Source organism: Pseudogymnoascus destructans, assembly GCF_001641265.1.
Source record: "Pseudogymnoascus destructans isolate 20631-21 unplaced genomic scaffold scaffold_5, whole genome shotgun sequence".
Lineage (NCBI taxonomy): Eukaryota > Fungi > Ascomycota > Leotiomycetes > Thelebolales > Thelebolaceae > Pseudogymnoascus > Pseudogymnoascus destructans.
The window spans coordinates 1,153,218-1,675,400 of record NW_020167524.1 but is presented as its reverse complement, the minus strand read 5'-3'; the positions used below and the strand labels follow the sequence as shown (position 1 = coordinate 1,675,400).

Genomic DNA, 522,183 nt, shown 5'->3' with positions numbered 1-522,183 from the left:
GTTGTTGTGGAGTGAATTCTCTTTAGTGAGACCAGTTCTGAGAATTCACTCCACAACTGAAAACTTCGCTCCAACCCCGGAAAGCTCCCCACACCCCTGAACCCCCACTCGAGCTGCAAGGCGCACTTGATATCGTAACACCTTCTGCTGTTTGCGAAGACGCATGCGACAGGCATATGCTTCTTGAGTGCAGAGGTGAGCCTCTCGCTCCTGAGATGCCGCCGCTTCCTCTTCTACCTCAAGATGCTCTTCTTCTTTTCGAAGCTTCTCCCAATCAGTTGGAGAAGGGGCGCAAGCGTTGCATTTGGAATTGCGACGAGTACATTCACTACAACGATGACTACCAGCAACAACAATACAGAATCGATTGTTGTGAAGACAGCTGGAACATGGCGACATTAGGTTTCCGTTCTTTTCAATACGGTCTGCAAGAAGATGACGTTCTTTGATTTTTATGTGTCTACTAGAAGACATGGTAAGCAGCGCAACCTGCTCGACAATTAAGTGGGCATCACCCTACTTAAGTAAGCGATTCCTTAATCAGCAAGACCTAAGGGACTAGGCCTTTTGGAGGAGGACCTAGTGTTACGGCTACGGTAACGTGACATCATGGTTACAGGACCAGGGCCTAGTAACGTGACGTGTGAGTCACAGGGGGCAAGCGGGGTAGGCTGCCATGTGATGGGGCTAATGGATAGTTGCAGAAACTAGTGGATATTGGATAGTTGAGCTATCCACGAACTATCCTGAATATCTAGCTATCCGCCAACTATCCAGATTACCCATGAGGCACGACGCCACTATATAAGTAGATAGTATTTCCTTAGATAGGAGCTTCGTGCTCAACTCAATATAGTATTCTTTACAATACTGTAACGTGTTACTTGGAAAGCCTTTGTGTCTAATCCCCTGCCTCCTCTGTCAAGTCAACCTTACGCAAGAAACCTCTGTGTCTTCTATCGTTTAGAAGTCAGCGTTACAATGAGCCAAAAAGGAAAAGGGATAACGCAGACAAAGAAGCCGGAAGGATCGTTGACAACGAGGAAAACCAGAGAGTAGGGTCGTCACCTACTATAGTTCAGCGACCTTGGCTACTCTACTTACCACCAACCTCATCAAAAAGGGTCGCTACCAATGACAAAGAGGGTTATATACAGCTTGATTTCCTTAACAAAGGAGAACTTGTTCTTATTTCCTTAATTCCTATCCCACCATCAAAAACATATCAGGCATACAAGGAATTACCACAACTTATCCTCAACTGGGACAAGGGAAAAACCCTCGTTATTAACGACCAAAGTATACCACTTAAGTATTGGAAGATACTATATAAAGACAGCCTTCCAACTTACTGGAAGGTAATTAAGAATAACTGGTGTCAATGGAGGGTAAGCTACGATAATACACCTTATTACCTCGATACTAACGACTATTTTAGTTTGTTTATTACTCATTTGTTGCCTGCCAGAGGGACTGCGAGGTATTTTGGAAGAAGTATGGCGAATTCTCGTCTATAACGAGGCTATATAGTACTCTCCGGGGGGAGCGTATAGCAGCTGATAAAGCAGATGCAGACTTAGCAAAGCAAGAGGTTGACTTTATAGCTACTTAATGCATTGTGGGGCATGAGGGAAAAGAGCAGTACTTATGAAGAAGGACATTGATATTGCTCGTTTATGGCAAGAAAACAATAATAGAAGTGTACAGTGGTGGCATACCTTCTAGTATATAGTAGACTATAGGCTATATAGAGCAATTTACTTCCGAAAAATGATGTTTATATAGGCTATATATCAAAATTCTCGTTGGAAACGAGGAATCACCTGCGCATGCGCAGGTGATTTTTCACTAGTTTGCCGAAGTCGCAGGTGAGAAAAATACGATGCGCAATGCGGAAGTGATTTCTCCAAAACTCAAATTTTCCCTCGCCTACGGCGACCCCATTTTATCGTAAAAAAAGTTGCCGACGTAGACGTAGCAGACGTGTATTACTATATAAGACGTTAATTTACACGGAAGCTCGTCGTTACCCTATACTATATCTCCAAAACTCGGCCTGAACGAGCCTTCTGAGGCCTCGCGAGCGCGTTGATGGGGTGGCTACAGGTTGGGGCCGGCCCACTTGGTGGCTCCCATTCCCAAGCTATTAAGAAGAAGCAAGCGCCAACCATGTCGTAGCCTTATGACGGGTGCCAGTTCGAACTAGCACCCATCATAAGGCTACGACCATCTTTTCAGCCTTGCGTCACATCCTCCAACCTTCCACCTCCACCTCCACCTCCCCGACAACAGAGACAGCCACTACTATGGCCGACGACGACGACCAATTCGGGGCCGACCCCGACTTCCTCGCCGCCCTCGCCGCCTCCGACAACCCTCCCCCCACCACACGCATAACCCAACCCACCCCCCATCGCCTCGACCCCGCGACCACCACCCCCTCCAGCACCAAGATCGTGCAACCAACCCCCCAAGCCCTGCCCTTGCGCTCTAGCGGCTCCGCAATCTACGTTTCGCACCGGCAGAAGGGAAATCCCATGCTCGCGTACCTGCGCGCGCAGCCGTGGGAATGGCGCGACACGCCTGCGGACTATGTGTTGGGGGCTACGACATGCGCGCTGTTTCTGAGTCTGAAGTACCATCGTCTGCACCCGGAGTACGTGTATAACCGCATCCGCGGGCTGGGGGGGAAATACGCGCTCCGCGTGCTGTTGACGCTGGTCGATATCCCGAACCACGAGGAGTCCGTCAAGGAGCTCAGCAAAACGGGGTTAGTCAACAACGTAACCATCATTCTCTGCTGGAGCGCCGCGGAGGGGGCGCGATATCTAGAGCTCTACAAGGGGTTCGAGCACGCGTCTGCGGCGGGGATAATGGGGGTGCAGGCGAAGGGGTACGCGGAGCAGTTTGTGGAGTTTGTGACGGTGCCGAGGGGGGTGAATCGGACGGATGCGGTGGGGATTGTGGGGGCGTTTGGGAGCGTGAGGGCGGCGGTGAATGCGAGGCCGGAGGAGGTGGCGGTGTTGAGTGGGTGGGGGGAGAAGAAGGTGAGTAGGTGGACGGAGGTGGTGAGGGAGCCGTTTCGGGTGGCGAAGGCGGGGAAGAGGGGGTTGGGTGAGGGGGAAGAGCGGGGGGGGGTGAGAGGAGGGTTGAGGCGGTTGAGACGGTTGAGGCGGTGCCGCTGAGGGATATGGACAAGTATACGAGGCCCAAATCGCCGGGGATGTCGCGAGAATCGGAAACGGCACAGATCAAGGGCAAGGAAAGGGAGCCACAATCACAGCCGAAGAAGCCTTTTCAGCTTCTAGAGCTTGACTCAGATTCAGGGGGTGAGGAGGCGCTGATTGCGGCGGAAATTGGAGAGGAGGGACGGCAGAAACGCCGTAAGATTGAGGAGGAACAGAAGAGGAAAGAGGATGAGCTGAGTGGGGGCGTTGCGGCGGCGCTGGCGAAGCTGAGAAAGGAATAGATGATGTCGCCACCGGCGGGCGAGGAGTTGTGGCGTTCTATGTATTGGTATGGTGGAATGGGGGTTTTAGGGTGTCTATTTTGGAGTTCGAGGTTGGTAAGGGGGGGTTTTGTACTGATAAATCGTCAACAATTCCAATTTTATTTCACAGCACGCAGCATTTTCAAAAGTAAAGAACCATCATGATTATACGTAATACTGTACTACCTACAATACACCCTCTGCACTCTTGCCATTTCCACCGCATTACCCAGCGCATTCATTCCTGCACCATCCCGTGCATAACCGTCTCCCTAGGTATAGTAAAAAAGAAAAGCAAGCAAAAAGCACGCACACTCGGAGCCCTCTCCCTCTCCCCATCAAGAATATAAATATACCGGATACCTCCACTCTAAAGCTCTAAAGCTCTAAAGCTCTTCAACTCTCAACTCTCAATCCTCATTAAGTGGCAGTGGCAGGTCTGCTACCGGCGTTGCTCCCAGCCCTGCTACCAACGCTTCCCCAGCGGCTCCCCTGGCTATTTCTCGCGCGGCGTCCACCACCAAAGGCCGTCGCCCAGTCGCGAAGCACGGGGATGGTTGGGATCGCGTTGCCCGTGGTCAGGGTTGGGATGTACATGCCGTACGACTGCGTCTGGCCGGACGGATCATGCTGGTCCTTCTCGACACGGATGGCCACGTCGAGGGCTCCGTCGCCAGAATAACCGTGAACCAGGGGATCCGAAGCGCGGTTTGTGGTTCCAGCCTCGACCTCTCCTTGGCCAAGGGGAGACATCCCTGCCTTCTTGTCCACCTTGCCTGAGCTAGTAGTACCGACTGCAGATCCCCCACCTGGTGCAGCACTTTGCGGTCTCTGGTCTGCGCCGCCCGTGGCAATGGTGTTCGAAGTTGGTGCGAGTAGCCCATCGTCAACAGAACCGTCCATCTGGGGGATAGGGAGAGGGGTAGACTCTGTCCTGTTGCGGACAGTGTTGACGCGAGCGGTGGTGGCTGAGCACTCGGTGATCATGGTCCAGTTTCTGCTGGGCATCGTGACCTTGTTCGATGCGGACTTCTTTTGCCCTTGTCCTGGCTCGCGATCAAATATGCTCAATAGAGTCTCATCCGTCTCACTGTCGAGATGGTGGATTTTATTTTGATGCGACAACAGATTGGCGATAGCAGCTGGTGGCGGCTTGTTGACAATGGCAGAAGACACAATGTTTGCCATGTAGCGTGGGTCTTCTTCGACAGGTATGCCCAATTTGGGGTTTGCATAGAAGCGGCCAACGGCGGCAAGATGCACATCGCCGGAGAGAATCGTTACACGAACACCGTAAGTGGCAGAGATGTCTTGCAACATCTTGACCAGTTGGAGGCGCTCAGCCTTGTGAGTGCGTGCTGTGTAATGATCGTCCAAGTCATCAACAAGATCGACAGAGCCATCAAACTTGTTGATGAAGCCTCCACCTATGCCGAAACGCTTGTTAAGGAATTTGATGGGAGCCATGAGAGGGCTTGAGAGGACGTTCTCCACCCATGTTAGGCGCTAATCACGTATTAGTTTCTGAAGAATACATCCGCCTTGAGACACTTACAGGATATGCAATGGGGATTCCCAGAAGAACAACCAAGTGCTTAATGGGCTTCTCAGAAGCTGCTGCTGCTGCGAGTTCGCTCGAGATTCTATCAAAAATCAACTGGTAAGTTTCTGGATAGTTGACTTGATGTCTAGTACGTTCAGTTCTAGCATCCAATCCAAAGAAGGCGATTCTTGCTCCAAGTCTACTAATGATGTTTCTCGAGTGCTCGGCGACATATGGCCCAGCCTGGCGCCCAATGACGTAGCTGGGATCCTGCGGCTCATTCTGCTTCACGAAGGTGTCTCTCATCTGAACTGGATCAACACCAACTCCAGTACCGTCGTTATTCATAGTTTGAGGCGCATCGGTCGTATATGTTGAGACGGGGGGGGGAAGGTGGTGCTGGAACAGTAGGTAGTACTTGTAAGCAGTACCACCGATTCCTCGGAAGACGTCGCACCGCATGAAATCGCTGACATAACTGCCAAAGCCATCGATAATCTGTATCTGTTAGTTATGGGTTTGGGCTTTTGGAGGTCAATATTTACATCATGATCGTCCCAAAGGTTGAGTTGGGGAATCTGGCCATTGGAACCTGCGAATGGTTCTGTTGAGTACCATCTAATATAGTTGTCGGCATAGAAGTCGTCACACGCCTTGCGTAGAGTTTCTGGGAAAGGATAGTCTCTCCTCTTTCTCGGGTTCGAAATGGAAGTCCACTCTCGCAATGGCCCGTGGATTCTGATGCCGTCGTTGTAAATCTGATCACCTCCACCGATCCTGAGAAGTTAGATTCGGGTCTCGCGATAGGAAGTATGCTACTCACATGACATGGAAAGGCGTTTGGCCATGTACTCTCTGCACATCGTTCCATAACGCCGGGCCACTCCAAGCAGCCTCATCCGTCCCAACCGAGAAACCATTGCAGGAATGGAACATGATGCGCATGGACTCATTGATCGAGGGCACCCAAAAGCTCTGGTGATCAGTCTTTCCATCGCTCGGGAATCGCAGCAATGGAATCTGGTAGGCCCACTCTGCCTCGAGCTCCTCCATTTCGAGAGCAAGGTTGAATCTCCAGAATCTGTTACGCAGATCGGAGTAGAGCAGCTCTCCATTGATGCTGGCATCAACGGCAGTGTCGTATTCTGTGACCGGGCCATGTGCCGATGCATAGATGTGGCCTACCGGTCCCACCAATTCTTCTGGTCGTCTTCTCGGCGCGAGCTTCTTGAGCAGAAGCTCGGGAATCCATGCCTCGTGCGCTGGCTCGGTAATGCCTCCCTGAACAACTATGAGGACACTTCCATACCATATGTTACCCTCCATGCGTCTATAGTTCAACAGAGGTCCGCAGCGAACCTCCTTCCCGTCAACAAATTCCGCATACACCTGGGCTTGTCCGGTAGTGGACTGGGCGGCACCACCAAGTCCAACAGGCGATGGTGCATTGGCCGTAGCCACGGGCTCGTTCGCACCGTCAAACTGCCTGTCGGCCGCGATGGGCCGGTACGGCCTACCCCCCACCGGCGGCGGCGCTTGACCACTCGCCTCAGCGAGAGGTTGGCCTGTGCCCTCCATGCGTGTGGTGTTCAGGAAGTTCGCGAGGTCGCTCGTGCCGGTGTGCTCGTTAGCGGGGCGGATCTCGCTGTTCGGCGGGTTGCCAACCATGCCGGCGGCATGTCGGGCATACCTGGAAGATTCTTGATGGCGCCATCTGCTGGAAGATGCACCCCGATTGTTGTCTTTGCCGTCATCTTGATTGGCTTTGAGTGGGTGGCTCATGGTTGCGAGAACTGTTCCTCCGGAACGTTGGTTACGAGAACTTGCGGAGTCGAATTATTATAACAGAAATAGATGTCCGCCAAGCTCAATCAGCTCTCTTGGTACGTGCTGATGCGGACGAGTCAGAGTGTTGGCACAGGACAACGAGGCTGGAGTTGTGGTCAGCTTGCTTGCTCCGCCGGTTTGTTTACGTCGCAAAGGGAAGGGTCGAGGGTGACTGACACCAATGTGACCCAGCAACCGCGCTTGTCAGTGCTAAATAAACACTTTTGAGAAGGAGCGACCGCGAAAAAAGTAAAAGTATAGAGAAGGCAGTTGCGATGGGGATATAATGCGACTTAATTGCCCTTTAAAGTAAGGGTTAAAAGAGGAGAAAAGATGCAGCACCGCGCAGCTTAATGGGCATTTTAGAGATATTGGCTGGTTGTGGCTGGTTGCTTCCCCCTGGTAGAATTGGGTTCTTGGTGATGACGACGTTGCTGTGGACAGGGGGGTATTCAGCTGGTCCTGCATAACTAAAAATAGTACCTTTGTCAGCAGCACTTCCTTGTGATTATTGCTCCTTTTTGAAGAGGAGGCGAGTGAGTTTGTTTATGAGGGATGGAGAAGGGGAGGAGGTGAGTTGATGACACTTCTGTTTATGCCATACTATGTACACTAATATCTTACACGATCATACCCATCACTACTATATAGAGACATAGACTACCATCCCTTCGCCGGACCTCCCCTCGTGCTCCCTACCAACCGCCTCCTCTGAACCTCTCTATACCTCACCCTCAACTTAATAGCCTCCACCGCCGCCAACCCCCCAAACGCCCCTCCCAAATGCGCCAGATGATCATACTGACTCGGTTGGAACTTATTCCGCTTCAACGACCACACCTCATACGCGATCCAAGCCGCGAGCCACCATGCACCCGTGGGCCCTGAATACGGCTCCGGCGGCAAGATTCCAAAGAGCCTCATCGAATTCCCCCAATTCAGGTACAGCGTCGCGGCGACGACTCCGTTCAGCGCGCCACTAGCGCCCAGACTGGAGACGTGGAAGCGCTTCGTCATGACGTGGAATACCAGCGAGGCAAAGGAGCCGGTCACCGCCGACCCGAAGTACAGAGCGAGGAAGTTGCCGCGTCCGATCATGTCGTGCAGCTGCGTGCCCATGACGAAAATCATCATCATGTTAATGGCTAGATGTTTGAAGCTCTGGTGGCTGAATGCGTTGCCCAGCACCGCCAGCGCCCGCGGGTACCCCGGGACAGAGAGGAAGTACTTATTCAGCACCCGCCATGCCGGTGGGTGATGCCACGCGAGGAGTATGAAGGCGTTGAAAGCTATAATCGACCCAATAGTCACGACGGAGGGGGGTACATCCTTGAACATCCTATCTGCTGCCGCCGGGGGCACGTACGAGCCAGAGTAGACGACGCACCCAGCGATAACAGCCAGGGTGACGAGCGCAGACGGCCACAAGCGCTGGAACGTCGTGTAGTCCGGCGGTGCATCCGGGACGACCTTGGAAGCGAGCGCGGTGTAGTGTTTGAGTAACTCGTTCTCTCCCGGCCGCCTGAGCTCAACCCCGCGGTCGTCGTGTGTCACCAGTCCCCCCGACTTCTCGCCCATCTCTGCCATCTGCTTCGCCCGCAGTGCATCCCTCTTCGCGATCTTCTCTTCCCATTCCTTCTTCTTAGCCTCTCGCACGGCGTCGAGCACGCTCTTGTTGGTCGGGGTATTCTTGCTCTGTGGGTTGTATCCCTTGCCGCCCTCTCCCGGTGCAGACACATCCTCCCCCATAGCAGCCAATTCAGTCTCCGCCCTCCTCCCCGCGCTCTGCCGCTCATTAACAACAATATTCCTCCTCAGCCACTTCAGCGCCGTGACCTTCATCACCTTATCCATCTGCGGGTGCGGGCGCGGCAGCGACGGGTCCGCGAGCGTCCCCGCCACACGTCGGCCCTGTAGAACTCTAAGCACCTTGTCCGCGATAACCGGGTCGACTTCCCGTCCAAATAGTGCAGCGACCTCTTTCTTCGCGAGCGGACGCGCATAGTATGCCAGTCCGTCCAGATCCGTGTATGTCCGTGGCAACTCCTCGAATTTCGTGATTATCTTCGGTCCCGCGGTCGCGTAGGCGCGTTCCTGCCATCGGGATTGTAACCCAGGCTTCCCTGGTGTCAGTCTTGTGTATAATCCGAGGTGCGTCGAAGTAGAAGATGCCGCGACATCACGGTGACTCCTACGGAGGGACGAGGCTACAGCAGTACCAGCGTATGGCCTCGTCGCCGACTTCAGGTTCGCCACAAACCCCCCAAGCACCTGCCGCAAATGCAGCGGCCTCGGCCGCTTACAAAGCGCTCTCGAGACCGTAGGCCCTGAGATAATCATCTTAGCGCCTCACAAACAATGTTGCAACATCAAGAAAGTTGGCTTCCCCGAACGCCGCGTCTACCCAGATAACGATCCCCCTTCCCGAAAAAATCCAGCGCACGGACCCACCAATGAACGCACATGTCCAGAGTCGCAACAGCGCACCAGCTCCCTCGCATTGCACACGCCCTCCGCCGCCGACGATAACGACAGCTCCTCCCCGTCGCAACACGCTCAGAAGTCCCGCAGCAGAGCAAGAAGTAGCACGCGCAGCCATCTCGCCGCGCCTCGAGCCGGCTGGCGCTTACCATGTCTCTTGAGGGTTATATCAATAGTGAGCCCCTCCACCCCCTGCCCCGCGCTGGAACAACCCCTCCAATGATCCAGTGGCGGCCACCACGGTGAGTGCGCTACGACTGCAGGTTCTGACAGATGGCAGAGAAGGTGGTGGTTTTGACGTGTGATTCGAGGACGTTAGTTGGGATGTTGTTGTCGTGTGATCAGATGACGAATTTGGTATGTTTGTTCTGTTCTGGATCCTGGTGACGCCTTGAGCTGGGGCTGGATTGGGAAGAGTGAGAAGAGCTTGGAGAGGATTGCGGCTAACGTGGAGAAGGTCCTGGGACAGACGACTGAGCGGATTATTCGCCCTCATGACGACGAGGAGCCGTCGAGCGAGGTGCAGCACGGATTGTATATTGTGAGGGGGGATAATGTGACGGTGGTTGGGCTGGTGGATGAGGAGCTGGATGAGAGCATAAACTGGAATGAGGTGCGGGGGGCTGTGATTGGGGGTGTCAAGCACTCAGCGTGAGATGGGACGGGAACGCGGACAGGAGGTGGTGGATGATGAGTGCGAAGTCAAGACAAAAGGCTGCTCAGGGGGAGGCTATTTGCGACGGAAGACAGATGGGAAACAGGACAGACAAAAGTCTGATGCATATTACGGCGTTATGAGGATATGAATGGATCTGATATAAATGCGGCTGCGGACGCCCTTGTCGAGGATAATGTCTACACTTTGAAATAAAAGAAATGGGGTGATTCAATTAGACTACAAACGGTTACAAGTTTGAAAATCTGGCATTCTAAATACTGAATATGTGATCTAGATTTATACTCTCGGATATCTCCTAACCAAATATACGGTTTAGCAGGTATGGGGCAAATTCAAGATCTCCCGGTGACTCTGCAATCCTATTGATGCGGTTTCCCTTCCACACATTTAACCATCCATATTCATCGTTCACCAGGTTGCCCTCCCCATCATCCCCCTGCATAGAGGGGTCCACCTGCGCCTGCGCGCTGGCGTCGTCCGGCTTTGGCCCACCCAGCTTCCTTCTGTTGCGGCGGTCGACGATATGCATGCCCCTCGTCCACTGTCCCGCAGTCTCGACTCTGATGTCCTCAGGTGCGCCAGGGGCGGCCTTCCACGCCGGGTTGGATTGGGTGAGCATGTACCACACGGTTAGGGGGTCGTGCAGGGAGAGGCCGGGGTCAGCGAAGCCCTGGGTTAGGGAGTTGATCTTCTTGTAGGTCGTGTTCATGAACACCGTGACCCATTCTGCCAGGGGGCTTCCAGCAGCAACGAGCGGCTCGACCTTGGCGTCGAAGAGGGATTTCGGGAGGAGATGGCGCTCGGTGATGTCGAGGGGGAAGAGGGAGAGCTTTAGTTGCTTGGACAGATTCTTTGGGTAAGGGGCGAGAGCTGTTTTGGCCTCTGGCAGGGCAGGAGGCATGGTCGATGAAGGAGAGGGCGAGGTCAGGGCGAAGACGCGAGCGGTGGCTGAGGCGTCTGCGTAGGTGTTGAACTCTGACAAGGGGGTAATGTTTCCTGGGTAGTTAATCGTGCCACCCATCACCACCACCTCTTTGACTCGGAGGAACGTCTCTGGGTCCTCGGCAGCAGCAATCGCCAGGTTGGTCAAGGGCCCAACGGCAATAATTGTTATTGTATCGGGTTCGTTTTCACGGAGTAGTCGTAGAATCTCCTGGTATGCTGGAGCTTTTGAGGCGGTAAACGTCGTCGATGGGGTTCCAAGTTCGTTTGCTTTCTCGACTTCGGAGTCGGTCGACCCTGGCGGGGCTGCTGTGAAGAGCGACTTCCACGCATCGGATGGCGACAGGTGAGGATGCTGGGAATGTCAGTACGGGCAGCCTCGACTTTGTTCAATGGACACCCACGCTAGAATGAACGCCTCCCAATCCGTCTCTACCGTCTGGATTGCTTGTCAACTGTCGGGCAAAGGCACAATGTTTCAGGTGCACATACGAAAGAAGTCTGCCATCAAAATCTCCTCCGCCAGCGGGTGGCTTGTACCAACTGCGACGATGGGCTTGAATGTCTCCGCTGTGGTGAAGCCTTGGGGAAGGCCCTTGCTCTTCCTCCATTCCTTTTCTTTCTCGAGGACGTGGAACAATGCCACCACATTCTTGAGGCAGCTGTTGCCTGTCAACGCGGTTTCTTAACTGGGGGGTGTATCGCCATACCTATCGAGCTCGACATTTCCATAGGTTACCGAGATGAGAAGAACCTCAAACTCCTCTGGGGTAGCTGACAGCGCCAAGAGCAAGGCAAGAACATCGTCGACCCCTTCGGCACAGTTAGAAAGGGATCCTGCATACCATGGCGTCCAGCCTACCTGGGTCAGTGTCAATAATGATGCGTTGCTGGGGCGCCATGTTCGTGAAAGTGCCGGTTGTCACTTGGATTCTCTAGTGTTTTATACAAGTAAAGTAAAGTAATGAATAGCGGCACGGTATTCTGTAATAGTAGCAGCTTCCTTCAGTATATAGATGTCCAAAGATACAGAGTCGCAAAGTTGCTTACTGTGTTATGGAGGGGTAAAGCGACGGTCTATCAAACTCGTGACAATCATTCCCCAGTTTACCCCCCCACCTACCAAGAGCCACTTACTTACTACTAGAGTATGGAGTAAGTAAGGCAAGATTTATGCACGTACCATATCCCGTATAGTAGGATAGCATGGGATTAACGGATTAACTATTAACTTGCGGAGACGAGCATTATTGATATTAGTGAAAGGATTGTTGATAGGGCACTTTGATATGACGGTAATACGACGAATGAGCTTCCCAATTCGGCGAGACCGTATCAGGTCACGTCCACACCGCCCTCGGCAGAATCGCCGTCGCAGATTAGTGCCGATCCATTAGTTCATTTCCAAAGGGGACACGCAACGAGAATCACAACGCTCATCACACGCCTTCCAGCTCGAAAAAACTACTTTTACTACATCCAATTGCTGTTTAGCTATCGATTTTCCAAACCCATCAACAGAAGCCTATCAGGGCAATCTTTACTGTCTTGTTATTCCACCGTTCCTGCAAGCAATGTCGTCGAGCCTATCGTTCTATGGGGGATGGGCGGGCATCGCCGTCGTTGGTGCTGGATACTGGTACCTGCAGAATCGGAAGCCAGCCGTCAAGCAAACAAAAGCTGCACCAACGAAACCAGCGACCAAGCAAACAGAAGCACGGAAGGATGACAAGACTAAGAAACAACGAAGCGAGGGGGCTCAGAGCAGTGGCGATCAAGCATCAGAGAAGAGCACAACCAAAACGGCACGGAAGGCAGTCAGGATCGACGCCAAACCTGCTGTGCAGAATATCACTCCTCAACCCTCCACAACCTCAAACGATGACGATGATGACGAGATCGACAATCGAGAGTTTGCCCGCCAGCTCAGCAATGCCAAAGCAGGCACTGTCATCGGGTCGAAACCACAAGCAGGGGCACGTCAAAAGTCTGTCAAGCAATCTCGGGCACAGGCTGCGGCATCCAACAGCTTTGATGATAACACAGCTTCCGCCACCTCATCCAATGCAGGTGCTGACGCTGATGATGACTTGTCGCCAGCTTTGAACGCAAGATCCTCAAACAACCTGGGTGGCGTTGGTGACATGCTGGAGCCCGCCTCCCAGGGCCCATCCGTCCTTCGCATCACCTCTCCAGTCAACCCTCAACCAAAGAAGGACAAGAAGGCAGCAAAGGCACCCGAACCAGTCGAAACAAAGAAGCAACGTCAGAACCGCAAGAAGAGAGAAGCTGAGAAGCTGGCTCTGGCGGCATCAGAGACAGACCGCAAGGTGCTCCTGGAGTCCCAGCGCCGTACAGCCCGCGAAGCTGAAGGCCGGGCTGCCAAGGATGGGAGCCTATACACAAACTCGGCTGCAGCCGCCTCAATCTGGAAGGCAGACCAGGCCGTTGCTGAGACCAAGCCTGCCAATGGACAGGTGGAGCTACTCGACACATACGAGCCGGCAACCAAGCCAGCTGCTACAAAGCCAAAGGCAAAGGGAAGCGACGATTATGCGACCTTACCATCCGAAGAAGAGCAGCTGAGGCTTATCGAAGAGGATTCTGCATGGAACACTGTCACCAAGCCGAAGAAGGGAAAGAAGAAGGCGGTGGAGACAGTTAAGCCTGTCGAGGCACCAACCCCTGCCCCAAATGTGCCAGAGACCAAGCTCCCAAAGCAGCGAACTGTGGAGCTCACCTGGGTGGACAACAACGAGCAAGGTGTCGCCAAGTACGACCTTGCGGATGACGACTGGGAGGTTGCGTAAGATAAGCTCGTTTTATCATAGCTGGGGGAGTAGCAGCCTCGACACTGGCCTGTCGACGTCTACTATTCCAACCAGTCAGCGACCTCGCTTTGATCCCCTTTGCTCGCTCTTCTTTCGCAATGGCCCTTCGGACTCTGCCGTCGATCTAGCCGGTGGTGTGCTTTTATGAGATGTTCTGGTGCATTCAAGTTAGGGCAAGGCGTTGAGCATGCACCGGAGACGATATTTTCTGCGACGAACGACGAGTGTATGTTAAGTACGGCATGCGCGGGCAGGAGGCAGGATCACATCGGGGGCGGATTTTCTATTTTGTAATTTCGTAGGGCAGCGAATTGTACCATCACAGGGCCTCCTTCCAACTAGATAGCTGGCCTCTCCAGGGTCTGTGACGGATACAAACTATCTACAATACCCATCATCCTGGCGGCTATTTTGACTTGTGGAGACGGATGCGAAAGACAGGGCGCAAAGTGAAATGTGCAATATGTGCTGCTGACTGCCCAGACGGCAATCAATCGCGGTAGATAGAGTTCAAGACATGTCAGATGCAGATTAACTTTAGGCAAAGGAAGCAGTCATCGCCGCGCAATCCAGATGACCACAGGAAACGTTGCATGGCGCTCTGAACCACTGGATTACGCATGGCTCGACGGTCGACATTCAACGGATCACGTACTATTCCGGCGTGTCCACTGGGGGGCCGTGGTTTGTGCTTGTGGGGTGCAGAGCCCAATCAGCATTCACACCAACCCATCAAGGCGGGCATGGGAATATTTAGTGAGGAGGGGGATTGGGGAGGGGGATTGGGATTGGGGATTGGGATTGGGATTGGGATTGGGATTGGGATTGGGATTGGGATTGGGATTGGGATTGGGATTGGGATTGGGATTGGGATTGGGATTGGGATTGGGATTGGGATTGGGATTGGGATTGGGATTGGGGATTGGGATTGGGGAGTGGGATGCTATAGTTTTATTTTTATAGAGATGCTTCAAGATGGGTGGACTGTTCGTCTACAGTAGAACCAGAGTAGACCACCTCAACCCCCCCCCAACCCCCCAGCGACAAGCGAGGATATCCACATCCCCTTGCCGTGCCGGCCCCCCCTCTATCAACGTAACGCATCTCCATTTGTATATCGTGAAGTGTATATAATTCAACCCGCAACCTTTCAACGAACATCGTTATTCCTACTGTAGACCCTAAGCAGCACGATTGATCGATCCGTTGGCGGTTGCCACGCGACCCCTGGAATTGTATCGTTCGAGTCTCAGCCCCTCGATCGACAAGACAGCCTCGCCCGACGCCACTTATCGCTGCTTTGTTTAGAGGCGTACAAACATTGCGACAAGCCATTCAACGGACACTGACGGCAATATAACACGACGACGACCACAAGCCCAGCAAGCAGACATACAAACCGAACCCCTTGCATACGATACAGCGAAGCGCATTCCATACTATATATCTATATACTCCTCTTCTCGCCTCGACTGTCATCTAGTCCATATCGCCCCTCACGAAGTAGTGTAGTCCGACAACCAGGTGTCCCACCATCCACGCGACACCTATGGCCACATCTCCCACACGCCCAATGTCTGCTTAGGAACATCCACTACACCTACCACCGATACAGTTGAGCCCTCATGCTCGACATACCGTCATAGCAATGTCCCTTGGTGTCGGCATCCAGTCCGTAATCTTCTACGTCCTATCCTGCAGCGCCTGCTCCAAGATCTCCCACCGCCACAAAGCCAAAGTCGAAGCGAAGCGCGAGCGCGCCGAAAAGAGGAAGCTGGAAACAGACCAACCGGGTCTATACCACCACCCGTCGCCATTCAACACGAATCCCTTCTGGGATGAGGAAATCACACTGGGTCCTGGCCCATCGAGTCGGAAGAACGGGAGCAAGGACACGAGTTCGAGAGCGCTGCATACCGCGGGGAATGCGAGCAGTATAGCGGCTAGCGTGGCGCCGAGTTCGCAGGCGCCGAGTAGTCCAACGATAGTCCCAGATGACCAGCGATTGAGCGGGGGTGACTGGAACCGCAAGCGGTACCAGCGCGAAGACGAAGAGCTCTGGGGCGTCGACACAATCAAAGCCGGACAACGGCGTGTACGCGACGCCTTTGCCACGGCGCAGGTCTCTGTCGGCTCAAAGCTGCGAGCTATGGAGGAGCGGCTGGGCAAGTTTGGAACAGTCAAGGAGGAGGACACGCATCCGTACTACGTGTCGCGCAACCCTCCCGTCAACGACCTGCATCCTCCCGTCGTGAGCAGCCATCCGTTCCAGAAGGGCGGGATGCGCTGGATGATGCAGCCGCCGCCGTCGGCGAGCGTTATGTCGGGGAAGCAGCATCCGTCTGCGAGTAGTATCTCGATTCCGCGCAGTCGCAGCGGCAGCAGAGCTAGTACGCTACCACCGAGCACGCCGAATCTGAATCGTCAGGTTACTGGGCGCGTGGTGGAGGAGAAGCTGCGCAGGGGCGAGACGCCGTCGGATGCGGAGATACGCGTGCTGTCGCGGTATATTTCGGGCGCGAAGACGCTTAGCTCTGTGAAATCGCTGGAGCCGCTGCAGAGGGTTAGTCGGACGAGGAGCTACTCCTCGAGCGATGCGGAGGATGAGAGTGAAGCCCCCAGCCCGAGTAGAGGAGGGAACGGGTATAAAAGCGAAGAAAACAGACAGGGTAAGCTGTCGCCGATCTTCTCGTCGGCGGCGCAGAGGAGGGTGAGCCAGGATTCGATTGAGGATGTGGCACTGGCTAGTGGTGAGGGGGGGGTGGCACCAGCGGTGTCAGGATCGAAGAAGGGGAAGGCGGAGAGGAGGAAGAAGGAGCGCAGCTGGAGGGAGAGGCCGACTAGTCCGCAGAGCTGACCGGAGCGGTTACCGCTTGGCAGTCTCGGGCAGGGACAGGAGACGAGGGTGCAGAGCCCGCCGCCGGTGAAACTTAAGGGGGAGGTGGAGGGGTTGGAGTTGAAGAGCGAGGAGGCGGGGGTTGTGGTGTAGAACCTCGTCGATTTGTCTGCGTATATGCCGAGATATGTCGCGCCTGAGCTACCGCTATGTCCCCTCGACTCCTACGACACGCAACACGCCTATACTCTCTCGCACCATTAGCACCACTTTCTCAAGAAGCTGACATACCAATACACACAAGCATTCTCACCGGCCGGAACCATCCACCGCGCCGCCACACACACACACACAACTATAATATCTTTTTACCAATCCACCCTAACCATCACTACTACCGGGTTAGGATTTTCTTCTACATCGTTCAAACCCTTCATTCACCGTCACTCAAAAACGGCCACCACGCGCTCGTTACCTTCTTTCGAACTACTCATTTTAACCAACCATTCATGGACATACATTCTCCTCAGCGTCCACCTACACTTCCGTCGGTGGCGCCGTGCTGTTTTCGTCGTACTGGGACCTTTTTGTTATCGTTGTTTGTCTTTTAATGGGGATGAGCGCTGGCGTTTTGTGTGTTTAGGGGAGGAGAGATGAGGGGGGGGGGCGCGGGGGTTGAAAGAGTGCATGCAACGGAGATGGCGGGGGGATAGAATGGATAGACAGATAGATCAAGATGAGGTATTATTTTATGTGCTTGCGTGTTGCTGGGTGCGGTTGGGAGGAGGGTGCATTCTTATGTTGGGTGACGTTTCTGTCTTCAAGCTTTTAATAAAGCGAACTGGTATACCATTTGAGATGGGTTGCGGATATAATCCGCCAACGTCATATAACCTAACAAAGAAAAACCCATCACAAATCCACAACCCCTCATAAAAATCCAAAGACAAAGATAAGAAAAAACCCCCCATACCATACAACGGCGTCACCCCGACCCCGTCCTATGACCGAGTCCGCCTCCCACCAAAAAAACTTGCACGGGCAGAACCGCAGCCTTACCGTCTCCCCCCACCAAAACTAGAAGGCGGTGAGGTGATTACGCACTACATCGACCAATAGGGGAGGATGTAATTGATGCTGACCACCGCGATGGGGGGGAGTGGATGGATTGGGGGGTCTGGATGGTACAGATGGGAAAGAGGATGGGGGGTATAAAGGGACTTTTCTGCCCAGGGAGGGGAGGGGAACAGTTTCATATTGTTGTTCTGTTTTGATCAGGACGTATGTTGGTGGCCCTCTCTCCTACGGAAACTACAAAGAACGAAAGTGGTGATTGATCTCTCTGCTACGGAAACTACAAAGAACGAAAGTGGTGATTGATCTCTCTCCTACGGAAACTACAAAGAACGACAGTGGTGGTATGGGAACGGGACGACGACGACGTCAAGAACGAAACAACCTTCCTCACCTATGGAATAAAACTTCTCGACCAACAACCTAGAATATATCCCTACCGCTACTACGCTATTCCCACAGTCCAGTCAGAGCAGGTGCGAGCTTCAGATCTTTGGGACCGAGCATCTCCTACGCCTCTCACCAGCGAGCTCACGAGACAAGGAAGGCGATGTCGCTCGTCTTTCTCAAAAACCTATTTCTATTTTCCCGCCCCTCCAGCACCTCGTCCTCGCCATCGTCAATACCCTCCCACACACCCGCATCAAACAAATCGCTCTGCGCCCACGCGTCGCAAACAGAGCACTCCCCCCTCCTCTCCTCCCCGCCCTCACCACCAACATCAACCTACTCCACCACCACCACCACCTCCACGGACATCGAATCCCTCACGCCCTCGTCGCACCCAAGCCCCTTCACCTTCCCGCGCATCGATGCAAGATTGATAAGTGATGCGACGATAGGGTTGAGCGATGGGTTAACGGTGCCTTTTGCGTTGACAGCGGGGTTGAGCGCGTTGGGGGATACGAGGGTGGTGATTTATGGGGGGCTGGCGGAGTTGGTTGCTGGGGCGATAAGTATGGGACTTGGGGGGTGGTTGGGGGCGAAGAGTGAGCTGTGAGTTATCCTCCTATTCCCGATATCGACTGTTACCGTGGACCCGACCAGTGACGATTGAAATATCTCCTCTCCGGTGTGATGGGTTGATGGGTTGATGGGTTGATGGGTTGATGGGTTGATGGGGTGATGGGTTGATGGGTTGATGGGGTGATGGGGTGACAAAGTAAATAAACAAAGCAATGGCTGATTTGATGCTTGATAGTGCCAGTTACAACGCCACAGAAGCCCAGACAGCGGCGCGAATCGCAGCAGCGCCAGCGAGTCTAGGTGACGAACTAACCGCCCTCTTCGAACCCTACGACATCCCCCCCAGCACCCTCGCGCCCCTCACAGCACACCTCCTCACCTCCCCATCCCTCCTCCCCTTCCTCATGCGAATCGAACACTGTCTCCCCCCCCCCTCCCCCCACCGCGCGCTCGCATCGGCATTGACGATCGCATCGGCGTATTTTCTGGGGGGCTTGGTGCCGCTGGTGCCGTATTTTTTTGTGGAGGAGGTGGAGAGGGGGTTGTGGGTTAGTGTGGCGGTTATGGCGGTTGCGTTGTGGGTGTTTGGGTGGGTGAAGACGGGGGTTTGTGGGGGGGGGAATTGGGAGAGGGTGAAGGGGGGGGAGAGATGGTGGTGGTTGGGGGGGTGGCGGCGGGGGCGGCGATGGGGTTGGTTAGGGCTTTTGGGGCGGGGGGATGAGAACGACGGAATGATTATTGATGAAAGGGATCTGTGCCATGAGCGTGGGGATATATATCATTTCAACCGCGGCTGGGGCGGTAACGGCTCAGCATGGACCATAGAAGAACAGATGGAGTCTTGTTCAGGATGCCGGTATCCTTTTGGTGATGCATGATCTCCCCATCCCATCACCGCCGCTGCAGGATAGTCATCAGCCATCGGCACTGCTTCACCCCCTGCCCGGCAGCGCGAGCTGGACCCAACATGCAGGGGACGGAACAATGAGGCTGAGGTATCGAAATGAGAGACAGAGTCTGGGCGCGTCTGGGCGCGTCAGGGCGGGGGATGGGGAACGTCCCGCCGATACGAGGCACACATGACGGGCCACATCACGCCCCGTCAGTGAGCGTCGGTGGGACAGAGCTCTCCCCAGTGGCCGTTTCCTAAAATAGACCCCATTTGCCGTTCGGTCAGGCGGGGAGATGATGCGGCGCAGCAGCAGGTGGGGGCAATAGGCAATAAGGGACTTAATAATAGTAGGTAGTTTTTGCCCCATTCTGACGGATTTGGGCTCGATTGGGTAGTTGGTAAGGTTAATATTTTGCCGTCGTACCCCTACCCTCTCCCCCTACCCTCTCCCCTCCCGCCCTCGTACCCCCCCCTCGTACCCCTACCCTCTCCCCCTCCCCTACCCTCTCCCCCTCCCCTCCCCTACCCTCTCCCCCTCCCCTACCCTCTCCCCTACCCTCCCCTACCCTCTCCCCCTACCCTCCCCCTCCTACCCGTTGATAGAGTGGAATGAACGGGGTTTGCCTTACACATGGCTCTTCCCGGAGTGCTGCTACTGTACTATACCTTATGCTGGTCCGATCGTCGCGGGTGGCTTCTATAGCCCACCCAGCTGGATTACCGTTGGTGGCGGTGCCTCCTCCCCCCCGTAGAGTACCCTCGTACTCGTATCCCTACCCCTCCCCCGTACCCCCTCGTACCCCTACTCGAGTACCTCCTCACCCGTACCCCCTCGTACCCCTACTCCCTCCTCCCCCCTGTCGCGGTACGTACCTCGTGTCGGTTTCTCAAAACAGCCAGCCACCCCCACCCTCCCACGCCGAATTAATTCATTTAAAGATCTGCCGTCTCCTCTCCTCTCCTCTCCTGTCCTCTCCTCTCCTCTCCTCCTCCCTTCCATCTCCACACCCACGAACAATCCATCAAAGCGTTGCATTTCCCTTGCATCGTCCGTTCTCTCTCATCTTTTTCTGTTCATCAGATTCACCACACTCGTTTTACACGTTTTTAACTGCTTGAAGAGGAACTACCGTCGTCTTTCCCTACTTCCCCTTTTACCAGATCTATTTCAAACCACATTTGTACTACTTTATTTCCACATTAATATCGACATCAAGTCAACATGCGCTCCAGCTTCTTCTCTGCTGCGGCTCTCCTTGCCGTGGCCCAGCTCGTCGCTGCCCAGACCTTCACTGAGTGCCAGCCTCTCAAGAAGAGTACGTTCACACCCCCCACAACCCGAGCTGACGCGTCCAGCAAGTGACTAACATTTTCCCCTCTAGCATGCCCCGATGACCTCGCCCTCGGCACCACCAAGTCCATCGACTTCACTGCCGGCGAGTCCAAGGACTTCTTCGCCCTCGCCGGCACGACCCTGAAGCACACCGCCGATGGTGTCGAGTTCGACATCACCAGCGAGAAGCAGGCCCCCACCATGGAGTCGAACTGGTACTTCTTCTTCGGCAGCGTCGAGGTCGTGATGAAGGCCTCCGACGGCCGTGGCATCGTGTCCTCGTTCGTGCTCGAGTCCGACGACCTCGATGAGGTCGACTGGGAGTGGATCGGCAGCGACACCACCCAGGTGCAGTCCAACTACTTTGGCAAGGGCGACGACAGCACCTTTGACCGCGGAGGATTCCACGGCGTCTCGAACCCCCAGGCCCAGTTCCACACCTACAAGCTCGACTGGACCGCCGAGAAGCTCGTCTGGTCCATCGATGGCGCCGTCGTCCGCACCCTCCTCTACGCTGATGCCAAGGCCGGCACCCGCTACCCCCAGACTCCCATGAAGGTCAAGATGGGCAGCTGGGTCGCTGGGTCCTCCACCGCGCCCAAGGGAACCGTCCAGTGGGCTGGCGGCCTCGCTGAGTGGTCCAACAACCCTACCTACAAGATGGTCGTCAAGAGCGTCAAAATCACCGATGCCAACACTGGCGCCAAGTCGTACTCCTACGGCGACATGACCGGCAGCTGGCAGAGCATCAAGATCTCCGGCACCACTGGAAACGCCAAAACCGGATCCGAGAACTCCTCAACCAAGATTTCCTCCACTGTCGCGCCTACTTCTACCAAGGCTTCCTCCACTGTCGCGCAAACCTCCACCAAGGCTTTCTCGACCTCTACCAAGCAGTCTAACAGCACCATCGTCGTCTCCAGCTCCACCAATGCCCCGACCTCCGCTGGTAAGATCTCGTCTACCTCCACTCGCCCAGCGACCCCATTGAACTCCACTGGTGCGGGTACCAAGCTCGGCGCGAACTTGGCGATGGTTGGTGCCGTCATTGCTTTCTTCGCTTTATAAGCAGGGAGTGTAGTGGTTGTGTGATGGATGGATTGCATGCAAGGATGAATGGCTTGCGGGGATGTTTTTTGGTTATTTAGACAAAGGGAACAGCGGGGTGGTGTTGTAGATGAAAGATATATTTTTGTTGTGTTGCTTTAAGCTCGTTCTTTTTTTGATAATATAGTATTGAAGTGGGTCGGCATTACATTGCATTGCTTGCTATACTTTCTCTATTGCTGGCTTGCTTGGGTTGGGGCTGGTGATTCGACATGCCCTGCTCCGGGGAATTAGTAGGAGATGAAGTGATGAATGGGAATGTGGAGTTGGATGGTGTAGATGTGAAATGTAACCCAGAGGCAGCGGCTTCGCCTGAGGCGCTCTTGGGTGTGGTGGGGTACGACGGGCAAAAGAAAAGGGCAAAGAAAAAGGCAAAGAAAAAGGGAAAGGACATACAACAGTGGGTATTCGCTGGTGGTCACCCACCCAACTACTAATCCACCGATCTCAAGTTTATGTATGGCAGAGCGGACGGGATGCCCAGGTTTCTTGAGTCTATGGTCGTATGTGGGAGTTTGTGGGTTGGGGGGGTATACATAGTGGTGCTGGGTGGTTGGTATGACAATTCTAAGCCAACGTAGTTGGGGTGGGAGGAGGGGCGGGCGGAGGAGGAGAGGGGATTGTGATGCATCTGGTTCATGGAGCATCTGATCCATCAATCATCACTAATCCAAGCACGCACGCTTGGTCATTAGCTGACAACGTGCCCAGCTAACCTGGGACATCTCCGACTTCCTAAGCAAGCACAGTCAGTTGTAGTCCACATGTCTAAGCTCTGTCATCTATCAACCCGTTCCACAACCCCACCTCCTCGCCCCCCCTCCCCAATCCTCGGCCTCCAGATACGACGATATGGCCGAACTGCTGTATCTGGATTAGATACATTATCAGCGACAGGGATACTAGACGCGCGGGCGGGCGTGGCCACACGCTCTGGCTGGGAATGTGGGGTTGTGTGTGGGGCGGGGGTGATGTCAGCGAGGATTACTGTATCTGGTGTGGAGTTTGTGGAGTTTGTGGGGTTCGGGTTTTGGGGGGATGAGGGGATGAGGGGATGAGGGGATGAGGGGATGAGGGGATGAGGGGATGAGGGGATGAGGGGATGAGGGGATGAGGGGATGAGGGGATGAGGGGATGAGGGGATGAGGGGATGAGGGGATGAGGGGATGAGGGGATGAGGGGATGAGGGGATTGGAGGTGAAGGGGTTCGGGGATTGAGGGAAGGGGAATAATGGTAATGGGGAGAGGAGGTGAGGAAGGAGGTGAGGGAAGGAGGTGAGGATGAGAGAGAGAGTTGCTGAAGGATCGTGGCGGTTGTCAAATTGGACACAAGACGTCGGAGCAGGTGGCGCTCTTTCTCACTGCTCCTTCCTTCCTTCCTGCCCTTCCATATCACCCTGTTGCCCTCCAGGCCCTCCCGCCTGCCACATGCTCCCTTCCCCTCCCAAAAGACGATGAATCCGAACAGGGAATTCCCACGATTACTTATCTCTCACCCCTCCCCCCTGTCTGCCAACTTAACCTGTGCTCCCGCCGCCACCGCCGCCGCCTGCTACAACCCTACTCCTTTGCTCCGCCTTTCTGCATGGGTCCTGCGCTTACCGCTTACCCTATCCCCTCCCATGGCTAAACGGGCTCATTTTACGTTCATTTTTCAACTCCCCGGGCCACAGTGTGGCTCCGCTCTCTCTCTCACTTACCCTGCGAAAGGGGCGGGAGAAGGAAGGAGGTAGATCGGCTCACCACCCCACCAATGCCCGACTGCAGCAGTCCCCTCAGGCCACGCCGAAACCCCCTCGCCATGAAGAGCTTCCGCCTCAGCCTCACCAGCCTCACCTCATCTCCCCTCCCCCATCCCTCCCGCCGCGCTTGCTGTGTCCAACCTCCCCCCCGGTTTCTGTGCTACTGCCTCCCACTTTGCGACTGCTGCCTCCCCCGTCCTTTGGCCCAATGATGAACCGCACACGCCCGTGCCGCCGCGCCGTCGCTCCAGGCCGTCGGGGACCAACGTCACGCCGTCTAGCGCTCACGCCATGGGGTGGGCTGAGGGCAGCATCATGAACATGCCATGCCTGTCCGAGGTTGTGATTGGGTCTCGGTGGCAGCTTGAGGGCAGGGCTAGGGGCATGAACCTTGAATGGTGGGAAGGGCGCACACGGAGGGTCTCGAGGTTTTCGTCCTGCCTCCTCAGAGTTGTTGTGTGGAAGGAGCGAGGCGGGTGGTAATATATTGCTGCTAGTGCCTTCCTTCCTTTTGTTTTTTTCCGGTGTTACTGGATAAGACATACGGATACTTGGCTATTTGACTAAAACTGATACGCTTGATCGAACAGCTTTTTAGATTTGGGAAGGAACGAAGGTGAAGAGCCACGTTTAGGTGGCCACTATGAGTGGTTCCTCCGCCGGCTTGCCGTTGCGATCAGGCAATAACGCGCGCGTTAAGTCGGAGCCCGCCATTGATTCGGAGCCGTACTTGGATCCGGAGATGAACATGGATGGACTCATGGAGGCCACTACGGAGGCCAGCGTGGGTGAGGATGCTAGGTCGGATGTCGAAGAGGAGAAGAAGCTACGCAAGAAAAGAGAGGTATGTTCTGTCCTTCTGTTGTGGCATGATTATAATACTCACTTCTTTCTAGTATAATCGCGTCGCGCAGCGAGAATTCCGTAAGACGGCCCCCGCCCCAAAAAAAACTATATATATTGACTACATAGTAGCTAACACTGTCTAAGGTCGACGCCGCAAAGATAGAATGACCAAGCTTGAGCAAACCCAGAGCGTCACGGTTACTGAGCAGAGCAATGAGATCTACAATCTTCGCAGGCAGAACGAAGAACTGCGGGCACAGAACGAGTTCCTCAAGGCACAGGTCTTCGGCTCCGGCTGGCAATGCAACGAAGGCACGGCCCTTCCACAGACCGTTCCGTCGATGTCGTCGCGCCGCCATAAGCCTGCCGTTGCCTCTGCCTCGAGCATCTTGGAGTCCATGACCAACGATGGCACGATGATGGAGGTGCTTGGGACGCCCAATATTCTGCCTGCGAACCAGCTCGCTATGACCTCATCGATGCTGCCAAGCGCCATGAATGCATTTGCCGGCACTATGCCGTCGTCGGGCAACATGCATGGCATGCAGTACTCCATGGGGCATCCGGCAGGTTCGAGAGCTGGCGCTCAGGACAACTCAGGCGCCTTCGACTTCGGTGCAGTAGCATCAGGCTCATCGACCTTCCAGACCATGAGCAACATGCCGTTCACTATCTCTTCGATGGCCACCTCGTCCCAAGTTGCAGCGCAGCTGTCACATTCCAACCAGCAGGCATCCTCGAGCCGACTTGTGGCCGATCAATCAAAGTAAGTCTGCCATCCTCCCCTCTCCACCCTCACACTAACACCCCACCAGCCTCATCGCCATGGTGCCCGCCAGCCGCATCAAGACCACCACCGCGATCTCAGCCATCTTCTCGCTACTCGTTCAAGAAGCCCCATCCTTCCCCTCTCCCACCTCCAACCAGCCCTGCCCGCGCCACCTCCAAATCCTCGCCGCCATCGCCCCCTCCCTCCCCATCCCCTTCCGCCCCACCGCCACGCAGCTCACAACCACCCACTACTACGGCGTCGACCTGCTCCCCTCGCCTACGCTCCGCGACCGCCTCTGCCGCGCCGGCCCCGACGTCTCCGCCGCCTTCCTGCACGAATTCGACTACCTCCTCCTCACGCCCAACATGGACGAGCACCAGCGCCTGACCATCTGGGGCGAGGAGCCGTACAGCGAGTTCAGCTGGGAGTTCTCGCGCGAGATGATCGAGCGCTGGGGGTGGCTCGTCGGGCCGTCATGGGCCGAGCGCGCGAACTTCTGGCGCACGCAGCGGGGGAGGGCGGTGCTGCCGATGCCGGTCGCGGCGTCGGAGGGGAGTCTATGGGGGATGTGGCAGCAGTTGCGCCTTGGGGCCCTGGGAAGGGAGTCGATGATTGGGAGTGCGGTTGTTGGGATGGCGGGGTTGGGGTTGCACCCGCATAATCAACATCATATGCAGTAGACGCTGCAGCTTGGGCATCGGTTCCTCCCGCCTTTGGTAGAGTGGGCGATGAGTTGGTTTGCGAGATGTGCTATTTTGGAGTTTTGGTGGCCTATGTCGTAATAGATGGTGGGATGGAGTAATGGTCGGTGGGGATACAAAAGGTGTTTAATGGGGGAGACGGTGTTTTGGGGTGTTTTGATGGGGGCGTTTCGGGGGCTTGCTAAATCTATATGGTGATGAGGCATGAAACGAAACGACAATTTTGGGGATATGGATAATGAGGCGAGCACTCTCGGTTGGCGTTATATCAGCCACTCGTTGGGATGGAGTTTGGAAAGGAAAGAGCCTGACTGGATCTGAGGCTGGGATTATATATCTTTTTCTTTTTGACTGACTGAGTGAGTTGGTGGTTGGAGGACAAAGGTTGGATCATCTTGAGGAGCTGTGCTCGATTAGGGGATAGGAAGGGGGGTTTGGATTTTCTTGCTGTGCTATGCGTACTATACTATATGGTATGGTATGGTATGGTACTGGAAGAGGATATTGGGTAGTGTTTAGATTCTCTCCATACGGAGTAGAGGTTTCTAGATGGAGGGGGGAAGGGGATAATATATATCACTCACTGTGTTATGGTTGTTTTTGTGCCGATTGTGAAGCGTGATGCTGTGAAATTGTGGAAACGGGATATCCCACATTTACACCAATAACACAACTCATTCCATTAAATCCGCCATTGGGAGTAAAGAAGGGACCCTCCTACATCCACGCGTCACATCTCCACCTCCCAGCCCCTATCCACACCTTCCACACCCCTCGGCTTGTTTCCATCCCGACCCTCCCTCGCCACAACCTCGTCATCCCAGGGACTCCCCCCACCGATGAACGAATAGTTTGAGGTCTTACATGATGCCCACCTCGAGTGCCCCTCGCCGATCGGGTGTTGACATAAATGCTTAGTTATGCGTTAGTGTAGGGGTGGAGACCTGGGCGAGGCTGGGTTTGGAATGGATGCTTCCTTTGTTGATGTGGTGCGGGGCTAATTACAAGGCGCTGAGGGGGGGGTCGGGATCTGCATGGTGTTGGAGGGGGGGAGGCGATGGCGTGTGGCGTTCTTTGGGAGAATCGGGCGGAGATGGATCGATTTCGTCGTAGCGAAGGGGACTCTAGGTCGACTTCGGGGTGAAGTCACGAACCCCTTGACCCTTTTGAACTACTTACATACCGTAGGAGGGCCGGTGGATGCGCAGCGCAAGATTGAACTGCCTCTAGTTAGGTGGGTGTTGGGATGGTGGAGTCCGGCGAAGGAGTCGCATCCTTCTCGGTTATTAGGGGTGGATACTGCGGGATCGATTACGCGGCGCGGCAGATGAGGAGGGGGGTGAGGTCGAAGAGGAGTTGGTAGTAGATTTGGTGATGGGGGATGTATGGACTGGAGATACGAAGTGGCTAGGTTTGGAGGGGTTCTGAAGTTAAACTATAATAGGGGCTGCCGGTTGTTCCCAGGGGTAGAAATGCACGCCGCTCGGCACGGTGTGGGCGGGGGGTTTCTTACTGCGCTCCGGTCTCTCTATTATATCTTTGTCTCCTTTTTTATGTTAGCTCGGTGGTTGTTGGGGGATGTTGTCTTGTGGGAGCATCATTCTAGGCTGTGCGCTTCATAAGGGAGGGAACGCCAGAGGCAAAGTCGCCCCGTGTTGATGGCAGAAATGGTGATTTGGGTGCTAATAAGGCTGATAGAGGTCCCTCTTGTAGCCGTAGTCAGATAATATATTAATACTGTCACTTATCCAGGTGGTTGCAGTAAAACGTACCAAAGTCACTAGAATCGGATGAACTACCCTGTCTCTTTGCCGTCCGAGAAACGGTCTTGTCTGAGCCTAGGATTGTTAGGATGCAGCCGCAGCCCGTAGATCGAAGTTATCGTCACCGAATACTAACCCGTCACCGATACCATCACTCTTACCAGCACTCTTACCAGCACTCTTACACTCACCGTCACCATCCCTCCCATCACCACCCCCTTTCCACCACCACCACCACCACCACCTACCCCGCCACCCACCTCGACACATCTAAAAACTTAAGCTAGGACTCGAATATACTGGTGCTAAATAGCTGATGTGACGAAGTGGTGCAGAAACACCCACGTGTCTTTTATAGCAACAAACACTCTTCTGGAGCCGTGGTTTGGGCTGAGTTCGGGTGGAGGGTGGGGGTGTTACTTAGGATTTGACGGGGTGGTTGGGTATTGGGTGGCTTTGAGGGCTTCGAACTGGTGTTATTTGAGCTGTATAATATCGAGCCCGTACAGCGTAAGAGAATAAACAGGTGTAGGGCATATGAGAATGGGAGGCCTTAGCTCGAAGGGTGACTTCATGGTGAGGGCTATGAGAGGGTTCTGATACAACGCTCTTGGTTGGTTGCTCTTTCTTACCACTTTTATGAACGTGGCTCCGGGACAGAGACCTAATAGATGATTTGCGGTCTGATATTGCTATGTGAGAGTTGTGAGGTGGTATCATTAGAGTGTTAGAGTGGACTTGGCATGTGAAGTGCTGAACGAGCGTTGGACACAACGGGGAAACCGAGAATAATTTGTTGTCATCTGCAATAGCAATTTGCAAGTATGTCAGCTTACCGGGCGGTGTTGAGGAAAACCCAAGGGGAGAACGTCAAAGCATGTGGTTTGATCATGTTTCTTGAGGGTCTGGTTACCGTTAAGGAAGTCACGATGTGCACATATCACGACTTCATACCGAGCGACATAATGTAAATCGTATAATGTAGCCATCAGTCTTCTAATTCATCCCCTCATAAATCTAAACACCCCCATCCCCCACCCCTCCCTTAAGGAGCAATAGACCACCCAAAAAAATACACACACATAACAAACAAACAGACAGCAGAGTAGGACAGAATATTCCATAAATCAGTAAAAAAAGCAAGCAATTTTGGCGCCGAAACACCGAGCGGGTATTCCATCCCTATCCCAACAGTTTGTTGTTTAACCAAATGCTCCCAGTACCAGCCGCTACATAACCCGGCTCGTTTCCATCTACCAAACACCGCTCCGGGGGTCAATAAAAATCCCATGCACCGAGTTCCCATTCCAGTTCGTCATAAAAGGTGTTACACCCACCAGCCAGCCAGCAAGTTATCTCGGCAGAGAAGCCTCACACCAACGGCTCCGGCGACCAGCTCCCCCTCCCCGTCTGAAACAAGGCGTAATTCTCCTCCTCCCCCACAACCTCAAACTCAAACCCCTCTCCAAGCGGCGGCGTCTAAAATTGTCGTCAGTAAAGTGCCCAGTCGCAGATCAGGCAGACGCGGACTCACAAGCGGGTCGTCATAAGAGTGCTGGATATCAAGTCCCGCCATAGCAGCATAGCTCATCCCGAAGGCGTTGAGCTCCTCGTTATTCCGCTTCGGCTCGAACGGCGGACGCGGCGGCGCGGCGTACTCGTATGTACCCGTCGAGTAGGGGGCGTAGGATGGGTAGAAGGAGGTTTCGTCTGGGGCGGAGTAGGGGGCGTAGCTGAAGAGCGGGGGGGTGTGGGAGGCGGCGCGGTCGAGGGGAAAGAGGTCGTTAGCCAGTTGGAGCGGGGGGGTGTATTGGTGTGGACTTTGGTATATGGCGCACGGGGAGAGCTTGGTTGGGCGGTTCCGCGAGGAGGAGGGCGTCTTGTGCATGTTTGTCGCGGTGGGCTTGGAGGGCTTGAGCTCGGTGTGGGATTGTGGGGGGGAGGCGGAGGAGGAGCCGACGCGGCGTTCGAGGTCTTCGAGGCGGCGCTTGAGCTTTTTGCCTGGGGGTGGGTGTTAGGAGGGTGGGTGTTAGGAGGGTGGGTGTTAGGAGGGTGGGTGTTAGGAGGGTGGGAGTGAGGGGGTGGATGAGGGAGGGACGAACGGTAGTTGCGTTGGGCGATACGGTTTTGGATGCGGCGACGCTCGGCGAGATCGGAGATCTGGGTCCAGTCTTCGTCGGGGTTGGCGGAGGGGGAGAAGGCACTGATGGTGCCGTGGTTGGCGGGCAGGCGGTGCGGTGCTGCGGGTGTTTGGTGGTAGGAGTATTGTTGAGACATGGTGGAGATATTAGATGGCGAGGGTGAGGAGGACAGAGAGAGAGAGAGAGGAAAGCAAGTTGAGGATGAGAATGCGAGCAATATATCACAAATGGTGATGTACACAGCAACGTATGATGGCGTCGTCTGAAGGATGAAGAGAGGGATATGGAGACGGGAATGAAGTGATAAGGCAAGCTTTTTGGGAGACAGCCTTGGGGTGGAAGGATGCCGAATATATATATTCCTTCGTTCGTAGGTATATATGCAATGCAGCCTGCTCCAGTACGCAGTACCCATACCAAACCAAACGTATTTATATAGGGCAAAAGATATATATACCCTGCACCACCCCTGTAAAGATTCATATACCCTCAGCTTTAATAAAAGATTTATATACCCTGCTGCCGCTTCGGCTTTTTCCGTGACTCCATTGACCCTGATCTCCCATTTGACACCGCTGGTCCACTGTCCTTGCTCCCATGAAAGCGCCCTACTCATGCGAGCACCAGCAGCTTCTCATATTGTGGCGCTGCTCCCCACAAGTAGAGCAGCGCCCAACACCAGAAGCTCCCTCTCCCCTCCCAACTCTCCTCCGTGGGTCATCCTTCTGGAACCTCTCCTTCTTTGGCCTCCCCCGTGGGACCCGTGTTATAGGCGGGAACCATGGGTCTGTTTCGTGAGCTCTAAGCTTAGAAACATCAATGGGAGGCATTAGGGTGTTGTAAGGCGAATTTCTCCTTGACTGCCTAGTCGTCGAGGGCAAGGACAACGGCATCCAGGTCTAGGAACTCTGCGCCATCTACTGGCACGACAAGCAGCGGAAGGGACGTCATTTGGGGGGGGGGTTCGAGTGCTAGTGGCAGCAGCGAGGTTGGCTACAGTGAGGCATGGGGCCAGCGAGGCTAACAAAATGCGGCAGAATCTATTGATAGCGTTGGCTATATAGATATTTACAGGGGTGGTGCATGGTATATAGATCTTTTGCCCACTTATATATACACAACTTGTAAGGCTGTGAAGTGAGTGGGCCATTGGCTGTTAGGAGTGACGGGGGGGTTAGGGAGGGGGTGGGGGATGTTGCGTGTGTGTGCGCAAGATACATGGTGTCTTGGTGTCTCTTCCATACCCACCAGGTAAATCCGCGGTCATACTTTGAAGTACTCGGAGTACGTTGACATTCGCGGGCTTGAAGAATGGGTACGAATTTGGACGTTAGGGTGGGGACATAGTGTGGTTGAGAGTGGGTGTGGCACCGGCGAGCTTCTGGCCTGTTTTTACTGTTTTAGAGACACGCCATTGGGGATATTGGATAGGATAGGTGGTGGATAGGTGGTGGATAGGTGGTGGATAGGTGGTGGATAGGTGGTGGATAGGTGGTGGATAGGTGGTGGATAGGTGGTGGATAGGTGGAGGATAGCTAGGTAGATAGTGATCAGCCATTCGTGGGGACGTTGACATTGACGTTGCCGTTGACGTTGCCGTTGCCGTTCCCTTCCCATTGTAGCATGGGACACGGTCGGCGTTGCGAGTATCGCCGACGGGGACTGGCCGGGGACTGGCCGGGGACTGGCCGGGGACTGGACGGGGACTGGCCTGTACAAACAGAAAGGATACTACATAGAGTAAGGAGGTATTTGATTCCGTAATCAAGATCAGATCACCTCCTTTTCGATATACGGACGACCACCAAAAACCCTCTCATTCACCCTCACTCACTCATCAAAGAAGTACAGGTACCAAACTCGTCCCAAAATACTCCCCAGTACATCCACGGCCAACTTCCGCTGGAAATAGCCCTCTCTACGCGCCAAGTCCCCTCCCCTGCCAAACCGTCTTCCTACACCCAATTCAGTAAGTACATTAGTAAGGCTACCTATCCTGATCCCTCACCAGTCACGCCCGGCGAGGGCCGTGTGCGCAACCGAGCCCCTGACGAAGACATGACCAAAGGGAATAGACTGGGCAATAGCCATCTACAGCCGCGAACGCTGTCGTAGCGCCCGTATCAAACTCGTGTGTAAAAAGTTGTTGGGAAAAGGGCGCATCCTGTTACACGCGGTGTTATACAGTAACCCACCACTACTGCTATTACCCCCGAAGCCACCGAACGTAGATAATTGATTTGCTCGTAACATATGCAGTTTTAGAGCGATAGATGTAAAAGGTGATCCATTGTAATGAGAATTGAAAGCTCTACAAAATAAGCCCTATAGTATATAGTATAAAAATTACCGAGTAGTATTCTAGTATTTTGTATGCCACCCGTCTGCTTGAATGCACCCGCCTCAATTCTACTCGGCATACTCTACTCTCATACAATTTATCAAACAATGACTTGTCTAATGTGTCCTATGCTGCTTGCAAACATGATTCTAGACGCTATCTTGCATGTTCTAAGTTTGATTTATCCTTTGCAATTTCAGGGAACATCTCACACACCTAGGTTTTCAAGTGCTACCAAATGTGGATAGGAGAATTATCTTGCATAAATGAGTAGCTGAGACTCAAAAATAGGGAGGAGTTCTGCTTCTAGAACCTCAAGGTACAAGTTTGTAGTAGTCACGGTCTAGATCATCTCCTGCTGCCACTTCTATGTTACACCGCCCCCGCTTAACAGAGCACTCATCACTCCACACAACTTAACCCCAATCCTCTGCTGTCTAATTCCTCTGTGCTAAACACCATGCAAGCCGTTTAGCTACATGTATTAGCAGTAGGAAAGGGCGACGCTTTGTAGTCTAATTGCCTATGCCTGCTTCTTGTAGTATCCTCTTTATAGTTGATGTTAAGCAAGTAACATTACAAGCACCCTTCACTTCTTGGTATATATCCTTTGGGTTTAGGCGTACGTGGCAGAGTATAAGGCGTTACTCTACTTCTGTGTATGACTTTCCCCGTGGTGTATAGGGTAGGCTCTAGCCTTCGGTGCGTATTAGGTCAACTGCAATAGTATATCTTACGGTGCTTCGGTCAAGATTTAGGTCGTGTGCAATCTTAGTAGGTGTTGCACCCTCTGACTGCCTCCTAATAATCTGACCGCGTTAGTATGGGCTTAATTGGCCACCGGGCTGTCGATTCCCATCAACCAGAGCCAAAGCCCTCCGAGTTGGTGGCATAATTATGGTTGTTGTACAAGAAGGGGTGCGTTACTTGGTAAACGCACTGATGGTGGGAGAGTGGGAAGAGTGAAGAAGTGAAGAGTCACTTGGGATTTTTCTTTAATCATTCATGATCGGCCGCTGCGAATCCCTCCGAACGTGTCTCATCTCCGGCACTTTCGCTCATCTCCCTCCACTTGGTCACTCAGTAAGTACAGAAGTTCCAGCCCTACTGTATACATACGTATCGTACTGGCAGTGAGTGTGGTGGCAGAAGGAAGGAGCCGGCATCGTGTTCTGGACAAATGGCAGAGCACGCAACCACCTCAGCTGCGGTTTCAATCCCGCCCGGAGAGCGTGGGGTCCGCGCCTACCACTGATGATGTGGGCGATTCGGGCGATTCGGAGTGCTGCGGAAGCACCGACGATCGTAGTCGCGAGCGATGGAGGACCTAGTGATTGGCCATCCACGCGTCAGACATTTATGCACGGAGATACGGAGTCCCGGTACGGAAAATCAGGAGGGAGGAGAGAGCTATTTCAAATTCAAATACCTGGTTGAAAATAAATGCCTGCTAGGGAGTACAGTACAGTACAAAGCTATGCTGACTTACTGACTGTGGAGTTAGTTTCGTCCAGACTGCCGTTTAAAAGGTTAATAAGGCAATTTACCAATTTACGGTGCCGGTTCGTCCTCGCAATGGCGCCGAAACATTTTACCGTTCAGGGCCTGGGCTGTGAATATCAGTAGAAGGTAGAAGGGGGAGGGGGGTGCTCGCCATAGGCCGGTGTGGCTGGTAGGAGCTGCTCCCCATGCTTGGTTAGGAAATTGGACGGTCGAGCCCCGCGCTGCCGTTTTTACGTCAAAGTCCATGGGTTGAGGCAGGGGCGCTGTCGCCTGGCCATGTGTCATGGTGGTGGGGGAGGGAGATCTCGAGCACCCGTCCGTGGGTTGTTCATGTCGCCGTCAGACGTCGGTCGTCAGCCGCTCGTGCAGTATGGAGGAGAGGAGCTATACGTACTCTACTACGACTACGGGCTCTGGTGCGGGATATTGGGACATTGGTCGCCGATTGCTTTCTGCTATGATGGTGTTCTGTGTCACTTCGCTCGTGTTGGGCAGAACCGTGGATGCATACGTCCTGTATAGTATCCGACGGGAAGGATGTCGTCCCGATTACTGTGATAGAGTTATGACGTGGATGCACAACATCAGCCACAGCGAGCGAGGGTATCGTCGTCGTCGCAAGTTCCGCTCGATAGAGTAGCGGCCTGCTTCAAACATACCAGGAACTCGTTAGAGCAGCTTGTACTCGACTACTACTTACTGTACATGGTAGCCAAAAGACACATGGCGGGGGGTTGGGCGCGTCAGTCACACCCCACTACCCCAGATGCAGTAAGTAGCGGCTGTCCTCATCGGCCCGTTCTCATGAAGATGATGGGTGGAGTGATAGAGGTGGTAGAGCAGGGTAGAGTAGCGACTAGGATGAGGCAGGAATATTCCTGCCTCATCCTATTCCTGCCTCATCCTATTCCTGCCTCATCCTATTCCTGCCTCATCCTATTCCTGCCTCATCCTAGTCGCTACTCTACCCTGCTCTAGCACTAATGCACTAATTTCCAGTCGAAGGATCTAGATATTCCCTATTTAGTCGCGAGATGATGAACTCCTCTGGATCCCTTGGGGCCTGCAAGACTCGTCCTTCATCCTTCCTCGTATGCTATAATTTACCAAGTATGATATGAAGTGTCTCTAAACTTAGATCAGAGAACATCCAATATGCCAAGAACAATATTCTCTCCTTAACAACATATCTCCTGTATCCCAAGCTGCCTTCCGCAAAGATGCACGGTCGTCTGTCAGCACTCTGAATCTATTAAAGCCTGATGACTGATCACGACCCGTTTGTACCGCCTAGTATCCAGTACAGTTAGTTCCGTACTATACGCCACTGTACATATTGTATGCCGATTCGATCGAGCGCGATCCATCACAGCCAGCCAGTCAATCTAATCTAATAGCCAGCCAGTCCAACAGGCGCCATACCCGTCACGGATTGAGTAAATGCCGCTCGCTCCCCAATCTAGATTTCCGACGGGTATTCCGCCCTTCCCTAGACCGAACAGCGAACTCCGCGCCTAGCATATTCCCGTCGCACTTTACAAGCAAAAAACCGCCTACTCAAGGTAACTATGTCACTTGTACGCACGTATGTAACCCCCCTATCCGCAAAAAAAAAACGAGGCTACACCTCCCCACCACACCCCAAATTTCAGCCTCGCAGCCAAGACAACCCCTAACCCCTAACCCCTAACCCCACACACCCCCCTGTCCCGACACTTCACCGCACCCAAAATCGCCTAGCGGCTCCTGCAGCCCTCTCAATCCCTGCTACAGCCAACCAGATGCTCTGAATCGGCACCAAGCGGGGTGACAGGGGAGGTGGACAACGGCGAAGTGGCGGAACGGCGATCGTCGCGATGGTGGTGACGAAGATGATATCGCGCTTCAGCCCCCAATATGCGGCGGTTTGAGATGGGGTCGGGGGGACGAGAAATGAAATGGAGGGGAGATGCACCGGAATGGCCGCGCATGAGGCGCGATGGGGGAACGGTGACGCCGACAGTGTTGGGGAGAGGGAAAGAGCGGGTCGGAGAGCGCCAGACTGGCGGGGGGACCATGCGGAGTTGAGACGGAAAGCGAAGCTATTGGCACCCGGTTGCGGCCGGCCGTTGGGTTGCTGCCGCGTGAAAGATTGCGGCCGCTTGGTGCGCTTCGTGTGGGATGGGGGATTGGGAGGGGTGACTTGGTGCACGTTGGGATCACCAGCGGGTGCCCGAGGCCATGGGCGGTACACAGGCCAGACACGTCTTGGATGAGAAAGAGGGCATATTGGGGGCTGCTATACCCGATACGGTGGTATTCAAACTGTCGACTCTTTCTGCACAGCTTTGCTGTGCCGTCTTGCTATGGTTTAGGTACCGGATCCTACCGGGTCCGCAGGTGGCCCACTGAGCCCTACGCCCTGTCGGGTTGTCAATTTTGACAGAGAAGTTGTACGTACTACTCGTACAGCACAGTTTGATGAGTGTACTCATTTCTACAGAAGACTACGATCCCAGACCTACGGAGTGCCTGGACGTGGTATCAACGTCCAAAACGTCGTCCAACCTGCCCCTGAGGCGTGCATCACCCTCTCCTTTTCCACCCCAAACCTTCGAACATCAAGCTCAAGAATTCAGGGGCACGCACCCCCGATCTCATCCACGTTTCGGAAGGTTTAAACGGCTGGTACTATACGCCAGTCAGCGTGGTTGTGGTGCAACGCTGGAACCGTACATTACAGTACCGCTGCATTTAGCGGCTTCTCCCAAAGCCTCTCCCGCCTGGCGCTGTGATTCGATCGCGACCCTTCCTTCCAGATACCAGGGTGATTTCTTCTGTGGCAGGAGGCGCACCCTTCGTTCCGTTTTCGTCGAAAGGAGCAGACGGCGTTCGCGAATTGCAGGTCACCATGTCAGCCCTTTTAGTACCAAGCCAGCCGTCCATTATTAGACGTCTGGCAATGGGACTAGGGGGGAGCACTACCAAAACAGCAACCTAAGGAGCCTCCATCCCAAGATAGGTACTTGTAGGCACACCACCTTCCCTCTCTGTCGAGTTCCTACCACATCTTTTGCAGCTTTCACGTCAATTCATCTCCCCAACCCCAGTTCTCATCTCACGACCTTGTTGTTGCCAAGAAACTGTGTCAGCTTCGTCCCAACTCTCCCTCCCCTCGGGTGCGAGGTCAAGCACCGCGTCATGTCTATCGAATTGGATGACGAAGCGAGCACGCAGCTTTAGGTTCTCACCACCTCACGCCCGCGATGGCAGCAGCGACCCAGCAGAGCGGGCGAGGAGACGTTACCTTCGGCCTCTGTGCGCTTCACGGGACACAGACAACATATGACAACACAAATTGAGGAATATTGCTCGTCCATCCCCACTGTCGGTGGTGGTGGTGTACGTAAATCACGAGGGGGCTGTGTTTGGGCGGGTCGCGCGGGTAAAAGGGGGCTGGCGCGGCGGCTGGGGTTATCGGCGCGTAGGAGGTGGCTATTTGGGAGGAGATAGGGATAAGGGTATCGGTGTGGGATGGGGGGAGGGATAAGGAGGGGGTTGGTGAGGTAGGATCGTGAAGTTTATTGATATTTGTTGACATATAGGGGACTTTCTTGTTCACGGGCACATCTACAATAGTAAGTACCCTCCAGTCCCCTCCCACAGCTACTCTCGTACACTCCCAAAATATGAATACCCCTTCTCCATGTGTTCACCTTCCGCGGCAGAGTCAAACTCCACCCTACGCCCACCTTCCTTCAAAGGTGGATATACACAACTTATATTTGGCGCCCCCAGCCGCCTCGCGCGCGAAACGCGGAAATGATCGATTTATCTATAGCAAGCGAAAGGATTGCAAGGATTGGGAACGGCTGCCAAACCCGCTTTTTCGTGAGAGCTGCATCATGAACGAGCTCGACCCCTTAATCAGGATAAGACGCGCAAGCAAGCTTCCTAATCCTTCAGCAACACTCTTCCCCGCCCCTCTATCGCAAAGCAAAACGTGCGCGTCTGTACATCGCCATTTGCAGGTGAGGATACTATCCACTCCTGTCGTATTATCACGGTACCTCGCAGCTCGGGCTTCCTGCTATTCCCTTATTACCGGACGACTGGGCACGGGAAGTGCCGCGCGTAGTTGTTCTAATCTAACGTGGCGGACGCTGCGGGCAGGCGCGACTCATAGCCAACTGACACTGACACGCCACCAAAACGGTGGGAGCAGAGATTAAAGTTAGGTAGTTACGTGATGTAGCGGACGTTTCTCTGGCTCCGACGCGTGCTGGACGGGTGGAGAAGGGCCGACTGGCAGCGGGCTGAGGAGGGGGACCTGACATGTCGTTGAGGTAGGCACCGGCCCTCTTGGCTGGATTGGAGGGGTTACCAGGTTGCTTGTTGAGTGATCAGATATGTGGCGGCCTTGACTTGGAGGGGTGGTGGTGGTTTGTCCGACAGTCCGCCCCTAAAGGCTCGTAACGGTTCGCAGATCGCTGGCCTCGACCATGCGATCGACACCGGACCTTACCTCCTATGCCGTACCATCCGATAGCCATCAGTGGGTTCGATACCGCAGCTCTCCGCGCCTCTTCCGCTGCCAGCCGAGGGCTGGGTACCGTTGAGGCGGAAGAGCGGTTGCTTTGAAGGATCTCATCCTGTCTCAAATGGTTGCCCGACGTCCGAATAAGGGGGGTAGTAGTATGTTCGGAAGAGCGGAACAAGTATTCCCCGCAAGGATCCGCGAGGACTCCGACATCAAATACGCTCGATGCGATAAGTTGCATAGTGCCGTTTCTTAACCAAAACAACGGGACTCGCGGACTTGAACTTGATTGCGATGTCCCCCCTCGCCCCTTCCCCCATCACGAACCCCCTCAAAGTACAGTACATCGCTCTACTTGCATGACAATCCAAACCCATGAAAAACATGCGCAAGTGCGCCACCTCAGTATCTCAATACCATTCCAAATCCCCCAAACCTCCTGCCGTGCACCCATACCCACTGGTTATACTCCAGAAGTGGGTGTAGTAAGCGTATCCGCTCCCTCCCCGAAGCCCTGCACAGCCCCCCTCGGCCGTCCTCTCGCTGCCGGTGCAACTGCTGCATCCATGCATACGCGGCATGCAGCGTGTCTGAGAGGTCATCAGGCAGGTCGCAAGCCAGATCCCGATTTCCCTTCACCTTTCCGGTTAGGGTTCAGTGGAACGGCCGAGCCAGGGCACGAGGGGTCGCAGGGTGGTTGCAGGCTGCCTACGACGCAGGGTCGATTGGCGCTTTTGGCGGTGATTTGATGGGATTCATTTGGCCCGGACTTTGTGTGGTGGTGCGGAGTTAACTGGTTATTTCTCTTAGCTCAGAGAGGTGGGAGGTGTGCTGGGCTGTGGTGATAGTCACTGGGCTGACTTTCTTCGCCGGATTCACCGCTATTGTGGCCCGTATTGCTTTGGGGATCAACCCGGGGATGAGGTGGGGTTAGCAGTACGATATATTCTCTCAGAGGTTAATCTAAACCAGTCGGTGGGTATGCATTTGCAGCTTTTTTGTGTTTTCAAATCCTCGAAATAGGTCTCCGTGATCGGCAATGTTGCCGTGGCTGAGAGGAGTTCAGGAGAGCCCTCGTTGAGCTGCCAAAAATCAGGTGTTTGCCTTGTCTCCTTTCTCTCGCCAGTTCATAGTATGGGGTGATGATTCTCATCCCCCCCCCCTATTCGGGTATTATTCTGTCTCGTCAGTTGGATATAATCTTTACATCCCCTGAATCGCTTTCATTTTATAGTTCTCATTCATTCGCCTCTCGTTGTTAATAGCTTGCATTTACGAGGCACCCTGGACGCAGAGAATACCTTTTATTCAGTCTGCCGGATAGTTCCTCAGACGTTTCTTTGAGTAGGGGTTTTGTCCATGGTCAGACTTCTCTTCGATGGGGGTTCCTACCGAGGGTTTATTCATTGTGCAACTGAGAAGGCTTGAGTCCGTGTCTCTATCTTCATTCTTGTAATTCCACAGAGGAGAGTTTACTTGCGAAGAGGTCAAAATTAGGGTTGGGCAGAACTGTATCTCAGGAAACCTCTATTTATTCTCCTGTCACAAGGCCAATGTATCGTTTGCGTTTCAACCGTTTCCTTGATGGGCAAAAATCCCATATATCCATCAAGTTCTCGTACAAATTTCAAGGACGGCATCTCTCCTGATAAGACCGTCTCACATTGGAAGCTGTGTCAGAGAGCCTTTCACGAGTTTTACTTTAGACTGTTTAGGAGCTCATAACAGGGGCAGGCTACCAATGTACCTCTCGTTAATAGTGCGTATCCAACCAAGAATGTACATTTTTTTAGTTTCTACTTCCATTGATTGCTTCTATCGCAAGGGGACCTACACCAGATGAGATTTTTACTTGTTCGTCTCAAACGGGTATCCTTCAAGTCTTATGTGGCCTTGCCACTTCAGCCCTTCGAGCAAATTTCATTAACATATCGGCCAGACTCAAATCGTTTTATCTTCATTTATTTAAGCAAGATTCATGAAGGGCTTTTGTTCTATTGTACGGGGCCCTACGTATGATGCTGAGCTCCTTTTCTTCCTCTCCTTAACACAGCCGTGCTCGTCGTGTTTCGCTTCCGCCTGTTAAATGGACTGCATCTGACGGATATAATCCCCATTCCCTGAGACTGGATGCACTGCCGAAGCCCAAACTCACATTATCTGGGGTCACGCTGCCCGCATGACCCCCGCCCGCACTCTCGAGCTCCTGCGGAGGCCCGCTTAACATAGTCAGCAATGGAGGTCTCCTATGTTTTATCTACACGTCTACGAAATGTCTAGACTTACCAGACAACCCAAGCCAAGCAGTGTAGGCAAGGGGAAGTCACGATGTTAAGCGATTTCCACGCAGTATGCGAAGCAGGGTTGTCACCGAATCACTCCTGTCACTATCCTTCTGTCACCGCTTCCCCACCGTTACCGCACCTCTGTCGTCGTCAGCCCAGCACAATCCATCATTACGACATGACGCTCGCCCGAACAGGATCATCGTACTTCAAGGTAACCTTGAGGCTGATAGCTGGTTCACCAGTACCAACTTGAGGTGAGGTGGCGTTGCCATTGTGGTTGCTGTCCACGTCAGCGTCATCCAGGGCATCGTCCTAATAAACTACGCTGCGCCCCAGAAACTCTCCGTTTGGAAGTGCCGTAAGTAGATCACGATTTGTTTCTAGCCAAAGATCCTAGATTCCTGTGTCATTCACGCCGGGCCGCGTTGGAAACTGGCATACGAGGGGGTGTGTTTCAAATCCATACCACCCAGTCAGTGGACATGAAATGAGATTCACCTTGTTTTATGGCTACATTTCAGACAGGATGGCTTTCCCAAACTACGAGCAATATAACATGTAAGCCACTTACTAAGTGATCGCATCCATCATTTCTACAACTCAACCCTTGCACCGAGTCCAAAATCGTGGTAATTCTATCTATATATAAAACTCCAGTGAGCTACCCTTGATGCCTTAGGAAAGACGTGAGGAAGGGTGCATTCGTGAGGCTTTTTGCTTTCTTTCGAAAATATAGGAACGGGATTTGGGTGTGGGATAAGGGAGTGGGGGCTACTCGGAGGAGTGAAGTCTCGCATCCACGACGAGAATACTGCCTGTCACAGAATCTCTTGTCACCGTGGTTTTCCTGTTGGCATTCCTAATTCTCACCAGTGGTGGCAAGGTTCCCAACTAAGTTAAGAGCATCCGCTTCTTCTTACGGCTATTATCCTCGAGTTCAGAGCCGTGACGGCGCGCACATGGGGTCTCTGGTGGTGTCACCATCAGCGTATCGCTACAGTTCTGATAAATGGCTCGCCCTGGTATTCTTATTGTCTGATATTATTCTGATCTCCAGACTTACTATTAGCTTATGAACTTGCAAAGCAAAATCCGATCTACCTCCCCCATACCCCTCCAACCCATCTTCATTTCCTATCCCCCTTCCCTTTCGGAACCCCCATCCATCCATGCGTCCTCGTCCCCCTCTAACCCGCTCGCTCTCCAAAGCCCCGAATCCCACAAGTCCGTGGGCCAAAACTTGCGGAGTAGGCAAGCAAGAAAAGAAAGGAAAGAAAAGAAAGATCCGAAATTAAAGGGCCGCCCGACTTCACCCGAAAGGTCCCCTCTCTATCTCTGCTCCGGCGTGAGAAATGGAGATGACTCAGGTCTTGGCCGCCCGCGCGCCTGTGTTCCAGCCGGATTTGGACAGCTCCGAAGTCGCAGAGGCGGGATGTCCGGTTTTTCCTTCTCGCTGGGTTTATGAGTTGTGGTTAGGCGAGGTGGGGGGGAGAAATGTGATTGGTTGGATTGTCGCGGGGCACAGTGAGTAATTTGGGGATGTCACTGTGGCCGAGAAGCGCAATGAGATTATAGATACACATAACATACACACATCAAATAACCTCCCCCCCTCATAATTCATAATCTCATAACATACACACATCACATAACAACATTCTCCCCCAATCCCATACCATCTCCCATCTCCCATCGCCGAGAGCATTGGCATTTCCCACCCGCCTATGCCCTACCAACTCAGATCGCAGCAGTTTCCAACTCCCATTCCCCGTTCCAAGGAACCCAGAAGGAAGAGATACATGCCTACAGTACAGTAAACCCCCCGTACCGCCACCGTCGTCATCCCCACCCCTCGCACGCGCAGCCGCGTGTCCGACCGAGGGCGCAAACAGGGGTTCGCCACATGCCTTAGCGCCCAGATTTGAAGACCCCTCTGCTTGCTGCGAGCACGCAGGCCAGGGAGCGCGCTAGAACGTCGGCTGTGGCGATATAGTGTACTACCTTTATCTCTGAGAGGGTTTAGGCCAATCGGGAGACGGGAGAGGGAGGGAGAGATAAGGAAATGCAGGGTTTTGGCCCGGGGGGGGTTAGGGACGACATCGACATGTCGGTCATGGTGGTGGCGGGCCAGTAGGAGGGGGGGGATGGAGGTGCCCGATCGGAGTACGGAGTTACATGGGGGTAGGGGCGGGGATTTAGACTGGAGGGGGTTTGATGCTTATTTCCTGGTGGTGGTGGGACGGAGGGGAGGGATAGGGGGATGCGATTGAGGATACCGTATTGTACAGTATATTGTATGTGCTCGGTGTAGTTGTAAGATGGGAAGATGGGAAGATGGGAAGATGGGAAGATGGGAAGATGGGAAGATGGGAAGATGGGAAGATGGGAAGATGGGAAGATGGGAAGATGGGAAGATGGGAAGATGGGAAGATGGGAAGATGGGAAGATGGGAAGATGGGAAGATGGGGGATATGGGGTACAAGTATGGGGTATGGCTGGGGGATGCGTGCGAGACCGTAGATGCAGCATTGTTGTGTCCATTGTCGTGTGTGTTCTATCCTCGTGTATGTTCTATCCTCGGCTCGCCGAGGAGAAATTCCTTTCTACAGCGGCTAGACGCAACTGACACGAGCACTTCCCCGTGGCGACACCAGCACCAATTCTCCTCCACTCTCCTACCTCCGAAAACGCCCTCGCCGGCGAACCGTACCCGACAGACAGATACTTTTACCCGCCGCCGCGGATAGAGTGTGGGGACTGCCCGATCGACACCGGAACCCTGTTCGTCGAGTTAGTCCGACTTAGCCCTCCTCCAAAGTCTCTCTTAGTCGTGCCTGTTACTCGACCGAAAAAGGCCCTATCTTGACGAGATAGAAGACCAAACCCTTGCAATGAAAAGAAATCAAGCTCCCCACTCTCTTCTGCCACCCACACTCTCCCCCTACCCCCCCTACCCCCTACCCTTTCCATCCGGAGCTACCCCACCGAACCCGCCACGCTCTTGTCCTCTCCTTCCGTCTTCCTCCTAAGGGCTCCTAGAGATAAAAAGACCAAGACTTCCCACAACCATCTTCTCTTTCTTCTTTTCATCCTCCTCTGTCCACTTCATCTATAAACCAAAAACTATTCTCTCTTCCATTGACATACCTGCCATATACCCAACCCGTGATATTATAGAGACGGACAATTGAGAGACATCAATCCTCACTTACAACTTTATCTCACCTTCCAAACCCTCAAATCAACATGTCTAACCTCGCACACGAGCCCGAGTTCGAGCAGGCTTACAATGGTATGTCCAGCCTGCCCTCACACTTGCCCAAATCGCCACCCACAATCAATGCCTCTTCCTCGCCCGAAAAAATCGAATTGCAACTGACTTTCCCCCTCAGAGCTGGCCTCTACCCTCGAGCACTCCTCCCTCTTCGAGAAGCACCCCGAATACAAAACCGCCCTGAAGATCGTCTCCATCCCAGAGCGTGTCATCCAGTTCCGCGTCGTCTGGGAAGACGACAAGCTCCAGCCCCAGGTCAACCGCGCCTACCGTGTCCAGTTCAACGGCGCCCTCGGCCCATACAAGGGTGGACTGCGTTTCCACCCCACCGTCAACCTGTCGGTCCTCAAGTTCCTCGGCTTCGAGCAAATCTTCAAGAACGCTCTCACCGGTCGTAAGTCAGGCCCCATTCGCACGTGACCCGCTTCCCCACTCGGCGGAAACCGGAGCAAGACCAACTTTCTTCCAAGAACAGAGCGCTGACGTCATGAAACAGTTAACATCGGTGGTGGCAAGGGTGGGGCAGACTTCGACCCCAAGGGCAAGTCGGACAATGAGATCCGCAAGTTCTGTGTCGCTTTCATGCGCGAGCTGAGCAAGCATATTGGCGCGTACACAGATGTTCCCGCTGGCGATATCGGTGTCTCCGGACGCGAGATCGGATGGTTGTTCGGCGCCTACCGCGCGCACCGCAACAAGTGGGAGGGAGTCCTGACCGGCAAGGGAGGAAGCTGGGGTGGATCTCTCATCAGGCCCGAGGCCACTGGATACGGTCTCGTCTACTACGTCGACCACATGATTGAGTACGCCGGTCAGGGTTCGTTCAAGGGCAAGACCGTCGCCATCTCCGGATCTGGAAACGTCGCCCAGTACGCTGCGCTGAAGGCCATTGAGCTCGGTGCCACCGTTCTGTCGCTGTCCGACTCTGCTGGTTCGCTCATTGCCAAGGAGGGCAAGTACTTCACACCCGAGGATATTGAGGCCATTGCTGCACTGAAGGTCAAGCGCGAGTCTCTGTCTTCGTTTGAGAGCGCCTCGTACGAGTTCATCGAGGGTGCCCGCCCATGGACCCACGTCAAGGTCGACATCGCGCTTCCCTGCGCCACCCAGAACGAGGTTTCCAAGGAGGAGGCCGAGGCTCTCGTCGCCAGCGGCGCCAAGTTCATCGCTGAGGGCTCCAACATGGGTTGCACCCAGGAGGCCATCGACGTGTTCGAGGCTACCCGCAAGGAGAAGAAGAACGGTGCTCTCTGGTACGCACCAGGCAAGGCCGCCAACGCTGGTGGTGTCGCTGTTTCCGGACTCGAGATGGCCCAGAACTCGCAGCGCATCAGCTGGACCACCGAGGAGGTCGACAACAAGCTCAAGGACATCATGAAGGATGTTTTCCAGAACGGTCTCAAGACCGCGCAGGAGTACGTCCCCAGCGCCGAGGGCGAGTTCCCATCCCTCGTCGCCGGCTCCAACATCGCTGGTTTCGTCAAGGTCGCCGACGCCATGCACAACCAGGGTGACTGGTGGTAGATGCTTTGTGCGCGTCTAGCTAGGCCTGTCTGATTGTTTGTCGTGCGTTTTTTGCGAGTTTGTCTTTTTGCGAGTTTGGGTCGGCGCTGGGTTGCGGATGATATCAACTTGCTTTCACGCTGCTGGGGCTGGCGGAATATCTGAAATGAAATGGGAAATGTATAGAATGCATGAAAGTTTGTCGTTGCGCATGCGGGGCGGCGCTGGGTCAGGGTCTTTGCAAGATCCGTCCTCTGTACATAGCTTACGAACTTCATGAAAAACGTTAAAAAAATACTTTTTGCTGTGTCCACCTGCGTCCTCGCATGACCCTGCCAGTCCCTCCCGGTGCCATTTCGCGCCTGGACGTCTTCGGCCTCGATAGTAGCGCCTCGTCGTACAGTACCAAGAGCGCGTCCACAACTTACTTATAATATAAGTTCCTCCTCTAAAAGCGGTGAGTGGCCGCCCCATCCCCCAGCGCGCGGCTTGTCGCGGCTGCACATACACGATGCAGACGTAATCAGGGGGCTGAAGTGGGGAAGCGACCCGTACTTTTTAGGTAAAACCCCCAAAAACCGAATCTCACGATGCCGATGCGAGGGACATATGGATTGGATGATCGTGGTGCGCTGATGTGATTTGTGCAGCTGTTGGGGGTGGAGGGGAGTTAGGTAAGTAGTGTTTTTGATTTTGTCAGGGTTGGAGATCGTGTGTGGAAGGTGGTACGCCGAGGTGGTACGCCGCCGCCGTTGCTGGTGTTTAACATACCATTCCGTATCATGCATTTTATTCGGATTTATGTTGGCTCCTTCCCTTTTTCCCTTGCCATAGCTATGTCCATCGCTCTTTCCCTTTATGTAACTTATCTTAACATAATATTTTAAAAGGAAGGAGCCAATGGGAGGTTACTTCCTCCTACGCTTTCCCCCCTCCTATAATAATAGTTCACAATGTAGAATCGCTTTGGCACATCAGATACTGAAGAAGAAGAAGAAGTATAATTCCCACCCTACCAACTCCAAAATCTAACACTCCAAAATCCTCCATTATCTCTACGTAACAGCTAACGTAACATCTAACCTCCCCCCATCCCCCAGTGGCGCATCTCGCTCTACGAGATCTGCACCACCATCGGTCCTGCAACCGTAATATCATCCGTGAGCACGCCCGTCGCCGGTCCCGCGCTCGCCAAGAACACAAACACATCCCCCTTCAAGATCTGCGGAACCCGGCAGTTCCCCCCCGTAAGCGGGACGAACACGGCTCCACCAGGAGCGCCACCGTTCACAAACGCACAGTGCGTTGCGCCCTGCGCAGTGCTGGCTACGGCAAGCTGTGCGTCGGCGACGATGGCGGATGCGGGGGTCGTGGATGTCATGGCAGGGAAGGGCTTGATGGCTAGGTTCGAGCCGTCAGGGCAAGCGGTGATGAATGGCGCAGCGAGGGAGAAGACCGCGCGCGTGCCGAGGGGGGTATCGAAGGGGTTTGGCACCGCAGCGACCTTGGTGAGGGTGCGGATGAGAGTCTGATGTCTCGCCTCGACGGTGAGGATGCTGCCCGCAGCCGTCAGTATGGCGGGAGCGGCGACGAGAGGGGCGGCGCCGAGGTAGGCGCTGATGCCTACGGCTTCGAGAACGGAGGCGGTGGCGACCATCTTAGCGGCGGTGGTGAAGCCGAAGTTGTAGGTGCAGGGGGCGACGGGCTTGACGCCCTGGGCGGAGATGGCGGCGAGGAGGGTGGTGACGTGGGTTTGCTCGGTAGCGCCGACTTGTTTGAGGGATACGAGGTCTTCAGCTGTGAGGCCGAGGGCGGCGAAGTCGGCGTCTGGGAACTTGGCAAAGCCGCTGCGGTAGAATTCGGCTTCGAGGAATTCGAGGGTTAGGGCGCTGGAGGATGTTAGTAGGTGGACGGAGAAGAAAGTGGGGAAGGGGGAACGCACAATTGCAGGATGTCGACATCGCTGATGCCTGCTGCAGTGGCAAGATCATTAGAAAGCGCGCGGGACCTGAGAGTGCTGTAGGAGCCGGAGGGAAGGGCGGCACCGAAGGCAGCGAGGCCGAGAGTGGCGGCCGAGGCGAGGGTCTTGAAGCTCGGCATTTTGAGGGAAGAGAAACGGGATTGTAATGAGTAATATTCAAAGTGTATAGCAGATAGACCGGCGTTGAGCGACAACTTTCTCCTCTTTCTCGAATATTAAAAATATGAAGGTTATATAACAAGACCAGCTCCGTTTGATTCTCAGAAGAAAAAAAAAGGGTTGTATACAGGACTCAGGCCAGTGTCAAAAATGGGTCGTGTAAGGTTTATAATAATAAAATAAAGCAGAACCAGCGCTTGTTTGGACAGAATCGAAAATGTTTGGAGTATCGCAAGAATGAGTGACGACGATGTGTAGACGGACGGGGAGAGAGAAAAAGAACCGACACAAATATGGGCGACCACCCCCATTAAAGCCTACCGCCCAGCCCGGAACGAAGACCTCTCGGTCTATCCGGCGTCTCTCACTCTCCCCCCATTCCCTTCCCTTGGCTCCTTGGGCTCAGGAACGACGACCTTCCGTTCTCCATCACGTCTACCCACGATGGCCTCATAAGCAGCCACTCAGCGGTCTCAAGGGGCGCAATTTGTTTTCCCAGGCCGCGCGCATGCGAACAAACTCCAATCACCCACCGAATCAGGTGTGCAGACGAAAGCATTACGCAGCGCGCACTCCGTACTGCGACAGTTCGAGCGCGGCGGTGACGTTTGGCGTTGTGAAACTCAATGGGCCTCAGATGTGGTCGGATGAGACTGCACGCGGTCAGAGATGTCAGTCAGCCTTGTTTGGGATGTGGGAGCCTCGCATGATGGCGGGGCGTGCGACCAATTAGGCGGGCTGCAGGTGGCCCTTGGTGGCCCCTGAAGGTCCCTGCCACCACGGATCGTGATGAGCCGTCTCTGAGACCCACCAAAGTCAGTGTTTTATATCGGTTTTGGTTCACATTTGAGGCTCAACACACGGGACAGACAGGGATGACAGGACATACCGGCCTCTGGAACAGTTTTCATCCGAAGGTTCACTTACCTGGCAGATGGTCTATCCAGAACGAACAGTTTATCTAGAACGAACACTTTGGGGCCAATTGTGGCTAGTCAATTTGGATTGATTAGAGATGAAGTTGATGCGAGACTAACAGAGATACTGGATTTAAGCTACTTTGTATAAATGCACAACGCTAATAGCGAGAAAGACCAGAGTACGGCACCTGCTATGGACATCTTCCATAACACCATATTGTGCCAACATTGCTTTATTCCACCACTCCCGTCCGAAAGCCCAAACCCAATAGTATGGCCGTCTTCTCTACCCCATCCTCTCTGACAAACTTGAACTGCCTTCCTCCAATAGGACAACAAGTGTTTGGTTCAGCCATTCTATAAACGAGCGCTAATAATTCGCCCGCGTTGCATCGTACGCAGCGCGGGGGGTGTATGGTATAAACGAGTGGACGGCGAATAGTTATCGCGTATCGTTATTATATGGCCAGTTGAGGCATGCTACGCCGTTTAAAGAGCGTACGGGTTGAGAGAGCGGATCGTAAGGCAACTACAACAATGTTAGTTGGGAATTCAAAATGAAGTACATCAAAGGGTGACATACGGAGGGCTCTTGCTAAGATCAGTCTTCAGGATAACAGGCACACGGGTCATCTCCTTCACATCCTGAATATACTCTCCGTTCTCTTCTCTCAAAGAGAAGAACTTCAGATACTTCTCCTTGTTGCTGGCCGCCTTGGCCGACGCCGACTCCGCAATAGGCACCTTCGAGTCTGAACGAGTTCGGTGAAGGTCGCCGCTCGCAGTCAAGGAGTTCTTGGTTGGCGACGGTGGAACGCTCTGCGTTGGTCGGTTCCCGAGGGAGACGCCTTGGACGCTTTCCGCCAAATCAGAAACGTTCTCATCATCATCATCGTCGAAGAGAGCGTCAACGGCATCAGTAGACATGGTTCCAGTCTCCATCTGCTTACGCTGGGCCTCCTCACGATCCTTCCTTGCGCGTTCAGCCACGGCCGCCTCGCGAGCCGCAATACTGGCATTGGCGGTGCGCTGAGAAACACCAGGTCTTGGGCGCTCATCCTCAGGAACGTATGCCGAAGATGGAACGCCCTTCTCCCAGTACAATTCCAAGACCCGCTCATTCTTGCGGAACTCAGCCTTCTTCAATGGCAATTGATCGCAGTGGACACGCTTTTCAAAACCATATTCAGGGATCAAGACATCGAATGCGGACTCATAGACGGCCAGGACAATGCCTTCGCTAATGAGGTCCTCTCCAAGGTCCTCTCTCTTCTTATCCATGATTCTACAAGACTCAATATGGACACTCTGCTCCTGGGCATTCTGCGCGGAGTCCTTCTTGGTGTTACACGACTCCGTAGCCTTGACAAGAGCGTCAATGTCCTCGTTATACTCGATCTTGCCCTCCGACAGCACAGATTCAAGTTGGCGGTGGACAACGATGTCTGCGTAACGACGAGACGGGTTCGTAAAGTGAGTGTACAGCGGAAGGTTGAGATAATAATGAGGGTGGAGGTGCTCCAAAGTCCTACCTGCAATGAAATACTTTGCACGAGGGATGGCCTTGACCAGAAGAGTCTCCATTCCCTTACGGATCTCGGAGTCGTCAACCTTGAAAAGGCTATTTTGCAGCGTGCCACTGCTCGTGGTATCGATTTCGTACCCAAGTGCGGTCATACGATCAGCAAATGTCCGAAGCCTGCGGGGGTTTGGGGCCCCTTGTCGTCGCAGGAGTGCCTTCTCAGGGAGGCCCTGAGCGATCTTCTGGGCAACGTAGGTGTTGGCCTTGTGCATAAGCTCCTCGATCAGCTCATGCGAAGGCGTAGAATTAAAGATGTTGGCTTCGACTGGGACATTCTCATCATCGAGCTGGTACATCAGCCGCAGGGGCGCAATCGTTTCACCCTCCGAGCCCAAACGAGCTTCACGGAATTTCCGGGAAACAGCCTTTCAGAAGAGTTAGTAATGGCCAGCAAGTAAGTATTGGCATGGATGTACTAACCTGCAGTATCTGAATATCCTTATCACTAATGCCGTCAAGCTTAACGTTTCCTTGGCCCGAAAGAACAGCATCGACTTCGCGGTAAGAAAGCTTGCCACTGCTCTTGATGATACTTTTACCGATCCAAATATCATCATCTGCCACCGCTCCAGTGAGAGTGTTGACTTTGAAGACAACACTAACTGTGAGGCGGTCCTCTCCTGGGATCAGAGAGCATACATCGCTTGCAATCTTAGGTGGAAGCATGTTGCACGACCTGTTCATCAAGTAAACTGCAGTGCCACGCTTCTTGGCCTCTCTGTCAACAAGCGAGTTCGCCTTGATGAAGTGAGCAACATCCGCAATATGAATACCTATTTCAATCTTTCCATCTACTTCGCCCTTGATGTGGATTGCGTCATCCAACTCATTGACGCCGTTAGGATCGATTGTGAAGGCCTTCTCGTCTCTGAAATCACGACGAGAAGCTATAGTAGCTTCATCCTCCTTGGCCAGAGACCACTCATCGAGATTGATGCTTCTAATTACGGCATCAGAGAACTCGTCCGATGCGAAGTTGTTGTCTCTCAATAGGGCATCAGTCTCCACCTTCAGTTCGCCCATCTTACCCAGCATCTCAACAAGAGTGCCGAATGGATGGAGGGAGGTGATAGGCCAGCGCTTGATACATGCGACAAATATACGGTCGGCATAATCCTGGTGCTTCTCTACGAAGTCCCTTGGTGCCTGCTCTGTCGGAATAGCAATCAATGGAACACGCTTGTCAGTAGGCTTAAACCAGACAATCTTTGGCTTATCTTGCTGCCTCTGCTCATGGTGGCGCCCAGAATTGCCATCACGGGCTTGTCGCTCAGCTTCTTGCTTCTCCTTGGTGGCCTGGCTGCTAGGGCGAAGGAGGCCGAGAGTTCCTGAGAACATCTGGCCGGCAACACGTTCAATGACGGCTACGATGTGGCCAGCGTACAATGGCTTCTGCTCGTCATTAACCTCCTCTTCTTCGACGAGCAAAAGGCTTTGGCCTTCGACCTCGACGTCATCGTTCTTCTTTTGTGTTGGGCGCTGTCTCAAGCTACCTCTGCGTCGGATTCCGCCTTCGCCGGTATTCGAGTTATCGTCACCATTGGAATTATCACGGTGAGACCTCTCTGCGTTGCCACTGTTGGAGCCGCCACGAGTATCAGTGATATCCTTGCGCTTCTTTTTCTCTTCTTTCTCGCGCTTCTGGCCCCACACTTCATCAACATCAAGCAATTCGACGGCGACTAAGTCGCCTTCCAAAGCTCTGTTTCGGTCCTTGCTACCACAGATAAAGATATCAGCGTCCAAGATGCCGTCTTGAGTCGATACGTATGCATCGCTGCGGTTTTTCTTGTTGACACGAAGGATACCAGAGACTAACTGGCCATCTCCAAGCAATGCTGGAAGAGTGGCTTGCGGAAGGTAAGGAGTAAAGAGCGTCTTGCGCTGCTGTTGTTGCTGTTGCCCTTGGCCCTGTTGTCCACCGTGCTGGCCGCCCTGCATGTTAACCATATGCTGGTTGTTCATCTGGGCCGCCTGCAAAGCTTGAAGCTGGTTCATCTGCAGTGGGTTCAACTGTTGGCCAGGGAACATTTGCTGCTGTACCAGAGCCATCTGGCCCTGAGGAAGCTGTACCAACTGTGGCTGTCCGTTGTACTGGAAAGATCCAACGGATCCCATAGGCTGGTTAACGCTTCCGCGGTTGCGGTGACCTGGTTGGAATCCTCCAGCTTGAGGAAGGCCTTGGCCTTGGCCGAAATTACCCATCTGAGCTTGTTGGTCCTGTGGCTGACCAGGACCCGAGATGCTTTGATTTCTCCAGTTGCCCTCAAAGTTTCTGGACGAGTTTCGAGCGTGTCCTGCACTGCCCTTACGCTGAAAGTCCGTACCTTGGCTGGTAGCCGCGCCCTCATTGATAGTGGTCGCTGGGAACTGGAAGGAACCGCCGCCACGCATGGAGCCAGCACCACGGCCAGCGGAGCCGACAGCCATACTCTGGCTTCTCCCGTGCGCTCCACCGCGGCCGCCCCGCACATTAAAAGTACCAGGGAACGTGCTTGTGGGTTGTGGTGGAGGGGTTGCTTTGTCATCTGATGGGCTGGTGCCATCGGCAGTTGCAGGGGCGGCACCAGGTGCCCCTGGGATTGGGAACTGGAAGCCAGACGTAGTGCGTTTTTGTTGGGCCAGCTCAGCCGCTTTCTTGGCCTCAGGTAAGGCGAGCGAGTGGCGGCGTTGGTGGCCACCGCCGGGCGGGCCACCTCCACGGCCTCCGCGTGTAGACTGGTTCTCCCGCCCATGTTGTGGATTGTAATCATTATAACCCGTCCCCGAAGTGCCTGATGAGGGCGCTGGGGGAGGGCCCATTCCCATATTTGGCATTGCCGATTGATTTCGGCGATGTGACAATGGCTGTGTCGGAGCTCCCATCGGCACACCCAATTGTTGCTGAGGCTGGTTTGGAAACTGAAATGCATTTTGTGGAGGCATATTCGGCCCTTGTTGCTGCTGTAGGGGGTTGAAACCGCCACCAGGAGGCAGGTGCTGAGTTGGTGGGATCATTCCCATGTTAACATACTGCTGGTGTGTAGCTTGGATCTGCTGCTGTTGTTGCTGTAGCAATTCAATCTGTTGTTGGATGGCAAGTTGTTCCACTACGTTTTGAGATAATGTTAGCTAGTGACTCTATCTTAGTTGCAATAGAAAAAAACTGCCTGATGGCGAGAGACAGCTAAGTTGCCCTTGCGCACACGACACAGACTGGAATGACATACTGCCTGGAGACGAGAACATGCTCATAAGGGGGGTCAACTCTGATGGACTTCTGCGATGGGCAATATGAAGCCTTCGGCCAGTTGGGCCGAGGATGCCACTGGATGGCTGCCGCGGTTGCTGCTCCATGATGGAGTGCTGAGATATGTTGCGAATGACGATCCTGATAGCTTGAAGTGTGAATGTATTGTAATTGGTGACGTATTTGGCAGCTGTTTGGATAGCTGGCAAAAGGAGGGGATGGGTAGAATCTGGAGCTCTGAAGGAGTGACTCTGAAGATCGAGATGGATAGTATCTGTGGAAGGAGTGGTATTGAGGAAGGAAGGAAGGAAGGAAGGAAGGAGGAAGGTGCTATGACGGAAGAGAAAGTGAGGGTTTGCTTGCGGTACGGGGAGGTATGGGGTTTACCTCACATACCTGTTTCGTAACTGAAAGCGGCTTAGTTGCCTTTTGTACAGTGGTAAAAAGTAGCTTATGTAAGCTGGGAGCTGTGTTCCAAGTTGGGCGTAAATGGGGTAGTGGCACGTGATACACCGCCCTCACACTATAGTCTGACTAGTCCCACATTTCTGCCACCCTTTTCGATACTGTGCCAAACGCGTTCTAACAAGGGACGCCAACCAACCTCACCTACCGACTCTCACCTCCATTGAAGCTGCATCACATCTTTCACAACGGCAAACGACAGCACATTGGGTTTGCCGACATGGCTCATTTCAGAGGGTCGGTGGATGACACCCCGCCCAGGTCGGGATTCTTCAATTCCTTCGGCTCCGTTCCCAGTCCCGATGGCCATTCAATGAGCCCTGAGGCAGTCCACGAGAACCTGCTTGACACTGCTTTGAGAGAGCACAACCGTGTCCGCGAACAGGCTATCCGCGTATTCCAAAACAACCAGCTGCGAGAGGCGCGGTTGAAATTGTTACAAGAGGAGCGCCAAGAGAAGGAGCGTCTGAGACTTGAACAAGAACTCGCAGACGACCGCGCCCGAATCATCGAACTGCGCAAGAAGACAGTACCAATCCCCGAGCTTCCTCCGCGCGTGAAAACACCTCCTCCTCCTCCTCCAGCGCCACCTACTCCCCCGACTCCAGAACCACCTCAAAAACTTGCGCCGGCAGTAGCGCAGCCCCAAGCTCCCCAGCAAGCTGCTGTTCCTCAAGATGCGCCGGTTGTGACACAGCCGGTAACAGCGTCACAAGCGCCTCAAACAATACAACCTGCTCCATCTACAACCCAAGTTCAACCTGTGGCTGCGACACAAGCGCCAGCTGCAGCTGCGCCTATCACGATAAGCACCGAACCCCCACCATACATCCTCCCGGGAGCACAAAGATACCTCGAAATACACCAAAACCTAAAACGTCTACGCCACTTCATTATCGACAATGGCAAGAGAGATCCAGGGCTTAAAAAGAAGACGGGCGAGATGCGCCGTGAAATTAGAAAGTCTGTCGGACAGCTTACGAGCGGGAGGGGAGCAACGACGATACCCGTAAGTTTATTAAAATTGGATCGCATAGTTTAAACATGCGACTAATACGTTCTTTAGAAAGGCAAGATCCACAGTGTGCTTCTCGAGTCACTCAGAGGCCTACAAAGCCCGCCCGTGGACCCAAACATGGTCATAGTCACCCCTAGAGCTCCAGTGGAGGGAGCAGTTAACAACGGCGAACTCCCAGCGCTATTCATCTACCTCATGAACATATTCGCCAAAGCCGTCGTCGCTCAATTCATCGACGAAGCCGGCGTGACAACAAAGGCAGCCGAGCCAATCGGCGTCGTCGCCGTTTCCATATTCGCCAACAAAGACTTTGTCTGGCGCAACGAATCTCTCGTCGACATCCTGATGTGCAAGATGCGCGTCTCATGCCCCGTACTCTTTGGGCTTCGCGGAAACGAGAAGACAGAGGAGGGACGCGCGCGGTTAGGGTGGAAGAAGGACGGTGGGCAGTGGGTTAGTGATCAGGTCCATAACACGCGCATGACTGGCCTTGGAGCGGGATACGCAGCCATCGCATTACGAGATTTCTCAAAGACGCAGATGAAGAATCCGTGGTCGCCGTCAAACTACTGGCGCACATTAGCCAGTATAGTCGATACGCCGCCGGAGGAGGCCTCGAATACGCAGTATACGGTGCTCAAGGCCATGATTGAGAACTCGGAGCAGCGATTCCTGCAGTTCTATGGGGATGTTGGGAGGCATGCGATGTTCGTCGCGCTAGTTGTGTTTCCGGCGCGCGCGCTGGAGCAGTCTGTAGCTGTCAAGGCTTTGGCTGTTCTGGGTGATAAGTTGAGGAGGGATGTCGGATTGCAGTTTAAGCAGCCTACTCCGAGAATCGGTGGGTTCAGCACTGGGCGGCCGATCTGGGGATGAGCGGACTGCCTGGATTTGGGAGCTGGTCAGGATATCTCGAGTTTTTCATTCATCGGACATGGGTCGAAAAGGGAGGAATGGAATGGAACAAGGTTAAAGCAGCATGAAAGGGTGTGGTGGTCGGATACGGAATGTAAATGGAGGGTGGAATGAATCATGATAGAGGGAGTCCTTTCAGATCAGTACTGGGCTGGTCGAATGAGGCCAACATGTATATATTGACGGCAAAGCTTGTGATGTAGTCAAGCGGCATAATGGAAACCAACATTGTGTAAAGATGCATTCTGTATCATGGCATACATGTCAAATATTTTTGAGTGATCATTCCACGGCCTAGAGCTTTCCTTTCCATTCCTGGTCTGGAGTAAAAGGTCCGAGATATCCTAAGCTGCTATCTACCGGCGGAAATGCAGGTCAATAGCACTCGCTCTATAGATAGTTTATTGTTCGTAGTATTTCGCTCGACTGCAACATATATTTATTTTATTTTCTGCTCACTATCTACCATAATATTTAATTTTTCAGACGTGATTTTATTCAACTCTAGACACAATACACTCTTAATACGACCCCAATAACATAGACAATCAATAAAACCAAATAAACAACCGCTGAAAGGATATATACGAATAAATATTGTAGCGTACCAATATACTCCAAGTCGCATCCAATACCCTACACAAAGTGATTATATTATCAACCGCCAAATCAGGAAGTATCTCCATCCCCTCCATACTTCCATCAACCCCCCCTAATATATTTTTTTTCCCATCGCCATTATCCCCCGCAAAATGCACGGCTTTCCCACCAGACCAACGTTCGAAGAAGCTCAAAGCTTCAAGGAGCTAGGACGCTAGAATCGACACGAATCACAATCGACGTGCTCCAGGCGCTCGGTTCAAGACAGTTCGCGCCCAAGCGCTGGTATCTCACCCCTTCCACTTAACCCCCCCCCGGCAAACCTCCGCCTAAAAACGATCAAAATCAATTCCTTCCTCGCCGCGGAGAATACCGGTCTAGATTACACTTCTCACGCAGGCTGAAAATGCGGCCCGCCTCGCGGAGGACGGCGAGATGCCCCTGTCTTATAATGCCGTTCCCGGCTCTTATCACGCCGAGCCGGGGGACGAGTCTCGGAGGAGTACTCAATTGTCCGCCTTGATGTCCGCCTCGTGGTGTGAAGGTATAGTATGGTAATACCCCGAGAATGTGTGCTGTGCTCTCTTATAGTAAATTAAAATCCCCAAACTCAACATCCACTCTGCTGGCGCCAAGTATTCTAGAAAGTCTGTAGTTGAGGGAACAGGAGTGAGTGGGTCAGGGGACAAGGGGTTTGAAAGTGATCAGCCGGAGAAATGCGTGAGGACAGGGAGTTTGGAGGGGATCAGCAGGAGAAATGCGTGGACCACTGGGATGGGTAGGTATATTTGGTCATTCGAGGAAATGGTTCTTGGAACTGCGAATGCCTTTTTTGGGGGGGGGAATGTACAATCCACTGCCTGTCTGTCTGTCCTCGTACTACTACACCTCTGACTTCGCTGTCTCCTTGCCACTGCCATCGTATCGCGCGTCTCTTCCTCCCCGAAACTTTGTTACCTCTCCTATTTTCACCTTTCTCATCGTCATCTCTCTCCTTCTCTCCTTCTCCTCCCCATCTCTTCCTCTCTCCTCGCGCCCCTTCACCCCTCCCTCTCTCCCCCCCACCTACCCAACAATAGTAGTCCTCGGCGCCTCCGTCCCCGTCCCCACACCCCCTAACCCCTCCCCCTGCCCCGGGATACTCAGCGATGACGCAGATAGCTTGAACGGGGTAGAGTTGGTACCACGTGCCCGAGACTTTGGCGCAACAGTAGGAGACGGCGGTTACTTCGGCGGCGGGGCCGGATTCGACGCAGGCGTCGGCGAGGGCGAGGGGGGTGAGGAGGAGGGTGAGGAGGAGGGTGAGGAGGAGGGTGAGGAGGAGGGTGAGGAGGAGGGTGAGGAGGAGGGTGAGGAGGAGGGTGAGGAGGAGGGTGAGGAGGAGGGTGAGGAGGAGGGTGAGGAGGGCGGGGAGGGTGGGGTGGTGCATGGTGGTGGTGGTTGAGGAAGAGCTGATTTGACTTGACTTTGGCTGTGTCAATTGAAAGAGTCTGGCTGTCTGTGCTGGAGTTTGTAATGGTTTGCTTGCTTCTTGCTGACGATCCAGACCTTCTTAACCAAAATCCCCTGTCCCTCCCTGGCCAGACCTCCACCACCTCACCTACCTGTCAGGAACGCACTTTCCATGTCTTACACCCCCATCGGGCCAGATATCAGATATTTGCAATCTCGAATTTCTCCCCGAGATTGGGAAGTAAATAAAGCCCGCGACATGGCATCGAAGCAACGCAATATCAATATATGTCCCAAACCCAATATTCCCCATATCAACGGTTATTTTCCCACAGCACCTACGCGCAATCTCCTCTCATCAGGTGAGACCGCCACGGCCTATCCAGCCATCCAGACGCTCCCGTCCTAGTATCGATGAGACTGTACTGCACAGCACAGCGCAGCCTGGTCCTTAGCCAGGCCCTCGGCGCTCCTGTAATTCCGCAGCCAGAATACCATTCTTGTCAACCTTAATATGCTTGATGACGTGTACGAAGTGTAGAGAATAATCCGTGTAGATTCTATTGTTCTGATTAAGAATCCCGTCTCATCTTACAACTTAACTCGACAAAATGCAATACTCGGACAGGGCACGGCGCGGCCTAGATATTGCACACGCGGTTATCATTGAGTTTGTCGTGTCGGCTGTATTGCTTTAGAGTGCCTGTCGAGCGGAGAAAGTTCCCTCCTATTTACACGACTCATCAACGAACGAATGTAAGGAGTAATCGTCGGGACCGCCTGTTCGCTTCGCTCACAGTCGGATCAAGCAAGTGTCCCCCCACAACCAAGTGTCCCCTCTCAGGGCAAAATAAGTAGGTAGCTGTATATAGAAAAGCATATAGCGAGGTACTTCTTCTCATTTATTCTGCAATGTCAAAACTACACTTTCATCATCACTTCCCTCTGAACTATCACTAGCCATATCTACAATCTCTATTCCTTCTACTTCCTCTGCTGCCTTTGCTCTTGCCTCTATCTCTGGATCTAGAATAGGGGTCAAGAGCTCAATTGGTATAAACTCTTTTGCCCGAGTAAGCCTTATAACCTCCTTCTTCCTCTCTCTCTCTCTCTTCCGTGCTTCTACACCTGCTTGATGAAGAGCTTTCTTTGCTTGTGATGCCTCTGCTTTTGCTATTCTAGCAACTTGCTTCTCTTGTTTATCAACCTCCTTTTGTGCCTTCTGTTGAATTGTAGCATGTGCATGAGCAGCAGTTAAAGCACCTCCAAATTGTAGTGTACGGTGGCTTTTGCTTTTGCGATTCTAACTCTGTTGAACCCGTCCCTATAGCATAGAGAAGTCAAACTCTCGTATCTGTGCATCTACAACCCGACAACCCTGGCCGGAGGAGAAGAGGATGTTGCTACTATACATAGCTAGAATATCACTAGTGTAGTCACGTCTGCTAGAGTATTGTATCGTACAATGACCCCGATAGACAGATAGTCCGCTAGCGAAATTTTGATATATCTTTTATTTTAATCTCGCTCTCTCCTCGGCGGGACCCATCGTCTCCAGAACCCCCCCTCTTTTCCCCTCGTCAATCCTGGAACGCAGCCTCAGACCCTGGGTTCGGGAGGCAGGTCCTAACAGGCGCACCGAGGAGTGTGATCTAGATAGTAGCCTAGACCACGTTCCTCGACGCGGTTCCTCCCTCCACCGCGCTCTTCTACGCCTCCCGCCCTCTCTGGCAGCTCCCACGCCTGCCACCCGTCCCGCAGCCACCGCGCCGCCAGCCTCAGCAAGCGTAGACTCTATCCGTACCGCCCATCCATATCTACCGCACCATGTTGCGTAGTGAGGCGTGTATGGGCGTGCTAACAAGGGTGGCCGCCGACTCAATCGTAGATGCACAGGCATCTCCTCCGTTGCCTTTCCACCACCTACTTGCAGCCGCGTACCGCGCCTGAAAATACACATCTTACATCATCCAACCCCTTTCCCACTTCACCCCCCCCACCCCCACCAAACCCCCTCTCAACCCCCTCCCCATAAACCTCCAACCCCCTCCCCATAGCCCCAACAATATCAAAGATCTGCGTTCCCCTAAACGTTTCGGCCCATAGTCTCACGACCGCCGCACCGAGGGCTCTGATGCGCTGACTTTCTGCTTCTGGTGACGCATCCCCGGAAGAGGATGAGGTGGAGGAGGGGTTGGGGTTAGAGGCGGGCACGGCGTACTCGGTCTCCTCGAGCATGTTGCGGACCATGGCGAGGATGTTGCGTTCATCTGTTGTGAGGGAGTGCGGGGTGAGGGAGATGGTCTCGAGCCATTTGCCTGTATACGTATTAGCCTTGGTCTTCCACCCTATCACCCATCCCACCGAGCCCACCGAGCTCCAAACCAACAACGAAAAAACAACCGAAAAAAAACATAAGGGGAAAGGATTGGGGGGGGGGGGAGAAAGGAGAGAAGAAAAACTCACAAAGCAAAACTGCACACTCAACATTACAAAGACTATGCTGAATACTCCACCCAAACGTCTGCGTCCTCGCCACAAACGCAATCCCAATCCTAATCGGCACCCCCAGCGCCAATACCGCCTGCTGCACCGCCCTCCCCACCCCCTCGCCCCTCCCCACCCTCCCCCCCTCCGCCCACGCCTTCGCTATCATCACCGGGTCCCTCTGCGCTAGATAGGGGTTGGGCGGGAGATCGCTGTGCAGTCTGATGTAGGCCAGGCGCAGGAGGGCGGTGGAGTTGAATGCTATGGGACCGGCGGGGGCGGTGGGGTCGAGAGAAGACTCGGGAGTGCGTTCCCAGGAGGCTTGCCAGTTCTTCAGAGCGTGGGAGAGGCTTGCGAGGTGGCTGGCGGGGAGGGAGTGGGGGGCGAGATGGGGGTGGGATATTGCGGTTGTTTGGCGGAGGAGGAAGATCTGCAGGATTAGGGCGGTGATGAGGATGTAATTCCCCAGTGCGGACGTCGGGGGTAAGGGTGGTGGGAGGTCGGCGGCGGGGGAGGTGTGGGGGTCGAAGAGCCGGGCTAGGGCGGCGAGGAAGGGGATTTCGACTGGTGGGGAGGAGAGGCGGATGTCGGACCATTCGCGCGCGCTGGGGGCTTTCCACTCCCTCGCCGTCTGGGGGAGGGACATATGAATAGAAGTCGACGCCAGCGGGGAGGGCATATCGTAACAGATGCAATGGAGGTTGAAGAAGCAGTAGACGAGGAACTTGGTGCGTTTCTCGCTTTCGAGGCGTGCCCATTCTTCCCAGCTCAAGGAGGGGTGAGAGGTGGAGGGGTGGGTGAGGCCGGATTCTTGGACGAGGTGCGCGAGCCAGCTGCGCAGGGTGAGGGATTCGCGAAGGAGGACGCGGGGGGCCCAGGTGCCGAATGCGACGAGGAGGAAGAGGGCTTGGATGGTTTCGAGGCGGGCGGAGTGGGAGTTGGAGCTGTGTTGTAGTTAGTATGTGTATCCCTTGGACAGAAGCCTGCCTGTAAACGCCTCCGAAAAAAAAAGGAACTCACAAATTCTCTCCATCATTCGTCTCACTAGAAACCCTCTCCATCCGATGCCCATTCCCATTCACCCCCCCATTCACCTCCCCATTCACCTCCCCATTCACCTCCCCATTCACCTCCCCATTCACCTCCCCATTCACCTCCCCATTCACCTCCCCATTCACCTCCCCATCCACCCCCACCCCCTCCCCCAAACTCCTCCCCGTAGACGGCGGGCTCAACCCGGCACTCTCACTCCCACTCATCAACGGCGGCGACACAATCTCCGCCACCATCGCGCTATTCCTCCTAGTCGCCTGCTCAATCGCCACCGCCCTCGCCGCATACCACAGCCCATTCCCTCGATGCGCCTCGAACCGATACTGCGCCCCGATCGCCACGAGCGTTAGGAGTAGCTCCGGCGCGAGCGCAGCCACCGAAAGCGTCGGCAGGTGAATGAATGGCACGTGTTCGTGAAACCCGTTGAAGTACCCCTCGAGGAAGCGGGAGAGCGTGTAGCGTGACGGGAACTCAAAGCCCCCTGGTAGCACGGACGCGAACTCGTCGACCTTCGCTTGCATGTGTCGGTGCTCCTGGCTGCTTACTTTCCATGGCGGAGCGGCGGCGGCGGCGGCGGCTGCGGCGCGGATGTCTTCGCCTGTGCGTGGGTGCTGCGGGGGTGACTGGAACTCGGACGCTATGGAGGAGAAGCGCGAGTCGAAGCGGCTGTGCTGGCCCTGCTCGGGCGGTCCACCAACGCGTGCATCGTAGCTCTGCCGTGACGTGTCCGCGTACCCCACATGTGCCATCGGACGGGACCACGTCGACCCCCCCGGCCCCTCCGCATCGATAGGCGGGAAGACATGCGAACTGATCCCGAAATCGTCGAGGAAGATGTTATAATCCCCCAGCAGCGGCTGCGGCTGCGGTGCCTCGCCCAGCGTGGCGTGGTGGTGATATGAGCCCCTCCGCGCTCCGTCCTTGGCCCCCCCGGCTCGGCTGTTGAAGCTCGTCGTGCGCGCGCGCTTGCTCTCGGGCTCGGCGCTGCTGTCGGTGCGGAGGGAGTGGATGGGGGGGAGCTGGTTGGTGTGGTTGTTTGATGAAGCGATGTGGGTTGCTGCGTCGGAGAGGAGGTCGAGCGAACAGGGTAGTCGTTGTGGCTGCTGCTGCATGGGAACCTCCTGGGGCGGCCCCGTACGCAGGTAGCTGGACTGCTGCGCAAGCAGATCCGGATCGATGAGATTCGGGATGGCGGCTGTGATCTGCGGTCTGCTCTGTGCCTTAACAGCGTTTGCGCGCGCCACGGCAGTGGCTACATGGTGCCGATTCGCATCGTGCTTGTTCTCATTCAGATGTACCAGTTTCTCATGTCTAACCAAGAGATCCCTACAATTCCCATGTTAGTCCCTGATGCGCTGGAGCGTGGGGGGCGAGCGAGGGGGGGGGGGGGAAGGCCTACCGTCGCCCAAAAGTCTTGCCGCAGAGGCATTGGAAAGGCTTCTCCTTGGTGTGAGTGCGCTCGTGGCGCTGAACGTGCTCGAGGCGGCGAAAGCGCTTCTGGCAGTAGCGACAGGGCAGGGTCTTTGCCTTCTGCCTGCTGGCGGCGGCGGGGTCGGGGTCGGGGTCGGAGGCCTGGCTCTGGCTGGCGGTATCGACGACAGCTGGGAGCGGCATCATGGCGGTGGGCGGATGTGTGCAGCCAGTTTGGAGGAGTATGAGAATGATGGGTCGTGTGGTTGCTTTCGATTTGGAGTGTCGTTCGTTGGGATTTTTGGGGAGGTGATAGGGGTGATGTTGATGTCGCCGGGCCCTGCCTGGCTTCTTTTGCGCAAAGGGCGACAGGTGAATAGATGTTCGTTATGTTCGTTATGTTCGTTGGGATGTAGGTGGTCGAGCAAAAGTAAGGTTTGGTCGGCAGGAAGAGGTACGAGGTAAGATTTCCCCAGATGCAATTTCCCCAGACCACAGCACAGGTGAGATGTGGTACTTGTACTTGTGTAGGTTGTGGTTTGTATCGTGTACAACCAGCGAACAACGGTAGGAAATGTGGGGGGGTGGTGGATGGTGGGTGATTTCCCCGATTTCCCCGCTCTCCGACTGGGAGTAGATGTACCGAGTACTTATTGGGTTTGGTAAGAGGGAATGAATAGAGAGAATGTTTTAGGAGTCGTGGTTTAGTAGTAGTTTTAGTTAGTTTAGTAGTAGTTTAGTTAGTTTAGTAGCAGTTTAGTAGTAGTTCAGTAGTAGTTTAGTTAGTTCAGTAGTAGTTTAGTTAGTTTAGTAGCAGTTTAGTAGTAGTTCAGTAGTAGTTTAGTTAGTTTAGTAGCAGTTTAGTAGTAGTTCAGTAGTAGTTTAGTTAGTTTAGTAGNACTACCACAACAACCACTACAACTACCACTACAACCACTACAACCACTACAACCACCACAACTGCCACCACAACTACCACTACAACCACTACAACCACCACAACCCCCAGCCCCTCGGAGATCTGGGGAACTCCCCCTACCCATCGTTACCCATCGTGGGTACATACATGCCTGTCCCAACCGCCGACCAGGTTGCAGGTATACCATACCCTCCTCACTCAGCACTTATCTCCAGTTATCTCCAGTTATGTCCAGCAAGCCCGCACCCCGCACCCAACTACCCCCCCAACCAACGTTACCCCCTTCCTCCCCTTCCTCCCCTTCTTCCCCTTCCTCCCCTTCTTCCCCTCTTCCCTTCTTCCCCTCTTCCCCTCTTCCCCTTCTTCCCCTCTTCCCTTCTTCCCCTCTTCCCCCCATCCCCCTTCTTCTTCCCCCCATCCCACCTCAATTCCTCCCTCCCCCCCCCCTCCCCCATTTCCCCAATCCCCTTCCTCCTCAACCCGTACCCAGTACATCCCACCCACCCACTCTGGCAGCTGGGGTAAAAGTCTTAGCTACCTTCACTCCTGCGCTGGTGAGGTACAGATACATGGATCCACCACCATCCCAGCATGTGATAAGATACCCATCTTCCCCCTACGTGTACAATCCCCCCTTCGTACCCCGCAACAAAGCACAGCAAAGTACCAACACCAGCCTCGCTCCACTCCCCTCCCCGCACCACCGTGCACAAAGGTACCGGTACATACTACAACCGACAATACCCATACCCGTACTCCGTACCCATCCCCAGACTCATCCCCATACTCATCCCCACCCCCACCCCTACCCCACCCCACCCCACCCCACCCCCACCCCCATCCTTCCCACAAAGAAAAAAAAACCCCCCTCTCACATGCGAAGAGCCGCTGCGCCGGCACGAACTCGGATCTGGCGGTTTTGGAGATGCCGGTTTGGCAGGATTGGGTGCGGAGATGTGCCGCCGTTTGGGGAGGGGAGGTACAGGTACATCTGCTGTCTACTCTCTCGTCTACTTGCCTTGGCAGTTCCTGCTATTCTCATCTCATCTACCTCCATTCCGACTCGCTGCAGTTAAACAGCTGCATACGAACGGACGACGCTGGGCTGTCTACCTCTCCAGCTAGAGTATCCCCGACATCTATACTGCACCATGTCATCTCCCCCCCCCTTCTCCCCACGAGTTCCAGTATACGGACACCAGTGTCCGTATACTAAGCGAACGACATCGCCGACACCCCTGGATTTGTAAGCGGATATGTAAGCAAACCCCAGCAAACCCCAGCAAACCCCAGCAAACCCCAGCAAACCCTCTAGCAAACCCTAGCAAACCCTAGCAAACCCTAGCAAACCCTAGCATAATAAGAAGTAATTCATAGTAAGAATACCCCTATTTCTACTTGCCTTATTCCTCTTTATGCCTTTCCTTTCTCCTTATAATATCACTTCTTTAACTCTTACTTCAACTATTACTAATTACAATGTCTTCCTATCTTACTCCAACTGCCTCTCTCCCTAAGTCAACTTGGTCTTGGCTGAGTTCAACATCCGTAGATGTCATGTTCACCCCTAGGTAGTTGAATTCAATAACAAGGCAGATAAGACTAAGAAGATGGCTACCTACACCAACAAAATGAAGGCAGCCAACTATGACCAACAGACCATTTAAATGTTGGTTAAGGAATCCTTAGAAGGTGATACCATTTCTAAAGGAGTGAAGGGGATGAGGCAGAAGGGTGCTGTTGTTCTGTTAAGTGGTGATTAGGGGAGAAATGCTAGAAACTAAGCTTCTACTAATGAGAAGAAGCTCTATGTCTAGCTTTGAGAGAAAAGTAAGTCATTTATCTTAACTTCTTTATAATACTAATATAGAATAGGTCTACATCTATGACCCTAATTAGGAAGTCTCACCACTAATGTAATGGTGGGTGCACCAGATGTGAGAATCTAGCCACCCAAGTGTCATACTGACATTCGTTGCACTCAGTTTGCTATCAAACTCAAGAGCAAACTTGGAAATCTCCTCCTCAAACCTACAAGTCACTATACATATTTTGGCTTATCACACCAACAACAAGAGCAATACTACTCAACGATTGCTACAACCATCTATGATTCATTACACGTCATCGCTCCTTAGTTACTGGGCCGATATTACCACATAGCATATCTCTACAACCCTCTATGATTCATTACATGACATCACTCATACTACCACATGACATATCTCTACCAACTAGAGGCCTAGGAGCATGAACGATAGCTCTAAAAGCTCCTACGAACCTCTATGATTCATTACATGTCATCGCTCTTTAGTTACCCACAAGATTGGTTAAGTTATGACATAATTTGTCTATGACATAATTTGTCTATGACATAATTTGTCTATGACATAATTTGTCTATAGGGTACTCTGACCTTGGACCTCCTTTTACTTCCTATAGGCTACGAACCTAAGAGATGGTTCTATGGGATTCTCTTACGTCGACTACAGTTACCAAGCCTGGTAAGTCATGGAAAGTCTTGGAAAATGAGAGAACTACACTCCTTTAGCATAAATAGGATTGCCCTTTCCTTAAGAAAGGGCAAGCAGACAATACAGTAAATCGATTATCACATACTTCCACGTCTTTTCCAAGCTTCCAAGCATTCATCTTGTTACTCCTTGTTTCTGAAAAGTCAGTGAGGTGTTAACCTCTGACTTACCCCTGAGTTCCCAGACTCAACATTTGTTGCAACTTGTCTGAACCACTTCACTACATCACACACCTGATTGCTGCGTTGTGGAATAGTCTAAGCTACGACCCTTTGGCTCTGTTTTCTAAGACAGTGTGTTGTCTTAGTAAATTCATCCCTTCCTTGGGTGGCTAGATTCTCACATCTGGTGCACCCACCATTACACTATTTATGCTAAAGGAGTGTAGTTCTCTCATTTTCCAAGACTTTCCATGACTAACCAGGCTTGGTAACTGTAGTCAACGTAAGAGAATCCCATAGAACCATCTCTTAGGTTCGTAGCCTATAGGAAGTAAAAGGAGGTCCAAGGTCAGAGTACCCCTATAGACAAATTATGTCATAGACAAATTATGTCATAGACAAATTATGTCATAGACAAATTATGTCATAACTTAACCAATCTTGTGGGTAACTAAAGAGTGATGACATGTAATGAATCATAGAGGTTCGTAGGAGCTTTTAGAGCTATCGTTCATGCTCCTAGGCCTCTAGTTGGTAGAGATATGTCATGTGGTAGTATGAGTGATGTCATGTAATGAATCATAGAGGGTTGTAGAGATATGCTATGTGGTAATATCGGCCCAGTAACTAAGGAGCGATGACGTGTAATGAATCATAGATGGTTGTAGCAATCGTTGAGTAGTATTGCTCTTGTTGTTGGTGTGATAAGCCAAAATATGTATAGTGACTTGTAGGTTTGAGGAGGAGATTTCCAAGTTTGCTCTTGAGTTTGATAGCAAACTGAGTGCAACGAATGTCAGTATGACAAGTGGCCACCTCCACCACCAATTTTACTACTTCTACATTGCACAGTACTTTTCTCCACGAAAAAAGATGGAAACGTCTTCAATTGAAAATCGCATTATCCTTGCTATTAGAGCCCTTAAAAACGACCCTGCTCTTGCAGTCTCATCTGCAGCTACAACCTACAACGTCCCTCGTACAACCCTTCGTTACCGACGCGCTAGGCAAGACTCACGACGCGATATCTCCGCCAACTTAAGAAAGTTGACCGACCTAGAAGAGAGGGTGCTGCTTAATCGGATACTCGACCTAGATTTGCGAGGATTTCAGCCCCGGCTTGAAGACGTTCGAGAAATGGCCGATCGCCTTCGTACGGACCGCGACGCGTCGCGTGTTAGACCACGATCGGCAGAGAACTTTGTTAAGCGTCATCCCGAGCTTACTACGCGTTTTCGACAGGAGGGTTACTTAGTATGCAGAAAGCAGAGGATCTAATAGCTGAGAAGGATGTAGGTGAGCAGTTGAAGGTTGAAACAAATCGTGGTAGTCGTCGCGCAGAGGGGGCTCAAGTACGCGCCTAGCACTGTAGCGTTTGCAGTATGGCCGGTCATAATGCACGAACCTGTTAAGTGGTACTAGTAACCTCTAGAGAAGAGGATTCCGAGTAGTTTTAATTGATTTGGTGTTGTGGTTTCTATAATAGCTATTATAAAAGGGATTAAGTGTAGTGGAGGTGGCCAGTCGTTATACATGGCCAGTCGTTATGCAAGTACGTTATTATTAGTTTATTACTAATCTATTAAGTCTATTCTATAGCTATTCTACTCTACTATGAATCACTCTATCAATTTGGCCCGTTTCATGATTCTAGGGTTGATAGAGGAGGTGATTATGGATGCGTTAGGGTGAGTTGATGATGAGTTGGTGTTAAATGCATCAAATGGGTATATATCTACAAACAGCTACCTCCTCCATCCATTTACAACCCCTCATCTATCCATCCATCCATCTACAACTCCTCCCCCTCCCCCCTCCCCCCTCTCCCTCTCACTCACACCGGAGGAGCCCATCCTCTCCTCCGCCCCCGTCCCCACAAACGCCCTATTAACAAACACCTTCCACGCCCTCTCGCGCTTCTTGTTTTCTCCCTTCTTCCCCTTCCCATTCTTCTTCTTCTTCTTCTTCTTCTTCTTGCCTTCTGCCTCCACATCTTCGTCGTCGTCCGAGAACCAGTTTCGTACTCTCTCTACCAGTCCCCGCACCTCATCCTCCTTGGCACCAGCTTCGGCATCAACTTCGGCACCAGCTTCGGCATCAACTTCTTCGGCACTCTCCATAGCGCCAAAACTTGAAATCCCCCCCTTCGCGCGACCAATCCGATGCGCTAACCCCAGGAAACTCCGCACAGTCAAGTCCGGGAGTGCAAACCCCTTTGAGTCGTTGAAGGTGGTGTATTCGATTTCGTATTTGAATTCGCCGCCATCTCCATGTTTCGGCTTGTCCTTCCCCCCCTTGCCTCCCTTGCCGTTCTTCCCCTTGCCGCCTCCTTCTACATCCACACCGTTGGAATTAGTAGCAGCAGCAGCAGCATCGGCCGCAGCCTCAGCCTCAGCCATACGAGTCAGATTCGCAAAGTACTGCGTATACCCCGTCCACGACAGTGGCTGGGGGGAGTATGCTGGACCCGGTGGTGAGCCGCGCGGGGGTGGAGGTGGGATCTTGAGGTCGGGGTGTTTGGGGTGTGTGGGTTTGCGGTACTTCTTCTTCTTTTTGTCTTTCTTGCCATCGGTGTGTGCGTCTCCGTCCTCCTCTTCATCCTCCACCTCATCTTCGTCGTCAGAATCCTCCTCATCAAAGTCCTCATCCTCACCCTCATCCTCCCCAGGCAACCCCCACGACGTAGCAGTCGCCCTCTCCTCCACCTCCCCCCCCACCGCTCCATCCAGCCCACTAACATTATACTCCACCACCCTCAACGACGGAAAATAATTCGGCACCACACTCGGGCTCACAAGCGACACCTGATACCGCTTCGCCCACTCCCCGCCCATCCTCTTCAGCGCCCTCTTCCTCTTCTCCCTCTCCCCCCTCGACTCCCCCTCCACCTCCCTCTTCAACGCATCCCTCGGATCCGGGACTTTCGCAAACCCATCCCTCAGCTCTCCGAGATACTCGTCCACAGACGCTATCGCGACGTCCCCTCCCATATCACCAATCGCCCACCCCTCCACCACCTCCTCACTCTGCGGTCCCATCAGAGCTTTGACACCATTCTTCCCCTTCTGCAGCAGGAAATGGTCGATATTCATATGTCCCCATGCCCCTCCCACAACCACATCCCTATACCTTTCCACCCACACCACATACCGTCCCCAACAACTTTCATCCCACAACTTCTTCCGCCCCGTCCGCGCGGGCGGCACATGCCCCATCAGTATCGCCTTCACGCCCCTATCCCTCATAAACCCAAGCTGTATCCCCAACCACTCCATCTGTTCCCACCCCGGCTCGCTCCTCTTCGCGCATCCATTAACAGCACTGTTGCGCTCGAAGAAATATAGCGTATTCAGACTCACGACCGCCAAACGCCCAGGGATAACATCTACCGTGAACCACCCCCCGCGCTGGAACCCATGGCGTTGCGCTTCGGGTATGAAATGGTGCCATACGCGGCCATACGTCTGTAACCACTTATTCGGACCCGCTAGGAGGATGTTATGGGGGAGAATATCATTATTCCCCAACGTCGGCACAACCGGGACGCCCTTATCCGCAAACGCCTCGCGAAACGCATCAGCGAGTTGCGTGTTGGTATCGGTAATCTCGGCTGCGGTACGGGGAATCTGCTCGTCCCTGTCGTGGCGCGCGGAGTCGCCGGTCCAGATCACGAAGTCGACGGCGGGGAGGTGGGCGTCGATCCAGGAGAGAGTCGCGTTGACGAGGGACAGGGGGGAGTCGCAGTCGGAGAGGGGGGTGCCGTAGGGGAGGGAGGGGCCGGGAGTGCGGTGGCATGTGGTGAGGGAGGTATGCGGCTTGTAGTAGGGATCTGGATGGAGGTCTGGAGGGGGAGGGTGTTAGCTGAGGGTTTAAGGGGTTTAAAGTAATGGTGGCGACGACGACGACGGTGATGACGATGGTGAGGGAGACAGATGGAGAGAGATGATCGTACCTGTAATATGCAAAAACCGCCCACTGAACTTCTTCCCCTCCTTCGCACGCGAGTGACCGCCGATAACAATCTGCCCGCCATCCTCCGACAGCGCCCCAACGGCCACCGCCACAATCGCCACAGCCAGGATCACAAGAGTGCGCATATCCAATCACACCAGCTCCCGTCTCATACCCCTAACAAAAAAGTATCCAATACACAGCCCTAAACCACAACTGTATATAACAACAATGAAGAAAAGGTCCTTTGGTAGTTTGTGTCGTGTGTCGTTTGTGTCGTGTGTCGTTTATGTCGTGTGTCGCGTGTCGCGTGTCAATTGTCGAGTGTCGTGATGTTGTCCACCATCGAGCCCCTCGTCAGTCTTATCCCCAAATTAATTAATTCCACACCTCGCCAAGACTCGGATCAAAGCACCCCCGCCGCACCCCCACATGCACTAGCGCATCCTCCCTTGGCGAGTACCGTAACAGAAACTGCGCACATGTCTGTGGTGTGGATGGTGATATGTTCGCACCTGAGATCGCAAATCGGTCGTGTGTGAGATCGCAAATCGGTCGTGTGTGAGATCGCAAATCGGTCGTGGTGAGACGCGGGGAGTTATTGGGGGCGCGCGCACACACCATGGGGATGGTCTGGATGCCGCACGCACGGGGTCGGTCTAGGGTGCACAGGACGGCGACTTTGGGGGCTCTATACAGGCCTCTCCGTCTCTCTTTTTTGGCAGCGTCGGAATCGTAGAAGGGGAGATGTGCGTGGTGGTATCTATGATACGGGGCGAAAAAGAAAATATGTGTTTCAGGGGAGACAGCAGGGTTGCGTGGGGGCGGTGGAGTATGGGATGGATGGGCGAGAGCTGTGTGCGTGATTTATGTAGACTCAGCCTCATCGGGCCTCGACGGGAGAGTGAGGGACGATGGTTGCTGATGAGGTGGTGGTTTGTGGTACTCTACTGGATGAATGGCTCGAGGCGATACTCTGGTCGTAACCATGGCCGTATCAAGATGTACAAAAACAAATGGCCCGTAGCGAAAAGCAAACACCTCGTTGACCTTGACATATATAAATCATCGGTTTTTTCTAGAATCCCATCCCGTCCCATCCCATTCCCATCCCCAAACATCCCCCCCCCCTTCCAATCTCCCAAAACTCCCAATCCCTCCAACGCCATCCACCCTCCTCCAACACCAACAAAACACCCCTCCCCCACCTCGCTCTTAAGTCTACGTACTCAACATATCCCTAACACTCATCCCCCTCGGCCTCTGCACCTCCCCCCCCGCCACAGCCCCCCCCTCTCCCGTTCCCTCTGCTCCCCCATCCTCCAATCCCCATTCAACATCATCAGCGCGACAGTAGCCGTCTCCTCCTCCGCCATCGGCCCGAGGGCTGGGCTCGTCAGCGCTGAGCTGGCTGCACTACCCAGCCATGCGGGCGCACCGGTGTAGGTCTGAGGCCCGAAAGCAGGGGAGGTGGACGAGGAGTGCGAGAAGCTGTATGTGCGCTGGAAGTCCTCCGCGGCGCGGAGGGGTGGGGATTGCGAGGGTTGTTGCTGGGGGATTTGTTGTGGTTGCTGGGTGTGGTGGTGATGTTGCTGCTGGGGGATTTGTTGTGGTTGCTGGGTGTGGTGGTGATGTTGCTGCTGGTGCTGCTGGTGCTGCTGCGCGGATTGTTGGGCGAACGCAGGCGGCGCGGTAGTCATCTCGGTATCTGTGTGTGAGGCTTCGGAGGCGCTGGAGGAGGCCGCGTAGGAGTGTGGTGCGATGGAGGTTGATTCGTGGCGGATGGCGATGGTGGGGGTGTTGAATGGGGATTTGAGCTGCGCGATGCAGTCTTCGAGGTAGCGGACGTATTCGATGCTGGCCTGGTGGATGGGTTAGTCTCATAATACAACAACCCTGTCGATCTGACAGCGGTAGATAGGGCATATAGCTAGCTTACCTGTAGAATAGCAAGCTTGTGCATCTCCCCCTTGCACGCGGGGATCATATCCTTCAGCACCCCAAACTCCTCGTTCATCTTGCTCCGCCGCCTCCGCTCAATCAGGCTATGCGCCGTCTTGCGCGCCATCTTGCGGCCCGCAGCGCTCGTTGCGGAGGGCGGCTTGCGCTTGCTCGCCGCGGCGGTCTTGGCAGGCTGCTCATCGGCGGACGGCGCGCTGGCGGGCGCATCAGCGGGCTTCATCTGGATGATCTTGCGGGTGCGCGTGGGTGGGGGAGGCAGGTCGAATGGCTCGGCGCCCTTGGCAGCGCTGGATCCCGCAGTGGAGGTGCGTTTCCTGCCGGTCGAGGCTCGGGGTTTGGCCGCCGGAGCAGGCTGCGCGCCGGACATGGGCGAGTGCGGGTGGTATGAGGAGGAGGACGAGGCGGCGGACGTGCTGGAGGGCCGCGAGTCAAATGTTAGAGCTGGGGGAGGCAGCTCAAAGGACATCTGCGAGGAGATGAAGAGGGAGCCATCGCGGCTTTTGAGGTCGGTCGAGGAGGACGGTGTGGGGGGAGCCGTGGGACGGGGCATCCTCGACAGGAATGAGGGTTGCCTGGTGGTGCTGGGACGTGGCAAGCAATCGCGTGCTCAGCAGGCGATCGATCGACTGGAGCGATAAGGCGAGTGTGGCTATGCGAGGCGAGCGGTGCGGTGAGAAGATAGGAGAAGAGAGAAACGATAAACAGATGAACTTGAGCTTTTGGATCTGGGGATATGTGGAAATGAGTGGAGAAGAGAGAGAGAGAAAAAGAAAGGAGAGAGAAAGGGGAAAAGAAGACGGGAGGGGAGGGGAGGGAGGATTATCTATCTGTGTTGTGAGGAAGTATGAGAGAATGGGGTGGGAGTGGGAGTGGGAGTGGGAGTGGCAGTGGTGTTATCCACCCACCTGTGACCATACCAGATGATACACTCGTGTGAGGTGCAAGGTACACGCGTGGACAGTGAAATGTCTGAGGGATGGGAGGTACTGATGGTCCATGCCTCTGGTAGTTGGATGGTAGCTGAATGGTAGCTGGATGGTCGGTGGTAGTCGTGGGTAGTCGGTGGTAGTCGTGGGTAGTCGTGGGTAGTCGATCGTAGTCGTGGGTAGTCGATCGTCGTGGGTAGTCGTGGGTAGTCGTGGGTAGTCGTGGGTAGTCGTGGGTAGTCGATCGTAGCTCCATAGCCCTCCAGGGCCTCACCATGTGCTCTGTTGCCAGCTTGTTGTTGCTTCACGCTGGAAGCACGCGACACTTCGTGGCAAAACTAGTGGTCGATGTGGTCGGTGTTGGTCAAAGTGGTCGATCCAGCACCGTTGTGAAGGGTTTTGGGTTCGAATTGGCCAATGAGGCGTGGATATGGGGAACGTGGAGAGGGAATTCTTGTCGCATCCCCCAGCATCCCCCAGCATCCCCCAGCATCCCCCAGCATCCCCTAGCATCCCCCAGCAACCCCCCTCACCTTTCACGTGCGAGGTACGGTAGGGTGTTAATCGTAAATAGGTAAATTCGATAATATTATAGAGCAGCTGTAAAAGAATAGACTGTAGAATGATGAATGCGTGATTGATGCATGGTTAGAGCAATGGATGGGCTAATATTTCCTTCCAGTACCGTACCGCCTACATGGCAGCATGACAGGCGACAGGCGACAGGCGATAGGCTATAGGCGACAGGCGATAGGCTATAGGCGACAGGGGCACAAGAGCACAAGAGCAGTAAGGGATACGGGAAAGGATATTGCCGTCGCTTGGGGAATCCCTCATCTCCCCCTGTCACGCGACGCGACTTGGATTTGGAATTGGAAAGATGACTGAGATCATGTGATTTGCGTCAGGTGATATACCCTGTCAATATCATGTGACTACATGGTAGATGACACCACGTGATCTAGGCATTTATCGACATAGTCACGCGACCTATTCTTCCATATCACGTGCTTTCTTGTCAACCCCTGCCGCCGTAAACCATTCTCACTTTCTGCTCGTTAGGCTGAAGGGGGCAGGCATGTTTATTGTTAACTAGCACTTCTTGCCCACCCTAATTCTCCATAGGGCTTATGAGAATAGCATAATCCCAAGTTCATAAAGGGATACAACATCGGCAGCCCCTCACTCACTCCCCTCCCGTCCGCACTCTGTATCACCTCCCGGCCCGAGATATGCACACCATCACACCACTTAACCCCCGTCCCCCCAGCGTGACAGCGCACGGTTCACCTCACGTCCACACGCATTCACCGCTGCAAGCAAACAAGGTAAAATCTCTCGTATAACCATCTTAGTACGTACATGTCCCATCCATTGCAACCCATTGCAACCCAACCAACTCGTCCATCTATGCTACAAAATACGCCAACGCCATGTTATGTGACCAATGAAACCCTTCCATATGCGTGGGGAACGCAGCGGGAGGCCTCTCCGAGAATGCGGGGTGAGACGAGGCTGCGCTGGGGGTTTCCGGCAACCCGGGCGGCAGTTGATATGTGCCTAGCCAGGCTGCCTCCATTTCCTCACGCCCAGGCGGACCTCGCGCTCACGCCAACCTAATGCTCAAGCCCACGCCAACCTCTCACTCGCGCTCAAGCAAGCTTCGCCCTCTCCACCCCCATCGTCTCCCTAACAACCTCTAGCGCCCTCCTCTCCACCTCCTCCCTCCCCACACTAACTTCAATAACCACCACATCCCTCTCCCCCACCGGCACCTCCAAACTCTCCAACTGGCTCTTCACCATATCCTTCCCAAAGTAATGCCCTTTGCGTCCCTCTACTCTCTTTAGTAGCGTCTCTTCACTCGCTGACAGAAAGATGAAGTGTACGAGAACTCGAGGATCGTGGTAGGGCGCTACGCGCATGACGTCGCGGTATTTGCACTTGAGGGCGGAGCAGGTGACGATTACGCCGGAGGGAGAGGGGGGGGAGAGGGTGGAGAGGGAGGCGGTGCGGAGGGCGGAGAGCCAGTCCCAGCGGTCGGAGTCGGTGAGGGGGGTGCCGGTGGCCATTTTAGAGATGTTTTCGGGGGTGTGGTACTGGGGGGGGTTGTTAGTTGGGGGGTGGCAAGGTTACGAGGTGATGGGGGAAGGGGAGGAGAGGGGGGACATACGTCGTCGCCTTCGAGAAAGGGGAGGTGTAGGGTGGAGGCTAGGTGAGAGGCTACGGTTGATTTACCGCAGCCGGCGGGGCCGGTTATGAACCATATGTGTTTGTGTGCTGAGGGTCCGGAGGAGGTGTAGGACGCGGAGGGGGTGGTTATGGACTCCATTGCCATTGTGTTGGATATTGTGTGTGGTATGTTTGTGAATTCGTAGGTGTGAGGGCGTGGATTCGGGTTTTGTAGTCTTAGAGTAGGATGTGAGAAGACTTCGGCAGTCTGAGTGGTGTGGTGGAGTGAGGAGACGAATTTGGTCGATCTGAGAGCGGTTTGGATGGTGGGACGGAGGAAAAGAAGAGGTGTAAATATCGTTCGGTATAAATGAGCTTAGGAGACTCGCAGAGCCAGGGGAAAGGGGAAAAACGACAGGTCGTAGATCGTTTGATTCTCAGCCGTCAAAAGTTGGTGCTACCAGTCGCACGCGCCCATCCCTTCGTCTTAACGCAACTCGCAGCGTGTCCCAACACAGCAGTATAGAGGAAGACCAGAAAGATTTCCAAAAACCCTTTTCGAACAAAAGGCGGGGGGGGGGGGCGTGATGTCACCCTTATATTGCCGTCCTAGTGCGGGACCCCTCCACGCTCCTTTGGGTAACGACAGGTACGACGTAGGGTGAGAGAACACCTGGGTGGGACGGGGTAGCCCCCGGACAACACACCGCCCGGAGCCCGAGGCAGATCGAGCCCCGGGGAGGAGAAGGAGGAGGGATAATTGGCTAATTGCCGCTTTGGAGGGGGGGCGGCAAAATATGGGCGTGGTTGGTTGGTAGTGGAGGGGGGTCAAGTGACTTGTACATTTTGATCCATATTTAACCCGCATCGTATCCGAGCGTAGGGCGTTGTTACTTGTGTATAAAGGGTATAGAGGGTATAGAGGGTACAGAGGGTATAGAGGGTATAGAGGGTGGTGCTTCCCCACGACGCAATGCAGGCGGCCAATCTGCCGCGCATGCCTGTCGTGCGCCATACCCGCATACCCCCAATACAGTCGTGTGCATATATTATGATGCACATATTACCCCAATAACAACCCTGTTTATTAGAGTGCATACTTACATTACTCCTACAGTAGTGTAAGCAGTCATCTCGTACGGGAAAAAAGCCCTCATTCTTTTTTCGACCCTAAATGTCCCACCCCACGCCGGGGCCCAGTGCGTGGGGGTGGAGTGTGTGCAGGGATAAATTACCCCACTTAGGCGGTGCGTGGGGCATACGCGACCCAGATTCTGGGAATAATCCAAAGGTGGGGCGGCGGTCCACGGGCCGCCCATTGTTGCGAGTTATGTGCGTCCGAGTCGGAGGAGAAGACTATTTTACAGGTAATGAAAAGTACGAAAATGCTTGATATAGATGAAAGATGATGGGGAAAAGGAGTTCAAAGACACGCTTATTTGAATGAACCGGTTTGGGTTATGTTTGTGTTATTCTTGTGGCGTACATCAGACAGTATCCATCACAATCTACCTCCTGAACACCACATATGCAGTAGCTAACCACCCCCTCGAGCCCTCAAAGAGGCGTTCTCAAGTCTATCATATCCAATGTGCTCTCCCTCATTTGAGGTGCAGATGCATCGTGTGCTGGGTCTGTTCCCTCCCGCCCGATACCATCCATCATATCCAAACCTCCTCGCATCACTTCAGATGCACCTCTCTCACATCAAAAATCTCCCTATCTAAGCAGGTAAACACCCATCATATCCAACCACCTTTTACTGCAGATGCACAAGCATCATATCCGGCTCCTCCACAAATCCCCTCACCACCTCCGCCGCCTTCGCCATCGTCGCCCCATCCACAACCCTATGATCCGCACTCCAACTAAAATTCATCACCTCCTTCCTGACCACCTCCCCCCCTTCCCCAAACGCTGGCACCGTCCTCCTCTTTCCAATTCCCAAGATCGCAACCTCCTTCTCCACAATCACAGGCGCCACATACGTCCCGCCAATATTCCCGATATTCGACAGCGTGATGGTGCCGCCCGTTAGGTCGGCCGTGGTGAGATTCCCGGCTTTGGCGAGGGCTTGGAGGCGCGCAAGCTCGGAGGCGATGGAGAGAATGGAGAGGGCATTGGCGTTCTTGATTACGGGTACGAGGAGGCCCTGGGGGGTGTCCATGGCGATGCCGATGTTGTGCTGTGCGCGCATGACCAGGGATGGCTTAGAGTCTGCGCCGACGTCGACGCGGGCGTTGAGAATGGGGTAGCGTCCGATGGCGAGGGACATGGCTTTGATGAGGAAAGGGAGGATGGAGAGTTTTGTGGCTTGAGCGTCAACGGGGGGTGACTTGGCGAGCGATTTGTTGAGACGCTGGCGAAGGTGGAAGAGGGAGGAGACATCGATTTCGTCGGCATAGAGGAAGTGGGGGATCCTGAGGGAGGCGGTCATGGCTTTGAACATCTGGGCTTGCATGTTGGTGAGCTGTGTTGGGGTCTCTTGCGGTGGACCATGGTCTGGTGCTGGGCGCGCGAGTTGGGGAGTGCTTGCTGCTTGGCGTGTTGGTGCTGCTTGTCCTGCGTCGCGGGCTTTGGCGAATTGGTACACGTCGTCCTTTGTTACGCGTCCGTCGCGTCCGGAGCCGTTGATGTCTGAGATGTCAACTTTGAGCTCCTTGGTGAGATGCCGCACTGCTGGTGTTGCGAGCGTGGCGTGCTTTCCCTTGGCCACCACTGGCTTGTCACTTTCTGGCTTCATCTCCGGTGGTGGAACTGAGGAAGTATCTGGCTGGATGGTGCTTGCTAGACCCTCAGACCTGACACTCTCTGCACCTGCTTCCCTCCCTAGTGGTGCAGCACCTGCCTGCTCCACCGCCTCGGCGACCTCTTCTGGCACATCGATGTCGACGAGGGCCTTTCCCACTTTTGCCATCTCCCCAGTATCATAGTGCAGCTTCTTGATCACACCTGAGAACCGCGATGGAATTTCAACAGATGCTTTGTCGCTCTGGACTTCACATATCTTGTCGAACTCCTCGACCCGCGCTCCGGGTTCAACGAACCATTGGATGATCTCACACTCTCTGATACCTGCGCCTGTCAGTATACTTCCTCGACAAGCGTAACAACCAAACATAACAAAACAAAAGACAGAAAATCCTCACCTTCTCCAATATCAGCAAGCAAAAACGGCTTAACAACTTCTGCCCTCGCAGTCGCGGTAAACAGCCTCGTAGGATGCCTCCTCAACCCATTCCGCCTGGCGGGGTTCAACAAAGCTCTAGACAGCGGCGCGGCCGAGATCGAGGGTATCCTGACAGGCATATTTACTCAAGAAGACGATAGTAATCCCAATAAAAAAAACTATGCAGAAGCCCTCATTGTGCGGCATACGCTCTTTAAACCACAGTCCCCGCGTTCGACCTTAACAACCCGCCTGGCCGATTCTAGCCGTCGTCTTAGACCGAGCCGCTGGTGACGTCCCACCTTCCAATCGACGGCAACGACGCGGCGGCCGGTGATAGTGTTTCTCCGGTCGTCGAGATCTTTGTTCTGTAGCCTCTACAACGAGGCTGAACCTCGCGCTCTCAAAAGCTACTACGTACTTCAAGATGAATGCCACCAAAGCGCCATTGGCGCGCGCCCTCCTCCATCCCGAGCGCTTCGCCTCCATAGTCCAACCCATTCGGTCCGAACCCCTCAGCACAACACTCCGCCGCTATGCCGACAAACCCACCCCCCCGACATCAGCACCGGCACTGGCACCAGCTCCCGAAGACCCAAAGCCGGTATCAGCAGCCGACCTCCCCTCCCCCCTCGCCGATGCGCCGCGAGCAACAGGCAAAGCAGTAGAGCAATTCACGCCGAAGCCGCTACCGCGGCCAATCGGGCTTCCGAGGCCGCCGCGGGCGGGCGAGAATGCCGGGGTTGATACGAGGTCGTGGAAGCAGAGGCGTGATGATTTTGTGGATTATGATAAACATATTGTTAAGAGGAAGATTCTGTACGCTCTCTCCCGCATATCCTTCCCGTCGAAATAACGGTCTCCTATTTGACCCCGGATGACCGCCCCCGAACAGTCAGAGAAAAATAGCTAACATCCAACGCAGCACGGAGAGGATGGCCACGCCCTACTTCCGCGAATGGTCCAACATGCGTCACCACAAAGGGAAATCCTTCGTCGCCCCTCCCCGCCTCTTCCGAGCCGAGCGCGCCCTCTACTTCCCCAACCTGCAGGGCCAGACCCTTCTCAAAGACGCCGAGGTGCGGGACACCACACCCGTGTTGAGCGATAAAATCTCCATCGTCTCCGTCTTCTCCAGCGCCTGGGCCGAGCACCAGGCTACATCCTTTGTAGGCAAGAAGGAAAACGCGGAGCTGCATGAAGTGGTGGCTGCGAGCGGCGGGCGTGCGCAGATGGTGCAGATTAATGTGGAGGAGAACCCTCTCAAGGCAGCGCTAATCAAGCTATTCAAGCCGAGTTTGCGGGCGAAGCTGGGGCGGGACGCATGGGGGAAGTATTTTGTGGTCACAAGGGGCTTGACGGGGGAGATGAGGGATGCAATGGGGTTGCTGAATAGTAAGGTTGGGTATACGTATTTGCTGGATGGGGCGTGTAGGGTTCGGTGGGCGGGGAGTGGGATTGCGGAGGGGGATGAGAGGGAGGGGTTGGTTAGGGGTGTGAGGAAGTTGATTGAGGAGGCAAAGGGGAAGAAGGGTTCGCCTGGGGGGACGAAAAGTGCGATCTGAGGATTTTGATTGAAGGTGGAAAGCTCGTGGCTGCCACTGTTGTATGATATTGTCAAATAATACCCTCGTGTACAAATACAAATCCGCTTCTAACTCCTGCTTCGCAAAGATACATAAGCGCTTGCGTGTCCTGGCATTAAGCAGCGCGGTATAACGACAGTAATTAGCAAAGTTCCGCTTCCCATGTCTATCTGACACATCCATCTGTCTTGTGATCCCGTCCGCCAGTATCTATCCCCAACCTCTTGCCACCATATACAGCCTAGCCTCGCCTCTCGGGTCACTTCAGTAGGTATACCAGCCCAATCTTTCAAACTGTTGACAGCCGCCAACTGACTCCCCATTACATCCCAAATTCGCTGGCTCACAGGAAGTACAAAAACAACAAGCACACCACCCCAATAAACGTCCCCAAAATCATCATATCCCTTCGCTTCTTCGCACTAATCCGATTAATCAAGCTATTTAGCCCCGGCACCTGCGCCGCCGCGCCCTGAATCCTTCGCTGAATCCCCGCCAACGTCTCGCGCTGCAACCCAAACTGCTCATTAACAGCATACGCCTGGCTTAGCACGCTATCAGTCATATTATGCGAGTTCTCGATGCGGTTGCGCTCGCCGAGCATGTAGTCCGCTTCAGCGGAAGGGGAGGAGGCATGGTAAGCGTCGATGTCTGAGCGGACGTTTGTGAGGAGGTTGGCACGCTGGCGGGCGGAATGGAGCGTGGATTTCAGGGAGTTGAATTCGCGGCGGTCGTTCTGGAGGACTTCGCGGTGCCGGGAGAGGTTGTTTTGCTTGAGGGCTGAGGCGGTGAGGGTGCTTTCGGAGTCGAGGAGGCGGGTGAGTTGGTTTATGAGGGTTTCGCGCTTGGGAGGAGGGCGTGTTAGAAAGGGGACAGTTCAGAGAGGGGAGGGGGGACTAACCTTTTCGAAGAGCTCGTTGATTTTGGATTCGGTTTGCTTTTGTTCTTCGGTTGGTGAGGGGGGGATGTTGCTGATTTGCGCAAATTGTGAGTAGGTGTGGAAGAGAGATTCCGTCTAGGGGTCCGGTTAGTTTGGTCAACCTTGAGGAGTACGATGACTTACTTGGGTCTCAAGTGTTCTTGCTTGTTGGCGTAGCTGCGCCCAGCCCGTCCCTGTTGAGGCAGACATGATAGGTTCTTGATATTTTGAAGAGCGGATCTTTCCTATGCCATCATTGTCTCAGTGGTTGATATGATATCCTGACCAACTCGGCCTTGCCTTGTGCGCGGCTCTGACATGGATGCCAAGATATTGACATCACATGACTTATTTTCAGCCTTGCGCTAACTGAGTTGTCCCCAGGTCTGTCCCAGCTCACACGCTAAGCCAATCACACGCTTAGGGCATAAAATACGAAAACCCTACTACGAAAAACAACCCAGCGATCCGCGCCCAGAACGAAGACCGACGACGACGCCCATACCGACCACCACTCCATCTCAATCACGACAACCTCGACAATCATTCATAATGGTACGGAACCTCTTACATATTCGATTCTCGATGCGACGCGCGCGCTCAAGAAACGATTTACAACTGGATCGAAGGGGATAAAAGCTAACGTCGCGATAGTCGTCCGGAAAAGTTAAGACTGGTGCCCTCTGGACCAAGAACAAGGAGGACCTCCAGAAGCAGCTCGGCGAATTGAAGACTGAGCTCGGTCAACTCCGCACCCAGAAGATCGCTGGTGGATCCGCATCCAAGCTCACCAAGATGTGCGTCTTCAAATCCCCCGTCTCAATGCCCCCGAGTCTATAAGCCCATCAATACTCCCTTGTCTCCCACGAGAACTCCGATGGCAATACTCGGTGCTTGTAAGTGGCACGGCATCACTGACATTTCTCGCTCTACAGCCACGATATCCGCAAGTCGATCGCCAAGGTCCTCACCGTCATCAACGCCAACCAGCGCTCCCAGCTTCGCCTGTTCTACAAGAACAAGAAGTACCTTCCCCTCGACCTCCGCCCCAAGCAGACCCGTGCCATCCGTCGCCGCCTGTCCAAGGAGGATTCCGCCCGTGTCCTCGAGAAGACCACCAAGCGCAACACCCACTTCCCCCAGCGCAAGTACGCCGTCAAGGCTTAAATGGCCGGGCAATGAGACGTGGAGTGTTTGGGTTGGAAAATTGGGAATGAGGGAGTCATTGATAGGTGTATATCCAGATGAATTAGCATATTGCTTGCTTTCCCGATTACCATGACTTGAAGCATTTCACCCTCAGGAGAGTGACGACTCGTGACTTTTTTTTCGAGATATGTGAACCTCTGTCCCTGCCGTTTTAAACATGTTATTGGTCTCGGAAAACCTTTGAACGTAGCTGCAAAAAAAGCTAATATTGACCTGCACAAGACCATCCGCAGCTGGTAGTTCACGACACTTCACTGAGTTGAGTATAACCCTTCTCATTCGACGAACTTGTAAGACATCATTTACACTCTCTACGATGATCTCCCTATATTGAAACCCAGACATCATCGCCTCAGTGTTATTTTTTACAAGAACCTGGTATATTCCTCCTAGTTTCTCCCTCTCTAGCTCCTTCCTTTCTTTCGCTCCATCTGTACCTTAACTCCCATTTGAACGCCATTCGTATCATACACAGAACCCGCTCACAGCTGCCTACAACCCCTTAATCCACATCCATATCCACATACCTTTCCTCTCCTCCAACAAAGCTAAACCGCCCTCTGAGGATCCCTTCAACCCGATCCATCTCATCCTGCAATCCGCGCCTCGCGTCCTCCAGTGTAATCACTCTTCTCTTCTCGACAACCCCATTCTTCCTTCCCACTGGTTCCGCTAGGATCCATGCCTGCCCTGGTTCCACGCAGCTCAACGCATTGATAAACTGCAGATACTGTCTCGTGACCGGGGTGTCCAGCTCGTCATTCCCTGCACCAGCGCTCTTCTTTCCGCTCCACAGCGCGAGATCTTTGCCATGCCCACCATTGGCAAGCTGCTGCAGCTTCTGGAGTTGCTGGTATGCTACTGCTGCCGCTCCACGGAAGTCGCCGCGGCGTATCCTCCACGCGTAAAGGATTTTATGCCATGGCACACCGATATTGACGTCAACGATACTCGCGCACTTTTGACTTAATGCCTCGTCGACCAGGGCATGCATTCCCAAGAATGGCAGCTCGATGAGTTCCGCTGAAGCAGAGTTCTCGCAGAGAGAGTAGACTAAGCTGCGGAGGTTGGATTTTTGGATTGCAGCGTCGGGCATCAAATGTAGAGTTGAGTGTGCGAGCTCGTAGCGGGCTGTGTGGAGGGCGGACGAGAAGAGGCGGGAGAGGAGGTCTGCGCGGAGTGCGGTGTCCTTATTCGACTGTGCAGGAGATACCTTGGATTGAGTGGGCAGGAATTGGAGAGCAAGGCGCGCGAAGTCGATGACGTATGAATGCGATTTGGAGGAGTCGAAGAGAGAGGCAATGTGTGCATAGTATGATGGAAGGCCACCGCAGAGACAGTTCCAGTCAGATTCATTAAGTAACCCAGACGAGTGGCGATCGGTCGCCTGTATTTCGGAATGCGCTGCCATTACATTAGAGATTGAGATACCCGGCGACGGAAGAAGCTTACCAAGACCAAACGCAGCTTTCTTAAAGTAAGTTGCTGCTACGGACAAATCTTTGACTGCCAGAGAGCTGCGGCCCTGCATATATACTGAGAAAGGTTCTTGGGAGCAGAATCGGGAAAACGAGACTGCTAGATCCGGGTGTTCGGTCTTCAGAAGAAACGCTTGAATAAGTGCCGGTTGCAGCTCTATTTCGCTATTTGGATCGCAGACACGGCCCAGGAGTTTGGTCAGTGCAGTCAAATTAGACACGTCGGAATCCTTGGCCAGTCCTAGTAGGTGGTTAACAGTGCCTTCAAACACAGTTACTATTTTGAACTCCTGGTGCTTCTGAGCGTCGCTTAAACTGGCGATTGACTCTGATCTCTCAGACTTCAGAGGTGAAATGGAGATTTGCGTCTTCAGCAGCCATTCTAATATTTCAAGATGCTTCAGCACGGTGATAAGCTGTCGATGAACAGCAGCTGTATCAAGCTGCATTCCTTCTTCTTGTTGATCGATCTCGCCCTCAATGAAGGCTAAAAGGGCCAGTTGATCAAAACAGACTGACTGATGGAGCTCAACTATCTCCTGGACTCCTTTTACCGCGACCTTTCTGCCAAGGGAAGCCAACGGATACCGCTCGAGATGTGCTGCCATGTCTTCTGTGCCAGCCATTTCTCTGAACAAATCTTCATAGCTCCCAAGCGTAACATTTTTGAAGCCCCCACCAAAGTATGCCAGCAGTTGCTCGAAATCATCGTCACCGATTTGACCAGCGAAATTGCATCTGTCGTAGAATGATCGGAGATGTTCGGAATCTGTTTGCGAGGGATCTTGGAAGAGTTGCACCGCCAGCTGTGCTTTGCAAGAGTGCTGTAACACATCGTTGAAGTTTTCGCGAAACGTTGCCGCAGCTGAAATAAGGTTGCTGAGCCCCTCCGACTTCCCACCAAAAGCATTATCCGGGTTAAAGTATAGTTCCTCGATGGGACTACACTCTCGGATTACCGACAAACCATTGGCTGTAGCAACAACGTGCAATTGGTTATCCGCATCAAAACTCAGAGCCAAAGCCTCGCCGCGCTGCTTGTCCAGTTCAACAATAAGTCGGTAAAATCGCCGCCATTGGGCATCCATCGCTGTTTTGAAGTGCTCATAATCTATTTGCCCAGTCGACGAACTGCTTAATGGTATAGAAGATCCAATTATAGCACAAATTCTCTCAGATAGATTTTTGTTGCCACGCGCCGATATCTTCTGCGGGCGTCCAAGACTCCTTTCATAAATAGAAAGTGCTGTCTCCACGGTCGCTATTGTGTATTTGCCGGGATACAGTATATAACTGAGCCACTTCTCTGTAGCATCTTCTGGGTCCCATGGAAGAATAACAGGTAGGGGTGCCTGTGACACCGTATCTGTCGCCACAGCAGACCAGCCATTTTTCCAATAGCTGCTGGTGTTATTGGCTGACTGAAGCGTGACATCAACGGTCTGGACCCGATATGTAATATTGTTCTTCCATAGTACCCACAATGATAGCTTGCCACGCTCATCGTTATGCACGGTGGCTGAGAAATCGGCCACGGTCCAAACATCCGTCATGGGATCCCCCGCCATCGGATGCGATGGCTTCAAAACAATCTCTGGAAACATATCAATTAACTCCGCAGTGCCGTCTCCGTTCAATGTCATCGTCCAAAATTTGAATTCTCCGGCGCCGATAGGAGAAAAGGTAACGACAGTAGTTCTCTCGTCGTCTTGGAATACCCTGATTAGCTGGGCTTGGGACGGATGTAATACCCATTTGCCCAGGTCGTTCGGCTCCCTCTCTGCGCCTAAGAGGTCCCCTGTAAACGCAATCTTGCCTGAATCGAGATTCCATACTCTGATTCGATGATCCAAAGACACGGTAAAAGCGTAATTATCACCATCGATATCTGCTTTTGGTACAGCAATCGCAGTAACCGCTGAGAGCTCGATGTTAATCTTCCCGTGCTTGATGGTGTTGCCCCCTTGGAAGGGAATCAGGCTTCTCAGCCCATGCGCCCAACCACCTTCATTATAAAACGTCTCCTTCCATGATGAAGCATCTTCACCAGCTAGTCGGTTTAACCTCAATAGGCCTCCATCGTGGAGAGATATGAGAACTTCTCCTGGGTTTCGCGCAACGAGGCGGTGGGGGTGCTTAAAGCTGAACGCTGTCGACAGGTAAATCTTGCACCAGTCGTCCACATTGTTTTCCGTGCTTGCACGTCGTCTGAAGGAGTCGGGTCTCAGCGTGAGTGTATACAAGTGATTCGATTCTGTCAAAGCCAAGACGCTCAACGTGTCGTGCTCTTCGTGATCGGCCAATGCAATGCAGCCAGGTCGAATTGGGCTCGAAAAGTAGAGTCGGAGTGTGAGAGGGTTCTCGGGCCCGTTCTCTCGTTTGCATACATCCACAGCGGTTATAGACAATGCTTTCCCATCTTCCAACACGCGCCAATGGAAGCTTCGAGGTGAGGTATGGTGCAGGCGGTGGTATATCGAGGAGGCCGACGCTAGATGCTTCGATTTAAATGCATTTTCATCCTCAGTGATTGCGATTTCAGTCGCCGGAGGTCTCTTTTGTGTCCGCGCTAATCTGGTAGAGGCGCCTGGTACGGGAAGGCGTAGGATAACTGTAGAATTGGAAAGTGGTGAGTCGAGATTTATACGCGTCTCCTTGAAGAGATACGGTGGTGCTTGGGCTTGCATCTTTCCTCCATCAAGAAGCAATCATAGAACTCATGAAGAAGGAGCTAGGAGCTGGGCGCAGGCGCTGGTATTCCGTATGGCTGCACGTCAACTTTGTTTGGTAGCAGCTTTTGAAGATACGCGCTAGTCCCAAAATAGAGTTTAGCTCATCACTCCAGTTCCAAACTTCACATTTCCACATCACCATGGGCAGCACTACGCCTTCAAATAAGATGGTATTGCTACAAATGCAAATAGGCAGTTTATTGTTCCCAAGTCCATAATGCTAGGCCAATTAAATGTACAATTCGCGGCATGCTAAAGCACACAATATCTATAACGCCAAGCTCTTTCTGTAACAAAGTTTCTCATAGCCTCGTAACTCAACAATGCACGTTCTCCATACCCATACGATTGTGGACCCATTCCTCGTGTCGCCTAAAAGATCTAGTCTTTCTCGAGATCCTTTGGACTTGGGTCACCAATGCCATCCTCATTGATGGCGAACAGGCAGTCGCTCTCCGGAAGACAAGGGCTGTCGTAAATCTTGCATATTCTCGTCTCTCCCCTTCCCTTCTTCAGACTGAGCCGGGTTGTACTCGCGTGAGCAATAACGTGTCCACCTATTGGCTTCTTAGGATCTGGGTTAAACATCGCGCTGGGTCCTCCATCGACTTGGGCCACGACCTGGTTGGTAATGACAACTGCAATGCCGAACTCGTCGGCAAGACGCTGTAACGCTCTCATAAACTTCCCCAGGTGGGTTTGCCTTGAAGCCAATTCCCCTCTCCCAACAAAATCCGTGCGATATAGAGATGTGGCGCTGTCAACGATGAGTAGTGAAAAGCGGGTTTCGCACATCATCTGCGAGGCAAGTTGCAGAAGCTGGAGCTGATGATCGGAATTGTAAGCACGCGCATATGCTACATTATCGAGGACCTCTTCTCCTGATAGTCCGTATCGATTTGCCACAGCCAATAGACGAACTGGTCTGAATGTTCCTTCTGTGTCGATGTACAAACACTTCCCCTCGCCACCACCCATATCAAAAGGAAGTTGGCAAGTAACCGCCAATGTATGGCAGATCTGACTCTTTCCAGTCCTGAATTCGCCGAATATTTCTGTGACAGAGCCTGTTTCGATACCACCAGCTAATAAGGTATCGAGCTGCTTGGAGCCAGTGGTGATGGAAATCAATTCGCTGCGGCGTTGATGCATTTCTGTTGCCGTAGTGAAGCCCATAGGAACAAGCTTGGAAGCTATTTCCAAATTAGTAGTCAAACAATTACTTCCCATATACGGCACTGACCTTCTGTTAATATCTTCGTTGCCTTTTGCTCCGAGATCCCCTTGATCTGTTCCAGTACTCTGCGGGGAGTGTAGGCAACAGCCTCGACCGTATTAAAGCCGCCATCAACAACAAGTTGAATATCGCGCTTTGTAAGTCCAGCAACGCCCTGATAGTTCCAATTTTAGTGCTCGTCCCGACGTGTCTTATGCTGCAAGTATGAATAATCATACCTCGAGTGACCACAAAGGCGTAGGCGCACCAGGCCCTCCAACTCCACCCTCACCAATGCCTTGCGATCCCTCCATATCCTCGGCCGCCATTGTTGTTGTTACCGAGCCAAGCACAACAACCTTTCTTACGTGATTAGACCAGTTTGGCCAGCCGATTCGAATCGATAAATTCGTGTTAGTTGTTGTTTCTTGTTGGGTGGACGCGTCCCTTGTCGGCTCGCGTTTGTAATCAGTACGCGGTGTCACATGACATATTTGGCTCCTCCTACAACGTACTTGCTATACTCTCTACTCGCCCAACCCACGAACGTTTCATAAGGCAGCAATGGCAAGATGTTACTTGTGCGACAGCCCAAAAGCCCGATCGATGATGGGGCTGTGTACAACTCACTCTGAGCTTAATTGCCATTTAAAAGTGTTCATAACAATTGTAACAATAAGGCTCTAAACAACTAGAACTATGAGCCTTTGCTAAGTTGGTTACTTTGAGATCAAGCAAAGAGAGGAATCCCATCAGCTTCGATTTTCGTATCAATTCGTATATATGTTCCCCAGACTTTAGAGCCACACGGATTCCAATAGCCTAAATAACAGAGAATTGAACCAACCAACGTCCAGGAACAGGTCGCGGTCCGAGGTCAAACCAGCCATCCCGTGTCCCATAGGCGCGACACAACTCTCCAAGTCCTTCGACGACTCAATAATTGCTAATTGTATACATACAACTGTACTCTTATCAATATGCCTATTCGGAATCCATTTGCAAAGCGTACTGGCCTCGAGGGTCTGCCGGACGAAAATGCGACGCCCGAATCTCCTGGTGGCCACGGCTTGGCAGTTGACAATGCGGATATAAAGGCGTCTAAAACGTCCTCCTCATTGAGTATAAATAGCAAGAAGGTTGAACAGCCCCCGGAATATAAAATGAGCGGTAAATTATGCCCTAGATTATGATACTTGAGTATTAGTTTCGCTCCAGAACCTTACTCATATCCAAACAGTCGTCAATGATAGCGGGGTATACTTACCAGTAAGCAAACATCAAAACTTGGATGCGTAGAGCAACTCTGACTATTATGGTAGCCATCACCACCCGAAAAGAAGGGCTTTTGGCCTCGCCGCTCCAACCCATCGAATGCATCTTCCAGTGCGACTAGAAGTTTCGCAGAGATAGAGCCATTCTCCATCTCCAGGGAATCCTTTGATTCGTACAGACGCTCATTTGTCAGTCTTTTTATACCTCCTCTACCCTCTACACCCTCTACCCCCTCCACCCTCTGCCCTCCGGGGGTGGCACAGTTCATTGGATTCACAAAGCATAGACTAATACTTTTAATAGGATATTTCTGCTAGGTCTCCCGTAATGGAGAGTTCATCGTCTGTGAATGGGCGCCAATCTCTCGATGCGCGTCTACCCCGCTTACCGCGCTCATCACTTCACGAAGGGCGCTTTCAAGGGGGCCCACCAACAGAAGAAGAAGAAGGCGAAGGATTTGAAGACGTGGGTCTGAATGACAACCCGGTCAAAGACAAACCTGCCCCGAAGAAAAAGGGTTTCTTTTCGAGGCTGGGCGACCAGGGCTCAGATGAGCCCGCCTTAGCGACACCTTTGACTTCCAGATTCCACTTCACAAGTAGGAAGAGAGATCTTAGTGGGCAGGGTGCAGATCTAGGCAACATGGAGAGGCCAGTGACAGCTAATTATCAGGAAGTTACTGAAGTGCGGTAGATACCCGTGTGAGAGTTTGCCTACGCGGGCTTTGTACTTTATATTGACACTTGAGGGAGTTGGTACGGTGTTTGGCAACGTTTGGGTATTGATTTCTGTGGATAGAACATACATATGATGGTGACTGGATGGAATTACATGTCATGGGGGGGGATGTGCTAGTTGCCTGTTCCGATAGAGATATCCTTCGTTAGGCATAATATGACACCACGAACTATGAGATTTATTTTCCCTTCCAATAATAAACACGAATAGTAATTCAAATAAGCATATGTTAAAAGACTCAAATAATTCAGCCAAATTTGTCGGGATGATACTTCATTGCAGGGTTAGCACAAATAATCATAATAATCATGAATATTCATGATTATCACATGATGTTATAATCACGTGGCCTAAGTAATTATCTAGTATAGTAGAAAAGGAAACCAAATATACATTAATCTATCTAAATACTTCTTAAAGTATTAATTTAGCTATAAATTCCTCTTCTAGATCCTCTTCTTCTTCCTTTATAAAATCCCAACTCTTTAAACAAGCTATTACTCTAAAAATGTCTTTAGAAAGCCTATTTCTAATCTTTAAAATAATAAGGCTACCTATACTAAAAAAGCTCTCTATAGGAGCACTAGTAGCAGGGATTTGTAAATAGCGCCTAGCTATAGTAGCTAGAATTGGAAATCGAGATTGATTTATTTTCCAATAGTCTAAAGGATTAATCTAAAGTGGTTTATCAGTACGTCGGACATATCAGTAACTCGGACACTTTTCCTTGGCATTCTACTTTGAATATTAATAAATCAACCATAACATATTAAATTAACTATAACTAAGCGGAATCAGATGAACTAGACATATCTATAGCTTCTTGACAAGTTCGCGCATTATGACCAGCTTTTCCACAGATCCCACAGCATCGCCTAGACGGTTGCCCCTCCTTGCGACTACCCCCAACCGCACGTACGTCGTGTCATACCTGCTCATCCACATCCTTCTGTGCGATAATATCTGCATCCTCTACTATAAGTGCACCTCCTTCACGGACACGAGCCTTTTTAGCCCTGCGGCATTTGCTAAGGGCTTCATTGGCTGCTCGAAGGGTACGTACCTCAGCGGACAGAAGGGTGTTCTCATGTGCTAGTCGCTCCGTACCCTTTGCCAACGCAATAACTGTCCCGAAGAGTAGAGTTGGCGAGCTTCCTTGGTGACGGGCAATTCGATTTCGAACGAGGATTGTTTGTGAAAGAGCTTCAGTTTGGTTGGAAGGGGTCTGGGAGACCCAAGGGTTGGTGTTGGCAGTAGAGGGTCTAGAGGGAGTTGGAGTCCATAACCTCACGTCAAGCTTTGAAAGCACTGCTTGCGGGTCGAAAGGCACTAAGCCAGCTCCGCGGAACCCGGACTGGGCGTTTTGGGCTGTCATGGATTCCAGATATGCTGCTCTAAAGGCGAGAAAGAACTCGACCTTGGTAATGTGGTTGATATGAGCCTTAATGTGTTACGGCTACAGTAACATGACTGTAAGGATGCCTCCTTACCTAGATACTCGAAGAACCTGTCTCAGAACTGTTACGGTCACTACAAGCATGAAATCTGACTCGGTGTGGTTTCGAACCAGTAGAGGAGCACATAGCGAGTTACACTATAGTGGGGGATGGTAAGGGTGTAGGGTTCAGGGTCGATGCTGACCTGTTGCGGTGGAAGGATCAGGGCTAGGGTTGGGATAAACAAGTCAGGCCCGTTTCGGGTACTCAAGGAAACAGACTCAATGGGGTTCCCCCTTCATCTTTTTTGTATCCTTCATAGTAGACCTATAGGATAGCATCCGTTTAGCCTCCGACTCGCACTCTCATATGCTATTACTGTGAGCTGGGTGCCCTGTGTCCTTACAATGACATCATGGTTACAGGGCCAGGGCCTAGTAACGTGACGTGTGAGTCACAGGGGGCAAGCGGGTGTCATACTGACATTCGTTGCACTCAGTTTGCTATCAAACTCAAGAGCAAACTTGGAAATCTCCTCCTCAAACCTACAAGTCACTATACATATTTTGGCTTATCACACCAACAACAAGAGCAATACTACTCAACGATTGCTACAACCATCTATGATTCATTACACGTCATCGCCCCTTAGTTACTGGGCCCATATTACCACATAGCATATCTCTACAACCCTCTATGATTCATTACATGACATCACTCATACTACCACATGACATATCTCTACCAACTAGAGGCCTAGGAGCATGAACGATAGCTCTAAAAGCTCCTACGAACCTCTATGATTCATTACATGTCATCACTCTTTAGTTACCCACAAGATTGGTTAAGTTATGACATAATTTGTCTGTGACATAATTTGTCTATGACATAATTTGTCTATAGGGGTACTCTGACCTTGGACCTCCTTTTACTTCCTATAGGCTACAAACCTAAGAGATGGTTCTATGGGATTCTCTTACATCGACTACAGTTACCAAGCCTGGTAAGTCATGGAAAGTCTTGGAAAATGAGAGAACTACATTCCTTTAGCATAAATAGGATTGCCCTTTCCTTAAGAAAGGGCAAGCAGACAATACAGTAAATCTACTATCACATACTTCCACGTCTTTTCCAAGCTTCCAAGCATTGATCTTGTTACTCCTTGAAAAGTCAGTGAGGTGTTAACCTCTGACTTACCCCTGAGTTCCCAGACTCAACATTTGTTGCAACTTGTCTGAACCACTTCACTACATCACACACCTGATTGCTGCATTGTGGAATAGTCTAAGCTACGACCCTTTGGCTCTGTTTTCTAAGACAGTGTGTTGTCTTAGTAAATTCATCCCTTCCTTGGGTGGCTAGATTCTCACATCTGGTGCACCCACCATTACACCGGGGTAGGCTGCCATGTGATGGGCCTAATGGATAGTTGCAGAAACTAGTGGATATTGGATAGTTGAGCTATCCATGAACTATCCTGAATATCTAGCTATCCGCCAACTATCCAGATTACCCATGTGTAATGGTGGGTGCACCAGATGTGAGAATCTAGCCACCCAAGGAAGGGATGATTTTACTAAGACAACACACTGTCTTAGGAAACAGAGCCAAAGGGTTGTAGCTTAGACTATTCCACAACGCAGCAATCAGGTGTGTGATGTAGTGAAGTGGTTCAGACAAGTTGCAACAAATGTTGAGTCTGGGAACTCAGGGGTAAGTCAGAGGTTAACACCTCACTGACTTTTCAGAAACAAGGAGTAACAAGATGAATGCTTGGAAGCTTGTAAAAGACGGGGAAGTATGTGATAGTCGATTTACTGTATTGCCTGCTTGCCCTTTCTTAAGGAAAAGGCAATCCTATTTATGCCAAAGGAGTGTAGTTCTCTCATTTTCCATGACTTTCCATGACTAACCAGGCTTGGTAAATGTATTAGAAATCAAGTGCGACCCACAACTAGCTTGCTAATCATGTAGCGAATGTAAGAGAATCCCATAGAACCATCTCTTGGGTTCCTAGCCTATAGGAAGTGAAAAGGAGGTCCAAGGTCAGAGTACCTATAGACAAATTATGTCATAACTTAACCAATCTTGTGGGTAACTAAGGAGCGATGACGTGTAATGAATCATAGAGGGTTGTAGAAGCTTTTGGAGCTATCGTTCATGTTCCTAGGCCTCTAGTTGGTAGAGATATGCCATGTGGTAGTATTGGCCCACCCCCTTAAGGAGGAGATTTTCTTAATAACTTGTTCAATGAGTGTCCAAATGATATGCCGTGATGTATGTAGCATAAACAGATGTAGTAGAAGAGTTTGCAGCAATCGTTGAGTAGTATTGCTTCTGTTGTTGGTGTGATAAGCCAAGATATGTATGGTGACTTGTAGGTTTGAGGAGGAGATTTCTAAGTTTGCTCTTGAGTTTGATAGCAAACTGAGTGCAACAAATGTCAGTATGACACCATGAGGCACGACGCCACTATATAAGTAGATAGTATTTCCTTAGATAGGAGCTTTGTGCTCAACTCAATATAGTATTCTCTACAATACTGTAACGTGTTACTTGGAAAGCCTTTGTGTCTAATCCCCTGCCTCCTCTGTCAAGTCAACCTTACGCAAGAAACCTCTGTGTCTTCTATCGTTTAGAAGTCAGCGTTACAAGCAGGCATACAAAGTGTAATAATGTTGTGTTCCTTGCAGTATTCCTCAAACTCATCTGAGTGGTGGCTCTCATGACCATCAAGGACTAAGAGGCGATAACCACCAACACTCCGGGTCTTTGTATGCTACTCAAAATGCTGAATCCAATCCATGCCTCTCTCGTTTGTAGTCCAGACATTTTCTGTAACAGCAATTACCCAATCGCTTGGAAATCCACTGTTCTCATACCAAGATGCAAGGTGGTTTTTGCCTGCAACAATGACAAATGGCGGCACTGCCCAACCTTGAGAACTAACACCTTGGATTACTGTAACCCATTCCCGATTGCCAGGCTGTACCTTCTTTGCTTTTGTACGCCCATCTGAGCTTGTCACAACCATAGCAGTTGAGATAATGCCCATCATAAACCCAGTCTCATCAAAGTTGTAGATATCTGCTTCATTGATGCCATATTTTGCAATTGTGTTGCGTAGAAGCTCAACCAACAACGGATGACTTCTGGGTCCTCGCACTTAGCCCTCTGGTAGTCGTATTTGCGCTGGAAGCGTGTCCGGAGCTCTACACGCAGCTTAACAAAGTTTGAAGCCCAACGCGACCCGACGCGTGGCGCGTCGCATGTTGCAAGTAGCCGATTTGCCATATCTTCAACAATAGACAACTGAGGAGGAAATCCTTTTGTAGCTAGGTCGAGTATGTATTGAACAAGGACTGATTCCTCTAGATTTGTCAATTTCCGTGAGTTGGCTTGTGTCATACTGACATTCGTTGCACTCAGTTTGCTATCAAACTCAAGAGCAAACTTAGAAATCTCCTCCTCAAACCTACAAGTCACCATACATATCTTGGCTTATCACCAACAGAAGCAATACTACTCAACGATTGCTGCAAACTCTTCTACTACATCTGTTTATGCTACATACATCACGGCATATCATTTGGACACTCATTGAACAAGTTATTAAGAAAATCTCCTCCTTAAGGGGGTGGGCCAATACTACCACATGGCATATCTCTACCAACTAGAGGCCTAGGAACATGAACGATAGCTCCAAAAGCTTCTACAACCCTCTATGATTCATTACACGTCATCGCTCCTTAGTTACCCACAAGATTGGTTAAGTTATGACATAATTTGTCTATAGGTACTCTGACCTTGGACCTCCTTTTCACTTCCTATAGGCTAGGAACCCAAGAGATGGTTCTATGGGATTCTCTTACGTTCACTACATGATTAGCAAGCTAGTTGTGGGTCGCACTTGATTTCTAATACATTTACCAAGCCTGGTTAGTCATGGAAAGTCATGGAAAATGAGAGAACTACACTCCTTTGGCATAAATAGGATTGCCCTTTCCTTAAGAAAGGGCAAGCAGACAATACAGTAAATCGACTATCACATACTTCCAGTCTTTTCCAAGCTTCCAAGCATTCATCTTGTTACTCCTTGTTTCTGAAAAGTCAGTGAGGTGTTAACCTCTGACTTACCCCTGAGTTCCCAGACTCAACATTTGTTGCAACTTGTCTAAACCACTTCACCACATCATACACCTGATTGCTGCGTTGTGGAATAGTCTAAGCTACAACCCTTTGGCTCTGTTTCCTAAGACAGTGTGTTGTCTTAGTAAATTCATCCCTTCCTTGGGTGGCTAGATTCTCATATCTGGTGCACCCACCATTACAGCTTGGATATCGCGTCGTGAAGGTATGCCTAGTAATCGACGACCTAGCTTATGGTGGTCCACAGAAAAGGTCCTAGCTACAGCTCGAAGGCATAACTTTGGGTCGCTTTGTAGAGCTTGGATAGCTAGCAGTAATTGCCTTTCATCATTTTTTGGCAGCATGTTTTGTTATGGAGGAATTTAACATTTAGTTGGGGGTTATTGTCACCGCATCATTTTGGCCGGTTCGCTTGTTTGGCCGGTTCGCTATACATGTACGTTATAGATATATTTATAAGCATTTATAAGCATCTTGAACTCTCTAGAAGTTTGTAGAAGTTTGATAGAATTCTCTAGAAACATTTCGTTTTTCTTATCTTATCTTATCGCTTATCTAAACTATACCCAATTAGGTAATAACTAAGCCTAATAAGGTATAGATTATAGTCATGATTACGACTACATAATCATTGTGTTATTTATTTCAACAATAAATCCATAAAACAGTGTCAAAACAAATGACTCAACCAATTTATCTATGTTTAACGAATCCTGGTTACTATGATGCTATATTTCAATAATTAAAACATCAAATATAGTCAAAATAAGCTTAACGTGGTTTATCAGTACGTCGGACATATCAGTACCTCGGACACTTTTCCCGAATTTCCTACCCTCTAACTTCACAACGCGTTTTTTCCACCTTTTATTATGTCAGTGATTACCCAAGAAGCAAAAATCATTCTAGCTATCGAGGCTATCCGAACATCAAAAAATCTAAGTCGTCGGAAGGCTGCTAAGCTCTATGAAGTACCTCATTCTACACTCTGCGACAGAATGAACGGCCGAACTACTGTCTACAAACGCCGGCCTGCAATGATGAAATTAACTATACTAGAAGAGGAGGTGGTTATTCGGAATATACTTGATATGGATTCAAGAGGATTTGCACCCCGGCTTGCTGGTGTAGAAGATATGGCAAATTTTATACTCGAGTCGCGTGGAGGGAGGCGCGTCGGGAAGCTCTGGGCCCACCGATTTGTACAACGACGTCCAGAATTAAAGACGCGTTTTAATCGCGTTTACGACTTCCAAAGGGCCTTGTGCGAAGATCCTGAACTAATTGGCGCGTGGTTTCGACTAGTGGAAAATATGAGGGCAAAATATGGTGTTTTGGACTGCGACTTCTATAACTTTGACGAAACTGGGTTTATGATGGGTGTGATTTGCCCTGCAATGGTTGTTACCCGTGCAGATCGACTTGGCAGAGGTAAGGCAGTTCAGCCAGGGAATCGGGAATGGGCTACAGCGATTGCTTGTATCAACAGTGACGGCTGGAGTATTCCTCCATTTTTGGTAGTTAAAGGCAAGAATCATCTTGCAAATTGGTATACAGACGGCGGCCTTCCACACAACTGGGTTGTTAAACCGACAAGCAATGGATGGACAAACAATGAGACGGGTCTAGAATGGTTGAAACACTTCGACAAACATACTGCTGTTCGTGCAAGGGGTCCATATCGAATGCTGGTGTTAGACGGGCACGAGAGTCATGAATCGGCCGAGTTCCAAGAGTACTGCAAGGCACACAACATTATAACTCTTGGACTACCTCCCCACTCGTCTCATTTAACTCAGCCACTTGATGTCGGGTGCTTTAGTGTGTTGAAGCGGGCATATGGTCGGCAGATTGAGACCTTCATTAAGGCTCATATCAACCACATTACCAAGGTCGAGTTCTTTCTCGCCTTTAGAGCAGCATATCTGGAATCCATGACAGCCCAAAACGCCCAGTCCGGGTTCCGCGGAGCTGGCTTAGTGCCTTTCGACCCGCAAGCAGTGCTTTCAAAGCTTGACGTGAGGTTACGGACTCCAACTCCCTCTAGACCCTCTACTGCCAACACCAACCCTTGGGTCTCCCAGACCCCTTCCAACCCAACTGAAGCTCTTTCACAAACAACCCTCGTTCGAAATCGAATTGCCCGTCACCAAGGAAGCTCGCCAACTCCACTCTTCGGGACAGTTATTGCATTGGCAAAGGGTACGGAGCGACTAGCACATGAGAACACCCTTCTGTCTGCTGAGGTACGTACCCTTCGAGCAGCCAACGAAGCCCTTAGCAAACGCCGCAGGGCTAAAAAGGCTCGTGTCCGTGAAGGAGGTGCACTTATAGTAGAGGATGCACAGGCTATTATCGCACAGAAGGATGTGGATGAGCAGGTACGACGCGACGTACGTGCTGTTGGGGGTAGTCACAAGGAGGGGCAACCGTCTAGGCGATGCTGTGGGATCTGTGGAAAAGCTGGTCATAATGCGCGAACTTGTCAAGAAGCTATAGATATGTCTAGTTCATCTGATTCCGCTTAGTTATAGTTAATTTAATATGTTATGGTTGATTTATTGATATTCAAAGTAGAATGCCAATGAAAAGTGTCCGAGGTACTGATATGTCCGACGTACTGATAAACCACGTTATTCCAAATGACTCAACTACGTGTTTACGTATACTGGTTTTACTATTCATACTCTGGAGCACTTTTTGGGGTTGAATCTGTTCCAAAAGCGGTAAGCGCTTGCCGTCATCGACAGACCAAGCCCCGCCTTGAAAAATAATTCTGCCGCCCCGCGAAGTTCTTCGTGGCCAGGAATAAACTATTTCAGTCAACAGACATCGCCCTTTCATTCCAAAAACCTCATACATTGCAACAATGGCGAAAACGAAGCCCCAACAGTCGAAGGCCAACCGGGAGTCCAAAAATATTTTAAACCGCACAATAGCCACTCCCAGCAAGGCCTCTTCACCGCCCGCATCTTCGTCGTCTCTCCTCGACCAGGCCACTTCTAAGCTTCTGGAAGGCGATATTGAGAGCACTGTTCCATTGGCACAACGCGCCTTGGGACTAGTTGATGTAGACTCTGTTGATGCGCTTCCGGCGTTGAATTTACTGGGCGAAATCCACATTGAGCTCGGCGATATCGAGGCCGCGAGGGCCTATTTCACACAAGCCGTCGAAATCGACGAGGAGGGCGAGGTCGATGAGGAGATCGGAGGCGGGGCTGAGAAGTTCCTCTGGCTGGCGCAGCTGAGTGAAGAGGGAGGTCGGGACAGTGTGGAGTGGTTCGAGCAGGGTGCTAAGGTGTTACGGGCTCAGATACAGAAGCTTGTGGAGACAGCGGATGCAAACAAAGCAGCAGAAGTGAAGGCTGTGGTTGCAGAGAAGAGGAGAAAGCTAGCAACTGCGCTATGTGGAGTTGTCGAGGTGTATATGACTGATTTGAGTTGGGAGGAAGATGCGGAACAGAGGTGTGAGGCACTTGTCACCGAAGCCACGCTTGTCGGACCAGGCTTCGCAGAGCCGTGGCAGACTTTGGCTAGTGTGCGCATATCACAGCAGAGACTCGAAGACGCCCAAGCTGCATTAAAGCGCAGCATTGAAGTTTGGAAGGATGAGGATCCAGAGAGTGAACTGGTGCCAGACTTCCCAACGAGAGTGAGCTTGGCGAGATTGTTGATGGAGAGTGGGATGGAAGAGGAAGCAATTGAGGTGCTGGAGAGACTGGTAGGAGAAGATGATAGCAGTGTTGAGGTATGGTACCTTGGTGGCTGGGGACTTTATATCTTGGGCGAGAAGGAGAAGGAGAAGGATGTTAGTGGGGAGGGTCACAAGGTTTATTGGATCTCGAGTCGACAATGGCTGAATCACAGCTTAAAGCTGTTTCAACAACAAGATTATGAGGATGTGCGCCTCGGAGAACACGCAAAAGAACTTATTTCCAATCTGGAGAAAGACCTTGGGGTACTGGCGGAAGGTGAAGAGGAGGATGACGAGTCCGATAGTGGCGATGAAGATGAGGAAGGTGAGGAAGATGAGGAGATGGGTGGCGTTTGATCAGTTTATCAGGACTATACTGTGGCCGACGTGAACCCTGGGAGCCTGATAGGCTGCATAGCAGTGTATGGGGGCTCTCTAGAAAGCTATAAAAGTTTAGATCTAGGCGTGATCCCTTAGGATTATGAAATCACTGTTTCGGGTTTAATGCCAAGTGCATCGCCAAAAGAATTAAGAAAATTATGTAGTCAATAAACTACAAAATCTCAGACCCAGAGATTGATCCAGAGATCTATTGCGATTTAGTTTTATATACACGTGTTCATACACTTGCCTATTCATTGTTCAAAAAAGGGAGCTGTCAGCTGCGTTTTGTGCTCATGTTTGCAACTATAGATAACTAACAGAGTCGAAGGCCGTGATGGTCCGCGTATTTTCCAGCTCTACCCAAAACGCCTCCAATGCAACGCCTCATATATCATGGAGACCGGTTTTTCCGACCTAAGCAATAAAAAACTCGAAGGTATCTCGTCAAAACTTGACCTTCTCCACAGCCGCTACAGCCGCATCCTCCAAGTCGTCATCTTCATCCGCCTTACCAGCCATGCCGCTCTCCCACAGCTGTCTTCCTGTAAGCTTAACTTCCGTTTCCTTCCCTCTGTTTCTCTTCTTCTCGGCAGCTTCCTCAACTTCACGCTCTGCTTGCTCTATATCGTCCATCTCTTTCCTGAAAGCGTCCCTCCACTTCGAAAACGTCTCGATATTCACCGGCGTTCCATGGAATTTCTTGTTCTCCTCGGCCTCGATAGCCATCACGCGCTTGACGTGCTCTTGCTTCAGCACCTCTTGGCGCTCCTGTATTATCTGCTCGGCCGCATCCTTGACAGTCGAAACGAGAGTGAAAATCATGGCCATGCCCATGTTCTCCTCAATGGAATCATTCAGGGCATCGATTAACCGCTCTCTGTCCACTTCGATGTCGAAAAGTTCGTGTGCTATCGCATCATCGGGTGCGCAAATCTCGACAAGCGGGGCTTCATCTGGGTAGTTTTCCGGGTATTCGATCTTCAGGATGACGGTTGGAGCTTCGGCCTCATTGCCGGCTTCGTTGGTGACATCGAGAAGGATTGATATCGTGTAAGATGTTTCTGAAATATCTGTGACGCCGCATTAGCAATGGGCTCTCACCTCTTCCCTCTGAAATTGTGTGTTCAAGGAGGTTGAGACAGAACGGCAAGGTACTACATACCAGTTATTTCGTCCGGGAAAATAGAGTCCAGGACTTCCCGCTCCTCCAGTTGATCTTCGCGACCCATTGTAAGAGGATTTGCCTTGTGAGACAGGCTTATTGACGTAGAAGTATGAGAATCATTGGTGATAGTGGGGGGTTGATAATCGACGAATCACGTGGGACACTTCCATAGCCTCGCCAGGACAGCGCGAGTACTATAGCAGACTAGTGGGAGTAACACCCCTGCAAAAAAGCCTCGCGATTGAAGGTAAAAGAAAAAGTTCTTGATAAGATTGTGGCAGAACAGTTACAACGTGAACCTTGCGACTCGACCGGGTTGCTTGTATTCTTAATTTGGACAGTTAATTCCACAGCCGCGACAATCATAGCATATTGCTAACGGAATTTTATCTCTGTTCGCCATGGCTGCCCCGGCAACAACCAAGAAAAGCAGTACTTCGGGCATCAAGCGGAAGGCTGAGCCGTCGAAGGAAGCACACATTAAGGGAACCAAAAAATCGAAGGTAGAGGCAGAATCTACGAAACCTGAGAAGAAGAAGTCCTCCAAGAAAGAGGATAAACCAGAGAAGAAATCAAAGGAAGATAAGCCAGAGAAGAAGTCAAAGAAGCCAAAGATGGTAGAGTCTAACGATGAGGACTCTGATGACATGGATGTCGATGGCGGTGTGCCATTGAACGGAGCGGAGGAAGAAGATACTCCAATGGAAGAGGCAAATGATGGAATACACCCTGAGAGAAGGCAGTTTGCTGCTGGCCAGGGTCCCAATGGTATGTATGCCGTTATGATCAACATTTCTCATCTAATTCGTTTATAGGTACTTCCTCCAGAGAGGCACACGCAAAGCAGAAGGCGACAATTGCAGAAAGAAAGGCGGCTAAGCCGCTCGCCGACCCTCTTTTACGAACGAAGAAGATTTGGGAGAGACTTCGAAGGAAGTCTCATGTTCCAAAGGACGAGAGAAAGCAGCTTGTCGAGGAGCTGTTCCAGATCATAACCGGCAAGGTCAAGGACTTCGTCCTGAAGCATGACTCTGTACGTGTGATTCAGACTGCCATCAAATACTCTACACCTGAGCAGAAGAGAATGATTGCAAAGGAGCTGAAGGGAACATACCGCCAACTGGCAGAGTCCAAATATGCCAAGTTCCTCATTGGAAAGCTGCTTATTCAAGGAGACGACGAGATCAGAGATCTGATTGTCCCAGAATTCTTTGGCTATGTGCGCAAGATGATTAAGCATGCCGAGGCTTCTTGGATTTTGGACGATGTTTACCGTGGGGTTGCAAACAGGCAACAGAAGGCCACAATTCTTAGAGAGTGGTATGGTGCTGAGTTCTCTCTGTTCCGCGACGGCGAAAAGGTTTCTGGCGACCTCGCAGACGTGCTCGAAAAGGAGCCTGGAAAGCGTGCTCCTATCATGCGCGAGCTGAAGGAGTTGATCAACCATCTCGTCCAAAAGAAAATGACTGGTTTCACGTTACTACACGATGCGATGCTTCAGTACTACTTGAATGTTAAAACTGGCACCGAAGAAGATACTGAGTTCATGGAGCTGCTAAAGAGCGACGAAGAGAGTGATCTTCTGAAGAACTTGGCATTCACAACTTCTGGAGCGCGAGTAGTCTGCCTTGCGTTTGCACACGGTGTTGCTAAGGATAGAAAGCACATCCTGAAGGCCTACAAAGATACCATTCATCTTATGGCAGGCGACCCGAACGGCCACAGGATTATTCTCGCAGCTTATGAGACAGTCGACGATACTGTTCTCACCGCCAAGTCGATATTCCCAGAACTTCTCACCAAGGATGCCGACAAACAAGCTGAGATGGTTGTCACTGCCGCCAACGACTTAAATGCTCGCACGACCTTACTCTACCTTTTCCAAGGCCGGTCAAGCTCTCTCTTCCCCGCCAGCCTCTCCGCCGACATCGAAGTCCTCAACGAGGTTGACGTCGCTCGCGCAACTACTTCCAAGAAAGACCCCGAAATTAGGCGCGCTGAACTCGCAAAGGCACTCTCACCTCTTCTTCTCAATGCCATTGCTTCCGCCGCTGGCGAACTCGCCACTACTTCCTTCGGCTGCCAGTTCATCACCGAGGTTCTCTTCGCATCTGTGGGCGACAAAACTGCTGCCTTGGAGGCTGTCGCATCTGTAGCTGCAGGAGACCCAACGGCTGTTGTTGTTGAGGCAGATGCCATGGATGTCGACGCCGCTGCTTCGGCTGAGGACGCAATGGAGGTTGATATTCCGTTCAACGATCACTCAGGTGGCCCAAGGTTGCACATTGCAAATACCGCATTCGGCGGCAAGATGCTGCGCTCCCTCATCGCTGGTGGTCGCTTTGACAACAAGTTGAAGAAGGTTATCCCAGTGTCGCCGCCTCTTAACTTCGCAGACATACTTTACCCAGTGATTGAGGAACACATCATTGAGTGGGCAACTGGCTCGAGTTCTTTCGTTGTTCTTTCTCTGTTAGAAACCGAGAACTTCTCCTCGAAAGCGGAGGTGTTGGAGAAGTTGAAGCAGGGAAAGAACGCCCTGCAAAAGGCAGCTACTGAGGAGACGGCAGAGCAGAAGGCGAAGGCGGCGGAGATTGCAGGAGCTGGCAAGGAGAATGGTGATGTCAAGGCGAAGAAGGGAAAGAAGAAGGCTGCACCCACCCAGAAAGCAGTTGGGAATGCGGGATCGAGGATGCTGTTATCCATGCTGTGAACGTATTATATAAAAATGTATGGAGTTATTAAGGATACCCGACGATCATGATTTGTTTCATTCATCTGACTTGACTTGATCTATCTATTTCCCCCAACTGACTTCATAATTCATAAATTCATAACTCATAATTCAATGGGTATAAAAGCACGTGGCACCTAGAGTTTTGGTGGTGGCGAAGTTGTGCAGTGTGGCTGAGGGACCCACCCCTGTTGACCGCTAGCGCCTGGTATGACTATATAATGTGGCTGAAATCCAGTCCCCTCGATAGCTCTTTATAAACTCCAACCAAAAAAATAAGCCGAATCTCCTCAATATCCACCCTCTTCCTCAAACTACAACTTCTGCTGAAGAACAAAACCGACCAAAATGCCAATCGCAGACAACAGATCCCCTGCGCCGAAGGCAGAGCAACCAAGCCAAGGAAACAACACCACAACGGCCCAAGGACAGCCTGGGATTACTTCGAACAAGACCGAGGCAGAGAAGGCTGCAGAAGATAAGGCGACGAAAGAGTACCTAGAGCGGATGGAGCTGGAGTACGAGAAAAGAGAAGGTGGAGCTTAAATGTGTCATGTATCAAACCAAGGCGAAGGGACACAGGCGAGGAATACTAGACACTCTCCAATACATAATATCTACTGTAAATTAATTAAAGATATAATGACATATAAGTTCACATGTTCCACCTGGCATTGTAATTCCCACGCATCACTGCTGCTGGTTAACTTCTCACAAGTGTCACATGGTGGCGATTGGGGGGCAAGACCGACGACGTCGCCTATGACGTAGGCTGTCGATCTTCAGTCTTGCCATAAGTATTGATAGAATACTTATCATCATAGATAATCACTCCTATGTCCAGAACCAGAGATAAACTATTATCTCTGTGCTTCTCAGTATTTATTCGACTACGATTTAAGTGCCATCCTTAACTATCTCTTTTTATAACGATGAAGTCCATCATCGACCGTGCGAAAAGACGCATCTCGGACTTCACGGACTCCAACCCTCCCCCCCCCCAATCTCCTCAAGCTACCACCACCAGTACGCCCCATGCTGCTTCATCTATCCGTCCCATAACTTGCCAAGATATTTTTCGCTACCGGTACCACCACGGCACGAACCTTGGCTCCATATTCGTCCTAGAGCGTTGGCTGTTCCCTTCCTTGTTCTCCGCTCCAGGAGACTCTGAGCTCGCTGCTGTAACATCCTCTCTTTCCGAAATTGGGCTTGATAAAACCAAAGAACGCTGGAAAAACCATTGGGATTTTGCGTTGTCAGACGACGATATTCAATTTCTTGTCCACGAGGCGAAATGTACCAGCATCCGGCTCCCCATTGGGTATTTCACTCTCGGCCCTGCATTTTGCCAGGGGACGCCGTTTGAGGCCGCCGCGGATGTCTACGTATCGGCATGGGCGGCTGTGTGCAATCTCGTACGACGAGTAAACGATGCTGGGATTGGGGTTCTCCTTGACGTCCACGCGCTCCCTGGGGGCGCAAATAAGGACATGCACTCAGGGACTGATAGTGGGAAAGCTGAGCTCTGGGACCATTGGAATACAGGGAGAAAGAACCGAGAAATGGCCAAGAAGGTGGTATTGCAAGTCGTCAGCGAAGCTGCGAACATGAAAGGTATTGTAGGAGTGCAGATTGTCAACGAGGCCGTCGCAGGCGCACATAAATTGCATGAATGGTACGACGACGTATTGAGGGAGATACAGGACATTGATCCGACGATGCCAATTTATGTGAGCGATGCATGGGACCTGAACGGTTCTCTGAGGTGGGTTGAGAACAGAAGGCATCGGGGTGGAAATCCGGTCGTCGTGGACACGCACAAGTACTACACCTTCAGCGAGGCCGATCGCGCAAAGGCACCGCAACATATTATCTCGCAAGTGCCCCATGAGCTAGGAGAGATTGACAAGTATTCTGGTAGAGTCCATGATCGGGGGGCAGCGCAAATAGTTATCGGGGAGTACAGCTGCGTACTAGACGGCAAGACCTGGTCTCGATCTGACCCATCTCAGAAAGACGATCTCGTTCGTCAATTTGGGAATGCTCAGAGTGAAAGATGGCGAGAGAAGACCGGAGGCACCTATTTCTGGACTGCAAAGATGGAATGGATGGACGGCGGTGAGTGGGGTTTCTTCGAGCAGGTTAAAAAGCGTACGATTGTAGCGCCTCCGTGGCTGTTCTTGAATCCGAGTGACGTACAGCACCGTGCGGATGAGGCAACGAGATCCAAAGAATCTACCTTCAGTCGAGCATTGGGGAGCCACGTTGAGTATTGGAGCCAAACAGCGCCTGGCAAGAAATTTGAGCATCACTGGTACGGTGAAGGGTGGGATGCAGGGTGGGAGGATGCAAAGTGCTTCTGGCTGGCGAGATCCGAGGGCCACATGGGAGAGGTTGCGAGTAGCTCTGGCGGTGCAGAGAAGATTGGGTGCTTGGAAATATGGGTTCGAAAACGTCTCCAGGAAAGTTGGAAGGAAGGGGGATCAGTATGGGAGTGGGAACACGGGTTTCGGGCTGGAGTAAAAGCATTCGAAGGGATAGTCGGGCTTTGAAAAATGCATTTAAACCCTTTTGATAGGCACTGATGTTCTCCTAGTGAAGCTATTCTAGGTGTTTCCCTAATCCCCTTAGTGATTATGGAGCCTGTCGTCTCGAGGTAGGATATGGCTCTCAATTGATATTGAGATGCTGCATCACCAGACATTTCGGCAGGCGTAGTCTCTTGCATTGGCCGTTGTCCTTAATCTTTGGCGCAACTGCCTCCGTTCCTATTACCCATTGCCGTTTCGTATAATTCAAACCGTCAACGCCATTGATTACATTGTACCATACTCTTGGGGTATCATAGATGCAAGCCTCCATCATCATCGGTGGTCAGCCTCTCTTCCAATCTCCTCCTGAGCTCCTCGTCTGACAATGTGCCTCCTCGAGCTGTATTTGCGCCATCCGCACCATCCGCACCATCCGCACCATCCGCACCATCCGCACCATCCACACCATCCACACCATCCGCACCATCAGCACCATTCGTGTCATTCGTGGCTGTACCGGTCGTATTATTTCCTGCGCTTTGTATAGCTCCTTGCACGCTAGTGATGTCGTCGTCCATTGCCAGAACACCATTGGTAATCCGACCGGTTTGAAATGTGCCATCCGTCCACGCCGAGTGTGCCCTAGTAGAATCATCACTCAGACGCTCTGTGGAACCGCTCTCACGTCTTGCAAGTAGCCCTTGCAGGGTCCGCAAATCTTCGCTTTCCCTCGCCGTCAATTCCTCTGAAGACCCCGTCGCAGCTGCCCGTCCAGCTCCAGATTCTCCATTCTCTCCGCCCAACAGGTCAATCCCATCTTCTCCCACAAACTCTCCCCACCCCACACCTCTTTTCTCCGCTTCTTGCCGTAGCAGCGCCACCCGCTCCCTCATACGTTCCATCACGATGGAGTTTTCCGCGATAGCTTCGACGCATACGATATCCGGCTCCTGACCTGTTGGTGGGCGTGCATAGGGCTCCAGCTGTGCGTTTGAGTATTCGAGGTGGGCGAGAGAGTTGCGCAGCTCTGCTGCCTTGAGGTGGAGGGTTGAGAGTGGAAGAGCTTCAAGGGCCGCCGCAAACGCTACGGTGCCGATGGGAAGTGCGTCAGACGACATGACGAGAGAGATTGAGTAGGACGGCCAAGGAAAGATCTGACTCTATAGTCGGTAAAGTGGTGAAGGTATGGTGGGTTGATCCTGCGAAGCTCCGTAGTGGAGTTGTTGGTGTATGAGGTTGATAATTGTTTACTTGGATAGCGTGGGGGTTGATGTGTGGTGTTCTAGAGCAGCTCCGTCGTTCGGTTCCGTATCAATAAGCTTCAGCCACAAGTGCCGAATACAGCAATCGCGACCAAGCTATCGTCCCTTGCAAAGGCACTTTCACGTATTAAATATTAGGCTATATTGCTTCTGACCGAGGATTTCTAATTAGGCCCCAAAATCTCCAAAATCTCCACAATCTCAGACGATTTTCAGTCTATGCTCCATATGGGGCGGGGTCTGGTGCGGAGGTATCTCAGTCCTTAGCCGCGTGTTAGACAAAGTGGGGGTTATGGCGGGGTATAAAGAGGTGTAACCCTTTGGCTTACTGACATTGCTGACACCCGATGATTACCGGCAACAAATCCATCAATATCAATAGCAACTAACCGAAACCATGGCGATGATACAGGCAAACAGACTGAAGAAGGTCTTGGACAACGGAGATAAGGCCTGGGGCATCTGGCAGACCATCCCAGGAACCAATGTCTCGAGGGCTTGTGCGAATAGCGGAGTGGACTGGGTCCTTGTTGACTGTGAGCATGGGAATATCGCTGGTATGGCACAATTCTCATCATTTATGCTGCATTTATAAGGCTAAACAATGATGTCTGCAGATGCCGCTATGCACGAGTCCGTAGGAGCCATTGCTGCAACTGGGGTGAGTCCGATTGTCAGGATACCTGACAACCAGGGTTGGCTCGTAAAGCGTGAGTGGGATTGAACAACTCTCTTTGATAGAAAATATTAAAAGTATCTAGGTGCGCTGGACTGTGGAGCCCACGGAGTACTTGTCCCTCTCCTGAACACAGTTGAGGATGCTGAGAAACTCGTCAAATCTGCCAAGTTCCCACCTCAAGGTATCAGAGGCTTTGGCTCTCCATTCTCCCAGGGAGCCTTTTCTGCAACGATGACAGCTGGGGAGTATCTTGTCCAGGCCAACTCCGCTCTCCTCACAATCGTCCAAATTGAGACTGCCGAGGCCCTGGCGAACGTTGACGGGATCGCGGCAGTCCCTGGCGTGGATGTCCTCTTTGTGGGGCCATTCGACCTTGGAAATGCACTGGGTTATCCGATTACGGGCCGAACAATGCACCCGGAGCTGGAGGCTGCTATTGCAAAGGTTCTAGCTGCTGCGCAAAAGGCGGGTAAAAAATCGGGGATTTACACCCCAAGTGGTGAACAGGCGAATAAGATGGCCAGGCTGGGCTTCGACATGATCAATATCACGGCAGACGCGATTGCGCTGGCGGTGTTTTTGGGGTCAGAAGTAGGCAAGGCTAAAGGTGGGCAGTCAACTGAGAAGATGACCGGACCATATGGAAAATAGACGATATAGTCGAATAGAATATGTATTCCTTAAGGCAGGGCCTCCGCGTCGTTCATCTTCTTTTGGACTTCTTCGGCAGTGAATCGGTGCATAAGCTTTTTTGCTTTTCCGGATAGCTCAGGGTCTTCCTCAGGGGATGACGCGTTGGTGACGTGGATCTGACTAAAATTAGCTATTGCATTGATCGATATTGAAATACTAACCACTGGGGTGTCAAATTCATATAAGTTCCTCCATACTGTCTGATCTGGCTTCATGACATTGATCTCTCTGTATACAAATGGCCGGACATCCCACACATCCGAGAGAGTTTGTTTCGCATCGGTGCAGAGTTTACAGCCGTCTCGCGTGAAGAAAGTTATACGACAGGCTTGGAAAAGCCGTGTAGCTGCACGCATCTCAAGTGAACAAGGCGCTGAATGGTGGTAATGTAAAGTTTATAGCTTGTTTGCGGAAGCATGTGCTTATCGTGGATACCTCTCGGAGCTACGTAATAATTATCCGGCGTAGACCACCCACTGGGTTTGACTCGATAGAACATTCCGCATGACTGCCAATTTGCTGCGTAGACCAAAGTATCTGCTTGCTTTTTGATTGAACGATGACGGGTGCGTCTAAGGACAAATGGCTACCGTTCTCGCCGCCCTTTGGAGAATGATCGTGAAAGTCGTCTTGTTGTGGATGAGTGTAAGAAGACCAACTCGATAATATTATGGATATCGCTGACATGGTCTCTAGAGATTTTGGAGTTGGTTGACATGGAAGAAGCCAACAGATGTGTGGGTCAATATTCTCCAGAATGCACAATCATATGAGGAGTGGGAAGAGGCGGCCTTTCAACTAGACGTGTTGCTCGGGAATGACTTATGGTACGGCACGATCCCGCTGGCTGTGTAGCACTGCAAGCTTCAAAGAAACTAACAATTGCATAGGCGCCAGAATCCAATCTCAAAATACTATGATTACCGCCTCATCCACGAGCGACTTCAATCCATAATCGTTGCCCGCGAAGACAACGATGTTATTACCCTCGTCAATCTACTTCGCTCTGGCCTCGTCAGGAACCTCGGCAACATCACTGCTCCACGACTCTTCAACCGCGCCTTTGCTGGCACGAAATTACTTATCGAAGATTATATCACGCAGGTCGCCTTTGCCACCTCATTTGTGGCAGCTTTGCCGGCAACAGCAGGCACAGATGGAAATGTAACGGCAACGGGGCTTAGTAACCAAGCAAAACTAGACGTACTTCATGATACGAGACAAGCATTTGGAAGGAGTACTTTGGTGCTGCAAGGAGGAGAGATATTTGGCATGTGTCACCTGGGCGTTGTAAAAGCGCTGTATCTGAGGGGACTTCTACCTAGGATCATTACAGGAACTGCCACTGGGGCGCTAATTGCCGCATTAGTGGGGGTGCACACCGAAGACGAGCTCTTAGAATTCCTAACGGGCGATGGAATTGACCTGAGTGCTTTTGGAGGCGGAAACGATGGGGACCTAAAGAAGAGGCCACCAAAAGATGGCGGCTGGTGGGCGACGCTGAAACAGAGAACGAAGAGGTTCTACCGGGAGGGATATTTCCTGGATATCTCCGTTTTAGAAGATTGCGTGAGGGCCAATGTTGGAGATTTAACATTCGAGGAGGCCTACAATCGCACGAAACGAGTCCTCAATATCACGGTGGCTACGGTAGGCCATGGTAGTGTACCGTCACTTTTGAACTACCTCACGGCACCTAATGTTCTTATTTGGTCAGCCGCTCTTGCATCAAACGTGTCGAACCCGACGCTCTATGGCCGCTCTGTCAATCTATTGTCGAAGTCCCTCGATGGCACTATCGTGCCTTGGTTCCCTTCCGAATCCGCCACCTTCCGTCCCTGGACGCATGCCACCTATTCGGACCGGGACTCGCCCCTGACGCGGGTCGCCGAGTTATTCAACGTAAACCACTTTATCATCTCACAGGCACGCCCATACCTTGTACCATTCCTGCAAAGCGATATGCATGGTCCATCAGGCAGCTATGCGCGACGGGGCAGGACGAGTTTTACAAGTCACCTATTGAGGCTAATAACCATGGAAATACATCATCGTCTCTCGCAGCTTGACTCTCTTGGCGTTCTTCCGGCGAGCACCAGACGATTCCTCATTGACGAAACAGTTACCGGCGCAAGTGTGACGCTTGTCCCAGAACTAAGCACTGGGGATTTCCTTCGCCTCCTGGAGACCCCCACTTGTGGGAGTCTTGATCATTGGATCCTCTGTGGCGAGAAAAGCGTGTGGCCCGCTGTTTCGGCGTTGAAGGTTCGGTGTGCTGTGGAAAGTGAGTTGGACCGAGGATACCAGTTCGTTAGGAGAAGAAAGGCCGGGGGACTGAGGAGGAGAGCGAGTACGTTAGATACGAGCCATGCGACCCACGAGACGAGGGAGCGGACGAGTAGCTCTGGTGGAAATTGGAAATCCGATGTAAAAAGCACGGGGGAGATGCAAAGCTAGAGTTAGTGTTTCGGCATGCCTGTACGGAACAAGGTGAGCCAAAGGGGAAGCATAGCGAAAATCTTCGATGGATATTCAATCTAAGTAATGAGAATATATTGCCACATCAACTGCATCATTCCAGATTGGTCATCCGTCCACCTCAGCGCCACTACACGCTAAAATGCGACTGCACACCCTCTTCAATCCCTCATTCATATCCCCCTTGCCAGATATTAAGCCCCTGTCTCCGATTTCGCAGTCTAGGAGTACTCAAGGCTGCAGTCCGGGCAACTGTGCATGAGGTGCCACGATGACGGTATTCGGAAGCCGCAAGGCTAACTTGGGCGCTTGCGGACTATGCAGCCACGATTTACAGACCCCGGAAGGGCCTCTTTTCGCTCGGAAATTTGAGGATTTAGATATTTCCGCATCTGAGCAAAACCATCCCCTTTTGCCTATTATGAGAACCGTAGTTCTCATAATAGGCAAAAGGAAAAATGTCAGAGAATACGCAATCGATCAGTTGGGGTCTCTCAAACGCTCACATCTACCGAATCTACAACAAGAAGCACTCTATCAAAGCAGCGGTCAAGGACTTCATGGGTTTGGCAGCATATGGAAGGTGGTCTAGATGCAGTCTTGTTGGTTAACGGCGAGCTGTATTGGCGATGCCTATACTAGTGAGCTACAAGCACTTAGGAGGCACTCGATCAATAGCAGCACACCTTACGCAGGCGTATAACAAGAGGGATACAAAGGTCCAACAGCATTTAGAAGGGGTTTAAGAAGGAGATCCGCTCTATGTTTAGCAATATCGACGAGGTTAAGACCGCAGAAGACCATATGTACGGACTGAAGCAGACTAGTAGCGCCCTCACGTACACTACGGAGTTCTAAAGATATAGCAACCAAACTAATTGGGATACCTACGTGCTCATTAGCTACTACCGTCGTGGACTAAAGAGCCATGTCCGTATAGAACTCGCGTGTATAGAACATCAACTAAAAGACATAGTCTTGCTTATTAAACATATAGGACCTACAACCGGCTGTACGAGTTCTAGAAGGAGCGACGAACTTGCGACAACCTAAAGAAAGAGTTATAAATATTGAGGTAACAAAGGTCGAAAGAGAGACAACCATTCTTAAGACAACTAGTAGTTAGACCTAATAGAACTCGATGCTACCTTTAAGCAAAGCAACCGCCTATACAACCCTAACAAGGAGCGACAGCTTAAGGAACGGCTCTACTTTAACTATAACAAGCCTAGACATATAGCGCGAAATTGCAAGCAATCAAAGAAAGGGGACGGTAGACAAAAGTATAGCAAACAGCTTAATGCCACTTAGTAGGGTTAAGGCGGGTATAGTTAGGCTGCAGCCTAGCCCCGCTAGCCCTGTGACTTCCTAGGTCATGTTACCAAGCTAAGTTCTGCTAGCCCTATAACTGACGTCACATTACCATAGCGATAACACTAGGTCCCCCTCCTAAAGGCCTAGTCCCTTAGGTCTTGCTGATTAAGGAAATCACTAGTTACTTAAGTAGGGTAATGCCTACTTAATTGTGTAATGATGGGTGCACCAGATATGAGAATCTAGCCACCCAAGGAAGGGATGATTTTACTAAGACAACACACTGTCTTAGGAAACAGAGCCAAAGGGTTGTAGCTTAGACTATTCCACAACGCAGCAATCAGGTGTGTGATGTAGTGAAGTGGTTCAGACAAGTTGCAACAAATGTTGAGTCTGGGAACTCAGGGGTAAGTCAGAGGTTAACACCTCACTGACTTTTCAGAAACAAGGAGTAACAAGATGAATGCTTGGAAGCTTGTAAAAGACGGGGAAGTATGTGATAGTCGATTTACTGTATTGCCTGCTTGCCCTTTCTTAAGGAAAAGGCAATCCTATTTATGCCAAAGGAGTGTAGTTCTCTCATTTTCCATGACTTTCCATGACTAACCAGGCTTGGTAAATGTATTAGAAATCAAGTGCGACCCACAACTAGCTTGCTAATCATGTAGCGAATGTAAGAGAATCCCATAGAACCATCTCTTGGGTTCCTAGCCTATAGGAAGTGAAAAGGAGGTCCAAGGTCAGAGTACCTATAGACAAATTATGTCATAACTTAACCAATCTTGTGGGTAACTAAGGAGCGATGACGTGTAATGAATCATAGAGGGTTGTAGAAGCTTTTGGAGCTATCGTTCATGTTCCTAGGCCTCTAGTTGGTAGAGATATGCCATGTGGTAGTATTGGCCCACCCCCTTAAGGAGGAGATTTTCTTAATAACTTGTTCAATGAGTGTCCAAATGATATGCCGTGATGTATGTAGCATAAACAGATGTAGTAGAAGAGTTTGCAGCAATCGTTGAGTAGTATTGCTTCTGTTGTTGGTGTGATAAGCCAAGATATGTATGGTGACTTGTAGGTTTGAGGAGGAGATTTCTAAGTTTGCTCTTGAGTTTGATAGCAAACTGAGTGCAACAAATGTCAGTATGACACCATGAGGCACGACGCCACTATATAAGTAGATAGTATTTCCTTAGATAGGAGCTTTGTGCTCAACTCAATATAGTATTCTCTACAATACTGTAACGTGTTACTTGGAAAGCCTTTGTGTCTAATCCCCTGCCTCCTCTGTCAAGTCAACCTTACGCAAGAAACCTCTGTGTCTTCTATCGTTTAGAAGTCAGCGTTACAAGCAGGCATACAAAGTGTAATAATGTTGTGTTCCTTGCAGTATTCCTCAAACTCATCTGAGTGGTGGCTCTCATGACCATCAAGGACTAAGAGGCGATAACCACCAACACTCCGGGTCTTTGTATGCTACTCAAAATGCTGAATCCAATCCATGCCTCTCTCGTTTGTAGTCCAGACATTTTCTGTAACAGCAATTACCCAATCGCTTGGAAATCCACTGTTCTCATACCAAGATGCAAGGTGGTTTTTGCCTGCAACAATGACAAATGGCGGCACTGCCCAACCTTGAGAACTAACACCTTGGATTACTGTAACCCATTCCCGATTGCCAGGCTGTACCTTCTTTGCTTTTGTACGCCCATCTGAGCTTGTCACAACCATAGCAGTTGAGATAATGCCCATCATAAACCCAGTCTCATCAAAGTTGTAGATATCTGCTTCATTGATGCCATATTTTGCAATTGTGTTGCGTAGAAGCTCAACCAACAACGGATGACTTCTGGGTCCTCGCACTTAGCCCTCTGGTAGTCGTATTTGCGCTGGAAGCGTGTCCGGAGCTCTACACGCAGCTTAACAAAGTTTGAAGCCCAACGCGACCCGACGCGTGGCGCGTCGCATGTTGCAAGTAGCCGATTTGCCATATCTTCAACAATAGACAACTGAGGAGGAAATCCTTTTGTAGCTAGGTCGAGTATGTATTGAACAAGGACTGATTCCTCTAGATTTGTCAATTTCCGTGAGTTGGCTTGTGTCATACTGACATTTGTTGCACTCAGTTTGCTATCAAACTCAAGAGCAAACTTAGAAATCTCCTCCTCAAACCTACAAGTCACCATACATATCTTGGCTTATCACACCAACAACAGAAGCAATACTACTCAACGATTGCTGCAAACTCTTCTACTACATCTGTTTATGCTACATACATCACGGCATATCATTTGGACACTCATTGAACAAGTTATTAAGAAAATCTCCTCCTTAAGGGGGTGGGCCAATACTACCACATGGCATATCTCTACCAACTAGAGGCCTAGAAACATGAACGATAGCTCTAGAAGCTTCTACAACCCTCTATGATTCATTACACGTCATCGCTCCTTAGTTACCCACAAGATTGGTTAAGTTATGACATAATTTATCTATAGGTACTCTGACCTTGGACCTCCTTTTCACTTCCTATAGGCTAGGAACCCAAGAGATGGTTCTATGGGATTCTCTTACGTTCACTACATGATTAGCAAGCTAGTTGTGGGTCGCACTTGATTTCTAATACATTTACCAAGCCTGGTTAGTCATGGAAAGTCATGGAAAATGAGAGAACTACACTCCTTTGGCATAAATAGGATTGCCCTTTCCTTAAGAAAGGGCAAGCAGGCAATACAGTAAATTGACTAGCACATACTTCTACGTCTTTTCCAAGCTTCCAAGCATTGATCTTGTTATTCTCTGTTTTTGAAAAGTCAGTGAGGTGCTAACCTCTGACTTACCCCTGAGTTCTCAGACTCAACATTTGTTGCAACTTGTCTAAACCACTTCACCACATCATACACCTGATTGCTGCGTTGTGGAATAGTCTAAGCTACAACCCTTTGGCTCTGTTTCCTAAGACAGTGTGTTGTCTTAGTAAATTCATCCCTTCCTTGGGTGGCTAGATTCTCATATCTGGTGCACCCACCATTACATCTTGGTGCTTTCCATTCAAGTATAGTTTGGACTTTTGCGGGGTCCATTCTCATGCCGTAGATTCCAATGATAAGCCCTAGGAATTTTGTTTCTTGGACATAGATTCACATTTTGCAATGTCTGCTTGTAGTCCAGCTTCGCGGAGCTTCTGTAAAACCATTTGCACGTGCTGGGTATGCTCAGATCGATGCGCACTATAGATGAGAAGATCATCCATATATGCTGTAACAAATTTGTTTATGTATTCCATAAGGGTTTCGTTCATATATCGCTGGAATATTGCAGGGCCATTTGTAAGGCCAAGCGAGGACCTTGTACTTGTATGATCCAAATCTCGTCTTAAAGGTAGTGAGATCTTCATCTTCTTTTGTTTGCATATGGATTTGATTAAATGCATGACGAATGTCAATCTTTGTAAGATATTTGGCACCTGTGATCTGAGCCAATGTTTCATCGATGAGGGGTAGCGGGTATGAGTCTTTTCTTGTAATGGCATTTAACTTGTGGTAATCATCCGCCACCTGGTTTGCAGACGAAAAGGACAGGAGAGGCAAAGGGAGCTTTGCTAGCTTCAATAAATCCTTTCGACAAGTTGTCGTCAATATATTTCTTCACAAGATCAAGTTCCTCCTTTGACATGTTGTAAAGGGGTGCATGTCCTAATTTCGAATCTTGTTCTAAGACGATGTGGTGGTCTGCATATCGGTGAGGGGGGAGTTCATCTGCAGCCTGCTTTGAGAACACATCGGATATTCATGGAACTCCTTTGGGAGAATTAGTTTTGGGTCAATTTCCTTCACTTTCTCCTTTGCCTGTTCAGCGAGTATATCTTTAAATGATACTGCAAAAACCTCAGCTCCCTTCTGCTTCTGAAGCATATTAAATGGTGCGGCTCCAATCATTGCGACAGTGCATGTGTTCTTGTTCTTATAAGGAGGTTGGAGGGCTGGCTACCAAGCTTTGTCATCTTGTATTTGCTTATTGACTTGGGGTAATGTAGGTTTCGGATTTTGAGTATTCGTTGGTGTAGTGTGCTGGCAATGACCTTTAGTAATATGACTTGGTCATTTACCATATCAAGTATAACTCCATGTTGCTTCATCCAAGCCTTCCCAAGAATGACAGAATGTTTCCCAAGAGTGGTGATGAATAGAGGGCATAGACTTTCAACATGGTCTTGGACCTGTAGGCGAGGGTATATAGCATGAGTGATGGGAGGGGCTGCTGTTCCATCAAAGCCTTGAATAGGGCGTGGCTTTAAAAGCTCTATTGGTGATATGCCTTCTATCTCACAAATTCGTTCTGTGTCAACAGCATTCACAAAGTTTCCTCCAGTAGCTCCAGTATCGATAAGAGCTTGTGCTTTGATTTTTGATTTTCCTATCATACAAGTAACTATGAATGGAGTATCTGGATCTAATCCAAAGCTTGAGGAAGAAGTTGCATTCTGGCTGTCATGACACCTTCAGTGACGTCTTGTCTGAAGGTTATTCTTTTCCCGAAAGTGGAGCATCATAAGTGCTAACTTCGTGGACTTGAGCATTCTTGGTAGGACATTCATAAGCTCGGTGTCCAGTTTGCTGGCAATGGAAGCAGCGGCTTTCCTGCATTAACTTCTTAGTTGCAGGGTTCTGATGTGGTGCACAATATAGTCTTGGTGGTCTAAAGCCAGCAGGTGGGTTTGTAGTAGGCTGCTTAGCCTTACTGTGAAAGTCTTGTGGCTTAAAGGCTTGCTGAATAACTCGAGGGACAGTGCAAGCATCTTGGATTTGAAGTTGCTGGATATTCTGATCAATCAGTAAGCACTTTTGTGCAAAGGCATGGAGAGAGCTTGGATTTATCTCTGCTATTAAAGCAGTCTGCATCTTCGTATTAACCTTATGGCGGAGGTCATCAATGAGGGTCTCCTCTGAGTAATCCAGTTCAACAGTGAGTCTCTGGAACTCTGCCCAAAAGGTAGGAAAGTTATCCTTGTTTTGGAAGAGCTTTCTATAAGCGCATTGTGCAGTAAAGCGGCGCTCTGGATCACTGAAGACTCTTGTAACGCTGACTTCTAAACGATAGAAGACACAGAGGTTTCTTGCGTAAGGTTGACTTGACAGAGGAGGCAGGGGATTAGACACAAAGGCTTTCCAAGTAACACGTTACAGTATTGTAAAGAATACTATATTGAGTTGAGCACGAAGCTCCTATCTAAGGAAATACTATCTACTTATATAGTGGCGTCGTGCCTCATGGGTAATCTGGATAGTTGGCGGATAGCTAGATATTCAGGATAGTTCATGGATAGCTCAACTATCCAATATCCACTAGTTTCTGCAACTATCCATTAGCCCCGTCATGGCAGCCTACCCCGCTTGCCCCCTGTGACTCACACGTCACGTTACTAGGTCCTGGTCCTGTAACCATGATGTCACGTTACCGTAGCCGTAACAACTCTGTCTAGGACTTCATACATTTCCTCTACAGTTTGAAACTTGTTCTGAGTAGATCGAAGGCGTGGATTGATGTGAGAGGAGGCTTTGCCACCTAGTCTGCTTTGCACATAACCCATCTGAAGGGCTGGAGTAGGAAAATGGTCAAGGTTCGCCTCGAGCTTCATCTTTATCTTAATGCTCCAATCGTCATAAGCTGGCTCTATTCCGTCTGTGAGAGTAGGAGGGTCTGGGATCTTAGTGGATTTCTGGTGTGATTCTCTATTGCGAGTAGTGCTGCTTTTTGACTTCTCATTTTCAAGATATTTCACAACAGCAGCTTGTCCTACCATTGTCTGCTCATGAGCTTGGATAACCTCTTGTAGCTGGCTGATATTGTCATCATATGTAGCCTTCTCCTCTCGACTCTTCTGGAGGGTAGTATTGTAGAGCTGGGTGACATGATCATAATCCTCCATCATCTGCTTTTGGATTTGAAGTGCAGCCTCTCTCTGGGCTTGGCTCCAGGTGCTCATAACTGAGAGGTCTTTAAGCTACCAAATGCGAAGGGTAGCTTGGTGTTCTGGATCCTCGAGTAGTGTTTCCCTTCTATTGTAGGTGTGGCTTTCTAAGCAGTCCTCATTGCTTGTAGTAGATTGGGTTTCTTGTCCTTGATCTTGACTCCTGTCACGGATGACAAGTTCTTGTGCATCGCGTGCCATTATAGCAGGCTTCACTTCTTGTCCTTGGAATTGTTGAGGTCAGGATCTTCTTCTGACTTTGTTGGTATCAGGAACTAGACACATATGTGGTGAAGGCCCTATTTGCAGTTGTCGGCCGTACGAGCCACTCAAGAGGAGCGCACTTCCGTCACAGTTATATCCTTGTTGAGGGAGCGTCACGGAAAGGTCTAATTCTGCTGATATAAAGTTCTGGGTTCTGATGCTTGAGTGTGGTATTGAGTTGACTTGTGGTTTCTGGATTTGATGTTCTGGTATTCTGGTTCTGGTTCTGGTTCAATGTGTAGCTCTGGTTGGTCCGAGTTTCGATTTCTGGTTCTGGAGGTTCTGTTGCTCAAAGGTTGTGCTGGTTTCTGGTTTGAGGGTTCTGTTGCTCGAAGGTTTGTGCTGGTTTCTAGTTTCTTGCTCAGGATGAGCTAATGAAGAAAAGAGATTCAATCTTATGTTACAATGGTCATAGAGGTCATGATGCCAGTCCAGGAAAAGTAATCTAGATTGAATCTAAAGAGAGAAGAAGAAGAAGAAGAAGGAAGGAAGGTGAGGCTATTCCTCATAACATACAGTTGTCTGCTCAGCGGTTGTAACCTTGTGGCTAAGGCTACACCCGCAATCCCCATAACAACTGTAATAACCGTAATAACCGTAACAACCATAACAACCGTAACAACCGTAACAACCGTAACAAGCTGTGACAAGCTGTGAGCTGTAATCGTAACAGACAGGGGTTATATGCGAGCGTTTCCTACAGTGGTTTGATAATGAGATGCAGGGATGGAAGGTCATCTTACTCCTTGACAACTTTTCAGGCCATGAACTCAGTGTACAAAAGATAGGAGGGCTAGACAGCCTTGAAAATGTCAAGATTTGATGGCTTCCGCCAAATACTACCTCTTACTAGCAGCCTCTAGATCAAGGGATAATCACATCCTTCAAACTCCATTATCAACGACAATGGGTTGATTATATCCTCCGAATCCTCTAGACTAATAAAGATCCGAATAAGACTGTTAACCCTCCTGCTGAAGAGATCAATGATCTAGATGACTATGTAATAGAGGCAATTATCGAAACTTACAGTCGAGATCAAGAATGATATAGGAGAGGGAGACGAAGAGATAGAGCCTCCTGTCTCTATATCTAAGGCTATTTGTGCTCTTGAGACTCTATAACTATTTGAGATAGCTAGGGAGGACAGATCACACAATATTAAGGTGTTAGATAGACTTGGAAGAGAGCTCTTGATGTTAAAAGTCTCAAAAAGAACCAGAGGACTCTAGATAACTTTTTTGTATGTAAATAGAACAATACTTGTGAAAATACGTCTTGAAACTCGTGACCCCCGATATAAGGATACCTCGGTTTATCCTTATTTTATTGTAGCCCCGATGGTATCCTTATATCGGGGTTTACTGTATCTTAATAACCATAAGGCTAATTGCCTTAAAATTCAATTAGTGCTGTTTAAACGCCTATAAAAGGCCAAGTACATTGTTTTATAATTTATTATTTAACTGTTGTTAAGATATTTAGTTACAAAGTTTGTGATTTTTGTAAAATGAGCTGGGCCACTCGCTTGTGTGGGCGGCCATTCGCATGTGAAATACGTTAATTTACTATGTGACTTTGCTTCCACCTACGATTAAGTAAATAGGCTCTCTGAATATAAATAACAATATTGATGCGCAAAGAGAGCAGTAAGATTCATTTCTTCTTCTAAAATTCCTCTTGAAGCACTTTCCATTCCATGACCTCTTGCGCCATAATTTCCCGCGCAAGATGCCAGTGCCAGAGCAAAACCACCCCGCGACCCGAGCACCAGATCGCACTTAGCGCGAGTACCACAATGCACCACCATGGCGGGGAAGTGTAACACTGTCAGCTCCCATAAACATCAATCGTTTCAACATCCATATTAACGCCTTAACTTTTAAGACTCGATCTTTCCAGGTTATTCCGAATCCCCAACAAAAGCTGCTATCATGTCGGACGGATTTTCCACCTTAGTCCCTGCGTTTACTCTGAAGGTATGCGATCTGTCTTCTTCTTTGGGCTGCGGGGTATCGCGTCAGCAGCGATGGTTTCGATTTCTACCCCTGGTCTTCTCTGCTCGTGGCGTCAAATTATGAGTATACTTATCCTGAAATATTTGTTGTCGTTTATATACCTGTGACCTGTCATCTGTCGCTTTTATTTTTTACTCACCTTCGTCCATTGCCGCCCTGTCAGCCGAGCTTCTTTCTTCCCCTCTCAACTGCGATGCGTCAAATCACGACCTAATGCCCTTTCTCATATGCCCACCACTAACATCCCGCAGGCCAATATCAAGGCTCACCCAATTACAGGTGCTACCAGTCAACACCCAGGAGGCATCTCAGTTGTTGATATCACATCTGGGAGCCTAACCTCTGAGCCTGGCTACCCGATTAAACTCAATGCCTCTTTCATTAGTGGCAGCGACTACATCAAGCCTGATACGTCCGGAGACTTCTTTCGCCTCGACGTGAAGTCTCTCCTCAAAGACGAGTCTGGCGCCTTGATCACCCTCTACTACACAGGCCACATCGAGACGACCGAGGCTATTTTCAAAGTCCTGGGCGGGGCTCCAGATGCCAAGACTATCGAGTTCGGGAATATTTGTGAGTACCACACCTTCCTATATCCTATTTTCGAATAGATCCTCAAACACTTTCACTGCCTCTTTCACCTATCCAACTCCCTGTCCCTCACGCCTCCTGTGCCGCCCATAATACTTGTCTAATACTGTTTCCAGCAACCCACGTAACCTTTGAAACCGGCTCCGAAGAACTCCGTCCTCTGGAGCAGAAGATCTACGTTGGCAATGGTCGCTTCATTGTCGAGGACGGAAACCTAACCGTCGAGTACAAAATCAGTCAGGTGCAGGCCTAATCACGTCTTCGTAGTTAGCAAGCGTTAAAGATCACATGAAAGTATCAAGCAAATAGAACGATGTTGAATCAAATATGATTTCCGTCGTTGATGTTTTTATCCATTCTTAAATGCGCTCATGTAGTGCTGGCTTGAGTGAACATGTTGATGTTGTGATGAAGTACGCATGTATGTAAACAACTAGGCCAATGGGTGAGACGCACGCATCTCATCCCATCCCATCCCTTCCTTTCATTTCTCATTCCGAGTGCGATGTGTATCCCTCGATCATGTCATTACCCAAGGCAACCACGCTTTGTTATGCTGCGACACTACCCAACGTTTTGCACAACAATCGGGGAGGCCCCTCGTCTAACTGCCGATCTAGGCAGCGCCGCTGATCTCCAGCAACCTCTTTCCCGCCTCGACGTTGGCGCAAGCATATGCGCGGCTCTCGGGAGGGAATGTGCCGTTTGCAGCCCAGAGATCAACCAGAGGCTGCATCGGGTCCAGCTCATGCGGCTTTAGCATCTCCAGCGCCATAGAAGTGAGGATAAAGTGCGAGAAGCAGCTGTTGAGTTGTTTCTCCAGGCTCAGGTCATAGAAGGGCTCGCTGAAGTGGGCCCAGTACAGGTGGGCGTAGACGCGGAACATCTGGCGGAAGATGGCTTGGCAAACTTGGACGAACTCGGGAGGGAATCCGGATGACTTGCCGACCCAGTCGGAACCAGACAAGGCGGCGATAGGAATGGTCGAGGAGGTCGGTGGGGCGGGGATGGGTGTTCCGGCGTTTGATAAACCCGAACCTGAGGGGTAGGTACTGGCGGAGGCGGGGCCGGGAGCGGCAGTGTTATAGGCGAACGACACCGAGGCAGGGTCTGTGGGGAAGATATCGGTGTTTTCGACCTTGCCAGAGATCCAGCGTTGCATCAGGGAGATGTACTCGTGCGCAGGGACCTCAACAGGTTCACGGCGGGAGTTAAGCCAGGTGAAAGAGTGGTTTCTTGTGTGCGTTAGGATATGAAATAGGAGATGTGGAAAGGGGCCAGGGGGTTCTTACGCTCCAGCTGACATGCGGGAGCAGGTCTTTGGGTTGCAGATGGTGGTTCCATCTTCATCCTTCTCATGGATCACACGAACAAATAGCCAAAGATTGCGATAGTGCTCAACCACTGTAATGTTTAGCTCCAGAACAATTAGAGCGAGTATCGAGTAGCTCACCTTGATGTGCCACCCATTCACCCTGTTCCAAAGTCTTTGGTTTGGCCGACAGGGTCATAAAGTTACCCTTGACAATATGCTTGGCATGCATTGCGTTCAGCCATAATGGCTTTGGCCTGGGTAGGTTGTATCCAGACAGCGGGTCGGAGCTGTTCGTGGCCGGAGGAGCAGCCGATTCACCTAGTGACATAGACGATGAAAGGGACGGCGAAGCTGGGAGAGGGGGCATGCGCGGTGCTAGGTTTGGTGCGGGGTTGCTGTTTTGAACGTTGGGGACCGGAGGGGGCCCTTGACCATCGTTAGATCCCACTGGAGTCTTAGATTGACCAGTCTTACTCTGGGCTCCGCGAAAGCGGCCGCTGCTATAGTAGCAGGAATGTCAGCATAGATCTTCAGCTCGACGATCGTGACAATGACACAAGGGCAAGACTGCGCTGGCTGCTTTGCTCGCTCATACTGATCCCTCTCGAAAATATTCAACACATCCTCTAATGGAGAATTGGACAAGGAGTGTAAGTCTAAAACGAGGAGGGTGACCATACAATCTGGGTCAACGTCCACGCCACTTCGAGAGTGAAAGTAGCTGCTTGCCCATGAAAGTGAAGACGGAAGTCCCGCCAATGACAACGTAAACTCTATTCTGCTGAAAACTCCTCACTTGAGGGTGACATATATCAATATATCATTCGTGTGCCGTTGGCTTAGCCCCCGCTGAGGGGAGAAAGGATAAAAGCGGCACCAGCGTCAAACACAGAATCTTGCTGTCATAGAAGCCCAATAGTAACAGCCTCCGGCACATAGTCAAGCCCCTTCTCCGATCTTCATTCAAGAAAAGAAACAGTTGAGAACTTACATGCCACTGAATAGGTTGGACATCTTGAGGCCGGTCACGAGTCTGAAACTCGGTCAAACGATCGGGGGTGGATGTTGTTGTGCCACAGATAGAGCCCTGAAAGAGCAGAATGGTATCGGATAAGTTCTGCCCTTAAACGATAAACGGTGCTTAAGTTCTCAATCCTCTTTATAAACGTGAATATGGACAAGTCACTTTGGTACTGATTCTTGAACCGGCGCCCAATATAGGAGTTCCAAAAGGCTGAGACGTCCAAGTTACACGCTCGCTTATTGGCCAATCATTTCCTTAGGTGTACCAGTCGCAGCTGCTCATATCAGCCTTGCTGAATTGCAAGGTGACCACAGGTCCCGAAATCAATCATCGAGTAACAAATTCCGACACTACCGTCCTTCACCTGTCTGGACCCGTGTCAATTCCTACCAGCGCTTCTCTGGATTTCACAGCGCAAATACGCTTCTGATACTTTATCACTCACAAAGAACGCTGCAAGGCTCCAAGCAATTAACACGCTGCAGACATTGGCGACATGTCTTCCGAGCCCGAAGATCTCATTGATGAAGATAACTTGTTTGGCGATGATGATGATGCTGCTGGATCACCGGCTGCTCGTGATCTGAGTGATAGGGAACTGGACTCAGGTGACGATGAAGGACGTGACGACAGAATCGATCGACATGAGCCCGTATTGCCAGAACAACGAGAGGCACGCCTTATGGATGTCTATGCCGTGCCGCATCCAGTCCCAACTCCCACAGATGGCGAAGTGAGTGCGAATTCTCTTTGGCGCAATAATTGACTAACCTTGCTGAAGCTTCACACCATGCGCGTTCCCGAATTTGTGAAAATACAAGCGGACGCCTTCAACAAGGAGGGCTTTGTTGCGCCAATACCAGACTCGCAATCCCAATCGGCATATGCAACAGCTACTTCTACTATCCGTTACCGAAAGAATGAATCAACTGGTCTCCTTGAAAGCAACACCCTTTTCAACAAATGGAGCGATGGATCAGTTACGATCAGCATCGGAGACGTTACCTACGAACTGACGTCTAAACCCCTCGCACCGACAGGTTCCAAGGAGTACAACGATGTCCTTGATTCCCACACTTATCTTGCGACCCCATACATCGCGTCTCAAGTGATGCAGGTCGTTGGCCATGTCACCAACCAGTACACAGTTGCGCTCAACGACAACCTCCAAGACACAGCAATCATGAAGCTCAGGGCTGCAATGGAGAAGTCCGGCCGCCATAATGACCATAAAGATGGCACTGCACTTATCTCTGTCACTCATGATCCAGACTTGCAGAAGAGGCAAGCTGAGCAAGCTGAACGCGAGCGTCTCAAATCCCAGAAGCGCCGCGAGGCAGCCAATGCACGCGCCGACCAGGCAGTGGGACGCGTTCGCGGAGCTATCGGCAGTGGGCTATCCCTTGATGATCTTGAAGGCCGAGCACGTGGCATCTCTTCGAAGAAGAAGAGGCCTGCGCCAAAAGGAGGACGTAAAGCACGCAGGGCAGATTATGATTCCGATGATGATTTGTCCAGGGGTAGGGACGATGAATATGACCTGGAGGATGACTTTTTGGCGCCGAGTGATGAGGAACAGGAGCCGGAGACCGGGGACGAAAGTGAGGAAGAGGAGTATGAAGGAGAGAGCCACAGGACGAAGAAACAGAAAACCGATGCAGGATCAGAGGAGGATGCGGAGGGAGAGGATGAGGACGTTGGTGCCGTACCAAGCGCTTCAGCTCAGGCTGGGGGTGAAGGTGGTGGAAGGAGGAAAAGGCAGGTTATTCAAGACGATGAGGACGACGAGTAAGGTGTTTGCATATCCGGGAGTTAATATAGCGATGTATACGGGCGGCATTGGCCACTGCGAGTGAGAAACCGGCGGCTAGTTTCTACAATGCAGGGTAGTGAATTTAAACTTGTATTTGTATTATTTTACTGCATCTTTTAATGCCCCCCAATGAAATGTGAACGGCATCTTGCCAAGACAATGCAGTTTAAGCAAAATGTGACGTAATTGAGTCGATATTTAACATTTTGGTTTCGTTTCCGTGAAATTCTGCCACCGCCTACGGCTCAACCTACCAAACTCGATTAGATAGCAATGGACGTGAATATTCCAGAGAGGTTGGGCGAGCTTCAAGAACTCTCATCCAACACACATGTTGGGAATATCCAAACGCCTCTAAAGCTGGGACCCATTAGACGAAAACAATGGCTCAAAAATGTGTTCACCAGGGCTGTGGGCTGATGTACACTGAGCCAGCGGCGAGTTGCACATATCACGCCGGACCGCCTGTATTCCATGAGGGGCAGAAAGGTACGTCAACAAATGAATGTGGATTAGAGCTCAACAACAGAGATCTCCGGTCTTTATGAACCCATGTGGCTTGTAGAATTGGTTTAATACTATGGCCCTTGCCAATATAGGCCCCGAAATTCCCCTGCTAACGAAACCCTACCAGGCTGGAAGTGCTGCAAGCCCCGCGTTCTCACCTTCGACGAATTCATGACAATCCCACCCTGCACAACTGGCACGCACAGCACCACCGATCTCCCACCTGCGATTGAGAAGAAAAAAGCCCCCGAAGAGGCACCACAACCGTCCCTCGATGTGGACAAGGGCCCTACGCGGAAGCCTGTCGTTACCCCGCAAAATGCACCTACCCCACCACCACCAGAGCCGCCGTCCGAGTCCGACAACCAGAGCCTTGAGATCTCCGAAGGCAAGACCTGCCGCCGAAAGGCTTGCGGCGCCACATATAAAAAGGGACAGAGCAGAGAGGGCGAGAAGTGCACTCACCACCCTGGGGCGCCCATCTTCCATGAGGGTAGCAAGGGTTATAGCTGCTGTAAGCGACGCGTTCTGGAGTTTGACGAGTTCATGAGAATTGAGGGGTGCAAGAAGAAAGATAGACATCTGTTTATTGGCAGTGGGAAGAAGGATAAGAAGGACGAACTCAGTGGAGGAGAGGAGAAGGTTGAGACTGTGAGGCATGATTACTACCAAACAGGAGCCACCGTTATCGCGAGCTTGTTCCTAAAGAAGATCGTGAAGGAGGAGTCGACTGTCAAATTCACACCCCAGGCTGTAGAACTGAACCTCAAAACCTCAGATGCTCTGCCAAAAAGGTACGCGAAGACCCTGGAGCTTTTTGGGCCCATTGATCCAGAGGCGAGCAGCTTCAAGATCATGGGCACCAAGCTAGAACTTACGCTGGTGAAGGGCGATGGGCAGGCGTGGCCTGTGCTTAGGGCTGACGAGAAGAGGACAGGAGAGATTTTTCAGGTTGGACGGGCAGGTATGGCGTAGTTCCAACCTGATATACAAACGAATAGAACGATAGGAGGATTAACTGCATCATATTCTTCTTGTTATCTATATACGTGGTATCGTCCCTCATTTGTCATCTCTCATGTATCATATATGGTATGCGTATATACACCAGTATATCCTGTCTTAAACTCTTAAGCTCTCCAAAGTGCCTACCACCCATTCCATAAGTTGGTGGCACTCAAGACCGCTCATGTCGTCCTTGGCGTCCAAGCATCTTCCACGACCTGTCTATATACGGACCCAGTCTTACTCCCTAACCCTGGGACCAGCAACCCCACAACCACTCGATCCCTGAACCGTTGAGCTGTGTAGCGCGGCTTGTAATAAGCTTGCAATATTGTAATAAGCTTGCAATATTGTAATAAGCTTGCAATATTGTAATAAGCTTGCAATATTGTAATAAGCTTGCAATATCTTCCATAGTCTGATCTCAAGCATCACGAGGCCAAGACTGTATATGTCGAACCCCTTGGAATACGACTTCCTATCGATCCCCTCCAGACTACTCGGATACCGGTGGAGGTCCAACGACGACGGATTCCGACTAGCCACGTTCATCTTGATCACTTGTTCTGGACGGGAAGAGTCAAATCCCAGTAGGAACGGTGACGATATGTCCGGCACTAGGGCGGCATTTACTGTCGGTTTGCTCGCCAAATCCGAGATTGCGGAGGGAAAGAAGAGGATATCGTGGCTGCAAACCGACTTGTGCAGCCAGTCAAGGGAGTGGAAGGACCACAGGCCAACAGCCAGGCTATGAGCGAGTTTGAAGCGTTCCCCTAAATCGGGGGTGCGGTAGTCGTTGGAGGAGATGACGGAATATAGCGTTGGGAAGCCGGAGAGTCGTACACGACTCCGAAACGTGACTAGTTGGTATCATCGGTATATCCTAGGCAATCGATTGTATGAAGATCTGGGTGCCGCGCCGAGGCCGAATGCACCATTCCCCTCTCACCCGAGGGGCTATTGTAAGCAGCCAGGCTGCGCCGAGTCTCCTTGTCCGTGACTTCGAGCAGCGGCCGCTGAATCTTTAAGGCGAACGTTGGCTTGAAATTAGCTGTGGGCTTGGAGTCCAGGTTTATGCGCAGTTGTTTTAGATTAGAGGCGGTTAGCTGCGGGTAGACGTCATTGCTAGCGCTCTCAAGCAGGCCCAACTTCGCGAGGTCCTCCTTGAAGGAGTTCGTTCTGCCATTTGCGGTGTAGCGTCGCCAGGCGGGAGGGCGGGAAGAGCTGCTCAAGCCCATCGTTGTAGTCTTTCAGATCTTGGAGGAAGAAATGGAATTTATCTTTGTCACCGATGACCCATTTGGCGCGCAAGTGTAGCACTGAGGTGATACACTGTAGCAGCGGGTATCATTACTGTATATAGATTAGTTATAATTATAATAGGTTAGACTACAACTTTGATTCAACATGCAAATGTGAAGCTGTGAAGCTGTATGAGTAGTATAACGATAATATAGACTATAACAGCAATATGAACCCCTATTATTCGTCGTTTCAAGTCGATATCTCGACTTCCCAAGCCTCCTCATCCCGTCCAGTACCCTCGAATCCTCCGGATAGCTTCCGTTTCCACTCGCCAGCGCCTAGTTTCCAAAGCGAACCATATTCACAGCCGCATACTAATGCATTCCTTCTGGCAGACGAAGCCGATACCGTTCATACTGCTGAATATATCCAAACTGAAGGCTTCATAAGTGATAATAGCCAAAGCTATACTCAGTTAGCAACTGATACTGAAAGAGGAGGCAATAATAATGATAAGGGAAAGGGGCGAAAGGCTGGAAAGGGGCTTACCGAAAGTGAGAAGACGATAGTCTTACAGATCTGCTTTGATAAAGCAGAGCTGTACGGCCATATGGCCGACCGGGCGTTTTGGAGGCTTGTGACTCGAGAGTTTGAGTCTATCCAAAGCACAACTCATAACTCCCTTGGGCGGCTTGTGAGTACTCTCGTTCGTGAGCGCCAGGAAGAGCTTTCGACAAGGCTGGAAGGGGAGAGCGGTGTTACGATATCAAGTGCGCCTTGCAGCTCGAGTGGGGGTTCAGGGGTGTGGGGAGCTTTCCGGGGTTGGAGCGAAGTTTTCAGTTGTGGAGTGAATTCTCAGAACTGGTCTCGCTAAAGAGAATTCACTCCACAATAGCTGTATATAGATCGAGCCACTGCTCGAGTGCTCCTCTTCTCTTTCCTTTCTTCTCTAGATTGAGTTTAATTCATAATACCCAACTGGCGCCCTATGCCTTGGTGAACCGTGACAAGCGGAGAAGAAGATCCGCCAACTTCATATACCCAAGCTATCGACACTTGGATTGAAGTTGTAACAGTAAGGGGCGCCCGGAAAGAAGTGCTTGACGCTGCAAAGGGCACGAAGGAGGCCGAAACGGAAGCGTCTTTGATGTGGAGGAGGACGCAGACATCACGGTTCTGAGAAAGAACTGCGACGTTATCACAGACTTCGCCCCCTATTCCAACATCGCCATTAACCCCTTCAGTTTCGACTGCCTCTCGAAAGCGAAAGCGTTATACGAGGGCTTCTTCTCCTCCAATAGCAGCTGCCGAACTCGTGTCGATTGCAAATCGGATTGCAACTTCCCTAGAAGGGGGTGGAGGTGCAGCACCATCAAGGATATCAGCTGTTGAAGAAGGGCTTCGGGATCTGCAAAAGGAAGTCAGCAAGATTCTCAGTATACTGTGAGAAGGAGGGGGGCAAAGTGTCATACTGACATTTGTTGCACTCAGTTTGCTATCAAACTCAAGAGCAAACTTAGAAATCTCCTCCTCAAACCTACAAGTCACCATACATATCTTGGCTTATCACACCAACAACAGAAGCAATACTACTCAACGATTGCTGCAAACTCTTCTACTACATCTGTTTATGCTACATACATCACGGCATATCATTTGGACACTCATTGAACAAGTTATTAAGAAAATCTCCTCCTTAAGGGGGTGGGCCAATACTACCACATGGCATATCTCTACCAACTAGAGGCCTAGAAACATGAACGATAGCTCTAGAAGCTTCTACAACCCTCTATGATTCATTACACGTCATCGCTCCTTAGTTACCCACAAGATTGGTTAAGTTATGACATAATTTATCTATAGGTACTCTGACCTTGGACCTCCTTTTCACCCCTGAGTTCTCAGACTCAACATTTGTTGCAACTTGTCTAAACCACTTCACCACATCATACACCTGATTGCTGCGTTGTGGAATAGTCTAAGCTACAACCCTTTGGCTCTGTTTCCTAAGACAGTGTGTTGTCTTAGTAAATTCATCCCTTCCTTGGGTGGCTAGATTCTCATATCTGGTGCACCCACCATTACACAAAGGAGTAGGCAAACTCAAGGAATAATAGGAGAAGAAGAAGGATTATATATAAGTAGACTAAATATGATTCTATTGACGGAGGAGCTACTTGGAACCGTGACCCTGACGCTGACGTCTTCCGGAAACATATGTAATGGTGGGTGCACCAGATATGAGAATCTAGCCACCCAAGGAAGGGATGATTTTACTAAGACAACACACTGTCTTAGGAAACAGAGCCAAAGGGTTGTAGCTTAGACTATTCCACAACGCAGCAACCAGGTGTATGATGTAGTGAAGTGGTTTAGACAAGTTGTAACAAATGTTGAGTCTGAGAACTCAGGGGTAAGTCAGAGGTTAGCACCTCACTGACTTTTTAGAAACAAAGAATAACAAGATTAATGCTTGGAAGCTTGTAAAAGACATGGAAGTATGTGCTAGTTGATTTACTGTATTGCCTGCTTGCCCTTTCTTAAGGAAAGGGCAATCCTATTTATGCCAAAGGAGTGTAGTTCTCTCATTTTCCATGACTTTCCATGACTAACCAGGCTTGGTAAATGTATTAGAAATCAAGTGCGACCCACAACTAGCTTGCTAATCATGTAGTGAATGTAAGAGAATCCCATAGAACCATCTCTTGGGTTCCTAGCCTATAGGAAGTGAAAAGGAGGTCCAAGGTCAGAGTACCTATAGACAAATTATGTCATAACTTAACCAATCTTGTGGGTAACTAAGGAGTGATGACGTGTAATGAATCATAGACGGTTGTAGAAGCTTTTGGAGCTATCGTTCATGTTCCTAGGCCTCTAGTTGGTAGAGATATGCCATGTGGTAGTATTGGCCCACCCCCTTAAGGAGGAGATTTTCTTAATAACTTGTTCAATGAGTGTCCAAATGATATGCCGTGATGTATGTAGCATAAACAGATGTAGTAGAAGAGTTTGCAGCAATCGTTGAGTAGTATTGCTTCTGTTGTTGGTGTGATAAGCCAAGATATGTATGGTGACTTGTAGGTTTGAGGAGGAGATTTCTAAGTTTGCTCTTGAGTTTGATAGCAAACTGAGTGCAACAAATGTCAGTATGACAGATGGGCAAGCAGACAAACAGCAAATCCACCTATATCAACAGAAAGTAGGATCTACCAACTACGCTGCAGTGGATACAAGACCAGATATATCCCATATGGTGCAGAAACTATCTGAATACCTTGTTAACCCAGGACCAGACCACATGGCAGCAGTCGATCGACTTATACTCTATCTAAAGGAGACGAAACATCTAGCCCTCCAGGACGGACCAAAGATCAATACACCATGCTTCAAATGCTCTAGTGATGCTTCGTACGCAGATTGCGAAGCTACAAGAAAGAGTACAGAAGGGTATCTCTTCACACTCTTTGGAGGAGCAATTGACTGGTGCTGTACAAAGCAGAAAACCATATCAACCTCAACTACAGATTCTAGCTCTATCACATAGTGCAAAACAGCTCTATTGGTGGCAGCGATTTTTCTCAACTATCAAACTTGATCTTAATGAGAAGTTCACCCTACAATGGTAGAAGAAGCGAAAGGGGGAAGGAAATCACCACAACAACACAACCACAACAATGCGTAGGCGAAGCGGGCCCGCTTCCTCAGGCCATACTCAAGGCTAGGCAACTCAACTTCCAGGCAGAAAACAATAATACGGGCCGACCTCAGTTCTCGGGCTCAAAGGGGCTTGAGCCTTATAAGGGGGGATAATTGTCACGAGTAGCCTCACGTGCAGGACCTGTCACGTGCGCTATAGTGCCAAGGCGGAGGGTCTTCCCTCAGCGTTCAGTCTTCGCATCAATAGAGAGCTGGACTACGTAACTATCTACAACGTGACTTCCCATTGCCCTGTTCAGCGAAGGCTCTCTTACAGTCGCATACAAGAGGCTGACAGTGATGGCGATGATGCTGACGATGAGGCATACGAATAGGGGCACACGAATAGGGGTTGGGTTAGGTTAGGTTAGGTTATTACTATTACCAAAAGCTTCATTTTTATATACTCCATTTAGCCTCATATATCCGGATATATACCTACTCTACCCGTAAGAAATTGGCCGGGTATATACCCTACCCGTGGGAATCACGGATACTACCCGGATACATATCCGCCGAACACTGAGCTTATTCGGACACCGATGGACTGGGTAAAATGATTTGGAACAAGCTTCATTGCAGGCCGTAGCTATGTTCTAGTGGAAAGACAAAAACTCACGGAGAGAGTGTTACAATTGTAATTCTGTGAAGAGGTTTCTTAAAACGTATTTACAACTGTATTCGTCGCATAACGACTTTTTACTATTGGATCGTTTCAACCTGTCGATTCTAAATAATGAGCTGAGAAAAAATCTATAAAGACGACACATAGCTAATAGTCGCCTCAAATTCAACCCGCATACGAGGTATTCCGAAATCATGTACCACTCATGGGCCCTGGCAATTCGGTGGTTTACTCTGAAGCCAGTACCAAAGCAAACATAAATGCTGTGGAAAACACAACACACGCGCGGGATTCACTGTGGCAATTTCTTCTTTCTGCCACCCTATGTATGAGCTGCTGTCTCAGCCGTAAATCAGCTCTGATATTTCTTGCCAAGATAACTCCTCATAATGCAGACCCTCGCCGGCCTTTTTTCCAATCGTGATTTCGAGATTCAGGCACCTTGCGCCTCCGTATAATGAACTTAGTAAACCTTCTTCTTCTCATCGATGCTGTACTTTCCGGGTCCGCTGTTCACCAACAGGAGGAGACCGCCAACAATCGAGAGAATTTGAAAGAAGTCGTACTTCGCGAAGTCCTTGTGGGGGTGCGCCTCGTGGAGCTATATCTTGTTAGTCGCAGCATGGATAAATGAAGGGGAGTTCTGCTTACAGTCCAAAAGTTGTTGACCAAAAGGTTGAAGATGCTCAGGATAACCACGAGCATGGTCGCGCTGAACTTCGCCTTGAAACCCACCACAACCATCACGCATGCTACGAAGCCGAGCGCCGCGACAAGCACGCGCCAGAAGCTCCAGGTGCCACTGAAGACAAAGCCGACGAACAAGAAGATCAAGAGAACTCTCCCAGCAAGCTGGAAGTACATCTTGCGATCCTTTTCATCGATTTCCGGTAGCCCAGCGAACGCCTTTGTCTTGCGAACCCACGAATCAGAGAGGACCATGAGAAGACCTCCCATGACAGACAGATTGCGGAGGAAGAAGTTGAGGTCAAAGATGAGACCGTAACCGAGAGCTTGAGTGACAACGACGCCAATGAGACCTCCAACCGCGTAGTCCGACTGTTTCCGGGCAATAACTAGCACCGAGCATGAGGTCATGGCAATGACATTGACTATGAGGAAGATGTGGTTGAGGCCGGTAGGAACTAGAATTGTATATATCAGCAAGAGGCCCCATATGCACGAAGTAGAATACTCACTGTGGCGATAATCGCGGAGGTATGACAGCTGATCACTCCATTGTGTGATTATTCTCAGCGCGTCCTCAAGGAACGTAACGACAATCAAGAATCGGCCAATAGCTGGTAAATATCTGTCAGGCGCGAGGTTAGCAAAAATCATCCACTTCTTCTTTGGACCATGACGCGTACGGCTTCAACGGCTCACTCAAGGTGTCCAGAACATCCTCAATCTTGCTTGTTTGCTGTCTGATCGCGTCCAATGGGCTCGGGTCGCTGGCCTCAGTCCTGCTTGGTCCTCCAAACTGCTGGCCGCCCAGGTTGTAACCTGCTGTTCCCCGTATCTGTGCCATAGTGCTGGATCGCGGTTATTGAGGTCGCAAAACAGCTGTGTCGCGACGAAGCTCCTCGGACTGAAGGGGTGTTGGTAACAATGAAGTACTACGGCACCGAACAGTTGTTCGCCCACGAAATATGGGTTAATTTGCAAAGATGAAGCTGAAGAGAGTAACCTGGTTCAAGTTGCCCTGTGTTTGTGTGCCTGGAGAGCAGAAGTTGAAATACTAGTGGCTGTCTTTAAACTTTGGTCAACCGTGGCCTTTCCAGGCTTGTCAGACAATTGTACTGTGACACGATGGCTTGGCGGCACCTAACTTAGCCTAATTTGTTCGGTACAACTGAAACATCGAGCCTCCTGCATAAATGACAGAATCGCCACTATTAACAGATTCCAATTGATAGAATGGGTATTATAACAGGAAGATCAAAACGCCTTATACATGACGCGCAGCTTCACACTATTTCACGACGTACTGGAGCAGATGTGACTTATTCAACTACAATTGACCCCCCATTATTGTGACATTGCCCAGATATCAATCCCGATCTTGGCACCAAGCACAGATCTACCCCGCGCCTCGCTACACCATTTCCTCCCCCATGAAAACTCCCCCCAAAACCTCGGCTGACTCATCCTATTCATTATAAGGAGTAACCAGTAGTTATGTCAAACAAGCTTACAACCCAGGCAGCCATCTAGTAGCTTGCGGGTTATTCGAAAGATCTCAAATCTAACGGCACACTGCTCCCTCTTCCAGCTCGATAGCGCTTCTGCGTCCCTGTGTATTCTCGAGGCTTAGGGAGCATGCTTTCGTCTTGGAATCTCCACCGGATATCTTGTATGTTAACTCTTCCTCCTGACTCTTGCGATAGTGGTGATCGTTGAGCACCTCCCGGTCTCGGTGTTGAGCCATTGGGAGCGAGTGTATATGCACTTGCGTCCAGCATTGTGCTCATAGGTTGGTTACTACGCTGTCTGGACACTGGGGGAGGCGGTGCTGATGGTAATTGTGGGGGGGATTCGATATGCGGTGGTTGTGGCGCAGGTCGTGAAAACGACGGTGCTGAAGGAGGACTGCTTGGGGGTGGCGGCGGGGGCGCAGATGATGGAGAGGCCTGTCCGGCTGCGCGTATGGCGGCTTGGACAGCAAGAGAAGGAGTGACTCCATTGGATGGAGGCAAAGATGGAGAATGGGGCGGCTGCGGAGCTTCTGAACGCGGCCTTCCGTTGGTAGGTGGCCGTGGCGCGGATACGGACGCGGGGGGAGGGGAAGGAGGAGCTGGGGCTGAGGGTACTGAAGGAGCTGCCGAAGGCGGAAGAGGAGGTGGCCCTGAGGTGACGTTTGAGGATGGTTTTCGTGATCCAGGCGGGGGCGGCGGCTTCTTGCCTATTGGGGGGGGCGGTCCACGAAGAGATGCAGAAGAAGCAGGTCTAGGGCCCGCATGGCCGAGAGTCTTGCGAAGATTCGCTACTGAAGGAACAACTCCAGGTGCGGTCCCCGCGCTCTGAGCTGGGGGTCGATTATTTGGCAGTGGCGGAGCGGCCCCTGTAGGAATTTTCGGGGCTGCTGCTGCAGGAGGCCTCGGTGCGGATGTCCGCGATGATTCTGGATCTGATGCGTATGAGGAATCCTTATTTGCTGTAACATCATTAGCATAGTTCAGCCGCTGTTAGATGATCTTCTCAGAAACTCACCTCCTGTATCAACCCCACCCCCCCTCTTCTTCAGTTTCGGTATTCCACCGGCGAAGAGTCCGCCTAGTTGCGGCGGAGCCTCTACTCCCGAACTCCCACTATCACGCCCCTGGTCGCTGTTGCTTCGCATACGGTTTCCTGGAACGGGTGGTGCCAATCCACTAGGTCTTCCCATTCCCGGGATTGATGGAGCTCCACCTGCTGGTGGACCTGACGAACCGCCAGCGGTCTTTCCTACTATAGGTGCAGAACGGTCATTCGTAACAGCCTTTCTCAACTGCTTTCCTTTCCCAATATCGCTTAAAAGGGCACCCTGAACATGACATCAGCATTTGCCTAGGAACAAGCCCTGAAAGCGCCTGGAAAAGTAATGACAGGCGGTAGACTTACCCTGGTCTTTGCCGCGCCAGCAGGGGGTTGGGCAGGCAGAGCTCCCCCGGGCGGAGGACGTGGAGGAGGAAGAGGGCCGCCCATCATTGGCGGCGGCGGCGGAGGTGGTGGTGGAGGAGGCATGATGGATAGTGTGGTATGCGAGAGGCTTGCCTGCGATAGACCGTACGTTTAGAATTCTATCACGGTTGTGAAGAGCATGAGGATATTGCTGTGCTGCGTTGACGTGTGCGCAGAGACGTGTGGAAGAGTCCAACAGCTCGCATGAGAGATGAGCGTTGAAAGATTGGTGACCGCCTGGGATGTTTCGTGGACGTCACTGGGGTAGTGCGGCTAGGTGTGGCGCGGTATCAGCCACGCATTTAAACTGGGCCAAGGGACCAGGGTTGGCGATTTTATCGGTTCCTATGCGCGACGATTATCTTCTAGCCCATCGAGCCTCCAATTGCTTCCCAGAAAATAAAGGGCCCAGAATTAAATCCGCGACAATGCGATCTCGAATTCTAAGGACTGAGGCCCCAGTCTGTCAACTATGCTCCTTTATTTCGACTGGCCCGTCGATCCGAGCACGGCCTTTACGACTTCCAACGTCGTCCCAGACGCTCCGACCATTCTGTTCTAGCCAAAGGACATTTGCAAATGACCGACGAAACCCCACCAATTCAGACGTGAAAGCTCGCCCGGCTTCTGTGAAATCTACTATACCAGCTCAATATGATGGCGCAAAGCTATCTGGGGCCATTGATGCGAGAGTGGTCCAGAGCGACTTGGACAAAGCCGCATCACTCCGAGACGACCTTATAAAGAAGGATGGCATTCCTTCCGACAATGAGACGGAGGCCGTACTTGACGCGTATCAAAAAATAGCCGACAACCTAATGAACCCCCCCGATCCCGCAGCATTGCCAAAAGATGCATCAGCAACCTCTGCGCTACTTTCGATCAAAACGGCTGCGAAGCCACGCCCGGCTGTCCATGCACACTCTCCAATTGTGGACGGAGCTTCGAGAAAGCTATCGGACCTCGCGCTGTCTGTATTACAGCACCCTCCAATTTTTATTACTCCCAGCATACTTCGCCGCTACGTGAAGTTGCAGTCGACATTAAAGCGTCCGGAGACGCTGCCTACAGCATTCCACCTGTATTCTACGAAGCCAGCCCCTGTGGACGGCTCATCGCCTGTGAAATACAAGGAGGTCAATCCAAATAAGAGCGCCAATTCAATTGAAGCAAAGATGGCGGACCTTGCTCTGCAAACTGCTATCGAAGCCAAGAACCTAGTCACGGCGATGGATATTGTGGACACAACGTATGACACCAAGGCGTTTCGCCGTACCAAGTTTATTCGCAGAGCGCTTTTACCAGCCACGGGCCTCGCATTAGCACCTGCAGCTGCCTATGCTGTTGCAACCCAGCTCTCTCACTTTCAGACGACCATGGACCCCACTGTTGCTACCAACGTTGCTTTCGTTGGTATCTTAGGATATATCGGGTTTACAACAGTTGTTGGCATCGTGGCCGTGACAACAGCAAACGACCAAATGGAGCGCATCACCTGGACCACGGGTATGCCTCTGAGGGAGAGGTGGATTCGAGAAGAAGAGCGTGCTGCCATTGACAAAATAGCAGGCGCATGGGGCTTCCGCCAGGTCTGGCGTAGAGGAGAAGAAGAAGGCGAGGAGTGGGAAGCACTCAGAGAGTGGGTTGCCAGGAGAGGAATGATCCTTGACAGGACTGAGTTGATGGAAGGCATGGAATGAAGCAATGGCTCTTGTCCTCGTCCAGGCCTTAATCGAGTCCCACAGGTCCGGGTTTAGATTGGCAATATATATAAGTCACAATATCAGCAGACCCAGTATTAGGGTGATACCATTTGGCGCAAGGAGTTACCAGCGCATCTGTATTTTGTAAATTATATATAGAAGACTCCACAATTTCATGTATGCATGGCCAAGGAATTCCCTATCGTCGAGCAGACGATAACTTTGCATTTTACATAACGACAGCGAGTGGTCCAACTTACAGTAAAGTGCTGATATCAAGCGTGTTGCATGCATGTTCTCATTACCATTTTCAAAGATCCGGAAGACATTGTTAAAAACCTGTTGTTCTGTAATTTGAGATAGCTGCGGGGTGCACATCCGAAGGAACTAATTAAAGCAGTCTCGCATTCTTATCTTCATATTATTATTTTATATCATCTGAAGCTTGAATCTTCATGGGCATTTGCTAGTTGTGACCAGTGACTTATCGGCTTATCCTAAAAAGGCTAGTAGAAATTTTGCGCCAAGATTTCTGATAACGATAGAGCATTGGAATTGCAAAATAAATTTCACAGCCTCGAAGAAAACACAGCAAGAGGCATAACTCACCATGGCGCCTTCTACAAACTCAAGAAAACGGAAGTCTGTGAAAGAGGCGGAAATAATCACATCTGACGTGGAGAGCGATAGCGATTTTGGAGATGGCATCCTTGATGGAGTCCTGTCGCAAAGCGAAACTGGCTCGGATGAGAGCGAGGGCGAAGAGGACGACGACAGCGACCTCGAGGATGGGGAACTAGAGGCGCTGGACAGCGACGAAATCCCTTCCGAAAGTGAGGCAGCTAAGTCGAATGGAGCGGCACTGCCTAAAAGGCCAATCAATACAAATATTGTCGCCAGGCAGACTGCGAACCGCAGGGTTCTCGGCCTTCCCCATCACGTCGAGGACGACGACGCGCCAAACTATACGGTAACCACAGATGCGAATGGCAATGAGAGATACGAATATGAGGAAATTGAACCTGGTTACGACTCCGACGACTCGGATGCCGCAGATCACGAGAATACTATCGGAGATATTCCACTCTCGTTTTATGATTCGTATCCTCACATCGGCTACAACATCAATGGCAAGAGAATTATGCGCCCTGCGAAGGGTGAAGCGTTGGATGCTCTTCTGGATAGCATCGACGTGCCCAAGGGATGGACTGGTCTCATTGATCCAGCAACCGGAAAGCCTTTGAACCTCAGCCAGGAAGAATTGGAGGTCTTGAAAAGAATCCAAATGAATGAGATGCCCGAAGATGGCTACGATCCTTACCCGGTATGGTGCCCTTTTCACTTATATTTCGAATGAATCTAACAAATACACAGGATACTGTCGAGTATTTCACGAGCATTCAAGAGGTTATGCCTCTGAGTGCCGCACCTGAGCCCAAACGGCGATTCCTGCCTTCCAAGCACGAAGCAAAGCGAGTCATGAAAATTGTTCGTGCTATTCGTGAGGGACGTATTTTGCCGCATAAGCCAGAGGAGGAAGAGAAAGAGGAAGATGAGGAAGTGCACTACGATATCTGGCAAGACGAGCAGCCTCGACCAGACCACATCATGAATATCCCAGCACCGAAGGCCGCACCTCCAGGATACGATATGAGCTACAACCCACCGCCTGAGTACCTCCCTACAAAGGCTGAGAGACAAGCATATGAGGCATTGGATCCGGAAGATAGAAATAAGGAGTACTTGCCAACAGCACACGATGCACTGCGCAAGGTTCCTGCTTACGAAAAACTCATTAATGAGCGCTTTGAAAGGTCTTTGGATCTTTACCTTGCGCCCAGAGTTCGCAAGAATAGGTTGAACATCGACCCTGCCTCGCTTCTCCCGAAGCTGCCACGCCCAGAGGAACTCAGGCCTTTCCCAACGGTTTGCGCCACTCTGTTCAGAGGTCACGAGGGCCGCGTTAGAAGCTTAGCAGTTGACCCGTCCGGAATCTGGCTTGCAAGTGGAGGTGACGATGGTACCGTTCGTGTCTGGGAGCTTCTGAGTGGTAGACAGATCTGGAGTGCTAAGATTGGAGATGACGAGGCTGTTAATGTTGTAAGGTGGCGACCAGCGAGAGACGGAGTTATCCTATCCGCCGCAGCAGGCGAGGACATCTACCTCCTTGTTCCTCCGATATTGAGCCCTGAAGTCGAGCTGGCAAGCAGAGCCATTCTCGATGCTGGATTTGGTTATGCCACGGGCCAGTCTCAAACTCTGACGGCAAATGGCTTAAAAAAGGAGCCGCCGGCAAGATGGACCCGCCCCGGAGCCAAGCTTGAAGACGAAGGTGTCCTCATCAAAATTACCGTCCGCGCCAACGTCAAAGTTATCAGCTGGCACAGACGTGGAGACTTCTTCTCGACAGTCTCACCAACCGCCCAAAAGAGTGCTGTCGCCATCCACACCCTCTCCAAGCACCTTACTCAAATTCCATTCCGCCGCCTTCCCGGACTTCCCCAATTTGTCCAGTTCCACCCATCTCGCCCTCTTTTCTTCGTCGCCACTCAACGCACAATCCGCAGTTATGATCTCCAGAAGCAGGAGCTTGTTAAGATCATCCAGCCCGGAGCCCGCTGGATCTCGTCTTTCGATATCCACCCAGGTGGTGACAACCTTATCGTTGGTTCATATGATCGTCGCCTCCTGTGGCACGATCTTGACCTCTCTAGCCGCCCTTACAAAACCCTGCGATTCCACGACAAGGCCATCCGTGCTGTCAAATACCACAAGGGTGGATACCCTCTCTTCGCTGACGCAAGTGACGATGGCTCTCTTCAAATCTTCCACGGCAAGGTTGTCAGCGACCTTATGGAGAACGCAACAATTGTCCCTGTTAAGGTCCTAAAGGGCCACAAGGTCAAGAGTGCGCTGGGTGTCATGGATATCGACTGGCATCCAAAGGAGCCATGGTGTGTTAGTGCTGGTGCGGATGGCACTTGTCGTCTCTGGATGTAAATCCACTTATTGTGACCCTATCTGTTGTGCAATCCATAGCATGGGCGTTTGGCTTGGTTATGTCTTGTAGGAATCAATAAAATATACTTCGCTGTTACTTGATTTGCTCTTCCGTCTCGTCGTAAATGTGCATTCGATGTCTGACCTGTTTCAGAGATTGCACGCTCAAAGAGAGAAGCTAGACACTCGTATATGTTCCGGCCCAACCGTAAGCTAGGCCAGTTCGCGAGCTGCCTGGCCCAGCCGTGAGCTGCCCAGCCCAACCAAAGTGGCAGTGTAGAATAGTATCGTAGAAAATTCAAATCCTACATCCTACAACTATAGCAATTATGGCTACTATTGCTTCGATCAATCCATTTCCATATGATGTACGCCCTGCTTTTGAGACCTATATAAGTAGTCCTACTTACTATAATCGAGAGCGATTCCCATGTGAAAAATGGAGCCAAATACGCACTATACTAGAGGATCCTACTACCTTCATACCATACGATAAAGAGAGTGCAAACCTTAAGCACCATACATTATCTGGTTTTATACTTATGAATGATAAGCTATATAAACAGAGCGATAAACGGAGTAGTAACCAGAACCCTCGATACATTATTCAAAAAGCAGAGGTGTTTGACATTATTACACAAGAGAGGATAGCATCGTATACTACTTACTCCTATTCAGAGGTCCCGAGAGGGTGGTAGCTTGACAATGAAGTCCAAAGCTATAGATTTCCAACTCCTATTAGTACTAGTGTTGACTTAAGCTGTCTATATGGCAAGTGCCTATTAGATTTCAATTTGCTACAAATGTCTCACTATCTTACCACTGTTTCCACCTGCTTCCTCATACCTAGGAAGTAGTAATGTTAGGTGATTTGTCGAAGGTCTGTGTTACTCCCTAATGGCCGTGTCCGTGTGCTAGTAGCAAGTGTTGTTCTTACACTAGTAGGTGTCTCATTTTGTTTAGGACATACACTAATCCTTTTAATCAGATCAATCCTTGTTCATTAATGGCGAAGTTGCCCTTTGGCTTTAATTAAGACTCGCTTTGCACATTCGTCTGTTACATAAGCTTTCTTGAGTCTTTCTTCCAACTCCGAGTTCTCTATAGTGGCAATTGTAGCTAGTAACTCATTGTATTATATTCCTATGTCTGTTTTCTTTAATATGGCTCTAGGTCTTTCTTCTTTTAGGCTAATGTAGTTAGTCCATCCGCTAAGAGTGTCAGCTCTTGCATTCTTAGAGCCCTTATGATATGTAATCATGAAGTTGTAGGCTGCGAGTGTCTCTGCCTATTAGACTTGTCTGTGGTTTAAAACCTTAGTTATGGTGAAGTATATGAGATTCTTATGATCTGTCCATACCTATATAGGGTAGGTTGATCCTTTAAGATATACTCGCTACTGCTCAAAAGCAACGACAATAGCTATCATAGATGTCATAGTTGAGCTCTATCGGTGACAGTTTTCTAGAGTAATATGTGATTGGCTTAAGCTTTCCGCCTTTGTCTAGTTGACTTAGACATGCTCTAATCGTGAAGTTAGAAAAGCCCATCTCAAGGACTATCTTCTTTGTAGGGTCAAATGTGGCTAAGATAGGTGCTTCTATGAACTTCGTCTTGATGTAATGGTGGGTGCACCAGATGTGAGAATCTAGCCACCCAAGGAAGGGATGAGTTTACTAAGACAACACACTGTCTTAGGAAACAGAGCCAAAGGGTCGTAGCTTAGACTATTCCACAACGCAGCAATCAGGTGTATGATGTAGTGGAGTGGTTTAGACAAGTTGTAACAAATGTTGAGTCTGAGAACTCAGGGATAAGTCAGAGGTTAGCACCTCACTGACTTTTCAGAAACAAGGAGTAACAAGATCAATGCTTGGAAGCTTGGAAAAGACGTGGAAGTATGTGTAATGGTGGGTGCACCAGATGTGAGAATCTAGCCACCCAAGGAAGGGATGAATTTACTAAGACAACACACTGTCTTAGAAAGCAGAGCCAAAGGGTCGTAGCTTAGACTATTCCACAACGCAGCAATCAGGTGTGTGATGTAGTGAAGTGGTTCAGACAAGTTGCAACAAATGTTGAGTCTGGGAACTCAGGGGTAAGTCAGAGGTTAACACCTCACTGACTTTTCAGAAACAAGGAGTAACAAGATGAATGCTTGGAAGCTTGGAAAAGACGTGGAAGTATGTGATAGTCGATTTACTGTATTGTCTGCTTGCCCTTTCTTAAGGAAAGGGCAATCCTATTTATGCTAAAGGAGTGTAGTTCTCTCATTTTCCAAGACATTCCATGACTTACCAGGCTTGGTAACTGTAGTCGACATAAGAGAATCCCATAGAACCATCTCTTAGGTTCGTAGCCTATAGGAAGTAAAAGGAGGTCCAAGGTCAGAGTACCCCTATAGAAAATTATGTCATAAACAAATTATGTCATAGACAAATTATGTCATAACTTAACCAATCTTGTGGTTAACTAAAGAGCGATGACATGTAATGAATCATAGAGGTTCGTAGGAGCTTTTAGAGCTATCGTTCATGCTCCTAGGCCTCTAGTTGGTAGAGATATGTCATGTGGTAGTATGAGTGATGTCATGTAATGAATCATAGAGGGTTGTAGAGATATGCTATGTGGTAATATCGGCCCAGTAACTAAGGAGCGATGACGTGTAATGAATCATAGATGGTTGTAGCAATCGTTGAGTAGTATTGCTCTTGTTGGTGTGATAAGCCAAAATATGTATAGTGACTTGTAGGTTTGAGGAGGAGATTTCCAAGTTTGCTCTTGAGTTTGATAGCAAACTGAGTGCAACGAATGTCAGTATGACACCTCAGTCATCAAGCTTCTATGACAATCGGCAGCTTGATAGCCTGTCCATGGCGATTTGACCACGTCGCCTGACGGCAAGCGTTTCACAATACCTGATGCTCCGCCGGATATGAACTCGCCCTTCGCGCACAACTCATTCGTTTTCATAATCTGATACTGGACTTTGTCCACAGCTATGATTTGTGTAGTTGCTGGATCCTGCACAGAGAGTAATGTCAGAAATCTGATGCACAGATGACGAAAGTCTTACCGCTCTTCTAGAAAGTACGTCTTCATAGCGAACCTCTAGAAATCCAGCGGCCTACAAAAAACATTGTTGATGGGAGCCACAGAGCAACAAAGCCGGACATATCATGGAACTTTGGAGTTGTTAAGAAGCATATTCTCCTAATTTCGTATAACCTTCCACAGTGTCACCCTTCTGCCAATAGCCACGGCATGCCATAACGTAAGTGACGGTGTATTGCGGGGGACTGGGTAACGTGGTGGATTTCTGAAGACGACCTAACAAAACTGTAAATCTAACTACAATTAACAATGATACATGATCCACCGTCACTCTTAGATTGTTCCCCTGCATCCTCTTCAATATACTCATCAATTTCAATGTCTGATGAGGCGTGCTTGTCCTTTGTTTTGTGCTTTTTCTTACTTGCACTATGCGTCATCTTTTCTGCCTCCATCACTGCATCACACAATTCTTGCGTAGAAATATGAAAGTGACCCTTTAGAATAACCCTTTTCCCCTTTGTACGTATCGTACGTCGCTTCATAACTGATCGCAAGTTGTTGGCATCGAGTTGGTGGACAATGCTACGTGCTCTAAGTTGCTCTGATCCAACAGTGAGTTTTTGGATGTACGTCCGCACTGGTGTTGACAGCACCCCACTGTTACGATATCAAGTGCGCCTTGCAGCTCGAGTGGGGGTTCAGGGGTGTGGGGAGCTTTCCGGGGTTGTGTCATACTGACATTCGTTGCACTCAGTTTGCTATCAAACTCAAGAGCAAACTTAGAAATCTCCTCCTCAAACCTACAAGTCACCATACATATCTTGGCTTATCACACCAACAACAGAAGCAATACTACTCAACGATTGCTGCAAACTCTTCTACTACATCTGTTTATGCTACATACATCACGGCATATCATTTGGACACTCATTGAACAAGTTATTAAGAAAATCTCCTCCTTAAGGGGGTGGGCCAATACTACCACATGGCATATCTCTACCAACTAGAGGCCTAGGAACATGAACGATAGCTCTAGAAGCTTCTACAACCCTCTATGATTCATTACACGTCATCGCTCCTTAGTTACCCACAAGATTGGTTAAGTTATGACATAATTTGTCTATAGGTACTCTGACCTTGGACCTCCTTTTCACTTCCTATAGGCTAGGAACCCAAGAGATGGTTCTATGGGATTCTCTTACGTTCACTACATGATTAGCAAGCTAGTTGTGGGTCGCACTTGATTTCTAATACATTTACCAAGCCTGGTTAGTCATGGAAAGTCATGGAAAATGAGAGAACTACACTCCTTTGGCATAAATAGGATTGCCCTTTCCTTAAGAAAGGGCAAGCAGACAATACAGTAAATCGACTATCACATACTTCCACGTCTTTTCCAAGCTTCCAAGCATTCATCTTGTTATTCCTTGTTTCTGAAAAGTCAGTGAGGTGCTAACCTCTGACTTACCCCTGAGTTCCCAGACTCAACATTTGTTGCAACTTGTCTGAACCACTTCACTACATCACACACCTGATTGCTGCGTTGTGGAATAGTCTAAGCTATAACCCTTTGGCTCTGTTTCCTAAGACAGTGTGTTGTCTTAGTAAAATCATCCCTTCCTTGGGTGGCTAGATTCTCACATGTGGTGCACCCACCATTACAGGTTGGAGCGAAGTTTTCAGTTGTGGAGTGAATTCTCAGAACTGGTCTCGCTAAAGAGAATTCACTCCACAACAACATAGCTGTATATAGATCGAGCCACTGCTCGAGTGCTCCTCTTCTCTTTCCTTTCTTCTCTAGATTGAGTTTAATTCATAATACCCAACTGGCGCCCTATGCCTTGGTGAACTGTGACACCCACTACCATTAATCGTAGTTGTAAGGAGCGCATTTGCAGAGCGTAAGGTCATCCCATCAGGGGGGGAGCTGTTAATAAAGACTCGGTCAAAAACATCATACTGATGTGGTGTTTTTGGTCGCTCAGCCTCAACTGATGGCTCATCATTGAGCAGCGTACGCAACGCTCACTGGGGATTAAATGGAAACAAGCCAGCACCACGGTATGCTGACTCAATGTTCTGATGGTTGCATACATCAAGCCGCGCCTGGATGTATGCCTCCATCCATTCATACTTCTGTATGCGCGCAAGTTGCACTTGGTTGAGTGGGGAGAGCGCTGCCGTTAGACGCTGTTTTAGTGGGCTGAATATCGCAACATCTAGCGGTTGTAGCAAATGCGATGTATGAGGGGGAAGTATCAGTAATACAATACGGTTCTGCATGCAATGCGCAATGAAACTCCCACTAATGTGTGAGTCGTGGCCGTCGCATATAAGAAGCCGGTGCTGACCATCTGCTTTTGCGCGTGTTGTTGGCTCAAAGATGCGTTTTAACCACTCTAACCCATGGAGATTGCTTGTCCAGCCTTTCGTATTCGCAGAGAAGAACCACTCGTTGATGATTGTAGGAGGAATCCATGATTGGAGAACGTTCTTGCCCTTAAAGATCCCAAGGGGTGGAAGGATGGTTCCGTCTGCGCAGATGCACTCGACCATTGTAACCCATTCCTGACGGCCAGGATGCGCTTGATGCTTTGTACGAAGTGTTGAATCAAGTATAATTCGAGTAGATTCCATTGTCCCAATCGAAAATCCAGATTCATCCATGTTATATGTGTTCTCTTCTGTGATTCCGAACTGTTGAACCACCTCGGTGTACGCATCAAACCATGCTGTAAGCACTGGTTTTGTTGCACCGTCCATGCGTACAGTTTCGATCTGTCGTCCGATGACAACCTGTAGATGGGGGTGCCGTTTTATGAATCGCTGCACCCAGTGGTAACCAAGGGCAAACCGTGGTTGGAGTGGAAGTGAGTTTGGTGTCGCGTCATCAAAATTGAGTGATCGGTGCGACTGGATTTCTTCAGCTATTTCCTTTAACAACCGATGCCCAGGAGAATAACCGCTAATTGTTAGGTTCTTAATCCACTTCAGAAGTATCGTCTCTTGCGCACTTGATAAACTCTGCTGTTGCTGATGGGCTTGAGAGCGTGTCAAACCTCCATTGGCGCGACGCGTCACAGAACTCTTAGGTAACCCTAGCACTTTCTCAGCGTGATATGCGCTCTTATACTTCCCAGATTTGACGTCTAATACTGCTTGGGCTATTAAAGTCTCAGCAATACCCAGGTATTCACGACGATTCACTGTTGAGTTATTTACAATTATCTGAAGTTGGTGGGGGAAATCCACCGCGTTACCCAGTCCCCCGCAACACCGTCACTTACGTTAATGCCGCCAACTTCTTGGCGGGATGTTCATATGATGCTGGTTCAGTAAGTACGTCCTCAGGCAGAGATTTCCTAGTTTCACGTGACAGAACGAAGTAAATGGCGATTTTTAACTGCCCGAAACAGAATTTATCCTTCTAGGAGTTAGCGTCATCGCTTGACAGCTCCCACGCCCCTTAACTTCCTAAAGCAGTAACCACTAACTTATTTCTCGAGGTACGAGTATGTTATCATTCTGTAACACTCTCGCTAAGTGCGATCTGCTTCTCCAGAATCTGTGTGAGACATTTCCAACGACAAGCCTTAATTGCTGATAATATGCTATACCTGAAGTCATTTCTAGGCCAAGACTGACAGAATTAAGGCCTCTTCGTATCCCTTATAATGGATCATGAACTCCTTTTCCCAATACGGGATCACGTGATGTCACCTTGAGGCCTGGCGAGATTGCTGTGGGTGGGTGGGGGCGCAATGGGATATTGTAAGTCAGATCTCTACTATTTTGCCATGAGTCTTAATGAAGACGCAAATTCACAGTTTTGGAGCTTTCACGACTTTCATGCGGGTTCATACGCGGTTATTTGTCGTCTTTCATGGCTTGGATGGCTTGGTTATCTAATCCTTACGCAACCAATCCGCGCCCCTTTCCGTCCCTAAGTCGGATTTGCCGCCATGCCAATGCGCGCCCTATCCACTCACCCGGGAGCGCCTCAATTACCCAAAAAAATTTGCCTCTCCGCAGATTGATATCGATAATAGTATCTGCTATTGTTCGTCGTATTTTCCAATATCTCGGTTCAGTTTATGATTGTATAATGGCTATTACTTGTCGCCGCATATAATCGCCACTTTGGGCGAAAACTTCACCGCCCCTACCTACATATACATGCTGGAGTCTGCAGCGTACGTGGCATGGCTACACAATCTCCCCCTACGGGAGACCAGGTTTTGGTAAAATCGGGGATTATCCCTGTTCCAGAGCTAAAAGGAGCTTCTCCAGTTGCAAAACCAACAGACATGGACGACACGGAGAAGAAAAGCCCGCTGGGTGACGCTCCTGGGCCATTACACCTCAATTATGACATTCCCACCACTAGCGGAAGGGGCGATGATGATGGTATTGGGCGAGAGCAGCCAATAGGTGCTGATATCCAGAACGGCAGTGAAGGCGACTTGGGTGATGAAGCTCTCGAAGAGGAGTCGTTGGAAGCCAGAATCGAGCGGCTCGGTCGTGAGCGACCCCAAGAATTCAAGTCCCTCTGGGCTGAAATCGGTTTTGTTTTCTCAATTTCCATGTCCCAGGTGCTCAGTGTAAGTCAGGTCCCAAAACACTCGTCGGTTTGGAATTTAATAGCTGCAGGAATACTTCGTCTCGGGATTCACCGTCGTTCTCCCGACCGTGGTTGTGGAGCTAAACATCCCCAAAGCATCCAGCATCTGGCCTGCATCAGCCTTTTCCCTGGCCATTGCGGCATTCCTGTTGGTGTTTGGCCGTCTCGGGGACATGTATGGCGGCTACCCATTATACGTCGGTGGCATGGCTTGGCTGGCCCTCTGGAGCTTGGTCTGTGGATTCTCTAAGAATGCGATAATGTTAGACGTTTGCCGTGCCCTGCAAGGTTTGGGATCGGCAGCATTTTTACCAAGCAGTATGATGTTGATAGGAAGCATTTACAGACCAGGGCCGAGGAAAAACCTTGTATTTTCTATTTATGGAGCTTGCGCGCCGATAGGATTCTTGTAAGTCATTTTTCGCTCACACATCGTGATATTGGTACTAACAACACTAGTACTGGCATCTTTTTTGCAGGTATTGCTGGGCAGTATACCACATGGGGCTGGTTCTTCTGGATTGGCATGCTCCTCACGCTCATCACCACGGCCACCTCATATTTTTATATTCCCTCCGACACCAAAGACCGCCGAGCGTTAGGTATCAAAATGGACTGGCTAGGCGCAATTTTGATAGTTACCGGCCTAACTCTATTTACCTTCGCCATAATAGATTCGTCGCATGCACCCCCGGGGTGGAGAACGCCTTACATCTATGTTCTCTTCGTCGTCGGCTGTCTCCTACTCCTCACTGCAGTCTATGTCGAAGGGTACGTTGCTGCTGACCCTCTAATCCCGGTATCCATATTCAAAGTGCGCTACATGACACCTCTCTTCTGCGCGCTCTTCTTCACTTACGGGTCGCTGGGTGTACTTCTACTCTTCGCAACATTTTACATGCAAGCTATCATGGGCGCCTCTCCTCTCCTCGTCGTTGCCTGGTACACGCCAATGGCTCTTGGCGGTATCTGCATCTCCACATTCGGAGGCTTCATCCTGCATCTCCTATCCGGAACGGTGCTCATCTACGTGGCCGGCGTCGCCTGGATCCTCGCACCGCTAATGTTTGCCATCGCACCTAATGGGGCCAATTACTGGGCCTACGTCTTCCCCAGCATGATCTTTGCTACGATGGGCATCGATATCACCTTCAATGTAGCGAACATCTTCATCACCACTAGTTTACCCAAGAAAGAGCAAGGTCTGGCCGGCGCTTTGATTATGCTGGTTCTACATCTTAGCATCTCGGTTTGTCTTGGGTTGGCAGATATCGTGAATATTTCGACTCTGGCTAAACTTGGACAAAAGAAGAGCTACCAGGCAGTATTCTGGTTCGAAGTCGCCTGTGCGTCGACTGCGCTGCTGATTTTGGTACTGTTCGTGCGTGTGAAGAAGGCCGAGAGTTCTTTGACTGTCGATGAGATGGCAGAGATGGAGGAGGTAGCACAGCGAGAAGCTGAGGCACGTGGCGAGACAATGAAGCTGAGTGCGACGAGATCAGCTACGGCGAACCCTACTGGACATACTTGAGGCTCTAAGGCGCCTCCAATCTACAGAAGCTATCAGACCTTACACGTAAGGAGTTGGATACGTCACGACGAAACCTCATCGTCTCAAATATTATTATGTATCATCTCATGGACCTCATCTATTATACAATACAATATATATTATACTTTTAATCTCTCTGCTTCAGTATATTATAACGCCTCCTTGTTTAACTACCCTTGTTGTAAAACTGTATTTTAGCGGCCCCTTCATTTATTTCAAATATTATTGCATCAGAAATTTTATCTTTTCATGCTGCTTTCCGAAGATGTAACTTATTTGTATTACTAAAAGTTAAATACAGTTTCTAGTATGTTCACCTAGCAGAAAAATGGTACACTACTGAGGACACGAGGGTGAGATCTAGAAGGCACGAGATATGATACCATCGTTCCTTCCTTCTCGCAGTTTTCTTGGGAGAGCATGAGTTTTATACCAGGAAGGCACAGAATACCTTCGTTCCTTCCTCCCTGTAGATTGCACAAAAGTTCACAAGGAAGCTGCGAAGGATGTAGGCGCTATATGAGGAACAGGATGCCGTTGTTCTTTCCTTCCTGTAGCTTCCTTGGAAGAAAGTCCATGCGGAAGCTGCGAAGGACGCAAGATTGACAGTAGGGCGCTGCATGATTCCGTCGTCCCTTCCGTTCTAATTCTTCAAAAGCATCAGGCCAACCTACTTCATCCAGCCTGTCTGCTTTCCCCCTCTGCAATGCTCCAACTATTGGGCATCATAGCTATTATTATCCACGACGTTATGACTCCCCATCCCCGTCCCCGCGTATTATATTGGGGAAAATTGGAGTCAGCTGAAAAGCTCAGAGCCGATTCTGAGAAACTCGCGCATTTTCATGCCACGAATCTTATTAATTGGAGCATGCCGCAGTTTAGATCACAGGGCACGCAGACAGACGATGGGTGGGAGATACATGTCCCGCACATTCAAGGTGAGTATAATGCAGTGCCGTTGGTTCATAGTACTGATGTTGGGCACTGAAGTCAAGACTGTAGTTCAAAGTAAAGACAAAGGCAAAGAGGCGAAACGGCCCAAGCATCCGAAAGTCATTGGCACATCCATTATACGATTACCGAAATTTACCAAAGGACTGGGAAGAGTAGTTCAACCAGTGAAGCCATCAGCAGAGACTAAAGGTAAGGGGAAAGTAGTTGAATCATCAGAGCCATCGGATGCCAAAGGAAAAGGAAAAGCAGTTGAACCACCAGAGCCACCAGATGCTAAAGGCAAAGGGAAAGCAGTTGAACCATCAGAGCCACTAGATGCCAAAGTGAAAGACAAAGCGGTCCAGACGACGGTGCTGCCAGATGATAAACGAAAAAGCAAAGTAGTTGAACCATCAGAGCCACCGGATGCCAAAGGCAAAGGAAAACCAGTTGAACCATCAGAGCCACTAGTTGCCAAAGGCAAAGGGAAGCCACATGAACCATCTAAGCCACCAGATGACAAAGGCAAAGAGAAAGCAGATGAACTACCAGAGCCACCGGATGCCAAGAGCAAAGGGAAAGCAGATGAACTATCAGAGCCAGCCGATGCCAAAGGCGAAGACAAAGCGGTCCAAATGACAGAGCTGCCACATCGCAAGTATATAGACAAAGCAGTTCAAACTCTGGATACAAAAACCAAGGCAGTCCAAACGACGGCGCTGCCAGATATCGAGTACAAAGACAAAGCAGTTCAGACGCCAGATAACATAAGCGAGGACAGATCAGCTGAACCACCAGGACTGCCGGTTAACAAAGATAAGGGCAAAGCTGTTGAATCATTAGGGCCTTCCGATGAAAAGGGGGAAGGCAAATCTGCTGAACCGCTAGGGCCGCCCGATGACAAGGGAGAAGGCAAAGCTGTTGAATCACTAGGCTCGCCCGATGAAAAAGGGGAAGGCAAAGCTGTTGAACCGCTGGGGTCGCCCGATGACAAAGGGGAAAGCAAAGCTGCTGAACCGTTAGGGCCGCCAGATGATCAAGGGAAAGGCACGGCTGCTGAACCTCCAGAATTGCTAGATGACAAGGGAAAAGGTAAAGCAGTCGAACAACCAGAGCCACTAGATGGAAAGAGCAAGGATGAAGCAGTTGAACAACCAGAGCTGCCAGATAGAAAGGGCAAGGGCAAAGCCAACGAGGGACATGCATCTGCATCAGACGAGATCAGGCAGGCGATCAAGTTGCTCACCGATGAGCACAAGGCTACTGTCTCGGCATTGAGGTTCTCTTACCAGGAAGCTTTGGATAAGGGAATTACCGATGCTAGCACGTCACATTGGGAGGAACTTAAGGCCCTCGCTTACAAGTACGATGAGGCGCGAGGAAATATGCAGAAGGCGCTCGATGCTGCAGGCAAACAACCACAGTCTCCAGATGCCAACGGCAAAGGAAAAGCTGTCGAGGGACAGAAGTCACAACAAGGTACGATAACTGACCCACAGAGTGGGATTTTATTGACCTGGAAAGATGCGTTAGCGCCTGGAAATCAGACACCTCGTCAGAAAAGCAAAACTGCCCCCCATAGAGGCATTGGCAAAAGAACACGGCAAGAAGAAGAAGCCTTTCCACGAATATTTCCACGATCACGTCCACATAACTTCACCGGCACATGGCGAGAAGATCTGTCCCACCCAGGCTGGGGCCCGATAGAATGTGAAAATTTTAAGGTCATATTCAGTATGAAACCCAAATCTAATATGTACGCATATGCTTATGCTGACAAAATCCAGCCGCAAGTGCATACATGACTCCATTCTGGGTACTCACTGTCCCTACAGCATGTGAGCCGCTCGAGAGATACCGTTGCCTATGGAACGCGGGAATCAGGCTCTACACCAAATTCTTTGAAACCATATTTAAGGAGGAAAAGACGTTGCAAGTGGGGATGCCGGGAATGCTGCACTTTATTGGGCTGTTCGAGGGGTTTGCCAAAACTGGCATTTTACAGAGGATGATCCACGCGTCTATGAGCATAATGACCCAGCTGATGGACCCAAAACAGAAGAGCAAGTTCCCCATAAAGAATCTTTGGGATGTGGGAAACCGAGTGGAAGAAAACATCAATCACTGGTTCAACATAAACGTAATATTCCACACACGAATGGTTTGGTATAAGAGGTTTTTTGGCTTGTTATCAGTCCATGGCGACGCTCTACCAATTCCACTTTCAATGATTGCGCCATCGAGGGCTTTGCCAAATTAATAGATAGATAATCCCAGCTGGCCATTGGAAACTGAGGCTGAGCGCATGAGTTGCCTTCAGGGAGAGTAACTGTCAAAAGGGGGGGACTGTATTGTCTCTAGCGTTTGATATATCTTGTATAGGGGTTAGGCAAGGAGATAGTCGCCTCGGCGGCCTCGATGGACTCGACGGACTCGACGGCCTGAGGCCGTCGAGGCCGTCGTCGTCGCCATAGCGAATAATAGTATTGTTCCAACCGTACCATAAATAAGCTAGATCCACAAACAACCTTCGTGATACAACACCGCCGCTTTCAGCTTGATGGTATGCCACCGAGACCAAATTCTTCGCTGAGTACACGCGTTCCTTCCATCTCTGTTTATATCTATAAAGATATCCAGCACCGGTGCATAGCAAATAAAGGAGTGAGTTTGGAGCACCAGCTGAAGAGAAAGACAAAGACACCGGCAAAACAACCTTCGTGATGCAACACTGCTGCCTTTAACTTGATGGCACCAAAACGAAATCCTTCACCGAGCACACAACGCTTTCTTCCATCTCCGTTTATATCTATAAAGATATCTAGCATCGATGCATAGAACATGAAAGAGTGTTTGGACAATCTGCTAAAGAGAAAGACAAAGACACTTCCCACAAATCCAATGGAAAGGAGATTCCAGCTATGAGAAGGAGACTCTAGCAATAAAAATGAGACCAACAATGGAAAAGCTCATGAAAAAAAAATGCTATAGCACATAAAGGGGTATGTTTGGAGCACCAGCTAAAGAGAGATACAGACACCGGCCACAAACAAGGCTCCAACGACAACGAGGTTCCAGCTGTGAAAAGAGGTTCCAGCCATGAGAATAGGATAAGAGGAAGACTCTAGCTGTGAGAAAGAAACTCTTATGATAAAGGAGTTCATTTCCAAATGATGCTTCATCTGTGGTATGGCTCACACCACAGTGAGTCTCTGGCCATGATAGGGGTCAAGCTGGAGTGAGTGTCCAGCTGTGAGAGGGAGACTCTGGTTGTGAAAAGGAGGTCCAGCCATGAGAATAAGATATGAAGAAGACTCTGGCTGTGAGAAAGAGACTCTTGCAACGATGGAGTTCATCTTCAAATGATACTCCAGCTGTGATGGGGCTCAACTGGAATGAGCCTCTAGCCACAGCAAGCGCCGGCCATCCCACAACCATAGCGGCAACAGAGCACGCGGGGGTCAAATCCCCATGACCCCCTAGCCGCAGCAAGACAACAGCCACGGCGATGGGGGTCACGCCAAAGCCCTAACCTCGACTTTGGCGTTTGAGTGCTATTGTAACAACACAACATCACTCAAAAGACAACTTCACAGCCATGCCTAGGTTGTCCCCGGCCGACAAGGCTGCTGCTAAAAAGCGTGCCAAGCAGATCAAAGATGCCGTCGAGCTCTGTGGAACTGCTTCATTCTCCCGTGAGAGAAGCCCCATTGCTGCTGCCAACTGGCACCATGCTAACATCAACCCACAGGTGTCATGATGATGACTCAGGAGGAACTGAGAACACTCATGCTGAATCTTGGCGATCAACGCCCAACTCGTATGTATTGATGATGAACCCTGTGAAGTCCTATCACTAACATGATCACAGGCGAGCCTGGCAATACTATGCGCAAAGAAGTTATGAAGCTCCAAGGGGAGAAGTTCCAAGCCTTCTGCAAATATGGCAGCGTCTGGGACAATGTTTCACAGCAGTACGAGGCCATTGATGCTGCTGAAGACCGCCTCCGCAATGATAAGGGTGCCACCCCGGAGGAGTTGGAGGAAGCTATCGCTGTGCTGCAAAAGTTCCTGGATACCTCGGACCCGATCCTCAACCATGGCTATGATCTCATTCGCATGCTTAATGATAATGAGGCCCTTTCGCTCCGCCAGCTTGTTGCGGCCCAAGGAGAGGCTACGATTTATCGTCAAGATCGCGTTTACTACCAAATCAAGGCCAGCCGCGCTACACTTTTTTGCAGAAAGATCCGCACCAAGATAGTCAAGCCCTTCAAGGTGTGCGCTGCTACGGCTAAGAAGATTTGTCGCAAAATCAGGAAGGCGAAGAAGAAGAAGGGGAAGAGACCAGCAGGTGCACTTGTGGTCTAAATCTTTCCCAGCAAACTCTCGGAGGCAATTTTTCTAGTCCACGACCTGTTTGTCAGTGGGAATCCAAGCTGAGAGTTTAGGACACTTGATACAACTAGATATCAGGTGTAGATACAGGCCTTGTGTACCATGCAATAATACCAGAGAGAAACAGCAGACAGAATGAACTGAGATACAAACCACCACTCCCAATGGGTCTTTCTTTTGATTTGTGAAGCCATAGATAAGATAGATGACCTACAGCCCACAGCCTGCAACTACTATACCTACCGCACACGCGTCGTTTCGAACCCATCCCCTCCAACAGCCTCCACAAAATCCTCCAGCGACGGCGCCAACACTACTGTTGGTGTGTGATCCACTCCTTTTCAGTCCAGAGCCACAAGCTTCCCTGAAGCTTGTGGCTCTGGACGGATGGGCTCTGATGCTTTTTGGTGCCCCATCAAGATATAGGGTACTGTAGAGAAATACACACCCGAAGACATTCCAAACATTATCCTTTGAACAGCCACAGAATCAGGTCCTATTCGTTGGTAGCTGGGGATCAATTTGACAATCAATTCGGCGTAGGGAAAGAGCATGCCGCCCTTAGAAAATTGCCGATAGGCCGATAAGCCGAATCACACATTCTTCATGGATACTGCCGCCGAGGCTCGATAAGCTAGCCGAGACGATTTATCAAGGTGGCATGAAGGTAAGACATGGAGGTAAGACAATATGTCAAGACAACGCAAGCTCTCCAATAACATTTGTGGCGAATATTTGATATTGAGGCTCGACGGGAGCGTGGGGCATCACGTGAGGTTTGTTACGAAAGAGGGTTAGGGCTTAGTCATGGGTGTGGCTGAAAACACGATTCAGATTCCTCGTCGTGATTCCCAGCACAGAATATCCACTTGTTACTTTGGCTGCAGGGTGGATATCGAAGACAAAGCCTTGCCTCCATGAAATCGGGCATCTACCTGTTTTGCTGGCCGACTGGCTGAACGCAGCCTCTCAACATTACCAGCGTAGCGCGCCTGCTGCGATGATCTGGTACTTTCTATACCCGTTCAGAGGGTGAGTGCTACATCCCAGGCAAATTGCATGCTATTCTTTGGAATCTAACACTTATATTAGGACGACTGAACCTCCGAGTCTTAGCCCCGCACATCCCCTTCGGCGCAGCTTCACACGATGTGGACGAGAAGCTTCTCGACATCCAGTCATTACGATATTGATATCAGTAGCATTAGCGACATGTTTAATATACCCATTTCCATTTCTTTACACGAACAACTTCACAAATGGCGCCTCGAATTTACCCCACCACGTTTGGACCGCTGCACAGCCAGTACAGGAAAATATAGGCGCCGAACCAGATGTTGTCATGAGATCTATATGGGTCCACGGCAGCTATATGAAAGCCCTGGGTCGGGATGTGCTACTAGCCGGGCTGGAGATCCAGGATGCATTGTTGGGGCAAACGATCAACTTCGACCCTAAGCTATCCGCGGGACTTGGAAAATCTGCGGGCCACGATGGGCCCCTCAGCTTAGAAATGCGAGACTCCTTTCATGCTATCAATGGCCTCAGTGAGCAGTCGTGGTTCTTCCATTCCCCGCTTCTATACTGGTCCTGCTCTCCAGATGCCATCGCTGAGGATGATGACATTGTTTCTACCGTTAATGAAAGTTCACGGCGCTCTACATCAGTCAATGTGACTCTCAGACACTCGATTGTGTTTAGCGGCAAACGCTTCGAAGACCACCGCCTGGTAGCTGCCGATGCTCTGGTCATAACCTTGGTCCACAAGCTGGACTCTCCTGTTGGCCGGCAATGGGAGAGGCAGGCCCAAGCATTAGCACAGTCATCGAGAAGCCCATGGCGCATGTATCCACGCGATGGACGCGTAAACAATAGCCAGGTCTACGAGTTCAAGTTCCAGCCACTCTCGCTTCAAGATGATATATTCCTTGCAATTGCGTATAGCATTACAGTAATCTACTTCTTGCTGAGCTTGACGAAGCTGCGAGCGCTCAAGTCTCGTTTTGGTTTGATGTTAACTGTTGTCGCGCAAACGGTGATATCTATCATGGGAAGCTTCACAATTTGTGCCATCCTAAAGATTGATCTCTCGAGAATCCCTCGGGAGGTGTATCCCTTCGTTGTCGTGGCAGTTGGGCTAGAGAACATGTTCCGCCTCGTAAACGCCGTCATTATAACTCCATCCCAGAGCAAGACATCATCAAGAATCGGTGAGGCCCTCGGTCAGGCAGGCCCTATTGCGTTGGCTGGTGTCGGCCAGGATCTGCTGATCCTTTACCTCCTATCTAAAGTCGTCGCGCCTGGTGTTGCTGCCTTCTGTATCTTTGCAGCAGTTGCCTTAATTTTCGATTTTGTCCTGCTGCTTACCTTCTTCGTGGCCGTCCTGAGTGTCGATGTCCGAAGAACGGAGTTGAGTGACTCCTTGGAAACCGTGAAATCCCAACGCAAAAAACTCGGTGCTGTAAAACCGAAGAGGCAAAATGCGTGGGTGAGCGCCGTTCTCAGTGGCAAAACTCCAATCTCTACACGCATCGCCGGCACCATTGTAATGGTCTGCTTCATCTTGGTTTTACAAGGGCACTTCTTCAACAATGAGTCCCCGCTTCGGACGCTATCACGAGCGTTGCAATTCGTTCGCCCAGATCATCAGTTGTCATCACCTCCTCCAGTTTCGCAGCTATCTGTAGACATCAACCAAGCGAGGTCCCCAACAGCCTGGCTCCGAATGCAGGACCACGAGACTGCCCGAGAAGTCATCCACGTTATCAAGCCAGATACGCATAGCTACATTGCCCGCGTCTACGACCCCTTGGTATTTGTGCTTGACTCGTCGGACCGAACACCAACCAAGGCAGGCGTCCGAAGGTTCCTGCCCGCCGCTTATGACTTTGCCCGGAATCAGTCAACTATATTTGTTGTGAGCGTTCTGATTGTTGTTGCTGCCATTTCATTGCTCATGAATTATCTCCTCTGGAACGAGGAGGACACGAGTCAAGACGACGACGGCACAATTCATAAGGAGGACCCATTAATGACAGTTACAACACTGACACCAGGACATGATCTTGATGTTGTCATGCTTTCGGCGTCGCCAGACGGTGTGGTTGTTTCTGTTGGCCTGGATCGCCGCATTAGGGTCTGGGATCTGCAACAAAATGATCGGAGTCACTATATATCGCCTACCACCAACGAACTCTACCCATTTCCGATCCTTGCTATGGCAATTGACGAACAGGCAGAATGGGTCGCGCTCCTTTCTGTGACTGGCAGATTGATGCTGTGGAATATCAATGAGAAACAATGGGGTCCCTCTCGTATTATAGGAACCGAGGCTCGAGCGCCTCCATTGTTCTCGTTCAAATCCGCCAAACCTGGATCGATTGCTTCTTTGCTGATTGTCTGGACAAGCGGGCTCTTGATCGAGGTTAACTTTCATCTTGAATCTGCGAATCAGATAGTTGAATTACAGCCATGGGAGGGTCTGATTTCCTCCGCCAAACAGTTTGTGGCAAAGCGTAAGTTTTATAACCAAAATGATACAGCGATCATTTTCTTATTAGAATCCCGAGCTGACACATATTAGCTACCACCACAGATACAAAGCCCTCTCTCCACATCGTCGTACTCACCACAAAAGGCACCATCCATCTCGCCTCCCAGCTCGACAACAAATGGGACTCCACCACCATCCCACTATTCCCCCCCTCCGCCCCCCAAAAAGTCAAAGCCATCCTCCCCCTCCCCAAAATTGGCCTCCTCCTAGCCATCACCGACACCACCGCAATCCTAATTCACATCTCCTCCCAAGCCACCCTCCACACCTTCACCGACCTCGATGCAAGACCCTCATCCCTCCAATGCTTCCACACCGTCAAACGCCACGCCTCCTGCGGCCACAACGGCCTCGCATCTTTCTCCCTGGCCTATAACAGTCGCTTGACTGGCAACCCGGTCCTCCACACCTACTCCCCTTCCCAAGACGGCGATCTCATCTGCGTCACGCCCTCTCAGCCGCCCAGCAATCCACCTTTCAACACCTGGACTTCCGCTATCCTCACCATCCATAAAGTCCCTCACGACGGGGCCTGGCAAGCTCTCCCGTGCGGCGCAATCGTGGGCATAACCAAACACCGCGCATCCCGCCGTTCATCGCCCTCTGACTCCTCCTCCCGCAGCAGCAGCGCATCCGGCCTCCGTCATCGTCGCGCTGGCACGCCTCGCGGCCAGAGAGTCGAGGAGACGGATGGCTGGGAGGCGTGGACGCTGTCGGCGAGGGGGGAGAGGCATAGTGTTGATTGTGCCGGAGAGGGGGGGCGAGGGGAGCAGCTGTTTGTGATGGGATGTGAGACAGTGGTGGGGGTGGGGAGGAGGAGCGTGGCGGTGGGGTTTGGGAATATGGTTAAGGTTGTTATGGTGGGGAATGAGAGGTTTGAGGGGGAGGAGGGGGCGAGGGTGGTGAAGTTGGGGAGGAGGAGGAAGGGAGGGGGGAGGGGGTTGGGAGGTTAGGAGGATTGTGGTTTCATGAGCGAGTGGGCAGGATGGAGGTTGTGTTGGGTGAGAGATGATTTTGATAAATGGGTCAGCAATATTGCATTTTCATGAGCGGAACGGCGGATTGGAGGTTGCGATTTTGATCATAATGATGGATTTATGGACATACCAAAAGATACCAAAAATCGATAGACAACCGAAATATTCATATTTTCCTCGAACATCTACATCAAAATATTCCAAGATAGGAGAGCGAAAGCCATAATATACCTTACCTTCCCAACTTGGCAATTAGAATCCAATTATCCGCCCGCAAACCTATTAACTCACACCCAGCCGTCTGTCCTCTGCAACAAAACGGCAACGCGAGAGGGATGGAGGAGGGGTTGTGGGGGTTGGGGGGAAAGGTGCGATAGTGGAGCTGTGTTTGGAGGGGGATGTACATATACTCGTATCGTCAACACTTCATGTGAGATTAATACTTTCTGTATCGACGAGAATTGAGCCGGGGGAAATCAGAGGATAAACTATGCTATTAAACAGGAATTCGATAAGACGGAGAGGAATAAAGGGAATCGTCCACCCCCTCTTCCCCGCCACCTCCGCCACCCTCCCCACGATCTTTTTGTCCACCTCCGCTAGAGGTTGCGTTGGCGTGGGTGGGAAGAGGGTGACGAGTCCGATTGTGGGGTTTAGCAGTGTAAAGAGGATTGATGAGGCGTTGGGGGTGAGGGGGAAGAGGTTGACGGAGGATGACGGAGGAGGAGGAGGGGTATTTGGAGGAGTTGTATCAGCCGAAGAGGATTGTTGGGCATTAGTAGGTGAGGGTGGGTGGAGGGTGACTATTATTTCAGTATGCTGTTCGCTTCGCTCACAGTCGGAGGAAGCGAGTGTCCCCCAGTAAGCAAGTGTCTCCTCTCAGGGCAAAATAAGTAGGCATCTTCACATAGAAAATTATATAGAAAAGTATGTATTTCTTCTCATTTATTCCTACAACGTGAAAACTACACTCTCCTCATCACTTTCATCAGAACCATCATCTCCTACCATATTACTACCTCTATTTGCCCAACTACCCCTTCTGCTTATAAGGATATCCTCGGTAGAGGCCTCGCAACCAAAAAAAAGGCACGCAGTCACCGATGTTCAGCGACAATGTATTCGACGCAGATATGCCAGCCACCCGTGCACTCAGCCTGCACTTATAGCCTGGTATGCCGCTCAAGCTCAAGGTCGCCAACTTAGCCAAGGCCAAATATCCTCAATTCTTTCCACAAAGTACCAATATCTCGACTCAGATACATGGAAGAAGACTGAACTTGGCATAAAGAGAAAAAGTAATGGCGAATATCCTGAACTCAAGAAAGCTCTCTTCGACTGGCAACAATGCATGCAAAAGAAAAATGTGATCATTACTGGTGACATTCTAAAAACTAAGGCACACGAACTTTGGGACCGTCTGCCACAATATACTATTCATAGGAATGAACCAAAATGGTCTAATGGCTGGTTAGATGGATTCAAGAAGAGATTTAAGATTAAGGAATATGTTCGACATAGAGAAGCAGCTGCAGCAGACATCCACAATCCTACAAATATCGCGCAAATGGAAGATCTCTGACAACTATGCGCAACATATGCAGATAAAGATATTTTCAACATGGATGAAACTGGGCTCTTTTGGAAGATGACGCCAACTCGAACGCTAGCCACTGAAGCTTCGAGTGGGGGAAAGAAATCCAAAGATCGGATTACTCTCGCATTTACGACAAATTCGACTGGAACTGAGAAGCTAGATATATGGGTTGTGGGAAAGTCGAAGAATCCTCAATATTTTAAAAATATTGATGTTAAGCGCATGCGGATTAAATATCGATACAACGAGACAAAATGGATGACAGGGCTAATTATGAAAGAATACCTAGACTGGTTAAATGAGAAAATGAAGCATCACAAGATACTGTTATTATTTGATAACTTCTCTGGACATGAAGTCGGAGTTGAACTTGTTGGTGGATTACAAGGTTTGTCGAATGTTCGAATTGCTTGGCTTCCACCAAATACGACATCTCATTGGCAACCTCTCGATCAGGGAATAATTGCAAGCTTCAAACTTGGGTATCGAAAACAATGGATTAATTACATGTTGCGCCAGCTCGAGGCCAATAAGAACCCTAATAAAACAGTTAATATTCTAAAGGTGATACAGTGGAGTCGACTTACGTGGGAAGCACTTGAAGCACCAAAAATCCAGAAGTGTTGGTGGCGATCGACTCTCATAAAAAAACCAGAAAATATGGATATGCGTCAAGATAATACTGCTGAGGTCAAGGAACTGGGAATGGAAATTGCGAGGCTACCAGGAGATGTCATGCCAATTGCAGATTTTCTCAACCCTATAGGCGAAGAGATAGTTGACAGAGATGAAGATATTTTCAAAGCTGTAGTACAGAGATACACTATTACAGAGTAGGATGGGATTGCAGACAGGGACGAGGAAGGGGAAGAGGAAGAGATCCAACCATCACTTGCGGAAGCAAGCTAGGCGCTGAATACCCTTCAATTATTTGCTTCCCTTGCTGAAGATGGAGGTCGGATTTCAGTAATAAAGGCATTAGAACAGATTGGCAAGGATATCTCGCAAGAGAAAGTCGCGAAGAGTACCCACCCAACATTCACTAGATGGCTGGGTGTCAAAGTAGCATACAATTTTTTTTTTTATATATATTCCTCAGATTTCTGTGAACCTCCACATAAGGATATCCTCGCTATAAGGATGCCACGCCCGGTCCTGAGGGCATCCTTATATCTAGGTTCAACTGTAATAAGAACAGGTGGGATTGTATCTCCATTTGTAGAAACAGCTTTAACAACTGTAATTAAGCTTCAGTTTTCAGGACTTAGTGTGTATAGCTCATGAACTCTAATTAGAACTAAAACTTGCTCTCTACCTAGAATCCCAATTCGAAATCTAGTCTTGTCTATATTCCATAGATTGCTTGACTTGATCTTATGCATTTGCAAGAATCCTTTATATCATTAAAACCAATTAATGATAACTGATTTGTCATGTGTAGTTGTCCGTTGCTTTGAAATTAGTTTTGTAGTTATAGTATGAAACTTGTAAGGGTTTAGGTAGGCAACGTGCTATAACCGTAGGTACGAGCAATAAGTGTGGTATTTAACAGACTAATCTCTAAGCACTTACTAATAGAGGCTTAGCTACCTTATCCACTACAGTCAAATGCCGCTAAGACGATGTTCAGTTAGCAGATATATTTAATTGTGCGATATATTTTCTCGCACTGAATCAAAACACCATATATTGTCCGATATTCAAGATAATCGTCATTCTGCCTCCAATTATCATATTATCCATCAACCAATGTGTGTTTCTTGACCTTCAGAATGCCTCGAAAGTATTCTACTCAAACAACGCCGTGCCCTTCGTGCCTGGGCTCAGAAACAACATCAAAAGCCAACTCAAAAGCAGTGTATTGAATGGTTCCTCCAGCAATATAACCACAAACTTAGCCAGTCGACAGTCTCTGAGTCTCTCAGCCATCACTTTGACAGCCTTGATGAAGCTCCTAATACCAACAGAGCACGATTACTGTCATACTGACATTCGTTGCACTCAGTTTGCTATCAAACTCAAGAGCAAACTTAGAAATCTCCTCCTCAAACCTACAAGTCACTATACATATTTTGGCTTGTCACACCAACAACAAGAGCAATACTACTCAACGATTGCTACAACCCTCTATGATTCATTACACGTCATTGCTCCTTAGTTACTGGGCCGATATGACCACATAGCATATCTCTACAACCCTCTATGATTCATTACATGACATCACTCCTTAGTTACTGGGCTAATACTACACATGACATATCTCTATCAACTAGAGGCCTAGGAACATGAACGATAGCTCCAAAAGCTTCTACAACCGTCTATGATTCATTACACGTCATCGCTCCTTAGTTACCCACAAGATTGGTTAAGTTATGACATAATCTGTCTATAGGGGTACTCTGACCTTGGACCTCCTTTCACTTCCTATAGGCTAGGAACATAGGAGATGGTTCTATGGGATTCTCTTACGTCGACTACAGTTACCAAGCCTGGTTAGTCATGGAAAGTCTTGGAAAATGAGAGAACTACACTCCTTTAGCATAAATAGGATTGCCCTTTCCTTAAGAAAGGGCAAGCAGACAATACAGTAAATCAACTATCACATACTTCCACGTCTTTTCCAAGCTTCCAAGCATTGATCTTGTTACTCCTTGTTTCTGAAAAGTCAGTGAGGTGCTAAGCCCTGACTTATCCCTGAGTTCTCAGACTCAACATTTGTTACAACTTGTCTAAACCACTCCACTACATCATACACCTGATTGCTGCGTTATGGAATAGTCTAAGCTATGACCCTTTGGCTCTGTTTCCTAAGACAGTGTGTTGTCTTAGTAAAATCATCCCTTCCTTGGGTGGCTAGATTCTCACATCTGGTGCACCCACCATTACAATTACGAACTAGAAACTGGCCTGAAGTCGAAAAGCTTCTTCTTACTTGGCAACTTCGAATTGAGTCGAATGGAGGGTTTACAACTGGTGATCTACTTCAACAAAAGGCGCGACAAATCTGGGAACGCCTTCCACATAACAACAGCACAGTCTGCCCAGACTTCAGTGTAGGCTGGCTTTGACGATTTAAAGAACGACATAATATCAAAGTACGAATTCAACACAGAGAAGCAGGCTCAGTTCCAGAGTCAGAAGATGAAATGAAGGCATTACGAACAATTGCAGGGGAATACTCGGAGGAAAATATCTATAATATGGATGAATCAGGACTCTTTTGGAAGATGATGCCATCTCGAGGACTTGCTACTCAATCTCAGGCTGGATTAAAGAAGGATAAGACTCGGATCAGTCTTGTATTTTGTGTCAACGCTTCTGGAACAGATAGACTTCCAGCCTGGATCATTGGAAAGGCAAAAACACCGCGAGCTTTACGAAATGTTAGTGTTTCAACAATAGGTGGTATATGGAGATGGAATAAGAAGGCTTGGATAAATACAACTATTATGGGCGAATGGCTTGAGGCGTTCTTCGACATATTGGCACTCGAGAAGTTCTCTTTACAATGGATAACTTTACAGCACATGCTGCTGCTCTTGAGCTTTACCCCCCTCCTTCAAATATTCATATTTGTTGGCTACCAGCTAACAGTACCAGTCGATATCAGCCTCTTGATCAAGGTATCATTCAATCTTTCAAAGCCAATGGCTTTCATATATGCTTGAAGCCTTTGACAACAATCAAAATCCTATGGATACAATGAATCTACACTTAGCTATTTGATACAACTTGGTTACAAACACAACAATCTACAACTGCTTTCGAAAATCAACACTTATTTCAATGCAAATCCCTCTTCCTACAACTATTACCCCTCTTGGAATCGGAGAGCTTTATGACAAGGTAATTAGAGCTGGGAACATACAAGATGTCATGGCAATATCAAACTTTCTAAACCCGGAGGAAGAGAAGGATATACAAGATGGGATGGAGGAATTGGGACCAGAAGAGGTTTTAAATGAGGTCTTAGAGGAGCATCTAGGCCAAGGCAGTACCCAAGATGATGACGAAGAGGAGGAGCAGCTAGAGCAGCCTGTATTTACTATACAGAGTGCTCGTCAAGCTCTACAAGTTCTGATTGGGTTTGCTGAAGGTCAAGATGCTCTCAAGGCAGAGCATTTACGAGTGTTGGAGCGTCTAGAGTCTATTCTTGATGCTTTAGATCAAGATAGCAGGATACAGTCACGGCTAGATGGGTGGATTATGCAAAATTCAGTATAGCGATATATCCTATAGTACGATATGATTTGTTGGCACTGAATACATCGTCTTAGCGGCATTTGACTGTACTCCTTCAGAGTTGGGCCCCTGCTGTCTTATAGTCTTTGCAGCGCTAATGGCAGCCTTAGGCTGCAAGGCCCCTTTAGCAGCCTTAGTGCAGACCTACGACTAACCCTTCCTACTTCCTATTAACGTTCGTAATAGCATAACGAGCACCATAGCGTAATGAGCACTAAAACCCCTACGTTACAACTTCAAACTTGTAAACCACAACAATGGTAAGATGTAAGAGCCTCTAGATTTAAGAGAAGGAAGCTCATATAGCTAAAGCTATAATAGCTTACTAGAATCGATAATTTACAAGCTTTAAGATCGAGAAGCAATGTTTAAAGCGCTTAAACATTAGTTTACAGTGTTGCCAACAAAGTCGCAAGAACGGAACTATAGGTTATATAACATCTATAACATAGGTGAATTAGGTTTTGGGATTAGTACAAGCTAAATAAACTACATAGTAGTTAATGCTAATATGCATACACATTAAAAAGTTGTTCCTAGCTGTTAAGAGTGGGTGTTAGTCATTAAGTGAATCTCTATAGATAAACGTGTCTTGCTGCCACTTATGATTTTCAAAGCTACAACTATAGACAGCACTTCTGGATGAATCAAGAGCAGAGCAAGCTATGATCGCCGTGGAACAACTCAAATCGTTCCATGAACAACTCGCGACAGACATCCAATTCCTAAATGAATGATCTGCCATGTATGCAAACAAGAAGCGCAGTATGAATCAAGAGCAGAACAAGCTATGATCACCGTGGAACAACTCAAATCGTTCCATGAACAACTCGCGACAGACATCCAATTCTTAAATGAACGATCTGCCATGTATGCAAACAAGAAGCGCAGTATGGAACCTGCCTTCAAGGAGGGGGATAAAGTATATATACTCCGGAAACACATCAAAACGAAACGACCAAATACGAAGTTGGACTTTAAGAAATTGGGACCATTCAAAATATTGAACAAAGTCAGCCCAGTTAATTACAGACTGCAGCTACCCAAGAAGTCTAGACTACACCCAGTATTTCATGTCTCACTACTGGAACCAGCAAGAGGAAGCACCCCGATTGCGACCGATACAGAACTACAACCAGAAAATGAGATCATTGAATATGAAGTCGAAGCGATCCTAGACAGAAGGTTAGTAGGACGCAAAGAACAGTTTTTGATAAAATGGAAAGGTTATGAACATACGGACAATTCATGGGAAACGGTAGGAAACCTTAGCTGTCCAGAATTGCTGGAGGCATTTCACCATCGACACCCCAATGTTCAAAGAAGCCATGAGACAGGACTGCGAAGAAGTCCTGGTCGGGGGCTACGTCCTCAGAGACAGTAGTGGGAGGGGTGTGCAAGAGAGCCCCTTTGGCCTCTGCCTCCCTACGCTCCTTTTCCTCTGCCTCATCTAGCTTGTCCATGGTTTTTAGACCATGACAAAGCATGTCCTTAGCACGGGAACAAAACAAGCGCTGTTGTTGACGAAGTCGAAGGATCTTGGCCATCGCTGCCTCCTCCTCTGCTTGCAAACAATGCTCCTCACGTTCTATCTTGTCCCAGTCGCTAATAGAAGGAACACAAGCATCACACCGCGCATTGACGCGAACACATTGACTACAGCATTTCGAATCGTCAGAAACAACACACTTCAAGTGTTTCTTTTCGCAACGGTTACAAGAAGGCATCTCGAAGCCAGTAGCCAATATCCTTTGGGAAAGAGCAAGACGTTCTTTGATTTTGGTATGTTTGGAAGAAGACATGGTTAAAGCCTGACTGTCTATGGACAGTGGTGGGCGCCACCCTACCTAAGTAGTCAGCATACTACTTAATCACCAAGACCTAGGGACTAGGCCTATTAGAGGGGGACCTAGTGTTACGGCTAAGTGCTAGTGCTATGGCTAGCGCTTACGGCTGCAACCTCACATGATGGATAACATTGGATATCATGGATATTATGTTATCCATGTTATCCACAGCGATCCACGGAATGTCATGTGATGGATAATATTGGATATCATGGATATTATGTTAACGTGGTTTATCAGTACGTCGGACATATCAGTACGTCGGACACTTTCCATTGGCATTCTACTTTGAATATCAATAAATCAACCATAACATATTAAATTAACTATAACTAAGCGGAATCAGATGAACTAGACATATCTATAGCTTCTTGACAAGTTCGCGCATTATGACCAGCTTTTCCACAGATCCCACAGCATCACCTAGACGGTTGCCCCTCCTTACGACTACCCCCAACCGCACGTACGTCGCGTCGTACCTGCTCATCCACATCCTTCTGTGCGATAATAGCCTGTGCATCCTCTACTATAAGTGCACCTCCTTCACGGACACGAGCCTTTTTAGCCCTGCGGCGTTTGCTAAGGGCTTCGTTGGCTGCTCGAAGGGTACGTACCTCAGCAGACAGAAGGGTGTTCTCATGTGCTAGTCGCTCCGTACCCTTTGCCAATGCAATAACTGTCCCGAAGAGTGGAGTTGGCGAGCTTCCTTGGTGACGGGCAATTCAATTTCGAACGAGGGTTGTTTGTGAAAGAGCTTCAGTTGGGTTGGAAGGGGTCTGGGAGACCCAAGGGTTGGTGTTGGCAGTAGAGGATCTAGAGGGAGTTGGAGTCCGTAACCTCACGTCAAGCTTTGGAAGCACTGCTTGCGGGTCGAAAGGCACTAAGCCAGCTCCGCGGAACCCGGACTGGGCGTTTTGGGCTGTCATGGATTCCAGATATGCTGCTCTAAAGGCGAGAAAGAACTCGACCTTGGTAATGTGGTTGATATGAGCCTTAATGAAGGTCTCAATCTGCCGACCATATGCCCGCTTCAACACACTAAAGCACCCGACATCAAGTGGCTGAGTTAAATGAGACGAGTGGGGAGGTAGTCCAAGAGTTATAATGTTGTGTGCCTTGCAGTACTCTTGGAACTCAGCCAATTCATGACTCTCGTGCCCGTCTAACACCAGCATTCGATATGGACCCCTTGCACGAACAGCAGTATGTTTGTCGAAGTGTTTCAACGATTCTAGACCCATCTCATTGTTTGTCCATCCATTGCTTGTCGGTTTAACAACCCAGTTGTGTGGAAGGCCGCCGTCTGTATACCAATTTGCAAGATGATTCTTGCCTTTAACTACCAAAAATGGAGGAATACTCCAGCCGTCACTGTTGATACAAGCAATCGCTGTAGCCCATTCCCGATTCCCTGGCTGAACTGCCTTACCTCTGCCAAGTCGATCTGCATGGGTAACAACCATTGCAGGGCAAATCACACCCATCATAAACCCAGTTTCGTCAAAGTTATAGAAGTCGCAGTCCAAAACACCATATTTTGCCCTCATATTTTCCACTAGTCGAAACCACGCGCCAATTAGTTCAGGATCTTCGCACAAGGCCCTTTGGAAGTCGTAAACGCGATTAAAACGCGTCTTTAATTCTGGACGTCGTTGTACAAATCGGTGGGCCCAGAGCTTCCCGACGCGCCTCCCTCCACGCGATTCGAGTATAAAATTTGCCATATCTTCTACACCAGCAAGCCAGGGTGCAAATCCTCTTGAATCCATATCAAGTATATTCCGAATAACCACCTCCTCTTCTAGTATAGTTAATTTCATCATTGCAGGCCGGCGTTCGTAGACAGTAGTTCGGCCGTTCATTCTGTCGCAGAGTGTAGAATGAGGTACTTCATAGAGCTTAGCAGCCTTCCGACGACTTAGATTTTTTGATGTTCGGATAGCCTCGATAGCTAGAATGATTTTTGCTTCTTGGGTAATCACTGACATAATAAAATGTCATACTGACATTCGTTGCACTCAGTTTGCTATCAAACTCAAGAGCAAACTTAGAAATCTCCTCCTCAAACCTACAAGTCACCATACATATCTTGGCTTATCACACCAACAACAGAAGCAATACTACTCAATGATTGCTGCAAACTCTTCTACTACATCTGTTTATGCTACATACATCACGGCATATCATTTGAACACTCATTGAACAAGTTATTAAGAAAATCTCCTCCTTAAGGGGGTGGGCCAATACTACCACATGGCATATCTCTACCAACTAGAGGCCTAGGAACATGAACGATAGCTCTAGAAGCTTCTACAACCCTCTATGATTCATTACACGTCATCGCTCCTTAGTTACCCACAAGATTGGTTAAGTTATGACATAATTTATCTATAGGTACTCTGACCTTGGACCTCCTTTTCACTTCCTATAGGCTAGGAACCCAAGAGATGGTTCTATGGGATTCTCTTACGTTCACTACATGATTAGCAAGCTAGTTGTGGGTCGCACTTGATTTCTAATACATTTACCAAGCCTGGTTAGTCATGGAAAGTCATGGAAAATGAGAGAACTACACTCCTTTGGCATAAATAGGATTGCCCTTTCCTTAAGAAAGGGCAAGCAGACAATACAGTAAATCGACTATCACATACTTCCACGTCTTTTCCAAGCTTCCAAGCATTAATCTTGTTATTCTTTGTTTCTAAAAAGTCAGTGAGGTGCTAACCTCTGACTTACCCCTGAGTTCTCAGACTCAACATTTGTTACAACTTGTCTAAACCACTTCACTACATCATACACCTGATTGCTGCATTGTGGAATAGTCTAAGCTACAACCCTTTGGCTCTGTTTCCTAAGACAGTGTGTTGTCTTAGTAAAATCATCCCTTCCTTGGGTGGCTAGATTCTCACATCTGGTGCACCCACCATTACATAAAAGGTGGAAAAAACGCGTTGTGAAGTTAGAGGGTAGGAAATTCAGGAAAAGTGTCCGAGGTACTGATATGTCCGACGTACTGATAAACCACGTTATCCATGTTATCCACAGATATCCCTTTGGCACGACGCCACTATATAAGTAGATAGTATTTCCTTAGATAGGAGCTTCGTGCTCAACTTTATATAGTATTCTTTACAATACTGTAACGTGTTACTTGGAAAGCCTTTGTGTCTAATCCCCTGCCTCCTCTGTTAAGTCAACCTTACGCAAGAAGCCTCTGTGTCTTCTATCGTTTAGAAGTCAGCGTTACATCATATTACTAAGACAGACTTCCTTCCTGCCTTTAAAGCAGCTCATGTTTAAAGCAGCTCATGTCCTTACTATGACAGAATTAAACATCCGTGGAGGGTTTCGAGGGTCGGGACTTGTTCCATTAAACCCAGAAGCTGTAATATCTAAGCTAGATATTAGAGCGTTTTAGCAGTCTCCGACAGGCTCTGGCTTTACATTGCCTGATCAGGCCATGCCAAGCTGACCTAGAATATATTAGTATTAGAGCATACATAACCCTGTTTAGTGCTTACTGTAGTCCACTGTAAGGCCTAAATAGGAAATTCTAAAATGAGTTGGAATCGAGGCTTTGAAAAGTTGTGATCTTCATGATTTTCGTGAGTTCACCTATGACATGACAAGGGAAATTACTAGTAAATTGTATGTAATTCTCCCATTCTGGCCATACCCCCTACGGCGTTCCCTTTGTAGTCCCCTATGTGACTAGAGCCCTTTGTTCCCTCTGTAGAATACTGGCCTTTGATAAATTTTTCTACTTCAGTAAGTGCTTTGGAACTGGGCAGGTGGGGAGAGAGGTGGTGGCGACCGGAAAAAGATACATCGTGGTACGTCTATTTCGATACAAATATATATGTAAATAGAAGTACCTATATGTACCCTTTTGCGACTGCCACCACTGCAAATTACCCCTATTCGACCACCACTTGCGACGTAGCTACTATATTTCAGAGGTAGTTATAGTAATTAGATCTAATGTCTAATACCAAAGACCTAGAACTGATTGCGATTGCTACTTGTGCTACTGTTCTGGTTATTCGGCATAATCGCCGTTGTCGATACCATTGGTGGCTCTTATGACAGTTATATACAACTCAACGCCCACAGACCCGACTTACTTACGAGTATGATAAGTTCAACTGGAGCTTACGGGCATGGGGTAGCCATACTCCTGGATGGGTAGCTCATAAATTCCAGTAGGCTTTTAGGTTATAACTCTATATGGTTCTTATTACTCACAGTTAACAGGTTTTCCATTGACGAAATAGCTCAGCTTGTGCCACTGCTAAAGCTTCATACAATAGTCTGGAGCAGGCGGGTAAACCCAGACCCAGAGACTGCTCTTTGCATAGTCTTGGCCCGTCTTGCGTATCCAGGGCGTTGGACAACCTGTGTTGACCTTTTTGGACAGTCTCAGGCATGGCTTTCAATAGTCTTTAACGACGTAATCGGTCACTTGGTACACGAATTCGAAGGCTTACTAGAATGGCACCCATACCTTACATACAACAAGCTACTAAGCTTTGAAGAGGCTATAGCAGATAGCGGTGGCTGTAGCCAAATATGGGGGTTTGTCGATGGTACATTCCAAGGGTTTTGCTGACCAGCAGGAGACTCGGAAGTCCAGCGGCTATGGTATTCTGGATATAAGAAGAAGCACGGAATGCACTTCCAGGCTATTGTAACCCCTGATGGACTTGTATCATCCTTGATTGGGCCGTATAATGGACCAGCTAACGACTGGCATATTTGGGGGGAATCAGGCTGCGTTGAAAGGATTCAGCATATTATGGATGGTAAACGGGAGTTATACCTATATGGAGACCCAGCTTACTGGTGTACGGAAGGAATTATGGCTCCGTATACTTGTGCGCGTGGCTACTGATATCTTCCTTCTAAGGAGAAGCAGTTTAATGCTTATCTATCGTCTGTGAGAATTGTAGTTGAAAACGCCTTTGGATTAACGCAACAGTTATGGACGTACACAGCTTTTGATAAAGGGCTACAGTCTCAGTCGCAGCCTGTAGCAGCTCACTTTAAAGCTGTGATACTATTAACAAACTGTTATACTTGTATACGGGGTAACTTGATTGGAACGAGGTTTCTGGTGCCTCCACCAACAGTAGAGGAATATCTTCTTTGTACTAGCTAGGATATATATGTATTACTTGACTCTATCCAACCCTCTACACTGTTATATTCGCTACTATCCGTATTTTCAATTGGAACACTTCATCGGATAGGCCCATGTAATGCCTGCTGAAGAAGAGATATCATTGTAGTCTGGCCTTGCGTCAATTCAGCTTGGCCTTCCTGTAGTTCCCGGATCTGATGATCGACTTGCTGTAACCGCGAAGTAATTATAGGATTATCAATGTTCTCGTTCTGACTTTCCTGCTGCCCTCCCTGCCCTCTTGCATTACTCTGTCTATACTGATCCTTCACCATACTCATGAACGACTCAAAGACAGATAATACTGGGTCGTCAGCCTGTGTATTTAATCGCTCTTCAAGGAGCAATTGAGTCTGAGACGGTGACAAAGTTCGGGGCTGTCTATTATGGCGTCTTCCTCGACTACTTGAATGGCCACGAGGAGCTGAAGTTCCTCGTAGTACTGGCATTGGTGTTCGTAGTAGGGTTGGTGTTTCCATGGGAGTCGAGTCTATAGTTTGAATATTGTCAGCGCCGTTCTCACTTTGCCTTTCTTCTGCAGAATCATCTAGTATATCCTCGTCGTCAGGATTGTCAAAGCCAGGGCACTCTCGTGCTCTCTGGCCAATGGATCTATTACAACTTTGAGGATAAGTCTGCTGGTGCCTCTGCTTTATAGCAAGAGCAACGGATAACAAGTCTAGATTATTGAGCGCTCGCTGCGACGAAGTGATAACAGTATTTGCTGCCTCACTTCACTGTGTTTCAATCCGCTTTTTCTCAGTAACAACCCCAATCCAGTTATTAGTTTGGACAGTCAATTCCAACTCGCTATCAGTTTGTCCAGTCCCAAGCCCATTGAGTATTTCCTTCTCTTGTCGATTTCCCACTGTACTACTCGATAGAGACTCTTGTGGTCTTTACCAGTCTCCCTTTCGAAATCGGCCTGTATATAAGACCAGAATGCAGTCTTCTTCCCTGGTTGAAATGCTTCGGCGTTTCGATTGCAAAGTCGGAAGAGGACCAGTACTTCGTCCTTCGTTAGGGGCGTCATCTTTGCTTGAGAGCCTTGAGCGTCACAACTCTCTATGTGCTGCCAGCTTGAGACTTGTGATCCTCTAGGCCTTTCGGTATTGAATTGCACCTCAACTGTAGGCTGAACAGGTAAAGGAGGACTACCAATATCATCATATTCGAAGACAGAGCGCTGCCGATGACTGGGAAGTAAAGTTCGAGGCTGGTATGCCCGGAATTCAATAGGTTTGGTATGCGATGCCATAGTTATTACTTGTATTGAATATAATACAATCATACATACGACTCTATTACTAACTCTACAGCTACATGACGTCCCCTGAAGGTGATTACTAATAAATACTCTAACTACAACAGGATTATGGCTCACTGTAAGTCTTCAACAGATAACTGTTAAACCTCTACAGTCCTAAGTCCTAAATAGGAAGTAGTGGAGCTCAGGCTTGCAAGGTTTGTACAGGGATTATGGCACTAAATCCTCATATTTCTATACTAACTACATACTGGGGTGCAGCCTGTTCAACAGTTGCTAAAACACTCTATTAAGTTAAGGACTCCAACACCACCTGAATTACCTGTTAGAGCGACAACACTCTGGGTATCAAGGATACCACAAAATCCAACCGAAGCAGTTTCTCAGTCTGAATTCATTAAAAGCCGCATTAGAAACCATCAGAACAGCTCACTAACATCAATTTTTCGTGCAATTGATCAATTAGGGAAGAGTACACAGAATCTAATACACTCGGTCATCCTCGTTACAAGTGAGGTACCAAAACTCCAAGATGCAAACCATACTTTAAGCAAGTGGAGAAGGGATAAAAAAGCCTGTTTGTGGATATGTCTACATAATATGATTCTGAGTAGTTCTAATTGATTTTCTTGCCCTTGTAAGGATGCCTTCTCATCTCTCACTCTAAGGAGCAGACTCTGAGTAGCTGTGGGTCACGTGTGATCATTTGGGTGGGCTAACCGAGTCAGATGGGTTTCAGGTACTTGAGGGAATTGACTCATGGGGTTCCCCCTTCATCTTTTTTGTATCCTTCGTAGTAGACCTATAGGATAGCATCCGTTTAGCCTCCGACTCGCACTCTCATATGCTATTACTGTGAGCTGGGTGCCCTGTGTCCTTACATAGAGGGCTTAAAAACGCGTTTTAGCCACTCTAATCCATGAAGATTGCTTGTCTATCCTTTTGTATTTGCAGAGAAGTGCTACTTACTTATAACCTCCTTTGGAATCCAGCTCTATAGGACATTCTGCCCCCTAAAGATAATAAGAGGGTCGATAGCTATTCTATCTATGCAGATTGTCACGGTTCACCAAGGCATAGGGCGCCAGTTGGGTATTATGAATTAAACTCAATCTAGAGAAGAAAGGAAAGAGAAGAGGAGCACTCGAGCAGTGGCTCGATCTATATACAGCTATGTTGTTGTGGAGTGAATTCTCTTTAGCGAGACCAGTTCTGAGAATTCACTCCACAACTGAAAACTTCGCTCCAACCCCGGAAAGCTCCCCACACCCCTGAACCCCCACTCGAGCTGCAAGGCGCACTTGATATCGTACAGATGTACTTAACAGTAGAGACCCATTCCTACCTTCCTAGATGTGCCTAAAAACGCGTCCTAAGTGTAGAATTGACTATAATTTATGTAGATTGCATTGTTCTAATTAAAAATCCAGACTTATCCATATTGTAGGTGTTGTAGTTTTCAGTTTAAGGTTTTGCTCTGTTTTAAGGCTCTTATATACACATTAAACCACCCCCTTAACACCTCCTTTGTAGCCCTATTCATCCTTTATGCCTCAACTCTCCTTCCTAACTTAACGCGTAAGTTAGGATGCCTTTGAATGAACCATAGCACCGACTCTTGCCTAAGAGGTAAGTTAGGTATTTGAAGTTGTGGTTGTTAAGTTGGCTAGGTCAATTAAGTCGGTTAGGTCTACTAGGTCGGTCGGGACTGCTAAGCAGGTCGGGTCTGCTAAGCCACTGGTTAGATGTAGCCGAGTCTGCTAGTCTGTAGGTCCAATAGGTTGGTAGTTGACTTGATTAAGCTGGTCAACAACTCCACGGGTCAGCTCACCGAGGTTTGGAAGACCCGACACTTGTTTGACCGGACTTCCTCTACAACCTCACGTAATATGCGGTGGCTAGAGCGTAGCCACTACTTGTAAGCTGTTTAATCCACATTAGAAGGGTTTGCTCTTGATTTGTTGTGGTGGCAGCCGGCTGGTTTGATGGGGTTGCCACCACCCCCACCATGACCTACGTTACTGTAGAAGACGTCGTCCCACCTATCCTCATCCATAAGCATTGCAGCCATTATCCTCGACCGAGGTACCGTCCACCCATCCGTACCATCCTCCCTCCGTTACGTGCTCAATGGACGCAGGTACTGTGACAAAGATATGGTTTGTAAATCCCCTCATATCTGGTACAAACTCGTCCTCTGAGCACCCGTCGTTGCTACTGTGGATCGGCACACCGTCAATGTGGGTCTTATGTGGGTACGGTAGTGACAGTAGCGACGGCAGCGATGGCAGCGATGGCAGCGATGCTCTGACCACTCCACACCTTCCCCCGAATTTCGGAATTTCGGAATTTCAGGTAATGCATAGCTACATGCGGCATGCTCCGCCCTCCTCCCTTCCCTTGGTCACGCGACTTGGACCCAACCTTGAGACAATCATAACAGTCCCATACAGTCCGCTCTCAACCCCCCCAATCCAATCCCTTCCCTTCCCATAGATCACGCCCCCCCCCTTCTCACCTTCCCGTTCCTACCCCCCCCCTCCTACCCTCCTACCCTCCTACCCTCCTCCTACCCTCCTACCCTCCCCTCCTACCCTCCCCTCCTACCTTACAACGTCACTCACGCACCTTCAATCAATCCACACAACGTCAGGTACCTGAATCGTCGTAACTACATCCTATAAACATCACTTCTACTCTGCCCCCCTCATTCCATCCAACTTCAACATCAAACCCCAAACCCAGCCTCAAGCAAGCTTCACGTTTGTTTGTCTTCCTCTCTCCACCTATAAATACAACTTCACCTCCCTAACACCTTGATTTCGATTGACTCCCCAGCGAGTCTTCAACCATCCATCAACCCCACGCAACTGCCTCAAATCAGAGCAGTTCCATCAATCCAACCTTCATCATGGCCGATATCGATAATGTACCCCTCACCAAGGTCGACTCCGCCGTCCAGGGTCTCTCGTCGTCGCCACCAAAGGAGAAGGGCCATCGCCGCATGAGCTCAACGGCTGCTGGAGTGTTCAACATCAATGACTTAGGTACGTCACATCATCCACTATCCACTTCTGCAGCCTCAACTCGCCATCCATTGCGTCTGACATCGTGATGAGCCGTGCTGACGATGAACGATGAACAGAAAAGGAAGGAACGGAACTCCTCATTGCAAAGGAGACCCAGAAGCTCAACTGGTAAGTCAAGTCAAGCCTCGTCCATTACCCCGCACTGGATGCATACATACACCTGTCCATGCCCACACATATCATCAACCATCTGAACATAGACTGACCCATGCTTCCATCACAGGAGAATCAACAAGTCGCCCACGACTGTGGAGGACAAGGACTACTTAAAAAAATTCCTCACCACACCACCAGTCAAGAAGATTGACCTACACTTCCCACTGGGACTCGAGGTAACGGCACGGAACCTGAAGGGTGTAACCATCAAGGATGCGTTAGATGCAATCTACAAGCAGTTCAGGAAGAAGGTATGTGCTTGCCGGTCATCCGGATATACCGGAACCTCCATCCACTCACCCACCTACTCCCCTCATCGTTGTAAAGAAAGTAAACTGACACCCCTCCCCCCACCAGGCTGATGACGAACTCGAAGCCCCCGTCCTCGCCGGCTTCGAATGGGACAAAGAAGAGTCCTGGACCCGCTTAATCGTGCACTGCAAAAAAGAGGGCGCCGCACCCGTGACCAAGAAGTCCAAGAAGAAGACCAAGGAGGACGGAGAGGAGTAAATTCCCCCCTCTGATTCCGAGCTCTCTATCCCCCCCGATCCCTAGCGGAGCCGGCTGGTAATACATCTCGAAGACCTCGGTTCGTGAGAACGAACGGGGTATTGATGATACGATGGGAATACTTGCTTGCGCTGAGCTGGCTGAGCTGGCTTGAGCACTTGCACTTGCGCTGGCACTGGGTTTTTGATGATTATGGAGATGGAAATGAAAGGGTGATGAAAGGCTCTTGACTGGCCTGTTTAGCTGGTACTACTCACACAACATACAACTTAACTTACCTTCTCTTTCTTTTTTTACACTTGTACTAGCTAGGACAGTCGAGCTGATTAATTGAAGTCTCTCTCCTCTTTTGAGAATTTGGGTTTCGGTGTTTGATGATTGTGAGTGAGTGTGAGTGTGAGTGTGAGTGAGTGAGTGAGTGAGTGTTGTTGTTGTCGTCGTTGTGAGAAATTTGCGGGCTCCACATGTGCGTCTCTAGTGAGCTTATCCCTGTAAGAGTGTTCATAACTTCCCCACAGTGCTGATATGGTGCTTGGTGGGTTAGATACGGATTTTGGGACTTGTCGGTGTAATGGTATTATATTTAAAATACACCATCGACTCTATACTCCCATCAAACCCTGAAATAGACGGGCCTATAAACTTCAGATTGGTGGTGCACGTGACCTCCGAGAGAACATTGCGCCAAGGGGCGTGTTCTTATTTTGGACGTCGTCCAACCTGGCTCTCTCACTTGCAACGGAAACATCTACGACGGCACAGCCAAATGCTACAAGCGGTTGCACACATACGATCCGATGGGAGATCAGGTGTGATATATGATCTGGTACGATGGAGATTGAAGCACAACAAACACGAATGCATTCAAAAATCTCAAATGGTGCGATTGGATGGTAAGATGAAGAGATAGCTGAGATCTAAAAGCTGCGTATCTATGTATGCACCGGCCCAATAATTCAGCGCGGATGCAAGACGCAAGATGCAAGATGCCAGGTGAAAACAAACAGTTCTTCTGTTGTGCGATATCTCACCTCCCCAATACCTCCGCAGCTGTCACCCACAGCTACGGGGCCTCGCTGCCTCAGCGCCTTCTATGTGGTATTCATACAGCAAACTAATCAGCCATCCCTCAGAGCCATAGAGGCAGCAACCTTTTCCTCCGCCTTCTTCCGCAGGCAGGTCACCCTTCCTCGGGAGATAGTAAGACATAACCCATCAAACACCGCGCACCCAGCAATACAATATCACAACGCACCACCCCCCTCCTCCCCACCACCCGGCCCAAACTCCGCATCAATCAACTCAATCATCTCTCTCCGCCTTGCCACCCCACTATTCGCCATCACCCCCCCTCTCACCGAGCCAGCTGCACCCGCCTGCGGCTGTCCCGCCCCCGCCCCTCCTCCCTGACCCGCTACCCCCACCCCCGGCCCACCCGGCGGCATCCCAACACTATCCCAAAGACTCCTCGGCTCCTCCACCACCTCCCTTCTCCTCCCATTAGTGCGATTAATATGCCTAACATGCTTATTATTCGCATTCACCTTCGCCTTCTCAAAACTCGGATGCACCCTCTGCGTCTTCCCCAGCGTCTCGAAATCAGTAGTCACCTTCGCAGCATCGTTCAGTTTCGCCAACGGCTTCGACGCCGGATGCATGATTGCGCGAGATGCCTTGTCTTCTTTATCCGTTATGGAAGTCATTGCTTTAAACCGAGGCCGCGGAGGGATGCCCGGGGCGCGGGGGGGTGGGGGGGAGGGCGAGTCGGAGGAGGGGTAGCGGTTTCGACTTTGTGGGGTAGCACCACTATCATCATCACGACGACGACGGCGGCGTTTTGGTGGAGGAGGGGTGGTACTGCGGGCGCGTTGTCTACCGCGGGAGGGTTGGGGGAGGACAGCGAAGGTTGAGGTGCGTGAGGAGACTGAAGCGCTGGATCGGGGGCGTTTATTGGTGGGAGCGCTGGATTCGCGCGCTGTTCTTGGGCGCACAGTTTCTTGGGGGTTGAGTTGGGAGGGTCGGGATAGTGGGGTAGGCTGTCTGGCGCGTGAGGATGGGGAAGGTGCTTGGGATCTGCGCGGTGGCTGGGAGGGGGAATTAAAACGCGAGCCGATGGAAGAAGGGGTGGATGCGTTTGATTGAGGGCGTTTGCGGACGCGGGCGCTGGCTTCGGGTGCTCTGCTGGGGCGTGCGGTTTGTTGTTGTTGCAGTTTGGAGGGCCTGGAAGCTAGGACAGGTTGTCTGTGACGAGGGGATGGTGAGGGTCCCGCTGGCACTTGAGGTCTTTGCGGCGGTTGGGTGGCAAGATCGAAGGCAGAGCCGACCAAAGAGGTGGATACGTTGGATTGGGGGCGTTTGTGGACGGGGGCACTGGCTTCTGGCGCTGTGCTTGGCCGCGCGTTTTCTTGCCGGTGGAGGTAGAAAGGTTTGAGTGCTGGCATGGGCTGTCGAGCGAGCTGGGGTGAGGGGGCGTCAACGGGGTTGCCGATGGAATACGCGGACTCGACTGATTTCGGGGGCGGTCTGTGGCGCGTGCCGGCGTCAAATGGTGCATCTGGTTGCTTGGTTTCTTGTCGCTGACCTTGAGGGAGCTTGGGTGCAGGGATAGTTTGTCTGTGGCGGTGTGATGGCGGGGTAGGGTCGAAGCGGTCACTGGGGAAAATCTCGGCCGCATGGTACTGGGCGCCCGTGTTGGCATCGAGCGGTATCCAGGGCCGCTTGTTTTCTTGTTGGTAGACTTGGGAGGGATTGGAGGCGGGAGCAGACTGTCTAGCGTGGCGGACAGGTGAGGGTGGACCCAGGGGGTCTCCAACGGAAGACGCGGGCGCCTGAGATTTTGGAGGTGGCTTGTGGCGGGTGCCCGGTTCAATTGGTTCCACCGAGAGCTTGCTCCCCTTCTTCTGGATAGGGTCGGGATTGAGTTCTGGGACGGGCCGTGTAGCGTGGCGGGGTGGTGAGGGTGGATCCAAGGAGTCGCCAATGGAGGACGCGGACGCCTGAGAATTTGGGGGCGGTTCGTGGCGAGTGGTTGCCTCAAGTGGTGTGGTGGACCTCTTGTCCTCCTGCTTCAAGATATGGTCTGGTTTTGGCGCTGGAAAGGGCTGTCTAGCATGGCGGGGTGGTGAAGGTATGTCATAGAGGCCTCCAAGGGATAATGCAGACGCTTCCACTTTTGGGAAGTGCTTGTGGCGGGTGCCGACATTAAGTGATGTATCTTCCCGCCTGATCTCAAGTCGCTCTCCATGCTCGGCTTTAATCGGCTTGGAGCGTTCGCGGATGTCTTCATCCGCTGGAATTGGAGCAGGAGAGTGGCCCGCTGTTTCCCGAGCTCGGCCATGCTCGCGTTCGGCAGGCTCGCTGCCTTCGCTGGCGTCTTTGTCGGCCGGAGCGGGAGCCGGAGAGGGTCCTGCGGCTTCCCGTCTCTGCTCGGGTTGGGCCGGCTTGCTTCGTTCAGAAGCGTCTTCTCCGGCTGTGGCTGGAGCTGCTGAAGGGCAGGTTAGTGAACCGGGCCGAGACAAGGCGAGGAGGGGGACTCACGCAGTGTGGGGCCTGCATGGAGGCGTTGAACCGTCCTGGATTGCAGCTTAATATCACTGGGGTAACCGTGATCCTTGATGAGCTGGAAAAGTTGTTTCTCAGCGCGGTCGAGGGTCGAATCGGTCTGCCGCGGTGGTGATTTCTCGCGCAGCTGCTCAATACAGCGGACTTGTTTCCGAAGGACCTTGCTGGTTGGGTCGTTTTCGATAGTTTTGAAAATCTGCGCGAAGATTCTCTTCTCGAATTTCGCGTCATCGTCATCTTTCCTCTTCTTCTTTTCGTCCATCCTGAACTTTTTGAGGTTTTCTAGCGTAATTGGCGTTGGCGGTGGTGGCTCGCGTCTAAACCTGTACCTTTTCGGAGCAGGGCGGTAAGTGGAATGGGCTATTTCGTTATGTGTGAGGGTTTTCGTAGGCTGGTGTGTCAAGTGTCCGCGAGGTTTGTGGGGATTCTTCTGTTAGTTGCTGTTAATTCACCTCAACGTCACTCGGGCCCTGGGTTCTGTACCTTTCTGGCAGTGAATCTCACGCCTCGAGTTCTCCTTGCCGCTACCCGCGATACCTTGTTCGGTGCAATTGACGCGGAACGTACTGAGGACAACCTCACGTATCTTATACCATCTGCCGCAGCCTTTGCTCTTCGCAACTCATCCTCACGGTTCAATTTCTGCCATTTCACTCCTTTGAAGTTCTTGAGATGCCTCTGTCGCTTCTCGATTTGCTCTCTCTCCCAGGATGATACTCTGCGGACTGGCACGCATTTTCGGTCATACTTCTTTTTCAGAGGACCTTCCGAGTGCATGGTTCTTCTAGGTTTACTAGTTTGGCTAGTGACCAGTTCACCGTATCCAAAATGATTCAACGGGAATCAAGAATGATTCAACAGGAAGGCACGATCGAGTCGCACCTGCCGTTCTTACATACTACATTACGACAAAGGAGAGGTTATTTCCATATAGCCATTGTCATAGGTTTTATATACTTCTTTTATCGAAGCCATTCTATCATGTTCACTTTCCTTTTTCTGTCCTCTTCGTCAAGATGCCACCTTGACTTCATTGTTGCCAACAATGTCGTCGTCGTCGAGTCTAAACAATGGCACCAGACGAAGCTTCCTACCAAGATTGGACTTCAGGAACGGGTGACAGGAGACATGGCAGTAATGAACTCTATTTCCAGCTATCCTCCAGTTGAAAGCTTAATCAATCAAGCAGATGGAACCATGGTAAGGCTAGCCATTTACCATACTTTCTGGCGGTCATTTTGTAAACGTCCAGGAATGTTATGGGTCGCCCTTCCATCTCGCCCTTCCTCTCTTTCTTACACATCACCTCGAAAAAATTTTTGCATAAAACTACCAATATTATTCTTCGCCAATCCATATACGAAGCTCAAAGATCACTATAGCTGCTGCTCGCGGCTTCTGTTTTTCAAACTCTAGTCTTCAACCAATATTATATAAGGTCGGTGTTCTCATATTCCCATCCAGACCAGTTTTCAAGCAACGTCTAACGATAAAACAGGAAACTCCAATAGACGAAATAAGTTCCTACCACAGAGTTCTCATCCCGACTGTAATGATGTACGGTTACGCTCGAGCTACATCCCACTGAGCCAAAAAGACTACAGTATTCCGGCTCGCTCGGAATACACGTAACACGCTTTATATACCACATGTACTGTAACGGCGGCACCCGTTACACCGACCATCCCATGTCACTAAGAAAACTGACATATTTATCGTCACCATGCTAGCTCGCAAGGCATCCAATAAACCCAGACCCAACTCCGCCGGCATCCTCAAATCAACATCTCCTAGGCGCACCGCCCTAGTCCAGGGTACCACTAGCCCATTCGTCTCTCACGAGATCGTCACCTGTGTGCACCAGCGGGTGAAGCTTCCAGGATGGGGAGTGAACGGGTGGAAGATGTTTACTACGAGGTATATCCTCCGGGTTGTGGAGGGTAAGTCGGAGGCTGAGGCGGTGGCTGCGCGGCTGGCGGCTGCATTGGAGTCGGAGAGGTTATTCTTTAGCGATGATACCACGAAGCCTAGTGGTGCTGTTGAGCGACCTGTTGAGCGACCTGTTGAGCGACTTGTTGAGCGACCTGTTGAGCGACCTGTTAAATGACTGGTTGAACGACTTCTCGAACGACCTCTCTCATTACGGACGCACCTACAACTATTTTCTCAAATTGACAAATTGCTTACAACTTTTCCCCCTAGACCCTTAGGACTCTACTTCTAGTTAATTATGCATTATAACTTCCATCTCCATCCATTCCTACTCCTTTTGAGCATCCCTAGGTGGTGATAGAGGCCTCAACTCCCTAACGGCCGGATCTAGGCCCCTAAGACAGCGCTTTTACTCGCCCCTAGGAACCATAATTACCATCTAACCTCAACTACACTTCTAAGAGACAGTAAGGTCTATAAGGACCATTAAGAAAGCCTCTTACAAGTACTAGAGCAACTAGAACAAGAGGATCATTATAAGGGACTATAGCCTGTAGAAATTTAGGCTAAAAACAACTACAAACTTAAGGGACCCATTATGGATAAGGAAGGGGAGAAACTATAGACACAAGATACGTCTCTGGACTAATCACCCCTAGCACAAATTTGTACTATAGTCACAGTGTTATACCAAGGAATGCTTATAGCATTGCTTTGAGAAAACGGACCATGCCTACTTCCCTACTAGACAAAGACCAGTCTATTATGACTAGGAAGCAATTAAAAGAGATCATCGCAAGATAACAATCTACTAGACAACTCTAGTTAAAAAACTAGGAGTCCTAGACAGTAGGCTACTAGCAAGCAACACAAAGAGGCCTAGTGTGAACTAGCTATGCACTATAACAGGTAGCATGTAGCTATATGTAGTTGCTAAGATATAACAGCAACACCTCTAAGCTATGATAGACTTAGGAGCAACAGGCAACTTTATGACGAAAAAAGTAGCAGACACATATAGTTTTAGGATACAACTAAAGACCTATCCCTATTAATGGTTGCAGATAGAGAGCCCATCTTAACTAACAACGGAATGGTAACCTACAAGACAGTCCTATTAGAAATGGTCATGCTACATAGACACAAGGAAACGATACAGTTTGATATCGTATACATAGACAATCATGCATGCATCACCTGGTTTGCGTACAAATAACACAGGTGAGGCAAATGGTGCTTTGCTAGCTTCGATGAATCCTTTGGTAAGATTGTTCTCCATGTATTTCTTCACAAGATCAAGCTCTTCTCGAGACATGTTATAGAGTGGTGCATGCCCTAGTTTTGAGTTCCCTTCTAACACAATGTGATGGTCTGCATATCTGTGAGGCAGGAGCTTGTCTGCAGCCTGTTTTGAGAACACATCGAGATATTTATGGAACTGCTTTAGGAGGATCAGTTTTGGGTCAATTTCTTTCGTTTCCTCCTTTGCTTGTTCGGCAAGTATATCTTTAAATGATACTGCAAAAACCTTAGCTCCTTTCTCCTTTCGATCTAGGGGTTGTGTTTCTCTGTGGCTTAAGAAACACAACCCCTAGATTGACTAGCAGAATGAGAAAGTTGTAATGAGCTAGTACATGTGTAAATGAACGGACATGACATAAAGAGAGAAATCCTCCTAGCACCAGAAGGAGTTATGTGCAACCGCTAAGTCTAATGACCTAGCCTAGAGCCTAGACATCCTTACTAAAGCAAATACTAGTAGAGTATAAGGAATACAAGTAGTTATTCTAGGAAGTCCCTAAGGAAGAGAAACTTCCTAAGCACCAAAGGATCATGCGATACCCATTATAGAAGGAAAGAGTCTACCGTTCGGACTAATATATCAGATGTTAGTAGCAGAGCTAGACGTGCTAAAAGAATACATTAACAAGAACCTCACTAAAAGGTTCATTAGACCATCGACATCACTAGTAGGAAGTCTAATACTATTTGTGCTAAAGAAGGACAAAAAGCTACGACTCTATGTTGATTATTAGGGCACAAACATCATCACTATTAAGGACAGATACACCTTACTCTTGATAAACAAGTTACATAACTGGTTTCAAGGAGCTAAGATATTTACAAAACTAGACCTAAGAGGTGCCTATACTTAATCTGAATAAAGAAGGGAGACGAGTAGAAAATAGCATTCTGCACCTACTATAGTTATAAGTATCAAGTTATGCCCTTTAGACTAACAAATGCACTAGCATCTATACAGAGGCTTATAAATGAAGCCCTTTATAAATACCTAGATGTATTCATCATCGACTACTTAGACGACATCTTAGTCTACTCTAAAGACCTAACAGAACATGTAAACTATGTTAAGAAGGTGTTACAAAGGTTGAAGGAATACAACCTACTCCTTAAGCTAGAGAAATGTGAATTCCATAAGGATCAAGTTAAATTCTTAGGTTACATTATCAGAACACATGGCATAAAAATGGACCAAGCAAAGGTCACAGCAGTGTTGGAATGGCCAACACCAACCATAGTTAAAGAAGTACAAGCTTCTTAGGTTTTGCCAACTTCTACTAAAGGTTTATTATAAAATATTCCAAAGTCGCTCAACCACTTACAGAGCTTACAAGGAAAGACCTCACATTCGAATGGACAGACAAGGCAGAAGCTGCTTTCTAAGAACTCAAGACAAAGTTCATAGAAGCACCTATCTTAGCTACATTCAACTCTACAAAGAAGATAGTCCTAGAGACAGACTTTTCTAATTTCGTGATTAGAGCATGTCTAAGTCAACTAGACAAAGACAGAAAGCTCAAACTATTCGCATATTACTCTAGACAACTGTCACCTATAGATGTCAACTATAACATCTACGACAAGGAGCTAATAGCTATTGTCATTGCTTTTAAGCACTGGTGAGTATATCTTGAAGGATCGGCCTACCCTGTATAGGTATGGATGGGTCATAAGAATCTCGTGTACTTTACTACGACTAAAGTTTTAAACCACAGACAAGTCTAATAGGCAGAGACACTCGCAGCTTACAACTTCATGATTACATATCTTAAGGGCTCTAATAATGCAAGAGCGATGCTCTTAGTAGACAGACTGACTACATTAGCCCAGAAGAAGAAAGGCCTAGAGCTATATTAAAGAAAACAGATGTAGGAATGCAATACAGTAAGTTACTAGCCACCATTACCACTATGGAGAACTCGGAGTTAGAAGAAAGACTAAAGAAAGCTTATGTAACAGACGAATGTGCAAAGCAAGTCTTAATAAAAACTAAAGGCAACTTTGCCATCGATGAACAAGGATTAATCCGATTCAAAGGATTAGTGTATGTCCTAAACAAAATGATACGCCTGCTAGTGCAAGAACAACACTCACTACTAGCACACAGCCATTAGGGAGTAACACGCACCTTTGAACGAATCACCTAACAATACTACTTCCTAGGTGTAAGGAAGCAGGTGGAAGTGGTAAGAGAGTGCGACATTTGTAGCAAATTGAAATCCAATAGGCACTTGCTATATAGACAGCTCAAGTTAACACTAGTACTGAGAGGAGCGTGGAAATCTATAGCTTTAGACTTCATTGTCAAGCTACCACCCTCTTAGGACCTGTTAATAGGAGTAGTATTTGACGCTATCCTAGTTATTACAGAAAGACTCATGAAATATATAATGTTTGTACTATATCTAGAAGCTAGCAGTGCTAAAGCACTCGTATATACCTTCCTTCGAGTATATTAGCTGATTACAGATTACTAGAAGAAATCATCTTAGACAGAGACAAGCTGCTTACTTCAAAATTTTAGAAATCGTTAATGGTGCTTTTAGAACAAACAGACGGCTAAACAGAAAGATTAAATCAAACCCTTAAACAATACCTATAGGGTTATGTCAACTACTAACAGGACAATTAGGTTTAGATCTTACCTATCACACAGTTCGCATATAACAGCACGATGACCGAAGCAACAAAAGTCTCACCATTCTTTGCTAATTACAGCTATTAGCCAGAGGTATATAGACAACCACAACTAGATGACTTAAGAGCAGAACAAGCTATGATCACTATAGAATAACTGAAATTGTTCTATAAACAACTTGCGACAGACATCTAATTCTTAAATGAATGATCTGCTGTGTATGCAAACAAGAAGCGTAGTATAGAACCTGCCTTTAAGGAGGGTATAAAGTATATCTACTCTAGAAACACATTAATACGAAGTTGGACTTGAAGAAATTAGGACCATTTAAAATATAGAACAAAATCAGCTTAGTTAATTACAGACTGAAACTACCTAAGAACTCTAGACTACACCTAGTTTTTCATGTGTCATTGTTAGAACTAGCAAGAGGAAACATCCTGATTATGACTAATACAGAACTCTAACTAGAGAATGAGATTGTTGAATACGAAGTTAAAGTGATCCTGGACAGAAGGTTAGTAGGACGTAAAGAATAGTTTTTGATAAAATGGAAAGGTTACGAACCTACAGACAATTCATAGGAAACAGTAGGAAACCCTACACTATAAACAGAAGGTAGGCTATAGGTATGCAATCTACTAGAACTAGTGCCAAATTGCTATAGGGCATAGGGCTGTTAACCCCCTCTCCTATGTCTTTGATGCTAAGGTTATTAGGGCCTAGAGAGGCCTATAACACACCCTATGCCTCCTACTAGGTATTAGACAACAGCGCCTCTAGCTATGCATTAACAGCACTATAGTGATTTGGTGCCTACTAGGCGATGCCTCCTACTCATCCTAATGGGCATTCCTAGCTTGCTAGGAAGCAATGCAAGTCTTTAACATTAGAATCCGCTAGTCTCTTAGACATACTAGCATAGAGGGTAATGAAGCAGCAGACAAGCTAGCTGACCTTAGGGCTATATCACTAGCACTAGATACCTCAACTCTAGCCTTACAACCTACTGTTAGCAGAATCCACTTAGGACAGAAGCATAGCAGTCCTAGCAGGCATGTCAACAGTGTAGTGCAAAACTCGCACTGCACTGATAGTCCAGTGCAGATCTCACACTGCACTATCAGTGTCGCACTGATAGTGTAAACAGTGCAGTCAGTGTAGTATTTCAGCCTCATTATGAGACTTGAAAGTGTGGTAACTTGGGGAAAATCACAATAGAATTACACCATGTCCAACTCTAGCTGTTCTATGCTACAATCAATTCTCAGATCCAATTTTCTGAAGCGTCCAGGACTTGATACACTCGAGCGCTTGTACTGTGTCTGGCAATAGCTGTGCTCGGTCCTCATTGATTGTATTTGAGGCTCTTGAAAACAGCCTCTCAGGCTCATCACTCATTGCTGGTATTTACAAAACATTGATTGCCCAACGAGACAAATTGGGATATGACTCTTGTTGTGAGGCCTCTTTCCACCAATCGATTGGCCGCTGTTTACTCTTCTGGCTAAGCTGAGGAGTCAAGCAATACATCTCATACTCGTCACATTCTTTATCCTGAGGGTTGTTCTGCTGCTGGAATTTTGAGACCTCTGACTGGCCATCTTCATAGATGAGGCTCTAAAAGATCCTCAAAAATGTTTGAACTACTGTAATAAGTCTTCCAGAAGGCCAACATGTCCTTTTTAGCTTGATTAATCCAATCAGGCCTGTCATACTGACATTCGTTGCACTCAGTTTGCTATCAAACTCAAGAGCAAACTTGGAAATCTCCTCCTCAAACCTACAAGTCACTATACATATTTTGGCTTGTCACACCAACAACAAGAGCAATACTACTCAACGATTGCTACAACCCTCTATGATTCATTACACATCATTGCTCCTTAGTTACTGGGCCGATATGACCACATAGCATATCTCTACAACCCTCTATGATTCATTACATGACATCACTCCTTAGTTACTGGGCTAATACTACACATGACATATCTCTATCAACTAGAGGCCTAGGAACATGAATGATAGCTCCAAAAGCTTCTACAACCCTCTATGATTCATTACACGTCATCGCTCCTTAGTTACCCACAAGATTGGTTAAGTTATGACATAATTTATCTATAGGTACTCTGACCTTGGACCTCCTTTTCACTTCCTATAGGCTAGGAACCCAAGAGATGGTTCTATGGGATTCTCTTACGTCGACTACAGTTACCAAGTCTGGTAAGTCATGGAAAGTCTTGGAAAATGAGAGGACTACACTCCTTTAGCATAAATAGGATTGCCCTTTCCTTAAGAAAGGGCAAGCAGACAATACAGTAAATCGACTATCACATACTTCCACGTCTTTTCCAAGCTTCCAAGCATTCATCTTGTTACTCCTTGTTTCTGAAAAGTCAGTGAGGTGTTAACCTCTGACTTACCCCTGAGTTCCCAGACTCAACATTTGTTGCAACTTGTCTGAACCACTTCACTACATCACACACCTGATTGCTGCATTGTGGAATAGTCTAAGCTACAACCCTTTGGCTCTGTTTCCTAAGACAGTGTGTTGTCTTAGTAAATTCATCCCTTCCTTGGGTGGCTAGATTCTCACATCTGGTGCACCCACCATTACAAGGCCATTGCTTTGTAAAGTACACCCATTTGATCTGAGGATTAAGAACAATTAAAGCAATATAAGTCTCACTTGCCTCTGTCATATTGTAGTACTTGTTGACCTTATTCCATGCATCATTAGACATAGATTTAATTGCAACTGAATATTTGATTTCCATTTTTGACTCTGTAATGTCTTCGAAAAGCTTAAGCAAAAAATCCATGGTCATAATAACCTTGCCAAGAGAGCCAAACGAGCCTTCTACATCAAGTGTAGTTTGTTCTATCTTCAGAATCCCAAATACTTCTTCAAGATGAGACCACTCATCAGTAGTCAAAGTATCATCCCAAAGCTCGTCCTTGTGCTCTGAGCAAAACATCCAAATTGCAGGCTGAACACCAGGCCATAGAGTGCAGCCAATCATATGAGACCATGAGTTCCAATGAGTTGAATTGTCCCGTTCAAGCCTTTTGCCTTGGCTATACTCTCTAAATTCAGCAATTTGCTGTGGCGACTGTTGTACAAAAACAACAATGTTGTAAAGCTTCCAAGAGCCCCATTTGTGCGCCAATTGGCTAGTTCAAGCGGTGTTGGATTAGGTGAGACGGCGTGCTTAGTATCACTAAAAAGGAAGGCTTGAACTGTGAGATTGATGATGTGACCTATACAACGAAGTCTATGGTGCTTGCTATCGTAATCAATTTGGTACTCGTTCTTGAGATCTAGATATGTAAATAGATTTGATTTAATTGGTCTAATAATCTTAAATGAACGTACTTTGTGACAAATGCTTCATAAGGGTATCATTATTTGAAGTGTTATCAAGCATTATATAGCCAAGTGTAACGCTGACTTCTAAACGATAGAAGACACAGAGGTTTCTTGCGTAAGGTTGACTTTGACAGAGGAGGCAGGGGATTAAACACAAAAGGCTTTCCAAGTAACACGTTACAGTATTGTAAAGAATACTATATTGAGTTGAGCACGAAGCTCCTATCTAAGGAAATACTATCTACTTATATAGTGGTGTCGTGCCAAAGGGATATCCATGGATAACATGGATAACATAATATCACCTAGTTTGGGGCCTTAGATTCTGTAGTAGGTGGTGATAATCAAAGACCACCCGAGGTCAGAATGAAGAAAGGGGAGCCTTGATTTTAGACGTAGGACGCAAACTAAAAAGTCATCCACAAGGTTGCAGCCGTGACTCGCTAAATTCTGTTGCCTTTATTGTATAAATACCATTACTATTACCCAGCACAGTTTTTATAAAACGCTCAAACACCTACACAAATAAATATTCATAAATGTGGTATCATAAATTATTTACCCTATGTACTGGTGACGCCCAACCGCCTTCCGAGCTGGTATAAGCTATGTAATGAAAATTTTCCATGTTGCCCTTCCACCCTATTCAAATCCGCCAGTGATAATTAAAACAGATCTCTGAGCTGTCTGTAGAGCTCATCCTCGCCCCCAAAAGCGTTTGCTCCCCCCGCCATCCCAACCATATTCTCTCCACTGCTAACCCCTCCATCATCCATCTGACCAGACCCAGTATACCCACCATGAAGACCCGTCCCCGCCCCCAGCGCTGCTTCAAAAAGATTCGTCATCTCATGACTCATTTGAAACCCATTGATAGGACTATTCCCAACCGCAGACACCGAGTGTCCGTTTCCTCCATTACTTTGGCTCATAAACCCATGCATACCAGAGATCTCATGGCCAGCCAATCCGGCCATAGCTAGCGCGGCGCTAGAATGGGGATCGTCTAGCGACCCTCCTCTGGCGACAGGTGCGTGTTCCTGCTCCAGTCCTAGTTTTGGGCCTACTTCTTTGAGACCCTTGATGGTGCGCCAGAGGCGCTTGGATACGTATGATTTTGAGCTGAAGCCGCGGACGAGCTCGAGTGCCATGTAGAATTCCTCCTTGCAGACGGCGCTGAACTGCACAGGGGCATGACAAGAGGCGAGGAAGATGACGGCTAGTGCGGAGATGAGGAAGTAGTTGAAGCACTGTTGCTGTGCGCGGTAGATATCCGTCGTTTGGTTTAGGTGGGTAAGGGCGCGAATGCTATCTTTCGCCAGTTCAACAACCGTCTGCGCATACGACAGGTTCTCCATTATCGAGTTTGCCGAGTGCAGGACGGGGCGGTAGATCAGGATGCGCATCTGGTTGCAACGTACGTATAGGAGGACCTGCAGGCGATGCATTGCTCGACTTACAGATTGCGGTGAACTGTTTGTGGGGAGTTGCAGCTCGGGGGGGATGGCCTTCTGCCACTGTAAAATCTGGTAATCGAGGTAGCCGATGTCTTCCTTCTTGATTTCTGTCGGGGCAAGGGTGTTGAAACCTGCCACGGACCGCCAGACACGGGACCCAATACGGGAATATGAGATCATGACACTGAGATAAGGGATCTTGACTTCCTGTGACGTTGTTAGGATCATGGCACAGTGGGGGAGAGGACAGAAACTCACGGGCCCAGGTATGCTTGGGTCAATATCCGCATCTTGCATAGCGAATGGCATGCCTGTACCAAAACTCCATCGCCGATCGAGGCAGTAGATTGACCAGAACAGCCGGACGGCATTTGCACGGCCTTCTTCATCTGGGAAATTCTTGAACAAAGAGTCTCGACGATGCAGCCCAAGCTCAACACACATTCTGGAGGCTTGTCCAATTACACGCCAGGCAAGAGCCCTGGTAATCAATTAGTAATGTGGACACGAGAAGCGACGGGACTAACATACTCTTCATCACAGTGGAAGTGATAAGTTGCCACAAGCACTACCAAGGGTATATCCTTAATTGAAACCCCCTCAGCATGCAGAATATTATCTGAAGCATGTTTTGTGTTCTCATATATCCGATTGGCAAGCTCGCTCTGGCCTGAGCATTCAACGGCAGACGCTATACCCAGTACCATCTTCAAAATATTCAAATCTTGCTCTGCAACAGGGCTCGGCGACTCGGTATTGGGGTTCTGCCCATTCTTCGGAGAGCCCTCTTCCATGAACCGATACTGGGTATTAGCAACTTGCGCAACCCAATTCATGTCCAGGAATGGATACATGATGCATATCTCATCTTCGTACACCACGCATAGCCGTAGTGCCTCCTCTTTTGTTATCAACCACAACGGATCTTTAAACGGATGCGATGGCAAAACGGCCTGTGCCATTGGCGGAGACCCTGCAGGTGTATCGTCCTGCATCCCATTCCCATCTTCTCCGCCTTCTAGACCCGGGTATCCCATATTTTGTAGAGTGTTCTTTGCGACATCAAAACTGAATGCCGAGCTTGTCGGTCCTTGGAATCGGGGATGTTTAGGAGGAGGGCGATACGTCAAGGCCGGGCTCGTACTCCGGATGCTCCTCTGGCTCATCGACCCAGTCATCGACCCTTTATTGGGGCCGATACCACCACTGCGCAACGCATTGAGGTTCGCGTATAGGTTATCGATCTGTTGCTGCAGACTCGAGAGATGCGCATTCATCTGTTTGAACTCCTCCGAGTCCTTGAACCCATTCGCGCAGCAGTTAGGCGCATACTGGCATTCGAGGTTGAGGTTCCCACACCGTTGGCAAGGTGAGTTTCCATTGCATTTGATTTTCCGTCGCTTGCATTCGTTGCTGTCAGATCTGTCAGTCGGGAGTTCCGCATTCCGCCCATGCATTCCACAGCATTTCGAATTGCAAGGTAATCAAAAATAGATACAGTGGACCATGGAATAGGCGCGCAATAAGGTGTGGTCTTACCATGCGATTGAAATATAGCGATTCCGTTTTGCTCTAGGTTGCCCACCATTCTGGGGCCCCAGGTCGTCGCTTTTCCGCTTTCCTTGGTCCCGCGCTAGGCTTTCCGCACTGTCAGAGCCCCGTCGATCTGCCATGGCGTAACTGGCGACGAGTGGGAGCGGGAGGGGAGAGTCGACTAGGCTCGACAGGTCGCTGACTTGGGTCTCGAGGATATTTTGCATGCTCACAGTCGCATTATGGGTAATTGAGGCGTCGATAGACAAATGGTGTTGTTTGGGGACGGGAACCCGAGCGGGGACCTTTGGCCCGAAGAAAGGCGGAGGAGTGTTGGGATCTACGCCTGGGGGTGTGACTAAAATACTGGGGTAGCTTGGCGCAAAAGAAATTATAGGCCCATTATAAAAACCACATTAACAACCAGTTCAAAATTCTCGACCTCGGATTAATACAAAGACTAAATGTATGAATAGTTGCGTATGGAGTATGCGAAGACAACATAAAGACCTCAGATTAAGATATTTTTTGCTTATTCAACCCATAATAGTAACGGTCTATATACATTTAACTGCACACCCCAGGTATAAGTTCTGGAACGTTGCCACCGAACGCACAATCTAAAAAAACTCTCCCAACTCCTTTACCATGCCCCAATCATCAGGTAGACAAGTGTCTCGTCTTATCTTCACTCTCCTGAATCCACTGCCTGAGTGATTCTGAGTTCCTAGCACGGAAACCGCACTTAAATGGCTTTGGTTCAGTTGTCAAAGACGTCGGAATAGCGTTGCATCCCAACGCATCCAAAATAGGAAGATCCTCTGGCTTCTGAGCCGGATCGATATGGAAAGCCGTTATCATGCGGATAAACGCGACATATAATTCGCGGTTGGCAAGGTGCGAGCCAGCGCACATACGAGAACCAGCACCGTAGGCAAAATGTGGAGTTCCACCGGAACCCTCGAGATTGTCAAGATAGCGCTCAACGGAGAATCCCTGTGGGCTCTTGAAATGGGTCGCATCATAGTCTGCAGCCCATGCGTTCATATAGAAGGTTGTTCCGGCAGGGATCACTGTGTTTTCGTACTTGATATCCTTTATGCTCGTTCGTGGCAGACAGATGGGAATTACGATGAAGAAGCGAAGCACCTCACGAACGAAGGCGGTGACATAAGATACTTTCTCCTCCAAAATACACTTCTCCCAGGCATCTCCATCGGGATATACTTTCATAATTTCGTCGTATGCGCGTTTTTGGATTTCCTGGCCGTGAGGAGACGAGAGATATGCGATTCCCATAATCAAGTTCCCTGGCACGGTATCGAGACCTGCAGAGACCATGGTAAGGCAGATCGACCTGATCTCGTTTGTGCTGAGCTTCGCTTCTGGGTCTTTGAGAATCTACCAGGGTAATGTTAGTGACCTTCCGAATGCGTGGTTGGCGTTTCTAAACTTACGTTGCCAGTGATGCAAGGCTTATCAACTCCTCTTTCGATCTCGCCCTTGAGCCTAGCTAGTAAAAAGCTCAAGTACTTGTCCCTGCGCTCTCTGTACTCTTTTGGGCCCTTGCTGCTACTCGGCCATAACCTCATAAGCGGAATATAGTCCTGCCAGTTGTTGCTAGTACTTCTGAAGTTGCTCACGACTCTCTCAACGTGACAGATCTCTTGCAGCAGCTCATTGTCAATTTTCCCGTCAATTCTCGAGCCATAGTTGAGTGTCAAACTTGTGTTCAGAGCAAATCTCTGGAAGTATGCAATAGGATCAATGTCGACTGTGCCGTTCTTGGAATCATGAAAGATCTCTTTGATGGAAACGTTGCATTCAAGGTCAAGAATTGGCATGTAGGATTGAACAGCTGGGCGGTTTAGAGCAGTGGCAGCAGCCTTGCGACGGTTTTTGCATGACTCGTCCCACGGGGATGTCCCAACAGTGAAACCTTGCGAGGAGGAGACGACCGTGTGAAACGTGTGGAGGGTAGGGCGGGAGATGAGGGCCGACTGGTTCGTGATCCATAGGTGGCGGACGGAATCGAAGGTATTGGCAAATACAATTCTCTAAAGCAGGTCAGATACCAACACTCGAATGGAGAGTTCGACGGGGAGCACTGAACGTACTCTATTGCCTAGGCGGACTTGGAACACCGGACCATATGTCTTCGAGTAATTGTATGCCGCTGTAGCATGATCGCTGCTGAATTTAAGGAGAGAGCCAAACAGAGGAAGTCCAGGAACCTCGGGTAGATTCTTAATTTTGGGCGTGTCGGTCTGGTTCAAGTATTTAACAAATAAATATATCACGGCGGCAATCGCAATGCCGACAACTTGGTAACCCATTTTGGATGAGGTCTTCGCAGGCGGTAGATACAAAAAAAGATGCAAGTATAAGCTCCAGAGCTGCTGTCGCCTTCTTATATAACAATACGAGGGGTAAATGGCCGTATATATTTATGCCTTGAATTGGTTAGATTTACTGATGCTAAATTGGCTTCTGGAGACGTAGGCGGGGATATTCCGCGGGCGCTCCTATGGCCCAGTGTATTGTTTCAAACTCACTAATCCTCGTTCTCTTGAAGATTCAAAGGACATGAATCTCGGATTACCGAGAGACTCCCGGCATTTATATGCCACGTTGGAGTCGACGCTTCAATGTGCATTTAGGACCAGGTTCCGCGTTTGTTTGGATGACGGCGGTGGGCACGGAATACGTGCGCTGCATTCCCAAGAAGTGCGGGGTACAAATCTTCAGCGGAGTACCGTATTTACGAACGTGTGGGGAGAATGTGGGGGCCTCAGTTTCGGAGTTCATCACAGCAGACAAGTCCACGAAAAACAATTGAGGCATTAGCAATGGAATTATTTAAGTTTTAGCCCTGAACTATACGAGGTACGAGATATCTATTTGCTGACTTATTGTTGGAGAGGTGGGGCAGGCAGGATGGTGCCCACGCATTCTCCAAATCCTACAAGTTGGCCATTCTCAACCCCGCACGCCCCACGAATAGTAACAGTATCACCATCGACGAGAAATTTGCGAACTTCTCCGTTGGAAAGCTTGACCTCCTCTTTGCCAGCACGGTTGATCTCGAGCAAAGACCCCAAAGTATCGCGCTCAGTACCAGAAATGGTACCAGACCCAAGGAGATCACCAGTGTTCATTGGGCAGCCACCGACAGTGTGGTGGGCAAGCATTTGTGGGAATGACCAGAGGAGGTTTGCTGCCGTAGTCTTGGAGATCGTTGTGTTTGTTCCGTCCGATGCTTGAAGATGTTAGCCATGGCCATAAGTGTAGAAACAGGGCTATTCTTACTGGTTAGGTCAACCTCAAGTTTAATATCGTACGCACGATCCGCTCGTGGGTCTTTCAGATATGCGGTCAACTCAGTAGAGTTCTCCAGAGCCTTTGTTCTGAAAGGCTCCAGGGCATCCATAAGGACGACCCAAGGAGAGATCGATGTGCCGAAGTTCTTGGCATTGAATGGGCCCAGTGGGACATACTCCCACGTTTGAATATCCCTTGCAGACCAATCGTTCATAAGGACAAGACCGAAGAGGTTATCCTCAGCTGTGCCAACTGGTATCGGCTCGCCCTGTTTATTTGGCGTGCACACAAACGCAGCAAGCTCGAGCTCAATATCTAGCCTCTTGCATGCGGTATAGCTTGGTTCGTCAGGCTTGGAAGGATCAAGGATAACTTGGCCGTTAGGTCTGCGAATTGGCGTTCCGGAGACCACGACAGACGATGCACGCCCATGGTATCCGACAGGGAGATGAGTATAATTCTTTTGGAGGGCGTTGGCTGGACCGCGGAACATAGTTCCAACCTGAAATTTAGTTAGACAGCTGTAAACCTGTGTATTTAAAAATTTCTTACGTTGAATGCATGATTAATGCCGGCAAAAAAGTCGGTATAGTCGCCAATTTGCATTGGCAAGTGAAGCTTGGCTTTGCTCCTAGGAACTAAAGCCTCCTTCTTGAGCTCCTCGTTGTCTTTGAGAACCTTTGATAAAGCGCTACCTTCCGAAAACACGTCCTGGAGGTATTCACGAACTTGCTTGTGCACTGGGCGACCAAGCGCTGCGAATGAGTTCAAGGTCGGTTCTCCAAACACGGACAGCTTGTCCTGGATGGAAGGAAGCCCAGAGAATCCGCCGTTCTTTGCGAAACACTGCAGATCCAGCGCATAATCACCAATGGCAACAGCTGACCTCTTCTGTTCTTGTCCCTCTGTGCTAATAATCCCGAAAGGGATATTTGCTATGGAGAAGTGAGAATCCGTCGGGAGCTCCAGCCAGCTCTTTGATGCAACCATTTTGAAGATGTTTTTGAGCCCTTTAGTTGCCACGATTGTTTATACACACGGAGAAGGTAATGGACGAGAGAATAGATGGAATTTGTTTGGAGAAATCACAAAGAGGGGATATGCAGGGAGAGCTTACATTTGTTCAATATATCGGGCGGGTATAGAAGGGACAGCAGATAATGCGGCATAACCCCGCTCGGAATTCCTCCGCGGTAATAGCGTAATAGCACCCAACTGCCCGCATACGTCACTTCCGTGCGGTACAGTCCCCTGGATCCTGATTGGTCAATATGCTCAGCTTCAAAAAAACCTTAATCGTCGCGTCTTATTTTTGAAGAACGATTACAATAACGAACCCGATATCCGGAGATTGAAACCCCAATTATGAAAACAGATGGCTCTATTTTCGCGTGAGGTTTGAAACAGCTTGGTGGCGATTGTCAGACTGCCTCAAAAGCAACTCACCGGCAGGACACGGTGCAATTGGAGAAAATTGTTTGCTCTGAAACGTGCATTTCAAAGACCTGGCGGAGTAGAAAAGACCGCACTGGCCCACTTGGGCAGCGTTCTAAAGCACCTCCAAATATCCTGGAGCGAATGAGCTCAACGGAACAATGCACTACATTCGTTTCCTGAAGCCTCCACAAATAACTCGGGATGCCAAAGTACCTGACCACCACATACTTTATGCCAAGATCACCGTCGTCAACGACCTGGGAGAAAGCTTCTTATGGTGTGATATACCCATCGAGGCTACCATTCGGGACAGCAATGGCGTGACTGTCGCCACACAAAGCCTTGTGTGGAAGTGCGAGAAGAGGCAGCTCGAAGTAAGGTTGGCCATGAGCGAAAAGAAGGCAAGAAAGGAAAAATATCAGCCACCTTATCAACTCAGCGTGTGGCCTTCCACAGGAGACTTTACGCCTTATAATTTGGCAGAGGTGCTCAGCATAAACAGGGGGCAAACTAATCGACCGGCGGATGGTGCCGTTTTACGCGGGTTGAGCGCAATCTTCAAGGCCACGGCGGAATCCATTCGTCCTGTGATTTACAGACACTTCAAATTGAATGGTGGGGTCACTATGAGTATTGACGAGGATACAGGGGAAAGTATTGCGAGGCATATATGGTACGTTTCTTTTTGCTTCCTTCTATTATGTCATCCGCGATATACGGAGAGCCACGAGGGTTGTCAGGGAACTGCCATATCAAAGCTACTCAAAATGGCGCTGCCATTAATACGCACCGAAGCTGTTATAATCCTCTTTTTATTTCTCATATGAACATTCCTTTAGGTTTTTGGGGGTCCCGCCTCGACACTCTATCTCCATCCTGCATATTACGTTCTTATTGATTTTTTTTAATTCAGCCCCTAGTGCTGTGCCTTTCACTTCTAGCATCCTTTTTCACTTGGCTAGCTATAATGAGTTATATATGTATTTTCTAACACTATATAGGGACGCTGGTGTCATCCTCTCAGCCCTCCTCGAGGAGCTAAGCCAGGCTTCCAACAGCCCCCCAGCAGGCCTCCGATTACTGGGCGACCTGATCAAAACCGTGCCATCACCATCTGTCCTTGAATTGGGTACTGGTTGCGGAATTGTCGCTATCACATTCGCACTCTCTGTCCCAGCTTCTCGCGTCATCGCCACCGACCTCGAGGAAGCTGCTGAAGTCGCATCTGATAATCTCGAGCAAGCCACCAACGCGTCTTACCTGAACCTCGATTGGTCAGAGCCACTACCACTGAGAGTTGCGCATGAGAACTTTGACTTGATCTTGGTGGCAGATTGCACCTACAACCCAGATGTGGTCCCCTATCTCGTCTTAACAATAGCCAAATTGATCGAGAAATCCCCATCGGTGTTAATATGTCTGGCCATGAAAGTGCGCCACGCCAGCGAGGCAGTATTCTTTGACCTCATGAAGGAGCACAGGATTGTGCAGGTTGGTAAACACAGTGAGAGGGTGGGGAACTTGGGCGACGAAGACGAATCCGTCGATATTTATTTGTTTAAGGGTGCAGAGGCGGCCAAGGTCTTAGAACGCGCGTCTGGTTTGGCTTAAAGGAAGACGTCATTTGTTTTGATGTTGTTGGTCTGGCTTTCGCGGAGCTGAGACATACGCGTGTGCTAAGACGGATGGATACCCTTCTATTGATTGATAGACTTGGATCAGATGATGATGCATGATACCTAAGAAATTAAACTTTGATATTGGTCTTGCTTCAGTCCGCTTCTGGTCATTGAAATCAATAATACATTGTGTATCAGAAAACAGTGGCCATATGCGGCAAACTGAAAGATGGTAACTACACTGGCATTTAGGACGCGTGATTGTAGACGTAACGTTTCTACCTTCAGAGGTTCTATTTGGAGCAGGTGCTACTACAGTGACAAACTACAGTATATGTATCATGCAATTATCGAGGCTTTTCCGAGAATCCGAAGGATGAGCTGAATATCTACTCTATCGAAGTTTGCAAAGGCAACACTCTCGGCGTAATATACTTACAGAGGGGTGGTGAGATGTGCAAGCCTCGGTGCCTTCACGTCCACCGTCGTCCAAGTCTCTCTTCGATATTCCAAGTACCAGTACCTCAGCATCTCCGATCCGCATCCCCGTCCCTGGCGCGTCGTATCCCAGAAAAGGCATCAACTGCGCGTGTACCCCCCCATCTTCAATTCTGGCTGAACACAGGCGCTTACTACACTGCAGTATTACTGGCACATCACCGCCGAGTCGGCCAATCGCACGTCCGGCTTATCCCAGCCATCCGTTTTGTTTCTCCTCTGTAAAACAATCCGGATCACACCGAGCAATGCGGTGTTTCTTGACCCCGCCGCACGGCCAGATGCGCGTCCATGATTGCGGGGTACGCTGCATCGTCAACGAGCGCGACGCGGTGTTGGAAGCGACGCGCACACTTTGGCCTGCCCAACAACCGCAGCCCCCAAACACAAGTACGAGCTGACGATACTCCAGCCCTCCAGCCCTGGGAGAATAGAAGAGAATAGATGAAGCTGACAACATGTAACCCGAAACCTTGCCCCCAACAGGCAATCAATTGCGCCATCCGTTGGTAGCACAGCCCCGTTGAAGACACGGCAACACAACTTCGCCGAACCTCGCCATCTGCCCACGCATCCAACCAACCACAACAATCCCCCCCCCAGCAGGCAGGTCAGCCACGAAATGCACGGCAGTATTAGTAACAGCCCAGAGTCATAAGCCGCAGGGGCAATAGTCCCGGGCTCGATCTGCGGGGAAGGAGGAGGTGTTCGCAGGAGCGCTTCGACGGGGTGTGATGATTGTGATGATCGGCGCGGTTTACCCCTCGGGGAGGCCGTGGGGTGGCTCCTGCTTCGATGCGCACTGTGCCTGCGCTTTGTCTAGCAAATTAGAGCGGTGGGTGTCCTTGTTGGTGGGTGATGTACAAAGAGTACTCCATCATTGATGCTTAGAAGGATAAGGTGAGTGTCAAGAGGTATGAGATGGCATAGGTCTTCGCAGATAACAATCCAGGACCGCTGGCGCAACGGTAGCGCGTTCGCCTCCAGAGCGAAAGGTTATCCGTTCAAATCGGGTGTGGTTCAAAACCTCATCATCAAATCTCTCTATGATCAAAAACCTGGTGTATTCTTTTCTTTTGCCTTCTTTCTTTTGCCTTCTTTATTTTGCGACGATAGCCGTTTGTCGACGTGGCACCTTCCCTCGGTTTAATGGATCGGATCGGATGGGCACTGGTGGCCTGGTGTGTCCAACTTTCCTTTTTCGATTAATACAGCAGCACTTGGTAGGGCCAGGTTTTGGGTGTGATGGGACGGCCACAGGTGACCCCGCCATCCCCGCCATCGCCTTTCCAACCCCGCATCTCATGGCTTTGCAACGACCAAGGTGGAAGTAGCATTTTGCATTAATGTAGTTGGTTCACTACGAATGGGACTGGGAATGGTTTTTTGCTCGAGAAGTCTTGAATACTCTCGATTCGAGATACGATTGATAAAATAATAAGGGGTATATCCACCGCCAAATAGGCCTCCGACCAGCGCGTCCCGAGTGAAAATACGATTACAATGGCAGATCCATGCCATAATGCACCATCCATCCATCCCAAGAATCCAATTGTTGCCTCCTGTGCCTTTCCGTTCCAAATGCCAAATCTCCGACAAAACAAAATCCCAAGTCTTAAAACCAAATTCGCTGAGTTTCGCCTTCCTGACGAAAGCCCCGCGCATTACGAAGGTGAAAAGCGTACCATAAACGCTGCGCCTTCCAGTACTCGATAAACTTTTCCGATCCTCCCCCCCGTCCCGTCCCGTACCGTTCCCGTTCCATTCTAATTTCTCCTCCCTTTTCTCTTCTCTTTCTTCTTAGTTTCTTGATTTTGTGTCCTGGTATCAATCCGTCGTCCGAATTCCCTTGAAAAGCCCGTGCGTGTCTAGATCATATGCCGTGGTATCAAACCGGAAAAACATGCATAAGAGAAACGCCAATGCCAGGGTTGCCCCATTACTTTACTTGGATGACTGATAGCTGGAAAATATTTTGGGAGACCACAATGAAGTGATCTCGGGTATAGGGGTATAATGCGTTGTTGGCTATAACCGGCCCGCTGTAGCGCGTGCGATGTAGCTGTTGTACCATCGTTGTAATAACGAAAGGTATGTAAATGAGGTATGATTGTAGTGAGGTGAGGTGATGTGCCGTGTATGTTGACGTATGTGGTGGGCCTAAAAAGGCGTGGTGATGAACCTAAGCAGTAGGGTAAAGCAAAATGTCCTCGCAGTTGGCGTCGAAGCGGAGATTCCATAGTCTGATGCTGGCCATGAACTTCTCGGTGTGATCAAGCTGACGATCACGACCAAAGATGGAGTCGACGAACTCAATGCCGGAGTTCTTGCCAAGGAGCGGTGGCTCCTTGCTCCCGAGCCTCTTGCCTACCTTAAGCATGGGTCCCTCGCATGCCTTAAGGAGCTTCTTGAGTTTATCCATGAGGCGTTCTCCGGACTCGATGAAGTCGTTTATCATGAGACGGTTGTCCTCTGATCTGATCCGGGGCATGCACTCTTCGGAACGCTTGACCTTCCCAGCCAGCTGGATAAGGAGAAGCCATAATTCACCAGCCACATCGGAGATGGGCGTTGCGGGTCCATGACGGTATACAGTCCAGTCGTATATCCATTTTCCTAGGGAGTTCGAGTCGAAGACGCTGCCAAGGAGCATAATAGGTTCCTCAGTGGGGTCCCAGTTCTTCAGAGAATATCCGGCAGGGATGCGATGCGCCCTCGCATCTGCCTCCGTGGCCTTGGGAATGGGTGGGGGCTGCTTTTTGGATGAGCTCGAAGGGCGGTTTGCCGTCGATGGTCGTTGTGGTGTAGATGCTGATGCTCGGCGAGATCGTCGAGGCGTGGTTTCAGTGTGTCGTGGAGTCGGCTCCGCAATGATGACAGGAGTACCGTCTCTGTCATAAGTGAAGCCCTGCGCATAGTAGTGATTAGTTTCACGACTACGACGATAATAGGCTTGCTTCGTGCGTCGACCACCGGGAATGACGTAGATATCACCGTCGATGTTAATCAACTCGTCTTCGTCGGAATCCCCATAAGAGGCTCGATACGACTGAGTGAACCGCGGGTTTGGAAACGACCAAGTCTGGCTCTGACCATGCTTGTTGTGGGTATGATGATGCGTCTTCCGCGTCTTGTCACTCACATATTCGGCTTCACCAAAGGGCGACGCAACACCGGTCCTGGTAGAATAGCGTCCAGAACTTGAGTATCTTGGTGATGGGTATGACGCGCCCGGGGAGCTGTGGCCGTGACCGTAGTCGTGACTGGCGTGTCGAGTGTGCGAATAGTGACGCGGTGAAGGAGCGGCCTGTTGATAAAAGCCGCCGTGTCGTCCTAGGGGAGAGGGAGTCCCTTCCGGGTATCCGTGGTATGGTGGCGAAGCGTATGCCATCTTATGTTTAATCCATTCAATATACTGCAGACCCCGACCGAAAAACCGTGAAAGAAAAAAAGAAAACGAGAGAGCCCCCTATCAGGCGCTCTATCCAGAATCGGAAATATATGGGTTTGTTGTGTTATAATCCGTCACCGAGGTATCTTGTCGGGTAGAGGGATGGAGAGAGACAGTTCGCTGACTTGGAACATAGCAGAGGTCGTGATATCGCGATACTTGGGCTTTTCGGGAATCTGCTGGGACGTTGGACCGGAGTTGATCCAACTATTTCGTCGATTTAGTTTCGTGGTGTTGAAGTTAACGATGACTATACGTAGTCGATTACAGATTTTGTTTGCTGGTGGCAAAAGAAGTCAAAATGGGAGAGGTTGGGTGGGTGTGGTCGATTTAAGTAAGTAGGTAAGCGACGCACATTCTTGTGTGTGGGTGGTGGTGGATGGGGGGGTGGATGGGGTGTTGGATGGGGGGGGTTGGTGGTGGATGGGGGGGGTTGGTGGTGGATGGGGTGGATGGGGTGGATGGGGTGGATGGGGTGGATGGGGTGGATGGGGTGGATGGGGTGGATGGGGGGGTGGATGGGGGGTGGATGGGGGGGTGGATGGGGGGGTGGATGGGGTGTTGGATGGGGGGTTGGTGGTGGATGGGCTGGATGGGGTGGTGGATGGGGGGGTTGTGGTGGATGGGGTGGTGGTGGATGGTGGGCAAGAGTGGCAAGTGTGGATTTTGGACTGGGGGGCCTGAAAAGGGGGGAGTGCCAATTTACGGCGGAGTACACCACACCACGGTTATAACCACACCATGGTTATATGGCTCGCGGATTTCCCACAACTTATTCATGACTCCGCCAGGACTATACCTTGCTCCACACGGTTAGTTGCTGCATAGTACTCCGTAACTCTACTGTAATACAACTTCCTGGCATCAAAAAGAGAGGGGCTGACGGGGTAGAGTACAGGATGAATGGATGATTTCCAAATAAACCTACTCGAAGCAAGTCTAGCCGTTGAACTCGCACATATACGCCCTCATTCCAAGGAGGATTCGACCATCCAGGCCATGCATTACTTTGGCAATAAGAGTTGGGGGCGACCCCCTACAGTTCGATAGTAGGTGTACATTTGGTACGATCAACAAAATGCCTCAACTGCGTCTGTGACCCGGGCGGGCCCTCAGACCGAGTCAGATAAACTCGTCACTCTTATATTATGTATCCCGCGACACAAAACCACTAATTTCATCCAGGTCGTTCACGAAGCTGTCAAGTCAACGCGTTGCGGCTATTCATTCTGCTACAACTCCTTTTCAAGTCACCGGCAGCCAGATCCAAAACCTTGTTTTGAAAATAGACGCGGAGCGATTCTCCCAAGTTGCTGGATCCAGCCCAAGCCAATCCGCTCGTAGCCTAGAGGCTGACGGTGACTTGGTGACTCCTGACTGATCCAGTAGTCTTGTTTTTGTCGGCTGAACGTGGCTGAAGAACTAAAAACCCGAGATATGTTGGGCATTATGAGCCATAGAATGAATGGCGCAGCATTCGGACAACTGTCATGGGCTGGCTACTTCGGTCATATTCAGCTCCGTTGGCATCTTGCACCTCGCTGTCGCACTCTGATGAGGGTTCTTGATTATGGGTTGGGCATATTTTATCCTTCCTCTTTATCCAAGCTAAGCCACACTGCGCCCAGCGATCTTACCACCCCTTGCACGCACAAATACACGTCGTTGAAATTTTCAAAACCCTACCCTCATCGATTTCAGGCGAAACCTCTCACCGTTCTTTTGGATGGCTTCATTGTTACCCAGTCAGGTTGAGACACAGTCACCGCCTCGATCGGCTTACAAGCGTCATCGTTTTCCTTTCATCTGAGTGGATGATACAGCACACTACGCAGAAGGTGCTAGGCACAAATTGTCATCAAATTCAGCTGGCTAATACTTTACCGCAACATTCTATTACGGGCCACTGGGATAGTTACGTAGCCATCATGTAGAAGAGCCCCAAGAAACCTTGGGGCGCTTCCGACTCACCCAGGTCTTCCTGCGCAGCCCCGCTATGGACACTACGGTCCGTCTGCAGGTCTCCGTACGACGTACTGTATCTGAATGTACGGAGCATCCGTGCCGACGATCCTACAGCGACTCCACAAACCTCTCCCGAGGCAAGTCAAATGGTAACATGAACAGCGTCGCTCGCAACATTTCACAACACTGCATTTTACACCGCATGTTACGAGAAAAGAACACGATGTAAAAATACCTGAAACCACACACAACAAGAAGCAAACATACACAAAGTCTCGCCCCTATCTTTGTGCCACTTCCGGCGGGGGCAGCACAATAATTTGTTGTTCCTTTGGGTGACTTGTACTTATTGTCGTGGGTGTGGTTAGACCCCTGCGCTCCCTCCAGCGTCGCATGCCTCCAGCGTCGCATGGACTTCGGACCCTAGTTCCCGATTCAGAGAGTGGGTACAAATCTCGCTTTCTTACCTCCTGGTAAATTGCTTTGCTCATCTCAAGTGAAACGAGCAGGGAAGAAATTTTCACTGGTATATCTGTTCGAAAGATTTGTTGGGTATAGGATTAAAATAGGAGGGTGCGCAAAGCTATTTGACAAGAGGAGGTATGTACTGCATCTTGTCTCTGGGCGACTCATGTGTTGGCCGAGAGGTCCGGCTTGCCAATAATATCGGGCTCTTTGGAGGGCTTGCCGGCTCGCACTTGTTGGTTGTGAAATGCACGTCGAACCCCGGGCCACTGCAAGGAAGAGCCAACATCCAAACGCCAGCCAGTCGACTACAGCGTTCCGCAGCGCTTGTCCATGCAGCCAGATAGCGGCGGATAATAGCAATAACAGCCAAGAGGTCACACCTCTTGGGCAGCCATGCCTGCTTTGTAGGCACTGAAGTCCGATACACGTGTCCTTCGGTTCTTTAAACTGTGCGTTTGAAGCTCGAGGGCTCGTGCAGCAAGCCCTACCGCTTCGCACTTGTTGTTTGCATCGACGATCAACTGTCGCGCCGGCCGGCCGCGCGGTTCAGGATGAGACAGCGCCAGAACCACCTTAGCACTCCACCGTGCCGAGATATGCGTTACATTCTGTGCCACGCTGCGGCGGCCGCTAAGTACTGTCCGCTACACCCTAATCGTCGTGACCAAATTTTCGCTTCGCTTAAGGTTGGAGGAAGCGATCTGCGCGGTTTCAAAATGAGCGGAAGCGATGTGCGCGGTTTCGCGACGTGCATGGAGGGGACTCCTATATCAAATGCCCATGAGTGGCTTGTAGAAAACCCTTCTGAGTCTATAATTGCTACCTGTCGCATTTTCAAAGTCCCCGAATCAACACTACAGATGAGCCTCAAACGGTGTGCTTGGAACCTACCACCTAAGTGTTATGATTACAGCTCACAGCTTGTCACAGCTTGTTACGGTTGTTACGGTTGTTACGGTTGTTACAGTTGTTACGGTTGTTATGGGAATTATGGGTGTAGCCTTAGCCACCAAGGTTACAACCGCTAAGCAGACAACTGTATGTTATGAGGAATAGCCTCACCTTCCTTCCTTCTTCTTCTTCTTCTCTCTTTAGATTCAATCTAGATTACTTTTCCTGGACTCGCATCATGACCTCTATGACCATCGTAACACTAAGGGTGGTAGGAATAAGGTGCTCTCTACTGCATAGTCAGAAGCCCTTAAGAAATGGATCCTTAAGCAGTATTACTAGGGCTTAAAGCTAGTACTACTCTTAGACTCTGGATTTTCAAATAGCCACCTTGCTCTTTGGTAGCTAGAGCATTTTGCAAAGCATACAGTTTCGGAGGATACGAAGGTTCTACTACTTGACTCTTATGTAGGCTATACAAGCCATAACTTCGTCATTGTAGCAGAAGAACATAACATCATTATATACACCTTTCCCTTACATCTCACACACATTTTACAGCTATTTGTAATGGTGGGTGCACCAGATGTGAGAATCTAGCCACCCAAGGAAGGGATGAATTTACTAAGACAACACACTGTCTTAGTAAACAGAGCCAAAGGGTTGTAGCTTAGACTATTCCACAACGCAGCAATCAGGTGTGTAATGTAGTGAAGTGGTTCAGACAAGTTGCAACAAATGTTGAGTCTGGGAACTCAGGGGTAAGTCAGAGGTTAAGACCTCACTGACTTTTCAGAAACAAGGAGTAACAAGATCAATGCTTGGAAGCTTGGAAAAGACGTGGAAGCATGTGATAGTCCATTTACTGTATTGTCTGCTTGCCCTTTCTTAAGGAAAGGGCAATCCTATTTATGCTAAAGGAGTGTAGTTCTCTCATTTTCCAAGACTTTCCATGATTACCAGGCTTGGTAACTGTAGTCGACGTAAGAGAATCCCGTAGAACCATCTCTTAGGTTCATAGCCTATAGGAAGTAAAAGGAGGTCCAAGGTCAGAGTACCCCTATAGACAAATTATGTCATAGACAAATTATGTCATAGACAAATTATGTCATAGACAAATTATGTCATAGACAAATTATGTCATAACTTAACCAATCTTGTGGGTAACTAAAGAGCGATGACATGTAATGAATCATAGAGGTTCGTAGGAGCTTTTAGAGCTATCGTTCATGCTCCTAGGCCTCTAGTTGGTAGAGATATGTCATGTGGTAGTATGAGTGATGTCATGTAATGAATCATAGAGGGTTGTAGAGATATGCTATGTGGTAATATCGGCCCAGTAACTAAGGAGCGATGACGTGTAATGAATCATATGTAATGGTGGGTGCACCAGATATGAGAATCTAGCCACCCAAGGAAGGGATGAATTTACTAAGACAACACACTGTCTTAGGAAACAGAGCCAAAGGGTTGTAGCTTAGACTATTCCACAACGCAGCAATCAGGTGTATGATGTGGTGAAGTGGTTTAGACAAGTTGCAACAAATGTTGAGTCTGAGAACTCAGGGGTAAGTCAGAGGTTAGCACCTCACTGACTTTTCAAAAAACAGAGAATAACAAGATCAATGCTTGGAAGCTTGGAAAAGACGTAGAAGTATGTGCTAGTCGATTTACTGTATTGCCTGCTTGCCCTTTCTTAAGGAAAGGGCAATCCTATTTATGCCAAAGGAGTGTAGTTCTCTCATTTTCCATGACTTTCCATGACTAACCAGGCTTGGTAAATGTATTAGAAATCAAGTGCGACCCACAACTAGCTTGCTAATCATGTAGTGAACGTAAGAGAATCCCATAGAACCATCTCTTGGGTTCCTAGCCTATAGGAAGTGAAAAGGAGGTCCAAGGTCAGAGTACCTATAGACAAATTATGTCATAACTTAACCAATCTTGTGGGTAACTAAGGAGCGATGACGTGTAATGAATCATAGAGGGTTGTAGAAGCTTCTAGAGCTATCGTTCATGTTCCTAGGCCTCTAGTTGGTAGAGATATGCCATGTGGTAGTATTGGCCCACCCCCTTAAGGAGGAGATTTTCTTAATAACTTGTTCAATGAGTGTCCAAATGATATGCCGTGATGTATGTAGCATAAACAGATGTAGTAGAAGAGTTTGCAGCAATCGTTGAGTAGTATTGCTTCTGTTGTTGGTGTGATAAGCCAAGATATGTATGGTGACTTGTAGGTTTGAGGAGGAGATTTCTAAGTTTGCTCTTGAGTTTGATAGCAAACTGAGTGCAACGAATGTCAGTATGACATCATAGATGGTTGTAGCAATCGTTGAGTAGTATTGCTCTTGTTGTTGGTGTGATAAGCCAAAATATGTATAGTGACTTGTAGGTTTGAGGAGGAGATTTCCAAGTTTGCTCTTGAGTTTGATAGCAAACTGAGTGCAACGAATGTCAGTATGACACTACCCTACTAATATAGGTTTCTACACCTAAACCTAAACCCTCTACTTTTCAGGATGTGGAAGAGGGGCTATAGTACTAGAAACACTAGGTTCTAGAGGGCTTTAGTATTTGGTGCTAGGTTTAGGAGTTGAAGAAGCAGGCAAGCTAAAGCTAGGCCTAGCTTCAGTTTAGAGGTGAGCTCTAAGCTACTCATGCCTACAATCTTTAGGCCTAGAAAGGCTTGTAGCCAAAGAAGCTAGGTAGCCTGCTAGGCTGGAAACCAGGCTAATAACCAGAGGCCAGGATAGAGTGTTGTCTCAAGGGCTTGTTCTCAAACACTTGCAAGAGCTGGGGTTGAGGCCTAGGGCCGGAAAAAGAGGGTAAAAGCTCTTCTTTAAGCTAGTAACCTAATTCCTATAGAGGATCGGGACCCAATTCAGGACCTAGAAGCTGCTAAGAGTGAGTGCGAGAGCGAGAGTGGGAGTGAGCGTGGGAGTGAGAGTGCGAGGAGTGAGTGTGGGAGTGAGCGTAGGCGTGATGAAGTGATTAGTTCTAACAATGATTGATTTATGTACCTTTACATATAAATTACTATGTAGTGGTACTTAAGCCTACATATTGCGAAACCGCGCACATCGCTTCCTCCCACCTTGAGCGAAGCGAAAATTTGGTGACGACGATTATTCCTTTTTTCGGCGCATATGACAAAAGCCATTTTGTGATATGTGGGATGTGACGCTCGGCGCGTCCAATCATTTTGGCCAGACCGTCGGACGCGGTTCACCATTTACAGCCAACCAATAACGAGATGATCGCAACCGATGTCACTGAGGCTCTCTGATCGCTCACCAACGACACTGTGGAACTTCAAAAAGGACCAAAAATACGTCCAGGCGTCTTGCACGTGGTCGCTGGCGCCTAAAGGGAATTCTAGGCAACAGCTTTGGGATGTTCCCCGAAACTGTTTCATAGCCAGGGCTTTTTTTGACTCACAGCGGTGTCTAATAGGCGAAATAAATCAGAGCTTTACGAATGTGTGGGCAACGAGCAAGTTAGTCACTGGTTAAAGGTAAAAGTACACCTACAAAATCAGACGTGATAGTTGAAGGTCAAGTGACCCATGGGTCACATGTATTGTCTCCTTTTACATTACCTCCAGCTCGCCACTATTTTCAAGGGATAGCAGTGGAAGAGGTGATGATGGGAGGTGGTGGGCCTTGTAGTGGCAGTAATCTCCTGACTAGGATTGTCGCTCAGGTCCTGGGGACGAAACCCCCCTGGGGCGAATTTGAGGCTGGGGATCCTCGTATTTGCCCATGTAAGTCATTTTATATGTCGCGGTCGCTGTCAGACCTCTCCTGATCTCTTTGCTATCTCTATACGGTCCGTCTGCTTGAGTCACAAGCTACAGGCATGAAGATCCATCGCGTTACAAGGGGAGTTTGGTGGATGTGGCGAATATTATCAACGGCGGCCTGGTTTAAATTGAGCTGCTTACTTGTTGCTCAACCATTCATGGCTGTTCCTCCCACTTATCCTCACTGGGGAGTAGGCTCAAGGGGAGGCCTCGGCGGCACATGCAACAAGCATTTTTACTTGCACGCGTGAGGCATGCCTTCTTATGCAGATCCCGCCTTCCGTGGAGATATTGGCAAGGCACAGTGCGTACTCCAGAGCGGCGAAAGGTAGTATATTGCCTCCGCCGTCTCTCCTGTGTGGCGGGTATGAGAGGGCGGATGCCATTTACTGCTGGGTTTGACAGCCGTCGGGATCCAGTCTGATCTATATTCTCAGGTCAGGGCACTTAGTCCCAGTGGACGGGCAATAGGGGTAGGCCTGGTAACGAGATATACGGATGGATGTTCGGTTGCTGGTCTCGTCGTGAAATTGGTCTTGAATAGGCGGCCCTGATAGTAACATCTCTGCATTATCCTGATGTCAGGTAGCTATTTAGTTAGGCTAGCCTATTCGTGAATACTACTTATTCGCAGTTAGGCTAGAACATATATATAGGAATATATAGGGTATTTTGAGCTTTACTACAAGGATAACTACATTATCACACTATGTATGCCGCCTCATTTGTCTCATATACTCCAAATTCGTTATTAAATTCCTCTCTTAATACTCTATTAACATACCTTTATAGCTTCTATAGTTTTATATTCATCTTGTTGTATATAATATAGCTTACTTAGCCCTATTTTCTTTAAATGGGGGTCTAGTAGTAAAGCTATAAATAAAGGTTTATTCTTCTCTTCATAATGATTAGGAGAGTAGTATTTCCTTAATTTAGCAGTACCTTTCTTAATAGCAATATCTATTTTAGAGCCACATATTAATATTAGTATAAAGTTAGATATAAAAGGGATATAAGACCTACTGTTGCTATTTTATCTTCTATAGAAGATAAATTTTGGAATATTTGCCTTATTAAAGGTAAGGAGTGATATAAAGTAGGGTATTCTTTCCCTTGTAATTTTAGTAAGACTTCGAATATTTCTTTATAAGTCTCTAAAACTAAGTAGTCTTATTCTTTTAACCTAATGCTTTATCTTTAAATACCTTAGTTTTAGATGTTGCAATAACAATCTCTATAGGTTCTTTAAGATTTAAAAAGTTATTAAGCATATAATAAGTAGAAGACCACCTAGTAGCATTATCTATAAATGTTAGTATTATTATATAACTAAATAAGGATATAGATATTAGCTTACCTAGTTCTATTTTTTTAGCCCTTGTATATCTTTAGTATGCTTTGCTAATAGCCTTAACGTAGTTCACAAGCAACCTGTCATCCTAAGCAACCTGTCATATTATTCTAATGTCGTACAATCTGGTCCTTAAGGTATGTTGATTAAGATTGTGTCTTAAGTACATTGCATGGAGTTTTTTGGTTCCTAGATCATAGGTAGAGTTGGTATAGGCGTTAGCATATGAAGTCAAACATCAAGCTTTGAAATCACATAGTTCAGATCGTACAGAACAAGCCCTATAGTGCGAAATCCTGCTCAAATGTTTGATTCAATCATTGTTGTACGAAACGCTATATAAAAGGCAGGGAAGAAATCTTCTTTCGAGATGTGTGTAATATGCGTGCACATTAACTTCTTGATCTCAGTTCCGTACGAACGCTTTAATCATCGAAAACAACCAATGTTAAGCAGCTGAAGATTATGAGATGAATGCAGTAGTGTAATGGTGGGTGCACAAGATGTGAGAATCTAGCCACCCAAGGAAGGGATGATTTTACTAAGACAACACACTGTCTTAGGAAAAAGAGCCAAAGGGTCGTTGTAAGGACACAGGGCACCCAGCTCACAGTAATAGCATATGAGAGTGCGAGTCGGAGGCTAAACGGATGCTATCCTATAGGTCTACTACGAAGGATACAAAAAAGATGATGGGGAACCCCCGTCAGTCGATTTTCTCAAGTATCCGAAACCCATCCGACTCGGTTCCGACTCGGTTAGGCCACCCAAATGATCACACGTGACCCCGCGGCTACCCGGAGTCTACTCCCTAGAATGAGAGACGAGAAGGCATCCTTACAGTCGTAGCTTAGACTATTCCACAATGCAGCAATCAGGTGTATGATATAGTGGAGTGGTTTAGACAAGTTATAACAAATGTTGAGTCTGAGAACTCAGGGATAAGTCAGAGGTTAGCACCTCACTGACTTTTCAGAAACAAGGAGTAACAAGATCAATGCTTGGAAGCTTGGAAAAGACGTGGAAGTATGTGATAGTCCATTTACTGTATTGTCTGCTTGCCCTTTCTTAAGGAAAGGGCAATCCTATTTATGCCAAAGGAGTGTAGTTCTCTCATTTTCCAAGACTTTCCATGACTAACCAGGCTTGGTAACTGTAGTCGACGTAAGAGAATCCCATAGAACCATCTCTTAGGTTTGTAGCCTATAGGAAGTGAAAGGAGGTCCAAGGTCAGAGTACCCCTATAGACAAATTATGTCATAACTTAACCAATCTTGTGGGTAACTAAGGAGCGATGATGTGTAATGAATCATAGATGGTTGTAGAGGCTTTTGGAGCTATCGTTTATGTTCCTAGGCCTCTAGTTGATAGAGATATGTCATGTGTAGTATTAGCCCGGTAACTAAGGAGTGATGTCATGTAATGAATCATAGAGGGTTGTAGAGATATGCTATGTGGTCATATCGGCCCAGTAACTAAGGAGCAATGACATGTAATGAACCATAGAGGGTTGTAGCAATCGTTGAGTAGTATTGCTCTTGTTGTTGGTGTGACAAGCCAAAATATGTATAGTGACTTGTAGGTTTGAGGAGGAGATTTCCAAGTTTGCTCTTGAGTTTGATAGCAAACTGAGTGCAACGAATGTCAGTATGACAGAAAGGATCTGAGTCGGGCAGGTTATGGTCACATGATAAGAGTTAAGGCAGGTTAGCCGAGTCGGACCCGTTTCGGGTACTTAAGGGGATTGACCCAACGGGGTCCCTCTCCCTCAGTGACGGAAGGTATCTGAGTCAGACAAGTTACAGTCATGTGGTGAGAGTGAAGGTAGGTTAGCCTAGTCGGACCCGTTTCGGGTACTTAAGGAGATTGACCCAACGGGGGTTCCTCTCTTCATCTTTTTTGAATCCTTCGTAGTGGACCTATAGGATAGCATCCGTTTAGCCTCTGACTCGCACTCTCATATGCTATTACTGTGAGCTGGGTGCCCTGTGTCCTTACATAGAGGTGGCAAGTGAGACTACTTAGCAGGTGGGTTCTATAGGCCAACAGCGGCGATGTGGCACATGTGGTAATATGGGACATAATGCCCGTATATGCAAGAGGCGTTAGGAATCAATTACAATTGATTAAAGGCCATTATTCAGGGTGGTGTTGTGGTAGTAGGGTAGCAATAGTCAATTCTAGTGTTTTTAGTAGGCAACCTGCCCGTGTAGGCAACTCGCTTGTGAAATACGTTAGTAAAATATTTGTTAGAACTATGTCCTAGAAGTACGCTACACAGTGTAGTCTGTATACTGCTAGGCAGTATATATATGGCTTCGCACCTATAGTTTACTTAATTAAGTCGTTAAGCTCTAAATTTGTGCTTAACAGGTTATGAGCCTAGGTTAAGCGCATGATGTGCTATGCTAAATGTACATAATTAACGGCTTCCCTTATAGCTCTTGTAGTAGAGAGTAGCTATATTGTATGATTGAGCGAAGGATTCGCTATCACAGAAAGCCTCCTTATGACTACCATTACATAGCAGAAGCAGCACCGATTACAAGACGAGTGCAGGGCACACCAAGCAAGTGACTACTTTGAACGTAAGAGCTAGGAAAGCTAGATTCAACACTATGAGGGTGTGTAAGCGGTCAACACCACCATAGCGATGGTGCGTAGGTAGCTGGTAGCAAAAGCGCGGTCGCCCAAGAGGGATAGGCAGAGACTTGGTTATTAGGTACTATAAGGGCAGGGGCAATAGGGGCGCTTAGAGTGAGCATTCGCCATAGTAACACTGTACTGCGTAAGGGGCATGTTAGAACTACGTTTCTAGAAGTACGCTACATAGTGTAGTGTAGTCTGTACTATCCCCCCCTGAATGATTGTCAGGTTCCACTATTACGTATTGATAGAATTATCTCACCGCTTAGCTGTAATAACAGCACGGCAGCGATCGTGAAATGTACTATACAGCTTTGTAACTATTCATCTGGTACTGCATCCCATGCGTCAATAATTATAGAGCGTAAATACTCATGTGAAATACTCTGTGCATCATACCGTACTTGAAAATAATGCTCATGAATCCAATTTTTCATCCAATTCCATATATGCTCAATTGTATTAAGATCAGGAGAGTATGACGGCCATTGTATATTTCGAATAAATCGCTGTCGAAGTTGCCGTTCTGTATATCTTGCATCGTGAGAAGGGGCATTATCTTGCTGCCACCACCACCCTTTGCTTGTCTGCTTATCTTCTCGAAAAAATTGTTCAACAACTGGAAGTATATGCTCATTATATCTTTTCGCAGTAACTGTTCCCTAGTCTTTTTCCTAAAATGTTGCTGGCCCTTTTCTCCCTCCTGCAATTATTCCATGAAACATCCAAGCAGGTAACTTTGAATATTTATGTTGTAGTAAATCCTCGTCATATTTATCGCTTCATCTGCTTTTGCTGTAACATATGATTGTGTATGTGCTCCTCCATTTGCCCAAACTTCATCAGAAAGACATTGTCACATAAGTCTATCAGGACTGCATCGTAGGGCTTTCTGTGCAAAGATAAGATGAAGGCGACGATGAAAGGGATCAGATGAGAAACCCTTTCTTTTTGAAATGCGACGTGTATATCCTAAAATTCCAAATGCAGTATTTAGTGCTTTCTAGCCTGTATTATTCAATCCAATTTCAGGGGCAAGAGTTGGAATAGCAACCCAATGTGCTCTTTTATGTGACGGAGAGCTCTGTAACCATTTCTCTAACTCTGTGCGCTGTGGTGTTCGAATAAGAGGTTTATAGCCTGATTTCGAGTGTTGAGGTGTAGTTGGATTTGCTATTGCATATCTGATTTGTCGCTCTGTAACGTGTAGAGTAGCTGCAATTTTCTTATATGATAATCCAAATTTTAATGCTGTTTGTGTAAGGAAGGCCATCACGTGCCACCACGTGAGGTCCCTTTCATAAGCGGCCCATAGGGCTCGGTAAAATAGGGCACAAGGTGCATAGATAAAAGGGGTTGGAGGCCTCAGAAGAAGGCCTCCAGTCAATAGTCGATGTATCTACGTAGACCTATTGTGCTTACAGAATACGATACCTTCCTGCCTCCTGACCTGGTTCCCTGGACTCCCGTGAGACCTTAGGCTTATGCTTTACAATTCTATTGACTGCACCCATATCCAGCCTACTGGGTCAGGATGGCAAGTATGGAAAGAAGGATTACGCGTGCGACTTCTGGAGGAGCAACGCCAGCAACTGACGCCACTGAGCCAGCTCCAAGAACTACATCCGTAGAAGCTAGCCATTGGATGGCAGGCCAGGACGAGAGCATGGCCTCAAAGCTGGCAGACCTTCGGAAGCGGATGGACGAAGAGAGGGCCTACATCAACACGATGGAGGAAGCCCTAGAGCTTTTCCGAAGAACGCACGGCGACGACTACAACGCCTACCCTGAGGCGGTACGGGACTTCGCGAAGAAGCAAGCCCGGATTCAGGAAGAGAACCGTCAGAAAAGGCGACACCAAGATATTGAGGACGAGTGGGAAGGACCCCAACAAGAGGAGGAGGCAGAGACTGCCTCTACCGTATCAATGGAGGTCACACCAGCCCAGAGGCCAATAGGAAGGGTCAAGGAACCTAAGGTATATAAGGGCGAATCCATCCGAGAGCTCAACGAGTTCATGGCCTCGATCCGCGCTATCTTCCGATACCAACCAAGGGTTTTTCCAACTGAGCAATCTAAGGTGGCCTTCGCTGCCCAATACTTGGAAGGACACCCTATGAAGGAATGGGATAACCGGTGCGCAACCCAAGGAGAAGGATACATAGATCCCTTGGATATCGCTGGGTTCGAAGAGTTTCTTCGGGACCTCCATGTCGACCCAGCCAACCGACAACGCATCGCGGCCTTGAAGTATAACGTCGCCCTACAACGGAAAGGGCAGAGCATCCGCAAGTTCGTGGCCTACCTTGAGGACCTCAAACGCGAGATGGAACCGTATACTGAATCGCAGAAGACTGTCCACCTTCTGACGAAGATTCACCCAGAGATGAGGCAGCGGCTCCTTGAAGGAGGGTACGCAGAGCGTTCCTCTACCCACAGGGACGCTATCGTTAATATCCTGGCGATGTTAGAAATGACAAACCAGTGGGTAACAGAGAGAACTCCTACTGTTGACAAGTCCAACTCAAGGGAAGGAAGGAATACCTCCCAGGGCAGCTTTCCATTCCTAAAGGGCAACTCTGGCAGCCACAGGGCTCCCCAGCCCTCGGCCCAAGGAGAAAGAACACCCTTCTGGAATAGACACCGCCCACAAGACCAGCGGCCGGCGAGAGGACAGGCCCCTACCCACAGTAGGGACGCTAGGCCAATCCCTAGCGGAATCAATTGTTATAACTGTGGCAAGGCGGGCCACCTCGCGAAGGAATGTCGAGGCCCACGCCAACACACAGGCCCAGGGGTGAGGAAATTGGACGCCTACACCCCCAAGAGGGAGTGACTCCCAGCAGAATCCCAGAAGCCTACGGCGCAGCGTCGAATGGAGATCGAGGTAGAGGTGCAGGTAGGGCCCGGATGGCACAAGGCAAGAGCCCTCCTCGACTCAGGATCTGACGCGTCCACCATCCACCCTCTGTTTGCCAAAGAGAAGGGTTTGGAGTGCCGGGATAGGGCACCGCCACGGGCAAGGGCAGTCGATGGAAAAGAGGTTGTGATATATGGAGCGGCCACCACCCAGGTCCGAGCTAGGGACCACTTTCAAAGGGAATGCGTGGTCGCCCAGACCCTCCTTTCCATGGACACCCCAGGAGTAGACGTCATCCTTGGGATGGATTGGATGACGCAGGTCAACCCCCAGATCGACTGGCGCAAACAGACCTGGCGCCAGCCCTTCGATATTGCGAGAGCCGAGGTGGCGGATATTGAAGAATGGGAGGAAGGTGATACTGCCTTCGTCTTGGCCTTAAACACAGATGATAGCGCGCCTACCCAATGCCCGAAGGAATACGAGGACTATATCGACGTCTTCTCGGAGGAAAAGGCAGAAGAACTGCCAGAGCTGGGAAGGAAAACCCATGCCATCGATACTGGGCCCCAGGAACCACCGTATGGGCCAGTATATAACCTATCGGAAACGGAGCTGGCCACGCTCCGTAAATACCTCGACGAGAGCGAGAAGAAGGGTTGGATCCGAAGGAGTGTAAGCCCTGCAGGCGCACCCATCCTATTCGTTCAGAAGAAGGACGGAAGCCTACGCCTCTGCGTAGACTACAGAGGCTTGAATAAGATTACCGTGAAGAATCGACACCCGCTGCCACTGATCACGGAGACCTTGGATCGGCTCCAAGGGTCGAGGTGCTTCACAAAGCTTGATATTAGGAACGCCTACCACCGCATCCGTATTCGCCCAGGCGACGAGTGGAAGACAGCGTTCCGTACTCGATACGGACACTTCGAGTACAGGGTGATGCCTTTTGGATTGGCTAACGCACCTGCAACGTTCCAAGCGTACATGAATGAGACCCTACAAGGGTTGGTTGACACCATATGTGTCGTATACCTTGATGATATCCTCATCTACTCCCAGAAGGAGGAGGAACACGCTGACCACGTACGAGAGGTCCTAGGACGCCTACGCGAGGCGAACCTATACGTGAAGCTCTCAAAGTGCGAGTTCAATGCCAAGAAGGTAAGCTTCCTTGGGTATATTGTCACAACGGAAGGGGTGGCTATGGAAAGCGACCGGGTTGCTGCAATCGCCGATTGGCCAATACCTAGGACCCATCGAGAGGTCCAGGTGTTCCTCGGCTTTGCCAACTTTTACCGGCGCTTTGTAAAGCAATACTCCTCCGTGGTGGCCCCAATGACAGGCCTTATGAAAGGGGCAAAGGCAGGCAAGCAGACAGGCCCGTTCGTGTGGGGGGAGGAACAGCAAAGCGCCTTCGGCCAGTTGAAGAAGGCCTTCACTACAGCCCCCACACTGGTCCATTTCGACCCATGCCGTAGAATCAGGCTCGAGACGGACTCGTCAGGCTTTGCGCTCACTGCGAACCTGTCTCAATTAGTGGAAGGAACTAAGCCAGAAGAGAAGGGCGAATGGCACCCAGTTGCCTTTTTCAGCAAAAAGCTAGATCCAGCAGAGCTGAACTATGAAGTCCACGACCAGGAACTCCTGGTGATCGTGAAGTCCTTCGAGCAGTGGAGACACTACCTCGAAGGAAGCCAGTACCCAATTGAGGTCCTAACAGATCACAACAATCTGAAGTATTTTATGGAAACCACCGCCCTCACAAGGAGGCAATCGCGGTGGGTGCAGGCGTTATCAGCCTATGATTTCCACATCTCCTATCGAGCGGGAAAAACAAACCCAGCAGACGGTCCATCTAGGAGACCAGTGTTACGACGGAACAAGAAGGCTGGCCAACTACAGGACAGGAAGGAGGGAGGTCGCATGAGACCGGCCCTGGTACCTGGAGGGGCAGCGGGGAATAGTAGTTCCGAAAGTATCACGTGACGGACTCGCAGGATGAGGAGAAGAGTCCTAAGAGTCCAGGACTCCGAGGACTCGAGTGAGTTCCCAGGAGTCCACTAGGCACGTGATGGACTCGCAGGATAATGAGAAGAGTCCTAAGAGTCCAGGACTCCGAGGACTCGAGTGAGTTCCCAAGAGTCCACTAGGCACGACGCCACTATATAAGTAGATAGTATTTCCTTAGATAGGAGCTTCGTGCTCAACTCAATACAGTATTTGTTATATACTAGTAACGTGTTACTTGAAGCCTTTGTGTCTGATCCCCTGCCTCCTCTGATAAGTAAACCTTTACGCAAGAGAACCTCTGTGTCTTCTATCGTTTAGAAGTCAGCGTTACAACCAGACTATGAGGGTGAAAAGGGTAGCCAGAATGTGATGCTACTGACCCTTAAGAACAAGCTCCGAGAAGCCATGCAGGCAGGAGGTATCCCGCAGATAAGTCGGATGATAACAAGCCAAGAAGGCTTTCAGATAGGAGAACCTAACCTACAGCGTAGGAAGGCAAACGCTAGCAGCGTAAGACTGGGCGATGACCATAGTAAGGACACCAAGAGTCCAGGTCTCGTTGTCCCTCGGGTTGCAGTAGCTGCTGTAGCCAAGAGAGAGAGCGCCTATAGTGCTGCTTCTGAACCCCTAATAGACTTGATCAAAACCCTCCAGGCGACTGACGAGTTAGCTGTTAAAAGGGCCAAGGATATTGGGTTGGCGCGAGCAAAGGGCTCTTCAGATTGGAGAGTAGATGATGCAGGCATCCTACGCTTCAAGGGAGCGGTATATGTACCTCCCAACCAGGCAGTGCGGATGGAAATTTTCAAGATTTGCCATGATGACCCACTAGCCGGGCATTTTGGATATAAGAAAACCCAAGAGTTGATCCAACGCAAATACTACTGGCCTGGCCTCAGCGAGGAAACCAGGGAGTACGTACGGGGCTGCGATAGATGCCAGCGCATCAAGCCCGTGCAGCATAGGCCATATGGTGAAATGCAGGCCTTAAGAATGCCCTCGAAACCATTTGAATCCATAAGTATGGACTTTATCACGGATCTGCCCCCAAGCGTAGGGGCGGATCAAGGCAAGGCTTCAGACTCCATCCTTGTGATTGTTGATCGTTATACTAAGGTGTCCAAATATATACCCTGTAGGAAAACCATCACGGCCCCAGAGCTGTCGCGCCTCTTCCTTGCGTTCTGGGTAAAGGACTTTGGAATCCCAGCCGAAATAATCACGGATCGAGGGAGTGTGTTCACCTGTCACTTCTGGTCAGCGTTCTGTTTTCACCTCAAAGTAAGGCGTAACCTATCGACCGCTTTCCACCCTCAATCCGACAGCCAGACCGAGAGGCAGAATCAGAATATCGAAGCCTACTTGCGGATTCACTGTAATCAACACCAAGACAACTGGGTGGAACTCCTCCACTTCGCGGAATTGACCTACAATAACGCCTTCCACGATTCCATCCAGATGTCGCCAAACCAGGCCCGATACGGCATCAATATAGACCTAAGACAAGGGATCGAGGACGACCCCACCAGAAGGGAAGTGCCAGTCGCGAAAGATCGCATCAACCTGATCCTAGAATTGCGACAGGAGCTCGAAGAGGCGTGGAAACAGACGAAGGAAGCCCAAATACGAGGCTACAACAAGCTGCACAAGCCAATGCAGTACGTGGTAGGAGAGAAAGTATGGCTTTCGGCCAAGAATATCAGAACCACCCAGCCAAGTAGGAAGCTTGGGCACCGCTGGCTTGGCCCGTATGAGATCACCCAGCGCATCGGTAAGCAGGCTTACCAGTTGAAGCTACCGCCAAGGTATAAGGCGATCCACAACGTGTTCCACGTGTCCTTACTAGAAAGGTATTGGAAAAACACAGAGGAACCCAACCCTCCACCTAGCCAAGAAATTGTGGACGGTGAGGAAGAATACCAAGTAGAAGCGGTCCTAGACCACAGGATAATCAAACGAGGCAGGGGCCAGAGAGAGGAGTACCTTATTAGATGGGCTGGTTATACAGCCGCAGACGACCAATGGGTGCCAAAACATGATGTAGGGCTATCGTTAATCGAGGCATATCACAGGAAGCAAGCACAAGGAAGCAAGGATGGGACAACGTAATGGTATTGGCCTTGGTGGCATTGCTGTATACGCGCTGGGCAGCGTGAAGGGCGCTGATGGCCTGGACAGTAGCCTCAGAATCAGCAGCAAGGCCAGCATCTTCGTCGTCGGCCCAACAGTTCAGGAGAGCGTCAGCCGCAAGCTGGAGGGCCTCCAACTCGGCGCCAAGCTGGGCAGCAGCCTACCCAACCATTAGTACAAACAAACAATGAGGAGGGAGTCCCTTACTGGAACGCACGCGTGGTTGCCCCGAAGGCAGTCTGCACACTTGGCCATGCCGGAAGGGACCCAGCACATCTGGCCTGGGAAGTTGTAATACGTGTGCGCACACTTCATGCAGCACGGGCAGGAGCCAGCGCGAAGGCGTCCTGCAGAATCAGGAACCTCACAGCGGGCAGCGACCTTCCACCCAAGCACGGTGCGCTCATCCTTTGGAGCCTCAGACTCAGGAACGACGGAGCCTTCGAGATCCTCAGCTTCGTCCTCAACTTCAGGCAAACGATACGGATGGATAGTGCGAGAACGTGATGTGGAGGAGGTGACAACAGATGGAACAGGCGTGGCGGGCGCCTGCGACTCGGGAGAGCTGGACATCTGGGCCACTGGTCGCTTGCGAGGTGTAGTAACTGGAGCCTTCCCCTTCAGCTTGGGAGCCATGATGAGGGTTGGATGATGTCAGATCTATCCGTAACGATAAGCTCCTGCAATCCAGGTGGAAAGGAAGTGATTACCTTAAAGAAACAAGCAACTGTGTAGGCCCCAAAGGTTGGGACTAAGATCGAGGGCGAAAGGTGAAGTAAGGTGATGTTGAGGATGAAGGTGGCAGGAAGTTCGATAGGAAGTTTGGAAGGAAGTAGGAGTTTGGCGCGAGACCCATAACAAAGGGGGTGGCCGCGGCAACCCACAACCAAGGGGGGTCACGGGACCAGCACACCAAGCACACACCCAAACAAGTCCACCACCCGGGTCAAAACAAAAAGTCTAAACAAGCCAGGAGGGCAAGTAAGCCCTAGCTGCGAAACCTTGGAATTGAGGGCAATCCCTCTAAGAGGGGAGGTAATTGTAAGGAAGGCCATCACGTGCCACCACGTGAGGTCCCTTTCATAAGCGGCCCATAGGGCTCGGTAAAATAGGGCACAAGGTGCATAGATAAAAGGGGTTGGAGGCCTCAGAAGAAGGCCTCCAGTCAATAGTCGATGTATCTACGTAGACCTATTGTGCTTACAGAATACGATACCTTCCTGCCTCCTGACCTGGTTCCCTGGACTCCCGTGAGACCTTAGGCTTATGCTTTACAGTTTGAATTGCAATTCTATCTTCTCGAGTAGTTGCAGGAGCCTTAAAGCGAGGCGTAGTAGGCGTCTGTGGATTTCAAAGCTCTATAATATCCATAGCTGATTCTATAGAACTAAATATTTTGAAGGTATTACAATACTATTTACATTTACATACATAATTACACTAAGACCCCCTTAATTTTGGCAGTATTAAAAGTGGGAATAGTGGAACCTAACAATCATTCAAGGGGGGGGATACTATACCGCTAGGCGGTATATATATGGCTTCGCCCCCGTAGTTTACTCAATTAAGTCCTTAAGCTCCAAATTTGTGCTCGACAATATTATAGTAATATTATTATCATGTGACCGGTTTCCTGGCAGACCCGTGGGGGACCGTGGGTTATTGGCTTCAGACCAGACCACGGGTCCGGTCTGGGATCGGTCCCCCATGACAATCTGTAGTGGCGGTGTCCCATATTCTGTTTCTTGTCTTCCAACAGTACAATCGTAATGTCCAATCTGTAGTGGTGGTGTCCCATATTCTGAAGGGCGGGCGAGGATGGGGTCCATGGACGTTGGGTAGAGATGAGACGCGAACTGTTGAGAGAGGTGCTCTTCGTGGGTCTTCAGGACCAATCTTATTGTCTGGTAACGAATAGGTTAGTAAGGTGGATAGAAGCTGGGCAGGGGTGAGACGAGGCATCTACCTTGGAGCTCCCAAGAAAACTCCCGATATCCCCTGGCTCCCAGCCTAAGTGCATGACTATGTCAAGGATAATCTCAACGGGTAGCTGCTGCAGCCTATCTGGATCTAGTGATGTTATCCTCAGAATATTGACAGGGTACAGGTCGGGACGATCTTGCGCCTAGTAAAGGTCTTATCGCGTCTAAAAAGAAAATTGTTGGATATAGGCTGGATATGGGCTGGAAAACAAGAAACAACGCCCCCATTAGAACCAAAACGCACTCTCTCACGCCGCACGCCCCCTTCATCCGCTTCTCATACACCTTTCCCTGGATAGCCGAGTAGGAAAAGCGCAACAGAAGTGGGGAATTGGAGAGGTCCTCCGCGACCTCTCCAATTCCCCGCTCCTCGATGTCATTCGTACTGGCACAGCTGGTAGTAGTACATTTCTACGCCGTATTCCGTTTTTAATGACCAGAGTGTGCCTATTTTGTGGAAAAGATTGTTTGATAAAATGAGGAAGGGAGGTGGCGGAGCAGATTGGAATTATGAAGGCGCGCCAGTTGAGAAGAAGAAGGCGCAGGCAGGGATCGAAACGAGCGGGTTCTGGGGGTCTGTCTCGCGACTCTTTTCGAAATATAGTTAAACCGACCCTTGAGCTCTCGTTGCGCCGCTGTCAACGCCTTCAGGTGTGCCTTCTTGCATCCGCTGATCACGGCGAACCAGCAGTGCTTCGCTGATTGATGGTCTTATTGCTTGACAAATATCTGTCACAAGCCATTGTCAAAATTATATTTGCCTTTTTACGCTTGTCGTCTGTTCATCACCGCAACGATTTTCCTTTACATTTATTATCAATCCAGCAGATTCAGATCAGCTCTTCCTTGCCCCGCCCCAGCTAGCCCTATCACTGCTCAATGGCTCGTTGATATAGTCAATTTGACGTCAATTTGAAGGAAAATTCCCGCGGTCAAGAAATCCGCACTGCGGCTTCTGCCAGTTCAACACTATTCATCGGCTGACCTTTAATGACACTAATCAGATGCTTCTCCCCATTAATTCCCACTGCATGTATAACGACATTCCCGCCAAATCCACAGTCTCTCTTGTTATCACCCGCCTTATCATATTCGGCAAAGCTCTCCTTAGTGATTTCGTCTTCTTCGGACAACAGCACGCTGTGCTCAAAGGATTGCGCCTTGTCATATGTCATGAATATGCCCTCGATATTGATACCGCGACGTTGTCCTCCATCGCCGTTCGCATTCTGTTTGTACTGCATAGTAGAGATCGGCCGCGATCTGGCCGTCCTCATTATCAGTCGTTAAGTGACCAACATTAGGAGTGGTGCTAATGCAGACGCGGAAGGTTGTTCCATCGGGTGCCACCACGACGACCACCAGACCCATGCGCTGATGGATTCTATATCTGACTAGGGCGGTAGGATCGTCCCCATATTGGGAGAAAGAACCACTCTCTCTCGTTACCGGCATCAAATAGGCAGCCGTGCGCAGCAGAATTGGCCGCCTCGAGAGAGCAGTAGGTTCCAGAGAGAGCAGTAGGTTCCCCATACGCACAAATAGCATGGTATAAGATGACATTTCCCCATTTCCCCATTTCCACAAAAAGGAGGCTTTCCCACAAAGATCTTCGTCGGATCCGCAAACGTTTCTTCCATCTCGCGTGGGCTGACAGGGGTAAATTGTTCCATTGGCCTTCTTTTTTGGAAGTGTCTTAGGTGGCTGAGTAAGCGATATTAGCAAAGTCAGCTTCAGGGTTCCGTTTAGGGTCCCACGCTGCCGATCAAACCCTCCCTTTTTCCCTTTTCGCTCTTTTTTCTGACGCCTTGGGGCCTTCAAGATCCCTATAATTCTATAATTTCGGGCCAAAGAAGGTAATTGGGGAGCTAGATGCGGCTTCTAGAGCGGCCGAACGGGTCTGCGACGAAGCTATGGACGAAGCTATGGACGAAGCCATGGAGACTCTAGAAATGACGCTGGCGGGACAAGCTCCGTATAAATCCGATGCGTGGTAAACAAATAGATAACAAGATAAAATAGCAGAGCTAGGCGCAGAGACTAAACCAACAATTGTCATACATATATTAGCATTCCCAGGTCTTATTTATATGCAGCCTCGCACATCTCCAGCGACCCACGTTCGCCTCGATTGTGCGCCCGTCCCCCCTGTGTGACCCTTGCTACTACCCCAACGCGACCACTCAATTCTCCCACCTTTGAATCCCACGATTTTCATCACATTCCACTTCACATTTTACCCGCCCTGCTCTACAAAGAATTGCACGGCCACCAACACACCATGTCCATAAGGCGAAACACGAAAAACACACCCAATTTAGACAGCACAACGACGATCTGGCCAGCCTAACCAAGGCGCCGCTATATACTGCAGCCACCGGCGCCACGCTACTGCACTGCACAGTACCTGACAGAAGCCCTTTGACGATCTCAGCGCGTGGCCAACGCACATCGCCAGAACGACGGCGACGAGCCATTAATCGAGACGAGTGTCCGTGATTGCGTCCGCAGTGGCTACGATTTGCCTTGTCGACTGTTTACACGACTGTCACGAACTAACGCCGACCGAGCTAACGCCGACCGAGCTACAAATAGCCGGCAAGGGATACGACCACAACAACACGACCTTTTTGTGCGGAGACACACGAAATACTCGATCATTGAACAACCAGCGCCGCCCATAACGCGGGCGGTTCGCCCAGCACTCTCGTCTTCACGCCCATCTCGTCAGCAGCCTATAAATCCCGGCCCACGATGTCCGGCCCGGCCCCCTCCCCACAACCCATCGCCATAACACTGTTCGGCGCGGGCGGGAGCGGCAAGTCGTCGCTAACGCTATCACTCGTCCGTAACGCCTTCACCTCGACATACGACCCGACGATTGAGGATAGCTACAGCATAACACGGCGTGTGGACGGCGTGGAGTATGTGATTACGATTACGGACACGGCAGGGCAGGAGGAATACCGCGGGCTGTGGGCGCAGGAGGCGCTGCACGCGGATGGGTTTGTGCTAGTATATGACATTACGAGCCGCCGGAGTCTAGAGGCGCTGGGGTGGTTTGAGGCGCTGGTGCGGGTGGAGGGGGAGTGTCGGGAGGAGAGGGCTGAGACGGCGCTTCGGCGGCGGACCGAGCGCAGTGAGCCGCTGACAAGGAGTACAACGCGGGTTGGACGATCGAGATGTGGCACAGGGACGACCGTCGTGAGCGAGGCGTCGGAGTTGAAGCCTGTCAAGATTGTGGCGGGGAACAAGGTTGACCTGGCGAGTTCTCGACGAGTGCCGGCTCGGGAGGGACTGGAATGGGCGCGGCGGCATGGGTGCGGGTTTATGGAGACGAGCGCGCGAGAGCGGGTGAATGTTGAGGAGACGTTTGGGCTGATTGTGCGACGAGTGGTTGAGGTGCGACGGGAGGAAGAGCAGCGACGACTGGAGGAGGAGTATGCGAGGGCTACTGCAGAGAGGGAGGTCCGTGGGGATAACAGGCGGTATACAGTTGACTGGACGGAGGAGAGTCTACGTTATCAGCGCGAGCAGGCAAGGCGACATGAGACGGAGAGGGCAGAGCAAATGCCGAGGAGAGACGCAGGGAGGAGCGGGCAGAGTCAAGAGCAGCGCGAGAAGAAGATACGGAGGAGGAAGTCGGAGGCAGGAGTGGGTGTGAGGCACGCCGTGACGGCGCCGTTGAGCCCTCTAGAGATGGAGGGGAAGCGGATGAGGGTGCCTATACCACAAGGGGATATCGGGCCTCCGAAGAAGGGATGGGGTTGGCTAAGGTGTTGGTGAGCCGGAGTTGATTTTTGCACCATTTACTTTCAGTTGTATACCATGAGCCGGACTACCAGTGGTCTCGAGCGTTTTACGAGCGACTGGCATCCATTCCACCTTTTACTGATCTAGGCATCATTTTTTTATTTTTAGGGTTTCATGTTGGATAAGCAGGTTTGTCGGGAAGCATGGTTGTGTAAGAATTGTTTGGGTATTTTTGAAGGAAAAGGAAAGGGAGTTTGCTGGCTGTCTTTTGCGGAGAGTACGAAAAAAAAGTTGGTAAGATATGACGGGCGAAACCGGACGAAGTAGAAGGTAAATAGATATGAGTTAGGGCTTCATGGCCATTAGATCGAGGGAAGGCATTTGCGGATTAATATGAAAACATTGACTTCATAGGTATAACTGCCAGTCTATCTACTCTTGATCATCCCAGCATTCGCACCCGTCCCCTTGCCACGCACAACTTTCATTTCCCCCTTTGTTTTTCCTGCTGCAAACTTTTCTCTCGCAAGCTGAATCGCCGACTTTCCATCTCCGCCTTTTCCTTTAACTGGTCCCTTCTTTGCAGGGAATGGCTTCTTCACCTCTGCCGCGTCACCTTCGTCCTCCTTTTGCGCCACAGTAACTGTCTTACCCCCTTCTCCCTCCTTGACCTTTGCAATCCACTCCACCTTCCTCCTGACGAAGAGCTCCACCATCCAGTTCCTTAGTACTACTCTTCCCACCCAATCTTCGCGCAGCTGAGTCATCGAGTCAGCAAGGATACTGCAGATGCGCTCCTTCAGCATCATGAGTCCTTGCGTGCCATCCCAGAACGCGTCGAGGGCGTGCGATCCCGACTTTGACGTCGCTAGCGTGACGATCGACTTTGGGTCTGCGAGGAAGATGTTGACTAGCTTGCGGCGGAACGGTGCGTTGTTGGCGCTGCCCGGATTGCTGGGAGATGATGGGTCCGTGGGGATCAGAGCCGCCTGGAGGATGTGAGAGGTCGTCGTGGTGCAGGCAAGGTGGAGGAGTGTGGGGAGGTCGAGGCACAAAAGGGAATCCTGGATGAGAGTGGCTGGGAGGCCTGGAATGGCAAGCATGGCTTGTGCGAGGAGGGAGCCGTGAAGGGTGGTGAGATCTTGGCGAGGTTCGACTTTATCGTCGGTTTCGGCTTCTGGGGCGGTTTGGGGGGTTGTGTTGGTCATCTTTAGGAGGAGAGTAGCGGGATCATTGCCGTATGCCTCTGCGATCGCGGTTGTGATTGCAGCAGTGCTCTTCTCGGCGCGTCGTGCGGATGTGCGCTCAAGGAGGGTCTTGAGGATGGCGGTTCGGGAGCGCTCGATGAGGTTGGGGATTTGAGGGATGATGGAGGTGGCCGCTTCCTCAAGGTCTTCGCGGGAAACGCGCTCGAGGACTTTGATGACCACATAGGTGGCAATCTCATTGCGAGCCAACGCGCCGATGCGATCTTTGAAGGTGGAGCGGTAGATTTGCTTGAAAAGCTTTCCTGGGGCATACATGACGAGCGTTTCCAGGAGGCGGGATCCGATGGACTCGTAGATGAGGCCACTGACGAATGCTGCGGACTTGGAGCCCTCCGTTTCAATGTTGTCGGGGAGAAGTTTTTTCAGTATCGATCCGGAGGCATCTGGGGCGAGATCCTTCGTCTTTGTCGGGCGCGTGAGCTCCAATTCTAGGAGGAGTTGAAGAGCGGGGTTGGCAGTTTCGTGGCAGGACAGAACCGGAATGGAGGTCTCGTCGAGAATGTCAGAAGTGTCGGAGATGAACTTGTTGACAGCGTCTTGGAAAGAGGATGGGACGGCGCGTGCTTCCAGGCTGAGTTCTTCGGCAGACGACTTGAAGCCGGGGGTGGTGATGTTCTCCTTCTTTCGGCTTTGGAGAAGGGTTTTTGTGGAGGATTTTGCGAGGGGTTTTCCGGAGAGGACGACGAGGAGGACGCGAAGGGCGTGGGACGCAAATCGGTCGTTAAGGAGGAAGCCGATTTGTCCTTCGAGTTCGTTCAGAGTGTAGAGGAAGGAGTTCTCCATCGACACGTAGACTTCGTCGGATGGTGCAGGCTCATCTCCAGTGAGTTCTTGGGTGACGATAGGCGCAGAATAGATGAAGAGCGTCTCACAGCAATGGCTGGCGAATCGATGCTGGATGAGGTGCAGGAACTGTCCACTGAACTTTTGGAACAGCGTCTTCTTTTGTGCAGGTGTGCTCAGCAGGATGAGCCTCTCCATCAGCCGGGAACAAGACTGGCTGTTGGCAATTTTCAGTTCCTTGCCCTCTGCCTCCTTGAAGACGTTGGCGAGGAACAGCGACCGGTCCTCGTCGGATGGGAAGTCGTTGAGCTCGAGCAGTTCGTCCGCGCGTCGAAAGTATTCTTGTTCTTCCTCGGCGAGGAGGCCGTAGAAGGGGCGACCGTCGGTTTCTTCTGTGAATGGGGGTGGGACGAAGGTGTCGGTGGTGTCTCCAACGAAGGAGATGCCGCCAATGTCGAGAGCGGGCCGCTTGCCCACGGGCTCTTCGTTCGCATTCGCCTCTCTCTTGCGCTTGCCCTCGCCGCGGCGACCACGTTGTTTGTTTTCTTTTGGCATCGTTGGGTGGTGGTGGGAGTGGTGGTGGTGAGGGTCGATTGTAGTTATCTTGCGATTGGAACTTTTCTGCCGGGCGGTGGAGGGGTGGGATTACGATCACGTGGTAGAGGGATTGCGACTGTACAATTTTCCATGCGTGAGATTTTAGTCGAGCAGCCTGAGAACAACAGGAATAGAGTTCACATAAGGATGAGGTATAGCTGCAAAATACATTCAAATATTCTCTTCTTTGCGCAAGACGTATGTTTGAGGTTGATTAACTGGCGTTTGTTTACTGTGCCTACCGCGGTGATTTTTTAGTGCGGTGACTGCGGTTGCACCACAGTGTTGGGAAAAGAGGATGTGCACCGTGGGATACGGTGGCATTTGGCCCTGGAATGGCAGCTTTTCCCAGTGTTATCGTCAGGCTCCCCAATTGGTGCTTGGCGTGAGCCGATTGCCTCAGAACTCCAACGCATTATGTTTCAGGCCCAAACCCTTCTGCTACTCAGGGGGTTTGGGCAGGCCCTCGGTAGATAGTGTAGTAACTCAATTTGATCTATATACTCTATATACCGTATTTACTGTTTGAAGCCTTCTGTTCTGTTACGCCAAAGTGAAGAGTTCCAGCCACTAGAGACACCGTACAATTCGTATGTAGTCCCCGTATTCCGGTCCTTCCTCTAACAGGTTATGAGCCTAGCGACGCTTAGGAAGCTTCGTGTTTTGAACTAGAGAATTGATTCCAAAGTCTCACATCGATAAAGTGAGAGCCTAAGCTACCTGCTAGTAATATCCAGTCTAAAGGAGTCTACAAAGCAAGCCATCGATTTGGCTATGGCAGTCTAGCTCTATAGGCCGGAAAGTGATAACGGCTTACAAAAAATGGAGTTGGAACACATCGAACAGTCCTGGATCTAGAAGCTGTCTGGTCCGAACTATCAGAATTAGGTCCTCAAATCCAGTTCGAGCATATTGACAGGAAAGTCTAGAGCGCCATCGACTGGTTTTATGCTCGAATACGAGCTTGATAAGCCTTAAAAGGAAGGGACCGCGGAATATAGCTGCAATTCCCTTGTAGAAATATGAAAATGACCCTTTAAAATTACTCGCTTGTCTTTTTGCTATACTCTCTGAGCTTGAACAATTAATCGTAGATTGTTAGTATCACGTTGTTGTAGAAAATTGCGTGTATTTAGTCGCTCTGTTGCATCTGCTAACTTTTGAATATATCGCTTTGTAGGTGTGTTTAACACTGTACAGGCTCAAGAATAGTAGAGAGTACTGTATTTGCTTTCCGTAGTGTTGTAAATTTAGGTGGGCTACTATTTTGAAAGACAGTATCAAAAATATCATGTTGTTGTGGTGTTTAAGGCCATTGTTCAACTTCAATAACTTCTTGTCACTTTAGCATAGAGAGGAGCAGGACTACAACCATTTGAACCATGACGAATTATCTGTAAAGTGACACTAATATTTTGAGTTGAAAATGCTAACTCTCGTGCTGTTATATATGCAGATAGCCACTCTGCTTTTTGCACACATAGGAGTTGTGCTTTATTTAAATGTAAAAGAGCTGTTGTAAGCCTCTTTTTCAATGGTCTAAAAATTGCAACATCAAGTGGCTGTTGTTACGATGGTCATGGAGGTCATGATGCTAGTCTAGGTCACAGCTGTCTATAAGGAGCAGCTTGCCTTCTTCTACGACAACTAGGCTAGAAGAATCATTCTAGAAAGCTGTATCCTGTCGATTGTCAACTAGGTTATAGGCCTCATGACAGCCAAAGAGGTCTAGGATAAGCTTAAGAGAATGCACACCTATGACAGGCTATAGCAGCTAGACTCTAAGAATGAGGTCTTTAGAAGCTATCTTTTACTAGCGACTACCCCAGTGTTTGATGTCACCATAATGCTGAGTCAACTCCAAGACGACACGATGGTGATAGAGCTAGAAGATAGGCCCTTAGACTCTAGGAAGGTTAGGGCAGCAAGGATCACAGATTACCAGGATATCATCGACTAGTTCGTTGATATCGAAGAGCAGATCAAGGCTTTAAGGCCTGTTACTAAATCCACCTAGCAAGCCTCTATGGATACTAGAAATATAAGGGGCAAAGGGAGTAGACGGGGTGGCAGGGGCAAGTCCTCTAAGAAAGACACCTGTATATGTTATTACTACAGGAAGACTGGACATATTCGCTAGGACTGCAATGTGAAGAAGAGAGGAGAGCTAAAGACAGCAGGGCTGTCAACTAGACCTCTCACTACCCCTAGTAGTAGAAAGGTGTTATTACCATCCTACTAGAGGAGGCAAATGCTACTGGTATCTAGGCCGCTCCTACTACCAAGACGTCCTAGATCGCCGTGGTTGATGAACTTTATGGCGTTGATACTTGCTAGGTTAGTGACGTCTAAACCTAAAGCAAGGCTTAGATCATGGATTCGGGCTGCTCCTGCTATTACGATGGTCACAGAGGTCATGATGACAGTCTAGGTAAAGTAAGCTAGATTGAATCTAAAGAGAGAAGAAGAAGAAAGGAAGGAAAAAGGTGAGGCTATTCCTCATTATATGCAGCTGTGTTCTTAGCAATCCCTTGTAACCTTAGTGACTATTATAGCTGCCTGTTCCTATAGTTGCTAGCAGCTGTGATGTGTGTCGTAACAATACTCAGTATCACAGTGACCTTAGACCAAAGGAATCGCCGAATATACCTAGATTAGAAAGGCTATATTGATGAGGTAATCAAGCGCTTCTAGCTATAGAAGCTTTGACCCACTCGACTCTAGCAACTAATAGAGTGGTGCTTACTAAGGGTGATAGGAGTGAGCCTAAAGCTGACTAGCACCTGTACTAGTAGGGCATTAGGTCCCTGGCTTAGCTTATGGTCTGGTTATCATAGAGAGACTCAAGAAATATAGGACATTTGTAATATATCTAGACGCTAGTGATGCTAAAGCACTCGGATATACCTTTCTTCAAGTCATATTAGCCGATTACAGATTACTAGAAAAAATCATTTCAGACAGAGACAAACTGCTTACTTCGAAATTTTGGAAATCTTTAATGGCGCTTTTGGGAACAAATCATAAGCTATCAACAGCTTTCCATCCCTAAACAGATGTCTAAACAGAAAGACTGAATTAAACCCTTAAACAATACCTACAGAGTTATGTCAACTACTAGCAGGATAATTAGGTTTAGATATTACCCATCGCATAGTTGTAACGCTGACTTCTAAACGATAGAAGACAGAGGTTTCTTGCGTAAGGTTGACGTGACAGAGGAGGCAGGGGAAACCTCAAGTTGGCTCCTGTGGTAGTCAGCTTAACAGAACACCACAGAACATCACCAACTTCATAGATCAGATCTTTTACAACACTCCCTCAACAAGGAATATAGCTGTGAGGGAAGTGCGCTCCTCTTATGTAAGGACACAGGGCACCCAGCTCACAGTAATAGCATATGGGAGTGCGAGTCGAAGGCTAAACGGATGCTATCCTATAGGTCTACTATGAAGGATACAAAAAAGATGATGCGAGGAACCCCGTTGGGTCAATCCCCTTAAGTACCCAAACGGGTCCGACTCGGCTAACCTGCCCTAACTCTCCCCACGTGACCGTAACCTGTCCGACTCAGATCCCTTCCGTTACTGAGGGCAGAGGCATCCTTACATCTTACGTGGCTCCTATAGTCGACAAACTGCAAAATAGGGCCTTTGGCGATACAAGTCTGATCTACTGAATACGAAAATTAAAAAAATAGGAAAGCTGCTATGGCATACACTGCCAAAGAAAAAGCCAAGATGGCTAACCGAAACCTAGAAGACTATGAGTCTATAAATGAGAAAACAACCCTAGCAGATGAGTCTAAGAAGAAAGATAAAATTTAGGATGACTTCCGTGAAGCCTAAGAAGATTTCAAGAAAATAAGCAAAACAGCTCAAGAAAGACGCCAGTCTATACTTTCAAACGGCTACTAGACAAGGACTTGGAATGTCAACACCTACACTGAATTCTAACAGCCTAGCAGCCAGGAATATGCTTAGTCTATGTTGAAAGCCATTATGAAGGACTACCTCCTCATTAGTCAAGCTTCTGATACTACCATCGTAGAGCAAAATGATGCTATTCTACAGCTCTAAGAAGAAATCCACGACAAGGATGAAAAGATCACTACACTGCAAAGCGTTTAGAAATATCTTGAAAACACAGCCCCTACTCGCAATGCAGGACCTCGCCTGTCTGCTTGCATTTTAGATCCTCCTGTCCTTACAGATGGGATTGAACCAGCTTTTGAAGACTAGGTTGTGAAGATCTGACTGAAGCTAGAAGCCAACACTGATCACTTCCCAAACGACAAGATGTAGATGAGTTACCTACAAAGCAGACTAGGAGGACTCGTAGTTCGCCATGTGAACCTAAGGCTTTGCATTACCTCACCAAACATGCTTCAGTCAGCAGAAGTAATCCTCCAACTCCTTAAGAAAGTGTTTAGCAACCCTAACAGGAGACATACTGCACAAACTGAGTACCGCTAGCTATACCAAGGCAAGAATACCTTTGCAACCTTCTAGGTTGAATTCTAGAGACTTATAGCAGAGCTGGATTACTCAGAGTAGACCTTGCTCGACGACCTCCGATTCAAGATCAACCAAAGCCTGTAGAAAGCCTTGGTTGCTAAAGTAAGAACTATTACCCTATACGGGTTTGCTAAGAAATGCATGCTTGTTGATCAGAATCTACAGAGAATCCTCGAGAAAGAGAAGAGAATGAAGCCAAGGGGCTAGAACCCACCTGTTCTAACTGTTAATAAAGGAATTGTGCCACAACACAAGAAGCTTTACCGCCCCCTTCACTAGGATCCTAAGAAGGAGTTGCTTAGCTAGGCAAGTGCTTCCATTGCCACCGCGCTTGCGACTGCCCTTAGAAACAGAAAGGCAGACTTAAGAGATCTCTGCTACTAAGGATACTACCTAGTATGAGTCGGGAAAAGAATAGCCTCTAGAAAAGACGTCACTAGAGGTTCTACAGCAAGAATTGCCTCCTCTGCCTCATCATTATCCCATTCGACTATGACACTCCGTTCTTAGCTACCTACAGAATAGGAAGAAATCAAATTGTTATGTAAGCATTAATGGATAGCGGTGCAACATGTGGAAGCTTTATGAATGCTGTTGACGCAAAACGAATTTGTGAAATTAAGAACATCTCTCCTATAAATAACATTGAAGGATTTAATGGAGTTGCAGCACCTATAGTTACGCATGCTATATATCCTCAACTACAAATTAGAGATCATGTTGAAAGTCTATGCCCTCTATTCATTACTACTCTTGGGAAACATTCTATCATTCTTGGGAAAGCTTGGATGAAGCAGCATGGAGTCACACTCGTTATGGTAAACGACGAAGTCATCTTTACAAAGGGTCACTGCTAGTACACTACACCAACAGACACTTTAATAGTGAAAACTGCAAGTCCCTAGTTATCTGCTAAGAAGCAGATAACAAGATAAAGAAGCTCCGAAGCCAGCCCTCCAACCTCATTATAAGAACATTAACACATGCACTGTTGTAATGATTAGAGCTGCACCATTTAATATGCTATGAAAGCAGAGGAGCAGAAAGTATCATTTAAGGAATACTTGAATAACAAGCAAAAGAAGAAGCAGTAGAGATTGACCCAAAATCAATCCTCCTACTAGAGTTCCATGAATACCTTGACATATTCTCAAAGCAGGCTGTAGATGAACTCCCCCTCACCAATATGGACCACCACATCGTCTTAGAACAAGATTCGAAATTAGGACATGTGCCCCTTTACAACATGTCAAAGGAAGAACTTGATCTTGTGAAGAAATATATTAACAACAACTTGTCGAAAGGATTTATTAAAGCTAGCAAAGCTCCCTTTGCCTCTCCTGTCCACAAACTAGGTGGCGGACTTCGATTCTGTGTTGATTACTGCAAGTTAAATTTGTTACAAGAAAAGACTCATACCTCCTACCCCTCATCGATGAAACATTAGCTCAGATCACAGGCGCTAAATATCTTACAAAGATTGACATTTGTCATGCATTTAATCGGATCAGCATGCAAAACAAAAGAAGATGAAGATTTCACTACCTTAAGATGAGATTTGGATCATACAAGTACAAGGTCCTCCCTTTTGGCCTTACAAATGGCCCTGCAACATTCCAGCGATATATGAACAAAACCCTTATGGATGTAAGGATGCCTGTCCCTTAGTGATGGAAAGGATCTGAGTCGGGCAGGTTACAGTCACATGATAAGAGTTAAGGCAGGTTAGCCGAGTCAGACCCGTTTCAGGTACTTATGGGGATTGACCCAACAGGGGTTCCTCTCTTCATCTTTTTTGTATCCTTCATAGTAGACCTATAGGATAGCATCCGTTTAGCCTCCGACTCACATACTCATATGGTATTACTGTGAGCTGGGTGCCCTGTGTCCTTACAATGGAATACATAAACAAATTTGTTATAGCATATATGGACGATCTTCTCATCTATAGTGCAAATCGACCTGAGCATACTCAGCATATGCAAATGGTTCTACAGAAGCTTCGAGAAGCTGGGCTACAAGCAGACATTGCAAAATGTGAATTTTTTGTACAAGAAACGAAATTCCTAGGACTTATTATTGGAATCCATGGCATGAGAATAGACCCTACGAAAGTCCAAACTATACTTGAATGGGGAGCACTAAGGTTGCTCCGAGATGCACAAGCCTTCATTAGGTCCTATGTGTTCTACTGATGATTCATTAGGAGTTATTCTACTATAATGAAGCTACTAGTAAACCTCACAAAGAAAGGTCACCTATTCGAATGGAACCAAGCCTGCCAAGAAGCTTTTGAGCTAGTTAAGAAGACTGTTACAGATGCACCAGTGCTCCAACACTTCAACTGCAAAATAGTATATGTAGAAACTGATGCCTTAGACTATATATCCTCCGGAGTTCTGTTACAGAAGGACAGCCAAGGAGTACTACACCCTGTTGCCTTCTTCTCTAATAAATGGCACCTGTAGAATGCAACTACGAGATCTATGACAAGGAGCTCCTTGTGATTATTCTGTGTTTTGAAGCATGGAGACTAGAGATTGAAGGCATAGCAATGCCAGTCCAAGTCCTATTAGACCAAGAGCCTTGAGTACTTTATAAGCACCAAGAAGCTTACTAGGCGACAAGCTCGTTAGGCAGAGTTTATCTCTTGTTACAACTTTCAAATTGCATACTGACCTAGCAAACAGAATGGGAAAGCAGATGCCCTTACTTGTAGACTAGGGGATCGATCAGAAGGTAATGAGGAGGACGACGACAAAAGCAGCAGCTTCAAACAATGCTACTAATGACAAAACTACATGCAGAACTAGTACAGCAGATAGAACTCTGAAGTCAAGAGCAGACACAAGATGCTCAATTAGCACCAATTCTACAGCAAGATCAAAGCATCTATGACAAGATTTGAGCTACACAGCTACAAGATCCACTATGCACCAACACACTCTAAAGACTACAGAACAACGAACAGAATAGTCCAAACATAGCTCTAGCCTACTGTGAGGCAAAAGAAGGTCTTCTATATTATCAAAACTGAATATGGGTACTAGAAAGCATTTAGGTAGAATTTCTACAAGAAGTCCATGACCAACTAGCATTGGGACATCTAGGGGTTGGGAAGATGATATGAGTTGTTAAAAGGCAGTATTACTAGCCTCGAATGGACAAGACTATCATCTAATACATCAAAAACTGCCATATTGTAAAGCGTAAGCCTAAGGTCTCACGGGAGTCCAGGGAACCAGGTCAGGAGGCAGGAAGGTATCGTATTCTGTAAGCACAATAGGTCTACGTAGATACATCGACTATTGACTGGAGGCCTTCTTCTGAGGCCTCCAACCCCTTTTATCTATGCACCTTGTGCCCTATTTTACCGAGCCCTATGGGCCGCTTATGAAAGGGACCTCACGTGGTGGCACGTGATGGCCTTCCTTACAATTACCTCCCCTCTTAGAGGGATTGCCCTCAATTCCAAGGTTTCGCAGCTAGGGCTTACTTGCCCTCCTGGCTTGTTTAGACTTTTTGTTTTGACCCGGGTGGTGGACTTGTTTGGGTGTGTGCTTGGTGTGCTGGTCCCGTGACCCCCCTTGGTTGTGGGTTGCCGCGGCCACCCCCTTTGTTATGGGTCTCGCGCCAAACTCCTACTTCCTTCCAAACTTCCTATCGAACTTCCTGCCACCTTCATCCTCAACATCACCTTACTTCGCCTTTCGCCCTCGATCTTAGTCCCAACCTTTGGGGCCTACACAGTTGCTTGTTTCTTTAAGGTAATCACTTCCTTTCCACCTGGATTGCAGGAGCTTATCGTTACGGATAGATCTGACATCATCCAACCCTCATCATGGCTCCCAAGCTGAAGGGGAAGGCTCCAGTTACTACACCTCGCAAGCGACCAGTGGCCCAGATGTCCAGCTCTCCCGAGTCGCAGGCGCCCGCCACGCCTGTTCCATCTGTTGTCACCTCCTCCACATCACGTTCTCGCACTATCCATCCGTATCGTTTGCCTGAAGTTGAGGACGAAGCTGAGGATCTCGAAGGCTCCGTCGTTCCTGAGTCTGAGGCTCCAAAGGATGAGCGCACCGTGCTTGGGTGGAAGGTCGCTGCCCGCTGTGAGGTTCCTGATTCTGCAGGACGCCTTCGCGCTGGCTCCTGCCCGTGCTGCATGAAGTGTGCGCACACGTATTACAACTTCCCAGGCCAGATGTGCTGGGTCCCTTCCGGCATGGCCAAGTGTGCAGACTGCCTTCGGGGCAACCACGCGTGCGTTCCAGTAAGGGACTCCCTCCTCATTGTTTGTTTGTACTAATGGTTGGGTAGGCTGCTGCCCAGCTTGGCGCCGAGTTGGAGGCCCTCCAGCTTGCGGCTGACGCTCTCCTGAACTGTTGGGCCGACGACGAAGATGCTGGCCTTGCTGCTGATTCTGAGGCTACTGTCCAGGCCATCAGCGCCCTTCACGCTGCCCAGCGCGTATACAGCAATGCCACCAAGGCCAATACCATTACGTTGTCCCATCCTTGCTTCCTTGTGCTTGCTTCCTGTGATATGCCTCGATTAACGATAGCCCTACATCATGTTTTGGCACCCATTGGTCGTCTGCGGCTGTATAACCAGCCCATCTAATAAGGTACTCCTCTCTCTGGCCCCTGCCTCGTTTGATTATCCTGTGGTCTAGGACCGCTTCTACTTGGTATTCTTCCTCACCGTCCACAATTTCTTGGCTAGGTGGAGGGTTGGGTTCCTCTGTGTTTTTCCAATACCTTTCTAGTAAGGACACGTGGAACACGTTGTGGATCGCCTTATACCTTGGCGGTAGCTTCAACTGGTAAGCCTGCTTACCGATGCGCTGGGTGATCTCATACGGGCCAAGCCAGCGGTGCCCAAGCTTCCTACTTGGCTGGGTGGTTCTGATATTCTTGGCCGAAAGCCATACTTTCTCTCCTACCACGTACTGCATTGGCTTGTGCAGCTTGTTGTAGCCTCGTATTTGGGCTTCCTTCGTCTGTTTCCACGCCTCTTCGAGCTCCTGTCGCAATTCTAGGATCAGGTTGATGCGATCTTTCGCGACTGGCACTTCCCTTCTGGTGGGGTCGTCCTCGATCCCTTGTCTTAGGTCTATATTGATGCCGTATCGGGCCTGGTTTGGCGACATCTGGATGGAATCGTGGAAGGCGTTATTGTAGGTCAATTCCGCGAAGTGGAGGAGTTCCACCCAGTTGTCTTGGTGTTGATTACAGTGAATCCGCAAGTAGGCTTCGATATTCTGATTCTGCCTCTCGGTCTGGCTGTCGGATTGAGGGTGGAAAGCGGTCGATAGGTTACGCCTTACTTTGAGGTGAAAACAGAACGCTGACCAGAAGTGACAGGTGAACACACTCCCTCGATCCGTGATTATTTCGGCTGGGATTCCAAAGTCCTTTACCCAGAACGCAAGGAAGAGGCGCGACAGCTCTGGGGCCGTGATGGTTTTCCTACAGGGTATATATTTGGACACCTTAGTATAACGATCAACAATCACAAGGATGGAGTCTGAAGCCTTGCCTTGATCCGCCCCTACGCTTGGGGGCAGATCCGTGATAAAGTCCATACTTATGGATTCAAATGGTTTCGAGGGCATTCTTAAGGCCTGCATTTCACCATATGGCCTATGCTGCACGGGCTTGATGCGCTGGCATCTATCGCAGCCCCGTACGTACTCCCTGGTTTCCTCGCTGAGGCCAGGCCAGTAGTATTTGCGTTGGATCAACTCTTGGGTTTTCTTATATCCAAAATGCCCGGCTAGTGGGTCATCATGGCAAATCTTGAAAATTTCCATCCGCACTGCCTGGTTGGGAGGTACATATACCGCTCCCTTGAAGCGTAGGATGCCTGCATCGTCTACTCTCCAATCTGAAGAGCCCTTTGCTCGCGCCAACCCAATATCCTTGGCCCTTTTAACAGCTAACTCGTCAGTCGCCTGGAGGGTTTTGATCAAGTCTATTAGGGGTTCAGAAGCAGCACTATAGGCGCTCTCTCCCTTGGCTACAGCAGCTACTGCAACCCGAGGGACAACGAGACCTGGACTCTTGGTGTCCTTACTATGGTCATCGCCCAGTCTTACGCTGCTAGCGTTTGCCTTCCTACGCTGTAGGTTAGGTTCTCCTATCTGAAAGCCTTCTTGGCTTGTTATCATCCGACTTATCTGCGGGATACCTCCTGCCTGCATGGCTTCTCGGAGCTTGTTCTTAAGGGTCAGTAGCATCACATTCTGGCTACCCTTTTCACCCTCATAGTCTGGTCTCCTAGATGGACCGTCTGCTGGGTTTGTTTTTCCCGCTCGATAGGAGATGTGGAAATCATAGGCTGATAACGCCTGCACCCACCGCGATTGCCTCCTTGTGAGGGCGGTGGTTTCCATAAAATACTTCAGATTGTTGTGATCTGTTAGGACCTCAATTGGGTACTGGCTTCCTTCGAGGTAGTGTCTCCACTGCTCGAAGGACTTCACGATCACCAGGAGTTCCTGGTCGTGGACTTCATAGTTCAGCTCTGCTGGATCTAGCTTTTTGCTGAAAAAGGCAACTGGGTGCCATTCGCCCTTCTCTTCTGGCTTAGTTCCTTCCACTAATTGAGACAGGTTCGCAGTGAGCGCAAAGCCTGACGAGTCCGTCTCGAGCCTGATTCTACGGCATGGGTCGAAATGGACCAGTGTGGGGGCTGTAGTGAAGGCCTTCTTCAACTAGCCGAAGGCGCTTTGCTGTTCCTCCCCCCACACGAACGGGCCTGTCTGCTTGCCTGCCTTTGCCCCTTTCATAAGGCCTGTCATTGGGGCCACCACGGAGGAGTATTGCTTTACAAAGCGCCGGTAAAAGTTGGCAAAGCCGAGGAACACCTGGACCTCTCGATGGGTCCTAGGTATTGGCCAATCGGCGATTGCAGCAACCCGGTCGCTTTCCATAGCCACCCCTTCCGTTGTGACAATATACCCAAGGAAGCTTACCTTCTTGGCATTGAACTCGCACTTTGAGAGCTTCACGTATAGGTTCGCCTCGCGTAGGCGTCCTAGGACCTCTCGTACGTGGTCAGCGTGTTCCTCCTCCTTCTGGGAGTAGATGAGGATATCATCAAGGTATACGACACATATGGTGTCAACCAACCCTTGTAGGGTCTCATTCATGTACGCTTGGAACGTTGCAGGTGCGTTAGCCAATCCAAAAGGCATCACCCTGTACTCGAAGTGTCCGTATCGAGTACGGAACGCTGTCTTCCACTCGTCGCCTGGGCGAATACGGATGCGGTGGTAGGCGTTCCTAATATCAAGCTTTGTGAAGCACCTCGACCCTTGGAGCCGATCCAAGGTCTCCGTGATCAGTGGCAGCGGGTGTCGATTCTTCACGGTAATCTTATTCAAGCCTCTGTAGTCTACGCAGAGGCGTAGGCTTCCGTCCTTCTTCTGAACGAATAGGATGGGTGCGCCTGCAGGGCTTACACTCCTTCGGATCCAACCCTTCTTCTCGCTCTCGTCGAGGTATTTACGGAGCGTGGCCAGCTCCGTTTCCGATAGGTTATATACTGGCCCATACGGTGGTTCCTGGGGCCCAGTATCGATGGCATGGGTTTTCCTTCCCAGCTCTGGCAGTTCTTCTGCCTTTTCCTCCGAGAAGACGTCGATATAGTCCTCGTATTCCTTCGGGCATTGGGTAGGCGCGCTATCATCTGTGTTTAAGGCCAAGACGAAGGCAGTATCACCTTCCTCCCATTCTTCAATATCCGCCACCTCGGCTCTCGCAATATCGAAGGGCTGGCGCCAGGTCTGTTTGCGCCAGTCGATCTGGGGGTTGACCTGCGTCATCCAATCCATCCCAAGGATGACGTCTACTCCTGGGGTGTCCATGGAAAGGAGGGTCTGGGCGACCACGCATTCCCTTTGAAAGTGGTCCCTAGCTCGGACCTGGGTGGTGGCCGCTCCATATATCACAACCTCTTTTCCATCGACTGCCCTTGCCCGTGGCGGTGCCCTATCCCGGCACTCCAAACCCTTCTCTTTGGCAAACAGAGGGTGGATGGTGGACGCGTCAGATCCTGAGTCGAGGAGGGCTCTTGCCTTGTGCCATCCGGGCCCTACCTGCACCTCTACCTCGATCTCCATTCGACGCTGCGCCGTAGGCTTCTGGGATTCTGCTGGGAGTCACTCCCTCTTGGGGGTGTAGGCGTCCAATTTCCTCACCCCTGGGCCTGTGTGTTGGCGTGGGCCTCGACATTCCTTCGCGAGGTGGCCCGCCTTGCCACAGTTATAACAATTGATTCCGCTAGGGATTGGCCTAGCGTCCCTACTGTGGGTAGGGGCCTGTCCTCTCGCCGGCCGCTGGTCTTGTGGGCGGTGTCTATTCCAGAAGGGTGTTCTTTCTCCTTGGGCCGAGGGCTGGGGAGCCCTGTGGCTGCCAGAGTTGCCCTTTAGGAATGGAAAGCTGCCCTGGGAGGTATTCCTTCCTTCCCTTGAGTTGGACTTGTCAACAGTAGGAGTTCTCTCTGTTACCCACTGGTTTGTCATTTCTAACATCGCCAGGATATTAACGATAGCGTCCCTGTGGGTAGAGGAACGCTCTGCGTACCCTCCTTCAAGGAGCCGCTGCCTCATCTCTGGGTGAATCTTCGTCAGAAGGTGGACAGTCTTCTGCGATTCAGTATACGGTTCCATCTCGCGTTTGAGGTCCTCAAGGTAGGCCACGAACTTGCGGATGCTCTGCCCTTTCCGTTGTAGGGCGACGTTATACTTCAAGGCCGCGATGCGTTGTCGGTTGGCTGGGTCGACATGGAGGTCCCGAAGAAACTCTTCGAACCCAGCGATATCCAAGGGATCTATGTATCCTTCTCCTTGGGTTGCGCACCGGTTATCCCATTCCTTCATAGGGTGTCCTTCCAAGTATTGGGCAGCGAAGGCCACCTTAGATTGCTCAGTTGGAAAAACCCTTGGTTGGTATCGGAAGATAGCGCGGATCGAGGCCATGAACTCGTTGAGCTCTCGGATGGATTCGCCCTTATATACCTTAGGTTCCTTGACCCTTCCTATTGGCCTCTGGGCTGGTGTGACCTCCATTGATACGGTAGAGGCAGTCTCTGCCTCCTCCTCTTGTTGGGGTCCTTCCCACTCGTCCTCAATATCTTGGTGTCACCTTTTCCGACGGTTCTCTTCCTGAATCCGGGCTTGCTTCTTCGCGAAGTCCCGTACCGCCTCAGGGTAGGCGTTGTAGTCGTCGCCGTGCGTTCTTCGGAAAAGCTCTAGGGCTTCCTCCATCGTGTTGATGTAGGCCCTCTCTTCGTCCATCCGCTTCCGAAGGTCTGCCAGCTTCGAGGCCATGCTCTCGTCCTGGCCTGCCGTCCAATGGCTAGCTTCTACGGATGTAGTTCTTGGAGCTGGCTCAGTGGCGTCAGTTGCTGGCGTTGCTCCTCCAGAAGTCGCACGCGTAATCCTTCTTTCCATACTCGCCATCCTGACCCAGTAGGCTGGATATGGGTGCAGTCAATAGAATTGTAAAGCGTAAGCCTAAGGTCTCACGGGAGTCCAGGGAACCAGGTCAGGAGGCAGGAAGGTATCGTATTCTGTAAGCACAATAGGTCTACGTAGATACATCGACTATTGACTGGAGGCCTTCTTCTGAGGCCTCCAACCCCTTTTATCTATGCACCTTGTGCCCTATTTTACCGAGCCCTATGGGCCGCTTATGAAAGGGACCTCACGTGGTGGCACGTGATGGCCTTCCTTCCACATATCTACAAAAGGTCAAAACCTACAAGAGATGCTATAATGGATTTCTGCAACCAATTCCTGTTGGTAACCAACCATAGAAGGGCATATCACGCGATTTCATTACAGGATTACCATTATGTGAAACTAACTAGAAGGGTGACATTTCCCTTAAACTAGGGATACTCCTGCCTTTAGCATTAACGCATACAATCGCTATAGCCCACTCCTAATTGCTAGGTTGAATAGCTTTGCCCCTACTACGTCGATCGGCATGTGTAACAACCATAGCTAGGCAAATAACGCCCATTATGTTTCGTCAAAGTAGAAATCACAGTCTTGAATACTGTATTTTGCCTGCATATTCTCTACTAGTTGAAACCATGCTCTAATTTTTTCAGGATCTTCGCATAAGGCCCTTTGAAAGTCGTAGGCGCGATTAAAATGCGTCTTTAACTCTAGACGTCGTTGTACAAATCGATGTGCCTAGATCTTGCTGACGCGTTGTCCCCTACGGATTCTATTTGCCATATCTTCTACACTAGCTAACTAGGGCACAAATCCTCTTGCATCTAGCTTAAGTATATGTAGAATAATTACTCACTCCTCTAGCTCAGTCAATTTAAGACAATTTGCCTTGGCTTCGCGTCGATGTGTTCGGCCAGCCATTTTGTTAGAAAGTGTCGAGTAAGGTACTCTATAGAATTTTGCAGCAGAGCGACGGCTAAGTTTCTTGGATTTTGGAATAGCCTTAATAGCTAGGACGATTCGCGCTTCTTAGGATTGACTCTCCATTGTTGGTTGTTTAGAAAACGCGTTTTGAAGTTGGTAGGTAGTAAGGTGGGGAAAGTGATCGACTTGGTGATATGATCGAGACGGTGATAAACCACAGTTAATGCAAATGCTAATGGATTTATTGCAAACTTATGAGAAGGAATATTCATCGACTCCAGTCGCGCGGCAAAGATATCGGTGAAAAGATCTCCAGTATCTGCTGACTTACTAGTACATCAAGCCGCCAAATTCAATTATCGGCTTCTCCATAGGAATCCGCTCCATTTTATATACCCCGCTACTCGGTGTAAATAGCCCCGGCAAGAGACTCCCGCCCGCTGCAGTCGCGGTCGCAGTTGAGTCCCGCATTCGGTATTTTCCCCACTTACCCAGGGATCTTTTAGAAAGGGCGGAGTAAATATGGGGGATTCATCCAAGTTACCCCACACGAGCAGCGATATAAAAGGGTAAAATGTAGCAAAAGTAGCTATCTACCATATGCAACATATCTCTGCAGCCAACAATTTTGTAACAATCCCACCAGGCCTCCCAGTCCATTGAATCAGCCATGTCTCCCAATCACCCTCCAAAACCGCATCCAAAGACCCCATTGCAATCTATAATCAGCTCCCACGACTTCGAGCATGCAGCTTCAATCTCGCTAGCCCCCAAAACATGGTCCTTCTACTCGTGCGCCGCCAGGGATCTGGTAACCCACAAGCTGAATAGCAGCATATACAACCAGATCCTCTTCCGCCCCCGCACAATGACCGACGTCTCGACCGCCGATACGACGACCTCCATCCTCGGCCGCCGCTCCGCCCTCCCTCTCTTCTGCGCCCCCGCCGCCCTCTCCGATGGTGCATCCCGACGGTGAACGCGCCCTCGCGCGCGCGTGCCAGAAATCCGGCATCCCGCAGTGTGTCAGCACCAGCGCGTCGTTCCGGGTAGAAGCCATCTTCGCGTCGATTTCGGCGCCGCCGGTGCTGGATACGCCGCCGCCTGTGCCGATGACGTTTTTCTTCCAGCTGTATGTTGATAAGAACCGGGCGAAGTCGGAGGAGTTGTTGAGGACGGCGGAGAGGCTGGGGGCGAAGGCGGTGTTTGTTACGGTGGACGGGCCGGTGCAGGGGAAGAGGGAGGCGGATGAGAGGGTCAAGGCGGATAGGGAGTTGGCGCCGATGAGTGGGATGAGGGCGAGGAATGATGAGAAGGGGAGCAGTATTTCGAGAGCGATGGGGTCGTATATTGATCCCACGCTGAGTTGGAAGGATGTGGAGTGGTTGAGGAAGAGTACGAAGTTGCCGATTATTCTGAAGGGGATAATGACGGCACAGGATGCGGTGCTGGCAATGCAGCATGGGATTGATGGGATTGTGCTTAGCAATCATGGTGGTAGGAATCTCGACACAAGCCCTCCTCCAATGTTGGTTCTGTTAGAGATTCGGAAGAATAGCCCGGAGGTTTTCGACAAAGTGGAAGTGTTTGTTGATGGGGGCATCAAGAGAGGAACAGATATCTTCAAAGCATTGTGCCTTGGGGCGAAGGCTGTCGGCATTGGACGGGGCTTTCTTTGGGCACTTAACTATGGGGAAGAAGGTGTAAAGAAGTTCATTGATATCTTGAGGGATGAGCTGGAGACTACGATGAAGCTTTGCGGGATTACGGATTTGAGCCAGGTAACCCGGGCTTGGTGAACACGCTCGCTGTTGACCATCTAGTGCCTGGTGGAGAGGGGCATCCGTATGCGAAGTGGAGGCCGAAGGCTAGGATATAGAATGGAAGATTCCTTCTTGTATTTATTATGAGAAAATATTAGACATTGGTGAAGGCACAATTTTCCTGGCAGCAACAATGCTAATGGTTGCTCAGGATGTGACAATGGCCTCCAATAGTATATACAGACCTATTGCCATATTGCAGCCTTATAGCTCTCTCTGATAGAGTATATTTCTATACCGTGGTTACTGAGACAAATAAATCGGTCCAAATAGTCTCCTCTATTTGCTGAAATGATATTCCTCCAGTAAGGCATCGGCTATCTTGGATTACTAACAATTTCCTCTACAAACCCGTGGCTCAGTTCCATAATGATTTACGGTGACAGGTGGTGGGGATAAATCCCTCGAAGGCTAACAATGCGCCGATAACCTGTCAGACGGTTAAATAGGGGATCAATACAGCGGTCATATCAGAACCACGAAAAACAGACAGAACTGCGCATTTCGACTTTCAATCTAAACAGCAAAGGCTGCGCCTCTCTTTTCTGAGTGCTGTAGCCTTCTTGCTCCTGCAAGTTGCAAGATGCGACGATTCCGTTGTGTCGCGCGAGTACCCTCTTGTTCCAGGTGAGATCGAGGGAACACCGCCTATCAAGTACTCGTCTCCCGCTGGCTCTATGCCCTCAATGGACGTGAGCTGGTTTCCGAATGGTCCAATACTGGATTCCTCTCCAAGCGCACTTGTGTGGACGCAGGATACGTACCGTGCTCTGGTGAGTCTATCAGCCCTGATAACCCTCGTGGATGATGTTGGCGCGGCATACAGGCGTAGGAGTTTGAGATCCGAAGCTGACACCTCTCCCCTACAAGACACCGGATGCTGCCCTTCCCTATCACAGTGCTGTCCCGGCTCTCCATACTGCAAAATCCAAACCGATGGTGTCTGCTGCGGCTCCACGGGCGTCTGCCCCGGCGGCTTCGAGTGCAACTCCGTCTGCCGCTGCATTGCGACTGGCGGGAGCTGTTGCGCGGACGGATAGTACTGCCTCACAGGCCACTCGTGCTGCTACTCCGGCTGTGTGCCAGCTGGGGAACAGTGCTGCTCGAACGGGCAGATGTGCGATGTTGGGAATATTTGCGTTGTTGATTTGAGTAATGGGCGGTACGGCTGCTGTACTGATCTGAGCTGTACGGCGTATGCTGAAAGCGGCAGCACGATCGCTTTGACGCGTTCGACGCCGGTTACGACTAGAGCTCCGCAAGCCACCACGCCCGTCCAGGGTTCGGGCTATGTTTACTACTACTGGACCTTCACCTGGTATGGTGTCCCGCTCTCACCCCTTTCCGCGCTCCTGCTCTAATAGTCCCTAGGTCGTACTACTCCTATTATTACACCTATATATACCAGGTAACGACGCTGGCCACGACATACGTGACCACGACAACCATCATATCGGCCTACGAGTCCGACAGCGCAGCTGGCACTTCTGAGCTCAACCGCATCTCTTCCAAGTACTTCAGCACGGGATTCCCCACGCCGACCAAGGCAACTACCGCGCTGGCTCCCACTAACAAGAACACGCCCTCGGAGACAGGGTCTAGCGGAAACGGCGGAAACAACGGCGGTAGCCTCCCTGGCGTTGGCATTGTTGGTGGTGGCGGTGTTGGTGGTGGCGGTTCTGTTGGGGGAGCGGGGATGGTGAAGAGCAGTTTGCCGGCACTGACCTTGTGGGCGTTTGCGATGGGGGCGGTGGCTGTTGGGACTGGGATGCCGTTGCTGTGATGTCCTGGAGGAGGAGGATTGTGTATACCGTGTAAGGGTATGGCTTGTGGAAGCGGATGGGGGGAGAGGAAGCGGCTCGGATCTAATGGCTAGGCGGAGGAGGAGTTGTATAGTAGACGCTTTAGGTGCAAGACTTGGAATGGGGCCGAGGGATGACCAATGATACCAACGTTTCTATGATATATTGCGTGTAGATGGATGTTTTGGGGGGGGGGAATATGCACCAGAGGAACAACAGTTGCGGTTATATCTAGATCTAGATGTGCAAACCAACTCGAGAATCCTACCCCCATTGCCAATGTCTGTCAATTAGTCTGCCACATGGGCCACATGGGCCACATGGGCCACATGGTAATATCCTCTTGGCGACTGGAATCCTATTCCCCCCACCACTGACGCCGTGGGGGTTGTTGGTGTTAGTGGGATGTTGATATATTTCTAGAAGACGCAAAAGGATAAGACATGTTGCACATGTAAAGGATGAGAAGAATGCGAGTTATTCTGGGCGAGCTAAGTTAGGCATCTACCATTGGTCGTCCTGAGGCTGATACAGCTGAAGAATCTCATGTTGGACGACGCCCACCACACGTTTGGGGCAGTGACAAAGTCCCAACGCTAATCCCTGCCCAATTCTGCAGTACCTGGTACCTGTCTCGGCGATAACGGGCCAATCCCGAAAGCTCTCCCGCCTGTTCTCGTCAGCACGACCTATTTTCAGCCTTGTCAAAATCCAATATATACAGAGCGGCTTCGCCGAAGTCTATCGATCCTTTCCGTCTCCGTCAACATGCCCGGGTTGGCTTGATGATCGGATGATGGATGATGGATGACGGACGGGTAAGCAGCTTAGCATACGAAGCAGCCGTCCGTCCCATACGCCAGCCTCGGTCTGCCCCGCGGGTTGGATTGCCCCCCCAGAAGCTGAATCGACCATACTCCTTCAGCCCCAAGGGACACATGGAGACTGGGCTCATAGCTAGTGTATGCAGCATGCTCTAGGATGTCAGGTCAGGGCTGCCTCAAAGATGGTAGATATCCGCTCTCTCTCTTTCTCGTTGGTGTTTCTTTTCCTTAATATATCGTTATCTGTGGATTACTTCATATATTAAGCTCTTGTATGCGAACATTTTCTGTTGCATAGCTTCAAGTCCCTGAAGCCGCCATTGAGACTGTGATCGGGCTCTCTCATAATCAGGCGCGTGGTATTTCTATTACGAAGCAAGAATCAAACACGGCCAGTCATCAAGGCAAAATGTCTAATACTAATGGAGCCAACGGGGCCAACGGTGTCCATCGTGTCAATGGAGCCAATGGTGCTAATGGCAAACACGAAATCCCTCCCGTTAATAAGCCACAGCGCGTCGACTTTGGGCGCACCACGAGCAGAGGGCCGCCCATTGACACAACCTGGGAGCGCGTGAACTCCCTCCCTCTCCCACCGCATACGGCAACCCCTGGCGGCCCGACGGCAAGGTCCCAAGCAAAGGTTCGATCCTATGGACAGAATGAAGACCCGAAATGCTTCCCGAGGATATCACGTCCTGTTGAGCTCCTGAGAACAAGCTATGATGTGTTAGTGATCGGCTCAGGATACGGAGGCGGCGTGGCAGCTTGCCGTATGGCGAGAGCGGGGCAGACTGTCTGTTTGCTAGAACGAGGGAAGGAGAGGTGGCCGGGAGAGTACCCTAGCACCCTTCTCGAGGCTACGAAGGAGCTCCATATCTCGGGCGAAGTGCCCGGCGTTATATCAAAGCCGAAGATGGTCGACAAGGGTGACCCCACGGGATTATATCACTTGATTATGGGTGAAGGCCAGAATGCCTTCGTCGGGAATGGACTTGGCGGAACGAGTCTCTTGAATGCGAATGTCTTTCTGCGGACAGACAATGGGACCATGGGCCTTCGCTATTGGCCGCCAGAGCTCCGGAAACCAGGAGCACTAAACGATTACTACGAGCTGGCTGAGAAAATGCTCGAACCCCAAAAGTATCCTGATGAGTGGCCTGAGCTGTCGAAGTTGAACATGCTCGAGACACAGGCCAACCATCTCGGGTGGGGAGACAAGTTCCGACGCGTCCCGCAGACCACTCGGTTCTCTGCTGGGGCGAACAGTACAGGTGTGGAGATGAATGCTTCTGCGTTGACAGGCCAAGATACTACGGGGCTCAATGACGGTAGCAAGTCTAGCACGCTCGTCAACTATCTCAGCGACGCATGGAACTGGGGCGCTGAGATGTTCTGCGAATGCGAAGTCCGGTATATAAAAGAGCATCCCGACGAGGGATATATCGTCTACTTTGCATGGCATGGCAGCGGCCGGGGAGCCTTTACAGAGCACCTCGATGAAGATCTCATGTGGGTTCACGCCAAAAAGTGTGTCTTCTTAGGAGCCGGATCCTTGGGGACAACAGAGATTCTACTCCGGAGCAAAGCCATGGGATTGTCAACGAGTTCGACGCTAGGGACCGGTATGAGTGGGAATGGCGATATCCTCGCTTTCGGATACAACTGCAATGAAAATGTGAATGCGATTGGGAGGGAATTCCCATCTCCGTATCATCCTATCGGCCCCACGATTGCTGGCATAATTGATTGCCGTGAAGGTCACGAGAATCCGCTTGATGGCTTTGTCATTGAAGAGGGAGCAATTCCAAAGGCACTGGCTCCATTATTTCAAGTAATGCTTGAGTTGATGCCAGGTACCGCCCACCACGACGTTAGCGTGATTGGTAACGTGAGGAGCAAGCTTGCGAGTATAGGGAGTCATATACTTGGTCCGTATTATCAGAAAGGTAGTGTTGAGAAGACCATGGTTTATCTCGTTATGTCGCATGATTCAAACCAGGCCATTCTTTCTCTGAAGAATGATAAGCCCCTCTTGAAGTTCCTGGGCGTGGGAAGGTCGGACCATGTCGAGTATCTCAACGATATACTGGCTCAGGCTACCTCTGCTGTGGGAGGGACGTTTGTGAATAGCCCATTTTACGCTGCTCTTGGAAAGCAGGAAATTACTGTACATCCTATTGGGTAAGAATCTCTCGCCATAGGTTGATTGAGCGGTTGCTAACGAGAAATAGGGGAGCTTGTATGAGTAGCTGTGGCACAGGAAGAACCGGCACCACGAACCATTTTGGGCAAGTGTTCAAAGGGAACGGCAAAGAGACCTATGAAGGGCTCATTGTTACCGATGGAGCAATTGTTCCAACGGCTTTGGGCGTCAACCCCCTTGCCACTATCACTGCTCTTGCTGAGCGCTCGGTAAAATATACGGCGGATAGAATGGGTGTAACAATTGACTATGATACGAAGAATGGTGCGTTTATTTGAAACCAAATCTGCATAGGTACCCATGAAAGCTAACATTCCTAGGCCTTCTGAATCTCTTCGGATTCCCAAAACACGTAATTACTGGAGATGACAGTATCGTCAATGCCGAAAGCCTTATTGAAGAGACCGCAGCAGGAAAAGCGAGCGGCTTCGAATTCTCAGAAGTCATGTCCGGATTCATCCACTTCGGCGAAAACATGGAAGGAGACCGAACAGACGACTTTGAAGTTGCGGCTCGCACCGGGCAAGGACTATGCGAGGGCGCGAGGTTTTTCCTGAGCGTCAAAGCGTGGAATACCCATACTATTGTCCGTCGGCCTGATCATTCTGCAATGTTGACTGGAACGCTCGTCTGTTCTGGTCTACCAGGGAGTCCCTTTATGATAAAGCGTGGCGATTTCGGACTCTTTTCGGCGAACCAGTCGATATCGGGGACTAAGAATTTGACCTACAGCTTTCAGATGATAGGAACCGATCGCGAGAAGTACCAGTTTGAAGGGTTTAAAACGGTTAATGCCGGTGTGGTCCTCAACCCCATCGCTCTCTGGAGGGCAACGTCAACTCTCTATGTCACCATCAAGCGACTCAACAGCACAGTCATCGGACGCGGTATACTCCACATCAAGCCCACAGATTTCCTATCCGAAGCACTCACCCTCAAGCCCTCTGGCGACGGCCTAATCGCCAAAGCCACCTCCACCATCACCTTCCTCTCCTACTTCGCCAAGCAAGCTGCCTCTCTCTTCTTCACCCCCTTCAGCCCCCTCCAATACCCCTCCCACACCCCCCGCGGCTTCATCAACACCTGCACCTCCGACGGCGCCATCGCAGTGATCGCCTCCGACGGCGTAAAGACATACATGAACAAATGGGAATCCACGCATCCCGATCCTACTTACCCGGTGCACGACCTCTTCATGATCCCTGGCGCCTCGGTGGACCACCAGATCTTCAGTTTGCAGACGATTCGCGGTTTTATCCGGTGGAGCCGAGAGAGATGTGTAATAATGTTGCTTGTCATCGGACGTCTTTTGTTTTTGGGAGGTGTGTCCCATCCTCCCCCCCCCCCGGCCCCTTTTATACCCCTCTTCGCCGGATCCTGGAGGCTAACCAACGACACAGATGCTGGAACCACGCCAACCTCAACGTAGCCACCCACGCACAAACCCACCGCTTCTTCGGCGGCGTCAACATGTCCCTCGAGCACCTCCTCATGTCGATGGGCGAGCACGGCCACGTAACCACGAACTTCCCCTTAGCGCAAAAGCTGACTACGCCCACGAACTTGCGGCGTCTGAAGGGGTTACCGATCTTCCTGTTTAGTGGAGCAGATAACCATGTCCTCCAGCCTGAGAGCACGTTGACGACGTATGAGACGCTGAGGGATATGTTTGGGGGGGAGGGGTATGAGAGGGTTGTGATTGAGGGGTATGGGCATTTGGATTGTTGGATGGGGACGAGGGCGGAGAGGGATGTTTTCCCGGTTGTGGGGGAGAGGGTGGAGAGGGTTTGTAGGGGGTAGGGAGGGAGAGGGAGAGGGGTGGGAAGGAGTAGGGTTGTGTATGAAGAGTTTGGGGATGGGGGGGTTAATGGGGGGAGGGGGTTTGGAGTTGTGGGGGTTTTGGATTGGAGGTTGATAGCTAGACGGATTTTGCCTTTGGTTCTATTATGGGGGCTGGGTATGTGTGTTATTTATGTATTGATGGATAAGGAAGTGTGTTAGATTTCAATGTACGCAGTGGCAGGACCACAGCTAGTCGTGTCAATATTCTTGTTATCACTTCTACCCTATCCATTCAATCCAACGTGAGCCAAAGAAAGAAGGAAGCATGTATTCTGTTCCGCTTACTCAGTACCTGCTGTAGCCGCACGATAACCTCCAAGCCATCTCGTATTCAAGCAAAATCAACGCTAGAAATGATAAATGCAAGCCCCATACTCCCCCTCATCATCAATCACCACCGTCATCACATCATCCCAGGCAATCTCGTCCCCCCCCCCCCGCCTTCACTCGCCCCCATCTCCTCCCCATATCTTCCCCACCTCTTCCAACTCCTCTCCCTCATCTCTCTTCATCCCCGCACCCTACTCAATTATAACTCCTCGCCGCCGCCGCAGCATCGGCACCTCTCCTCGCAACCTCCTCCCTACTAGCCTCCTGCAAGGCATCCGTCCTCCTCTGCATCTTCTGCGCATTCAACTGCTGTCCTAATTTCCCTGTCGGTTTCGCTGCTGCTTTTGCGCGGGCCTGTGTTATCACACCATCAGCATACATCCTCTCATACCCCCCATCGCCTCTCCCATCCCCAACACTCCCCACTCGCCCTACTCCAACCAAATGCCATCTAAACCGGGGAAAAGCAAAAGGAGATCTCATACCTCAGCAGCATTAGCGGCATCCCTCCTCGGATCCCCCCCTCCTCCTCCCCCCGCCGCGCCCCCACCCAATCGCTGCGGCGGTCCACCAGCGATCTTAGCAGGAGGTCTAGACGTCGCGTTCTGAGGAGGGGCGGAGGAGAGGGCGCGGCCGGGGGTTGAGAAGGCGTCGGGGGATTTGGATTCGGAGCCGCAGAGGTTGCCCATTGTTGTTGTGGTGGTGGATGAGGATGGGAGATGGGATGGTGGCGGGGTGGCGGGGTGGCGGGGTGGCGTGGTGGCGTGGTGGTGTGTTGGCGTTGTGGGCGGGGTATATTGGGTGTGCCCGGGGGGTTACTTTGGTTTGGATATGGGTTTGAGGTGGGAGTGTAGGGGATAATAAAGGCAATTGAATGAATGACTCTTTACGCTGTGGATTTGCGTGTTTGCTGAGTGGTGATGGGGCACAATCGTGCGCAGAGGGGCTTAGAGTCTTGGGAGGTTGGGGGGGAGCTCCTGGCGGTTTTTCCGGCCCGGTTGTGGTGGTGCAGTAGAGGAGGAGGGAGCTATGGGCAAATTAATTTATCCGGCCTTGGTCTTGGCTGGAAATGGCGGCTGAGGGATGAGCAAATTAATTTATCCAGCCTTGGCTATACCTCTATTCTATTATCTCTATTATCTCTATACCGTCTATTCCCTCTATTCGTCTATACCGTCTATTCCTATTCCCTTCGTCTATACCCCCTACGATCGTCTTCTATAGCTAGGAAGGGGATAGGAATAGAGGGTATAGAGTATAGACGAAGGGAATAGGAATAGAGGGTATAGACGAAGGGAATAGAAGAGATTTGTTCTGTTGATGCTATAACAATCCAAGTATTCTCTAGTTAGTCGGAGCTGTCATAGCTAACCTAGGGTCTTTTCTTCCTCTAAGTTACCCTCTAGACCCCTCTATTCCCTTATACCTCTATACCCTATTCCGTCTATTCCGTCTATACCCTCTATACCCTCTATTCCGTCTATACCCTCTATTCCGTCTATACCCTCTATACCCTCTATACCCTCTATACCCTCTATTCCCTCTATTCCCTCTATTATCTCTATTGTCTCTATTATATATTATCTCTATTATATTATACCCTTCACCCTTCCTTCACCCTTCCTTCACCCTTCCTTCATCCTTCCCTTCACCCTCCCCTTCACCCTTCCTTCCTCCTCCCTTGGTAACTTCTACCTCAGAGTACGTACCCCGGTTTTATTATCTAATCACGCCCCAATTCTTATTAAACCCCTCTGATTGGTCCACCTTACCCCCCAGCGTCAACCTCCAAGGTAATTTTCCAATCCGCTACACCTCTTCCGGTAAAGCCCGCACTCGCTTCTACTTCCCCTTTCGTCATCAACGCCTCTGATTTGTACTGTGCTACACTAAGTAACCTTGTGGGTTGGGGCCACTGCGAAAAATCGTCAATGAAGACCTTTCTCCATGCCCCCCCCCCCCCGCCAAACTTCTCACCACCAACACTTCCCGACCGAAATCTTGTTGTTCTGTCCTGTTACTGCCCCTCGAAGATCCCTCCCATTTATTCTAGGTTCACGAAACAACATCTTGCCCTTCTTGTCTACTGATATATTTCTCATTCGACACTCAACAACCCTCGACTCCGTGCGCGCTATCTGCGTTATCCCACTGCTTCCGATAGTAACCTTGATGGGTTTGAGCCTCGACCTTTGATTCCGACCTCGACACACGTCCCAGCTACCTTGCGAGCTGCGAATGGGAGCAACTCCGTTCGAAGCGCTGCTTGGGTAAGAAACTCCCTCTGCATTTTTTAATCTTGTCGCCAGTCGCCAGTCGTGTTCGTGTCGCTCGTCGGGGTACCAGACCGCTAATGACTCTCTAGGCAGCTCGAGATAATGAACGACAACCGCGCCTACAACCCGTCGTCGGGAGGAAATATGGACATGATGTTCTCGCAGGATGGCTCGATTGACGCGGCAGACGTCTGGGCGAACGCGTTGCCATGGGATAGCTCGTCGAATGCATATACCCAAGCCACGAATACCGAAGCGCCGTCTCCCCATCCCACGACCGAAGATTCCTTCCACCAGTCGCACCACGACCACTACTTCAGCGGCGGACACAGCAACAGGTCTACAATCATCTACGAGGAGAGATGCGACAGCCCGGAGTGCCACGTCCAGCAGTGCCACGAACCCGACTGTACTGGTTGTACTGGTGACGATCTCGTCGAGTGCACCAACCCTTACTGCCTGCCCATTGACACCTGCCACGGTTCAAACGTCTGTCACAGCGGGACCACAAAATGCGCAGGGAGCTTTGGGATGGATATCGTGTCCGCGGCAGCGAGTCTAGCAGCCATGAAGCCCCCGGCAATGTCGGGCGGGCAATTTTACAACGGCTCGCAAAACTACGAATTTTGCGCTACGATCGCGAACGGGTACACGAATGCCACTCACCCACCCCACTTCGGCGCGTGCATGTTCACCAACGCCTACATGCCTTCCTACAACAATGGCGGCATGATGGGAGCGGCGCAGGACAGTGGTATGTGCCAATACATCAACAACAACAGCAATTTCTGCCAAAGTCACGAGACCTACCATAACATGGGTCCTCCCTCCTTCCAAAACTCAACCCTCCAATACGCCATGTCCCTCCGCGACCTCTCCTCCCGCTCCTCCTCCTCCCAAGACCCCTTCGCCTTCTCCACCGAACCAACTCCCTCCGCCGCATCGACCTACTCCTCGCCTCACCCCCCCTCCGACGCCGCCCTCTTAACCCCCGCCTCGCAACCCGACCCCAACTTCCCCGTCCCCGTCTGCCAATGGCACGACACCCCCACCTCCACGCCCTGCGGAAAAACCTTCGCCACAAAAGCAGCACTGCAATCGCACATCCAATCCGTGCACACCGCGCCGCTCTCCAAATCCCTCGGCTTCGTCTGCCGCTGGTCAGGATGCAGTCGTCTCTCCCTCCCCGCCGACCGTGCGGGCTTCGCGCAGCGCTCGAAGTTGGATAGACATATGCAGTCCCACACTGGGCACAAGGCGTGTAAGTGCCCCGAATGCCACCACGAGTTCAGCACCTCCCAGACCCTCGAGAGCCACATGCGCACGCACACGGGGGACAAGCCGTTTAAATGCAAAGAACCGGGCTGCGACTACGAGGCCGCGCAGGCGAGTCAATTGACGATGCATACGCGCACCAAGCATACGCGCGAGAAGCCGCTGTTGTGCGATTTCCCCGGCTGTGGACGTCGCTTCGCGGAGAGCAGTAATCTGAGTAAGCATAAGAAGATCCATGAGCCGGAGGAGGAGTGTCGGTGTGGGGTGTGTGGGAAGAGTTTTAGGCGGCGCGATCAGTTGAGACGGCATTTGAAGATTCATGTTAGGAAGGATGGGTTGAGTGAGGTGGGGGCGAGGAAGGCGTTGGGGGGGAAGAGAGGGGAGGGGACGAGCGAGACGGGGAGTCAGCTTTTGAGTCCAAGTCCGAGTGTGCCGCCGGGAGGGGCGGAGGAGGGACGGGTAGGGATGGATATTGAGATTGATGGGGGGTCGATGATGGTATGTTAATTGCCTACCTTTGTATCTTCACAGTGTGCTAACAGTAATAGGCTTCACGGCAATCAATGACAGCCCAATCAAACTGGGCCATGAGTTGATCTCCTCACTTTTGATCTCACACACCACCACCACCGTCACATCACATCACATCACATCAAACCAACACCTTCACCATACGATTCAGCGAGCACTTGCAAGCATTAATCAGCCTCAAAATGTTAGCGAAAGCGCCCTGCACTAATTGCCAGCCCGTCTATCTATTCTGGATGTTTCTCCTTACCTGTGCGATTTTTTTTCTTGTTAGTTGGACAAAAAAGTAATAATGACTTTGGTCAAGATTTTTTTTTCTTCTTCGCATGTTCTTATTGTCTTAGACGGCGCCTTAAATGGGATGGATGGGAGGATTTTTTTTAAAAAAAAAGGGATGGGATGGGATAGGAAAATGGAAAATGGACGGCCTTGGGGGAGAGAAAAATGAAGTGAGGGATGGCGGAATGGAAAAGGAGAAGGGAAAGGATGGGGAAATGGAGGGGGGGGGGTAATGATAACGCCTATCAATGAAAAAGTGGGAGGGCGATGTTGTCTTGAGAAAAGTGCGTTCAAGGACGAGGGGTTGAGCGGATACCACACGTTTTATCTTGGCTTTGTCCAATGATTTAGTAGACAACGGACAAAGGGAATGAAAAGAAAAGGAAAGTTAAATCTATAAACGATTTTCTATGCAAGTCACTGTGCAATTGAATGCCTGTAATCTCTTGGGGTGGGTATCATGGTATGGGCTTCTTACTCACTGTCGACTGGAAGAGAGGAAGGCGATTGTAGTTGCAGTGTCGACTCGCAGCACATACCCCCTTCACCATACTTCGAGCCACACAAGGAGGGCTAGGACGAATATTTGTAGTTGAATAATGCATTAACTCCCCGCTACATCTTCCACGATACTATATACACCACCCGCCTCCTCATCAAGATCCACCCCTCCACCCGCGCCTCCCTTCAATCCCCCACCTCCCTTCTGTTACCAAGCCATTAACCTCCTTCATGCTTCACGATCCACCTACTGCTCCACCCTCTCCGGCGGCGGCGCCCCAACAATCTGTGTATTCTGCGTCTGCGCATCCGCGATCTGCGGGTTCTGGCGGTAGAGGACGATTTCGGATTGTTTGAAGTAGCGGCGTGCGTCTGTGGGTGTGTTAGTTTGGGGTTCTTTCTTTTGGTTTCCCCGCGGTGGAAGGATTGAAGGGGGGGGGCGTGAGAAATGGGGGAATGGGGAGGGAGGGAAGAAAGTACCTTCGTCGATGAGGACGAGACTGAGGTAGTAGCGGGTGGAGTATTTCTTGTTGACTTCGCGGAATGTGGGGGTTAGGTCGAAGCCGCCGAGGAAGAGGCGGATGGGGATTGTTTCGCCTGTGCTTGTTAGTTGGTGTCCCATAAAACTTATAGGAAAACAGGGGGGATGGTGAGAGGAAGGACGGGTGACAAAAACATACCTCTCGACGGACTCCCATCCATAATCTCAAACCTCACCAACGTCTCACTCTCATTATACTGATTCGGCGCCGTCCCCGTCGTCTCCCTCCTAATAATACTCAACTCCATATGCTTAATCTTCAGCCTCACAAGCAAAAAGTAAATCCTCCCCACAATCACATCCTTAAGATGGTACTTGCTCTTACTGTACTCGAACTCGATATGCAGGCAATCCTCAATGCCGACATCCATCTTGATACTGCTCTGCGTCTCCGGAGGCACTTTGTAGGAATACACCCAGATGTCCTTTTCGCGGATGACGTCGGCCATGCGGCGCGAGACGGTGACGCGCACGAAGTAGCGGAGCTTGACGTTGATCCCGTTGTAGGATTCGTATTGCTTCTCGACGTTTTTGAAGTTGAAGGGGAACGTTTGGGGGTGTTGCAGGTCGCCGGGGGCGGCGAGCTCTTGGCCTAGGGAGAGGAATTCGTAGTGGTTGCCGCGGTCGAAGAACATCTCTGTGCGGGGGGACGGTTAGTTATGTGGTCAATCCATTCATCATTCCTTGAACACCGGCAGCTTCTAGGTGCCCAACTTTCACGTGTCCCGCTCATCCCAGCACACCTATATCCAGCCAACAGCAGGAGAGAGAGAAAGCAAGAACCCACCAATCGTCCCTATAAACTGGACCTTAATCCCCGTATGCTCCAACCTCTTCCCATCCTTCGGCCTCACCGTGACGGCGCCCCTCACGCTCTCCTCATCCCTATACAGCGGCGCCTTCTCTCTCCGATTCTTATCGAGCTTCACATCCACCATCTGCCGATCACTCGTGTCCTCGAGCACGACGTCGATGTCGACAGGCGTGCTGAAGAAGTACGCCATTACGGCGGGTTTGGTGTAGAGTAGGCTCACCGTGAGATTGTTGGCACGGGCCGGAAGTAGCTAGCAGTGATGGGGTTTTCGGGGCGAGGTTATATCGATTAGGGAAGTGGCATGGAGGTCGTTGCGGTGCGGAGGTTGGCGGGTGGTGGATTGGAAAGGGACCGTATTCGCGGCCTGGCGACGTCGAGCTTGCGGTCCGCTAGCGTCAACCGACAAGGCTGCGGTCTTGGCACTGATCGCCGGAGCGACAGGGACGGGAATTGCTTCGTGGGCTAGAGAGTAAATAATATTTATTCTCCTCCTTCATTTCCAGCTCAATATCGTATAGCAGCACAATGCCGTGACTCCCCACAAAATTGCTGACATAAAGCTGACATAAGACCTAACTCTCCTCGTACCACCCTTTACTATACACGCGACGTCATATCCACACCCCGCAATCGCCTCAAACCACCACCACCACCACCACCACCACCATCATCATCCTCCAACGATGTAATGAGTAATCCAACCCCAGCGCTGACAATCAAATAAATCAATATAACCCCTCAATCCTTCCTGCATTTACCCATCCCCAGCCAGCAACAGCTGCATAATTTATATATAAACCACCAAACACCCCTCACAAATTCTCACAATGCCACAACCACCACCACCACAACCCCACCCCATCATCCCCAACCCCCTCTCCCACCACCACACCCCCGGCTCCAAAGTGGCGCGCGAAGAAGACATCAAAGCCTACGGCTTCAGCGCCCTTCCCCGCTCCACCGCCGCCCTCCTTGCCAGCCGCGTCGACTCAAAGCAACCTACCGAGTTGAGCGTGGTTGATATCCCCCTCCCCGATTCGCCGCTCGTTACCAAGGTTATCGAGTATGGGAGAAAGGAATTGCCCGTGGAGACGTTTAACCATAGTATGCGTGTGTTCTACTACGGTATATACCCTCCCCCCTTCTCCAAAACCCTGTCTGACACAAGCACATAGGGATCGCAATAGCTAAATTCTCCTTCCCCGACCTCCTAACACCAAGCTGGATCGCAACATACCTGCTCACCTCCCTCCTTCACGATATCGGGACGACGCCGATGAATATCACATCCACGCTCCTGAGTTTCGAGTTCCACGGCGGATTGCTGGTGTTGGATTTATTGAAGAAGGAGGGGGCGCCAACGGCTCAGGCGGAGAGCGTGGCGGAGGCGGTGATAAGGCATCAGGATTTGGGGGAGACGGGGTGGGTGACGAGTGTTACGGCTTTGGTGTTGTTGGCTACTATTTTCGGTTCGTCTTATTCCTTTCCCTAAAACCATCTTATAAGTAGTTTGAATGCTGTTTGGTGTTCCGGCAAGTGGAGTCGTGGCCAGGGCCACGGCGGCTGCCGGGGTCACCGGTGGAGTGGCGGCTAACCCCCCAAGGTGCAGAGCACAAGACCATATGTGGACACCAAAAGACTAACAACACCACAGACAACATAGGCAAGAACGCAGAACTCGTACACCCCCAAACGATCATGAACGTGACGAATGCGTATCCGCGCCTCAAGTGGTCGCAGTGTTTCGCGCATACGATTGGGCAGGAGATGGAGCTGAAGCCGTGGGCGCATAGTAGTCATTTGGGGGAGAAGGAGTTTAGGGAGGGGGTGTTGGGGAATACGTTGATGGAACCGTATGAGTGAGCACGCGGTATATGCTGGGGGAGATGGAGCGGAGGAGGGAGGGGTGAGGGAGGTGGGACTTCGTTGTGTTGGCGATTCTTGTACTCCATGTCTCAGGAAGGGTGTACGAAAGGTTGGGAGATAACAGTTAATAAGGTGATATGGAAAACACAATCACATAACTTGTGTAAAAAGCGGGGGCGGAGCAGATTTGTTGTGAAGTATATATTAATCCAACTATCAAAATTCTACGACAACTCTGGCATCATCCAAATAGCCATTCATAAAAACAAAATGTCCATCCAAATAAAAAGCCCCCAAACACCTGCGCCTTCCAACACACGAGAGCCCCACAAGTGTACGTATATATTTCTCACATCCCTAATAGGACACCCTTTAAATCCCATTATCCGCGCAAGTGAACACGCCACCAACAGCATTCGCCGCATAGCTATTCATGATACTCTGCACCGACACATACGTTCCCACAGTGAGGAAGAAGAACCCCACCACAATAATGAAGAGATTCAGCCCCAAGACAGCGTATCCATCCAAGCTCTGCTCGTGCAGCCACCTCACGCCGCCATCAACGCGACGCATGCGGATGTACGCTACGCCCCAGAAGATGAATCCGAAGAAGGAGTCGAAGAGGGAGGACATCAAGCTCAGCAAGTCCGAGAAGAACGGGATGACCTCCGCGATGACGAAGGCTCCGAGCCAGGTGAACGCGAGGATACCAGCCCAGGCGGACCATCCGATGACGGTGTGCGAGGACTTGTGGATCGTGCCCTCGAAGATGCGGAAGAAGATGAAGCGGGCGGAGACGGTGGCGTAGAGGACGCCGAGGAAGATGAGGGTGGGGATCATGAAGGAGAAAGACACCTTCTTGTAGATCTCGTTGCCGAGGGAGCCGAAGGCGGGGGCGGTCATGTACTGGTTACCGGTGTAGACGTAGATGACCGCGCCGACGACGGAGAAGACGATGATCTCGGCGATGGTGACGGCCCACAGGGCCTTGGGGAAGTCCTTGGGCTCGCGCATCTCGGCGATGAAGCTGGGGAGGGTGATTTGCCCGATGAAGGTGTAGGAGATGTTGAGGAAGGCGGACATGGCGGCCACGAAGGTGGTGCCGGGGAGGGGGAAGGCGGTGTAGATCGGGGCGCCGAGTTCCTCGGTGAAGCCGAGGGGCTTGTCTTCCAGGCCGGAGAAGATGGTGGCGAGGAGGGCGGAGACGAAGGTGAAGAAGGCGGTGGCGCAGGCGATCTTGGAGAGCGCGTCGAAGGTGCGGGGGAGCGAGCAGAACCAGCAGATGATAGTGGAGATCACGGCGAAGACGACGGTGCATTGGCTGTGGTGCGTCATGGTGTTGAGGTACTTGGCGGTCACCAGGACGTGGAGGCCCTGGATGAAGGTGTTGTTCAGGATGAACATGACGGCCGTGGCGTACCAGACCCAGGTTTTACCCCAGAACAGCATTTGGCCGATGTCACACACGTCCCTGACTTCTGGGTGACGGAGACAGAACTCCCAGAGCACGAGGGACGTGTAGAGCACGACGGCTGCCACGACGACGGTCAGGATGAGTCCAGGGACAAGTCCGAGGATGGAGTAGGACCATGGAAATGACATGATGGCCAAGCAGATGTACTCTGAGAAGAGGAGGAAGGCAGTCTAGGTGAGAAACTTAATATCTGAGCCCGCAAAAAACACACAGCGCGCCATTGAACCCTTACCTTTTGCCAGCTGCAAGTACGATACTGCAGCGCATTCCCCGACTCCAACTCAAGCTGCTTCTCCAGCACATCCTGTCCATTGACCGAGTCCGAGTCCGAGAAGTCGGCGCCCCTCAGATGGGGGAGGACTGGCGCAATTCTGGCGCCGACCTTCAAGCCGCCCTTTCGGGTCCTGTTGCCCTCATCGTCGGCCAGGACGCCGTCTTCGATACGCTTCTCCTTGGCCATTGGGGCGGTTGGGGAAAACGTGTAGTTTGGTAGAGAGGATTCGGAACCTTTGTGGTTCGGATTCAGCGCCATTTTCGACTGGGCCAATGCACGATTGGCTCGAAGTGGGCTTGGGGGTCAGATAGGATGACGAAAGCGGTCTGCATTTACCGCCGTAAGAATACTGCGATTGGGGCGCGAGCCTTTTTCCGAGGTTGGGTTGTTTCAAGAAAGGGTATTCTTCTCGAGTCTGGAGAGTAACTTATGGGGCGGACGCAACAACTGATGATCGGCGATTAGATTGCCTGGACCCTTCGAAACTTGATTGACGTTGAGTTAAGAAACCCGGAAGCTAGAAAAGCAAATTCCAGCAAAAGTCGAAAGGGATAGAGAAGAAGAGGAGAGAAACGGCGGCGAGCTAAGCAGGTTTAATAAGTAAGAAAGTAGAGTATTAAAGTAAGTTAATGCCAGAGGGCAAGGGTAGTGGAGGTACATTTGGTTCGCAGGATTCCTAAAGCGGTACCAAGAAGTGTCCAGCGAAGGTCGATCCAATGCACGACACGCCGCCTTCCATCATGCCCAAGCCATTGGACGACACAGCGTCGCCGACTAAGGGAGTCTATTGTCAGGACTAAAGGAGAGTTGAGTTAGTAAGGGTACATAGTCTGTAAGGGTAGTAGTTGAGGATGTCTGAGGATGTCTGAGGATGTCTGAGGATGTCTGAGGATACCTCATATCTCGCCGACAAAGACAGCCTGTCGCATGGGGTTTACGTAGGCCATGTCGCTATGGGGTATGGCCACAGTGGGTGCACCTTCCCACACCGCCGCTGCCCCCACACACCCACTCGCACTACGTCAGCTACGGATCCCCGCCCCGTCTCCAGTCTCGCCCCATCATAGCGGCTGTCAAAGTGGGCTTTGTTGCTCTACAAGGCGAGGACCGGAATCGGTTTGTGGTGATGGTTGTGGTGATGGTTGTGGTGATGGTTGTGGTGATGGTTGTGGTAATGGTTGTGGTGAGGTTGTGGTGATGGTTGTGGTGGTGGAGGCGGTTGTGGCGGCGGTTGTGGCGGCCACAAAAGTAAGCAAAAGCCGCGGCTGCCTCGTTTTTTAAACTTTCCCGGCTCTTGCACAATGGGAACGGGATGGGAGGCGGTTACACGCCGTCACCACTCGGATTGTCTGCCCTGCGGCGTAAGAGGCCAAGTTGTTGCCCAGACGGTTGGGATGACGATTTAGCGCGGTGCATGACTGGTTGGACGCACCAACAGTACTATGGGATTAGGACCGTCCGAAGACAGTGTTAGTGGTCCGCGTGCAGTGCAGGGACGCCACGGCTGACTATGGTGGTGAGGTGGTGTTGGTGTCCTAGGAACGAAACCCTGATGTCTAGTGATGGGATGGATTATTGGAGGAGAAATATGCAGTTACAACTTGGAGAGGAAGGTGGGTTATATTTTCCTCGAGTCGATCATGGGATGGGCCACGACTCGCTGTTGACAACGTTACATGCATGGTATGTAAGAGACTGTGCTTGGTACATTCTGTTGATATTTCAGAGACAAGAGGCATCTCTTGACCACCGCCCCAATGCGCCATTTTGGTATCTCATAATATAGCTAACACCTAAGTAACCGTGTATCTCCCCCCAACAGGCGCCCTACTATCCACCTCCGCCGCCGCCATGGTCCCCTCCTTCAACAACCGCATTAGCTCCCTCATAGCGTTCGTGACCACGAGCTCCGTATCGCCCTCCACCAGGATATACAATTTCGGGTCCCCACCGGCCTGCACCTCCTTGCCCGCCGGATAGAAGCTCCCCTTCGTCGTGATGCTGGTCCCTGTCGCCTCGAGGATCTTGGCGACATTAGTGCGATTCGTGACGGCCCAGCGCGCTTTCTGTGGGAAGTCGTTGATCTCGAGCGTCGCGTGGAAGGCGCCTGCGTCGGGGCCCTTGTTATCGATCGGCACCCCCGAGCGCAGCTGCCCGGTCTTGTTGAGGCGCGAGTTGATGGCGTCGATGGCCGATGCCACCTTGTCCAGTGGGTTCTTGGACCCGGAGCCCGCGGTTGCGGTCTCGGTGCGGTGCACTGTAATCTTACCGTCCAGATCAATGCCCTTGGGTACCCCCACGAGCTGCGCTGGAGCTGCAGGTGCAGGTGCAGGGGTTGTCGCTGACTGGACGGTGGAGGCGGCCTTGAGTAGGATCCCGTCGTCGCCCTTCTCTTCCTTTTCTTCTTCGTCGTCGCCTTCGGTCTTGTGCGTCTTACGCTCGCGCATCCGTGCGGCTTCACGCTCCTGGTCGAGGCGCTCTAGACCCTTACCACCAAAGCCAGAACTGTCTTGGGATTTGCCAGTCTTAACCTTGGCTCTGAAGGCCTTCCTCATTTCATTGAGGCGGTCTGGGACGGGCTGCCCGCTTTGTTCCAGGGCCTTCGATATGCCAACTGAGTATTGCTCTTGATCCCCTGTGATGAATGTAACTGCTGTGCCCGTATTACCCGCCCTACCAGTTCGGCCAGCTCTATGAACATAATCTTCCAGATGATTGGGCGCATCATAGTTGACAACGAGTTTTAGCTGCTTCACGTCCAATCCTCGTGCAGCAACAGATGTCGCAATCATAATTGGCGTTACACCAGCCTTGAAATCGTCAATGGTGGAATCTCTGTCAATTTGGTCTTTGCCACCGTGAATCGACATGCAGGGGTAGCCTTTCCGCATGAGATCTTTGAGCAAATCGTCGGCTTTCTCCTGGCGGTCGACAAACACGAGGGTGCGCGCATCTTCGTCCTTGTCGTATAGTTCGCCAAGAAGCTCCAGTAGGCGGATGAACTTATCATCCTCCTCACGGACCTCTACTATTTGGGTGATTTCGGGTGCGACTACACTCCTTCCACCGACAGTGATTTCCACAGGATCATTCAAGGTCTTCTTGGCGAGGGCGTCCATAATCCTTGGCATGGTAGCGGAGAACATAATGGTCTGCCTATTGGGGCGGATATTGGCAAAGATTTTCATGACTTGCGGCTCGAAGCCCATATCGAACATGCGGTCTGCTTCGTCGAGGACAACATATGTCACGCGTCTCAAGTTAGTTACCCGACCAGAATTGGCAGCGAGGAGATCAATCATGCGGCCAGGAGTGCACACGATGATCTCGGCGCCGCGCTTGAGCTCGGCAATTTGATCTTTGATAGGGGCGCCTCCATAGGCACAAACAGCACGAAGATTCATAGATTTTAGAAATGGCTTGGCCTCCTTGTGAATCTGGGTTGCGAGTTCTCTTGTTGGTGTCATGATTAGACCGATAGGTCCATCCGAGCCTTCAAGAGGCGGTTGGTCACGAATGTGTCGGAACATAGGTAACATGAAGGCCATGGTCTTTCCTGATCCAGTCTTGGCCACACCGATAACATCCCTACCTGACATGATGGCAGGGAGAGCTTGCATCTGAATAGCAGTGGGCCTTTCGTAGCCAAGCCTTTTGATAACATCCAGCGACTGAATGTTGAGACCGCATTGTGACCATTTCTGCACAGGTATTGGCACGTTCTTTCCCGACACCTTAATCCCATCGAGCTCGAGACGTAGATCCGCTAGTGCAGCTTCCGTCATCCCAGCAAGCTCCGCTGGTTCCGTATAGAAATTCTTACGAAATGGCGCCAGGTCCAGCTTTGCGTAGTTGATCACTGGCAAATCCTTCTTCTTTCGTACTTTGCTGACCATAGCTAGAATATCTTCGGGCTCCGAATCCAATGTTCCAGCCTGGTCCTCTTCGTCACCAAAGATCGGCTCCGGTTCGTGTTGGCTCTTGCTCTTGTTTTTATTGAAATTGGTGGTTGTCTTTGGCGCCGCAAAGGGGTCTCCCATTTCCTCCATGAAAGCATCCAGGGGATCAACTTCTTCCTCCTCTTCTTCTTCTGCAGCAGCTTGCTCGGGTTGTGCTTCAGGGGCTTCCGCCATTGCGACATCGGCAGCTGCACCGTCAGCCTGAGTGTTGTTCTCAGCCTGCAAACGTTCTTCTCGTCGTTCAGCTGCAGCTCGGGCTGCTGCTGCGGCCTCTTCTTCAGTCCCAGCTTCCATGTCGACATCGCCGTCATCATCGCTTTTCTCATCACCGTTAGCTTGCGCAGTATCGTCGTCTTCATTGTTTGCCACGGGAAGGGACGGTAGCTTTTCAAGTTTCTTCCTCATTCCTTCATCATCTCCAAACACCAAGCCCCTCTTTGCTGAAGATTTCTCTTGGTCCTGGGCAGATTTCGCTCCAAGGCCAAATGCGCTTAGATTTCCACGGGCTTTGGGTAATGCAGAGGCTATTGTCTTAGTTAGCAATGTTGTAGATACAGTTGCAGATAGGTGTAGCTTGCCTCTTGAAGAACTAGAAAACGCTGGAAGGTTTTTGTCGGCTTGAACACCGTTTGTCGCAGATAGTGAAGTAGCGGACGTTTGAGCCAATTCAATGCCTGGTGTGTTCTTGTTAAGAGCAGCAGCAGCATTCAGTTTTTCAGATGCTCTCCTTGCAATTGCTTTGGGGTCAAACTTTCCAGCATATGGCGCAGGGGAGCCTGGAGACGCCGTGTCAGCCAACAGTGCTGTCGATCCAGGTGTCGCACTCGGCGAGCCATTAGCCTTCACGTCGATTTGGTCCAGTAGTTTCCGTGTGCCACCTGCTTCCAGCTTCTCTTTCTGCTCCTTCTGTTCAGCAACCTTCTTCTTCCAGGCTTCTAACTTTGCCAGTCTTTCCGCCTTCTTTTGTTCATCGGTCGGTGCACTGGGCGCTGGATGTTGTTCGGCCTGAAGAAGTTTGTTAGATTACTTCTCAATTTGATAAAGGAGTGTAGAACATACAGCATTGCGCTTTCCATCAGGTTCCCGGTTTGTCCTACTATCACGACCATCATAAGGTCTAGAACGTGAGTATGAGTTAGTTTGATCCTCGTGGCGTCTATGAAGCGTGTCACGGGAGTCATCTCGCCTGTCCCTGTAATCTCGATCACGGCTTCGGCGTCGCCTTCGGTCTGGAGAGCGGTCTCTGTCTAGTTGCCTCTCTCTGGAGGGTCTGCGGTCTCGAGACCTATCTCGTCGTCTATACCCATCGTCTCTTCGACCTATTGAGCGATCTCGTTGGCGGGGTAAATCGCGTGAATCTCGGTGGCGTCGCTTGAAATAGTCGTTAGCAAAAGAACTCTTCTGATACTCATCACGACTTCTTACATCGATGCTGCGAGAACGGCTCCTCCGCCGTGGCGCCCCTCGTGGGTCATCCCGACGGTCTCTGTCGTGTCGAATGTCATCGTCTCTTCTGCTTCTTTTGGAGGAGTGGTGAGATCCTGTAGCCGATGGTGAGCGAGAATCCCTTCGACGCGCCATGGCTGCGCCGTTATGACTTAAGTTAGAAGTACTCTTGTAAGCTTCTCGCAATTCTCAACTATATTTCTACCGTCGTTCCGTGCGAGTGCCGTATAAATCAGACTGGTGGCTGGTTATTGTTCCCAGGCATAAGTAATTGACCGACTGTCGCAATATCAACTTGAATTCACAAGGCAAATGCTTAAATTGCACTACTGGTTCATTTCGGTCGCCGTGTGTCCCGTTGCAGCATAAGCTCAAAAGCTCCAGGTCCCACTTGAGCTCGCTCCAGCCTCCTCGTTGTTTCAGGGACAACTGAGACGTCCACGAAGTCCTTTGAGAGATCGAGACTTGGTCGTCGCAAATATACGGAATACATCTCCATTGAAGAACACAGAACTTGAATCGCAACATCGCCATGTTTTCCGCAATCGGCAGAGCAGCAATTGGGAGGATTAGGGGAGGTAGATCAACAGCACGCGTCCCGCAACAGATCCAGCGCGTCCAGATCACCCAGAGTGGAAAGAATGCGCTACAATCGGATTTTCATAGACGCGCTCTTGTCATTCTCTCCAGCAAGCGTCTTTACAGCGCTTCTACCACCAAGCCGACCAAGCCAGCTTCAGATAAGCCAGCTAAGAAACGCGCCTCTACCACTACCAAGAAGGCCGTGAAGAAACCGGCAGCGAAGAAGGCGAAGAAGGTGCTGACCGGGAAGCAGCAAGAGAAGAAGGAGGCGGATGCTATTAAGGTGAAGATACAGGCACAGAAGAAGAAGGAGGCGGATGCTATTAAGGTGAAGGTACAGGCACAGAGGAAGAAGGATAGGAAGGTCGTGGAGGATGAGAAAGCCAAAATTCGAGAGCTAAAGGCCAAGGTCTTGACTCCACCAAAGAAGCTCCCTGCTACGGCCTGGACAGTATTGAACTCAGAGTCCGTCTCGCAGCACCCGGGGCTTCCAATGGCAGACTTGGTCAAAGATTCGTCCGCCAGATACAAGACTCTAGATCCATCTACACGAGAGGTGAGTCCATCTGATACTGTATCCAGTGGCACTACAAGGTCTATGCTGACATTCGTAGACCTATAACCAAAAAGCCAACGCAAATAAGGCCACAAATGATGCAAGCTACGAATCCTGGCTGGCATCCCTATCCCCACAACAGATATACGACTCAAACCATGCCCAGCAACGTTTAAAGCACCTTGGCTTGATAAAACAAGGAAAGCATCTGAAGATCGATGACCCCAGAATCCCCAAGAGACCTTTGCCCGCATACATACATTTTGTCAAGGAGAGATACGCCAGCGGCGACTTCAAGGGAATCTCTCCAGTCGAGGCAGCGAAGGTTCTGACCCAGGAGTACAAGGCCCTGTCAGAATCTGAGAAGAAGGTGCGTTTTATATGAGCTAATCCACGAGAAAGAACTGACACTTCTACGCAGTTGTATGAGGACCTCGCTGTGGCAGAGCGCGAAAGATATGCCAAGGAGATGACCAGCACTTTCGGGACAACCAGGCCAGTCGCATCATCCGTCTCGTCGTAAATATGTGAATATTGTTGAAAGTTAGCTTTGCGATGCACTTCTCCTTTGGCCCTATGTCGATGTATAATTTTTATCCCTTATGGTATACAATTCCGGAGCCATCCGTGGCGGAAGCGGTTTGTGCTGTAGATGCGAGACGCTTGCAATCTCACCAGGCGGATTGGCTCTTTGCTGGGTTCTGGCGATACGATTAGTGGCTTTGTACGATGCTATTCTCCTTTCTTTCTCTATGGGATGAGAGGGGAAGGGGTTGGGTGGAAGGTGCGGGGGCTTTCGTCTTTTATGGGAATAATTATATCAGAATCAAGAGTTCTACATGTTGACTTGAAGCGCTTGGTCTTGTGAGTAGCGTTTTTTGCGGAATGGAGTATCTCCTTGGACAACTATTAAACCTGATGCCAGCGTGGTGCAGGATTAATTGATATAAAAGGAGCTTCGAAACTATTGAGCGAACACATTAATTTCGTGGCCATACATGCGTTTCAAGACGTTAAAACACCTCTACTTGAGGTGTATTTACATTCAACAATGGACCACAAATCTTTTGATGTCCAAACTTCGATTTCATTAGTACGATCTTTGTAGATACCAGCACCGCCATTCTTACACGCCCCCGCCCTTCTCCTTCCACAGCCTTGCAGCTTCCATAAGCCCACCAAGTCTCTTCTTCCCCTCTTCCTCGTCCGGGAACACGTAATCCACATACTCCTCATAGGTATCATCGTCCATCTTTCTCCTCCTCTTCGTCTTCCTTGGCTGCTTCTTCGTCAGCCCCTCCTGGCTCGCCTCGTCGCCATGAGTCATCTCAAAGCTTAGGTGCGCCGCCAGCAGTGCCGCCCTCTCCTCCTTCAAATCCCGTTCTTTCATACTCTTGTGTGCACGCTCAAATACCTTCCTCGCTCTGTCCTTCGCAGCATCGCTAATCGGCCTTTCTTCTTCTTCTCCTTCCTCTTCCTCGTCGGGAATATTGATCTCAAAGTGCGCATATGAGATCCAGACCTTCACGTGTCCTGTCTTCTCTAATAACCTTTCGTACAGACTCCTTGTGCGCTCGTACTCTCCCTCCTCCTCCTCAAAGTCGATATAGCTCTTCCACACCAGTTCTGGCATATCAAGCATTTGTTGGTTAATAGCCAGCTCATACACGGCCCGTGCCCTCTCCAGATCATCCAGTCCGCGCTCCAACTCTGCAAACCTTATCCAAGCTGATGAGTTCGCAGGGTTGAACATGAGCGCCTTCTGATACAGCGTCCTGCATCGCGCAAACTCGAACAGCTTGAGTTCCAGAGCGACATACCCAGTGAACAATTTGTCTTTCGGGCACATCCCAATTGCCTGCCCCAGCATCTTCCTAGCCTTCCCCAGATCCTTTTGGCGGACTTCAAACATCGCTGCAAGGAGCCAGATCTTGGCGAATGTGAACTTCTTATGCGGAACTAGGCGCATGCATTCGGCGTACACCTGGCGCGCCCGAGATACATCACCAGCTTCCATCTCTTCCCAGATGGCATAGAAGATCCACAGATAAATGTATCGCCTCCAATGCCTCTTTTCCTGACTCGGCGGTAGTTGCGCAATCGCACGTTCGTATACGTCGCGCACCCTGTCCAGGTCACCCGATGTCTCTTCCAAGCGTGCGTAATCGATCCAGGTATCATAGTTCTTCGAGTTCTCTTTGAGTTGTTCTTCATACTGCACCCGGCGTTTCGATAATATGACGTCCTCCACACCCTCGCGGTCACCGAATTGCTTCTCGAAAGTCGTGTATGACTTGTGTAGGGCTAAAGATTTCGATCTTGGGAGACGATCTAAGGAGTATTTGTAGATGGCGCGGGCGCGCTCGTATTCCTTGAGTTTGGCTTCGTAACGTGCGTATGCGATGAAGAGTCGCTCGTCCATAAAGTCTTCTCCCAGAGCTTCAACAGCCATACCGAACACCTCGCGCACCAGATCGCTCGTTCCATATTCCTCCTCGAAGCGTGTCCACTTAATCCAGTTTCTTGGCTCCGGGTGTACTGTCGTGAAGCGCGCAAAGATATCTCGGGCTCGCTGGTATTCCCCATATCGTTTCTCAAGCTTAATGTAGCTGCTCCACGCCGCCTCATCTGGCTCCCAGCTCATCCAGCGCTCAAACACTTGTCTTGTTCCGGGGATATTTCCTAGCATCTCCTCCATATAGGCATATTTGTACCACAGCTTATCCACGCGGGGTAGAATCGTCACTGCTCTGTCCAGCAAATTCCTCGCATGGTTGATATTCCTCGTCTTCATCTCCGCCTCAATATATCGTATCCACAGCGTAACGCTCGTCGAGTCCACATCCAGCGCTCTCTCGAAGATACTCCTCGCGCGCTTGAATTCTTTTTGCTCCAGTTCCCATTGTGCATAGCGCATCCAATTGTTCATATTAATCCGGTTCCGTTGCACATAGTCCTCAAACTCTTTCCTTTTCCGACCCTGAAACTCATGAAGCTCCTCTAGATCTGCGAAGCGCTGCGTAGGCGCTTGAAGGCCAGGCTCCTGTCGGTCGACGGCCTCGCGCAGAAGCTGTTCGGCGGAGATTTGTTGAGGCGCGGGGGCCTTGTTTTTGACCCGCGGAGGGCCATGGGAGGACTCCATGATGGCGGTGGAGGAGGAGAGCTCGGAGGGGCGTGTGTTGTTGGGTTGCAGACTTGGGTTGGTTTTGTTAGATATTTGATATACTTTTGGGTTGGGAGGTAGACACGCCAAGAAAGCATACTTAAAACTAGCGGCCGCTCTATGTTGATAGCATAGCCAATAAGAGCCTTATAATATAGGCAGAACTTGTTCTGAGAGTTTATAGAGTACTGCATTTACACCTAAAGATGAGCTAACTCGGTCGCTATGGGTGATAATTATCATCCGTTTTCATAGAAACCTGCTGTGATTCCAAACGCTTTCTTTGCCAATTCCCCACCAAGCGCGGTCACTTCCAACACTCTAAAGGACAAGCATTAATGACATCCACGTTCTATGGATGGTATTGATCAGCTTAGCCGAGCCAGTATCACCACAATGGACGATTAGTGTAGTGGTTATCACGTTTCCTTTACAAAGTCATCAGACGCGGAAAAGGTCGCAGGTTCGATCCCTGCATCGTTCATAACATTTTGCTCCCTTTTTTGTCTGGGTTTGTTTTATTTTTGCTTCCCTTTTGCTCCTTGCGATTGTCCTCAACTGGTCGCGGTGGCTATACAGTAATTTTTACGTTACTTCGTGGTTATTTGGGTAACGGTGGTCGTGACCATCCGGTCCACCTCCTATCCGTCCTTGCTTGGACCTTGGACTTGGACCCTTCACATACCGCATTGGCCGCGGAGAAGCGGGTGGTAGCAATGCAATCGATGAGGAAGCGCCAACCAGTATACAGAGGGATAAACAGATGAATCTCCAGCAATGATGGAGGCCGAGGCAGTTCTTCACCAGCAAATGCCCTCGAGCTATCGCAATCTGCAACCGCAGGTGTCTCATGGTCTCCAGCACGGCCAGCCTCACATGTCCCACCAGAGTCTAGGGCCACAGAACGGGCTCGGTCTGAGCGGCCTTGATGATAACGACGCCGTGTTTCAACAAGGCTTGCAGAGTTTTCAGAGTGCCTCGCACACCCAGGTCTTTCATTCGCCAAACACGTTTGATGGTAATCATGGCCATCGACATATGCACCACCAGCCTTCTGGGAGCCCGCATACCCCTCAGCAACACCAACCGCACCATCCCTTCCCCATCCTGACCCATCTGCAACACAATGCGATTGCGAAATTGCAGGAAGATGAAGATATCTTTGGGTCTCCCGGTGGCCCGGACCAGAAGAGCAATGGCCATTTAAGCACCCGGGTCGTTGCGGACCCTCCGAACATTGCTGAATGGCGCAAGAAGCTATTCGACGTGGACGAAATGATAACCTTGAGTCAAGACCAGTAGGTAATACGAACACTCATGCGATTATATATACTAACAGCCGCAGGTTCGAAACATACTTTGCGCATGTCGACAATGTCTACTCTCATCGATCAACACAACGATATAAGCGCAAGCCATTCGTCTCTCACTACTGGGATTGCAGGTTGAAAGGACGCCCGCCGGGCACACCCAAGTCCGAAGATCCGAATAAGAAAAAGCGCAAGCGTGTGGCACGCGAGCGTGATCTATGCGATGTCAAAATCAAGATTACAGAGTACTTGCCTGGAGCCATGTTGCGCCCAGATTTCGTCCCCGATGAGGGCCAGAGCATTGATGGAAATCATAATGGGGAGTTCTACTCGCCCAACACCACTACAGGGCTAGGCGTTCAAGACTCTCGGCGGCCTTATGGTGGTTCTGGTGAACAAGGCCACCCTGGGAGCACCGGTGAACGATTCTACACAATACAACGGGTCAATGGTAATGGCGGGAACGGTAAAGGAGATGGGATTGCTGGACCTCATAAACACACGCTAGAAGAAAGTGACAGGGTCAAGAAGAACAGCGTCCAACGCTTTCTCATGAAGAGAGACAAAGAAAAGAGAAAGTCTATGGTTAGTCATGCTTTTCATGTTCTATATTTCCCTGCTCCTTAATCAGACGCTCTAACACATATCAGAAATCAACCAACCCCAAGGCCAGCGGTGCTGCCCTTGTGACGACCCGCAAACGCTCAAAGGACCAAGATCTTAAACTCTTCGGGACATGCAGCAGCCCCTACGTGCACCGAGTCTGGATCGCCCTAGAAGCCAAGGACATCCCATACCAATATATCGAAGTCGACCCCCTGAGAAAACCCGCCGCTCATCTAGAAATCAACCCCGCCGGTCCTGTTCCCACCCTCCGCCACGGCAACTGGGGCTGCAGCGACTCCACAGTGCTCTTGGAGTATCTGGACGACCTCGACCTTGGCATCCCCCTGATGCCAAGCGATCCATGCCTGCGAGCTACGGCGCGTCTCTGGGCAGACCACGTAAACCGCGCCGTGGTGCCAGCGTTCTACAGGGTGCTGCAGTTCAGCCCTGCAGACAAGACGCTGGGGGCGGTAGCGACACTACAGGACGAGATCAACAAGATGGTTGAGGCTGCGGACGTCGAGGGCCCTTTCTTCCTCGGCGCGACGCTCGGACACGTTGATATCGTGTTCGCGCCGTGGATGCTAAGATGTAGCCGCATGCTCAAGAAGTCCCGCGGCTGGCCGGATCCAGAGCCGGGAAGCCGCTGGGAGAGGTGGGTTGGTGCTGTAGAAGGGTGTGAGGCAGTTAGGGCGACAGTCTGTGGAGAGGATGTGTATGAGGATGCGTTTGCGCGGTGGACGCAGGGGAAGGGCACGGAGGTTGAGGATGGGGGGTATGGAGTTCCGTGAAGGGTGTTGGTTGTTAGGAGTTTTGTATGTGGTGGCGCTTGGGATGATCCGGACATGTGGAAACGATTTATGTGGCGTTTGTGGGATTGGAGTTTATCGAGCGGTTTTATGATAGGCTGAGTGAGTATGGTTGGGTTTACGATACTGATTGGGTAATAACATTATATGGGACTATATGAATGCAAATGTTTGGTCTATCAAATCTAAAAGTTGCATACATAAGTGTTTGGGTTTGCAATAGAGGCTGCTCAAACTTCAAACTCATCATAAGTTATTAGGATAGCCACAAACTATAAAATTACCCCCAAACATTACATATTACCCGCTCAAGCTCTCAATCTCCACCACTTCCCTCGCCATCTCAAGCTGCTCATCTGTCTTACAAATAAGCACCTTGTGCTTTCCCTTCCTACTAATATCCCGCACCACGTCATCACCTCCCCCTTTACCATTCGCCTCCTCTCCTATTGCAAACCCCAAACATGCGCACCGCTCAACAACACTCTTCCTCAGCTCAGCGCTCTTCTCACCAATCCCGCCAGCGAAGACCAGAGCATCTACCTCGCCGTGCAGGCTAACGTAGTATGCGCCGATAAAGCCACAGATACGGTCAACAAACAAATCAAACGCCAGCTTCTTCGCGGGGTCCTTGTCGTACCCCGCGCTGATGGCACCAAAGTCCGTCGTGCCAGTCAGCGCTTTCCAGCCGGACTGCTTGTTTAGTATGTCCTCAGCGCGCGAGACGTGGAGGTCTTTTGTAGACGCGGGTGACAGCTTGCCCACGTCTGAGGCATAATGAAAGACGAGACTGTAGCTATTAGACGGTGCAAACCCTCCAAGGCCAAAGCACTTACCTAGGATCTACGCTCCCGCTCCGTGTCGCGCCTGGCAGCCCCGCCAGCGGCGTGAGGCCCATACTCGTATCCCAGCTCTTACCTCCCTTAATGGCACACGCACTCGCTCCAGACCCGAGATGCAGGGCAATCAAGTTAGTCTCCTCTGGCTTCTTGCCCAAGAATCCTGCTACGGTACGTGTGATAAATGAATAAGATAACCCATGGAACCCATACTTCCGCAATCCATTCTTGCGCGCCACTTCTTGGTTGATTGGGTACGTGCGGACATGCTCTGGTAAGCCCCGGTGGAACTGTGTGTCAAAGCATGCGACGTTGCGCGTGCCGGGCAGCTTGTCAAGACAGCTGCGCACTATTGATAGGGCGGGGGCATTGTGAAGTGGTGCCAGGCTACTCAGTTCTTCCAGAGTCTGGAGTGTCTCCTTCGTGATAGCCTGTTGCTTGGAGTAGTCTCCACCATGCACAACACGGTGGCATACATGCGTAATGTCCTTCTTGCTTGCTAGCTCGGTTAGCTTTGAGTCATTTACCAGCTCATCCAAGAGGATCGAGAACGCGGCGCCTTGGTCCTTGACGTCCTGTTTCCGCTCCTTTCCTTTGGATACTGTAGTGGAGCCACGGGTGTATGATAGCTTTGCCGGCGGGGCCGTCAGCCCATCGAGCTGAGCTTCTGCAATTTGGTGTGGTTCCGAGGAGGAGAGTGTAAAGACACTGACTTTGACGGAGGAGGAGCCCGCATTGACAGCAAGGATTAGCGGTTTGGTAGGCATGGCGTTTCAACACGTAAACAATGCAAGAGTTGGGCTTCGATTGCGTAGTAAAGATACTGAATATTGGATCAGATCAGAAAAGGTCAGCCCAGCCTGAGTCGTTTGTTGATAGAGGAGGACATTATGACGTCAGGTATCATGACCCCTCGTCCTCGTCCTCCCTTGCACCCTCCCACCCCTTACGAGGCCCTTTCGATCCCATGCGCGTCCAATTGCTAGTTTTTAAGCCAAAATGAAACTATTAAAGTCCTATAACTCCTCAGTTCCCTATGTACACATAAGTACCACCTTGTCCCATTGATGAAGGGTCACTAGGGAAGTAAACATTTCGTCATAGGCGCCAAAAAGCTACTTCAGGGCATAGATTGACCCTCAGGACAGGGTTGATTAAGAGGACACGTTGCCATGGGGTTGCTTTTGATATTTAGCGTGTAGTTTTGGTGAAATGGTCCAATGTTATCATATTCTGCTGCTTTGGTGACCATTATCCCATCATCGTACTACCCTCATTCTATCACAAGGCTGCCATTTAAAGTTCTCAGCCTTGTCCGAGGCACGCTAAACCAAATCACATTAGCGCGAGGCGACAATAATTATTGTCACGACCGCAGCCTTCCAAATATTCCAACGCAACGCAGCAATCTCGTTCGCTCTCAAGACTTATACGTCAAGATGTCGACTCTTGCCGATGAACTTTTGAACGACTTTGAGGACTCGGGCTCAGAGGGGGAGCCCGAGACCGAGAATGGCGGCCTCTTCCCCGAGGCGGACTGGCATGCGCCGACAAACAACGGGAATGGCGAGACCATGGAGCTCGATGGGGACGAGGAGGATATGGAAGAGGACGAGGACATGGCGGGCGCGGGCAATGCGATAGATCTGATGGATGGTGAAGAGACGACGAAGGCCAAGGTCGAGAAGATGCAGCTTGGAGGCGTCGATGATGTGCGCAGCGTCGCGGGTCTGATGAAGACCCTCGAGCCAGTATTAGAGGTCAGTACTCCCCCTTCCCAGCCCCGTCTCTGAACAGAGGTTTACATCTTCTATTTGTACCAGTCCTGACATCTTCCGCGCGCCTACAGAAGATATCATATTTCCAGAACCTACCAGCGGACCAGCAGACAACGCACGTCGGCTCGATTGAGGACAACCCCGAGTACCACCTTTTAACCCAATCGAACACGCTCTCAACATCCATCGACAGCGAGATCATCCTCGTCCACAAGTTCATCCGAGACCATTACTCCACGCGCTTCCCCGAGCTCGAGACAATGGTCCAAAACCCCCTCGATTACGCCAAAGTCGTCGCCATAATCGGCAACGGCCCCATGGACAACGAGAACATAAAGCGCCTCCAAACCTCCACCGACAACCTCCTCGGCACAACCCTCCGCGCCGTCCTGGACGGCCCCTCTCTCATGATCGTCACGGTCGAAGCAACCACCACCAAAGGCCGCGCCCTCACCCCCTCGGAACTCTCCCGCGTCCTGCACGCCTGCGAAATGACCCTCTCCCTCGACCGCGCCAAGCGCACCTTAACCGACTACGTACAATCGCGGATGACACTCTTCGCCCCAAACCTCACCGCCCTAATCGGCTCTCTCACCGCAGCGCAACTCCTCAACTTCGCAGGCGGCCTGACTGGCCTGGCCAAAACACCAGCTTGCAACCTCGCCTCCCTCGGCTCTAAGAAGACAGCCGGAACAGGCTTCGCCACGAACGTCGGAGCCCGCCAACAGGGATTCCTCTACCACTCCCCCATCATCGCGGGGGTACCCCCCGACCTCCGCCGCCAAGCCCAGCGCATCGTCGCAGCAAAACTCGTCCTCGCCGCGCGCGTCGACCGCGTGCACTCCTCCCCCTCCGGTGCAACAGGCGAGGAGCTAAAAGCAGCCTGTCTCGAGCGGCTGGAGAAACTCACCATCCCCCCTCCCAACAAGGGAGCGCGCGCGCTACCAGCGCCGGATGACAAGCCGAGCCGTAAGCGGGGAGGGAGGCGCGCGAGGAAGGCCAAGGAGGCTACTGCTATGACGGATCTGCGGAAGGCGCAGAATAGGATGGTGTTTGGGAAGGAGGAGGCGGAGGGCGGGGGTGAGAAGCAAGGGGTTGAGGCGGGGAGGATTAGGAGACTACAGATTGATCCGCGCACGCGCGCGAAGCTCGGGAAAAAGAATCCCGGCTGGGGCGCCGCGACGCCCGCACCCGGCAGCGGAACGGCGTCGAGTCTCCGCGGATTCGGCGGTGGCGTCGGGGCCATGGATCTTAGAGGGAAGGGACTTAGGGAGAGTGGAGTGGGGGCGGCGGGGACGGCGAGTAGTGTTGTTTTTACGCCGGTGCAGGGGCTGGAGTTGGTGGATCCCAAGATTAGGGATGAGGTTGCGAGGAAGAGGAAGGCGGAGGAGGAGGGGTGGTTTAAGGGGGGGACGTTTACGCAGGTTGGTGGTGGGAATGGGGGGTTTAAGGTGCCGGATGCGAAGAGGGTGAAGAGTGGGATGGGCCCGCCCGCGTTGCCGGGGGGTAGTTAAAGGGATGAGGGACGGAGAGGAGGTGTAGATTTGTGTATTATAGGGGCGTTTGGCATTTGGCGAATGGTGGGGTGTACATAGAGGGATATCCGCGTGGATCTTGAGGCGTTGCGGGGCACGACGATGGGAGGTATGGAGAGAATAGGGGGTGGTCGAAGATTTAATACTGGATCGTGGAATACACATCCAAGAAATACAAATTGGAGACGTTCTGAGAAGCTCTTACTATTTCTATTTATTCGTTTTCAGCCAGGACTGGCGAGTGTAGTTGTGATATAGGTAGGCGTTTATGGATTTATCTGTCCATTGATTTTGTGATATTCAAATCCACGCGATTCTTTCTCTCTTTTTACGTCTTTGACCAGACGTGTTGATAGGGGTAAATGTGTTTATATCTTTCTGTCCATTGATGATGATGATATTTCACAGGGCGAGAATCAATCTTATTATATATTTTTTATTCTCACTTCAAAAACATTAAACTTCAAGAAAAAGAAAACATAAATATAAGTTTGCTATGGATTTTATTCATTTACATACACGATTCAACCATATAAAGTTAAATCCAACTCATCTCTCTCACCTCTCCTTCTCCCTCTAAATATCATATCTACAATCCAATTCCAGAACCCAACAACAAAACCAGCCTCCAATCCTCCAATCCACCCTCCACCACCACGCGAACGCCACCAATCCATTCTCCCCTCACCCCCCAAACAAACCACACAGCACCCCATCCCGCCTCTCAGCCCCAATACACGCCATCCCCACCGTACCACAGCATCACACGCACCGCAAACCCACGCGCCCCTCGTGCCCGCGTCGCACCACAGCACGGCACACGCCCACCCACCACGCGCCCCCCCCTCCATCCCCCCATCCCCCCATCCCCCCATCGAGCCACCACCATCACCACGGAAACGGCTCGACTCTCGATTCATCGAGATGCAAAGTGATGTAACCCTCCTCTGGGGATATGTAGCCCCCCTTCCTGCCGCCTCGAACCTCCCCCAAGCCGTTCTGGCCGTTCACGCCTAGCACACCGGCCCCGTCGAGGGCGGGGATGTTACCGTTATGGGGAGAGGGCGGGTTTGTTTAGGACGCTGGCAGTCGCAACTCGACAGGGAAGGGGGCGGGATATGGACAGGGAACTCAGCATAATCCCCTGATCCAGCCTTATGGAATGGAATGGCACCCTACGATACGACCCCCATCCCACCAACCAGGACGCATCGGCGCGCCACCATCGTCGATAGGGTAGCATCATGGACGCCACCACCGCGATCAGCCACCGTTGCACTGCGCGAGCGACCCCTTACTGTACGCATCGCCGTTGTGCCGCTGCAGAGCAGAACGAACAGCAGGGCAGCAGGTCGGCCCTGCTTGAATGCGATGCGCGGCGATGCGATGCATCACCTGCCGCAGAAACAAGCAGGGTGTGCGTGACACCCCCCTACATACATTCGGCACCAACGGTCTACGCAGCTATCTTGTATCTTGTACTGTACCGCTCCCAAGACCGTGTTTTGGACCTCACACCTGTTCGTCGATAATAGCAGCAACAGCCAACCATCTAGACACTGCCAGACAGCGCTGTCTCGCTCGAAAGCATGTAGAAGCAGACGCCGTAGCGCTCAAATCATCATCATTGTGTCCTGCATCTTGCTTACAATGTCTCATTATCCACCCCTCCCTCTCGGCGTGACTTGCAAACTGCCGTAGTGGCACCGTGGCACAGCAACGTGCCGCCGCTGCACCGCCGTCCTGCATCGAAGTGCCGCCGTGGCACCGCCGGCATCGCCAGTGTGCAGCTCTCATGCCCTCCCTACTCCTGCTGCTGCTGCCCAGCTCCCCCCCTCCCCCTGAGCCTGGCGCGTTATCCCCCCTCTCCCAGAAACCATGACGTCGCTCCCCTCCCCGCAACCAACCCACCTTCACAGCCCGCCATCACACACTGTCAGCGGCCCATCACCGGGCAACACGCTCGGATCAACCACGATAACCCAGCAGGGGGCGGGACCTTCCGAATCGGCGAGCACGCCGACGGCGAGGTGAAGTTAGTTCAGCTGAGGCTCAGCGACCGAGCTACCGGCCGGGCCATCGCAACCCCGTCTGGGCAAGCTGGGGTATCCGTCCCCGTCCCCCTACCCTTGCGTGGTAGTGGCCTCGGCGGCGACCAGGGCGGCGAACGAGCGGGGTCGCGCACGTAGCTGTGCTGGGGTGTATTTGAGATCTTCGAGACACGCGCTATACCCGACGCGTTGTATTTCTTCCAATTCTGGTGCAGGGGAGATTAACCCTGGCGTAGTGGTGTCTGTTACTAGTGTTTTAGTAATGATGAGGTGATGCTGTTTAACAAATCGCTCTAGCGCCAAGGCCTAGCTAAGGCGCGGGGAGCAGCGTTGCGGGACGCACGGGCGTCCGCGGTGGGTACGTGGAGTGCCGAGGCTAGGTTAAGTTAGTACCGCTGATGCTGATCGGGGAGAGAGGGGGGGAAAGGGGGGGGCAAAGGGGGGCGAGAGGGGGGGAAGCAGGGGAGGGCAAGCTTGGATGTAAATCATGCATGAACGATATTGAAAATCCCCAATCATCCATCCCAATGCGGCGTCTTGCTTGCTGTTAATCTAACATCCTATCTTAACCCCCCATCTAAGGGTACGAAAACTGCAGCTAAGAGCCTTGGACGAGAGTCATCGAATGCAAGGACTAAGTACGGAGCAAATGAATATTAATCAAATCTTAATCAAAACGCACCTCATCCGGCGATTCCCCTGCCATTCCAGTAAAACCACAGGCTTCCAGTGAACCCCCCCAGTGAACCCCCCTCGAAGGCAGTGCAGATAGGGAACTATATGGAACGGGGGTCTCAACCAACGGTCCTCACATGGCCTAATCCGGCATTCCATACCTGCAGCAGTCCCCTCTCAAACGCCATAGAAGGGGTAAATCAAACCACCTCATCTGCCTCAATCCGGCGTCTTTCCAGCCATTAAGGTGGCCCTCGTACCTGAAAGTCCCCTCGAAAAACCGCTGTGGAGGAATCGAAGGGTAAATCAGAGCACCTCACCTGGCTCAATCCGGCGCCTTTCTAACCGTTGATATGGTTATCGTACCTGCAGTCCCCTCGATAAAACGGGCCTCACCTGGCTTAATCCGGTGTTCCGTACCTGAAAGTCCCCTCGAAAACGCCATGAAAAGATTGAAGGGTAAATCAAACGGCTTCACCTGTCCTTATCCGGCGCCTCTGTGTCCATTAAGGTGGCCTTCGTACCTGAAAGTCCCCCTATAATCTTCATAGAAGGGGCACTGTAAATCAAACGGCTTCACATGGCTCAATCCGGCATTCCCTGCTTGATAACGCCTGTGCCTGAACCCCCCTTGGCCCTCGAACAGAGCAGAGGATAAGAAGGGGCCCTGAAATGTAAACCATACATAAGAGGTTATCGAAATCCCAATCAAACGGCCGGGGATCCACATGACCAAATCCGGCGCCTAGCTTGCCGTTAAGTTGGATAGAAAGCACATGGTATCCTAAAATCTCAATCCAACGGCGTGAACTATATCTCAATCCTACTCAACGGCTTCACATGGCCTAATCCGGCGTTTAACTTACCGGCGTTGAAGTAAAAGTTTGATGGAGAATGCACAATTTGAAAAAATGTAAATCAAACAAACCCGTTGAACTATTAACGATATTCACTCAACGGCGGCGGGAGATTCACATGACCAAATCCGGCGTTGATCAAATGTCCACATCTCGAACCCTTCCTCCTCTGGATAGTAGTGGGAAATCGCACATCTTAGTTCTATTGAATGATTTACTTACTTACCTCCAAGTAAATCATTCAATAGAACCAGAGTGGCAAGTAGACTCTGAGTAGACCTCTAGTACACCCAAAGTAGCCATATCTCAATCAAACATCGCCCAACCCGATCTACCTACCTCAGCACCATCGATGAATTTGATGCCCGTCTATCCGCTTGATCCCTCCCTAACGATTGCAATCCGATCCACCACATCCCCTAACTTTCCCGTTTTCCGCCTCCTTGGCACACTAGCAGCTTCGCCATGCACGCAAGCACACCCGCCCGGCCGATCGATCGGTCTAGTCTCCTCCATGCCGGACGTTCGGTGCGGGGAACGGGGCGGCTGGGTATGTTGAGTCGAGCTAGAGGTATGTCTGATGACACGATGGAGGTGCTTGGAGCTTATTGTTTTTGTGAACTGAGCGGGGGGAGGGAGCTTGGGGTCAGGGAGGGGGAGGATGGGAGGGGGGGATATCTGGTCAGCTGGCGGTAGTGACGGTAGTTAGGCCTTGGGGGTAGAGGTAGAGGGTAGAGGTAGAGGGTAGAGGTAGGGTAGGGGGTAGAGGTAGAGGGTAGAGGTAGAGGGTAGAGGTAGGGGGTAGAGGTAGGGGGTAGAGGTAGAGGGTAGAGGGTAGAGGGTAGAGGGTAGAGGGTAGAGGGTAGAGGGTAGAGGGTAGAGGGTAGAGGGTAGAGGGTAGAGGGTAGAGGGTAGAGGGTAGAGGGTAGAGGGTAGAGGGTAGAGGGTAGAGGGTAGAGGGTAGAGGGTAGAGGGTAGAGGGTAGAGGGTGTAGTGTAGTGTAGCCCCTCCCTCTCACTAATCCCCAACTCCCCCATCCCCCATCCCTCGCTCCCTCACCCCCTAACTCCCGCAAACTAACTCCCTCCTGACACCTCAACACCCCCATCACCCCCCTCCTCGCCGTGACCAGCTGCAGCAGCGGCATTTTAGCGCGCCAGCACCCTCCATAGCCCCCATGACACCCCCTACCGCCCTTCAACCACCGTCCTAACCCCCTCAACCACCGTCCTAACCCCCTCAACCACCGTCCTAACCCCCTCAACCACCGTCCTAACCCCCCTCAACCCCCCTCAACCACCGTCCTAACCCCCTCCGAACCTCCTAACCCCTCTAACCCCCCTCAACCCCCCTCAACCATTGTCCTAACCCCCTCCTAACCTCCTAACCCCTCTAACCCCCCCTCAACCACCCTCGCAAACGGCCTACCACTGCCCCAAACGGCGAACTAAACAGCACACCACCCTCCCAACACCCTCAACCACCCCCCCAAAAGGCCGAACCCAGCGCCAGACCCCCCACGGGATGGCTGGAGGGGGGAAGGGCATAGCTCAGGGCATCATAGCTCGAGGGGAACGAGATACTGTACGTCTTCGCTGGGCACCATCCACACCCCGCCCGCCCCAAACCCAATGCTGCCCCAGCGCTCCCCCCCCGGCACCCGCTCAATACGGGCATCACCTCTCACTCTCGCAAGTCCCCCCCGATCCGGCGATCCCGCTCCCCCCACTCGCCGGCCGCCTTGATCGCCGAGCTCGAACCCTAGGTGGCTGGGGTGTTGAGTAGAGTTGGGCGGTGGGGTGGTGGTACCCGCTCGTCGACGACGGCTGGTGAGAGAGTCGTTGCCCTGCTTTTCGGTGGGGGTAGGGCAGCAGGCAGGGGTGGTTAGGGTTAGGGCTACGGGGTTTATTGGTGGTGAGTGGTGGTGAGTGGTGGTGAGTGGTGGTGAGTGGTGGTGAGTGGTGGTGAGTGGTGGTGAGGTGGTGAGTGGTGAGGGATTATGACAGGGAGTATGGCGTGCATTAGCTACTGGATTCATCCTGGGTGGTATGGTGGGGTGGTATGGTGGTATTAGTCGTCGCCGTTGTCGTCGTCGTCACCAGCGACGGCGAGTATACACTTCCCCAAATCACCCCCTCCAGTCATCACAGTCAGCCTCCTCAGCACTTAGAACGACACCACACCGTGACGTCAAGCAGGGTCTCTCCCACCTCCCCCCCAACCCCCATCCAAGCCCCATCTGCAGCGATGGCCGGATCTAGATTCGCGCCGGGCGTGTGGGCTGGTGGGTTTAGGTACGTATCTTCTTCCGCATCCCTGTCTCTGGCAACTGTCGCAAGCCATACAGCTCTTCCTTTCCCTGCCGTCGCAACTCTCACAGCCATACAGCTTTCCCCTTCCCTGCCGTCGCAACTCTCACAGCCATACAGCTCTCTCTTCCCTGCCGTCGCAACTCTCACAGCCATACAGCTCTCTCTTCCCTGCCGTCGCAACTCTCACAGCCATACAGCTCCTCTCTTCCCTGCCGTCGCAACTCTCACAGCCATACAGCTTTCCCCTTCCCTGCCGTCGCATCTCTCACAGCCACACAGCTCTTCCCTTCCCTGCCGTCGCAACTCTCACAGCCATACAGCCATCCCGCTGATAGAGTCCTCTGTCCTCTGTACTGCTGTGTACCGTCCCCGTACCACACTCTACAGATGAAAGAGTTACCAATACACTACCCCACCCCCCCCGATCGTGGAGCCGGTGGGTACGGTGCGGTACACCACCAGCGGACCGCCCAAGGAGCCCACGTACGCGCAGAGGACGGGGAGATGGGAAATGGAGAGGCGGATGGGGAAAATTGGGAAATTGGAGGGAAGGGGGATGGGGAATTTTGAAGGGAGGGGGGGAGGGGCCGGAGATGTGAGTGACACCCGGAGATGGCTCCTGATGCAGGTGCAGGTTGCGTCTTGTCTGTGTGTCTGTGAGAGAGTGTGAAGAGGTGGTGGTGGATGGTTGGTGGTGGTGGTATGGAAGATCCGTTACGGCTTGAATGGGAATGTGCAATCGTTGTTCCCCTCCTTGGACCGAAGTCGTCCGTTCCGCCTCCACCACCTCCACCACCTCCACCACCTCCACCACCTCCACCACCTCCACCATCTCCACCACCAAGCTCTCCTGGCCGAAGTCGTCCGTTCCGCCTCCACCACCTCCACCACCTCCACACCAAGCTCTGCTGGCCCGGGCATCGCCCACACACGCCGGTCGGAGGACGAAAGGTGGTGACGTCAGAGTGTTAAGAGAGGAGAGGGGAGGGATGGCGCGAGGGAGGGAGACGAGGGAGGGTGACGAGAGAGGGTGACGAGAGAGGGTGACGAGGGAGGGTGACGAGGGTGACTGATTTGACTACTCATCACAGGCACAGGGTTGTGGCACAGGGGAATGGGGAGCGCAGGAGGGGACCTGATGGGAGTGACAGTATTGGGACAGTTGCGTTTGGGACATGGTCGGTTGGCTGTACTGGCCACTACTATCCTTCCCATCCTCTGCGCATTTAGTGAATAACATCAATCCAAAAACATAACAAAAGTGGCTCCATGGTTTTACCATAGTTACTCAAACATCATCAAGACTCGCCTCCCCCTAAAAGTCGGGTCAGCTCTGGATGGGAGGAAGGGAGGAAGGGAGGGGTGGGTGGGGGAGAATCCACAGCTAATCGACAGTTAGTCGACAGTTAGTCGACAGTTAATCGACAGTTAATCGACAGTTAATCGACAGTTAATCGACAGTTAATCGACAGTTAATCGACAGTTAATCGACAGTTAATCGACAGTTAACCCACTTAATCCACAGTTAATCCACAATTAATCCACAGTACATGCACTACTACCACCCCATACCACCGTCGATGATGATCGCCGATCGACAGTAGAGGGTTTCAGCGCCGGATTGCATAACATGATGCATACCGAAAGAGGAAAGAGGAAATATTCGACACTCTTGCAACATCTCTACTAGCGTAGTTTCAATTGCAATGCCAAACCTAATATGGACTGTTTTTTTGGTTCTCTACGAGTATGTCCTGGGGTTTCATACACTCACGTGATTCCACTAACTATAGAGAGAAAGGCCGTAGCCTGCCCGTGGCTTTAACCTAAAACCTATTCGAATATATGAAATATATGCAATATATGCAATATATGCAATATACTCGTACTTTGGATTAATAAATGTATGTAGGTTGGTGATCGTCGCTACCCCCGTAGTAGAGTAGTCCAATAAAAACCCGAGTAATGTTATGGTGTTATATATATTATTATTTCTCGCAACTTTTTAAAACAGCGTTGAGGTGGAACTACGTACATGGGTCCCCTGTTAACAATTATTGACCCAAAGTAACGAGTATGCAATCATGTCTAATATATGCAATATATGCAATATATGCAATCATGTTATGCTATTTGAGCTGAAACCCTCTACTGCACGACTCGCCGTACAAGACACTGATCGTCTCTCGTGTCTTGTCGTCGTCGCTCCCCCGCAACGCCGACGACCATCCATCGACGCCCGGATCCTAGCATGTCACTCTCGATGTCCATCATGACCTGACATTTCCTTCCCAATATTGGCTTCCCAACTGCAGTCTAACCATGGTATGTATACGTATCATACCCATGTGTGACTCCTCGCCGGTGACGATATTGACGAATTGACGATATTGACGATATTGACGATATTGACGATATTGACGATATTGACGATATTGACGATATTGACGATATTGACACCTTTGACAGCTACCTCTGTAACGCCAGCGCGATTGCTATTCTCGCTGAGTTAGCCTGCGCCTGTCAGTCGTTGCTATCCCACACATACATACAATTAACATTCGACAACGCCTAGATGGGCGATGGGCCCCCTTTTCGTAGACCCGTCGCTAGGTACCGTCCATACAGAATAACTCTGCTGTACGTACTCTAGTCCAGTCTAGCGCAAGCACCGCTCTTACAATGTGGTCCTATACTCGCAGCAGACGACTGTACTCTAGATGCCCGACTTGCCAATCTGTAAGTCGAAGTCGAGGTCCCATTCTAACGTTTGCGCCTTCGTCCCTCCGGCCCCTCCGTCGTAACAGAAAGGTACGGGATTTGTCACACTATAACAATCTGCAGCGATACACGACAACAACACAACACGCTGCAGACACCGACAGCGTTCATTGAGGTTTCGTAATGATCTATCATCTATCACTCCCCCCTCTCCCATCTCTCCCCCCTCACCCCCTCACCCCCTCACCCCCCCCCCCCTCTCCCCCTCTCCCCCTCTCCCCCTCTCCCCTCTCCCCCTCTCCCCCCCTTTTTTCCTCCTCAAAAGGCACTGTCCTGCAGAAAGGGAATCTTCTATAGGGGGCCTAGAGGTACAGTAGCACAGGATCGGACATTGGCAGTTATAGCCTGCATGGTTTGTATTGCATCGATGGGAGATGCCCCGAGCGATGCAGTGGGTGAGTGAGGACGGGGAGGGGTTCTCACCCCGTTTTGTGAGGTGTTGGTTGGTGTTAGTAGAGGAGGTAGAGGCAGGCAGGCACGACCGGACCACTGCACGTACGTAAACCCGCACGCATAGGCATAGGCGCAAATTCATTAAAGATAAACCCCCCCGTAGCTGCTGGCTACTTCTGATGGGAGATTCGAGGGTTTATTTTTTTTACATCGTACGTGCTATCATCCTACAATGCTCCATAGTCTCGACGTCGCTGTCCACCATCTCGCACCTGCAACTAGATCAGCCTAGATCCGTCACCTAGACCAGCCACCTAGACCAGTTTACTAGACCAGTTTACTAGATCAGTTACTAACGTAAAGGTTTCCTTCCTAACCCACACCACCCACACCCCATAAATCCCCATCGCCCATCGACCATAGCCATAGCCATAGCCATCGCCATCGCCATCGCATCGCCATCGCCATCGCCATCGCCCATCGCCCATCGCCCATCGCCCATCGCCCATCGCCCCATACAGTGCATCTACCTGATGTATACCTAGACTGTACCCACACTCTACCTATATCTACCCATATCTACCCATATCTACCCATATTCCACCCCCTGCTAAGACCCATACTTTTCCCTTGTTATGCACTCACATTACGCTTTATGCTTTGCACCTTAACGGTGTCTTGTACATACTGCGTGTATTCTCCATGTACTCGATGGTATCTAAACTACTCGATACTATATACTAAACTATACTAAACTATACTAAACTATACTAAACTATACTAAACTATACTAAACTATACTAAACTATACGTACCTTACCTTACCTCCTCCTACTCTACTACTACTACTTCTACGACTGCTGCTCCTACTACTACTACTACTACCACTGCTACTACTATTACTGCTACTACTATTATTACTGCTACTACTACGACTGCTACTGCTACTGCCACTGCCACTGCCCGCTGCCGCTGCCACTGCCATTCTACCTCCCTTCCCCACTACCTAGCCCTGTCTGCTATCTGCCCACTTTACTCTGACTGACACCCACTCTTTATCCTCTCCTGCCGACTTCAACATTCTATAAGAACGTCGCCACCCGTCAGCCGGTCTCATAGGACGTTGCTTATACCCACCAACCGTACCACCAACTTCTCCACAACTCTCCCAGTTCACATCCATCTCCAACTCTCACAAGCATCATACAAAACCACCAACATGGCTACCAACCCTTTGCGGATACGCAACAAGTCCGGCCGGGACATCGACATCCTCTGCCACGCCGCCTCCTCCGAGCCCGTCTCCCCATGCACCCTCCCCAGCCCCCACGACATCCGCGCCAACATCAGCATCCCCGAGCGCCGCCGCGTCGCCTCCCACCTCCCGCCCTGGCAACCCCAAGACCTCAGCCTGCCCCTCCGCCAGCGCTCCCCCCACGGCTCCCCCGCCCAGCGCTCGCCCATCCAGCTCCCCCCCCTGGGCGAGCAGCGTGCTCCCATCCCCGAGCTCCGCCGCCGCAGAACGCACTGGGACTTGAGCACCCGCGACGACGGCGTGGCTGACTACGCACACGACCCGTTCTCCGCGCCTGATATGCGGGGACCGCTGCTGGCGAACTCGCTGAGTACGTCGTCGGTGAGGGAGTACTACCACCACATGGGCGATGACCGCAGACACTCCTACCACGACGGCATGATGCGACCCCGGAACGGCCGCCAGACGTCACCGCCAACGCCGCAACTCTTCCGCTGCGGCTCCCGCGACAGCATCGCCACCGTCGAACCCGTCTCGCCCTCCACCCCCCGCGACGCTCTCCCGGAGTACAGCTACCCGCCCTCGCGCAACGCATCCTTCAGCTCCATGGGCCCAGGGTCCATGTACCCCGACCCGACGCAATTCGAGCCCGGAACCCGCCACTTCGACGGCTACGCCAAGCCGCCCCAGGCGCTTCTCCCGCGCTTCCCAGGAACCCTCCCGGCACCCCACGGCGTCCCGATGCACGCCCATCATTATCATGAGCAGCACTACCACGACCCCGCGATGGCAGCCTACGCCGCGTCGCAGGGGCACATGGTTCCTCAGATCCCGGCATTCGCGCCGCCCCCAGCAACCACCGTCACGGCCTCGGGAACTAAACGCTATCACTGCCGCTACGCCGACGCCGTCGGCTGTGAGAAGACATTCACGACCTCCGGCCACGCCTCGCGCCACTCCAAGATCCACACCTGCGAGAAGGGCATCCAATGCGCCTTCCCCGGCTGCCTCAAGAAGTTCACCCGCGCCGATAACATGAAACAGCACCTCGAGACGCACTACAAGGACTCCCGCCGCCCGCGCCCGACCACCTCCTCCTCCGGCGGACCGGGCCGTCGTGGGCTCCGCAAGGGCGCGAGTTCAGCCGCTGTGGCGATGCGCCGGGAAGGCAGAGGGTTGACGCGCGATATGGTTAGGTTGCAGGCGAGGCAGATGCAGGAGGTGGGGAGGTGGCCGAATCAGGTTGTGAGGGGGGAGAGTAGCGCAATGGGCGCGGGGGAGGATAATCAGGGTTTGGATGCGTTGGCGGCGGCGGTGGGGGATCAGGTTGGGGAGGGGAGGGGGGGGAGTGTGGAGAGTGAGGAGGGGACGCCGGGGCCGGCGAGGTTGTAGGGTGCAGGGTCTCCGTTTACCTTACTGTTGTCCCTGTACCTGGATTTTGGTCCCTCTTGTCCCTTGCCTGCTTCTTCTCTCGATTTCCATCGGTCCCTGACTTCTGACGACTGGTTACCGCGCTTGGTTCCCGCTTGATGCGTTTTCGGATGCCTGGATACCTGTCCGCATGGTTTTTAAATCACCCCTTCTTGATCACTTCTTTTTCTCTTCGAATGACTGGATTATCATCAACTTACACTTTTATTACACCACGACTTTTTACGGTGTGCTCGGTTGTCGTTGATTTATACTCGCGGTACGACCGAACTGGCGGGTGGGTGTTGTGCGACCTGAGTTGTCACACACACACCCCGCATTTCTCTCGGACAAATTCAACCGACGACGCCACAGCGGCAGTGGCGGCGCGCTTTTGACGCAGCCAACCAGCGATGCAACTTTTTTTTTTTTTTTAGGAAAAAGAAAATATAAAGCAAACAAACAACAACAAAAAAATTGGATTGAATGGCGCTTTGGATTGGAGTGGATTTTTGGTTTAAACCTGGTGTTTTGGATGGATTTTTGCTTTTGGTGGCTTCTTGTCTTTTTAACTTTGGTGTTCTTGGATGGTTTTTTTTGCTTTTTAACTCTGGTGTTTTGGGTGGTCATGGACATGGGATATCTGGTGTAACAACAAACCAAAACGAACAGCGAACAACGGTGCATTTTGGCGCCGGGGCTGGGCTGGCGGCTTTATGTTTTCTTTGGGCGTTTACACGGGACGGATGGGATAGCGGCTTTTATGCCAACTTACTTTTTGGGGGAAAAGGTGTTTCTGGCGAAAAAAGCAGCGTCTCTTTTTTGGGGGGATGGAGGGCTGTGTTAGGAGTGGGCTTATTGTCTTTTTTAATCCTTTAAAAGCTTTTGTGTGCTCTTTCTTCTACTTGTTATTTTTTACCTCGTCCGCTCGTTTTTTATGGATGGGATGGCTTTCTTGCATTTTAACTGGGTGGTGTATGGGATGATTCCGGGACTGTTTAAACGGTCTGGATTCGGTGGTGTTTTTTTGTGCTTTTAGGCATCATTACAAGTTTTTTTAATCCTTTTAATTTCTTGTTTCTTGTCTTCCAAAAAATGGTTCGAGCTCACGCACCATTGGTGCGGGTGGCTTTGGTCCGTTTTTTATTTTTATTTTTCACTTTTTTATCAACCTTCCTTTCACCCGGTTTGAAGGGCGAAAGGGAAAAGGGACTTGTATCTTTTAACGCGACACAGCGATGAGCGCAGCGCGATTATGAGCAAGGGACATTAAAATGGGCATGTATGCACGCATGCTTGTTCGTTTGTTCGTTTGTTTGTTTGTAGGCTTCAGGCTTGTATGTTTGCACGAATGCATGTATGTATGCTGAACGGCAACTTGGTGGGGGGATGGGGAATGAGAATTCGAAGTTTACCTGCCATACTTGGGGATTTAATTGTGTGATGTGAAGTGAAAAGTGAAATGTGGGAGATGTGTGATGTGTGAGAAGTGTGATGGCTTTAAGAATCGTGAAATTCCTTGATATGAGAATACAGTATCTTGTCTTTGTAATGTATGTATGTAGAAGCACAACCCACCCATCCCCCATCCATCCCATTCTCCCTCCAAATTTTCATCATATCCCCCATTCTAGATCCCCTCTCCCCCGTCTTACTTCCCCAGCCCCCAAACGTCTCCCTTCCACCCCCCCTCTCTCGCTCTCCTCCCACCACGCATCCGACTCTTATCAGGGCCGGTACTAAACAGCAACGCCACTGCATCGCCCGCAACATCCTGTACCAGATCTGCCATCGCGTTGCGGCCCAATCCTTCCTTCTCCTCTTCCGTAGCGGCTCCTCCCTGCGATGAGGGAGCGTCGGGGCCGAGAAAGACATTCGTAAGCTCGGTGTTCGTGGCGATGACGCTGGCGAGCTCCATACTCTCGAGGAAGTGGTCGCGCGAGATGTAGAGACCTGCGTTGTTAAGGAGGGCGGCGTAGGCGAGGAGGGTGGGGGGGAGGTATGTTGCGTGGAGGGGGATGAGGGAAGGGTTTGCTTGGGGGTTATTAGAATGGATGAGTAAAAACAGGGGTTGTTGAGAAGAGACATACCTTGACGACTCTTGACAAGCCAATTATCCAGCAACGGCGCGACGCTGTGCCGGATATTGGCAAAATTATTATGAAACTCGAGGCGCAGCTTCTTGCTCAATCGCTCATCTTGTTTACTGCGGTGTGTCAGGAGGTGAAGGTCATAAGGGGGGCTCTGGCTCTGCTGCTCTAGCCGCTGCCGCAACTGCTGGCGCTGATGCTCTGGAGTCTCGGCCTTGGGGCGGCGGGGGAAGTAGGGGAAAGAAGATGGGGTGGAGACATACACCTGCGACAATTGCAGAGAGTCGATGATACCCGCGACGCCCTCGATGAAGTCAAGCGCATTGACCAGACCCTCGAGCTCGACGTACGCACGCGCCTCGTCAGCCATGTGTTTGCGGAGGAGGCTCTCGAGGTCCGTGCCATCGCCGCAATCGGCGAGCTGGGACAGCTCGAGTGTTTCGCCGAGGAGGACGGGGGTTTTGGCCGCGGCGATGTCGCGGGAGGGCATGCACCCCGCCAGCTCGCGCGCGGCGGCGACGTGGCCGTGCTTGAAGAAGCGGACGAAGAGCGCGGTGCCGGTCCGGAAGGTTTCGCTCCACATCCCGTCGACGAGGAGGTGCCATTCGAAGGCGCGGATGAGGAGGGCTTCGGGGCGGGCGACGGCGTTGCCGATGAAGTTAGGGCGGAGCTTTTGACTGAGGCCTTGGTTGGAGTGTTGGCCTGGGACGAGGATGGAGAAGGTGCGCGCGGCGGGGTAGCCGGGGGTTTGGTCGGGGTAGTCGACGAGGAGGAAGGCGGCTTGGAGGCGCACGAAGCGCTGGACGTCTAGGCCAAGTTCTTTCATTAGCTTGATTTGGGTGATGCGCTGGTCGGGGTCGGTGACGTCGAGGAGCTCGCGTGAGAGGGTCGAGTAGGTCCTGGCGTCGGAGAGCTGGGCTGCGTAGAGAGGGATGAGCTCTTCTTTGCCGGCAAGGCGGAGGAAGGAGATGTAGGCTACGACCACGCTTTCGATGGCGTAGGTATCCTTCTCGTTGCCAAAGGTCATGCCCAGGCTCTTGAAGGCAAGGACCATATGTGCCAAGACTCGGAGACTGTCAAAGTCTTCCGTCTTGATATACACAACCTTGTCCTCATTCTTCGGATCTGTCTGGAGATCGTCGATCAATTTCGACGTATCCTGGGCATTTGCGGCTTTGGAGATGGCAATTCCCTGTTCGCGTATGAAATCGCGGAATGTATTCGCGATAAGAACCCCCTGGAGCATCTTCAAGGGCTGCTGTGCCTCCTTTATGAGTTCAGGTTTGGCATTCAGCAAATCCACAGTTCTCGGCCCCACGGTCACTGGGTCGCCGTGGAAGCTGATAGCATCAAACGCCTCAATCGATTGGACCTGGTCCTGGGGCGCACGGCTTGGGAAGTTCTTCAGAACGAACGCCTCGTACTGGCTTCGGATCAGCGAGTTGTAATGAACGAACATCTGGTCGTCCCAGGACTTGCAGATTGGCGCAACACTCCAGAAGTCGCCGGCGAGAATACCATACACGGCAGTCTCATATATATCGGAGCCTCCCCGCTTGGCCAAGGCGTGGCACATGCGGCGCCACAGTGCCCTCGAGCCATGGTCTGCGGTATCGTTTTGCGAATCGTCATCTGGAAAGCCCGACATGCTCACCGCGCGCCAGATCTCTTGGCGGTCTTGACACCATTCTCTGATATCCTCGCCGCTCTTTCCACGACGGAGGAGCTCGTAGCAGCCGCGCCATATAGCCCTCTCGAAGTACTGATCTGGTGCTTCCAGGTTGAGGTTCTGGCGTATGGGCGCATCCGGATCCAGTTGTGTGACGAGAGCCTCTGTTTTAGACGCATTGCGGAGGACGCGGCTGACGTCTGGGTTGGTAGGATCAAGGATGTACGGCCACGCGTGGAGTCGCTTTTGATTTTTGATTGCGGATTTCGTGTGTAGCCATCCATGTGCGGTGATATCGCCTCTCTCGGCATTCTGCTGAAGCTCTTGGACTAACAGATCGATATCCTCACCAGACTCATCAGCTGTGTTTTTGAGCCACTCGAGCACGGTGTGTCGCTCCAACCCAAGCGTATCATTCTGTAAAAATGAAGTCCAGATGTGACGCTCCGAAGAATAGCGGTGGATCGGAGGCGCGTCTTGGGTCTGCGGCGGGCCATATTGCAATATGGTCATTCGGCGTAACAGATCCCACGTACGAGCTTCCTGCTCCCACCGCTTGAGGTCCTCAGGCGTAATCTTCGGGTTCGATTCAATTAGTTCCTGGTCATCAGATCCATCTTCATCCATCGCATCTTCATCATGATCTGCCGTGAACCCAAGTATATTTTTCCTCCCAGTTTGGCCTATCTGTCGACGCTTATGCTGCGCACGGAGTCTCTTCACAGCCTCAATCGCAATACCGTGGTATGAATCGATGAGATCAAATGTCATATCCTTTCTGTCGGCATCGTCGACAGCCTTCAGGGGGTTGTAGCCGTCCAGAACTTCCGCGAATTTCTCGACCTCCCGGCCAACCCTGTTTGCGGCTTCACGCAGAGGGTGGAGGATATCTTCATGGCTGTCTCCGCTGTCAAAGTCTCGTGTCGGCTGGTATTCTAAAGAGAATAGCTATTAGTTGAAGCTCGTAATCGCAGGAGGGCTTGGTGGCTTACTTATAGTATCGTATTCAAACTCGCCGTCATAGTCTTGGAAGGAACCAGAAGGGTTTTCAGAGAGCTCTCTTTCGGATCGGGAATCGTCCTGTACATGGTCAGAATGGGGCATCTAAGAAGTAGAATCCAACCTGCTTACCCCTTCAAGCTGCCAGCTCTCCTCGCGGCTGGCATGCGGCACGATGGCTTGAGGGTTCAAGAACTCGTTGGGAGCTGTCTGGCGTCCCCGTCTGGTCATTGGGGCCATGGCTGGAGGAGATAACAAAAACGAATACTACGAGTAGTTTCAAGTAGGTCCGAAGAAACAGACGATACTGCTCAAGCACAAATCAAACCCAGAACGTCGGAGCTCTTAGTCGATACAGCTCCATGCGCTGTTCTTGGATTGTTTTTCTGAAGTTGTACCTGAGGCGCGTCCATCATCAGCTCGCCCATTACGGCTAAGCGTGGTCTTGGCACGCGGACCAGATAAATTCAGAATTTCCTCCCTCGCAACTCTCCTCTTCTTTTCTCTTTACAATGTTTTCGGCCATCTATTTAGAGTCTCGGGTCAAACATTCAATGCTTGATCAGGTCCCAAGAGGATCTCACTGCGTGCTGAAGATCGCCAAGAAGGACTCCGCTTCCTTACAACAGAACCCTTACCTCTCGTGGGGATGAAGGTGGACGTTAAATTGGAGTGGTATATATTTCATTTTTGTACACAGATTTGCTCGAGGCTGTTGAAGAGGAGAGGAGGAAGCTATTCTCCCTCTTCAGACATATCCTTGAGTAGTTCATACATAGTGGCTTTCTATAGATATGCGCCGAATAGTCGCGCCAGGTCTATACCTACTTTGATCCCTTGCCTTGCGCGAGCTGCCTCATCTTCAGTCTGAGCAGGCTCGCCTTTGGGCAGCTCACTGTCTTTGCGGCATCTCCGTACTTCTCATAGAAGGCGTTGCAGCACTCGTACAGGGCGTCTATCTCAGCTTTACACTTTGACTCGTCATAATTGTTCTTTTGTATACAGTCTGAAGGATATGTCAACGAAATCCCCATTTCGGGATGGTATGACATACTTTGAATGGCACACTATAAGGGACCTGTGAGTGGTGATCTTGAAGTGAAGTTGTAACGATATAAGAAGAGTCAAGATGGAATACTAACAGCCCGTGGGTGACACGGAGGATCCGTTGTAATATCGTCCTTTGGTGCCTGTGGTAGTCAGCGAAAACCGCTTCCTTGTGTGGGATGACAGCATACATACCATAATTTGATAGAAAGCCGAGTATGAACCGTACCCTTAATCCGCCGTAGCTATCCTGTCCAACAGAAAAGCGTATACAATAGACAGTGCTCTATAACTCAAAGACTCCGAATAAACATCAAGCTCTAATTGGGCATAGAAGCCAAAAGAAGTGTGAATTCCAAACGCAGCTGCGACACTTGCCCGTACTTCTTCCTCTGGGATCGGCGGATAACACCACATCGCGTATCAATTAGCGCGGACCAAAGCCGCAGTTCGCGCCACGCCACGGCGGCCCTTTCACCAGCCCGCCTACGACAAAATCGCAACCTACCTTCACCACCAACATCCAACATCCAACCACCCCCCCCAACGATCCAACATCCTCCAGCTTCACCCCCTCATTTAGAAACGCACACACACAGTACGTCCCCCCTCCTCACCCCCAACCCCCAACCCCCAACCCCCCCAACCCCCCCAAAACCCCCAACACACGTTTCTAACACTCTCCCCCCCTCCAGCCAGCTCTCACCACAACCTCACCATGTCCGGCTCCGACGAGAACGGCTCCCCCGGCAGCGCGCCCAGCAAGCCCGAAGAGGCGCAGCAGACAGAGCACCTCAACATCAAAGTGACCGATAACAACAACGAGGTCTTCTTCAAGATCAAGCGTACGACGCAGCTCAAGAAGCTGATGGATGCCTTCTGCGAGAGGCAGGGCAAGGCGCCTAGTTCGGTTAGGTTCTTGTTTGACGGGAGTCGCGTGCAGGCTACGGATTCGCCTGATACTGTGAGTTGATGCCTACTTTCCTTTTTCTTACTTTGCTTGGGTGGACTTGGATGGATGGGTGGGTGGGCGAGCCCCGCGATGATGATGATGATGGACCCCGCTCTTTGTTATTGGCGTAACTGACTCCCCCCAGCTCGACATGCAAGACGGCGACACCCTCGAGGTGCACCAAGAGCAGATCGGCGGGTCTGCCTAAACCCCCTCCTTGCACATGCAACCCCCAAAAAAAAGGCAGTCGCGGGGTCACGAAACGAAACAGACAAAAACGAAATTGACATTTTATTTTGCGAGATGAGATGAGGATTTGGACTGAGCCATGCAGTGTCCGTCGAGACGAGACTTTGAGCTTGTTGACGAGACGACGATGGAGGGGTTTATTTGGTATTATGGTGGGATGGGATGGGATTCGCTCTCTTTCTGGGGCGGATTCATGGCGTTTCTTCTTGTGATCTTCGATCTTTGATATTGAGCGGTGGGTGGTGGGCGGTGGGTGGATGAGATAAGAGAGATCTATGTGCTTGCTTCTGGCTTGGGAATATAGATCTCTCCGATCCGCCTTGTTTCTGCTTGGCTAGATTAGAGGGGTGCTTGCGAATACAGGGTTTTCTGATCTGATCTATATTGGCGTCACTGTGGATGATGATGGCACGTTTGATATATTGAGTGATGGATGTGTGATACAGATTATTTTCTGCCTGATGAAGTAGTTTAATACCCCCTTCTATTTACACTTCTCTACCCACCCTCCCTTCATCCCTCTCCCCCTTCCTGTCCTCATCTAATCCTCCCAGACACTCCTCCTAGCCCTCTCCCTCTCCTCCTCCCCCCTCACCTTCTCCTCCCTCTCCCTCTCCCGCCTCTTAACAACCTCCTCCCTCACCGCCCTCTCATAAGCCCTCTCCTCCTCCGTCTTCTTCGGCGCCCTAATCCCCAACGCCCCCGCGATCATCCTCCGCGCCACCGCATCCGTTTTCTCCTGCCTCTTCCCTCCCCCACCTAATGGCGCTGACGATGACGGTGATGAGGGGGGAGGGGAGGAATACCCCCCAAACGTATCCGCGATACTGCTGACCCCCGCAGAAGGGCTAGTAGGCAGCGAGGTTGGAGGGGGGAAGATGGGGGTTGGTGGGGGCGCGGTGGGGTTGGAGGGGTGGCGTGTTAGGGGGTCGTCGTCGTCTTCGTTATTTGCTGAGGGAGAGGGGGCGTCGTCGTCGTCGTCGTCGTCGTCGTCGTCTTCCCAGGAATCGGCGAGGGGGGCCGGCGCTGGCTTTCGGGATGAGGACGATGAGCTGAGGGAGAGGGAGGAGAGGGTTTTGTTTAGATCTGCTAGGGGTTAGCTGGGGTTTGCTGGCGGGGGAAGGGGGAGGACGCACCTTTGGGAGTTTGTGATGACATGGTGGCGCTGAGGATTATGGGTTGGCGGGCAAGTTCCCCCCTTCGTGAGGCTTATATGTGTAGTGGGGTCTTGATGAAGAACGAGGATTAAATTATAATTATGACGACAGTATGTTTCTTATTTTAAAAGCTTGTTTTCTATATTAAGAAAAGAGTAGCGAGTACGTAGTGAGGGATAAGGTAAACAAAAACAGTAACAGTAAGCGCCGCCGCCGCCACCGATCGATCTGCCCAATTTTGCTCCGCCCAATTTGCTCCGCCCAATTTGCTTCGCCCAATTTGCTCCCATGGTTCAGCTGCACCGCCCTCTCTGGTTGCTGTGGCCGTTTTTTGTCGTCAGCGTTTATGGAGTAACCAGAGAACTTGGAGTCCAGTACACCCACTAGAACTTCTCGGACGAAGTTGGGGCTGGACCGTCGATCCATCTACCAGCGAATGGGAGACAGAGGCGCTCTTATCTGCTACTTGGAGCGACAAAACCCCCGTTACTCCCTCTTTTTCTTGCGTTTTGCGTCCCTTTTTCCACATTCAATTGTTGAATTCACTTCGAATTCACCTCCCAGGCGGCTGTCGCGTTAGCTACTACAGCTTCTTGATACGAAATAAATCCTACTTCTTACTTCTTGAAACAGTGCATCTCTCTTTTGACACATAGTGCATGACCAGCCAGATAGGAGGAACAACCAGCCCGCTGCAAGCATGGCGCGGAGAGAAACCTCGCGCGTGTCCATCCGCCTCATGCTGAGCTATGTTCTCGACTGGATCATCATCATGTAAGTTCTAGCTAGCTTCACACTCATTCACCTCTACCTCAGCTTCACCGCCATCCACCGCCATCCCTCTCTCTCATACAACCGCTGACCCCAACCCTCCAGCGGAGCAGCAGCCATCGGCGTCGCCCTCGGCACCATCTCCCCCAACAAACGCCCCATCTCCCTCTCCAACCCCGAGCTCTCCTACCCCAACAACCCCGACACCGTCACCGTCGCCGTCGTCATCATCGTCAGCCTGGCCGCCCCAGCAGCCATAATCTTGCTCACCTCCCTCCTCCTCGTCCCCGGCCCCTCCGTCCCAAAATCCGTCCCCAAAGGCCTCATCTGGCGCCGCAAGCTCTGGGAATGGTTCACCGGCTGGCTCGGGCTGGGCATGTCCTGCGCCTCTTCCTGGCTCATCACATCGGGGCTTAAGAACCTGGTCGGCAAGCCGCGCCCGGATGTTATTGCGAGATGTATGCCGGATTTGAGTCAGATCGCTAAATACGCCGTTGCGGGCATCCCAGCGGTAAAGGGAACGACGGTGACGCTCGTCCACGCGGGGATCTGCACGAATCCCGACCCCGACCTTCTGGACGACGGATGGCGCTCCTGGCCCAGCGGACACTCCTCCTTCGCCGCCTCAGGCCTCGTCTACCTCTCTCTCTTCCTCGCCTCCAAGCTCGCTCTCACCCTGCCCTTCCTATACCCAAAACAGCCAGGACAGTCAGATAGCTCCTACTACTCCGCCTTCCCCTCCCGCCTCCCCTCTTCCTCCTCAGGGAGTTACGCCTCAAAATACGACCGCGACGACAACGGCGCGCAGGCTTCGAAGCTCGGTCACCGCCAGATCGCCGCGCGCAACCAAGCCGCCTCGCCTCCCCTGTACTTGCTAGCTCTGGCATTCACCCCCACGGGAGCAGCTATGTACATCACCGCCTCCCGCTACTCTGACTTCCGCCACCACGGCTTCGACATCCTCTCCGGCTTCTTGATCGGCACCGTCGCGGCCTTCGCGGCGTTTAGGTACTACCACCTCCCCCTCAGCCGCGGCGCGGGATGGAGTTGGGGACCGAGGAGCAGGGCGAGGGCGTTCTGGACTGGTGTTGGGACGGGTGGATACGTTGGCGGAAATGAAGCGAAAAAAGGCGGGGAAGCAGTAATGATGGAGGATCTTGGGGGGAGCGGGGAGAGGAGCGGGTATCAGGGGCAGGGACTTGATGGGGCGGGCGATTCCAATAACCAAGCGGGGGGGAGGGATCGCGATAGAGATACTGTGGGTGTCCCCGTGGCGACTCCGGTTTAATGGTGTGCAAGTATGTTGGTGTTGTTTACTGAGATTTTTTTTTTCGCGTTGTAGGATGAATTCGAACTCCTCCATCGTGGGGACCAGGAGGGGTACAGGGAGGATGCGAGGGATGAGGTGCGTGTTTCGCCGGTGCAGATGAGTCCGAGGAGGGTGATGGGGGAGGAGACGGGGTATGAGGCGTATAGGGGGCGGGCGCGGTAGTTGGGGGGGGGTTGATTTTGTTAAGATTTTCTCTAGTTGGTTGGTGGGTGGTGGGTGTGGATGGATGGTGGAAGGGAGGGGAGGGGATGAGGGTGGAGGGAGGAAGGGGGGGGTGTATGTATAGAGGACATGTTAAAACTAATTTGATGCCAGCACAACGTCACATCATTTCACTTCACATCCTCACATCCTCATAATATCACATCTTCACATCCTCACATCCTCACATCCTCATAGTATCACACCACATCACATCACATACAGCACATAAAAACTCAAAAAACTCTATAGAACAACACTGCATTCCCCCCCCCTAACTAGACCGCATACGTACGTAACGAACGCATAAACGATGTAAGTTCTCCCCTCCCCCCCTTTCATCCCTGGGACAAACCCCCAGCATACTGGCCCTGCCAGTTACATCCTCTCTTTCAACCTCCCGAAATTCCACCGCTCTACCACATCCTGCTCGCGCTCTTCCCAGAAGCAAGAAATAAATAAAAACTGATGATGGATTAAAGCCAATTCAACCACCCAAGCCCACATCCTCAACATTACAAAGAGATAAAAACAAAAGTGTGTAATACACGCAAAACAGAAGGCTTCCGGTCCGCAGACCTGACCGAACCTAGAACCAGATCCCCCCAAATCCCTGCCCGCCAAAAACACCAACAAAGAAGCGGATTCTCGCGCGCGTAGAAGCGTGGACTTGAACTAACGCAAAGCAAGGCAGAAACAAAAACAAAAAGCAAAAGCGAAGAACATCGTAAGCCACATTTCAAGTCGTAACGCCGTTGTTGTGCCAGGTATCATAGGTAGATATGAGAAATGACTTGAAACCCCTCGCCGGACCCGGGGCAACTCTGAAAGTTCAAGCAAAGCGCGCAGGCAAGCAAAAGCAAAGTAAAAGGAAGGCAAAGGTCTGAGACGAAATCAATACGCAGCTCAACTACTGCGTAAGATCCATCCCATACTCATCCTCCTCCTTAAAACTCACACTCCCCGCTCCACTCCCCCCACTATTATGTCCACTCCAATACTGCCCCCCCACACCCACCGCCGTCGCCACGTCCTCCCCCCCATTCTCCGCAGGACTAACGCTATTACTGCTACTATCCACATCGCCCCTCGCCGCGCCCACAGGGTCCCCCTTAATATCCGTATGCTTTGGCACCCTCAGCCCGGTACCTGGCGCGCGGGAGTACGAGAAGGATGATACCCCGTTCTTGTGCATAGCGTCTACCAGCTCTGTTTGCATGCGTCGCTCGTCCTCGGTGGGTTCGAAGGGGTAGGTACCCCCGAGGTCCGTGATGAGGTTGGCGAGTTCTTCTTGCTGCTGCAGTTTGACATGGAGCATCCACATGAGATCCCTCGTCCAACTAACCGATCCATTAAGAATATCCCCCTTATTCGGCCCCTTATCCTTCTCCTCCACCGGAATGCCCTGCGTAATATTCCCCGCCGTCGCTCTCCTAGCTCCCGGCCCCGCAAGCCCAGACGTAGCTTGTGGCGGGGAGATGCTCGTCGAGCCCAGCGTCGGGGAGAGTGGGGAGTTATTCTGCAGCGCCTTGCGGACCTTCTCGTCCTCGAGACGGTGCATGGGGACTAGGTGGCTAAGTTCCTGGATGCGCTCGTTGATGTTATCGCGGCGGCGGCGCTCGACGAGGTTGTGTGACTCGCGCCGCCTGCGTCGCTTCATCTCTTGGGTTTGCATCGCGGGGGCGCTGCCGGATTGTGCGCCGTTGAGCTTGGTGGGCATGGAGCCCGTCTTGAGGATGTCGGCGATTTGGGGGTTGGGGTGCATCCCCTGCTGTATGGGTGAGGAGAACCCGGAGCCGGGGAAGGATTGGAGGCTGCCGATGCTCTGCTCCCATTGCGTCGAGGGGGTCTTGCGATGGGCGCTCGTACGGATAGGCTGTGAGGGGTAGGATCCCGATTCTTGTCCGTTGAGGTTCATGGACCCAACACCGATACCGATGCCTGGGGTCTTTGGCGTTAATGGCCCCCTTGACGCTGACGACTTTCGCTGCATTGGCAGTGACGGCCGTGTCCGTTGTTTTTGGTTCATATAGTTGTCTGCGGAACCAGAATGCAGCTCAGCTGCCAGGGGCGAATTTGTGAAGGAGTTCGGCGACTGCAGCGAGCTGCCAAACTGTTGCTGGTGTTGCTGCTGCATTTGCCTAATTTGTTGGTGGTTGAAGTTGTGCACGAATGGGCTCTGTATTGGGTCTCCGTCCGGCGTGCTGGAGTAGACGTTGACCAGCTGAGGGTGCTGCTCCATCGGCATGGAGACAGCCGCCTGTCCGGGGTACATGGTCTGGATGTTGAAGTCGAATTCCTCGAGGTTGTTGAAATTCTGCTGGTTTTGCGGCAACCCATTGTGGCCTATGTTTTGCTGGTCTTGGAATCCACCCAGGCTCTCAAGTAGGTCATCGTCATCTAATGCTGAGATTCCCTTCGAGTAACTGCCGTTGGGGTTTGATGGTTGCGACGCGAAGTTTCCTTGGAACCCAGCGCCAAGGTAACTACCCGCTTGAACTGACATTGGCATTGACAGGTCGTTGGGGTTTATGCTTCCATTTGTTCCAGGCGTGGAACCGAAGTTGTTGAATTGTTGTTGTGGCATGTTGAACTGCTGATGGATATTGCCCATGAATCTTTGGTTGTGACCGGCGGCGCCGAAGAGCTGGTCGTCAGGCTCGTCCTTGATGAAGGGGCTGGACGCTCCCGTGCCAGCCATTGTTTTTAAGAGGCCCCGGCTGTTCTCCGAAGGTTTGCGCAGTCAAGTTGTGGGCCGAAGTTTGTCTTTTCGAAGGTTGCTAGTTGGTGATTGCGGGGGTCGGAGATGTAGTAATTCCTATCGAGCAAGACAAACATTAGCCTCTGGCCAAATAACGGCCTGCGACAACAAAGGAACCGCTGCTGCCTCTTCGGCAAGAGTGGGGAATCAAAGCATGAGAGATGCCCAGTGAGAAACAAGCCATACTGGCCTATGCCCTCTGAGCATATCGGCGCTCCACGTTTGGCGGTGCGGCAGCCTCTCCATGATGAACGGTACTGGCACAGTCGCAAACGATGCGAAAAAAAAAAAAAAGTGAGAGGAGATTAGGATCAAGCTTACCTGAAGGTTGCAATGCTCTCTTGGCTATTAAGGGTTCGACTCGGTGGTGCTGGCGCATCAATTACCGCTCTTACCGCTTCGAAGCTGAGGCGAAACTGCGCAATCCGGATCCGCAAGGTACTCTAGTGGGATGACAAGGATCCTGTACTTGATGTACGATCTGTGTCGCAAGCCGTCAATTGCCGTCTGACAAGGGCACAATGGAGCAACGACAGCGTATTGTGAAAGTGCAGGCGTGGCGTGTTTTGCCTGTCGTGGATAAAGGGAGAGTTCGAGGTGGTAGGGTCGGGCTCGTAGATGTAGATGAGGCAGACAAAAACGCGGTGCTAGCCAAGTCGCTAGATTGCGGAGGAATTCCCACTCACGATATTTATGACGGGTAAAAAACGTGGCCGCGTTAAGACCTGGGACGAGTTCGTACAATAATGAAGTAGAAGGATCGGCGCACTTTCTTGTCTAGGTGTTTTGTTGAAAGCCTGTCCAGGGAAGAGTTGTTGACCGAGGAGGCTGTAACAGTATCGTGAGTACTGTTGTAGTAGTGTGGAATATGGGGTAATTAACACTTTGTGGTTTCGGGAAAGACGGGAATGCTGGTTGGCGACCCGGAGAAGACGAGGGATCTATCGCCGAAGTGAACAGCTTACTGTTCGAGTCTGGCGCCGGCGTGAAGTGTGGCCCAAGAGACAGGGCGCGAAAAGGGGTGGTGGTGGTTTGTGTCAATATAAGATCGGTGTGTTGTTTTAAGTGGAGCGAATCGGCGGAGGAGTTGTTGTGTTTCGCTGTAATGGCGGGGAGTGGTCTTGAATCTTGTGGTATCTGATCTGTGCATTCGTGCATTCAAAGAGTATCGGAAGTGTGATGTAGTCGAGGACAGGCGGCGGGCCGGAAAGCTCGCGATCGTATGTGCGGGTGAGATGGGTGGGATAGTTTGTCGCTAATAAGAGCTTTTCATCTTTCCTTTTTTCCTTTTTTCCTTTTTTCCTTCTTTCCTTCTCTCCTTTTCTACTTCTCTCCTTCTCTGTTCTCCTTCTCTCGTCTCTCGTCTCTCCTCTCTCCTCTCTCCTCTCTCGTCTCTCGTCTCTCGTCTCTCGTCTCTCGTCTCTCGTCTCTCGTCTCTCGTCTCTCGTCTCTCGTCTCTCGTCTCTCGTCTCTCGTCTCTCGTCTCTCGTCTCTCCTCTCTCCTCTCTCCTCTCTCCTCTCTCCTCTCTCGTCTCTCGTCTCTCGTCTCTCGTCTCTCCTCTCTCCTCTCTCCTCTCTCCTCTCTCCTCTCTCCTCTCTCCTCTCTCCTCTCTCCTCTCTCCTCTCTCCTCTCTCCTCTCTCCTCTCTCCTCTCTCCTCTCCTCTCTCCTCTTCCTTCTCTCCTTCTCTCCTTCTCTCCTTCTCTCCTTCTCTCCTTCTCTCCTTCTCTCCTTCTCTCCTTCTCTCCTTCTCTCCTTCTCTCCTTCTCTCCTTCTCTCCTTCTCTCCTTCTCTCCTTCTCTCCTTCTCTCCTTCTCTCCTTCTCTCCTTCTCTCCTTCTCTCCTTCTCTCCTTCTCTCCTTCTCTCCTTCCAACTGTCTTTAGATGAGAGAAGGCCGAAGGGTAGATGGCGTATATGTGTGTATATAGCACAACATGGACAGGGATGGGATGTATCTGCAGTACCAGTACCAGAATCCACTTAAACCCTCGTGGCTTTTGACGATGAGATGGTGTATTGGGTATGATCGGGGATCGGTATGGGGTGAGTCTCCAATATCGAATTTCGCCACGGTAATGGTTTATTGCAAGCTGGAGGCTAGAAGCCGAGGCTGATATGATGGGTTCAACGAGCGTCGGCAAGGTGGGGAATGCTTGCTTCGAAGGTCGCCGGCTTGGGTTCTCGCTTTTCGAAAGAATCTTGGCGCGGGCTGACAGATGCAGGTGCAGGATCTCGTCTCTCCCAGGCGAAAAGAATCGTGGGTAGAGTCGAAGAAGGGCCGAAGGGTGACTGCTTGAGCTGTTGGTGCTCGGTCGGAAATGCTGCAGAAGTCGTACAGCAACGTTCTGTATGACTGGTAATCACCGCCTCTCTTGCAACAAAAAGGCACCACACCGCTCCAGCCTGGGCTTGTTGTGGTTTGGTGTTTTCCGCAGCGGTACTCGATTCATGCACAGTTGTCGGGGTGATGGTAGGAAACTTTGAAAAACGTTGAAGTTCTGGGACACAGTGCTTATTTCTATCCTTACGGGGCGGAGGAGGAGGAGAGTGGCGGTGCTATGAGAACGATGAGCGACTCCATCCTCTCATGAGACACCCCTCTCTCTCTCCTGACTGGTCCTCTTGACCTCTTGACCCCCCCAAAGCTGTACACATTCTCACCTATTTTTGAAGACTCGGAACTAGGTTCGATCTCGGCGTCGGCGTGTCTCAGTGTGGCGGGCACACTGAGACACGCCTCCCATTCCCATTCCCATTCCCATTCCCTCTCCTTTCCCGTTCCCATTCCCACTCCCTCCCCCATTCCCATTCCCTCTCCTTTCCCGTGCATCTCAGTGTATCTAGTCGGGCCTCGTGTACTAGTACTATGATACCCCAAGCCACAGACCGGCGGTCCTCGCCTTGTGCCCCGCCGCCTTCCTTCCTTCCCGACCATACACATACACAATACACATACCCATACCCATACCCATACCCATACCCATACCCATACCCATACCCATACCCATACCCATACCCATACCCATACCCATACCCATACCCATACCCATACCCATACCCATACCCATACCCATACCCATACCCATACCCATACCCATACCCATACCCATACCCATACCCATACCCATACCCAATACCCATACCCATACCTCCCACCTTACATACAATAAACTTTATACACTTTATACACTTATATACTTATACACTTATACACTTATACACTTATACACTTATACACTTATACACTTATACACTTATACACTTATACACTTTATACACTTATACACTTTATACACTTTGCACACTTTGCACACACACGACGTTAATTCATAGTACGGAGTACTCTTACCGTAGTGCCCTTGAATCGACACTACTGCGCCCTTTGGTCTGCTGCCGCACTCTAGCCCATCGCCGTTCCCGCCAATACACCAATAGGAGAGCTCGACCTTCCCAGCCTCCACCCCACCCATCTCGACCTTGGGAACCTCCACCACCTTCACCACCTTCACCATCTTCATCATAATCACCACCTTCACCATAATCACCACCTCCACCACCTACACCACCTCACCACCTCCACCACCTCCACCACCTCCACCATCACGCGCCCAACCAATAATCCTGACAGACCTGACTACACCACTGGTCATTGGACACACTCCCAGACCTCACTCTCCACCACGGCGCATATCGAAAACCCCCAAATCGTACCTACCCTCACTCATCTCGACCGAGCAACTCAACGGCATTGATCCCAAGAGGTTATCTGAGTCAACTACCGGCATTTACTCCTGCATGAGATCGCTCAACCCGAATCCTGAAGATCCTCCTTGCGCGGTGTAGCACTCAGACACACATACCCCCATACCCATACACATACCCATACCCATACCCACCCATACCCATACACATACACCAGAATACACCAGACCATGGCGTCGTCATCGTTCCGCGATTCCATGAACTCCCTAGGCTGGTCCCGCCGCGAGGAAGCACCCATAGACACCTCGCAGCAGAGCGGCCTCCTCTCATCCATCAAGTCGCTCAACCCCTTCGGCGGGGATGGCTACGTCCAGCTCCCAACCACCGAGGGGCCTGGCGCCCCATTACCTGCACCCAATAGGAGGGAGGAAGAAGAAGGCTTCTTTGCACGTGAGTGAAGCCCCTCTCGTATTTCCAGCACCTCCACCGCCACCAGTTGGCGACGGACGGGATGGAACCTCGATCTACCCCTCCGTCCCGATCTACTGGTGAGCGGGTCCCCGATCTATCAAACTCTGCTGCATTATTTATAGAAAGAAAAGAGTTATGGGTCCACGATCGTGTCTAACGTTACCTCAGTGAGTAGATGGGACCGAATCCTAATCTTCAGTGGGTGCAACCTCGGCGCCCTCGCCTGCTTCGTCATCTGTTTCGCGCTCTTCCCCGTCATGGCGTTGAAGCCGCGCAAATTCGCTATACTGCAAGTACTAGTTCCTTTCAAAAAATCGCTTTCTTTCTATTTCAGTTCAGCTCCCCCTGTCATCCTTCACTGGCACGTTATGGGGCGCTTCTGAGACAACATGCGCACGCCCCCAACCACGATGGCGCCAACGAACTGCAAGCCGCCCATTTGCACATGCTAGTCCTGTCTCCCCCCCTTCCCACCATGGGTGTGGCGTATTCCTGTGCGACTCATTCACCCACTTAGAGCGGATCCAGCGATTTACGGTGGCTTTTGATGAATCCCCTACAGTTCATGCACCGAAGGCACATAAGCTAACACCAAGCCCGGTTTATAGATGGTCACTCGGGTCCGTCCTCTTCCTAGCGTCGTGGGCCGTCATGATGGGCCCGCTGACTTATGGGCGGCACCTTGTGTCTGCGCAGCGGCTGCCGTTCACCGCGGCGTATTTCGGGTCTATTGGGCTGACGCTGTATTTTTCGCTCGGGGTAAGTTTGATGTCTTCGTCATTGTCGAGTCTGCTGCTCTCTTGGGAGAGTGGCGGAAAGATTTGGAAGGGATATCAGCTGACCGGTTGGTTTTTGCAATATAGCTTCGAAGCACACTCTTAACGCTCCTCTCGGCCATCATACAGCTGGCTTGTCTGCTTTGGTATCTTATCAGTTATTTCCCTATGGGTTCCAGTGGACTGCGTCTTGCTACTACGTTTGGTGCCCGTAGAGCTGCGGCGTGGGTGTCTGGGTGAGCTCAGGCGATGAGAGGGAGAGTGACATAATAATACAGCCGAGATGAGAATGGGGAATGAGAATGAGAATTTTTTGCCGCGCGGGGTTAGCGAAGCATGTCTGTATGTATTGAGCGAAGGACGTTGGGTGTGCAGAGGCTTGTACAGTATGATAGCTATTACAACCCGGGATTTCGTGTATATGGAGCAGCTTTTATATACAATGAGAAGAAGAGATGTTTTACTCGATAGTCTGCCCCCCTCCTGCTGTTGACCTGTACGCCATCCACAGGCCCGCACATCCCCGACCCGAACCAACATAGGCTAGCGTTTTCAGACCGAGGACGAGGACAGGTCTGGCCAGTTACCCCGCTGATAGGATGAGACGCGGCGGCCGCAGGTGCACCTCTTAAACGGGAAGATCGAGTAGCCAGACAGCCCGCCCTGAGGGATGGCAGCATGCGTGCTAGCGGCGGCAGGTTGGGGAGGGGAGGGAAAGATGCCACGGTCCCTGAGCCCCGCGGGTGTATTTCTGTGCGTTTATCCTCGAAACAGGTGTGCATATGCCATGCCATAGTGATCCTGGTTCGAATGATGCACGTCAGCAAGAGGTTGCGGGTCTGGTTGGAGGCGCCTGCACGGTATGGTTTGGCGTGGACGCATACTTTCTGGGTGATGCACGGATGGGTTGGGTTGTGTTTTACAGGTATGAGAGGTATGAGAGAAGGGTAGGTAGGGGGGGCGGTGCGGGAGGTGAGGGGACGAGAGTGTCTCTTGTGGTGTTTGTGACTGCTGTTACACAGACAGCACGTACGGACATGTATGCGTAGGGGGAGGGGGGATAGTAGGCGGGAAGGGAATATGGTGGGGGGGTGTGGAGGAACATCTCAGATGAGTAAGCTTACTCGTACCCGTCGGTGCTGAAGAAGAAGGGCCAGCCAAGTAGCGGCGGTACTTCGGTTACTGGGCTGGTTACTGGACTGGGGTGCACAGACTGCCGCGGAAGCGCCGGCCGTGGAGATCGTTGCACTCACAGGCCACATCGGTCGTTTGGCTCTGGCACTATGGGGGAGGTGTAGGGGGATATGGGGATATGGGGGATATGGGGGATATGGGGGAGTGTAGGGGGGTGTAGGGGGATATGGGGGATATGGGGGAGTGTAGGGGATATGGGGGAGTGTAGGGGATATGGGGGATTAGGGGGAGTGTAGGGGGGTGTATGGGGAGTGTACTGGGCTGGATGAAGCTGGATGCTGGATGGTAGAGCTGGATACAGTACTAGATGGTGGGTGGTAGAGTAGATGGTGGGTACACTACTAGATGCTGGATGCAAGCTGGATTGGATGCTGGGTACACTACTAGATGCTGGATGGTAGAGCTGGATTGATGCTGGGTACACTACTAGATGCTGGATGCAAGCTGGATGAGCTGGATTAGATGCTGGATACACTACTAGATGCTGGATGCAAGCTGGATGAGCTGGATTGATGCTGGGTACACTACTAGATGCTGGATGCAAGCTGGATGAGCTGGATTAGACGCTGGATACACTACTAGATTCTGGATGGTAGAGCTGGATTGATGCTGGGTACACTACTAGATGCTGGATGCAAGCTGGATGAGCTGGATTAGACGCTGGATACACTACTAGATGCTGGATGGTTTATACCGAGTTTTTTCTGTCCTAGCCGAGTTACGGGTGTGGTATGTGGGCGTGTGTTTAGCACGGCCGAGCTAATTTTTGTGAACCACATTATTCAGATCAACAACCCAAAAAGAACGCAACTTTTAGCCCTATCAACCTCAGACCTTCCTCCATCTTCCCTCCCCCAAGTCACCTCTTTCCTGAACTTCTTTCTCTCTCTCTCTCCCCAAACAACTGGGTTTAACAGGGACCTTCGTTGACACCAGCGACAAGAAAGAAGCTTCCTTCGCCAGCGATCGACGACTCTCGACTTTTTGTGTTCCGTCCCGTGTCTCCGCTTGTGAAGCAGAGCACACAGCAAGCAAGTCGATACGTGCCGAACCTCCACCCTCCAACCTCCAACCTCCAACCTCCAACCTCACAACCTTGGAAACTTTCCCCATTCAATCACCAAACAACACCGACTCTGCCGCCAGATTCATCCTGTTCATATTCACCCTCTGGCTGCAAGGTGAACATTCACGAGGTTCGCTTCCCTTGTGCCCCACAGCCCCAAACGGCCATCTTCTTTTTCGCACCACTCGTGATCCATCCATCCCTCCACCACAAACTACTATTTGACGACCTCATCCGGGCCACAACAATTGATGCTAACTACCTTGACCTTACAGAGTCCATCTTTACCAGTCGATTGCCACTTGCCATTTCGCCCTCGCGAGCAGGAGTTCCAGCGCTGGGGCCCATTGCATCTCGCACCCACAACTTTCATCGCTCGCGCTCTGGTTTCGCGGCAGGATTTCAGATCGTCACAATCTAACCACAAGAGTCCACAAACGACGACCGACTCCTACACCGATACACTCGACTCTGGTCGTTTCTCGAAGAGGTCTCACTCAGGTTACACCTGTTCTTCTAAGCACTTCCGATCACCCGATCTCTCTCTCTACAATTGTGGCTTGAACTCTGACCAGAACAAGTTGCAAGCATAACTTTTTTCTCGGTGAATCGACAGCACGAATCCTGAGAGGCAATCGTACGTGCCGTGCGGGGAGGTCTAGCAACACCTCTCCGCTCATCCACCTTTGGAGGTGCTGAACTTCTTCCAGCCGTAGTAGCGGAAGAACCGATACCCAAGCATTTTCGCCCTCGGAAATCGCTTCAACACCCAAAAGTCTTTTTTTCGACCACACACACCCACACACACCTACACAATGACCACCACAGCAACAACAAGAGAGTCGGCTGCGGCTTTCTCATACGCCCAGGCTGCGAAGGGCCGCGCTGCGGCGAACGCCTCGCTGCTCTCAAGTCAGAATACGTCGAGCACGAACACACCATCGAAGGATACGAGCCTGTCCGTTGAGTCCACGCTGGACTTCAGCAATACTGCAGCCACGTCTGATGCTAATCGGAGCACCAACGGTGACGCCGATGCCAAGGTTCCCGGAACCCTGGCCAGCTCGACCACTGCGTCTTTCCAGAACTCGGTTCCCGCATCGCCGAGCTACGGCACCGCTTCGACATCAACACTTCCCCGCGAGGAGGAGGCTGCTGCTGCACCGAAGCTGTCGGACTCGCCATGGGACCGACCAGCCGCGTCCGAGACCGTCTCTGAGAAGCCAGATGGCGATCGACGAAAGACGAGGAAAGGAAAGAAGGACAAGAACGCCGACAAGGATGCTGAGAAAGAGAAGGAGGAGCCAAAGCCAGTGGAGGTTCTGGTTGCAGCACCACCGCCTGCTGTAAATTTCTGGCAGCAACGCATGGCCTCGAAGCCAGTGACCGAGGAGCCCACAGCGGCCGAGGCCTCGACTGAGGCGAAGCCCACCGAGAAGAGGAAACCCAAGGCCGATGAGGGCGAGAAGTCCGCTGGCCCGAGCCAGAACGGATCAGCACGAGAGACCAAGGGTCAGAAGAAGAACGCCGATTCTTCCAGGGGGAAGGAGGATTACAACAAGCGATCTGCCCCGCGAGGAAGCCGAGTGGGCGACAAGGACGAAAAGGCTGCTGCGAACCAGCTGCCACCGCCCGTTGAAGACGCCGTTTCATGGCCTACCCCCGAGACTGCTCTGGAGGAGGAGAAGCGCAAAGCGCAGGAGAAGATCGACAAGGACGAGAAGGACGCAGAGTCCAGCGCGAATAAGCAGCCAAGGCAGAAGGAGAAGTGGGTTAGCGTGCCATATACACCATCCGTCACTTTCAACACCCCGCTGCCAGCTCGTGGAGCTAGAGGCCGTGCGGGACGTCCTGCTGGTCGTGATGGCGGTGGCCGTGGTGCCCAGTCATCGAATGATGGGCCCGGTGGAGACAAGACTGTTTCTTCCGAGAATACAGGCCCCGATAACCGCGAGCGTGGCAGAGACAGCGCTGGCAGTGGTCGTGCTACGTCTCTCCCACCTAACGCCTCCAAGAGGTCTGTAGGCGATTCGTATCGTGATGCGCGCAAGCCGCCAACTGCTGAGAAGAAGACCGAGTCCACGGCAGCAAAGGCCGACGCCGCAGCATCTTCCAATGGTCGTCGATCGTCCATCGCGACACAGACAGAGCCTACCAATGGCCCAAGCGATGGCGCGAGGTCTCAGAAGAATGAGCAGCCAAACGGCGTCTCTGATTCGCATGCTCACCCGCACTCTGCCGGCTATGACATGCGCAGCGAGTTCAATGCCCGCGCCGGCGACTTCCAGAAGGACGCCAACGGACACCAAGGGCGTGAGCGCGGCGAGGGTCGCTCTGAGCGCGGCCGTGGCGGATACCGTGGCCGTGGCAACCACGGCAACTTCTCCAACGAACAGCAACATCCTCAGCAGGCCTACAGCAATGGCCAGGTCCAGCAGCCAATTAACGGCTACAACATGAGACCAAATGGCCCATACAGCCCTACTCCCCCATCTCAGCCATTCGCGGGTGGCTTCCCGCATCCGGCTCAGCGTGGACGCAGTGGCGTTCCTCCCCCGCGATCGCAGTCTAACCCGAATTCGGGACCGATGTACCCGAGGTATCCAGGGAACCCGAATGGGCCTCCGATGATGTCGCCGATTTCTACCAATGGTGCTATGTTTGATTACCCGGGAATGCAGAGCATGAGCGCTGTGTCGTACAACCCATATGCGGAGCCTTATTCCGTGATGGCTATGGTCACGATGCAGCTGGAGTACTACTTCTCCATCGACAACCTGTGCAAGGATGTTTTCCTGAGGAAGCACATGGATTCGCAAGGCTTTGTCTTCCTGTCCTTCATCGCAGGATTCAAGAGAATCCAGTCCCTCACCCAGGACTTTGAGCTCCTGCGCTACGCGTGCCAGGAGTCCGATGTCATCGGGATTGTCGTCGGAGACGATGGCGTCGATAGGCTTAGGAGAAACGACGGCTGGGAGAAGTGGGTTCTTCCTACCGAGGAGAGAGATGACGCCGCGAGGAACAAGGGCCCGGAGAGGTTTTACCGCCAATCCCATCCTCGCGGACAGATGCCTCAGCGGATGATGCCTCAGGGCCCACAAGGAGGACCCCCGCCACCGTTCCCGAACGGTGTCCAGAGCTTCGCTCCCTATGCTGCAGGGTCGCCGAATCTGAACGGCGGCGAGAACGTATTCGTTCCTCCCCCCATTCACGATTCCCCGCTCTCGGCTGCGGTGCCAGAGTTTGCGCCTGCGCCGGCGTTCAATGCGGCGGACTATGTCGATGTTCCTACTACCTTCTCGGATGAGGAGATTAGCAGCCTTACTGTCGTGTACAGCCAGAAGGCATCTGGAGAGGCACCGCAGAGGGTTCCTTATAATGCGAACTCGAGGACATTCTCGAATGGTTCGATTGATGCGCGGCTCATCATCGAGGAGGCCCAGGAGGCTGAGAAGCGCCAGGGTCGCCCGTTGACAAGCGGCAACGGTGAGAGTTCGGAAATGTAAGTTATGCCAGTGTCACCATAGCTATGTGCTAGTTGCTAATCACCACCACAGCTCTCCCGAACGCCTAAGAAATTCCCTAAGCCCCAGCTCAACCATGTCCCCCACGCGCCTCGTCTTCGGCAACGCCCCCCCCGTCATGTGGCTCAAGAGCCAACAAGGCCCAACCCCTCCCAACGAATCCAAGACCAGCGAGCCATACACCTCCATCCGCAGCCGTGCTCTCCAAAACCGCTCCTCCTCCCCCACCGCCGACGTCGACAACGACATGAAAGTCCTGTACCAGTTCTGGGCGCACTTCCTGATCCGCAACTTCAATCCGCAGATGTACGAGGAGTTCCGGCGGTGCGCGTACGAGGATTCCGCGCGCCGGGCGATGTTTGGGATGAATCACCTGGTGACGTTTTATGATGAGGTGTTGAATAGCAAGAAGCGCACGGTGCCGGAGGTGTTTGCGAGGCATTATGTCGAGTTGGTGAGGGAGGAGGATAGGGCGAGGGATAGGCCGGCTTTTGCGAAGTTGAGGGCTGCGTGGAGGAATGGAGCGTTGGATATGAAGAGTCGGAAGAAGGTTGATGGGTTTGTGGATCCGGTGTTGAGGGAGGAGTTGGAGAGGTAAAAATTTGCCGCTGTCCGCTCGTCGCTCTCTCGCTCTTCCGTTCTGCAACCTTCGATATCTTGGCCCTACCTACAGTCTACGAATGATAAGATACCTCTCATTCTCGACATATCCGTTTACACACCACATCACCAAGCGTCCCGCGGGACTTTTCATCACCGATATACCTACTTTAATGAGCCTCTCTCTCGCATAAAAACTTCATTTTTGCCCACAACTTTTCGGAGCGGGAAAACACTCACACACTCTTCTCTTTTTTTTCTCATTCTACAAAAATCTCGGAATAACCAACCGCAACAATTCTTCAAGTAATAAAAACCAAACCAACACCCTTTTTATTTTATTTTGTGTACAACTGAAACTGCCTCGACCACACACGAACGAACTATGCAGGAAATCGCGCAGGAGGGAAAACAGCCGGCTTAGCTTCTTATGGAAAATTCGTATCTACGACATCATCGTTCTTCTCAAGATTTGAAACTTCTTTTTGTCTTTGCAACAACACAAACCCACCCAACGTCCGAACACTTGCTGGCGTTGCAGTGGAGGGGGTTATACACCGCGCGCGAGTTTGTGGAAAAAATACGTATTTGGACATCCTTTTGTTGCGAATGGGATGATTGTGGTTTTTTTGTGGATTTTTGGTGGTTTCTTGCGATTGTGCTTTTTGTGCCAAGAATACCAGGCCCGCTCTACTTCATGGCTGTGGGAACGCCGACGACTGGCAGAGGGGTCGCTTTATCGCACTTAGCCTTGGAGCAAGGGGCAAGTCCGGGATTCCAAATAAAGGAACCTCGACCAACTAGTCATCGCCACCCAACTCCTTCGTATCAGGATCTCAATCAATGCACTGCCTGCACAACTGGAGTCTACGCTTTTCCAACTTTTATGTTCGATGGGGTTTTCTTCTCTACGCATAGACATGGGCGAAGGGGAGGGGGAAGCGTTGGGATTTCGCGGGTTTACGGGGGCGGTGGGGGACAGGGGTGGAGGACCAGAGGGAAAAGGGGAAGGGGGAAGGGGGAAGGGGGGAAATAATATGATCAACTTCGTTTGGGACTTTGTTGTTACTGTAATTATAGAAAATTGACTGAAAACTTGGGATGGGGGGTAGGAGGGGGGATGGAGGATGTTAAGAATTTTTTGATATTGATAGTGTGCCGGATGTGCCTTTTGGAGTTTGTGACTGGGAAATGGTGTTGATGAACTATCCGAGTATTGTAGTATACGGATCTTGCACACCTCCCTTCTCGTTCATAGCATAAGTCGGTAGATACACCACCCACACATCTCACACCCAGGAACCAAATATACGAAATCCATTCCTCGTTAAAAGTATATAATCATCAGGCATTGCCCCCCCTACCCCATCCCTACCCCATCCCTATCCTATCCCTATCCTATTCCTCCACCCCTCTTCCCACACACATGAAGAACCCAGGAGTTGAGTCCATTCTATCCCTGCAATGATCTGAAATCTCAAATATAAAATAAAAAAAACATCGCGCAAATAACACGAACTAAGTAAGAAAAGATAAAAAACGTATTTAATAGTAGAAAACCCCCGAACCCAATCGCATCCGTCACATCCAACCATCATTCGTTCGTGGGTATCCGCCGCTCGTAATTCGTAATCTCTTAAAATCCGCAGTCGTAACGCTCACCGTGCTGGTAAAAATCGACATCCCAGCCGCACAAGCCTGCGTCGAGCTGCAGGTCACCTGCACAGGTGGGGTGTGTCGGAAGGGCAGGAAAGAAGTCGGGGCGCAAGAGGCACAGAGGTATAAACTCGGGCTGGCTTTGCGCTCAAGTGCGTCGAGCTAATCACAGGGGGGTTGAAAATCAGTGTTTTGTATTCTCGCGATAAGGTAAGAACGAACGAACTCCATACACGAGATGAAGAAAAGCATGCATGGTGACGCCGTTTGGTTAAATGAAAATGAGTAGAGGCAGGCAGGAAGGCGTTGTGGAGGCTGGCGGTGCGGGTGGCGGCGGCGGCGTGAGGAATGTAATGTAATGTGTGTGTGTGTGTGTGCTAGGGTATCATTGCTTGGAGTTCCTGACTCCTTTCTAAAGTAGAATGCGTGTATTGTATTGTAGTGTCATAACGTCGTAATGGTCGTGTCAAAAGAAGGTCTCTATCCCCTGCGAGAATCCCGAGAATCCCGAGAATCATACCCCGGAGGCGGAGGCAAGTCCTGAGCGTACGGCGCATAGGGATCATCATCAATATAGAGGCGCTGACGACCATTCCTAGCATCCGGGGGAGAAAGATCCGACGACGACTGGTAAGGAGCATCTGCGATGCGGCGACTGGGAGAGACGCGTCTGCTGCGTCCTTGGTTGGAGCGGATGGCAGCGCGATCGCGGCGTTTTTGGTGGCGTTCTACTCGTTCGATTTGGGCTTTGCGGTATTCTCCTCTCATTTCGCTTATTTCTTTCCATTCTGGTCACGAGGAGTTAGCAAATAATAGTAGCTGTTAATGAGAAGAGTTCACTTACCAGAGATAGCACCCTTGATACCGAGGCCAGCAATGCCAACCGAAGCCGCCGTCCGCATCCTCGCCTTCGCCTTCTCCTTCCTCACCTCTTCCGGGGTCATATCCCCCTCCGCCACAGCCTTATGCCCCGCCTTCCGCTTCTCCACGCCCTGATATATATTATGCGCGGCATGAATAGTCGCCACGGTCGCAAGACCAGCAGTAAGAAATTGCTTACCTTTCATCTTCTTGATCCTCTTGTTATCATCTGCAGAGCAGCCAAGACTGTCAGAATCGCTATATCGCTTGTTTGCCTTCGGCTACTTGCCTGCTTCTGCCGTCCGAACCCCGGTGACTCCGCCGGTCATCGTAGTCCCTGTCCCGATGCCTGTCGTCGCGGCGGTTGCGGTCGTAGTCGTCGTCCGAGGAATCCAAGTCCCGGTCCCTGTACCGGTCGTCGCGGTAGCGGCGAGATGATGACTTGTGGCTGCGCACGTCGCTGCGGGAGTCGTCCATGTCACGGTCCCTGTCCCTCCTACTGCTACCGTAACGGTCGTCTGTGGCGTCGTTCAGACCGAGTGCTGCTAGGCCCTTTCGCGCGTAGTCGGTGACGCTCTTGCTGCGCTTGGGGCGTCTGTCGCGGGAATCTTGGCTGTCTTCTGAGCCGGATCGTCTTCGTCGGTCGTCACGAGAGCGGGATGTCGAGCGGTCGTGACGCTTCTTAGCGGCGATGGCTCCCAAGCCTGCAGTAGCAAGAGCAGCGAGTGGCATAGCCGATCTAGAACGAGAGCGGTGACGGCCACCCCCACCATGGGAAGATTTGCCATCGTCGCTTCGAGCTCCATTGATCAGTCTGTTACCTGCCAAACCGCCAACCACAGCTTCCAAGAGATGGCGTTTGCTGTTGTGCTCTGGGTTGTCGCTAGCTGCGGCTGCACCAACACTACCAGCTCCGATGGCAGCCGTCAAGATGCGCTTGCCTTTAGCACCGTTCCATCCCCCTGGCTCGTTGCGAACGCGGAAGGCCTCAGCTGCACCAGCAAGTAAAGCGGCCTTTGCAGCCTGCTGGAGTTTAGCAACACCCTCGGGTGACTTGCCTCGGCCTCGTTCGCCATCTCCCTTGGTTCGACGGCTTCCGCGGCTCGATTCGCTACTGTGACGTCTGCGACGATCATCGCGGTCACCACGGTCGCTGCGGTCACCACGGTCGCTGCGGTCACCACGGTCGCTGCGGTCACCACGGTCGCTGCGGTCGTCATCATGGCCACCCATCGCTTTTGCAGCTGCGCCCAAGCCAGCAAGTCCCATGGCGCCTTCGACGATGGACTTTCTGCGGCTCTTCTTGGGCTTCTCCTCCTTTTCCTCCTCCGAGTAGTACTCGATTGCGTGTCCATCCCTGTCGTAGGCGATAGCGTGCTTCTCCTTGACCTCTTTCTCCTTCTTGTCGCCGAACCTCTTCGTGTAGATATCCGCACCCTCAAAGCCAGCGAAGGCGCCAGCCGCACCAACAGCAGCAGTAGCGAGTATGTTCCGGTCCTTGCGCTCGCCTCCCTGCGCCTTGGATTGGCGATAGTCCCATAACTCCTTGCCGCCAACAGCCAAAGCAGCGCCGCCGACAGCGGCCATGATCTTCTGGTTGCGCGACAGCGAGCGGCGTCTCCTTACACCCTTCTTCCCCTTCTCAGTCGTCGAACGGCGATCGTCGTCTCGCTCGGAGCGTCTGGTGTCCCCGAGGTACTGGCCGTACTGGGGGTGTCGGTCGACTGAGCGGGATCGCGCAGGAGGGCCATAGCGATCATCCGTGCCGGGCGGCGGAAAGGCTCTTGGGACTTCTTCGATGGATAGGTCGCTATCTTCTCGTCCGCGAAGTGTCAAGTCTTGTCGCGACGAGACATATGGTGGGTCGACAATAGCCGGGCCTCTGACGTAGGTATCCGTGGATTCGGCGTAACGAGGGTCGTCCCGCTCGTCCCGGAGGTGGTGCCGGTGGGATCGGTGCCGCCGTGGAGCTTCGGTGTCGTAGGAGTCGTAGGTTGACATTATGTCGACGGATATGTTATATCAGAACAACGTCTGCGTCAACACCTGGAGATGAAGTTTGCAACGAGCTTTGGGTAGCAACCAGGCTTTGAACCCAGTGCGATGAGTAGATTGTAGAGCTCACTATAGAACCAAATCTATATTGCACCACGGGGTATGTTGAAGCTAAGAGCGATAGTGAGTGTAAGGCAAGAAGCTAAGATAGCAATGAAGTTGAAGTATAGGTGGCGATGATGATGATGATGATGATGATGATGATGATGATGATGATGATGATGATGATGATGATGATGATAGAAAGTTGTTACAGTGTGGGAAGGGTTACAGGCTAGGCGGGGTGTTGGTTGGAGGGGTAAGTCGGCAGGGAGTGAGTTAGCTTTTGCGCCTATCGACGGCTCTAGCAGTGCCGCGACGGCGCTAGAAGTCAGAAGTCAGGCAGGCGCCAAATATCATCCTTCCTCCTTCCCAGACAATATACGTGAAAGGATTTGTACCAGACGACGAGGCTGTCTCTGGCTGTGTCTGGCTGCTATGGCGTGACATCTCAGACAATGGGTGGTGTGCCGCATTGTGTGCGCCTGACAACAGCCACCGCTTCACATATATATATATCCCCAAGACACAGCCACCGTGGCCTGTCTGTGGCCTGTCTGTGGTCTGTCTGTGGTCTGTCTGTGGCCTGTCTGTGGTCTGTCTGTGGTCTGTCTGTGGTCTGTCTGTGGTCTGTCTGTGGTCTGTCTGTGGTCTGTCTGTGGTCTGTCTGTGGTCTGTCCGCGGCTGGTCTGGTGGCTGGTCTGGCAGCAGGGGAGATATCTGACCTTTCCAGAACAAAATATCAAAATATCCCACCTCTCCCAAGCCTCCTGACGCTTTCGTCATGGGCCGCCGTAAAACACAGCCACAACCCGTACCGACGCCACATCTGCAACGCCATACATGTTTCCAAAAACAACGATAGATTTCATAATTATCAATCACGTGATCTGCGCGCCTGCAACGCCACACATGTTTTCCCAAAACAACGATACGGAGTACTGTACGTAGATTTCATAATTATCAATCACGTGATCTGCGCGCCTGCAACGCCACACATGTTTTCCAAAACAACGATACGGAGTGTGTACTGTACGTAGATTTCATAATTATTAATCACGTGATCTATGCGCTTGTGAAACTGTCCCATGTTCCCAGCATCCAATTTCCAACTTTCCTCATGTACCGACACTAAGAACCTTGCTATGCATAACATTCTTAGCCGCAAACAAGCAACGACAGACCATCTTTAGCAATGTTGAATTGCCAAACCATCAGCCCACATAGCGGATCTGCTACAGGTTTTGCTCGTTGATTGGTCGGACGATATTCGTTCACTAAGCTAAATTGCCCTACAAGGGCTACATGACGACAAATCAGCATCACATCATACTCTATTGTATCTTTGATATATGTCATACTATCATAATGATAACAGTGCTGTCAACAGATTAGTAAGAATGGTTTTAATATAAGGGTAGGAGTGGAGTCCTCTTTTCCAGTCCTCTTCTTCCCATACGAATCTCAAAAGTTCAAAAAGTCTTTTTGTCTACATATCACAACTGCTCGTCATTTTCCACGCCTCAAAACTTTAATAACCTTCACTCACTTCAAAATGCAATTCCAATACCTCGCCGTCGCCCTCCTCAGCGGCCTTGCCATCGCAACCCCAGGTCTCCAGCAGCCAGAGAAGCGTGTGGAGTAAGTTCTCACCCCCCTCACCAACCTCCCACAGCAATATCCTAACGTATCCCAGTATCATTGGAGGAATCACCTCCGCAGCCGGCGGAGAAGTCAGCAGCGCCCTCGGCAGCATCACCGGCGGCGGCTCCTCAGCAAGCCAGGAGACCGGCGCCTCCTCCAACAGCGAAGCCTCGTCTACCGCCAGCTCCGAGGCATCCTCCTCCACCGGCAGCGAATCATCGTCCGCCACCGAGTCCTCCTCTACCGGCAGCGAGTCGTCGTCCGCCACCGAGTCCTCCTCTACCAGCGGCGAGTCGTCGTCCGCCACCGAGTCCGGAGCCAGCTCCACTGGAGGTGCCGGAAGCTCGGGCACCAGCAAAGCAGGCGCCATGAGGACCGCTGCGCCTATGGCTGGTATCTTGGGTGCTGCTGGATTGGCCCTTGTGCTGTAAGCGGCCCAGTTTTCGCAGAACGATGAGACCAATCGAGGAAAAGGATTCAACTGGAAGTTATATATGGCTCGGCGCCCGGTAATAGATTATTGGTGTAATAATAAATTGGTTTAGAGTAGATAAAAATCAACGTGTGCGTAATATGTACTGTTGTATAAATTATTCAGGCTTGCTTGCATTTGGTGCGATGAAAAATAAATGTCCACGTTGAACGCAAGTACGTGCGTTTGATATATTTGCTACGTGTGGGCATGTAAATAAATATTCTCGTCGTTTCGTTGAAAAACAGAACAATCCGAGGCCGGGGCAATTTCGGTTTGCCTCTACTCAAACATACAACCCCTTCTCCCTATGCCAGTTCTCCAAACTAAGATGATACTGCTTAACCACGACCTTCTTCCCCTCCGGCCACCGCACCCACTCCGGCTTGCTCCCCTCCAAAATACACACCATCTCCTCCGGCACCGGCAACTCCTTATCAATCGCCGACGCAAAAGGATGAATCAGCTCCGGCCACTCGGCATCGTAATTCCACAGCATCGTGCTGCAATTCGAGCAGAACGAGCGCTCGGATGTGCATTTCGCCTCGTTCTTGGTGCCTCTGTCTTTTATCGGTGAGTACTACCTTTACCTGCAGGATATTCATTACGCTTACAGATGCTTCAGGACACCTTTCAATCTGTCGTTGGTTCCAGCAGCGTCGTCGTCGAAAAACGCGGGGAACCGTCATTGATAAGCTGGATGTTCTGGATGTTCTGGACGATGAGCCAGTACCCGGAACGGATGAATGTTGAGCCGACAGAGATCGCATGCCCATACAAATCCTACAGCCAGAACGGATTTCTTTACGCCAAGAGAGACTTTCGGACACTTTTCAACCTGCTGTTACCATGATAATTACATTCCTAAATTCGAAGAACAAACTTGTGAGTCGTAAGCTGCCTCGTCACCGAGAAGCAGCCAAGAAGAAGGCGTTCTTCGCCCAGAGCGGAAAAACGTAACTCCGGCTGAAATACGGAAGTCCATAGGTAGTTTAGTCGCAGCATCGGCGACGAGGGAGAGATAGCAACCGACGCAATGAGTTCTTTTGGATCACCTGGTGGGGGGAAGATGAATACGAGGCCTACGCCGTAAGTCTCTGTGCGCGGAATAGATTGGCTAGTTGAAGTTGGGGTTGAGGACTGAGTGATCGTGTAGTCCGGAGCGTGGGAGCTTCCCTCTTGATCATGATGGTAAGTCACCTCACTGTCTCACAATCAACTCGTTGAGTTGGAGGGAAGATATTATACTAACAGCTACCTTCTAGGGGAGTGCAAGGACGTCATGAAGAAGTACCTGGGGTGTATGAAGAGGCTCAAGGGCATGAACGACCCCGAATGCAGGAATCTGGCAAAGTGGTACCTAACATGCCGCATGGACAAGTATGCGCCCCTGATGAGACACCGAATATACTGCTCGAGACAATGAGCTGATAGCGATGTAGCAACCTGATGGCGAGAGACGAATTTAAGAACCTGGGGTTCGCCGATGAACCACCCAAAGACAATAAGAAGGGGGATGGGAAGGAGGAGAAGAAAGAAATTCTGTGGTAGATACGACCGGAGTGGCGCGAGGTGGGGAGTGTGAGATATGTATGAGATATATGGGTAAGGTTGTGAGATATGTATGATATTAGCATGAAGGGCGTTGAAAAAGCATAGCAAGGGGTGTTGGTTGGAACAACCAGGTAGCGTAGCTAGTTGCCGGAAGGTATATTGTATAATACCTATTCCACTTTCATACAGAGTTTTGAAATGCTTGGAGACTTCCATTCTGCATGATCACACAAACTGTTAGATAAGATGTGCAGTTTGGAGCCTCTGGGTAGAGTTTAAATGACTTGCTTTGGAGCCATGCATCATCAGCCAATTAGGCGAGGAACGCAACCACCAGCGCGCTTACAACAGTTACACTTCCTCTCCAACCCCCCATTGAGATCCCAAGTCCAGCCAAAATGCAGTAGACGGAAGCACGCTTCAATCATGAGTGTAGGCTCGAGCCTGTTAGGCGTCGCATTGATAGTGCGCTCCAAAGACGGTCCTCGCTTCATCTTCCACTACCCTCCACGTCTAAAGCCCAATGAACGTACCATCCGGCCTCCCTACGGCACGGAGCTCGACCCCACCGCGCCAGAAGATGCCGATGACATCGAACCAGATGAAGATGATGAGCTCGATGATCGGGATTACTCCCTCTACAACAGCCTCGAAGGGCTGGGGCTTGGTAAAAAATCGCGTCACGTGAACCCGTGGGAGGGAGACGACCATTTCGAGCTGCCGGATGGACAGCATGTGGTGCCTTGGGAATATCTAGATGCGTTCCATACGAAGGATCTGGCGAGCATTTTGACGCCGGCAAGGGCGTTTCATAAGAGGTGTTTCGAGTTGACGCTTGATCCGTTGACGTTTGTGACGTATCCGATGCATATCCGTGAGGATGGGCGATGGAAGAAGAAAAAGAGGGAGAAGAGGAGCCGTAGGCGGAAGGAGGAAGAGGAGAGACAGGAGAATGGGTCTATTGCCGATGATACGGCCATATCAGAAAGCCCGGCTGAGAGGTCCGGGGCAGAGGACGAGGCGAGAAACGTCAGGAAGCCGAAAGGGACATCTTTCGCGTCTGACGACACTAATGATGGCGGGATGACAATGTTCAATTTGGTGTTTATTATGAATCCGAAGACGACAGAGGCGCCGATGAGGGTTTCGGATATGTTTGAACACGTGGCGAAGGATATCAACAAGGCCCTGAGATATGCTCAGAACTACAGTAATTACGTCTGGAAGGAGTCGGAGCGCATACTGAACTTGAAAGAGAAGGCAAGGGAAGAGCGCCGTCCCATGAGCACTCTGTGGGACACTATTTTACGGAAGTCTTCTCTGGCGCAGACGATGAAAACCATCTACACATCAATATCCAACAATAGTATTGCTGTCGTCCAGCTGCTCAGCGATCCACCCGTGCGGCTATCTGTTCAGATACCCAAACCATACTTTTTGTCAATGCTGCCCGAGTTTGACGAGCCTTCCATGCCGGGCTTGTGGATCACAACTGCCAACTTCTTTGGCGACCAGGAAAATGAGGACGAGACCTTGCTTCTCTCCAAGCACTTTGCTCTTCTACTCCTCGATGACGAGAACAAAATCATTGCAGATATCCAAAGCGATGGTGGAGAGCTCACCGGGCCACTACTTGAATACCTCAAGATCGTGAGGCCTACTCTATCATTCCACCAAACAGCACAGCAACATGCAATCTCTCTGAATGATATTCGCATTCTCGCCCAGCATCTCATCTACCACCGTCGCGCCATTGCGGTTCCTCCGCTCCATCCGCGAGATACCTACATCCTGTCTCCTAACTGCCCTATGGCGTCTCTTCCTCAGTTTTGTGCCCTCTGGTCACAGAAATTTCCTCTCGCGCCGCCTTTACCTACCCTCTTGAGCGCTCTCAGCCATGCCCCGAGGCCCTACAAAACCTTCATACCAACCAAGACACATAGGCCAATATATACTGCGATGCTTGCCTTCCTCCTTCGCCACGGCTGGGCAACTCAACTCCGTACTTTCGCCTGGATTATCGCGTGGCCGGAGATCAAATATGAAGTACAACATGCCCTTGACGGCGCCGCTATTCGAGACGCCCATGCCGAAGCCATGGAAGAACCCAAGGATGATTCTAGCACCGCGGCAGCTACACCACTGCCCACTTCTCCGCATGCACAGGCAGCACCGTCAACGCCGCCAATAAGTTCCGAGGCAACCGCAGAGAAGGCACGCTTAATGAGACTCAGGGATAAGTCGGCGCAGGACCTTGCTGATTTCAATGCGAAACCCAAACCAGAGGCGACGAAAAACCCAAGTCTGAATACGGCGCAGCATTTAGTGAGGATACAGCCACAGCTTATCCTAGATCCGATGAGGGCTGAGCACGTGGATTCTATGTACCTATCTGCTATCGCAAAGCGCGTAGACGGAGGCGGGCCGGAGGATGAATCCAAAGGCGCTGGGACCAGTAAAGCTAGCACAACTACCGCAACTGGACCGGTTGGTAAACCTGCAGTTGTTACTAGTAGCTTGGCACAGTCCGTTGGTGCTTTGGGGACACTACCTAAGTTTAGAGGCATTGGGGCTGATGGTAGCGGTATGGGCGGCCTTAAGAAGGATAAGAAGCGCTTCTTGAAGTGGGCCAAGTATTTTGATGGCAAGACGAGTATTGAGCGCATCGCGCTGTTGGAGGGGGTTCAGAGGAAGGAGGTGTGGGCGCAGATCGCGGCCTGGGATGAGTATTTACTGGTGGTTAAGCATTGGTGATCTTGTAGATCAGAAGAGGGATCAAGGGAGATGATAGTTCGGCGGATTCTATGTTATATATTTCCATGTCGACAGATCGGCCGCCATGTATTAACAGGGGGTTAAGTTCCCATTATGAGCAACCTTGATTTGCAGCAATTACGCGGTGACAACTACTCGTGCGGCTCATGAGTCTGAAGAGGAACCGTGCCTATCGGGCTCTTACTATAGACAGTGATCATGAGTAGAGCGTCTGTGTGAGAAGGGATCGTCCACAGCAACTGTGCTATAAACGGGACTTCTAAATATCTACGAACTATGATAGTCATATTATATAGAAACTTAAGAATATGTATATCATGGCTTAATTATGTTCAATATGGCAAAGAATCAAAATATACATTGGAAGAGATAAATATGTGCAAAGCTAAGCCAATTCTTTTCGTTCAGTCAAAGAGCAGCGGGTTGGAGCTCGCCCTCCACGAGCCCTTGTCGCTAACACCCCAAACAGTGATTCCTACACACTTCTCAATGTTCAGGCAAGCCTTGGCAACCTAGTCTGCCTTAGCTGTCACTCTCAGTAAAGCATAGATATAAGAGTGAAGTTACAGCGACGTAGTCTGGTTCTCCAGCATTAACAATATCAAGCTCAGTAACTGCAATCTCAGAAACGCTGGATCCAGCAAGAGCAGTAAGAGCGGCTTCCGCACTGGAGCCAAGGCCAGTAGTAAGATGGCCTTGGGATCCGATACCATCAATGGGTACGCCAGCAGCGACCCACTTGTTGACATAGGTGATCATGCCCTGGGTCTTGGCGTAGTTCGCCTGGTCAAGGTTGTTCCTCCGTTAGCATCACGAGTAGACCTCGTATCAGATGGGAAAACTTACTTGTAGTCGTTTATGTAGAGCTTCGCGTTCGGGTCAGCGGCACCTGCGGCCTCGAAGGCGATGCGCACAAAGTCCTCGCCGAGGACGTTGGAGAAGACAGAAGATCTAAGTCCGTCCTCGTCGAAGATCTCATTGACAACATCCCAGGCGTAGATCTTGCCTTTATACCGTCCGATCTCAGTGCTGACGTGGTTCTGAATGACCGAAGTCAGGGTCGCTTTGTAAGTGATGGCTGAAACCCATCCCGGAAGCTGACTGTGCCACACGGTGGTGTGTCCGCGAACTTGCCGTTGGTCGTGGCCCAATCGACGAGATAATCGAGTCCTGCAAAGTTGAAGTTTCCCTGGGATGCTGCTATAATCAGCGCCCAATTCTATAATCTCTTGAAATTGGATATGTACACTCGATCGTATCCCACTTTCCGCTGTTCTCTGGCGTTACCAGTCCGAAGTCGGCCTGGATGATAGCAGCGTTCTTGTCGGCATTGAGGCAGCCCTGGTCTGTGGCAACACCGAAATACTTCTTTCCGTGGCCAACAAAGACTTCGTTCAGGCTGGTAGCGGCCTCCTGGCGGCTAAGGAGAGTCTTCTCATGTGGGGCAGCAAGTGCCAGTGGTGCCAGGAGAGCGGCGGCGACGAAAGAGTAATGCATTCTGACTGGTGGGATGAGATATGATAACGGTGATAAAATTTCTCTATGTACCAACAATTTGCGAGATCGTCTCCCATATATACCTTTCTATTTATCCGTATTTTTCATCACACTGGACAAGCGGAACTACACAGGGCCTGCTCCTGTTTCGTCCATATGAGAAGCTGCCATCGTTAGTCTCAATCATATTTGGCTACCCCACATCCCCTCAAGAGAAAAAAATAGCCTAGTGCCGATCACTTGGATTTTAGCTGAAGCCACAATAAGATATCCCGATGAAGATCAAGAGGAGGCATGGAGCACCCAACAACTTAAGCAAATAACATAATGACGACGCATGTAACCCTCTCCAAGCTCGGCAGTTGCCCAGGCTAAATGCAGTTCGCTCAGTACCTGGCTCGGGACTACGCAACCCCAGTCTAAGTTGACAACTTTTCTATTTCTTGAGATCAGCCCAGCTAATCTCCATTGCTGGCAATCGCATAGAATACCGTGTCTCATCGGACATATGGTAATGTGACCAACAGCACGGGTTTATAAGTGCCTGAATTGAAATTGATGACGTGTTCGAAATAATCATGGTAAATGACGACTTGGGTTTAAATGTGACTTTATTATATTTTCTTAGGCAGTAATTAGGTTAAGCTTGCTTTCAGCCACGACCTCACGAGTAGGAGTTATTGTGGTGAATAAAGTCAACCGAAGTTAACATTCATTTTCCTACGTGCTGTCATCTATGTCCTCGCTTTTCCAAACCAAATAGACTTCCTTGATACCGCAAGTCGGCCATCAGCCGTCTTCCAACAGCCTCACTGGTGTATTGGGTGTTGGAATAAGACAGGCCCCGAATTGTATATTATTCTCGGACGAGGCTAATTTGGATTCTTGTCGTTTGGAATCCAAACATATCCCCTTCACAGGATTCCGCGTTTAGCCTCGGCGCAATTTTCGCAGTCGTCATTCGAGCTTCACCACGTATGTAACGGAGTCTTAGGAGTGGTTCGAATGTGTGCCGAAAGCTATTTGATCCATCTGGAATATCATTTCCCAAACTTCGCACCCAATGGTATTTCAGGTCATGACCATAGCTTCATCTCTCGGCATGACTGCTAAATGGATCTTCCTGGCCAATAGTTCATCCGATACTATCTTTCTTCTCTCGTTCCCTCTCCGACGTATTAATCGTCTTCCCTGGCCAATTCCTCGCAATATCGATGTTTTCTCTCGGAGCCAAGATTTCGAGAACAAGGAAGATCAAATAATCGATAACCATACATAAGCAAAAGAGCTTCCCTGCCCAGATGCCGCAACCGTAATATCTCTTTAGTCGGTCAATGAGAGCGAAACTTTGCACACCCGCACGGCCCCTCGTAGCGCTCCAACTCGCAGCGTTGGCGGCGTCATATCCGTAGAATTCTGCCTCGCTAAGAACGCCCGATATTCCATCGTAGACTCTTTCTGTTCGACGGGCAACGTCTATCCAAGAATACATCATCTTCACTTGGTCATGAAAGCGCTCCGTTCGAACCTTGTTTGCACGTAGAGCAGCGATGGCTTTGCCCGTTGCGGCCACCAAATCATCCTCTTCCGGCTTTGCGAACACGGTCATATGTGCTGGCAAGACTTCCGGAATACCACCAACTTGGGTGCAAACAACGTAAAGACCACAACTCGCAGCTTCCACAATCACGGTTCCAAATGCCTCTGTTAAACTTGGGTGGAGGTAAATATGTCCTCGCACCATAACATCTCGGACCTCTTCGTGTCGCACTGGCCCAAGCAATTCAACGCGGTCCTGGAGGACATTCCTTTCCAGCATTTGCTCGAGGTCTATGGCTTTGGGCCCTGAACCTGCAATGATAAACCTTACATTTGGGTGGGCTGCGAGTATCCGCGGGATAGCTGCAATAAGCAGATCAGTCCCCTTGTTATAAAATAACCTCGATATAACAGCTATTGTAATGGTATCGTTCGGCCCCAGATAATGAGGCAGGGGAGTAGCTGCCTGGGCATTAAAATTTTGTAACTGGTTATCAGGTCCATTCGAGTATGCTGGATGTGACAAAGGTCGAAAGTTTTCGGCTACAACGGCGTTTGGTATGACTGAGACCATCAAAGGGTCAAGCGACGCTCTTAAAACTGTGTTCTCTTTACTGTGTAATGTCAGTATCGCCGATGCGCTTTCAGGGGTTTCGTATAGACCTACCAGGTATGGCTAACACAAATAACATGGTCAACATCACTCAAGGTGAACTTCAGCAATTTGTTTGTCAGGATACTCGCTGCATCCGCAAACCCAAAAAGTGAATGATCCGTAAACACTGTCCGAAGCCCCATAGTCCTCGCATGCAGAATTGCCTCGTGGCAAAAACTACTCAAACTCGCATGGCCATGTATGATTTCAATCTGCTCCCTGATAATGATGTTTCTGAAGGTTGGGAAGAACGAAAAGACCGTCGGAAACGTTGTGGCTCGGTATATAACGAAGAAAGGCACATGGTAGACTTTCAGCCCATTCGTGAGGTAGCGCACGCCAGTTCTACCTTCATAGGCATGCGTTATAATGATAACCTTGTGGCCACGATCGATTAACTTTGTCGAAAGTTGGTAAATATGGCTTTCAATTCCTCCTGGTTGCGGAAAGAAGAAATCGCAAGCCATAGCAATGTTATAACCCATCGTGAAGGTTGACGGGATCAGAAGCCCGCTGGTGAACCAGGCAGCTCCTCGAGTCTAGTGATACCGCATAGTTGGCGTTAAGGAGTCTCCCAAAGAAGTCGCAAGATGTTGATTGTTATCCCTGAGAGACTCTGCGACCCCGTCGGCTGCATCGCATTGTAGAATTAAGGTACTGCCCAGCGAATCAGCATGCAGCGCTCGATAAAGCCGATAGGGCCGATAACGACTATTTCCGAAAAAGTTCCTTCCAGATCGCGAACAAGAGCGACAGCGGTTCAAACAGGCTACAACAATTGCTGCAATGTCCTCTTCACTATATGCTCGATATGTGCCTCCGAAGAAGAAGGTGACTACGGAGCGTACCATAGTTCCAAATGTAGTTGTACCGCAACCACAGCCAACTCCACCTCAACCGTCACAACAACGCCCGCCGCAACCATATATCCATCCTTCCAGGGCGAACATTGCCCCGGCCCAGCAACCAAAAACTGCGCCCAAAAGAAAACATGAAGATTCAACCGGAGGCCGAAATGAATCTGCGGCAAATTTCAAAAAAGCCAAAAAGTCACCATATGTCCCAAAAGATTTGAAACTAGCGCAACGACCACCGCCGCCGCCGCAATCCAATACCGCCCAATATGAGAGTAAAGAAGAGAAGAGGGCAGCCAAGATTGCGCGAAGAGCACATCAGAGAGCATTAGAGCAGGGACTAGAAGTAGAGGAGAGACCGCAGCTGCAGACGGCACCCGTCGCAGGTGAGAAACCGGTTGAAGTCAAGCCGAAGGAGAAAAAAGCGCCAAAAAGGCCTAAAAAGAAGGCAGAAAAGGAAGATACAGATGAATCATACCGGGAAGGTGAAGAAGGGGATGTAAAGCATAGATCAGTCTTGGCAAAAAGGGCGAAATCTTTGAAGAAGGCCGAGAAGATTGCTCGAAAGGAAAAGCAGAGAGCACTCGAAAGTGGGGAGGATGTTGAGATGGAAGATGCTGAAAAGCCGCAAGAGGCCGAGGTCGAGCTTCATGCCCTCGAACCTCTCCCACAGCCAGAGCCCGTGCCAGAAGCTCCCCCCATCTCAATATACTCAGCTTTGCCTTCTTGGCTTGGAAGTCCGATATCCGTCGCGCCTACCGCTACAGCACAGTTCGAAGACCTCGGCCTTCCTAGTGCAGTTATTGAGTCGCTCAAAAAATCAGGGATTCCAAGTGCATTTGCAGTTCAGGCTGCTGTACTTTCACTTCTTCTTCCAGGGCCCCAGAAGCAGCCAGGAGATGTCCTCGTATCAGCCGCAACTGGATCAGGAAAAACACTTGCATATGTTTTGCCAATGGTGGAGGACATCAGTCAGACTATGGTTACTCAATTGAGAGGTCTGATAGTAATGCCCACGAGAGAGCTCGTCACCCAAGCCCGGGAGGTATCAGATATGTGTGCCAATGCTTATGGCACTGGGAGCAGAAGACATATTAATGTCGGTGTAGCCATTGGCAACCAGACACTGAGGCAAGAGCAATCATCTCTGATGAAGCAGGACTTTGTTTATGATCCCAAAGAATACCGTGCACGCCAAGAACGCATAAACGCTGCGTGGAGTGGGTCGTCAGTCGGAGATGAAGTCGCAAATCTTCTTATGGAGGAGGATATTTCGACGCCTATCGATCACATTGTTCAATACAGTCCTAAGGTGGACATCATGATTTGCACGCCCGGTCGATTGGTTGAGCATTTGAAGTCTACTCCTGGCTTTACGCTCGAGCACCTAAAATGGCTAGTTATCGATGAGGCAGACAAGTTGCTTGATCAAAGCTTCCAACAATGGCTTGAGACGGTAATGGCCAGTCTTACCTCTCGTGAAACGGCTGCACCCAGTCAGCTGAGGTCCAAGGACAGAATAACTAAGGTCGTGCTAAGTGCTACAATGACGCGAGACATTGGTCTTTTGTCACAACTGAAGCTTAATAAGCCTAAATTTGTCGTCCTCGAGGGCAATGAGGGTATGGGGGCTGGGGAAGGGCAAGTGGACACTCTGAACTTGCCGCACACGCTCCACGAATCTGCCATAAAGATTGATCAAGAAGGATTGAAGCCGCTCTATTTGCTTGAAGTTCTCAAGAGGAATGGTTTACTTGCGCCAAAGAGTTTGCCCCAGGACGACTCAGACTCTACATCCAGCTCAGGTTCAGACAGCGATACTTCAGACGATGACTCCGATGATGATACCTCTTCTTCTAGATCCTCGTCGGACTCCGATTCGAGTTCGCCCGGTGACGATTCTTCTTCTGATGATTCTTCAGACGATGACTCTTCATCGTCCAGCGATGCCTCATCAACAACTTCAGTGCCTTCTAAGAAGCTCCCAGCGAAAAAGCCGGCAGGTAACATCAAGCTTGTCAAGCCTCATGGCGTTCTTATCTTCACCAAATCCAACGAAAGCGCTGTTCGGCTATTCCGCCTATTAGCTCTTCTTGTTCCATCTCGCGCCTCTGAAATCGGAGCCATTACTTCTACAACATCACGAAAGCGCACACTACGCTCCTTCCGTAGCGGCGCCCTTTCCGTCCTCATAGCATCCGACCTTGTCGCCAGAGGTCTAGATCTACCCAACTTGGCACATGTGGTAAACTACGATATGCCGACAAGTATCACGAGCTATGTACACAGAGTTGGAAGAACAGCGCGTGCAGGCAAGGAGGGTGCAGCAACTACATTGTTTTCAGCAACTGAGGGAAGGTGGTTCTGGAATGACATCGCCAGGAGTGGAGGGGTCAAAAGGAAAACGAAGGTTGAGAGAATTACAATTTCTGCAAAGGATGTGTTCTCGGAGGATCAGAAACAAGAGTATGAAGTGGCGTTGGAGAAGCTTGGGGAAGAGACAAGGGGATACAAGGAGACGAATCAAAACACTGGAGATATCTGAGATACCATGCATATAGTTTTGAATACACGAGGCGGGTGCTCAAGCATTTACCAGAAAATACCCCCTTGATCAAAATCCTCTTTCATGAAAGCCTGTTGCACCAATGCCCCTCATCACCAACATTATTATACGTGTGATAAAACATATATTTGTACCTATCATGTGCTCTTCACGGGCGGCTTCCTAAACGGCCTCGCATTATTCGCATTCTGGCAGAGCACCGGCACCTCACCCTTCGTCTCCCAGCCCTTCTCCCTCTTAACCGTTCCAACCTTCGTGTACTTCTTGTGATTGGCAAAGAAATCCGCCCAGTGCTTCAGGGCCTTATACGCCTTCTCCTTTGCAATCTTGAGCTCTTCCTCTTGTAGGGCTGCCATCTCCTCTGTGGTATACTGAGCATCCACTTGCGGCGTGCTCTTGGGAAGGAACATCTCTTCTACGCCCCGCATATCGGGACTGATATCGCTGTTGAAGCAGGTGGTCACCAGGGCTCGCGAGCAGTCGGCGCCGCCGAGTTGGTGGTACGAGCCGCCTGGGCCGTAGAAGCGGCGGCCGTCGGTCACATCGTAGATTGTGCCGTTGACGGCTAGGTAGATGGGCTTGGTGGGATCGCTACCATCATATTCTCCGAGCTCGGCATCTGTGAGGAGGACTGGTGCAGCCTGGGAAGTGGTCTTAGTATCAATGCATTCAATGGAGCCGCGTCGGGGTACTAACTAGCATTGACTGCCAGTAGGATATATATGTTGCGCGGGGTCGTTTGAGGCCCCAGACCGCATTGTCGCGGGTTACGAACCAGCTGGCAAGGCCGGAGAGGAGGAGAAGCAATGTTATAGTCCGTAGAACCTCAAGGACAGTGATCTTTGAACGATCTTCTTCTTTCACCAGCGAGGCCACAGCTGGAGCGGACGAGATGTCCTTTTCTTCAGCCTTTGACCTGGTGCTTCGTTGCCGAACTTCTGACATTATGACGATAGTCGCCGGAGCTTGCGGTAACTTGGGGTGATTCAGACTCAAGACGTTCTTCAAGGATATAAATACAGGGAACAGAGGATAATGAGGACAGATAGCAAGAAGCTATCTAAAGATCTCTAACTATTAAACGTTCACGGCCCTGGCTGAACTCATAACCCACATCCAATTGGCCTATGTATTGCGTTCTGGATATTAATATAAGTTCAGAAGACCATTTGTAAATAGATTGAGGCCATTGGTCTGTATTGCATACGGTGGTAAACGTATGATGACGGTCCCCATACCATTTTATATCCGAGGCGCTGGTAGTTTCAAGAAGTACCAAGCCTTATCGGTGCTATAATCAGCCACCACCAGTTTCGAAAACGGGTCGAGCTCTTAAAAGAATATCGTGTGTGACGCTACACTTTGGAAGGTTCACAGTATCTACAATTATAGTACACTGTCATGGTTCTTCGGCGCTTTAAGTCATAAAAAATTTGCATATACGAGTCACAGGTAATCAAGAAAAAACTGTCGTCCAGAATCCCATGTCATTGGATATGCTACACCGAAGAGAGTTCCGAAAGACCCAGCAAATGCCTTCCCTTATCATGCCCCTCTACTAACTCTGACCGTAGTCGATATTGTAGGATAGGGTTCATAACGTCGTGTAACACCAGATACCAATCTCAAAAAGAATCCTTTACTCGTCGGCAGTGATCGCACGAGCTAGTGAGATGTTAGGCTTGTTGCTTTTATGTTTTAAGGGGTTTCTTTAATGAACGTACTGTAAATGCTCAGTGCACTGTGCGAGACAACCTTCTTGATGATGCCCTTCTCCTCCAGGTCGGCCAAACATCTGCGAGCAACGGAGCCGTTGATCTTCATTCTGTCGACCAGGACCGCGACGGTGATCAGGCGGTAGGTCTGGACATCTTTGTAAAGCTTGTCAGAGGTGGCCTTGTCGAGGAGGACGGCGTGTTGGGCCTTGTCCTTGACTATAATGCGATTCAGTCAGTGATGGGCTTTCATACAACAGCTCCTACGGTGGGACTGTATCGCAGCGCAGAGGAGCAGAGTGGAAGTTCACGCACCCTTTCCCTTCGACCACTTCTTCTTAGCCTTCTTGGGTCCGGTGTTTGCTGGAGCCTATCATAACAGGTTAGTATGTGGTAATTAATGCGTGCGGCTATTCGACGTCTGGCTAGCATATTTGAGGCGAGAGCGAGCCTGGTAGTTGTCTGTCGCAGAGTTCGTGCCTTTCGTGAGAGGGGATGTGCATATTGAAGCGACGGTCTTTGCCGGGTTGCTGATATGGATTGGCGCGCTGGGAATTCGAGATTTCTTGTTGCCAAGTCGATGCGGACAGAAACTCCTACCCATCCGATGCAGAAGAATTTTTTTCCCTCTTTCAAGTGCGGAAGTCACATAGTCAGAGCCTCAGTCGTTCGTTTGAGCGAACCTTTATCGACTCGGGCGTTGACGGTATGTGCGAGTGGCGAGGGGTTGGTGCGTCCAGAAATGCCGCCAGAGCGTCGTTCGAATCAAATATGCGTAGCCAGACGTCGAAAATAATTGTATCGCCAACATATTTTGAAGGGAATCCAAACTCACCATTTTGTTGTCGTGTGTGGTGATGTCGGATGGATTCTCGCAATCCAGAGTGGTTTGAGGTGTGCAAAATCTTAGGGTTTGCTGGGTGGACCGACCGGCCCTAGACTAAATTCTGCCTAGCTCCAACAGACGTTAGCGCACACAACTCGGTAAGCATTTTCGCGAATTGAGCAACAGAATTAACGACGAGGCCGACGCTCAATTTCTTCACCAATCCATCCGACATCGACATCGACAATCGCAATCATGTCTGACAGCGGAGAAATCGAAGTTGAGGCCATCCAGGGCTACCAGGTCCTGCCCAAGGATGTTACCGCTGAGATTGGCAGCATCAAGCTGTTCAACAAGTGGGTTCGTAAACCCGACGACTTTATCGAGTCGAATTCCAGGCGCGAGGAACAATGGGGCTGACGGTATATTTACAGGCTTACGATGAGGTTGAGGTCCGCGATATCTCTTTGACGTAAGAATCCCTATTCCGCGACTTGGTTTGGAGAGTTGGACAGCGGCGCACGCACAATAAGAAAGAGCCATTCCGGGCCAGAACAAGAAGGAACCGTGAGAACAACGGCTAACATATAACTCTACAGCGATTACATCCAGATCCGTGCCCCAGTCTACATCTCCCACTCCGCTGGCCGTTACGCCGCAAAGCGCTTCAGGAAGGCACAATGCCCGATCATCGAGCGTCTCACCAACTCTCTCATGATGAACGGCCGCAACAACGGAAAGAAGCTCATGGCTGTCCGCATCGTCGCCCACGCCTTTGAGATCGTACGTGCCCAACTGCAACATGCTGCCAACCACCGTCCACTAACAATTTCCAGGTCCACATCATGACCGACCAGAACCCCATCCAAGTCACCGTCGATGCCATCGTCAACTGCGGACCTCGCGAGGACTCCACCCGTATCGGATCCGCCGGTACCGTCCGTCGTCAAGCCGTCGATGTCTCCCCTCTCCGCCGTGTCAACCAGGCCATCGCTCTCCTCACAATCGGTGCCCGCGAGGCCTCTTTCCGCAACATCAAGTCCGTCGCTGAGTGCTTGGCTGAGGAGCTGATCAACGCTGCCAAGGGAAGCAGCAACTCGTACGCCATCAAGAAGAAAGACGAGTTGGAGCGTGTTGCCAAGTCCAACAGATAAATTGTGTCTGCGTTTTCCTGGGCATGGATGGAGTGGAACGGATGGGTTTGCATGTTTTCGAGCTTTGTCTTTATGGGGCTATGCAAGGATGCAAAATGTCACGTAGATTGCTCATTTGAATGCTACACTCATGAAACAAACATACTTAGTACCTGTACCATTCTGAGAATATTGGTTCTGCTTGCTTGTGAATGTTTTGAGTTCCCTTCTAACATGCACCAAGGAACCAAAAGGGCAGTAAGGTCTTACTATCTCCTGTGGAGTTAGGCTTTGGAAACTGAAGACTTCTCATATCCCAGAAGTCAGCTATGAGAAGCCCCTGCCCCTGTATCGAGAGAAGATATGGGCCACAGGGTTTCCATACGGCTATAATATACAATATATATAGTGAGTAGCGTTTATCGCAACCCCCCACCTCCACATCCCCTACATCTCCTCACCTCGGCACCTTAGGGAACACTCATATCATACCCATTCCAACGCCCTCTTATACGCCGGCGTATCATAACACCTCTGCAACCACTCATCCAGACTCGGAAACTCCTCCCCCAAATCCAAATACCCCTATGCCTCACCATCGTCATCGGAAACTCCAAAACCACATCCGCCCTCCCCGGCCTCTCCCCATAAAGAACCCCCCCTCCGCCCCCCCCACCAACTTCCTGTCCAAATTCCCCAACTGCATCCGCAACTCCGGGCCATCTACGCCGCCCATGGGGCCCTCCCCGTTGCGTATCAGCCCGAAATCAAGCATCATAATAAACCCCGTCGCCCTCTGCAGATTCGTGCACGCCATGGAGGTGATAACCTCGTCTCTCACCCAGTCTCCATCCCTCAGCCCGAAGCGATCCCCAGTGTCGAAGGTACGGATTAGGTATGTAGCGATGGCGAGGGATTCGGGGATGGCGCGGTTTCCATCTTTTGGGCCGGTGATGAGGAGGGGTGCTGTGCCGTGGGGGGAGGCGGCGACGAGGGCGGGCGGGGACTGGAAGGGGGCGGTGGGGTCGGTGGGGGGGTTGCGGGTGTGCAGGACGAGGTTGTATTCTATGCCGAACTCTTCGAGGAGCCAGAAAATGCGCTGGGATTGAGAGTTCTATGGCGGGGTTAGTAAGTTGAGGGGAGGGGTGGTGGGGGAGCGCACGTTGAGGTGGTGGAAGGTGGGTTTGTTGTCTGACATTGTGATAACATATACTTCTTAAATCTATTATTACCAAGATGTCGAGTCTAGACCGAACCACTTATAAATTCGGACTTTAATAGACACCCGTTTTATATTAGGTTTAATTCCTTCGGAGTCACGATAATATGGAATTATCGGTCTTCTCTCTAGCTCCGCCCCTCGTAACTTTCCGTTTTAGTAACTCAAAAAAAGATCCAATGACACAAAAAACACCAAATAAAAAACATCATAGTTATTAAGGCGACTAATTATCTACAGAGCTCCCCTTATGCGCCCTTCCCTCAACGAGAACGGCGTTAGACGCCCCAGATCGAAAATGATAAAAAGCTAACTACTCCGAAAAAAAAAGCAAGCAACCACCAAACACCATATGACCGTTTTTGACAACACCGTACACCGAGTGCTATGCGGCGCTGCTTATAGAAACAAACAGGTACTCAATTCAAATCCTCTCTTCCCTCTCCATTTCGCCCCCAAACCCCGTCCCCCACGTTCCGGTTCGTCCCAGAAAATCCAGACCAACCGATATTCGCGCCTCTCTAGCATTCGTAATTCCATACTGCAGTCATATTCCTGAGTCATTGCTTCAAGCCCTGTTCATCCGTCCCCTTGACATACTCCGTGCGCTCCGAGGCGCCGTCGCCATTCCCGAGCTCAAGGGCGCGGACACCTCACGACCCTTCTTCGGAGTCATCAACTTGCTCACTTGCGTCTGGTGCATGCTCCTTGCCCGACCTCTGCGTTCGCGTATCATAGCCAGCGCTTCCTCTCTGGACATCGTGGGGCTTAGCGCCGGGTCGAGGGAGGATGAGACGGCGGGGGTGGAAGAGGGGCGCTCGATCGGTGTGGAATCCGAATCGGATGGTAGTGCTAGAGGGACTCTAGTTGTGGTTGAGGTTGTGTGGAAGATTGGCTCGGAGTGCTCTTCGTGGATGTGAGTTGGTGGGATTGGGGCTGGGCTCGATGATTCAACAGTTGGGTTGATGGCGTTGTTAAGATGCGAGGAGAACTTCTTGGTGAGAGCCACGCGATCCGTAGATTGTTGCCTGCTGTGTGAGAACCTTGGGCTTGCAGAATGTGATGGGTCCAAGGACTCGTTCCTTCCGTGGTTACGGTAAGATGGCACCTCTTGGGGCGCCTCACTCATGCGCTGTGGACTCTGGCGATAAATGATGGTTGCCTCGCTCTCGGCGGGGCTGGGTGGTGCATCGAGAAGCGACATGGGAGATGTGCCTTCGGGGAGGATAGCAGCGCTGGGTGGTTCGCATGAAGGGGTTCTGGCGTGGAATGAGGGGCGATTGGGGGTGTTGGAGAAGTTGATGAGAGGCTCGGCCCTCGATGGCTGGTACTGCTTCGGAGGAGAGATCCAAGGAGATTCTTGCGGCGGAGGTGAGACAGTGCGGAATATTCCTTCTGCGGGGATAAATAATGTGCGCTGAAGCGCCTCGTTTGCGCGGCCTATATCGGATTCTTCAGGTTGGACCTCGTCCTCTGTTACTTCCTCAGGTTTGATAAGTTCTTCTCTTGTCGTGTCTAGTCCGGCTGTTCGCATTGCCTTCGGAGAGAAGGCGGGCAATGGAATGCTCGTCCTCTCGGAGACTTTGCATGAGCAGCAGTTTAAACGGCACTCCACTTCCATAAACTCCACCTGGTCAAAGGCTCGGTCAGCCCTATGATGTTCCCACTCCAGAGCCCGCTTGAGGTTCTCGATTTCGTCTTCGCTTGCAAGAGAAGACATGACAGACACTCTCCGCAGAGGAGCGGTCGCCTTTCTTGGAGACGCAAACTCGTCGTCTTCGCTCAGCTTTGGCAAGGGAAGTTGTCCCTCGGCGGCTATCCTCGCTACCTCCTCATTCTTTGCGATAGTCCTCAGCGCATCCCGTTCTTGCTCCACCAACTTCATTTTTTCCACCATTCCTGCAAACTCCTCTTGGAATCCCACCAGTTGATATCGCGCCTCGAACGCCTCTTGTTCCCTCTTATTACTACGCTCTTTTTCATCGTCCATATCCGATTGTGATTTCCTCAGTTGTGTGCGCACAGCTTTGAGTTCTTCTTGAAGTTTGACGACAACAGATTGTGATTTAAAGGTATCCTTTCGTGTCCTCCTGATTTCCTTCTCCCATAATGCTTGCGTGTGGCCGTGTGTCTCTTTTGCTCTACCATAGTTTTCCTAAACAATTAGCTTCATATTTAGCTTCCGTGGCATTGAACCTTACCATGACATTTTCCAGCCTTACTCCCACTTTCCTCTCCCTATCTTTACCCTCTTGAACTTCCTTCCTTAATGACCGTGCCTCATCTCTGTAGCGGCGCATCTCTGATTCCGCCTCCTCCCGTCCCAACATTGCGCGCTTGAGCGCCGCATCGTTTGTTCTCCGTTCCAGCGCCTTCCCTTGGAAGGCCAAAGTGTCGAACTTTGCCGCTTTCTCGTGCACGGTGCTGTCCCTCGAGTGACTTTGCTCCTGGTCGAACAGGCGCACTCTCGCTGAGGTATCTACATCATATCGTTGCTGGTTGACTCTGTCAGGAGAAGCCTGGTTGAGCGGCTGGTTGAGCGGGGCCCCGGACGAGGCCGGAAATTTGTAGTTTGGATCCATCGGTATCCGGAAGATCTGTGAATGTGAGGATTGTGGACGTATGCACTGTGACAATTACACCGAAGACCCCGATTACGTGGACTGTGATATCGATGATCGTGCATCATTGACTCGGTTACGCGCAATGCTGGAGTCTTCAACCGTGTAGTAAACACAGGCGCCAAATGAGGCCTAGCGGGGTTTCGGCGGTTGCTATGGTTGTACTCGGTACAGCACAGCACGTCTAGCTGGATCTGGACGTTTGATAACTGATCACGTGCCGATAACCGCCAACAGAAAAAATAATTTATGGGGACGACGGACGAAAACGAGATGGGGAGGGAGGGGTTAGTGGTAGTATTTCAGTATTTCCAGTATTTCCAGTATTTCCAGAATTTCCCCTTATTGGGGTGGGGGTCTGGAGCAATGTACGGAGTCGGACTAGAGTTATCTATCCATGTAGGGAGCACAGTCAAGAAATTAATTTGGATCCATTTGGATCCGTCCAGGTATGCTATGGAGAAGAGAAATCCCCTTCCCGACGGCTCCTTAATTGCCGCATCGCACGTGACTGACAGCCTACAGCCTACAACCTCGGATCGGTTGTTTCTTTTCCTGGTGACCTTGGTTGCAACAACAGGGAACACGTTGCTCATGACTCGGGCTCCGGCTGGGAAAAATAATAAGAAAATAGTAAATCAAAATGGCCTTCATAACGAGTACTGTAATGTCCATAAAGAGTATGAACATTACAGTACTCGTTATGTACGGTTACTCTTGACATATACGACGGTATCTCGGCTTACCCGCATCCTTTTTTTTTGGCATACAATCAGACTATAAATGGATATCGTTGGAGTTGAATCGCCAATTTTGTTGTATTGGACGTATTGGACCTTGGTACATACCTTGGGCTGTTAAACCCGTAAATCTGTTGTAAATTGAGACATTTTGCTGTAACATTAGTGGTTCATTGCTGGTTCAAACTGTGGTCCCAGCTGCCTCCAACTGGCTCCAACTTGCCCCAATGGCCCCAACTTGCCCCAATGGCCCCAACCCCATGCTGATATCTTTGTTCCCTTGCGGCAAAAAGAGCATGTCCCGAATCGCCCCGACACAATTTTTCTTAGCGCGTGTCGCTAGCACGCTCCTCATCCGCTCGCCTACTCACATTTCTGTCTTCCTCCCCTTCTTATAATACTTCCATCCTATTGCCTCTACCATCACCAGTTTCTTCATTCTCGTAGAACACATCTCCCCTCAATCCTCCTTCTGCAAATTTATCAGGTTCATTCTTTGATAAACCGCAAAAATGGGTGCCGCCGTCGAAGATAAGAAGTCCTTCATGGGCATGCCCGTAAGTTTTCTCTCTCCATCCATCGGATCACCTCGGTCAGCACCATCGACATTCGGCACATCTCATCAGCAATCGCCTTCAACGCCATCATGGAGCATCTACAGATCTCAATGGACATCATACTGCCATTTTTAAGATGATTGGATGCTTCAATTGGATGTCGCGGAGCTGCATGAGATGATGTTTGGGGTCGATTGAAATTTTCACCTTCGCTCCTTTCGTCCAGTAACTAACTCAATTCTTCAATAGGGCTTCGTTGTCGATTTCTTGAGTATGTCAAAACCACATCCAATACCTTCCAGCGATAAATTCGATGAAATTGTTGCTGTCAGCAACAGACCGAATTTTCCGCACCCGGAAGGCTTTCCCATCGACGGTCAATACTGACTATTGCTCCCAGTGGGTGGTGTCTCCGCCGCCGTCTCCAAGACTGCTGCTGCTCCTATCGAGCGTGTCAAGCTCCTGATCCAGAACCAGGTATGTTACAAAACCCTTAATACTCTTGAAACTCTCAATCTGCAGTGCTGTAAACATCGCACCTAGCTCGTCATCTCCCCAGGTGACATAGGTAGCTCAAACGCGTCAGCGATGTTTCGGTACAGGCATTTCTGGGTTGTTTTGGGATTCTTCCAATGAACCAATTGCTAATAGACAACTTCAGGATGAGATGTTGAAGTCTGGTCGTCTCGACCGCAAGTACGACGGTATCTCTGAGTGCTTCAAGCGTACCATCAACCAGGAGGGTGTCGCTTCCCTCTGGAGAGGAAACACCGCCAACGTCATCCGTTACTTCCCTACCCAGGCCCTTAACTTCGCTTTCCGCGACACCTACAAGGCCATGTTCGCCTTCAAGAAGGACCGTGATGGTTACGCCAAGTGGATGATGGGTAACCTCGCATCCGGTGGTGTACGTTTTGTTCAGCCCTTGATCGTAAGACTTTTTAACTGACTGATATAGGCTGCTGGTGCCACTTCCCTCCTCTTCGTCTACTCCCTCGATTACGCCCGTACTCGTCTTGCCAACGATGCCAAGAACGCCAAGAGCGGTGGTGACCGCCAGTTCAACGGCTTAGTCGATGTTTACAAGAAGACCCTCGCTTCCGATGGTATTGCCGGTCTTTACCGTGGTTTCGCTCCCTCCGTTGTTGGTATCGTCGTCTACCGTGGTCTCTACTTCGGAATGTACGATTCCATCAAGCCAGTTCTCCTCGTCGGCCCTCTTGAGGGTAACTTCCTTGCTTCTTTCGCTCTCGGATGGTCTGTCACCACTGGTGCTGGTATCGCTTCTTACCCTCTGGACACTATCCGTCGTCGCATGATGATGACCTCTGGCGAGGCCGTCAAGTACAAGGGCTCCTTCGATGCTGGTCGCCAGATCATCGCCAAGGAGGGTGTCAAGTCTCTCTTCAAGGGTGCTGGTGCCAACATCCTTCGTGGTGTTGCCGGTGCCGGTGTCCTGTCCATCTACGATCAGATGCAGCTGATCCTTTTCGGAAAGGCCTTCAAATAGATAACTCGACCATAAGTAGTAGTCGATAAAAATGGAGTGTGACGGAGGGTTCTGATAATGGTGTGCCGCGGTGGACGTTGTTGTTGGGAGCCGAGTGGATAAGTTGTTGCAGACATCCATTGCCATGGTTCTGGAGCAGCTTGCGGTTGTTAAGGGTAGACCTTGATGCTGCTGTACTTTATAGCCTACGCAATTTTTTCCTGATGTATTTCTCTTGACTTTTGATAACGATCAAACACCCCACTGGATTTTACTTTTTTCTCTTCGTTGGCTGTTTTGCGCGCACATGCGACGATAGATATGGGACTTGATTATGAAATAGAGAGGCTTACTTTAACCGCTGTGCCTAACGTAATTGTGACGTCTATTGTGATTCCCCTTGCAGCGTAGACGCCATGTTATGCAACTCCTCCGTGTCACGAGTACAAAGCAACTGCAGTCCTTGGTTGGTAGGCAATTGTATTTAAGTGGGCTTTTTGTGCCATTTAACTTCCCGTCGTGAGCCCTATTCGCGATGCAGCATTTGGGATGCTTGCTGTAATACGGAGATATTCTCAGACATTATAGCTTCGTTACTTTCAGCATGGGATTCAACCACAGAATAATGAGTGGCAATTTCATATAAATACTAGTTGTGCTTTTAAAAGATATTCTTTTATTTCTTAATATTTGTAACATCTCGAGGAAAATAAAAGCACAACGATATTGATGATATTCACTACAAGATCCCTAAATACCCCAATAAATCTCACAGTTACAAACCAACAGCCTACCCACTCAGAAACCCCCTCTCTTGATTCCTCGCAACCTCCGCCGTAAAAGCATCAATCTTCACCGCAATCAAAACACATTCCACCGTACTCTTATCATTCGAAGCCGCCTGCACCCTCACCCTCCACTGCCCCGTCCTAACAGCCCAGACCTCACTCTCCGCCCCTGCCTCCACCCTCCTCCTCTTCCTCGACGGCGCATCCACATTCTCCACACCATCCCCCTCCATCTTCATGCCACTCTTCCCCTCCTCCTCATCCTTCCACACCCTCCCATCCAGCACAACCGAACTCCCCCCCTCAAACACAACCTTCACACTTCCCTCCCGCAACCCCCCACTCGCCGGACTCTCCGGCTGACTCCCCGCACCACTCCCCATCAACAAACCCATGGGTCGCGCATTGGGGACGTTGATTTTATTCGCCAGCACCTCGATGAGGCGATTAATCCTTTTCTTCGCGTCCCCCGAGAACTCAGCGCGCATGGCGTCGACATCGAGACGTGTGCATTCGCCGCTAATCTCGATGATGAGTTCGCGCGGCGTGGTGTCAACGAAGGGGCGCATGTAGTGCACCCACCCCGATATACTGGGAGCGGAGTAGCGGAGATGCCCTGAGAATGGCTCGGAAGAAGGGAAGTCCTGGAAGGGCGCATCGAAGGTGATGCTTAGGCCCGGTTGGCGGATATCTTCTAATCGGATCGTGATTTCGTCCTTCCCGCGCTGGAGGTTATGCGAGATGGAATGGGGGATGAGCTTCTGCTCCAGCCCTTTGAAAAGAAAGTATCTGCAATCGCGGAGGAGTTCAGTGCGGTGGGCTTCGTTGCGGATGTGCAGGGGATAGCCTTTGAGCATGTGGATTAGCTCTGCGAAGACTTCGCCGGATCGGCTGGGAACGGCGGGGGGGACGATGGAGGGGGGGCGGAGGAGGCCTGCGCGGTCAAGGCCGGGGAAGACGGCGTCGGTGGAGGAGAACATGACGGCGAAGCCGAGGGTGAAGTAGTTGGGAGTGTCGCCGGGGGCTGTGAAGAGGCCCTTTTGGACGCGGAATTCGCGACCGCCGATGGAGATGTAGATGTTGTCTTCGAAGAGCTGGCTTACTAGCCTTGGTACTGGCTTGGGATTAGTGGATGTGAGGATGAAATGGTATGTGCACTTACGTTGGTAGAATTGGGCGTCGGCGAATAGCTTGACGAAGTGGGATCCATCTCGAGGCTGGATGTGGTAGCCCTGTAGATGCCGCGATATGTCGGAGAATATCGTCGGGTCTCGATCGATGTATAACGTCTTAATGCCTTGGTCTGATTCGCCATTTGTCTTCCGGATCTCGGCCTGGGCTAGCTGGCACTTAAAGTACTCTGAGAAATATGAGGGTGCTCTAGGTTTCTCAGCTGGGGTTCTAGACGGCGTGGAACCTGGGCGAAGAAAGTATGTTCGGGGAGATAACAGAGCATAGCTTGCAGACAGAATATTTGCACATCAAGGACAGGGGGTCAGATAGCTCAATGGCTCTCTCAATATTCTGATGAATAATCACCAATTCGAAGCAGTCATGCTCGACGCGTCCAGACATCCATCCCCATCGTCCCAAGCACTCTCCAATAGAAAAAAAGAACCAGAACATGATAAGACAGACAGAAATGATAAATTACATACCATCAGAACTGATACTCGCCCCGCTCAACCTAAACAGCTTGCTCCCGATCTGAATCGGAAACACTTTTTCGTGCGGCAAAACATGAGGGATCTCTAGGCCCCTCACCGTCGCTGGATCTCTCACGATACCCGGGGGCCCGTTTCCATTCCCCGTTAAGCTCGCCATCACTGCGGATGGTGTCCTCTAACAATGGGACGCGCAGAAGTGCAATTGTTTGTTCACAAGCCCGCGTGTGACGTCGATTACACGTGACGACGTGTTTGGCTCTCTCTTCTGGCCAAGTCGTTATCAAATTATATAGTGCCTTGCCTCTGTGCACACGGTAATTAGAGAAGAAAGGGTGACAGGATGTGGGAATTTGATGTTGCTTTCTCAATTCCAGATAACACTGGGATGATTATTGTGTCACCACAACTATCCTTCTTTTGGCACGTGATAGTCATTGTGCCTGTTCAACTAACTTAACCCAAAACTGTAAAACCGATATGAACTTCACCTAACAGTATGTGGTTTGAGATGGAAATCATTTAAAATTAGGTGTATATCATATTCATAATACCATCTTATAGCGAAGTCTTGGGATTTTGACTTATGTTCAGAGCGAAATACAATTTTCAATTCACAAATGATTTATTTTAAAACTTTTTAAAATAAAAATATAATGTCCACATTCAATTCTCTCAAACTAAAAAAAAACCAAATACTCCATCGCGATAGCCGCGGTATACGAGTGTAGAAAATAGACTCAAAAAATTATTGCACGCCTCTTCTCACGGCCTTTCCCCTTTCTTCTAAATTGTCATACAGTTGCTTTCTAACACCAAAACTCCCCTCACAGACCCGCTACTCTACAGTAACATGGCAGCACCGAGAGCGATGAGACCAGCCAAGTATGGTGCGTTAAGAGTGCCGGCACCGCCGCCTGGAATGGTGGTAGAGTTTTTGACGCCCGAACCAGCACCGACAGAGCCAGCGCTGGTGCCTTTTCCAGAACTGGTACCAGTGCTAGAGGTGGTGTTGGTGCCAGAAGTGGTGGTGTCGGTGCCAGTGCTAGATCCAGAGTCGGAGCCAGAGCTAGTGTTCGATTTGTTTCCAGAGCCGGCGTTTGTTCCAGTGTTGGTGTTTCCACTTGGTGCCACGCTGACCGGTGCGGCTGCAGCGCCAGCAATGTAGGCGTTGAGGGAGCGGGATGCGTTCTTAGCGGTGCTGCAGAGAGGTTAGACTATATTTCTGTACGATTATCGGCATTGTGAACTTACTTCTCGTTGATGACCATCACCATGGCTTTCTGGCAATGCTTGCCCTGGGCGCAGTACAGCCAGATTGGAGTCTTGTTGACGATGGGGATCGTGTATAGCGGAGCGGTCGTTGCGTTGGCTGCCACAGGCATGAATCCAGTGCTGATAGCAGTGGTGTTCGTGCCAGCACCTCCCATAGGTAGACATGGCGCATCGAAGGTGGACTGGGTGACGGTGTGGTTTCCAACGCCGAACTGGAACTGAACCATGTCGCCGACCTCAGCGACGAGGTTGTTTGGGGAGAAAGTGAGAGTGTTGGTCTTGCCGGAAACCGTAACCACATGGACCTTGACCTGTCCCTGGGCGTAGACAATAGAGGAGTAGAGCGCCGCGGCGGCAAGGCTGATCTTTGAGAATTGCATGGTGAAGTTGGTTGAGTGAGATTTGATTGATTTCGTGGAGATGATGAAAGTTGAATTGAACGAGTGTGGATTTTCTGAAGGCGACTAGCGCTTTATGTTTGAACTGACCGGCAGGACTTATTAACGAGTAGAAGTGAAGAATGAAAGATGAAAATGGACAATAGAAAGCGAAGAGAACAACAGCAGAAAGACGCAGGATAAGGAAGAAAGACAAGTCTGGAAACACGAGGGAAAAGGAAAGCATAAATAAGGAAAGACAGGAAATTGGCTTGGGTGCCTCAGGGGGGAGTTAGTGGTGGGACGGGAGAAGAGAAAAGCTGGCGTGGCTTAGGGACCTAGTATGGTATTGAAACTGTTTCGTGAAGGCCGTCGGAAATGGGAGTTATAGTGGCCAAGATGTATTGACGTCCCATCAACATCGCTGATGGAAGGGGGTGCATTGACGGCCGGGAAGGTAGCGCCGTGCGTCTTGGCCTCGACCACGGCAGCCAGGTTATTCCTGTCAACGGGTTGTGTCACTTCAGCCTCCACCGTCGACGATGTTCGCACCAGCGTACGTCGCCGTCACGAAAGACTGAACGAAGCATTAAACAATTCCCACACATCTGGATCAGTACACAATTAAAGTACGATGCTTCAATGCTTCATACTCTTCGTAAGTAACGTACGAGTCTCCCATATGCATCTTGGACAGCACAGGCCGCCGGATCTTGATGTGCCCGCCCAGATGTTGCTGGAGTCAAATCTGAAGCACACAAGGGTTTTGTCATGGTCGCGGAATGCTGCTCTGAGGTTAAGCGAGTTTCACAGAACCGCCGCTCAGGCCGGCCGGCATCAGACGAAGGCACCAGCCAAGGGAACCAACGCACACACCATCGAGAACGGTAGTTTTGCATCTTAATTGAGATTGGATAACCTTATCGTTTCTGCATAGCCGAAAGCGATGGAACGAAACAAGTGCAGACATTGAAGCTCATCATCCTTGATCACGTGATCTGACATCTGTATTTCGACGGCTAGACCTTCTCTTCAGTCCATCTCGGAGTTTATACATGGATCATAATGTTCTGTTTCATGATATCATCTGTAGGATTTGGGGTAATTGGCCATGGCGCTCATGACCGGATTCGTTCGGCCTTCCCGGTATCTCCCGCATCGTACTTTATGCGTGTGCCTTCGAAGCAGTGTCTTTACTTCGACCGTTGTCTCCATAAAGCTGCTCTTTCCATAAGCGCTTGGCCTGGCTGGCTTCTGAGCACATCGAGCCGCCCGTGCTGATACTTCTGTGCTGAACTTCGTGAATGTCGATAGATCTCATGTCCGAAGCAGCGTGCCGCCCGAGATATTCCCCCAGACCAACCCCTCTGGAAACCTCTCATGATAAATATTCCATCACAACACTCAATCATCCCCCCTTCAAAAATCAAGCACCAACTGCGGCGCCAACTTCTCCAAATCCTCAACCTGTGAAAGCCGTATTAGCCCCTCATCCCCACCCCGCTTCCCCGCGCTCCATCAGAACAGCATACCTCCAAAAACCCATCCCCTCTCCCATCCCCTCCCCGCTCATACGCCGCCCTCGCAATCGCCTCCCTCACAAAAGTCTCCATATACTTCCCCACCGCCTTATCCGCGCCCCTACTAATCCTCGTGCGCTCGTCCGCAAAGAACTCCGTCAGCAGCGTCGATAGGAGCGCCGGGGGTATAGTCTCGGTAGGCGCATCGGGCGCAATGGCATCATCGTCGTTGTCATAGTCGGGGTTGGGGCGTGAGGAGGGGGTTTCGGTGGTTGCTGTGGTGCGAGATGAGGAGGGTCCGGGGCCGGGTTTGGCGCGTGAGGATGTGCTGCCGGTAGAGGGGCGCTGGGGCTTGAAGGGCTTGGTTTTTGAGGCCGAGCGGTCGGGTGGCATGGTGTCGGATGGGGATATCGGGGGTTTTGGTGGATAATCTTGTAGTGGATGCTGTGATGTTGGCGAGAGGAGTAGGAGTGTGACGCGAGGGATGCTGTTGTAGAAGCGGCCCCCCAACCATACCCCCGCGGGTCGGCGATACGTTCCGCCGTGAGATGCACCATTAGATATGGGCGGCCAATAGTGTGGCCGCCTCCAGATAGGAAATTAACGTACGGAGTAGGTCGTGGTGTAATGGGTATAATGGCGTAAGGGGTATAATGGCGTAATGTGTATAATGGCGTAATGGGTATACGGAGTGGGGTTGGGGCCACCCCATCAACAGCTTCAAAAAATCGCAATAATTCAATTATTACTAACGTAAGTCGTGGCGTAACGAGTGGAATGGCGTAACGAAGTATGTACCTTTGCAGCTAAACTTGTAAGCAATGGTACTTAAAACCAAAAACTTCGAACCTAAATAACTCCATTAATAAAATTACCAAAGCATATTCCTCTTACATATAGGACCTATATACAGTACTCTATTACATGTGAAAGTTATAGCAGTATTAGCGTTATTTTGCATAAGTTATTAAAGGGTTAGGTTTTTGCCATACAAAATATTAGTACAGTCAAACCTGTTAAGACGATGGATTCGAGGCACCATTTTCATATCGTCTTAAAGCATATAACGTGGTTTACCACCAAACGGAATATCCCACCAAATGAAACACTTTCCGATAGCATCGCAACCTCAAACCCAATTACTCCACCACACCACAACAAAAAGATGCCTCAGAAAGCTAATGAAGGCCGAGTTTTACTAGCCATTCAAGCTACCAAATCACCCCACAAACTGTCCATCACATGTAACACTTACCCGTCGCATACACGGAAGCCAACCACGAGCTGGTAGACGCGACAAACAACGTCCATTGACCCCAATTGAGGAAGAGGAGCTCATACGATACGTACTTGACCTAGATTCGCGAGGATTTCCACCTCGAATTGAGGATGTACGAGATATAGCGAATCTCCTCCGTGCGACGCGTCGCGAACCCCCAGTTGGAAAAAACTGGCCCTACCGCTTTGTACACAATGAACCAAAGCTTAAGACGCGTCTCTCTCGTGCGTACGACCTCCAGCGAGCCCTCTGCGAAGATCCTGATTGTATAAGAAAGTGGTTTGAGCTGGTAAAGAACATGCAGGCGAAGTACAGCATCCAGGATGCTGACTTCTACAACTTTGATGAGACGGGCTTTATGATGGGTGTTATCTGTGGGAATATGGTTGTTACGAGCTCAGATCGAAAAGGCCGAGCAAAGCAGCTTCAGTCTGGTAATCGGGAATGGGCAACAGCGATTGAATGTGTGAGTGCAGACGGCTTTGTAGTGCCTGCATACTTGATTGTACAAGGCAAGCATCACCTTGCGCCTTGGTACACAGAGTGCGGCCTTCCACCTACTTGGGCCATCAAGACCTCACCAAATGGCTGGACCGACAATGATACAGGTCTAGACTGGATAAAACACTTTAATCAGCATACACGTGTACGAACACAAGGGGTCTGGCGGATGATTGTCCTAGATGGCCATGAGAGCCACTTATCTGCCCAGTTTGATATGTACTGCAAGGAGAACAACATTATTACGCTCTGTCTCCCTGCGCACTCCTCACATCTTACCCAGCCTCTTGATGTTGGGTGTTTTAGTGTACTAAAGCGAATGTATGGTCGAGAACTTGAGGTCTTCATTAAGGCCTCTATTACCCATATCACTAAGATTGAGTTCTTTATTGCATTCAAGGCTGCCCACGACCATACAATGACAACTGAAAATATCCTAGCTGGCTTTCGAGGTACTGGCCTAGTCCCGTACAACCCAGAAGCAGTTCTCTCAAAGCTTGATATCAAGTTACGGACGCCAACACCAACTGGATCCCCCCTACTAGAGGCTGACCCTTGGGTCCCTCAAACGCCACAAACCCCAGCTGATGCAATTTTGCAGTCTAAGTTTGTACAGAATAGAATTGGAATTCATCAAGGAAGCTCCCCAACAACGATTTTTTCAGCTGTAAAGCAGCTGGTGAAGGGTACAGACCGCATTGCGCACCAAATGACCCTTATACAAGAGGAGGTCCGTACCCTTCGAAAGGCCAACACAGCACTTTTCAAAGCGTCGGAAAGCCAAGCGTACACGTGTCCAAGATGGAGGGTCACTTACTATAGAAGATGCTCAAAAACTGATCGCTGAAAAAGAGGATAAAGGGTTGAAACGACAGAAAAGGTCAAATGAGGAGGGTGCTGTAGAGGCTGGTCCATCGACTTCGCGGCGCTGTGGGAGGTGCGGCAAGACTGGGCATAATGTACGAACCTGTCAAGAGGTTGAAGAGATATTAGGAGAAGAGAATTCAATTGAGTGTAGTTAATTTTAATGTGTTAGGGTGGAGTAATTGGGTTTGAGGTTGCGATGCTATCGGAAAGTGTTTCATTTGGTGGGATGTTCCGTTTGGTGGTAAACCACGTTATCGTTTTATACACACTTATGTAAGCCAATTATCTAGTGTCCTTTGCACACGCCCATTCTGATCCAAAGCCTCTAATTCCTGGTCAAGACTCTCAATAGCCCGTAGATGACCTGTTTTGATATCTCCACTACTTTCCGCAAACTCAATAAGAATATTCAAGGCATTCCTAGCAGCCTGAATGGTAGGTACTAGTGGCTGTAGTACCTCTTCTTCTTCTTCTTCTTCTTCTTCAGGAACTTCAAGATGTTCTGATATAATCTCTTGCAGAATCTCATCATGATTTAATGCTCCTTCATCCTCTACTATAGACTCTTCAACCGGGTTAAGAAAGTTAGATATTGCCATAGAATCCTGGATATTGCCAGCTTGTGCTACCTGTGCATATAGCTCTGATAGATTTGGTGGAGTTATTAATGTAGGAAGAGATATTGGGTTGCTAAGGAGTGTTGATTTCCGAAAGCAGTTATAGATAGTTGTGTTTGTTATGTGGTGATTCCAACTCCGAACAGTCCAGCGAACTGCAAGATTGTAATGGTGGGTGCACCAGATGTGAGAATCTAGCCACCCAAGGAAGGGATGATTTTACTAAGACAACACACTGTCTTAGGAAACAGAGCCAAAGGGTTGTAGCTTAGACTATTCCACAACGCAGCAATCAGGTATGTGATGTAGTGAAGTGGTTCAGACAAGTTGCAACAAATGTTGAGTCTGGGAACTCAGGGGTAAGTCAGAGGTTAACACCTCACTGACTTTTCAGAAACAAGGAGTAACAAGATGAATGCTTGGAAGCTTGGAAAAGACGTGGAAGTATGTGATAGTCGATTTACTGTATTGCCTGCTTGCCCTTTCTTAAGGAAAGGGCAATCCTATTTATGCCAAAGGAGTGTAGTTCTCTCATTTTCCATGACTTTCCATGACTAACCAGGCTTGGTAAATGTATTAGAAATCAAGTGCGACCACAACTAGCTTGCTAATCATGTAGTGAACGTAAGAGAATCCCATAGAACTATCTCTTGGGTTCCTAGCCTATAGGAAGTGAAAAGGAGGTCCAAGGTCAGAGTACCTATAGACAAATTATGTCATAACTTAACCAATCTTGTGGGTAACTAAGGAGCGATGACGTGTAATGAATCATAGAGGGTTGTAGAAGCTTCTAGAGCTATCGTTCATGTTACTAGGCCTCTAGTTGGTAGAGATATGCCATGTGGTAGTATTGGCCCACTGTTACGACGGAACAAGAAGGCTGGCCAACTACAGGACAGGAAGGAGGGAGGTCGCATGAGACCGGCCCTGGTACCTGGAGGGGCAGCGGGGAATAGTAGTTCCGAAAGTATCACGTGACGGACTCGCAGGATGATGAGAAGAGTCCTAAGAGTCCAGGACTCCGAGGACTCGAGTGAGTTCCCAGGAGTCCACTAGGCACGTGACGGACTCGCAGGATGATGAGAAGAGTCCTAAGAGTCCAGGACTCCGAGGACTCGAGTGAGTTCCCAAGAGTCCACTAGGCACGACGCCACTATATAAGTAGATAGTATTTCCTTAGATAGGAGCTTCGTGCTCAACTCAATACAGTATTTGTTATATACTAGTAACGTGTTACTTGAAGCCTTTGTGTCTGATCCCCTGCCTCCTCTGATAAGTAAACCTTTACGCAAGAGAACCTCTGTGTCTTCTATCGTTTAGAAGTCAGCGTTACACCCACTGTAATGGTGGGTGCACCAGATGTGAGAATCTAGCCACCCAAGGAAGGGATGAATTTACTAAGACAACACACTGTCTTAGAAAACAGAGCCAAAGGGTCGTAGCTTAGACTATTCCACAACGCAGCAATCAGGTGTGTGATGTAGTGAAGTGGTTCAGACAAGTTGCAACAAATGTTGAGTCTGGGAACTCAGGGGTAAGTCAGAGGTTAACACCTCACTGACTTTTCAGAAACAAGGAGTAACAAGATGAATGCTTGGAAGCTTGTAAAAGACTGTAATGGTGGGTGCACCAGATATGAGAATCTAGCCACCCAAGGAAGGGATGAATTTACTAAGACAACACACTGTCTTAGGAAACAGAGCCAAAGGGTTGTAGCTTAGACTATTCCACAACGCAGCAATCAGGTGTATGATGTGGTGAAGTGGTTTAGACAAGTTGCAACAAATGTTGAGTCTGAGAACTCAGGGGTAAGTCAGAGGTTAGCACCTCACTGACTTTTCAAAAAACAGAGAATAACAAGATCAATGCTTGGAAGCTTGGAAAAGACGTAGAAGTATGTGCTAGTCGATTTACTGTATTGTCTGCTTGCCCTTTCTTAAGGAAAGGGCAATCCTATTTATGCCAAAGGAGTGTAGTTCTCTCATTTTCCATGACTTTCCATGACTAACCAGGCTTGGTAAATGTATTAGAAATCAAGTGCGACCCACAACTAGCTTGCTAATCATGTAGTGAACGTAAGAGAATCCCATAGAACCATCTCTTGGGTTCCTAGCCTATAGGAAGTGAAAAGGAGGTCCAAGGTCAGAGTACCTATAGACAAATTATGTCATAACTTAACCAATCTTGTGGGTAACTAAGGAGCGATGACGTGTAATGAATCATAGAGGGTTGTAGAAGCTTCTAGAGCTATCGTTCATGTTCCTAGGCCTCTAGTTGGTAGAGATATGCCATGTGGTAGTATTGGCCCACCCCCTTAAGGAGGAGATTTTCTTAATAACTTGTTCAATGAGTGTCCAAATGATATGCCGTGATGTATGTAGCATAAACAGATGTAGTAGAAGAGTTTGCAGCAATCGTTGAGTAGTATTGCTTCTGTTGTTGGTGTGATAAGCCAAGATATGTATGGTGACTTGTAGGTTTGAGGAGGAGATTTCTAAGTTTGCTCTTGAGTTTGATAGCAAACTGAGTGCAACGAATGTCAGTATGACATGATCCCCCTTTTAAGGACGTTTGTTGGCTGTCTGCTTGCCCTTTAGCCAGTTGGCTTTCTTAGAAAGAAATTCTAGAATGAGCTTAGATGCATTTTTTAGATTTCTCTTAGGCTCCCAAGTGTTGTCACTTGTAGGATAGCCTTTCCACTTAACGAGGAAGCAGTCCTGACCTCTAAGTGTCTTTTTGTCAAGGATAGACTCTACTTCATATTCTGGTTGATCCAAGATCAGAACAGGAGGTGGAGGAGACTGAAGTGGTCTTAAGGAACTTTCTTGTGCCTTAGACAAGAGAGATGCATGGAAGACATTATGGATAGTCCAAGTAGGTGGTAATGCAAGCTCGAAAGCATTCTTGCCAATAGTCCTTGTGATCTTAAAAGGTCCAAGTCTTTTAGTATCAAGTTTGTCTGAAGGTCTAGTAGTTGTGATATGTCTTCTAGACAAAAAGACTTGATCACCAACTTTGAATTGTGGTGCAACCACCCCCCTGTTAAAGGCCTGAGCCTGCTCGTCTTGTGCACGCTGTATTTGAACCTTGAGATAGTCCTGGAGGCCCTTAAGGTAGATGATTCTTTCAGTAGCAGAAGGGTTTTTGAAATTTTCAGGACAATTCAGTTCTGCCACTTCAAACCTAGGGTGATAACCATAGTTTGCATAGAAAGGTGTCTCTTTTGTGGTGTTAGAGACTGTGTTGTTGTAAGCAAATTCTGCAAGATGGAGAAGATCTGCCCAGTTGTCTTGAGCATAGTTTGTATAAATTCTTAGATATTGTTCAAGTACAGAGTTGACTCTCTCTGTCTGGCCATCTGTTTGAGGGTGATAAGCTGTAGAGAAGCGTTGTTCCATGTTTAAGAGTTTAGAGAACTCCTTAAAAAAGTTTGAAGTGAAAACTGCTCCCCTATCTGAGATCCAGTGTCCAGGAATTCCATGATATTTAAAGACCACCTTGAGGAATAGCCACGCAAGTTCAGAAGCTGTGATAGTCTCATTGCAAGGCTCAAAGTGTGCCATTTTTGTGAGCCTTTCTACCACCACAAGGATAGAGTCATAAGGGGTAGCACCCCCTTTTGGGATAGAAGGAGGCAACTTGACTATAAAGTCAATGGATATGGAGTCCCATGGGCGTTCTGGTATAGGTAGAGGCTGCAAAAGGCCATAGGGCTTTTTCCGTGTAGGTTTGTTCAAGTTGCAAGTAGTGCAAGAAGATATATAGTCTTGAAGAGTAGTCCTTAGACTAGGCCAGTAGAACTTTCTTGTTAGAAGTTCATAAGTTTTTGCAAAGCCAAAGTGCCCTGCAGCTGGAGCATCATGGAACTGCTGTAGGAGGTGTAGCTGTAATCGTTTATCCCTTGGGACATAGATATAGTTCTTGAATAAGAGAAGTCCATGCTGATTTTTTGAGAAATTCTGTAGTCCAACTTTCTCAAGAGAGGAACCTTTCTTCTGGAGGTATTCCAAAGTTCTTTTGGCAAAGGGATCATGGTTGTAAGCATCTTTGAATGCTTTAAGAAGTGTTGCTGAGGGTGTATAGTCTTTAAAGGTCTCTGGTTCCTGAGAAGAGGTAATGGGGGCAACTTGGTCTTGAGGGGATAAGTTTACCCCTAAGTCCTCTGTAGTACTAGGGTTGCTTAAAGATGCTGCTATAAGCTTTGCTGAGTCTAGCAGAGCCTTTGTATTGCTAGTTTTAGCAGAATCTTGGTAGTCATGTCTTCTTGAGAGGAGATCTGCTCTTTGATTCTTGGCCCCTGAGACATGTTTTATAACAAAGTCAAAACCTCCTAGTTGTTCAGACCACCTTGCTTGTCGTCTATTGAGCTGTTTAGTGGTTGTAAAGGTCAAGAGGTTTGAATGGTCACTGTAAATAGTGATAGGATAGTTTGCCCCTTCAAGGTAGCATCTCCAATGCTTTAGAGAACATACTATGGCAAGCAGTTCCTTGTCTGTAATGGGATAGTTTTGTTCAGCTGCTGATAGCTTTCTTGAGTAAAATGCCACAGGCTGTAGCTCTTCTTGTTTGTCTTTTGGAGCTTGGTATAATCTGAGGCATCTGTCTCAAGAGTGGCAGGTTTCAAGGGGTTAAAGTGTAGTAACATTTTCCCTTCTTTAAATTCTCCTTTAAGAGCATCGAAAGCATCTTGCTGTGTCTTATCCCAGTGATACAAAGTGTCCTTGTGAAGTAATTGAGTAAGGGGTAAAGCCAAGGATGTATATCTTGGTATAAACCTCCTGTAATAGTTGGCAAACCCAAGGAAAGACTGAACCTCTTTAATGCTGGAAGGAATAGGCCACGTTTGTACTGCTTTTGTCTTTTCAGGGTCCATCTGAATGCCTTCTGTTGAAATTCTATGTCCTAAGAAATCAACTTGAGACATATGGAAAAGACATTTCTCAAGTTTGCAAAAGAGTTGTGCTTGAGATAGCTTCTCTAAGACTTGTCTAACATGTAGAACATGCTCTTGAGTGTCTAAAGAGTATATAAGAATGTCGTCTAAGTAGACAACAACAAAGATATCCAAGTAAGGTCTTAGAATATCATTCATGAGAGCTTGGAAAGAAGCAGGTGCATTGTGTCATACTGACATTCGTTGCACTCAGTTTGCTATCAAACTCAAGAGCAAACTTAGAAATCTCCTCCTCAAACCTACAAGTCAACATACATATCTTGGCTTATCACACCAACAACAGAAGCAATACTACTCAACGATTGCTGCAAACTCTTCTACTACATCTGTTTATGCTACATACATCACGGCATATCATTTGGACACTCATTGAACAAGTTATTAAGAAAATCTCCTCCTTAAGGTGGTGGGCCAATACTACCACATGGCATATCTCTACCAACTAGAGGCCTAGAAACATGAACGATAGCTCTAGAAGCTTCTACAACCCTCTATGATTCATTACACGTCATCGCTCCTTAGTTACCCACAAGATTGGTTAAGTTATGACATAATTTATCTATAGGTACTCTGACCTTGGACCTCCTTTTCACTTCCTATAGGCTAGGAACCCAAGAGATGGTTCTATGGGATTCTCTTACGTTCACTACATGATTAGCAAGCTAGTTGTGGGTCGCACTTGATTTCTAATACATTTACCAAGCCTGGTTAGTCATGGAAAGTCATGGAAAATGAGAGAACTACACTCCTTTGGCATAAATAGGATTGCCCTTTCCTTAAGAAAGGGCAAGCAGACAATACAGTAAATCGACTAGCACATACTTCTACGTCTTTTCCAAGCTTCCAAGCATTGATCTTGTTATTCTCTGTTTTTTGAAAAGTCAGTGAGGTGCTAACCTCTGACTTACCCCTGAGTTCTCAGACTCAACATTTGTTGCAACTTGTCTGAACCACTTCACTACATCACACACCTGATTGCTGTGTTGTGGAATAGTCTAAGCTACAACCCTTTGGCTCTGTTTCCTAAGACAGTGTGTTGTCTTAGTAAATTCATCCCTTCCTTGGGTGGCTAGATTCTCACATCTGGTGCACCCACCATTACAGTATTCTCTGAGAGTTTTCAGCTCTAATTCAGATAGAGAGTAGATAGGGCCGTAGGGAGGCATTGAGCCTTCTGCGAGTGGTATCTCATGGTCATAAGGCTGGTGCTTTGGCAGAATTGATGCCTTTGCCTTGTCAAAAAGATGTTGGTAGTCTTGGTATGCTAAAGGCAAAATGACCTCCTGAGATGATTTCTCCAAATCCGAAGTAGCTGCTATCTCCAGGACAGGTTGGAAAGGTTTAACCCATATCAGAGATGATATATCGTCCATAGTTTGGTCAAAATCTTTGATCTGGAACAAGTTTGAGTCTTGGACCTGAATAGGGGTAACTGAGGCTTGAAGGGTTTTTTCAGTATTGAGCTCAGGATTTGAGCTAAACCCAAACGATAAATGCTTCCAATTTATAGTGAGTAGTTTTAATGAATATTATATTTCGAGGTGGTAAGGGTATAGAAAAGTGATCGACTCGGTGTCGCGGTCGACTCGGTGTCCGACCACGTTAATATGCCGCCATAAGTAAGTGTGGCCAAATTTGGTATTAATGCCACGTTCCCATTCCCATCCACAACTCCTCGCTTTGAGCCAGCCGTAACAGACCCACATATTAGAAAGACGCAAACATTGACTCCTGATTTCGTTGCATCGCTGCTCTACTCCACTTCTTCCACCTCGCACCCTTGGGCGAAGAAGACGCGTGCCGTCTTGTCTGAGTCATTTCCAATACTATATAAATTCCCTGGAAAAACAAGTCAGTAGGCGTCTCAAAATATATGTAGAACCTGGGTATGGAGTCGCACCTCTCGGGACCTGCCACATCCCTCCTGTCCCAATTCGAAATGGGTCATTATCGCCTACTGTGACGACTACTTTCCCCTTATGTACAAAGAATATCATCTGCATCTTTCTGGCGTTCTTCGGTTTCTTAACAGCGCCAGGCGGCAAATCAACCATGCCGCATCCAAAGAAGGGCAATGTGAGGATCTTGGCAAACTTGACAGTAGAACCAGAGATTTCCCTGGTTATAATAGCAGCGTTAGAGAAAGCAATTTCGTCCTCGATATCAGCAGACTCCGCGCCAGTTGGATCGTCGGGGTTCCAGGCCCTAATAGCGCCATATATGCGCCCCGGTTCAGATTCCCACGGTTCAGAGGCATCCTCCTCTTCGTCTTCTGCTCTCTTGTGGGCCTTCGGTCCCCTCTTTTTGCCCCTCTTCGATTTCTCCTTTTCTACATCATCATGACGGATGACCTCCTTAATTGTCGGGAGAAGGAAGCTTGCATCGGTGTCTGCGGTATCATCTTCGCCATACACGATCGTCTCATTCTTCCAGTAAGCAACTGGCTTGATGGAAGCCCTGCCAGATCGAGTTGTCGCAAAATTCCCAAGTTCAGGTGTTTCTCGTCGAAGGATAAAGAGCCCGTTCTGTCTAGGTCTTGGTGGGCCCCGTTGTATTTGCGCTGGCGAAGAATCGGCCGCTGGCTGTTTTTGTAATCTAGTTGCTTGCTCTGGTTTTGGTTTAGGGTGCGCCTTTTGAGTTGCTAGCTTTGTAGGACCACGCTGCTTCTTTGCAGGCCGCTCGTCTTGGTCTTCGTCAACACCCGCATTCTTAGATGGCTTAGGCTTGTTGTGTTTCGGCGGGCGTCCTCTCTTCTTGGGGGGTGGAGGTGTAGGCTCTGGCGGTGTCGCAGCTCTCTCTGGTTCTGGAGAGCCCAGGGCCTGGTCGTCATATATGGGCTCATAATCGTCTTCGACATCACGCGACGAACTGAGGTCAAATAGGCGGCTCCCCTGCACCTCTTCCGACTCTTCTTGGGACTGAAAAGCGGGCTTCAGTGACCTTGTTGCAGAACTGACGCCGCTGGGTCGTTTGGCCGGGCTAGACGATACTAGGTTTCGTTGTGAAGTCCTTTTCGGCAAAACATGGGGAAGCCTTTGTGGCGCATTTCCATCCAAATCATCCGTTGAGAAGTCAAGCCGGCGCGCAACCTGAGGTTGAGCCCGTACTCGAGATGGCGATACGGCTGAGCCGCGTGTTGGTGACGATACCGGGCCCAAGGAAGGGTGTCGCCTTGCCGGCGACTTCAGGAATGTTTTCACCGGAGATTTTGACCGCGGAGGCGGCATGCGCATGCTAACTCTCTTCCTTTCGGTAAGTACGGCGCTTGGCTCTGGAATTGTGCTTTGCCCAACATCCATATCCTCCTCGCTCGTCAAGGTCGTGTTTGCGTTTTTCTTCATCGCAGACTTCCTGGTCGAGCTAGATATGGGTTGTAGTTTCGCGGGCGACGAAAACAACTCGTCCATTGGTTCGATTCCATACTCGTCGCGAATGCCACTATCCGGGACGGTCAATCCGGTTTTCCTGTAAAAATCAGTACATTTATTTTGAAGGCCGATAGATTGAACATGCCTCCCACGAACACCTGGCTCAAAATACATGTTCTCGCGGGGTTTGTATCGCGGCGCCGCCGCCGTCCGTTTTAGAGGCATGGTGTCGGCGCGTCGTGATGCGCGTTGATTGAATACCGGTGGCGATGGTGCTGTGAAGCGCGAGCTTGTGTTGATTCTTTTGTTGGTATATTAACTTTTATAGCTAATAGCCTCTATGCGCCGTTTTTTGTACTGGCCCACGACGGATTGCCAAAGTGTAATCGTGAAATGTAACTATTTGGCAGGGAGTGTTGTCGCATTTCATAAAGTCATAGCCAGTTAACAACAATGGTCTCAACAGGGTGCAAACCTCACATACCAGGCATCATAAACAGAAAAAGACCATCCAGTGTAAAAGAACTCAATTGAAACCCACCACAGAAGATAAAGCAGTGTATTAAGGCAGTGCAGTTGAATGTCTTTCAATTAAACTAAATAACTATCGTATCCTTCAATTTTGGTGTTAAATCTTGCTGTTGCTTTGTGATATGTGACTGAACATTCGCATGGATTGCGACGAGGCTGTCATGCAGCCTCACAGCTCGTCGCGTCGTCCAAAGCGCGTCACCCCGGTTTTATGTTGAAGGCTGTGATGGGGACAATTCAAGTACTCAATAAATATATTGAAAAGCCACCCAGGAAATACTCTGCCACAACAACCAAACATGGCCAACGAATCCCAAAATGAGACTGATGTAGATATGGACAACGAGGCGCCCTCGCAATCAATAATCTTCACACCTCCCTCAGTCATCCACACTACACTTTTCTCCGGCGAATCATACACACATTTCTCTCCAGTCCCGCCATCCCTTCTCCCAATCGCACCGTCACTACCTGCCCCCTCATCCTCGTCTCCTTCTCCAAAAGAACCATCAGCGCCCGCCCCCTCATCCTCAACTCCGCTACCCAAACCACCCGCTGGACCACCATGCGCTCTCGGCGTTGACGAAGCCGGGCGGGGTCCCGTCCTCGGTCCCATGGTCTACGGCGCATTCTACCTCCCCGTCCCCCTCTCCACGCCTCTCCTCTCCAAAACCCACCACTTCGACGACTCCAAAGTCCTCACCGCCGGCTTCCGCGCCCAGCTAATGGAGACCCTCTGCACCCCAACCGTGCCGCCCGCCCCCGAAACATCCCCCGATCCAAGCAGCCTCTACGATAACTGCGGGTGGGCCGTCTCAGTCCTCTCTGCACGAGCAATCTCCGCCAATATGATGCGGCCCGCGATGTACAACCTGAACGAGCAAGCTATGGATGCCACGATCCACCTTATCAAGACGGTCTACGAGATGGGCGTCAATGTGCGGGAAATCTACATCGATACCATTGGCCAGCCTGGCCCGTACCAGAAGAAGCTCGAGCGCATATTCCCTACCGCGTCTATTACCGTGGCGAAGAAGGCGGATAGTTTGTATCCGTGTGTCAGTGCGGCAAGTGTGTGCGCGAAGGTCACGAGAGATAGGGCGCTGGAGGTGCTGTATGAGGCGTATGGTGGATCCAACGAGGATGCCGCGGGCAAAGAAGACGTTACAATGGGTGACTCCGAAGACGAACCAGCGCCCGAAGCAGACTGGGGGTCCGGCTATCCATCAGATGCTCGTTGCTCGACCTGGCTGAAGCGTAATATCGATCCGGTTTTTGGCTGGGGCCCTGAATGCCGCTTTTCCTGGTCGACGACTAAGGATTTGTTGGAGGATAATAAGGCTATGGCGGCTCATGTGGATTGGCCGGCGGAGGAGGATGAGGACACGCATCGGGTTACTGATTATTTCAGTGCTGATAGTGGAAAGGAGCAGAAGGCGGATGACGAACTTGGCAATTGGTTCGGTAGGAAGGCTGGTGTGGAAGCATTCTGAGAAGAGGGTTTGAGATGTGTATGGCTAAATGACTTTCCTACTGGCGTTGAACTGCGGATGGGGGCGTTTATATATTACGGAATTTACAGTAGGATAGGCCTAGTTTCTGGACATTCAGGTTTTACCTTCGGAAGTCGGTGTAATAGCTGTATAGACAGACATAAATATCAGTAATCTAGTATTGGCTAGATGGCTCTTCATCTATGTTAAAACATTTACAATATCACGTCCCTAATCTACCTCGTCAACCCCACTACATACAATTCCGCCTCTCCCCCCAGCCGCCCACCCCATCCCATCCAGCATTACTTCATACTTCATACCTCCATCCAAAAACTTTACAAGTCCATCTCCTCCTCACTATCATCCTCCTCCTTCCCCCTCGCCATCCTCGCCTTCCTCCTCCCCCTGCTATCCAAAGACTGCAAGTTAATATTATCACTATCCTCCTTCGCCGACGCCATATTCAGTGCCTGCCTCCCCGCATCATTCGACTCCAGGAAATCGCGCAGGCGCTCCTTGCCAATGTCCAGCGCCTGCTGCGCCGCCGCATTTGACATCCTGATGATGGGGCCCCAGAGGTTGAGCGTGTACGTCACGTAGGCGCCGATGCCGGCGAGGATCAGGAAGATGAAGTAAATCGGATTGCGGATGACTGCGGGCGCGTTAGTTTGCGGATATGCAGGGGGGATACAGTGTGAACTTACCAGCCACAATCTCGTTCCACCCGAGAGCAACCATTAAGGCCCAGAAGTACAGCGGGACCTGTGTCACGCCGCCGATTGCACTGCGCTTTGCCTCGACGTAGACACCGTCTGCCATCTTCTTGAACCTCACAACTAGATCTTGTCGCTTTGCCTCACTGAGCACGGTCATCTCCTCCTCTAGGCTCTTGCCTTCTTCCTCGTCCACACCGCCTATAGGGGTTAAATCCTCCTCGTCATCCGGTACCACAGCATCAGGGGCATGCCCAATCCAGTCCGGTAGCGGCGGCGGCGCATAGCTCTCTGCAAGTCGGAATCTTGACAATAACGGGATGAGGGCTAGCGTAGATTCACGTGCCTTGGTGTAGATACCCTCGATATCGTCTGTTGGTCTCCATATCCTGGGCACGCCAGCATCGTCGTAGCGGAACTTGTCCTCGAAGTTTTCTCTCAGTTTAAGCAAAATATTACCTTCCATCACCTCTTCATCGATTCGCACTCGCAGCACCGCCCACGATTTTCTCCTCAGGCGCCACAGGCCGACCTCTTTCTCGGACTCGCTGGCGTCGAAGCTTTGAGCACGGTCGAGGAATCGCGTCTCGGCTTCTTTGACTGTCGAAATGAAGAGGGTCCATATCCGGTCCCAGAGGTCCTTCTCGGTAGGCTTAGTTCCCTCTTCGGGCGCACCAGAACCACCACGGCCGGAACCGATCTTGTTGAATTCCAAGCCCACTGATTCACCAAGGCGAGACTTAACCCAGCGTTCTATCCGGGTTGCCAGTCGGCGCATTTCCTCTCGCCGTAAGCGCGCGCTAACTTCGTCAAGCTCTTTTCCGAAAAGCTTGTACTGTTGCTTGAAGTTGGCCCATGGAACGCCAGGGACGGCCAGGCTCTTTGCTTCGACCTCAAAAGTCTCCAGCGCCTTGGTCTTCTCCTTGTCCACAATCTCCGCAAACTCGTATGAGGCGCCCTTCTTCTGCCCGATCTTGACGGCATCTCCGACGGCGTCGCTGAACGACTTGACGCCCGCCTTGTGCACGGCAGAGAGTTGGTCATGGTACAGGGCCTTCAGGCGAGTGTCGATTTTAGATTCGAGTTCCACACGCTTGCGCGAGTAGACACCCTTGTGGTAACGGCTTGCCTCTGCCTCGAATGCCTTAACGGCAGCAGACCTTGCCTTGAGACCACTTATTCCAAGCTCAGCAATAACGATCAAGTTACCAAGCCTAGTACCTTCCGCCTGCTTCTCTTCTAGGGGAGCGATGATCTCGTCGAAGGCTACAAGAACTTCTCGTGCAATCTCGTCGCAACGGAACTGTGCGAGGAGCTCTTGCTGGGTTGGGAGATCAAGGTCTTTGTTATGCACGATCTGCTCCCATACGCCTGAAGCGTATACTGAGAAGCCGTCTGCGGGGATGCGCCTGTGGTATTCTGGGAGGAAGACACCGCCTTCAAGTTCCTGGTCCGTGTGGGAATCATCAGGTCTCGAGACGCGGTGGCCTGCTCTAAATCTCGTCCCTAACTTGAGTACCTCTTCCTCAAACTTCTCTGGCTGTAGGATCTTGTGTGGTAGCGCTGCAAAAGCGAAGTCGAAGTAGTCTTCTATACGTGATTTTTCGAGTCCCTTAGGCTTCGAGAGAGAGGACCATATTTTGGTGAGATCCTGAATAAGTGTTTGTTGTAAATTTGAGAGAGGGGTTGTCCCGATATGGTCACGAATAACGAAGAACAGGAGTGAGCGGGGGTTGGCCCTGAATCGTCAGTTTCAGAGCATTTAAAGGGGGTGTTTTTGAACTTACTGCTTATCCTTCAAAAACAGCTGTAGGTTGACTTCAAAGACCGTCTTCAAAAGTCCCATATTCGCGCCCTGGTATAGACCAACCTGGTGCTCCCAAATATTGATTATCAGGACTTCGCTAGTCGCCAGGGCGAATAATGCGCTTTTCCTCTCGAAGTCCTGGTCCTCCCCTCTTTCTCGGCCATCCGTGCCCTCCACATCCATGACCAAGATGTTCTCAGCCATCTTGTGCGCTCCTCCGTTGTCCGATTCGCGCTTGTTCTTGGACATCCATATTCCCTTCGTAGTCTGTCTGCGCTCGCTCTCGGACATTACACCAAAGGCCGTTCCAAATAGGTAGTTGAGAAGCGTCGACTTTCCCGTCGACTGGGAGCCAAAGACGGAAATAAGGTGGTAATTGAAGCCAGCTTGCGCCGTGCCGGTTTGCTGGAGAAAGGTATTGAGATTCGGACTACCATGAGGTCAGTTCTGCAGGTCGCCAGGGTGCTTCGCGGCGCATACTTGTACTCCTTCTCATCGTCTATAACCTGTATGCCATGCTCATACTGCTCCTTAGTCGGCGCATCGCCGACGGCAGCAAAGTGGTCATTCATTGTCATAACCGAGGGTGCGGTGGCTCTTGAAGCAGCTGAAGGACGACGTGGGGAGTTTGTGACGGCGTTGCTCGGGGGCGACATAGCTCGCAGGCGGAAGCCTTTCTATTGTGCCGCCAATAGAGGGGGGCAAGGAGTGTGGGAGATAATTACTATTCTCAATGCCGACTCAAACAAAACAGAGCAAGGTAATACTGTAGTACGGCTAGAGCAAGTGACGTTGAGGAACTTTGAAATGACACGGTATGGGTGCGTGCGCAACACGTTGCGTTCAGAAGGTACGTACTTCCGAACTCGATGTGATAGCCATCATCATTGTTATCGACGCAAATCCTAGCTACCCTCCAGCCATATCCACTCACCTCACCGCATGCACGATTGACTATCCGCATTATAGTCGCTCCCAAGCAAAAACATTGGCACGATGGTGCTCCCTCCTGGTGAGTGACTTTCATCCCTTTGCTACGATCGCAACAAAGGCTGGGCAAATCGCAAGAGACCATCACGCCCCGTTTGTCTCTTCACTTGATCAGACGCCGCACAGCTCTGCGATATCGCAATGCCTTCAAAACGAACCTCCCAAGCTAATTATCAACCAGCAGCCGGCGTTCCCCCTCCAACCCTCCCACCCTCCGTGGAAGAGGCCTACCGCCGAAAATGCATCCAACTCCGTCACCGCATAAAGACCGTCGAAGAAGCCAACGACGCCTCTAGAATCCGCCTCCTTCGCATGCGCCGCGGAATCGAAAAGATGCGTCTCGAGCGCGCCTTCCTCCTCGAACAGCTCGCCAAGCGCACCTCTACAAACGTCGAAGACTCAGATGGCAGTCCCAGCCCTCCGCCTACGGTATGTCGCCCTACCTTCTTTCTTGGGAGAGAAGAAAGAAGAACAAAGAGACTAATGTTTAGCTATAGCCGAAGGAGAAACCTCTAAGAACGAAACGCGGAAGACGTGCACCCGATTTCCTGCAGGATCAGCCTGATGCTGCGTCAGGGCTGTCGCATGGGAATGGATCGCGTCAGGCCTCTTTCGCTGGCTCTGCAAACGGCCGCTCAGCATCCAACCCATCCAACGCCGCTGCGGCCGGGGCATCAACTACCCGTTCCTCGCAAGCCAACGGCACCTCAGCTCCACGACAACCGCGCAGCGGCTTCGACGTGTTCGTGAAGTCCATGCGCTCCGTTCTCCTCGTAGCGAACAGGGAGAAGATCAAAGAGGGAACATATGATGTCGACCAAGACCTGGCGAGGAAATGGACGAACTTGGGTTCGGAGAAGCAGGGCGATTATTGTCGCAGGTTTGAGGAGGGCGAGTATGAGGGGTGGGAGGAGGCGCAGAGTAGGGATAAGAAGAGGTTGGCTGAGGGGGATGATACGGATGCGGATGCGGATGCGGATGCGGATGCGGATGCGGATGCGGATGCGGATGTTGCGGCGGAGGCGGAGGATGTGGAGATGGGTGAGGAGAGTGGGGAGGGGGAGCGGCATTAGGTGTGGGATGCTGGGAATGGGTGAATTCGGATTCAGGTGCGCGGTCGTGACGGATATCAATACGGAAATTAATGACTCATAACAAAATCACCATTGACAGAGTGTCATGATTGTGCTGTTAACATCACCTGGACGATATCAGCTGACCACATATTGCTCACAAGGAGAGGGATCTACGCCTTCTTTGAGCTGCCAGTTGATACCTTGGGCTTTCTTTTCTCCTCTTCAGATTTAACTGCTCGTCGTTTGCTGGACGCCATGTCTGGGATAGGGGGAAGGGGAGGACAAGCCTCTCTTCCTGTTATACAGGCATCTACTGCGTATGACGGCGATCAGTTCTCACAAAACCGACTGCCGCACCAACCTGACAACGAGGAACTTGGGTTAATTGGGATACACTGGGCGGCCAACTACTCCATTGAGGTGGTGTAGCTGGGTTGGCTCTTACTCTACCCTCAAAATGTTGTTGTGTTATCACTCTGTTTCGTAATGCCTGGCCTCTAATCCATGCAGACAGCTTGATCCTACTTACCGTGCTCGATCTTACTTGCCGTGCTCGATCGCACTTGCTGTTTTTGCTCCCTCATGCCTGTACTTTGAAGAATTAATTTAACCTCTCACATATGGAGCCTCCTCCAATCTACCTCCCCCCCCATACATAGCCTTGCCGATCTCCAAGTCACCCGTTTCCCCCACTTCATCCACTCTTTTTCATGCTGCAGGTGTTTCTTTCCCACCTAATCCCTGTTAAGGCTGTTGGTAGTCTTCAATTCCAATTCCTGAGCTTTTGTATCTTCCTTTCCGGGTCTCTTTCGCTATATTCCTTCATTCCGCAACATTGCTTGCCATACACTCCTTTGGTTTAGCCGCTCCTTACCACGCCATCTGTCTGTATTCCGAAGCAGAACAAGATGCACACATTCATTAAGTTGCTTTCAGCAGTTTTGCTGGTACTGTCTCTCACAGCATGGGGTGTTGATGCATCTCCAAGACACAAGACCAAGTTCTCCAAGCACCACCGGAAGGGACCGCTTGTCCTCGGCGGCTCAACCTTCAAAATCAACCAACGCCATAACCCAAACTACAAGCGCACCGCAAATTCCGGCCCCGTCGAGTTAGCAAAGACGTACAAGAAGTTCAATGTTCTTTTCCCGAATCAGCTCGCCAACGCCATCGCTGGCATTGTTGGACGCCTTCAGGGCACAGATGGCGTCTCAGCGCCTCTTAACGCCTCGAACGTCAACTTCGGTTAGTATTCAGCTTTATATCATATCTGTACCACAAAACTTACACTTCTTACAGGCACGGTTGAGTCAATCCCAGAAGCTTATGATCGTGAATATTTGTCCCCAGTTCAAATAGGCACACCACCACAAACAGTCAACCTCAACTTTGATACCGGCTCCGCAGACCTCTGGGTGAACACCAACGAGACGCCTGAGAACCAGCAAAATGGCCAAGCCGAGTACAACCCAACCCTCAGCTCTACTTCGAAGAAGATGGAAGGGGCAACCTGGAATATCACCTATGGCGATCGAAGCGCATCGTCCGGCATCGTCTACACGGATGTCGTTTCCATTGGCGGCGTAACTGTTCAGTCTCAGGCTGTTGAGTCTGCCCAACAAGTCTCTTCCTCCTTCCAGGCTGACGCTGCTTCCTCCGGTCTTCTCGGACTTGCCTTCGGCACCATCAACACCGTGCAACCGGTGCAACAGAAGACTTTCTTCGAGAATGCCATGAATGACCTCGCAAGCCCTCTATTCACCGTCAACCTGATGAAGCAGGCTGCTGGGAGTTACGACTTCGGATACATCAATGAGTCGGAGCACACCGGAGAGATCGAGTACACGCCAGTCGATAGATCGCGCGGCTTCTGGGGCTTCAACCCCTCCGGATTCCAAGTCGGCAACTCGAGCTTCAACGCCAGCAGCTGGTACGCCATCGCCGATACCGGAACTAGCCTGCTCCTCCTGCCAAGCGACATGGTCGGCATCTACTGGTCGGCAGTACGCGGCGCCAAGTTCGATGCTCTCCAGGGCGGCTACACGTTCCCCTGCAACACCACCCTGCCGAGCTTCACCTTCGGTGTCGAGGAGTACCGCGGCGTCATCCCCGGCCACTTCATGAACTACGTCGCGATCACAAAGGCGACGTGCTTTGGCGGGATTCAAAGCAGTGATGGTCTCGGATTCAGCATCTTCGGAGACGTGGCGCTGAAGGCCCAGTTTGTTGTTTTCGACGGCGGAGACAACACGATGGGGTGGGCTAATAAGGATCTGTCGAGCTCTGTATAAGAGAGGGGCCAGCTGAGCTGGGGATGGGTAGAAACTATAGACTCGAACGCGACGTTTGTACATAGGGGTTGCTTTGTTGACTAGATGTCAATTTGTGGAAGAGAAGACTTAGATAGTTCTTCAGTGATTTCCCAAGAGGGTTGGTGGAGAAGTGGTGGGGGATCTTGCAATAATTCACTATTGAGACCCTGCATGGATCCATGATCGGGCGTAGTATATAATACTTAACTTCTCACTGGTACAACTGAGCCGTGCAAAAGTGAACAAGTCTAAGTCCCTTATTTTGAGATGGGGGCTACTACTGTTGCCACATTTTTGGTCTACTCCGCAGGATAAATACGGCTTTGAACTTACTCCAGGCCTAGTGACTTATTGAATGCCTCAGGAGTCTGCCTCCAACCAAGAAACTGAACGAGCGTCTCCATCTCATCTTGGCTCCCCCTTTCTCAAGAACCATAGGCCTGTATCTCCTCCCCGCTTGCCATCTAGAGGATCATTTTTGAAGACAGCATCAAACATATCTATAGCCAGAAGTTTCGACCAGATATATCCGTACATCCCCGCATCGCTACCAGTAAAGAGGTGTCTGTACGTTGCATAGCCGTATCTATAGTTTCGTTCATCAGTTCCCCGCGAGCCTACGAAAGATAGGGGTTCCTTACTCATCCCCAACACTTCCAATCCCACCCAGCCCATCACACTCCGCATAGATCTTGGCTACATCAATCCCCCCCTCCTGCAACTTCAGAATGCACAGCCCCATCAAAAACCGTCATCCTCAACTGCGGCATGATTTTCACAGCTGAAAGAACAACTCTAGTTCTCAGCAACGAGTCAATCACATCATCCCGTAACCTCACCCCCGTCATAATGCCCAAAACCTTGAGAGCGCTGACATCCCAACACCAATTTTCCAACATCTGCGACGGCTCCTCGGAAAAATCTACTACCGTTTCGGCGCCGTGGAAAATAGTGTACGTGCACCGGCCGGAGAGGTCGTGGATACCGTGACCGAGCTCGTGGAAGAGGAGGATTACGTCGGAGTGCTGGAGCAGGGACGGCTTTCCTGGGGAAGGTCTAGTGAAGTTGGTTAGCAGCACCGTTGAGGGGTAGTGACGGTGTTGGCGGGATGGGAGGGAGAATCCGAGCTGGAGGGGGCGGCATTGGGAGCCGCCGACCTTGCCGGGGCGGGGGTGCAGGTCGAGATATAGGTATCCTGCTGGTTCCCCGCCTTCGCGGGAGTCGTTCCAGACGCTGTAGAGGAGTACGTTGGGCTGCCAGATGAGACCATGTTCCACCTGCTCAGCAATTGAGTTATCATCACGCTTTGTAAGCTCAATGAACTCAAACCCAAGAAGTTTGCCGAACAAAGCGAGCATCTTAGACAACGTCTCTAAAAGGAGGAAGTATTCAGCGATCTGTGCCTGGTCGACCGGGTAATTCTGTTCCTCATACAGACGGGTATAATAGGGATATCGGACCAAAGTATAACCTCGCTATTTGGCTGGTCTTGGGCTGCGGGATCAGCGCTTTTGAGGTGCAGGAGAGATCGGCTGGTAAGTGGCGGATGACAAGATCGCGAAGGTTGGTTAGGAGATTCGTCACGGCGGAGGGAGTTTTGGCCATTGTGAGATCTACTTTAAATGCGAGGTGGCTTGGGTAGCCTAGGAGGTGGGCGGATTGGTGGCGCAGTTGGATTGCTTCGTGGAATAGGGGGATGTTTTCTTTTGCCTGTGGTGGTATGAGTGTTAGATCGCGCTACAAAACCGATGTCCTAACTTACCATCCGTCTACTCTCCAAATAAATATTCTGTCTCGTAGCCGGCGAGCTCGCCACAGTTAACATCCATCTAGCCTGTATGCCATTTAAATCCAGCATCAACTTGCCGTCCAACTCCCCAGTCCCGGTTTCAAGTCCAGAGAGTGCATCTTCTGGAACTCCGGCGAGCTCGGTGCGGGTAAGCCAGATGTAATGGGGCTTTTCTTGATAAATTCCCATTGAATACTTTGTAATCTGCGCGTATTATGCCTGAATATCGCGGAGCTAGAACTAGCTCCGCTGCTATCGCTGGCGTCTTCTTCTATAGGAGCGTCCAATAAGCACAAACCTTTGCGGATATAACTCCGTCTCTCCTCCACAAGGGCCTTGCGGCTCTCGGAGTCAAGTGTGTCATCATCTTTCTGCCTCTGATACACAGCATCACAAATCAATATTACTCTCTTTGCAATCCATCACACAATGCGAAATCTTGTCCGAAGCCTCGGCCGCAGAATTTCTAAGTGCCGTATCAGGTGCGACAAGAGCGATCACGGTGATGAGGTTGGAGGTAAGTTGCATCTCATTCTCGTGCTGCAGGACATTGTCAAATGTTGCCTTTTCTGGGGTGACTGTAGATACCAGATTGTCTCCGAATTGCTGCAGATTCTCACATAGCTTGTTGCTGGCCTGGAGAACCGAGGTGGGGTCTGCTAGTGCAGCAAAGTTGAGAGGGGGTTGCGGTGGACGTCTAGCAGATGCTTGTGCGTTATTCATGATGATTGATGGCTGGTTCTTTCATTGGTTAATGGCAAGTTGGCCTATCCTAAAGAATTCCGCTGTCGGGATAGAACTATAAGAAAGAATGAAGCCTTCGGAAGAAGCCTATATCCAAGATGGATGTTGGTCCCAAAGCGCACAACCAACCCGACGGTACTGCAGCTAGCATGTTCCCTGCATGTATGCGCCGCGGCGCAGTGTGGCAGCGAAGGATTTGAAGCTACATCGCCTTCCAATTTTGGATCCAACACCGTTCTATGCATGGAGAATCTATCATGAATGACTAGCCTCGCCAATCATCAACGAGGGTACCAGTGACAGCCCGGTAGGAAGAATTGTACTCGGGGGCTTCTTGAACAATTCATATGGACATACAGCTACGATTCCGGCGGCAGCATTTAAATTTCAATCCAAGTTGAATTTTCGAGACGGAGACCCCTCTCTTAAGAAGAACTAACTACTAACACAGAGACGAAGCTATTTTACGTAAAGAATATATAAACAGAGTAGATTCAGCCAACCCCCTATCATACCACGATTCACTCACCAAACTATTATACATTACCTCTAAGATTCCTCCCCTCCTACTTCCGGAAAACCAACACGAGCCAGCCGAGTATTCTGTACCCCGCAATAATCCCAATAAGGATCCCCACCCAATGTCCCTGTCGATTAGTTGCATACCCATACTGACCTAATATCCCCGTCCCCTCGATCCGACACTGAGGCGCGAGGTCAGTCTGGTACATACAATTACACCCCACCCCACACCCATACGTCTGGTTCTGGAACTGATTCACCATCATGCCCTGGAACACCCAGCGCTGGTAGTCGATGAACGAGAACGCGTAGTACCAAAAGACATTGAGGACGGTGGGGGGGACGAGGAAACCGCCGACGGACATCCAGAGTCCGTTGGCGAAGGCGGTCAGCGCGAGCGCTACGACGAAGTTAGGAAACAAGGACGACACCAACACTACCAAACTCTCCGCAGCGACAAGATCCAAAAACAACCACATGATCCATGTGAAAAACGCCTCTGCTGTCGGCTCAAACCCGGACAACCAGTACGCCACAATACTAAACAGTACTGTGATTAGAAACAAATATGGTAGTCCTATGAGGAAGTTCGCCACGACGAATGGGAGCGCGCCATAAAGTCCATTCGCTTGTTCCTTGACAAACGTCGCCCGGTCCTCGAGGAAAGCGGGCACGTAGGCGACGGCCATGAAGGACATGAATGCACTCCCGAAGAAGATGGCGTTGATAAAGGGCTGGATGAAGCGCTGGTCATCTCCGAGGCGGAGCCAGACGGTGCCCATCATGATGGCGAGGCCGACGTACATTGCGATGCGGATACCGTAGGCGACTACATCGCGATAACTCTTGATGAAGGAGCGATGTAGCAGCGCTAGTACTATAGTGAGGAAGCCTGCGCGCGCGCCTTTGGCGTCGGATGTTGTTTTACCATGGTTGGATTTCTGGGCGACGATGCCGATTTCTGTCCTGATCGCTGCGGACATGGCAGACGTTTCCCATGCCTCTTGCATCCCGTCTAGCTGTGCCCTCGCGGCGGCCTGGTCGGGCGCGAAGTCGACGTTCATTAGCTCAAGGACGAACTCGGCGGTGTTGGTCTGGAGAGGGACCGGGTGGCCCATCGTCTTGAGGAAAGGGGCTAGCTCGGGGATGGGGCCGAAGTAGTGTGGGCGGCCGGAGGATAGGAGGAGGACTTTGTCGAAGAGGCGGAAGGTGGAGGAGGAGGGCTGGTGGATGGAGGCTATTACTATCAACTATCACCCAGTATATTAGTAATGAACACCGTTAAGAAGCAGTAAGGGTCGCAACTTACGTTGTTATTTTGCGCAATGTTCTTGATGAACGATATTACCTCCCAGCTGGCAGCGGAATCAAGACCACTAGTCGGTTCATCCAGGAACAACAGCTTCGGGCCTGTGATCAGCTGGCTAGCAACACTAACTCGCCTCTTTTGACCCCCGCTGATCCCCTTTCTAATCGGCGTCCCAATGAGCGTATCGGACTGGTTACGCAGTCCAAATGAATCAAGCAGGCCATCTACACGATCAATTCTCTCTGCTTTAGACAATCCACTATAGAAAACACTAGGTCAACATCGCGTATCAAGTAACTTATTGTAGAACAGAACAATCATACCTCGCACCTCCCAACCTCGCAGCGAACACCATTGTCTCCTTCACGGTCAACGAGCCAATGAGCGCATCCTCCTGCTCAACGTACGAGCTCATCCGGCGAAACGCCTCGGTTGACACGGCGCCGCCGTCGGCGAGTGTTGAGCCCGTGGTGTCGGCACCAGAGGCAGCGGCACGGTGGGCGAGGACGTTGAGGAGAGTCGTTTTGCCGCAGCCGGAGGGCCCCATTAGGGCGCATATTTCGCCTAGAAGTTATAGTCAGTGGTGGGCATTGTAGACGTGGTTGGAGGTGGTGGGTTAAGGTAGTGCGATGAGGTACTCTACATACCTGCATTTACAATCCCGCTAACGCGCTGTAGGAGGGCTTTGGGCTGCTTCGTCTTATTGTTCTTGACGGTGACAGTAATGTCCTGCCATGCGAAGTTCTTGACTGTAGTATTCCGCAGGTGTGCATCAGTAGGTCGGCGCTCTAGATCGGGGGAGTAGGTATCCTGTTGTTGGACGTAATGTCCGTTGTGTTGGTCAGGAGATGCCATGGCTAATGATGGGAATACATGGATTAGCGAGGTGGTGGGATAGGAGGCTGGCGTGCATGGCTCTTATAGGTGACAGAAGTAGGAAAGAGATTTACTAATGAGAGGATAGACGGGGACTAGGATAAAGATTTCGTTCTGTCAAGGTCCCCGAGTTGAGCTTGAGGTCCCCGAGTTGACGTAAACTGGTCACCGAGAGGCTAGGGCTAACTCGAGGTATGGCCAACTTGGCCAATACCTCGAGTTTGCAGACTGCACCCTTAGTTTCGATATTGATATTAGTATTTATTTTAAATCCATTATAGGCTATGGTGCATTATAGTAATAAGACGAGTTAATTCGACTCATCTACAGTATTTCGCCCTGAATAAAAATGATAACATTAACATAACGTTGTATAAACAGGGAAATTCATCGGCGACCTCGGGGACTAGAATGGGGAAGGAACCACTTTTATCCGCATCGGCTAGATCGGGGACCATAATAGTCCCCGTACGTACATATATAAATGTGTACTTGTACATTACTCGCCACTACACTATATAGGCTCTGTTTGTACTTGTACATGTTTATGGAGATCAATCGCCATTATGATTAAAAACGTTAAGCTATAAGTTAGATTAGCATCATTTACCATTTTACACTTCAGCCATGTTTACAACTACGCAACACAAAACGTAGCACAATAACATGAACACTCCTACTGATGAAGAAACTAGGCACGTTGTCCCCGCCGCGTGCGTCGCCTGCCGCTCTCGACACCTAAGATGCGACGGCGTCGAGCCGTGTGCGCGTTGCATGTCTAAGGGCCTACAATGCAGTTTCGTTCAGTCGCGGCGGGGGTATAGGAGGAGGGGGAGGGTTAGAGGAGTAAATTCGCCAGGTGGGTGCTCATAATGTTTTTGATGACAGTACTGACTGCGTGTCTAGCCGTATCTATAGCCAATTCTCCTACAATAACCATGGAGTCGCCTACTATCCCCCTCACTAACACGGACATTACATGCCAGCCTATAGCAACCACCACCGATTACCTTGCAGCATACTACCATTATATCCATCCCGCCCACCCCTTGCTCCCCCCGTTCTCCACGCTCCTCGCGCTCCTCTCTCGACGCCCCCTCCCCCACCTCCTCGCCGCAATCACCTATATCTCCTCCTTCCACATTCAGCCTTCCCACACCCCCCTTCTGCTCGCCGAAGCGCTCCACCAGATCTCTTTTCCCATCTGTCCACATGACTGCTACGCTGTGCAGGCCAACCTACTCATCGCTATCGGATTGGACGGAAGCGGGGAACTAAAACGCGCCCTCTCCTTCTTTAACCAGGCGGTAGATGTTGCCCTCGAGATCGGCATGCAACATGAGTGGTTTGCAGAGAGGAATGGCGGCGGGAATAGTGTGATGGAGGAGAGTTGGCGCAGGACGTGGTGGGAGTGCGTGGTGCTAGATGGGATGGTTGCTGGTGTGCATCAGGCTAGCTCTGTTAGATTGGATGGGGTTGGGGAAGAGGTTGGACTTCCTTGCGAGGAGGGGAACTATATATCTGGAGTTAGTAATCAATATCCCCCCCTCGCCAGTGGTCGATTAACAACCCTAGAACATACCCTCCCCTCGCACTCTAGAAGAATTCAATGACGGGGACTTTTCAGAAGAAGACACCATCTTCTCCTCCTTCGCCTATCGCATCGCCGCCATCTCCAACCTCGCACGAATCCTCGCCATCCCAAAGCCCATCTTCCCAGACGATCCGCTAATCGCGAAGACGGATGCCTACCTCGTGAACTGGAGCCTCCATCTCCCATCTACAAGGAGGATTGTAGTTGAGGATGGAAGGGTGGACGAGATGATATTCCAGGCGCATATGATTACGTACGCGTAAGTCATTAGTCCCTTACACCGTAACCACTCCTCATACTACATCTCCCTACATAATCTAGAAGTCAAGTCGGAAGCTGCAAGTCAAGCTATGCATTAAGCCCCCCAACTGATTCCGGCAAACAGGTCCACACTGCTTCTCCATAAACCGCACGCCCACCTAGACACTGCACCTACACAAACCATCACATCTTGCGCCCCCCATCAGCCCACCACTGGCGGGCCAACGAATAATATACACGCTGCAAAAGTGGTCCAAGCCGCCTCCGACATTGCATCACTCATCGCCCTCCCTGTCCCTCTAACCTTGCACACGCACTTCTTTACTTGTGTCGTTACGTTAGGTGCCATTGTTGATTTGTCGCGCTGGGCTGGATTGGAAGGGGCGGGGAGGAATGAGGAGATCAAACAGCAAATCCGTCTATATACCGGAGCTCTCAAAACCATAGCTACTGTCTGGCCCTCTGCTCGGAAAGCGCAAGGTCAGGTGAAAGGTGCGGCACAGGAGATATTCGCATCCCGCAAATTGGCGGTGAGAGAGCGGCAGTTTTGGGGCGGGCTCTTGGATGAGGAGATGTTGGGGCTGGTGGGTGGGGATGGGGAGTTTGGGGTGGGGTTATTGGGGGATGATGATGGGGAGGGGTGGAATAGTGAGAATATGGCAGGTTCAGGATGAGATGGGTGTCATCGACTAGATACTCATTCTCGTTCTAGGACCTTCTAAGCTGTGGTTAAAATTGCTACGTTTCAACCACCTCCATTTCATTGAATGAGGCCGCTACGAAGTTGTAAAGAACAAGACCTGTGCCTTGAATTAGAGCAGCACACGATGCACCCATTGTGGCCAAAGCAACTAGAGGAAACCCGTTAAAACCCAGCTAAGCTTGTCTATGTAATCCATCTTCTGATACCATGCTGCTATCCCTTCATCTTGATAACAAGTCCGGCAGCGCTTTGAGCAGCAGTAGGATATTCAAGCGTGCTCTGAATATCGTAGTGATGCGGGGTTGCTGTTGTAATGTCATGGATTCTCTAAAGCTCGCCTAACGAGCCATCGAGAAGATCAAGAACCTATACAGTATATTAGGAGCTATCCGTCAAAACAGGGCGCTGGTGTTTATGTAACATGACTTGTAAGTCACGAGGCTAGCGGGGCTAGGCAGTAGCATGACCTAGCTAGTAGATAGTTAGGAAACTAGCCGTTAAAGTCAAAGAGCTCACTAGCTTTCAGAAGCATCAGCTACAAGCGTTTGAGAAAAGCGCAAGAGAGACTCACTTTAAGGAACAGCTACTAGGAGCAGTAAGGGCCTTTAAGGAAGCTATGCTCTAGGAGACAGTCGTTAAGGAATTCCTATGCTAAAACCACTAACAAGTTAGCTAGGCACTACATAAGACCAGGATGTAATGGTGGGTGCACCAGATGTGAGAATCTAGCCACCCAAGGAAGGGGTGATTTTACTAAGACAACACACTGTCTTAGAAAAAGAGCCAAAGGGTTGTAGCTTAGACTATTCCACAACACAGCAATCAGGTGTATGATGTAGTGGAGTGGTTTAGACAAGTTGTAACAAATGTTGAGTCTGAGAACTCAGGGATAAGTCAGAGGTTAGCACCTCACTGACTTTTCAGAAACAAGGAGTAACAAGATCAATGCTTGGAAGCTTGGAAAAGATGTGGAAGTATGTGGTAGTCAATTTACTGTATTGTCTGCTTGCCCTTTCTTAAGGAAAGGGCAATCCTATTTATGCTAAAGGAGTGTAGTTCTCTCATTTTCCAAGACTTTTGTCATACTGACATTCGTTGCACTCAGTTTGCTATCAAACTCAAGAGCAAACTTAGAAATCTCCTCCCCAAACCTACAAGTCACTATACATATTTTGGCTTGTCACACCAACAACAAGAGCAATACTACACAACGATTGCTACAAGCCTCTATGATTCATTACACGTCATCGCTCCTTAGTTACCCACAAGATTGGTTAAGTTATGACATAATTTGTCTATAGGGGTACTCTGACCTTGGACCTCCTTTCACTTCCTATAGGCTAGGAACCTAGGAGATGGTTCTATGGGATTCTCTTACATTGACTACAGTTACCAAGCCTGGTTAGTCATGGAAAGTCTTGGAAAATGAGAGAACTACACTCCTTTAGCATAAATAGGATTGCCCTTTCCTTAAGAAAGGGCAAGCAGACAATACAGTAAATTGACTACCACATACTTCCACATCTTTTCCAAGCTTCCAAGCATTGATCTTGTTACTCCTTGTTTCTGAAAAGTCAGTGAGGTGCTAACCTCTGACTTATCCCTGAGTTCTCAGACTCAACATTTGTTACAACTTGTCTAAACCACTCCACTACATCATACACCTGATTGCTGTGTTGTGGAATAGTCTAAGCTACGACCCTTTGGCTCTGTTTTCTAAGACAGTGTGTTGTCTTAGTAAAATCATCCCTTCCTTGGGTGGCTAGATTCTCACATCTGGTGCACCCACCATTACATTGTAGCCTTAGTGGCTAAGGCTGCACCCGTAATCCCCTATATACCTATAACAACTGTAATAACCGTAACAAGCTGTGAGCTGTAATTGTAACAGCAGGTGCAAAATGCTGTTTTCTACTCGTCTCCCTTCTTTATTTAGATTAAGGTATAGGTGCCTCTTAGGTCTAGTTTTGTAAATATCTTAGCTCCTTAAAACCAGTTATGTAACTCGTTTATTAAGGGTAAGACCAAATTTTTAAGGACAGTTCGAACCGAGGCTGACCTTCGAGTCTGCAGAAGTATCCGAAGTATAATATGAAGACTTCGATACTCGAAGCAGTAGGACAAGGTATAGTAGTTCAGGCTCCAAGGCATATACTTTATACCACAGGGGTCAAGTGGTGAGACTAACAGGTTGGCCAAGTGGTTCGACTCGAAGTAAGGGAATGCAAAGTAAGTCGAAGCAGGAGGAATTGCAAGAAGGCCAAGTAGTGTATAATTTGCTAGCTAAAGATCAATAAGAGACATGAGCAATAAGTGCTTATATAACAGTAAAAATCCCTACTGCCAAATAAGCGAAGGCACTAATTAACTGAACCCTAGCTAAGCGAGCCCTAGTGAAGCGAACCAATAACAAGAGAGCCTAAGCCAGTAGTCATTTTGGGCTGATCTAGGTCAGCAAGTGAAGCGAATGACATAGTGAAATAAGTACTAGAGACTAAAGCGAATCGAAGGGTCATGACACAAATATTGAAGAAGTGTCATGACAGTATCTGTCCTTAATAGTGACGTTGTTTGTGCCCTAATAATTAACATAGAGTCATAGCTTTTTAGCAGCACAAATAGTATTAGACTACCTACTAGTGATGTTAATGGTCTAATGAACCTTTTAGCAAGGTTCTCATTAATGTATTCTTTTAGTACGTCTAGCTCTGCTGCTAACATCTGATATATTAGTCTGAATGGTAGACTCTTTCCTTCTACAATAGGTATCGTATGATCCTATAGTTGGTGCTTAGGAAGTGCCTCTTTCTTAAGGACTTCCTAGAATAACTACTTGTATTCCTTATACTCCACTAGTATTTCCTTTGGTGAGGATGCCTAGGCTAGGTCATTAGACTTAGCAGTTGCATATAATTCCTTCCGGTCCTCGGAGGATCTCTCCCTTCGCGCCGTGTCCGTTCGTTGTTCATACGCGCACTAGCTCATCACAACTCTCTCATTCTGCCCGCCGCTAGTGGCGGAAGCCTTTCTCATGGATTGATACCGGTATCGACGTTCGGTTTATTGTCTTTCATCTGCTCGACTTCATTATTTCTATGGTTAACGTTCCGTTTGATATCATGACGGCACAAATCTGCGCTAAAGGGGCCTATGAATCAGTTTCCTGTTCCTTATCTACAACCTCCTCTTCGCTGGTCAGAGAATACCATGTAGATTCAAAGCCACTTGCTAAATGTTATTCGCAGATATCCAACAAGCGCTCGCGTTCGTCCTCAACATTCATGCTTTAAGGCACAATGCGATGGAAGTAGGAACATCGATGTGTTTCGCACAAGAATGGTTCGTTTTGTGAAGTGATCAGACGAAGTTGAAACTGACGGTAGCTTAGGTTTGTTTCCACTGGAGATCTCGCGAGTAGCGTATTCATATGCACAATTGCCGTGCACACATTCTTCGCCGTCGTGAAGGACTATAGATTGTCACATGGAGGGCGTGGTCGCGAGATAGCGGCATGGATACGGCCTGTGGTGAGGGAGTTGTGCGCGAAGATGGAAGCGAGGGGCGCGACGGCACATGTGCTTGCGGGTGTGGGGAGTGTGCTGACGCTGCCGACGCCGAAACCGAAAAAGGGGGAAGGGAAGGAGAAGGAGCAAGCGCATGGTTATTTTCCCTTACCCCCCTTTTCCTACTTCCCAACTGACTCGGCCAAAAGTGCTGGATCAATGATGCCTATGTGCTTGCGGGTGTGGGGAGTGTGCTGACGCTGCCGACGCCGAAACCGAAAAAGGGGGAAGGGAAGGAGAAGGAGCAAGCGCATGGTTATTTTCCCTTACCCCCCTTTTCCTACTTCCCAACTGACTCGGCCAAAAGTGCTGGATCAATGATGTCGATGATCGCCTGCAACGGCTGGCTTGACGTCTTGCTATATGCGACTACAAGGGCGGACATTGTGTTGACGCCATACCCGCCGTCAGATGATATTGGGTTGGAGACATTCGCATTCATGGGAAAGGGGCACACCTTTGGGTCGGCCCTACCAGGGTCGTGGCAGGGCCCAGAGGCGCCAGTAGGCTGGGTGGCGGTCAGTGGAGTCAGGGCGGAGACAGCGTGGAGAGCCTATATGGACTGGATAAGATCAAGGTTAAGGGAGACGTCACAGTTAGTGTGGATGATGGGGAAGATGAGGCACAGGTCTGCAGAACATAGTACGGCAGAGACGGAGAACAGCTGGGATCGGACGAGCAGGAAAAGCTCGCAGACTCGAAGATAGAGAGATTGCATGAAGATTTACGGAGCATCAAAAACGCAGAGCACATAATCGAGACACCTTGCGTCTTGCAAAGTGTCTCAGTGTTGATAAGCTCAGGATCCCGCCACGATATGACTAGCCACGTGGGAAAGATACATATACAAACTCTGCAATGTCACAAGTTCTTCGTAAGGGTTTGTGGCTTTATGGTCTGGGGAAAAGATCATCTCAAAAGATGATGAGCAACACTTCAGCCATCCTGCTTCCTCTCACCACACCTAGTAACTGACCAGACCTTATATACCAGCTTGCGTGTAGGAGTTGAGGATGCTCATTTACTAAGAAATGAATATATTAATTCTAATCGTATCCCGCGCCGAGAAACAGCAGCCACTCTGATGGACTTATATGGCAAGAGGTAAGATAAAACAAATAAAGGGCTCAATATTAATCAGGAACATGCGACACTCTTTAAAAAGAGTTATATAAAGTTATAATGGTATTTCTCCATCTGCATCTGTTATTCGACTATAAATTCGCCCCAAGGGTGCCGACAATATTGAATACGACATCGACATCGGTGCTGAGTCGCTTTTCCACCACAGTCCAGTTTATCACGTTCCAGATACCAGCAGCATAGTCCTTCTTGTTGTTCAAGTACTGGAGATAGTATGCGTGCTCCCACATATCTATCCCAAGCAGCGGTTTTTTACCCTTCGGCACAATATCTTGGTCTTTGCTGGTTGTGATTTCGAGCCGCTGCGTATCAACATCCTGCACCAGCCAGCCCCAGCCACTACCTTGTATAGCCAGTAGTGCTGCCTCAAATTTTTCCTTGAAAACTTGAACACTTCCCCATTGCGACTCGAGGGCAGCGACTAGACGCGGAGCCACAGAAGAGGTAGGGCTTGGAGCCGTCTCAGCGGCTGAAGTGAGATTGCCCCAAAACAAAGCGTGATTGATATGTCCGCCGGCGTTGAAACGAATGGCGGTTTGGAGGTTTATCTGATGGGCAAGGCTGTTCGTGGAAACAGCAGTTGCCTGGGAGAGCAAGGCAATGTTGAGGTTATTCACATAGGTTTGGTGGTGCTTGGAATGGTGGATAGTCATGATCTGTTCGGAAATATAGGGTTCGAGTGCCTGTGCGCAGTTAGCCGGAAGACCCGTCACACCATTGATTGGAGTTTGTTACATTGTAAGCGTAAGGGAGCTTAGGCAGGACATATTTAGAAGAACTCATATTGGACTTTATGCTGCTGGACTGAGGATTTAATGAGATGGTGCAAACAAAGGACGTTGTCGATGCGGTGAAGAAATTCGGAGGTAGAGGTGGTTGAGGTTGGGAGAGCCTGAAACGAAATGACGAAGAGATGCCGGAAAATATTTTTCATGCGGCATGTGACGCTGGTGGAAAAGAAAGGCAGCTATGTGAAACTCGCGTCTTTGTCATCAGCAATAGACCACTTTTTAGTTGAGAGAACAGTTGCGTTTTTAGCGTGTGACAGTATGTAGTAAATGCGGAATGGCTCCCAAAATGCCAAGCCGCCACGCGGCCTCCACTTTCCGGATGCAGTAAATAGAACTGTCATACTATCCCCCCACTGAATGATTGTCACCATCCACTATTTTGTCAAAAGGCCTCTGCCAGTGATCTCATCTTATTTACGCCTTTTTACCTAAACCGTCGCTATAAGTGGGTTTCCACGAATTGGAAAATAGCGGGTCTTTACAATCATTCAAGGGGGGGGGATAGTACGACGGAAGCACGATCTTTGTGAGAATAACGTAGGTCGTGGCGTAACGGGACGGATGGCGTAACGGGACTGATGGCGTAACGGACTCATGGCGTAACGGGACGGATGGCGTAACGGGACGGATGGCGTAATGAGACGCTTTTGCCACGGCCACCCGCACCCCACGAAACCACCAGACTACTACCACTACCACCAAAAATTGAAAATAGTTCTACCATTATTATGCTAATTCATCTAAATCACTCTTCACTACTATCATCAATTAAATCAATTATAGATGTTGTAGCTTATGGTGTTGTTGATATTTTCGACTTTTGTGATGTAGCTGTTGTTGCTGCTTCTGCTTCTGCTACTTGCGACCGTAACTCCTTAGTAGAGATGTGGAATTGACCCTTTAAAACTGCTCTTTTGCCCTTATTCTGTTCTCTACACTTCTAGATAATAAAGCGTAAGTTTTCTCATTTTATGAAGCTACAGGTGTAAGTATCGTGGTGCTCATTTTGACAGGGGTAGGCTATACCCCTGCCCGGCAACGACTTTTGGTACACGCCTCCGTACGGGAGGTAATGTTCAATGGGACCCCAGAATTTGTGCACAACAGCATAAACTCTATGTATCGATCACATAAAATATGAGGCGAGATACACCCCCCAACTCACAAAACTTATGAACATAACCTCCGTTTTTCAATTTTTGGTGGTTGTACGTAGCCGTGGCAAAGCGACCATAGTCTAGCCCTGCTAGCCCCATAACCATGACGTCACGTTACAGTAGCCGTACCACGTAGCACCATTTCTCGATCCTGCTCAAACTTGCTCAAACATCCGCGAATAGGTCCAAAATGCAGCAATCCATTTCGCCAAACGTACGTCAACTGTCTGCAATCGCTAAAATTCCTATATGAAAGGAATTGAGAGACTGGTATCTAATCATTCTCCACTCCGTCACGTACCCATTAGAGCACACACTTAGCCTGTTGTGAAACATTGAGGAATTTGGTGCCGTTGCCGTTGATGATATTTATATCGCCTCTCAGCCCCCACGGATATATCTGCTGGCAACCACAGCACAGCTGGTACCCTTCTCCCCCCTAAAGCAGTGAGTGATGTGTGGCGATAGCCATCTCCCACCAGCGCCTTCTGTTGGAAATGCGGTCGCCGTGATCCATCTGCGGCCAGAAGCGACAGACACGACTTCGACGCAGCGTATGACTCCGACCACGTCCAGCTGGAGGTGTCAGCTGTCAAATTGTCATGCCACTGAAAATGAAGGCAACACAAGGCTTCTATATGACGCCAAGCCAAATTGGTGGTGCGGAGATATGAAGTTGCGGATTCAGTAGGTACTCGAGTAGCTCTGAACTATTGATAACTGTGGTAGCTAAGACATTTGGCAGTACATACGGAACCCCTTCGAACGCCACAGAACAGCATAATCCTATCTTTCACCAGATGCTCATCCGATCATGTGAGGCCAACTCGAGCTCTGTCGGCCGCAAGCTGGAGCTTGATACTACCAACAATGGCGTCATCGGCCGTACGATGTCAGTCGAGGTGTTAGGTCAGGTCATTGGGGAAGGAATTATAGGACGATTTTGATGAAAAGTGGTATCGCTTGATATAAGGCCGCTATGACCAAGTAGTATGTATGATGCCGTGCACACCGGCGGACGTTGAGGTTGTGTACCACAATCATATCAGAATGTATGATCAGAGATGGCAGAGATGGCAGAGATGGCAGAGATGGCAGAGATGATGGCAGAGATGGCAGAGATGGCAGAGATGGCAGAGGAGATAGGCGGCGGGGGACAAGTTGTCCATGCCCAGTCCACCAGCCTCAGGCCCCACCCACCCCTGCACCCACCCTTCCGAATTGGCCGTAGCCCCCACGGTCGCAACGTCGGTGCCAACTCAACCGTGTCTTCAGTGATTCTGCTCGGTGGCAGCGACCGTATATAGCTCCAACCTTGGTAAAAAGCTGTAAATAGGCTCTTATATGCTGTAGTACCGTACACTACCTACGTAGCGATATAAAACAAGTGCTAGGGTAAACGGTAGAAGCCTGTAGAAGCCTGTGTTCTGGTTGTAGGTGCTGTATTACTATAGGCTTCGCTGCGATTTCGGTACCATCGACGCTCTCCTATAAAGTTATGGGGCTACCACGTAATTTAACACCACTATTAACTACTACGATGACGGTAATAAAATCACCATTCTCATCGTGATTGTAGCCAGTTCTGCACCTTTCGCTACTACTGGTATTTGTATGGTAAATAGCGGCGAAGCTGCGCGAAATTTCCAAAATCACGATGATAGTGTATGCCTTAGGACCTACGTTTGCACTGGACAACGACCTATTCCTACTATTCCACCCTAGCCTACGAAGTAAAGAAAGTAGCGTGTCACTCTTTGATAGTTTAAGCAAGTGGAATCGTAACTTGAAAATCTCGTATTAAGCCCCCAGATATGTATCTGGGGGTGAACCTGTGCGTGCGCCGCTCTATTGTTATGTACATATCGATATTCTTCGAGCCAATCCCAGGATCATAAGAATGAAAGATGCCGCAGCGCCTTGTCAGGATTTCCGTTTTGCGGCTGTCTATCCACTCTGCTAGGCCACGGTAGGTTTTGGTTTCGGTGCCTCCAACCATGCGTACGTCCGCTGCAATGTCTTCTTCTCTCTCCCATCATTCTCCAATACAGCAAGGAAGTCTCGGAGCTGCACCAGGCGACCTCCATCTTTGTCCTCGCGAAAACCGCCCATTCTGTTCTTCCCATCCGCCGTGAGCCTCTGCTTCTCGACGGCCCCTCCGCCAATGCCACCAGGCGTACCTGGAGCCTGCATGCTTGCTCGCCCGGGTGTGCTGGCCCCACTGCCACCGCCCGAGTCCATCCAGCTGTACTTATTCTTCTTCTTGCCACCAAAGAGGAACGTCGCTGTAGTGGCGTTCGCTTGAGCATGGCTATCAACCAAGCTTTGCTTCCCCTTATCCTGTTTCTCTCTTTCTTTCTTGGTAAGTGGTTTTGCGGAGGGCTCTGGGGCCACGGTTCCGGGCATTCCTGGAGCAGCAGAACCGCTTCGAGCAACCGTACCATCCGTAGGGCGCCCTTGACGCTTCGCCAGACGCTTTTCCTCAAAGTTGCGCTCCACATTTGCAGCTTCACGGAGAGATTTTATCAAGTCGTTGGTCATAGTGACAGTACCAGTTGGAGTCTTGGTGCCTTCAGAAACAGGAGTAGGAAGCCGACCGGCTGCAGATGCAGGATCTGTAAACATTAGCACGTTTCAACCAAGAGATATGTGGCAACTTACCATTAGTTGGGTTTGTGCCTGGGCTAACTGCACTTTCCCAGCCAGTACGAGGAGCCCCATCAGGAACGACTGTGCCAGCTGCGCTGGTAGACGATGCTGCAACGTCAGACCATTCAGATGGGATGACTCCATGAGAGCCAACCCTCCGGCTCTTGACGATGGCAATAGTTTCCTCAAGAAGAATCCTGATCCTCTGGTTCGTTGCGAGGGACATCAAGGCCAACTGGTCCGCAAGAGCTGTGTCTTGTGGAAGAAATATGGTGTTAGCCACAACCAGCGCTCCATCAGGACCACTCCTGGTTTCAATTTTGATTTCCGAAGGAAACTCGGACGGCAGTTTCAACTGCGGCATCTTGCCATTATCTGTATTCAATACTAATCCGTTCTCCTTTGCAATTTTGTCCATCTTATTCCATAGTGCGCCGACATGCACATGGGGATGCTTAAGCTCATGTTGTCTGGACATTGCCAACTTGTATGCTGCATCAGCCCAAGCCTGATCTGCCGTCTTCTTTTGAATCTGATCTTGGGTCGCTTTATCGATAGGGGCGCCAAGTTGGTTGGCAGGGCCACTTCCGTAAAAAGAACCGGCATCTCCAGGTCCAAATTGGGTGAAACCATGACCGGTGGCGTTTGGGCCAGCCTGGTTGAACGCAGGTTGAGAGTTGAACGATCCAGTGTGGAAGCTCATAGCAAAGCTTTCCTCGGCACGCAAATCGACACCAGCATTCGCCAGCACATCCATCTGATCATCGTTGACATTATCCCTCTCCGCTGGTTTAGACGGAGGGCCCATGGTTCCAGCTCCATGCTGCAGCAGCTGCTGTTGCTGCAGTTGTTGCTGTGGCATGTTGTAGTTATTCGGAAATTGGTTGCCCGCAGGGACGTTCGCTGGGTGAGGTGGATGAGGTTGATGAGGGCTATGTGATGGCATCGCTTGCACATTGCTAACCGGAGGAGCATTTGAGTTGTAGGTGGGAGGTTGACTATAGGGTGAAGGGTGGCTCAAAGCCGGTGTGGTATGTCCGTTTGAGTATGGCCCTTGATATGTAGGCGGCTGCGATATGTTTGCGAAATGGCTCGAATGCGCCGGGGGTAGTGATGAAGGTGGTGCAGCTGTAGATGGGGTCGGCCCATATGGTGATTGTGTATACGGAGAGGTTGGCTGTGATCTTGGGTCTGGAGACAAACGTTGCCGCTTCGCCGCTGGCTGATAGAATGCCTGGGCCCCAGGAGACGATGCTGCCTGAGCGGGCGAAGAAGGTCCCACCGGCCCCGGTATTTGCACAGGCATTTGCGCCGGCACCTGGTATTGGGGTTGCTGTTGTTGCGCCATGGTGAGTGAGGATGTAGTGAGAAAGTTCATCCAGTTCGCGTGTTGACCAGGACGACTTCCACGACAGCGGCGGCGACCCACTCATGCAAGGATGGTCATGTGACCCATCACGAAGGAGACCACTTCACCATAAATTCAGGCATCAACAGTTAATTCAGGCATCAACATACTTCCAGAGTCTCGATCTTTATTTCGCGATACCTGCGACAACCTTGTTCTTATCCCCTTTCTCACTCTTACGACCAGATCGCGATACTAATTAATTTTATTTGTGTTTATTTATTCTCAACCCAAAGACGGCCTAGATTTCTTGAGGTCCCACTGAGGACATGATCTAGTCGTCATTCTCACCTGCGAACTGCCCAATTGGCCTCGGAGAGCTTCTCCATAATATATTGAACCATACCTGCGACATCACCAAATGGCTTCTAAACGCAAAGCTGGCGCAATGTCGCCAACGGTCGAAGAGACTGTGGACCCGAACGATGAGCTCATGTTCCTGTGCCTGGGAGGTGGAAACGAAGTGGGGAGGTCGTGCCATATCATTCAATACAAGGGCAAGACTGTCATGGTAAAGAGCTTCATTGCGGCGGTTCTAAAGACGATCATTGGCTAATTTTCACATCAGCTCGACGCCGGCATGCATCCCGCTTTCGACGGTCTTTCAGCCCTTCCGTTCTACGATGATTTCGATTTGAGCACCGTCGACGTGCTTCTGATCAGCCAGTAAGCCCGTTTTCCTACACAGCAACTTTCAGACATACAATTTTTCATGGGGCGAGCATTTCCTTTTCTCCTTTGTGGTGACTATTTGTCAAACGATCGTTGTTATTTCCTATACTACATGTTGCATGTATATCAGAGATCAATACAATACATTACCTATCCAGATGCTTGTTTGATCACACGGAGATGAACCTGTGCACTCGTGCATGGGACGAAGACAATATAAAATACCTTTGTGCCTATACGACCATGCATTTTGTCCGCTTAGCATTGCATTGACATGTCAGTAGTCCTTGTAGCTGACAAGTCCATAGCTTCCATATCGACCATGCTGCTTCACTACCCTATGTTCTGGCAAAGACAAATTTCAAGGGCAGGGTTTTCATGACCCATCCCACGAAGGCAATCTACAAGTGGCTTATACAAGATTCCGTTCGTGTGTCGTCCAACTCCAGTTCGACTGAGCAATCATCGACACCATACACAGAAGCAGACCATGCGAGCACATTTCCAATGATTGAAGCCATTGACTATCACACCACGCACACCATCTCATCAATCCGCATCACGCCCCTTCCAGCTGGACATGTCCTCGGGGCAGCCATGTTCTTAATTTCGATTTCCGGGCTCACTATACTTTTCACGGGCGACTACAGCATTGAGCCTGATCGCCACTTAATTTCAGCATCTGTTCCGGCAAACGTCAAAGTTGATGTGTTGATCACAGAGAGTACATATGGTGTCGCGTCGCATGTCCCTCGTCTAGAGCGTGAGCAGGCCCTAATGAAGTCTATTACGGGAATCTTAAACCGTGGGGGGAGAGTCTTGATGCCCGTATTCGCATTAGGCAGAGCTCAAGAGTTATTATTGATTCTGGATGAGTATTGGTCACGGCACAAGGACCTGCAAAATATACCCATCTACTATGCATCGAACTTGGCCCGAAAGTGTATGCTCGTTTACCAAACATATGTTGGAGCCATGAATGAAAATATCAAGCGCCTATTCAGGGAGAGGATGGCTGAATCTGAAGCCGGAGGTACCAACGGAGGGCCGTGGGATTTCAAATATATTCGCAGTCTCAAAAGCTTGGAGCGGTTCGACGATGTTGGAAGCTGTGTAATGCTTGCAAGTCCGGGTATGATGCAAAATGGAGTTAGCAGGGAGTTACTTGAGCGCTGGGCACCAAGTGACAAGAATGGCGTGGTTATTACCGGCTACAGCGTGGAAGGGACAATGGCGAAGTCTATTATGCAAGAACCAGATCAGATCCAAGCTATTATGTCACGAAACGGGGCAAATAGAAGAGCAGGAAGAGGAGGTGAGGACGGAGAAAAAGTCATGGTCCCCAGGCGTTGCAGTGTTCAGGAGTTCAGTTTCGCTGCTCATGTTGATGGTGTTGAGAACCGAGAATTCATTGAAAAGGTTGCCGCGCCTGTCGTTGTAAGTATTCCATGTCCCCAGCTTCAATCAAATTATGTTTTTCACGTCTCTAACTGGGGCAGATTCTTGTCCATGGCGAGCAACATAATATGATGCGATTGAAATCGAAACTTCTTTCTCTTAACGCCAATCTCCCCGAGTCCAAGAAGGTTAAGGTTTACTCGCCACGTAACTGCGAAGAAGTACGTATTCCATTTAAAGCCGACAAAATTGCGAAAGTTGTTGGAAAGCTAGCAAACCTATCTCCTCCAACGCTATTGACCAGCGGGGAAGGCGGTGAATTGCAATTTGATGACGGAGGTAAGATAATCAGCGGCGTTCTTGTGGAGAACGATTTCAAGCTCTCCCTCATGGCGCCTGAGGATCTCCGTGAATATGCCGGTTTAACTACTACGGTGGTTATGTGCAAGCAACGAATACGATTAGGTGCTGCAGGGATTGACCTAATTAGGTGGGCATTAGAAGGAACATTTGGTTCTATCGAAGTCATATCCCAGGCGACAGACGGGGAGCCTGTAAAAGACGAGAATGGTGATACCCATATGAACGGCAACGAATCTGTTGAGAAGGCAGACGAAGAAGTTATGCGGGCAAGCACCACAACGTATCTGGTTATGGGATGCGTGACCGTGAGGTATAGAAGCAATGGCGAAGTCGACATCGAGTGGGAAGGGAATATCCTGAACGATGGTATTGCTGACGCAGTTATGGCTGTCTTATTTTCGGTCGAGAGCAGCCCAGCAGCCGTCAAACGTAAGCAACCCCTCCCACCCCCGCATTACCTTCATTTTTCCATTTCAACACGTTGTTTCGTACGTTTACTAACTTGGAACAGAATCTTCAAGTAAACACGATCATAACCATGGTCATGATCACGGCCATTTCTTGCCCGATCGCAATCCACACGCAGATGTTTCCCCGGCAGAGCGACTGGAGCGGCTGTTCTTGTTCCTTGAGGCACAGTTCGGTTCAGATGCACTGAACCCGATCGAAATACCAAAACTACCTGAACTACTTCCTGAAGAGGCTGGAGCCGATGTCAAGGATGAAGAAGATGAAACAAGGGAAGCAGAGAAAATCGAACTAGAGAGGCTGCATAAGGCAGGCATTCCCGTTCCCGGCGTGGAAATTAAGGTCGATAAGATGGTGGCAAAGGTTTGGCTTGAGAATCTGGAGGTTGAATGTGCAAACCGGGTATTTGGTGACAGAGTCCGGGCCGTTGTTGAACGGGCAGTTGAAATCGTGGCGCCGCTTTGGGGATAGTTTCAATTACGATTTGGGGTTGTCAAATATGGCACGGCTATCGAATAATAGGTCCTAATGTCTATGTATGTATAATATAGGGGCATTTGTCCGCACGAAAAAATGACAGACCCGTATAAAGGTGTGGATTATGCAAAATAGGCAACACCACAGCTCAAACTATGGATAGAAATCTATCAATGTGCTAAATTACTTGCGATTTGGCATTATCAAGCGGAAGTTTCAGTAAATTTAATATGACAAGTGCTCAAGATCCCATCCGTAATCCAGTCAATATATATCACTACCCGCTCCTGGTCAGCAAACATTGGCCTACTCGGGTAGAATAGTACAATAACTTACGTCCTTCTGAGAAGAGGCACCTCTCTTCTGACCTTGCTAACAAGGTCTAAATCGATATCTGCAATAGCTATTTCCGGCTTATCGCCATCTCCAGTGAGTTCTGCCACGATTTTGCCCCAAGGGTCGACAATCATTGAATGCCCATAGCTCGTGCGTTTCTCATTGTGCTGCCCCACCTGCGCCGCAGCAATTACATAGGATTGTGTCTCTATTGCTCTTGCCCGGAGGAGTATCCCCCAGTGTGCCTTTCCTGTGGGCACTGTAAATGCAGAAGGGTAAGTGATAATATGTGCGTTTTGACGGTGAAGCGCTATTCCGATTTCAGGGAACCTCAGCTGTCAAATATACACCTCAGTAATTGAACGGTATTGCAATCCTGAATGCCACCTACATCAAAGCATATTGTCAAACCAACTCGGCCGACGGCGGTTTCAAACGGAGGAAGAATACTCATGCCTTTCTCGACGCTATTACTCTCCTTTAGGACGGGACCTCCTGCAATATCGACGTCGAACAAGTGGATTTTTTGGTATCGTTGCATAATCTGCCCCTGCTCTATCCAGATAGACGTATTCTTCACTTTCTTCCCTGAGTCACCTAGCTCATGAATACCAACATTGATGGCAATATCTGCTTCCATACTGGCAGCTTGTACGCCTTGGACGAATATGCTATCATCGACGGACCTTGCCAACGCAAGGGACTCCTCGGTAGAGGAAGCGATATAATCAGTCGCCTCGGGAAGAAACAAAGCCTAATAAGCTCAGATATGTTTTTGCTAAGGTATTTTTATATCTGACCTTTGCTCCTGCGGCCGAAGCCTGGTCAACAAGGTCTTTCACCAGTCGAAGGTTGTGAGCCATGGAGACTTTGGAACAGAGCTGTCCCACCGCCTATATTATTTTAGCAGGGGAGTTTTTACTGAACCACAGGTCACTTACGACAATTGCCATATTTAATATATCTTTTGCAAGTCTTTAAAGAATCGTTCACACTGCTCCAAGAGGATCCAACTTGACGCGATATCACGTGGTCCTCATACGAAAACGTGGTGTGCTTTCAGACGTACCTGGCCTGCCAATGATGACGTCTGATGCCGAACCGAAATCTGGGGAAATAGTGCCTGGAAACCTCGGGAGGAGCGGAAAGAACTCTGGGAACCTCGCCCAGAACTATCTCTCACTCATTTGACATCCCCTTTCAACTTTTTTCGCGCGAGTATGCATACGCAACGCGGGATCGTATAGCTTTATTGACATGGTAAACTGACCCACGTTGGATATGTCAAATGGCGGCCAACCTCGGTCGTCGCCTGGTAAGAGACGCCTCCCAGGAATCCAAAAGGCAACCCACTAATCATCCCACCACAGTCTTTCATTTCACAGCTGGGCTAGGCTCCGGCATCCTATCCGCCGTCCTTCTTCAACCTGCCGACCTCCTCAAGACGCGTGTACAACAATCCGGCTCGAGCTCTCTCAGCGCCTCCTTCCGCGAAATTTTAGCTGGCCCAAAAGCCATCTGGGGCTTCTGGCGCGGAACCGCGCCGTCAGCTCTGCGCACCGGATTAGGATCCGCCTTATACTTCACCAGTCTCAATGCGCTTCGACAGCATGTTACGCGCTCGACCTTGCTCCGGAATATAGGCGTTGTCGATGGCTCAAAGGTGCAGCCATCGACGTCGTCCGCGCTCCCGAAGCTCTCGAACTTGGCGAACCTCACGACGGGCGCGATAGCGAGGACATCGGCGGGTTTTGTGCTGATGCCTATAACGGTGATCAAAGTGCGGTACGAATCGAATATGTACGCCTACCACTCTATTATTGGCGCGAGCAAGGATATATTGAAGACGGATGGTATTAGAGGGTTTTTTGCTGGGTTTGGCGCAACTGCGGTCCGTGATGCCCCGTATGCGGGGCTGTATGTATTATTTTATGAGCAGTTTAAGAAGCGGATGAGTCGGATGGTTCAGAATGTTGGTGTTCCGGGTGCTCCAGAGATGGCCATGGCGGGGGGGACTTCGGCGTCTATCAACTTTGGGTCTGGGGTTGTAGCTGCGGGGCTTGCGACGGCTATCACGAATCCGTTCGACTCGATCAAGACGCGAATCCAATTACGGCCGAGGGAATACCGGAATATGGTGCAGGCGTCGAGGAAAATGATCACGGAGGACGGGTTCAGGAGCTTGTTTGATGGCCTGGCGATACGGATGGCGAGGAAGGCTATGAGTTCGGCGCTGGCTTGGACACTTTATGAAGAACTCATTAGAAGAGCAGAGCTTCCTTGGAAAGAGAAAGAGAAAGGCCTCTCGTAAGGGCAGGGCCCTTTGTTAGAATGTAACTCAACTCAGTGTATGATACGAACGGTTGTATCAACATTTTTACTCCATACTACTCACTGATTTGGTTTGCCATTTTCGAGACATTATTCACATGCATCACTGTCCATATATGATTTAATGATTTGGTATAAAAGCTAGTGTAGCTATATTTGAGAGGTGTCGAAACCACCAGAAACATCAGAAGTAGATAAAAAAGATTCCAGACCCCGCGCAAAACAAAATGTCATGCTATCATCCAATCATCACTATCCCCTCTTCATCTCTCATCTCTTACCACCAGCGAGGAAGGTTATCAAGCCAGGGGACTTGTCTCTCTTCCTCCCCTTCTTCTTCACAAACTCGTATTGCACTTCACCATGACCGTGGTGGTGGTGGTGTCCCCCCCCCTGCTCAATCTGCAACACCGTCGTGTTTGTGGTACTGGTGACAGCGCGGCGCCTTTCGCGGAGCTCCCTCGTGTGCTCCCACAAGAAATCCTGCTCATGCTCTGGCACCCATCTCTTGATAAGAATGTACTCGGGGTCCTGCGAACAAAAAAAAATATCAGTCTCTAGAAATCTATGCCCATCTGGGTTTGCATACCTGGTCAATGGTATAGTCTATGCGGAAGGCATTCAGTGTCTCGTACGAAAGATAACGCCGTGCCATTTTGGTGTACATGGGGCGAGTCCCAGCGGCGGCAACGTCGACTTTCTCCTTCTTGAGCACGGCGGCAATTTGCTGGTCGGTCAAGCCCGACTTCCTCATGTCGTCTTCTACGCGCTCCTTGTACTCCTTGTCACGCTGCTTCTTCTCCTCCTCTTCCTTCGCGGCCTTCTCGGCCTGCTTGCGCTGGAAATCCTTCACAGCTGCCTCGGCCGCCATTTTCGCGGCCTCCTTCTCCTCTTCCTCCTTCTTCTGCTTCAGCAGCTGCTTGAGTTCAAGCTCCTTCTTCAGTAACTTCTCATCCTCGATGCGCTGCTGCTCGAGCTTGAACTTGTGCAGCTCCTTTCGAGTACGCTCCAGTTCGTAATCCTCCTTGGTCATATAGTCATGCTTAGGCTTCTCTTCTTCCTTCTTATTAGCTTTCTTGCCGGCCTCATACTGGGCCCTTCTCAAGTCCTCAATCTCCCGGCGCGCCATCTCCAGTTCATACTCTTCCTTCGTCATGAACTGCTTCTCCTGCGACTTGCGCCTGTGGCGAGAGCGAGAGCGCGATCGGGACCGCGAAGACGATCGGGAGCGACGGCGACGGCCATGGCGGGATCTGGATCTCTCGCGCTGTGCCGGTGCCGGCGCCATCATCTGGAACTGCACTGGGCGCGGGGCCGGCTCGGGGTAGTCTTCGTCATGGTTGTAGATGCGGTTGTTTATGATAACAGGCTGCGGAGCCATGGGGGAGGGGCGCCTATCGTAACGGCCGCCGGCACGAATGTCGAGGCGTTCATCGACGAAGTAGGTTGGGCGGGGTGGGGGTTGCTCATAACGTGGCTCGGCCCGGCCACGGTGGTGGAAGCGGATATCGATATCGTCCCTATCGTCGTAGCGACCGCCGCCGTAACTCATCGTGTATTAGATAGCGGTAACCGCAACTTTCTTGTGGGTACTGATGGAGATGAAACAAAGATACTGGAGAAACTGTACAATACAGTCTCTTGATAATATCGTTTGCGGAAACTCTGACTGCTGAGTAGGTGGCAGTTGGTACTTGGCAGGTGACCAGCGACTCCGCACTCTGAGACAACGAGGCACAAGGACGACTCCTGTGTTTACCCCTCGGCAAGTTTTTGAAGCTCGCGAGCAGCTTATATGTCCCTCCACAACAACTAGTGCCTTGACTATTGATGTTGGATGAAGGAGAAAAAAACCAACCGGACGAAGAAAGTGTGCTCAAGACTGGGAACTGGGCTGAAGGTGAGGGGCGGGGCGGGGTGGTGGGAAGTGTGTGGCCTGAAGTCCATTGTATCAGGGCGTGCATGGTGGAGGAAGGGCCGGCATGGGCTATCGTGACATCACAGCCATGGTACCAAGTAGACCATCGGTGTGTTAGGCTTCAGCACATGCATGGGGGGGTTCAGCGGCGGCACAAGATGGAGCTTAGCGGCAGCAACTCGCAAGGATGATCAATCAAGACATTAATTTTGGCCAGAGTGGGGTCGCAACAGCAAAGCATTTGGGATATTCCGCCCATCGCTGAAACGTCTGGTCGACCCGCGCGTCTCGCCAAGTTTCATCCGAGTATGCGCGCGTCTTGAGAATGATCGCTTGGAATTCGAACGAACTTTTCATGTGGAGAGAGTAGGGAAATAAGTCATCGTGAACGAGACTCGGAGGCTATTTGTAACCATAATAGAGTAATCAATGTAGGGCATGTGTGCATGTCACTTGTGGAAGCTTGTGTGGGATTAGGATCATGCATGTTAGCCGTGGCGGGGTCCACGAAAGTAATGTCATAGTAATCGTGAAACGCATCTTGCCTTTTCGTGCATTGCCGTCCGAATACCATAAAAGTAGCCGGTACGGATGGCTTGCGTGGCTTTGTTGCCTTTGCTTTGGATTATTCAGATTCGATTTGATTCCCATTTTTGGCAGGTGATGGAGTGTGTTTCTGTAAACTGTAGGGTTGTGTCTAACTCCACAATATCTGAATCCACAACAGGCCACAGAACGTGTCTGGACCTGATCTAATACTGCGCGCTATAAAACAAAGTGTGTTTCGGGTATGCCATGCGGCCATGACAAGTAACCTTAGTTTGTCCGCCAAAGTATATTTGAGAGGATTAAGCGCCATAGTCCGCGCCTGGCGAAGCGCCCCGACATGCGCCTAGAGACCTTTATATGCGGCCCTCGACCTCTTCTTTTGCCCTCTGGGAAGTTGAGTCGTCTGATGTCTTGACAGTAGAGACTACGCGCCCAGCAAGCGTATCTTCTGGCACCCTCCTGACTCGAAAAATGGCAACAATAGCGACACTCCAACAACACGCCCCCCCCTCATTTTACTAACAAGAGGATATTGGCTGCACTTCTCACACTGCGCTTGGGTCTCTCCATCCCGCGCGAGCTCTCCTGTTTTTGTTTGGCCCTTGTTATGCGCGCCCTCCGCTCTTGAAGATCTGCTCCATATGTTCACGGCTATTTTTGTATGTTGTCTCGAGGTAGTGTAATTTCTTGTTTAAGGACTCGACGTCGGTCTTGAGCCCAGCAGTTTCCGATGTTAATCTTTTATCAACCTCGGTCGTAGGGCTAAAGACGAACCTATTCGTGTTGTGTTAGCAGTTGAGATTTATTCGGTCTCGTGCGTGATCCACGTATTGCCCACAGGACTCCTCTTGGAGGCTTGACTTACATCTTGCCAACCCCCTCGTATATATTTGTATTTTCTGGTAGCGTAGATACTTCGCTCGAGGTCAGCTGCAGGAGTCGCATGTCGCGCTGCTTCACAGCTATTTGTGACTTGACGACATTGATCTGCTGCTGTGCCTGGATAGCCTGCGTCTCGATCTCTTGCGCGAGCTACAGTCACAGAGATTAGCATGAGCCGTATGTACTCCGAATAGAGGAGAAGTAATTCATTCGCTGCGTACCTTTTGGAGAGCTTCGTTGGAAATGGACATTTTGCTCGAATAATATATATACAGACCGACAAAGCTAGACGGTTTTGGCAGTCGAAGTCTCGCTGTGCGCTCTAAATTGTGGAACCAAAGTTATCCAAGGTACGAATATGGAGGTCGTGTAGTAGACAATAACGTGGCCTTGAACTGTTTGGTGCTTTCGTGGTGGGGGTTGAGCTTCAACCACGGCGTTGTTCATAGTGGGTCCTTTTCGTCAACCGTAACAATATAATTCCGCGCCCAAGCTTGTGATATGTGATATCTGGGGCTGTATACACATTGAGCTTTTTAGTTTTTGGTATTCTATTGTTACGGTGACATATAAGACAGAGGGCATAGCGAGAGGCTGGTTATTGAAAGTACTATATTCGCTGTGATCAAATTCCTACTCTAGACAACCATCCGTGGCAAAAGCACAGAGGCGATTTATGTGTCTCACAAGGCTATTTTGATGACGTTTCTCGTTATCGATCTGTTGGCTCAGCCCGTGGTTGTGCTAAGTTACATACATCAAGTCGTTGGTAAACTCTCTTTCTATAAACCTCTTCCGGAACAGATTGAGACAATAAAAGAAGACATAAAGTAGATCCATTCTTCGCCTCAAGCAGCCGCGACCTTATAATATGATCCACAATGTTTAAACCGTTTCCGTTGATCCGGGCGTGTGCGATGACGTCTCTCAGACCATCCTACTTCATTCTGAAGCTCCCAGGCACTCTACCCCTCCCGACAGCGCCGACAGCGAAAAGTCACAGGCATTCATTGTTAAGAGCTGCTCTGCCTCGGGGCCGGCCGCTAAGATATCGTATGTACTCCTTGGTACCTTTTCTCGAACCAAAAAAGGCAGGCACACGCAAGCACGACCCATCCGAAGATCCAAAACCTTTCTCCTCATCTGTATTTCTCCTTTGCTCATCACTCATCATTGTTTATCATTGTCGTCCCAATTCATAGTCTGCATCTTATCCGTATTTTTACGTTGGAGGATAGGATCTCAGACGCTGCAATCTTTGTCGTCCGAGGAGGCCACCTGGAGATCCAGGATAGTACGAGGCTATGACGCTCAACTCGTCGACAACAATGAAGTCTGGTCACTTAGAAACGGCCGCTCGATGGCTGCCCGCCATTGACTATCCCAGCAGTACCAAGCAAGGCTTTTGGCATCCCCAAACAAGCACAATAAACTGGTGCGAGGAGGTACATCACGCTATATCTCTGTGGCAAATGATGGATTGGCACTGACTTGGACCGTAGGACTATTATGCAACTATATACGCAGCAGAAATTGTCAATACGTTGACAAACCTTCTCTTCATGTATCTTGGCATCAAGGGAGTCCGAAACTGTCTAAAACATGGGCATGACACGGTTTTTATGATAACCTTCCTGGGATACCTGGCTGTGGGGACTGGAAGCTTTATGTTTCATAGCACCCTGAAGTGTAGGTCAACGAGTCAGCTAAATTTGACGTGTATTAACAGATATATAGATCCATGGCAGCTAGTCGATGAGCTTTCCATGATATACACGACGTGCCTGATGTGCTATGCATGCTTCTCATTCAACCAGACCCGCCAATTCTGTCAGACCCTGGCTGCCGGACTGACAGCTCTCTGTATATTTATAACGGTACGCTGATACGCTCTATTACATGTATGGGTCACCTTCTAACAGCACCAAGGGTTATTATCATTATCTTCAAGACCCTACGTTTCATCAGAATACGTATGCGATCCTTACAGCCACTGTGGTGTTCCGGAGCATGTATGTGATGGAGATCAACATTCGGCCATCACTCCGGGCCAAATATGGTCAAGCATCCCCAAATGGCACAATAAGCGCCGAAGATGCCAAGAGAGACAAACAAATCCTTCGAGATATGTGGCTGATGATTGGACTTGGTCTTACCGTATTCCTTGGAGGCTTTGGCATATGGAACTTGGATAATTATTACTGTTCGACTGTTCGACGTTGGAGGCATGATATGGGCCTGCCTTGGGGTATATTCTTGGAGGGTCATGGCTGGTGGTAAGCAATACATGGAACCGTCGAGGGCATAATTTGAAGCTAACAAATTTCTATAGGCATCTGATGACGGGAACAGGAGCCTACATGTCTCTCGTGTGGGGTATTTGGCTTCGTCACTGCCTTAACGAGCGCCAAGATGAGTATGAACTGTCCTGGCCAAGGACGTTCACGTCTTTACCTGAAATTGTGCGCTCAAATCCAGAGAAGTGGAAGGGGGGCGTAGAATCGAAAAAGACACTTTGAGTCGTTGGATACTACTGGAAGACTGAAAAGTTGAGGACTATTAGAATCGTGCTAGAGTACATATTGATTCATACTGCCAATCCAGTTTGCCTGACATCGCAGACCAGAATAATTTGTAGAAGTCATGTCGTAGAAATGATAACAGCTGTTGGGCTCATTAAGCCTAGGCTCCGGCGCCAAGAACCGGCGCGCGGAACGCGGAGTCGGAACTCGTCACCCAAATCTTACACGCGCGGTTCGAGTACTTCGTACCTTTTGGACAGCACTCCACAGCTGTAGGGCGGTAATCTGCAAGTGGTCAAATCTTAGCCTTTGAGCCTTCTGTTAACCTGGACACCTTGTATCCCCCACAATTGGAATCCGGTCAATCTATATTCTTACCATCGTTAAATTAATAATTGGCTCTCCCACAGCCTATCGTTCGTTGCACATTACCCTAGTTGAAGGATTCCAGGACCCTCGTGCCTTCGAATACGAGCATCATCGTCAGCTGTCAGTTACCGTGATGGACTCGTAGCTAGGCAGAACGCTATTGAGCCGCGACCCCAACGATTGCCTATGACGCTCTATGCGAAGAACCTCAGGTCGATTTCAGGCGGTAGTGAACTACAGCCCTCGACTGTAATATAATGGCGACCTCTGGGAAGCAATCGTCCCGCTGGGGCTCGTTCTTGTCGCAGGCCGTCGCGGGGATTGAATCGAATCTAGACAACATACTCTCTGGAGACGATGTGCCCCAGGCAAAACCAGTGGCGGTAGTACCCCCCGCTGCGCTGAAGGTCGAGAATGGTATGCCGAGCCTCATCACTACTATTTGCTGTTGCAGCTATTAACAAGACCCGCTAGCTCCCTCTCGAAGCTCATCCTCGAACCCGGCGTCGAACGACCGCCTGCAAGAACGACTGGCGAGAGCTGTGGCAGCGAAGAAAATTGCGGCGCAGAATGGTGGCGCGCAAACACCTACTTCGAATTCTTCCTCGAGAGTTGGAAGCCCAGCCCCAGCTTCGGATACTCCTGGGCCGAGTCTAGATGTGGTTGCACGGGCAAGCGAAGAGGGAGGTAGTGGAACGCAAGCGGATGCAGATACCGATGAGAAAGTAGTTCCCCAGCTTAATATCGAGAGTGCGGATACAGACAAGGAGGCACAGGCAGAAGGACGACCCAGTGGAGATCTCGGAAGCAAAACTACAGGTGATACTGCGCGACTATCTACAGACTCAGCTCCTGCCAGACGAAGTACAGAGTCCCAGTCGGCCACAGGGCCGAAAGCTAAAACAAATGGAAATACGACTGTCGACGAACCTACTACAACCGATAAGCGGCCTGTGGCGGATGCAGACCGCGAGGAGGAAATACACGGCTACATAGAACGGATCGATGCATTGCAAGTGAAGCTGCAATATCTCGCCAGGGAGTCTTCTGAGAATGCGAGGAAAGCCGCCGCAGCTGCGCCAGCAGATAGTTTTGAAAAGAAGCTGGCGGATAAGGATCAGCAGATAGCATTGCTTATGGAGGAGGGCCAGAAGCTCTCCAACACTGAGCTAAAGCACATGACTGTCATCAAGAAATTGCAGGTTAAAGGATTTGAATCCGAGAAGGCAGCAGGCGAGGTAAATAACACGCTGGAGAAAATGGTGAAGGAGAAAGCCACATTGAATGAGCGCCTAAAGCGAGCCGACGGAATCGAGAGACAGTTGAACGAGAGGCATAAACAGGTATCACGAACGCAGAAGGATATGGAGGCTGTCAAGGCAGAAAGAGATGCCAAGGAAGTGCAAATTGGGCAACTAAAAGCCCAATTATCCGAATCTGCTTCCCAGGCAAAGGCAGACGAAGTGAAGAAAATCCAAGGTCAGCTAGACGCCGAGAAGAAACGAGCCAGCAATTTAGACGAAGAAGTGTCCTCACTCAAGATCGAGAAGAAATTGGCGGAGGACAAATTAAGAGCTCAGATTGAAGAACTGCAATCGAAAGCCGAACGGGGGGCCGACCGTGCACGAGCCGCTGAGCTGGAGCAGAAAGGAGAGATTCAACTGCTGGAGAGCCGGCTGGAGGTTATGCGCACGAGGGCCGAAGAAATATCGTCGGGTGCAACGGGGGATGCGCAGGCGAAATTCTTGAGGCAAATCGAGACGTTGCAGACACAGTATTCTATTGCTAGTGAGAATTGGCAGGGGATTCAGACGTCGTTGACCTCGCAAGTGACGAATCTGCAGAAGGAGAGAGATGAAGCTTTCCGTCGCGAGAGCGATATCAGGAAAAAGGCCCGAGAAATGGTTAGTATTCCGCTGTACCGCATTACTGATTTCATTGCTAACTGTTTATCTAGACACTGAGAGCGAAATCCAACGAAGACGAAGCCGAGAGTTTGCAAACGCAGATCAACGAATTGCAGCAAGCGGTAACGTCACAAAAGACACAACTTGTACAACTACAGCAAAAAGTAGACGAAGCAGAGGCAGCTCTCCAAAAAGCTAATAATGCATTTGAACTTGAAAAGCAAACATGGGCGTCCGAATTACAACAACGCCTCGAGGAAGAGCGCAATAAATGGAAGGAAGAGGCTCCTCGGTCGGCATACAACTTCGATCGTGCTGTATCACCAGTGGCATCGTCGAGAATGGGCCTCACGGCAGAATACCTAGGTCTCCAGAATCTACAGACAAGACGCGCTGGTTCGTCAAGGGATATGCTGGATGATCTCCCCGGGGTGGAACGACGAATGAGCCGACCCTCCTCATCGAGGCTCCCTCGGTCATCAGGACATGTCACGCCAAAGCGCCAGGACTCAGCTACCTTATTTAGCCCAGACGCCGAGGCATCGGATGCGCCACCTATCACTATGGATCCCGATGAGTATTTGGAAAACACGGCATCGCCAGTTGATCACCACCACACTATGAATGACATCATGTCCGTCTCGACAGCCGGGGCAGGTCCATCCGTCCAACTCGTCGAGAGAATGAGCGCTGCAGTGCGCCGCCTGGAGAACGAGAAGATCTCCACAAAAGAGGAGCTCGTCCGTCTAGCGAGCCAGCGCGACGAGGCGCGCGCAGAGATAGTCTCGCTGATGCAGGAGGTTGAGGCAAAGAGGGCTGATCACAACAGGGTCTTGGAGCTGGAGAAGGAGGTTGATGCGATTAATGCCCGGTATCAGACTACGCTGGAGATGCTGGGGGAGAAGAGCGAGATGGTGGAGGAGCTCAAGGCGGATGTACAGGATGTCAAGGCGATGTATAGGGAGCTGGTTGAGAATACTGTTAAGTAACTAGGTGTAGCAAGGATCAAATATTGTTCTACATACTACTGCATTGTAATGTCTTGATTGTGTCAATGCTAGGTGTCTCTGTGAATGATTGCAAGGCCTAGCTGCTGGTTGTGATATCTATTCCCTCCCGCTCGACGCTCTCCAGTATGAACTTGCGGATCTAGTTCTATTAGAACTGCACGTCATGCGATAGGCAAGTGGTAGAAACATACCTTTCCATCCGGAGCAAGGTCGATGGCAAGAAAGCCGTCAACGTCCTTCTTATCCGACTCTGCCCCAGCCTTGAGGAGGGCAAGCGCAGTATCACCTGATAGAGTCAGACGGCGAAGCTTTTGGGGAGTAGTTGATAACCTACCATGGCCCTCAGCAATTGCGTGATGTAACGGCGTATATCCCGCTGAATCCGTTGCGTTCAGTGGGCTCCTGTTCTTCAATAGCAGCTCCACCAATGGCACGCTCCCGATTGACGCAGCTCTGTGGATGGGGTATTGGCCACGCTTATCCTTCACTCTCACTGATGCTGGTGGCTTGTTTGCCAAGAGGGTTTTAGTAACGTCAAGATTATTCTTTGAGGTGGCGAAGAATATAGCAGTCTGTTTCTTGTTAGCTTTTAAGCCTGGGGGTGCCTATATATTGACAGACCTGGCCGTTGTTATCTGTAATAGTTAGTTGTGATCTTTTTCATGGGTACCAGACTTACTTGTCTCGCTCACATCTGCTCCTTTGCTCAACAGGAGTTTAACGATATCTTCACCCTCTTTGAGGCTGACTGCTATCATCAAAGGGGTCCAACCCGCACCATCCTAATGGGTGGTCAGTCACGGGACAACGGATGTCAAGCTGATGTGCTCGGGCGTTCGCAAAGTCTGGGCTGAGTGAAGTTACGTGAACATCTGGATCGAAATCCTTCCTTTGGGCCAGAATTGATACTACGTCAAGATGTCCTTGCGCAACAGCCCAGTGCAATGGCAGGCGGTCGTCATCGTCTTTCAGAGTGGCCAGTTTCGAATTTGCCTGCAATTCTCTCTTTAGCTCCACGGTCCACGGAGGTGAGGCCTGGTGTTCCTCCTACATTCAGGAGACTTTCAACCACATTTGCTGTAGGAGCGTTAGTTATTTCTCATGCAAAATAGTATGAGGGGTAGCTACTTCGCCCATTCCTGGCAGCTTCATGGATCTCAAATTTGTTGGTCTTATCCGCCATAATGCTGGAGATTTTGTTGCAAAAATCTGGAAGTACTACACCTGACAAAGTTCATAAATAGTGAAAGAAAACAATCGTCATGCACTGATGCCTTTCTAATAAATTCTTCGAAGCAGATGCGTGATTACGTATCAGGTAGCTCACCATCGATAACTGCAACTAATTAGGCCTAGCGCGCTTCCCCCACAAGGCTCTAAAAGTTGCTAGAGCGTCACAACGCGAAGGGTTCCCACGAGCCTCATTCCATGAGCCGCCTCACCAAACTTTCAACAACTCCCGAAGAAAACCCAAACTGACAATTCGTGGGCCACGTACATAAAAATGGCGGCAGCCACCGACGGCGATTCTGCGTACCTACGACAACTCCTCCTCCAAAACTCCAAGAAGACGCGAGCGCTTTTCGCGGGCGGCGTCGTCCCAGATGCACCAGTGATACAGACTTCGATTCCTGAGAGGAAGCGTAAGGTAGATGCGACCAGCACACAACTGGTGCGGGCGAAGAGGGCAGATCAGAAGAGGGCTGCGGCAGCTCCAGGGGCGCCACGGACACCAGGAACGCAACTATCATCAGTGCTTTCTACCGACAATACCAGGAGGATCCAGGTCGCCCAGCAGGCGAAACCAGAATGGCATGCGCCATGGAAGCTGATGCGTGTTATATCCGGCCATCTGGGCTGGGTGCGGAGCTTGGCGGTTGAACCGAACAATCAATGGTTTGCCAGTGGTGCGGGGGACAGGACGATCAAGATCTGGGATCTGGCGACGGGAGGACTGAAGCTCACGCTGACGGGGCATATTTCCACAGTCAGGGGTCTGGCTGTTTCGCCGAGACACCCGTATCTGTTCTCGTGTGGTGAGGATAAGATGGTGAAGTGCTGGGATCTGGAAACCAACAAGGTCATTCGACACTACCACGGACATTTGAGCGGCGTCTACACCTTAGCCCTTCACCCGACACTCGACGTCCTGGTTACGGGTGGACGAGATGGTGTTGCTCGAGTGTGGGATATGCGGACACGAAGCAACATCCACGTTTTAGCTGGGCATAAGGGAACGGTTGCAGACGTTAAATGTCAAGAGGCGGATCCGCAGGTCATAACCGGGTCTCTCGATTCTACTGTCCGCCTGTGGGATTTGGCCGCCGGTAAGACTATGGGAGTTCTAACGCACCACAAGAAGGGTGTAAGGGCTCTTGTAACTCATCCGAAGGAGTTCACATTTGCGTCGGGCAGCACTGGTAGCATCAAGCAGTGGAAGTGCCCCGAGGGAGCGTTCATGCAGAGCTTTGAGGGGCAGAATGCCATTATCAATACTTTGAGCGTCAACGAAGACAATGTGTTGTTCTCGGGAGGTGATAATGGATCGATGGGCTTCTGGGATTGGAAAACGGGACACCTTTACCAGTCGCTGGATACGACGGCTCAGCCGGGATCTTTGGACGCTGAGGCTGGAATAATGAGCTCCACGTTCGATAAGACTGGATTGAGATTGATTTGCGGAGAGGCAGACAAGACTAGTAAGTTGAACTCGCAACATTATGTTTGTACCAGTGCTAACGATGATATCAGTAAAAATATGGAAGCAAGATGACCAAGCGACACCAGAGTCTCACCCCTTAGATTGGAAGCCAACTCTGGGACGCCAAAAATACTGATTGCGGTTTGGGCGGAAGTTAGAAATTGGCTGGGGAATCCAAAGAAGGAATTGTAACATGGACGGCCGACGGCATGGCAAAGGCGAATGTGTATATCAGCATATCACGAGGGGCGTTGCGGAATCTGGACTAGCGATGTCACCCAGAAAATGGCGTTGGAAAAGGCGGCAGATTAGGCTCGCACTTTTTTTACTTATACAAATTATGGGTATCTTGTAGATCTAATATCAAAACCCGAGCCCTCGAGACTCGGGATCATCTTTCAATGCGAGCTTGACATCTCCCTCGCCGATACAGAGACGTACTTTGGCCACCCGGTCTCCCTTTCGAGCCTCGAATCCTATGATGCCAGCCTCCATAAGTTCTATCGCGGCTGTGCCCATAGCATGGACACGCGGAGCATCGCGTTGATTCTTACGGTCCAAGTGTGCCTTTCCACCACCTGCAGTTGGTGAAATTTCCGTCAACAGAAACCCAAGCGTTTCGATGTCTACAACCATTTTCGAGATCCTTTTTGCCTCCTCGATCACTTCACCAATAAAGCTCTCTCCTATGCCCGTCCGTCGAATCCTTGCTAGTAGGGAAGCAAGAAGAAGTTTAGATGCCAACGGAAGACCCCGTAGATGCTGTTGCAAGGGGCTTGTAGTCGCTTCGTTGATGGCCCGTTTTATCGTAGCTATTGTGACCTGACCCAGGGAGGATTTCTTAGCCACCCCATTGGGACCAGCGGCCTTCCTGCTGGGTGTCGCTGGCACGTTTTCGCCGGCTTCCGTTTCAGCAAGCTCCACGGCTCGTCTGCATATATCCAACGCACGGCGTGCATCACCGCTCACAGCAGCCACTTTTCTGCTGGCAAATTGAACGGCATCTGACTCCACGATGCCACCTGGTACACCCTCTAACCTCGACTCGATAATCTTCATCAATTGCTCGTGATTATATCCCGGGAAAGTGATTCTAGTCAGACCTGAGGAGGGTTAGTGATGTTCGAAATTTTGGTCGGATCGAACCTACCAAGTCTACTGCTGATTTTGTTACTCAGCGTTCTCTCAGGTAAGTCCATTGTATTAGCCACCGCAAGGACGATAAGCCTGCTGTGTCTCAACCCCGGCCAGTTGAAAAAATTGTACATCACGCTCTGGTTTTTGGTGACGAGCTGATCGAGCTCGTCCATCAATACCACACATGGAATTCGTCGCGGACTTGGATGGTTGAACTCTCTCTCCAGGAGGTCTAGAGCCTGTGATGGGCTGACTCTATCTCCCTTCAATGCTTCCCATAGGAGAGAATAAGATTGGTGGGGGTCAGTCACTTTCATGCCGTTGATTTCAACAAAAATGAAATCATCCAGTTCTTCGGCTGCAACCGAGGCGTTTAACTGGGAAACAACCTCGCGGACTGTTGCTGTTTTCCCTGTTCCAGGCGTGCCCGAGATATAAATACAAGCCCCTGAGCCATCTGTAATCGCCGACTCAAGGTGTGAATAAACTTCAGCGAACTCATTCTCTCTGCAAGGAAGAGTGGTGGGAACAGCCGCAACATGAAGTTTGGATCGCGCCAATTGAAAAGGCGAAGCGTAGATCTGACCTGGCGAGATAACTCGAGTTCCCAAGGGTGTAAATTCAAGGGGTTTCTTCACAATGATCCTGGGAAAATATTAGCTTTGCGCTGCAACTTCAGGGACGGACACGTACCTCTTATGACTCGGTGTGAGTAGTAGCTTGCTAGGTGTCCGAGGTTTCTTTGGAGTTAAGGCTACAGAGGTCTTCCGCCTCTTCTTCGGGGTCCCGAAGTCATCCCCATCGTCATCCCCATCATCCACCGTCAAGAACTCTTGCTCTTGTTTGCGCTTTTCTGCCTGTAGTCCCCCACGCCGTTTTCTTGTGGCCTTTGTTTCGTTCTTGACTCTCTCAATAAGATTAAAAATATCTTCATCGGTCCCATGGAAGATATCTTCCCAGATAAACTCCTCTGTATAAGTTGCAGTTCTGGTATTGCAGCCGCGTCGACAGATAAAGCTTTTGCCGTGCTCTTTAGAGTTCCTAGGTATTCGGCCACTGGGATACTTTGCCAAAAATGTCCTGGCTGATGAAACTGTGGCCTTGCCGTTGATGGAAGCTATAGGATTAACATCCCATGAGGGGGATATATACAGTTCATTCTGAAAAGAGTTAGCTTCGACCCAGTGAGACCTGTTATCCGGCTCGTACCTGCATAAAATCCGTCCGTTTCTTTTCCTTATTTCGGATTTCCTTCTCTGTTGCGAACCACATGAAATTTGCCGCCATCTCGCCGTCATCCTCCTCAATAAACTCGCAGATCACGCCCACCCATGCTTCATTGGTTCCTTCGGCTTTAAGAAGCACACAGTCTCCAACTTTGCACTCGAAATCCCCCATTCTTGCACCAATTATCTTTCGTTGCGCATCTTGTTCTGCCTTCCTGGCCACCTTCCTCTTGCGCCCAGCATAAGCTGGTGATGTTGTGGCCTCTGCATTGAGAAGATCCACAATGTTGTCTTCGTTATCGGTCCCATCATTGTCTTCATCTGCCTTTCCCGCATTGTCGTATACCCATTCCCAGGGGTAGTCGTCCAGCCCCAGCTCGTCGTCGGAGTCCTCTCTCGTAATGCCAACGCCGGTAAGGTATTGCTTCGCTCTTTCTACCTTCGCAGCATTGGACAACTGCTGCTTATTAGGCTGAGATTCTGGCCTTTGACGCATTTTGGTTGCTTATTCACACAGGTGTTACTGAATGAGGACATCAAATGTGGAAACGTCGGCCTCGTCATGGCTTGTTCTGCCACAGGTATTAAATTTCCGTCGCGTCCCTACGCGAATTTTCGTGACGAGCCGTTCGCTGCCCCTGAAACTTGGTTGCGTCAGCACGTGATGTTAATTACACTGACGACGACCTTTCCCTTTCACAGGAGATGGCAAATACATAGCTCCATAGAAGTCATCGTCTTAGAGTAACAAAATATTTTTTATTCAAGACAGTATTACCACAAGTCAAAGGCATGGAGCCCAAAAAAATATGTGAGAATGGACAGTCAAAGGTATGGAGCCCAAAAAGATATATGAGATTTGGACAAATATGGGGGTTTTCTCTGGTATTGCTTTGTTCATCTTCATTCTATATATGGGTTACGACTACCCATTCCTTCCAATGGTGTAAGCAATATGTCCATTTCAGCCTGGTTTTGAGTTCTTAGCCTGTTATTATTCTATGCTGCCCGGGTTTTACCAGTTGAGTAGTTCATATGGTCCTGGACAGTATAGTCTCTCTTTTCAAGTATTTCCATATGTCAATATTTCTGTTTCAATGCGGCCAAAAGCATGCTGCCAAAGGCATTAGCGGCCTAGCGCCATTTTTTTTATCTGAGTAACACCTTGAGGGATAGTCATCCTGATTCTGCAACAGTTTTAATTCTAGTTACTTGGTAGAATCAATCAAAACATTCAGGCATTACTTGCTCTTACACGGCTTGTAACAACACATGCACATGAGATCGTATATATATTACTAGGCCTGTTATTTTACTCGCATAGAGTATGGACACCAAGACTCTAGAGATCGACACAGGTCGGGGAGGTAATTGAAAGTTCAACCTGGGTGTGCGTATGGTTGGTTGACAGTGATCACAGAATGGGACGAAGACTATCAGGCAAAGGCTCTGGAGACAAAGGCTCTGGAGACAAAGGCCCTGGAGACAAAGGGTGGCTCAGGTGCTGGGCCACAGAGCACAGCTGCTCAGTCGCAGCGTCCTGCCATTGCCACATACCCGCATAATAAAGCTCCGTCCCATGATGGTCTTGGGGCACGCGAGCTTCCTTCAAAGGATAGCCTACCAGTGAACCATTTCGGGGCCCCATCATCCTCAGCTAACAATGGGGTTGCTCGCAGGGCTTCAGAGTCGACATCAAGAAAGGTTCCCCCGTGGATAACCAAAAAATTCACCGATACCAAGAAGTCAAAGCAAGGTTGGGCAGAGCACCCTGGGCTCATCACAACAAGAAAGGGCAACCAGATAGCCTTAGATGCAGCCACTAATAAGTATCTGGGTCCCATTACAGTGAACACTGACTTTAAGTGCACGGTAATAGTAACCATTATTACCACCAAATCGAAACTAACGGGTCCAGGGATATTTCGGTCATTGTGACCCGGATCTCATTGCGAGTCAAAACGTAGACAAAGCATGGGATCGTATCCGCATTGCATACCGTGTCTATATAGCCCTTGATTCTGAGAATAAAACGATTGTTGTTGAGGCCGAGACGGACGAGGATTGCATAACAGCTCTTGGTCGCATCAGAATCACCCTGTTTCACGCAGAGGCTAATGAGCGAACTTGCCGTGCTCGTTATATTGTTGAGCCGCCTTCGGCATCATCCATGCGCAAAGAAGTTCTTGGGATAGAGTTAGCGGAGTCAAAGGACAAACTCGACAAGCGTGTGAAACTAGCTGGCCCTTGCCTAATTCCAAAAGAGGTGAAGGAATGGGAGCAGAAGAGGAAGGAACTTATGGCCTTCAACGAGAAAGTATTTGCAGACCACTTGGGCAATGCTTTCATCAATCTGTGTGCACTGCACAGCAGCATGAGAATGAGGGTCCAATTTGGCAACGTAATTCTGAGACGCTACCGTGCTGAAATGGCGAGATCAGGGTTTGCATTCGAGAAGTTCATCGATATGATGGGTCAGTCTCGGACTGGGGCTGTGTTCGAAAAGATGTGAGTTTTATCCTAATCTGTCAGAGATGCATTAAGTAACCCCGCATCTGATAGGATCGGTGGGGTTGAGCTGGGCTTCCAACTTATTCGGAAAATCCATGAATCTCATGATATGTTTTGCCCTTTGGACAACATGATTGGAAAACTATCCGACATCAAGCCCAAGCAGAGACTTATATACAGAAAATGCGGAACTGTCGGCTTCCGCCTCGAGGCAGATATCGATATATCCGCTAGGGGCGGCGAATATCAACTCGGAGAAAATTCACTTTACAAAGAGGACAGTGCTCTGAAGAAGCGACTTGAGGTTGGGTTTCTCGGTTTTAACAGGTACGTATAGCGCAAGCCGTCCTCAGGCAAAATTGCCATGCTAAAATGCAACAGCAAGTTCCATTGGGCTCTGGAGATTATGACGCAAGAGAAGCTGTCCTCCAACAGTGTCTCCATCCAAGCCACGGCCCAGGAACTTCTCTCATCTGCCAAAGTCGAGGAAGACGTCATGGGCTTTCCTTACCCATCCGCTGGTCCAAATAGGCGTTTGAATGGCAATGACACTGCGAACATCCACACCATTTTCCAATACAAACTCATGGGCACTCCCTACGTGGTGCAGATTCTACTGTCCAGGGGAATTTGCTCAGACAGCGTTGGATACTGCGGAGCCTCGATGTACTCGACAAATTGGGATGACCACATGGGACCAAATGAAGGAGAAAGCTGCGAACGCTGGAAGCTGGGATCTGATCTTCGGGTGCTGTTCCCTCCACCTCCGGCATCGAAGCCATCTTCATTTGCAGTTGGTGGCCAAGTGGTTGACAAGCATGAAGGGTTTCGTGCGTTTCTCGCTGCTGTTGCGAAGGTCCAATCTTTTTTGAGTGAAGCTGGATCTGGCAAATAGTTGACAGGTTGGAGGAGTTATAGGTGGGTGGACTCGTGGGAAACCACATTGTGTTGCAAATGTAATCAATCCAGCAGTGGTATATAGCAGTAAGGTGAGGACAAGTACTCATTTTCACAATGTGGGAAACAGGAGAATAGCAAGACAATGAGACAAAGATCAACCAATAAATATGTAATTTTATTCCGCGGCTGGTGCGCCAGCATTGCCACTGAGAACCTTCTGTCGTAAAACTGGGAGCAACAAATTAGCCCTGTCTGTGATTCAATATTTTGACTCTGCTTACCATCCTCGACCACCCTCAAGTTGTTTGATTTCCCCTGCACTATGCTCTCCAGATCCTTGAGGTTTGTTTGGAGCTCATCGACCTTGGCAGTATAAAACTTGGCAGCATCCTTCGTCGACTGTAACGTGTTAATCAGTAACCTCTCCACAATATCAGCCCAATAACCCAACCTTCTCAACATAATATCCGGTCCCAACATCGACAATCACATTTTCCGTATCTGCCAGGGTCCCTGGCACATAAAGCGAGCTCGTTAAAGGCACCAGTATAGTTTTCCCTATCCAAACAAATTAGGCGACAATATTCGAAGGCCACACCGAGGGCTACGCACCCTCCACTTTAGGAGATACACCGGTAGCTATTGAATTCAGACACTCGCGGAACTTCGCCTGGGCGGCGCGCAGCTGGGTGAACGAGCTAGTGAGGTGCTCGAGCTCTTCGTCGAGCTGTTTCTTGACCTGGCTCAATTGCTGGGTTGAGAGGCCGCCGAGGTCAACTGCGGCGGGGGATGGTGTCAGTGGGTTTCCCATGAAGGGATGCTCAAGGGAGTAACGCACCGGTCTGGCCACCTTGAGATGACATGATGGATTGGGTTTGTGGTCTGGTAGAGCTGTGAGCTTGATGTCGTTGATAGCTCAGCCCTGCCTTTCTACTAGTGGTAGCCTTGTGGGGTCCAAGCGGGTTAGCGCCACTTTGCTGGAGGGGTCGTCGATGTTTACACGCACGCGCACATGAACAAAACCATTATTGTGTCCAAGGAATGAGGGGGATATTAAATTGTAGTTCACGAAGGCGCGTCGGTATCAAACAACCCTTATGTAAAGATCATTCTAGATTATTTTAACCGCGTCGGGATACTTTTGGCTAGCTGCTTTAAAAAATAAATTATAAATAACGTGGGCTGTAGACCGAGTCGCGCACGACACCGAGTCGCGCACTGGCCCCCTCCCCACTCCCATAAACTTTAGGGCAAAAACTCCATATAATCGTCGTAACCAACTTTTCGCTTCGCTCAAGGTTGGAGGAAGCGATCCGCGCGCACGAGAAATGGAGGGGAAGCGAAGTACGCGCACGAGAAACGTGCGTCTGTTCACCGCTACTCTTCAACAAAACCATTTCCATAGCTGTACATAGTAATTTATATTGTAACCTGATGTAATTCATTTAATGGAAGGGACTCCTATATCAAATGCCCGTGAGTGGCTCGCAGAAAATCCTTATGAGTCGAGGCGTGTTGCTAGTCATATTTTCAAGGTCCCAGAATCAACTCTACGAGGAAGCATCAAGCGCCGTATTCAGAACCCACAGCAACGTAAAGGGGGGCAGAATAGGGTACTCTCTACTGCTCAGGCAGAGGCCCTTAAGAAATGGATCCTCGAGCAATATTACCTTAGGCTTGGAGCCAATAGGAATATGCTATTTACTGCAGTCTGCCAGCTCCGGAGCCCATTACCTCCACCATCACAGAGCTGGCTTACTAAATATATTCAGAATCAGCTTCCGGAATTCCATTTTATCACTACAAAGCCTATTGCACAGCAGCGTACGAAAGCCCAAGACGAATCTAAGATTATTGAATGGTTTGAAAAATACTTCCAATTTATATGGGATCCCAATATATTACCGGAGTCAATTTGGAATATGGATGAAACGGGATTTAGGATTCTTGGTACCCAGAAAATCTTAAAGGCAAAGAACTGATATTACTCTCCGATACTGGCTATTCGAATAGCCAGCTTGCCTTATGGTGGCTAGAGCACTTTGCAGTGCATACAGCTCCATATGCAAATGGGAATCCCAGGGTTCTACTCCTTGATTCTAATATAAGCCATACGAGCGATGATTTCATCATTACAGCAGACAAATATAACATCATCGTTTTCGCCTTTCCCTCACATCTTACACACATTTTACAGCCATTAGATGTGGGAATATTCCAGCCATATAAGCACTGGCTGTGCTCTATGCCATACGGAATATGGACGTTACATACGACCTACCCTCATTTATGAGAGATCTCACCAAAATCCGGGAACAGACTTTTAAGGAGTCTACAATACTCTCAGCTTTCCAGAAAGCTGGAATCTGGCCAATAAGCTGTAATACAGCCCTCACGAAGCTACGTACATACTCGCAGCCTACTACCCAGCCTACAGAAGAGCCTACGCCTACCTTACCAATATGGCCTATTACCCCTAAACCCTCCACTTTTCGGGGGGTTGAAGAGGGGCACAGCGCTGGAAAGACTGGGTTCCGGAGGCCTTTAGCAGCCCCTCACGTATGAGCTATATGAACTGGCTTACTGGGGCTGAAGAGGTTATGGCGGTAGGCCGGCTCCAAGAACTTGACCTACGGGTGGCTCGGCGGCAGGTGGAGGAGTCGAAGGAGCGGACGAGCTAAAGCCGGGCCCGGCTTCAGAACGGAGGTGAGCTCGTAGCTGCCGAAGCCCACGAGCTTCTAGCCCAGAAGCTCGCAGCCAAAGAAGCCCGGGAGGCTCACCAGGCTAGAAACCAGGCCCAGAAGCAGCTCCACCAGGCTGGAATTAAGGCCCGGAAAGAAGAGCGTTTCCGGAAGAAGAGCCTGGCTACTCTTCAGGGATTAGGCCTCCCAATTCCTCCGGAATTAGAGGTCCCAATTCCTGATCCAGAAACCCTCGAAAGTGAGGGCGAATATGAGAATGGGAGTGGGAATGGGAGCGGGAATGGGAGTGATCATGGGAATGAGGAAATGATAATTTTTTAAAATGGTGAAATTTTGTACCTTTACATACAATTTACTATAGGGACGTACTTATGCGCGCACTTCGCTTCCCCTCCATTTCTCGTGCACGCGGATCGCTTCCTCCAACCTTGAGCGAAGCGAAAAGTTGGTTACGACGATTACCCAGTAAAACAATAAATAAATTCTATATACCCAGTTCCATCCCACGTGACCCACCTAAGCCCAATCTAGAAACTCCCCCCGTTCTCATATGTGCCTGGCATGTCCGAGCCAGCCCCGACGGTGAGCAATGGAAGCTTGTCATCAGGGCTGGTTTGGACACGCCAGGCACAGCCCTCCTCGGGACAAACGGCAGTTGCCCCGTCTTTGTCCCTCCTCTGGAGCCGCCAGGATAACTTCTCCTTGACGGCCCAGTCGTCCAGGGCGCGGGACCAAGCATCCAAGTCTAGGAACTTGCTACCGTCGACAGGGGCAGTGAGTTCGGGTAGGAGGCAGGGGTGAGGGAGGCGGGGGAGTTTGTGCCTCACGCGAGGGCTTCCGAGGGGGGTTTCGAGGGGGTCGGAGGAGGGAGGGAGCTGTAATGGTGGGTGCACCAGATGTGAGAATCTAGCCACCCAAGGAAGGGATGAATTTACTAAGACAACACACTGTCTTAGGAAACAGAGCCAAAGGGTTGTAGCTTAGACTATTCCACAACGCAGCAATCAGGTGTATGATGTGGTGAAGTGGTTTAGACAAGTTGCAACAAATGTTGAGTCTGAGAACTCAGGGGTAAGTCAGAGGTTAACACCTCACTGACTTTTCAGAAACAAGGAGTAACAAGATGAATGCTTGGAAGCTTGGAAAAGACGTAGAAGTATGTGCTAGTCGATTTACTGTATTGCCTGCTTGCCCTTTCTTAAGGAAAGGGCAATCCTATTTATGCCAAAGGAGTGTAGTTCTCTCATTTTCCATGACTTTCCATGACTAACCAGGCTTGGTAAATGTATTAGAAATCAAGTGCGACCCACAACTAGCTTGCTAATCATGTAGTGAACGTAAGAGAATCCCATAGAACCATCTCTTGGGTTCCTAGCCTATAGGAAGTGAAAAGGAGGTCCAAGGTCAGAGTACCTATAGACAAATTATGTCATAACTTAACCAATCTTGTGGGTAACTAAGGAGCGATGACGTGTAATGAATCATAGAGGGTTGTAGAAGCTTCTAGAGCTATTGTTCATGTTCCTAGGCCTCTAGTTGGTAGAGATATGCCATGTGGTAGTATTGGCCCACCCCCTTAAGGAGGAGATTTTCTTAATAACTTGTTCAATGAGTGTCCAAATGATATGCCGTGATGTATGTAGAATAAACAGATGTAGTAGAAGAGTTTGCAGCAATCGTTGAGTAGTATTGCTTCTGTTGTTGGTGTGATAAGCCAAGATATGTATGGTGACTTGTAGGTTTGAGGAGGAGATTTCTAAGTTTGCTCTTGAGTTTGATAGCAAACTGAGTGCAACGAATGTCAGTATGACAGGAGCCTGGGAGGTGTCAGCGGTGTTCTGTGGTGGAGGGGAGGAAGGGAAGGGGGAGGAAGGGAAGGGGGAGGAAGGGAAGGGGGAGGAAGGGAAGGGGGAGGAAGGGAAGGGGGAGGAAGGGAAGGGGGAGGAAGGGAAGGGGGAGGAAGGGAAGGGGGAGGAAGGAAAGGGGGAGGAAGGGAAGGGGGAGGAAGGGAAGGGGGAGGAAGGGAAGGGGGAGGAAGGGAAGGGAAGGGGGAGGAAGGGAAGGGGGAGGAAGGGAAGGGGGAGGAAGGGAAGGGGGAGGAGGTTTGGGGGTCTCAATTGACCCCCGACTTACCGTGCAATTGAGCTGGTATATTGCCAGCTCAATTGCTTCAAAAAGGCCATATGAGAGCATGTACTCTCAAATGAGAGTACGCCTCTCATTGGCTCGTTAACCTTTCCAAAGGAGGGTTAGCGGCCGACTGGGTAGATGGAGTTTTCTTACCAGTTTACTGGGTATATCGAGTTTTTGCCCTAAACTTTAACAGGCGTTTTCTCAACCACCCCTAATGGAAATTCAAACGCAAGAAGCACGAATCATTCTAGCTATCGAGGCTATTCGCTCATCTAAAAAAATTAGTTGTCACTCTGCTGCAAAGATCTATAATGTCTGTGAATCTATAGTTTCGACAAGACAGGATTTATGATGGGCATAATTTGCCTAGCTATGATTGTATACATGCTAATCGATGTAGTAGAGGCAAGTCAGTTCAGCTAGGCAATTAAGAATGGGCTATAGCAGTTGCTTGTATTAATAGCAAAGGTTAGAGTATGCCTCTATTTTTAGTAGTTTAAGGAAAGACTCATCTTGAGAATTAGTATATAGATGGCAGTCTCCTACACAACTAGGTTATCAACACTTTAATAAACATACTACTCCTTAAGCAAAGGGTCTATATCAAATGCTTGTCCTTAATAGGGCATGAGAGTCATGAATTAGCCGAATTCTAGAAGTATTACAAGGTACATAACATTATCACTCTTTGTCTACCTCCTTACTCTTCTCATCTAACCTAGCCACTTGATGTTAGATGTTTTAGTATGCTAAAGCAGGCATATAGTTGCTAGATTAAGACCTGCATTAAGACTCATATTAACTATATCTCTAAGGTTGAGTTTTGCTAGCCTTTAAAGCAGCATATAAACAATTAATAACAGCTCAAAATGCATAGGCTGGATTTTGTAGATACAACATAATAAGCACTCTAGGGGGACTTTTTAGAATGAGGGGAAATTGACTAGACAACACTGTGGTACTTGTAGAAAGACTAGTCATAATGCACGAACTTGTCAAGTAGTTGTAGATATACCTAGTTTATTAGATTCTAAGTAGCTTTAGTCAATTTAATGTGTTATAGTTGCTTAATTATATTTTTTAAAGTAGTAGAGTGTTACGACGGAACAAGAAGGCTGGCCAACTACAGGACAGGAAGGAGGGAGGTCGCATGAGACCGGCCCTGGTACCTGGAGGGGCAGCGGGGAATAGTAGTTCCGAAAGTATCACGTGACGGACTCGCAGGATGATGAGAAGAGTCCTAAGAGTCCAGGACTCCGAGGACTCGAGTGAGTTCCCAGGAGTCCACTAGGCATGTGATGGACTCGCAGGATGATGAGAAGAGTCCTAAGAGTCCAGGACTCCGAGGACTCGAGTGAGTTCCCAAGAGTCCACTAGGCACGACGCCACTATATAAGTAGATAGTATTTCCTTAGATAGGAGCTTCGTGCTCAACTCAATACAGTATTTGTTATATACTAGTAACGTGTTACTTGAAGCCTTTGTGTCTGATCCCCTGCCTCCTCTGATAAGTAAACCTTTACGCAAGAGAACCTCTGTGTCTTCTATCGTTTAGAAGTCAGCGTTACATAGAGGTAGGGGGTAGTGCGCAACTTATAGGGTTAGAAAATCAATTATAACCATGATTATTAGGTCGTAATCATAATCATGATTATTTACAAAGCACATAACGTATTTCTACACCGAATGGTCCAACACACCAAATGGTCCATTCCCCTGTCTAATTTGCCACTTCAACCTTCACAACCACTTTTCTCCCTTATTAAAAATAGAATCTTCTTCAAACGAGAGCCGTACACTCCTTGTAATTAAGGCCCTTCAAAAGGAACCGAAACTAACTATCTAAGCTGCTGCAAGGATATACCTAGTCTCCTATACAACCCTCATACGCCAACGCGCTAGAGACAAACACAACGCTTTGTATAGCGTCAACCTAAGCTTATCATGTGTTTTCGACGTCAAATTGATTACTAGAGGGCTAAATGCGAAGATCCTAAGGTTGTATAAGCTTGGTTTGCCCTTGTACAGAACACAATTGCTAAATATGGCATCTAAGAGTTAGACACCTAAAATTTTAATGAGACTGGGTTTTTAATATGTTCAAGCGCAAGGTGGTTACAAGCTCTAAACGATGTGGCCGGCCCTGTACAAACCAGCCTAGCAATTAGGAATAGGTTATAGTTATCTAGAGTATGTGTGTAGACTGCTAGGTAGTCCCTTTATACATGGTTGTGAAAGGCAAATACCACCTCCTTCCTTAGTACTAGAATGGCTAATTCCCAAAGAACTAGAGGATTCATACAAGCGAAAATGGTTAGACTACAAATGAGATTGGTGTAGATTAGATAAAACACTTTAATAAGCATACAAAGGCTCGTACAAAGGGTGTTTATCAACTCCTAATCCTCGATGGACACAAAAGCCGCCACTTAGTTGAATTTGAAGATTACTCTCAAGCTAATAACATTATCACACTCTATATGCCTCCTTATTTGTCTCACTTCCTCCAGCCTCTTGATGTTGGCTGTTTCAGCTCACTTAAAGCCTCATATAGCAAGTAAATTGATGTCATACTGACATTCGTTTGCACTCAGTTTGCTATCAAACTCAAGAGCAAACTTAGAATCTCCTCCTCAAACCTACAGTCACCATACATATCTTGCTTATCACACCAACAACAAGAGCAATACTACTCAACGATTGCTGCAAACTCTTCTACTACATCTGTTTATTCTACATACATCACGGCATATCATTTGGACACTCATTGAACAAGTTATTAAGAAAATCTCCTCCTTAATGGGGTGGGCCAATACTACCACATGGCATATATCTACAAACTAGAGGCCTAGGAACATGAACGATAGCTCGAGAGGCTTCTACAACCGATGATGTCATTACACATCATCGCTCCTTAGTTACCCACAAGATTGGCTAAGTTATGACATAATTTGTCTATAGGGGTACTCTGACCTTGGACCTCCTTTCACTTCCTATAGGCTAGGAACCCAAGAGATGGTTCTATGGGATTCTCTTACGTTCACTACATGATTAGCAAGCTAGTTGTGGGTCACACTTGATTTCTAATACAGTTACCAAGCCTGGTTAGTCATGGAAAGTCTTGGAAAATGAGAGAACTACACTCCTTTAGCATAAATAGGATTGCCCTTTCCTTAAGAAAGGGCAAGCAGACAATACAGTAAATCGACTAGCACATACGTATTTTCCAAGCTTCCAAGCATTGATCAACAAGCATTGATCTTGTTATTCTTTGTTTCTGAAAAGTCAGTGAGGTGCTAACCTCTGACTTACCCCTGAGTTCTCAGACTCAACATCTGTTACAACTTGTCCAAACCACTTCACTACATCATACACCTGATTGCTGCATTGTGGAATAGTCTAAGCTACAACCATTTGGTTCTGTTTCCTAAGACAGTGTGTTGTCTTAGTAAAATCATCCCTTCCTTGGGTGGCTGGATTCTCACATCTGGTGCACCCACCATTACAATTGAGAAGATGATGATGATGTAGATTATGCATATTACTAAGGATGACTTCTTTGCTGCTTATATAGAAGCATTTAATGCTTCTATGACTGAAAAAAACATTAAGGCAGGCTTTAGGGCTACTGGGCATATTCCTCTAGACCCTAAGTCTGTGATTAATTGCCTAGATCCAAGGTTCAACACACCATCTTCGCTAGGCTCTTGCCCTAGAAGTGCCTACTCATAGGTTACAAAGACTCCTTGTACAGCAGTTGAAGTAGGCTAGCAGTCTACAGTCATTAAAAATAAGATTGCTAGGCACCATAGTAGCTCTCCAACTCATATGTACAAGCTTATTGATGCCTAGGCTCGAGGGATGTCTAAAATGGCACATGAGTTAGTGTTACTACAGGAGGAGGCAAAGGACCTCCGTGCTGCCAATGAGGTACTTAGCAAGCGCCAGAGGGCTAAAAAAACACAACTAGAGTTAGGAGGATCACTTACTATCTAGGAAGTAGAGGATTTAGTAGTTGAGAAGGAGGTGGGTAAGCAGACATACGAGGAAACTCGTTGTGGTAGTCGTTGTGCTAAACAGCATGCGTGATGCTATGACATCTGTAGCAACACTGGCTAATGTGCGAACTGGCTAAGTAGTAGTAGTTACGTCTAATCATGACGAATCTAAGTAGTTTTAATTCATTTAAAGTGGCAGGTGGTTGTACAGCTGTTCTGTAGTGTAAAGGGTTGGATTAAGTGGACTGTTCAGTGTGTTGGACCATTCGGTGTATAAATACATTAATCATAATCATGATTTATAATCAAGAATAACATATTTCATAAGCGAGTCAGCATCCCAAGCAAGTCAGCAGCAAAAACACAAAATTTGACTATTACTATAATTACTACACTACCACCTTATATAATAATCCCTATTCAATCGTAATTGATTCCTAGCGCCTCTCGCACATACGGGTATTATGTCCTATTTTCTCACATCAGCCATAGCACTTCTGTCGGCCCTTAGAGCCCACCTGCTAACAACTCTCACTTGCCACCTCTATATAGATCAACCTCAGCACTCTAAAGGATATCCTCTCTGACTTGTACAAAGAGACTATCCCCTTGCATTATACATCTCTTGCACTTCCTTTCCCGCCTTTTTTTCTGTTCATTTGCTACTTGTAGAGCCATTAACTTCTGCCTTTAGTAGAACAGCAGAATGCATCATAACTTGTGCCCCCTTAACAAGGCAGCTAATAGCATCATTAATTGAGATAGGAGAGCTATTCTGATGTTGTATGATGCAGTTCTTAATATGCTATGTTTGAAAATCAAGCTCCCTTATAGTTTAGGAAGTCTTTAAAGTCTAATTGTTACTCTTAACTATAGGAGGAGTTAGAGTCCTTAAGCATAGATTTAAGTGAGAAATGATATTCTATAGCTTATATAGAACTAATCCTATTACTTAGAACCTACTCTTAATGTTCTGTTCTATAAACATAACTTTAAATGCTTCTTTAAATACAGGGAGAGACTCAAGATTTATGATATGATTTAGCTAGTTTTATACAAAGGTTTTAATCTAACGTCTATATAAAAGTTTTAGCAGAGCAAATAGTAACATCAAGTGGCTAAAGTATATGTAAGGAGTGTAGTAGTATATAGAGGATGGTTATCTTCTACTCTATACAGTAGTGTTGAAATTAAGCAGAGAGGTGGCTCTTTTGTCTGTTAAGAATAAGAAGGCAGTAGTGTTACAGCTATGGTAATGTGACATCATGGTTATAGGGCTAGTAGGGCTAGGCTCTAGTAACATGACTTATAAGTCACAAGGCTAGTAGGGCTAGGCTGTAGCATGACCTGGTGTTACGGCTAACCCCACCACTAGTGCTAAGGAAGGGATTGGCTACGGAACTGCATGTGAGAAATCATAGTCATTGGTCCAGAGGGGACCAATGTAAGGACACAGGGCACCCAGCTCACAGTAATAGCATATGAGAGTGCGAGTCGGAGGCTAAACGGATGCTATCCTATAGGTCTACTACGAAGGATACAAAAAAGATGAAGGGGGAACCCCGTTGAGTCTGTTTCCTTAACTCCCGAAACGGGCCCGACTCGGTTATCCCAACCCTAGCCCTGAACCTTCCACCGCAACAGGTCTGCATCGGCCCTGAACCCTATACACTTACCGTCCCCCACTATAGTGTAACTCGCTATATGCTCCTCTACTGGTTCGAAACCCCACCGAGTCGGATTCCATGCTTGTAGTGACTGTAACAGTTCTGAGACAGGTTCTTCGAGTATCTAGGTACGGAGGCATCCTTACAACCAAGGGGTTAAGTATCACGTGATGGACCACGCAGGACCACGGTGGTCCAGTGTGGGCCAGGACCATGATGGACCACGATGGTCCTTCATGGCATTTGGCACGACGGTACTATATAAGTAGATAGTTAGTTCTTAGATAGGAGCTTCGTGCTCAACTCAATACAGTATTTGTTATATACTAGTAACATGTTTTACGAAAGCCTTTGTGTCTGATCCCCTGCCTCCTCTGTTAAGTAAACCAATGCAATGAAACCTCTGTGAGTCTTATACGTTTAAGTCCCAGTGTTACACCTGGCTAATGGATAATTGGGGAACTAGTAGATAGTTAGATAGTTGGGATAATCAGAACTATCCAACTATCCTAACTATCCCCAACTATCCAAACTATCCATGAGGCACGATGCTACTATATAAGTAGATAGTATTCCCTTAGATAGGAGCTTCATACTCAACTTAATAAAGTATTATTTACAATACTGTAACATGTTACTTAGGAAGTCTTTGTGTCTCCTGTCTCCTCTGTCAAGTTAAACCTTATGTAAGAAACCTCTATGCATCCTATTGGATAGGAAGCAGTGTTACAAGTAGGTTCTAATCAAATGACCATTTGTATGTTGATCAAAGTGTTGAATCATACCTAATTTAATTTGAAGTCCACCCATTCTCACTTAGTGTAATCACCTAATTGTGTGGTAATCCCAAGTCCAGAGAGGTGATTCTATGCCTTAAAAATGATAAACGGCAGGAGTGCTATCTGTACGAATCAACACCTTAGATAATTAACACCTACTATCTATTCCCTAGCTATAAGTCTTTACATAGCTCTTTGCTTCTAAGCTTATAACTACCTTTATAGTAGCAATAACTCCCATTACAAAACCTGCTTCATTAAAGTTGTAAATATCCTACTCTAAGATTCTGTATTTTGCAACTGTGTTTTGTACAAGGGAGAACCACCCTTTAATTATCTTTAGATCTTTACATTTTGCTTGATTATAATTGTACTTCTAACTGAACTTTGCTTTGATTTCTATATGACGCTTTATAAAGTTAGTAGTCTAGTTCTTCCTAACAGGGCTCTCAGCTCGTTCGGAGAGTAGAAGGTCAGCCATTTCTTGTACACATGTTAGTATACATTAGACTTCTAATTTCATTAATCACCACCTAGAGCTCTAGACATGTTTCTAGCAGAAATACGACTACTAGAGAGCTAAGTGCGAAGGCCTAGAAGTTATTTTCGTGGCTGGTTTTAGCTTATACACAACACAATTACGAAATATGGTATTAATGATGTAGATATCTACAACTTTGACAAGACTTGGTTTATAATAGGTGTTATCTTAAGTGCAATGGTTGTAACAAGCTTAGACAGGCGTGTAAAAGCAAAAAAGGTACAGCCTAGCAATTGGGAATGGGTTATAGTAATCCAAGGCGTTAGTTCTTAAGGTTGAGCAGTGCTGCCGTTCATCATTGTTGTAGGCAAAAACCACCTTGCCTCTTGGTACCAAAACAGCAAATTTCCACCTCACTAGGTAATTGCTGTCTCTGAAAATGGTTGGACTACAAATGAGAGAGATATAGATTGGATTTAGCATTTCGAGAAGCACACAAAGTCCCAGACTGTTAGTGGTTATCGCTTGTTAGTCCTTACCAGTCATAAGAGCCACCACTTAGACGAGTTTAAGGAGTACTACAAAGACCAGAACATTATAACTCTCTATATGCCCGCTCATTCTTCTCATCTACTCTAGCCACTTGATGTCAGCTGTTTTAGCCCATTAAAAAAGGCTTATGGTCAGCAAATTGAAGATATGATACGGCTTATATTATTTACATTACTAAGGACGACTTCTTTCCTGCCTTCTACGCTGCATTTAACACTGCAATGACAGAAAGTAACATTCAAGGAGGCTTCTAGGGTGATAGGCTTCTCCCATTTAACCCTAAGAGTGTGATCTCTACACTTGATCTCAAGTTAAAGACACTAACGCCTCTAAGCTCCTGCCTAGGTACTGCTTAACCTTGGGTTTCCCCAAACACCAAATAACCCAACTAAAGCTATGTCATAGTCTACGTTTATTAAAACTCGGATTTCACGCCATTAAAATAGCTCTCCAACCTCAATCTATACAGCTGTTAACCAGTTTACAAAGGGTACATCGTAAATAATGCATCAATTCACATTGTTAAAGGCAGAGAACCAGAACCTCCGACAGGCAAATTAAGTACTAAGCAAACGCTAGAGGGCAAGAAAAACACGTCTATGACAAGGAGGATCACTTAGTCAACAGGAGGCGTAGGATCTACAGGACGAGAGGGACGTTGTGTAGCAAGTAGAGCAAGAAGTAAGGGCGAGTAGTAGTAGGAAGCCAAGGGAAGAAACACGCCTACGGCGTTGTGGCAACTGTAGTCAGGTTGGTCACAGTGTGTGGATGTGTTAGATTGTAGCAGAGACCTCTTTAGAAGAGGATCCCGAAGAGCTTTAATTGATTCTTAGCGTTGTGGTGGAATTGTCGCAATATTTATTTCATTGGGTTGTCAGAGTGTATCATTCGCTTGTGATGTACGTTATATTTTACAAATCAGTGTTCGGCGGATACATATCCGGGTAGTATCCGTGAAGCTCACGGGTAGGGTATATACCCGGCGACGATCTGACGGGTAGGGTAGGGTATATATCCGGATACATGAGGCTGAATATTGTATATAAAAATAGAATAGCGTATATAAAAAAGAATGAAGCTTTTGATAATAGTAGTAAACCCCTTTCCGCGAGCCCCCTTTCCGTGAGACCCCCCCTTTCTGCGAGTCCCTATTCAGGTGCTTCATCGTCAGCATCATCGCCGTCGCTATCAGCCTCCCGTATTTTACCCCAATTCCGTAAGCAAAGTAAATATCTAATAGTTGGCGGTGATAACCTATTCCGCTTCTTTGTAATAATATCACTACCATTACTAAATACTCGTTCCGATGCTGCAGATGTTGCTGGAATAGCTAGATGATCACGAGCAATACGGGCAATAACTGGATATTGGTATTGCTTTGCGCACCAATATTTGAGAATATCAGTATGCTCACCGGGCCGTGGTTCAAGCATCCAGCGCCTCCATTCTGGCTCTTGAAAAGCCAAGCCTTCTGACGCAAATAGATCTTCATCAGAATCAGGTTCTTGATCTATTGTAGCAGTAGCACCTATTGCTTCTGCAAGAGCTGTTTCGTGAGTAATTCGCTCCGTATCAAGGTGATACTCTCGCTTTTGGTACGTTCTACAAACGTCTTCGAACTGCGCTCTTGCTCGTAATCTTCGTGTATCGTCTATAGCATTTGGATATATCTTCTTAAATACTGTATGATTCATTCGTGGGTCGCAAATTGTAGCAACAGCTGAGTGCTTACATTGCCGATTCGTTGTAAGAGTATAATACTCATTAAGCTTTTGAAGCGCAGCTCCACAAGCTACTCCGATCGTAGAGCTTCTACCAAGCTCTTCTTGTAGTAATGTGACCTTATTTATCATCTTTAAGTAAAGAGGAATTGTAAAGTTGAGCGTTGGATATGAATCGCTTTGTAGCCGTCTTGACGGCTTTAAGAATACTAAGAATAATCGTTCAAGAGCTTCGATAATAGCCCAATCGTTGCTTGTTAACGCAATATCCTTCATACTGATATCAAGCTTCTGCGTAGAGCATACTGCAGTAATTGGTATTCGAAGCTTTATAGCTGTTTCAAGCATATAGTACGTTGAATTCCAGCGTATAGGCATATCAAGTGATAGCTGGCGTGGCTTCTGGCCTGCAGCTTGTATCTGCTTCTGTAAAGCATCCTTCCATGCTCTTCGGTTTCGAAAGACATAAATATGCCTTCGGAGCTTCTCAAGCGTAGCTGATACTTCAGTAGAAGAGTTATCAATACGCTGCGGAATCCGGGCAAGCCCTTGCTGACACCAGTACGCTTCTGTTTCTGTATCCGGGCTAGCTTTCAAGCTCTTTAGAGTAGCTTGAACTGCAAGATTGATAATATGAGCAATACACCGAACGTCCCCTTCCTTTACAGTAAACGTCCATGGCTGTTGAATAGTCGTCTGCTGCTTACTGGCTATTTTCTCATATTCTGAAAGCATCACAGTATTCGCTGAGGCATTATCCCGCGTACAAGTAAATATAGCACCTGTAATTTCGAAGCTATCTGTTACTGCAGCTAACTCTTGAGCGAGATATTCGCCGCTATGAATTGGCTCTTGAAGGTGGATTACATCAAGTAATACGCACCGGTGCTGCCACTTCTCATTAATCCAATGGCCTGTGACAGCAGCGTACTCTGTATAGTTCCGTGCAGTCCATGCATCTGTTGTAATAGATATCCGGCCGCCATAGGTAATATGAGCCTGGAGTTCTAATTGTAGCAATCCTCGGTGATATGAGAATTGCCGCTGTAGCTCTCGGTGTAGTGTTCGCGACGATATCGATAGAGTACTTGGGCTTAAGAACTGTACTAATTGATGGAACGAATAGCTCTCAATAAGTCGTAAGGAGAGGTTATTTGATACAACGAATGAGAGTAATAACTCTCGGTATTTCGCTCTACTATTTGATGCTTGAGCTTGAGCGGGCTGGACTTGCGGGTTCCGCGGCCGTGGCTCAAAAAATGACGATGCACTACTTGATGGGCTTGACGGCGTAATTGTATGACCTTTCATTGTATATGCTACTGTTGGATGCTTCTGCGTATAGTGCTTCCAAAGATTACCGGTTGAAGTCTGACTTAATAGCTGCGGAGTAGGTGAATATCCGCAGCCTGGTTGTAAGCAAGTTACTTTGACTGTAGGTGGGTTACTATCAAGTATCAATCGCGAATATAATAGCTTCGTAAATAGTACCGATGACGTTGGTGGCAGCATTCGTCCTGGAGGCTGAAGCCGGAGCGGTGTAGGATTAATATCCTGTTGAATATGAATAGGGGGCGGCAGCGTTGGCAGACTTGGCTCATTATGAGTATCATAGCTATTATAGCCCTCAGGCTCCGTTGGTATATCTGATAACGACGAGTCGCTCATTCTGAGGATAATTATCACTTTATACAGCATCAATATAGATCTCACGACGTTGGAAAAAAGAGGTCTTGGCTGCGCTTGGCTATTCTTGGCATGTATCCGGATATATACTCGAGAGTATCCGGATACGCCGGATACTCCTAAAATATCGCCGGGTAGGTATATACTCGAGGATATACCCGGATACCACGGGTATATTGGTATCTGTGCCGAACACTGTTACAAATATACTAACTTACATTTATTTATATATCCTACAATTGCACAAGAAGCTTGTTGATGTAAGCGGCCAAGCCATCCAAAGGTACCTCCTCCTTTGTGCCCAACCTTCTGCATTGGACTTCGCAAGACCTATTGTTCTTCCACCCTCGACCGACGACTACGATGATCGGATACCCAACCAAATCAGCATCCTGCATCTTCCAAGGAAAAGAATTGGTTCTGTCATCTAAAACAACATCGAGAGCATCTCCCGATATTGATCGACCTCTTGCCAGTGCATCATACACACCCACAGCTCCTTCTTCCTGTCCTCTGGCGGGGATGACAACCGCTTCGTATGGTGCAATAACGCGAGGCCAGTTGAGCCCCTTTTCGTCTGCAAGCGTCTCTGCAACAGCGCCTATCAGACGGGAGACGCCAATACCGTAGCAACCCATCTGCATTTGGACTTGTTGGGCTGATTTCAGAGGTACAGGAGCCTGTGCAGAACCCTCAGTCCTTGATGCCTCTGGCTCAATGTAGCCAGCGGGGAGTGTCACAACGGCTTTCATAGGATCGCTGTACCTCGCACCCAAATAAAAGGCATGCCCCAATTCAATAGCTTTCTCAATCTTTAATGAGCCATCATTGCACCTTGGGCATGCGTCGCCCTCACTTATCCGTAATAGATTAAGAGGCTGCCCATCCGAAGTATTTTCGGCGGTTGTTGAGGTTGTAATCCCAAGGGAAGAAGGGAGCGGAGAGTTTGTCCACAAGGGGTCGATCTCGCCTGATTGAATGGTCGCAGAAAGAGACGGCGGCAGTCGATAATCCACGAGATTGACTATCCTGGAACCTCGAGGCAAAGCCTCCTGCCCCTCAATAATGTTCTTCTCTATAGCCTGTGCCCATAGTAGTGCCGCATTCTCAACCCCTGGATCAAGGTCTGAGACGATGCTTTTGACAGCATGAGTGTTGACCTCCAACCCGCCTTGAAACCCATCTCTCGGACTATACCAGACGTTGACCAATGTGCCTCTATCTCGCGAAACCCCTCGCCAGACAGTAAACGTATTTTTGGCAGCGCTGGCTTCGAGGCCTGAGGAGACAAATGACCAAGTCGCCCCGAAATCATGAGTGGCTGGAGGCAGTGCGGACTCGGCAAGCTCTTCGTTGGCTACATAATCGCAGCTTCGGCAACTGATGATATGGTCTTCTCCCATCGAAGTAGGAAAGTGATACTCATGGCTAAGATCACCACCAATATCTCCAGAATCGGCCTCGGCAACAAGGTAACGAACTTTCAGTTCGTCAAAAAGGCGAACATAGGCCGCTCGAACTTGGTTATATGTCACCATACCTAGAGTTGGGCTGAGATCGAAAGTGTAAAGGTCTTTCATGGAAAATTCACGGGAGCGTAGAAGGCCGTGCCGAGGACGAAGCTCATCACGATATTTACGGGCTAAATTATCAGCAAAGATCAGGGATGGAAGATAGGCACCTTACATATCTGATACAACCGAACAGGCAACTCTTTATATGATTTTATGGTATTTGCCACAAGGGACGTGATCTCTTCTTCATGTGTAGGAGCTAAAAGATAGCCAGCCTCTTTTCTGTCTTTAAATCGAAACAACTACCCAAAGTGTCAGTATTTCACTTAGACATGGAGTGGGAGGACTATACCTCTGCATTAATAGCATTTAAACGGCCGCTCATAGTCCATAGCTCCTCGGATGAAATGCTTGATAAGTCAAGTTTTGAAGCACCTGCATTAAGAAGTCAGTTGGGGTCCGGCGAATGTTAAACCTCTGGAGACCTCACCTATGCTGGACATGTGCTTGTCGAGAAGTTTCTCAACTTTAGTTTGAACACGGAGGCCCAGAGGGAGCATGTGAAATATCCCAGAATGAGCCTGTGTCTGGTTAGTTACCGCCCCCTTTCTTCAGTAAGAATTTACGTACCTGCCGCAGAAAACCAGCTCTCACAAGCTTCGAGTGGGCATCTACCTAATATATTAGAAATTGGAAATTTAGTAAAGGGCACTGGCATTTAAACCTTCATTGGCACCAGGAGCAATTCCTCCCGTAGGAGTCCATACTTTAGAAAGTCTCGACCTCTGGTCCAACTGCAGAATGATCAGTTTCTGTGTCACGTGGCGGGAGTTGAATATAACGGAATGGTTTAGCAAGACATACATGAGGGACACCTGAAATCACTCTTACTCCACCCCAATGGTTTGACCAATATGGGCTTTGGAGACCAGCATAGCGGCGCTCGATGATACTCGAAGGCCTACCACAGCGGGCTAGTAATTTGTTGCACTGAGTATTCATGCTGAATGAGTGTAACGCGCCTCAAAGGCCTCAAAATATTCAATCCTAGGGGTTTAAATGCCCTCTGCTCATAATATATAAGCCATTGACCGATATTCGTAGTGTTTTAAAAGCTTTATAGCAACCGATGTAGGGTACATGCTTCACGAGGCTGGACAACGAGTTTAGTTGCCCCATCTGGCCCCACATTTTGACAGGGTAACTTTTACCGGGGTCTCGGGAAAATTCCGCCGATTTGAACTTTTACCTCCTCAACTCCAAGCTTGCCCAAGGAAATTTTTATACAGCGCAAGCTGAAAAGCTTGAGGAAACAGAGATATTACCATGGGCAAACATGGTACCAACACCGGCAAGGCCTCTAAAAAGGTCAAGCCCAACACACCAAGCAAGAATGCCTCAGCGCAAAGCCTGCCGTCGTTTGACGAAAGCGCATTGAGTGCTCTGACGGAGAAGATCGAGAAGGGATTCAACAAGGGAGCGAGCTCCGACGCAGCACAGAAGCCTGCGAAGAAAGACAAGAGCAAGGCGAACGGAGCATCTCACTCGAAAGATACTGCCCCAGGAAAGAAGCGCGACGCTGAGGGCAATGTGAAAACACCTACCAAGTCGAACAAGGCTACGGATCGCAAGCCAAAGCAGGCTGAGGGTGGTGTAGCGACAGAAGGTTCAGCTAGAGATATCCTTCTGCAAGAAATCCTCGCTCTCGGAGGAACTGAGGAGGATCTGGATCTGCTCGACGGCGTGGAATCGGACGACGAAGATGTTGAAGGCACTCAACCCAAGGTGGATGACACTAAATTCGCCAAAGAGTTCTCAAAGTTCATTGCTGGGCTCGGACTTGAAGGCCAAACCCAGGCTGATGCCAGCGACTCCGAAGTTGAGGCAGATGAAGTGGATGAAGACTCAGAGGAGTGGGAAGAGGAGCCTGATACGCCGAAAAAAGCGCCCAAGAAGACTGAAGAGCCAATCCCACAGCTAGTCCAGGCGCAAGATAATAAGCAAGACAAAAAGACTAAAGATGTCAACCGCCTAGTCAGTTCTTTCCATAGCGACAATTAAAAAACCGGTCGGCTGACAGAGACGTAGATATTCGAGGCGCGGCCAGACTGGCATTCGGCACCATTGGGTGACCTTCCAACTCCTGAACTTTTAGACGTACCTGCACACAGAGCTATCATCGAAGAGTTCAAGAAATATGCGAAGTCTTTGCTTGAAGTCGACAGCAACCTTTACGCCTCTAAGCATCTCTCATCAACATCGTCTCACCGCTTTCTTGCCACTATCATGGCTTCCGGTACATTGGACGATAAGGTTTCGGCCTTAACGCTGGTGATTCAAGAGTCTCCTATACATACCACGAAGTCCTTTGAGAGTCTTCTTGGCCTAGCGAAGAAGCGCAGTAGAGGCCAGGCCGTCACAGCATTAGGCGCCTTGAAGGATTTGCTTGGTGTAGGCGTTGTGCTGCCAGCCGATCGCCGATTGAGGACCTTTGCCACCCAGCCTGGCCTTCTGGGAACTCTTCAGACCGAGTTCGTATCAAACTGGAGAAGCCAAGATCCGCTCCCTGGCAGCATCACCAAGGCCCATTTAATTTCATGGGCTTATGAGGATTGGCTGAAAGAGATCTACTTCGAAATTCTGCAAGTTCTTGAAGGATGGTGCGCTGACGAGGTCGAGTTCGCTCGAGGACGTGCGATAACCTATGTCTACGAGCTCTTGAAGGAGAAGCCCGAACAAGAATCCAACTTACTCCGTCTCTTGGTCAACAAGCTGGGAGACCCAGACAAGAAGCTTGCGTCTAGAACTTCATATCTGATCCTACAATTGCAGACGACACATCCTCTCATGAAGCCGATCATCGTCTCTGCTATTGAGACTGAGCTTTTGCTACGCCCGCATCAAAGCACCCACTCAAAGTACTACGCCATCAACACCCTGAACCAGACCATCCTTAGTGGAAAAGAGGAGGGAGTGGCCCAGAGGCTCCTGAAAATTTACTTCGACCTCTTCGTTACCCTCCTAAAGAAGCCACTGCCACCATCTGCTGCACCTGGCCCTGTCATGAACAAGAAGGGTCAAGTCCAAGGTGGAGGTGGGCAAAAGGGAAAGAAGGCGTTGGAGAAGGTAACCAAGGAGGAACAGGCAAAGCTAAGCAGTGAGGAGACGACCGAGAAAATGATCTCTGCCGTCTTGACTGGTGTCAACCGTGCCCTCCCATTCTCGAAATCGGACGACGTCACTCTGGAGAAGCACATGGATTTGCTGTTCAAGATTACCCATTCTTCCAATTTCAATACGAGCATACAGGCCTTGATGCTTATCCAGCAACTCTCATCCACAAAGACTATTGCTGTGGAGCGCTTTTACCGAACCCTGTACGAATCGCTGCTGGATCCTCGGCTGATCATGTCGTCAAAGCATGCTCTCTACCTCAACCTCTTGTTCCGCGCTCTGAAGTCGGATTTGGACATTAGGCGAGTGAAGGCTTTTGCAAAGAGACTCCTCCAAATCATCACACTACACCAACCGCCCTTTATTTGTGGTGTCCTCTATCTGCTTAGAGAGCTGGAAGCTACCTTCCAAGGCCTCACCACGATGATCACTGAACCAGAGGCATCTGATGACATGGACGAAGAAGTGTTCAAGGATGTTCCCGAGACCGAGACAGCCGCCTCCGAGGCCGCAACCCTTCACGAGAACCTTATGCACCCCGACAGAATCCCGAAACCTGCACCAAAGGAAGGCTTATACGACGGACGGAAGAGAGACCCCGAGCACAGCAACGCTGATAAGAGCTGTCTTTGGGAACTGGTACGCTTTATCCTGAAGTCTTTTCTGTTATTTGCTAATAAAAACCAGACACCGTTTATTGCCCATTTCCATCCCTCGGTGGCTATGTTCGCCGACCGTCTTCTGACATCAGCCGTGATGCCAGCCAAGCCAGACCTTGCCTCCCACTCCTTAATATCCTTCCTCGACAGATTTGTCTACCGCAATGCCAAGGCATCCGCGGGTGGCCTCAGGGGTAGCTCTATCATGCAGCCTCTCGCTGGCGGAGAGAGCAACGGAGTTCTGGTTGCCAACCGCGCCACGGCGCAAGCTCACCAGCCGGTCAACTCCGAGGCCTTCTGGCGCAAGAAGGCTGAGGATGTTGCCGTTGACGAGGTCTTCTTCCACAAGTACTTCAACCAGATTGGCAAGGGCAAGGTGTTGAGCAAGAAGAAGGGCAAGCCAGCCAAGGCTGCTGGAGATGGAAGCGACGACGAAGATGAGAACGAAGATGAGATCTGGCAGGCTCTGGTTGACTCTAGGCCTGAGGTTGAAGGTCCTAGCGACGACGAGAGCGATCTTGAGATGCTTGACTTGGACGATTCTGGAGATGAGGGCTCTGAGGGCAGTGATGCCATATGGGAGGATGATGAAGTGGATGTCGAGGGCACGGATGAGGAAGAGCAAGGATCTGAAGAAGATGAGGAGCCAAGCCCATTCTTGGATGAGGATGAGGTGGACGAAGGTGAAGATGAGGATGAGGATGCTCTGTTCAACAAGGAGCTAGAGACCAACCAGAAGCCAGAGGCGAAGGTGGATGGTACGGTGACGGGCAGGGCTAAGAAGAAGAAGATGAAGAGCTTGCCAATGTTTGCTTCGGTGGATGACTATGCTGATATGATGGGAGGAGATGAGGATGAGGATATGGGTTAAGTTGTGGTGGAGAGCGTTATCAAAAGTAAGTAATCGTCGTATCCAACTTTTCGCTTCGCTCAAGGTTGGAGGAAGCGAGATGCGCGATTAAGAAATTTGGAGAAGCGAGATGCGCGATTTCGCTACGTGCGTCTGTTCACCGCTACTCCTTAGTAAAACTTTTACCATAGCTATAGACAGTAATTTATATTGTAATCCTATACAATTCATTACATGGAGGGGACTCCTGAAAACCCCTCTGAATCTATATCAGTCGCCTGTCGCATTTTCAAAGTGCCTGACTCAACGCTACGCTCAAGCATTAAACGCCGTGCTCAGAAGCTTACCCACGGAGGTCAGAATAAGGTGCTCTCTACTGCGCAGTCAGAAGCCCTTAAGAAATGGATTCTTGAGCAGTATCACCTAGGGCTTGGAGCTACTAGAAATATGATATTTTCTGCTGTTTGCCAGCTCCAGAGTCTACACCTACGGCCTCCGCCATCACCAAGCTGGCTTACTAAATATATTAAGAATGAGCTTCAAGAATACCACTTTATTACTACGAAGCCTATTGCACTACAGCGTACGAGAGCTCAAGATGAGCCTACTATTACACGGTGGTTTAAAGAGTACCTTGAGTTTATACAGGAACACCATATAGAGCCGGAGTCAATTTGGAATATGGATGAAACAGGCTTTAGGATTGGAATTCCAGGAGGTGAGCGTGTTATGGTGCCACGCGGAGCAAATGAGCTCTACACTCCAAGCCCTGAAAACCGTACGTCTATTACTATCCTAGAGACTGTGTCTGCAGTAGGAAAAGTCATACCACCAGTACTTGTTATTCCAGGCAAAATACATATGGATTCATGGTACCACACCAACCTCGAAGGCACAGAGCTAGTACTGCTCTCCGACACAGGATTTTCAAACACGCAGCTTGCACTACAGTGGCTAGAGCACTTTGCAGAGCACGCAACCCCTCATAATGGGAGCCCCCGAGTTCTAATACTCGACTCTCATGCAAGTCATACAAGCGATGACTTCGTCATTGCAGCAGAAGAGCATGACATCATTGTCTACACCTTCCCCTCACATCTTACACACATTCTACAGCCATTAGACGTAGGGATTTTCCAGCAGTATAAGCACTGGCACCGAGTAGCTGTGCTTGCAGCCATACGAGAGATGGATATTACCTACGACCTACAGTCCTTTATGAGAGATCTCACACACATCCGGGAGCAGACTTTTAAGGAGTCTACTATAATATCAGCTTTCCGGAAAGCTGGTATTTGGCCTGTTAGCTGTAATACAACCCTTACAAAACTACGCACCTACTCACAACCTACACCTACGCCTACACCTACGCCCCTACCAATCTGGGTTTCTACCCCAAAACACTCTAATTTTAGGGAGGTTGAAGAGGGCTACAGCGTTGGAAAAACTGGGTTCCGGAGGGCTTTAGTAGCCCCTCAAAAGAGAGCTACAGGAATTGGCTTACTGGAACTGAAGAGGTCGTGGCCTCAGGCCAGCTTACGGAGCTTGATTTACGGACTGCCCGACGGCAGGTTGAGGATTCTAGGAAGCGGGCAAGCCGAAGCCAGGCCTGGCTTCAATTTGGAGGTGAGCTTCGGGCTGCTCGAGCTCACGAGCTCCGGGCTGAAAAAGCTGAGCTTAAAGCCCGGAAGCTCGCAGCTACAGAGGCCCGAGTAGCCCGCCAGGCTATAAACCGGGCTCGGAACCAGCTTAAGAGAGCTGGAATCGAGGCCCGGAAGGAAGAGCGTGCCCGGAAGAATATGTTGACCCAATTATACAAAGAGGGTCTTCCAATTCCTCCGGAGCTTGAGCTTCCAATTCCTGACCCAGAACACCCTCAAAGTGAGAGCGAGGGCCAGTTTGAGGGCGAGAGCGAGCGTGGTTGCGAGCGTGGGAGTGAGGAAGTGATAGTTTTGTAGAATGGCGCATTTAGGTATCTTTACATATAAATTACTATGGCATGGTACATATAACATACAATTTGTGAAATCGCGCATCTCGCTTCTCCAACTTTCTCAATCACCCAACTCGCTTCCTCCAACCTTGAGTGAAGCGAAAAGTTGGATACGACGATTATAGAATCTATACAATAGAAGCAATTACAAATAAATGTCATTTGTCACATATCTAACTCATTTTTTGCTGTGATTTGATTTGAGGTGGTGGTTAAAGCCTGAAGAACTGGCGGCGATGGAAGCCCTCGAGCTGCCCCTGTTTTTCATGAGCCAACAGAAGTTGAGAAAGGCACGGAATGATGGGCGTATAGTATGGTTATTGACGGAGGCCCTTGTCGTCCATCACGAGATGTTAGGAGGGGGATGTAGGTGGCAGTAAGACAATGACAGCAGGAATCAACGACGGTAAGAATCAATGGTAGTAGGAATTAATGGTGGTAAGAATTAACGACAGCAACGATGTGCGGCTTTGGAATGGGAGCACTGTCATTAGCTTACACGAAGCAGGGTTAGCAATTCGAATATAAACTTGAATACTAGGCCATACAGTAAAACCCTGATTGATATAAGGATCATGTGATATAAGGATACCTCACCAATAAGGATGTTTTCTCCCCTGTCTAATTATCCTTATACAGGGTTAGCACAAATAACCATAATAATCATGACTATTCTAATAGCCAAATATTATGTAAGCATGATTATTCATAATCATGAATATTCATGATTATCACATGATGTTAGAATCACGTGGCCTAATGTCATGACACTCCTTCGATATTTGTGTCACGACCCTTCGATTCGCTTTAGTCTCTAGTACTTATTTCACTATGTCATTCACTTCACCTGCTTCGCTCACTTCGCTCACTTCGCTTCACTTGCTGACCTAGATCAGCCCAAATGTTGACTACTGGCTTAGGCTCTCTGTTATTGGCTTGCTGCACTAGGGCTCGCTTAGCTAGGGTTCAGTTAATTAGTGCCTTCGCTTATTTGGCACTAGGGATTTTTACTGTTATATAAGCACCTATTGCTCATGTCTCTTATTGATCTTTAGCTAGCAAATTATATACTACTTGGCCTTCTTGCAATTCCTCCTGCTTCGACTTACTTTGCATTCCCTTACTTCGAGTCGAACCACTTGGCCAACCTGTTAGTCTCACCACTTGACCCCTGTGGTATAAAGTATATGCTTTGGAGCCTGAACTACTATACCTTGTCCTACTGCTTCAAGTATCGAAGTCTTCACATTATACTTTAGATACTTCTGCAGACTTGAAGGTCAGCCTCGGTTCGAACTGTCCTTACACCTAAGTAATTATCTGTTGAACTAGCAAAAGTGAATCAATCCACTTCTGCTATAGTTCTTATAGTCGGCTATATTATAACACACCCCCTTAGCTTTCTAGACTCTATGCAGGAAGGTATTATGATGACCCCCTATAGCTATTGTTGTGCAATGTGTTCGAAAGTCTGATCTCGAGTGCCAATACTACTTTTGTCGCTTATTGTCACTTAAAGTATGAGGTTTATATAGTGGTTTTTTGTTGTAGCTAACTGACCTATTAGTCTAGCAAAAGCAGCATATAATGATATGCTATATCCTAGGCTCATACTGTTAAACTAGCAAAAGTGAATCAATCCACTGCTATAGTTCTTATAGTCGGCTATATTATAACATTATCTAGTATAATGTAGTTGTACACCAAGTCGATCATGACTGTAATGGTGGGTGCACCAGATGTGAGAATCTAGCCACCTAAGGAAGGGATGATTTTACTAAGACAACACACTGTCTTAGGAAAAAGAGCCAAAGGGTCATAGCTTAGACTATTCCACAACGCAGCAATCAGGTGTATGATGTAGTGGAGTGGTTTAGACAAGTTGCAACAAATGTTGAGTCTGAGAACTCAGGGATAAGTCAGAGGTTAACACCTCACTGACTTTTCAGAAACAAAGAGTAACAAGATCAATGCTTGGAAGCTTGGAAAAGACGTGGAAGTATGTGATAGTTGATTTACTGTATTGTCTGCTTGCCCTTTCTTAAGGAAAGGGCAATCCTATTTATGCTAAAGGAGTGTAGTTCTCTCATTTTCCAAGACTTTCCATGACTAACCAGGCTTGGTAACTGTAGTCGACGTAAGAGAATCCCATAGAACCATCTCCTAGGTTCCTAGCCTATAGGAAGTGAAAGGAGGTCCAAGGTCAGAGTACCCCTATAGACAAATTATGTCATAACTTAACCAATCTTGTGGTTAACTAAGGAGTGATGATGTGTCATGAATCATAGATGGTTGTAGAAGCTTTTGGAGCTATCGTTCATGTCACTAGGCCTCTAGTTGATAAAGATATGTCATGTGTAGTATTAGCCCAGTAACTAAGGAGTGATGTCATGTAATGAATCATAGAGGGTTGTAGAGATATGCTATGTGGTCATATCGGCCCAGTAACTAAGGAGCAATGACGTGTAATGAATCATAGAGGGTTGTAGCAATCGTTGAGTAGTATTGCTCTTGTTGTTGGTGTGACAAGCCAAAATATGTATAGTGACTTGTAGGTTTGAGGAGGAGATTTCTAAGTTTGCTCTTAAGTTTGATAGCAAACTGAGTGCAACGAATGTCAGTATGACAATGACACTAAGTCAATCACTTTTTCCCACCCTACTACCTCAAAATATAATTAAATAACCACAACTAATCGTTAGATCCGCCTAGTCGCTTTGCTCCTTGTCAGAATAAGCAAGTTGTCTTGTAGGAAGCAAGATGTCTTGCCTTGCTAAACCCACCACTTTAAATCAAAGCAAGTGTTTATGTATAGTAATATATAGTATAAGGTACTTCATTCAATTTTAATATAAACAGAACTTCTGACTCATCACTATCTAATTCTCTGTGCCCATTGCTTTTTGCCTCTACCTCTACCTCTGTTATGATTACAGCTTATAGCTTGTTATAGTTATTACAGTTGTTATGGGTATATAGGGGATTATAGGTGCAGCCTTAGCCACCAAGGTTACAACTGCTAAGCAGGCAACTGTATATTACGAGGAATAGCCTCACCTTCCTTTTTTCTTCTTTTTCATCTCTCTTTAGATTCAATCTAGCTTACTTTTCCCAGACTAGCATCATGACCTCCGTGACCAACGTAACAATAAGTATAGGAAGAGTAAAAACTTACTTATATCTTTACCTTCTTCTAGTAAATATTGCTCTTCTAATTCCTTAAAATATTTATCTTCATCTTTTAACGTACATGTATAACGAACCGGCCAAACAAGCGAACCGGCCAAAATATCGCGACCACAATACCCCCCAACTAAATGCTAAATTACTCAACAACAAAACATGCCCCAGAAAAATGATGAAAGCCAGTTGATTCTAGCTATCCAAGCTATACAAAGCGACCCAAAGTTACGTCCTCGAGTTGCTGCTAAGATCTATTCTGTTGACCACCGCAAGCTAGGCCGTCGTTTATTAGGCATACCTTCACGACGCGATATTCAAGCCAACTTACGGAAATTAACTAACTTAGAGGAATCAGTCCTTGTTCAATATATACTCGACCTAGCTACCAAAGGGTTTCCTCCTCAGTTGTCTATTGTTGCAGATATGGCAAATCGACTACTTGAAACATGCGACGCGCCACGCGTTGGGTCGCGTTGGGCTTCAAACTTTGTTAAGCGGCGTGTAGAGCTCCGGACACGCTTCCAGCGCAAATACGACTACCAGAGGGCTAAGTGTGAAGATCCAGAACTTATACGTGGCTGGTTTGAGCTTGTGCGTAACACAATTGTGAAATATGGTATCCATGAAGCAGATATCTACAACTTTGATGAGACTGGGTTTATGATGGGTGTTATCTCAACTGCTACTGTTGTAACAAGCTCAGACGGGCGGGCAAAAGCAAAGAAGGTACAGCCTGGCAATCGGGAATGGGTTACAGTAATCCAAGGCGTTAGTTCTCAGGGTTGGGCAGTGCCGCCATTCGTCATTGTTGCAGGCAAAAACCACCTTGCATCTTGGTATGAGAATAGTGGATTTCCAAGCGATTGGGTAATTGCTGTTACTGAAAATGGCTGGACTACAAACGAGAGAGGTATAGATTGGATTCAGCATTTTAAGAAGCACACAAAGCCCCGGAGTGTTGGTGGTTATCGCTTGTTAGTCCTTGATGGTCATGAGAGCCACCACTCAGACAAGTTTGAGGAGTACTGCAAAGAACACAACATTATTACGCTTTGTATGCCTGCTCACTCTTCCCATATACTCCAACCACTTGATGTTGGCTGTTTTAGCCCATTAAAAAGGGCTTATGGTCGGCAAATTGAAGATATGATGCGGGCTCATATTTCTCATATTACTAAGGATGACTTCTTTCCTGCCTTCTATGCTGCATTTAACATTGCAATGACAGAAAGCAACATTCAAGGAGGCTTCCGGGGTGCTGGACTTCTCCCATTCGACCCTGAGAGTGTGATCTCTACACTTGATCTTAAGTTAAAGACACCAACGCCTCCAAGCTCCCGCCCGGGTACTGCTCAACCTTGGGTTTCCCAAACACCAAACAACCCAATTGAAGCCTCATCACAGTCTACCTTCATTAAAAACCGAATTGCGCATCATCAAAATAGCTCTCCAACCTCAATCTATACAGCTGTTGACCAGTTTACAAAGGGTACATCGCAAATAATGCATCAATTAGCATTGTTGAAGGCGGAGAACCAAAACCTGCGACAGGCAAATGAAGTGCTAAGCAAGCGCCGGAGAGCTAAAAAAACACGATTACAGCAAGGAGGATCACTTAGTCAACAAGTAGCACAGGAGCTACAGGACGAGAGGAATGTTGTACAGCAAGTGGAGCAAGAAATAAGGGCAAGTAGTGGTCGGAAGCCAAGGGAAGAAACCCGCGCACGTCGCTGTAGCAAGTGTGGTGGGACTGGACATAATGTGCGCACTTGTCAGATTGTAATAGACACATCTGAGGAAGAGGACTCCGAGTAGTTTCAATTGATTTCTAGTGTTGTGGTGGATTTATCGCAATTCCTGTATTGTGGTCGCGATATTTTGGCCGGTTCGCTTGTTTGGCCGGTTCGTTATACATGTACGTTAATAAAGTATTTAATATATCTTGTACAGCAATGTTAATAACATGTGCTATACAAGGTATATTACCATTAAATGTATCTAATCCTAAATTAAGATATTTATCTCTTAATTCAGAAATTAAAACATTATTATTAGAGGCATTGTCTCTAGTAATACTATATTATATTAGTATAAAATAAGGTTAACGTGGTTTATCAGTACCCGGTTAACTTTTCGCGTTTTCTCTACCCCCTAGCTTCAATACGCGTTATTTCAATAATAAAGTATGTCTGTTCATACTCAAGAAGCTAGAATCATCTTAGCTATTGAGGCTATTCGTACGACTAAAAATCTTACTCGTCTTCGTGCAGCAAAGATCTATGACATACCTTATTCTACACTTACCGGTAGAATGAACGGTCGTACGGATATTCGTGAGCGACGACCAGCTGTCCAAAAATTGACCGAACTTGAAGAGGAAGTAATTAGTCAACATATAATTGACTTAGATTCAAGAGGATTTGCACCCCGGTTGGCTGGTGTTGAAGATATGGCCAACTATCTCCTCGAAACGCGTCAGGGAAAGCGCGTTGGGAAGCTCTGGGCGCATCGATTCGTACGACGACGCCCAGAACTAAAGACGCGTTTTAATCGTGTTTATGACTTCCAAAGGGCCTTATGCGAAGATCCTGTGCTTATCGGAGGGTGGTTTGAGCTCGTACGAAACATGAGAGCTAAATATGGGGTGTTGGATTGTGATTTCTACAACTTCGACGAGACAGGGTTTATGATGGGCGTGATCTGTCCTGGAATGGTAGTTACGCGCTCCGATCGATGTGGCCGAGGCAAGGCAGTTCAGCCTGGCAATCGTGAATGGGCTACAGCAATCGTGTGCATTAATGGTGAGGGCAGAAGTGTGCCTCCATTTCTTGTCGTACAAGGGGTTAATCACCTTGCACATTGGTATACTGAAGGTGGCTTACCACACGGCTGGGCTATCAAACCAACAAGCAATGGATGGACCAACAATGAGACGGGTCTTGAGTGGTTAAAGCACTTCGACAAGCACACTGCTCGTACGGCAAAGGGCCCTTATCGAATGTTGGTTCTTGATGGACACGAGAGTCATGATTCAGCTGCATTTCAAGCATATTGCAAGACCAACAACATTATACCCCTTTGTTTACCTGCTCATTCCTCTCACTTAACCCAGCCACTTGATGTCGGGTGCTTTAGTGTATTAAAACGGTCGTACGGTCTTCAAATTGAGCACTTTATTAAGGCTCATATTAATCATATCAGCAAGGTTGAGTTCTTTATCGCGTTCAAGGCAGCGTACGAGCAGTCACTTTCAGTCCAAAATGGTCAGGCTGGATTCCGCGGAGCTGGATTAATACCGTTTAATCCTCAAGTGGTATTATCAAAGCTTGATGTCAAGTTACGGACTCCAACGCCTACTAGACCCCCCTCTGCCGACACCGACCCTTGGATTTCTCAGATGCCTCATAACCCAACCGATGCTCTTTTGCAAACAACTTTGGTAAATAATCGTATTGAACGTCATCAGAGAAGCTCGCCAACCCCTATTTTTGAAACAGTTGCGGCGTTGGCGAAGGGTACAGAGCTGTTAGCCCATGAATTGACTTTAGTACACGCTGAAGTCCGTACTCTTCACAAGGCAAATGAAGCACTTAGCAAACGCCGTAGAGCTAAAAAGACACGTATTCGTCAAGGGGGTGTACTTACTGTCGAGGATGCGCACGATATTCTAAGTCAAACTGAGGTAGACGAGCAGATTCGACGTGATAGGCGTTTAGGAGGGGGTGTTCAAGGCAAAGGGAATCTGACCGTACGACGCTGTGGCACTTGTGGAGAGACTGGTCATAATTCAAGAACGTGTCAAGGTACTATTACTATATAACCTTTAGTAGATCCGCAATTAGTTTAGTTAAATTTACTTCGTTGTTGTTATTTAATATTAATTCTTCGTACGAAGGTAGGAAAAAGTTAACCGGGTACTGATATTAACCGGGTACTGATAAACCACGTTAGTTATATAAAGGATAAGACTTACCTTTGAATATTTTCAAATATTTTAAAGTTATTTAAAGTTTCCTTTAACGTACATGTATAGCGAAAGCGCCAAACAAGCGAAAGCGCCAAAATGATGCGGTGACCAAACCCCCCAACTAAATGTTAAATTCCTCAACAACAAAACATGCCCCATAAAAACGATGAAAGCCAATTAGTGCTAGCTATCCAGGCTATGCAAAGCGACCCAAAGTTACGCCTTCGAGTTGCTGCTAGGATCTATTCTGTGGACCACCGCAAGCTAGGTCGTCGTCTAGAAGGTGTACCTTCACGACGCGATATCCAAGCCAACTCACGGAAATTAACTAACCTAGAGGAGTCCGTCCTTGTTCAGTATATACTCGACCTAGCTGCCAAAGGGTTTCCTCCTCGGCTGTCTATTGTTGAAGATATGGCAAGTCGACTACTTGCAACACGCGACGCGTCACGCGTTGGGTCGCGTTGGGCTTCAAACTTTGTTAAGCGGCGTGTAGAGCTCCAGACACGCTTTCAGCGCAAATACGACTACCAGAGGGCTAAGTGCGAAGATCCAGAAGTTATTAATGGCTGGTTTGAGCTTGTGCGTAACACAATTGCGAAATATGGTATCGATGAAGCAGATATCTACAACTTTGATGAGACTGGGTTTATGATGGGCGTTATCTCAACTGCTATGGTTGTAACAAGCTCAGACGGGCGGGCAAAAGCAAAGAAGGTACAGCCTGGTAATCGGGAATGGGTTACAGTAATCCAAGGCGTTAGTTCTCAAGGTTGGGCAGTACCACCATTTATCATTGTTGCAGGCAAAAACCACCTTACATCTTGGTATGAGAATAGTGGATTTTCAAGCGATTGGGTGATTTCTGTTACTGAAAATGGCTGGACTACAAACGAGAGAGGCATGGATTGGATTCAGCACTTTGAGAAGCATACAAAGGCCCGGAGTGTTGGTGGTTATCGCTTGTTAGTCCTTGATGGTCATGAGAGCCATCACTCAGATGAGTTTGAGGAGTACTGCAAGGAACACAACATTATTACGCTTTGTATGCCTGCTCACTCTTCTCATCTACTCCAGCCACTTGATGTTGGCTGTTTCGGCCCGTTAAAGCAGGCCTATGGTCGGCAAATTGAAGATATGATGCAGGCTCATATTTCTCATATTACAAAGGATGACTTCTTTCCTGCCTTCCACACTGCATTTAACACTACAATGACGGAAAGTAACATTCGAGGCGGGTTCCGAGGGGCAGGGCTTCTTCCATTTGACCCTGAGAGAGTGATATCTACACTTGATCTTAAGTTAAGGACACCAACGCCTCCAAGCTCCCGCCCAGGTACTGCTCAACCTTGGGTTTCTCAGACACCAAACAACCCAATTGAAGCTATGTCACAGTCTACATTTATTAAAACTCGGATTTCACGCCATCAAAATAGCTCTCCAACCTCAATCTATGCAGCTGTTGACCAGTTTACAAAGGGTGCATCTCAAATAATGCATCAATTAGCACTGCTAAAGGGAGAGAACCAAAACCTACGACAGGCAAATGAAGTACTAAGCAAGCGCCGGAGAGCTAGGAAAACACGACTACAGCAAGGAGGATCACTTAGTCAACAAGGGGCGCAAGAGCTACAGGATGAGAGGGATGTTGTGCAGCAGGTAGAGCAGGAAATAAGGGCAAGCCGTGGTCGGAAGCCAAGGGAAGAAACCCGTGCCCGTCGCTGTGGCAAGTGTGGTGAGACTGGGCACAATGCGCGCACGTGTCAGATTGTAATAGACACCTCTGAGGAAGAGGACTCCGAGTAGTTTCAATTGATTTCTAATGTTGTGGTAGATTTATCGCAATGTTTGTCGTGAGGGTAGATAATTTTGGCGCTTTCGCTTGTTTGGCGCTTTCGCTATACATGTACGTTAATACTTGAAATAAATATTTCCCTATATGATTTTCTTGTAAATCAACTATATCTAATAACTTTGATTTTGAAACAAAGTTCTTAGTAATCCAATGTCTATTAAATATTAGTACAAATTAAATATAATAAAGAATAACTTACACTCTAATTCCTAAGTACTCTGTTTGATTACTTGCTGTCTATGCATCTAAAGTAAGAGAAATCTTTCCTTTATTTGCAATATGATCTTCAAATTCTAGCATTAAAGCTTCTTTAGATATATTATAATATATATATAAAGGGTCTATAATGCTTTGTCTATATAGACTTGGAATTTGGTCACCTCTATAAAATAGTTAGTATAATGTATAATATTAACATTAACATAAAGAGTTACTTAGCCCTTTGTATATACTAGTAAATCTTTAAAAGACTTACTAGTAATACAATTAATAGAGAGATTATTAGAGATCATAATACAGTCATAATCTGTTAAGTTGATAGCTCGGGTCCCGTAAATACCATCGAGATAGCGTAAATATCGAGATATCACACGTATTTTGGTAGTGGACAGGGGGTTTGAGGCCAGCAAAACGTATTGACATAACGTGAATCGAGTATCGAATTAATGCGTCATGACTGTAGCATACACCTATTCGTACGAGATGAGGCTATAAACTCAATAACCTCTTAAACTTGCTCATTAGATAGAATAAGTGGCCTACCTAAATGCTTCTTTGGAGTTGGAGGGCCCTAGCAAGCATACTAAGCCTGCCGTTCTATGTATCCAATATAGGCTGTAATTTTTTTGGAACTCCCAATCTAGGGAGCGTAGTACTGCGTAACGAAGCCGCTCATTGTGAGTAAGATGAGGCATCGTAGTTATTGAAAGAGTATGAATTTCCTACATGTAAAATACAATACAGTAGAGTCCCGCTAAGCCGATGCTCAGTAAGGCGATGTTCACGATAGTGCGATATTTTTTCTTGTCCAGAAACATGTACAACGACCGATATCCATGATATTGCTCTGTTACCACCTAAATATCGGCTTATCCGATATTCTAGTGGACCATTTGGCTATGCCTCGAATTAAGCCCATCACTATTGAGCAGCGTCGTGCACTCAGAGAGTGGCATTCTCGACAATACCCTCGACCCTCACAAAAGGCCTGTCAGCGGTGGTTTAAGGACAAATACAACCATTCCCTCAGTCAATCAACAGTCTCAGAGTCACTCAGCAAGCATTTTGACAGTGTCGACGACTCCTCAGCTATCTCAACAGCTGCTCTGCACTGGAACATGGCCTGACCTTGAGGAGACCCTTTTCGCTTGGCAAAAGTAGATTGAAGGCCAAGGTGGAAACACAAGTGGAGAGGCTTTGAAGGAAAGGGCAAGGCAGATTTGGCAGCAACTTCCACAGTATTCAACGCTGCCTATACCTGATTTCTCAGTTGGTTGGCTGTCTCGATTCAAGAAGCGACACAACATCCGACAGTATACAAATCACGGCGAGGCAGGATCTGTTAGCAAGTCTACAGAAGAGGATATGAAGGCTTTACAAACTCTAGCTGGAGAATATCAAGAGGAGGATATATACAATATGAATGAAACAGCATTGTTTTGGCGAATGGTTCCATCTAAAGGTCTTGCAACCCAATCACAGCCAGGAATCAAGAAGAATAAAGATTGAATAACTCTTGTTTTCTGTGTTAATGCAACTGGTACTGATCGCTTTCCTGTTTGGATAATTGGCAAAGCAAAGCAACCTTGTGCACTTCAGAATATCAATGTCTCAACAATGGGTGGAGAGTGGCGGTGGAACAAAAAAGCTTGGATGAACACAACTTTAATGAAGGAGTGGTTACAAGCCTTCTATCGACATATTGGAACATCTCAAACTGTCCTTCTCTCTATGGATAACTTCTCTGGCCATTATTGTGGTCTTGAACTCAATCCTCCGCCTCCAAATATTCGAATCTGCTGGCTTCCTCCTAATTCAACAAGTCGATTTCAACCTCTTGATCAAGGAATCATACAGTCATTCAAAGCTCATTATCGTCGGCAATGGCTCTCATTTATGTTACAATGTTTTGATTCCAACATTTGATCCAGTTCAATCAATGAACCTTCATCTTGCTATTCGATGGACTTTGTGAAGCTGGAATGTCTACTTACAAAGCGCAACAATATATAATTGCTTTCGAAAAAGCACACTTTTAACTACACCACTTGCTCTTTCAATACCAATTAATCCTCCAAATCTATCTGAATTATATGATAACGTTACAAGAGCTGGAAATATACAAGATGCGATGGCATTACACAATTTCTTAAATCCAGATGAGGAAACACAAGCCCAGAATAATGATGGTGAGACACTAACAGAGGAGGAGGTATTACAAGATATTATATCAAGTCATTTAAGTCAATGTGATGATGCTCAAAATGAAGAAGAAGAAGAAGCCTTAGAGCGGCCTGTACCTTCAATACAGGGCTGCTCGACAGGCTGTTCAAATTCTAATTGAGTTTACAGAAAGTCGAGATGATATCCCAACAGCACAATAAAGAGCTATTGAGCGATAAGATGCAGATTTGGAGGCATTGGATGTTAATGGCAGAGTTCAAAGCAATCTAGATAGTTGGATTATATAAGCATTCAGTTGTGCGATATATTCATTAAGGCGATATTAAATTGGTGGCTAGATTCCATCGTACTAACGGGACTCTACTGTAGTAGGAATTTTGACGCGTTAAAATGGTTCAAACAAGCCTACGCGTACCCATGCTCCAACCCAACAACACCTCCGTAAGTGTAAAAACCGTAGATTAGTAAGCCGGAGCTCATGGGACCCGTGGTCCCGAAGTTGCTTAAGACTAAATCAATCAATCAATCTTGATCCCGTTTCTCAGGCACGAATCGTGGTGAACGGGAAAACAATCCTCGGATTTTGGTAACCGAAATCGCGAAAATTACAAAGAGCATCCAGGAAACACGAACCCGGATGCACCAAGATTGTGGATGGTCCAAATGACCGTTAGACCATCAAAGATATTGATTGTTTAGGGGAAATGTAAAATGGTTGATTGCTCTCAGTCATTTAGAAAAAAAAGGTTCTTTCTTCGGCGAGGAGTTATGAGTGCGCCCCTGATAAGGCGTCATCGCCCGCTAAAAGGTACAGGAACCAAACTCTGAAAACCGCTCTTTGCTTTTTCCTGGAACCCGCGCAGCCACCGACATACAAACAGACCTTCCTCTTTATATCAATTTATTTAAAAGGAGCTTCGCATCGCCAGGCCCTTCATCCACCACCCCCGATCCCTCCGACCCAAAACCCTCACCTAGAAAAAAATGGCAACGTATGCACCACCCACCCCTACCCCGCCACCGACCCCGCCAACAAGGCTCCGCAAACAAAAACCACAACTGACATCCCTAACAGCAACATCACCTGGCACGAGTCCCTCCGCCGCAGTGAGCGCGAGAGGCTGCGCGGACAGCGCGGATACACGATCTGGTTCACTGGTCTCTCTGCCTCTGGCAAGTCGACCATCGCGACGGCGCTGGAGCAGCACCTACTACACCTTGGTGTGGGCGCATACCGTCTCGACGGAGACAATGTGCGCTTTGGGCTGAACAAGGATTTGGGCTTCTCGGAGGCGGACAGGAATGAGAACATTCGCAGGATTGCGGAGGTGAGCAGAGAGAGTATAAGGGGTAGCGTGGGCTGACATGGCGTTTGTGTTATAGGTAGCGAAGCTCTTCGCTGATGCTTCGACTGCGACTCTCACATCTTTCATCTCGCCTTACAAAGCTGACCGCAAGATCGCCCGCGACTTGCACGCCACCGTTGCCGCAGGCGACGAGCCAATCCCCTTCATCGAGGTGTACGTGGACATCCCCATCGAGGTGGCCGAGCAGCGCGACCCCAAGGGCCTGTACAAGAAGGCGCGTGCGGGCATAATCAAGGACTTCACCGGCATCTCTGCGCCTTACGAGGCCCCTGATGCGCCGGAGATCCACATCCGCTCTGACCAGGTCAGCGTTGAGGAGGCGGTGGTGAAGATTGTCGAATACCTGATGTCGAAGGACCTGCTACCGGCGGCTGCGCTGAAGAACTAGGGAAGGGGTTGAAGATATTTACGATTACGATGATGGATCTAGAAAGTAAAATATACTTTTTTTAGTGTTTCATTTGGTGCTGCTGGCTTGTGATTTGTACAGTACAATGCTTGCTTTCGTGATCCCATCCAAAGGGGGTATGGCTCTTGGCTTCATCTCTATATGACCTCAAACTCGTAGCATACGTATGCTGTGTACTCGTTGCCCTCTCCATGCCCGCCCACGCCTAATGCACTCATTTCTGACGACAGTGCTGAGTCGTCCTTGGTGACTCGCCCCTTCTTGTCCCTGCCGAATGCGTTGCCCCCTAGATACGAGTAGGCTGAGTCTAATGCTGTTCTTGCCTTCTTTGCTAGTTTTGGGTTGGTCTGGTGAACGTTAGTACCTGGGTGGGGGGAATATAAAGGGCATCTGCCTGTGGAGGACATACCTTGACCAGGGCGCAGACAAACCCAAGAGGCAATCCGTATCTCAGGACCGTCTCGACAAAGACACGCAGACACAGCACATGAATCCAAATCATAACACTCTCACTCCAACCCGTCCTCGCCAACCTCAACACCTCCCCCCACACCTTCCTCTCATCCTTGCTCACCCTATCAATCTCCTTCTTCTCCTCCTCGCGGCCGCCCTCAACATACTTGTAATCACGCGGCGTCCAGCGCTGCTCGCGGCACTTCTGCACGAACTCGGCGCCGAACTTCTTGAACACCGTCACCGTATACAGCGTCAGCTCCTCGTCGTTCGCGACCTCCACCGCCGACCGCGGCACCACCATCTGCGATATGGTCTCGTAGCTGCGAAGGAAGTCTTTCTTGGCTAGGTTTGGGACGACGATTAGGTGCGTCTCGAGGAATTCGGAGTCCTGGATCAGGAGCTTGGGGTCCACGACTGGGGTGAGCGATTTTGTAGCCAGGTTTCCGCTGGGAGGCGTATTAGCTGTCGGTATAAGGATGCGGAGCGGAGAAAATCTTACGTTTGCTTTCTTTGTAGAGTGGTAAGCATTGTCTTGATTGAGTTGTACTGGGTGTATTTGCTCTTCACATCATTGTCGATACCGAGCAGTTCCTACATCAACCCGTCAGCCTCTGTGTCCACGCCATCAATCCGCCTCACTCACCTTCTGCAACGAGTCAATCAGTTCCCTCAACGGCTTATCCGTACGGTACTTAACCGTATTCCACGTAAAGTTCCCTAAATACTGATCCGCAGGCTCTGCACCAAATCAGCACAAAATCCCCCAACCCAGTCTCCACAAGGGGGAGTCCATACTATCATTCACCGTCTTCTGCGGCCCAATCTTCGCCTCATCGCCCTCCAAAATCGTCCTCAGCGTATCTCCCACCTTCGCCACGACGCCCTCGCACGCGTTCTCCAGCTTCCCCAAATCATCCGCTTGCTGCACCAGCGCGTCGAGCGTGCCGATCTTGAAGTGCGGGACCTTGAAGGGGGCGACGGCGCCGTTGTCGCCGACGGTGGAGCGGAGGGCGGACAGGGCGTCGGCCTGGTCGTTGGATGGCGCGATCGAGGTTGGGAGGGAAAGGAGGAGGTATTTCGTTGTGTTCGCCATTTTGGCAGGCCGCGGAGGGCGGTTGGGGATGGCGGAGGGGAGGTGCGAGCTCCTGATGTTTGGGGTTGCGGAGGGGGAGAGAGGGGAGGGGAAGATGGTGGGGGATGTGTCGTGGTGGGTTTGGAGCTGGGAGCTTGAGTGAGCTCTGGCTTGGCTGACTTTGATAGAGGCGATAACCGATTACGGGTGCCTCTAACCCAATCCGAGGAGTTTAAACCCTCAGGACCCTTGTGATCAATGGAGCCTTTTTTAGGCTTAACGTATTTCTCAAGCGAGCGGGTCACCCAATTGAATGAGTCAGAATAATACGAAGACGCGACAACTTCGTACGTATTACGCGGTGGGCGCAAGCGAGTTGCATCGCGAAAGCGAGTTGCATCGCCCCAGATTTCTCAACCACCCAATTTGTATTGCAATTGAATCGTAGACTATGGGAAATATTTTACCACTACAAGTATGAAAACGCATCTTGAATTGAATCTTCATCTTCTTCGTCTTCTGACGCAATTGAATGACGGCCCCATATATTTGTGCCTTCGAATGATATGAAATCCTGTTCCGACGTAAATTCCTGAAGTCCTGGATCAATGACACCAATTGCACCTAGTTCCTCATATTCAAATGAGACCCCATTAAATTCTGGGAGGGATATAAGAGCTTCCTTAACCTGTATATCAATCTCTTTATCGGTTATAAGCTTTTCTGGGTCCGGGATTGGATAATAGCTCAATAGGAATAGCTTCTTTCCTCCATTTGAAGTTTAGAATTGTCCTTTGACGTTCCTTCTCTGATTTCCGTGCAGCAACCCCTTGGATATGATACTTCTTCTTAATCTTATTTGTTGTAATTCGTATAAGATATTGTCGTCTTTTGATCCTATCAACCTGCTCCTTTTCACGCTTGTTTTCCTGGATCTGTCGTGCCTGAGTTCCTGTAAGGACCCCTCCTTTTTGTAAGACCTTCTGATTCCCTCGAATCCTAGACTTCTGTTGATTTTGAACCCTATTATGAAGGTCTTCGTACTGCCGGTCCCGGACTTCTGCAGTCAGAAGGACGTTCTGGACCCCTCGTATTGTAGAGTCAATTTTCCGGCGTGTAGGACTACTAAATATATCAATCTTCTCTGAGATTTTTGATGCTATTTCTTGAAGAGATCTCTCAGCTTGAACACCTCTTACTGGTGTTTGAGGACAGGGTAATTCAATCGCTGTCGCCATTGCCATTGCCATCGCTGGTACCATATACGTCTTCATTTTCTTAAGAGCTTTCTGGCAATTAATTGGCCAGATCCCAGACTTTCGGAAGGCACCTTGAATAGTCTCTTTTTTCATAGTCTTTTCCCTGCTTTCCATTAAGTCCCGGAAGAACGATGAAACTGTATATTCAATATCTAGACGCTGGGTTGCATCTTGTACAGCCTTCCGGTGCCAGTGTTTATACGGCTGAAAAACACCGACATCAAGAGGTTGAAGAACATGCGTCAAGTGGCTAGGAAAAGGAAACGGGTGTATATTAGCTTCTGTAGCTTTAATAATAAACTCCGGGGTCATATGACTACCGTGTTGATCCATTAATAGAACCCTAGGACGTGCGTTTGCCCCAGCTTGTATATGAAGGATCAAGTGATCAAGATATTCAAGAGCTAATTGAGAGTTGATATATCCGGAATCAGACATTAATACCCTTGTATTTCCATCTAATAAGGTATACCAATTCGTCATATGATTCACACCTTGTACAATTAGAACAGGAGGAATAGTTGTTCCATTTGCAATAATCGATTCTATAACGGTAATAGAACGTCGATTTTCAGGGCTAGGTGTATACAAGGCTATAGTTTATTAGCTATACTATATTTTATATTATAACTGGAATATACATACATCTACTATCCAGGTAGGGACAAGAATATCTTCTCCAGAAGCTACTCCAATTTGAAACCCAGCTTCATCAAAATTGATAATATCACCAGGCTGAATGTCATGGGCTTCACACCAAGTCATCCAATTCTTGAACCAATCCTGTACATCCTTAACATCTTGTGCACCGACTCGGTTTCGTGCAATTGGCTTTGTTTTTAGTGTATGAAGAAAACCTGGGGTTGTTTTTATGTAGTTTTGAAACCATCGCCAGGACGGTCGCGGTCTGCCTTCTAGATCCTTTAGGTATTCGATTATCGCAAAGACCATCTGTTTCGTAGCCCCGAGGCCTGTCCTTTGCATATTGTCTGCATATGTAATAATAGCTCCATGTTGTGGCCTAGAGAGGATTCGATTCTGGCCTCCGTGTATTATATGAGGGCGGTTGTCGCGTTGCTTCTTCCATCGTATCCTCGATTTGAGGGTTTGAGGATTCACGTGGAAAATACGTGCAGCGGTAGTCTCACTCTCGTCAGGATTGGCAGTAGCCCAGGCAATTGCCTGGGCTATAGCCTCTTCGTATTCGTGGGTTGCAGGTGGTGGCATTGTTCAAGGTTCAATTGCAATACAAATTGGGTGGTTGAGAAATCTGGGGCGATGCAACTCGCTTGCGCCCACCGCGTAGCGGTGGGTTATTTGACCCACGATTATAACAACAACACTTAAAAATGCCTTAGCTATCTATAATAATTGAATTAATACCTCTTTGCACATATGAGCATTATGTCCAACCTTGTTACATAGCCGCATCGTCGTGGTTGCCCTTTTACACGCTTAGCTCGTACGGTATCACCACCCTCCTTTTGAGTTTGAGTGCTCTGTATGATTTCCTGACCTTCCTTGACTGTAAGGCTTCCACCTAGGTGAATACGCCTTTTTCGCTTGTTTGCCCTTCGCTTTTTAAGTACATTTGCCTCCTGTAATGCTTCAGCTTTAAGGAGTGTAAACGAGTGGGCCATTATTTGAGCTCCTTTAGCAAGCTGATCAAAAGCTTCGTTAATTGAGGTTAGAGAGCTATCCTAGTGTCGTATAATCTGATTCTTAGGGTGTATTGTTTAGAATTTGACCTCTGTCGCATTCTAGGGTGTCTTTAAGGTCTAAGTTTGCTTTTTAATAGGTGGTGGGGTTGGCGTTTTTAGTTAGAGATCAAGGTGCAAAAGGACTCTATTAGGCTCGTACGGAACTATCCCTATAGCTAAATTAGTAGTGTTTATTATAAAGTTTACTCCATTTAACGATGTGATGGCTAGGAGGCTGCTGAACAGCTCATCTACATCTCCTTGTTAAACCGCTAACTTAAAGGTATTTAAAGGTGAACGTGTCCCTCGTTTGCTCTCTTTCGTCTGTTCTTCACCATCTCTTCTCTTTCATGTCTAATTCACTCGATTCTTCATCCCTCCTACAAGCTTTCGCTTGTAGTCTCTCTTTTCAGTCGTTAATACTCCTTGTCTGCATTTTGTTACGATTATAGCTTACAGCTTGTTACAGTTGTTACGGTTGTTACGGTTGTTACAGGTGCAGCCTTAGCCACCAAGGCTACAACCGTAAGCGGACAACTGTATATTACTAGGAATAGCCTCACCTTCCTTCCTTCTTCTTCTTCTCTCTTTAGATTCAATCTAGCTTATTATTCTCCAGACTGGCTTCTTGACCTCCGTGACCATCGTAACACATTTTTGCTTAGTCACCTTGCATCTCCCTCGACTACTCTCTCAATTCTCTTCCTACTAATCCAATCAACCCTCTATACGTCTCAGTCTCGACATGTTAATGACTTCCTACTCTGACAATGAATCTAACAGCTCGAGCGTTTTCGACCTCGGTTCCTTTTTAGACGGTATTGACGATGATACTAATGACAAGTCATGGCTTTTTGACGACGAAGTATAACACTCTCTAGAACACTATCTCGCCAAAGCAGAAGAACTCAATGTGTAGTGGCTTCGGAAATGACGATACACACTCCTTTAGCATAAATAAGATTGCCCTTTCCTTAAGAAAGGGCAAGCAGACAATACAGTAAATCGACTATCACATACTTCCACGTCTTTTCCAAGCTTCCAAGCATTCATCTTGTTATTCCTTGTTTCTGAATAGTCAGTGAGGTGCTAACCTCTGACTTATCCCTGAGTTCTCAGACTCAACATTTGTTACAACTTGTCTAAACCACTACACTACATCATACACCTGATTGCTGCGTTGTGGAATAGTCTAAGCTACAACCCTTTGGCTCTGTTTTCTAAGACAGTGTGTTGTCTTAGTAAAATTATCCCCTCCCTTGGCTGGCTAGATTCTCACATCTGGTGCACCCACCATTACAGCTATGCATCTTCAAAGTAGATAGATGGTAGAAACTTAATGAAACTGTTCTACTAAAGCTACTATATAGTAATATTCATAGTAATCGTTGCTTCTGTAGTATATGGTAAAATTGTAGATATTTTCAAGCTACCTACCATGTGCTGCATACACGTGATCATGATCAGTCTGCTAAGGAACCATTAGGGGACCACACTAGTCTAGTGTTACGGCTACAGTAACATGACATCATGGTTACAGGGCCAGGGCCTAGTAACGTGACGTGTGAGTCACAGGGGACAAGCGGGGTAGGCTGCCATGTGACAGGGCTAATGGATAGTTGCAGAAACTAGTGGATATTGGATAGTTGAGCTATCCACGAACTATCCTGAATATCTAGCTATCCGCCACTATCCAGATTACCCATGAGGCACGACGCCACTATATAAGTAGATAGTATTTCCTTAGATAGGAGCTTCGTGCTCAACTCAATATAGTATTCTTTACAATACTGTAACGTGTTACTTGGAAAGCCTTTGTGTCTAATCCCCTGCCTCCTCTGTCAAGTCAACCTTACACAAGAAACCTCTGTGTCTTCTATCGTTTAGAAGTCAGCGTTACATCTAGGCAGTTTAGTCTGTATTTCTAGACTAGACTGCAGTCTAGTCTAGAAATATTTTGAACTGACGGTGCCGAACCGACGGTCCCCTATGATGCAGACTAGCAGTCACACTAGTCGGCTAGTTCCACCCGTCTCCGTAATCAAAGCTGAAAAACTGCTACAGTCCGAGGCAGATATCATGCTTAGACATGCAATATTGTTAGTTATGATGGATAAGAGGCCAACTATATGCTTCGCATGTCTTGGGAACCTGAACCTGACAATGGGAGAGGGTCATCTCGTTTTCAAGTCCTAGCTGCCTAATGAGGCACTTTATGAGAAAGCATGTTAGAAGACTTGGAGTTAACGAGCCAAGTGATTGTCAAATCTGTGACGTCTGGCTCGAGCATCGGATGCATTTTCAAAACCACACAGAGAAAGTTCACAGAACTGTCTCGCAATACTACAACTAGATGGAATCACTTAGATGTATGCATTAGGTCTGCCTAATAAGTAGGTAGAGGAAGTAATTAAATGGGAAAGAGGCATCATCATTCTTAATTTTTCATCTAATTTCCCCATCATGATCCATATCAGTCCACGCCTTTAAGAAAGTGACCTACTCTGCACAGCTTGGTGATTCGTACCCGTCAACCCTGCAGCCATGATGCAAATGGTCCCCTACTTTCTTTCATTTTATTTGCTTATATGTTTAATAACAATGCCCTGGGCACTACCTTTCAAAAGTTATGAAAGAGTTCCTAACTCTACATTAGAGAGTATAACCCGCTCCTTGATGTCTTGAGAACTCTGCATTTGACTTGTCAAGTTTCTCTCTAGGTGTGGAAATTGTAGAGGTAGACGAACTAGCCACTCGATTATGCGAGAGCGTATGTAAGGATTGGTCAGACATTTGACCAAGCCACTCTGAAGTTTGAGCCCTAATGCTTATTCTCTTGGCTGAGATCGCGCGTCGAGACAATGACAAGATATTCTAGGTTCCTAGCCTATAGGAAATGAAAGGAGGTCCAAGGTCAGAGTACCCCTATAGAAAAATTATGTCATAACTTAACCAATATTGTGGATAACTAAGGAGCGATGATGTGTAATAAATCATGAGTAGAAGCTTTTGGAGCTATCGTTCATGTTCCTAGGCCTCTAGTTGATAGAGATATGTCATGTGGTAGTATTAGCCCAGTAACTAAGGAGTGATGTCATGTAATGAATCATAGAGGGTTGTAGAGATATGCTGTGTGGTCATATCGGCCCAGTAACTAAGGAGCGATGACGTGTAATGAATCATAGAGGGTTGTAGCAATCATTGAGTAGTATTGCTCTTGTTTTGGTGTGAGAAGCCAAAATATGTATAGTGACTTGTAGGTTTGAGGAGGAGATTTCTAAGTTTGCTCTTGAGTTTGATAGCAAACTGACTGCAACGAATGTCAGTATGACACTCTGTTATCCATCACATGGGGTTGCAGCTGTGAACGCTAGCCGTAACACCTAGCCTTGCTAGCGTCTTCAACCGTGCTCACATCTTCAAAGACAACGCGCCGCACTTGGGCTGTTTGTAGGAGAGCATCGTCTCTCCTCATTCACTGCTGTACATTGGTCACTTCAAAGCCTCGAAAGTCAGAGGTTGTTCACTTCATTGGACAACAACTGTTAGTCAGATGTTGTCACATGAGGCAATATCCATATTATGACGTATATTCACAATCTCAGCTTTGGTAGTCTCCATATCTATTGCCGTGCTGCCACATGCATAACTGGCTCCGAGCTCGTAGACAGGAAAGATTCCGGTAAAGGACTTATGTAGGTGGTGAGATAAACCAACTGGACGGCACTGTCATCAGCATGACATCGCTTGTGGTGCTGGCTAGATGCTTCATCCGCCATAGCAAGTGTCGAAGGTCGTTTGAATGACAGCTGTGTCTGAACTGTAGTGTAATCCTGACGATTAGCAGCCCTGCAACAAGTAGAAAGTGAGAAGCTAAATCGTGGGGCCCCAAGGCCGTTGATAAATAGAGCTGCCTGGTTTATAACCTGCACGTGCGGATGTGCTCACGTGCTCACGTACTCACTTGCTCAATACCGTCTCTCCACCTGCTATACGGAAGGCACCCTTTTATTATAATACAATCAATACAAACTTCACCAGCTTCTTTTTGCAGTAAATAATACAAAATTTATGTAGTTAATGTTCAGAGAGAACATGTGAGTCTAGTCTCCAAACGAGGCAAATTAACTACATAAATTTCTCTACCCCAACTTACAGAAGTTGACTCTGTATGAAGAGTCAGCTCTTGTTCAGTATATCCTCGACCTCAGGAAGCCATTCCTTGAATTCGTCGACGTAGTGGCGTTCGAGGGATATCATATGATGCTGCAGCCACTTGAACACTTTGAAATTGGTCTTGTTTAATTGCACTAATAGCCAATAATATTCTACTATACAACATTATAAAGTGCATCATAAAGGTATTCCTTTAAGTAGAGATTTTGAAATAGATATTAAGTTTAAAATCATGTAACTCCTAACTCACTGACTCATGAGTCTGACTCGAGACAGCTCAGTGTTCCCCAAAATAGTATTAGTATTTGTGGTTTTCGAATAGTATTCGGCGATGAGCAGTATTCAGGCTAAAATTGGGGTATTCGGCAAGTATTTGCCAAAGACTCGAATACTATTCGAGTCCTTGGCAAGCACGGCCCAGGATGCCAAGCTACGAAGATTTTACCCCACCCTCATAGATAGATCCGTAGAAATAGATCCATAGATAATATACCAATTGATATTTCTACCAGAATGAGCGACTCTGAGCTATCAGCAATTCCAAGTGATGAAGATGGGGAAATTCAGCGTCTACCACCCCCTTTCCCATTCGAGTCTTCGCTGTCGATAGCTCTACCATTACTACAAATACGGCCACAACTCCCAAATACTCAGTCACCGTTGTTCTTAAGAATGTATTCAGTAGAACATTGTTAAGCACCAGCCCTGCAACGATGAAGATTGTCTGTATGCAAGATGGCTGTAATTATAAGCCAAAACTGAAGCTTTTATCATTGAATATCACGAGTAATTTGTGGAGGCATGTTGAAAGCATGCATCCTGCATTATATGAAGCTATAAAACCAGGAACTCCATTGTGCTCAGAGTTCGCAGAGTCAGAGTTCGCAGGATTTGCAGGGCGCTCCGAATATGAGAACAGCCCGAAATGCCCAACAATTCTTTACTCCTCGAGTAGGAGGATCCGTTCTTGCGTCTCGATATAGAGAGTTATTACTTGCATTTATTGTATCTAATAACTTACCAATGAGTCTGGTTGATCGGCCTTCGTTTCGTCAGCTTGTTCACCAGCTTAGCCCTTCAACATTAGCTATATCAACGAGCTCCTTAAGGCGCGATTTACACAAGACATTCTGCAACCACCATATGAAGCTACAGATAAAACTCCAGGCTCATATAGTAAAGGGCGGACAGTTATCACTTACGACTGATTCATGGTCTGCAATGAATGGTGCAGAGCACGCTGCAATAACTGTTCATTGGATAAATAATGAATGGGTTCACCGGCACTGTGTCCTTGATATCATACATAAAGGAGCCCATTTATTCTGGTGAATATCTTGCAGAGCAGCTTTAACTATGTTAATGCTATGGGTATTCAGATTCAATGTCCCTCGATATGCCTGTACGATGGAACTCAATATATTATATGCTTGAGAACGCTTTGAAGTTTGAGCAGCCGATCAATGCTTTATGTGCTTCGCAAACGATGGATTTAAGTATGCGTGATACTTAAATCCATCATTAGCAGAGCAAATTCAAGCAGATAATTATCCAACATTGAACGTCTGTATTCCACACTATCTACGGCTTTTAAATAAGCTTAAGGCAATAGAAAACGCTCCATCGACAACAGCAGCAATTAGCGCAGCTTGTAAAGCGTCGTATAATAAGCTTGATACTTATTATAACCTTGTGACAAATCAAGGCTCAAGCCACTCGTCAATTGCTACTATCTGTGACCTAAGATTCAACTTAAGTATATACGAATTTTATATGCCAAATAGTGTAGACGCTGTAAAACGAGATAGGGCAAGAGCACAGTTCGCAGCTTGCTATAACCGGTATAAAGACTGTGAGAACGATATACAGATTGCTGCTATTGAAGCTACTATTGCTGCCAAAACTGAGCAGCGAACGACTCTAAGAGAACTTGATTCCGACGACGAGATGTATCAGCATCGTGGGCCTTCTATTGAGGAAGTTGAGTGGCGACGATGGTTCAAAGAGAATGGTGTCGACCGTAATACTAATATCCTCAAATATTGGCAGGCAAAGCAGTATCAGTATCCAGTTATATCACAGATCGCAGGGGACTATTTGGCAACTCCAGCCTCATCGGCAGCGTCAGAGCGTATATTTAGTGTCGGCGGTGATATAGTCACAAAGAAAAGGAACAGGTTATTACCTTCAACTCTTCGATATCTACTCTGCCTACGGGATTGGGGGGTTATAGGCGACGAGGAGGAGGATAATAGCGAGTAGACAGTTATCATATTTCATTACTATATACTACAGTTGAGCCTCAAAATACTCAAATACTATTCGGCGAGGATTCGTATGAGTATTCGCCGAATACTCCCAGATGGTGAGTATTCGGGAAAACCCCGAATACTATTCGAATACTATTTGGGGAACACTGAAGTCATAGTCGCGATTTTTCTGACTTAAGTCGGAAAAATCGCGACTATGACTCATGAGTCAGCGACTCCGACTCAAAACCCATGAGTCGGACTCGTGAGTTTTGAGTTAGATTTTGCTCACCCTGAACAAAGGTCTACCACCAGAACCGTCTTGAGTATCAAAACATGGTCACAGCTGCTCCAAGACAACAACAAAGTGATACAAATAAATAGATGATAAGTTCAACATTATGGCTCATGGCTCGACATTATGCTAGTTGCTCATTACTACGATGCTCTCGTCCACTTTCTCATTACCATCCACAATCTAAGCAAGATCAACAGGGCGAAGCTCCACCTTAGAACAGCTGCTTGGGAGCTTGGTGTCACTGAAGTAGTACAGCCAGAACAGCTGCGCAACACCGTGGTTCCAGTCACACGCTAAAACCAAACAGTCAGCTTCACAATACTTCATCGGAGACCCAGTTCGACCTACCCAACCACCCCTGGAACTGCGGGTTATCAGAGACCAAACCGCTCCCGTTGAACGAGAATCCCTTGTCGCCGTAGCCGGCATTTAGTTCCGTGCGCAACCTGTTACCACTCATCAGTTCTGAACACTCGGTCCAGGGGAGATTCAGGGCACGCACCACCTGGTGTAGGTTTCGGTATAAGCTAGTACGAGGCCGCTGGGGAATGTGGCGCCATTCAGGTCGAACTGCTGGTACGTTCCGTTGAGGTAGCCGGCGGAGCCACCCTCGGAGACGAGGGCGACGTCGTTGAGGCCTGCGCCGGTGTGATAGGATTGCACTGGGAGGTTATTAGGGGGACTGGACCTCTCGCTGCTGGAGGCAAGGGGGCGGAGGACCGCGAGGAGAGCCGCGACGCGGGTGACGATCATGGTCAGGTTGGGGGAGATTGATTACAGCTGCGAAAGCGAGTCTAGAAAGGGTTCAAGAAAGATGAGCTATAGAAAGTGACCACGATAGATTACTACGAGATCGTGAACTGATGCAGACCAGAAACCAAACACCTACCATCGCTATCTATTTATGATGGCAAACGAGATAAACAGAGACCATTACCCAGCCGTAAGACCTCACATAAGCGGGGTAACGTGCCCGAAGTGTTACTATGGGCAAACAGCAGGTTTTTGCCTTGCCGATTTGCATGTCATGATCCCGATGGGTGAAAAGGAATGATGATGTGAGAAATCCATATGGGGGAATATACGTAACCTGTGCCAAACAAAACAAACAAATGGATCTATTTATGATTTATGCCATTGCCGAGGCACGGGACTGACAAGGGGGACGCACGACGGAAACGCGAAGCAACAAACAAACACAAATTTCTGCGCGACGCTGTTTCATTTGAGGGTCTGGTCGTCATCGGTGAGGATTCTTTGGATCTCGGGAAACTCGGGTCGGGATCTGTGTTTCTTCTGCGTGTGTTTGCGGGCGGGGTTGCTACTTATACTATCCAAATCGCGACTGGATGTGCTTGGGATTGTCGCCAGTAGCGGCGCAGCGGAGGGGAGAACAGGGACGTACACTGACCAACTGCCGAACTTGGAAGGCTGGTAATACGCTAAAACGCGCTGTGCTAAAGCTAGTACAGTAAAATCTCGATAACACGATGGATAGCATCCCGTAATTTCATATCGTGTTAACAAGATTATCGCGGTATCAAATACACGTGACTACGTTATCCAACTGTCCAAAGTGCCTTGAATGCCCTCATTTGCCTGCTTCACCTTGACAAGCCGCTCAAGCTGTTCTAAAGTTCTTAAATACTCCGTACTTAATACGCCACTATTCCCAGCCTCAAGAAACTCAATCAGAACTTGTGTGGCTTGTAAAAGCTGACTGAGTTGTTGGCACAGGCAGCAAGACTTGCTCACTGCTTTTGTCATCATCTTGAGCTCCAGGATCCTCAACATCTTGAGTATAATGTGAAAGAACTTCTTGTAATGCCTCTTGATCTTGATCCTGCTCTCCACTACCATGTATATTTTCTTCACTTGGATTAAGGAAGTTTGCAATATCCATAGCATCATGAATTTGCCCAGAGTTTCGTACTTGATTGTACAAGTTGTCGAGTGCTGGAAGAGATTGGATTGAAAGCTGTATTGGGTTTCGAAGCATTGTGCTTTTTCGGAAGCAGTTATATATTGTTGTATCTGTAACATCATGATGCCAGGACCGAAGAAGCCAGCAAATAGCGAAGTGTAAGTTAATAGAGTTGAAGGGATTCATGTTATTCTCAAATGCATTAAGCATGTATTCAAGCCACTGTCGACGGTAATGGGCTTTAAGGGAGCCAATAATACCTTGATCACCGACTTCTTGAGTTTCGAGGAAGCCAGAGAATTCGAATATTTGAAGGAGGTGGAGCTGCTTCAATAGCAGCAATATGTGCTGAGAAGTTGTCCATGGTAAGAAGTACACTCCTTGTTGTGCCGATATGTAAGTAAAAGGCTTATAACCATTCCACCATAAGGAACTGATTCATCCAAGCTTTCTTGTTTGACTTCCAAACTCCTCCCATAGATCCTATGTTAACGTTTCGAAGAGCTCTTGGTGTTTTTGCATGCCCAATAAACCATAGAGGAAACCAATCTGATCCAGAAGCATTTGTACAAATAACAACAGTGATTCGAGCTTTGTTATGCTTTCTTCCAGGTCTTGACGTTGATGAGGATGCCCTCTCGTCTCTCACTCTAAGGAGCAGACCAGGAGCAGACTCTGAGTAGCTGCGGGTCACGTGTGATCATTTGGGCAGGCTAACCAAGTCGGAGGGGTTTCGGGTACTTGAGGGAAATGACTCACGGGTTCCCCCTTCATCTTTTTTCCCTTCATCTTTTTTGTATCCTTCGTAGTAGACCTATAGGATAGCATCCGTTTAGCCTCCGACTCACACTCTCATATGCTATTACTGTGAGCTGGGTGCCCTGTGTCTTACATTATACAAAAAAGATCACGCCTGCCGGGGACGGCTGTACTTAAATAATATCCCACACCGGAACTACTCAAGAGAACTACCGTTACACCATCGACTGCGACTCGGTGATGTTTCGGAGGAGAGACCTGACGACTTCAAATAGCCGTGATTCCAGAGATCTCACGGACAGCCAGTGGATCAGGGTTTGATTCTTCAGAACAAGCTAGTAAAGTCACTGACGCGTTGGCGCCAAATAGGATACGAGATCCTTAAGAACCCCCTCATAGCACAGAGGAAATTGTGGACAAGAGCGTTGATAGCTACGAGCTACCGGAAGTCAAACTCTTTTGTATCAGTACCAATACACACCCGAGGCAATATGTCGAAAAAGCCGACATCAAACATACCCCAAGACAACGACGGTCAGCTGCCCAGAATGACTACCAGACAAACCACCGCTGCAGCTACGACCGCTGTGCCATCCGAAGATATCCCGAGTCGAATGGACCACCTCGAAGCACAGATACAGGAGGTCAAGGATCTACTAGTTATCCTGTCGGCATCCCAGACCAGAATCCCGTCCACACCGCCGGTGGACGCCCCCATACCCACAATCGAAGCTACGGAGCAACGAACGCCTCGGGGAAACACCCCTGAGACAGTTCAATTGCCGCCTCTTCGGAACACTCATTCTCCATCGATTCCAGGGTCGTCACGAATGCACACCGAGGACCCTCCGAATCGCTATAAGAAATCAACCATCTCTGAAAAAATCCTTCCTCTCAGCGATGGGGTAGAACATACCTTCCTACAATGGAGCGCTTCGATTCGGGACCGATTCGTAGTCAATGAGGACCACTACCTCACCGACGTGTCGAGAAGAGCGTTGATATGGGGAACTACGACCGGCCTGGCGCAGACCTACCTAGAGCCCCAATACCTGTCCGCTACGAATGGGTTCCGCAGTGCTGAGGAGATGATGGATCTACTAGGTTCATACTACCTCACAGGCAACGAGACGGAACAGGCCAGGAACCTCTTCGACGACCTGCAAATGGGAGAGAAAGGGCATGCTAGCGAAACCTTCCCAGACTTCAAGGCTCGTTTCCAAAGTGCAGCTATCACAGGACAAGTCTCCGAGTCGGAATGGTTTCAGTACATGTGGAACAAGTTGACTCCCCAATTCCGCAGCCGCATCGCGATCATCAAAAACCAATGGAATGGAGAATACCAGACCATGGTACGAGAACTTACCACCTTCGATCAGGAACGGCGCCAGAACAACGAATTGAATCCGCTACCCGCTCTCACAAGGACATCCACACGTACCTCAGATACGGCAAAGGCGTTGTCAGCGTCGAAGCCGACTCGAGCCACATCCGCTCTGTTCACCCGAACCGCGTTCCTCCCCAAGCCAGCCATACTGGAACGTCTGAGAACTGCAGTCCCTGCTGTAATGGTGGGTGCACCAGATGTGAGAATCTAGCCACCCAAGGAAGGGATGAATTTACTAAGACAACACACTGTCTTAGAAAACAGAGCCAAAGGGTCGTAGCTTAGACTATTCCACAACGCAGCAATCAGGTGTGTGATGTAGTGAAGTGGTTCAGACAAGTTGCAACAAATGTTGAGTCTGGGAACTCAGGGGTAAGTCAGAGGTTAACACCTCACTGACTTTTCAGAAACAAGGAGTAACAAGATGAATGCTTGGAAGCTTGGAAAAGACGTGGAAGTATGTGATAGTCGATTTACTGTATTGTCTGCTTGCCCTTTCTTAAGGAAAGGGCAATCTTATTTATGCTAAAGGAGTGTAGTTCTCTCATTTTCCAAGACTTTCCATGATTACCAGGCTTGGTAACTGTAGTCGACGTAAGAGAATCCCATAGAACCATCTCTTAGGTTCGTAGCCTATAGGAAGTAAAAGGAGGTCCAAGGTCAGAGTACCCCTATAGACAAATTATGTCATAGACAAATTATGTCATAGACAAATTATGTCATAACTTAACCAATCTTGTGGGTAACTAAAGAGCGATGACATGTAATGAATCATAGAGGTTCGTAGGAGCTTTTAGAGCTATCGTTCATGCTCCTAGGCCTTTAGTTGGTAGAGATATGTCATGTGGTAGTATGAGTGATGTCATGTAATGAATCATAGAGGGTTGTAGAGATATGCTATGTGGTCATATCGGCCCAGTAACTAAGGAGCGATGACGTGTAATGAATCATAGATGGTTGTAGCAATCGTTGAGTAGTATTGCTCTTGTTGTTGGTGTGATAAGCCAAAATATGTATAGTGACTTGTAGGTTTGAGGAGGAGATTTCCAAGTTTGCTCTTGAGTTTGATAGCAAACTGAGTGCAACGAATGTCAGTATGACACCTGCGCCCTCAGGAAACTGTTTCAAGTGTCGCAAGCCTGGCCATTTCCAGGACAAATGCCCCCTTAACGCTACTATCAAGGAAATGGACCGTAACGACCCCGAGGCAGAAGAACACTGGGAAGAAGCCGTGGAACTTCAATCGGATGCGTCCCTCAAGGAAAACGACGAGGCCTAGGAGAAGGCTCCTTCCTAGGTCTACGCAAATGTGACCTGCGATGACTAGACTTACGAGAACTCCTGGGAGGTACCCAGTTCTTAGTCGACACGACCCTGAGTATGAATGGACTCGGGGTGCAAACGAAGTCCCTGGCAGACACAGGAGCAAATGGCTACCTCGTCATTAACAAGCCTTTCGCAATACGACTGTCGAAAGCGCTTCAGAGCCCCATACGGAAACTACCCTACTCTGTACCCATACGTGGATTTCAGCGCAAAATCCAAGGCCACGTATCGGAGTATATTCGGTTACACTTAACAGTCGAAGGACGCTGGATATATAACTGCCCCTTTGTACTCCTGGACCTCGGAGCACAAGATGTGATAATTGGGAAGAAGCTTTTCAGCCGCTTCCGAATACTACTCGACTCTGCAAAGAGCCGGTTAGTATGGCCAAAGGAGTACCCGCCGACTCCTAGCTGGAGCAAGGAGATCACCTTGCCCTACCACTCACGCGAAACGTCCATTAAACATCCTGCATACCAGTCGGATGCGAATCGCCGGGATTTCACAATCCACCGCGAAGACAGACGCCGCGCAGGCGGACGCTCGATGGAAATGAAAGTGATAACTTCCGACTACGAAGAGGTCACCGAAACGCCATCGAACCCACTACCAAACCAGGAGGTTTCTCCCCAACCGCAGAAAACCCTAGTACAGAGGTTTACGCCCATGCATATATGCGAAATCAGTGCAAATGCTTTCCACCACAAGATGATGCGAAGCGACTCCGAGTTTTTTCAGACTAGCATCTACGAAATTGATCAGATCATTCATGAAAAGGAATTGGACGAGGATGCAGAAACACTTCACCTCATCCAACAGAAACTCCCGCATATGCACCGAAGCTATGCCGATGTCTTTTCGAAGTCGGAATCAGATCGGATCCCTCCGCACCGCATATACGACCATAAGATACAGCTCGAAGCTCCTCTACCAAACGCCTTCTCCCCGCTATACCGACAAGGCACCGAAGAGCTTAAGGCTACCAAGCAATACCTGCTGGAAAACCTGGAAAAGGGGTTCATCGTCAACAGCAACAGCCCCTTCGTGTCCCCTATCCTATTCGTAAAGAAAGCGGATGGCAGATTAAGATTTTGCATCGATTACCGGAAGTTAAATGGTCTCACCCGGAACGATCCCTACCCCATTCTGCGTATCGACGAACTACTAAAACGGGTGTCGAAAGCCAAAATCTTCACGAAGCTAGATATCAGGCAGGCCTTCCATCGTATACGAATGCACCCCGACTCAGAAGAGTACACTACCTTTCGGACTCGCTATGGAACCTACAAATGCAAAGTGTTACCGTTTGGCCTGACGAACGGTCCCGCAACCTATCAGCGGTATATGAACGATGTCCTAATGCAATATTTGGATGACTTCTGTACTGCCTACCTAGACGACATCCTAATCTATTCCGAGGACCCTACAGAACACATAGACCATGTGCATAAGGTCCTACAGCGTCTCCGAGAAGCTGGACTCCAAGCTGATATAAAGAAATGAGAATTCAACGTTACCCGGACAAAGTACTTAGGATATATCCTTACTACTTCTGGTGTCGAAGCGGACCATGACAAGATCGAGCCCCTTCGCAACTGGATCCAACCGACTACCGTTACAGGTGTGAAGTCCTACCTAGGCTTTTGTGGCTTCTACCGGCAATTCATTCGAGATTTCGGCAAAATAGCAAAGCCCCTCACAACTAATCGGGTGTGGAAGCAAGTTGCGCGCTCTCGCTTAAAAGTGGAAGCAAGTTGCGCGCTCTCAACACCTGCATATGTTCACCGCTACTCTTTACTAAAACCTCGAACATTCCCCCATATAGTAATTTATATAGTAATCAAATGTAATTCATTTAATGGAAGGGACACCTCTATCAAATGCCTGTGAATGGCTAGCAGCAAACCCCTCTGAAGCTGTCAGTACTGCAAGTCGGATTTTTAAGGTCCCACAGTCGACTATACGGTCGAAAATCACCCGAGCAGCTCAAGCAGCCCGGAAGCCGCCCCATGGAGGTCATAATAGGGTGCTTTCTACAGGCCAGACCGAGGCCCTAAAGACCTGGATTACAGAGCAATACCACCTAGGGCTTGGAGCTAATAGGCATATGGTCTACGGGGCTGTATGCCACCTCCGGAGCCCACTACCTCCACCGTCACAGAGCTGGCTTGCTAAATATATGAAGAATGAGCTTAAAGCTGATTTCCACTTTATTACTACAAAGCCTATTGCACAACAGCGTACGAAAGCTCAACAGGAGCCTACTGTTATTAAGTGGTTTAAAGAGTACACGGAATTAGTAGTACAGCGTGGTATAAAGCCAGAGTCAATCTGGAATATGGATGAAACTGGATTTAGGGTCGGAATTCCAGGGGGTGAGAGGGTCTTAGTCCCCCGAGCTGTAAAGCAGCTCTATACTACGAGCCCTGAGAATCGTATATCTATTACGATTATAGAGGCAGTATCTGCAGGTGGACAGAAGATTCCACCTGTACTTGTTGTACCAGGTAAAATACATATGGAGGCGTGGTACCCAGAGAACCTTAGTGGCGACGAGCTAATACTACTCTCAGAAACTGGCTATTCTAATAGCCAGCTTGCTCTACGGTGGTTACGGCACTTTATAGAGCATACTGCTCCACATAGCCCGGGAAATCCTAAGCTTCTACTACTCGATTCTCATGTGAGCCATACGAGCCCTGAGTTCGTTATTCTAGCTGCAGATTATCACATCATCATATTCCCGTTTCCCAGCCACCTTACACACATTCTACAGCCATTAGACGTGGGAATATTCCAGCCTTATAAGCACTGGCATAGGCAGGCTGTGCTCTGTGCTATACGGGAAATAGACCCTTCCTACAACTTAGCCCTATTTATAGGAGATCTCCCACGCATGCGGGAGCTTACCTTCAAGGAGTCCACTATACAGTCAGCGTTCCAGAAAGCTGGCATCTGGCCTATAAGCTGTGATATTGCCCTAGAGAAGCTGCGTACGTACTCGCAGCCTACGCCTACAGGGCCTATAGGGCCTACTACGCCTACCTTACCACGGCCTATAACGCCTATACCCACTACGTTCCAGGGTGTAGAACGGGGCCTACAGCGATGGAAAGACCGGCTTCCGGAGGCCTTTAGTAGCCCCTCACGCCAGAGCTACAGTAACTGGTCCACTGGGGCCGCCCGGGTTCTGGCTACCGGCCAGCTCCAGGAACTCGACCTACAGGCTATTCGGCATCAGGTCCAGAACTCAAAGAGGAAGCGGGGGGGCCGCGGCCGGCTCCAGGTTGGAGGTGAGCTCCGGGCTTCTGAAGCCCACAAGCTTCTAGCCCAGAAAGCCGAGCTTCAGGCCCAGAAGCTCGCTGCTGCCGAAGCCCGGAAGCAAAGCCAGGCCACAAAGCAAGCCCAGAAGCAGCTCCACCAGGCAGGAATTGAAGCCCGGAAACAGGAGCGCCTCCGGAAGAAGACCGTGGCTCAGCTTACCAAATCGGGCCTCCCAATTCCTCCGGAGTTAGAAGACCCAATTACTGACCCAGAAGCTGATTCTGGGTCCGAATATGAGAGTGCGAGTGAGGGTGGGAGTGGGAGCGGGCATGAAAGTGAGAGTGAGCGTGAGAATGAAAAGTGATAATTTCGTAGATTTGAATTTTTAAGTACTTCTACATACAAATTACTATGGCGTGGTACTTACGGTCGCAATTTGAGAGCGCGCAACTTGCTTCCACTTTTAAGCGAGAGCGCGCAACTTGCTTCCACACCCGATTATTACTAGTCCATCGGAGCCGTTCCGGTGGACAGACGAATGTGAGGATGCGTTCGAGGAATTGCGACGACAACTTTTAGCGGTACAGGCACTTCACCACTTCAACCCCGAATTGCCTACGAAGCTGGAGACCGACTCCTCTGATGGAGTGGTAGCCCGTGTCCTGTCTCAAGAACACCCTGACAAGCGATGGTACCCCGTAAGCTTTTACAGTCATGTTCTATCCGGACATGAGATCAACTGAGAGATCCACGACAAGGAACTATTCGCAATAGTAAAGGGCTTCGGAAAATGGAGGCCCGAGTTGGCTTTGGTGCGCCACTGAGTCGACATGTACACTGACCACCGTTCGCTGGAATATTTCATGTCTACCAAGGTTCTCACCGTGAAGCAGGTTAGATGGATAGAGCTACTCTCCGACTTCAACTTCTGCATTACGTACACCACGGGCAAGAATAACCAGAAGGCAGATATTCTTTGAAGAGACCAGGACTTGGTAACGCAGCAGAAAGTCAAGCTTGATATAGGGTGAGGGTATTGTTAGGTCCAAGCCGCCAGCACCCCCGAATCAGCACCGAACGCACCGAGAGCTACATAGCATCCATTAATTCGATGGACACCCCCAAGCCCCAGGTGCCCTTCAATTTAATAGAGGCGCTATGTGCGGACAATCGAAAGTCGTTCACTGAGACTCGCGCGAAACAACCCCTACCAGATGGATTCGCGATGAACGACCAGCTCCTCCTGTACAAAGGCCGCCTATGTGTGAATCGCCACGCCGACCTATGTACGAAACTGATCCGGGAAGCACACTATCAAGTGTCGTCAGCACATCCAAGTGGCAGGAAAACCTACCAATTGCTCGCTCCAAAGTATCATTGGGTTGGGATGGAAGCGGACTGTTTGCAGTATGTACAAAAGTGCGTGACATGCCGGCTTTCTCACACCAATGTCACTAAGCAACAAGGATTCCTACACCCACTACCCGTACCCGAATATCCTATGCAACACCTCACCATGGACTTTAAGGAGTTCCCAAGGGACAAGCACGGATACGATAGCATCTTAGTGTTTATGGACCGACTCGGAAAGAGTTCGGTGACCATACCTTGCTACAAACCACAACTGCCCGGCAGATGGCGCAATTGTTCATCGAATGGATATACCGATTCGGACACACTCCGGAGTCGATTGTAAGCGACCGCGGACCCCAATTCGTATCATCCTTTTGGCAAGAGTTCTGTCAAATTATCGGCATTAAGATTAAGCTGTCGACTGCCTATCATAAGCAGACCGACGGGCAGACAGAAATCATGAACCGATACATCGACCAGAGACTGAGGCCTTTCGTATCCCATTATCAGGATAACTGGAGCGAACTCATCCCCATAATGGACCACGTGCAAATGACACTCCCCCACGCATCCATTGGCATGACTCCCTACCGACTCAAGTACGGAACTGATCCGCGTACGAGTTGGGATTGGAACACTCTGAAAAGCACCAACCCCCGGGAGACACTAAACCGAGAGGAAGCCAAGGCGGTTGCAGACGAATGCATACCGCATGGTTCCACGCAAAGGAAAACATGGCAAAGACACAAAAGGAAATGTCTAAGCACGCAAATCGACGCCAAAGGGCCATCGACTGGGACGTAGGAGATAGAGTGTACCTATCGACCAAAAATTTGAAAAACTCTCGTCCTAGCCACAAGCTGGGCCAACAATGGGTCGGACCATATACGGTGTCGGAACGGATTGGGCACGCATTTCGATTGGAACTACCTACCGGTTCTCAAATACATGATGTGTTCTCACCAGACGTACTCATGAAGGATCCGAACAACCCCCTACCTGGTCAGGATCCGCCGGAGCCTAGCAGCGAATTGATAGACGGTGTAGAGGAATGGGAAGTGGAAAAGATCCTCGCCGTAAGGCTCCACTGGAAGCAACTACAATACCAGGTTAGTTGGGTCGGATATGATCCGGACCCGGAGTGGTACCCAGCATCAAACTTCATGAACTCTCCACATAAACTCAGAGAGTTTCATACGGAATACCCAGAGTTACCAGGTCCACCTCAAGAACTACTCGGATGGGTTTCAGCAGGGAAGGCGAGAGGAACAAAACTACGATCACGGGAGGGACAACAAAGCGGAAGAAACAGAGTCGTTGCTATCTACGACTCTAACTACCCTCTGATCCAGGGCGCACTCACCACCGTAACCCTTGCGGGAGCCACCCTTCCCAAACGTCTCACCGGCATCGCAACAAGCGGCTACCACCATGAGAGACGAAGGGTCGAAGCGACCCCACGCGAAGAGTCGGGTCCGAGCCCCCTCCGACACAGCTCCCCCACCCCCTCACTCCCCATACTCCGCACCAAAGGTGCCCTCCCCCTCCCCCTCCCCCTCCCCCTCCTTCCTCCGACCAGCACGGACCGGAACCATCGCGGCAGTGGCAGCGACTGCAGGCAGCTTGCCCACGGCCGCCACCACTTCCTCCAGGAGAGCCGGCACGCCCCCCTGCTCTGTCCAAAGATGATGCAGAGACGACCGGATTTGCTACACCGAGTCAGTTCTGAAACAGCACTGAGAGAAGGGGCATACTCACGGCGAACCCCTCCTCGATGGCGGCGCGCGTGGCACGGGCCTCCTTGTAGGAGTCTCGCTCTGCCGCAGAGCAGAACTTCGGAACGCTCTGGGCAGCCACAAGGGCCACCCGATTTGCCTCCGCGGCAGCAGCGACGACGTTGGCGGCGACGACAGGGAGGGCCGCTTCGGCGGCGACGAGGGCACGGTACTCCTCATCCAGGAACCAGGGCAGCTATCCACCCGATGGTCAGCCACAACCAACCAACCGAACACCACAAGGAAACGCACCGAGACGCAGGGAGAGTGCTGGCCAGTGCAGTACTCGCACTTCGACGACGAGGGAGACCAGACGCAGGCATGCGCCTGGACTCCCCGAGCTTTGGCCCGAAGGCAATGCAAATAGAGGACGCGGAAAGCGACCGACAAGGCTCCGGCAGGAGGTGGGACCGGCATCTTCAAGTTGGGATCTATAATCCTGTCAGTTGAGCCCACATTATCACCCGCACCCCGAGCGCGTTCCCGTCACCTACTCGTTCGTGTGGAAATTGTATATTCTAAAACAATCAATTAGTATACAGATATATGAATGGAGGGGGCCACTTACCAGTGTCGGATCGGCGTTCGCTGGCATTGTTGTTGAAAGGAAACAAACAAGAGAAAGTGGGCGAAGCGGAGTACTCAAATGTTGGCTTACAACAATAAATTCTAAATCGGGCTAGCGCAACCACTCCCCCTTTCACGTTTCTGAAGGTTCGACTCAAACGATTAGCGGATACTTTCCGGGGCCCAGTCGGACCACGAAGATGGAAGTGAGATCAAACAAAGCCAACTCCAGTGTCGCATTCCACGAGGTGGTGTTACGGTACCCTTCACGAACAGCCACCTCCGCACACAAGCACACCCCGACACATTTTAGAAACGGAGAGGTTACGGAAAGTACCCTGATGGCGTGCTTGCGGACAAAGCACCCTCTTAGAAGGGGGGTAGTGTAAGGATGCCCTCTCGTCTCTCACTCTAAGGAGCAGACCAGGAGCAGACTCTGAGTAGCTGCGGGTCACGTGTGATCATTTGGGCAGGCTAACCAAGTCGGAGGGGTTTCGGGTACTTGAGGGAAATGACTCACGGGTTCCCCCTTCATCTTTTTTCCCTTCATCTTTTTTCCCTTCATCTTTTTTCCCTTCATCTTTTTTCCCTTCATCTTTTTTCCCTTCATCTTTTTTCCCTTCATCTTTTTTGTATCCTTCGTAGTAGACCTATAGGATAGCATCCGTTTAGCCTCCGACTCACACTCTCATATGCTATTACTGTGAGCTGGGTGCCCTGTGTCTTACACTTGAAGGGGACATCTTCCAGAAAAGCCCTGTCTCATCCATGTTATAGATATTGTCCTCCTCAAAATCCCCAGCAATAGTCTGAATAGCTCGCATCTCTTCTTCTGCAGTCTCACTAACTGACCCTGCTTCACCATGTTGGATGTGAACTCGTATGTTATGCCTTTTTCTGAAATTAATGATCTGTAAGGACACAGGGCACCCAGCTCACAGTAATAGCATATGAGAGTGCGAGTCGGAGGCTAAACGGATGCTATCCTATAGGTCTACTATGAAGGATACAAAAAAGATGAAGAGAGGAACCCCCGTTGGGTCAATCTCCTTAAGTACCCGAAACGGGTCCGACTTGGCTAACCTGCCTTCACTCTCACCACGTGACCGTGACTTGTCCGACTCAGATACCTTCCGTCACTGAGGGAGAGGGACCCCGTTGGGTAAATCCCCTTAAGTACCCGAAACGGGTCCTAACCTGCCTTAACTTTTATCATGTGACCGTAACCTGCCCGACTCAGATCCTTTCCGTCACTGAGGGACAGGCATCCTTACATGATCCAGCCGTAACTGAACTCTGGTGTAGGCTGGTCTTTGTATTCAGGAAGCTGTTCCCAGATCTCCTTCGCCTTCTTCTGTAGAATCTCTGTTGTTGTAATAGCCCCACGTTCCTCTACAAGCCTCTGTCAGTCGTAAAGGACTGCTTCAAGAAGTGGCCAGGCTGGCGCTTTCTGTCGACAAGCTTTGGCCTGGTGTGTAGGAGTCTGCTGGATACTGTCGACTTTGTCGTATTGAGGGCCAAGAGATGTAGAGACTGTTGACTGGGTAAAACAGTGGTAATATTGGCTGAAGAACCATTCGATACAGGCTTTCTGAGACGGTCGAGGATATTGGCTTCGGTGCCAGCTTCGGAGTGCATGTCGCTGCTCATTTGTGATCGCCTGCTGCTTTTTTTAGAGGCATTTCGACAAAAGGACACAGGAATACTATAACACGATATTGACGTAATAGGACTTGATATTCTGTATATCGTGATTTGTATGAGAAATCAAAGATTCCCAGGAAAAATATCGTGTTGTCGTGAATATCGCGTAATCGTGTAATCGGGTGTGGAAGCAAGTTGCGCGCTCTCGCTTAAAAGTGGAAGCAAGTTGCGCGCTCTCAACACCTGCATATGTTCACCGCTACTCTTTACTAAAACCTCGAACATTCCCCCATATAGTAATTTATATAGTAATCAAATGTAATTCATTTAATGGAAGGGACACCTCTATCAAATGCCTGTGAATGGCTAGCAGCAAACCCCTCTGAAGCTGTCAGTACTGCAAGTCGGATTTTTAAGGTCCCACAGTCGACTATACGGTCGAAAATCACCCGAGCAGCTCAAGCAGCCCGGAAGCCGCCCCATGGAGGTCATAATAGGGTGCTTTCTACAGGCCAGACCGAGGCCCTAAAGACCTGGATTACAGAGCAATACCACCTAGGGCTTGGAGCTAATAGGCATATGGTCTACGGGGCTGTATGCCACCTCCGGAGCCCACTACCTCCACCGTCACAGAGCTGGCTTGCTAAATATATGAAGAATGAGCTTAAAGCTGATTTCCACTTTATTACTACAAAGCCTATTGCACAACAGCGTACGAAAGCTCAACAGGAGCCTACTGTTATTAAGTGGTTTAAAGAGTACACGGAATTAGTAGTACAGCGTGGTATAAAGCCAGAGTCAATCTGGAATATGGATGAAACTGGATTTAGGGTCGGAATTCCAGGGGGTGAGAGGGTCTTAGTCCCCCGAGCTGTAAAGCAGCTCTATACTACGAGCCCTGAGAATCGTATATCTATTACGATTATAGAGGCAGTATCTGCAGGTGGACAGAAGATTCCACCTGTACTTGTTGTACCAGGTAAAATACATATGGAGGCGTGGTACCCAGAGAACCTTAGTGGCGACGAGCTAATACTACTCTCAGAAACTGGCTATTCTAATAGCCAGCTTGCTCTACGGTGGTTACGGCACTTTATAGAGCATACTGCTCCACATAGCCCGGGAAATCCTAAGCTTCTACTACTCGATTCTCATGTGAGCCATACGAGCCCTGAGTTCGTTATTCTAGCTGCAGATTATCACATCATCATATTCCCGTTTCCCAGCCACCTTACACACATTCTACAGCCATTAGACGTGGGAATATTCCAGCCTTATAAGCACTGGCATAGGCAGGCTGTGCTCTGTGCTATACGGGAAATAGACCCTTCCTACAACTTAGCCCTATTTATAGGAGATCTCCCACGCATGCGGGAGCTTACCTTCAAGGAGTCCACTATACAGTCAGCGTTCCAGAAAGCTGGCATCTGGCCTATAAGCTGTGATATTGCCCTAGAGAAGCTGCGTACGTACTCGCAGCCTACGCCTACAGGGCCTATAGGGCCTACTACGCCTACCTTACCACGGCCTATAACGCCTATACCCACTACGTTCCAGGGTGTAGAACGGGGCCTACAGCGATGGAAAGACCGGCTTCCGGAGGCCTTTAGTAGCCCCTCACGCCAGAGCTACAGTAACTGGTCCACTGGGGCCGCCCGGGTTCTGGCTACCGGCCAGCTCCAGGAACTCGACCTACAGGCTATTCGGCATCAGGTCCAGAACTCAAAGAGGAAGCGGGGGGGCCGCGGCCGGCTCCAGGTTGGAGGTGAGCTCCGGGCTTCTGAAGCCCACAAGCTTCTAGCCCAGAAAGCCGAGCTTCAGGCCCAGAAGCTCGCTGCTGCCGAAGCCCGGAAGCAAAGCCAGGCCACAAAGCAAGCCCAGAAGCAGCTCCACCAGGCAGGAATTGAAGCCCGGAAACAGGAGCGCCTCCGGAAGAAGACCGTGGCTCAGCTTACCAAATCGGGCCTCCCAATTCCTCCGGAGTTAGAAGACCCAATTACTGACCCAGAAGCTGATTCTGGGTCCGAATATGAGAGTGCGAGTGAGGGTGGGAGTGGGAGCGGGCATGAAAGTGAGAGTGAGCGTGAGAATGAAAAGTGATAATTTCGTAGATTTGAATTTTTAAGTACTTCTACATACAAATTACTATGGCGTGGTACTTACGGTCGCAATTTGAGAGCGCGCAACTTGCTTCCACTTTTAAGCGAGAGCGCGCAACTTGCTTCCACACCCGATTATCGCGTTATGAAGATTTTACTGTAATACAGTTCGAGAGAGCCAACGAGGCAGTCATTGATACCGGCGATACTACGGGTTGCCTTGGAACACAGCCATTAACGTCGGCAGATCTCACGGACGAGAAGTCTAAATGGGATGATCGCCCCTCTTGGGGGTGTGATTTATTTGTCTCCGCCTGTCGCTCGCCGTTGAGTTTCTGTCGGCTTGCTTCCGTCGTAACCTATTTATCCAATAAGGTGTGTAACATTGCCATACGCCCCAGCTTTGGGTTGCGTTTGCCCAATATAGCCTGTATTCTTCTAGACCGCCTGCCTTGCATCATGCATCACGAGCGTGCCATCGTCACCGCCAGCCCCCCTACGAAGTGACGACATCGGCTACAGACATACTTCACAAGCCTACGAAACGGGTGACTCGATCGGGCTCCGCGCCTCAAAATAGAGTGTTAAGGACGGCCATCAAATTAGAGCTGGGAGCAGACGCAGGTAATATGAAGCCGCGCTCACCCCGCGTCCGTAGCGTAGTAGTCTGTCGCAGATATGCTCACTTGAGCATCCCAAACGGGCCGACTGTCTGCCTCTATTTCTTCCTTTCGTCCTGAGCGATTGGACTGACTGGCCGCCTTATCGCCAACCCCCAACCCTCCCCTCATCCCACCTCTCCTTCCTCTCCCTGCGCGAGTAGTAGAGGCGCCTCGCGTCGCGGTAGCGGCGTACCCACTCTGTAATCTCGCGCTCTGTAGCGACCGCGCCGTCGCCTTCCAGGAAGCTTTCTTCCAGCGCCTGGCACACCATCTCCTGGCCCTGCACGCCGGCGCCCAGGCGCTGGTACAGGGATGATGGCGAGAAGGGGGAGAGCGCTCGGTCCATATCTGATTGCTTCTGCCGCCATTGACGTTCTAGTGCGTGTGCAGAGAGAAGCTGTGCCTGTGTTGAGGCCTGTAGATGCGACAGACGGGCCTCGACGTCGTTTAGATGAGATGCTAGGGCTATGTTCTCGCGCAGGGCAGCTTGTAGTGATTCGTCCGAGGCGGGGGTGGAGGGGTGGGCGGTATCGCGGGAGTGACATGTCGCGGAGAGGAGCTTGGGGTTACAGAGAATCTCTTCGAGATCTTGTATACTGAGATAGTAAGTGGTGAGATCTTTATGCAGATAGAGTGTATGAATGCATACGATTTGTCTTCTAGGATCTTTGGCAGCCAGTTAGGCCCTGGGTCTGGGATAGCCTGTGGAATACCTTGAGGGCCGACTTGTTCGGCGTAAAGTGGCCGTTCGGGCATCGGAGGGGACGGCTGATGGTAGAATTGTGACAGTAAGGGCGTACTTTGCCGGCTCACGTCTTCGCTGCGTGGCTTTGGCGGTGGCTTTGGCGGGACGTTGGGATCGAAAGACCCCAAGGCACGGTGATCCGCGTATGATGGGATGTCGTTTGAGGGGGCGTAGGCCGCCATGGTGAGGGTAGAAGATGTATGAGTATCACCGATGGGAGTATACGCCGTTAAATAAAGCCCAGCTTTATAAATAGCGAGGTTGAGGTGATTAAGGGTTGCGGCTCATGGCCTTCTCTAGGCCGAGTACGTGTCAGGTTACGTGGGTGTGCGTATTGAAGCCTGGATCTGGTGCGCGCCTAGATCTAATCTTATCTTATCTTACCCGACCTGTACCCACGAATTTGAGAGTGACAGATGGATGTGCGCAGGCCTCCTTCAAAGTATAAAACAATGTAAAATGTGCAGAGCATACTATTGCCTGTTTGCATGTATGGATCATGTAGCTTCTCAACGGAATACTCTCGAAGGTAGACCGAGCCCAGGCACAAACTGCATATACGACCTTGCAGCGTTCCAAGCCTCCCGGTGGCATTCGGGCTGGTCCCTGGTATGGGATTCATGAGGAGGTGAGCAGTCACCAGCGCCGAGAGCCTTGCATGGCAGTGTGTGGCGCGGCATGGTAAAGCAAGGTATGGGTCTATAGCATCCTTTGTATAGACGGCATATTACTTACAAAGCTAGCCAGTGCAATGTGACCAGCACGGCCAGGCCATTCCTCGGCTTGGTGATTTCAAAGGAGACAAGCACGGAAGATGATAGGCCAGCGATTTTGCCACTTTTTCCAATTCGCGATTATTCAGCATGGCCGAGCGTCTCCCCGAGCCGGAGTGGAGTGGTGGAGAGCCCAAGAGAGTGAAGTGGGTTGAGTGGGGTTTGTATCTTCGATCCTGGTCCCTATCCGCGCCTTAGTTCCCTGTGTTTGTGTGCTGTGTGTGGAGAGAAATGTCTCGGTGCGATATGTTTGGGTATGTGTAGGGTACTGTGCAGCACGTACTCCATACTGTGGACATATTGGGGACATCGTCAAAGATCAGTCTGGCCTGGGTGTGCCTGGGAATGCGTGGGTATGCCTGTATTCGCCTCCATTACCGTCCTAGGTCTAGGTGAAGCTTGAATCAAACGTGTATCATGCCGTCCTACACCTTGGAGTGTTGCAAGAGGCGTCGCTGGCGTCGCTGGCGTCGCTGACGTCGCTGACGTCGCCGGAGTGTCGATGGAGTATTGGTGGACTGTTGATATACTCCATTACAGTGCGCTGTACTGTCTCAGTCGTGAAGTCCTGTCCTGCACAGAGGAGGCCGCACTCGCAGGGATCAAGCGCACCAATTTTCCGGAGAAGGGCCGTTTTGGTGAGAGGCAAGATGTGCGCACAGGGCGAGAACAAGGCCTTGCCGATCCATCACCATCAATTCATCACGCACAACACGTGCTCGCATGTAGGATGCATTGTATGGAGGGACTGATATCTTGAGAATTGATCTATCTGTTCATGAGATCGGCCGAGATTGAGATGTGTGTGCATCTGGGAATGGAGCTGCCGAGCCCAATCAATACATTGCCACCGAGTTGACAGGGGTCTAGTCTATACGATGCCAACGCGTCCCTTCTCGGACTTCTCGCTGTTCTCGGCGAGAGCGGGAACAATGACACATTTGTGAAGCTTTGAAGGCCCTTCTCCAGTGTAAATACGTGTGAACAAACTGCCGCTGTGATACCACTCTACTCTACTACGATGCGGAGACCTCGGGGTTCTGTACTCGAGTCATGAGAATAACAAGGCCCTTCTATTTCACCGAGTGCCAATGCGGATTCTAGTCGTGGATGATCCTGAGAGTGCAAAAGATATAGCCTAATGCATCACTGGCCTTTCCTCTCGTCCATGCGAGGCACAGGAGAGCAGCCGCCTGGCAGCGCACAGTGCTCCGTCCCTCAGGCCGCATCGAGCTGACAAGAAGGATCTGGACAACGAGGCAAATGCAATCCGCGATACACCGAAGGATGGATCCTCGCAGACGGCGACACGAGGCAAGTTTGTCGTCGTTATCGGGCATGGCTTCTTGGGTGCCGTTGAATCTATCCGATAGATGGGCGCTGGGCCAGGTCTTGACTATTCTTGGCCGCTATCGCGTCAATCGCATGGCAAATGGCATGGATGGGATAGTTGGGAAGGGAAGGGGGCCGTCGTCGAAGGAAGTACCTCCTTCGTTTGGAGGCGAGGTACTACTGTATTGAGTGTGTGTGGATGTGCTGCTGTGCATGTACATTCAATGGATCGGACACAGACGGGACATCTCTCGCCCATACGGAATATCCGGCCCTTTTATCCATCGCAGCGCAGTTAGCTGGTGATGAGGTCGGAGGAGATTCACCAAGTCACCAAGCCCGCGAGAGGCCAGCCGTCCTTCCCCATTAGTGGGGGAGTATTATGAAGGGTTGAGATGATCGGTTTGCCTCGTATTTGCCTTTCTCGGCGAGATATGAGAGAGACGCGGACAGAGATAAGAGTGTACAGACGGTGGTACCTTGAAATCCCCATATTATAACTCGCGTGATGGCGCGGCGGTTATCGACTTTACTCCGTACTGGCGGTACTCTTGGATGACCGGCCTTATTGTGGAGAAGTTCAAATGGGCGGCGGATGCGGTGTTTCTTCCTCTGGGGCGCGAATGTGCTTACTTGACTAACTTTTGGTACTACTGTATCCATATTCTCCATATTCTCCATATCCTCCAATATCCTCCATTCCCTATTGATCTGTTGCTCCGGCCTGTAGCCCTGTAGCTCCCTATCACCGTCTCCCCTATCACAGACGTTGCCATTAATGCTTCAGCTTCAACCCCCTACCCCCCCTACCACCCCCTACCACCCCCTACCACCCCCTACCACCCCCTACCACCCCCATACCCCCCTACACACCCTAAATGTAGGCATTTACCCCCTACCAGTACTCAGTACAACAGTCCCATAATCGCTGGCGTACAGCCCTAGAAAATAAAAAGGTACTTACGAAGACCCAACGAACCCTGCAAATTGACTGTACGATGTGTACTTGCTAAATGTACCTTTGGGTTGCAGTCGCTCGCTGGATCACACACCGCACTACATACAACACCCCCCCACCCCCATCCCAATCCCACTCACTCCCTCTCCCCCACGAACTTCCTCTTCTCACAACTATCGACCATCGACGGCCATCACAACCCATTGGCGACTTGGGTTCGAAAAACTATGACCTGGCGGCGATTTACCATCAACAAACACTGCTGGCTGACGTCCTGAGTGGTTTCACACGCTTCTCTAGAGACGACGGGCCTCCCGCGATCCTGATGCTTCAGCACGACTGCCGCACCCCCATCTGGATGCCATAGGAGCCCGAAGCAGAGCATGGATCCAAGTCACATCACCGAGTTCGCCAGTCCGCGGTACTTTGAGAAGTTAAATTTGCTACACGATGCTGTCGACAATGCGAACAACCCCCAGGCTGCAGACGGCGCCGCTGGCACGTCGCAGACCTCAACATTCAGCCTACCCATAAGGAACCCGCGCCCACCGGGAGCGCGCAGGAGGAGAAGCGGCGATACCGATCGATCCGGCGATGGAAAGAGGAGGCTGCTGGTGCCAGAGGCCCCGAGGAAACCGAGCTTCACATCATCTATTACGAACTTCAGGTTCAAGGTCTTGCATAAGGGAACGTCGCATCAAGTTGGGCACGAGTTTATCTTCGAAGAAGGGCCCGTAAAACAAGAGTGCGTTTGCTTTTGATTCCGGTATATCGCTGCCTTGCTAACGTTCACGTGTAGGCTTACTCTCGGCGACCGATTCCTTTCGCTACCGAACGAACTTCAACTCCAGATTATGTATACCCTTCCTATGCCGACGGTTCTCAATCTCAGGCTTGTCTCGAGATCCTTCAATTCCTTTATTTTAATGAATGAGTCGCCTATATCGCGGCATCATCTTACCCACAGCGTCCCTCACTACGCCCTACGATTATACCCAGTCCCCGATTCGAAACTCTTCACCCTCTATTATCTCTGTGGACTTTGGCATCGCCTCCACGTCGCATCAAAACTTGCTGATCTTATTGCTGAGCACACGACTCAGGAAATCTTCCTTCGCGACACGGAAGCAAAACGGCGCGAATTCGAACCGCAACATAGACGTTTGCGGTTACGTTTGATGCCATTGCTATTTACTATGTTTCATTTCTTCGAAAAGTACCGAGAACTTCATTTGAAACACCTGGAATCGAATGGAATACCGCTACGACACCAGCCTTTTACCCTGAACCCGATAGAGCGCCAGGTTATGATTATGTACGACGACCAAACACTACTTCAACTACACCAAGTCTTCCCGCTAGTCCTCTCATCCTTCTCTCGGCGCCTGCGACCTCCATCGTACGCCGGTAGACTGGAGCGTTCGATCAAGGGTTATTTAAAAGACAAGCCAGCCGACGAGATTTACGCGACGATAATATTAATAGGAGGTCTGCGGCAGGCAGAAAGATTTTGGGAGATGAAGGGGTACAACTCGAGACGAGCAGCTGTCGACAGTTGGTACAGCTCCGTCACCAGGGAACCCATGGAGGCCCCTCCCAAGTCACGACTAGCCATACTAGGTCTCGGCCGAAAGAAGTCTGCCACGTCTCACCCAGATATCGCGGCCATGGAAGCGTTGTCGATGCACGACCCGGGCAGTTGCAACGAGTGGGACTGCGTTCAGCCCGCTTGTATGGATGCACGCGCACACCGTACCCCTAGCCACACGATGTTCCACAAAAGCCTTTCCGCCGGGCCACCTATGAGCCCGCTGTCGCGTGAGCAGTTAAGGCCGTTGCTCCTAGACCAACAACCGTTGACGAACATATGGCTTCACACGGCCGAGGCGCTCATCCTGGAGCGCGGGATAGTCGAGTGTTCCTTGAAGATTAAGAGGAACACTCAGGTTCTCTTGGAGCTGATCAAGGAGGATGGGGGCGTGGACGAGGAATGGGCACCTGGTTTGTCACAGGCCTCGCGGCATGCCTTACATCACCCTGTAGGAGCAGGTGGTGCTTATTTTGGCGCACACGAGATGTAGGGGAGCATTTATCAATGGCGTTGTTGCGAGTATATATAAGGAGCAGGGGCGCCGGTCTCGGTATTGAGGCATAGATATCATATATGGTGTTGCCATGTTGGAGACGTATACTCCACTGGGAAACATGGTTTTTTTTTGGATGGATCATTGTAGCAGATCACTCCTTGTAGCAAACAGTTTTTGCTGGATGTAATGAAATACCTTTTGTTTGTCAACTGTTGACTTTATCGTTGCTATACTGGATGGACTTGATGCGGATGAAAGTGAGTGATTGAGTGACTTGAGTGACGGATTTATGTACATAACCAACCATCTACAGTTTCCCCAGCGCCTAACGCACATACATGCCTTAATTTGGACTCCTGTCAATTCTGTGAATGGAGCTCAATATTGATTGAGAAGTGGCGCACGAATCACAGCAGCTCGAGGCTGAAGCCCAGACCTAAGCGACGACCATCCGAGTGTGTTGTTCGTGATGACCGATGACCCTACCCGCGCGCCCAGATAAGGGACCTCATCTCAACTCAACTCCTCCACACGGCCACATGGCATGGCGCCTCGCTCTCCCGCGCCCACGCCCACAACATTGAAATGGCGACAATGTCCGCGCCCCAGCCCAGCGGCATTCTCTCATCGACCACCTCCTCCTTCGGCCAATTCCGCCTCACCACTTTCGTTGACGCGCATCCAAAGCCCGCTTCCACCACCGCAGCTGGCGTAGTCGCAAACGCCCCCGACAACATCGCAGCGGCCTCCCTACCACCCCAATCCTCCACAATGGCAGCAGACGGCCCCTCCAGCGACGCGCCCGCGCAGCTCCTACGACCCCACTCGAACCCCAGCGCCTCCCCCCTCGCCCCCACCACCTCCAGCACCTCAACAACCACCCTCCCCGCCCCCTCCCCAGCGCGCCGCGCCCCCGGCTTTGGCGTCCTCGACCTCACCGCCCCCTCGACCGAGCGCTCAGGCAAACTCGGCGCCCACCGCGACGGGCGCGTGCGCAACCCCGTTCCGCGCAAGTTGAAGGGGAAGACGGATCAGCGGAATGGGAATTTCGCCGTCATGCATATGGATATGTCTAGCTCGAGTGGTGGGGGGCGCATGGTGCCGCGGGGGGAGGCGGCACAGAGGGCGAGCGAGAATACGGCCAAGGCGGCGAGGAGTATGTTGCAGGACTCGTATAGGGTGAAGAGGAGACGGGTGGACGGGGGGGAGCCGGCGGTGGTGGTGCAGCAGCCGTATGTGGTGCCAAGTGAGCCCCTGGTGGCCCAGCAGCCGGTGCATAGGACGCAGCCGATGTCGGCGGAGGAGACGAAGTATGAGCAGGCGCGGTTGTTGACGCTGTTGAGGAGTATTAGTCCGTTGGCGGTGGTGGATCAGATGTGCAAGGCGCTTGCATTTTTCGGGGGGATACCCGGGGCGCCGGTGCCGGAGGATGAGGCGTTCCCGGCGAGCGATGATGCGAATGGGAGTGGTGCGCTGTTTGTGGGGTGGCTGTCGGAGATCTTTCCGGAGCCGGAGAGGAAGGTGTGGAGGTCGAGTGTGGGGGGGGGAGGGGCGAGGGGGAAGAGGCCTAGGGGGAGACCGAAGGGGAGTAAGGCGTCGAAGGTTAGGAAGGATAAGGGGATTAAGAAGGGGCCGAAGGATGGGGGGAGGGAAGGGGAAGGGGGGGCGGTGTCTGTGCTGGATGAGGATGAGGATGCGGATGCGGATGGTGCGGATGAGGAGTGGGTTGATATTGGGGAGTCGGAGTCAATACTGCATGATAAAGGGTCTGGACAGACTGGGACAAATGCATCTGGCGCGTTTGTCCCTGTCAATTCAAGCGGCACTGGGATAATTGAGCTCGAACCAGAGGAATTGAACGAACCCGAGCTGTTAGATCCGCCAGCAACCGCGAATATTGGGAAGAGGAGACCGGGGCGGCCACGAGGCTCTCGTAATCGTCCGAAGGAGAAGGATGCAGAAGGGAACGAGGTTCCAGCTGTTGAAGTTTTTTCCCTCAATCAATCCTCTGCCCCGTCTACGAGCAGTCCTGTGATGACCATGCAGTCTGCAAACTCGCAGACGCCAACGTCACAGCCGAAGCGCAAGGCAGGTCGTCCTCCAGGCTCGAAGACTAAGCCGAAGGAAACGCCTATACTGCCAACCATCAGCGTCAGCCCGACACTGTCTAGAAGCAATCGCGCCGCGGTTAGCCAAACCGCGACCCCAACCAACAACATCGCTGCTGTGCCCCAAGGATTAAGCGCCGAGGAGCTAGCTGTCGTGGATGCCTACCGCAAGTCCAAGACTAGCGAGACTGCTGTCCCTACACCCACCACAAAGCCTGCTGAGAAACGAAAACATGGACCTCGGAAGTCGAGCAATGGCTTTACCGCGGAAGATGCTGTTACCGTTACTGCTGCTCCCATACTACCACCGTCTACCATTACCCCACCGGTGGCGCCGCAGCAAAGTGAGCCCTCAAGGGCAAATTCACAACAGGTGACGCCTAAGAGCGCCTCTGCGGGACCGGCCGCAAAGCGTCAGCGAAAGTCGAAAGACCTTACGACAGCAGCTTCAAAGACGAATGTGGCACAGGACACTGCTATTCTCAAGTCTACTCCCACGCCTACCCCGGCGTCGGCACCGGTAGCAAGAGCAATCCCCGTCACCAGCTCGCAGCAGCCCGTCTGTGTACCCAGCACCACGATGTTCTCGTCGTCTCTCCCCATGGCATCTGAGCAGATCATGGCGCCAGCCCGAGCTCCGGCGCAGGGACTGCAGGCGCACTATGACCGGTTCACTAGTATACAGCAACAGCAGCAGGCACAGCAGCATCAGCAGCATCAGCAGCAACAGCATCAACAGCAACAACAACGACTCGACCCCCGCCACGACCCCCACCTCCTCACCCGCACCTCCCCCTCCAAACCCCCTTCTACCAACCCCACCACCCTCAATCGCAACCGCAAGCACGCCATATCCCCACCCCCTCCCCCTCCCACTTCACACACTACCAACCCCAACAACCCGCCCGCACCTACCACACCAGCGCCAACGCAGAAATGGACCCTTACCGCGCCGCCGCCGCGGCTGGCCAACAGCAACAACAACAGCACGCGACGTTCTCCCCGAGACAGCAGAACCCCCAGCAGCAGCAGCAGTTCGCGCATTATACCGAGGCGTCGTTTATTGATCTGCCTGCGCTGGAGGAGGGGGGTGCGGGGGAGGGGGGTGGGTATGGAGGGCAGGGGGGACGGGCGAATGGGCAGGGTCAGGGGTTTCGGGGACGGGCGAATGGGCAGGGTCAGGGGTTTGGGGGAGGGGGGATGGGGAAGTGGGAAGGGGGATGAAGGGGCGGGATAAATGATGGGATATGCGTAATGGTAACGGTGTTATATGTTTTTGATGGCTATGGGATGAATGGGTTGGGATGGGATGGATTTGAATTGGGGATTGGATTTTGTTTTTACGGTTTGTTTAGGGGTTTGAGCGATATGAATTAATGACGGACGAAGGGACATACTACTGGGGACATGGAAGTATTATGGATGGGATAGTGGGAAGGACTAATTCCATCTGGAAGCATAGTGAGAACAATCAATGGGAGGTTCGAGTTTCCCAGATGCTGCTTTTGGTTTTTGTGATATCCGTTTACCACATCCATACCCTGAATAGGCTGGCATTTCAAAAGCCTCTGGTCCAAGCCACTGATGCGACTTGTGCTCAGTCATCACTTTCAAACATCCATTCATCAAAGATCTTCCCAACCCCCTGCCAATCCCCCTCCTTCGTCCCCGCCTTCTTGCGCGAAACGAACTCCACAATCGACCCCCCGCCGAAATCCACAACCCACGGGTTGAAACTAGTATCAATAACAATACTCCCCGGATGAACATCGCCCCACGCAAGACCATGAGCGTGTAACTGCGTAACTGTATCCGTGACTTGCTGCTTCCATCTTGCATGGTGTTCCGAAGCCAAGGCGCTGTTTTTAGCTGTATAAGGAGTCCCCAGTTGAGGGGATGGGGTCGAATAGGAGACCGATCGTCATTTTGGTGTCGGTGGATACTACGATACTGTGGAGATTGGGTATTTTGAGATTGTTTTGTAATCCGGTTTGGTGGATACGTAGATGCATGCGACTTTTCTTAGGAGTTGCTTCTTATCAAGTGCGGGCTTGAAGAACTTAGTTGTACCGTCGGCCATAATAGCTTTCTGAGGTATCAGACATATAATCGTCCCATTCCGCATCTGAAACAATTCGAATATCCGACGCGTTCTCACGACTGACTTCAGAAAAATCTGGAAGGTCTCCAGACGGTATCATCAGCTGAAAAGCATTCATAGTCCCACGATCCCGTGTAGCCTTAGGATAGAGCGAGGATCCCGAAACCAAGAGCTTCAAATGAGCGTCGGTGGGTAGTAGAAGTCCTCAAAAGTGATTTCTTTCGTCACGTTTTAGTGTAGTCTCGCGGAAATGGGAAAGGCATGGGTCTATGGTCCATTCACATAATACATCGTGGTCTTCTGCGTCGGAGTCGTCGAGGGCTTTGGTCACCATGGAGGAGTATTCGGTCGAAATGCGGCGGATGTTATAATCGTGGTGGTAAGCGATGTGCGTTCGCAAGAAATGTGGAAGCGATATGCGTTCACGACATTTTACATGGTAAATTAACTAAAATCGCAACTTCTTCATTTTCTATAGCTACTATTTTACGTCCTTTTTAGTAATTAACAACTTTATAACTCTACAAAAGTTAAATGCTTCTAGTATCAGTGTTGCCCGAGTACTACTCAGAGTACTACTCAGAGATCTTCGAGTAGAGTACTGTTTTTTGGGCTCGAGTATAAAAATGAAAACATGATTGATGGCTATATAGACTATGGAAATACAGTAACTATGCATCCTCATCTTCCTCTGAATCCTCACCTGCTGATACCACGCCCCAATTCCTAAGACATATAAAGATATCGTAGTGTAGATGGTGCTAATCTGTTCCGTTTCTTTTAATAATATCGCCACCAACACTAAACACTCGCTTAGATTCCGCTGATGTAGCAGGAATTGCTAAATGATCTTTGCCAATTGCGGCAAGTATTGGATATTAGTATTGCTTACTTGCTCAAAACTTGAGTATATCAATTTTAGGCCTAAGAGTTGGCTCGTTCATCTAACGCTTCCATTCTGGATCTAAATCTGGCTGCTGTTGTAAGACATATAGCTCATCCTTAGAATCAGACTCTGTCTTCTTAACCTTTGTTGTTTGGATGTCTAATGCCTTGCCTGAATATTTATAATAACAGTCTTGCCATTGTGCTTTTGCCTGCCTTTTTCATGTGTTTTGAATGCTTTTGGCTAAATAATATCAAATATGTTAAAGTTATAACGTAGGTCGCATATTGTAGCTATTCTCTATATATCTAGCTTTAAAGACTTAAGCTTTTGCATCATTCTCATATACTATATAACAGCATAATTTAAAGTAGGCTTGTAGCTTCTCTATTAGGTGTATAAAGATAACGTGCATGTATAACGAAAGTGCCAAACAAGCGAAAGTTCCAAAGTAGCATTATAGTAGCGCGTCATACATTACAAGTAGTCGATTTGCCATATCTTCAACAACAGACATCCGCTAAGGAAATCCTTTAGCAGCTAGGTCAAGTATGTGTTAAACAAGAACTGATTCCATTAGGTTGTCAATTTTTGTAAATTGGCTGGAATATCACATTGTGTAGGTATACCACGGTTCTAGCAACAGAGCTTCTTATAGTTAACTTTATAGAGCTCCCCTACAGCTCTTGCACTTAGCTTTATGTTGATTTCATAGCTTAGAGGGCTGAAATAACGTCTCTTTCATTATTTTTCTAGGGCATCGTTTATGGTGGAGAAATGTAGTGTTTTATGTAGTTGTTGCATTAGCACATCTAAGGCTTTGCTTTATGGCTTTCACTATATATGTACATTATAATGCTACTTATACTAGACAGTGTTGCCCGAGTACTACTTGACTCAAAGAAATCTGAACTACTAGAGTAGTACTCAAGTAGTACTCGAGTAGTACTCGAGTAGTTGCCAAGACAGCCAAGAGAGCAGGGTAAGGACATAGACAGAATTATAGCATAGGCAAAGTGAAGCTTTCAACGACTTGAATATTGCTGTGATACTTACCATCGTCAAGATGAGCGAGTCTTCACTATCACCGCCGCCCCTAGACGACCTAGGCGAATATGAGAATACCTCTTAAGATCCACTCTTGCCCCTACACTTGTACGCATGCCTATACGGCCTCAAGACCAACTGTTACCAGATTCTGACTCAATCCTCTTTGCAAAGGGTTTATACTCTCTACTATTCTTGATAATGCGCCTTTAAGAATATCATTTAAGTGCTTGCAGCCACATTGCACATATACACCATTACAAACTACAAAGATGCAGACAATGAGTAATCTTTAGAAGCATTTAAAGACACAACATCTAGCAATATATGCACAATATAAGAAAAAGCATGTTTAAGATGGAGATACACAGCCTTCTTCTTCAACTACAGCTACATTCTTCTAGCCTCGCAAAGTACCTAGCCATGCACCAAATTCGTCAAAATTTAGAGAGCTTCTACTCTCATTTATTGTGTCTAATAACCTACCATTGAGTACATCTAAGAGTCTATCCTTCCGGCAGCTTGTTAGCCATTTAAATCCAACAACACTTGTAATTAGACAGATGACAATTGCAAGAGACTTGCAACGGATATTATGCATTCATAAAGCAAGGTTACAACTTAAATTATAGCAGCATACTACACAAGGTGGATGGATATCTTTAACAACTTATACTTGGTCTGCACACAACTATTCTGAATATGCTGCAGTAACAGCACATTGGATCTCTGATAAGTGGCAGTTATGATGTACAGTCTTAGATGTTATTGAGCTACAAGAGCCAATCCATTCTGGTGAATATCTTACAGGGCAGTTAATAGCTGTTACAGATGACTATGGTATTACTCCTGTAGTTTTTTACTATCCGAGTGATAACGCTTCTGCAAACACTACCATGCTCTTAAAATATGAGAACTTAGCATGCAGAGCGAAACTACATTACAGCAACCATGGGCATATACAACAAAAGAAGGCGATGTCAGATGTATTACGCACATTATAAACCTTGCTGTTCAAGCTGCTTTAACATCGTTAAAGGCAGTACTAGCAGATGAGCCAAACGCATACTGCCTTGAGTATAGAGCTGCCCGAGTCCATCACTACTAGAAAATGAGTCAGTAGCTGTTCTTAGCAAACTTCGGCGTCATATATATGTGTTTCGCAACTGACGACAATAGAAGGATGCCTTAAAAAAGCAATGTGAAGCTACAAATATTGAGTTTAAGCAGCTTAGCCTCGATATGCCAGTACGATGGAGCTCAACATATTATATGCTTCATTTAGCGTTAAGATTACAAGGTCTAATAATAGCTCTCTGTGCATCTCAACAGCTTGATTTAAGTATGAAAGATATAGCTTTAACAGCAAAATATTGGCAAATGATGAAGGTGTTATTAGATTTTTTCTATAACGTGCATGTATAACGAAAGTGCCAAACAAGCGAAAGTGCCAAAATCATGCGGTGACCAACCCCCCCAACTAAATGTTAAATTCCTCCACAACAAAACATGCGCCATAAAAATGATGAAAGCAAATTAGTGCTAGCTATCCAAGCTATGCAAAGCGACCCAAATTTGCGCCTTCGAGTTGCAGCTAGGATCTATTCCGTAGACCACCGCAAGCTATGTCACCGTTTACAAGGCGTACCTTCACGACTCGATATCCAAGCCAACTTACGGAAATTAAGTAACCTAGAGGAATCAGTTCTTGTTTAGTATATACTTGACTTAGCTGCTAAAGGGTTCCCTCCTCAGTTGTCTATTGTTGAAGATATGGCAAATCGACTACTTGCAACACGCGACGCGCCACGCATCGGGTCACGTTGGGCTTCAAACTTTGTTAAGCGCCATGTAGAGCTCCGGACACGCTTCCAGCGAAAATACGACTACCAGAGGGCTAAGTGCGAAGATCCAGAAGTCATTCGTGGCTGGTTTGAGCTTGTATGGAACACAATTCTAAAGTATGGCATCAACAATGCAGATATCTACAACTTTGATGAGACTGGGTTTATGATGGGCGTCATCTCAAGCGCAACGGTAGTAACGAGCTCAGATGGGCGGGCAAAGGCAAAAAAGGTGCAGCCTGGCAATCGGGAATGGGTTACAGTAATCCAAGGCGTTAGTTCTCAAGGTTGGGCAGTGCCGCCATTTGTCATTGTGGCAGGTAAAAACCACCTTGCATCTTGGTATGAGAATAGCGGATTTCCAGCAGATTGGGTAATCGCTGTTACTGCAAATGGCTGGACTACAAACGAGAGAGGTATGGATTGGATTCAGCATTTTGAGAAGCACACAAAGCCCCGGAGTGTTGGTGGTTATCGCTTGTTAGTCCTTGATGGTCATGAGAGCCACCACTCAGACAAGTTTGAGGAGTACTACAAAGAACACAACATTATTACGCTTTGTATGCCTGCTCACTCTTCCCATATACTCCAACCACTTGATGTTGGCTGTTTTGGCCCATTAAAGAGAGCTTACGGTCGGCAAATTGAAGATATGATGCGGGCTCATATTATTCACATTACTAAGGATGACTTCTTTCCTGCCTTCCACGCTGCATTTAACATTGCAATGACAGAAAGCAATATTCAGGGAGGGTTCCGAGGTGCTGGGCTTCTTCCATTTAGCCCTGAGAGTGTAATATCTACACTTGACCTTAGGTTTAAGACGCAACACCTCCAACCTCTCGCCCAAACACCGCTCAACCATGGGTTTCTCAGACACCAAATAACCCAACTGAAGCTGTATCACAGTCTACTTTCATTAAAAACTGAATTGCGCATCATCAAAATAGCTCTCCAACCTCAATCTATGCAGCTGTTGACCAGTTTACAAAGGGTGCATCGCAAATAATGCATCAATTAGCATTGTTAAAAGCAGAGAACCAAAACCTGCGACAGGCAAATGAAGTGCTAAGCAAGCGCCGAAGAGCTAAAAAAACACGACTACAGCAAGGAGGATCACTTAGTCAACAGGTAGCACAGGAGCTACAGGACGAGAGGGACATTGTGCAGCAAGTAGAGCAAGAAATAAGGGCAAGTAGTGGTCGGAAGCCAAGGGAAAAAACCCATGCACGTCGCTGTGGCAAGTGTGGTGAGACTGGACACAATGCGCGCACTTGTCAGATTGTAATAGACAGGTCTGAGGAAGAGGACTCCGAGTAGTTTTAATTAATTTATATTGTTGTGGTGGATTTATCGCAATTCTTATGGGGTAGTCGCCTATCTAATAGGATACATAGAGGTTTCTTGCGTTAGGTTGACTTAACAGAGGAAGCAGGGGATTAAACACAAAGGCTTTCTAAGTAACATGTTATAGTATTGTAAAGAATACTATATTAAGTTGAGCACGAAGCTCTATCTAAGAAAATACTATCTACTTATATAGTGGCATTGTGCCTTATGGATAGTTCAGATAGTTAGATAGTTAGGGTAGTTGTGTTTTTCCCAACTACCTAACTATCCACTAGTTTCCCAACTATCTACTAGCTAGGTCACGCTACAGCCTAGCCCTGCTAGCCTTGTGACTTATGAGTCATGTTACTGTAGCTGTAACACTAGGTCTCCCTCCTAAAGGCCTAGTCCCTTAGGTCTTGCTAATTAAGGAAATCACTAACTACTTAAGTAGGGTGATGCCTACTTAATTGCCAAGTAGGTTGCGCTACTATCATGTCTTCTAAGAGACACACAAAAATCAAAGAACGTTATCTTCTCACAGACTGCATCGAAAAGAACAGCAAACTAATGTGGCTATATTCCAACTGTCTTCATAGCGAACGACCTTATATCATCGTTACTAGTCATCATTGTTATAGTGAATGTACTCGTTAGAATTCCAAATGTAATGCTCACCCCTTCTCCTACTGATTAGGAGAAGCTTCGTAAAGAAGAAGAGCGTCTCAAGCTCGAAGAGGAAGCAGCAGCATCTTAGGAATGGCAGGCTCACCTCTGTGCTTAAGAAGCATATGCTCATTGTATACGTCTTTGCAAACAGCAGAAAGCTCTTAAAACTTGCAGTGTTAAGATGCTACGTCGTGGTCTAAAATCCTTAGACGAGTTAGAGGAGCTTGAGGAATGTAAGCAGCATGAGGTTAAGGCTCGCTCCCTTAAGGCTTGCTCCCTGCTCCTAACTGCCTCTAAGGCTATCTCTAGGGTCAATGCTTCAAAACAGGACCTTTTCACATCTTTGCCTTCTAGATTCTTTAACTCCTAGGATGTCGACAGTGAAACACCTTTAGTAACTCTAGACAGCTAAGGTTTCCTACTGTTTCCTATGAATTGTCTGTAGGTTTATAACCTTTCCATTTTATCAAAAACTCTTCTTTGTGTTCTACTAACCTTCTGTCTAGGATCGCTTTGACTTCGTATTTAATGATCTTAGTCTCTAGTTGTAGTTCTGTGTTGGTCGCAATCAGGGTGTTTCCTCTTGCTAGTTCTAATAATGAGACATAAAAAACCAGGTGTAGCCTACAGTTCTCAGGTAGCTTTAGTCTGTGATTAACTAAGCTGACCTTGTTTAATATTTTGAATGGTCCTAACTTCTTGAAATCCAACTTCGTACTTAGTCATTTCATTTTGATGTGTTTCTAGGGTAGGTATATGTCATACTGACATTCGTTGCACTCAGTTTGCTATCAAACTCAAGAGCAAACTTAGAAATCTCCTCCTCAAACCTACAAGTCACCATACATATCTTGGCTTATCATACCAACAACAAGAGCAATACTACTAAACGATTGCTGCAAACTCTTCTAGTACATCTGTTTATGCTACATACATCACGGCATATCAGTTGGACACTCATTGAACAAGTTATTAAGAAAATCTCCCTCCTTAAGGGGGTGGGCCAATACTACCACAGGGCATATCTCTACCAACGAGAGGCCTAGAAACATGAACAATAGCTCTAGAAGCTTCTACAGCCTCTATGATTTATTACACATCATCGCTCCTTAGTCACCCACAAGATTGGTTAAGTTATGACATAATTTGTCTATAGGGGTACTCTGACCTTAGACCTCCTTTCACTTCCTAGTTTGTAATGGTGGCTGCACCAGATGTGAGAATCTAGCCACCCAAGGAAGGGATGATTTTACTAAGACAACACACTGTCTTAGGAAACAGAGCCAAAGGGTTGTAGCTTAGACTATTCCACAATGCAGCAATCAGGTGTATGATGTAGTGAAGTGGTTTAGACAAGTTGTAACAAATGTTGAGTCTGAGAACTCAGGGGTAAGTCAGAGGTTAGCACCTCACTGACTTTTCAGAAACAAAGAATAACAAGATCAATGCTTGGAAGCTTGGAAAAGACATAGAAGTATGTGCTAGTCGATTTACTGTATTGTCTGCTTGCCCTTTCTTAAGGAAAGGGCAATCCTATTTATGCCAAAGGAGTGTAGTTCTCTCATTTTCCAAGACTTTCCATGACTAACCAGGCTTGGTAAATGTATTAGAAATCAAGTGCAACCCACAACTAGCTTGCTAATCATGTAGTGAACATAAGAGAATCCCATAGAACCATCTCTTGGGTTCCTAGCCTATAGGAAGTGAAAGGAGGTCTAAGGTCAGAGTACCCCTATAGACAAATTATGTCATAACTTAACCAATCTTGTGGGTGACTAAGGAGCGATGATGTGTAATAAATCATAGAGGCTGTAGAAGCTTCTAGAGCTATTGTTCATGTTCCTAGGCCTCTCGTTGGTAGAGATATGCCCTGTGGTAGTATTGGCCCACCCCCTTAAGGAGGGAGATTTTCTTAATAACTTGTTCAATGAGTGTCCAACTGATATGCCGTGATGTATGTAGCATAAACAGATGTACTAGAAGAGTTTGCAGCAATCGTTTAGTAGTATTGCTCTTGTTGTTGGTGTGATAAGCCAAGATATGTATGGTGACTTGTAGGTTTGAGGAGGAGATTTCTAAGTTTGCTCTTGAGTTTGATAGCAAACTGAGTGCAACGAATGTCAGTATGACAGCAGGATCTGTTAGCAAGTCTATAGAAGAGGATATAAAGGCTTTACAAACTCTAGCTAGAGAATATCAAGAGGAGGATATATACAATATGGATGAAACAGCATTGTTTTGGCGAATGGTTCCATCTAGAGGTCTTTTCACACAATCACTGCTAGGAATCAAGAAAAATAAAGATTGAATAACTCTTGTGTTAATGCAACTAGTACTAACCACTTTTTTGTTTGGATAATTAGTAAAGTAAAGCAACCTTGTGCACTTCAGAATATCAATGTCTTAACAATGGGCGGAGAGTGGAACAAGAAAGCCTACATAAACACAACTTTGATGAAGGAGTGGTTACAAGCCTTCTATCAACATATTAGAACATCTCGAACTGTCCTTCTCTCTATAGATAACTTCTCTAGCCATTATTGTAGTCTCGAACTCAACCCTCCACCTCTAAATATTCGACTCTACTAGCTTCCTCCTAATTTAACAAGTCGATTTCAACCTCTTAATCAAGGAATTATACAGTCCTTTAAAGCTTATTATTGTCAACAATGGCTCTCATTTATGTTACAATGCTTTGATTCTAACATTGATCTAGTTTAATTAATGAACCTTCATCTTGCTATTGTTACGGCTATTAGCAGAGCTATTAGCTGAGTGGGCCACGCCATAGGACCCCACGACACCCTGCAGGATGGAACTGTGAGAACTGTTAGAACTCATACAGTTCCTACAGTTCCTACAGTTCCTACAGTTCCTTATAGTTCCCTTTGGCACAACACCACTATATAAGTAGATAGTTATTTCTTAGATAGGAGCTTCATGCTCAACTCAATATAGCATTCTTTACAATACTGTAACGTGTTACTTAGAAAGCCTTTGTGTTTAATCCCCTACCTCCTCTATTAAGTCAACCTTACGCAAGAAACCTCTATGTCTTCTATCGTTTAGAAGTCAGCATTACAGCTATTCGATGGACTTTGCGAAGCTGGAATGTCTACTTACAAAGCGCAACAATATATAATTGCTTTCGAAAAAGCACACTTTTAACTACACCACTTGCTCTTTCAACACCAATTAATCCTCCAAATCTATCTGAATTATATGATAACGTTACAAGAGCTGGAAATATACAAGATGCGATGGCATTACACAATTTCTTAAATCCAGATGAGGAAACACAAGCCCAGAATAATGATGGTGAGACACTAACAGAGGAGGAGGTATTACAAGATATTATATCAAGTCATTTAAGTCAATGTGATGATGCTCAAAATGAAGAAGAAGAAGAAGCCTTAGAGCGGCCTGTACCTTCAATACAGGCTGCTCGACAGGCTGTTCAAATTCTAATTGAGTTTACAGAAAGTCGAGATGATATCTCAACAGCACAATTAAGAGCTATTGAGCGATAAGATGCAGATTTGGAGGCATTGGATGTTAATGGCAGAGTTCAAAGCAATCTAGATAGTTGGATTATATAAGCATTCAGTTGTGCGATATATTCATTAAGGCGATATTAAATTGGTGGCTAGATTCCATCGGCTTAGCGGGACTCTACTGTATAAACTTCTCGTCCAACCCCGCACAAACCCCAGCACCCCCCTTCATCAACAAAAATATCAAATCTAAATATAGCACACACACCAAACCTCCATCGCCCGCCGTCGATCATAACTCAAATTCCAAAAAGCCAACCAAGCGCAGCCAGCGCTGAGCTGCACCTCTTCGTAGCCCTCGGATAATCCTTCCCTCCCTCCAGCCAGCCTGTGCCCTTGCCCACCGCCCGTCCGTCCGCTCGACCCCTCCATCCATCAGCGCCCCCATCCCCGCCCTTCCGCTGCGCCCTCCTTCCATTCCTTCCACCAGCACCACCACCGCCGCCTCAGCCACTACCGCACAAATACCAGCGCCTACTACTCTGACGTACATTGCCAAACCTACAAATAAAATGACATCCCCATCCCCACGCGCCCCCTTCCCCCCCTCCCCCGACGGCGCAGCCGCGCCGGAGCTGCCCCACGCGCCAGCGCTGTCGTCGGCGAATGCGCGGGCGCGGTTTGAGTTCGAGGCGGGGAGGGGGGCGGAGGGGAGTAAAGTGCTGATGGTTGAGTGGAGTACTGCGCTAAAAGAGGAGGGAGGGGAGGAGGAGGAGGTATGGGAGGTAAGCTGGGAAGGCAAAGCGCGGGGTGTCGTTTATGGCAGCGGCAGCGCAACTGTAGATGAGAGTGAGGCCGGGGGCGGGGTTGGCGATTCGGCGGCCGGGGAGGGGGAGGTGGAGGTGGCGGGGAAACTTCATACGCACCGATTATACTTCCTCCTCCCACCACAGACCCCGGTTCCACGACTTGTTAATATATCCCGTCAAGGTGATACGGCCGAGCCACTCCACACGAACCCTCTCCCAGCGATCTTCCCACCCGAACTCGGTCTATCGGCGCGCACGGCGGGGCGGAAGGGGGTATTGCATACGCGGTGGGCGAAGAGGAGGTTGGCGGCGCTGGAGGTGGAGATTGAACGTGAAGGGGGGAGGGGGGAGGGCGTGGGCTGGGAGATGGCTGTTAGGGAGAGGGTGTGGATTGAGGAGAATTTTGGGGTTGGGAAGGGGGTGGGGAAGGATGGCAGTGCGAGCGGGAAGACGCCGGGGGGTCCGTTGGGGAGTGGAGGGAGGATGGGGGGGTTGAAGGTTGGGACTAGTCCTGGGGAATTGGGTGTTTATGGTGAGTCTTCCTTCCTCTTTCTGGTGCCTTCCTCCCATTGCTCCCTCGACCACCCAACTAACACCCCAAAGCCCCAGGACCCCTCAACCCCCTCTCCCCCGCTCCCTCCGACGTCGCCATCGCCGCCCCCGCATTCGCACTCTTCCACGCCCCCGCGCCCTCCTCTGCCCCAGAACAATCCGTACAAACGACCTTACCTACACAAACGCAGACAAGGGGAGCACCAGCGATAGTCTCGCAGCTCCCGCCCGTGTCTATCGTCGCGCAGCAAGCTGAGACGGGGGATGGGCAGTTGATGAGCTCTCTGGATGCGTTGGCAGCTGGTGGTACGGGCGGCGAGGGGGTAGGGGCTGGGGCGAGGTGGACGCCTGCGGATGCTAAGTCGGCGGGTGGAGATGTTGGGGAGGGTAATGATGGTGAGGAGGATGCAGAGGGTGGGAAGGATGAGTTATTCGCCATACCCCCGCGCGAGAGAGGGCCAGAGATGGCGCGGAGTCCATTTAGCCTCGTGAGCGAGGAGGTTGTGCCGTGGCGGTAACATTATGTTCGGGGATTGCACCTTGGATGTGGAGGGGCCAGGTGGAAAAGTGCACGCTCGCTATATACCCTTTCTGTTAATCGATAGTGGTGTTTCTCTTATAGACCGAAAAAAAAAATGTCCAGGGGTAATAGTCCCTGATTCAAGCTACTTGCAGGTTTAAGTAGGTGCGAAGGCTTCATGTAGGAAGGAACGGCATGTCACAAATCCTTTGAAACTCTCATGATATCATGATATTCAATGTCACAAGGCCTTCGAGCTCTCATTTCAAACTGCGACCTGCCGCCCCGTCCCACCTGGGATTGTACGCCAAACTCGCTCCTTCTGCTTCCCACCCCAGATAATAAATCCCCTTCGCTCCTTCCCTTCCAAACCACCGCTCGCTCTAAAAGTACGAATCCAAGTTGCCTCGTAGCCATACATTGTCCAACCCCCCCCCCCTTCCCCCATTCCCGCATTCCAATTCTATCCATTTAAAAAAAAACATATACAAAATCCAAAAATCCGCTGCACACGCAACCCCAATTTCCCCAAAAATCATCAAAAAGCATATAAATACACCTCCACAACCCCCGCACCCCATCCTCACGGCCACAGCTTATCCATATGCCAATCCCTCGGCCTCCCAAAAACCGTCGACAGCTCATCCCGGAACTGCACCCCCTTCTCCAACCCCGCGGCACTCTTACACGTCCCCGCCTCCACGCTCACAACCTGGCGCGCATACGCGATTCCCCAGGAAAATGAAGAGTCGCTCACGCCCGCGAACCGCGCCGCCTTCTCTAACACAAGATAGTCGACGAGGGCTTGCTGATCCCACGTCAACGCCTCTAACGCGGCTTTATCCGCTCCGACTAGCAAACCCCCCTTCGCCACCACTGTAGCGGGGGGGGATAGTTTCGCCGCTTCGATGGCGAAGAGTTCAAGCGACGTGGTGTTACCCGACGCCGCGTAGATGGTGCGGATAGGACTAGCGGCGATGAAGGCGAGGTAGGCGGCGGTCTGCTCTTCGAAACTGGTATACCCGACGTTGACGGCGTCGATCTCGGTGCGGAAGTGCAGGCCGATGAAGGAGGTGTTTGAGACGCCGCGGTGGGGGAGGGGGGGGAGGGAGAAGCGCGTGAGGAGGGAGGTGAGGATGGAGAAGGCGAGGTGTTGGGTGTCGGTGCGGAATTCGACGAGGCGGCCGAAGTTGGCGACGAAGGAGGGGGGTCAGCACATACGGGTCTGAAGGGGGGGGTTAGTTTGTGCTCTGGTAAGGTGGGGGGAGGGGGGACGTACGTCTGCCCTGTTATCCGCGGCATGGTGATAACAGTGATTTTATCCTGGGCCTGGCGATTCAACTTCGCCCACGCAGTAAATGATAGCTGTACGCCCTGTTCCTTAGGTAAGTCCCAGGGCCGACCTACGCGGGCGATCTCTCCGACTCGCTCAACCTCTGCTAGGTCATTGTAGATAGGCATGTGGGGGCATGCGGAGCGGAGCCGCGCGTCGAACAGCTCGAGGTTGAAGAGGTATGACATGTTGTGAACCGGGCCGTTCTGGTATTCTATCAGCCCCTCAGAGCGAAGCATGATGTCTGGCCGGATCAGCGAGGCGCCGATCTCGATGGCCTGGCGCACGCAGACGAGGAATTCCTGGCGTACGTTGCCTGGGGGGATTGGGTTAGCTAGGAGCTTATCTGGGGTGATTGGGGAAGCATACCGACTCCGCCGACGCGCGCTTCGCAGTTGACGACGACATTCCGACTATCCGCCCACGATGACTTCGCGCACACCTCTCGTATAGGCGTCTCATCGTACTCGGCCAGCACAATCTCATCCGGTCTCAGCTCCGTGCTTCCCGATTTCACCGTTTCCACCGGCGACGCCGGCAGCGGCTTCGTCACCACTTCTTTCCCTAAATCCTTCACCTCGCCGTCCTGAAACGACGGGACCAGCCGCACATGCTCGCCGCCGGACCACAACCAGTACGAAGCACAGAGGAAGAAGGAGATAAACAGGCTCAGCACGAGGGTGATGCTGCGCCGTTTCTCGAGGAGGGGATACATGGCGTCGTCGCAGACACAGCGGGTAAGAGTGCGGGCGGCTGTCTCACGGTAAGTAAGTTAGTTACAGGAGAGAAAGAAAGAAGAAAGGCGGGTAGTGGCAGTACATCTTCAGTGATATAGATGTGATATATATGTGATATATATGTAAATAGTAAATATTGTAAGTCATAAGTTGGAGTGTTTGAGAGTAAAATAAGCCGGTTTAGAGATGGGAAGTCGACAGGAGTACTTACTTTGACACTAATCCTAATTGATCCCACCTGATTCCTTCCTGGACGCTAAGTTAATGCCAAAAATGTGACAGGGGTGACAGGGCGGTGACAGGGCGGTGACAGGGCGGTGACACGACGAAAGACACGTGTCCCAGGCACCACCAAGACAGTCAATGATCCCTCAGGCACCAACTTCTCCTCTCAGCTCACGACTTGGCTACTTTTTCGCATCGTCGTCGACCCTTCTTTCTTTTCTCCCATCGCATCGTCATGTCGTCGCCCTGAAGGAGAGAATTCACTCACTTCATACCCTACAACGCATATGTATCCATCCTATTCTATGACGCCCTGACACGAACGATAATCGAACCCTACTCGCACCTGTCATTCAACCCCGAGCGCCCCGGATTCCAGGACCCTTAACACCCCCCCCCCCTCCCCACGACCACCTCGACCACAGCAGTCTCGCACTCACCCCCCACCCACGATGTCGAAATCCTGGCTCTCCGAAGCCACCAACCTCCAGCTCCCCTCTGCCGCCCAAAACACCAAACAATACATCTCGCAATGGATACACAACAAGCGCTTCGTCCGACTCGTCGCCGCGTCCTTCACCTTCCTCGTCATCGGCCTGCTCTACTACAACACCCTCACCGGCACCGTCCCCGCCCTAGTGCCCTCGTCAAGCATCATCACCCCCCCGGCCGCCCCCGCCGCGCCAGCGGGGCCAAAATACGCATTCGCGACCCTGCTGTCGCCGAACTACCTCGAGAATGTCGATCAGACCGATATCGAGAGCGATGAGTACTTTCTCTCGACGCGCGTGCTGAATTACCAGCTGCGCACGTCGAATCACACTAGATACGCGGACAAGAATGTGCCGTTCATCGTTATGTGCCCACCGAATGTCGCACAGAATAAGCGCGATATCCTCGCGGCGGAGGGCGCAACGATTGTCGCCGTCCCGCATATCATGGCGGATTGGATCAAGGTCCCTCTGCCGACGTGGGTGGAGATGCTGGATAAACTGCTGCTGTGGTCGTATACCGAGTATGACCGTATCCTATACCTCGATGCGGATGTGTATCTCGTCGAGTCGCTGAATGGGATTTTCGAGGACGCGGCGGCGCAGGACCATGAGGTGAGCGTGGAGAAGACGCATGAGAATGATGTGGGCAAGCTGCCCAAGCAGTATACAATTGCGGGAGTCGTGGATGGAGGATCGGGAAGCCGCGAACATCCTATGAGTGAGAACTACATGAACGCGGGCTTCTTCCTGATCGCCCCGGATCAAATGCTCTACAAGCACCTCATGGCGTTCGTCGACAGCCCCGACAGCTTCTCAGTGAGCATGATGGAGCAGAACCTCATCAACGACGTCTTCAAACAGGACGGCCCGATGCCATGGAAGAAGATGGACCCGAAGTGGGACACGAGTTGCCCGGAGCCTGAGGATGTCAAGAAGGGGTATAAGACGATTCACAGTAAGCTGTGGAAGGTGAAGGCGTCGCCGTGCGATATCGATCCGGTTATTGGGCGCATGTGGTATAAGACCCTGGGACACATGGAGTCGCATTATGCGCAGATTCCGTTGAGATGAGCGGATGGGGGGTGTGGTTGAGTTAAGAGTTAAAAGTGATACTGGGAGAGCGGGAGAGGGGAAGGGAACGGGCGTCGAGGGGGAGGGGGCGGGGTAGGAGAGATAAACAATTAATTTGGAGTCGCGCGGTTGTACGATTATCTAGGGGAAAGGCGACGGTTTGGAGAGAGAGAGATGAGCCATGAGCGCAGCGAGCGAGCGAGGCAAAGCAAGGTGTATATTTCATCAATGTCCGGCGTCGGCGAGCGTTTTCTTTATAAATTTTCGATTTTCGATTTTCGATTTTCTTTCTACCACAACCACAGATGGGCGCGGCATGCTGATGGGTGGGTATGCAAGGCTGGGAAGATAAACGATGTTTATGTAGACGTATATAGGTCAATCCAGATGTGAACCGAGAGAAGAGCGGCGTCGCTCATGCTGTTGCTGTTGCTTCAATTGTGATGGTGATGGTGATGGTGATGGTGATGGTGATGGTGATGGTGATGGTGATGGTGATGGTGATGGTGATGGTGATGGTGATGGTGATGTGACGCGCCGTGATGTGCTTGTTAACCTGAGCCAAAATATGAAGCCTCCTCCCATACAGCACAATCGACAACCGACATGACGACCAAGAGGACAACATGAGGCTCCTCTGCTGTGCGACCAGTCGCTTCTTTATACTGTATACCGTAACCAAACGTAAGCCACGCCGGAGGTGATGCTGTATACCGTAACCCTCCCATCACCCATACCATCCATTTCTCGCTTGGATGCCTGCCATTACAGGCCGCAGCGGCTATCGGCACGTTTCTTGGTGTGAGTAGATCCAGCGAGTTGGACGCCGAAATCGCATGGCGCTATTCCGTGGAGCAGTAGCTAGCTCTCCCATGATGGCGTTGGCGTTGGTTTTTCTCCGCTTTCTTAGCCTTTTTTAAACTCTTGGAGGGAGGGGAGGGATGACTCGATCCAGACGGCTTGGCTACTTTCTTTGAGATATTTTTGCGGAGTTTGTTGTATATATATATCCTTCTTTGACGCTGTTGCTGCTGGTCGATTACGCTGAGGGAATATATACTGAGGACTGGGGACTGAGGACTATATATACGACACCTCTTATCCGAATCACCAAGCCGCGCCCTTCTCCTCTCCCTCATCGAACGATACCGGGGAAATGATACTGGCAGCACCCACCTGCACCACCACCAGCCTTCCCTTCCGACAATGACCACCGCCGCCGCCCCCTCCACCTCCCAACCCCACCACGACGCCAAAGCCGCAGACGACGACCAACTGACCACCTACCTCGCCTCCACAACTGACACCGGGAAAACCCTCGTCGGACTCGCGCCCCTCGCCGCGCTTCCAGAGCCAGATGTTGCGCCTGATGGGGGGTATGGCTGGGTCGTCGTAGCTTGCGTTTTTATGATCAATGCGCATACTTGGGGTATCAATTCAGTATGTCCCCTCTCCCCCTAACCCCCACCACCCTTTCCCAACACAGTGAAGAGTGAGCACACCAGCTAACCCCCCCCACCAGTCCTACGGCGTCTTCCTCTCCTACTACCTCCAACACGGCTTCTTCCCCGGCGCCTCCCCCCTCGAATACGCCTTCGTCGGCGGCCTCTCCATCGCCATGTCCCAAGCCGTCTCCCCCCTCGCCACCTACCTAATCCGGCGCTTCGGGATCTACATCCCCCTCCTCTCCGGCATCGTTCTCCAAACATCCGCCCTCCTCGGCGCCTCCTTCGCAACCTCCATCTGGCACCTTTTCCTCTCCCAAGGCGTGTGTTTTGGGCTCGGGATGGGGTTGATTTTTAATGCGACGGTGGGGTTGATTCCGCAGTGGTTTGATAGGAGGAGGAGCTTTGCGAATTCGATTGGTACGGCGGGGAGTGGGATGGGGGGGCTGATTTACTCGTTGGCTACGCAGGCGATGATTGAGTCTCTTGGGTTGGGGTGGGCGTTTAGGATACTGGCGATTTGCTCATGCGCCGTGGTTTGCACTGCCACCCTCCTCATTCGCGATCGCAATGTGGCGGTGGGAGCGATATACAACGCTTTTGACCTCCGTCTCCTCCGGCGTCCGCAGTTCTTGTTGACCCTCGCCTGGGCCTCCATCAGCATGGTCGGCTACGTCAACCTCCTCTTCTCCCTCCCCAACTACGCCGTCAGCATCGGCCTCACCGCCACCCAAGCTTCCATCGTCGGCGCGATTCTCAACCTGGGGCAAGGCATCGGACGACCGCTTATCGGGTATTTTAGTGATTCCTTGGGACGGATCAATATGTGTCTCTTCTGCACCCTCGGCTGCGGCGTTCTCTGCTTCGCACTATGGATCCCAGCCGAGAGCTACGCCCTCCTCCTCGTCTTCGCGCTCCTCGGCGGCGGCGTAGCAGGAACGCTATGGACTACCGTCGCGCCTGTTACCGCAGAAGTAGTAGGCCTATCTATCCTCCCATCAGCGCTGAGTCTCGTATGGGTATCCCTCGTGCTACCGAGTACGTTTGCGGAAGTCATTGCGCTGGAGTTGAGGAGGGATCACAAGCCGGTTTATAGGGATGCGCAGGTGTTTACGGGCATGATGTATGTTGGGGCGGCGATGAGCTTGTGGTTTGTGAGGGCGTGGAAGGTGAGGGATATAGAGAAGGAGAGGGTGGAGAAGGAGGGGGCGGCTCGGGAGGGGCTGCAGAGGACGAGGAGTGTGGCGAGGAGTGTGAGGAGTGTGGCGGAGGCGTCGAGGGGGTTGTGGGTTTGGACGAAGGTGTAGGGGGGAGGGGGGAGATGGTAATATTGGAGATATGGAGGTGGGCATATATAATGAGCCACATATCTACGGTGCATCGACACCATAAGCATAACATAATAATCTAGCCATAGCAAACATAAACAAGCACCTGGAATATATGACTACTACTCTTCATCTTCTCCCTCCCTCTAGTGCATATAAAAAAGAACTCTAGATATCGGATCAACTTTTCCTCTCCGCCCCGAACCTGCTCTAGCGCACGTCAGACTCTAATTTAGGCTCCTTTATCCTGACCAAGTTGCGGGGAACAACGAGCAGGGTTAGAAAATCAATTATAATCATGATTATTATGATTATTTGTGCTAACCCTGACAACGAGGATCCCACCTCTATTTCTAGTTTGGACAATTTATCATCTTTGCCAAAATGCCATTCTGCAATTAAAAAATCCCAAGGTAATTATCTACCACCACAGACAACAATAACGGCCCAACCTGCACAACCACAAACATATTAACCTACTTACCCCACCCTCCATAGGCAAAACAACGACCCTGCACCCACCCTCTTTCCACCAGTAAAACCCAACGATCGAAGCTTAACATAAAGAAGAACGCCTGCCACGCCCGCATGCGCGCTGGTAGCTCGCATCGCCAGTCCACCGGTTCTTCATGGACTCATAGGACGGCAGGGAGTGCTGGCCGGGCATCCGGGTGCGGGGGAATGGCTGGACGGGGGGACGTTTGTGTTAGTCCGTATACGTGCTAGCTGGCGAATCAGTGGTATTTGCAGCATCTGTAGGTAACTTGTGGTGAGGGGTTGGGGAGGGCGGGTAGGAGGAAGATAGGGGTGGTTTAGTTTGAAAATAGGGGAGGGGGGTGGTTTCGTTAGGAGGCAGTTCGATGAAGAACCGCCAGCCCGGCCGTTTATTCTTGAGCAGTCTGGGCAGGTGGGGATTCAGACTTAAGGTACATAAATTCAAGGGACGTAGATAATCTGCATTCTTCGATTGGATGGTTTGAATGTCCGTCGTCTGAAGTTGGGTCGCAGCTGCGGGGACGGGACGGGTCGTAATTGTGATTGTCGTCGTGAACCGTAGCGCAAAGGATACATATAGAGGTATGGCTACGAGAATGAAGTTTGAAAGGCCCATCTATTACCAAACATATTGGTAACCATCACTATATAGTAAGAGAACTGTTGTCCCACGGCGTGCCACGTCGGCGAAATTATGCTGTGACACATGACCAGCATTAGTAGAATATAAGTTATGTAGAATATATTTCCTTCCACTCCAACAAGTTATCAACGGATTATTCAGAAACTCGGACTGCCTAACGTTATATCAAAACCCTTTATTACAATAAACAATAAATAAGCCCATCGACTTTCACGTGCGCATTCTTCATCTCCATATTAAAATTGTCGTCCTTGTTTATGATCACGCACCGCCTTATCTTATCTTATCGCATTGCCTAGCCAACCACGTCGGACTCGCAATTTCTAGAATCCACACGCACACTCCAAACATAACACTAAACTCTAGCTCACTTTATATAATATCAACACAATCTCATATGATTTCGCCCGTTCCTTCTTCCACCACCACCATCGTTCTGTCGTCACATACCTATATTCGCGCATAGCCATACATCTATACTCAGCTCTTGCATTGCTATCCACACGACTTGGGCTAAGCTGGTCCATTCGGAGTGTCCAGAACAATATAACTTCATCCCGCCAAGAGAAAAGGCCTAGACACCCCAATATGTTCACCCGAGGCAGGTCGAAAGATCGTACCTTAAGGAAGGTGACTCCGCCATCTGCGTCCTACATGTCGAACGATCAATTCGGTTTGAAACCCCCCGCACCCCTTTTGCCCCTCCCGCGCCCATCCACGTTCTGGAACCATTCTGACAGCACCAAAAAGCAAACTACCTCGCCGAGCTTCGAGACAACCGCATTGCCCGCCCCGGAGGTGCCCGCCCTGCCCCTGCTCCATCCAACAGCCGCATGAGCCTTGACCAAAGCGCCTTCAAGACATACTGCCTAGCCCCGGCCGCCCCCAGCCCAGTCAACGAAGCCCCAGCACGCGCCGAAAGCATCATCTCCCACCGCCGCGCGCGCTCTTCCATGTCCATATCCTCACGCACCGGCCGCGCCCTCGTCCAGCCCCCCGCCCCATCCGGACCACCACTTAGCGCCAACGTCGTTGTTCCCAGCGCGACATATATGGTGCGCGGCCAACGCTGGATGGAGCGCGAGGAGATGACGTCTCTCCGGGACGCGCTTGAGGATATGGATACCAATGAGGAGCTCGAGGCCGAAATCAAACTGCAAGCCGCCGCTCAACAGGAAGCCTCGGACCTAGTATGGAAACACCAGAATCCCCAGCCTGCCCCTGAACCGGACGCGCCCTACCGGTACCGCGACCACATGCGCAAGAACAGCTACCAGCATGCACGCGCCCAGAGCATCGGACCCTACACTGGACCTGATGCGGTTCCGGTTCTAGGATTGCCTACGAGATCTTTCTCCAACGGCTCGAATGTCAGCTCCACGCACCACGATCGCGTCTCCAGCGGCTCCTCCGATTCGGACGCCCACCCGGCCCAGCGACCCGGCCAACGCGTTTCCTTCGACGAGCCGCGTGGTCGTGACCCCGGACCGCGCAAGGGCGCCAAATCCTACGGGTCACTCGCACACACCATTGGACACGCCCCATCGCGCCGCCGGACCAGCGGGAAGCGCAATATCAACGGCGAATTCCGGTCCTCCTTCACTACGGACCAAATCTGGGAGGAGCCAGGCGCGAGTAATGACGAGGCGGCTAAGGCGGCTGCGATAAAGGGGTCGGCGGATGCGCCGGCGCCGCTGAGGGTTAAGCCAAGGAATCCGCTGAATAGAGTGCAGTTCGAGGCTGATCCCGCGGCGCCGCGCGCGGCAAGCACGCCACCTCTCGAGCTCAAGCCTAGAGAGCGGTTCGAGATCTACAAGAACCCCCCCTCGCAGAGCCGAAGTGCAGGGTACACCGCCAACCCCGCCCCCGCCACCCCATCCGCAAACACCCCAGCCGACGCCCTCCAAACCGCCGCTGCGCCCTCCGCATCTTCTCCCACCAGTGACGGCCGCGAGATCCGCAGCCACGACATCCGCACAGCGACGACCAAGTCCCTGCGTGACCGCAGCCCGCTGCTCCCCACGCCCAGCGCCGTCTCCGACGCGCCCGGGCGGCCCATCGTAAGCTTTGACCAGACGTGGACGCCGCCTTCGGCGGCGGCGAAGATTAAGACTGAGGCTGATGTGACGCCAGCTGCTGACTATCGACGACCAAGGGTCGAATCGAAATTCGAGGCCACGAGACCCGTCCGCAAAATCGGGGGCCCGAGAGAACCGGCCGGGAGGGCTTATGGGGGCGATAAGGAAGTTGTCGGGGCCGTTGGGGGGGGTCGTGGGGGGGTTGAGGCATTCGTCGAGGTAAAGGGGGGGAGGATGGGGGAGCAGAGGGGTGGAGTTAGGGGAGGAGTTACAGGTGCGAGAGAGCCTTTGGTGAGTACGCCGAGTAGTCCCGATGTTATGGTTCGCGAGGCGCCTTCGGTTTTAGTGCCTGCGCCGCCCACGATTTCGGTCGAGAAGGCGCCGGCTATCTCGGTTAGTTCCGCGCCTTCGATATCCGTCTCCCAACTGCCATCGATTTCTGTTTCTAGCCCACCTGCCATCTCCGTCTCGGCGCCGCCAGCAATTTCCGTATCGGGGCCACCACCATCAATTTCCGTTTCCGGCCCACCACCAATCTCTATCTCAGAGCCGCCGGCAATTTCCGTCTCTCGCCCACCAGCCATCTCAGTCAATTCAGCGCCAACGATTTCCGTCTCCACGCCACCAGTCCCCTCTATCGTGGAACCCTCTACCTCTTCCCGCCCGACTCCCCGCGCTCTTCCTGACCCTAAAGTCCTCGCCCGCAACAAAGATCCCTTTGCGCGTCCTAACCGCATCTCCACAAGCCACTGGTCTCCCGCCCCAGCTCCCGCCGGCGCCCGCGCAACCGCAACCTGTCACTACTGCCGGCATCCCATAGCTGGGCGCGTGATAGCACTCGCTGGCCATGCGGAACGCTGGCACCCGGGCTGCTTCTCCTGCCACTGCTGCCGCACCCAGCTCGCTGATTTCGAAATCAAGCCCGAGCCTGAGGCGGAGCGTGCCGCGAGGCTAGATCGGGTTACAAGGCGGCGAGGTGGAGAGGTTGTGGAAGGCGATGATGAGGGTGGTGCAAGGGTACAGGATGATGGCGATGAGAGGTTAAGGTTTTACTGCCATCTCGACTGGCACGAGTTGTTTGCCCCAAGGTGCCGCCACTGCAAGACCCCGATCGTAGGCTCGCATGTCTTCGCCATTGGCGCGCACTTCCACAGCGAGCACTTCTTCTGCGCAGAGTGCGGCGACCCATTCCCACCTGGTAGTGCGCACGTAGAGCTGGAGGGGTACGCGTGGTGCACAGAATGCGTGGCTGTACGGACGGAGCGGCGCGCGCCGAAATGCGGGCTGTGCAAGAAGCCGGTTGTGGGACGCGTGGTGGGTGCGCTGGGGAGGGAGTTCCATGAGGGTTGCTTTCGGTGTGGGGAGTGTGGAGGGGGGTTTGGGGATGGGGAGATCTTTTTGAGAGAGGATGTGGGGGTGGCGTGTCGGGAGTGTATGGAGAGGGGGTTGAAAGCTTGAGGGGGGGGGGGGGGGGGTGATAATCACTCTTTATGTCTGTCTCGTTTGTGGTAATACGTTCGTCTTTATGATATTTCTTTGGGTCGCATGGGTGGAAGCGTGGCGCGTTTTGCGTCTGGACACAGTCATTTTATTTGGATGGGGAAAAGCATAGGAGGTTGTAGCAATGATTGTGGGGTAGCGAGGGGACTGTTATGGTCTCGGATAGAGCTTAATTGGGGAAGTAATGAAATAAGATGATGTTGATGATTTAGATCTTGGATATTATGTATGTGATCGGATGGGTGAGAGTTGCTGTTCTACTGTGAAACTGTTGGAGAGGTTTCAATATTAAAAGCTATGTTAAAAGCCATGGACTATGCATTACACTGGGTATATGGCCCCCCAATGCCCTCTAACACCTAATCAAGGAATCTCCTCATAAACCACATCATCCGCCCCGGCGGCATCAAAAAATGCGGGGGCACTTCCTCGGGTAACTGCCTCTCCTCCGCCCACTTCCTAACAGCCTCATAATCCCGGCACTTATGCTCGGTATTGAAATCAACAGAAGCACTCGGATCCTCACGGAATGTCCATACTTGCCCCAGCACGCCCACATCAACCGCACACATGAGCTGCTGGTGCAGAATGTCGAGGAAGTGCGTAACATGAAAGCGGACGATGTGGTCATCGTTAGAGAAGGCGCCGGCACCAAGGGCGTGGTAGTAGTCGTAGTTGTAGTAGAGGGCCCGGCGTAGTAGATTCAGGCAGTGCAGGGGTAGCCGACGCCGTAGCGGGGAGAGATGTGGACGTGGGTTTTGGGGGTGAGGCCGGAGCGGGGGCCGTCAGAGGGGGAGACGACAAAGGCGCGGTCTGAGGGAGGTTAGTGGAGCTGAGGAGAGGGGTGTCAGAGAAAAGGGAGGCGGATTGGGAGGGACGCACAATCGGTTCCTAGGGAGTTCCAGGCTGCATCTACCTCTGGCCCATCTGGTTGGCGGAAGGCATTGAGCTTCATGAAGGAGCCATTGAAGCGTTGGGTTGTAGTGAAGACCGATCCCTTCTTTTACTATAGGTGCTAAGGGTTGATTAGCTGGAGTTATAGGTAGACAGGACCTCCATTATAACATACAGTAATGAGAGACATGCCCTCCGCAGAAGCTATCGGCGTCGAAAAGTCTACGGCTGCCAATCCAGATGCCGGCTATTTCTTCGTGTAATCATCGGCGCTCGACTGTGAGAGGAGGGTCTCACAGTCATCATTCTGGGGGATTTTGTTGAAACGAGCTTCATGTTTAGGAGTATGATCGAGCATCCTCTTTAAACCGTTAGAGTTCTTGAGTATGAAGATGCTTAATGGCATTTTGAATTATAAATAGAGGCGTGTGGAAGGCAGGGAAGAAATCTTCTTTTGAGATGTGTGTAATATGCACATGCATCAACTTCTTAATCTCAGTTCCGTATGAACGCTTTAATGGTCAAAATCAACCAACGTCAAGCGGCTAAAGGTTAAAGACGAATGTGCTGGCATACAAAGAATAATTTATTCTAGCCCTTACAATAATTGTTGGTTCTCAAACCACCGCCTGGAGGCGGTTGGCGAAAGCGAACTGGGACGCGAAAGCGATTATGGGACACTTCGGGAGCGGACTCGCGACGCGACACGACCGACCATGAACACGACCGACAACGTAACAATGCTGTAAATATATATAAGTTATAGAATTAAATAATTAAAAAAGATTTGGATCAATATTGTCAGGTAGTGATTGATCATCACTGCCACCGTCACTTGCATCGTGAATCATGTTGTAGTCCAAGCCTGCAAAGTTCATGTACCCACTCTCCGCGATGGCTAACAGTCAGTCCTTCTCCTCCTTCTCCTTACGTTTCTTCTGTGTAACGTCTGGGTCAATGATTTCCGTACGTAAGCCAATTGGTGGCTCCGTGTCTGGGTTACTTCTTTGAAATTCATGTAGGTCCTTTTTCCGTGTACGTTCTGCCTTCCGTGCATCAATGCCAGCACGGAGCTGCATCTTACGCTCAACGTTCACCATGCATCTTCTCTCTCTTTCCTCCCGTACTTCTTATAAAAGTTGCCCCTTTAGCTTCTTCTCATAAATCCTTTGCCGTGCATGTTTAACTGTAATAGCACCACCTTTTTGAATAGATTTCCGACTTCTAGTAATTTGTACAAGCTCTGACCGGAACAGCTCAGCCTCTAACTGAGTTTGGATTTCAGTATAAGAAGACGCCCACTTTCCGTGACGATGAACTAAGGATCTTATCAAATGTTTGACTCCATGTTGAAAGATCATAACTTGCTTTGAAATGCGCGTTGTGGTGTTTCTAAAACTTCTGGTTTTGCATATATAGCAACCTTCTCTTGAATCTTTTCATAGTTAGGTGGCCAAATACCTGCATCTCTAAAAGACTTCATACAGTTACCCTTTGTAAATGTCTGCTTACGGATAGTAGACAAGTCTCTAAAGAAAGATATAACATTATAATCTGTATCAAAATTCCGGATTGCTTGTTGAATTGCACGTCGGTGCCAATGTTTATATTGTGCAAACACAGTAACATCTAGCGGTTGTAGAATATGCGTAAGATGAGACGGAAACACATGTAAGTGTATATTGTGTTGATGTGCAAGTATTATAAACTCTGGAACTTCATGTGAGATATGAGAGTCCATTATTAACAATTTCGTTCTTATAGACAGTGTATGTTGAATAAAATGCTGTAGATATTCCATTGCAAGCTCAGAGTTTGTATATCCGGAATCGGATACTGCAACTTTCTCATCACCTTGTAGATTGTCATGGTACCAACTTTCCATGTGTAATTTTCCTTGTATAATAAGGAATGGTGGAAGTGCAATGCCAGCAGCTAAAATTGTCTCTATAACTGTAAGACTTTGTCTGTTCTCTGGAGCTTGTATATAAAGCTATAAATATTAGAATAATATAAAGTAAGATAAGTAGAAACAACTTACCTCCTTTACTGTAGATGGTACCAACACATGTTCACCAGTGCTCATTCCTACACCGAATCCAACTTCATCAAAGTTGTAGATATCACCTGCAGTAATATCTAGTTGATTACACACATCTTTAAATTCATAGAACCATTCTTTAATAGCTGATACTTCATGAGATGTAACCCGTGCTGCTTCAATTGGCTGGGTTTTTATTGTATGGAAGTTGTGTTGTTGTGTCTTAATCCATGTCTGGAACCACCGTTGTGACGGTGGTGCACGTGTTGGAGTTTCTGCTGCACGTAGTTGGCAGATGCACTGAACACCATAGGCTTAGTTGCACCATACCCATTTTCATATGAGCGTTGGATGTATCTTTGTATAGCTGTAACTTGTACATCAGACAGTACTCTGTTCTGGCCTTCGCGTGGCACAGCGGTGCGTTGTGGTGATGCGTGTCGTTGTCGTTGTCGTATAGTCCGGAGTGTACTTGGGTTTACTCTGTACATCCGTGCTACTGTAGCACTCTTCTCTGTTGGGTTTTCATTTAAAAATTCAATGGCATTTAAAAGAGCTTCATTTTTATTTATTTCAACTACCGGCATAGTTGTGGTTGTAGTTGTGCTCGTTGTCAGTCGTGTTCATGGTCGGTCATGTCGCGTCGCAAGTCCGCTCCCGAAGTGTCCCATAATCGCTTTCGCGTCCCAGTTCGCTTTCGCCAACCGCCTCCAGGCGGTGGTTTGAGAACCAGCGATTACATCTCAAATTTGATCAAGTGATGACTTTCGTGCCTATTAAGAATCAAAAGTTAATATCTACCCTTCGTACGACTCTGTATATGTTGATTGAAATGCTTAATCTAATCAAGCCCTTGCTTTGACGTAACAGCAATAACCTAATTTGACGGCAGAGAAGCGTTTTCATACCAAGACAAAAGGTGATTTTTCCCTACAACAATAATAAATGGTATCCGTACGATCTAAGGCCTTGAATCACTGTAATCCATTCCCTATTGCCTTGCTATGTCATACGAGGTCTGCTCTTTCATTTAGCATTCGTTACAACCATCTTAGATGATATTTAGCCTATTAAAAATCCTGTCTCGTCAAAGTTGTATATGTCCTCCTTAGACTGGCCGGCCCGGACCGTAAAGACCGGACTGGACTGGACCGGACCGCTTATATGAGTGTTCCAGTCCTTAAATTTAAGACCGGACCGTGGTTCGGTCCTCCTTTTTTTAAAAAGCCCGGACTGAATTTCAGTCTAGTCTCTAGGGTTAAGACCGGACTGTGGTTCGGTCCTCCTTTTTTTCAAAGCCCAGACTGAACTTCGGTCCAGTCTCTAGGGTTAAGACCGGACCGTGGTTCGGTCCTCCTTTTTTTCAAAGCCCGGACTGAACTTCGGTCCAGTCTCTAGGGTTAAGACCAGACCGTGGTTCGGTCTAGGCTTTTTTACCATCCGAGCTTTTTTTTAAAAAGCCCGAACTGAAGTTTAGTATATTTAGCTTGTAGATCACGATGTTAGTCCTGTGACCAAGAGTAATGGTATATAGTAACGGTATATTGATAGAAATTAGGATAAATTTATCATATAGATAATAAATTATGGTAATTACATTAGAGTTATAAGTGCCGTATGTCTCAGAATGCATCAGCTTACAGTGGCTTCCCTACCATCACCACCACCGCCATCGCACACAGGTTTGTGTCGACTTTGGGAGGCCAGCCTTCCTACCACCTAGCGCAAAGGTTGGTATCTATCGCAGTAGTTAACATAATATATTGTTCAAGCTGGTTCCAAATGCTATATAAGGCTAATTAGTGATATATTCCGTTACTGTGAGCCGTTACTCTAACCCACATCTGAATAGTACCCTCCTCTACCTTCTAAGTCGTTGCGAATGTCGAGGAGTATCAATGGAGGCTTCATCATTCTGAAGGTCCTTATTTAGAACCCCAAAATTTCGCTTCCTCTGAGTTTCCAATCTTCCATTGCGACCTTGTGTAGCTCTATGTGGCGTTGATGGGTCTGGTAGGTCTTGTTCAGCATCCTCCTCATCAGATGATATTACCATCGTCATAGCAACTTGTCGATCAGAGTCCTCAATTATAGAGTCTGGGTCAGGAGCGCCAAATACATGGTCTATATTATCCCAATGATTATCAAGTTCCCACTTATACCTATGATAGTGTTTAACAATCATCGACTCTCGAACTGTAGCCGTACTCATTTGTGCCCTGTGGTATTCATGGATATCGCGGGCAATATTAAATATGCGCTCAACTCCAGTACCAGTAGCTGTTTAAAGCGATTTGTAAGATATTTGCGTTACTCTTAACCGTTACTGTAGGAGCTTACCTGGTACTGCAAGGATATCCCTTGCCATCTTCGCAACTGAAGGGTAAGAGAGCTCTAAGGTCTTCCACACTAGGAGCACTGGAGTATCTGCATCAGCACTAACCACTGGCGCATTTAAATAACGCTCAGCTTCATTATAGCTGGTACTTGATGGGCTCTGCCACCCTTTATGTAGCTGCCGGTTCATCCGAAATACCGCATTAAGACTTGTTGGTGTATAGGGGCAAGGCGGTACTGCCTCATGCTGGTCCCTCGAATCTTTTTGATAGTAAGCCTTCCAGTAATCTAAGAATATTTGGCGGTACTTCTTTGAGTGGGAACGGTCCCATTCAGGAGCGTTAAAAATGTCCAGTTTCTGAGATGGATCAAGAATTGCAGCAAGAGCATACGTCTGTTCAACAGGACCACCAGTTTCAGTATAATAGTGCCTTAACTTTGCAACACCTGCAGTAATAGCAGCAGTAAACTCGTCTACCCAAGGATTAGATGCTGTATCCTTGTTATATAGCTTTTGATTAATATCATCAAGATGGTCAAATAATGTATTGTATACATTCCATGTATGGTTGATTGTAGTGTCTTTCGTGTTTCCAATAAGATGAGTAAATTCTGCAAAGGGCCGCAGAAGAGCGACTAAGTATTTTAGTTTTTTCCAGTCGGTTGGTGATAATGCGAATTGATCAAGATGAGGCTCCTTAATAATCTGTTCCTCAAGCCAACTTTTAATTGGGATGCGTAGTCTTATCGCTCGGACTATCATGTCATATGTAGAATTCCAGCATATATCAATATCCCGTTTTAGCCGCAGTAGTCTCTTTGCTTCTATATCAGATTGCTTCTGGAGCAATAATTCAGTTTTCTTTGCAGACCTGCTCACAAGATTGCTAAGAGTGCGTATCTGTGTATTTGACGTCAGTTAGCGTTACTATCAAGCGTTACTATCATGGACTAACCTTTCTAATAGCTGATGTGACTGTCGTATCATCAGTAATTGAAACACCAGTAACATCTATAACTTCTTCAGCCATGTCGACATTGAAGGCCTTTAGCATAGCTTTTACAACTAGCTGTATAACATGCGCCATGCATGGTATTTTTGTTGCATCACTACTCCACTCTACTTCTTGTGTAGTACTTCTCATGTAGCTCTCAAGTTCCTTGCGCATTGTTTCATTGTTTGATGCATTATCAGTTGTCACGCAAAAAAGTCGTCCCGTAATATTGAATTGTTCCAGTACATTGTGTACAACAGCTGCCATATTTTGTCCTGAATGGACTCCAGTCATTGGCTCGAAACCAATAAGACACTATAAGATGTATGTTAGTAAGTTAATATATTATTATATAAGTTATAATCTGCTCACCTCTCTCCATTGCCAATCATCAGTGATATAATACACAGTAATTGCTAAGAACGCTAATTTGAACGGACTTTGCCATCCATCAAGGGCAATTGAAACCTTTGCCATAGGCGGTAAATCCAATAGTAGCTTCTCCATGACGTTGTTAAATTGCATTGTTAATTCTTTGCGTATAACTGTCCGGTGTGGAATTTCCAGGTCGGGTTTCAACATGTTTAGAACCTTTCGCACCTCCTTGTTCTCCACTATTCGAAAAGGGAGGCTTGATGAAATTATGGCTATAATCAACTGCTCTCGCCATGCTGTATGTGTGAAAGGCTGTATGGTATTCCTTTCCAAATGCGCACGCGGCAGCTAAAGAAGGTCATTAGCGTTACTCTAGAACGTTACTCTAGACCACTGGATAGATAACTTACTAAGTGTAAATGAGTTTGCGATCCATCCTTTCTACTACAAGCGCCAGATTTGGTGTGTCGGGTTAAAGTAGATGTGCTACTCCCACCTTGTCGAAGCTTAGGGTGTGCAAAAGCCCTCCAACACAACTGACATAGTACCTTAGGATTGCCAGTTCGGACCTCAGCTCCTTGGTAGAATTGAGTCCATATTAAGGACCTCTTCGACCTTGTCCAAACCATATGTCGGAATATCTCTCGATTGATGTTGTTTGAAATCTTCGCAGTCCACCATTGATGCCATTCGTTAGCGGTATCCTCCTTCCATATAACATATCGATTATTAGGAGACTTGGGTAGTTTTTCAAGAAGTTCATCAAGAGGAGCTTCAATTCCACTCAGTACATCATCTTGGGAGAAGATAAGTGCTGGCTCGAAAGGCGAGTTGATATCCTCAGTGTCAGAGGTAAGCGGATGCTCAAATTGTGACTGATTCATCATTGTAAATGGGCTTGGGCTCGACATGTTGTTAAGAGGATAGAGAAAATGTACTGTAGTAGGAGTGTAGGTCAATCAGACGAATGATGAATGTTAAGTGAGGCCTTTTGGAAGGACGGCCATTTCTTCATAGTCTTTTGCAACAGAACAAATGGTAGTACAGAATACAAGAATGCCACATTGCAATAGGGTAATATTTGAACTCTTTGTCGTTACTCTTTGCCGTTACTCTTTGCCGTTACGCATTGCCATTACGCATTGCCGTTACTCATTGCCGTTACTCTTTGCTATTCCTATTTTGTGTTAGTTGAACATAGTATTATGGAGTTAAACAATTTTGTCTAGCTCTAATTAGGTTTACCATAACGCTAGAGAGTAACGCTTACGAGTTTTAAATTACAAAATCAGCAATTTGGTTTCATTGGCTTAACAATTTGCTACATTAGCCCTATCTTATTTCAAAGTCCGAAGCTATATCTAGTACTATTAGCTGTTGCTACAGCATATAACAAGATAATGAGCAGTGTGTATAACCCTAAGTAGATACAGATCGATTATATTTCCTATGTAGCATAATATAAAGTTAAACTGTATAACCGACATTTGATTGTTAATTGGCCGGGCTGTATTCCTTGGCTCAGCCGAGGAGTAGAAGCATGCTGGCTTTTTGCTTTTGGGCTCTCTTCCGTTACTGCTGGCCGTTACTGTAGCCTACGTGTAACCGAGATGATGAGTAGTAGCCCTTATTTTTATTGGATGCAGAGTCTGTATATCCTAGCTAGTGTAATATGAATTGGAATTGCAAAATAGGCGTTTGACTATTAATTGGTCGGACTGTGTTCCTTGGCTCAGCCGAGGAGTAGAAGCATGCTGACTTTTTGCTTTTGGGCTCTCTTCCGTTACTGCTGGCCGTTACTATGAGTACAGTAGTCACTATTCGGAGTACTGACAAATAGTTTTATTAGATAGTAACGGCAGATAGTAACGGCAGAAGATCTCAAAATGGAATTCAGTAACCACAAAAACTCCATTGGTTTAGTATACTATAGTACAGTATACGACGTGAATTTACTCCTCCTCCTCCTCCTCCTTCTCCTCCTCCTCCTCTTCTTCCTCCTCCTCCTCCTCCACCTCCTCCTCCTCCTCTACACGAACCCCGACAATGAAGCCGTTGAGGCTATCCTCGTCCTCATCATCGTCCTCCTCATCCTCTGATATAACCACCTCCACTTCTTCACCATCATCATCAAAATCTACCAGCCCATCTTCAACATCAGCATTGCTGTTATTCTCCCACTGCTTCACGAACTCTTTGATATTATCAGGGTTGCTAACCCCCCAGCAAACTCTTCGATCTCCTTCCTTGAGAGTTCGGGCATAAGGATGTTGCCAGCAAGGGCAATATTGCGCTCCCAGCGCTCAATGACTGGGACCATGTTGCTGGCCCAGATATCCTTTAAGGTATTTTCTTCACCGCTGTCGCTAGTCGATGTCTTGCCAGTCTAACCATTATGTTAGATAGTATCGTCATGTTTTAGCTATTACTTACAGCTTTGCCTTCGCCCTTTGGTAGGGCCTTCAACTTCTCCTCCAGCTCCTCTGCATTAATGGCCGCAATAGCCGCACTCTCATCATTAATAGCGGCTGTGAGGCGGGAATTGGCGTCAATACCACGAGCAGTGCGCCTGTCCATGATATCCTGCTGCGTTGTAGCTAACACGGCAGCTTGTTCATTGGCCGTAAGGCCCTCCCAGTCATCTTTACCCTGGCGGGTACGGCGTGCACGGCTCATAGCCTAGCTTTGCTATCAGCTCTAGAACAATTGATATCAGGATGGTAGGATTGTTATACCTGTCGGTCCGCATTCTGAGCGAGCTCAATGGTGTGGGCAGTAGCTGCAATGACTTCCGCGCGTCTCTCCTCATATGACTTCGCAGTGGCTGGAGACGACATGGTAAAGTTGCGTTAGAGACGATTTGGAGCTGATGAGCATTACTATAGGGCGTTACTGTTAGCACTGGCTTTGATTATACTGTTGTGAGAGTACTTCAATGTGCTAACAAGGCGGACGTCTTTTGAAAGTAGGGGCGCAACTACTTACTGGTCGGGGTCGGTATAGTCAATAAATTTGGAAATCTAAAAGGAAGTTAATAATCAGAGGTAATCAAATGTAAGGGTGGTTTCTTTGCTAACTTACTCGTACTATTCTTTGTTATTGACACGTCCGGATTTGGAACAAGAAACGGAGTTTTTTTTGTTTGCAACAACACTTAAGCGCCCTTACTTCGAATTCGATCCTAACTTCTACAACAATTCTGAGATAACGCGTCTAGCAACATTGGTAAGTTCAATCTTCTTTACATTTGATTTAACCCTACAGTAACGCTGTAGAGTAACGGTATTGTGTTTATTTTACTAATATACAAGTTCTAGCAATTTTTCCTTCTGTCACCAACCTTTGTAAGTTCACCCCTTTTGTTCTTTGGGCGTTACAACTACAGTAACGCCCAGCAGTAACGCCAAATTGCTACAATATGGCAAATTAACATGTTTTAGATATCGCTCTCGCTCACATCTGTACCATGGCTCGCACCAAGCAAAAGCCTGAGCGCCACGGTAAGTATTCCACCCTACCCTACAAGCAATACAAGGTTACTAACTCAACAAACAGTCGATATTCACAAGACTGCGCGCCGAGCCCGCCAAGAAAAGATCTGGAGCTACAATGCCCAGAAAAGGAACTGGGAGCGGGATCACCCTGGCTCCAACTTCCCACAACAAGCCCCTCGCCCTGTCCCTCCTTTGAGCAAGGCTTCTGTCAACAGTATGCTATTCTTTTCTAATAGAATATTGTTCACACTACTAACTTATATGAAAGAACGGATCGTCGCCGAGATCCGACACTACCAGAAGTCGGCCGCCCTCATCCTCCCCAAACTCCCATTCCAGCGTCTTGTTCGTGAAGTCGCGCAAAGCTTCATGTCAGACCTCCGCTTCCAGTCTACTGCCATCTGTGCCCTCCAAGAGGCCGCTGAGGCCCACCTTGTGTCATACTTCGAAGGTAAGCTGTCTCTATGAACACCTACAAAAACTATACTAATAGTGCGAAGGGGCCAACATGTGCGCCATCCACGCCAAGCATATCACCATCCAGAACAAGGATATGCAGCTTGTGTCCTGGTTCGCCAATTCTCGCAGCATTAGATAAATTAGTGTGTTCTTGTATAAATAGTCAATTGATGATTTCACAACCTGTCTTTAGTATTTCAGTCGTGACAGTAACGGTATACAGTAACGCTTAATTACATAATTTATGATGAAACTGAAGTTCATTATACTATAACTTAAATATAAAAATATAAAATAATAACGTTATGCAAATGTTAACTATATTAATTAATAACTATTAAATTAACGTAACCATATAATATTTATCAAACTATAGTAATAATTAATAGTAACGTTAGTAGCTGCTATTAATGCTTAATTAAACTCATATCAAATATAAGTCATAACTAATTGACTACTCTATGATCGATTTTGATTGAATAATATGATATCACTTGTAAATATAATATC

General features: G+C 49.7%; 158 protein-coding genes and 2 non-coding genes across 160 annotated transcripts; 81 read left to right on the top strand and 79 right to left on the bottom strand.

Annotated features, from left to right (window-relative positions):
• Positions 1–1,948: 1,948 nt before the first annotated feature.
• RAD10 (ssDNA endonuclease and repair protein) lies at positions 1,949–3,621 on the top strand. The gene is made up of 2 exons (XM_024466399.1): positions 1,949–3,047; positions 3,164–3,621. The coding sequence occupies exons 1-2, from the start codon at positions 2,307–2,309 to the stop codon at positions 3,467–3,469; spliced, it is 1,047 nt and encodes a 348-aa protein (XP_024326438.1). The 5' UTR covers positions 1,949–2,306; the 3' UTR covers positions 3,470–3,621.
• Positions 3,622–3,643: 22 nt separating this feature from the next.
• VC83_02742 (uncharacterized protein) lies at positions 3,644–7,426 on the bottom strand. The gene is made up of 4 exons (XM_024466398.1): positions 5,857–7,426; positions 5,579–5,810; positions 5,046–5,531; positions 3,644–4,996 (listed from the first exon to the last, which is right to left on the bottom strand). The coding sequence occupies exons 1-4, from the start codon at positions 6,813–6,815 to the stop codon at positions 3,911–3,913; spliced, it is 2,763 nt and encodes a 920-aa protein (XP_024326437.1). The 5' UTR covers positions 6,816–7,426; the 3' UTR covers positions 3,644–3,910.
• A 94-nt stretch (positions 7,427–7,520) lies between these two features.
• Positions 7,521–9,200, bottom strand: VC83_02741 (uncharacterized protein; the record flags this gene model as incomplete). The annotated part of the gene is made up of 1 exon (XM_024466397.1): positions 7,521–9,200. One exon carries the CDS (start codon positions 9,198–9,200, stop codon positions 7,521–7,523), a length of 1,680 nt encoding a protein of 559 aa, XP_024326436.1.
• A 291-nt stretch (positions 9,201–9,491) lies between these two features.
• On the top strand, positions 9,492–9,996 carry VC83_02740 (uncharacterized protein; the record flags this gene model as incomplete). The annotated part of the gene is made up of 3 exons (XM_024466396.1): positions 9,492–9,516; positions 9,570–9,583; positions 9,799–9,996. The coding sequence occupies 3 exons, from the start codon at positions 9,492–9,494 to the stop codon at positions 9,994–9,996; spliced, it is 237 nt and encodes a 78-aa protein (XP_024326435.1).
• Positions 9,997–10,245: 249 nt separating this feature from the next.
• VC83_02739 (uncharacterized protein) lies at positions 10,246–12,251 on the bottom strand. The gene is made up of 5 exons (XM_024466395.1): positions 11,825–12,251; positions 11,673–11,775; positions 11,455–11,624; positions 11,367–11,401; positions 10,246–11,317 (listed from the first exon to the last, which is right to left on the bottom strand). Exons 1-5 carry the CDS (start codon positions 11,862–11,864, stop codon positions 10,316–10,318), a joined length of 1,350 nt encoding a protein of 449 aa, XP_024326139.1. The 5' UTR covers positions 11,865–12,251; the 3' UTR covers positions 10,246–10,315.
• Positions 12,252–12,536: 285 nt separating this feature from the next.
• Positions 12,537–13,772, top strand: VC83_02738 (uncharacterized protein; the record flags this gene model as incomplete). Its single annotated transcript, XM_024466394.1, has 1 exon — positions 12,537–13,772. One exon carries the CDS (start codon positions 12,537–12,539, stop codon positions 13,770–13,772), a length of 1,236 nt encoding a protein of 411 aa, XP_024326140.1.
• Positions 13,773–15,441: 1,669 nt separating this feature from the next.
• On the top strand, positions 15,442–16,650 carry VC83_02737 (uncharacterized protein; the record flags this gene model as incomplete). Its single annotated transcript, XM_024466393.1, has 1 exon — positions 15,442–16,650. One exon carries the CDS (start codon positions 15,442–15,444, stop codon positions 16,648–16,650), a length of 1,209 nt encoding a protein of 402 aa, XP_024326138.1.
• A 1,603-nt stretch (positions 16,651–18,253) lies between these two features.
• Positions 18,254–19,956, top strand: VC83_02736 (uncharacterized protein; the record flags this gene model as incomplete). The annotated part of the gene is made up of 2 exons (XM_024466392.1): positions 18,254–18,699; positions 18,905–19,956. The coding sequence occupies 2 exons, from the start codon at positions 18,254–18,256 to the stop codon at positions 19,545–19,547; spliced, it is 1,089 nt and encodes a 362-aa protein (XP_024326364.1). The 3' UTR covers positions 19,548–19,956.
• Positions 19,957–20,499: 543 nt separating this feature from the next.
• Positions 20,500–22,080, top strand: VC83_02735 (uncharacterized protein). Its single transcript, XM_024466391.1, has 2 exons — positions 20,500–20,877; positions 20,944–22,080. The coding sequence occupies exons 1-2, from the start codon at positions 20,784–20,786 to the stop codon at positions 21,960–21,962; spliced, it is 1,113 nt and encodes a 370-aa protein (XP_024326363.1). The 5' UTR covers positions 20,500–20,783; the 3' UTR covers positions 21,963–22,080.
• A 1,147-nt stretch (positions 22,081–23,227) lies between these two features.
• On the top strand, positions 23,228–27,084 carry VC83_02734 (uncharacterized protein). Its single transcript, XM_024466390.1, has 4 exons — positions 23,228–24,587; positions 24,640–24,667; positions 24,719–25,355; positions 25,405–27,084. Exons 3-4 carry the CDS (start codon positions 24,754–24,756, stop codon positions 26,039–26,041), a joined length of 1,239 nt encoding a protein of 412 aa, XP_024326137.1. The 5' UTR covers positions 23,228–24,587; positions 24,640–24,667; positions 24,719–24,753; the 3' UTR covers positions 26,042–27,084.
• A 1,790-nt stretch (positions 27,085–28,874) lies between these two features.
• VC83_02733 (uncharacterized protein) lies at positions 28,875–30,582 on the bottom strand (the record flags this gene model as incomplete). Its single annotated transcript, XM_024466389.1, has 2 exons — positions 28,875–29,826; positions 29,928–30,582. The coding sequence occupies 2 exons, from the start codon at positions 30,580–30,582 to the stop codon at positions 29,279–29,281; spliced, it is 1,203 nt and encodes a 400-aa protein (XP_024326135.1). The 3' UTR covers positions 28,875–29,278.
• Positions 30,583–38,169: 7,587 nt separating this feature from the next.
• VC83_02732 (uncharacterized protein) lies at positions 38,170–38,570 on the bottom strand (the record flags this gene model as incomplete). The annotated part of the gene is made up of 2 exons (XM_024466388.1): positions 38,170–38,258; positions 38,315–38,570. 2 exons carry the CDS (start codon positions 38,568–38,570, stop codon positions 38,170–38,172), a joined length of 345 nt encoding a protein of 114 aa, XP_024326136.1.
• Positions 38,571–41,969: 3,399 nt separating this feature from the next.
• On the top strand, positions 41,970–43,483 carry VC83_02731 (uncharacterized protein; the record flags this gene model as incomplete). Its single annotated transcript, XM_024466387.1, has 2 exons — positions 41,970–42,141; positions 43,272–43,483. 2 exons carry the CDS (start codon positions 41,970–41,972, stop codon positions 43,481–43,483), a joined length of 384 nt encoding a protein of 127 aa, XP_024326133.1.
• A 74-nt stretch (positions 43,484–43,557) lies between these two features.
• On the top strand, positions 43,558–45,784 carry VC83_02730 (uncharacterized protein). The gene is made up of 3 exons (XM_024466386.1): positions 43,558–43,909; positions 44,010–44,285; positions 44,388–45,784. Exons 1-3 carry the CDS (start codon positions 43,864–43,866, stop codon positions 45,413–45,415), a joined length of 1,350 nt encoding a protein of 449 aa, XP_024326134.1. The 5' UTR covers positions 43,558–43,863; the 3' UTR covers positions 45,416–45,784.
• Positions 45,785–46,103: 319 nt separating this feature from the next.
• Positions 46,104–48,194, bottom strand: VC83_02729 (uncharacterized protein). Its single transcript, XM_024466385.1, has 2 exons — positions 47,337–48,194; positions 46,104–47,283 (listed from the first exon to the last, which is right to left on the bottom strand). The coding sequence occupies exons 1-2, from the start codon at positions 47,492–47,494 to the stop codon at positions 46,509–46,511; spliced, it is 933 nt and encodes a 310-aa protein (XP_024326367.1). The 5' UTR covers positions 47,495–48,194; the 3' UTR covers positions 46,104–46,508.
• A 321-nt stretch (positions 48,195–48,515) lies between these two features.
• Positions 48,516–53,647, bottom strand: VC83_02728 (uncharacterized protein). Its single transcript, XM_024466384.1, has 4 exons — positions 53,246–53,647; positions 50,457–53,125; positions 49,038–50,401; positions 48,516–48,983 (listed from the first exon to the last, which is right to left on the bottom strand). Exons 1-4 carry the CDS (start codon positions 53,370–53,372, stop codon positions 48,944–48,946), a joined length of 4,200 nt encoding a protein of 1,399 aa, XP_024326366.1. The 5' UTR covers positions 53,373–53,647; the 3' UTR covers positions 48,516–48,943.
• A 189-nt stretch (positions 53,648–53,836) lies between these two features.
• On the top strand, positions 53,837–55,901 carry VC83_02727 (uncharacterized protein). The gene is made up of 2 exons (XM_024466383.1): positions 53,837–54,739; positions 54,797–55,901. Exons 1-2 carry the CDS (start codon positions 53,951–53,953, stop codon positions 55,619–55,621), a joined length of 1,614 nt encoding a protein of 537 aa, XP_024326042.1. The 5' UTR covers positions 53,837–53,950; the 3' UTR covers positions 55,622–55,901.
• Positions 55,902–56,170: 269 nt separating this feature from the next.
• Positions 56,171–57,689, bottom strand: VC83_02726 (uncharacterized protein; the record flags this gene model as incomplete). The annotated part of the gene is made up of 2 exons (XM_024466382.1): positions 56,171–57,325; positions 57,381–57,689. 2 exons carry the CDS (start codon positions 57,687–57,689, stop codon positions 57,143–57,145), a joined length of 492 nt encoding a protein of 163 aa, XP_024326328.1. The 3' UTR covers positions 56,171–57,142.
• Positions 57,690–58,610: 921 nt separating this feature from the next.
• Positions 58,611–63,412, bottom strand: VC83_02725 (uncharacterized protein; the record flags this gene model as incomplete). The annotated part of the gene is made up of 5 exons (XM_024466381.1): positions 62,652–63,412; positions 61,220–62,578; positions 60,179–61,143; positions 59,678–60,030; positions 58,611–58,934 (listed from the first exon to the last, which is right to left on the bottom strand). The coding sequence occupies exons 1-5, from the start codon at positions 62,867–62,869 to the stop codon at positions 58,611–58,613; spliced, it is 3,219 nt and encodes a 1,072-aa protein (XP_024326365.1). The 5' UTR covers positions 62,870–63,412.
• Positions 63,413–67,862: 4,450 nt separating this feature from the next.
• PPN1 (Phosphate metabolism transcription is regulated by PHO system) lies at positions 67,863–70,767 on the bottom strand. The gene is made up of 2 exons (XM_024466380.1): positions 70,229–70,767; positions 67,863–70,117 (listed from the first exon to the last, which is right to left on the bottom strand). Exons 1-2 carry the CDS (start codon positions 70,371–70,373, stop codon positions 68,049–68,051), a joined length of 2,214 nt encoding a protein of 737 aa, XP_024326329.1. The 5' UTR covers positions 70,374–70,767; the 3' UTR covers positions 67,863–68,048.
• Positions 70,768–71,474: 707 nt separating this feature from the next.
• VC83_02723 (uncharacterized protein) lies at positions 71,475–73,277 on the bottom strand (the record flags this gene model as incomplete). Its single annotated transcript, XM_024466379.1, has 2 exons — positions 72,167–73,277; positions 71,475–72,089 (listed from the first exon to the last, which is right to left on the bottom strand). The coding sequence occupies exons 1-2, from the start codon at positions 72,737–72,739 to the stop codon at positions 71,475–71,477; spliced, it is 1,188 nt and encodes a 395-aa protein (XP_024326326.1). The 5' UTR covers positions 72,740–73,277.
• Positions 73,278–74,767: 1,490 nt separating this feature from the next.
• On the bottom strand, positions 74,768–75,453 carry VC83_02722 (uncharacterized protein; the record flags this gene model as incomplete). The annotated part of the gene is made up of 2 exons (XM_024466378.1): positions 74,768–75,214; positions 75,289–75,453. The coding sequence occupies 2 exons, from the start codon at positions 75,451–75,453 to the stop codon at positions 74,768–74,770; spliced, it is 612 nt and encodes a 203-aa protein (XP_024326325.1).
• A 1,290-nt stretch (positions 75,454–76,743) lies between these two features.
• VC83_02721 (uncharacterized protein) lies at positions 76,744–78,854 on the bottom strand. The gene is made up of 2 exons (XM_024466377.1): positions 78,437–78,854; positions 76,744–78,362 (listed from the first exon to the last, which is right to left on the bottom strand). The coding sequence occupies exons 1-2, from the start codon at positions 78,594–78,596 to the stop codon at positions 77,047–77,049; spliced, it is 1,476 nt and encodes a 491-aa protein (XP_024326041.1). The 5' UTR covers positions 78,597–78,854; the 3' UTR covers positions 76,744–77,046.
• ATP10 (Mitochondrial ATPase complex subunit atp10) lies at positions 78,855–80,021 on the top strand (the record flags this gene model as incomplete). Its single annotated transcript, XM_024466376.1, has 2 exons — positions 78,855–79,275; positions 79,382–80,021. The coding sequence occupies exons 1-2, from the start codon at positions 78,884–78,886 to the stop codon at positions 80,019–80,021; spliced, it is 1,032 nt and encodes a 343-aa protein (XP_024326327.1). The 5' UTR covers positions 78,855–78,883.
• Positions 79,874–81,232, bottom strand: VC83_02719 (uncharacterized protein). The gene is made up of 3 exons (XM_024466375.1): positions 81,106–81,232; positions 80,944–81,057; positions 79,874–80,886 (listed from the first exon to the last, which is right to left on the bottom strand). The coding sequence occupies exons 1-3, from the start codon at positions 81,169–81,171 to the stop codon at positions 80,386–80,388; spliced, it is 681 nt and encodes a 226-aa protein (XP_024326166.1). The 5' UTR covers positions 81,172–81,232; the 3' UTR covers positions 79,874–80,385.
• A 173-nt stretch (positions 81,233–81,405) lies between these two features.
• Positions 81,406–82,465, top strand: RPL35 (60S ribosomal protein L35). The gene is made up of 3 exons (XM_024466374.1): positions 81,406–81,516; positions 81,616–81,758; positions 81,897–82,465. The coding sequence occupies exons 1-3, from the start codon at positions 81,514–81,516 to the stop codon at positions 82,126–82,128; spliced, it is 378 nt and encodes a 125-aa protein (XP_024326167.1). The 5' UTR covers positions 81,406–81,513; the 3' UTR covers positions 82,129–82,465.
• On the bottom strand, positions 82,466–86,577 carry VC83_02717 (uncharacterized protein). The gene is made up of 2 exons (XM_024466373.1): positions 83,623–86,577; positions 82,466–83,574 (listed from the first exon to the last, which is right to left on the bottom strand). Exons 1-2 carry the CDS (start codon positions 86,333–86,335, stop codon positions 82,673–82,675), a joined length of 3,615 nt encoding a protein of 1,204 aa, XP_024326172.1. The 5' UTR covers positions 86,336–86,577; the 3' UTR covers positions 82,466–82,672.
• Positions 86,570–88,024, bottom strand: RAD51 (recombinase rad51). Its single transcript, XM_024466372.1, has 3 exons — positions 87,836–88,024; positions 87,624–87,771; positions 86,570–87,573 (listed from the first exon to the last, which is right to left on the bottom strand). Exons 1-3 carry the CDS (start codon positions 87,923–87,925, stop codon positions 86,762–86,764), a joined length of 1,050 nt encoding a protein of 349 aa, XP_024326173.1. The 5' UTR covers positions 87,926–88,024; the 3' UTR covers positions 86,570–86,761.
• Positions 88,025–88,141: 117 nt separating this feature from the next.
• VC83_02715 (uncharacterized protein) lies at positions 88,142–89,811 on the top strand. The gene is made up of 4 exons (XM_024466371.1): positions 88,142–88,766; positions 88,837–88,865; positions 88,919–89,059; positions 89,175–89,811. Exons 1-4 carry the CDS (start codon positions 88,577–88,579, stop codon positions 89,562–89,564), a joined length of 750 nt encoding a protein of 249 aa, XP_024326174.1. The 5' UTR covers positions 88,142–88,576; the 3' UTR covers positions 89,565–89,811.
• Positions 89,812–98,063: 8,252 nt separating this feature from the next.
• Positions 98,064–99,245, top strand: VC83_02714 (uncharacterized protein; the record flags this gene model as incomplete). Its single annotated transcript, XM_024466370.1, has 1 exon — positions 98,064–99,245. The coding sequence occupies one exon, from the start codon at positions 98,064–98,066 to the stop codon at positions 99,243–99,245; it is 1,182 nt and encodes a 393-aa protein (XP_024326175.1).
• A 234-nt stretch (positions 99,246–99,479) lies between these two features.
• On the bottom strand, positions 99,480–100,719 carry VC83_02713 (uncharacterized protein). Its single transcript, XM_024466369.1, has 2 exons — positions 100,435–100,719; positions 99,480–100,342 (listed from the first exon to the last, which is right to left on the bottom strand). The coding sequence occupies exons 1-2, from the start codon at positions 100,499–100,501 to the stop codon at positions 99,717–99,719; spliced, it is 693 nt and encodes a 230-aa protein (XP_024326168.1). The 5' UTR covers positions 100,502–100,719; the 3' UTR covers positions 99,480–99,716.
• PUF6 (pumilio y domain member 6) lies at positions 100,709–103,438 on the top strand. Its single transcript, XM_024466368.1, has 2 exons — positions 100,709–101,205; positions 101,253–103,438. The coding sequence occupies exons 1-2, from the start codon at positions 100,839–100,841 to the stop codon at positions 103,148–103,150; spliced, it is 2,265 nt and encodes a 754-aa protein (XP_024326169.1). The 5' UTR covers positions 100,709–100,838; the 3' UTR covers positions 103,151–103,438.
• A 665-nt stretch (positions 103,439–104,103) lies between these two features.
• Positions 104,104–105,726, top strand: EXG3 (Glucan 1,3-beta-glucosidase 3; the record flags this gene model as incomplete). The annotated part of the gene is made up of 1 exon (XM_024466367.1): positions 104,104–105,726. The coding sequence occupies one exon, from the start codon at positions 104,104–104,106 to the stop codon at positions 105,724–105,726; it is 1,623 nt and encodes a 540-aa protein (XP_024326170.1).
• A 290-nt stretch (positions 105,727–106,016) lies between these two features.
• VC83_02710 (uncharacterized protein) lies at positions 106,017–106,823 on the bottom strand (the record flags this gene model as incomplete). The annotated part of the gene is made up of 1 exon (XM_024466366.1): positions 106,017–106,823. One exon carries the CDS (start codon positions 106,821–106,823, stop codon positions 106,017–106,019), a length of 807 nt encoding a protein of 268 aa, XP_024326171.1.
• Positions 106,824–107,364: 541 nt separating this feature from the next.
• On the top strand, positions 107,365–108,297 carry VC83_02709 (uncharacterized protein; the record flags this gene model as incomplete). Its single annotated transcript, XM_024466365.1, has 3 exons — positions 107,365–107,524; positions 107,585–107,677; positions 107,729–108,297. The coding sequence occupies 3 exons, from the start codon at positions 107,365–107,367 to the stop codon at positions 108,295–108,297; spliced, it is 822 nt and encodes a 273-aa protein (XP_024326387.1).
• Positions 108,298–108,921: 624 nt separating this feature from the next.
• VC83_02708 (uncharacterized protein) lies at positions 108,922–110,796 on the top strand (the record flags this gene model as incomplete). Its single annotated transcript, XM_024466364.1, has 3 exons — positions 108,922–108,984; positions 109,036–109,166; positions 109,230–110,796. The coding sequence occupies 3 exons, from the start codon at positions 108,922–108,924 to the stop codon at positions 110,794–110,796; spliced, it is 1,761 nt and encodes a 586-aa protein (XP_024326386.1).
• Positions 110,797–111,275: 479 nt separating this feature from the next.
• Positions 111,276–111,675, top strand: VC83_02707 (uncharacterized protein; the record flags this gene model as incomplete). The annotated part of the gene is made up of 2 exons (XM_024466363.1): positions 111,276–111,419; positions 111,553–111,675. The coding sequence occupies 2 exons, from the start codon at positions 111,276–111,278 to the stop codon at positions 111,673–111,675; spliced, it is 267 nt and encodes an 88-aa protein (XP_024326381.1).
• Positions 111,676–120,206: 8,531 nt separating this feature from the next.
• Positions 120,207–121,303, top strand: VC83_02706 (uncharacterized protein). The gene is made up of 3 exons (XM_024466362.1): positions 120,207–120,342; positions 120,633–120,954; positions 121,089–121,303. The coding sequence occupies exons 1-3, from the start codon at positions 120,298–120,300 to the stop codon at positions 121,223–121,225; spliced, it is 504 nt and encodes a 167-aa protein (XP_024326380.1). The 5' UTR covers positions 120,207–120,297; the 3' UTR covers positions 121,226–121,303.
• VC83_02705 (uncharacterized protein) lies at positions 121,304–123,491 on the bottom strand. The gene is made up of 4 exons (XM_024466361.1): positions 123,279–123,491; positions 122,426–122,787; positions 122,265–122,376; positions 121,304–122,207 (listed from the first exon to the last, which is right to left on the bottom strand). Exons 1-4 carry the CDS (start codon positions 123,299–123,301, stop codon positions 121,589–121,591), a joined length of 1,116 nt encoding a protein of 371 aa, XP_024326379.1. The 5' UTR covers positions 123,302–123,491; the 3' UTR covers positions 121,304–121,588.
• A 36-nt stretch (positions 123,492–123,527) lies between these two features.
• VC83_02704 (uncharacterized protein) lies at positions 123,528–125,197 on the top strand. Its single transcript, XM_024466360.1, has 2 exons — positions 123,528–124,044; positions 124,093–125,197. The coding sequence occupies exons 1-2, from the start codon at positions 123,808–123,810 to the stop codon at positions 125,101–125,103; spliced, it is 1,248 nt and encodes a 415-aa protein (XP_024326378.1). The 5' UTR covers positions 123,528–123,807; the 3' UTR covers positions 125,104–125,197.
• Positions 125,198–125,377: 180 nt separating this feature from the next.
• VC83_02703 (uncharacterized protein) lies at positions 125,378–126,648 on the top strand. The gene is made up of 2 exons (XM_024466359.1): positions 125,378–125,613; positions 125,759–126,648. The coding sequence occupies exons 1-2, from the start codon at positions 125,508–125,510 to the stop codon at positions 126,604–126,606; spliced, it is 954 nt and encodes a 317-aa protein (XP_024326385.1). The 5' UTR covers positions 125,378–125,507; the 3' UTR covers positions 126,607–126,648.
• VC83_02702 (uncharacterized protein) lies at positions 126,649–127,188 on the bottom strand (the record flags this gene model as incomplete). The annotated part of the gene is made up of 1 exon (XM_024466358.1): positions 126,649–127,188. The coding sequence occupies one exon, from the start codon at positions 127,186–127,188 to the stop codon at positions 126,877–126,879; it is 312 nt and encodes a 103-aa protein (XP_024326384.1). The 3' UTR covers positions 126,649–126,876.
• A 308-nt stretch (positions 127,189–127,496) lies between these two features.
• VC83_02701 (uncharacterized protein) lies at positions 127,497–127,899 on the bottom strand (the record flags this gene model as incomplete). The annotated part of the gene is made up of 1 exon (XM_024466357.1): positions 127,497–127,899. The coding sequence occupies exon 1, from the start codon at positions 127,872–127,874 to the stop codon at positions 127,497–127,499; it is 378 nt and encodes a 125-aa protein (XP_024326383.1). The 5' UTR covers positions 127,875–127,899.
• A 208-nt stretch (positions 127,900–128,107) lies between these two features.
• VC83_02700 (uncharacterized protein) lies at positions 128,108–129,273 on the top strand (the record flags this gene model as incomplete). Its single annotated transcript, XM_024466356.1, has 2 exons — positions 128,108–128,651; positions 128,996–129,273. The coding sequence occupies 2 exons, from the start codon at positions 128,108–128,110 to the stop codon at positions 129,271–129,273; spliced, it is 822 nt and encodes a 273-aa protein (XP_024326382.1).
• Positions 129,274–132,220: 2,947 nt separating this feature from the next.
• On the bottom strand, positions 132,221–133,967 carry VC83_02699 (uncharacterized protein). Its single transcript, XM_024466355.1, has 4 exons — positions 133,573–133,967; positions 133,402–133,514; positions 132,854–133,347; positions 132,221–132,803 (listed from the first exon to the last, which is right to left on the bottom strand). Exons 1-4 carry the CDS (start codon positions 133,731–133,733, stop codon positions 132,666–132,668), a joined length of 906 nt encoding a protein of 301 aa, XP_024326207.1. The 5' UTR covers positions 133,734–133,967; the 3' UTR covers positions 132,221–132,665.
• Positions 133,968–134,185: 218 nt separating this feature from the next.
• Positions 134,186–135,848, bottom strand: VC83_02698 (uncharacterized protein). The gene is made up of 3 exons (XM_024466354.1): positions 135,806–135,848; positions 135,416–135,728; positions 134,186–135,359 (listed from the first exon to the last, which is right to left on the bottom strand). Exons 2-3 carry the CDS (start codon positions 135,588–135,590, stop codon positions 134,431–134,433), a joined length of 1,104 nt encoding a protein of 367 aa, XP_024326206.1. The 5' UTR covers positions 135,591–135,728; positions 135,806–135,848; the 3' UTR covers positions 134,186–134,430.
• Positions 135,849–136,215: 367 nt separating this feature from the next.
• VC83_02697 (uncharacterized protein) lies at positions 136,216–137,757 on the top strand. Its single transcript, XM_024466353.1, has one exon. It carries the CDS (start codon positions 136,294–136,296, stop codon positions 137,563–137,565), a length of 1,272 nt encoding a protein of 423 aa, XP_024326152.1. The 5' UTR covers positions 136,216–136,293; the 3' UTR covers positions 137,566–137,757.
• Positions 137,758–138,149: 392 nt separating this feature from the next.
• Positions 138,150–140,662, top strand: ERB1 (Ribosome biogenesis protein erb1). Its single transcript, XM_024466352.1, has 2 exons — positions 138,150–138,892; positions 138,943–140,662. The coding sequence occupies exons 1-2, from the start codon at positions 138,179–138,181 to the stop codon at positions 140,566–140,568; spliced, it is 2,340 nt and encodes a 779-aa protein (XP_024326151.1). The 5' UTR covers positions 138,150–138,178; the 3' UTR covers positions 140,569–140,662.
• Positions 140,663–147,640: 6,978 nt separating this feature from the next.
• Positions 147,641–149,904, top strand: VC83_02695 (uncharacterized protein). The gene is made up of 3 exons (XM_024466351.1): positions 147,641–148,226; positions 148,276–148,655; positions 148,706–149,904. The coding sequence occupies exons 1-3, from the start codon at positions 147,828–147,830 to the stop codon at positions 149,775–149,777; spliced, it is 1,851 nt and encodes a 616-aa protein (XP_024326154.1). The 5' UTR covers positions 147,641–147,827; the 3' UTR covers positions 149,778–149,904.
• Positions 149,905–150,504: 600 nt separating this feature from the next.
• VC83_02694 (uncharacterized protein) lies at positions 150,505–152,994 on the top strand (the record flags this gene model as incomplete). The annotated part of the gene is made up of 3 exons (XM_024466350.1): positions 150,505–150,739; positions 150,792–152,468; positions 152,522–152,994. The coding sequence occupies 3 exons, from the start codon at positions 150,505–150,507 to the stop codon at positions 152,992–152,994; spliced, it is 2,385 nt and encodes a 794-aa protein (XP_024326153.1).
• A 1,601-nt stretch (positions 152,995–154,595) lies between these two features.
• On the top strand, positions 154,596–155,105 carry VC83_02693 (uncharacterized protein; the record flags this gene model as incomplete). Its single annotated transcript, XM_024466349.1, has 1 exon — positions 154,596–155,105. The coding sequence occupies one exon, from the start codon at positions 154,596–154,598 to the stop codon at positions 155,103–155,105; it is 510 nt and encodes a 169-aa protein (XP_024326324.1).
• A 717-nt stretch (positions 155,106–155,822) lies between these two features.
• Positions 155,823–159,638, top strand: VC83_02692 (uncharacterized protein; the record flags this gene model as incomplete). The annotated part of the gene is made up of 4 exons (XM_024466348.1): positions 155,823–155,908; positions 155,967–156,164; positions 156,225–158,647; positions 158,716–159,638. The coding sequence occupies 4 exons, from the start codon at positions 155,823–155,825 to the stop codon at positions 159,636–159,638; spliced, it is 3,630 nt and encodes a 1,209-aa protein (XP_024326200.1).
• Positions 159,639–165,135: 5,497 nt separating this feature from the next.
• VC83_02691 (uncharacterized protein) lies at positions 165,136–165,483 on the top strand (the record flags this gene model as incomplete). Its single annotated transcript, XM_024466347.1, has 1 exon — positions 165,136–165,483. The coding sequence occupies one exon, from the start codon at positions 165,136–165,138 to the stop codon at positions 165,481–165,483; it is 348 nt and encodes a 115-aa protein (XP_024326165.1).
• An 11,222-nt stretch (positions 165,484–176,705) lies between these two features.
• Positions 176,706–177,549, top strand: VC83_02690 (uncharacterized protein; the record flags this gene model as incomplete). The annotated part of the gene is made up of 4 exons (XM_024466346.1): positions 176,706–176,841; positions 176,940–176,991; positions 177,107–177,290; positions 177,397–177,549. The coding sequence occupies 4 exons, from the start codon at positions 176,706–176,708 to the stop codon at positions 177,547–177,549; spliced, it is 525 nt and encodes a 174-aa protein (XP_024326164.1).
• Positions 177,550–178,032: 483 nt separating this feature from the next.
• On the bottom strand, positions 178,033–181,887 carry VC83_02689 (uncharacterized protein; the record flags this gene model as incomplete). The annotated part of the gene is made up of 3 exons (XM_024466345.1): positions 178,033–181,033; positions 181,087–181,540; positions 181,594–181,887. The coding sequence occupies 3 exons, from the start codon at positions 181,885–181,887 to the stop codon at positions 178,794–178,796; spliced, it is 2,988 nt and encodes a 995-aa protein (XP_024326462.1). The 3' UTR covers positions 178,033–178,793.
• A 734-nt stretch (positions 181,888–182,621) lies between these two features.
• On the top strand, positions 182,622–183,217 carry VC83_02688 (uncharacterized protein; the record flags this gene model as incomplete). Its single annotated transcript, XM_024466344.1, has 1 exon — positions 182,622–183,217. The coding sequence occupies exon 1, from the start codon at positions 182,834–182,836 to the stop codon at positions 183,215–183,217; it is 384 nt and encodes a 127-aa protein (XP_024326463.1). The 5' UTR covers positions 182,622–182,833.
• A 7,590-nt stretch (positions 183,218–190,807) lies between these two features.
• Positions 190,808–193,618, bottom strand: VC83_02687 (uncharacterized protein). The gene is made up of 4 exons (XM_024466343.1): positions 193,349–193,618; positions 192,341–193,222; positions 192,068–192,290; positions 190,808–192,016 (listed from the first exon to the last, which is right to left on the bottom strand). The coding sequence occupies exons 1-4, from the start codon at positions 193,567–193,569 to the stop codon at positions 191,018–191,020; spliced, it is 2,325 nt and encodes a 774-aa protein (XP_024326457.1). The 5' UTR covers positions 193,570–193,618; the 3' UTR covers positions 190,808–191,017.
• Positions 193,619–193,807: 189 nt separating this feature from the next.
• Positions 193,808–195,454, bottom strand: VC83_02686 (uncharacterized protein). The gene is made up of 2 exons (XM_024466342.1): positions 194,800–195,454; positions 193,808–194,743 (listed from the first exon to the last, which is right to left on the bottom strand). Exons 1-2 carry the CDS (start codon positions 195,184–195,186, stop codon positions 194,003–194,005), a joined length of 1,128 nt encoding a protein of 375 aa, XP_024326458.1. The 5' UTR covers positions 195,187–195,454; the 3' UTR covers positions 193,808–194,002.
• A 726-nt stretch (positions 195,455–196,180) lies between these two features.
• Positions 196,181–197,735, bottom strand: VC83_02685 (uncharacterized protein). The gene is made up of 3 exons (XM_024466341.1): positions 197,216–197,735; positions 196,652–197,165; positions 196,181–196,601 (listed from the first exon to the last, which is right to left on the bottom strand). Exons 1-3 carry the CDS (start codon positions 197,651–197,653, stop codon positions 196,252–196,254), a joined length of 1,302 nt encoding a protein of 433 aa, XP_024326455.1. The 5' UTR covers positions 197,654–197,735; the 3' UTR covers positions 196,181–196,251.
• Positions 197,736–198,258: 523 nt separating this feature from the next.
• Positions 198,259–199,711, top strand: VC83_02684 (uncharacterized protein; the record flags this gene model as incomplete). The annotated part of the gene is made up of 2 exons (XM_024466340.1): positions 198,259–198,773; positions 199,102–199,711. The coding sequence occupies 2 exons, from the start codon at positions 198,259–198,261 to the stop codon at positions 199,709–199,711; spliced, it is 1,125 nt and encodes a 374-aa protein (XP_024326456.1).
• A 1,457-nt stretch (positions 199,712–201,168) lies between these two features.
• On the top strand, positions 201,169–201,241 carry VC83_02683 (the record flags this gene model as incomplete). The annotated part of the gene is made up of 1 exon: positions 201,169–201,241. It is a non-coding gene; the product is annotated as a tRNA-Trp (tRNA).
• A 1,158-nt stretch (positions 201,242–202,399) lies between these two features.
• On the bottom strand, positions 202,400–203,608 carry VC83_02682 (uncharacterized protein; the record flags this gene model as incomplete). The annotated part of the gene is made up of 1 exon (XM_024466339.1): positions 202,400–203,608. The coding sequence occupies one exon, from the start codon at positions 203,606–203,608 to the stop codon at positions 202,400–202,402; it is 1,209 nt and encodes a 402-aa protein (XP_024326461.1).
• Positions 203,609–205,105: 1,497 nt separating this feature from the next.
• On the top strand, positions 205,106–205,423 carry VC83_02681 (uncharacterized protein; the record flags this gene model as incomplete). Its single annotated transcript, XM_024466338.1, has 1 exon — positions 205,106–205,423. One exon carries the CDS (start codon positions 205,106–205,108, stop codon positions 205,421–205,423), a length of 318 nt encoding a protein of 105 aa, XP_024326459.1.
• Positions 205,424–206,475: 1,052 nt separating this feature from the next.
• On the bottom strand, positions 206,476–207,489 carry VC83_02680 (uncharacterized protein; the record flags this gene model as incomplete). Its single annotated transcript, XM_024466337.1, has 2 exons — positions 206,476–206,731; positions 207,482–207,489. The coding sequence occupies 2 exons, from the start codon at positions 207,487–207,489 to the stop codon at positions 206,476–206,478; spliced, it is 264 nt and encodes an 87-aa protein (XP_024326460.1).
• A 14,165-nt stretch (positions 207,490–221,654) lies between these two features.
• On the bottom strand, positions 221,655–222,433 carry VC83_02679 (uncharacterized protein; the record flags this gene model as incomplete). The annotated part of the gene is made up of 2 exons (XM_024466336.1): positions 221,655–221,957; positions 222,005–222,433. 2 exons carry the CDS (start codon positions 222,431–222,433, stop codon positions 221,655–221,657), a joined length of 732 nt encoding a protein of 243 aa, XP_024326272.1.
• A 2,278-nt stretch (positions 222,434–224,711) lies between these two features.
• On the bottom strand, positions 224,712–225,056 carry VC83_02678 (uncharacterized protein; the record flags this gene model as incomplete). Its single annotated transcript, XM_024466335.1, has 1 exon — positions 224,712–225,056. One exon carries the CDS (start codon positions 225,054–225,056, stop codon positions 224,712–224,714), a length of 345 nt encoding a protein of 114 aa, XP_024326271.1.
• Positions 225,057–225,837: 781 nt separating this feature from the next.
• On the top strand, positions 225,838–227,932 carry VC83_02677 (uncharacterized protein). Its single transcript, XM_024466334.1, has one exon. It carries the CDS (start codon positions 226,534–226,536, stop codon positions 227,563–227,565), a length of 1,032 nt encoding a protein of 343 aa, XP_024326266.1. The 5' UTR covers positions 225,838–226,533; the 3' UTR covers positions 227,566–227,932.
• Positions 227,933–230,223, bottom strand: NOP9 (RNA binding). The gene has a single exon (XM_024466333.1). It carries the CDS (start codon positions 230,136–230,138, stop codon positions 227,961–227,963), a length of 2,178 nt encoding a protein of 725 aa, XP_024326265.1. The 5' UTR covers positions 230,139–230,223; the 3' UTR covers positions 227,933–227,960.
• Positions 230,224–238,538: 8,315 nt separating this feature from the next.
• Positions 238,539–239,317, top strand: VC83_02675 (uncharacterized protein; the record flags this gene model as incomplete). The annotated part of the gene is made up of 2 exons (XM_024466332.1): positions 238,539–238,967; positions 239,015–239,317. The coding sequence occupies 2 exons, from the start codon at positions 238,539–238,541 to the stop codon at positions 239,315–239,317; spliced, it is 732 nt and encodes a 243-aa protein (XP_024326264.1).
• A 6,352-nt stretch (positions 239,318–245,669) lies between these two features.
• VC83_02674 (uncharacterized protein) lies at positions 245,670–247,099 on the top strand. Its single transcript, XM_024466331.1, has one exon. The coding sequence runs from the start codon at positions 246,050–246,052 to the stop codon at positions 246,887–246,889; it is 840 nt and encodes a 279-aa protein (XP_024326263.1). The 5' UTR covers positions 245,670–246,049; the 3' UTR covers positions 246,890–247,099.
• Positions 247,100–247,424: 325 nt separating this feature from the next.
• On the bottom strand, positions 247,425–247,919 carry VC83_02673 (uncharacterized protein; the record flags this gene model as incomplete). The annotated part of the gene is made up of 1 exon (XM_024466330.1): positions 247,425–247,919. One exon carries the CDS (start codon positions 247,917–247,919, stop codon positions 247,425–247,427), a length of 495 nt encoding a protein of 164 aa, XP_024326270.1.
• Positions 247,920–248,028: 109 nt separating this feature from the next.
• On the top strand, positions 248,029–248,696 carry VC83_02672 (uncharacterized protein; the record flags this gene model as incomplete). Its single annotated transcript, XM_024466329.1, has 2 exons — positions 248,029–248,231; positions 248,285–248,696. 2 exons carry the CDS (start codon positions 248,029–248,031, stop codon positions 248,694–248,696), a joined length of 615 nt encoding a protein of 204 aa, XP_024326269.1.
• Positions 248,697–249,273: 577 nt separating this feature from the next.
• Positions 249,274–253,425, top strand: VC83_02671 (uncharacterized protein). Its single transcript, XM_024466328.1, has 4 exons — positions 249,274–251,723; positions 251,774–252,009; positions 252,066–253,067; positions 253,146–253,425. Exons 1-4 carry the CDS (start codon positions 249,949–249,951, stop codon positions 253,172–253,174), a joined length of 3,042 nt encoding a protein of 1,013 aa, XP_024326268.1. The 5' UTR covers positions 249,274–249,948; the 3' UTR covers positions 253,175–253,425.
• A 687-nt stretch (positions 253,426–254,112) lies between these two features.
• VC83_02670 (uncharacterized protein) lies at positions 254,113–254,606 on the bottom strand (the record flags this gene model as incomplete). Its single annotated transcript, XM_024466327.1, has 2 exons — positions 254,113–254,271; positions 254,403–254,606. The coding sequence occupies 2 exons, from the start codon at positions 254,604–254,606 to the stop codon at positions 254,113–254,115; spliced, it is 363 nt and encodes a 120-aa protein (XP_024326267.1).
• Positions 254,607–255,795: 1,189 nt separating this feature from the next.
• Positions 255,796–258,658, top strand: SUR1 (zinc-finger protein). The gene is made up of 3 exons (XM_024466326.1): positions 255,796–256,187; positions 256,283–257,966; positions 258,017–258,658. The coding sequence occupies exons 1-3, from the start codon at positions 256,156–256,158 to the stop codon at positions 258,062–258,064; spliced, it is 1,764 nt and encodes a 587-aa protein (XP_024326043.1). The 5' UTR covers positions 255,796–256,155; the 3' UTR covers positions 258,065–258,658.
• Positions 258,659–258,883: 225 nt separating this feature from the next.
• VPS26 (Vacuolar protein sorting-associated protein 26) lies at positions 258,884–260,593 on the bottom strand. Its single transcript, XM_024466325.1, has 4 exons — positions 260,105–260,593; positions 259,457–259,954; positions 259,257–259,373; positions 258,884–259,148 (listed from the first exon to the last, which is right to left on the bottom strand). Exons 1-4 carry the CDS (start codon positions 260,319–260,321, stop codon positions 259,024–259,026), a joined length of 957 nt encoding a protein of 318 aa, XP_024326044.1. The 5' UTR covers positions 260,322–260,593; the 3' UTR covers positions 258,884–259,023.
• Positions 260,594–260,795: 202 nt separating this feature from the next.
• Positions 260,796–262,016, top strand: VC83_02667 (uncharacterized protein). Its single transcript, XM_024466324.1, has 3 exons — positions 260,796–261,256; positions 261,307–261,600; positions 261,786–262,016. Exons 1-3 carry the CDS (start codon positions 260,959–260,961, stop codon positions 261,992–261,994), a joined length of 801 nt encoding a protein of 266 aa, XP_024326048.1. The 5' UTR covers positions 260,796–260,958; the 3' UTR covers positions 261,995–262,016.
• A 229-nt stretch (positions 262,017–262,245) lies between these two features.
• VC83_02666 (uncharacterized protein) lies at positions 262,246–264,618 on the bottom strand. Its single transcript, XM_024466323.1, has 3 exons — positions 264,407–264,618; positions 263,707–264,331; positions 262,246–263,644 (listed from the first exon to the last, which is right to left on the bottom strand). The coding sequence occupies exons 2-3, from the start codon at positions 264,004–264,006 to the stop codon at positions 262,370–262,372; spliced, it is 1,575 nt and encodes a 524-aa protein (XP_024326049.1). The 5' UTR covers positions 264,007–264,331; positions 264,407–264,618; the 3' UTR covers positions 262,246–262,369.
• Positions 264,619–265,541: 923 nt separating this feature from the next.
• Positions 265,542–269,288, bottom strand: PRP5 (pre-mRNA processing RNA-helicase; the record flags this gene model as incomplete). Its single annotated transcript, XM_024466322.1, has 4 exons — positions 265,542–268,231; positions 268,286–268,712; positions 268,767–269,078; positions 269,133–269,288. 4 exons carry the CDS (start codon positions 269,286–269,288, stop codon positions 265,542–265,544), a joined length of 3,585 nt encoding a protein of 1,194 aa, XP_024326050.1.
• A 274-nt stretch (positions 269,289–269,562) lies between these two features.
• Positions 269,563–271,346, top strand: VC83_02664 (uncharacterized protein). Its single transcript, XM_024466321.1, has 3 exons — positions 269,563–270,291; positions 270,350–270,661; positions 270,713–271,346. Exons 1-3 carry the CDS (start codon positions 269,686–269,688, stop codon positions 270,812–270,814), a joined length of 1,020 nt encoding a protein of 339 aa, XP_024326051.1. The 5' UTR covers positions 269,563–269,685; the 3' UTR covers positions 270,815–271,346.
• On the bottom strand, positions 271,347–273,533 carry CLF1 (NineTeen Complex (NTC) component). The gene has a single exon (XM_024466320.1). It carries the CDS (start codon positions 273,431–273,433, stop codon positions 271,418–271,420), a length of 2,016 nt encoding a protein of 671 aa, XP_024326045.1. The 5' UTR covers positions 273,434–273,533; the 3' UTR covers positions 271,347–271,417.
• A 319-nt stretch (positions 273,534–273,852) lies between these two features.
• Positions 273,853–273,939, top strand: VC83_02662 (the record flags this gene model as incomplete). Its single annotated transcript has 1 exon — positions 273,853–273,939. It is a non-coding gene; the product is annotated as a tRNA-Val (tRNA).
• A 26-nt stretch (positions 273,940–273,965) lies between these two features.
• On the top strand, positions 273,966–276,443 carry VC83_02661 (uncharacterized protein). Its single transcript, XM_024466319.1, has 3 exons — positions 273,966–274,752; positions 274,800–275,349; positions 275,415–276,443. Exons 1-3 carry the CDS (start codon positions 274,232–274,234, stop codon positions 276,159–276,161), a joined length of 1,818 nt encoding a protein of 605 aa, XP_024326046.1. The 5' UTR covers positions 273,966–274,231; the 3' UTR covers positions 276,162–276,443.
• VC83_02660 (uncharacterized protein) lies at positions 276,444–278,255 on the bottom strand. The gene is made up of 2 exons (XM_024466318.1): positions 277,016–278,255; positions 276,444–276,969 (listed from the first exon to the last, which is right to left on the bottom strand). Exons 1-2 carry the CDS (start codon positions 277,783–277,785, stop codon positions 276,480–276,482), a joined length of 1,260 nt encoding a protein of 419 aa, XP_024326047.1. The 5' UTR covers positions 277,786–278,255; the 3' UTR covers positions 276,444–276,479.
• PRP31 (U4/U6-U5 snRNP complex subunit prp31) lies at positions 278,239–280,596 on the top strand (the record flags this gene model as incomplete). Its single annotated transcript, XM_024466317.1, has 2 exons — positions 278,239–278,778; positions 278,868–280,596. The coding sequence occupies 2 exons, from the start codon at positions 278,239–278,241 to the stop codon at positions 280,308–280,310; spliced, it is 1,983 nt and encodes a 660-aa protein (XP_024326253.1). The 3' UTR covers positions 280,311–280,596.
• A 902-nt stretch (positions 280,597–281,498) lies between these two features.
• Positions 281,499–282,648, top strand: VC83_02658 (uncharacterized protein; the record flags this gene model as incomplete). Its single annotated transcript, XM_024466316.1, has 2 exons — positions 281,499–281,746; positions 282,205–282,648. The coding sequence occupies 2 exons, from the start codon at positions 281,499–281,501 to the stop codon at positions 282,518–282,520; spliced, it is 564 nt and encodes a 187-aa protein (XP_024326252.1). The 3' UTR covers positions 282,521–282,648.
• Positions 282,649–290,214: 7,566 nt separating this feature from the next.
• VC83_02657 (uncharacterized protein) lies at positions 290,215–293,482 on the top strand. The gene has a single exon (XM_024466315.1). The coding sequence runs from the start codon at positions 290,620–290,622 to the stop codon at positions 292,045–292,047; it is 1,428 nt and encodes a 475-aa protein (XP_024326247.1). The 5' UTR covers positions 290,215–290,619; the 3' UTR covers positions 292,048–293,482.
• Positions 293,483–293,716: 234 nt separating this feature from the next.
• NUP84 (nuclear pore complex subunit) lies at positions 293,717–297,268 on the bottom strand (the record flags this gene model as incomplete). Its single annotated transcript, XM_024466314.1, has 4 exons — positions 296,956–297,268; positions 296,817–296,904; positions 294,156–296,759; positions 293,717–294,099 (listed from the first exon to the last, which is right to left on the bottom strand). Exons 1-4 carry the CDS (start codon positions 297,061–297,063, stop codon positions 293,717–293,719), a joined length of 3,183 nt encoding a protein of 1,060 aa, XP_024326246.1. The 5' UTR covers positions 297,064–297,268.
• Positions 297,269–298,254: 986 nt separating this feature from the next.
• VC83_02655 (uncharacterized protein) lies at positions 298,255–299,449 on the top strand. The gene is made up of 3 exons (XM_024466313.1): positions 298,255–298,468; positions 298,566–298,834; positions 298,968–299,449. Exons 2-3 carry the CDS (start codon positions 298,589–298,591, stop codon positions 299,028–299,030), a joined length of 309 nt encoding a protein of 102 aa, XP_024326249.1. The 5' UTR covers positions 298,255–298,468; positions 298,566–298,588; the 3' UTR covers positions 299,031–299,449.
• A 103-nt stretch (positions 299,450–299,552) lies between these two features.
• Positions 299,553–300,229, bottom strand: VC83_02654 (uncharacterized protein; the record flags this gene model as incomplete). The annotated part of the gene is made up of 2 exons (XM_024466312.1): positions 299,553–300,157; positions 300,208–300,229. 2 exons carry the CDS (start codon positions 300,227–300,229, stop codon positions 299,613–299,615), a joined length of 567 nt encoding a protein of 188 aa, XP_024326248.1. The 3' UTR covers positions 299,553–299,612.
• Positions 300,045–302,491, top strand: VC83_02653 (uncharacterized protein; the record flags this gene model as incomplete). The annotated part of the gene is made up of 3 exons (XM_024466311.1): positions 300,045–301,002; positions 301,105–302,257; positions 302,342–302,491. Exons 1-3 carry the CDS (start codon positions 300,929–300,931, stop codon positions 302,489–302,491), a joined length of 1,377 nt encoding a protein of 458 aa, XP_024326243.1. The 5' UTR covers positions 300,045–300,928.
• A 105-nt stretch (positions 302,492–302,596) lies between these two features.
• VC83_02652 (uncharacterized protein) lies at positions 302,597–305,630 on the bottom strand. The gene has a single exon (XM_024466310.1). It carries the CDS (start codon positions 305,229–305,231, stop codon positions 303,441–303,443), a length of 1,791 nt encoding a protein of 596 aa, XP_024326242.1. The 5' UTR covers positions 305,232–305,630; the 3' UTR covers positions 302,597–303,440.
• A 984-nt stretch (positions 305,631–306,614) lies between these two features.
• VC83_02651 (uncharacterized protein) lies at positions 306,615–308,121 on the bottom strand (the record flags this gene model as incomplete). The annotated part of the gene is made up of 2 exons (XM_024466309.1): positions 306,615–307,164; positions 307,820–308,121. 2 exons carry the CDS (start codon positions 308,119–308,121, stop codon positions 306,615–306,617), a joined length of 852 nt encoding a protein of 283 aa, XP_024326245.1.
• A 490-nt stretch (positions 308,122–308,611) lies between these two features.
• On the top strand, positions 308,612–310,702 carry SFT2 (protein transport protein sft2). The gene is made up of 4 exons (XM_024466308.1): positions 308,612–309,443; positions 309,633–309,753; positions 310,073–310,223; positions 310,328–310,702. The coding sequence occupies exons 1-4, from the start codon at positions 309,224–309,226 to the stop codon at positions 310,478–310,480; spliced, it is 645 nt and encodes a 214-aa protein (XP_024326244.1). The 5' UTR covers positions 308,612–309,223; the 3' UTR covers positions 310,481–310,702.
• A 1,200-nt stretch (positions 310,703–311,902) lies between these two features.
• On the top strand, positions 311,903–317,583 carry VC83_02649 (uncharacterized protein). The gene is made up of 3 exons (XM_024466307.1): positions 311,903–312,630; positions 312,776–316,002; positions 316,058–317,583. Exons 2-3 carry the CDS (start codon positions 313,316–313,318, stop codon positions 316,620–316,622), a joined length of 3,252 nt encoding a protein of 1,083 aa, XP_024326502.1. The 5' UTR covers positions 311,903–312,630; positions 312,776–313,315; the 3' UTR covers positions 316,623–317,583.
• Positions 317,584–318,760: 1,177 nt separating this feature from the next.
• VC83_02648 (uncharacterized protein) lies at positions 318,761–319,347 on the bottom strand (the record flags this gene model as incomplete). The annotated part of the gene is made up of 2 exons (XM_024466306.1): positions 318,761–319,068; positions 319,125–319,347. 2 exons carry the CDS (start codon positions 319,345–319,347, stop codon positions 318,761–318,763), a joined length of 531 nt encoding a protein of 176 aa, XP_024326503.1.
• A 19-nt stretch (positions 319,348–319,366) lies between these two features.
• On the bottom strand, positions 319,367–321,438 carry VC83_02647 (uncharacterized protein; the record flags this gene model as incomplete). Its single annotated transcript, XM_024466305.1, has 2 exons — positions 319,431–321,438; positions 319,367–319,370 (listed from the first exon to the last, which is right to left on the bottom strand). The coding sequence occupies exons 1-2, from the start codon at positions 321,140–321,142 to the stop codon at positions 319,367–319,369; spliced, it is 1,716 nt and encodes a 571-aa protein (XP_024326500.1). The 5' UTR covers positions 321,143–321,438.
• A 919-nt stretch (positions 321,439–322,357) lies between these two features.
• On the top strand, positions 322,358–323,447 carry VC83_02646 (uncharacterized protein). The gene is made up of 2 exons (XM_024466304.1): positions 322,358–322,876; positions 322,932–323,447. The coding sequence occupies exons 1-2, from the start codon at positions 322,791–322,793 to the stop codon at positions 323,308–323,310; spliced, it is 465 nt and encodes a 154-aa protein (XP_024326501.1). The 5' UTR covers positions 322,358–322,790; the 3' UTR covers positions 323,311–323,447.
• Positions 323,448–323,637: 190 nt separating this feature from the next.
• On the bottom strand, positions 323,638–324,336 carry VC83_02645 (uncharacterized protein; the record flags this gene model as incomplete). Its single annotated transcript, XM_024466303.1, has 4 exons — positions 323,638–323,911; positions 323,966–323,981; positions 324,035–324,134; positions 324,235–324,336. The coding sequence occupies 4 exons, from the start codon at positions 324,334–324,336 to the stop codon at positions 323,638–323,640; spliced, it is 492 nt and encodes a 163-aa protein (XP_024326410.1).
• On the top strand, positions 324,031–325,106 carry COX19 (Cytochrome c oxidase assembly protein cox19). Its single transcript, XM_024466302.1, has 5 exons — positions 324,031–324,236; positions 324,332–324,440; positions 324,508–324,542; positions 324,617–324,731; positions 324,794–325,106. The coding sequence occupies exons 2-5, from the start codon at positions 324,388–324,390 to the stop codon at positions 324,900–324,902; spliced, it is 312 nt and encodes a 103-aa protein (XP_024326411.1). The 5' UTR covers positions 324,031–324,236; positions 324,332–324,387; the 3' UTR covers positions 324,903–325,106.
• A 78-nt stretch (positions 325,107–325,184) lies between these two features.
• NPR3 (Nitrogen permease regulator 3) lies at positions 325,185–327,953 on the top strand (the record flags this gene model as incomplete). The annotated part of the gene is made up of 1 exon (XM_024466301.1): positions 325,185–327,953. One exon carries the CDS (start codon positions 325,185–325,187, stop codon positions 327,657–327,659), a length of 2,475 nt encoding a protein of 824 aa, XP_024326408.1. The 3' UTR covers positions 327,660–327,953.
• Positions 327,954–328,084: 131 nt separating this feature from the next.
• On the bottom strand, positions 328,085–328,439 carry VC83_02642 (uncharacterized protein; the record flags this gene model as incomplete). Its single annotated transcript, XM_024466300.1, has 2 exons — positions 328,085–328,192; positions 328,248–328,439. 2 exons carry the CDS (start codon positions 328,437–328,439, stop codon positions 328,085–328,087), a joined length of 300 nt encoding a protein of 99 aa, XP_024326409.1.
• Positions 328,440–328,734: 295 nt separating this feature from the next.
• On the bottom strand, positions 328,735–329,177 carry VC83_02641 (uncharacterized protein; the record flags this gene model as incomplete). Its single annotated transcript, XM_024466299.1, has 2 exons — positions 328,735–328,877; positions 328,928–329,177. 2 exons carry the CDS (start codon positions 329,175–329,177, stop codon positions 328,735–328,737), a joined length of 393 nt encoding a protein of 130 aa, XP_024326406.1.
• A 591-nt stretch (positions 329,178–329,768) lies between these two features.
• GPI3 (Phosphatidylinositol N-acetylglucosaminyltransferase gpi3 subunit) lies at positions 329,769–332,055 on the bottom strand. Its single transcript, XM_024466298.1, has 2 exons — positions 331,384–332,055; positions 329,769–331,330 (listed from the first exon to the last, which is right to left on the bottom strand). The coding sequence occupies exons 1-2, from the start codon at positions 331,854–331,856 to the stop codon at positions 330,313–330,315; spliced, it is 1,491 nt and encodes a 496-aa protein (XP_024326407.1). The 5' UTR covers positions 331,857–332,055; the 3' UTR covers positions 329,769–330,312.
• Positions 332,056–332,157: 102 nt separating this feature from the next.
• On the top strand, positions 332,158–334,770 carry DBP6 (ATP-dependent RNA helicase dbp6; the record flags this gene model as incomplete). Its single annotated transcript, XM_024466297.1, has 1 exon — positions 332,158–334,770. The coding sequence occupies one exon, from the start codon at positions 332,158–332,160 to the stop codon at positions 334,768–334,770; it is 2,613 nt and encodes an 870-aa protein (XP_024326313.1).
• Positions 334,771–334,928: 158 nt separating this feature from the next.
• On the bottom strand, positions 334,929–336,235 carry VC83_02638 (uncharacterized protein; the record flags this gene model as incomplete). Its single annotated transcript, XM_024466296.1, has 2 exons — positions 335,488–336,235; positions 334,929–335,432 (listed from the first exon to the last, which is right to left on the bottom strand). The coding sequence occupies exons 1-2, from the start codon at positions 335,734–335,736 to the stop codon at positions 334,929–334,931; spliced, it is 753 nt and encodes a 250-aa protein (XP_024326312.1). The 5' UTR covers positions 335,737–336,235.
• RPS25 (40S ribosomal protein S25) lies at positions 336,236–337,459 on the bottom strand. Its single transcript, XM_024466295.1, has 4 exons — positions 337,342–337,459; positions 336,822–336,876; positions 336,516–336,725; positions 336,236–336,456 (listed from the first exon to the last, which is right to left on the bottom strand). Exons 1-4 carry the CDS (start codon positions 337,342–337,344, stop codon positions 336,431–336,433), a joined length of 294 nt encoding a protein of 97 aa, XP_024326311.1. The 5' UTR covers positions 337,345–337,459; the 3' UTR covers positions 336,236–336,430.
• Positions 337,460–337,529: 70 nt separating this feature from the next.
• RPS5 (ribosomal protein S5) lies at positions 337,530–338,653 on the top strand. Its single transcript, XM_024466294.1, has 4 exons — positions 337,530–337,692; positions 337,767–337,804; positions 337,932–338,115; positions 338,169–338,653. The coding sequence occupies exons 1-4, from the start codon at positions 337,588–337,590 to the stop codon at positions 338,484–338,486; spliced, it is 645 nt and encodes a 214-aa protein (XP_024326310.1). The 5' UTR covers positions 337,530–337,587; the 3' UTR covers positions 338,487–338,653.
• Positions 338,654–339,738, bottom strand: VC83_02635 (uncharacterized protein). The gene is made up of 2 exons (XM_024466293.1): positions 339,628–339,738; positions 338,654–339,579 (listed from the first exon to the last, which is right to left on the bottom strand). The coding sequence occupies exons 1-2, from the start codon at positions 339,661–339,663 to the stop codon at positions 339,067–339,069; spliced, it is 549 nt and encodes a 182-aa protein (XP_024326309.1). The 5' UTR covers positions 339,664–339,738; the 3' UTR covers positions 338,654–339,066.
• A 36-nt stretch (positions 339,739–339,774) lies between these two features.
• On the bottom strand, positions 339,775–342,560 carry VC83_02634 (uncharacterized protein). The gene is made up of 2 exons (XM_024466292.1): positions 341,886–342,560; positions 339,775–341,839 (listed from the first exon to the last, which is right to left on the bottom strand). The coding sequence occupies exons 1-2, from the start codon at positions 342,264–342,266 to the stop codon at positions 340,253–340,255; spliced, it is 1,968 nt and encodes a 655-aa protein (XP_024326308.1). The 5' UTR covers positions 342,267–342,560; the 3' UTR covers positions 339,775–340,252.
• A 900-nt stretch (positions 342,561–343,460) lies between these two features.
• VC83_02633 (uncharacterized protein) lies at positions 343,461–345,441 on the top strand. Its single transcript, XM_024466291.1, has 5 exons — positions 343,461–343,602; positions 343,852–343,873; positions 344,003–344,079; positions 344,264–344,509; positions 344,561–345,441. The coding sequence occupies exons 1-5, from the start codon at positions 343,558–343,560 to the stop codon at positions 345,110–345,112; spliced, it is 942 nt and encodes a 313-aa protein (XP_024326307.1). The 5' UTR covers positions 343,461–343,557; the 3' UTR covers positions 345,113–345,441.
• A 349-nt stretch (positions 345,442–345,790) lies between these two features.
• VC83_02632 (uncharacterized protein) lies at positions 345,791–348,059 on the bottom strand. The gene is made up of 3 exons (XM_024466290.1): positions 347,538–348,059; positions 347,042–347,257; positions 345,791–346,993 (listed from the first exon to the last, which is right to left on the bottom strand). Exons 1-3 carry the CDS (start codon positions 347,701–347,703, stop codon positions 345,882–345,884), a joined length of 1,494 nt encoding a protein of 497 aa, XP_024326306.1. The 5' UTR covers positions 347,704–348,059; the 3' UTR covers positions 345,791–345,881.
• A 327-nt stretch (positions 348,060–348,386) lies between these two features.
• On the bottom strand, positions 348,387–349,198 carry VC83_02631 (uncharacterized protein; the record flags this gene model as incomplete). Its single annotated transcript, XM_024466289.1, has 2 exons — positions 348,387–348,744; positions 348,798–349,198. 2 exons carry the CDS (start codon positions 349,196–349,198, stop codon positions 348,387–348,389), a joined length of 759 nt encoding a protein of 252 aa, XP_024326305.1.
• A 679-nt stretch (positions 349,199–349,877) lies between these two features.
• On the top strand, positions 349,878–350,197 carry VC83_02630 (uncharacterized protein; the record flags this gene model as incomplete). The annotated part of the gene is made up of 2 exons (XM_024466288.1): positions 349,878–350,082; positions 350,133–350,197. 2 exons carry the CDS (start codon positions 349,878–349,880, stop codon positions 350,195–350,197), a joined length of 270 nt encoding a protein of 89 aa, XP_024326304.1.
• Positions 350,198–350,614: 417 nt separating this feature from the next.
• VC83_02629 (uncharacterized protein) lies at positions 350,615–351,108 on the bottom strand (the record flags this gene model as incomplete). The annotated part of the gene is made up of 2 exons (XM_024466287.1): positions 350,615–350,662; positions 350,728–351,108. 2 exons carry the CDS (start codon positions 351,106–351,108, stop codon positions 350,615–350,617), a joined length of 429 nt encoding a protein of 142 aa, XP_024326086.1.
• An 8,894-nt stretch (positions 351,109–360,002) lies between these two features.
• VC83_02628 (uncharacterized protein) lies at positions 360,003–362,884 on the bottom strand. The gene is made up of 2 exons (XM_024466286.1): positions 360,834–362,884; positions 360,003–360,772 (listed from the first exon to the last, which is right to left on the bottom strand). The coding sequence occupies exons 1-2, from the start codon at positions 362,524–362,526 to the stop codon at positions 360,687–360,689; spliced, it is 1,779 nt and encodes a 592-aa protein (XP_024326087.1). The 5' UTR covers positions 362,527–362,884; the 3' UTR covers positions 360,003–360,686.
• Positions 362,885–363,131: 247 nt separating this feature from the next.
• On the top strand, positions 363,132–364,325 carry VC83_02627 (uncharacterized protein; the record flags this gene model as incomplete). The annotated part of the gene is made up of 1 exon (XM_024466285.1): positions 363,132–364,325. One exon carries the CDS (start codon positions 363,132–363,134, stop codon positions 364,323–364,325), a length of 1,194 nt encoding a protein of 397 aa, XP_024326078.1.
• Positions 364,326–364,507: 182 nt separating this feature from the next.
• Positions 364,508–368,819, bottom strand: SEY1. Its single transcript, XM_024466284.1, has 4 exons — positions 367,329–368,819; positions 366,829–367,278; positions 365,033–366,780; positions 364,508–364,980 (listed from the first exon to the last, which is right to left on the bottom strand). Exons 1-4 carry the CDS (start codon positions 367,502–367,504, stop codon positions 364,664–364,666), a joined length of 2,691 nt encoding a protein of 896 aa, XP_024326079.1. The 5' UTR covers positions 367,505–368,819; the 3' UTR covers positions 364,508–364,663.
• Positions 367,845–369,494, top strand: VC83_02625 (uncharacterized protein; the record flags this gene model as incomplete). Its single annotated transcript, XM_024466283.1, has 3 exons — positions 367,845–367,860; positions 368,020–368,267; positions 368,336–369,494. The coding sequence occupies 3 exons, from the start codon at positions 367,845–367,847 to the stop codon at positions 368,909–368,911; spliced, it is 840 nt and encodes a 279-aa protein (XP_024326080.1). The 3' UTR covers positions 368,912–369,494.
• A 119-nt stretch (positions 369,495–369,613) lies between these two features.
• PEP1_2 (Type I transmembrane sorting receptor) lies at positions 369,614–371,445 on the top strand. Its single transcript, XM_024466282.1, has 2 exons — positions 369,614–370,159; positions 370,214–371,445. Exons 1-2 carry the CDS (start codon positions 369,823–369,825, stop codon positions 371,203–371,205), a joined length of 1,329 nt encoding a protein of 442 aa, XP_024326081.1. The 5' UTR covers positions 369,614–369,822; the 3' UTR covers positions 371,206–371,445.
• A 482-nt stretch (positions 371,446–371,927) lies between these two features.
• VC83_02623 (uncharacterized protein) lies at positions 371,928–372,584 on the bottom strand (the record flags this gene model as incomplete). Its single annotated transcript, XM_024466281.1, has 1 exon — positions 371,928–372,584. The coding sequence occupies one exon, from the start codon at positions 372,582–372,584 to the stop codon at positions 371,928–371,930; it is 657 nt and encodes a 218-aa protein (XP_024326082.1).
• Positions 372,585–372,654: 70 nt separating this feature from the next.
• On the bottom strand, positions 372,655–373,204 carry VC83_02622 (uncharacterized protein; the record flags this gene model as incomplete). The annotated part of the gene is made up of 2 exons (XM_024466280.1): positions 372,655–372,936; positions 372,989–373,204. The coding sequence occupies 2 exons, from the start codon at positions 373,202–373,204 to the stop codon at positions 372,655–372,657; spliced, it is 498 nt and encodes a 165-aa protein (XP_024326083.1).
• Positions 373,205–373,405: 201 nt separating this feature from the next.
• On the bottom strand, positions 373,406–373,738 carry VC83_02621 (uncharacterized protein; the record flags this gene model as incomplete). The annotated part of the gene is made up of 1 exon (XM_024466279.1): positions 373,406–373,738. The coding sequence occupies one exon, from the start codon at positions 373,736–373,738 to the stop codon at positions 373,406–373,408; it is 333 nt and encodes a 110-aa protein (XP_024326084.1).
• Positions 373,739–374,162: 424 nt separating this feature from the next.
• VC83_02620 (uncharacterized protein) lies at positions 374,163–376,796 on the bottom strand. The gene is made up of 4 exons (XM_024466278.1): positions 376,238–376,796; positions 375,914–376,154; positions 375,591–375,849; positions 374,163–375,531 (listed from the first exon to the last, which is right to left on the bottom strand). The coding sequence occupies exons 1-4, from the start codon at positions 376,443–376,445 to the stop codon at positions 374,326–374,328; spliced, it is 1,914 nt and encodes a 637-aa protein (XP_024326085.1). The 5' UTR covers positions 376,446–376,796; the 3' UTR covers positions 374,163–374,325.
• Positions 376,797–377,006: 210 nt separating this feature from the next.
• VC83_02619 (uncharacterized protein) lies at positions 377,007–379,197 on the top strand. Its single transcript, XM_024466277.1, has 4 exons — positions 377,007–377,325; positions 377,373–377,992; positions 378,042–378,319; positions 378,446–379,197. The coding sequence occupies exons 1-4, from the start codon at positions 377,133–377,135 to the stop codon at positions 378,993–378,995; spliced, it is 1,641 nt and encodes a 546-aa protein (XP_024326284.1). The 5' UTR covers positions 377,007–377,132; the 3' UTR covers positions 378,996–379,197.
• Positions 379,198–382,325: 3,128 nt separating this feature from the next.
• VC83_02618 (uncharacterized protein) lies at positions 382,326–382,750 on the top strand (the record flags this gene model as incomplete). The annotated part of the gene is made up of 3 exons (XM_024466276.1): positions 382,326–382,363; positions 382,413–382,684; positions 382,737–382,750. The coding sequence occupies 3 exons, from the start codon at positions 382,326–382,328 to the stop codon at positions 382,748–382,750; spliced, it is 324 nt and encodes a 107-aa protein (XP_024326283.1).
• Positions 382,751–382,904: 154 nt separating this feature from the next.
• On the top strand, positions 382,905–383,294 carry VC83_02617 (uncharacterized protein; the record flags this gene model as incomplete). Its single annotated transcript, XM_024466275.1, has 1 exon — positions 382,905–383,294. One exon carries the CDS (start codon positions 382,905–382,907, stop codon positions 383,292–383,294), a length of 390 nt encoding a protein of 129 aa, XP_024326286.1.
• A 318-nt stretch (positions 383,295–383,612) lies between these two features.
• VC83_02616 (uncharacterized protein) lies at positions 383,613–384,864 on the bottom strand. The gene is made up of 2 exons (XM_024466274.1): positions 384,466–384,864; positions 383,613–384,413 (listed from the first exon to the last, which is right to left on the bottom strand). Exons 1-2 carry the CDS (start codon positions 384,511–384,513, stop codon positions 383,802–383,804), a joined length of 660 nt encoding a protein of 219 aa, XP_024326285.1. The 5' UTR covers positions 384,514–384,864; the 3' UTR covers positions 383,613–383,801.
• Positions 384,865–385,675: 811 nt separating this feature from the next.
• VC83_02615 (uncharacterized protein) lies at positions 385,676–386,790 on the top strand. The gene is made up of 2 exons (XM_024466273.1): positions 385,676–386,365; positions 386,424–386,790. The coding sequence occupies exons 1-2, from the start codon at positions 386,133–386,135 to the stop codon at positions 386,623–386,625; spliced, it is 435 nt and encodes a 144-aa protein (XP_024326288.1). The 5' UTR covers positions 385,676–386,132; the 3' UTR covers positions 386,626–386,790.
• A 3-nt stretch (positions 386,791–386,793) lies between these two features.
• Positions 386,794–389,716, bottom strand: VC83_02614 (uncharacterized protein). Its single transcript, XM_024466272.1, has 2 exons — positions 388,340–389,716; positions 386,794–388,293 (listed from the first exon to the last, which is right to left on the bottom strand). Exons 1-2 carry the CDS (start codon positions 389,703–389,705, stop codon positions 387,638–387,640), a joined length of 2,022 nt encoding a protein of 673 aa, XP_024326287.1. The 5' UTR covers positions 389,706–389,716; the 3' UTR covers positions 386,794–387,637.
• Positions 389,717–390,123: 407 nt separating this feature from the next.
• On the top strand, positions 390,124–393,107 carry YSH1 (endoribonuclease ysh1; the record flags this gene model as incomplete). Its single annotated transcript, XM_024466271.1, has 5 exons — positions 390,124–390,246; positions 390,304–390,401; positions 390,716–391,844; positions 391,907–392,597; positions 392,680–393,107. The coding sequence occupies 5 exons, from the start codon at positions 390,124–390,126 to the stop codon at positions 393,105–393,107; spliced, it is 2,469 nt and encodes an 822-aa protein (XP_024326290.1).
• A 283-nt stretch (positions 393,108–393,390) lies between these two features.
• NIT2 (Carbon-nitrogen hydrolase) lies at positions 393,391–394,402 on the bottom strand (the record flags this gene model as incomplete). The annotated part of the gene is made up of 5 exons (XM_024466270.1): positions 393,391–393,400; positions 393,450–393,784; positions 393,841–394,203; positions 394,250–394,342; positions 394,391–394,402. The coding sequence occupies 5 exons, from the start codon at positions 394,400–394,402 to the stop codon at positions 393,391–393,393; spliced, it is 813 nt and encodes a 270-aa protein (XP_024326289.1).
• A 328-nt stretch (positions 394,403–394,730) lies between these two features.
• On the top strand, positions 394,731–395,760 carry VC83_02611 (uncharacterized protein; the record flags this gene model as incomplete). The annotated part of the gene is made up of 2 exons (XM_024466269.1): positions 394,731–394,764; positions 394,820–395,760. The coding sequence occupies 2 exons, from the start codon at positions 394,731–394,733 to the stop codon at positions 395,758–395,760; spliced, it is 975 nt and encodes a 324-aa protein (XP_024326292.1).
• A 585-nt stretch (positions 395,761–396,345) lies between these two features.
• Positions 396,346–397,332, bottom strand: VC83_02610 (uncharacterized protein; the record flags this gene model as incomplete). The annotated part of the gene is made up of 1 exon (XM_024466268.1): positions 396,346–397,332. The coding sequence occupies one exon, from the start codon at positions 397,330–397,332 to the stop codon at positions 396,346–396,348; it is 987 nt and encodes a 328-aa protein (XP_024326291.1).
• A 1,520-nt stretch (positions 397,333–398,852) lies between these two features.
• VC83_02609 (uncharacterized protein) lies at positions 398,853–399,380 on the bottom strand (the record flags this gene model as incomplete). The annotated part of the gene is made up of 3 exons (XM_024466267.1): positions 398,853–399,021; positions 399,113–399,279; positions 399,351–399,380. The coding sequence occupies 3 exons, from the start codon at positions 399,378–399,380 to the stop codon at positions 398,853–398,855; spliced, it is 366 nt and encodes a 121-aa protein (XP_024326064.1).
• Positions 399,381–399,654: 274 nt separating this feature from the next.
• On the top strand, positions 399,655–401,869 carry VC83_02608 (uncharacterized protein). The gene is made up of 5 exons (XM_024466266.1): positions 399,655–400,574; positions 400,632–400,818; positions 400,867–401,006; positions 401,059–401,405; positions 401,462–401,869. The coding sequence occupies exons 1-5, from the start codon at positions 400,434–400,436 to the stop codon at positions 401,646–401,648; spliced, it is 1,002 nt and encodes a 333-aa protein (XP_024326065.1). The 5' UTR covers positions 399,655–400,433; the 3' UTR covers positions 401,649–401,869.
• Positions 401,870–401,890: 21 nt separating this feature from the next.
• Positions 401,891–404,934, top strand: VC83_02607 (uncharacterized protein). The gene is made up of 3 exons (XM_024466265.1): positions 401,891–402,437; positions 402,495–403,924; positions 403,978–404,934. Exons 1-3 carry the CDS (start codon positions 402,278–402,280, stop codon positions 404,914–404,916), a joined length of 2,529 nt encoding a protein of 842 aa, XP_024326068.1. The 5' UTR covers positions 401,891–402,277; the 3' UTR covers positions 404,917–404,934.
• A 10-nt stretch (positions 404,935–404,944) lies between these two features.
• Positions 404,945–406,253, bottom strand: VC83_02606 (uncharacterized protein). Its single transcript, XM_024466264.1, has 8 exons — positions 406,066–406,253; positions 405,989–406,014; positions 405,802–405,930; positions 405,617–405,719; positions 405,559–405,572; positions 405,272–405,509; positions 405,129–405,223; positions 404,945–405,076 (listed from the first exon to the last, which is right to left on the bottom strand). The coding sequence occupies exons 1-8, from the start codon at positions 406,118–406,120 to the stop codon at positions 405,014–405,016; spliced, it is 723 nt and encodes a 240-aa protein (XP_024326069.1). The 5' UTR covers positions 406,121–406,253; the 3' UTR covers positions 404,945–405,013.
• Positions 406,254–406,441: 188 nt separating this feature from the next.
• Positions 406,442–407,774, top strand: PRP46 (pre-mRNA-splicing factor prp46; the record flags this gene model as incomplete). Its single annotated transcript, XM_024466263.1, has 2 exons — positions 406,442–407,636; positions 407,689–407,774. 2 exons carry the CDS (start codon positions 406,442–406,444, stop codon positions 407,772–407,774), a joined length of 1,281 nt encoding a protein of 426 aa, XP_024326066.1.
• A 227-nt stretch (positions 407,775–408,001) lies between these two features.
• On the bottom strand, positions 408,002–410,497 carry ORC1 (Origin recognition complex, subunit 1; the record flags this gene model as incomplete). Its single annotated transcript, XM_024466262.1, has 4 exons — positions 408,002–408,741; positions 408,789–409,420; positions 409,469–409,935; positions 409,985–410,497. The coding sequence occupies 4 exons, from the start codon at positions 410,495–410,497 to the stop codon at positions 408,002–408,004; spliced, it is 2,352 nt and encodes a 783-aa protein (XP_024326067.1).
• An 831-nt stretch (positions 410,498–411,328) lies between these two features.
• VC83_02603 (uncharacterized protein) lies at positions 411,329–411,939 on the top strand (the record flags this gene model as incomplete). Its single annotated transcript, XM_024466261.1, has 2 exons — positions 411,329–411,368; positions 411,422–411,939. The coding sequence occupies 2 exons, from the start codon at positions 411,329–411,331 to the stop codon at positions 411,937–411,939; spliced, it is 558 nt and encodes a 185-aa protein (XP_024326072.1).
• A 1,272-nt stretch (positions 411,940–413,211) lies between these two features.
• On the bottom strand, positions 413,212–414,558 carry GIM5 (subunit of tubulin prefoldin). Its single transcript, XM_024466260.1, has 6 exons — positions 414,419–414,558; positions 414,251–414,356; positions 414,025–414,189; positions 413,864–413,970; positions 413,694–413,811; positions 413,212–413,640 (listed from the first exon to the last, which is right to left on the bottom strand). Exons 2-6 carry the CDS (start codon positions 414,273–414,275, stop codon positions 413,588–413,590), a joined length of 468 nt encoding a protein of 155 aa, XP_024326073.1. The 5' UTR covers positions 414,276–414,356; positions 414,419–414,558; the 3' UTR covers positions 413,212–413,587.
• Positions 414,559–416,641: 2,083 nt separating this feature from the next.
• Positions 416,642–418,307, bottom strand: VC83_02601 (uncharacterized protein; the record flags this gene model as incomplete). The annotated part of the gene is made up of 2 exons (XM_024466259.1): positions 416,642–416,989; positions 418,248–418,307. The coding sequence occupies 2 exons, from the start codon at positions 418,305–418,307 to the stop codon at positions 416,642–416,644; spliced, it is 408 nt and encodes a 135-aa protein (XP_024326070.1).
• Positions 418,308–429,175: 10,868 nt separating this feature from the next.
• VC83_02600 (uncharacterized protein) lies at positions 429,176–431,893 on the bottom strand. The gene is made up of 7 exons (XM_024466258.1): positions 431,510–431,893; positions 431,370–431,439; positions 431,276–431,316; positions 431,136–431,226; positions 430,998–431,080; positions 430,818–430,947; positions 429,176–430,773 (listed from the first exon to the last, which is right to left on the bottom strand). The coding sequence occupies exons 1-7, from the start codon at positions 431,645–431,647 to the stop codon at positions 429,365–429,367; spliced, it is 1,962 nt and encodes a 653-aa protein (XP_024326071.1). The 5' UTR covers positions 431,648–431,893; the 3' UTR covers positions 429,176–429,364.
• VC83_02599 (uncharacterized protein) lies at positions 431,894–435,911 on the top strand. Its single transcript, XM_024466257.1, has 3 exons — positions 431,894–432,679; positions 432,734–434,458; positions 434,507–435,911. The coding sequence occupies exons 1-3, from the start codon at positions 431,972–431,974 to the stop codon at positions 435,347–435,349; spliced, it is 3,276 nt and encodes a 1,091-aa protein (XP_024326052.1). The 5' UTR covers positions 431,894–431,971; the 3' UTR covers positions 435,350–435,911.
• Positions 435,912–449,016: 13,105 nt separating this feature from the next.
• Positions 449,017–450,554, top strand: MET14 (Adenylyl-sulfate kinase). The gene is made up of 3 exons (XM_024466256.1): positions 449,017–449,721; positions 449,805–450,057; positions 450,113–450,554. Exons 1-3 carry the CDS (start codon positions 449,714–449,716, stop codon positions 450,482–450,484), a joined length of 633 nt encoding a protein of 210 aa, XP_024326053.1. The 5' UTR covers positions 449,017–449,713; the 3' UTR covers positions 450,485–450,554.
• VMA5 (Vacuolar ATP synthase subunit C) lies at positions 450,547–452,374 on the bottom strand. The gene is made up of 5 exons (XM_024466255.1): positions 451,757–452,374; positions 451,605–451,699; positions 451,461–451,552; positions 450,915–451,407; positions 450,547–450,852 (listed from the first exon to the last, which is right to left on the bottom strand). Exons 1-5 carry the CDS (start codon positions 452,052–452,054, stop codon positions 450,643–450,645), a joined length of 1,188 nt encoding a protein of 395 aa, XP_024326056.1. The 5' UTR covers positions 452,055–452,374; the 3' UTR covers positions 450,547–450,642.
• A 9,521-nt stretch (positions 452,375–461,895) lies between these two features.
• VC83_02596 (uncharacterized protein) lies at positions 461,896–462,468 on the bottom strand (the record flags this gene model as incomplete). The annotated part of the gene is made up of 3 exons (XM_024466254.1): positions 461,896–462,008; positions 462,064–462,161; positions 462,218–462,468. The coding sequence occupies 3 exons, from the start codon at positions 462,466–462,468 to the stop codon at positions 461,896–461,898; spliced, it is 462 nt and encodes a 153-aa protein (XP_024326057.1).
• A 16,107-nt stretch (positions 462,469–478,575) lies between these two features.
• VC83_02595 (uncharacterized protein) lies at positions 478,576–479,402 on the bottom strand (the record flags this gene model as incomplete). The annotated part of the gene is made up of 2 exons (XM_024466253.1): positions 478,576–479,071; positions 479,125–479,402. The coding sequence occupies 2 exons, from the start codon at positions 479,400–479,402 to the stop codon at positions 478,576–478,578; spliced, it is 774 nt and encodes a 257-aa protein (XP_024326054.1).
• A 681-nt stretch (positions 479,403–480,083) lies between these two features.
• On the top strand, positions 480,084–481,366 carry VC83_02594 (uncharacterized protein; the record flags this gene model as incomplete). Its single annotated transcript, XM_024466252.1, has 2 exons — positions 480,084–480,139; positions 481,216–481,366. 2 exons carry the CDS (start codon positions 480,084–480,086, stop codon positions 481,364–481,366), a joined length of 207 nt encoding a protein of 68 aa, XP_024326055.1.
• Positions 481,367–481,691: 325 nt separating this feature from the next.
• On the bottom strand, positions 481,692–482,467 carry VC83_02593 (uncharacterized protein; the record flags this gene model as incomplete). Its single annotated transcript, XM_024466251.1, has 2 exons — positions 481,692–482,082; positions 482,424–482,467. The coding sequence occupies 2 exons, from the start codon at positions 482,465–482,467 to the stop codon at positions 481,692–481,694; spliced, it is 435 nt and encodes a 144-aa protein (XP_024326060.1).
• On the top strand, positions 482,245–484,893 carry VC83_02592 (uncharacterized protein). Its single transcript, XM_024466250.1, has 2 exons — positions 482,245–483,028; positions 483,083–484,893. Exons 1-2 carry the CDS (start codon positions 482,667–482,669, stop codon positions 484,362–484,364), a joined length of 1,644 nt encoding a protein of 547 aa, XP_024326061.1. The 5' UTR covers positions 482,245–482,666; the 3' UTR covers positions 484,365–484,893.
• VC83_02591 (uncharacterized protein) lies at positions 484,894–487,702 on the top strand (the record flags this gene model as incomplete). The annotated part of the gene is made up of 2 exons (XM_024466249.1): positions 484,894–487,155; positions 487,176–487,702. Exons 1-2 carry the CDS (start codon positions 484,956–484,958, stop codon positions 487,700–487,702), a joined length of 2,727 nt encoding a protein of 908 aa, XP_024326058.1. The 5' UTR covers positions 484,894–484,955.
• A 373-nt stretch (positions 487,703–488,075) lies between these two features.
• Positions 488,076–488,913, bottom strand: VC83_02590 (uncharacterized protein; the record flags this gene model as incomplete). Its single annotated transcript, XM_024466248.1, has 2 exons — positions 488,076–488,276; positions 488,869–488,913. The coding sequence occupies 2 exons, from the start codon at positions 488,911–488,913 to the stop codon at positions 488,076–488,078; spliced, it is 246 nt and encodes an 81-aa protein (XP_024326059.1).
• Positions 488,914–498,111: 9,198 nt separating this feature from the next.
• VC83_02589 (uncharacterized protein) lies at positions 498,112–500,233 on the top strand. Its single transcript, XM_024466247.1, has 2 exons — positions 498,112–499,189; positions 499,261–500,233. The coding sequence occupies exons 1-2, from the start codon at positions 498,421–498,423 to the stop codon at positions 499,725–499,727; spliced, it is 1,236 nt and encodes a 411-aa protein (XP_024326274.1). The 5' UTR covers positions 498,112–498,420; the 3' UTR covers positions 499,728–500,233.
• Positions 500,234–500,312: 79 nt separating this feature from the next.
• On the bottom strand, positions 500,313–501,777 carry VC83_02588 (uncharacterized protein; the record flags this gene model as incomplete). Its single annotated transcript, XM_024466246.1, has 4 exons — positions 500,313–500,771; positions 500,951–500,954; positions 501,009–501,378; positions 501,432–501,777. 4 exons carry the CDS (start codon positions 501,775–501,777, stop codon positions 500,313–500,315), a joined length of 1,179 nt encoding a protein of 392 aa, XP_024326273.1.
• Positions 501,778–502,476: 699 nt separating this feature from the next.
• Positions 502,477–503,589, top strand: VC83_02587 (uncharacterized protein; the record flags this gene model as incomplete). Its single annotated transcript, XM_024466245.1, has 1 exon — positions 502,477–503,589. The coding sequence occupies one exon, from the start codon at positions 502,477–502,479 to the stop codon at positions 503,587–503,589; it is 1,113 nt and encodes a 370-aa protein (XP_024326276.1).
• An 86-nt stretch (positions 503,590–503,675) lies between these two features.
• Positions 503,676–506,341, top strand: VC83_02586 (uncharacterized protein; the record flags this gene model as incomplete). Its single annotated transcript, XM_024466244.1, has 2 exons — positions 503,676–505,029; positions 505,112–506,341. Exons 1-2 carry the CDS (start codon positions 504,796–504,798, stop codon positions 506,339–506,341), a joined length of 1,464 nt encoding a protein of 487 aa, XP_024326275.1. The 5' UTR covers positions 503,676–504,795.
• Positions 506,342–507,177: 836 nt separating this feature from the next.
• Positions 507,178–511,036, top strand: VC83_02584 (uncharacterized protein; the record flags this gene model as incomplete). Its single annotated transcript, XM_024466243.1, has 2 exons — positions 507,178–508,173; positions 508,251–511,036. Exons 1-2 carry the CDS (start codon positions 508,089–508,091, stop codon positions 511,034–511,036), a joined length of 2,871 nt encoding a protein of 956 aa, XP_024326277.1. The 5' UTR covers positions 507,178–508,088.
• Positions 511,037–511,437: 401 nt separating this feature from the next.
• On the bottom strand, positions 511,438–512,378 carry VC83_02583 (uncharacterized protein; the record flags this gene model as incomplete). Its single annotated transcript, XM_024466242.1, has 5 exons — positions 511,438–511,656; positions 511,806–511,891; positions 511,961–512,078; positions 512,148–512,194; positions 512,270–512,378. The coding sequence occupies 5 exons, from the start codon at positions 512,376–512,378 to the stop codon at positions 511,438–511,440; spliced, it is 579 nt and encodes a 192-aa protein (XP_024326279.1).
• Between the last annotated feature and the right edge of the window lie 9,805 nt (positions 512,379–522,183).

Bases quoted from the DNA above. Each gene is read 5' to 3' on its own strand.
- COX19 (XM_024466302.1), top strand. From the start codon at position 324,388: ATGAGTTCTTTTGGATCACCTGGTGGGGGGAAGATGAATACGAGGCCT. The intron at 324,441-324,507 runs GTAAGTCTCTGT...GTGATCGTGTAG, and splicing joins ATGAATACGAGGCCTACGCC to TCCGGAGCGTGGGAGCTTCC. The intron at 324,732-324,793 runs GTATGCGCCCCT...ATAGCGATGTAG, and splicing joins CTAACATGCCGCATGGACAA to CAACCTGATGGCGAGAGACG.
- VC83_02615 (XM_024466273.1), top strand. From the start codon at position 386,133: ATGTGTGGCGATAGCCATCTCCCACCAGCGCCTTCTGTTGGAAATGCG. The intron at 386,366-386,423 runs GTAGGTACTCGA...GACATTTGGCAG, and splicing joins GATATGAAGTTGCGGATTCA to TACATACGGAACCCCTTCGA.
- VC83_02632 (XM_024466290.1), bottom strand. From the start codon at position 347,703: ATGGCGAGCTTAACGGGGAATGGAAACGGGCCCCCGGGTATCGTGAGA. The intron at 347,258-347,537 runs GTATGTAATTTA...AGAAACCTAGAG, and splicing joins GGCGAGTATCAGTTCTGATG to CACCCTCATATTTCTCAGAG. The intron at 346,994-347,041 runs GTAAGTGCACAT...ATCCCAAGCCAG, and splicing joins CGACGCCCAATTCTACCAAC to TACCAAGGCTAGTAAGCCAG.
- VC83_02687 (XM_024466343.1), bottom strand. From the start codon at position 193,569: ATGCAAAATATCCTCGAGACCCAAGTCAGCGACCTGTCGAGCCTAGTC. The intron at 193,223-193,348 runs GTAAGACCACAC...CAGATCTGACAG, and splicing joins CGCTATATTTCAATCGCATG to CAACGAATGCAAGCGACGGA. The intron at 192,017-192,067 runs GTGAGTTTCTGT...ACAACGTCACAG, and splicing joins ACCCAAGCATACCTGGGCCC to GAAGTCAAGATCCCTTATCT.
- VC83_02655 (XM_024466313.1), top strand. From the start codon at position 298,589: ATGTCCGGCTCCGACGAGAACGGCTCCCCCGGCAGCGCGCCCAGCAAG. The intron at 298,835-298,967 runs GTGAGTTGATGC...GACTCCCCCCAG, and splicing joins CTACGGATTCGCCTGATACT to CTCGACATGCAAGACGGCGA.
- VC83_02671 (XM_024466328.1), top strand. From the start codon at position 249,949: ATGTCTAATACTAATGGAGCCAACGGGGCCAACGGTGTCCATCGTGTC. The intron at 251,724-251,773 runs GTAAGAATCTCT...AACGAGAAATAG, and splicing joins ATTACTGTACATCCTATTGG to GGGAGCTTGTATGAGTAGCT. The intron at 253,068-253,145 runs GTGTGTCCCATC...CCAACGACACAG, and splicing joins ACGTCTTTTGTTTTTGGGAG to ATGCTGGAACCACGCCAACC.
- SFT2 (XM_024466308.1), top strand. From the start codon at position 309,224: ATGGCGTCGTCATCGTTCCGCGATTCCATGAACTCCCTAGGCTGGTCC. The intron at 309,754-310,072 runs GCAAGTACTAGT...CCCGGTTTATAG, and splicing joins CCGCGCAAATTCGCTATACT to ATGGTCACTCGGGTCCGTCC. The intron at 310,224-310,327 runs GTAAGTTTGATG...TTTGCAATATAG, and splicing joins CGCTGTATTTTTCGCTCGGG to CTTCGAAGCACACTCTTAAC.
- VMA5 (XM_024466255.1), bottom strand. From the start codon at position 452,054: ATGGCGAACACAACGAAATACCTCCTCCTTTCCCTCCCAACCTCGATC. The intron at 451,700-451,756 runs GTATGGACTCCC...GATTTGGTGCAG, and splicing joins GCAGAAGACGGTGAATGATA to AGCCTGCGGATCAGTATTTA. The intron at 451,408-451,460 runs GTAAGATTTTCT...TACGCCTCCCAG, and splicing joins ACTCTACAAAGAAAGCAAAC to CGGAAACCTGGCTACAAAAT.
- VC83_02607 (XM_024466265.1), top strand. From the start codon at position 402,278: ATGGCGACCTCTGGGAAGCAATCGTCCCGCTGGGGCTCGTTCTTGTCG. The intron at 402,438-402,494 runs GTATGCCGAGCC...AAGACCCGCTAG, and splicing joins TGCGCTGAAGGTCGAGAATG to CTCCCTCTCGAAGCTCATCC. The intron at 403,925-403,977 runs GTTAGTATTCCG...CTGTTTATCTAG, and splicing joins GGAAAAAGGCCCGAGAAATG to ACACTGAGAGCGAAATCCAA.
- VC83_02686 (XM_024466342.1), bottom strand. From the start codon at position 195,186: ATGCCAATTCTTGACCTTGAATGCAACGTTTCCATCAAAGAGATCTTT. The intron at 194,744-194,799 runs GTAAGTTTAGAA...TTACCCTGGTAG, and splicing joins AGCCTTGCATCACTGGCAAC to ATTCTCAAAGACCCAGAAGC.
- VC83_02667 (XM_024466324.1), top strand. From the start codon at position 260,959: ATGCCACAACCACCACCACCACAACCCCACCCCATCATCCCCAACCCC. The intron at 261,257-261,306 runs GTATATACCCTC...ACAAGCACATAG, and splicing joins TATGCGTGTGTTCTACTACG to GGATCGCAATAGCTAAATTC. The intron at 261,601-261,785 runs GTTCGTCTTATT...ACAACACCACAG, and splicing joins GTTGTTGGCTACTATTTTCG to ACAACATAGGCAAGAACGCA.
- VC83_02608 (XM_024466266.1), top strand. From the start codon at position 400,434: ATGACGCTCAACTCGTCGACAACAATGAAGTCTGGTCACTTAGAAACG. The intron at 401,007-401,058 runs GTACGCTGATAC...AACAGCACCAAG, and splicing joins CTCTCTGTATATTTATAACG to GGTTATTATCATTATCTTCA. The intron at 401,406-401,461 runs GTAAGCAATACA...AAATTTCTATAG, and splicing joins TTGGAGGGTCATGGCTGGTG to GCATCTGATGACGGGAACAG.
- VC83_02715 (XM_024466371.1), top strand. From the start codon at position 88,577: ATGCCTATTCGGAATCCATTTGCAAAGCGTACTGGCCTCGAGGGTCTG. The intron at 88,767-88,836 runs GTAAATTATGCC...ATATCCAAACAG, and splicing joins CCCGGAATATAAAATGAGCG to TCGTCAATGATAGCGGGGTA. The intron at 89,060-89,174 runs GTCAGTCTTTTT...TACTTTTAATAG, and splicing joins ATTCGTACAGACGCTCATTT to GATATTTCTGCTAGGTCTCC.
- RPS5 (XM_024466294.1), top strand. From the start codon at position 337,588: ATGTCTGACAGCGGAGAAATCGAAGTTGAGGCCATCCAGGGCTACCAG. The intron at 337,805-337,931 runs GTAAGAATCCCT...ATAACTCTACAG, and splicing joins GTCCGCGATATCTCTTTGAC to CGATTACATCCAGATCCGTG. The intron at 338,116-338,168 runs GTACGTGCCCAA...AACAATTTCCAG, and splicing joins TCGCCCACGCCTTTGAGATC to GTCCACATCATGACCGACCA.
- PEP1_2 (XM_024466282.1), top strand. From the start codon at position 369,823: ATGCACACATTCATTAAGTTGCTTTCAGCAGTTTTGCTGGTACTGTCT. The intron at 370,160-370,213 runs GTTAGTATTCAG...CACTTCTTACAG, and splicing joins CGCCTCGAACGTCAACTTCG to GCACGGTTGAGTCAATCCCA.
- VC83_02730 (XM_024466386.1), top strand. From the start codon at position 43,864: ATGTCTAACCTCGCACACGAGCCCGAGTTCGAGCAGGCTTACAATG. The intron at 43,910-44,009 runs GTATGTCCAGCC...TTTCCCCCTCAG, and splicing joins GTTCGAGCAGGCTTACAATG to AGCTGGCCTCTACCCTCGAG. The intron at 44,286-44,387 runs GTAAGTCAGGCC...GTCATGAAACAG, and splicing joins CAAGAACGCTCTCACCGGTC to TTAACATCGGTGGTGGCAAG.
- VC83_02616 (XM_024466274.1), bottom strand. From the start codon at position 384,513: ATGAGTTCTTCTAAATATGTCCTGCCTAAGCTCCCTTACGCTTACAAT. The intron at 384,414-384,465 runs GTAACAAACTCC...AACTGCGCACAG, and splicing joins AGCTCCCTTACGCTTACAAT to GCACTCGAACCCTATATTTC.
- VC83_02695 (XM_024466351.1), top strand. From the start codon at position 147,828: ATGGCTACACAATCTCCCCCTACGGGAGACCAGGTTTTGGTAAAATCG. The intron at 148,227-148,275 runs GTAAGTCAGGTC...TAATAGCTGCAG, and splicing joins CCATGTCCCAGGTGCTCAGT to GAATACTTCGTCTCGGGATT. The intron at 148,656-148,705 runs GTAAGTCATTTT...TAACAACACTAG, and splicing joins TGCGCGCCGATAGGATTCTT to TACTGGCATCTTTTTTGCAG.
- NOP9 (XM_024466333.1), bottom strand. From the start codon at position 230,138: ATGCCAAAAGAAAACAAACAACGTGGTCGCCGCGGCGAGGGCAAGCGC.
- VC83_02697 (XM_024466353.1), top strand. From the start codon at position 136,294: ATGCGATCTCGAATTCTAAGGACTGAGGCCCCAGTCTGTCAACTATGC.
- MET14 (XM_024466256.1), top strand. The intron at 450,058-450,112 runs GTGAGCAGAGAG...TTTGTGTTATAG, and splicing joins ACATTCGCAGGATTGCGGAG to GTAGCGAAGCTCTTCGCTGA.
- RAD51 (XM_024466372.1), bottom strand. From the start codon at position 87,925: ATGGCGGCCGAGGATATGGAGGGATCGCAAGGCATTGGTGAGGGTGGA. The intron at 87,772-87,835 runs GTATGATTATTC...TGGAACTATCAG, and splicing joins CGCCTTTGTGGTCACTCGAG to GGCGTTGCTGGACTTACAAA. The intron at 87,574-87,623 runs GTCAGTGCCGTA...ATTTGGAAATAG, and splicing joins AACGAAGATATTAACAGAAG to CTTCCAAGCTTGTTCCTATG.
- VC83_02685 (XM_024466341.1), bottom strand. From the start codon at position 197,653: ATGGTTGCATCAAAGAGCTGGCTGGAGCTCCCGACGGATTCTCACTTC. The intron at 197,166-197,215 runs GTAAGAAATTTT...ACTAAATTTCAG, and splicing joins GCATTAATCATGCATTCAAC to GTTGGAACTATGTTCCGCGG. The intron at 196,602-196,651 runs GTAAGAATAGCC...AACATCTTCAAG, and splicing joins ACTTGAGGTTGACCTAACCA to CATCGGACGGAACAAACACA.
- VC83_02666 (XM_024466323.1), bottom strand. From the start codon at position 264,006: ATGGCGCTGAATCCGAACCACAAAGGTTCCGAATCCTCTCTACCAAAC. The intron at 263,645-263,706 runs GTAAGGGTTCAA...TTTCTCACCTAG, and splicing joins GTACTTGCAGCTGGCAAAAG to ACTGCCTTCCTCCTCTTCTC.
- SUR1 (XM_024466326.1), top strand. From the start codon at position 256,156: ATGGGAGCAACTCCGTTCGAAGCGCTGCTTGG. The intron at 256,188-256,282 runs GTAAGAAACTCC...ATGACTCTCTAG, and splicing joins CCGTTCGAAGCGCTGCTTGG to GCAGCTCGAGATAATGAACG. The intron at 257,967-258,016 runs GTATGTTAATTG...TAACAGTAATAG, and splicing joins TTGATGGGGGGTCGATGATG to GCTTCACGGCAATCAATGAC.
- VC83_02634 (XM_024466292.1), bottom strand. From the start codon at position 342,266: ATGGATCCAAACTACAAATTTCCGGCCTCGTCCGGGGCCCCGCTCAAC. The intron at 341,840-341,885 runs GTAAGGTTCAAT...CTAATTGTTTAG, and splicing joins TAAGGCTGGAAAATGTCATG to GAAAACTATGGTAGAGCAAA.
- GIM5 (XM_024466260.1), bottom strand. From the start codon at position 414,275: ATGTCATCTCAAGGTGGCCAGACCG. The intron at 414,190-414,250 runs GTGCGTTACTCC...CCCCCGCCGCAG, and splicing joins ATCTCAAGGTGGCCAGACCG to TTGACCTCGGCGGCCTCTCA. The intron at 413,641-413,693 runs GTAAGCAGAGTC...TGTTGCTCCCAG, and splicing joins CTTGAGGGTGGTCGAGGATG to TTTTACGACAGAAGGTTCTC.
- VC83_02657 (XM_024466315.1), top strand. From the start codon at position 290,620: ATGGCTACCAACCCTTTGCGGATACGCAACAAGTCCGGCCGGGACATC.
- RPL35 (XM_024466374.1), top strand. The intron at 81,759-81,896 runs GTGCGTCTTCAA...CTCGCTCTACAG, and splicing joins GCATCCAAGCTCACCAAGAT to CCACGATATCCGCAAGTCGA.
- VC83_02703 (XM_024466359.1), top strand. From the start codon at position 125,508: ATGGCTCAAAAATGTGTTCACCAGGGCTGTGGGCTGATGTACACTGAG. The intron at 125,614-125,758 runs GTACGTCAACAA...AAACCCTACCAG, and splicing joins ATTCCATGAGGGGCAGAAAG to GCTGGAAGTGCTGCAAGCCC.
- VC83_02735 (XM_024466391.1), top strand. From the start codon at position 20,784: ATGCGCTCCAGCTTCTTCTCTGCTGCGGCTCTCCTTGCCGTGGCCCAG. The intron at 20,878-20,943 runs GTACGTTCACAC...TTTCCCCTCTAG, and splicing joins GTGCCAGCCTCTCAAGAAGA to CATGCCCCGATGACCTCGCC.
- VC83_02592 (XM_024466250.1), top strand. From the start codon at position 482,667: ATGGATCCAAGTCACATCACCGAGTTCGCCAGTCCGCGGTACTTTGAG. The intron at 483,029-483,082 runs GTGCGTTTGCTT...GTTCACGTGTAG, and splicing joins GAAGGGCCCGTAAAACAAGA to GCTTACTCTCGGCGACCGAT.
- VC83_02674 (XM_024466331.1), top strand. From the start codon at position 246,050: ATGGTGCATCCCGACGGTGAACGCGCCCTCGCGCGCGCGTGCCAGAAA.
- VC83_02729 (XM_024466385.1), bottom strand. From the start codon at position 47,494: ATGCCGAGCTTCAAGACCCTCGCCTCGGCCGCCACTCTCGGCCTCGCT. The intron at 47,284-47,336 runs GTGCGTTCCCCC...AACATCCTCCAG, and splicing joins GATGTCGACATCCTGCAATT to CGCCCTAACCCTCGAATTCC.
- VC83_02713 (XM_024466369.1), bottom strand. From the start codon at position 100,501: ATGGGTCGCGAAGATCAACTGGAGGAGCGGGAAGTCCTGGACTCTATT. The intron at 100,343-100,434 runs GTATGTAGTACC...GCGGCGTCACAG, and splicing joins TTTCCCGGACGAAATAACTG to ATATTTCAGAAACATCTTAC.
- VC83_02727 (XM_024466383.1), top strand. From the start codon at position 53,951: ATGGCTCATTTCAGAGGGTCGGTGGATGACACCCCGCCCAGGTCGGGA. The intron at 54,740-54,796 runs GTAAGTTTATTA...TACGTTCTTTAG, and splicing joins GGGGAGCAACGACGATACCC to AAAGGCAAGATCCACAGTGT.
- VC83_02728 (XM_024466384.1), bottom strand. From the start codon at position 53,372: ATGGAGCAGCAACCGCGGCAGCCATCCAGTGGCATCCTCGGCCCAACT. The intron at 53,126-53,245 runs GTATGTCATTCC...CTCAAAACGTAG, and splicing joins CATGTTCTCGTCTCCAGGCA to TGGAACAACTTGCCATCCAA. The intron at 50,402-50,456 runs GTTAGTACATCC...CTCTTCTGAAAG, and splicing joins AGGATATTCAGATACTGCAG to GCTGTTTCCCGGAAATTCCG.
- ERB1 (XM_024466352.1), top strand. From the start codon at position 138,179: ATGGCGCCTTCTACAAACTCAAGAAAACGGAAGTCTGTGAAAGAGGCG. The intron at 138,893-138,942 runs GTATGGTGCCCT...ACAAATACACAG, and splicing joins ATGGCTACGATCCTTACCCG to GATACTGTCGAGTATTTCAC.
- SEY1 (XM_024466284.1), bottom strand. From the start codon at position 367,504: ATGTCGCCCCCGAGCAACGCCGTCACAAACTCCCCACGTCGTCCTTCA. The intron at 367,279-367,328 runs GTATGCGCCGCG...ACCTCATGGTAG, and splicing joins GACGATGAGAAGGAGTACAA to TCCGAATCTCAATACCTTTC. The intron at 364,981-365,032 runs GTAAGTTCACAC...ACGCGCCCGCAG, and splicing joins GTGGAACGAGATTGTGGCTG to TCATCCGCAATCCGATTTAC.
- PPN1 (XM_024466380.1), bottom strand. From the start codon at position 70,373: ATGCGCACTCTTGTGATCCTGGCTGTGGCGATTGTGGCGGTGGCCGTT. The intron at 70,118-70,228 runs GTACGATCATCT...CTCCCCCTCCAG, and splicing joins GCGGTTTTTGCATATTACAG to ACCTCCATCCAGATCCCTAC.
- VC83_02599 (XM_024466257.1), top strand. From the start codon at position 431,972: ATGGGCAAACATGGTACCAACACCGGCAAGGCCTCTAAAAAGGTCAAG. The intron at 432,680-432,733 runs GTCAGTTCTTTC...ACAGAGACGTAG, and splicing joins CTAAAGATGTCAACCGCCTA to ATATTCGAGGCGCGGCCAGA. The intron at 434,459-434,506 runs GTACGCTTTATC...AATAAAAACCAG, and splicing joins AGAGCTGTCTTTGGGAACTG to ACACCGTTTATTGCCCATTT.
- VC83_02635 (XM_024466293.1), bottom strand. From the start codon at position 339,663: ATGTCAGACAACAAACCCACCTTCCACCACCTCAAC. The intron at 339,580-339,627 runs GTGCGCTCCCCC...ACCCCGCCATAG, and splicing joins CCACCTTCCACCACCTCAAC to AACTCTCAATCCCAGCGCAT.
- VC83_02649 (XM_024466307.1), top strand. From the start codon at position 313,316: ATGACCACCACAGCAACAACAAGAGAGTCGGCTGCGGCTTTCTCATAC. The intron at 316,003-316,057 runs GTAAGTTATGCC...TCACCACCACAG, and splicing joins AACGGTGAGAGTTCGGAAAT to CTCTCCCGAACGCCTAAGAA.
- PUF6 (XM_024466368.1), top strand. From the start codon at position 100,839: ATGGCTGCCCCGGCAACAACCAAGAAAAGCAGTACTTCGGGCATCAAG. The intron at 101,206-101,252 runs GTATGTATGCCG...ATTCGTTTATAG, and splicing joins TGCTGGCCAGGGTCCCAATG to GTACTTCCTCCAGAGAGGCA.
- VC83_02600 (XM_024466258.1), bottom strand. From the start codon at position 431,647: ATGAATACTCAGTGCAACAAATTACTAGCCCGCTGTGGTAGGCCTTCG. The intron at 431,317-431,369 runs GTTTAAATGCCA...TATATTAGGTAG, and splicing joins TGCTCCTGGTGCCAATGAAG to ATGCCCACTCGAAGCTTGTG. The intron at 431,081-431,135 runs GTGAGGTCTCCA...TTCTTAATGCAG, and splicing joins CAAGCACATGTCCAGCATAG to GTGCTTCAAAACTTGACTTA.
- VC83_02614 (XM_024466272.1), bottom strand. From the start codon at position 389,705: ATGAACTTTCTCACTACATCCTCACTCACCATGGCGCAACAACAGCAA. The intron at 388,294-388,339 runs GTAAGTTGCCAC...TAATGTTTACAG, and splicing joins AGGCACAAACCCAACTAATG to ATCCTGCATCTGCAGCCGGT.
- VC83_02633 (XM_024466291.1), top strand. From the start codon at position 343,558: ATGGGTGCCGCCGTCGAAGATAAGAAGTCCTTCATGGGCATGCCC. The intron at 343,874-344,002 runs GTATGTCAAAAC...TATTGCTCCCAG, and splicing joins CTTCGTTGTCGATTTCTTGA to TGGGTGGTGTCTCCGCCGCC. The intron at 344,510-344,560 runs GTACGTTTTGTT...TGACTGATATAG, and splicing joins GTAACCTCGCATCCGGTGGT to GCTGCTGGTGCCACTTCCCT.
- VC83_02739 (XM_024466395.1), bottom strand. From the start codon at position 11,864: ATGGCGCCCCAGCAACGCATCATTATTGACACTGACCCAG. The intron at 11,776-11,824 runs GTAGGCTGGACG...ACTGTGCCGAAG, and splicing joins CATTATTGACACTGACCCAG to GGGTCGACGATGTTCTTGCC. The intron at 11,625-11,672 runs GTATGGCGATAC...GACAGGCAACAG, and splicing joins GGAAATGTCGAGCTCGATAG to CTGCCTCAAGAATGTGGTGG.
- VC83_02664 (XM_024466321.1), top strand. From the start codon at position 269,686: ATGTTTTCCGCAATCGGCAGAGCAGCAATTGGGAGGATTAGGGGAGGT. The intron at 270,292-270,349 runs GTGAGTCCATCT...TGACATTCGTAG, and splicing joins TAGATCCATCTACACGAGAG to ACCTATAACCAAAAAGCCAA. The intron at 270,662-270,712 runs GTGCGTTTTATA...ACTTCTACGCAG, and splicing joins TGTCAGAATCTGAGAAGAAG to TTGTATGAGGACCTCGCTGT.
- CLF1 (XM_024466320.1), bottom strand. From the start codon at position 273,433: ATGGAGTCCTCCCATGGCCCTCCGCGGGTCAAAAACAAGGCCCCCGCG.
- VC83_02652 (XM_024466310.1), bottom strand. From the start codon at position 305,231: ATGGCTGGCACGGGAGCGTCCAGCCCCTTCATCAAGGACGAGCCTGAC.
- VC83_02705 (XM_024466361.1), bottom strand. From the start codon at position 123,301: ATGTCCAACCTATTCAGTGGCAT. The intron at 122,377-122,425 runs GTGAGCTACTCG...TAAACATTACAG, and splicing joins TGAATGGGTGGCACATCAAG to TGGTTGAGCACTATCGCAAT. The intron at 122,208-122,264 runs GTAAGAACCCCC...AACGCACACAAG, and splicing joins TCCCGCATGTCAGCTGGAGC to AAACCACTCTTTCACCTGGC.
- GPI3 (XM_024466298.1), bottom strand. From the start codon at position 331,856: ATGGGTTATAACATTGCTATGGCTTGCGATTTCTTCTTTCCGCAACCA. The intron at 331,331-331,383 runs GTAGGTCTATAC...GACATTACACAG, and splicing joins ATTTGTGTTAGCCATACCTG to TAAAGAGAACACAGTTTTAA.
- VC83_02628 (XM_024466286.1), bottom strand. From the start codon at position 362,526: ATGCCTCTAAAACGGACGGCGGCGGCGCCGCGATACAAACCCCGCGAG. The intron at 360,773-360,833 runs GTGCGACTCCAT...TTGTTTTTCCAG, and splicing joins GATGTGGCAGGTCCCGAGAG to GGAATTTATATAGTATTGGA.
- VC83_02589 (XM_024466247.1), top strand. From the start codon at position 498,421: ATGACATCCCCATCCCCACGCGCCCCCTTCCCCCCCTCCCCCGACGGC. The intron at 499,190-499,260 runs GTGAGTCTTCCT...AACACCCCAAAG, and splicing joins TGGGGAATTGGGTGTTTATG to CCCCAGGACCCCTCAACCCC.
- VC83_02706 (XM_024466362.1), top strand. From the start codon at position 120,298: ATGTCGGACGGATTTTCCACCTTAGTCCCTGCGTTTACTCTGAAG. The intron at 120,343-120,632 runs GTATGCGATCTG...AACATCCCGCAG, and splicing joins TCCCTGCGTTTACTCTGAAG to GCCAATATCAAGGCTCACCC. The intron at 120,955-121,088 runs GTGAGTACCACA...TACTGTTTCCAG, and splicing joins TATCGAGTTCGGGAATATTT to CAACCCACGTAACCTTTGAA.
- VC83_02721 (XM_024466377.1), bottom strand. From the start codon at position 78,596: ATGCCTGTCAGGATACCCTCGATCTCGGCCGCGCCGCTGTCTAGAGCT. The intron at 78,363-78,436 runs GTGAGGATTTTC...TGACAGGCGCAG, and splicing joins GCTTGCTGATATTGGAGAAG to GTATCAGAGAGTGTGAGATC.
- VC83_02619 (XM_024466277.1), top strand. From the start codon at position 377,133: ATGAACACTCCTACTGATGAAGAAACTAGGCACGTTGTCCCCGCCGCG. The intron at 377,326-377,372 runs GTGGGTGCTCAT...CTGCGTGTCTAG, and splicing joins TAGAGGAGTAAATTCGCCAG to CCGTATCTATAGCCAATTCT. The intron at 378,320-378,445 runs GTAAGTCATTAG...TCCGGCAAACAG, and splicing joins GCGCATATGATTACGTACGC to GTCCACACTGCTTCTCCATA.
- VC83_02646 (XM_024466304.1), top strand. From the start codon at position 322,791: ATGCAATTCCAATACCTCGCCGTCGCCCTCCTCAGCGGCCTTGCCATC. The intron at 322,877-322,931 runs GTAAGTTCTCAC...AACGTATCCCAG, and splicing joins CAGCCAGAGAAGCGTGTGGA to TATCATTGGAGGAATCACCT.
- VC83_02717 (XM_024466373.1), bottom strand. From the start codon at position 86,335: ATGCAAGCCCAAGCACCACCGTATCTCTTCAAGGAGACGCGTATAAAT. The intron at 83,575-83,622 runs GTAAGCTTCTTC...ATGTAATGGCAG, and splicing joins GAAAGCTGCGTTTGGTCTTG to CGCATTCCGAAATACAGGCG.
- VC83_02660 (XM_024466318.1), bottom strand. From the start codon at position 277,785: ATGCCTACCAAACCGCTAATCCTTGCTGTCAATGCGGGCTCCTCCTCC. The intron at 276,970-277,015 runs GTAAGTGCTTTG...TAATAGCTACAG, and splicing joins AGCGGGAGCGTAGATCCTAG to TCTCGTCTTTCATTATGCCT.
- VC83_02620 (XM_024466278.1), bottom strand. From the start codon at position 376,445: ATGGCATCTCCTGACCAACACAACGGACATTACGTCCAACAACAGGAT. The intron at 376,155-376,237 runs GTATGTAGAGTA...TATAACTTCTAG, and splicing joins TAGCGGGATTGTAAATGCAG to GCGAAATATGCGCCCTAATG. The intron at 375,532-375,590 runs GTAAGTTGCGAC...ACTGGGTGATAG, and splicing joins ACATTGCGCAAAATAACAAC to TTGATAGTAATAGCCTCCAT.
- RPS25 (XM_024466295.1), bottom strand. The intron at 336,726-336,821 runs GTGCGTGAACTT...ATCGCATTATAG, and splicing joins GAAGTGGTCGAAGGGAAAGG to TCAAGGACAAGGCCCAACAC. The intron at 336,457-336,515 runs GTACGTTCATTA...ACATCTCACTAG, and splicing joins CAGTGCACTGAGCATTTACA to CTCGTGCGATCACTGCCGAC.
- VC83_02734 (XM_024466390.1), top strand. From the start codon at position 24,754: ATGACCAAGCTTGAGCAAACCCAGAGCGTCACGGTTACTGAGCAGAGC. The intron at 25,356-25,404 runs GTAAGTCTGCCA...ACACCCCACCAG, and splicing joins CTTGTGGCCGATCAATCAAA to CCTCATCGCCATGGTGCCCG.
- VC83_02606 (XM_024466264.1), bottom strand. From the start codon at position 406,120: ATGGCGGATAAGACCAACAAATTTGAGATCCATGAAGCTGCCAGGAAT. The intron at 405,224-405,271 runs GTAGGTTATCAA...TGACTCTATCAG, and splicing joins CGCAATTGCTGAGGGCCATG to GTGATACTGCGCTTGCCCTC. The intron at 405,077-405,128 runs GTATGTTTCTAC...TAATAGAACTAG, and splicing joins ACCTTGCTCCGGATGGAAAG to ATCCGCAAGTTCATACTGGA.
- VPS26 (XM_024466325.1), bottom strand. From the start codon at position 260,321: ATGGCGTACTTCTTCAGCACGCCTGTCGACATCGACGTCGTGCTCGAG. The intron at 259,374-259,456 runs GTATGTTTTTGT...TAACAAGCACAG, and splicing joins GGATGGGAGTCCGTCGAGAG to GCGAAACAATCCCCATCCGC. The intron at 259,149-259,256 runs GTACTTTCTTCC...ACACACCCACAG, and splicing joins TCTCGTCCTCATCGACGAAG to ACGCACGCCGCTACTTCAAA.
- VC83_02719 (XM_024466375.1), bottom strand. From the start codon at position 81,171: ATGTCTGCCTCAACAGGGACGGGCTGGGCGCAGCTACGCCAACAAGCA. The intron at 81,058-81,105 runs GTAAGTCATCGT...CCGGACCCCTAG, and splicing joins CAAGAACACTTGAGACCCAA to ACGGAATCTCTCTTCCACAC. The intron at 80,887-80,943 runs GTTAGTCCCCCC...CCTCCTCCCAAG, and splicing joins TCAACGAGCTCTTCGAAAAG to CGCGAAACCCTCATAAACCA.
- VC83_02677 (XM_024466334.1), top strand. From the start codon at position 226,534: ATGTCCGGCCCGGCCCCCTCCCCACAACCCATCGCCATAACACTGTTC.
- VC83_02742 (XM_024466398.1), bottom strand. From the start codon at position 6,815: ATGAGCCACCCACTCAAAGCCAATCAAGATGACGGCAAAGACAACAAT. The intron at 5,811-5,856 runs GTGAGTAGCATA...CTAACTTCTCAG, and splicing joins CAAACGCCTTTCCATGTCAT to GATCGGTGGAGGTGATCAGA. The intron at 5,532-5,578 runs GTAAATATTGAC...TAACAGATACAG, and splicing joins ACCTTTGGGACGATCATGAT to ATTATCGATGGCTTTGGCAG.
- VC83_02704 (XM_024466360.1), top strand. From the start codon at position 123,808: ATGTCTTCCGAGCCCGAAGATCTCATTGATGAAGATAACTTGTTTGGC. The intron at 124,045-124,092 runs GTGAGTGCGAAT...ACCTTGCTGAAG, and splicing joins CAACTCCCACAGATGGCGAA to CTTCACACCATGCGCGTTCC.
- VC83_02699 (XM_024466355.1), bottom strand. From the start codon at position 133,733: ATGGCACAGATACGGGGAACAGCAGGTTACAACCTGGGCGGCCAGCAG. The intron at 133,515-133,572 runs GTACGCGTCATG...CGCGCCTGACAG, and splicing joins TTGAGTGAGCCGTTGAAGCC to ATATTTACCAGCTATTGGCC. The intron at 132,804-132,853 runs GTAAGCAGAACT...AACAAGATATAG, and splicing joins TGGTCAACAACTTTTGGACT to CTCCACGAGGCGCACCCCCA.
- VC83_02661 (XM_024466319.1), top strand. From the start codon at position 274,232: ATGATGGAGGCCGAGGCAGTTCTTCACCAGCAAATGCCCTCGAGCTAT. The intron at 274,753-274,799 runs GTAGGTAATACG...TAACAGCCGCAG, and splicing joins ATAACCTTGAGTCAAGACCA to GTTCGAAACATACTTTGCGC. The intron at 275,350-275,414 runs GTTAGTCATGCT...AACACATATCAG, and splicing joins AAGAAAAGAGAAAGTCTATG to AAATCAACCAACCCCAAGGC.
- VC83_02698 (XM_024466354.1), bottom strand. From the start codon at position 135,590: ATGGGAAGACCTAGTGGATTGGCACCACCCGTTCCAGGAAACCGTATG. The intron at 135,360-135,415 runs GTGAGTTTCTGA...ATGATGTTACAG, and splicing joins GGGTGGGGTTGATACAGGAG to CAAATAAGGATTCCTCATAC.
- RAD10 (XM_024466399.1), top strand. From the start codon at position 2,307: ATGGCCGACGACGACGACCAATTCGGGGCCGACCCCGACTTCCTCGCC. The intron at 3,048-3,163 runs GTGAGTAGGTGG...GAGGCGGTTGAG, and splicing joins GTGGGTGGGGGGAGAAGAAG to ACGGTTGAGGCGGTGCCGCT.